The 542320-nt window shown below is 63.1% G+C and overlaps 18 protein-coding genes across 30 annotated transcripts in view; 6 read left to right on the top strand and 12 right to left on the bottom strand.

Annotated features, from left to right (window-relative positions):
• LOC118499397 (lipocalin) overlaps nt 1–1171 on the bottom strand; it is a 3141-nt gene extending 1970 nt beyond the window's left edge. The window contains exons 1-2 of the mRNA XM_036020135.1: nt 946–1171; nt 486–619 (exon numbers count right to left, since the gene is read on the bottom strand). Coding sequence (XP_035876028.1) covers nt 486–619; nt 946–1056 — 245 coding nt within the window. The 5' untranslated portion in view covers nt 1057–1171. The remainder of the gene's footprint in view (nt 1–485; nt 620–945) is intronic.
• A 5998-nt stretch (nt 1172–7169) lies between these two features.
• On the bottom strand, nt 7170–10296 carry LOC118499396 (progestagen associated endometrial protein). Its single transcript, XM_036020134.1, has 5 exons — nt 10113–10296; nt 9186–9325; nt 8622–8695; nt 7996–8223; nt 7170–7354 (listed from the first exon to the last, which is right to left on the bottom strand). Exons 1-5 carry the CDS (start codon nt 10206–10208, stop codon nt 7170–7172), a joined length of 723 nt encoding a protein of 240 aa, XP_035876027.1. The 5' UTR covers nt 10209–10296.
• A 16911-nt stretch (nt 10297–27207) lies between these two features.
• Nucleotides 27208–32737, bottom strand: LOC118499395 (odorant-binding protein 2b-like). Its single transcript, XM_036020133.1, has 9 exons — nt 32591–32737; nt 30296–30487; nt 29688–29818; nt 29349–29419; nt 28694–28804; nt 27966–28067; nt 27668–27694; nt 27584–27603; nt 27208–27290 (listed from the first exon to the last, which is right to left on the bottom strand). Exons 1-7 carry the CDS (start codon nt 32735–32737, stop codon nt 27669–27671), a joined length of 780 nt encoding a protein of 259 aa, XP_035876026.1. The 3' UTR covers nt 27208–27290; nt 27584–27603; nt 27668.
• A 5589-nt stretch (nt 32738–38326) lies between these two features.
• LOC118499835 (odorant-binding protein 2b-like) lies at nt 38327–41667 on the bottom strand. The gene is made up of 7 exons (XM_036022417.1): nt 41467–41667; nt 40858–40988; nt 40519–40589; nt 39864–39974; nt 39137–39238; nt 38829–38866; nt 38327–38465 (listed from the first exon to the last, which is right to left on the bottom strand). Exons 1-6 carry the CDS (start codon nt 41554–41556, stop codon nt 38841–38843), a joined length of 531 nt encoding a protein of 176 aa, XP_035878310.1. The 5' UTR covers nt 41557–41667; the 3' UTR covers nt 38327–38465; nt 38829–38840.
• A 9668-nt stretch (nt 41668–51335) lies between these two features.
• GBGT1 (globoside alpha-1,3-N-acetylgalactosaminyltransferase 1 (FORS blood group)) lies at nt 51336–60402 on the top strand. 2 transcript variants are annotated; one of them, XM_028521419.2, is made up of 8 exons: nt 51336–51562; nt 51743–51982; nt 52527–52693; nt 53207–53272; nt 57193–57243; nt 57323–57358; nt 57981–58115; nt 59043–60402. In XM_028521419.2, the coding sequence occupies exons 3-8, from the start codon at nt 52623–52625 to the stop codon at nt 59725–59727; spliced, it is 1044 nt and encodes a 347-aa protein (XP_028377220.1). In that variant the 5' UTR covers nt 51336–51562; nt 51743–51982; nt 52527–52622; the 3' UTR covers nt 59728–60402. The 2 variants fall into 2 exon arrangements, with proteins under 2 accessions (XP_028377220.1, XP_035878309.1); XM_036022416.1 differs by lacking the exon at nt 51743–51982 and having other exon boundaries at nt 59043–60160.
• An 869-nt stretch (nt 60403–61271) lies between these two features.
• Nucleotides 61272–100180, top strand: RALGDS (ral guanine nucleotide dissociation stimulator). 4 transcript variants are annotated; one of them, XM_036022414.1, is made up of 19 exons: nt 80383–80642; nt 88344–88454; nt 89374–89567; nt 90098–90196; nt 90695–90873; nt 91085–91122; nt 91165–91461; nt 92153–92368; nt 92636–92739; nt 93094–93178; nt 93607–93675; nt 94045–94131; nt 94627–94659; nt 94983–95104; nt 95314–95409; nt 95727–95928; nt 96044–96286; nt 97392–97506; nt 99176–100178. In XM_036022414.1, exons 1-19 carry the CDS (start codon nt 80460–80462, stop codon nt 99349–99351), a joined length of 2649 nt encoding a protein of 882 aa, XP_035878307.1. In that variant the 5' UTR covers nt 80383–80459; the 3' UTR covers nt 99352–100178. The 4 variants fall into 4 exon arrangements, with proteins under 4 accessions (XP_035878308.1, XP_035878307.1, XP_028378355.1 ...); XM_036022415.1 differs by lacking the exon at nt 80383–80642 and adding an exon at nt 61272–61783 and having other exon boundaries at nt 90101–90196; nt 91085–91461; nt 99176–100180; XM_028522554.2 differs by having other exon boundaries at nt 90137–90196; nt 91085–91461.
• Nucleotides 100181–102626: 2446 nt separating this feature from the next.
• LOC114504721 (bile salt-activated lipase-like) lies at nt 102627–108288 on the bottom strand. Its single transcript, XM_028522568.2, has 11 exons — nt 108181–108288; nt 107687–107837; nt 107470–107592; nt 107069–107266; nt 106477–106607; nt 106203–106310; nt 105943–106060; nt 104714–104900; nt 104335–104538; nt 103302–103499; nt 102627–103008 (listed from the first exon to the last, which is right to left on the bottom strand). The coding sequence occupies exons 1-11, from the start codon at nt 108244–108246 to the stop codon at nt 102627–102629; spliced, it is 1866 nt and encodes a 621-aa protein (XP_028378369.1). The 5' UTR covers nt 108247–108288.
• A 10480-nt stretch (nt 108289–118768) lies between these two features.
• Nucleotides 118769–126199, bottom strand: CEL (carboxyl ester lipase). The gene is made up of 11 exons (XM_028525162.2): nt 125961–126199; nt 123773–123923; nt 123546–123668; nt 123145–123342; nt 122553–122683; nt 122319–122426; nt 122059–122176; nt 120895–121081; nt 120516–120719; nt 119485–119682; nt 118769–119183 (listed from the first exon to the last, which is right to left on the bottom strand). Exons 1-11 carry the CDS (start codon nt 126024–126026, stop codon nt 118769–118771), a joined length of 1899 nt encoding a protein of 632 aa, XP_028380963.1. The 5' UTR covers nt 126027–126199.
• A 2860-nt stretch (nt 126200–129059) lies between these two features.
• GTF3C5 (general transcription factor IIIC subunit 5) lies at nt 129060–145305 on the bottom strand. Its single transcript, XM_028515559.2, has 11 exons — nt 144890–145305; nt 142375–142594; nt 140874–141069; nt 135390–135585; nt 134293–134397; nt 133220–133334; nt 132692–132772; nt 132372–132469; nt 132164–132246; nt 131383–131525; nt 129060–130699 (listed from the first exon to the last, which is right to left on the bottom strand). The coding sequence occupies exons 1-11, from the start codon at nt 145040–145042 to the stop codon at nt 130524–130526; spliced, it is 1566 nt and encodes a 521-aa protein (XP_028371360.1). The 5' UTR covers nt 145043–145305; the 3' UTR covers nt 129060–130523.
• Nucleotides 145306–164048: 18743 nt separating this feature from the next.
• Nucleotides 164049–174126, bottom strand: GFI1B (growth factor independent 1B transcriptional repressor). Of its 2 annotated transcripts, none has more exons than XM_036022413.1 (7): nt 173983–174126; nt 168511–168628; nt 167972–168109; nt 167290–167561; nt 166567–166704; nt 165415–165679; nt 164049–164867 (listed from the first exon to the last, which is right to left on the bottom strand). In XM_036022413.1, exons 2-7 carry the CDS (start codon nt 168608–168610, stop codon nt 164689–164691), a joined length of 1092 nt encoding a protein of 363 aa, XP_035878306.1. In that variant the 5' UTR covers nt 168611–168628; nt 173983–174126; the 3' UTR covers nt 164049–164688. The 2 variants fall into 2 exon arrangements, with proteins under 2 accessions (XP_035878306.1, XP_028381026.1); XM_028525225.2 differs by having other exon boundaries at nt 165415–165580; nt 173983–174119.
• Nucleotides 174127–188056: 13930 nt separating this feature from the next.
• Nucleotides 188057–223015, top strand: TSC1 (TSC complex subunit 1). The gene is given in 24 exon segments (XM_036022412.1): nt 188057–188301; nt 197595–197657; nt 202151–202336; nt 204188–204291; nt 205306–205458; nt 206550–206694; nt 207906–208060; nt 208452–208525; nt 209231–209406; nt 209986–210104; nt 210413–210515; nt 211069–211187; nt 212852–212921; nt 213394–213498; nt 213703–214264; nt 215324–215367; nt 215979–216145; nt 216762–216944; nt 217870–217980; nt 218672–218794; nt 220964–221151; nt 221236–221397; nt 221791–221870; nt 221873–223015. Coding segments are annotated over 22 exon segments (3495 nt in total). The 5' UTR covers nt 188057–188301; nt 197595–197657; nt 202151–202230; the 3' UTR covers nt 222319–223015.
• Nucleotides 223016–227583: 4568 nt separating this feature from the next.
• On the bottom strand, nt 227584–234856 carry SPACA9 (sperm acrosome associated 9). Of its 2 annotated transcripts, XM_036022411.1 has the most exons (5): nt 234695–234847; nt 230743–230926; nt 229274–229476; nt 228518–228665; nt 227584–227652 (listed from the first exon to the last, which is right to left on the bottom strand). In XM_036022411.1, the coding sequence occupies exons 2-5, from the start codon at nt 230884–230886 to the stop codon at nt 227641–227643; spliced, it is 507 nt and encodes a 168-aa protein (XP_035878304.1). In that variant the 5' UTR covers nt 230887–230926; nt 234695–234847; the 3' UTR covers nt 227584–227640. The 2 variants fall into 2 exon arrangements, with proteins under 2 accessions (XP_035878304.1, XP_028387573.1); XM_028531772.2 differs by lacking the exon at nt 227584–227652 and having other exon boundaries at nt 227750–228665; nt 234695–234856.
• Nucleotides 234857–235319: 463 nt separating this feature from the next.
• Nucleotides 235320–301836, top strand: AK8 (adenylate kinase 8). 6 transcript variants are annotated; one of them, XM_028527700.2, is made up of 13 exons: nt 235320–235533; nt 238206–238290; nt 243402–243451; nt 246241–246354; nt 248478–248546; nt 256686–256767; nt 257449–257520; nt 257610–257810; nt 259989–260120; nt 261216–261305; nt 275721–275862; nt 300347–300427; nt 301433–301834. In XM_028527700.2, the coding sequence occupies exons 1-13, from the start codon at nt 235450–235452 to the stop codon at nt 301668–301670; spliced, it is 1440 nt and encodes a 479-aa protein (XP_028383501.1). In that variant the 5' UTR covers nt 235320–235449; the 3' UTR covers nt 301671–301834. The 6 variants fall into 6 exon arrangements, with proteins under 6 accessions (XP_028383501.1, XP_035878300.1, XP_035878299.1 ...); XM_036022407.1 differs by lacking the exon at nt 259989–260120 and having other exon boundaries at nt 301433–301836; XM_036022406.1 differs by lacking the exon at nt 261216–261305 and having other exon boundaries at nt 301433–301835.
• Nucleotides 301837–309238: 7402 nt separating this feature from the next.
• GTF3C4 (general transcription factor IIIC subunit 4) lies at nt 309239–326107 on the bottom strand. Its single transcript, XM_028513892.2, has 5 exons — nt 325587–326107; nt 316040–317866; nt 312943–313073; nt 311232–311320; nt 309239–309844 (listed from the first exon to the last, which is right to left on the bottom strand). Exons 1-5 carry the CDS (start codon nt 325929–325931, stop codon nt 309780–309782), a joined length of 2457 nt encoding a protein of 818 aa, XP_028369693.1. The 5' UTR covers nt 325932–326107; the 3' UTR covers nt 309239–309779.
• Nucleotides 326108–326295: 188 nt separating this feature from the next.
• Nucleotides 326296–390958, top strand: DDX31 (DEAD-box helicase 31). The gene is made up of 20 exons (XM_028530608.2): nt 326296–326757; nt 331698–331954; nt 332078–332153; nt 332973–333016; nt 334001–334071; nt 334844–334908; nt 340954–340998; nt 342189–342230; nt 342980–343044; nt 344523–344642; nt 344769–344875; nt 345989–346224; nt 346934–347110; nt 350292–350351; nt 358336–358386; nt 360059–360198; nt 364590–364671; nt 370382–370493; nt 376168–376339; nt 389162–390958. Exons 1-20 carry the CDS (start codon nt 326674–326676, stop codon nt 389334–389336), a joined length of 2181 nt encoding a protein of 726 aa, XP_028386409.1. The 5' UTR covers nt 326296–326673; the 3' UTR covers nt 389337–390958.
• A 3320-nt stretch (nt 390959–394278) lies between these two features.
• BARHL1 (BarH like homeobox 1) lies at nt 394279–401429 on the bottom strand. Its single transcript, XM_028508405.2, has 3 exons — nt 400397–401429; nt 396342–396564; nt 394279–394573 (listed from the first exon to the last, which is right to left on the bottom strand). Exons 1-3 carry the CDS (start codon nt 400860–400862, stop codon nt 394279–394281), a joined length of 984 nt encoding a protein of 327 aa, XP_028364206.1. The 5' UTR covers nt 400863–401429.
• Nucleotides 401430–410447: 9018 nt separating this feature from the next.
• CFAP77 (cilia and flagella associated protein 77) lies at nt 410448–509036 on the bottom strand. Its single transcript, XM_028532005.2, has 6 exons — nt 508646–509036; nt 453563–453662; nt 452784–453015; nt 435322–435427; nt 432801–432902; nt 410448–410746 (listed from the first exon to the last, which is right to left on the bottom strand). The coding sequence occupies exons 1-6, from the start codon at nt 508838–508840 to the stop codon at nt 410624–410626; spliced, it is 858 nt and encodes a 285-aa protein (XP_028387806.1). The 5' UTR covers nt 508841–509036; the 3' UTR covers nt 410448–410623.
• A 3037-nt stretch (nt 509037–512073) lies between these two features.
• Nucleotides 512074–534895, top strand: TTF1 (transcription termination factor 1). Of its 2 annotated transcripts, XM_028529574.2 has the most exons (11): nt 512074–512132; nt 516410–517402; nt 518913–519136; nt 519956–520141; nt 521044–521122; nt 524036–524166; nt 525718–525952; nt 527556–527645; nt 528667–528732; nt 531974–532059; nt 532904–534895. In XM_028529574.2, exons 2-11 carry the CDS (start codon nt 516417–516419, stop codon nt 533083–533085), a joined length of 2265 nt encoding a protein of 754 aa, XP_028385375.1. In that variant the 5' UTR covers nt 512074–512132; nt 516410–516416; the 3' UTR covers nt 533086–534895. The 2 variants fall into 2 exon arrangements, 1 of the variants encoding a protein (XP_028385375.1); XR_004902385.1 differs by lacking the exons at nt 512074–512132; nt 531974–532059; nt 532904–534895 and having other exon boundaries at nt 516267–517402; nt 525718–525945.
• The last annotated feature ends 7425 nt before the right edge of the window (nt 534896–542320 follow it).

Genomic DNA, 542320 nt, shown 5'->3' with positions numbered 1-542320 from the left:
GGGTGGCGCCATCTCCCACTCTGTCCCCCTGAGGTCCCCGGTGCCCCCCGGAGGCTCCAGCTCGCCCGGGCTCCGGACGGTCACCCAGCTGGGACAGGACAGCGGGTCCATGGGGCCGGGAGGGGTGCAGGGCTGCAGTGAGGAGTGGGGTGCCTGTCTGGGGCGGAGCCAGACCTCCTGGGAGGGGTGGGGTCCAGTTTGTCCTCAGACTGAGCTTCAGGTCTCGAGGGAGGGACCCAGGAGTGGTGTCCCCGACCACCTGGGTGCTGTGCACCAAGCACACCTTTGGCCCCCAGCCTCCCGCCCCGCCTGGGGTCTTCCGTGAGGACCGCTGGGTGGCTGGGTGTGCATCTTCCCTCCCACCTTCGTCAGCTTCTCAAGCGCCCAGCTCAGTGACCTGTGTCCTCTATTCTAACCGCTGTCCTGTCCCTCGGGAGGCCCCTGTGCCTGAGCACCCTGCCGGGACCTGCGGGGGCCACGCTTACATCCAGAACAAGACGAACTCCAGGTCCTGGTCCCGGGTCCCAATGGAATGGAGGGCCAGTCTCAAGGGGTCCTCGGGGGACACCAGGCGTGTGTGGCTGGCGGCCAGCCGGGCGGTGAGCCAGCGTCCCTCCACCTGCAGGGGGGCAGGTGCGAGGTGGGTGGGGCTCTCGGAGCCTGCAGTCTTGGCTGTGGGGCCCCTCCCCAGCGCTGAGCGCTGCTGGGGGTCAGGAGCCCCCGCTCCGGGGAGGGAGGTGAAGGCCCGTGGGCCGCAGGCCAGGGAGGCGGGAGTGGGCGGCCTCCTTCCCGTGGACACTCTCCTCTCAGGCCTTACATGCCCGGCGTCCTCGCCCACCCCTGTCCCTTGCGTCCTGCCCACCTGCCCCCCGAGCGAGGTTCCAGGAGACCGGCGCCCACGTCCTTGTCCCAGGGCCAGCCCGGCCCCCGAGCCAGCACGGTTACCTTCCGGGCGTCAAAGTCTGGCTGCACCGGCACCTCCTCCAGAGTCTGCTGGGCGCTGGCCAGGCCCAGGCTCAGGGCGAGCAGCAGGAGGGTCCCCCGCTCTGGGGCCATGGCGGCAGGGGCCTGCAGGGGCAGAGGCCGGGCAGCCGGCGCCCTCTCTTCACACACGTCCTGCAGCGGCCCCTCGTCCCGCCCGGACTCCCCGAAGGTTCCGGAATCACACCCATGGGAGCCACACCACCCGCCTGTGTCTAAAGGTGCACAGGGTGTCACTGCGGTGGGGGGCGGGGGTGAGTGCTGTCAGGGCAGTTGGGCCACATTGCGCGTCTGTCCCGGCAGCGTGGGAGGCGGCGGGAGGACTCAGGTGTGTCTGCCTGTCCCACAGACTCGGCTCCCGCCGCCCAGCCGGCGCGCCTCCTGGTAGCGCCCATCCCCCGCTGCAGTGGGGGAGGGGGCCCTTCCTGTGGCCGCCACCTTCTTGCCCTGGGGGCCCCTGGGACGGTCAGCCACTCTGGTGGGACAGGCTTGCCGGTCATCACTGCAGCCACCTGTGTCCCAGGTCGATGTGCCATCTGGCTCTGCCTTTCTGGGACCCGCCCTCATGCGTTGCTGCCACAGGAGAGCGGTTCCTGGAAATGTCTCCTACTCTCAGGCCTGGACACAGCTCTCCAGGGCCCGTCACCGAGGGGGTGTCCCTGCGGGCGGCCAGGTGGCAGCCCCACCTCTCTCGGGGCCTTCCTCAGCCCTGGAAGGGGTCCAGCATCTGAGGGTCTCAGCGGGGAGGGGGTCCTGGTTGGAGCACAGGCGTGGCAGGCGTGGTGGGGGGGGTCAGCAGGGACCTGGGCCGGGTGACTCGGAGCTTGGCTCCCCCTGCGGGGCTCACACAGGCTGGCCCCTCGGTTGCCCGGCCTCGGGGACCCCGCGCAGGCACTGCGATGTCGGGGGCTGGCTCGGAAGGCTCTCGATGAGTTAAACACACAGCGGGCGTGTCCTCATGGACCAGGGAGCGAGCGCCCCGCCCCCCTGTGGGGGTCACCCAAGGACGCTGATGAGATCCACACGTAGAAGTCCACACGGCCCTTCGGGACGGGGGCTGGGCGGGGCCCACGGCCCCAGGTTCCCGGGATGAGACGCAGACAGGAGACACGGGCTGGCTGAGCCGGTGGGTGCGTTTCCCTTCCGACGTCTCTGTACCGATTGGGCCGTTTATCCCGGTGTGGCCCTGCCCTGGAGGGCTCCCATGCCACCCAGCAGCGGTCCGGGCTGTCAACGCCAGTCACTGCGGGGGCGGCTGGTGCCTTCTCCTCCTGCAGGGACACGTGTTGTGAGTTACAGCCTCCAGGACGCCAAGCAGCACCGCCCACGAGAGCGCTGGTCCACTTAGCTGCCACCTGACGCTTCCCTTTCAGGTTCAAAAGCTTCAACTTGGGCCCTGGCCCGTGTGGCTCTGGTGGTTGGGCGTCAGCTCACTGAGTAAAGCGTCACAGGTTCAATCCTGGTCAGGGCATGTGCCTGGGTTGTGGGTTCGATTCCCAGTAGGGGATCCTCCAACAGGCGACCAGTTGATGTTTCTCTCTCACATCGATGTTTCTCTTCCTCTCTTTTTCCCTCCCTTCCCCTCTCTCTAAAACTAAAAAACTAAAATCTTTTTTACAAAAGTATTGGTTCAGTACTAGCTTCTTTCTCAGCAACCCAGCGTCCTGCGAGTGTCCGGCGCTTCTAATGAGTCGTTGATTCCTCTGGCGCGTGACAGAGAGAGCCAGGGGACCTGTCACTGGGGGACGGGGCGGAGTCCGCCCTGGCGGCCCAGCCATCAGCTGTGGCAGGTCCACAGCCGCTGGGGCCTGGGACCGAGGTGGGCCCCAGCCCAGGCTGAGGAGCTGCAGCATCTAAGGCACAGAATAGGCCTGATTTTTTCCCCAAGACAGTGAAAAACACGGCCACAGGTTCATCTAAAGGTCATGGGCGCGGGTGCCTGGAGCGGGACGTTCCCATCACGGCTCCCCAACCCCCCGGCCGAGACGCTCGCTGCAGGGTTTCTGTGGGCACAGCCTCAGGGATGAGGTGGGACGTGAACAGGACATTCACCACTCGCCTCTGGCTGAGCGGTGCTGGGCTGTGGGGACAGGAGACTCCTTCCGGGGGGCGGGGCCTACGGAGGGAGGGGTCTACGGAGGGAGGGGTCTACGGAGGGAGGGGCCTCGGCGTGCTAGGAGCCTGCCTGGCGGCGGAGGGCCGGGCCCCGGGGGCGCTGAGCTTGGCAGGCGCGCCAGGCTGTGAGGGAGGCAGGCGCGCCCTTGTGCCCAAGTGAGGGACACCCTCTCCGCGCAACGGCGTGACAGTCGGTCCCATCGGTGTGAGTCCGTTTCTGGTTCTTGCCTCGGCAAAGACGGCAGCTTCTTGATGACTGTGCAACAAGGTACAAGATGCATAGCAGGACATGAAATCTGATAGGCTGGTTCCTCTTGTTTGTTGCATTGCTTTCAAAATCATTTTAGCGGCTCTGGGTCTGTTGCCTTCCATGTAAATGTCAGGGGGGTCTCCCCTGGGTCTACGAAACCCTTGCTGAGATTTCGATAGGACTGGCATGGATCGTGGGAGCCGGGCAGAGGAGAATTGGCATTTCAGCGTTGGAGTCTTGCGGGCGGTGGGCGCTGTGACTCTCTCCCCCGGCTTAGGTCTTGGATTTTTTTTTTTTTAAGAGAGGGAAGGGAGGGAGAAAGAGGGAGAGAGAGAAACATCCATGTGCGGTTGCTGAGGGCCGTGGCCTGCAATCCAGGCATGTGCCCTGACTGGGAATCGAACCTGCGACACTTTGGTTCGAAGCCCAAGCTCAATCCACTGAGCTACACCAACCAGGGTGGATTTTTTTTTTTTTTTTTTTTATCATCAGTGTCCAGTCCTCAGCGTGCAGACACTGCCCGGACCTCCTTAGCGTTGAGCCTAAGTCTTCCAGGTTTTGAGTGATTATAAATTGCATTTTTAATTCCAGTGTCCACGCATTTATTACTAGTATGCCAAAATGCAATTGATTTTTGTATATTTGCCCTGGATTCTGCTGCCCTTAGTGAACTCACACATTCGGTCTAGTTTTATTTTTTGTTTTTTGTCTTTTTTTTTTTTTTTGGTAGATTCCTTGGGATTCTCTACACAGACAACCGTGCCATCTGCCAGGAGAGATCCTTTACTCCCGCCTCGCAGATCTGCGTGGCTGTTATTACTCTCCCCGCCTCCTCGCCCGCCCGGGGTGGAACTTCCTGGAGGCGGGCAGGAGAGCGGACGTCCCTGCCACGGCCCTGGTCGCCCGCCGTCGGTCACTCGCAGAGCCTCCCTCGCCCCGCTCAGTACAATGGGAATTCGAAGGGTTTGTAGGTGCTCTTATAGAGTCGAGGAGCCCCCCCCATTCCTGTTTTTCTGAGTTTTTATTCGATCGTGAGTGGGGGTTGAGTTTGATCCAACGCTTTTTCTGTATTGACAAGAGGTTCACCCGGTTTGTCTTTGTGAGTCCGACCCAGCGAGGGGTTCCTGGGGCTGATTTTCCGGGGCTGAGCCAGCCCCGCCTCCCCGGCGCGAGCCCTGCCTGTTCCCGGCGTCCGTTTCTTTTCTTGTGTCACTGAAATCTCTTTGCTGGTATTTTGTTACGGATCGTTGCATCTCTGTTAAGGAGAAACATTAGTCTGTTAACAAAATCTTCGTATGGCTGTGGAATCAGAGTAATATTAGCTTCATAAAATGAGCAGAGAAGCGTCCCCCCACCCCTTCTGTTTCTGTAGCAGGCTGTGTTCACATTTCCTCTTTAAGCATGTGGTGCCATTCTCCTGTAAACCCACCTGGGCCTGGACATGTCTCGTTGTGGCGTTTTAAAATTAGGAGTTTAATTCTTTAAATACTTGCAGGGCTCTTCAAATTACCTAGTTCCTATTGGATGCGTCGTGGTTGTTGGTACTTTTTTAAAGATTTTGTTTGATTCATTTTCAGAAAGGGGGGAAGAGAGGAAGAAAGAGAGGGAGAGAGACATGAACGTGAGAGAGAAACATCGATCGGTTGCCTCTCGCACGGCCCCAGCTGGGGACATGGCCCGCAACCCAGGCACATGCCCTGACTGGGAATCGAACCCGCGACCTTTTGGTTTGCAGGACGACGCCCCACCCACTGAGCCGCACCAGCCAGGGTGGTGGTTTGTATGTTGTGAGGAGTTGGTGCAGTTCATCTACGTTGTCACATTTCTGTGCAGGGTGCTGTCCCCAGCTCCCCCCCACGACTCGTCTGGCGTCTGAGGGGTCTGTAGTCACGGCCCTTTCATTCCGACATCAGAAATTTGCATCTTCTCTCTGGCTTTGTCGGTCCTGCCAGGAGTTCCCTGCCCAGGGCCCGTGTGTGTCCTTTCTTCCCACGGTCTTCCGGCTCTCGGTGAGCTGCTGCATCGGACACCCGCCCCTTGCTCTCTGTCTGAGCGGGAAAGCGTTCAGTCTCCTGCCATTATGAACGGTGCTGGGTGGTTTACAAAAATTAATGTCCGCCCTGGCTGGTGGAGCTCAGTGGATTGAGTGTCAGCCTAAAGACAGGAAGGTCACCGGTTCGATTCCCAGTCAGGGCACGTGCCTGGGTTGTAGGCCAGGTCCCCCGTTGGGGGTGCATGAGAGGCAGCCAATCCATGTATCTCTCGCACATCAAAGTCTCTCCCTCTTTCTCCGTCCCTTCCTCTGTTTCTAAAAATAATTAATTGAAAAAAGCAATGTATTGTATACATTGCTAGATTCAACCTGCTGATCGATTCCCTAGGTATCCGTGTCCTTATTCCACATGGGCCGGTCCTCCCTCAGCCTGGCCCAGCGGAGCTGTGGAGCAGCCTCCTGGGTGTGGGGCGGGTGGCCGGCCCCCGCGGACCGAGAACAGCTGGAAATGCTCTCGATTTCTGCGCTGACGGTTCTGCTAACGGTTCCTTCCTCAGTCCACGCTGGTCACTGATATTTTCCTAGAACTGTATCCATTCCATCCCTATCTTTAAAGCTTTCATACTATACATAAGCTGTTACGTCCATGCACCTTATACAGTTACATGTAATCAGATGTATGTGTTAAAATGTGTGTCTATGATGACTTGCTACATAGAATGTTCTTATTACTTGAGCATCCCTGCTTCTGCTGCCGTGGACCCTTCTTCCACCTGAGATGCTACAAAGTCTCTGAAAAACGGACCAGCTTCCGTTCCGCCTCCCACCTCTCCTGCCCCGCCCTCCACCCGTGGGAAATCTCTTTGTTCCTGTCAGGAAGGCTTCAGGCCTTCTCAGCTCCTGTGCTGACCCTAAATGTCCCAAGGTCTGTGACACAGCAGCCCTGCCCCCTGTCCTGCCCCTCGCCCCCCCTCCCCCGCCCCCACCCCAGCCCCTCACCCCACAGCCGCCGCCGGGAAAGACTGGCACAGACAGCCCTGCTGGTCAGCGTCTTTATTGCTGAATCGGGGAAGGCTCAGAGCCCTAGGCCCAGGCTGGGGCCCCGAGGAGCCTGGTGCCAGGAGGAGTGACCTCCAGCTGCCTCCACGGTCTCAGTCCCCCCCCGAGTCCTCGGACCTGGGAGGACAGGTGACGTCGTCTCTGCAGAGGGGCCACGGCTCCTGAAATGGATCAGTGACTCACCTGGGGCCCTGCGGGATGGACCCTCGCCAGCCCCTCCCCACAGGGGGGAGCAGACGCCCCACCTGGGGGGGATGGAGCCCCGCCTCACCCCCCCCCCCCGGCTGAGTGGCTGTCCAAGCCCACCCCCGCCACCCACCACCTGCCCTTCCTAACCCCACCTGGGCCCACACCAGGGCCCAGAAGGAGCAGGGGACCTCAGCGGGAGTGGGGCCAGGACATAGGAAAGACAGCCCTGCAGTTCAAGGCCGCTCCAGAGAGGGGACATGTGGCCAGCCGCCATTCACAGGCTCTGAGAGAAGCCCCCGGGGGGGGGACCCCACGGTTTCCCAGGATTCAGCACTCCCACAGCGGGGAGGTGGGCGGCAGAGGGGAGTCCGAGCCCCACGGAGACCCCACCCCATGCCCAGGACGAGGGGGCAGGGCAGCTACGTTACCCAGGAGGTAGGTGGGCAGCAGCTCTCCTAGACACGGCACCTGTCTGTGGGAGGAGGGCAGCGTGGGGAGGTCACAGTCTGGCCACAACACCAGAGGGGTCTGCAGGGATCCCATCTCAGGGGCTCTGCACCCCCCACCTCCACCTCAGGGGAATCAGAGGCCCCCATGGGAGACGGACATTCCCAGAGCCACGGCTCTCTGACTGGGGGCCGCGGGCGGGGGCCGGTGCTCACCTTCGGCCTGGGCCGGGGTGAAGGCGATGGAGGTGTGGGTGGAGAGCAGCTTCACGGCTCTGTTGAACTGCTCCTTGGCCGCCTGGTCAGCCTCCGGGGTCCTGGCTGTGGGGACAGGGGTCAGCCCTGGGGCCGTGGGGGCCCTGAGGGGGTCTAGGGAGCCAGGGACCCTTCCCCGGGGGCCCTGCTCTGGAAGGCCACGCCCACATCCCGGGGTTGGCAGGGATTGGCCCCGCCTCCCAGGGGTGGTCTCCAGGGCTCAGTCCACAGTCCTCCGGGGTCCCGGTTCTCCCTGGGCCCAGTCCCCCCCTCCTCCTCCCAGGCGGGTGCTGGAGGTAGAGTCTACACGGTCCCAGGGGGACAAGGGCCCTGGGCTCTTTGGCCACCACCACTCAGCTGGCCCACCAGTGGGCCCCTCGCCCACGGTCGACTGGGGAGCCCTGGGAAGGCCCAGGGGCACGGCTTCTGTGCCAGTGAAGCAGTCCCTCACGTGGTTTTCAGGACACTAGAGTTCAAGGGCGTCTTTGGAGCTGACGTGTTCTTTGGGGACCTCACTGACACTGTCTGTTAGCAGAGGCTGCTGGGCCCATGGTGACCTCGGCTGCTCCAAACCCCGTCCCCAGCCGGCACATCTGTCCCTCGTCACCAGCCAGCCGCAGCCCCAGCCATCCAGGGACCCTGGGGCCGCCCCTCCCTGTCCTCCTGCCCACCCCCCTGCTGGCTCGGGGAGCCGGGGCGGCGCGCACCCAGGTACTGGCAGGCCAGGCTCCGCTGGGCGGGGGCGGGGCTGGGGGTGGCAGCAGCGGCCTCCAGGCACAGGAACAGGTAGTTCTGGTAGTCGGTGTCCAGCACGTGCACCTTGCCCGCCCCCAGGGCCGCCGCAGGGGCCACGCTGTCGTCCTCCTGGACTGGAACGGGGCCCACGTTGTCACCCTCCTGGACTGGAACGGGGGCCATGTTGTCACCCTCCTGGCCTGGAAGAGGGACCAGACAGCTCTGTCCAGGGGTCTCTGCCTGCACCAGCAGAGGGCATGCTGGGCACTCTCCCAGCACGGCCACGGGGCGAGGACCGGGACTGGCTCTGCACCCGACACGCCTCAGCCTCCCCTAGACCTGTCCCCGGGCACAGGGGCCTGGGCGCCGGGCCTGAGTGCCGGCCGCCTGCCGGACTCGCACCGAGTTGTCACTCAGTCCACACCCACCCCTGCGTCCTGGGACCCAGCGGGCCCCCAGGACATGGGGTTCCCCTGTGCACCCCGAGGTGAGACCCCGGGCACCACCGAGGGAGGGAGGGAGGGAGGGAGGAAGTGAGGGAGGGAGGGAGGGAGGACAGGCCGCCTCCCAGACCTGGTCCCCTGGAACCGGCACGTACTGTGGATCTGGAAGGAGGCAGGGGCCTCGGTCTTCTCGGCGAACATCTTCCTCTCCACGCAGCTGCCGTCCTCCCTGGAAGACAGTGTCCCCTGAGCCACAGTGTCCCCTGGCCCGCTGCACAGACTCTGTGGCCCTCAGGCCCAGCTGAGGGGCAAGGAGAGACGCCAGGCTCCAGAAGGGCCCCTGGGGGAGGGGGGTCCTGACCCCGGGGCTGGTCGCCTGTCCAGGCTGCACTCCCTGCCGCCTCCAATAGCCGCAGCTAACCGGGTTCATGAGGGCTCACTGGAGCCAGAGAAAAGGGCCGGCACAGCCCCGGACCATGGTCTGCTTTGTGGGCTGGCAGTAGTGGGCTCTGGGCTCTCTCAGTCCCGCACCCCCACTCCCACCCCCACCCCAGGGGCAGAAGGGGCCGGGGCAGGAGCACCAGGCAGCGGCCCCTCACGGGCCTCTGCCCACACTGACGCTGGTCCCTCTGTGTGGTGAGCCTGTGGGCCCAGAGCCCGGGGCTGGTCCCCTCAGAAGTCCTGCACCACCCCCTCACCCCACAGCCGGGCCCACCCACCATCTGCGCACGGTGATCTCCAGGCCATCCTGGGCGGTGGGCCTCAGCTCCTTGATGTTCAGCCTCATGGGGGCGCTCTCGGCGTTCATCAGGGCGGCATCGCTGGCCACCATGGCCACGGGGTACCAGGGCCCAGCCACCTGGGGAGGGCCGGGCTGCTCTGGGTGCGGGGCGTGGACCCCCGCCCCTGGGCAGGGTGGGGAGGGCACTCCGTCCCTCTGGTGCAAGCCAGGCCCAGTCCTACCCATTTCCAACCCCCTGAAGCCAGCCTATGGAGGAGGGGCTGGGATTTTGGGGCACCTGCTGACCCCCTGCCTGGGCCCGCCATGGGACCCCTTCCCTGCTGAGCTGAGGAATGTTCTACTTGAACTCAGCTGAGCCCAAAGAAGGACCTAGAGAAGCCCGCTCCATGAGCGAGGGTGGAAGGTTGGATCTCGTGGGGACACGTGGTTAGAGATGGGAAACGCGGCGGTGGGCAGAGGGACCTTGTGGGGGCAAACTGTGCCCCCAGATTTCATGTGTTGCGGAAGTCCTGACCCAGCCCCTCAGACCAGGGCTGTTTGGATGAGGGGGGTTTAAAGAGGCGGTGAAGTTCCAGCGAGGTCTCTGGGGGGCCCTGGACCCGCCCCCCCCGTGCTCGTGGCATTGAGGAGCAAGAGACGCTGACACCGATGGTGCAGGGGAAAGGCTGTGGGAGGACTGCACGCCCAGGGGCGAGCCAGGAGGAGCCAGCCTCGCCCACCCCTGGTGGACAGACCTCCGGCGTCCGGGACACGAGACGATGAACCTCTGCGGTTCAGGCCACCGCCCCTGCGCTCCCTCTGTGGCTCCAGCGAAGCCCCACAGACCCCAGATGTCACAGCCTCCTCCGGCTCCAGAGGCCCCGCAGGTCGCCACCCACCCTGCAGGACACCCCCAGCCCCGAACCTTCTGGACGTCCAGGTTCTCCCCGATCTGAGGGACAAAGATGTCCTGGGCGCCACGGGCCAGGGCCACGCACAGGGCAAGCAGGAGACACCTCATGGCTGCAGCTGCTGGGGGTGCGTCTGAGCTCAAGAGTGAGGAGGCCGAGGCAGCGGGCACGGGGCCTTATATAGGAGCACTGTGCGGGCCCCCGGCCATGGGTTCCCCGAATCCCCGAGGCTCCTCCTCTGCCCTGGGGTGGCTTCCCGGACTGGGACAATAGGAGGTCTTCTTCCCCCTGCGTCCAAACAGGAAGGTCCCCTGTGTCCCCGGGCCTGAAATGTTCCTGGCAGAGCCCAGGAGGGAAGGGTCAGGCATGGAGGCCCGGGCTGACCGCCAGTTCCAGGGACACTTCCTGGGTCAGGCTCTGGGCAGTGACAGGTCAGAGCCAGCCCTGAGGACAGCTGTGTCCCGCAGGGCGGGGCCCCTGGCCCTGGATCCCTGGCCATCTGGTCGGCGTGGCAGCCTGCCCGCTGCCTTCGCCCCCAGCCCCGGCTGCAGGTGCCGCCCTGCCCGCCCGGTTCCGGGAAAGGCCTGGGCCCCTTCCCAGTCCCCTCCTGGTTCTGCTTTTCTCTCCTGCACAGCCTGTAGCCGGGGCCCCGGGCGGCACCCCGCCCCCCGTGTGGGTGCATGGTGAAGTGGGGTTCAGGTAGAGCCCCCAGGTGGGCCTGGCCCCGGGGAGCACCCTGAACGCGTCTGCAGCTAAGAGTAGTAATAATGGTGCCAACAGCGACAGTGGGGGTCACAGAATCAATCGCCTGGGTCACCCAGATGCTGGTCGGATGGGAAGTGGCCGGGCCACCGGCAGGCGGGCGGCGGGGCCGGCACAGCAGCGGCCGCTGTGCGTGGAGGAGGGAGAGCCACGGGTCCCGGGTCGCCCGGGCCTCACAGTTTAATCTGAGGAAGCCCTGTCCCGCTCCCACTCCCGGGAGCCGAGAGCCGGGTGAGAGCCCCTCTCACGCTGCTGTGTGCCGGCGCCCAGGGGACCCTGACTGGTGTTCGGGGGACTGAGTGAGTCACAGAGGGACGAGTTTCGCTGATTCCACGGTGGGGCTGCGCGTGCCCCGTGCCCTCTGTGAGGGGGGCACGAAGGCCATCGCCTGGCATCCCGCGTGGCCAACCTGCTCGTCTCAGGGGCAGGTAGGCATTGGGGGGCAGCCAGGCAGCAAGGAGGGGGCGCAGCTGCTCTGAGCTGTCCTACAGAGGAGCACCCCGTCTCTTGGAGGTAGGGGCCCTGGTCAGTTGGACCCTGGGGGGCCCCGGGGCACGCTGGGGCCTTGCCACCCACCTGTCATCGGCATCATCTCCTAGCCTAGCTGTGCTTTGCTACCCAACCCTAGCTTCCTGCCCACAGAGGCCATTTAGCACGGTGCCTGGCAAGGGTCTGCCGCTGGGGAGATGACCCCAGGACGCTGCAATGCCCTTCCATGAGGGGGAGGGGTGGTGGAGGGGGCTCAGATGTCCCCAGTGCGGCCCTTCAGCTGGCTCAGGCATGGTGCCCCCTCCTCACAGTGGCGGGGACCCACAGCCTGAGCTTCTCAGCGGGGCAGGTGCCTGTCCCAGCGTGGGCACCCCTGGCTCAGGCGGGCGGTTCCCGGGTCTGATGAAAGTCTGTGGGAAGTTGAAGCAAAGTGGGGTGAGGGCGGGCAAGGAAACACAGCCGTGACGCTGAGTCAGAGATCAGAGACGGGCCAAAGAGATAAACCTCCCAGCACCCGCCATACGCCGTCCGCAGGCCCTGGACACAGCGGGTCCCCTATCCAAGTTATCTCCCGTGACTCCCTCCAGGAACTGGCCTCTGAGCCTGGCCTCCCCAGTGTGGGCGTCTGAACGAAGAACAGAGCGGGGTGCTGGCGTCACCCGAAAACTCACGACCACCCGGAACCTCAGAGGGTGGCTGTCAGTTCGGATGAAGCCACACTATAGTGGGGTGGCCCTAGTCTAACTCTAGTGTCCGTGTAGTGAAAGCGGGACACAGAGAAAAGACCGTGGGACGATGAAGGTGGATATGCAAGCGATGTGGCCGCCAGCCAGGGAGCGCCCGGAGCCGCCGGGAGCTGGGAGAGGCAGGAGGGACGGTCTCCTAGAGCCGGGGACACCTCGATGGTGGACTTCCAGCCTCAGGACCAGGCGGGAGTGAGTTCATGTTGTTAGACGCCCCTGCCCTGCCCTGCTTCCCATGTGAGGTCCTTTGCTGCGGTGGCCCCAGGACCCCAGCACAGGCCGCCGAACAGGTGTCCACACCAAACAGGTGTCCAGGTGCTGGGGCCTGCCCAGCAGGGTCACGCGGAGCAGCTGCAGGCCCGCCAGGAGGAGCAGGCGTCCTGTCTGCTGGAGAGCTGGGGAGACGCCGGCGGCCCCCACTTCCTGCCGGCGTTCTCGGCTGTCCTGCTGTGCGCCGGCCCACAGTGACCGCAGCCAGCCGCAGAGTGTGCCTCTCGGGCCACACCCGGTGGCCGTTTCCGGGAATGAAGTTCCAGAGAACCCCTTAAGTTCCACAGAGTCCCTTAAGAAACCAGGAAAACCAGGAACCGCTGGCCTTGGGCCACGGCAACCGCGAGGCGTGGGCGGGACGCGGGGCCCTGCTCGAGGCCCAGTGACGGGACCTGGGAGGGGACCTGGGAGGGGACCTGGCCCAACAGTCACTCGGCCCCATCCCTAACCCCAGGCCCCCTTGCACCTGAGAACTGGGTGGGGGTCAGGTTCGCATTAAGTCGCAGAGGCAGGAGGTTACTTTGCCTGGGGCCGGGAAGCCCCCACAGGCTTTGACTCGGCTGGGAACGCCACACCACACAGGCCCACAGCCCGCAGCCGAGAGCCAAGGGCCGGGCAGCAGCGTGGGTTAGGAGCACTGCTGGTCTGTTTTGTGGTCATCACAGGGTGTCCCCGGCGCCAGGGCCCCAAGCTCAGGGACCACTGTGCTTGCTGTCCATCTAGGGGGCACACCTCCCCGCCGTGGGGGCTTGTCCCCACGCCTCAGGAGCGCCCTCGTCACAGCAGACAAGATGCCGTGTAACTCGCCAGCACTCCCGGATGCCCCTGCAAACGGGGTGCCCCTCCCGGCCGCCTTCCCGCCGCCACGGAAGACAGCAGGGCTGTTCCTGCCAAAAGCAACAAGATGGCCCCGTGACCCAGCAATCGCACCCCAGGGCGGGCACCCAAAGGACTGTTCGCGCATCTGGAGGAGACGGTGGCAATCCCGCCTTGGTCACGGCGTTCTTCCCAACGGCCGAGAGCTGGGTGTGGCGAGGCGTCCACTGGCAGCCGGACGGAGAAGCCAACATGGCCCGTCCACACAACGGGGCACCACTCAGCCCTGACTCCCGCTCCAGCGCGGACGGACCTGCAGGACATCGGGCTTCTTGAAAGAAGCCAGCCCAGAGGGACAGACTCTGTGTGCCCCCCGCTCCTGCTGGGTCCCTGGAGGGGACAGCTTCACAGAGACCGTCACGGCAGTTGCTACATCAGAGGTCCGGTGTGGGTCTTCGACACGTTTTTTACGCCCCGCCCCTAGGCGTAGAGCTGTGATAAGGCTTCGGTCCCCGCCTGTGTTCTGAGCTCTGGGTCAGCCGGGCTGGCGGGCCGGGCTGGTCTTCCTCCGCACGCAGGGCCGTGTTTTCTCCATTCCTCCGCGTGGGGGCGTTCCAACGACGCCAGCCGCTGCACGCTCGCCTTCCTGGGTTCTGGGCCCCACTGTATCCCTGTAAATATCTTTGACCGTGTCCCGGGACACTGTTACACCAGCTGGAGACCATTGGTTTTAGTTTTGGGGGCTCGGGGATGCCAGCTGTGTTGGCGGTCGGGATGGCACAGCCCCCATGGGCAGACGCGGAGCCCGGCTGGGGACCGGGGAGCAGCCGGGGGAGGGGCGGGCCCGGGGAGAGGAGGGAGCTGCGGGAGGGAGCGTGACGCTGTGCCTGGCGGTAGGGCATATCCAGAGGCGGGCGAAAGCAGCTTACGGGTGTTCGTATGGAAAATCATACGCTCATTAATCAACAGTAGTGCAGGAGTAAACCGGTTTCACATGCTCACAACTGTGAACCTGCTTTCACCCACTTGTATATGAGCTTCTTCCCGTCCCTAAAACCCTGGGAATCTCCTAAGGGCAAAGAGCGATAAAAGCACCTTAATATTCCCACCACACCCCTCCCCACCACCCTAGGGGTATGTGAGTGAGCCGCCCGGAAGGCTGGCGAGGACAGCGCGGGCCGTTAAGGGACCCGACCCTGTGACTGCCCCACCCCCACCTCTGAGGCTGAGCTCCGGGACCCGCGGCCTGTGATTTATTTAATCAGGGCCGACTGTAAGGAAGCCGCCATCAAACGCAAAAGGGGCAGGCTCAGGGACCTTCTGGTGGTGAACACGTGGAGACTGGGGGACAGTGGGGACCCCGGGAGGGCACGGAGCCTCCCCACATCCCTTGTCCTACACGCCTCCCCCGTCTGGCCGCTCCTCGGGGTCATTGTTTATGCTACACCAGTGACCCAGGTCGGAAAATGCCTCTCGGAGTTCTGCCAGTCTCGCCAGCGACTCGACCCCCAGGGGGCGCTGTCGGCACCTCCAAACTACAGCCCCGTGACAACCTGGCCTCGTGATTGGTGGCCAAGTAGGGGTGGCTGAGCCCCTCTCCTGCGGGACCTGGGACGGGGGCTACCTTGGTGACTGAGAGGAAATGGCTGTTTTGGGACGGGTGGTGAGTCCCGTGTGACCCAGTCAGACCTGCTGGTTACGGCGTGGTCCAGATGGACATTCACATAGGGGTTCTCTCGCACACGTGACTCGCTCGGAGGGGCGGCTGGGGCCCCTCCTCTGACCGTGCACCTGTCCCTCCTCGGAGTCCCCCAGCCTCTGTGTCACCCATGGTGGAGCCCCGGGGTGTGCTGGGCTCAGGGCACCACGGCGGGTCCCTGGGGGCCCGGCCCGTCCGCCGCGTGGGAAGGCCCTCCCAGGGGCAGTTTCCTCTGCTTGGAGGCCGGCTCTCCGGCCTCCTTCTTGGCACCAGCACCGTGGGCCCAGCACGGCTTTCCGTCCTCGGCCTCCAACCCGTCTGGGCGTGAGTTTGCAGTCCGCGCTCCCCGCCCCCGTGAGCCCTGAATTTCTGTCCCCGTATTCGCCGTTCCATCCTCTCCACGCGGCTCTTCCACGTCCCTTTGACTGCTGGGCTGCGCTTCTCCGCGCTGTCGCTGGTTTCCGGCGTGTTTGCTGCCACCTGCTGGAGCGCCGTGGCGGAGGCGGCGTCGGAGGCCGCGTCGGAGGCCTGGACTCACCCTTCCTCGCCCCGCCCTGCGTTCCCGGGTCTGCGCGCGGCGGGCGGCGTTCCGCGGCGCCCCTGACGTTCCGCCAGGAGACTGGGTGCCGCGTGAGCGTTCTGTCGTCACACGCATCTCCCCGTGCGGGTCCCGCACGCGGTCCCGGCTCACTTTCGCGGACTGTGGTTCTGGGAACAGTCCGCTGCCCAGGGCCGGTGTGGCGCCGTTTGGGCGCGGGGTGTGGGGGCTGCCGAGGGGGAGCAGGGGTTCCCCCGCCAGGCCGGGGGGCGGCCTCGATTCCCAGTGCCGAGGGGTGTCTCCGGCTGAGACTCCCAGGGCAGCGTGTCCCCGAGGCTCGCCGTCAGAGGCGCCCGGTGGATGGCCCTGCCTGGGGCCGGGAGTGAGCCACCCTGGGCTGCCTCCTGTTGCCGGGCCGGTGTCAGGGAACACCAGACCCGGGACCTTGTGTGTCCTGAGTGGGGAGCGTGACAGCCTGACGCCCTGCGGGTGTCAGGGTTTGGAACTGCGCTGAGCGGGGGCAGGCGTGTCCGCACCCGCCCACCTGGGTAGGACCTCCGACTGCCCAGTCTCCCTGGAATCAGCCTGAGGCTCAGCGGGAGGTGGTGCCGCTGGCTGGGAGCTGAGGGCGGAGGCGGCAGGGGTGCCCGGAGGACGCCCGTTGTCCTGCACGCCGCCCTGGCTGACCCTGCGTCTGGGACACTGGAGGCCGGGTTAGTCTGTGGACCGCCCAGCGGGTGGTGGGGCACAGCTGGCAGCCACCCCTGCTGTGTGACCCACTGCTCCGGTGCCGGCGGCTCCTCTCCGCCCCTCCCCACACACAACTCCACAACATCGGTGCACTCGGAGAAGAGACAGGCCTGGGGACACCGGCAAGCAGGGGACAGTGGTGCTGACCGTAGCACCCATCCATGGACCACCAGGGAGCCGCCTGGGTGACCAGGGGTCAGCAGGGAACCGGCCCTGCACCCGACACCGCCCTCCACTCCCCCAGAAATGAGCTCGCTGCCTTCCCACCCGCCTGGGGCCGGATCCTGTCCTCCCTCCCGCCCACCACTGTGGTCCCCGCAGTGGGGACCTGGGCCCGTTCCCTTCGGAGGGGTGTCTGTCAGGCCAGAGCCCGGCGCAGCGAGGACGCCGCCTGGGTGCTTGGCCGCCCCGCCTCTGACCCAGTGGGTGCCCTGGGGCTGTGTGACCATGCCCTGAACTCGCTGAGACGGAAGGACAGTGAGTGACCAGCACCCCGAGGGGCAGCTGCTCCTTGTGCCCCTTCCTGTCTGGGGCAGGGGCGGCCCTGCAGCTGCGGGCCTGACCCCCGCCCGTCCTGGCTGACCTCTGCGGGCCCCGCACAGCAGGCTGTGCCCCAACCCGCAGGGAGGGCAGGGAGGGCAGGGAGGGCAGGGGGGCTGACAGTCTCCTAATGGCCCCGTTTTCAGAAATTTAAATGAAAATCTGTGAGTTTCAGGCGTGCTGCCCCTTGAGCAGGGCTCCCACAGCCTGTGTGACAGACCCGGTCACACTGTGACGGGTGATTGTGGCCTGCAACCCCCGACACGGGGGCAGGCTGGGCCGCACCACACCCACCCTGGGCTCAGGGCTGGGTCTGGCCCTCCAACAGCACCGCCCGTGCCAGCCCCCCACCCCCACCCCAGCCCCTCACCCCACACCCGCCGCCGGGAAAGACTGGCACAGACAGCCCGGCTGGTCAGCGTCTTTATTGCTGAATCGGGGAAGGCTCAGAGCCTTAGGCCCAGGCTGGGCCCCGAGGAGCCTGGTGCCAGGAGGAGTGACCTCCAGCTGCCTCCACGGTCTCAGTCCCCCCCCGAGTCCTCGGACCTGGGAGGACAGGTGACGTCGTCTCCGCAGAGGGGCCACGGCTCCTGAAATGGATCAGTGACTCACCTGGGGCCCTGCGGGGTGGACCCTCGCCAGCCCCTCCCCACAGGGGGGAGCAGACGCCCCACCCGGGGGGGATGGAGCCCCGCCTCACCCCCGCCTCGGGCTGAGTGGCTGTCCAAGCCCACCCCCACCACCCACCACCTGCCCTTCCTAACCCCACCTGGGCCCACACCAGGGCCCAGAAGGAGCAGGGGACCTCAGCGGGAGTGGGGCCAGGACACAGGAACGACAGCCCTGCAGTTCAAGGCCACTCCAGAGAGGGGACATGTGGCCAGCCGCCATTCACAGGCTCTGAGAGAAGTTCCCGGGGGGGACCCCACGGGTTCCTGGGTTCCCAGGATCCAGCACTCCCACAGTGGGGAGGCGGGCGGCAGAGGGGAGTCCGAGTCCCACGGAGACCCCACCCCATGCCCAGGGCGAGGGGGCAGGGCAGCTACGTTACCCAGGAGGTAGGTGGGCAGCAGCTCGCCTAGACACGGCACCTGTCTGTGGGAGGAGGGCAGCGTGGGGAGGTCACAGTCTGGCCACAACACCAGAGGGGTCTGCAGGGATCCCATCTCAGGGGCTCTGCACCCCCCACCTCCACCTTCCACAAGCCTCCCGGGAGGCCCGGGAGGAATCGGAGGCCCCCATGGGAGAGGCCCCCAGAGCCACGGCTCTCTGACTGGGGGCCGGGGCGGGGGCCGGTGCTCACCTTCGGCCTGGGCCGGGGTGAAGGCGATGGAGCTACACACAGACAACACCTTCACGGCTCTGCTGAACTGCTCCATGGCCGCCTGGTCAGCCTCCGGGGTCCTGGCTGTGGGGGCAGGGGTCAGCCCTGGGGCCGTGGGGGCCCTGAAGGGGTCTAGGGAGCCAGGGACCCTTCCCCAGGGACCCTGCTCTGGAAGGCCACGCTCACATCCCGGGGTTGGCAGGGCTTGGCCCCGCCTCCCAGGGGTGGTCTCCAGGGCTCAGTCCACAGTCCTCTGGGGTCCCGGTTCCCCCTGGGCCCAGTCCCCCCTCCTCCTCCCAGGTGGGTGCTGGAGGTAGAGTCTACACAGTCCCAGGGGGACAAGGGCCCCGGGCTCTTTGGCCACCACCACTCAGCTGGCCCGCCAGTGGGCCCCTCGCCCACGGTCGACTGGGGAGCCCTGGGAAGGCCCAGGGGCACGGCTTCTGTGCCAGTGAAGCAGTCCCTCATGTGGTTTTCAGGACACTAGAGTTCAAGGGCGTCTTTGGAGCTGACGTGTCCTTTGGGGACCTCACTGACACTGTCTGTTAGCAGAGGCTGCTGGGCCCATAGTGACCTCGGCTGCTCCAAACCCCGTCCCCAGCCGGCACGCCTGCCCTTGTCACCAGCCAGACGCAGCCCCAGCCATCCAGGGACCCTGGGGCCGCCCCTCCCTGCCCTCCTGCCCGCCCCCCTGCTGGCTCGGGGAGCCGGGGCGGCGCGCACCCAGGTACTGGCAGGCCAGGCTCCGCTGGGCGGGGGCGGGGCTGGGGGTGGCAGCAGCGGCCTCCAGGCACAGGAACAGGTAGTTCTGGTAGTCGGTGTCCAGCACGTGCACCTTGCCCGCCCCCAGGGCCGCCGCAGGGGCCACGCTGTCGTCCTCCTGGACTGGAACGGGGCCCACGTTGTCACCCTCCTGGACTGGAACGGGGGCCATGTTGTCACCCTCCTGGCCTGGAAGAGGGACCAGACAGCTCTGTCCAGGGGTCTCTGCCTGCACCAGCAGAGGGCATGCTGGGCACTCTCCCAGCACGGCCACGGGGCGAGGACCGGGACTGGCTCTGCACCCGACACGCCTCAGCCTCCCCTAGACCTGTCCCCGGGCACAGGGGCCTGGGCGCCGGGCCTGAGTGCCGGCCGCCTGCCGGACTCGCACCGAGTTGTCACTCAGTCCACACCCACCCCTGCGTCCTGGGACCCAGCGGGCCCCCAGGACATGGGGTTCCCCTGTGCACCCCGAGGTGAGACCCCGGGCACCACCGAGGGAGGGAGGGAGGGAGGGAGGAAGTGAGGGAGGGAGGGAGGGAGGACAGGCCGCCTCCCAGACCTGGTCCCCTGGAACCGGCACGTACTGTGGATCTGGAAGGAGGCAGGGGCCTCGGTCTTCTCGGCGAACATCTTCCTCTCCACGCAGCTGCCGTCCTCCCTGGAAGACAGTGTCCCCTGAGCCACAGTGTCCCCTGGCCCGCTGCACAGACTCTGTGGCCCTCAGGCCCAGCTGAGGGGCAGGGAGAGAAGCCAGGCTCCAGAAGGGCCCCCCGGGGGATGGGGGTCTGGGCCCCGGGGCCGGTCGCCTGTCCAGGCTGCACTCCCTGCCACCTCCAATAGCCGCAGCTGACCAGGTTCCTGAGGGCTCACTGGAGCCAGAGAAAAGGGCCGGCACAGCCCCGGACCATGGTCTGCTTTGTGGGCTGGCAGTAGTGGGCTCTGGGCTCTCTCAGTCCCGCACCCTCACTCCTACCCCCACCCAGGGGCAGAAGGGGCCGGGGCAGGAACATCAGGCACTGACCCCAGCCCTAGCTAGCCATCGGCCTCCTCACGGGCCTCTGCCCACACTGACGCTGGTCCCTCTGTGTGGTGGGCCTGTGGGCCCAGAGCCCGGGGCTGGTGCCCTCAGAAGTCCTGCACCCCACCCCCCACAGCCGGGCCCACCCACCATCTGCGCACGGTGATTTCCAGGCCATCCTGGGCGGTGGGTCTCAGCTCCTTGATGTTCAGCCTCATGGGGGCGCTCTTGGCATTCATCAGGGCGGCGTCGCTGGCCACCATGGCCACGGGGTACCACGACCCAGCCACCTGGGGAGGGCCGGGTACTCTGGGTGGGGGCCATGGACCCCCGCCCCTGGGCAGGTCAGGGAGGGCACTCCGTCCCTCCCGGTGCAGGCCAGGCTCAGTCTCACTGGCGGATCAGTGAGCGCCGGCGCCCTCCGCTCCGCGCCACACACTGGGCTGCGGTACCCCCCGCATGGAAACAGCACCTCTACGTTAACTTAGGTGGCTCTAAAGTCCAGACCCTGAGTGACCTGGAACCATCTGATCCTTGAGAAACCACGTGAGCCGGCCAAGGGCAGCGAGCCGGCAGAGGGTCCCCACCTCACAGCCTCTCTCTCCCCTGAGGGCCGGCGTCCCTGCCCCCACGCCTCTGCTCGCCACCCACCCCGGCCACCCAGACGGAGTGCCCCCGTCCCCGAACCTTCTGGACGTCCAGGGTCACCCTAGTCTGAGGGACAAAGATGCCCGGGGCGCCACAGGCCAGGGCCACACACAGGGCCAGCAGGAGACACCTCATGGCTGCAGCTGCTGGGGGCGCGTCTGGGCTCAGGAGTGAGGAGGCCAAGGCGGCAGGCGCGGGGCCTTATATAGGAGCGCCGTGTGGCCCCCGGCCACGGGTTCCCCGAATCCCCGCAGCTCCTCCTCTGCCCTGGGGTGGCTTCCCGGGCTGGGACAATAGGAGGCCTTCTTCCCCCTGTGTCCCCAAGAGTTCCTGGTAGGGTCCAGGACACTTCCTGGGTGGGGCTCTGGACAGGGACAACCCGACCTGGTTTCTGTCCCACCAGCCGCCCCTCTCCCGAGCCCCACGGGCTTCACGGACAGGAACGGGGACCGCAGCCCCGTCCGGAGAACCTGGGCACTGCGAGGTGTGCCCTGGGGGTCGTGACAGCCTCACCCAAAACCCTCTCTGAACGTCCCGTCATGTTTCCCTGGTGTAGACATCACAGATATATTTTTAAAAGATTTTATTCATTTTATTTTTAGAGAGGGAAGGGAGGGAGAAAGAGAGAGAGAGAGAAACATCAATGTGCGGTTGCTGGGGGCCGTGGCCTGCAACCCAGGCATGTGCCCTGACTGGGAATGGAACTTGCGAGACTTTGGTTCACAGCCCGCACTCAATCCACTGAGCTATGTCAGCCAGGGCTTAGACCTCGCAGATATTTAACGGGAAAAATCACGGAACCACCCCGTACCTGGTTCCTCCCCCACCCCTCACAGACACAGCTTCCAGAGGGAAGTCCAAGTGCAACTTATTCTCCAAGAAGTGAGTCCGTGTTGGTGTCATCTACGATTAAGGGAGGAGTTTTTCCTGAGGGTCCGTTGAAAGTCCCTGGGGGAGTTTTCAAGGGTGACGCTCAGGCAGCGCACCCCCAGCCACGAGGGAGGGACCCGCCTCCTCACCTGTGTGCAGGACACTCCCCCGCTGCGGACGTGGGCAGAGAGGCCGCCAAAGGAGCAGGTGAGGGTTACCTGGGAAGTGGGGCCGGCCAGGTGGCTGGGTTCACAGTGCCCCCAGGAGAGAAGATGGGGAGGGCTGCAGGCCCCCACTAAACCACTACCAAACCACCACCAGACCGCCACCAGACCACCACCAAACCACCACCAATCCACCACCAGACCACCACCAAACTACCAGACCACCACCAAACTGCCACCAATCCACCACCACACCACCACCAATCTGCCACCAAACCGCCACCACAACACCACCAATCCACCACCAGACCACCACCAAACCACCAGACCACCACCAAACTGCCACCAATCCACCACCAAACCACCAGACCACCACCAAACCGCCACCAATCCACCACCACAACACCACCAATCCACCACCGAACCATCACTGAACCACCACCAATCTACCACCAAACCACCACCAGACCACCACCAAACTACCACCAATCCACCACTAAACCACCACCAAGCCACCAAACGGCTTGTGGGGAGCTGGTACCAGCTGGACCCCAGCACAGGGCCCCCCCTTCTCTCTTCCTGAATATTCAAGATTTCCCATGATTTTTTTTTTTAAATCCTCACTTGAGGGCACTTTTTTTCATTGCTGTTAGAGAGAAAGGGAGGAAGGGAGAGAGAGAAACATCGGTGTGAGAGAGAAACACGATCGGTCGCCTCCCGAATGTCCCTGAACTGGGGACCGTACAGGGCGCGCGCACCCCCGGACTCGGGACAGGGGACTGAGGATCAGTCCCCCGACCCAGGTGTGCGCCCTGACCCGGCATCGAACCCACGACCTTTCGGTTATGGGATGACGCTCCCACCAACTGAGCCACACCAGTCAGGGCAAGAGGTCCCATAATTTTTTTAAATTAAAAGAAAACCCTCAGAGCATTCATACGTGACCCCCTCGGTGAATACGTGAGTGTCCACCGGGAGGAGAAAGAATGTACAAGGTAGGTCTCCACGTACTCGCTCGAAGACCAAGGGGGGAGGAAGTCTCTTCCCTCATTTCCCACGGGGAAATGGAAATTCCTTCTGATTTCCCACGTGCGTTGGTCCTCCCAAGGGGTCTTACCGACCCGGGTCTCAGGGGCTCCTCCACAGGCGCCTTGCGAATCTGTAGACATTTTAGGGAAGTGGCATCTTCCCGGCAGCCAGCTGTGTGGTCTACGAGGCTGGCCTTCCTCTCGCGTTTCTGTCCTGCCCCACAGCGCAGGCCAGGGCCTTGGAGGGGCAGCCAGTCCTGGGCGGGGCGGGGGGGGGGGTGGCGCGGGGGTGGCACCCTGCTCCCCGGATGGCCGCAGCCCTTTCCGCTGCCTGGTCCCCAGGGACACTGTCCCATGACGGCTTTGATACTGACCACGGTCTCTCCTATTTTTATGGCAAAGGACCGTTTTTATGTCATGATTGGTGATTTCTATCAAATGTCTTTGTTTCGTAGCATCAGTTAAGATGGTCCTACGGGCTTTTTTCTCCTCCCAGCTGCTGGGGTGACGCGCTTCCTGGACGGAGTTTGTAATTGCAGGAAACGCACAGAGCTGCCGCTGGGGGGCGCCGCGCTGCCTCTGGGGTCAGGGCGCCGCGCTTGCAGGCACCGCGATCACAGGCAGGAGCAGAGCCTGGGTGCGAGCGGGCGGGGGGCGGGGGACCGTGTGGCTGTGCAGCCCGAGACTCCGAGGCCCCCCTGAAGGCCGCAGGCTGTCAGAGAGCCCAGCGAGCACTCGGGGCACAGGTGGGGCCCGGACACCGGCGGCTCTACGTCCTGTCGGCAGTGGGGACCGGGCACAGGCGGGCGGGCGGCGCGGTGTGGGGCGGAGCCGGGTGCCGGAAAGGAGCGGCAGAGGGCCGGGCGGGGCGGCACAGCGTTCAGGGCGACCGGCTCAGAGGGGGACAGGGGAGAGGGGCAGGAGGAAGCGAGGTGCTTCCAACCTTTGAACTCTGACCTCTGACCTCCGACCTCTGGGCACCGCTTTGCATACTAAGACAGGCTTGCAGATGTGTTAGTTAGTCCTTAGAAGCACTTTATGGCATGACAACGCACAGTTTCTACGTGAATGTATTTAGTTAGAAACCAAGAATAAAACACCTGTCTCTCTCTGTCCCGAAGGACACTCCCACTTGGTGACGGGGCGGGGTGTCCCCGGGGAAGGGGAGAGAGGAGCTGTGTGACCAGCAGGTGCCGCTCGGCCCGACTGGGGGGCTTCCAGTCTTCACAGGAGGAACCAGCGAATTCGCCACGTGACTCAGAGACGGCGGCCTGGGTGGGGCCGCATCCGGAGTTGGGGAGATCTGGCTGCAGGCGGAGGAGGCCTGGGCTGGGCTTCAGGGTCCCGAGGTCACGGGGTCCCGAATCCTGGCTGCTGGCCCCACTAAGAATCCCCATCCCCGGCCAACTTACAGGCGCCTACGGACCCCAAAGGAGACACGGAGGTAGGCACCCCCGCAGGGGTCACAGGGTCGCCTTTCACGGGAGGCCAGAGAGGCCCCGAGGTGGCCCTGGGTGAGTGGGCCCTGAGTGGGTGGGCACCCGGGAGAGTGGACCGGGGGGCAGGGTGCATGGTGACTGAGAGACCTGGAGAGTAAGGGGAATCCGCGCTCATTACCAGCTCCGGGGGGCTGACGGTTTCCGTTCTGCTTGTCCCTCTGTCCTCCTTGAACGGTCTGGGCCTCTGGGTTCTCGTCCGGGGTGTGGCCTGGTCCAGGGTGCCGCCTGCAGGCGAGACAGGCGGTGGGGGCGCTGAGAGGTCAGGGCCGGCACAGGGGTGCAGCTGGGTGGGAGGGCCCCTCCCTCTGGGCACAGGGACGGGGCACCCCACTCAGACACCCTGAGAAGGTGGCTGCACTCGGGGACCCTCCTGAGCCGTCAGACACCAAGGGCACCCAAGCCCCATTTGGGACCCCGCAGCCACCGGAGCCAAGGGGCTGCCCGTGCAGCTGAGCCCCGTGCGGCCCCCTTTCCTGAAAGCTCCCTAGGAAAGGGGCCCATGGGCCCCTCGCCCTGGGGAGCAGAGTCACCTGCTGGTGGGGTGGGGTGGGATGCGCTCCCAGGGGGGTCTCCGAACCCGCCCCCCGGCAGCTGACGACCACACATCACACCCACGTCCCGGCCCACGACGGAGCTTTGCCGGGGTGGGGGTCTGTCGGCCGGGGGAGGCGGGGCTGGGTGGTGGGGAGAGAAGAAGGACGTGGGATCTGCCTGGGGCAGGGGGCCGCGAGGCGCCCCGGGGACACCTGGGAGGGGCCTGGCAGCACGGGGCCCTAGGGGTCTGTGGTTGGTGTGTGAAGGGGGGACCGGCTTGGCTTCTCACTGCTGAGACAGGTGCAGAGAAGGCGGGGAGTCGGGTCCCTGGCAGGTTGCCCCTGGCCAGGACCCCGGAAGGAGTGGGGCGGACTAGCAAGGACAAGAGATGAGGGAGTTGGGCAAGGGGGGCGGCAGAGACCTATGGGGCGGGGCCCGTGGGGGGAGAAGACCCCCGAGAGTGGGCTGGAGAGCCCCCAGGTGGGTGCTGGCTGGGAGGCGCTGTCCCGCCGAGGGGTCCCTCCTGCAGAGTGAGGCCGAGGAGTGGGTGTGGCCGGGGCCAGGCGGAGGGGGAGGAGCACAGGATGTCCATGGGAGCCGGGTGGGTGAGAGAGGTTCTCGGGGGGAGGGGTGGACCGGGGGTGGGGACGTGGGTGCGTGGACACCGTGTGCAAAGGGGAGACGAGTGTCGGGACCAGCCCAGACGTCCGTGTGTAAGCCTGTGTGTCTGTGCGTCCCCAGGCCGGTGTGTCTGTGTGTCCCCAGGCCGGTGTGTCTGTGTGTCCCCAGGCCTGTGTGTCTGTGTGCACGCGTCTCCTGGGGCGGGGGAAACGAATCCCCCCAGGGTGGGGGATGAAATAATGGAAATGCGCTCGCACGCGGTCCCAGGGACCAGCTGTCTGAACAAGGCACTGTCAGGAGGCCGAGGCTGAGCGGGTCCCAGCCAATGAAGCCTGGGGCCATCGCCCGTGTCCCCAGCTCCGGGGCAGCCTTCTGCCATGGCTGCCCCCCCCCACCGCAGCCCCGAGTGGGGCTGGGGGTCCCTGGCTGACTCCTGCGCCCCCTCCTGCACGCTCTCCTGGCTGCCTTCCAGGTTCTTGTGAATCCTGGGAGCTGTAGGACCATCTCATTACATTTTATTTCTGCTTAAATTAGCTGCAGTTTCTCCTGATATTTGTAGTCAATAACCCTGATTGGTCCAGATGCTGGTAAAGAACAAATCAGCCCCTGCGGCTCCTGCACCCAGAAGTCTGTGGTCAAACCTGGTTCCCAGGGTCCTCAGAAGGACAGACAGGTGCAACGCATTTTTTTAAATTTATGCCCTGACTGGTGTGGTTCAGTTGGTCGAGCACTGGCCTGCAAACCAAAGGGTCGCCGGTTTGATTCCCAGTCAGGGCACAGGCCTGGGTGGCGGGCCAGGTCCCCAGTAGAGAGCATATGAGAGGCAACCACACACTGATGTTTCTGTCCCTCTCTTTCTCCCTCCCTTCCCCTCTCTCTAAAAATAAATAAATAAAATCTAAAAAGAGAGAGAGAAAAGATGTGTTTTAATAAATTAAAAACATTTTTATTTAATTTTATTTTAAGAGAGCAGGAGAGAGAGAAACATCTCCGGGTGGGGCGGGTCTCAGGGCGAGGGGCGTTGAGAAGGGACAGGGCTGGGGGGCTGTGGGGGTCAGTCCAGCCCCAGAACCAGCCGTGGCAGGTCGGGGGCTGTGGCCTGACCACCGGCCACCCCTCCTCTGAGTGTCCGCTTGGGACACTCGTCCTGGGACCTGGAGCAGCTGCTCCCGAGGGCGAGCAGAGGCCCACACCTGTGCCCTCGGCAGGACAGGGGTCTGTGGCATCCGCACAGGGAGCCCCTTCCGGAGAGACCCCGGAGCTTTGAGGAGGCCATGCCCCCAGGCAGAATGGCGGTCGCCTTCCACTGGAGACCAGACGCCTGGGATGCAGGAGGTTGTACTGACCCTACGTGGGGGAACCTCCACACCCCATGTCCTCAGGCAGCTTGGCTGGGGACACCGCCCCCGCCACCAAGAGCAAGGAGACGGGCCCCAGGGGGCAGCTGCCAGGCACCTCAGGGCCGGGCTCCGGGGTGACTCGGGGGAGTGCAGTCACCGGAGGGGGGGGCACATCCAGGAGCAGAGCTGCACCCAGGGGCCCCCGTGTCCTGCTGCCCCCGTCTGGGGTCCCGGGCAGCCCGGCCTCCCACCTGCACCCTCGCCTGCGGCCTCCCTGCCCCCACTCCTGCCGCAGCCTCCAGCCAGCGGGGAATGAACAAGACGGCCAGGTGACACACCTGCACAGGTGACACACCTGCACCACGTGGCTGGAGCCGACCCTGTCGTCTCACATCCCCTCTCCCCAGCCACACGACCACCCAGAGCCTGCAGAACCGCGCCCCCCAGACCTCAGGCAGAGCCACAGCCCCCGCCCGCTGCCCTGACCCTCGTGCGGCTCAGACTGTAGCATTCGCCGGAGAACCAGGACTCCCCAGGTCCCCATCCTCCCCACCCTGGCTTCCCCACCCCTCCCATCCCCTGCCACCCGAGGGGCCCCACAGACAGGCAGAGTCGCCAGGGACTGCTGAAGTGCTTTATGTGGCACTGGGGTGGGGGGCTCCAGGGCTGCGGGAGGGGCGCACAGTTTGCGGGGACTGTAGGGTGGGCTGGGGCCACAGAGTCCTTCCTTGTCCTGCAGGAGCGTGGGTCCTGGTGGCAGGGCCCTGGAGAGGAGGGGAGGGTCAGCGAGGCCAGGATGGGAGAGGGCTGGAGGGACCGACGACTGGGGACTCTGGGGGCTCTGGGGGCTGCAGGGTGGGGAGCGGGTTCCAGCTCCCACCAGGTGGGCAGCTGTGGTGGGGACAGCACTGGCCCCGTGTGCCTGACTGGCACACAAAGCAAACCCAGCAGACAGAGCGGAGACAGGAGCCCTCGCGGTCCCAGGGGCGACGTGCGGGACAGACACCCAAGGCGATGGCAGGTGCCCGCGGGGGTCTCAGAGCAGAGGAGGCTCCACCTGGCCCACCCGGAGTCCCTCCTGCCTGCCCTGGAGCGTGGCCCATGACACCCTGTTGAACTCAGGAGTCCCGTTGGCTGCAGGGGTCACTTACCCTAATCACTCTCAGGGACGCACCTCTCTGTGGAAACCAAGAAAAACCCCGGGTGTGAGGCGACCCCCTGGACAAGCGCCCCGACCCCATCCCATCCACAGCTCAGACTCCGAAAACCAAGAGCCAGAGCGGGACCGCCGGGGGGCCCCCGGGACTGGGCACAGGGCTGGCGTGCCCCGCCCCCAGAGGGGATGGAGGGGCCCAGGAGGGCCCTAGGGACACAGAAGGACACAAGGGACACAGTGGAATGGGAGCTGGAGGGGTGGGCCCGGGAAGGTGGGCAGAGCGGCCCTCTCACCCATCTGGGCGGGCAGGAGGATGTCCTCCAGCGGCAACCCCTTGCTCCTCGCGAACTTCCGAAATGCTTCCAGGGCTTCCGGGTTCACATCGGGACTCCTACCTGCGGGACAGGTGGCCAGGTGAGTCCGCCGAGGCCTCGGGGAGCAGACGGACCCCTCTGTCCCCGGGGCCCTGCCCTGGGGAGGCTGGGAGAGGAGGCCTCAGCCCGAAAGTGGGTGCAGAGCAGGGACAGTGCAGACGGGAGTGGGGGTGCCCCTGAGCGTCTGAAGGTCCCTCAGGAACCGGACCCAGGCCCAACCCCAAAGCCCGCCTTAGGGTCACGTCCCTAACCTGGAAGGACCTCACGGCCCAGAGGGACTGCGCTGCCCCCTGGCCAGAGAGCTCTGGGACGTCACCCCCAGCCCGGAGGGCCCTGGCCAGAGAAGTAAGATCCTCCACCAGCAGCACCCCCTGCCCCCACGCTGACTGCCTCCCGCAGCCGGAGACCCCAGGAAAGGGCCCTTTTGCAGCTGTGGTGGCCAGAGGCCCCCCGGTGAGCAGTCAGGTCACCAAAGGGGCAGGGACTGGCGGCCCCAGGCAACCGACTGTGCGGGGCACACAAGGACCGCCGCGGGGGGTCATGTTCCGGAACCGGGGCACGACCCCTCCACCGGCCCCCTTGCCGGCTCCACCGGCTTCTGGAAGCAGAGATTGCGGGGGGCGGGGGCCAGGGAGGGCAGCCCCTACCTATGAGTTTTCCCACGTGGGCACTTCTCCCGAGTCTCGGGCCCTCGCAGTACATGATGTAGTGGTCCTCCACCGGCAGCAGCTCCATGTGCAGGTACCGCTCGCCCTCAGCTGCGGCGCAGGGAGGGGGGGGTGTCAGGGCCTCCGTGCCTAGGCAGCGAGCTCCAGGCCGCACTGAAGGGCACTCGGGGCCGATCCCGCTTCTCGGCCACCCTCAGCTGCGCTGACGGCCCCATTGCTCCGGCGACCCTGCCGGGCCTGTGCCCAGGACCGGCTTCCCCGCACCCTTGGGCCCTGGCGCTGCGGACGGGCGGAGGGCACCTCTCTCTGGGGAAGGTCCCAAACCACCAAATCAAGCTCTAGAATCACCTGGGGCCAGAGGAGCCCTGCCCAGCAGCTGCCCCCCCACCCTGCCGCCCCGGCCCCAACCCTCCATTTCCCTGCAGGGCGACCAGCCAGGGCCCCCCAGGGGCACAGGGGCCCCTCACCCCTGCGGGGGCAAACCTGTTCCGTCTGGAGCTTGACGTCAGGACAAGGAGAGCCCCGGGAAGGGAGAGGAGAGCACCCCGGGAGGGGGACAGGGTGGGGACCCCAGGCGGCAGGGCCCCCAGGTGGGTGCGCTGGGCTCCGGGGGGCTCTGGCCACGGGGACTCACCGAGGCTGAATTTGCCGGGCTCCCCCGTGCTGCGCATCACCGCCCTCACCTCGTGGCACTGGCCCTTCTTCCTGGGGAGAGGGGGGCGCAGGGGCGGCTGTCGGGAAACACACCCGAGCTCCCCCCCCACCCCCGGCACACGGGACCCTGCAGACTCCACTGTCAGCTGCCCCCCGCTCCGCAGTGCCAGGGACTCTTGCCCCCCAAGGTGGGGAGCAGTGCCCTGTACCAGCACCCCAAAGTGGGATGGGCATTGGCCTCGGGGCCGGCAGCTCCTGGGCCGCACTGCAGCCCGGGGAGGGGACGAGGGGCCGCTGGACCGCGCTGGGCGGCACTCACAGGAAGGTGAACGAGGCCTCCAGGTAGCCGCCGTCCAGGACGTCCAGCGTAATGGGGGACACCGCCTTCGGCCTCCTCTTAAGCAGGCTCTTGTCGGCCACCCAGGCCTTCACGTACCAGGTCCCTGTCATCTGAGCAGGCGGTGAGCCCCTCCACAGCACAGCCGCCCTCCCCCCTCGCCCGCCCGCCTTTCCCGGTGCGCTGGCTGCAGCCCCCAAAGGCAGGCCGGGGTCTCACACATCTGTGCCCCCCGCTCCGCTAGCACCAGCCCCACAGTCAGGGAGCTCCCAGCTGCAGCCGGAAGGCTGTCTGAGACTGGCAAATCTGACCTCGGCAGGGGCCGTCCCCCGGCACCCTAGGAGGCCCCCTCGGGAGGCCCTGCCGTGCCTCTGGGTTCCCAGAGCGTCAGTTCAATAGCCCAGGCCGAGCCCACTGCCCGCTCCAGCCCCTGAGCAAGGGGACCACCCTGCCCGTGTCAACAGGACAGAGCCCTCCTGCTCTGCCCCTGAGTGACACCTCCTATGACAGACAGCGCCCCGGCCACCACCGCCTCTAGCACCCCTGGCCTCTCCCCCGACAGCTGCCCTCCCCGCCCGGCCCAGGCTCACATTCAGTCCCTCCAAAGACAAGGACGGAGGGTCCAGGGCCTGCAGCACAGTCATCAGGCCACATGTGATGGTCAGGACCAGGACCTTCATCTCCAGGGCTCTGTGCTCGGTCACCAGCAGGTCACCCAGGTTCTGGACGAGGCTGCGTGGCTCCCCACGGGGCGTCCCTTTAATACCCTCAGCTCCTGGCCCCTGGGGCACTTGGCCCGGGGCGCACCCCTCCCACCCAGCTCCCGGCCAAGTCCACCCCGGTGGGTGGACGTCATCATCGTTGGGGATGTGACGGGTGGTGATTAGGGGCCACCCATGTCTGCACCTCCCGTGGGTGCCCACTGCCAGGTGAGCCATCGGGAGGAGGGCCGTGTCAGGCTGATACCAGGGCCACGGGTGCTCTTGGCGCCACAGAAAGAAAGGCATGGATTCACTCCCCTCCCCCACCCCGCCCTTCCTGGAGCCAGGGCTGCAGAGGAGAAAGGGGCTGAGCTTTAGAACAGCAGAGATGGGGGGGGGTGCCTCCCCCTTTCTGCACGCAGTGGGGCCCTGGGACCATCGCGCCTGTCCCGGCCCACCTGCAACTCCCTTCCCTTTCATTCCTCCAGAACCCTCCCCCCAAGTGCTTCCCCACCCTGTGTTCGGCTTGGACCCCTCATGTGCCCCCAACACAGGCCTCCGACTCTCATTCCCCTCCGGTACATGGCTGGGAGGCCCTGTGGGGGCCTGGGCTCAGAGCTCATGACGCTGCCGACCTCAGCCCTGGCTGCCTCCCCACCAAGAACTTGGCCTTCTCCCTCCCTGACCCTGGAGTTCTTGGGCCGGAATCTTCTTCCCGGAGACCCACAGCAGACCCGAGACCTTTAGGCAGCTGCTGGGGCCACACAAGGGCGGCTTTGTGCCTCTGTGGCTGTAGATGGCACACCCCCGAGCACTCACTAAATGGTAACAATAAGCACCTCTAACCGGCCCTGGGGGGTACCGAGGGCGATAGCAGGACCCAGTAATTAACTCCCGGCTGCGCAGAAAGGCCGCCCTCCTGGGGAAGGGGCGGGGCCTGTGCACTTTGGGCGCCCAGTCGGGCAGCTCTCCCGGAGTCTCCGGGGCTCTCCCGGGGGCCCCGTTCTGCAGACTGCACCGCCGAGACGGGGTAGCTCACTTATCACATGGGAGTGGCTGGGCTAAGCCTCTGCATGACGCTGACAGACGTGATTCAGGCCCTGACAATGATGGGGGACAACACGCAGGGACCCTCAGGATAACAGGCTGCCCCCTAAAACCTGTGACGGGGCTCCAGGGACTCAGTCACCCCCCCCCCCACCTTGCCCTGCGCCCCGAGGACTGAGTTCTACCCAGTTCTCCAACTGTGTTCTCTTTGGATGCTGGGTGTGTTCCAGCCGCGTCAGACGCCGCAGGGAGGCAGTGGGAGGGAGGGGAGCGCTCCCCCCACCCTGGTGCCCCTGGCAGCCACACCTGCTCCAGCAAGGTCTGAACCCAGCCATTGTGGGGTGGGGCGGGGGTGGGGCAGGGGGGCGGCGCGGTCCCTCCCAGATTTGTTTCCTAGCCACCCCCCTGTAGTCCAGGCCTAGGCTCTCCCTTTGTTCGCCGTGGAAACGGTCCCCACTCAGTCTGCCGCTCGGCTCCTGTGTCCTGACGCAATGCTCCCTCACGTAATTATATATTTAAAGGCGATCGGTGCCAAGGGGAAAAGTCGAAGTGGGACACGTTGAGCCGGGGCTGTAGGGACAGGGGCGTGGTCTGTGTTCTCAGTGGCCTGGTCTGACACAGCCTCACCGGGGTGACATGTGAGCCCAGAATTAAGGACAGCGAAGGGAGGGAGGCAGGAGATCGCCCGACGGAAGAGGGCTCCAGGCGGAGGGAACACCGAGCGAGCGAGCGTCTGCAGGACCCCGCCCGGAGCGCGTGCCCGGAGCGGGAGGCGCAGGGGCCAACCCGCTCCACCGGGCTCTGCGGAGCCTCCCTCCCTGCCGCCCCGCCCCCGCCCCCCAGGCCCAGCCGATCGCCGGTCTTGTCGCTGTCCCCACGGTTGTGCCTTTCCCAGAATGCCGCAGCCTCGGAGTCGCACAGCCTGTAGCCTTCTCAGACAAACTTCTTCCGCTTCGTCTCACGCACTTAAGATTCCGCCGAGCCTTTCCGTGGCTTCTCACGGCCGCCCCTTTCCTTGCGGTGCTGAGAAACACCCCACCGTCGGGGGGGAGGGGGGCGCACTTCATCCACCTGCTCGCCCACCCAAGGCGCCGCGGTTGCTTCCACGTGCTTGGCACTTATGAATAAAACGCCTACAAACAGCCACAGGCCGGTTTCGGCGTGCACAAGGGTTTTCAGGTCCTTTGGATAAACGCCCAAGGAGCACAGGTGCTTGCTCGTACGGCACGAGTTTGCTCGGCTTGTAAGGAGCCGCCGCACGGTCCTCTGAAGCGGCTCTGCCATTCCGCCTTCCCACCGGCGGCGGCGGCGGCGGCGGCGGGGGCGGCGGGGGGTCCCCGTCAGCCCACCCCGGGGCCGGCACCGGCGTCGTCCGTGTTCCCGGTTCGTCCGTCCCGCTGGGTGTGTGCCGTCTCTCGGTGGCTGTCATCTGCGTCTCCCTGATGACAAGCGGGGAGCGTCTTCCGTGTTTTTATTTGCCCTCTGCTCACCGTTGGGGAGGTGTCCAGTTGGGTCTGTGGCCCATTTTCCCCCCGCGGGCAGGTGTGGTTTCTTTTATTTAGGTGGTACAATTTTTTCTTTCCTTAATTTTCTTTTTTCTTTTTTTATTTTTAAGACTTTATTTATTTATTTTTAGAGAGGAGAAGGGAGGAAGAAAGAAGGGGAGTGAAACATCAGCGTGTGGTTGCCTCTCACGCGCCCCCTACTGGGGACCTGGTCAGCAACCCAGGCACGTGCCCTGACTGGGAATCGAACCGGTGACCATTTGGTTCTCAGGCCTGCGTTCCATCCACTGAGCTACACCAGCCAGGGCCTCCTTGCCTTCATTTTCATTCTTGTTTGTGGTTTTGTTTTAGTTGTATTTTTAAATTGCGTTGTCTGCTTCCTTACCGTTGAGTTGTAGGAGTTCCTAATATATTGTGGACATCGGTCCTTTATCGGGTGTGTCGTTTGCAAACATTTCCCCCCGGTCTCATGGTTGGCTTCTTACCCTCCTGGCACCGTCTATCCCAGAGAGGAAGTTTCTAATTCTAAAAACTCCAACGTTGCCCCTGCAGGTGTGTCTAAGACGTCACCGCCACACCCGAGGTCGTCTCGGGTTCCTCCCGCGTGGTCTCCCAGGCGTTCGACCGTCTGGGGCTGTTTATCCAGGTCTGCCGCCCAGTGGGAAGTCACTTCGGTGCAGACGGGGAGGGAGGTGCCTCGGTCCGTGCTCTGCGGGGACGTCCATCGCTGCTGCGCGGCTCGCCGAAGACGCCACCGCTGCTCCCTCCTGTCGCCTCGGCTGCTTCGTCAGAGGCCCGGTGGCCATGGCGATGTGGCTCTGTGGCTGGGCCCTCTGGTCCTGCCCATTGGTTTGCTGCGTCCTTTCCGCAATGCCACACCGCCTGGATGGTGTGCCTTCACAGCAGGCCTTGGAGTCCAGTGGGGCTGTCACTCCTCCGACCTCACTCTTCACCGTCAAAGTCGTGTTGCTTATTCAGGGCAGATTGTACACTTTTAAAAAGTCAAACTTAGCCCTTGGCTGGCATAGCTCAGTGGATTGAGCGCGGGCTGCAAACCAAAGTGTCACAGGTTCGATTCCCAGTCAGGGCACATGCCTGGGTTGAAGGCCACGGCTCCCAGCAACCGCACATTGATGTTTCTCTCTCTCTCTCTTTCTCCCTCCCTTCCCTCTCTAAAAATAAATAAATAAAATCTTTTAAAAAGTGAAACTTTATGGTACGTGTTATACCTAAAATTTTAAAAATTTACATCGCCTTTTGAAAGGAACCTTCCCGAACGCACAGAGCTGCCGCTGGGGGGCGCCACCGCTGCCTCTGGGGTCTGGGCGCCGCGCTCGCAGGCACCGGGATCACAGGCACCAGCAGAGCCTGGGTGCGAGCGGGCGGGGGGCGGGGGACCGTGTGGCTGTGCAGCCCGAGACTCCGAGGCCCCCCTGAAGGCCGCAGGCTGTCAGAGAGCCCAGCCAGCACTCGGGGCACAGGTGGGGCCCGGACACCGGCAGCTCTACGTCCTGTCGGCAGTGGGGACCGGGCACAGGCGGGCGGGCGACGTGGTGTGGGGCGGAGCCGGGTGCGAGAAAGGAGCGGCAGAGGGCCGGGCCGGGCGGCACAGCGTTCAGGGCGACCGACTCAGAGGGTGGCAGGGGAGAGGGGCAGGAGGAAGCGAGGTGCTTCCAACCTTTGAACTCTGACCTCTGACATCCGACCTCTGGGCACCGCTTTGCATACTAAGACAGGCTTACAGATGTGTTAGTTAGTCCTTAGAAGCACTTTACGGCATGACAACGCACAGTTTCTACGTGGAATGTATTTAGTTAGGAACCCAGAAGGAAACACCTGTCTCTCTCCGGCCTGCAGGACCCTCCCACCTGGTTAAGGGTCGGGGTGTCCCCGGGGAAGGGGAGAGAGGAGCTGTGTGACCAGCAGGTGCCGCTCGGCCCGACTGGGGGGCTTCCAGTCTTCACAGGAGGAACCAGCGTATTCGCCACGTGACTCAGAGACGGCGGCCTGGGTGGGGCCGCATCCGGAGTTGGGGAGATCTGGCTGCAGGCGGAGGAGGCCTGGGCTGGGCTTCAGGGTCCCGAGGTCACGGGGTCCCGAATCCTGGCTGCTGGCCCCACTAAGAATCCCCGTCCCCGGCCAACTTATAGGTGCCTGCGGACCCCGAAGGAGACACGGAGGTAGGCACCCCCGCAGGGGTCACAGGGTCGCCTTTCACAGGAGGCCAGAGAGGCCTCGAGGCGGCCCTGGGTGAGTGGGCCCTGAGTGGGGTGGGCACCCGGGAGAGTGGACCGGGGGCAGGGTGCATGGTGACTGAGAGACCTGGAGAGTAAGGGGAATCCGCACTCATTACCAGCTCCGGGGGGCTGACGGTTTCCGTTCTGCTTGTCCCTCTGTCCTCCTCGAACGGTCTGGGCCTCTGGGTTCTCGTCCGGGGTGCGGCCTGGTTCAGGGTGCCGCCTGCAGGCGAGACAGGCAGTGGGGGCGCTGGGAGGTCAGGGGCGGCACAGGGGTGCAGCTGGGTGGGAGGGCCCCTCCCTCTGGGCACAGGGACGGGGCACCCCACTCAGACACCCTGAGAAGGTGGCTGCACTCGGGGACCCTCCTGAGCCGTCAGACACCAAGGGCACCCGAGCCCCATTTGGGACCCCGGAGCCACTGGAGCCAAGGGGCTGCCCGGGCAGCTGAGCCCCCGTGCGGCCCCCTTACCTGAAAGCTCCGTAGGAAGGGGGCCCATGGGCCCCTCGCCCTGGGGAGCAGAGTCACCTGCTGGTGGGGTGGGGTGGGGTGCGCTCCCAGGGGGGTCTCCGAAGCCACCCCCCGGCCCCTGCCAGCTGACGACCACACATCACACCCACGTCCCGGCCCACAACGGAGCCTTGCCGGGGTGGGGGTCTGCCGGCCGGGGGAGGCGGGGCTGGGTGGTGAGGAGAGAAGAAGGACGTGGGATCTACCTGGGGCAGGGGGCCGCGAGGCACCCCGGGGACACCTGGGAGGGGTCCCTGGCAGCATGAGGGCCCTTGGGGTCTGTGGTTGGTGTGTGAAGGGGGGACCGGCTTGGCTTCTCTCACTGCTGAGACAGGTGTGGAGAAGGCGGGGAGTCGGGTCCCCGGCAGTTGCGCCCGGCCAGGACCCCAGAAGGAGCAGGGCGGACTGGCAAGGACAGGACATGACGGAGTTGGGCAAGGGAGGCGGTGGAGACCCGGGGGGTGGGGCCCGTGGGAGGAGAGGATCCCCGAGAGTGGGCTGGAGAGCCCCCAGGTAGGAGCTGGCTGGGAGGCGCTATCCCGCTGAGGGGTCCCTCGTGCAGAGTGAGGCCGAGGAGTGGGTGTGGCCGGGGCCAGGCGGAGTGGGAGGAGCACAGGATGTCCATGGGAGCCGGGTGGGTGAGAGAGGTTCTCGGGCGGAGGGGTGGACCGGGGGTGGGGACGTGGGTGCGTGGACACCGTGTGCAAAGGGGAGCCGAGTGTCGGGACCAGCCCGGACGTCCGTGTGTAAGCCTGTGTGTCTGTGCGTCCCCAGGCCTGTGTGTCTGTGCGTCCCCAGGCCGGTGTGTCTGTGTGTCCCCAGGCCTGTGTGTCTGTGTGCACGCGTCTCCTGGGGCGGGGGAAACGAATCACCCCAGGGTGGGGGATGAAATAATGGAAATACGCTCGCTCCCGGTCCCAAGGACCAGCTGTCTGAACAAGGCACTGTCAGGAGGCCGAGGCTGAGCGGGTCCCAGCCAATGAAGCCTGGGGCCATCGCCCGTGTCCCCAGCTCCGGGGCAGCCTGCTGCCATGGCTGCCCCCCACCCCCCTCGGCCCCGAGTGGGGCTGGGGGTCCCTGGCTGACTCCTGCGCCCCCTCCTGCACGCTCTCCTGGCTGCCTTCCGGGTTCCTGTGAATCCTGGGAGCTGTAGGACCATCTCATTACATTTTATTTATGCTTAAATTAGCTGCAGTTTCTCCTGATATTTGTAGTCAATAACCCTGATTGGTCCAGATGCTGGTAAAGAACAAATCAGCCCCTGCGGCTCCTGCACCCAGAAGTCTGTGGTCAAACCTGGTTCCCAGGGTCCTCAGAAGGACAGACAGGTGCAACGCATTTTTTTAAATTTATGCCCTGACTGGTGTGGTTCAGTTGGTCGAGCACTGGCCTGCAAACCAAAGGGTCGCCGGTTTGATTCCCAGTCAGGGCACAGGCCTGGGTGGCGGGCCAGGTCCCCAGTAGGGAGCATATGAGAGGCAATCACACACTGATGTTTCTGTCCCTCTCTTTCTCCCTCCCTTCCCCTCTCTCTAAAAATAAATAAATAAAATCTAAAAAGAGAGAGAGAGAAAAGATGTGTTTTAATAAATTAAAAACATTTTTATTTAATTTTATTTTAGAGAGCAGGAGAGAGAGAAACATCTCCGGGGGGGGGGGGGGTCTCAGGGCGAGGGGCGTTGAGAAGGGACAGGGCTGGGGGGCTGTGGGGGTCAGTCCAGCCCCAGAACCAGCCGTGGCAGGTCGGGGGCTGTGGCCTGACCACCGGCCACCCCTCCTCTGAGTGTCCACTTGGGACACTCGTCCTGGGACCTGGAGCAGCTGCTCCCGAGGCCGAGCAGAGGCCCGCACCTGTGCCCTCGGCAGGACAGGGGTCTGTGGCATCCGCACAGGGAGCCCCTCCCGGAGAGACCCCGGAGCTTTGAGGAGGCCATGCCCCCAGGCAGAATGGCGGTCGCCTTCCACTGGAGACCAGGGGCCTGGGATGCAGGAGGTTGTACTGACCCTACGTGGGGGAACCTCCACACCCCATGTCCTCAGGCAGCTTGGCTGGGGACACCACCCCCGCCACCATGAGCAAGGAGACGGGCCCCAGGGGGCAGCTGCCAGGCACCTCAGGGCCGGGCTCCGGGGTGACTCGGGGGAGTGCAGTCACCGGAGGGGGGGGCACACCCAGGAGCAGAGCTGCACCCAGGGGCCCCCGTGTCCTGCTGCCCCCGGTCTGGGGTCCCGGGCAGCCCGGCCTCCCACCTGCACCCTCGCCTGCGGCCTCCCTGCCCCCACTCCTGCCGCAGCCTCCAGCCAGCGGGGAACGAACAAGACGGCCAGGTGACACACCTGCACCACGTGGCTGGAGCCGACCCTGTCGTCTCACATCCCCTCTCCCCAGCCACACGACCACCCAGAGCCTGCAGAACCGCGCCCCCCAGACCTCAGGCAGAGCCACAGCCCCCGCCCGCTGCCCTGACCCTCGTGCGGGTCAGACTGTAGCATTCGCCGGAGAACTAGGACCCCCCAGGTCCCCATCCTCCCCACCCTGGCTTCCCCACCCCTCCCATCCCCTGCCACCCGAGGGGCCCCACAGACAGGCAGAGTCACCAGGGACTGCTGAAGTGCTTTATGTGGCACTGGGGTGGGGGGCTCCAGGGCTGCGGGAGGGGTGCACAGTTTGGGGGGACTGTAGGGTGGGCTGGGGCCACAGAGTCCTTCCTTGTCCTGCAGGAGCGTGGGTCCTGGCGGCAGGGCCCTGGAGAGGAGGGGAGGGTCAGCGAGGCCAGGATGGGAGAGGTCTGGAGGGACCGACGACTGGGGACTCTGGGGGCTCTGGGGGCTGCAGGGTGGGGAGCGGGTTCCAGCTCCCACCAGGTGGGCAGCTGTGGTGGGGACAGCACTGGCCCCGTGTGCCTGACTGGCACACAAAGCAAACCCAGCAGACAGAGCGGAGACAGGAGCCCTCGCGGTCCCAGGGGCGACGTGCGGGACAGACACCCAAGGCGATGGCAGGTGCCCGCGGGGGTCTCAGAGCAGAGGAGGCTCCACGTGGCCCACCCGGAGTCCCTCCTGCCTGCCCTGGAGCGTGGCCCATGACACCCTGTTGAACTCAGGAGTCCCGTTGGCTGCAGGGGTCACTTACCCTAATCACTCTCAGGGACGCACTTCTCTGTGGAAACCAAGAAAAACCCCGGGTGTGAGGCGACCCCCTGGACCAGCGCCCCGACCCCATCCCGCCCTCAGCTCAGACTCCAAAAACCAAGAGCCAGAGCGGGACCGCCGGGGGCCCCCGGGACTGGGCACAGGGCTGGCGTGCCCCGCCCCCAGAGGGGATGGAGGGGCCCAGGAGGGCCCTAGGGACACAGAAGGACACAAGGGACACAGTGGGACGGGAGCTGGAGGGGTGGGCCCGGGAAGGTGGGCAGAGCGGCCCTCTCACCCATCTGGGCGGGCAGGAGGATGTCCTCCAGCGGCAGCCCCTTGCTCCGCACGAACTTCCGAAATGCTTCCAGGGCTTCCGGGTTCACATCGGGACTCCTACCTGCGGGACAGGTGTCCAGGTGAGTCCGCCGAGGCCTCAGGGAGCAGACGGACCCCTCTGTCCCCGGGGCCCTGCCCTGGGGAGGCTGGGAGAGGAGGCCTCAGCCCGAAAGTGGGTGCAGAGCAGGGACAGTGCAGACGGGAGTGGGGGTGCCCCCAAGCGTCTGAGGGTCCCTCAGGAACCGGACCCAGGCCCAACCCCAAAGCCCGCCTTAGGGTCACGTCCCTAACCTGGAAGGACCTCACGGCCCAGAGGGACTGCGCTGCCCCCTGGCCAGAGAGCTCTGGGACGTCACCCCCAGCCCGGAGGGCCCTGGCCAGAGAAGTGAGATCCTCCACCAGCAGCACCCCCTGCCCCCACGCTGACTGCCTCCCGCAGCCGGAGACCCCAGGAAAGGGCCCTTTTTCAGCTGTGGTGGCCAGAGGCCCCCCGGTGAGCAGTCAGGTCACCAAAGGGGCAGGGACTGGCGGCCCCAGGCAACCGACTGTGCGGGGCACACAAGGACCGCCGCGGGGGGTCATGTTCCGGAACCGGGGCACGACCCCTCCACCGGCCCCCTTGCCGGCTCCACCGGCTCTGGAAGCAGAGATTGCGGGGGGCGGGGGCCAGGGAGGGCAGCCCCTACCTATGAGTTTTCCCACGTGGGCACTTCTCCCGAGTCTCGGGCCCTCGCAGTACATGATGTAGTGGTCCTCCACCGGCAGCGGCTCCATGTGCAGGTACCGCTCGCCCTCAGCTGCGGCGCAGGGAGGGGTGGGGGTCAGGGCCTCCGTGCCTAGGCAGCGAGCTCCAGACCGCACTGAAGGGCACTCGGGGCCGATCCCGCTTCTCGGCCACCCTCAGCTGCGCTGACGGCCCCATCGCTCCGGCGACCCTGCCGGGCCTGTGCCCAGGACCGGCTTCCCCCCACCCTTGGGCCCTGGCACTGCGGGCGGGCGGAGGGCACCTCTCTCTGGGGAAGGTCCCAAACCACCAAACCAAGCTCCAGAATCACCTGGGGCCAGAGGAGCCCTGCCCAGCAGCTGCCCCGCCACCCTGCCGCCCCGGCCCCAACCCTCCATTTCCCTGCAGGGCGACCAGCCAGGGCCCCCCAGGGGCACAGGGGCCCCTCACCCCTGCGGGGGCAAACCTGTTCCGTCTGGAGCTTGACGTCAGGACAAGGAGAGCCCCGGGAAGGGAGAGGAGAGCACCCCCGGAGGGGGACAGGGTGGGGACCCCAGGCGGCAGGGCCCCCAGGTGGGTGCGCTGGGCTCCGGGGGGCTCTGGCCACGGGGACTCACCGAGGCTGAATTTGCCGGGCTCCCCCGTGCTGCGCATCACCGCCCTCACCTCGTGGCACTGGCCCTTCTTCCTGGGGAGAGGGGGGCGCAGGGGCGGCTGTCGGGAAACACACCCGAGCTCCCCCCACACCCCCGGCACACGGGACCCTGCAGACTCCACTGTCAGCTGCCCCCCGCTCCGCAGTGCCAGGGACTCTTGCCCCCCACGGTGGGGAGCAGTGCCCTGTACCAGCACCCCAAAGTGGGATGGGCATTGGCCTCGGGGCCGGCAGCTCCTGGGCCGCACTGCAGCCCGGGGAGGGGACGAGGGGCCGCTGGACCGCGCTGGGCGGCACTCACAGGAAGGTGAACGAGGCCTCCAGGTAGCCACCATCCAGGACGTCCAGCGTAATGGGGGACACCGCCTTCGGCCTCCTCTTAAGCAGGCTCTTGTCGGCCACCCAGGCCTTCACGTACCAGGTCCCTGTCATCTGAGCAGGCCGTGAGCCCCTCCACAGCACAGCCGCCCTCCCCCCTCGCCCGCCCGCCTTTCCCGGTGCGCTGGCTGCAGCCCCCGAAGGCAGGCCGGGGTCTCACACATCTGTGCCCCCCGCTCTGCTAGCACCAGCCCCACAGTCAGGGAGCTCCCAGCTGTAGCCGGAAGGCTGTCTGAGACCCGGCAAATCTGACCTCGGCAGGGGCTGTGCCCGGGCACCCTAGGAGGCCCCCTTGGGAGGCCCTGCCGTGCCTCTGGGTTCCCAGAGCGTCAGTTCAATAGCCCAGGCCGAGCCCACTGCCCGCTCCAGCCCCTGAGCAAGGGGACCACCCTGCCCGTGTCAGCAGGACAGAGCCCTCCTGCTCTGCCCCTGAGTGACACCTCCTATGACAGACAGCGCCCCAGCCACCACCGCCCCTAGCACCCCTGGCCTCTCCCCCGACAGCTGCCCTCCCCGCCCGGCCCAGGCTCACATTCAGTCCCTCCAAAGCCAAGGACGGAGGGTCCAGGGCCTGCAGCACAGTCATCAGGCCACATGTGATGGTCAGGACCAGAACCTTCATCTCCAGGGCTCTGTGCTCGGTCACCAGCAGGTCACCCGGGTTCTGGACGAGGCTGCGTGGCTCCCCACGGGGCGTCCCTTTAATACCCTCAGCTCCTGGCCCCTGGGGCACTTGGCCTGGGGCGCACCCCTCCCACCCAGCTCCCGGCCAAGTCCACCCCGGTGGGTGGACGTCATCATCGTTGGGGATGTGACGGGTGGTGATTAGGGGCCACCCATGTCTGCACCTCCCGTGGGTGCCCACTGCCAGGTGAGCCATCGGGAGGAGGGCCGTGTCAGGCTGATACCAGGGCCACGGGTGCTCTTGGCGCCACAGAAAGAAAGGCATGGATTCACTCCCCTCCCCCCCCCCCGCCCCTCCTGGAGCCAGGGCTGCAGAGGAGAAAGGGGCTGAGCTTTAGAACAGCAGAGATGGGGGGGTGCCTCCCCCTTTCTGCACGCAGTGGGGCCCTGGGACCATCGCGCCTGTCCCGGCCCACCTGCAACTCCCTTCCCTTTCATTCCTCCAGAACCCTCCCCCCAAGTGCTTCCCCACCCTGTGTTCGGCTTGGACCCCTCATGTGCCCCCAACACAGGCCTCCGACTCTCATTCCCCTCCCGTACATGGCTGGGAGGCCCTGTGGGGGCCTGGGCTCAGAGCTCATGACGCTGCCGACCTCAGCCCTGGCTGCCTCCCCACCAAGAACTTGGCCTTCTCCCTCCCTGACCCTGGAGTTCTTGGGCCGGAATCTTCTTCCCGGAGACCCACAGCAGACCCGAGACCTTTAGGCAGCTGCTGGGGCCACACAAGGGCGGCTTTGTGCCTCTGTGGCTGTAGATGGCACACCCCCGAGCACTCACTAAATGGTAACAATAAGCACCTCTAACCGGCCCTGGGGGGTACCGAGGGCGATAGCAGGACCCAGTAATTAACTCCCGGCTGCGCAGAAAGGCCGCCCTCCTGGGGAAGGGGCGGGGCCTGTGCACTTTGGGCGCCCAGTCGGGCAGCTCTCCCGGAGTCTCCGGGCCTCTCCCGGGGCCCCGTTCTGCAGACTGCACCACCGAGACGGGGTAGCTCACTTATCACATGGGAGTCGCTGGGCTAAGCCTCTGCATGACGCTGACAGACGTGATTCAGGCCCTGACAATGATGGGGGACAACACGCAGGGACCCTCAGGATAACACGCTGTCCCCACAAACCTGTGACGGGGCTCCATGGACTCGGTCACCCCCCCCCACCTTGCCCTGCGCCCCGAGGACTGAGTTCTACCCAGTTCTCCAACTGTGTTCTCTTTGGATGCTGGGTGTGTTCCAGCCGCGTCAGACGCCGCAGGGAGGCAGTGGGGAGGGAGGGGAGCCCTCCCCCCACCCTGGTGCCCCTGGCAGCCACACCTGCTCCAGCAAGGTCTGAACCCAGCCATTGTGGGGCGGGGTGGGGGTGGGGTGGGGGGGCGGCGCCGTCCCTCCCAGATTTGTTTCCTAGCCACCCCCCTGTAGTCCAGGCCTAGGCTCTCCCTTTGTTCGCCGTGGAAACGGTCCCCACTCAGTCTGCCGCTCGGCTCCTGTGTCCTGACGCAATGCTCCCTCACGTAATTATATATTTAAAGGCGATCGGTGCCAAGGGGAAAAGTCGAAGTGGGACACGTTGAGCCGGGGCTGTGGGGACAGGGGCGTGGTCTGTGTTCTGAGTGGCCTGGTCTGACACAGCCTCACCGGGGTGACATGTGAGCCCAGAATTAAGGACAGCGAAGGGAGGGAGGCAGGAGATCGCCCGACGGAAGAGGGCTCCAGGCGGAGGGAACACCGAGCGAGCGAGCGTCTGCAGGACCCCGCCCGGAGCGCGTGCCCCGAGCGGGAGGCGCAGGGGCCAACCCGCTCCACCGGGCTCTGCGGAGCCTCCCTCCCTGCCGCCCCGCCCCCGCCCCCCAGGCCCAGCCGATCGCCGGTCTTGTCGCTGTCCCCACGGTTGTGCCTTTCCCAGAATGCCGCAGCCTCGGAGTCGCACAGCCTGTAGCCTTCTCAGACAAACTTCTTCCGCTTCGTCTCACGCACTTAAGATTCCGCCGAGCCTTTCCGTGGCTTCTCACGGCCGCCCCTTTCCTTGCGGTGCTGAGAAACACCCCACCGTCGGGGGGGAGGGGGGCGCACTTCATCCACCTGCTCGCCCACCCAAGGCGCCGCGGTTGCTTCCACGTGCTTGGCACTTATGAATAAAACGCCTACAAACAGCCACAGGCCGGTTTCGGCGTGCACAAGGGTTTTCAGGTCCTTTGGATAAACGCCCAAGGAGCACAGGTGCTTGCTCGTACGGCACGAGTTTGCTCGGCTTGTAAGGAGCCGCCGCACGGTCCTCTGAAGCGGCTCTGCCATTCCGCCTTCCCACCGGCGGCGGCGGCGGCGGCGGCGGGGCGTCCCCGTCAGCCCACCCCGGGGCCGGCACCGGCGTCGTCCGTGTTCCCGGTTCGTCCGTCCCGCTGGGTGTGTGCCGTCTCTCGGTGGCTGTCATCTGCGTCCCCGATGACAAGCGGGAGCGTCTTCCGTGTTTTTATTTGCCCTCTGCTCACCGTTGGGGAGGTGTCCAGTTGGGTCTGTGGCCCATTTTTCCCCCGCGGGCAGGTGTGGTTTCTTTTATTTAGGTGGTACAATTTTTTCTTTCCTTATTTTTCTTTTTTCTTTTTTTATTTTTAAGATTTTATTTATTTATTTTTAGAGAGGAGAAGGGACGGAGAAAGAAGGGGAGTGAAACATCAGCGTGTGGTTGCCTCTCACGCGCCCCCTACTGGGGACCTGGGCTGCAACCCAGACATGTGCTCTGACTGGGAATCGAACCGGTGACGATTTGGTTCTCAGGCCTACGTTCCATCCACTGAGCTGCACCAGCCAGGGCCTCCTTGCCTTCATTTTCATTCTTGTTTGTGGTTTTGTTTTAGTTGTACTTTTAAATTGCGTTGTCTGCTTCCTTACCGTTGAGTTGTAGGAGTTCCTAATATATTGTGGACATCGGTCCTTTATCGGGTGTGTCGTTTGCAAACATTTCCCCCCGGTCTCATGGTTGGCTTCTTACCCTCCTGGCACCGTCTGTCCCAGAGAGGAAGTTTCTAAAAACTCCAACGTTGCCCCTGCAGGTGTGTCTAAAACGTCACCGCCACGCCCGAGGTCGTCCCGGGTTCCTCCCGCGTCGTCTCCCAGGCGTTCGACCGTCTGGGGCTGTGCATCCAGGTCTGCCGCCCGGCGGGAGGTCACTTCGGTGCAGACGGGGAGGGAGGTGCCTCGGTCCGTGCTCTGCGGGGACATCCATCGCTGCTGCGCGGCTCGCCGAAGACGCCACCGCAGCTCCCTCCTGTCGCCTCGGCTGCTTCGTCAGAGGCCCGGTGGCCATGGCAATGTGGCTCTGTGGCTGGGCCCTCTGGTCCTGCCCATTGGTTTGCTGCGTCCTTTCTGCAACGCCACACCGCCTGGATGGCGTCCCTTCACAGCGGGCCTCGGAGCCCAGTGGGGCTGTCACTCCTCCGACATCACTCTTCACCGTCAAAGTCGTGTTGGTTATTCAGGGCAAAATGTACGCTTTTAAAAAGTGAAACTTAGCCCTGGCTGGCATAGCTCAGTGGATTGAGCTCGGGCTGCAAACCAAAGTGTCACAGGTTCGATTCCCAGTCAGGGCACATGCCTGGGTTGCAGGCCACGGCTTCCAGCAACCGCACATTGATGTCTCTCTCTCTCTCTCTCTCTCTCTCTCTTTCTCCCTCCCTTCCCTCTCTAAAAATAAATAAATACAATCTTCAAAAAAGTGAAACTTTATGGTATATGAGTTATACCTAAAATTTTAAAAATTTACATCACCTTTTCAAAGGAACCTCCCCGGACCACAGCAGGGCAAGATGCTGTCCCGTCCCCACACCTGGTTCTTCTCTCTGTCAACTGTCCCGGGTGGCTGGCTAGTCATGGCTGCCCCCAAAGGTGTCTGCACCCTGACCGGCAGAGCGTGTGAATGTGTCATCCGTGTGCTGAGCAGGACTCTGCCAATGCGATTAAGTTCCAGATCTTTTTTTTTATTTAAGATTTTACACATTTATTTTTAGAGAGAGGGGGAGGGAGGGAGAGGAACATTGATGTGTGAGAGCAACATCATTCCGACCTGCATGTCCCCAATTGAAGCACTGGCCTGCAACCCAGACACGTGCCCTGACTGGGAACTGAACCAGCGACCTTTTGGTTCGCAGGCCGGCGCTCAGTCCACTGAGCCACACCAGCCAGGCCTCAGCTCTGGGTCCTCAGACGGGGGAGCACCGACTGACCTCTGAGGGCCTCCGGAGCTCCCACGAGCTCACGCATGCTCCCCAGGGCAGGCAGCCGCTACAGGAGAGAGGCCACCGTGCCCCCATATAAGTTAGGGCGCCTGCAGAGGGTGCCCCAAGGTTCCATACGCTCACGCATTGTCTGTTGGCTTTGGTTTTCCATCAGTGACTCAGGGCTGAGATGCTCTTCTCTCCCTGGAGGTCCGGGAGGTCTGAGCGGGGCTCAGGGCACTGGGGTGCGGGGGGGAGGATGGGGTTGGGAAGGGTGTGCCAGAGCCCTGCACACCGGGTCCAGGGTGCTGGGAAATGCCAGTCCGTGCCCGAGTCCTTATTTGGAATCAGGCGCGGGTCATTGTCTGGGCCGAGGCGAGGATGCTTCCCGGATGAAGACAACACCGATGGGTAGACAGAGGGAGGGGCAAGGAAGGCCTGTGAGGTCCCTTGTGCTGGGTCTGGTGCCTGCAGGTTCCCCTGGGAACCTGGAGAACCGCTCACTACCTTGAGGTCCTTCCTGTTCTGCTTTGTGGTGTCCTTGCCTGGGGATGCAGTTCCAGTTCTGGCCACCAGGGGCAGACTCCCAGGTCAGTGGGAGCAGGGAGCAGGGAGGAGTCCGGAGGTCAGGCCGGCTGTCCCCAGCAACTGGCGCCTCCTGTTCCTAGCACTGGTCTTCACCGTCTGGGCTGCTCGAAAGCGGGAGGGCGGGCTCCAAACACTAAGCGCTCCTGCTTGGCAGGAGCCCTGATGGGTCCAAGGACAGTGCTGAAAACCACCCAGGGCCCCTGCCAGCCACTTGGGGCTCGGTCTGCGGGGGTTGGGGGGGGGGGGGAACAAAAGCACAGACGCAGAGACCAGTGAAAGAGAGTGCTCCGCTAGAGTGAGACGGGGCTGCGGGGAGGCCCGTCTCACTGGGCTAGAGGGCCCGAAAGTCCTCACTGGGTGGCATCTGCTGTGGCCAGAATGCCAGGAGAGCCAGCCCTGAGCAGGCCAGGGAGAAGGCAGCCTGCGCAGAGACAGCAGGCACGCGTGAGTGTGGCCCGAGGCCTCGGTCTGTCCGTCCCTCGGAAGAGAGGGCGGGGCTAGGAGGTCCCAGGTCGGAGTCTCAAGCCCAACTCCCCTGCAGCCCAGAGCCTGGCTTTGGTCCAAGCCCTGCCCTGCCCCCTGGTGGGCTCTAGCGGTAGCGCAGGGTGGGAAGGGCTGAGGGTGGAGGGCCGCAGGGGCTGGGGCTCTCCCTGATGGGCTTTGGCTGCCCAACTTCCAGGGGAATCTGAGGAACGTGCAGAGGAGGAGGGGGGTGAGCAGCCGCGGCATCCCTGCAGGGGAAGGGGGCGTGGAAATAGAGACCCACCTGGGCAGGACACGCCCTGCCCCATCGTCTGGGTCCCAGACTTCCTGGGAGAGTCTGGCACACAGAGAGGGGAGACCTGTCCATCGGTGGGTGGCGGTGTTGTCTTCCATGGGGTCACGAGGAAAGCATTCCAAGGACCCACGCACGGGAGACGGTGGTGTGGCAAGCTTTATTTGGGTGGAGGTAGGAGCTGCCCCCTGGGTGGCCAACGTCCCATCTCTCTCCCCTGCACCATGGAAAAAGTCCAACCGTGTCCTCAGCAAGGCCAAGACAAAAGACAAGGTCCAGAGTTTCTTTTTTTTTAATAAAGATTTTATTTATTTATGTTAGAGAGAGGGGAAGGGAGGGAGAGAAACATCAACGTGTGAGCGATACATCATCAATTGGTCGCCTCTCATGCACCCCCAGTTGGGGACCCAGCCCACAACCCAGGCATGTGGTCTGACTGGGAATCGAACCTCTCAATGCAGCGGATTGAGCGGGCTGGCGCTCAACCCACTGAGCCACACCAGCCAGGGCAAGGTCCAGGGTTTCTGCTTCATGTTAAAGCTTAGTGCTTTGGTGCCCACACCGTCTGCTGCGGGGGCCCGGCAGGCTAGACCCTCGTGGCCGCGTGTCCCCAGGGGAGCGGAGCTAAAGGGTTACTGCCTGGCATCTAAACATCCTTCCCTGGAGGGCGTGGGGGTGGGTGCAGGTGGAAGAGAGCAGAGGGGGAACACACGGTAATGAAAAATACAATAAAAAAGGAATAAATAGATAAAATAAAAAATTGACATCCTCCCCTGGAAACCTGTAAAAGCTTGGCACTTCTGTGTTGTCCCCTCCCTCGAATGGCTGCCCGTGTCACGCAGACAAGCCAGGCCCTCCCCCTGCCAGAGAGGCCTTCCCAGGACAGCCAGGGGCTGGGCAGGGTGCTGGCTCCCCGCACCCCGAACTCCCGACACAGCAGTCCCCCAGGAATGTGCTTTGCCAGGGACATCTGCTGGGAAGAGCTTCCCACTTTGCATCACCAAGAATGACGTGAGCTGTGGGTTTGCCGTCTACGGCCTTTGTGTGGTGAAGCTGGTTCCTTCCGTACCCAATTTGTTGAGTTTTCTATGAGGCACGAAAGTCAAATTTTGTCAAATGCTTTTTTCTGCTTGAGAGGACTGTATGGCTTTTATTTCCCATCCTATTCACGTAACACATCACACGGGCCGGTTTGCACCCTGACCCACCCTTGCATCTCACGGATAAATCCCACTTGGTCATGGTGGGGGTGACCCCGTTAAAATGCTGTTGAATTCGGTTTGCTAGTATTTTGCTGAGAGCTTTTACATCGGCCTGTAGTTTTCCTGTGGTCTCCTCGTTTACATTGTCTTAGTTTCAGGATAACGCTGGCCGCACAAAAATAAGTTTGAGAGGGTTCCATTCACTCTAATTTTTTGGAGGTGTTTGGGGAGGATTGGCGTGTTCCTCCTTGAATGTCTGGTGGAACTCACCAGCGGAAGCGGCCAGCCACAGGGCCGTCCTGCCCGCATCGTGGCTGCGAGGTCAGCAGGCGGATACAGACTGCAGCGAACCCGGCCCCTGGGCGCCTTCCGCTCCAGCCGCCAGCCCAGGCCCCTCCAAGAGGCAGGCTCATCCTGAAAGTCTCTGCTGTCAGTGACTGTGCCCGCAGACAGGCTGATCTGACCTCTCATGGGTCACTCTCGACCTTCGATGCTTCCTGTGCTCTCGGCGGACTTTGCCATAGAGCACTACCCGTGGGCAGGGAGCCCTCCGGCCGCGGGGCACTGCCCGCCCTGCGTTTCCCTCACACCCTCCCAGGTACGATCATCTGTGACCACAGGCTCCCGTGAGCACCCACCGTCCCAGCAGCTCCCACCACGGCAGCCAACAGGCCAGGACCAGGGACAGCTCCTGCTCCCGGTCCTGGGACCTGCTCCATTTTGGCCCCTCCCTCCCCAGAAGAAAGGTCACCGCCTGCTGTGTGAACCCGGTCCGCTCCCAAACTCCGAGCGCCAGGGACACAAACACAGGCTTTGTCCTGGAGAATCCCGAGGCCCAGGAAGAGCAGCTGCGCACCGCCCCCGCACCTGACGGGAGGCTGCAGGCTGCTCTGCCGCGGGCCAGGGGCCTCTAGACCCGCGGGCCTCGCGGGGAGAACCATCACCCACCTGCACCCATGCCGGCCTCTGCCGGGGACCAGGAGCTGGCACCGCACCCACAGGGCCTGGACGGAGAGATGGCTCTGGATCCTTCTCCAGTGCCGGCTAGGAAGCCTCTTCAGGCTGTGCCCCCCACCCCCTATCCCCCACCCCCAGAATGTTCTCTGCCCCAGACACCGTCCCTGCTCTCGGAACTCATACCCTAACGGGCGGAACAGCAGCTCACCCACAGCCAGGAAGCGGGAGGGCCAGCGTCTAGCATCCTGGTTGCCAGGAAACGCCCTTCATCACTCGAGTAGAATGAATAGTAAACCGAGGCAGGGAGGAGGAGGGAGACAAGTCTCACCCACTAACTCAGCAGCCCTGGGCCTGACCCGATAATATTGCCAGGTGTCCCGACATCACGAGAAGCACTGTGTTAACACAGGAGGGGGGAAATCCTTGAAATCCTACATAGCGTTTGCACTGCCTGGGAAAGAAAGCCTTGAAACCGTGCTTTCACCCCAGGGCCTGGCACGCGGGAGAGGGTCCGCGGTGCCCCAGGAAGCAGCCCAGAAAACAGCTTTGGTGACTTGCCTGCCTGTGGCCACGCTCTGTTTTATGAGGGAGTCTCTGATGCTCACAGAAACAGCCCATCAATAACTTCAAGTAACTGCCCCAGCTTTCATTAACTGCCCCCTGGCACGAATCTGTTTTACAGCAAGATAAGTAAACGGGGTCTGGAGCAAGATGAGGACTCGGGCTAACAGACCCCCGTCCATACCGAAGTTTGGGAGGTCACACCCCCCTGGGAGAGCTGGCACCGCCTTTACCCGCCAATCAATACGGAACTTTTTTACTCCCATCCCACCAACTTATGTAAGTCCTCAGAGCAAAGGGCTCACTCTCTTGGCTCTTGGCTCTCTTGCCTCCCCCCACCCCGCCACCCCCCACCTTCAGCCGCTCCCACTTTTGCCGCCCTGCTCTGCCCTCAGCCTTTGCTCCTCCCCACCACTCTCGAGGCCTGCTCCCTTCCAGGGTAGCGGACCACTAATACACCGACTGCAGGCTAACAGAACTGCTGATCCGCAACTCTGTACATGCATCAGCAAGAGGAACCAGGTCTCCATGGTCAACAAGAGGGCGCACCAGGAAACGGCAAACGTACACCGAGCGAGAGAAAAACCAACCAGCTGGTCCCAGACCAGGGCCCAGGGAGCCAGGGGCCCAGTGTGTGCGGCTCATAACAGAAGGTGACTTTTCAGCCGGCACTCGCCAGCTCCTCAGCCCTCCCCTGGGCGCCCACAGACACTGGGGAACAGGGCCCTGCCGTGCGGGGCCCAGAGGTCCCCCAGAGAAAACGCCCTTGAGGGACCCCGGAGGCTGTGGCCTGGTGCCTGGCAGATCTGGGTTTGCAGCTTCAAGCTGCACCACTGTGACCTTGAACCTCAGTGGTGTTGTCTTCTGTGGTTTTCTCTGTATTTGGTTTCTCCCCGCCCCCTTTACTGCTGCTTTTTTGACCATTGGGGCACCTGCCATTGTCCCCTCCCTCACCACACCTAAGCTGTAAGAGGGTCCCCCTGGGGCTCCTGGAGTTTGGGTGTGAGCAACGGTGGTCAAGGTTGCAGACAGACCCTGGAAGGGAAGTGTGGCCCACCTTGTTTACAGGGGCACCAGGAGATTCCGGGAGCGGCTCCTGGTCCCCCCAGCCAGGGGCCAGGCTCCGAGGTCCTGAGCAAAGGCGAAACTATCCTAAACCAAGAGTCAGTGCGATTACCAGTTGGTTTTCCCTCACTGTGATTGCTTCAATGTTTGCTAGAGACATTTAAGTTTTCCCCCAAATTGTTTCTCTGGCCCCGAGTTCCCAGGCCCGTGCTTCTCTCCCCGCGAGGCTGGGTCTGCTTTGTCCCGGGGCACGTAACAGATGGCCAGGGGCGGGCAGAGCCCAGGGCACTCCAGCACCCGCTGGGGACCCGGGGACCCTGTCTGCGGTCGGTGGGCGGGGCAAGTGGGAGGAGCTTTGGTCCGCGGGCGGGGCGCGGGGCTGCGTCCAAGGGAGGGGCGACCTTGCCTACAGCCTACAGGCGGGCGCACCCGGCCCCTCTCCGCGCAGGAGGTCTCGGGGCAGGCTCAATCCGCGCTCTTCTTTGAGCACGGCGCCGCCACGGATCTCGCGGGGACCCTGGCGAGCCGAGCCGCTGGTCACCGGGTCGAAGTGCGTCCTTCCGTCCTTCCTAAAGCGGGTCTGGCCGCGGAAGGTGAGTCTGCACCCTGCAACGTCCTGTTGCGCTCCCTCCGCCCCACGCTGTTCCCGCGTCGCGCCGGGAGCCCCGAGCCCGTACTGAGGGTCGGAGTCGAGGTGCGCGCCTCCTCCGCGGGCTCCTCGCTGCGGACCCAGGGCTGGAGCGGACAGGGTTCAGGCCGGCTCTGTGTCTTAGGCCCCTCGGGAGCTACGACCTAGCGGAGCCCAACTGGAAGACTGCGGCACGTCGGGGCCCGTGTGGGGAAACCGAGCCCGCGGAGGGCGAGAGAGGGAGCGGGCTGGCCAGAGGCCACCGAAACTCCAGCTCCGGGATCTTCCTCTGACCTCGGGAGGAGCCCTGCCCGTCCGGTGCTCGCCGGGACCGGGACGGAGCCTAGTGCTGTACCGCCCTTCCCGAACGTCATCCTTGGGGGCGGTGCGTATTGTCCCTTCTCCCCGCCTCCCCAGCGTCTTTATCTGGGGAGATCCCTGAGGCTGTGGCGGAGGCGAGAAGGGGACCTGTCCTACGTTACCGAGATAGGGAGAGATGGAGCGCTTTCCGAGGTCCCCTGGAAGAGCCGGGCTCACTCTCAGAGCAACGCACTGCCCCCCACGCCCCGCCCTGGGAAGCCCGGCCCCGTCCCCGTCCCGGCTGTGCAGGCTCCAGGCTCGAGTTCCGGTAGTCCTCACGCTGGCTCCCAGGAAGGGTTCCTCAGGTCCCGCCCAAACGCCCCGCCCGGGGCAGCGCCGTGGGACCCCGGGCCCTCCGCTCACTGCGGTGGGAGGAGTTAGGAGGGAGACCCGAGCGCCTAGGCTGGGGGCGGTGTGCTTCTGCCCCGACACCGCTGTGGGCTTCCGCTGAGCGCCGAGCTGCAAGAGCGGGGCCTGGGGGCCACATTCCCCCGCCGGGGCCGCCCAGGGGAGGGCAGGGCAGCGAGGATGGGGCCACTGTCCTCTGGGTAAGGAGCGTTTCTCTGCAGGTGTTCCCCTCGCCGACAGGGGCTCCGGGAGGAGGCTGATTCCCCAAGGCAGGCCGGCCCTCAGCAGGTGCTGGCGCTCAGGAGCTGCACCCAGCCATGCGCTGCCGCACACTGGCCCTGGGCCTGGGGTTCTGCCTGCTGGCGGGCTCGGCCCTCTGCGTTCTGTGGTGAGCATGCGCCCTGGAGCCCTCCAGCCCCGCCTGAAACTTCTCTCTTGGCATCCCAGCCCCCAAACCTGACCCCTCTCCTGGCACACCCGCCACCCCTCCCAGCCTAGCCTTTGCACACGCCCTTCCCTCTGCCCCCACCCCCCTCCTGGCGCATCCACGAGGAGCTCCTGGTTGTGCTCCCCAGTCCACCCCGTGTGTGCCTTCTGCGCAGCTCCCCGGGCTGCCCCCCAGCACACCACCAGCCCCTCTTGTGTGTGGGGCGTGGAGTCCAGAACATTCCCGCCCCAGGAATGAATGACTTGGGGGGGGTGTTAATGACCACATGCTGGAAGACCAGGAGACTTTGTCCTCCGTGCTCAGCCAGACCTCAGGGGTGACTGGGGACCGCAGATGTGCCCCTGGGGCCTTGACCCCCCCCCCCGCTGATGTGTCCCAAGTGGGCAGGGTCCCGCACTGCCCCGAGTGTCAGCCTCTGGGGCCGTCGGACCAGCAGGTGTTTCTCCCTCCCAGGGTGTACGCAGAGCACTGGCTGCCGTTCTACTACGTCCCCTATTACCTCCCCTGCCCAGCGATCTTGTGAGTGTGGGGCCGGGAGAACGGGGGGGGGGGGGGGGGGGGGCTGCGGGCTGCAGGGAGTGGGGCAGATGGGAGAGTTTTTAAGGTCGCCTGTCTGCAGGTTCCTGGGTCCCAAGCTCATGCCCAGTGCGACGGGCGTTGGGTGATTTGGGGCTGCCCTGCTTCAGTCTTTGGGGACCCTGAGCCTTCCCTGCTGCACCTGTGAGGTGGGACGGTGGAGGTGCCCCTCCGGGCTGCAGGGGGTCACCCACGGAGTGCGGTGGTGCCTGAGGAGCCTGCGGGGGGTGGGGGGGCGGGGGGGCAGGCGCTCAGGAAACAGTGCGTGTGGACTTGACTGTTTTGCTCGGTTCCATGTTCCACGTGCATCCAAGGGACCCATGAACTTGTGACCAAGCCTTGCACCTGACTTTGACAGTTGAGAGTGAAGCAAAGGGTTGGGACAGTCAGGTGCAACCATCTTGTGTTTTACGGCGGCCCAAGGAAAGTCCAAAGTTAGGTCATAGACTTCGAATGAACACGGTCTGGTTTGTTATCATAAAAACACAGAATATAGCAAACCAGGAAGCTAGGGAGCGGAAAAGACAAAAAGAAACTGTCCTGGGTCCCCCCGGGTCTGATTGTTACTCCAGTTCCGGAGTTTGCTGTCAGCCTGTTGGCTGCTGTGCTTTCTAAATGACCAAACTCAGCCTCCCCTGCTTCTAAAGCCGGAAAGGCTGCTTGCTGTGGGAAATAGTTGTGATTTTTTAAAGGATTTTATTTATTTATTTTTGGGGGGAGGGAGAAAGAGAGGGAGAGAAGCATTGCCTTCTGCCCACCCCCAACCGAGAACCCAGCCCACAACCCAGGCATGTGCCCTGACTGGGAATCGAACCGCCGAACCCTTGGTTTGCAGGTCGGCAGTCAATCCACTGAGCCACACCAGCCAGGGCAGAAATACTTGTGATCTTAATGTTTCTGTGTTTTTTATCGCGTTGTCCGGAAGTGACTTTATTTTTCGGCCTGCGTTCGCTCTCTTCACCATCACTCTCATCTTATTCCGCCCAGGAGTTGGGTCATAGTTCTTGAATCCCTCCCCCGCCTTTTTTTAAAGATTTATTTATTTATTTTTAGAGAGGGAAGGGAGGGAGAAAGAGAGAGAGAAACATCAACGTGTGGTTGCTGGGGGCCATGGCCTGCAACCCAGGCATGTGCCCTGGCTGGGAATCGAACCTGCGATGCTTTGGTTCGAAGCCCGCGCTCAATCCAGTGAGCTACACCAGCCAGGAAATCCCTCCCCCTTTCCCACAAGAACCTCAGGGATCTCGGGGGTTTCCAGCTCCCCGGTGTCCCACATCAGCTCGCACTGAGCGGCTTGGGGTCTAAAGTTTTCTCTGTCTTAAAGGTCCCTTCGTTTGCTGTGTTCCCTTCCTGGGCTGGAGGACATGGAGAAGTTCTTTCTGTTTTTGTTTTTGTTTTTTAAATCCTCCCCTGGAGACAGGCTCGCTGATTTCAGAGTGAGCGGCAGGGAGACAGAAAGAGGAAGAGAAACGTCGGTGTTACAGAGAAACACCAGTCGGTCACCTCTCTTGGGCACCCCAACCAGGCCCCGAACCCACAGCCCGGGCACTTCCCCCGGCTGGAAATCGAGTCTGCGACCTTTCGGTGTGCAGGGCAGCCCTCCGAGTGGCCGAGCCCCACCTGTCAGGGCCGGAGAGGTTCTCGAACCAGCCGGTCAGGTTGCTTTCCAGGAGGACCAGGACACACCCCACCCCACACACGCTGCTCCCTGGGGCCCTGCTGGAAAGACCCGGTGAAACCAGAAAACAAACTGAACGGGAAGAACGAAGGCCGCCCCACCATCCTGCTGGGAGGGTCGGGGAAACGCTACTTCCTTGGTGGAGATTTCACGTCTTTGCTTCCTCCCCGGCCTCTGTCCCCGCCCCCAGGCCCAACCCCTCTGTCCCCGCCCCCAGGCCCGCCCCCTCTTCCCAGGCCCTGCTCTGTCTGCCCCGGCTGCCTGTGGCCTGTGTGCCGGGGTGCACCATCGCCCTCGGCCGAGCATGTTTGCTACATTCTTTGTACTCTTTGCCGTTTGTCTGTCTTTGGGTTCTACCGAGTTCATTTTTCACAGACTGAAGTGGGTTAGGCTTTTGCCTGCTTTCGACGACCCCCCTGCCTTTTCTCCTTCCTCTGGGTTTCTTCAGGACTCGTAGCTGTCCGACCTTCGGGGGCCAGGAACGGTGAAGTCCCCCCTTTCTGGCGGGGCTTGTCTGGCTCCGTGTGCTACCTCTGACTCTGAGGCTGGCCTCGAGGGGAGCAGCGAGGGGCCGGCGCCCTCCCTTCGGACCCGGGGCAGAGCCCCGTCACTTTCCGAGCGGGGACCTGAGTGTGATCGCCTGTGTGCAGCTGGGCGGAGGGCCAGCGTGACTGACTGGCTTTTTCAAGCTGTCGATTCCAGAGTAGAGACTGGTCCCAGGAGGGCAAATGCTGTGGATTCCTCTTACCGGAGATTCCCAGAGACGAAGGGGAATAGTGACCTGGGGGCTGGGGAGGGAGTGGGCGTGTAACGGGGCGGGTTTCGGTCAGGAAGGCGGGAAAGCTCTGGAGGCGGATGGGGTGGCCGGTGCACGGCCTGTGAACACACTGAGCACCGCGGAGCTGGACAGCCAGGAAGGGTTCCAGCGGTGATCTCGGTTACACACTTCCACCACGCCCGTAAACAGGCCTAAACTACAACAGGCGGGAAGGCGAGGAGGCTAAAGCCGCGTGGTCACAGGCGACATACTGAGAATTCCCGGAGGATCGGCAGGCAGCGCGCCCCCAGGGGATCCCAGCCTCACCGCAGGCCTCTCCCCGGGCTGGCCCGCCCAGGTGGCAGGGGGTGGCCCTGTCCCTTCTCTGGGCCTCGCCTCCACCGCCTGGGGAGCAGCTCTTTGCGGAAGGGTTTATTGTCTCATTTTTTTTAAGGGTGAAGGAGCTAACCCCCCGAGGAGTCAGAAATCTGGCCCAGGTCCCCGGGGAGGCGGTAGCAGAACCGGGGGCTCGGTGCAACCTGCCACCTCCTTCCTTGGGGAACCCCTTCTGACGTGCGGCCCAGGGTGGCCTCCACGCGAGTGTGGGCTGACCACACCGGCCGCTACTGGGTGCGTCCCTCGTCCATGCGTGGCTGAGGACGGGCACCCTTGCTGCAGACCGGCCAGGTTCCCTGAGCAAAATGAATCTGCACCAGCGGCATGGGGGGTGGGGGGAGGGTGGGAAAAGGGAGGTGGGGGTAGGCGCTTAGACAGACAGACAGACAGAGGTTGGCTTACTTGACCGCGGGAGTGGCCAGGCCAGGCTGAACACGGGCCAGGCCGTCAGGACGAGCAGGCTGGACCTCTAGGGCCGGAGCTGACCCTATAGGACTCCTTCCTCCGGGAGGCCTCAGCTCTGTTCTCGGGGCCTTTCAGCTGGCGCTGTCGGGGGGCCCGGCCCTTGTTGGGGTGACCTCTACCCACGGCCAGCTGGCGTGGGCCCTCCCCACGTCTGTAGGAGGCCTCCGTGGCTGCTGGGCCGGTGCTCGTGGAACTGGGTGGGACCACCGGCCATCCCTGCAGGCTGGGGTCAGGCCACTCTCCCACAGCCCCCAGGCCGGAAGCCGGCAGGGCTGCGCATGCGCCGTTCTTCGCAGCTTCTCCCACCTTCCTCCTGGCGCTGGGCTCCTGCGGCCATGCCAGAGCCGACAGGGCACGGGCTCTGGCGACAAGCACCCTGCCACTCGGTCGATGGCCCTGGACGGACGCTCTGGTGGGACCCAGGCCCTGCAGAGCACGCAGAGCTGTGGGGAGGGTCCCTGGGGCCCCGGGTCGCCTGCTCCGGGGTGGGGGGCGGTGCTGAGTGAGTCTCAGCTCCACTCTGCCACCTACTGGCGGTAACGGCATTTTCTCGCCTCTGCCCACCAGCAACATGAAGCTGCAGTACAGGGGCGAGAGGCCCTTCCAGCCCGTGGCCGGGTAAGCACACTGTCCGGTCCCGCTTTGGAGCCCCGGGGTGCCGGCCGCCTCCCTCACCCCCGGCCCCTCTCCGTTGCAGGTCGCAGTACCCGCAGCCCAAGCTGCTGGAGCAGAGGTAGGCGCTGCGCAGGGCCCCGGGGCAGCGCGGAGGGACCTGGGGTGGGTGGCGGAGGTGCCCGGCGGCCTTGGCGTTCCGTTCGGGTGGACTGGGGCCGGGCTGCCCACTCGCGGGAGGCGGGAGGGCCAGGTAGGAGCTGCACAGCAGTGTGCCCGCTGCGTGGCTCGTGCTCGATCGGTCATCAGTGACAGTGCATTTAAAATTGTTTTCCTTTTATGGATTCTAGAGAGAGGGGGAGGGAGGGAGAAAGAGAGTGAGAGACATCAATGCGAGGGATCCGTTGTCTCTTGTCCTGGGACCACACCCACAACCCAGGCCTGGGCCCCGGGCAGCAGTCCAACTGGTGACCTTTCGGTCTAAGGATGATGCCCAGCCGACGGAGCCACACCGGCCAGGGCTTTTAATGACAATATTGATAACCCTGCACCTGATGTGCCTTCACCTCCCGCCTCCCTGGGAAGTAGATCTTCCCATCCCCACTCCCCCCCCCCCCGGCCCCCTTGAGCATGCTGAGGCCCAGGGACAGGGACCGAGCCACCCAGGGTCACACAGCCTGGGAGGCAGGGCTAGGGCGAGCCTGAGGGAGGGTCTCAGCCCCCCCGGCGCCCCCTGCTGCCAGGCCCACAGACCTGCTGACGCTCACGCCCTGGCTGGCACCCATCGTCTCCGAGGGGACCTTCGACCCGGAGCTCCTGCAGGACATCTACCGGCCACTGAACCTGACGGTCGGGCTCACTGTGTTCGCCGTGGGGAAGTGAGTGGTGGGCTGGGCCTGTCGCAGCCGCGGGGGCTCACGGTCTGGGGAGAGGCAGGACCTGGACCCAGGTGGGGAAGGGAAGGAGGGCTTCCTGGAGGAAGGGGCTCGGGTTCTGGCCCCCTCACCTCTCTCTGCTTCTCCGGAACCGCCCACGCAGGCATGGCGGGGTGGAAAGCCCTCGGACCACCTCACGTAAATAGAGGGTCCGTGGTCAGGCCCGGCCGCCCGTGGGTCCCGAGACCGCAGCTGGGCTGGCCCCGCCCTCGGGCGCCCCTCTGCTGCCAGTCATCTGGGTTTCCCCTCTTTCCCCTGTCCTCCCGGCCCCCAGCTGGCCTTTCCTGGGGGCCACCCCCCCCCCGGCAGCTTCCCTGTGTCCCTGTCCAGGACCCCTGACAGAGGGACCGTGACGGGGCCCTCAGGCCTGACGCGCTGGCCGAATGGGGAGGGCCCACCTGGGGCCAGGTGTGGTCCCGCCCGCTGTGGGCCGGAGGGCAGGGCCGAGCAGTTGCCGTCTGCCCTGGGCCCCGCACCGCTCGCCGTCCCTGGATGCAGCCGCTGACCTGCCGACCTGCGTCCTGGTTCCCCTCCGTCCCCGAGCCTCGGCATCTCTCCTGTAAAACGGGGTCACGGTGGGACCCCTAGGCCCTGCCTGGCCCCTAGCTCAGGCAGAGCAAGGTCCGTGGGGGAGTGTGAGGAGCAGCACCCCTCTCAGACTCCCTCCTACGACGTTCGGGAGGCAGGTGCCGTGACTGTGGACGTTTGACGGACGAGGACCCCGAGGGTCACAGCTGCGTGACTCCTCCCAGTGGGAGCCGCGGGGCGGACCCAGCCCGGCTGACGGCAGGCAGCCCCGGGCCCTGTAGGGTGCCGGCCCACGGGGGGACCCTGCTGGGGCCCCCACGGATGATGGATTCTCACCACCAGGTACACCCACTTTGTCCCACGCTTCCTGGAGTCGGCCGAGCGGTTCTTCATGCAGGGCTACCAGGTGCGCTACTACGTCTTCACCGATGACCCCGCGGCCATTCCCAGGGTCCCGCTGGGCCCCGGCCGCACCCTCGGCATCGTCCCCATCCGGAAGTACCCCCGCTGGGAGGAGGTCTCCGTGCCTCGGATGGAGACCATCAGCCAGCACATCGCCCAGAGAGCGTACCGGGAGGTGGACTACCTCTTCTGCGTCGACGTGGACATGGTGTTCCGGAACCACTGGGGCCCCGAGACCTTGGGAGACCTGGTAGCCGCCATTCACCCGAGCTACTACGCCTCGCCCCGCCAGCAGTTCCCCTATGAGCGCAGGCACGTCTCCACCGCCTTTGTGGCAGACGGCGAAGGGGACTTCTATTATGGCGGGGCGGTCTTTGGGGGGCGGGTGGACAGGGTGTACGATTTCACTAGGGGCTGCCACATGGCCATCCTGGCGGACAAGGCCAACGGCATCATGGCGGCCTGGCAGGAGGAGAGCCACCTGAACCGCCGCTTCATCTCGCACAAGCCCTCCAAAGTGCTGTCCCCCGAGTACCTCTGGGACGACACGAAGCCCCGGCCACCCGGCCTGAAGCTGATCCGCTTTTCTAGTCTGGACAAGAACTCCCGCTGGCTGCGGAGCTGACCCCAGAGCCAGGCTGCCACGGACAGGGTCCCAAGCCGTGCAGCCGGCTCGCCCCTCACGGGCACCCAGCGGCCCCGGCGGAGTGCCTCACGGCTCAAGCCTTAGCTGAGACCTGCCTGGTCCTGCCTGGTCCTGCCTGGTCCTGCCTGCCTCTCTCTCAGGAGAATCCCACCGGAAGCAGAAGTGGGAGGGCCTCTGGGAACTGTGGGAGGGCTGTGCCCACAGGAGGAGAGCGCAGAGCTCAAATGTGAACCGAGAGGTGGGACAGGGCGGGTTCACGAGAGGGTGGGGGGCCCAGGCGCCTGATAGACTTGCCTCCACGTCCTCCTTGTGCCTTCGTGTCCTCAGGGCAGCCCTGCACCCTGCCCTCCGCTGTGCCTGCATCGCCACCTCCACCCCCTTTCCCGCCCACTGCCCTTGGGGTTGCACTTGTCACCGCTGGCGAGAGGGGTGTCCAGGGCTCCCAGTACTGTGATGCCCTTCGGCCACATGGAGCCAGTTCCTCACGCAGGAGCCCAAGAACCTGACTGGGTCTGGGCTGTCTGTGGTTTCCAGCGCAGCCCCATCCCATGGCGACCACCCTCCCTGGCACTCGCCCCCTCCTTTGTAAGAAGGTCGGGCTGCTTTAATAAAGGTGGCACCTGCTAGGCCCTAGCCAGGGTATCTCCACCTGTACCCCCGAGTGTCTGTGCCATTGGCCACAGGTGACACCGGCAGCCTGGGTGTTGAATGCATCCACTCATGGAGGGGGGGCAGGGAGGGGAGTTCTCCAGAAAGCCTGGGCACAAACTGATGTCTAAGGGCCGTGCCCCGGGATTGGACCAGGGTCTGCTGCCGCCCCTGTGGGCGTGGGCTGGGGCTGAGAAGGCTCTGGGTCTGGAAGACACTGCTGGGACCAGAGTCAGGCTGGGAGTGAGGCAGGGGCTCTTCGCCCCTGCACAGCTGACGCAGGGCCACTGCCTCCTTCCTGATGCCTGTCTGGGCCAGGGAGCCCCAGCACGGGACTCGGGCGGCCAGCGCAGGGCCCAGGGCTGGCAAAGAGCAAGGATTCTGAGTCCCTGGTTCACAGCTGGATGGGATCACTCAGAGCTGAGTGATCCTGAGCCCTGGGGCTGCTGCTCATTTATAAAGTGGGGTGAGAGCACTGAGTGCCACTGGGGGAGGGGGGCCTATAACAGGAACTACCCCCAACACCAGCCCCTCCAGTGGTGGGGCTCCCTCCTCCATGGACCGAGCGTCCCGGCTCCTCCCTGGAACAACGGGGTGGGGGGAGTACAGAGGAGAGGTGGAAGGGGCGACCTCCCATTCCTCCCTATCAGTGTCTATTACTACTTGCGGGTCCCCGTGACCCCAGCCAGCCACCGAGCTGCCTCTGAAGGGGTCATAGGGGGATGAGGGCGAGAGGGTGGGGGTGGATGTGCGATGGCTCCTGTGTCTCCAGGATTCCCCGCCCACATGGCCCAGCCCCTGGCAGACTCCGCCTGGCTGGGTTTCGGGTGGCCCGAGGTCTTAGCGGGAGTAGGAGGCACGCAGCGGGCGATAAGGGCGGAAGACGCGTGGGACCTGCCGAGCGCCGAGTCCTTGGGGCGCTGCGCGCGAGCGGCAAGGCGGAGCTCCCGTGCACGCGCTGTCCGCGGGCCCGTGCGCGCGCCCGGCGGTGGATTCCAGACCCAGCTGCCCCGGCGGCGTCCGCCCAAAGGAGGGAAACTGGTGCGCGCCCCCGAGCTCGAGCGGTGGGGCCCGCCCCTCACACCTGCGGCGGGCTGGGGCGGGGCCGCGGCTGACCCCGCCCACCCGGCCGCTGCCCGGGAGCCCGGGCGGAACGAACAGCGGGGCCGAGCGGCCGGCGGCGCGGCGCAGACAATGGGAGCGGCGCTGGCGGCGGGGGCCGCGGAGCCCCGGGCCCGGCGGGGACGGGAGGCCGCGCCATGAGCCTCGCAGCCGGGCGCCCCCCTGTGCGGCGCGCAGGCCGAGGCGAGCGGCCTCTGCGAGTCCCGGGCCCCATCCTGGGGCCGGCGATGCGCTGCCGGGGCTGAGGATGATGGTAGATTGCCAGGTAAGTGCCACGCCCGGCCTCGCCGCCCTCCCCCGCGTCACGGGTGGAGGAGGCCAGCATGTCCCCCGCCACACCCCATCCGGCGGGGAGGGAGCGCTGCGCTGCCTTCACGCTCGGCGCGCGCTTACGCAGTTCCGCGTTCAACCCCTTCTGGTACAACTGGGAAACTGAGGCCAGGAGAGAGGCAGGGACCGGCCCGGGGCCCACGAGGTGGGCAGAATCCAGGGAAGCGGGAAGGGTTTCAGCCTTTTAGGCCAGCCTCATGTCTCCCGTGGGGTTTCCTTTGGGAATGAGAGCCCCCTAAAATCCTGGGGAAACCCCGGTCCACCCCTCCCTGGTGGGGCTGTTTCCTCTGGGCATCCCCACACGGGCACGGGCACACGCACACACATTGACTTCAGAGGCGGGGGCCGTGGGGTGGGTTCCGAGGATCCGTGCACACTGCGGAGGTGACAGGGAGAAGCAGAGAGAGGCTGGAGGCAGCCCAGCCACCGGGCAGGAGCATCTAGTCTCCTAGCAACGTGCCAGGGGTCCTTAACGCGGGGAGGGGAGAGATGCCAGCCTGATGGCCAGGGAGTCCCAAGGTGCCCAGGGGTCCGTCTGGGCTGGGGCCATCCCCAGGGTAGCCGAGAGAGGACTCGGAGCCCCGCGTCCTCCACTGTGGGCCCCCGAATTAGGAGACCCCCCCCCCCAGGATGCAGGCGGCTGCAGGAGAGAAAGCTGCAGCCCACTCCTCTGTACATTCGGGCGCATAAAGCATGTGACACCAAGGGTCCCACAGGCTCCTGGAAGAGTCTGGTGTCCCTGGCCCTCCATCCATGACCCCACTGTGCTCTGGGTCCTTGGAAAATGAGGTCCTTCTGAGCGGCCTGGGAGTGGGGGTCCTGGGAGCTGGGTGGTGTGGGACAGGGCAGAGCAATGGACGACTCCTCTGGGGACCAAGGACGAGGCCATCCTTGTTGGACTTGGGGTCCCCGTGTGGAAGTGGGTTCGGAGTTATTGCCCCAGCTGGGGTGAGGAGGCCTCGTGAAGGAACTGGACTCCAGGACAGTGCAGGGAAAGAAGGGATCCTGGGGTCCCAGGTGTCGCGCCGGAGCCTGCAGGTCCTGTTCCTTTGCCCTCCCGCGCCGCGGAGGGCAGCTGCCTTGACTACATTCAAACAAAGGTGTGTGTTTTGTTTTCTGGTTTCCGTGCCTGGACTGCACTGCGGGGACTGACCACCAGGGGGCGGGCTGCGCCCACTGTGCTCACAGGAGCTGCGGGAGCCAGGAAGGGACACCCAGGGGTCATGCGGAGCATCCGGCTGCCTCGGACCGCACGTGCACCTTTTATTATTAGTACCCCCGTCCACAGTGTGAGCTGCTCAGAGGCGGAAGGGGCGCCGAGACCCTGCCATTATTCTTTCTGTTCCTGTGCCCCCACACACATACTCACCCTGAGCAGGAGCTGGGCTGGGCCGGGGGACCGTGCTCCCAGGCCCCACGTGGTCCCTGCCCTAGGGGAGCTCACAGCCCAGGAGAGAGGAGCAGCGTTGTGGGGAAAGGGGGCAGGCGCTTTCCAGACCCTGGGTGGGGCCGAAAGGCCCCCAGGGTGACATTTATGCTGGGACCAGGGGGCCAGAAGAGCCAGCCCTACACAAGTCCGGGGAACAGCTTGTGGGCCGGGGGGAGGGGCTCTGGAAGTGCGGGAGACTTGGAGGTGGGAGCAAGTCCTCCTAGAGGAAGCCAGAGTGGCGGGAGAGAGCGGGGATCCCGGAGGGAGGGAGCTGGGAGGCAGGTCCCTCCGTACCTGGCTCGTCTTGCTGGTTGTCCGTGCCGAGTGAGTGACAGCATTGTCCTAACTTGCACTTACATGACCAAAGGCTGAGCATCTCACAGACTCTGTGACCGGGACTCCTCTCACTCCAGGTCTCCCAGGGGGCTGGAGCCCTGCTCCCACCCGAGGCACTGCAGGGAGGTGGGGGGGGCTTCTCTCTCCAAGACCAGTCCAGGTTACTGGCAGGATTCCTGGGGGCAGGCTCGGCAGAGAGAGAGACTCCAGGAGAAGGTGTCCTGTGGTCAGGGTCGGCTCCGGGAGGTGCCGTGCGGAGGAGGGCAACTGGGGCCGGTGTCTGTGGAGACTCACCTGGAGTGTGCCCTCGCTGCCCCGGGCCTCCACCTGCACCGGCGGCAGGTTCCGGGCGCCGGGCCGGGCCGCACTGGGCCAGGCAGCGGGGCCGGGCCGGGCCGGGCCGGGCAGGGCAGGGCTGATGGGGACTGTGTGGGCTTCCTGGGGCTGCTTCAACGAAGGGCCACAAACTGAGTGGCCCAGAGCAACGGGAGTTTCTCTTCTCTCGGTTCTGGAGGGCAGAGGTCCACAATCGAGGGGTCGGCAGCGCCACGCTCCCTGAAACCTCCGGGAGGGGACCCTTCCTGCCGCCTCCAGCACCTTCCTGGGGGTGGCTGGCTTGTCTCTTGGCTTCATCACTCCGATCTCTGCTCCCGCCCGTCCGTGGCCGCCTCTGTGCTTCTGTGTCCAGTCTCCCCTCCTCGTGTGAGGGCAGCAGTCACTGGTTCTGATTAGGGCCACCCTCATCCCGTGTGGCCACACAGCAGGGCACCTGGAGTGAGTGCTTTTCCCTGAAGGCCAGGTACCCCGCTGCCCGCAGGTGCAGGGGAGCCGCTGGGGTCCGAGGCTGTCCCTGGGACTTGCCTGCAGCTGGGGATTGTGGGTGCAAGTGGCGTCAGTGGAGCCTGGGGTGTGTGTGCTCAGGGACAGCTGGCTCCCCTGGCTGGCAGGCCCTGGCGCAGCGCCAGCAGGTGGCGCTGTGACCTCCGGGCCGCTCAGCGCTGCTTTGAGTGGCAGCTGCCTAGACAAAGGTCTCACCTCCGGTTTCCAAGAGACGACACTCAATTGTAAACAGACCAGCAGCACAGTCATCTCAGAGGTGACATGCTGTGGAGGGAGTCACAGGAGGCGGGGCCCCAGGGTACTGCCTGGGTGGCAACGTGGACGGGGCAGGGACACCGCTGTCGGGCCCTCCCTCACCTGCCAGCCGAGCCGGCCGGTCCCCGAGGTTCCAGGGGCCCTGCAGCTACGGTTTCACCTGCGGTTTCCAGAGGACAGCTCTCCCGTGACCGCAGGGCTGGGCGCAGCCCAGTCTGGGGCACACGGAAGGCAGTGCGGACGCCTCCCCCCGCACAAAGCAGGGAGGGCCGCCGGCTCCCTGCCAGGGCTGTGAGGTGCACCGTCGAGCCAGGCCGACGGCACTGGGCTGGAGGCCTGGGGACCTGGATTTGGGGGCCACTCTGCCGTTAGAGGTGCACCCGCCATGGGGCCTGCCAGGCCCCTCCCAAGCCCCTCTCCTGTGCTGTGGAGGCACCTGGCGGTGACCACCGGCCCTCAGCGCCCTCCCTGCACCTGGCCATGGGCCACCCTGCCTCACTGTGTCCATGAGGCCAGTGCCACAGCCGTCCTCACCGGTGGGGAAGCTGGCACCGGAAGGCAAAGGGACTCCCACCCGCCGCTGGGGGGTGGCGGGGCTGATGGGGGCACGCCCCTGGTGCAGACAAGACTGGGAGGGGCCGGCACGGGTGCTGGGACGGAATCCCTCCGGATTACAGTGCGCGAGCGTCCCGAGGTCGGGGCCGGGCAGGCCCAAGGCGGTGGTTAGCAGCGGGAGTGGAGCGCAGACGGGGCTAATGAGCCCCTTTGGTCGCCCCGCTAATGAAGGCCTTCGGTCAGCTCCCGGCTCTGCGTTTTCTCGGGTTCTGGGCTTTTGAACTTCAGGGAGTCTTCTCTCGGGGTCACAGCCGGGCGGGTCCCCGAGGGGGTCAGGGCACGAGCTTCTGAAGCTCAGAGCCTCCTCCCGGGGCAGCCAAGCCAGGGAGAGGGCGTCCCCCTTAAAAATGACATGCCCCAGAAGAGAGAGTTTCCATGGCAACCCAGAGCCGTTGCTTGGCAACTACAGGACCCCCAAAATATTTGCCTGCAAAAGGGTTGGGGTTGGGGCTTTCCCATGGCCCGTGTGTGGACCTGGGCTACTCCTCATGGCCGATCCCCCGCCTCAGCACCCCCTCTACGCCCCCACCCTTCCTGAGGGGAACCCCAGCCAGCTCCCCACTCCTCATCACCAGTCCCCTAGCAACGGAGGCTATTTCCTGGATACCTGAGTGGCAGGTGGCCGTGCTGGGGCGGAATGTCAGAGAGCACAGTGGGCGGGTGGACGCAAGCATGGGGGTGGGGGGCAGGGCAGGGTGTGGCTTGGTGGGGGGGTGGGCAGAGCCCCCTGAACTGTGGTTCTGGGCCGGGGGGCAGGGGGACAGGCTGTAAGGGTACCACTGGCTTTGGGGATGGACACCCGAGTCTGTGTCCCACCCAGCTCAGCCCTTGTGACGGGCGTCCTGGGGCGTCCTGGGGCAGGCACGGGACCCTCCCAGCCTCGCTCCCCCCACCCCGCTGTGAGGAAAGTGCCCGCCTCTGTCCGGGCTGCTGTGGACATGGAAGGAAATGGGCCCCGGCGGCTCCCTTAGGCGGCTGCTTTAGCCCGTGGGTGCTGACGGCGTGTGCGGCCGTGCAGAGGGCACTGGTGGGGGCTGTGTCCAGCCCGGAGGGAGGAGGTGGCCGAGCCCCTGACCACAGGAATGGAGGGCGGGGATGGACTTTGGAGCTGATAAAGGTGAGGCTCGGAGGCCGGAAGGTGGTTGGGGGGGGGGTTGATGACCCCCCCCCAGGGGTTTCAGGGCACACTCAGGGAGCCAGGACCGTCATCTGACCTTGACCATTCTCTCTCTCTGGTGACCTTGAGCCATAACCTCACCCCGCTGAGCCTCCCTGGCTGCCTCTGTCACATGGGGAAGGGGAATGCCCACCGCCGGGCTGCAGGGAGGCCAGCAAAGCCCCCCCGTCCCTGTGCGGGACTCCTGTTTCGGGTCTGGGGGGGGGGTGTTCCAGCTGATTCAGTGCGGGACTCCATCCCCCCACCCCCAGGACTTTGCCCTGACGACCCCATTCAAACTCTAGGTGGGAGGAGGGGCGGGTGAGGCAGAGCAGACCTCGAGGGAGGGCCGGAGCTGCAGGCAAAGCCCGTGAGCAGGAGTGGGGAGCCCAGGCCACGCCCCTGCCTGCGTTCTTGCTGGTGGTCCTGCCCGGCGTGTGGGCAGAGGGGTGAGTCCAGGGGCTTCGCTCTGGAAGGGAAAGAGGCCACTCCACCCCCCCCACCCCCCGCCCCCGAGGTAGCCCAGGAGGAGGGGCAGGGGCGGAGGTCAGTGGTCGGAGGGAATGAGATGCTAAAAAACCAGGAGTGCTGGCCCGCCCCCTCTGCTCCCGGAGCGGCAGGGGCAGAGTGAGGCTGGGCCCCCGACCCGCCTTTCCCTCCTGAGAGGACGGAACCCGCCCTGGGGCTGGAGGGCCGCCCGGGTGCCCCCTCCTTCTGGGCGGGCGGGGGCCCAGAATCTGTTCTCTCAGGAGAGGCTCAGGCCTCCTCCCGGACCCCATCCGAGACTGCAGGGGGGCCTGCCTGAGTGTGGAGCGAGCTGGTCAGTTGGGAGGAAAGTGGCCTCGGTCAGCAGTGCCCCGGCAGGCTCCAGCCTGGCTGCAGGCCCCCGTCCCGGGCAGCCCTTTCCCTGTGATTGCCCCCTCCAAGGGCACAAGGGCGTAAGAAGTGTGAGGGAGGGGCGGCATGTTTAAGGCCCTGGGCTGTCTCCACCTGAACTTAGTCGGTTCCAGTGGGATTTGTCACTCTCCCTCTGAGGGAGGGGCAGCCGGCCCTTACCGTCTCCACCTGCGGCCTGTGGGTGGCCAAGGTTGTCTGGGGGTCAAAGGGCAGGGGGAAGTCTGGAGAGGGGTGGGCACCCTGGCTTGGCCACGCAGGCCCCCAGACGGGCAGGCTCTGTAAGCTGTCCGTGCCTGGGTCACCCACCCGTGGGCTCCCGGAGGTCAAGGTGTGCGGAGTGTTTCTCAGCGCCTGGCGGTTGCACAAGCAGCCGCTGCAGGTGGCGGGCAGGAAATGTCACTTCCCTTCGGTGGAAGGCAGGTGGCCGGGTGGCCCACCAGCTGTGAACACCAGAAGGCTCGACTGTCCTGGGGTCAGAGGCCCAGAGAAGCCGGGCTGGTTGCTCCGGACAGATGGGGAGCCCCACCGGGACCCCCACCCCCTGAGCCCTGCATGGGGGGAGGGGTGTGTGGACGAGGAGGTCCCGGAGTGCCTTTGATCCTCTTCTTGCTCGGGGTTGAGATTCAAGGGTGAGGCAGTTGGCCTGGCCTGAGGCCCTGGGCCAGAGCCGCGGGCCTCGGGGTGGGGTGAGGTGGGCAGGCAGGGGCCGCGCCCGGCAGGGGGAAGGGCTGAGCGGGCATCACCGCCTGCCTCCCTCTCCTGGCAGGTGATTTCGATTCCTCGGGATTTCAAGGGGCGTTTCCTTCCCGGACTCCCGGGGCTGGAAAACCCCAGCCCAGCTCACACCGCCTGCCCCTGAGTCCGCCGCCGCTGCCGGGGCTCCCGGGGGGTGCGGGCGTCTCAGGAGCATCGCCCTGCCTTTGGCGGCCACGCGCACCTCTGAGCGACTCGTGACCCTGTGCGTCACCGTGTGCCCCCTGGGTGCCTGGCGGAGCCCAGGGTTCGGCAGAAGGACGAGGGGTGGCCGGAAGGCGGGACAGAGGCACTGTCTCTGAGACGGGTCACTGGGCCCTGGGGCCCCAAGGCATTACCCCCCTCGCCTGGGGGACTTCCTTGGTGGAGGGGGCCTGCGGGAAAGAGGGCAGCGGGCACCAGCCCCCCGCCTCCCGGCAGCCAGGGCAGCTCAGGAGCCCCCCCGCTCTGACAGGACGGACAGCCCTGCTTCCCAGCCCTGAGCCCCCACGGCGGGTGGTGGCGCCGGGCACGCGGTGTCCCTGGCACGGCCGGCGGCCTCCTCGCCACAAGGGCCCGTTTGTCTCAGCCTTCCTGGACCTGAAACCCCCAGTGACCAGGCTCCGCGGGACACGGGGCTCCGCGCCCTCGGCCCGGCCTCGGCCGGCTCTGGCCGGGTGTCTCAGAGGGGCTTTGTAGTGCGCTGAAGCCCCTTCTACGTACCCACGCTTCCCTCAGGGGCCCGGAACGTTCAGGAAGGAGGGGAAGACCAGGCGGAACCAGAGCTGCCTGCCTCCCCCCCCCCACGGACACCACCCCCCACCACCGCTCGGCTGCCCCTGCTCCGGCCCCCCGCCTGGGCACACCTCCCCCCCCCCCCCGCCGCCGGCCGCACCACCGGCCTCACGCTCTGGGGGGCACTTTCCCGGCAGGTTGGCAGAGGGCCCCATCTTCCTCCTTGCCATCCCTCAGGCTATCCCCCAGCTTCGTCACCTCCTCCAGGAAGCTTTCCTGGTGATCTTCCTGCTAGGAACCCTTGGGCCCCAAACTCTGAGTATTTTCCACTCCAGGAACTTGGAGGCTGCAGGCACTGCCCCCGCTCACGAGGAGCTCACCCCTTCCCGTTTCAGCGAGAGGGAAGGACTTAAAAAGCGCTGAGCACACCAGTGCCCTTCTTGCTCCCAGGCTGCGTGCGTGTGCGTGCGTGCGAGCAGCTGTCTTCCCGGCAGCAGTGCGAGCGCTCTCTGTAGCCCCCCCGCCCCCCCGCAGGCGGCACACGGGCACCTGGGCGTGAGGGGAGGCGGGACAGGTGTGGCGGCTGTTGCCCTCAGGGAGCTTAGGGCCCATGGGGGTGTGGGGGGGCATGAAACTATCCCACACCCGGGAGCTGTTTTCATTAATGTCTTCGTTGCGAGTTACTTTCTCAGCCCACCCACCCTGCGTAAGGTTGCAGCACCCCCAAGCCCCCTCCGTAGACCCTGCCCACGGCGCTTCCAGCCAAGAGTTTGGCCCGGAGAGGCTTTGGGAGTCAGAGGTCGTCCCGTGCAGGGCCCAGGACGAGGCTCAGCGAGGGAAGCGAGTGGCCCACTTCCCCCCGGCCAGCCAGGGGCAGGCTGGGGGGTGGTTGCACGCACAGCCCCGGCTCGCAGCTGCTGCACCACTAATTCCTAAAGCCAGGCTCCTTGCGAGCTGGGCGTGGGGGCCGGGGGCTGCGGGTGCCCTTGGCGGCGCTGGCTCCTGCCGGGCGCGACGCCAGCAGGAGTGGCTGGGACGGAGCCTGGATTCTCGGATCCTCAGCTTCTTGGCAACCTGCGTGACTCCGTGGGTTGGGGAGAGGCCAGCCAACGCGGGGGAGCCCGGCGGCGGCGGGCGCCCAGCAGCAGAGCGGCCACCCTGGGGACGCTGCTCTGCCTGCAGCAAACCTCCGTTGCCAAAATAAGCACACGGCTTTCTGCCTGCCCCCCAGCAGGTGCTTCCTGTGGCCCTGCTGTTCTGGGGGTTCCCCCGGGCTCCCCAGCCTGGGGCAGGGGGCAGGGTTTCCCCCTGCTGGCGGCTGCCCTTTTACAAGTCACCCAGGCCCAGCCCCCTCCCCAGCCGGCAGCTTTCCTGGCAGGCGGGGCTCCGGCCTGCAGGGGGCGCTGTGAAGATAGGACCTTCTGGACTCGCTGTAAAAAGCTGGGGGGTGCCTGGGAGCGCCGGCCACACGGTCAGGCTGCTGGGTGGCTTGGGGGGGTGAGTTTGGTACCGTGTCCGAGCTTTTGTCCCGGAGCTCACCTGCAAACCTGCCCCAGACGTCGTGACGACGACCAGACGCCCACACTGGCACACGTCAGCGAGCAGTGGAGATACTGAGGGGTCACCGACTCTGGCTTAGGCAGGGTCGGCGGGGAGGGCACATGGGGAGTGGAGGTCAGAACCCCCAGCTGGGCCTCATGCCGGAGACAGAGCACCCGCCCGCTGATGGGGACCCCGCAGTCCCTAGCCTGCCGGTGCAGCCGGGGGCAGACCTGCCTGGGACCGTGCACCCTGTGCGGAGTGGGGGGGAGGCACGCTGCCCCGGGGACCCACAGGCTGGGGCGTGCACCTCGCCATGGCGCCGACTCCGTGCGGCCCTGGGCCACGCATCCGCCCCCTCCCGGCCTCGGTTTTCTCCGCTTCACAGTTGAGGCCGCCGCCAGCTTCACCAGACGCTGCGTGGGGAAGGGCTCTGTGCCCCCGGAGGAGCCCGCAAGGCAGGGCCAAGCTGGATTCTGGGGGTGTGGGGGTGTAGCAGGAGCTGCTCCTGCCTCCCAGGCCTCCAAGTGCGGGCAGGGGTTTGTTTGTCTTCAGGCAGCAAGCAGGCTGGCGGGTTTGCAGGGCCCTGGTGGCTGGGAGCCTCTCAGTCAGAGCGCAGGAGGGAGGAGAGGCCGGGTGGGTGCGTGCGTGCCTGGGCCGCGCCCTCTCCCCGGCTCAGGGGCTGGGGTGCTTTCATGCAGCTGCGGCGGCCCCGCACCGAACAGAGCCGGGCTGCCGGGTCTGTGTGTTCAGCGACTTGATCATGGGCCTCAGGTTCCCAGAAACTCGGGGGGAAGGGAGCCGGGCTGCCCCTGGCCCCCAGCCGGACCCCGAGGCAGGTCAAGAGGCTGCAGGAAAGAGGAGCCAAGGCCAGGCGAGGCCTCTCCTATCTGCTTCCTGGACAGGATGTCGTGCTGGGTAAACAGCTTCGAGAGGAGTCACTGCTCTGGCTCTGAGTCACCGCTCCTAGCGACAGCCACGCAGTGTTTATCAACAGTGCGCTTCCCCCGCCCCCACCCCCGCCAGAGCCTGCCCCCAGGAGCCTGGGAAGGGGGAGGGGCCCGCAGATGGGGGCTGCAGCCGGCCCCCCACGGGGCCCCCCCACAGAGGGCTTGAGTCTGGGCCGCGTCCTGAGCCGGGGGTCGTTGGGGCCGGGCTGGTGTGTGGCCGGCCAGCTGTGGCATCCCGTGGCCACGGGGCACGGTGGGCAGAGGGCTGTGGGACCTTCGGCGGGTACGGGACCGCGGTGTCCCGGGACAAGTGCCGGCTGTGCCGGCGAGAACGGTGCCCGGGTGTTGTTCCGGGGAGCCGGATCGGACCTTGGTGCGGCAGCCTCGGTACTCGAGTTCTGGCTGCGAGGGGACTCGGAGCTGAGCCCGGGACGATACGAGAATGCTGATTTAGAAAAAAGCCGCACAGCCCCCGTGGGGTGGCTCGGAGTATCGTCCCGTAGCCAAAAGGTTGTGGGTTCAATTCCTGGTCCGGGCACGTACGGGAGGCAGCCACCTGATGTTTCTGTCTCCCCTCAAAGTTTTTCTCTCTCTCTCTAACATCAATACACAGCCCTGGCTGGTGTGGCCCGGTGGATTGAGCGTCGGCCTGCGAACCGAAGGGTCGCGGGTTCGATACCCAGTCAAGGCGCACACCTGGGTTTAGGGCCGGGCTCCCTGGAGAGAGGCAGCCGATTGCTGTTTCTCCCCCTCCCTCCCTTCCTCTGTCTCTCAAAATAAATAAATAAACTCTTTTAAAAAAATGAAATCAAACCAATAAACATATCCTCTGGTGAGGATGAGAAAACCGAAAGCAGAAAGTTGCCGAGGTGGAACACACTGGCTCAGGGACCAGCTCTCGGAGGGAGAAGAGGGCCCGGGAGGGCTGAGCGGAGAGACCACCGGGAAAGAGGGTGCCCCTGGGGGAAGGGGAGGCAGGCGGGGAGAGGGACAGAGGGGGGGATTGTAGGGGCAGCCCCGGGGGAGGGGGAGGGGAGCTGCTGACTGGGGGGCGCCAGGGCAGAGGTCATCCGTCAGCAGCTGGTCCGGAGGTCAGCCCCAGGGCCGTCGTGTGGTTCTGCTGCTTTTCTGGGCCTAGAGCTGAGACACAGCTGAGATGTCACCCCCGGGGTCGGTGGGGGGTGGGGGCTTCAGGGACTGGACGCTGGAGGGCCCGCCTGCAGGGAGTCACAAGGCCACTCAGAGGCAGGACTGGCAACGTGCAGGGGGGGGAGGTGGGAAGGTCAGGGGAGGGCCCAAACTGCAGGACAGTGATATGAAAGGTCATGGCGGGGCAGAAGGGGTGGGGAGTTCCTGGTTTTCGTAGCTCTGCCCATTGCTAGGCACCTGAGGCTTTCTGCCCCGGTGACCTTCCGTACCTGGCCCCTCGTCCTTCTACCTGCCGACCGCAGCGGGAGGGCGGCACCGTGGGATGGGACAGCTCTCGGGCTGCAGGAGAGAGTGCTCCTGGGTGCACAGAGCTCTGTCCCTGCCCGCGGCACAGCGGCACAGCGGCACAGCCTCCAGCAGCGGGGGTGCAGGGAGACCGTCCCTGGCTGTGCCCAGCCCCAGAGCCCTGGCTCTCCGTGGCCGCCCTGGTCTTCGTCCCAGGCGGTGACAGTGATGTGGTGCGCCATGTGGTGACACCAGGCCAGCAGGGAACAAAGGAGCCTCTGCCCTCCTCCCGTGAAGGAGGGGTGGGCGGCCCCGCCCCCTGGGGTGGGGGCAGGGGGTGGGTTGTGCCTTAATTGCCTGCAGCTGGTTAACCTGCCGCCAGGCTGTGACTCAGCCCCACTGCCCCAGGGCGGCCGGGGCCGGGGCTGTCTCCGAAAGGAATAGGCGCAGTCTGGGCCCTGCGGCCAGGCAGACCGTGCTGGAGGCTGGGGCGGGGGTCAGAGAGCCCCGGAGCCTTATCTGGGCTCGGGAGCTGTGGAAGGGCATGTGCTGCCTTGCACGGGGCCTGGGGCCTGCTCCGCAAATGCTGGCTGGCTGGTTGGATCGAAGCCATTAACACACACAGATGCCACGAACAGGACAGCATGGTTCCCTCTGGGTCCCCGTGCCCCCCCTCGCCCTCCAAGGGCCCCCTGAAGCTCCCCACCCCTGCAGACCATTCACACAGTGGTACACCTCTTCCATCCCCTTGCCCACTGGCCCCTTCCACGGCACTGGGCCCAGCGAGCCACCTCGAGATGAGGGGGCCACAGCTCAGGGGAGCCCCAGACCCCGTTTTATCTAATGTCCCCAAAGGCTATGGAGAGCTCCCTGGGACAGGGACTGGTGGGACAGACGCCACCGGAGGGGTTTGGGCGCAGGGGTCTGTGTGCTCTGGCTGTGGGCCCTAGGGTGGGCTCAGGCAGGCTGGAGGGCGGCTGCTGCAGGGTCCCCCTGGAATGCCCCCCACTCCCTTTCTCTGATGCCCACCCACCCAGCCTTCCACCTCGGGGTGCCCACCCACATCCCCTAGAGAACCGCACCCCAGGGCCTCCTGACTGGTGTGTGTCAGTAACCCTTCCTCCTGTGAAAGGCATCCTCCTGCAGAGCCTGGTGGTGGGAGTTCAAGGTCGAGAGCTCCGAGCTCCGGGTAGGCTGGGCTGGGGAGGAATTTGAGTTTTAAAAGCCCTGCACCCCCCCCCCACACCTTCCCTCCCTCCACAGTGGGTGAGGGCGCCGAGGCTCAGTGGGAAGAGGAACCTGTAGGTCCCACAGGGAGCCCGGTCTCTGCTCATGAGCTCCGAGCTGCCTGCTCAGCCGTGTCCCCCGCACCCCACAAAGCCACCGGAAGAGGATGTGAGATGGTTCGAGTGCCAGAGCCAGTGCTGGCGGAGCCTGGCGTGGGGGCGGCACTCGGGGCCCCGGCCCCTCCGCCCCCCCCCACCCAGGGGCCCACCCTGTGCCTGCACGCCGGCTCCGGAGCCCCTGCCCGTCCCCCCTCTTCCGGCCTCCGTGGCCCCCTGGAGTCGGCCTGCTGCCCACCAGGGGCCCAGGAGAGTAAGGAGTGGGCCCAGGCTCTGCGGGTTCCGGGGTCCAGACTGTGGCCAACGCTGGTGGCAGGAGCAGCAGCCGCCCGCAGAGCTGCTCACGCAGGCCCCGATTCTCCCCGGGGGGGGGGGGGGGCCCCGGGCTCGTCCCTGCCCCCCATGGGGCCTCAGCGTTTCCACGCGTCAAATGGGCCTTGGGCTTGTTCTGCAACGTCCAGGGTCTGCTTTGCAGCAAAGAGAGACACACAGAGACGAGGTCACGAGTTTTCCTTACGGGTGCTCACGCAGCAGCTGCCCTGGTCCGCGATGGCTTGCCTTCCTCGTCACTCCCGGGGTCTTCTCTGAGGTGGCGGTGATTGTGGCGGCAGCATTGTTTTCTTCAGCTTCACTCCTTGGCGAACCAAACAGCTGGCAGCCCTAGGTGGGTGCTGCAGCTTCAGGTGGAACGCCCTGTCTGGGTGCCAGGGGGAGGGGCTCCGCGTGGCAGAGGAGGCTTCCAGAACGAGGCGTGCCTCTCGGGAAGCGGCATCCCCCGAGATCCCCCCACAGCGCCTGGCTGGGTGCACGCCCACCCGGGGGTCCCCCGGGCGGAGCCCTGTTTGGATCTCAGGGACCTGTGCCTGCTGCCACCTTTCCGACTCGGGGTGTGGTTTCTCCACTGGCAGGGGGGTCAGGGCCCAGGGCCCCGGGTTGCTGGGGTGTTGGAGGGGACAGCTGGGCCCACCCCCGGAGGGCAGGTTCCAGGGCCAAGCCGGGGCCACCGGCCCAGCTCAGGAAGGCCCCATCCACACTTCCTCGGCTGGTGCACGGGCCGGGACGAGCGGGAATTCCTGGCCCTGCCTGTCATGGGAGCAGGTATGACAGCGACGCAGGTGACACCAGGTCTAGGCACTCGGGTGCGAGACTCCCCTGAGGCAGGCAGGCGGGCAGACACGGGCACGCCGGCAGAGGGCTTCCCCGGGAGCCCGGCTCCCACCGGCCATGGCCCGGGCAGGCAGGCCCGCCGGGCCCCGGGGCAGGAAGGGCTGGGTGTTCCTCACCTGCGTCTCGGTGGTGACCGCCAGGAGGTGGACCATCGCCCGCCATCCCAGTCCCACCACCCGGAGCCCCACGCCGTGGCCAACGCCTGTGCTCGCCCCGGCCACCGAGGTGAGTTTCCAGGGCAACCGGCGCCTCTGGGAGAGGCCGGTGGCTCCCCTCCCTTCCCCCCCCTTCCCCTTCCCCCCTCCCCTCCCCTCCCAGGGGAACTGGTTGAAGGAGTCTGGCGGGACGCCGCTATAGGGAGTCTCCTCCCGCTGCCCGAGTGTGAGAGGAGGGCGCCCACCCGTGGGCCTGCCCACCTGCTCCCGGCCGGCGGGTGGCCCCACGCCGTCCTCGTGGCTCCCGTTCAGACTGACAGTGCTTCTCAGATTACCAGGGCCCTTGTGCTGTGCCTCAGCGCCTGCTGTCCTGCCGGCCCTGGCGGCCAGGTGGTGGCCTCACAGTCGTCACCACCTGGAGCGGCTGTCCCGGTGTTGCTGGTGGACAGACCGGGGCTCAGGGAGGTGAAACTGAGGCGAGGAAGGTGCAGAGCGGGGACTTGAGCGTAAGCCTAGGCTCCCGGTGTTACGGGGCCGTGTCCCCCAAACACACAGTGTCCCAGCCACCGGTGCCTCGGGGACAGGGTCACTGCGGGGCCCGCGGTGTGGTGGCTGTTTCCAGCGGCTGCTGGCTGACCACGCCGCACTGCCGTGGGATGCCGCTGCGTCCTGATCGGTGCCCCCGCTTGGGGACAGGTTTGGGGCTGAGACCCGGGCCTGCCTGGCCGTCGGTCCCTTCCCCAGCCACGTGGGCCCAGTGCCCCCCCCCCAGGGCACGGGCCCTGCGAGGGACAGGAACCGGAACCTCCTTCTCCATCTCTGACTCCTGCCTTCCACTTCGGGCTGTCCCCTGTTGGACTGGTGGCCTTCAGAGATGTCCGGTGTCAGTGCCCCGGCCATGTCATCACTTTGGGGGGGGCAGTTGGCAGGGCAGCTCAGGTTCCCACTCCATAGGCAGCCTTTGTCATGGTGGCCCCACCCTGTGGGGGTCTCCTCCAACACCTGAGGGGCTGGGAGGCCCCCAGCAAGCTCCGATCTGCACCCCACTGGTGGGCGGTGCCACGGCCCCAGGCATTGACGTCTTGCGTTCTGATCGTCCCAGGGCCATGACGCCCAGTGAGGTCAAAGATTCAGGGTGACGGTGATGTCACATCCTCCACCCAGGACGGTCCTCTTAGGTTTGGAGGCCGCGTTTCCCACCTCCCAACCACCCCCAGGCTCTGCCTCCTGCCTGTGGGGCTCCCTCCCGTCCTCGGAGGAGGAGCAGGAGGAGGCCCTGGAGGTTCCCAGAAAGCAGCGGAGGAGGCGGGGCAGAGCCAGGCCCGCCCACGGTTCCCGGGCTCCCGCGCCGGGCCCAGGTATGCGGCCTCCCGCCGAGGTGTGTGCTCATCCGCCCACAGGGGGCCTCCCCAGGACCCGGGCAGTCCGGGAATGGTGACGTCTCCGTGGCCAGGCCACACCCTCTGTGTCCTCCCCGAGCCCTAAAGACAGACCACAACAGGCATGCGGACAGGTGACGCCGGCCGCCTACCCGGAGAGCTCCGGGAAAAGCCCTTCCTCCCAGGCCCGACCCGAGCCCCGGCCCGCGGCTCCCTGTCCTCACTGGGCAGCCTGCTTCCTCTGTGGCCTGGGCCGAGCCCAGGCTGGAGGAGGTGACGGCCGAGACCTGAGGTCACCCAGACGTCACCCTGAGCCCCGTTCTTGCTCTGAGCCGCTGTGTGCCTGGCAGACGTCCCCAGAGTCACCCCTGGGGCCCCGTGATTCACCCCGCAGGTGCCCAGTCCAGGGGCGGGAGCGAGGCGGGAAGTAGGGGGCGGGGCGCCGCAGTTGCGTGGTGCTGCGCCAGCCGGGCTGGGCGTGGCCAGAGACCCAGCGGTGCAGCTGGGGCCGCCCCTGGCAGGTGGTTATTTCGCCCGAGGGGCAGGTGGGGGAGCTTGTGAAGGGGCAAGACCTCTCTGGCGGCTGTGGGTCAGGGGGACCGTGGTGGGATGACCGTGGGAAGGAAAAGGGGCCCAGGTTTGGCCTGAGCACACCTCTCCCTTAACCCAGAGGTGGCGCTCAGCCTGGAGGGTGGGAGGCCCAGTGGGGCGGGGGGCGGGGGGCAAACCCAGACGTGCCCCGGCTGGAGGGGACGGCTGCCGGTCAGCTCCCTCCCAGCGTCCCGTTGCTCATGGGAACACGGGCCTCGTGTGGCCGGGTCATCCGAAGTCACGGGAGAAGCCAGAAATGTGGGTTTTTCTGTGAAACCACCTGACCTTCCGCTGTTGGCTCAAACGTCGGAAAACACTTCGCAAGCCAAACAAAACGCAAGTGGGCCCTGACCTGGCTGCGGGTGCGCTGCCTGCCCTTCTAGCGCCCCGTGCGAGGACCATCCCACCCACGGGCCAGTCTGGACAGCATGGCGGTGTGGTGGGGGGCGGGCTGCTGTGACCCCCAAGGAAGGGCAGGTGCACCCCTTCCCACAGGGAAAGGGTGGGGACCTGGGGCCTCGGGGTGGGGAGGGGCACTGTGAGCAGGATCAGGGGAAGGAGTGACCCTGATGTACAATAACCCCACGCGTCCTGCCGTGCGCCGTGCTCTCTTCCTCCCAGCAGACCCTCCAAGGGCACGGGTATCATAGCCTTGAACTTCAGGCTCTCCCCAGGTCCCTGGGTGCCTCCAGCACCATCTGAGCTGTGTGGGCGCCGTCTCCCAGGTGCCCACGGCCTCAGCTCCCAGCCCCTTCTGTTGTAAGGGTGCTGCTGGGGCCCGAGGTCACTGCCACTGCCGGGGTCTAGAGACCGTTGCTTGTCCTCAATGGCTTTTGGGAGCCTATATGGCCTCCAAGGGCAAGTCTCCAACTGTGTGTGTGTGTGTGTGTGTGTGTGAACTTCTATTGTGCAAATAGAAGTAGACACAAAAGTGGGGAAAAGGGCCTAAGGACCCCCCAGCTCGATGATCGCAGTGAGAGCCCCCCTGCGTCCCGTCCCCTCTGACTGCCCGCGTCCTCCCTCTCCCGCCCGGCAGACCATGTGTACGGGGACCTGGCGTGCTCCCCTAATCGCAAGGCTGGTCCCGTGGTCACGCCCAACAATAACGTCAGATGTCATCCCCTGTCCAGTAATGTGCACATAACCCCAGTTGTCCCTGAGGTTCTTTTGTTTTGTTTTTTTAACAGTCGCCTTGTTAAAATGCACGCATTGCGTTTGGTCGCTGCCTCTTACCTTTCTTTCAATCTGTAGTTTCCGCTTTACTTGTTGCCCGGAAAAGGATCTGTGGCAGAAACTGGCTGGTTCGTCCCGTGAAGCCCCACGGGACCTGGGTCGCGCCCCCGTGGGGTGCCGAATGCCTCCCTCTGGTCCTTGTCATTCCCCCGAATGGGCTACATGCAGAGGCCGGGTTGGGTCTGCACCGGGTTGGGGCAAGAACACTTCCTGCGTCTTCCATCAGGCGGCAGGCACAGGGGGTCTGAGTCCCCTCTCTTTTGGGCTGGCCCTGCCCTTGATGTAAGGGGTCTACCCCCCAGGTTTGGGGGGTAGGGAGTATAAGGGGAGGCACCCTGTGAATCGCAGCCCCAGCGAGGACAGCACTGTAACCAAGGTCTCCGTAAACAGGCTCCTATAGAAATGCATGTCCTCACCTCGGACCGCCACCCGAGGGTGAATGCCTAATGGTGGGGTTGCCGAGTCAAGGGGCATAGCGTTTTTTAACGTCTGTCATAGAAACTGCCGAATGGTTTTCTAACACACACACACACACAAACATACACACACACACCCTCCGCCACTGCCGCCTGCCCCCAGGCGCTCAGGCTGCTCAGGTGGGCACACAAATGGGCCGGAGCTCACTGGGGCCCCACTGTCCGAGCACGCCTGAGGCTGGGCGTGTGGAGGGTGCGCAACACCTGCTCGAGGGCTGTGCAGAGTGGTCCTGCCCTCTCACGTTACAGGTGGGACCGGTCTGGGCACCGGTGGGGCTGCCAGTAGTGGTCACGGGCCTTGGCCAGGGTTGAGGCCTGAGGCCCCAGCACTCGGTTTGGTGTGTTGGGGGGCAGGGGGTGTCTGTTTGTTCACTCATCTACCTACAAACTCCCTTGACCCTGCGGTTCCCTTCCAGGATCCTTCTTCCTGCCCCAGTGGTTTCTAGAAAGACGAGAAGGCTCTTTCCTAGCCCTCCTTCCGCCCGAGCCCTCAGCAGCCTCACTTCTACCCTCACCTGCACCTGAGACCTTGAGGACGCAAGCCGCCAGTGGCCCCAGCTGCTCGGGCCAGTGGCAGGTGCTCCCGCACCTGTGCGTTTGTCCTTCCTGGCCTCTCACACTCAAATGCCTCCATCCCTCAGCCCCCGGGGGCCTGCTCTGGTTCTCCCCCTCCCCCTCCCCCTGGCAGCCCTCCCTCAGTGTGGCTGCGGGAGCAAAGGGGATAGTGCTGGCAAAGGCCCCTCTCCCCACCCCAGCCCCTGACACGCAGGCCTCTCGAATGCACTCCCGTGTGCACCAAAGACACGGCCAGGGCTGTGGGATTCGGGAGCCCACAGTGAGACTCAGGCACCCGCTGAGCGCTGTCCATCAGCCACCCAGTGGGATCCTCTCGGGTGAAGAAACTGAGGCTCAGAGAGGTTAAGCAACTTGTCCGAGGCCACAGAGCCAGGGCGGGGCTTAACTGGAATGCGTGGGAGGTGGCTCTGACTTCAGGGCCTCTCGACCGCACATCAGCACGTCCACAAGTCACACGCCGACACAACACACGCGGCGCTAGCGCACGCACCCACGCGAGCTGCCTAACCGCGGTGCCCACGGTCCCACCCCGCGCACGGCGCCCCTTCTCCGAAGGACGCAAACCGCCGACTGGCGGGGCGCCTGCGCGCGCGCGCACTCGGCGCCCTCGGCCTCCCGGGCCCCGCCCCTCCGCGCCGCAGGCCCGGCCCCCGGGGCTGACCTCAGCGGGGCCGCGCGGCGGGCGCAGAGCGCAGGCAGCGCCGAGCCGCGCGGGCCTCCGCCGCCCCGGGTCCCGCGGCTCGGCCGGCCGCCCGCGCCGCTGCGAGCCGCCCATGGTGCAGCGCATGTGGACCGAGGCGGCCGGGCCTGCGGGCGGCGCCGAGACGCTGTTTCCGGGCTCCCGGCGGAGCCGCAGCGTGTGGGACGCCGTGCGCCTGGAGGTGGGCGGCCCGGACAGCTGCCCCGTGGTGCTGCACAGCTTCACGCAGTTGGACCCTGACCTGCCGCGCCTGGAGGTGGGTGAGCCAGGGCGGCCCGCCCCGCGCGGCCCAGCGAAGGGGGGTGGGGGCCCAGCGCCCTGATCGGCCCGGAAGGAGGGTCCTTCTGCAGAGGTTCCCTCCTCGCTCTAACCCCCAGGCCGCAAGGTGGACGGGGTGGGGGGGCGGCCACCAGCGCAGCCGCCTGGCAGTTTAGGAACCAGAGCCGGCAGTCCCGCCCCACTCCCCGCCCCAGTGCCTTCCCTCACCGGGCCCAGGTGCGCCGGCCGCGTGCCCCTGCAGTCCAGGTAGACCTGTTTCCGCGGGCTGTCACTGTCTGCTCACGTCTTCCCCACAGCAAGGGCTGGGCCCCGCTGGGCCTGTGCTGCCAGCCCCGGCTTGCACAGACCTGGCCTCGCAATCTGTGGTGAACTGGTGGGCAGGGGAGCAAACTCCCGGCACCCTCAGGGGTGGCCGGGACCACCGTGGCCTTCCAGACCTTCCACCCTCGGGGTCAGAGGTACATCTGGTGTTCAGGGCTGTTTTCACGGGACGAGGGGGGGGCGGGTCAGGTGGAGAGGAAGCGGGCCTCCGGCCTTCCAGGCTGTGCGTCCAGGCAGGGAGGTCTGGACAAGGCCCTCTCGTGCGCGGAGCAGGGCCTGGCTCCTTTCTGCTTGGTTAGGAGACGCTCCGGCACCATGAACTGGGAGGGTTGGGGGGGATTTGGAAAAGGAGAGATGTGCCCTTCACCGATGGGGGGCAGGGGATCAGGGTGAGGGCCGAGACTCTTGTTTCTGGTGTGCTCAGTGCGGCGTGGGTCAGCGGGTTGTGGGGTCACGCAGGTGGCGGGCCGGCACCTTCCTCCACCTGCCGGACGGTGCACCTGACCGCTGGAGCGGGGAGAGCGGGTCCGGGGGCGAGCCCCTCGCCCTGCTCCTCCTGGGCGTGGGGCCTGGACCGAGGCCAGCGCTGGGCCGAGGGGCTCCACACATCACGGCTGAGCCAGAGCCTTACCGGAGAAGTTCCTGGGCCCCTGTGCTGGGCCCCAGGGCCCCCTTGGGGTCCGGCACCCCTGCTCACTCCAGGCCCCGGTGAGCTGCGAGGTCGGGCCATTCTCGGCCTGGGCCTTGAGCCCCGGCGAGTCTCCAGGACCAAGACGGCCTGGCTGCACTCATGTTTGCGCGAGGATAGAGTGTGTCTCCATGCCCGGGCCGTGGAGTGGGGAGCCCCGGGTGGGGGCACCCCAGGCCTGGGCGGCCTTTCCCTCCCGAGCTCGCTGTTGTTCTGGGACCCTCAGCCACCCCAAGCCCTGGCTTTCATCGGCCACTGGAGCAGGGCCCCGGGAGGCCTGACACAGGCTCAGCGCTGCTCATCCGACTTTCATTAGGCCTGGCAGCCAGGCCGGCTTTGTGTGCCGGGAGGGTCCGCCCTCGCGCGCGCAGGGGACCCGGGGACAGGCAGGTTCCTGGCCAGGGTGGGGCTCAGCGGCTCGGCTCCCTCCCTCCCTGTCCCTGCGCATCCCTGAGGACCCAGGGGAGAGACAGAGCTGGGCCCTACCCTCGCCCAGGGTGGGCCTTCTCTCCGCCTCCCCTCCCCCTCCCTGATCCCTCCGTGTCTCTCCCTCCCACTGCTGCTCTGGTGGGGGGTGGGGGCAGCTCAGCACTCGATCCAGGCCATGGTCACTGTTTAGAATCAAAGGGGAAGCTTCTGGCTGGGGCAGGAAAACCAGGGTCCTGGCAGAAGAGGAGGCCACTGCCGGAAACCAAACACAATGACCATTTACCATAGGCCGGTGGAGGGGGCGGGGAAGTCCCTGTCCCTCCTGCCAACAGCTCCCCCCTCCACCCCCTATCCTGGGGCTGGTTTCCTGGCCGCTGGAGTGTGCCAGGGCCCTGCTCGTGGTCCCTGTCCTCCCTGGAAACCACCAGGCGGTTTCCGCCTTCCCTCCCCCATCCCCCGCTTCCCCACCGAGCCTCCACCCCGTCCTGCCCTCTTGGGGCTGCCAGATGTCCTCACACATCTGGGCGTCCGCTCGCTCGTCATCCTGACTCTACGCCAAGCCACCGCGCACCCGGCGCGGCCCGTGTGTGCTTCTGTGCCCCCTGGGGGTCGCCCGGCCCTTGCGCCCTCCTCTGCGGGTGCAGGTGGGCACCGCCATCCAAGAGCAGGTGCCGGCCCCGCTCCGCACACGGGGGCCCGGGGCCCTGAGGAGTGAAGTCCCTGCTCTGAACGCACGCACGGCCGAGGAGGACACGGCCGCGGCTGGAACCCGGCCGGGTTCCCTGCTGAGCACCTGCGGCGTGTGAGGGGCCGGAGGGACCAGAGAGGGATGGCCGTCGGGGCGGTTTTAGGTTCGCCGGGAGGCAGTTTTAAGCGGGAGCTGTGGGGGCCACGGAACAAGATCCGGGCAGCCCAGAAGCCCCCTTGTCCAGTGAGGGGTAGGGACGCCCATAGGCCAGAGGAGGACCAGGTGCCGTGCGTGGGCCAGAGCTCGCGGGAAGGAGCAGGCCCACAGCCGGACCCGGACGGTGTAGGAGAATGGCTCCCACGGGCCAGACCGTGGTGGGAGGCGCTGCGCTGGGTACCTGTAACCATCCTGTCCTTGTTCATTCAGGACTCAACCGCCCATTTAACGGATGGAACGACTGAGGCGCTGGAGGCTCATTAGGTTGCCCAGCCCCTCTCGGGTGGCAGGGGCAGAGGTGGGGAGGTCAGCCCTGGAGACACCGTGTCACTCATAGGCAGGGCTGGGGTCCCGTCCTCCACCTGGGGCTTGGGTGGACCCAGGCCCTGTCTTCCCCGCCGGCCCTCGGCGGCCTCTGAGCAAGCCGACGGGGGCGGTTTTGGGAGGCTGCACCGGGCTGTTGAGGCCTGGCTCCCAGGGGCTGCTGGCCGCTGGCCCGGATGGCTCCCACGGCGTGGCCCCGTGCTGTGGCCACCCCGTCCCGGGCTCGGGCCTCCAGCTTCGAAAGCCCGGAGACGCCGTGTTCCCGGACACACAGCTGCAGGGAAGCGACTCCCCCGATCCCATCGATCCTGAGGATGTGGGCAGTGAGCAGCGGACGGAGCCAGAAGGGGCCGGGCGAGCAGGGTGGGGGCAGCCCCGGTGCGGGCGGGCTGCGTTTGGGGCCTCTGGGTGCGGGTGTGGCTTTGGCGTTCTCCCCGCTCCTCTCCAGGGAAGCGCGGGCTGCCTGCTGGGCCGGCTCTGCAGTCACGCCCTGATGTTGCTCTTGTGAACCGCGGGGCAGGGGCGAGAGTGCCGGCAGGAGCCAGGGCGCTGGGGCGGGGAGAGTGGCGCGGCTCTGCCGGCCTCGCATCCTCGGCCGTGACGTGGACCATGGGCCAGTTCCTCTGTCTGCTTAGGGCCCTGGGGAGGGCCACGCGAGACCGGCGGCCTGACACACCATCCCCATTGCGCCTGGCACGGCATCAGAGCCCGGGGTCTGGTCCTTGCAGCTGACCTCCGGGCCCGTGGCGGGCCTGGGTGTCCGCTCTCCACAGAGAGGTGCGGGTGTGAGGGAGCGGGGCCAGGCCGCCCACAATGAGCCGTGTGACCCCAGGGAGCCATTCCCGTCACTGGACTCTGTTCTGAGGCTGTGACCATGGTGGCTGCCTGTGGAGTGAGGCTCGGGTGTGGCTCCAGAGGACCTGAGAGTCAGAGGCCAGGGTTCAAGTCCCTGCCCTGAGGGCTACTTCCTGGCGCCCGACCGGGGCCGTGTCCCCGCCTGGCTCCCTCCCTGTCCGTCAGGTGAGGTGTTGGGAGGACCAGACGTGATGAGCGTGCCGAGGGCCTGGCACCCAGGAAGTGCCCACGTGTGCTGGACGCTGGCCCGTGGCATTGCTGTTGGCACCGGACCTCCGGCCAGCCTCACCCTACGCCCCCTAGGGACCAGGCCGGCCTCCTCCTCAGCTGTCCGCCAGCCACGTCCCCTCGCAGGCCCTGCCCCTGGGGGCTGGTCGCCCCTCCCCACCCGAGGCACATTTAAGTAGCTGTACGCGGGTTTCGGGGAGAAGGTTCTGAGGGAGATGGGTCAGCCTCTTGGGGGCCTCGCACAGTCTCCAGACTCCAGTTTCTGGGGTCACTGGGCGCCCTGGCTGTCCCGAAAACCAGACGTCCTGAGTGGCCCCCCTGCCAGGGCTGCCTCTGTGGGGACCAGGAGTGTGACGACCCCCCCCCACCCAGGGCCTGCCTCGAGCCCCCGCCGGGGCCCTGTCTGTGCCCTGGGGCCCGTGCAGGACACCCAGCCGCCACACACCAGCAGGGTGACGGGCGACGCACGTTCGGCATTTTCACTCGCCCTGCCCTGGGCTTGTGGTCTAGGGACGAACCAGGACTTGAACTTGAGAAGTCCTGGTTCTCCCCTCAGGCTGCACACGGTCTGCCTGATCACCCACTGGGCCTCAGCCTGCCGCTCTGTGGAATGGGCGCGTGGCCTTGGGTTCAAGCCGGCCCCGGGCAGCAGGGATGCGGGAGAGCCGAGCAGCCCAACTCGATCCGTCTCACACCTGAGCTCCCGAGTTTTAGCAAAAGGCTAAAAAAAGCCGGAAAGCTTCTTCGGGTCTCCTTAGGGGGAGCCGGTCTGCAGCGGGGGCGTCTGGGGCCCCCCGGTCACTCTCCCAGGAAAGAGGTGTCTGCTTGGGCTCAGAGGGCTGCCCATCCAGCTGTCCTGTACGCGCAGTTGTGAGCTGCCCTCCGGCAACCGTGGCAGGCCTGAGGAAGGACCCGGCACCTTCCTCGGCCCCCCTGGCCAGCCCCTCATTGTACCCTGAGGGCACTGGGGCGTGGCCAGCAGTCAGGGGGGCCCCCCACCCAAAGAAGGCTGACCGGTGACAGGTTAAAATGCCACCCAGGCCACTTCTCCATCTTGTCCCCGGGGCTCCAGCTGTGTGCGGAGGGACAGGAGGGTGCGGGACACCCTGGGGGCCCATTCTGCTGGCTTCTGCTCACCAGGGCCTGGGGGCACCCCACCACCCCCGCTCCACTGGACCCTGGTGCAGGAGTGGCGGACAGTGGTGCGGACTGCTGACTCGGGGACGTCAGAGGGTGTTGGCGACAGGAGGCGCTGTCCCCTGAGGGCAGGTCACCCCTGTGGCGGTCTTTTCCCCCAACAGCTCAGGGCCGCCCTCGGGACATCTGTTTGCGAGGCCAGTCCCCCTCCCCCAGGCCCCCCCCCCAGGGCTGCTGCTCCCGCCCCCGGGCAGCCCACTCTGCAGATGAGGCTGCCCAGGGTCATCTGTGGGTCCCCGGCGCCCCGCGCTGCCTGCCCAGAGGGTCCTGGGGCCAGTGCCCGGGCCGTCAGCTGCCTTCCATCGTCCCTGTCCCTGGCCAGGGGGTGAAGCAGGGAGCAGATGCCCCGCCCCGCCACCCTCTGCCTCAGCGGACCCCTGGGACGTGCTGCAGAGCCCTCCCCTCTGTCCGTGCTCTCTGTAGATAGATGGCTCCGTGGCGCCTGCACTCAGAAATGCTCTGGCGTCCGGGTTCGTCCTGCTGCTGCTGCCGCCGCTGCGGGAGGGGGACGGGCAGGACAGGCTCGGCTCCGCTCCGGCTAGAGCAGCTCCCCCTCAGTGTGACAGGGCAGTGGCTCCCCCAGCCTGGCTCCCGTGGCGCGGCCTCCCGCCCTGCCCCCCAACCGGCTGGCAGAGGGGGCCCCTCCGGGGTGGGGGAAGGGCTCGGGAATCACATGACACCCAGGCAGGGCCGGCCAGCTGCTCGCACGCAGCCAGCGGGGCCCGTGCCTCACGGCAGAGCCTCCCGGTTGGACCCGAGGCCCTGGCCCCACCCGAGGTTCTTCTCCTGGCCAGGAAGCACTCTGTCCAGCGGGCCTGGATGGAGGCCCCTGGGAGCCAGGTGCCGTGTGGGCTCCCCAGGGGTTCAAGTCCAGTTGCCCTCTGGCAGGCATGTCCCGCACTGGACTCCACTCGGCTGCCAAGAACCTGGGCGCTCGGGGCCATGTTTGGCTCCCAGCGGGGCCAGATGTGACTGAAATGCCCCGGGGGGGGGGGGGGGCTGGCTTTGTGGGAGGCAGGCTTCGGGACCTTGGAGGAGAGGTGAGGGTGTGGCCAGGGCCTGGCAGGGGTCGGGGTGGCAGGGCTGGCAGGCCTCTGAAGCCCCTTGTCCGTCACCACCCCCTCCGAGGGGCTGTTCTAAGCAGGGAGGGGTGTGTGAGGTGGGGGCGGGGGGGGGGACGGACAGTGTGCATCTGTTTCTGTTTTCCTGCTTCAGGAGGAGGAGGAATTTCCCCTCCTCGGGGGAAGGGCTGACCCCCCCCCCCCCCCCGTGGGGTGCGTGGGTGTGGGAGGGGCCGCTCCCGTCAGGGGTGGGGGGTGGATCTGCAGTGGGTTCCCTGCTGACTTCCAAGAAGCAACCGGCGCTGTCCCTGGAGGTGGCGGCGGTGCAGGGTCGGGGGGCCCTGTGTGGCCCCCGTGGCTTTCCCACTGTGACGCTGCCCGGGGCGGGAGGGCAGCCTTGGGCCAGAGAAAGTGGACTTCCGGAGGACAGCTCCCGAGCCCCCGGCGGGCAGGAGCACGGAGGCCCAGGCCCTCCGGTCACTGACCCAGGGGTGCTGACAGCTCGGGTTACAGTCCAGGATGCTGCACCTGGCTCTGGCCCAGGGCCCCCACTAAGGCCAGGGTGGGGCTTCAGGGCAGGGCTGTCTGCAGGGCCCAGGCTGAGTCGACGCGTCTCACGGGGGGTGGGGCAGGGGGCCCTCTGAACCCCACGCCCACCCCGCTGGGGCAGTGACCTGTGCGTGGTCCCAGCTGCGGGCTCCCAGACCCTCCCTGAGCTCTCAGAGGTTGGCGCCTTTACTCCCAGGCCCTCCCCACCCCCGCTGCTGCGGGCCCCCCTTCCCTGGACAGGGCCAGCTGGGACAGGGCTGAGAAGCCCAGCTCGGCAGTGACCACCAAGTGGCCTTGTGGGAGCCTGGATGACAGCCCCCAGGCCAGGCTGCCCAGCAGGATGGGGCTGCTGCCTCCTAAAACCAGGGCCTTTCCTCTCTGCTTGGGGTCCAGTGTTCCCGGCCCAGCCGAAGTTCCGTGGCCTTGGGGTGCGATGGAGCCCCAGCCCCCAGCCCGCACGTCCACACTGTCCCCTCTCTCCCGCTGCCCCCACGCACGTGACCGCAGGCAGGGAACTCCGCTCTTGCCCAAGAGGGCACGCGGCTGTGAATGAGCAGAAGGGGAAGGAAGTGGCCTCGGATGTGGCCCGGAGAATCCCCACACCTGCCCCGGAGCCGTGACGCGGACTCCTGGGCTGGGCCAGAAGGGCCGCCACCCCTGCAAGGGGGGGGGGGGGGCGGACAGGCAGGCTGGGCAGAGGAGGGATGGAGGTGGGGCGCCACATCCCAGGTTGCGGTTGGAGGGATGGGGGGTCCCAGGCCTGCCATGGCCCTGCCGAGTCACGTGACTGTGGGTGGTTCCTCACCCGTAGAATGACCAAGTGACTGTACTTGGGTTGGGGGCACCCTGGGCAGGAGCGGGCTGTCGGGGCGTTGGTTGGGAGCCTGGCGGCCTGGCCGTGTCCACACCCGGCTTGCGCCCGGCCTGCCGGGTAGGAGGGGAGGGCCCCGGGCAGCAGCGCCCCCTGCCCTGCTGTGCCCCCGGTCTGCCGGCTGGTGCCTGGTCTCCTTCCGGACGGGGGTCGGGATTGCGCCTGGGGGGTCAGAGGCGGCGCGGGCGTCCCTGGGGCACCGCCCGGCGGGGCCCTGACCTGCCCGCCTGGCACCGCCGCTGTGTTCACAGAGCTCCACGCAGGAGATCGGCGAGGAGCTGGTCAACGGGGTCGTCTACTCCATCTCGCTGCGCAAGGTGCAGGTGCACCACGGCGCCTCCAAGGGCCAGCGCTGGCTCGGGGTGAGTGCGGGGCTGGGGCAGGTGGAGGCGGGGGGCGGGGGTGCCAGCAGCCCTGAGCTTGCTCCCACTGGCTTTCCTGCCCCTGGGTCCCACAGTCCTGCTCCCGGAGGAATCTGGGCTTGCCCCCCCGGTCCCCCACTGTCCAGCCCTGGGCTTGGCCGAATGCAGTCACTGTCCCGGGGGGTGAACATCAGAAAAGGCACTTCTGCACTGTTCTGAGTTCATGTCGGTCTGGGGGTCTTTCTGCATTGGGCCCCAGTTTTTCTTGTTTGACGCCCGCCCCCCCCCGCCCTCCCGCCGTGCCCCGGGGCTGTCGTCAGCCCAAGCCTTCCCCTCCTCGGAGCCCCAGCACCACGGTGCTTGGCAGGCAGGGCTGCTCTCTCCCCAGAAAGGGCGGGGGCTCAGGTTACCGCACACACTTCCCGTAACTCGCTCTCACGGAGCGCGGCCCCGTGGCCCCTCCGGGTCAGAGCTGAGGCCAGCAGCCCAGAAGGGAGCCAGGGACCGTGGCGGCTCCGCCCCCCGGGGCCCTGCGCCTTGCTTTCCCTCTGTGGCATCTCCACAGAGCCGCCCTGAAGGTCCCTGTGTCCTCGGGAGCCGCCCCTGCCACCCCCGAGGAGCTGTTTTCTCGCCCCCGCCCTTGCCCGGGGCCACTCTGCCTGGGCGCCCGGGGAACTCACACTCGAACCCGGGCAGGTGCTGCCGTCCTCAGCTGGAGTTCATATTTTTCGTCACCCCCCACCTCAAATTCTACTTTTTTACATGTGCGTGCTGGGGACACGCCTGTCCCCCCTCTTGCCAGAAGTCACTGAGCACTTGGGAGTTCGTCTGAGCTCCAGCCGCCCCCCGCCCACTGGCCCCGAGCCTTTGGTGGTCCCTGCCGCTGCTGACCACACGTCCCTCCTTCGTCCCACCCCAGTGTGAAAATGAGTCGGCCCTGAACCTGTACGAGACCTGCAAGGTGCGCACGGTGAAGGCGGGCACGCTGGAGAAGCTGGTGGAGCACCTGGTGCCGGCCTTCGAGGGCAGCGACCTCTCCTACGTCACCATCTTCCTGTGCACCTACCGCGCCTTCACCACCACGCAGCAGGTCCTGGACCTGCTCTTCAAAAGGTGAGCGCCCCGCCCACTGCTGCTGTGCATCTCGGGATTATCGCTCCACCTCTCTGAGCCTCCGCTGGCTCAGGTGGAAACTGCATGCTGAGAGGACGGACCCCCCCCCCCCCAACCCCCGGGTGGTCAGGGTGGCGGGCAGAGGGGGCTGACCGGGCTGTGCCAGTCCTTACGTCCGACTTCCCCACCCAAGCAGTTCCGTGTCCAGCCTCGCCGCCCTGTGCCTGTGGGTGCAGCGGTCTTCCTGTCTGAGTGGAGGGCCCGGGTCCTCTCTGGGGGGTCTCCTCCATCATGAGGGGCCAGGGCAGGGGCTGCCTGGGGGGCCCCAAACCCACTCAGATGTCTGTGCGGTGCCGCTTGGGGTTCATCCCTCCCACACACGTATGTGGAGCCCTCCGTGGGCAGGCACTTTTCTGGGCGCGTGACGAAATTCCGTGCGGAAAGCAGACGAGCGTCCCTGCCCTCCGGGGCCTCCGACCCACTGGGGGGCGGCGGGGGAGGGGGTCCGCCAGTAACACCAGACGTCGCAGCAGGTACGGTAGATGTGACGCCCTCACGGCCTCCTCTAGATACGGGTGCATCCTCCCCTACTCCCACGAGGACGGCGGGCCCCAGGACCAGCTGAGAAAGTGAGTGGCCCTCGGGTCTGGCGGGAGGGCCTCCTGTCCCCGCGGGGGGCGTTTGGGGGCCGAGGCTGGGGGGTGCGGGGGGACTGTGACCCCACACAGCTTGTGACTCCCGCCCCGGTTCCCCAGAATAGTGTTGGAGGGAAGACGAGGGCCCGGAAGGCTGAGCGGGACACAGTGCCTGCCCCTCCTCCCTCCCACCCTCCTGCAGCACCTACTGTGTGCTGTGAACAGGACATTCCAGGGGGAGGGGCCGGAGACAGATTGGAGGGTGTCAGGCTTTCCCGGGGCAGGAGAGGGCCACACTGTGGATGGAGGGCTCCTTCCCCCAGAGACGACCGGCTCCTGCCTGCTGACCAGGCCTGCGCCTTGCCTGGACGGCCCAGGGCAGGGGGTACTGGCCTCTGGGTGGGCAGGGACAGGCATGGCCCAGGGAGGGCCACGTGGAGGGAGAGGCCAGGCCCCTGACTCTGCTGCCGCCCCCCGCCCATTCCCCCCCAGTGCCATCTCCTCCATCCTGGGCACCTGGCTGGACCAGTACTCAGAGGACTTCTGCCAGCCCCCCGACTTCCCCTGCCTCAGGCAGCTGGCGGCTTACGTGCAGCTCAACATGCCTGGCTCCGACCTGGAGCGCCGTGCACACCTTCTCCTGGCTCAGCTGGAGCAGGCAGAGCTGGAGGGTGAGGAGCAGGGGGCGGTGGGCGCCTGGGGAAGGGCCGGTGCCGGGCACACAGGGGGCCTCCAGGGGCTCGCACGGGCCAGGAGCAAAGACCGGCCTCAGACCCTCACTGGGTGGCCCGCGGGTGCTGGGCTGAGGCTTCTCTAGAAGGCAGCGGTGTGACTTTTGTCTTGGAGAAGCAGGGGTGTTGCTGAGCTTTTCTCCTCTTGCAGCTCTATCGCCAACTCCAGCTCCGGAGCCAGCGCCAGAGCTGGACCCCGCTCCAGCGCCGGCCGCAACATCCAGTCCGGCACCAGCTCCAGCGCCCAGTCCAGCGCTGGTCTTGGGGCGAGAGCTAGTCTTGGCTCCGGAGCTTGAGCCAGCTCTCGAGCCGGCCCCAGAGCGAGAGCCGGCGCCGGCACTGGCCCCGACGCCCACTCCAGAGCTGGAGGCGGCTCTGTCACGAACTCTAGAGCTGGGGCCGACTCCAGCGCCAGAGCCTTCCTGGCCCTCGCCGGTGGCCGCGGAGAATGGGCTGAGCGAGGGGAAGCCTCACCTCCTGGCGTTCCCGCCGGACCTGGTGGCAGAGCAGTTTACCCTGATGGACGCGGTGAGCGGTGCTGCCCAGCGGGTGGGCGGGGAGGGCACGCCTTCCCCTGGCATCGCTGCCCAGCCCCGCCGTTCTTGGTCCGGAGCCGATGTCCTGGCCCAAATCCCAGCCCTGGCATTACGGACCACAGGACCTGGGCAAGCTTCCTAACCCTGAGGCCTCGGTGTCCCCGTGGACTGTGGAGCTGGGGCCCCACCCCCGCCCCGTCCTCTGCACAGATGAGGTGGACAGATAGACAGCGGGGGGCTCCCTGAGGTGCAGCCGGCTCTGGCAGTCACCCCCATCTGCCCAGGAAGCCTCGCCAGCCCCGGCACTTCCTGGGCACCGGATGAGCACCTGACTATGTGGCAGGCACCAGAGCCAGGCCCCTAGTTGTAGACACACAGCATGGATGGGCATGATGGGGCTCGGGGTGCCCCCTGGTCCGCGCAGGTGGGGGCCACTTCCTGGTGCTCAGAGTTAGTGAGGACGGGCTGGTGAACACGCCGGCCTCTTTCCCGCCGGCCGTCTCTCCCGGCCCCTCGTGTGCTGGGCACCCGCAGGGGGCGGAGACCGAGCCGAGACCCTTCTGAGACCCCCGTCCTCAGTTTCCAGAGCTCCCTCTGACGGTGGCCCCCCGGGACGGTGGGGGGTTGTGGGCGCTGAGCCGGGGTACGGCAGAGCCGGTGGGTGACGCCCGCCTGCCCCCCAGGAGCTGTTCAAGAAGGTGGTGCCCTACCACTGCCTGGGCTCCATCTGGTCCCAGCGCGACAAGAAGGGCAAGGAGCACCTGGCTCCCACCGTCCGCGCCACCGTCACCCAGTTCAACAGCGTGGCCAACTGCGTCATCACCACCTGCCTCGGGGACCGCAGTGCCACGGCCCGGGACAGGGCCCGGGTGGTGGAGCACTGGATCGAGGTGGCCAGGGTACGCCTCAGGGGGCCCCCCGTTGCCGCCCTCACCCACTCTTGGGCCCCTCTGTTTCAGGGGCTCGGTGACCCTGATGTGTACCCCACCTCTCGCCTGGGTGCTCACTCCCTCCTCCCTTCCTCCCTGGGTGGGGCCCAGGTCCCCTCAGGGGGCTCTGCAGGCATCTGTGTGGTCTGCTGAGGGGCTGGCACTGGAGCGGGTGGGAGCGCCGGCCCCCACCTCACGGCTGCCCCCTCCCCCACCCCACCCCCCTGCCCCCGCCAGGAGTGCCGGGCGCGCAAGAACTTCTCGTCGCTCCACGCCATTCTCTCCGCTCTGCAGAGCAACTCCATCCACCGGCTGAAGAAGACGTGGGAGGAGGTCTCCAGGTGGGTGGGCCCCTCTGTAGGAGTTCCAAGGTGCACCGGGTCCCCCACAGGGTGGGACACTGTCCCCTCGGGGGCCGGCGACCTGCCAGGGCCCATGGGGATGTGGGGTGTCTGCAGGACTCAGCTCCCCTACCTGTCAGGTGTTGAGTTGAGCCGCATGAAGTCAAAACTGGCCATGTCAGAGCCACTCAGTAGAAGTGGCAAGGGGACCCAGGTGACCACCACGAGGGACGCCTCCCCAGGCCCACGGAGCCCTCGGGCCCAGTGGGACCACCTGCCCCGGCAGCTCGGGTCTCTGGGGCCCATGGGGATGTGGGTCCGCACTGACGCTCGCCCCCACCACGCCCGCCCCAGGGACAGCCTGCGGGTCTTCCAGAAGCTGTCGGAGATTTTCTCGGATGAGAACAACTACTCCCTGAGCCGAGAGCTGCTCATCAAGGTGAGGGGCGGGGCGGGCTCCTCAGCGGCAGTTCCTTCGGGGGCTCGCGGGCCTGTCTCATCTGGGCTTCGGGGAGCGGGGGCTCTGTCTGCTCCGTGGCCAGGCGGCCCCGGGAACGGGAGGGGCATGCGGGCTGTCCCAGAAGGGGCGGGCGAGCCGGCAGGGTCGGGTCTCCTGCTCCTGTGCCGTCCCCTCCCACTGGCACCCAGCGTCCTCCGGGCTGGTGGGGGAGGGTGCCAGGGGGAGGCATCCCTCCCTCCCTCCCTCCCCAGAGCAGCCCGGGGACGGCACTGCAGGGCGGGCCCGGGAGCCAGGTCCCAGAGGGGCTGCTGTCCAGGGAGGGTGCAAATGACCAGATGGATCTGGGTGCACGTGGGGCAAAGGGCGGCGGGAGAAGTCCTCACTGTCCCCGTCCTCTACCCTGGTAGGAGGGGACCTCCAAGTTCGCCACCCTGGAGATGAACCCCAAGAGGGCCCAGAAGCGGCCGAAGGAGACGGTGAGCGTGCCCGAGGCCCGGGAGGGGCAGGGGCTGGCCTCCTCTGAGCCCTGACCCCTGGGTGTCTCGGGGGGAGACCTAGTCCCCCCAAGTTAGAGCCACTAGGGCAAGGGCCTGGAAGGGGTGGGCTCAGGGACTTAGGGGTCGGGAGAGCCAGAGACCATATAATCTTGGGGACTGACCACATACCAGGCCTGGAAAGTGACCAGGGGGACTTTGGGGCCCAGGGACACTGGGAGGAGGCTGGTGCCCAGAGACCCGCGGGCTGCTCCTGGCAGGAGGCCTGGGGCCTGCCAGGGCGGGGGGGGAGGGGGTTACTGGGGGAGTGGCCATGGACCCCACTCACCCCTTCCCACCCCGACACCACAGGGTGTCATCCAGGGCACCATCCCCTACCTGGGCACGTTCCTCACGGACCTGGTGATGCTGGACACCGCGATGAAGGACTACCTGTATGTGAGTGAGCTGGGGGCTGGGGGATGCTGGGAGGGGGGCCGGGCCAGGGCCCTGAACCCCAAATCCTGGAAGGAGTGCACCCCTCAGCGAGCCCTGAGCCCCCCACATGGCACACCTCGTCTCAGGAGGGCCCCTGGGCACCTGCCCATCTTACCTGTGGGTGACCAGCTCGCCATCTGGCGGGTGGGCTCAGAGCTGCAGGAGAGTTTGGATAGAGCCCCTCCCTGGGGTGGTGCCCGTGGGCAAGGAGCCGGACCCTCCAGGGTCCAGTGTCTGGTGGCCGAGCAGGGCCTTCTTGCCCCAAGGCCTCCGTCTCCCCATCCTTCCTCTCCGAGGGCTGAGCAAAAAGGTCCCCCCAGCACCCACCCACAGTCCAAGCTCGTGGGCTTGGCCTGCCCCCTGGTGTGTGCTGGTGGTAGTGCAGCCTGGAGGGGGTGCCGGGTCCTCACAGGCCAGGGGACACTTTCTGACGGGCGCTGGCTCTCTGCCTTGCAGGGGAGGCTGATCAACTTCGAGAAGAGGAGGAAGGTGAGCGGCCGCAGCCCTCACGGTGGGGGTGGAGATCAGAGGAGCCCCCTGGGTAGAGCATTCTTGGCCCTGGCCCCGTTCCTGATCTGTCGGGGGGCAGAGTCGGGCACAGAATAGGGGGAGCCTCTCCCAGGGCAGGGTGTGGGTGGGCGTGAGGACCGAGGTCGGTTCTCTGGGGAGGGACCGTGTGAACCCAGCTCTGAGAGTCGGGCCAGGCCTGGGTGGGGGCAGAGAAGGGGAGGGGCCCCGGAGCCTGGGCCCTGGCTGAGCTGCTGCCCCACACAGGCCGTCACCATCCCCCCCTTCCTTCCTCCCGGCCCTAGGAGTTTGAAGTCATCGCCCAGATCAAGCTGCTGCAGTCGGCTTGCAACAACTACAGCATCGAGCCCGAAGAGCAGTTCGGGGCCTGGTTCCGCGCCACGCAGCGGCTCAGCGAGGCCGACAGGTGAGGCCGGGGCGGGAGTCGGGCCCCTCTCAGGGGGGCTGGGCTGTCCCGGGAGCCGGCTCCGGGGGCCATGCCGTGGGCACACAGTCAGCACCAGACCCTGCTGGCTGGCAAGATGGCCGGGTGCCCAGACTCCAGCCGCTGGCAGCCACCAGGAGAGAGGCCCCGTGTGGCTCCTGGTGGCTCACAGCCGCCACTCTGTCCCGCAGCTACAACCTGTCGTGTGAGCTGGAGCCCCCCTCCGAGTCAGCCAGCAACACCCTGAAGGCCAAGAAGAACACTGCCATCGTGAAGCGCTGGAGCGAGTAGGTGCTCGTGGGTGGCGGGGGGGGGGGGGGTGGTCCCTCGGGGCTTGGGGGGCCAACAGCTGGCACCAAGGTCTCAGCTCCTTCGCTGACCAGCCCGGTGACCAGGGGAATCACCTCACCTGCCTGGGCCTCAGTGTCCTCCTCTGAAACGGGGTGACGCCGAGTGATGTTCGCTGGCTGGAGCAAAGGGGGTGTGGGGGGGGGCACTGGCTGAGCACTCGGCCCCTGGTGCCCAGAGCAGAGTGTGGGGGCAGGGTGCAGGGAGGAGGCACCCCAGGGGAGGCCTCCCCCAAGTAACCCAGCCCTTCCTGCAGCCGCCAGGCCCCCAGCACGGAGCTGAACACCAGCGGCAGCTCGCATTCCAAGTCCTGCGACCAACTCAGGTGCGGCCCCTACCTCAGCAGCGGCGACATCGCCGATGCGCTCAGCGTCCACTCGGCGGGCTCCTCCAGCTCCGACGTGGAGGAGGCCAACGTGAGCTTCGTCCCGGAGTCCCCCGACGGCCAGGAGAAGAAGGTGACCGCCCCTCCCTCGCAGCCCTTCCCAGTCCCTCCCTCCCGGCCTCCCCATCACACCCACAGACAGGACCCCCGGCCCCAGGCCCTTGCTGACAATGACACCCTCCCCACAGTTCTGGGAGTCGGCCTCCCAGTCGTCGCCGGAGACCTCCGGCATCAGCTCGGCCTCCAGCAGCGCCTCCTCCTCCTCGGCCTCCACCACGCCCGTGGCCGGCACCCGCACGCACAAGCGCTCCGTCTCGGGGGTGAGCAGCCACAGCGCCTCGCTGCCGCTCTACAACCAGCAGGTGGGAGACTGTTGCATCATCCGAGTGAGCCTGGACGTGGACAACGGCAACATGTACAAGAGCATCCTGGTGAGCGGGCGGGCGGGCAGCATCCCCTCGGGGTCCCCGCCACCGGGCAGCAAGCTGGGGTCGGACCCCCTGTGCCGTCCTGCCTTCCCGGGGCGGCCTGCCCATGGGTCCCGTCACGAGGGGCGGGGGAGGGGGGGAGATGCCAGGGCACAATGGCGATCAGATGAGGGCAGTGGGTGTAGGTCCCCTCACAGCCGGGAGGGGCCTCGCTGGTGACATCCCTGGAGGGGGCACCAGGCAGTGTCCGAAGATGGGGGTGCGCTGGGGGTCGGAGGGGCAGCAGGCAGGCCCGGGGTGAAGGAGCAGGGGTCAGGGGTAAGAGTCAGGGTCACAGAAGCGTCAGAAGGAGACAGGCGCCATGGCAGGTTGGGCCAGAGGAGGACAGTGGTGACCTGTGACTTGAGTCTCCTGAGGGGATGGGCTGGTGGTGCTGGGAGAGGCGGGCAGGTGGGGCAGCAGGAGGCCATCTGGGCCGGTGGCCGTGGGGGCGGCCAGCGGTGTCAGATCCTGCGTGTCACTGAAGGTCAAGGCTGAGCCAGCGGGACTGAGCTGTGGGGGTGGGAGGGACTCTCCCCATCCTCTAGAAGCGGGCTTCAGGGCAGCCGCTGGCTGCCGCCATCCCCGCCACACCCCACAGCTGGGCCAGGTACCCAACGACACAGTCACCTGTGTGACCCTGTGTCTGAGGCCCGCCTGCGCTCCGGCCCTTGAGGTGGAGGCAGCCGCAGGGGTTGGCCTGCGCCCCCATGCTGGCAGCCTCCGACCTGGGGTGGGCCTGGCACTTAGGGGACCCCCGGGCACCCTGTGGCCGTCACCTCCGGGCTGTCTGTTCCCCAGACTCCCTGGTACTGATGCTGCAGGGACAGGTCGTCTCCCCATGTGGCACGGGAGGAGGTGGCAGGCTTGTGGGGGAAGGGACAGTAGGAACAATTGGGAAAGACCCCTCATCGTTGCAAGGAGGCCCCCTCGAGGGACAGAAGAGGGTGGCCAGAGGCCGTAACCCTGAGCACAGTGTGGAGGCAGCTCCCCGGGTCCCTGGCCGTCACACTTCCGGGGAGCCCCGCTGGGGTCCTTGCCCTGACGGCCTGTCCCCACCCGGACCCAGGTGACCAGCCAAGACAAGGCCCCGGCCGTCATCCGCAAGGCCATGGACAAGCACCACCTGGATGAGGGCGAGCCAGAGCACTATGAGCTGGTGCAGGTCATCTCGGACGAGCGGAGTAAGCCGGGGCCGGGGGTGGGCTGGGAGGCGGGGGGGCCGCAGCCCCGGATCACAGGCCGAGAGGGGAGGCGCAGGCTCTGCTCACATGGCCCCTCCAGGGCAGCCCCCCGCCCAGGTGGTGACCCCGGGTCAGAGCTGCAGGGAAGAGAAAGAGCCTTTCTCCTGGGGCAGAGCAGCCTGGCAGCCAAGCCCATGGGCCATCGTGGGGGCGCTTTCTGGCTAGGCCAGGAAACGTGTCCCTCCATAGACGTGTGACTGCAGGGATTGAATACCCAGTGGGTTAAAGCCCAGGTGCACAGGCCACCGTCTCAGCCCGTCCTGGCTGCTGTGACAGACACCAGACCCGGGGCTTGTGAGCAACAGAAACGTGTCCCTCACGGTCCCGGGGGGCCGGGGACGGGCTGAGACCATCCTGCTGGGGGGCTGGGGTCCCCCAGGGGCCGGGGGCCGGGCTCAGGGCCCAGCACAGCCGGGTGAGGTCGGGCGAGGGCCGTCTTCGGGGCTGCAGCCTGCTGGCTTCTGGGGTGTCCTCACCTGGGGAGCGGTGGCTCCCTGGGGTCTCTTATAGGACCCCTAATCCCATTCACAGGGGCCCCACCCTCACGGACTCACTGTCCCCCAAAGCCCTAGCTCCTGATCCCTGGAAGTGGGGGTGTCAGCGGGAATCCTGGGGGGACACAGGCATTCCGCCTGTGGACGGAGGACTTGGGGGGAGGGGGCAGCGCAGTGTTCTGAGCCCTGGGGAAGGGGGGGGGCGTTGTGAGCACAGACTCGGAGCTGGGCGGCCGGCCGCCCGTGCCCCACTCCCTCGCCGGAAAGGAAGGGGCGGGTGGGTCTGTGGAAGCAGGCTGGGCGCGAGCACGCGAAACACAGAGCGTGCTCCTGCGCTGCTCATTAATGATGGTCATTAGACAGCTGTGCGCCCACCTGCCCGCCCTGCGTCTACTCGGGGTCGTACGTGCGCCCCAGAGAGGTCAGCCTTGAGCCCCTCCCCTGCCCGCCCCTTTGCCCCAGCTTGTCGCCCACTCCCGCCGTGGCCCCAGACAGTGGGCAATGCCCCCGCCGTCCCTCGAGGTCGGCGCCTAAATCCTCCCCTCCTTGCACCACCTTGGTGAGGGGGCGGGGCAGGTGCGGCCCCCGTGATGGAGAAGGGACACGGGGGGGCCCCCGTGCAGGTTCGGGGCCCAGAGCAGGGGTGTCAGACTCGTTCGTTGTCACCGGGGGCCACGTCAGCCTCAGGCGACCTTCGAAGGTCCGAAGGTCACTTCAGGACCGTGTGGATGTGGCTGCTCCCTAACAGGCGAGCGAGAGCTCGGCTCTGCCCCCCGGGGGAAACAAGGAGCCGGGGCGGACTCGGGCCTCCGGCCTTGTGTTTGCCCCCCGTGGCTTCCAGCAAGAGCCACGCGGCGGAAGGGGCACAGGTTCCAGCCCGGCGGGGGGGCACGGCAGGCTGCGGGATGGGGGGACAGGAGGGGCTCGGGAGCAGAGTGTGAGGCCCTGCAGGGCCCGGCGCCCAGGTGACGTGGAGGGCTGCCTGTCCCCGGGCCCGGAGCCCTTGTCCTGAGAGGGGCAGGACTCGGGGGAGGTGGTGGTCAGGGGCCCTCCCGTGGTGGGGCAGCGTCCGCCGGGGTCTCACGCTGACCGTTCCCCCACCCCGCCCCGCCCAGAGCTGAAGATCCCCGACAACGCCAACGTGTTCTACGCCATGAACTCCGCTGCCAACTACGACTTCGTCTTAAGGAAACGGACCTTCACCAAGGGGGCGAAGGTCAGGCACGGGGCCAGCTCTACCCTCCCCCGCATGAAGCAGAAGGGACTCAAGATCGCCAAGGGCATCTTCTAGCGGGTCCCTTGCGCCGGCCCGGCCCCAGGCCCGCCCTGTCCAGGATCGGGCTGGCCGAGCAGTGAGCCACTCACAGACGGCAGTGGCCCCGGCCCAGGCGGGCGCCTTCCGGAGCCCCGCCTGCCAGCCCAGGCCACCCCCGCCTCCGGTCTCACCCTGGACCTCTCTCGCCGCCGGGATTGACGCCTGCCCGCCGGCAGGCCGACCTGGCCTCCCGTGGACCACTCGCCGCCTTAGGTGCCTTCCGCTCGCCGACGCTGCCAAGGGGCACGGAGCCCGCCCGCCCCCGGGCACGCCCTCACCACACCTCCCCCACACCTGCCCAGGTGTGGGTCACTGCCACTCGTGCCCACGGGCGCCCCGGGGCACCCGCTCTCCCGCCGGGTCCGACCACTGCAGTTCTCTCCTCACAGCCACGGGCACCGGCCGTGCCACTGCCGGGGGCCCGGCCCCCCGCCACCACTCCAGCCTTCCGCAGGCCGCACCAAAGATCCCATCGTCGGGGCCAGCTGAGAGAGGGGGCCCCTGGCCCACCCCCACCCGAGGGGAGGGGAGGAGAGGAGAGGAGAGGAGAGGAGGGGCCCTCCTCCCAGACCCCTCTCCGCCCGGACACTGCGAGCGCCACGGACCACTGCGCCCTGGGCTTCACGAGACGGAGACCGCAGGGGGCGGGGTCCGTGGGAAAGGAGACCTGGGGGGAGGGGAGGGCATTGAATATTTGTATAAAAGGCAAAAACCATGTTTACCGGTTGGGGAGGGGCAATATTTATTTGTTGTAAATAGAAAATGCTAGACTTGAATATTATATTAAAATCCCGTTTCTACTATAGCCCGGGGGTGGCGCTGTCCTTCCACCGCCCGGGCCAATTGACAGGCTGCGCGGACGCTCGCGGTCCGGCGTGCTCTCCGCCAGAGAGGCGGGTGGGGCAGCGCCCCTGGCTCTGGCTCCTGGGGGCAGGCCCAGCCCCACGTCCACAGAGCGTGCATGGACTCCAGTGTTGTTCATGTGGGCCGTGAGCTGAGACAGGGCGCTCCAGACCCCTGGGATCAGAGGTCCAGGTGCCTTCAGGGGGCACAGTGACCACCTCTGAAAGGCGGGCGTCTTTAGAAACAACACTGGAGGCAGGAGCTGAAGGAGTGAGGGGCTCCAAGGGTCAGTGTGTCCATGGGAACAACCACTAAGCTGGGTGGGGGCAGGCATGGGGGGATCTACCAGAATCATCCAACGTGGGGCCCTGAAACCTCATCAGATGCAACAGCCAGGGGTGGCTGCATGATGGGGGGGCCGTGCCGCTGACCTTGAACAGGCAAGGAAGTCTCTGCCAGGTCACACGCTGCCGACAGGGACCTGGCGACGGAGACCAGGGCCACACACAACAAGCGAGGCAGGCTTTGCAAAGATCACTGGGAGATGTTTCCATAGAAACAGAGGGCCGCCTCCCTTGACCAGCCACAGGAAGACACGCGAGGATGGGGAGAACCGGCTGTCCGGATTCCACATTGTAACACCTGAGACCCGCTTCTCAGCCAGTCCCACGGCATGGGAAACGCAGGCCCGGGACACACGACCCCAGACACTGAGATGCCGCACGGTGGTCCAGCCCCCAGGGCCACTGGCGAGGCACTAGGATCGACTTCAGAGAAATAAAAGGGACGCCGAGGGTGCCGGGCACCGGTGTCAATGGCACGTGGGAGTGTGCCGTCCAGCCGCCGGGAGAAGTGGGGTTCCGACCCCCACCGCCGCCACGATGGGCCCCGAACCCGGGATTCCCTTAGAAGAAACATCTAGAGCAGGCAAACGGACTGAGGCAGGAAGCTGACTAGATTAACTCGGGGGCAGGGCTAGGGGGGCGGTACTGCCCAATGGGCACGGAGTTTCTGGTGGGGGCCATGCGAGTTCCGGAACCAGATGACGGTGGCGGTGGCACAATACTGTGGGTGTCGCTAACGCCCCTACAGGGCGCCCTTAAAAACAGTAAAGTCAGTGTCTCGTGTGTGTGTATCTTTTCCCCTGATTTTTAAACAACAACAGTTGCGAGGACCCACTCCTGAGCCAGGACGCGGCTGCCTTTCAGGGGAGGCAGAGGCGAGGGTGCCGGCTCGTCCCGGGTCTCTCTGGACCACCAATGGGGAAAGTAGATTTCAGTCCCGTGGGTTCCCGCCCCCCACCATCCGGTCTGAAAGGGCAGATGGGCTGAGCCCTCGGGGCCCGCAGCACCCTGGGACGGTGGAGTCCTCGGCCCAAGTCTGGGCTTCGGTTGGGCATGGGGAGGTGGGTGGTTCGACCCATTGTCGTGGGGAGGGGCGAAAGGTGGGGCGTGGGAGGGCAGGGGAGGAGGACCACCCAGGCAGCCGGCCCACAGGCGCAGCCTCACCAACGAAACCCTGAATCATCCCAGTCCCCCCGCGGGTCTTCCGCCGAGATCAGGGCTAAGGAGCAGCACCTGGGCCTGCGGGCACCTCCAAGACCCCGGACAGCCTCCGGCCTGCGTCCTGGTGAGTGTCTCAGCTCCGGCCCCTGGAGACGCCTGGGAAGGCGGAGCCGGGGGAGTGTGGGCTGCCCTCTGAGTTAGCCCAGTGGCGGCCCGTGTCGGGGCTCAGAGGGCTCACCTCCGCCTGGCCTGAGCACACACCGGGTCCCGAGAGCCCGAGCCGTGCTGACGTGGCCCAGCCAAGCAGGGACGCAACTTCCTGGGTGACAGGCCTCGGGGCTGTGCTTTCCTCAGCGAGGGGCACAAGTGCCAGGCCACCATGTAGAGGTCTGGCCTCTGCCTCCTGCTCCCCCTCCGGACTGCACCAGGGGGTCGGGCTCCGCCCCAGGCCCCTGACGGAGGGGCAGCCCTCTTGCACCTTCTGCTCCTGACAGTCCAGCGTGATGCTTTACTCTGTCTTTGACTCGGGTCCCGCTGGAGGCGGAAAACATTCCTCCTCCCAGGCCACTTCCCCAGCCCGGAGGGCTGGGCTGAGGCTGGGCCGCATGGGCAGAGCCAGCCCCTCGGAGCCAGCAGCCTGGCATGCGGGGCCCACGCCTGTGTGCAGCCCTGGCTCTGCCCCTTCTCGGACCCCGTTCCCTCCTCCGAAGTGCAGCTGGGACGGCACCGTCCACCCCCTGCACCAGAGACTGACGGAGACCGGGGAGCACCGGGCCCCGCAGCGGCCGCGAGAGCAGAGAGAGACGGCAGCCAGAGAAAGGAGGAGGCTTTAATTCAGGAAGGGCTTGGGGGCGGGGCGGGCTCCCTGGGCTCCCGCCCTGTGGCCTGCTGGGGCCAAGGACACTAGAACCCGATGGCTGCGGGCATCTGAGCTGCCTCGGAGTCTCCCTCGGGGGGTGTGGGGGCTGCCTCGGAGTCTCCCGTGGGGGGTGTGGGGGCTGCCTCAGAGTCTCCTGTGGGGGGCACAGGGGCGGCCTCGGAGTCTCCCGTGGGGGGTGCGGGGGCGGCCTCGGAGTCTCCCTCGGGGGGCTCGGGGGTGGGCTCGTCTTCAGTGACCGTGGGCAGCGCCTGGTAGGTCAGGGTCCAGTACTGCAGGTAGTCGCCCCTCAGGTGCTGTTTCATGGACGAGCTGTCTATCTCCTTGTTGATCTCCAGGTAGTTGCCGTTTTCCAGGGTGTAGGGGTCCCAGTGTGTGGGCACGGCCAAGTTGCCCATGTTGGGGTCCCTGCAGAGTGAGACAGAAGGGAGTGTGGGGGTTGGGGAGCCGCACTCCGCCCCATCTTGGCCCCGGCTTGGCCGGGGCAGCCCTCTGCCCTCCATGCCGACCCAACCACTGGGCGCTTTCGTGTGCCTGGGCACCAGCCTGGTACATGTGCCTCCCAGGGCCCAGGCAGCAGCTCTTACCCTCATGCACACATGGGGCCCAGGGACTGGGTTAAGTGCAAGTGGACAGGGACTGGAACCCGGGCCCAGAGGGCCCCGGTTGGCGGGAGGCCCCGGCCCCTCGCCCCGCCTTACCCAGTCCTGGCGAAGTTGGTCCAGTAGGCGATCATGGCCTTGGAGATAGTTCTGTGCTGGGCCCGGTAGCCCAGGGGGGTGCTGAAGGGCTTCCCGAAGACGTACTGGATGTCATCCGCGTGGTCGGCCCCCACCCAGCTGGGGTAGATGGGCATCCGAGAGGGCTGGGAGAACAGGTAGCTGTAGGTCTTGGCGCTCCTGAGGAGGGACAGGAAAGCGCCCGGGTCGGCACGGGGCTCACCTGGGCCGCCCAGCCCCGAGGTGGGCCCAGAGGGGCGCCACGGGGGCACCGGAGAAGGGCTGGCGGTTCCCCAGACTCATGAGGCGCCTGGGTCCTGGCCCCCGGGGAAGGCAAAGCCGTGGGCCAAGGTCATGGGTTTGTGGGTTCTACGGGTCCCCTTGCTCATCTGTGTGCTTCACCTCCACAAAACGTGGAGGCGCCTTCCTCCTATAATTCAGTGTCAAGGCAGATGATTTTTCTCTGAAAACCAGTGTGTATTTTCCCTTCAGTGGGCCCGGGTTCCTGCTCTCAGGGGTTTCCCGGTCGGCCTTGACCGACAGGAAGCTCAGGGCCGAATTTATCGCCTGCTTGCTGCCAAGTTCTCGTCCTGGACCTCGGGTATAATTTCATCTTCCTACTTTTTAAGCATTCCTCGGTTACTTTCTATTTTCAATAGCTATTACGCTGTAGAGCTATGCCGTGTAGCGGCCGGTCAAAGTTGTTTGGAAAGTGGGCCAGGTCGGAACCCGCGGCAGAGACCGCCACAGAGTAGGGTGGGCGGCAGATCCCAGAGCTTTGCAGGGGGCAAGGCCCGGGGCTGAGGGAGGGTGTTGCCACTCGTCCCCCGAGGCTGGGAGGTGAGGAGGGGCCTTCCCAAATCCCGTCGGGCCTGGGAAGCGCAAAGGGTGCAGGCACTCCTAGCAACCCGGTCACGGCTGCCCCGGGCTTCCCAGACCCCGGGGCCCCCCCGCCAGGGAGGCCTCAGTGGGTGGCCGTGTGCCTCCGAGTGGGGCCCCCTGCCCAGGTTCTCACTTGGCGTTGGCTCTGTGCTGGGCCAGGGTGACCTTGGTGGGAATGAGGAAGAGGATGTCGGTCTCCAAGTCCACTACCGTCTTCTTCTTGGCCTCCTGGGACGCGTCTCGGGCCCAGGGCTCCGTGTAGAAGTCAAAGGTGGAGGAGGCGCCCCTTTGCCCCTTCCTGATGGTGAGCCCGCTGACCAGCTTGAAGAAGTCCTCACTGTGGGGAGACAGCCGGGACTGCACCCTCCGCCCGGGGCCCGCCGGAGGGGAGTCCGCTGCGCACGCCCAGGGGGCCACAGCGGCCCTCTCCCCGCGCGTGCCGACGGCATCCCTCGGCGGATGCCTCCCCTCGCCGCCCCAGAGCCCTGCCCTGGGCCCTGGGTCCTACTCACTCCGTGACGGTCTGCTTGTTCTTGTCGATGGCCGGCATGTCCACAGTGGCAAAGATGTGGCCATCCATGTCGTTGGTGCCAGCGATGTAGTCGATGTCGGCGGCATTGGCGAACAGGTTGACGGGGTGGTCGGGGAGGAAGTCCCCATCGACGACGGGCAGGAAGCCCAGGTAGTACACCATGGGGTCTGCGGGGAGAGTGGCAGGCGCTCGCACCCCCGGACTCCCGGAGCCCTGCTCCGCCCCGGGCCAAGGGGGAGCCTTCCCGTCGCCTCTGATCAAGACCGGGGACCCCAGTCCGTCACTCGGACAAGAGATAGGGTGATTCTAGGTGGCGGGGCCATTCCTCGGGCATCGGGCAGCCTCCCTGGCCCCAGATGCCAGATGCCAGCAGCCCCCTGCCCAGTGTGACAGCCCCAGCTGTCTCCAGACTCTGCCACGTGACCCCGGGGGGCAAAGTCACCCAGACCAAGAAGCACTGGGCTGGCAGCCACGTCTGTCCCCTCACGGCGGGGAAGTCCCTGTCCTCCCTGCAGACCCCCGGACCGACCCCGAAGGGACCCCAGGGCTGAGTCCAGGCGGGTGGGTGCGCTGCCCCTCGGCGGGTCAGGCCCAGGTTTCCTTCCGTTGAGGAAACGGCCGGTGTGCACTTCAGCCCACGGTGTTGGCCTTGGTCCCGCCTGCCTGGCACTTGTGGTTTAGTGAGACCAAGTGAGGGGCCCCTGAACTTGGCCTCAGACGAGCAAGATGGAATCGCAGCCTACGGGGCGGATGAGGCCGACACTCCGAGGCTGTTTCAGACAGGGACCCCCAGCCCCCCCAACCCCCTGGGGGGGACAGAGCGGCAGGGCTGGGCCGGACAGCGCCGCCGCAGGTGTTGGGTGGTGTTTGCCGAGTCAGGGGGCGGAGGGAGGAAGGAACAGTCATCGAGTACGAAGGCTCTGCTCTGGGGTCCCGAAAATTGTGTGTCCGTGACGGTGTGCGTGTGCATTCTTGGGGGGGACGAATGTTCATCGGCTTCTCAAAGGGGTCATGACCCGAGGAGGAAGAGAGGAAGGAATGGCCCCCTGCTGGCAGCCAGCTGGGGCCCTGGGGCTCCGCAGGGCTTTGGGACGCCAGTGAGCTGGTGACTGGTGACGGGCCAGGCCCGAGACCCCGAGACCCCGGGACCCCACACTTCCTGTTCTGTGCAGGAGCAGGGCCCGCCCCCCACGTGGAGACCCCACTCACATTCCATGCCCGCCAGGGGCATCTTATAGGCCATCGTCAGGGCACGGGGATCGGTGACCTTCAGACACTTGGCCATCCTGGCCGTGTCGTCCACGGGGCAGCCCACCTTCTTGGCAATCTGGGGGTCGGGGGTGGGTCGGTGAGGCCAGTGCAGGGGTGATGGGGAGGCGGGACAGAGAGCAGGAAGGAGGAAACCCCTTCCCCTGCTCCCCCGGGTCCTGCACCGGGCCGCTCCCCCACACGCCGAAGTTCCTCTTTACCGTTTGGGCCCAGAAGAGAGGATTCTTCTGGATGGACCAGGGGGCCAGTGCCACGCCGCTCTGGCTGATGGCTCGGCGGATGAGGCCCTTGTTGTAGGGAGAGAGGATCTGCAGCACACAGGGGCCCCGTCACCATGGCCGGCCGCCTGCGCCCACCCCGGACTCCCCCGCCGAGAACAGCCTGCAGGTCAACTCCAGCCCCGCTCCGCCCCGCCCCCACGGGCTCCCTGCAGCCCCGTCGGAGGCCGGCCTGCCCCTCCTGGGGTCTCCAGACCTGCAGAGAGACGCTGGCACCTCCGGCAGATTCCCCAAAGATGGTGATGTTGTTGGGGTCCCCCCCAAAGGCCACGATGTTCCTCTTCACCCACGCGATGGCCATGTGCTGGTCGCGAAGGCCGTAGTTACCTGCATGAGTGTGGTAGGGCCTGCGTCAGGGACTGGGGGGGGGGGGGACTGCAGTGGGAGGAGGGTGGGTCCCAGGAGGCAGGTGGAATGGGGCGCAGGAGAGGGCGTAGGGGTTGGGGCCAGCGACCAGGAGGCCACGGCCCCTCTTGTCTGTGTTTCCTGCGGCTTCTGTGTCCCCGCAAGCCACCACCTCCCTGTCTCATCTGTCTCCCTCGGCTCCCTGTCCCCACCCCTGGGCCTTCTTGGGTCTCTGTCTGTCTGTGTGTCTGGCAGCCTCTCCTCCTTCACTGCAGCTGCCCAGGGGCTCCTGTGCCTCACAGTGCCCCTCCAGCCTCCCGGCCTTGTGAACGGAATTCTGGGCCTGTCCGGGGCCTGGCAGGAGACGGTTGGGATGGAGGGCCGCTGGGGAGTGTGCCCACCGGCCCCCACCCCCATTCCCGTGCCCGAGGCACCCCGCGGACCTGGCAGGTTGGAGTCCCCGGTGCTGAGGAAGCCCAGGGGCCCCACGCGGTAGTTGAAGGTGACCACGATGACGTTGCCCCGGGTGGCGATCTCCTCCCCGTCGTACAGGTAGTTGCTGAGGAAGTTGGCCCCTTGGCCGGACCCCATGAGGAAGGCGCCCCCGTAGATCCAGATCATGACGGGCAGGTCCCGGGACACTGAGGCAGGCAGGAAAGCGGGCCCGGTGACCCCAGATGCCCCCTGGGCACTCTCCCCTCTGGGTGCCCATCTCAGGGAAGGTTGGGGCCAGAGCCCCAGACACAACCGAGGGGCAGGGCTGGGGCCTCTGGCTGCCTGGGCGCTCTCTGTGGGGCTGGGGGAGCTGGGGGAGCTGGAGGGCATGGGACGGGGGCGGGCCCACCTTCCTTCTTGCCCTGGGGGACCCAGATGTTGAGGTACAGGCAGTCCTCGGAGCCGTACGTGTTGTCCTGGGTGATGGTGGCTTGGAGGCATCGCTTCTTGAAGTTCTTGGCCTTCAGGGTGCCTGCGGGCGGCCGGAGGGACTGGCGTGAGGATGGTGGCCCCCCCCCCACGCCCTCCCCTGGGGCCGGGCCTGCCCAGCGTGGACCCACTCGCACCTTGCCAGCCGGGGTGTTGCTGGGGGTTCTCCAGAGGCTTGGGGGTGGCCGCAAAGGGGATGCCCTTGAAGACGTCTACAGAGCTGCCGAAGAGGCCGAGCTTCTTGTTGACGCCCTGCACGAAGCCTCCTTCCGTGTACACGGTGCCCAGCTGGGGGAGAGGCATTTCAGACAAACCATGAGTGTTTTTTAGGGTGCGCGTACCCTGCGTGCCGTGTGGGCACGCCTAGACCCGACGCCGTGCGGGGGGTGAAACCCAGTTTAGCGGGGCGTCCTGCACTTGGTCTGCGCCCCAGCCACAGTGCGAATGGGGGCGCGCCCGGGACGAGCCCCTGGGAGAGCTGTGGGCTCTCTGTCCGGGGGCGGCGGGAGGGGGGGGCCTCTTTCTGCCAGAGACCCATCTGTCAGCCTTCCCTCCGCTCTGCCGTCCCCAGTCCCCAGGTCTGTGCCGCGGAGGACCGGGGCCCCGCCTCCTCTGCCGGGCTCTCGCTTACCTTCGCCGAGCTCACTGCTGCCAGGCAGCAGGTGACGCCCAAGACCAGCAGCTGCAGGTACCCCATGGTGTGCGCCTGCCTCAGGGTGGCCCTGCCTCCAGCCCACGGGTATTTATGGGGCTGGAGCCAGCCGGGAGCCTGCGTTGGCCGCTGCCCCTGGAGGGCCCTTTCCCCCTCCTCCTACCTCTGCCCCTTCGTCCAGGCTGGCCACAGTCCAGGTGGTGTGCCCGGGGCCAGGAGACAGCTGCCGTTTCCACATTGGGCCAAGGTCACGCAGGTGCCTGTGCATACACAGTCACACGCGTGTGCAGGTGCAAGGGTGGATGTTACCGGGGACCTGGGGCCCACAGGGCGCCCGGGCAGTGGCTGGGAACAGAGGCAGGTGGCTGCAGGCGGGGGGGGGCCTGGCTGGGTGCACACCGGCTGTGTTCTGGCTCATCGGCAAGGGCTTGGGGCCGTCCTCAGAGAAGGGGGCGTGCTTTGTCTCCACACCCTGCTTGGCCTCCCACCCCCAAACTCCCAGCTCAGCAAAGGATATTTATAGGGGACTGGGCATGTGACTTCTGGCACAGAGGTGGCTGTGTGCTACTGGGTAGCTGTGGCGGCTACCGTCCTGCAGTATCCATCTCGGCCGCGGATGTTCGTCGAAACATGCTAAAAACATACACAGAGACAACCAGTCCCGTGGGGGAACAGGAAAGGAGGGCCACTCCTTGCGTGGGGAGTGCCACTTGGCCACCCTCTCCCCTGGAGGGCGCCATGGCCACCCCCTCTAGTGGGGAGTGCCCCGTGTCCATCCCCAAGCAGATTTTTATTGAGAACACAGACTCAGTTTGTGGATTCACAGTCTGGCAGAAAAGACCAAAAGAAGTAGGTGACTTACAAAGGTGCAGACAGAACCTTTGCTGTGGTTCTGGGCAGAGCCTGGGGTTTTATCTAACAGGGCTCAAAGGGCAGTTAGGGTTTCCTGTCTGTGCCTTTAAATTCCGAGATAATAACATCCTCCAGCAAACAGATCTCACAGGATCTTGCATATTCTATGTCCCAGGCCTGATTACCCTGGGGGTCCACCGTTTCTGGTCTGGGCTGTTTCGCCCCTGCAGGCCTGAGAAGACAGAGGCACCCAAGATACTTGGATTTCTCACATCTAAGAACAAGGACTCAGGCATTGACAAAGCCCAGGCGGCAGGGGTTGATGTCCATCACCCCTTCATTTCCACAGCCTCCTGAGTTTCTTCCTTAGGGCACTCGCACATGATCGCGTCTGTCTTAAGTTCATTCTCTCTCTTAGAGAATTGTTAGCCGTCATTGACTGCCGATCATGCCAGGGAAATAGGTTTTGTCTCCTTCAGTGGCTCCTGGTCTGGAGGTCTTTCACTCAGCATAAGTCATGGGGGGTTACAGCTTCCTGAGACCAGGCAGAGCGACCTACAACAGGCAGCCCCTGTCGCTGGGCCTGGTTTCCAGGGCCCCCTGGTGTGCGGTCTGGGTCTGAGCTGGGCGTGGGGACCCTGCCCTCAGGCTGTGGGCAGACCTCACATTCAGAGGGCAGGACAAGGGGGTCGGGGGGACACAGGCATCGAGGCAAGGGGGCCGTAGCCCAGCCTGGTGGGCTTCCCCGGGAGAAAGGAAGGGCTTGGGGCACCCCAGAGAGAGAGAGAGAGAGAGAGAGAGAGAGAGAGACTCATGAGAGATGAAGAGGAGCCAGAGAGATGGGAAAAACTGAGCACAGAGGGTGAACCAGCAGCGAGAGAGAGCCCACAGCTGAGCCTCAGGGCGTGCGTCTGACTTTGGTAACCAGAGGAGGTCGTTAAAGAGAGAGAGAGACCCCCACAGACAAAGCCCAAGGCTCTCGCCTTGGAGGGGTTTGGCCTCAGAGTCATCCCCAGTGAAGGGGTGCGTCCAGGAGCGGGGGACAGCCCCTCAGCCTGGGTCCAGACGGCCTCCTCGCTGCCTGGGAGCCCTTAGCGCTACAGCCCCGCTTGGGTCCTGCGCATGGCTGTCCCCAGTACCCACAGTGGTCTACACAAATCGGGCCTGTCTGCCCACCTGACCCAGCGCCAGCCGAAGCAGCAGCCGGGTGGGCGAGGCTGAGGACCAGCCGCGGAGGGTTGCGGGTGCTGCCCTGGGCCAGGACGTGCCTGTGCTAATGGGCTTTTTCCCTGGCCGTTGGGACCCCAAGAACCTGTTCTAAGGGGTTCCGAGTGCGGGGGACGGGCCCCGTGTGCTCAGGGATGGTCAGTGCCGTGGCCTTTGCAGGAGGAAAGGAGGGGGCAGAGCCCTGTGTTTTGATGATTCGAGGTGCTCACTTCTTTAGCACTAAGGAGCCCACAGGGTCCCGCACAGAATAGGTAACAACAAACACGGGTGAGCACTCCCAGAAACTTCCAGAAGAGACCAGCATCGTCCAGCCTGCAGCCTCCGCGAGACGAAACACCGGGGCAAAAAGAAGAAGCCTTAAGAGCCGGCTCCACAAATCCTGGCAGACAGGTAACCTCACCTGGCGTGTGCACGTGTAGGCATGTCTGTGTTACATGCACGTGATACTTGTCCACTGCCAATACTGCCCCCAAGTTCATCTAGAAACCCCCCGAGGACCTGTATTCCAGCTGCCTCGGAGAGAAAGGTGCCCTCACGTGACCTGAGGGATCCTCAAGCTCCTGAAGGACAGGAACTGACCCGGATGTCTTTCAAGGTCACACGGTGATTTCACAGAAACATCTGTGTTCTGGGTTAGCGACAGATAACGTGGAGACATGTTTCTATTTTACTTGCGTTTACTAGTCAATGAGGCCAACAGTGAACAGGAAAACCACGTGAGGTGATGGGGGTTTTGAACCATGTGGCCCACAGACCTGCTAGCAAGTTCAAGGACAGGCTCACGGTGCCTGTGGGACTGCATGCACGGATCTGTTGTGGGTGTGCACATTTTTCTGTGGGGAGACTCCATGGCTAGTATGGGATGCTTGGAGGGTCTAGGGGTTCCCCAAAAGTCTGAGAGAGAACCTGGGTGATTGGGCCAGAAGTATGAAGCTCTGGACGGACGCGATGGACAAAGTAGCGCCCTGGCCCTGTTGGTTTGATGGTGCGCAGAACTCGGGCAGATACTTAACAACCTTCCCCAGCTTGGAGCGCATCCCGTGCGGGCAAACACACCTGTTCGCATCCCACGAGGCAGACACTGGGACCAGACGGACGCAGGCCCCGCCCACGCCGCCAGGAGACAGCGGTGCGGCCGAGACCTGTCCTAGTGGCAGGGCGGGCAGGCGAAAGTAGGCGTGCCGCTGTGAGTTCACGGCACATGGGTTTTCTCTCGAGTCACTGTTTAATTACCATATCTTTTTCCACTCGAACTGCAAACCCGTTTTTTTAACAACAGTTTATTAATTTTTTAAAAGATTTTATTTATTTTTAGAGAGGGAAGAGAGGGAGAAAGAGAGAGCGAGAGAAACCTCCATGTGCGGTTGCTGGGGGCCATGGCCTGCAGCCCAGGCATGTGCCCTGACTGGGAATCGAACCTGTAACACTTTGGTTCGCAGCCTGCGCTCAATCCACTGAGCTATGCCAGCCAGGGCTTACAAACCTATTTTTGCCTCACTCTGTCCACATAAGATCTGAGAAGTAAAACCCTATCATTTTATCTTTTAATTGGGAACTATCTGTATAAACACATGTTTTACTATGTTTGTTGTAAAAAAAAAAATCCCATTTCCCGGCTCTGTGGTTTCAAAAGCACTGAAGTAAAAGGAAAACCCAGGAGCAGCAGGCCCCCCTGGGGCCCAGCCTGGGGTCTCTGCACACCATCTCCACGCCTACAAAGCGGCCGGGCAGCCTGGGCCATGGGCAGGCGGGGGAGACAAGAAGGCGCAAAGAACCAGAGGGTGTGTCAGAGGTCACAGGAGGCAGCCCAGGGCCACCCTCTGGCCAGAGATCAGACAGGCTGAGCATCAAAAAGTGTGGCCACGATCGTCTGAAACAAATTTAAGAGTTCATTACAAACATTAAAAAAACAGGCCCTGGCTGGCATAGCTCAGTGGATTGAGTGTGGGCTGTAAACCGAAGTGTCGCAGGTTTGATTCCCAGCCAGGGCACATGCCTGGGTTGCAGGACATGACCCCCAGCAACCGCACATTGATGTTTCTCTCTCTCTCTCTCTCTCTCTCTCTCTCCCCCTCCCTTCCCTCTCTAAACATAAATAAATAAAATCTTTTAAAAACTTTTTAAAAAATAAAAAAAGTTAAAAAAACAAAGAAGCCTCCCCCCACGTCCGCCGTCACCAGTGGCCATCGGCGGGGCGCCAAGTCCTCCTTCTGAGAGGCGGCCGGGGAGCAGGCATTTTCCCGCCCTGCTGGTCCCAGTGGCTTCAGGGAAGCCCGACACCCGGAGGTGCCGGGGGAAGAGTCCTTCCCAGAAAGGACTCAATGAGGAGTCTGATGAGGAGGTGGTCCAGGCAGACATCAGGGGGGCTGAAGGCCCCACCCGCACCTGTGGGTCAAGGCCACGCCCCTCACGCCCCTGGGAAGGGGCCTTGAACCTGAAGGGTAGCCAGAGGGTCGGGTGCTGTGGCATCGGTCCTGGCACGCTAGATTCCTCCTGTGGGGCGGGGTCTGTCCTTAAGAGAGTTCCTGGAAGACAGGAATAGGAACCCCAACTCTGAGGACAGAGGGAACAAGTCTGGTAAAGCAGCGATGCCACTCGGGCAGCCGTGGGAGGACACGGGCTGCAGCCCCGAGAACACTGGAGCGGTAAGGGATGGACACGAGACCGGGGGACCCTCGGGGACGGGGCTGGGGCCACTGGGGCCACCTCTAGAGGCTCTCATGTCCCCACCCCCTCAGCGAGGGCCATCGGGCCTGTTCCCGACGGTCCCTGAGCCTGTGATGGAGGGGCGGATGGCGCCCAGCAGCAGGAGCCCGGGCCCCCAACACGAGCTCCAACACCCAGTCTCCGGGGAGATGTCTTTAATGAGGGCAGTCCCAGTGGCCCAGTGGTTGCCGGGCCCAAGAGGGTGGACCCAGACCCAAGGAGGCCTCCCGCCACCTGCAGCCGAGGGCCAGGCTCCCCTGCCGTCCCCTGTCGTCCTGTGACCCGGGCCGAGCCCAACCCCCACCCCCACGCCCAGCACATCCCCACCTCCAGCCCATGCGGGTCTCAGCCAGCCCGACCCCAGGCTGGCTCACGGACAGGGGGCTGGGGCACAGCCTTCGGCAATGTCCCCAGCAGCCAGGGCAGGGGGCAGCCCTGGTGGCAGCAAGCGGCCTGGGGGCGCTGGCCAGGGCTGGGTCCTGGCTCACACGGCCTCCCGTCTACAGGCGTCAGGGACCAGAGGGGCCACCTCGGCCTGATCCTCAGGGTCAGGCCCGCCGGGGGCCTGGCTCTGCCCCCTCCCCCACCCCCGAGCACTGTGCCGCTCACCGGGCCTCTGGGCGCGGATGGGCTGCCGGATGAGCAGGGACATGGCGTTGCGCAGGTCGTCGCTGGTCTTGGGGAGGCACCACCCATCCCGCTCCGTGCAGGCCTCCTCGGCCCCGTCGTTGCGGTGGATGATCTTCTGCAACCTGGGGACCAGGCGCCACGTTCCAGGGGCTCCCTGATGGCGGGGCCAGGGAGCGGCTGTAGTTGTAGGGGCTGTGCTTGGCTTTCACGGGCATGTCGTTGTGGGCGTAGCCTGCAGACGGGGGTGGGGGGCGTCAGGCGTGGTGGTGCCGAGGCCCTGCGGCCCACAGCGCTGGCCTCCTGCAACAGGCACAGCAGGACTCCCTGGGGACAGCTCCTAGGACAGGGCCCAGGGCAGCCGGTGCCCCCGAGTTCCAGTGCCCGCCTCGCAGGGCCACGTGCTGGCGCTCTGCGGGCAGGGGCTCGCTGTGGGCCAGGGCACCGACACGCGCCCAATGCCAGGCCAGCAGCACAGCAGCCACAAAGACGGGGTCACCGAGTGGACTTGTGACTGCGGCTCCGAAACAGGCGGGTCAGCCGTGGAGCCGGGACTCGGCGCGGGTCCTCCTGTCCACCTCGCCTCGGCCCTCGCCGCGGGGGAAGGGCCTCACCCTCTCTGCGTGGACGCGAGCTCACGGCTGGGGGAGTCCCCGGACAGGAGGACAGACGGAGAAGGACAGGGGTTGGTGACCCCTACCGTGTTTCACTCCACAGCGGATTCGGAAATCAAGGACTTGGTAGATCTTGTCATCGCCGTCTCGGCCACGTCTCGTGCTGACCCCTGCGATGCTCTGAGTGGCCACCCTGGCAGGCAGGATCCCTTCCCCCCAGCACCCGTGGGAGCCTCAGTAACGACATGCCTGGACCGAGGGCACGGCGGACCTCCCCAGCGAGCCCCGCTCCCCACGGGAAGAAGGAACCAGGGCCGATGCGCCATGGTTAGGGGTCTGCAGGCAGACAGGCCGGGGACGGGCCCCAGGAGGCTCTGCCGTTCGCTGGCTGTGCAGCTGCAGCACTCAGGTCACCTCTGTGCACCCGGGGTCTCTGGAGAGGTCAGATGGAGCCCCGCTGTGCCCCAGGGAGGGCAAAGGGCGGGAGGCGCACACAGCACTCGCCTAGCACCCGGCCCTCAGACAGCCCTCCCACGAGGTCACTGAGAGACTCACGCACCCCTTCACGCGGAAGCTGCGGAGTCACCCCCTCCTCCCCACCTCGCGCCCCTTGGCCAGTCAGGCTTCCCAGGCGCGGTGGCAGCCGTTTCAGGGGGTGCCTGTGTAACAGGGTGCAGCCAAGAGGGGAGCCTCAAATAGGGATCTCTAATAAGATCCAGAAGAGCCTGGAGACAATTGGCTCCACACCACAGGGCCACACCTGCCCAGAATCTGGCAGCTGTGGCCAATTGTGAGAGGAGCCGGGAATGGGGCTGCAGAGGAAGATTGGCGCTGGGATTCAAACTGAGACGCAGCAGCCATTTGAGGGGGGAACCATGTGCAGCCCTGCAAGAGAGAACCACGCAGCTTTAGCAGAGTGAAGCCTCTCGTGGCCCTGAGGGAGAGAACCACGGGGCTCTGGCAGAGTGGGGACTCCCATGGTCCGGGGAGAGAGGACCACGTGCCTTTGCCAGAGTAGGGACCCCCACGGTGTTAGGAGATACGGTACTCTGGACTGGACAAGGGGGGAAGGAAGGAAGGACTGTGTCTGTTTGTGGGTGCTTTAAGGGACTCTAGGATTTTTGGTGAAGACATTAGGTCCCTACTTTAAGTTTGTATAGCATTAAATAAACGTTTCCTTTCCTTTTCACAAATCTCTGGCATTGAGAGACGTCTTTCCTCTGGCGGCGGACATAACGGACCTGGGGGCTTCTTTATATCGTCCCAGCACCCCCTTGTTTCTTCTGTAACACCTGAGCTGGGCCACCCGCTCGTGCCACGGCACTGGGAGGTCACGCTGGGGATCAGCACGACCCTGGTGGGTGCCCCGCCGGGAACCCAGGAGGGCGCAGGGCGGACACTCACCATGTAATAGGCCATGAAGGGCAGCAAGACCTTGAGCTTGTCGGGGTGGACGCTGACTTTGGCCCTGACGGCGTTGCGGGACCAGACGGGACGGACGGCGAACAGCTCGGGGAGGCCCAGCCCCTCGTCCACAGAGCGTGCATGGACTCGAGGGTCGTTCGTGTGGGCAGTGAGCTGAGACAGGGCGCTCCAGACCCCTCGGATCGGAGGTCGAGGTGCCTTCAGGGGGCACAGCGACCACCTCTGAAAGCCGGGAGTGTTTAGAAACAACAGTGGTGGCAGGAACTGGAGGAGTGAGGGGCTCCGAGGGTCCGACCCTCCGTGGGAACAACCATTAAGCTGGGGGAGGGGGTGGGATCTATCAGAATCATCAAACTTGGGGCTCTGGAACCTCATCAGATGCAACAGCCAGGGGTGGCTGCATGATGCGGGGGCCGTGCCGCTGACCTTGAACAGGCAAGGAAGTCTCTGCCAGGTCACACGCTGCTGACGGGGACCTGGGGACAGAGACCAGAGGCCACACACAACCAGCGAGGCAGGCTTTGCAAAGATCACTGGGAGACGTTTCCATAGAAACAGAGGGCCACCTCCTGAGACCAGCCGCAGGAAGACACGCGAGGACGGGGAGAACCGGCTGTCCGGATTCTGCGTGGTAACGCCTGGGACCCGCTTCTCAGCCAGTCCCACGGCACGGGAAACGGGGGCCCGGGACACACGACTCCGGACGCTGAGGTGCCGCATGGTGGTCCGGCCGCCAGGGCCCCCGGCATGGCGCTGGGATCAACTTCAGAGAAATAAAAGGGACGCCGAGGGTGCTGGGCACCGTCGTCAATGGCACGTGGGAGTGTGCCGTCCAGCCGCCGGGAGAAGTGGGGTTCCAACCCACGCCACCGCCACGATGGGACCCGAACCCGGATTCCCTTAGAAGAAACATCTAGAGCAGGCAAACAGACTGAGGCAGGAAGCTGACTAGATTAACTCGGGGGCAGGGCTAGGGGGGCGGTACTGCCCAATGGGCACGGAGTTTCTGGTGGGGGCCATGCGAGTTCCGGAACCAGATGACAGTGGCACAATACTGTGGGTGTCGCTAACGCCCCTACAGGGCGCCCTTAAAAACAGTAAAGTCAGCGTCTCGTGTGTGTGTATCTTTTCCCCTGATTTTTAAACAACAACAGTTGCGAGGACCCACTCCTGAGCCAGGACGCGGCTGCCTTTCAGGGGAGGCAGAGGCGAGGGTGCCGGCTCGTCCCGGGTCTCTCTGGACCACCAATGGGGAACGTAGATTTCAGTCCCGTGGGTTCCCGCCCCCCACCATCCGGTCCGAAAGGGCAGATGGGCTGAGCCCTCGGGGCCCGCAGCACCCTGGGACGGCAGCGTCCTTGGCCCAAGTCTGGGTTTCGGTTGGGCATAGGGAGGTGGGTGGTTCGACCCACTGTCGTGGGGCGGGGCGAAAGGTGGGGCGTGGGAGGGCAGGGGAGGAGGACCACCCAGGCGCCGGCTCATGGGCACAGCCTCGCCGACGAAACCCTGAATCATCCCAGTCCCCCCGCGGGTCTTCCGCCGAGATCAGGGCTAAGGAGCAGCACCTGGGCCTGCGGGCCCCTCCAAGACCCCGGACAGCCTCCGGCCTGCGTCCTGGTGAGTGTCTCAGCTCCGGCCCTGGAGACGCCTGGGAAGGCAGAGCCGGGGGAGTGTGGGCTGCCCCCTGAGTTAGCCCGGTGGCGGCCCGTGTTGGGGCTCAGAGGGCTCGCCTCCGCCTGGCCTGAGCACACGCACACCGGGTCCCGAGAGCCCGAGCCGTGCCGACGTGGCCCAGCCAAGTGGGGACGGGACTTCCTGGGTGACAGGCCTCGGGGCTGTGCTTTCCTCAACGAGGGGGACAAGTGCCAGGCCCCAGGGCTGGGGGGAGGCACTGGGGTTCGAGGGGACCCTCTTGCGGTGCAGCAGGCTCCAGAGAGCAGACTGCATGGGCAGAGACACTCGGAGAAGCCGTGTACATGTTCCCGTGGTGAGGATGGGTGCCCCGGGGCACCCTCGCACCTCATGCGTGTCCCTGAGGGCAGGGACGGGCATGGGTGAGGCCTACATTCCGTGGGGGTCCCTCCCCTCGGCCTTTGACCAGGAATCTCCCCTTCACAACTGAGAGCCCTTGACCCAGCCCAGCAGCCCAGGGCAGCCAGGTGCCCCTGCCCCTCCAGGGGGGGTTGTCCTGGCGCCGCTCTGCTGCTGGGGCCACAGGACGTGGCTGTCCAGGCCTTGGTGTCCCATGGGTGGGTTGGAGAGAAAGAAGAAGTGGCCGGCCGGTCCCCTGGCGCAGCACCCTATCATGTGCACCCATCAGGCTGAGCTGCTCAGGATTCCAGAACCTTCTCTTCTCTGAGCCCTCACCCCTGACCCGACACTGTGAGCTTTGGAGTCTCAGGCCTGGGTCTGGATCCTTGCTGTGGTGCCCGGGGCACGTGGCCCCTCTCGGGCCTCGTTTCTCTCACTATGCCCGTGACGGTCAGAAAGGGGTCCTCAGGGCCCGCCTCACAGGGCTGTGGGGGGAGGTCAGGGGGCTGAGCCCAGGCCACCAGGTGGACGTCTGACCTCTGCCGCCTGCTCCCCCTCCGGACTGCACCGGGGGGTCGGGCCCCGCCCCAGGCCCCTGCCGGGGGTGCAGCCAGTGCCCAGCCCTCTTGCACCTTGTGCTCCTGACAGTCCAGTGTGATGCTTTACTCTGTCTTTGACTCGGGTCCCGCTGGAGGAGGCATCCATTCCTCCTACCTGGGCCGGTTCCCGAGCCCGGAGGGCTGGGCTGGGCTGAGGCTGGGGCCGGGCCACATGGGCCTGCTCACCCTTCGGCAGAGCCAGCCCCTCGGAGCCAGCAGCCTGGCATGCGGGGCCCACGCCTGTGTGCAGCCCTGGCTCTGCCCCTTCTCGGACCCCGTTCCCTCCTCCGAAGTGCAACTGGGACGGCACCGTCCACCCCCTGCACCGGAGACTGACGGAGACCGGGGAGCACCGGGCCCCGCAGCGGCAGCGAGAGCAGAGAGAGACGGCAGCCAGAGAAAGGAGGAGGCTTTAATTCAGGAAGGGCTTGGGGGCGGGGCGGGCTCCCTGGGCTCCCGCCCTGTGGCCTGCTGGGGCCAAGGACACTAGAACCCGATGGCTGCGGGCATCTGAGCTGCCTCGGAGTCTCCCTCGGGGGGTGCGGGGGCTGCCTCAGAGTCTCCTGTGGGGGGCACAGGAGTGGCCTCAGAGTCTCCCTCGGGGGGTGCGGGGGTGGCCTCGGAGTCTCCCTCGGGGGGCACAGGAGTGGCCTCAGAGTCTCCCTCGGGGGGCGCGGGGGTGGCCTCGGAGTCTCCCTCGGGGGGCGCGGGGGTGGGCTCGTCTTCAGTGACCGTGGGCAGCGCCTGGTAGGTCAGGGTCCAGTACTGCAGGTAGTCGCCCCTCAGGTGCTGTTTCATGGACGAGCTGTCTATCTCCTTGTTGATCTCCAGGTAGTTGCCGTTTTCCGGGGTGTAGGGGTCCCAGTGTGTGGGCACGGCCAGGTGGCCTGTGTTGGGGTCCCTGCAGAGTGAGACAGAAGGGGGTGTGGGGGTGTGGGGGAGTGTGGAGCCGCACTCCGCCCCATCTTGGCCCCGGCTTGGCCGGGGCAGCCCTCTGCCCTCCATGCCGACCCAACCACTAGGCGCCTCCATGTGCCTGGGCACCAGCCTGGTACATGTGCGTCCCAGGGCCCAGGCAGCAGCTCTTACCCTCATGCACACATGGGGCCCAGGGACTGGGTTAAGTGTGAGGGGAGAGGGACTGGAACCCGGGCCCAGAGGGCCCCGGTTGGCGGGTGCCCCGGCCCCTCGCCCCGCCTTACCCAGTTCTGGCGAAGTTGGTCCAGTAGGCAATCATGGCCTTGGAGATAGTTCTGTCCTGGGCCCGGTAGCCCAGGGAGGTGCTGAAGGGCTTCCCGAAGACGTACTGGATATCATCCGAGTGCTCGGCCCCCACCCAGCTGGGGTAGGTGGGCATCCGAGAGGGCTGGGAGAACAGGTAGCTGTAGGTCTTGGCGCTCCTGAGGAGGGACAGGAAAGCGCCCGGGTCGGCACGGGGCTCACCTGGGCCGCCCAGCCCCGAGGTGGGCCCAGAGGGGCGCCACGGGGGCACCGGAGAAGGGCTGGCGGTTCCCCAGACTCATGAGGCGCCTGGGTCCTGGCCCCCGGGGAAGGCAAAGCCGTGGGCCAAGGTCATGGGTTTGTGGGTTCTACGGGTCCCCTTGCTCATCTGTGTGCTTCACCTCCACAAAACGTGGAGGCGCCTTCCTCCTACAATTCAGTGTCAAGGCATTTGATTTTTCTCTGAAAACCAGTGTGTATTTTCCCTTCAGTGGGCCCGGGTTCCTGCTCTCAGGGGTTTCCCGGTCGGCCTTGACCGACAGGAAGCTCAGGGCCGAATTTATCGCCTGCTTGCTGCCAAGTTCTCGTCCTGGACCTCGGGTATAATTTCATCTTCCTACTTTTTAAGCATTCCTCGGTTACTTTCTATTTTCATTGGCTATTACGCTGTAGAGCTATGCCGTGTAGGGGCCGGTCAAAGTTGTTTGGAAAGTGGGCCAGGTCAGAACCCGCTGCAGAGACCGCCACAGAGTAGGGTGGGCGGCAGACCCCAGAGCTTTGCGGGGGCAAGGCCTGGGGCTGAGGGAGGGTGTTGCCACTCGTCCCCCGAGGCTGGGAGGTGAGGAGGGGCCTTCCCAAATCCCGTCGGGCCTGGTAAGCTCAAAGGGTGCAGGCACTCCTAGCAACCCGGTCACGGCTGCCCCGGGCTTCCCAGACCCTGGGGCCCCCCCCAAGGGAGGCCTCAGTGGGTGGCCGTGTGCCTCCGAGTGGGGCCCCCTGCCCAGGTTCTCACTTGGCATTGGCTCTGTGCTGGGCCAGGGTGACCTTGGTGGGAATGAGGAAGAGGATGTCGGTCTCCAAGTCCACTACCGTCTTCTTCTTGGCCTCCTGGGACGCGTCTCGGGCCCAGGGCTCCGTGTAGAAGTCAAAGGTGGAAGAGGCGCCCTTTTGCCCCTTCCTGATGGTGAGCCCGCTGACCAGCTTGAAGAAGTCCTCACTGTGGGGAGACAGCCGGCACTGCACCCTCCGCCCGGGGCCCGCCGGAGGGGAGTCCGCTGCGCACGCCCAGGGGGCCACAGCGGCCCTCTCCCCGCCCGTGCCGACGGCCTCCCTCGGCGGATGCCTCCCCTCGCCGCCCCGGGGCCCTGCCCTGGGCCCTGGGTCCTACTCACTCCGTGACGGTCTGCTTGTTCTTGTCGATGGCCGGCATGTCCACGGTGGCAAAGAGGTGGCCATCCATGTCGTTGGTGCCAGCGATGTAGTCGATGTCGGCGGCGTTGGCGAACAGGTTGACGGGGTGGTCGGGGAAGAAATCCCCATCGACGACGGGCAGGAAGCCCATGTAGTACACCATGGGGTCTGCGTGGAGAGCGGCAGGCTCTCGCACCCCCGGACCCCCGTAGCCCTGCCCGTCGCTCGGACAAGGGACAGGGTGATTCTAGGTGGCGGGGCCATTCCGCAGGCATCGGGCAGCCTCCCTGGCCCCAGACGCCAGATGCCAGCAGCCCCCTGCCCAGTGTGACTGCCCCAACTGTTTCCAGATGCTGCCACGTGACCCCAGGGGCAAAGTCGCCCAGACCGAGAAGCACTGGGCTGGCAGCCACGTCTGTCCCCTCACGGCAGGGAAGTCCCTGTCCTCCCTGCAGACCCCCGGACCGACCCCGAAGGGACCCCAGGGCTGAGTCCAGGCGGGTGGGTGCGCTGCCCCTCGGCGGGTCAGGCCCAGGTTTCCTTCCGTTGAGGAAACGGCCGGTGTGCACTTCAGCCCACGGTGTTGGCCTTGGTCCCGCCTGCCTGGCACTTGTGGTTTAGTGAGACCAAGTGAGGGGCCCCTGAACTTGGCCTCAGACGAGCAAGATGGAATCGCAGCCTACGGGGCGGATGAGGCCGACACTCCGAGGCTGTTTCAGACAGGGACCCCCAGCCCCCCCAACCCCCCGGGGGACAGAGCGGCAGGGCTGGGCCGGACAGACGCTGCAGGTGTTGGGCGGTGTTTGCCGAGTCCGGGGGCGGAGGGAGGAAGGAACAGCCATCGAGTACGAAGGCTCTGCTCTGGGGTCCCGAAAATTGTGTGTCGGTGACGGTGTGCGTGTGCATTCTTGGGGGGGATGAATGTTCATCAGCTTCTCAAAGGGGTCATGACCCGAGGAGGAGGAGAGGAAGGAATGGCCCCCTGCTGGCAGCCAGCTGGGGCCCTGAGGCTCCGCAGGGCTTTGGGACGCCAGTGAGCTGGTGACTGGTGACGGGCCAGGCCCGAGACCCCGAGACCCCGGGACCCCGCACTTCCTGTTCTGTGCAGGAGCAGGGCCTGCCCCCCACATGGAGACCCCACTCACATTCCATGCTTCCCAGGGGCATCTTATAGGCCATCGTCAGGGCATGGGGGTCGGTGACCTTCAGACACTTGGCCATCCTGGCCGTGTCGTCCACGGGGCAGCCCACCTTCTTGGCAATCTGGGGGTCGGGGGTGGGTCGGTGAGGCCAGTGCAGGGGTGACTGGGAGGCGGGACAGAGAGCAGGAAGGAGGAAACCCCTTCCCCTGCTCCCTCTGCTCCTGCACCGGGCCCCTCCCCCACACGCCGAAGCTCCTCTTTACCATTTGGGCCCACAAGAGAGGATTCTTCTGGATGGACCAGGGGACCAGTGCCACGCCGCTCTGGCTGATGGCTCGGCGGATGAGGCCCTTGTTGTAGGGAGAGAGGATCTGCAGCACACAGGGGCCCCGTCACCTCGGCCCTCCACCCCTGCCCACCCCGGGCTCCCCCACCGAAAACAGCCAGCATGTCAGCTCCAGCCCCACTCCGGCCTGCCCCTCCTGGGGTCTCCAGACCTGCAGAGAGACGCTGACAGCTCCAGCGGATTGCCCAAAGAGGGTGATGTTGTTGGGGTCCCCCCCAAAGGCCGCGATGTTCCTCTTCACCCACGCGATGGCCATGTGCTGGTCCCGAAGGCCGTAGTTACCTGCACGAGTGGGGCGGGGCCTGCGTCAGGGACCTTGGGCGGGGACTGCAGTGGGAGGAGGGTGGGTCCCAGGAGGCAGATGGAATGGGGCGCAGGAGAGGGCGTAGGGGTTGGGGCCGGCGACCAGGAGGCCACGGCCCCTCTTGTCTGTGTTTCCTGCGGCTTCTGTGTCCCCCAAGCCACCACCTCCCTGTCTCATCTGTCTCTTTCCCTCCTTGGCTCCCTGTCCCCACCCCCGGGCCTTCTCTGGGTCTCTGTCTGTGTGTCTGGCAGCCTCTCCTCCTTCACTGCGGCTGCCCAGGGGCTCCTGTGCCTCACAGTGCCCCTCCAGCCTCCCAGCCTTGCGAACGGAATTCTGGGCCTGTCCGGGGCCTGGCAGGAGACGGTTGGGATGGAGGGGCGCTGGGGAGTGTGCCCACCGGCCCCCACCCCCGTCCCCGTGCCCGAGGCACCCCGAGGACCTGGCAGGTTGGAGTCCCCGGTGCTGAGGAAGCCCAGGGGCCCCACGCGGTAGTTGAAGGTGACCACGATGACGTTGCCCCGGGTGGCGATCTCCTCCCCGTCGTACAGGTAGTTGCTGAGGAGGTTGGCCCCTTGGCCGGACCCCATGAGGAAGGCGCCCCCGTAGATCCAGATCATGACGGGCAGGTCCCGGGACACTGAGGCAGGCAGGAAAGCGGGCCCGGTGACCCCAGATGCCCCCTGGGCACTCTCCCCTCTGGGTGCCCATCTCAGGGAAGGTTGGGGCCAGAGCCCCAGACACAACCGAGGGGCAGGGCTGGGGCCTCTGGCTGCCTGGGCGCTCTCCGTGGGGCTGGGGGAGCTGGGGGAGCTGGAGGGCACGGGACGGGGGCGGGCCCACCTTCCTTCTTGCCCTGGGGGACCCAGATGTTGAGGTACAGGCAGTCCTCGGAGCCCTGGGCGTTGTCCTGGAATAGGGGAGCTTGGAGGCATTGCGTCTTGAAGTCCTTGGCCTTCAGGGTGCCTGGGGGCAGCCAGAGGGGCTGGCGTGAGGGGCTGGCGTGAGGATGGTGGCCCCCCCACGCCCTCCCCTGGGGCCGGGCCTGCCCAGCGTGCACCCACTCGCACCTTGCCAGCCAGGGTGTCGCTGGGGGTTCTCCAGGGGCTTGGGGGCGGCCGCGAAGGGGATGCCCTTGAAGACATCTACAGAGCTGCCAAAGAGGCCGAGCTTCTTGTTGACGCCCTGCACGAAGCCTCCTTCCGTGTACACGACGCCCAGCTGGGGGAGAGGCGGGCAGACGCAGGGCAGCTCAGGCTGGGCAGCCCTGGCGGGGGTGGAGGGCCACCCCAGCAGGGCCCGAGGGGGGCCCAGAGACAGCTGTAGGGAGGGGCTGGTGTGCCCCCGAGGCCGAGACCCCCAGCTGCCCTCCTTCCTAAAGGAGCAGCTTGCTGCCTTCCCCCGGCCCAGGAGGTCCTGCCCTAGGAGGCTGCTTCGACCACTGTGCTCCCACTCGGGGAAGCCTTCGGACAAGGGTGGGAGAGGCAGGGAGAGGTTCGGATTCTGGCCTAGCTGTGATGGTGAGCCTCAGTTTCCCTACCTGTAAGATGGGTGACAGTGGTGTGCCCTAGGAGCCTGTTAGCTGGTGCAGGTGCCGGCAGCAGGAGATGCTCTGTGGCCAGCTGTGCGCTCCCTGAGTGGGGCCCTTCTTCCCCCTGCCCCTCCCCCAGCCGTCGGAACCCCCGCCGTGTGCCCAGTGCTCATACTGAGCTGGCCCCATGTGGGCGGCCTGGGGGCTGGCGCTCCTCCCCACCTCGTCCTGGAGGGGACGAGGCTGGCCTGTTGGTGGTCGCTGATCAGATCCTGCCTCTCATCCCCTCCCAGGGCTGCCTCCTGCCTGTCAGGGCAGCTGTGAACGGTCACAGCTTCCTGGCTGTCACCCGTGCTGGGTCCAGGTGGGCAAGGGCAGGGCAGTCCTGCTCCCCAGGCCCTGCCACGCTGGGCTGGGGGGCGGGGGGGCTGGCACTGGGGAGAGGAAGGGGCCTTAAACGGCACATGCCAGGTGCTCTGGGGCTGGGGCAGGGGCCCCGAGGCAGGTGTGGGCCTGTGCGCTCTCTCTCTCTGTGTCTCTCTCACCTCCTCCCGGGATGCGCCGCCTCATCTTGGACCCCCAGGCTCTTTTCCTGACCAGCCTCCTGGCCGCTGGGATGGGTGGGGGGCTGGGGGCTGTGTACCTGGGGCTGGCCCCAAGGGCCCCAGCGCGGAGAGCCGAGGGCAGGGCGACCCTTTGCTGTGGGGCAGTGTGTATGTGGGGGGCGGGGGGTGCTGGCTGCTGGAGAGACGTGGAGACAACCAGGTCCTTTTAGCACCTGGAAAAAGACTTCCCCAAAGAAAGATAGGGACAACCCCTTGGTAACAGAGGTGGTCCAGGACCCATCTGGGCACCTCCAGGGTGCAGGGGAGGTCCCGGGGACAGCGGGGAGACGGGAGCAGGGATGAGGGTGTGGGACAAGGGAGGGGAGACAGCAGGCTGGGTGGGGGTCAGCCTGGTGGGGCGCCGGGCTGCCCCACCGAAGCCCGCGTGCGTGGAGCTGTGGGGCTTTCTGTCCTAAAAGCGCTCGGCCCGCCCTGGTCCTCACAGCTGCGGAAGGACGGTCAGGAGAGACAGATTCTCTCCTCATGCCCCCGGAGGCCTCCTGGCTCGCCCTGGAGGAGACCCGGCCACTAGCTGGCGGGTGGGTGCGACCCCCGCTCAGGACAAGGGGGTTGTGCTGGCAGCCAGACTCCGGGTTGAACTCGACTGAGTCCCAGACGCCTGTCGGGCAAACTGCGGGCCTGCTCTGTGTCCCCACCTCCCTTCCGAGAGAGGGGACACCGTCGACCTCCCTCCCGGGAGAGAGGAAGCAGCCAGAGGGAGGGGTGTGGGGGTCTGTGGCCAGACTCAGCGACTAAACACTAAGTGGGGGCAGGGCACCCACTCACATTGGCATTTCAGACAAACCATGAGTGTTTTTTAGCGTGCGCGTACCCTGCGTGCCGTGTGGGCACGCCTAGACCCGACGCCGTGCGGGGGGTGAAACCCAGTTTAGCCGGGCGTCCTGCACTTGGTCTGCGCCCCAGCCACAGTGCGAATGGGGGCGCGCCCGGGACGAGCCCTGGGAGAGCTGCGGGCTCTCTGTCCGGGGGCGGCGGGGGCGGGGGGGCCTCTTTCTGCCAGGGACCCATCTGTCAGCCTTCCCTCCGCTCTGCCGTCCCCAGTCCCCAGGTCTGTGCCGCGGAGGACCGGGGCCCTGCCTCCTCTGCCGGGCTCTCGCTTACCTTCGCCGAGCTCACTGCTGCCAGGCAGCAGGTGACGCCCAAGACCAGCAGCTGCAGGTACCCCATGGTGTGCGCCTGCCTCAGGGTGGCCCTGCCTCCAGCCCACGGGTATTTATGGGGCTGGAGCCAGCCGGGAGCCTGCGTTGGCAGCTGCCCCTGGAGGGTCCTTCCCCCTTCCTATGTCTGCCCCTTGGTCCAAGCTGGCCACACTCCAGGTGGTGTGCCCGGGGCCAGGAGACAGCTGCCGTTTCCACATTGGGCCAAGGTCACGCAGGGCCTGTGCATACACAGTCACACGCGTGTGCAGGTGCAAGGGTGGATGTTACCGGGGACCTGGGGCCCACAGGGCGCCCGGGCAGTGGCTGGGAACAGAGGCAGGTGGCTGCAGGGCGGGGGGGACTGGCTGGGTGCACAACGGCTGTGTTCTGGCTCATCCGCAAGGGCTCGGGCCGTCCTCAGAGAAGGGGGCGTGCTTTGTCTCCACGCCCTGCTTGGCCTCCCTTGCCCAAACCCCTGAGCTCAGACAAGGATATCTATAGGGGACTGGGCATGTGACTTCTGGCACAGAGGTGGCTGTGTGCTACTGGGCAACCCGTGTCACTGGACCTTGTTTCCAGGGCCCCCTGGTGTGCGGTCTGGATCTGAGCTGGGCGTGGGGACCCTGCCCTCAGGGTGTGGGCAGACCTCACATTCCGAGGGCAGGACAAGGGGCTCGGGGGGACACAGGCATTGAGGGAAGGGGGCCGTAGCCCAGCCTGGTGGGCTTCCCGGGGAGAAAGGAAGGGCTTGGGGCATCCGAGAGAGAGAGAGAGAGACATGAGAGACGAAGAGGAGCCAGAGAGATGGGAAAAACTGAGCATAGAGGGTGAACCAGCAGCGAGAGAGAGCCCACAGCTGAGCCTCAGGGCGTGCGTCTGACTTTGGTAACCAAAGGAGGTCGTTAAAGAGTGAGAGAGACCCCCACGGACAAAGCCCAAGGCTCTCGCCTTGGAGGGGTTTGGCCTCAGAGCCATCCCCAGTGAGGGGGTGCGTCCAGGAGCGGGCGACAGCCCCTCAGCCTGGGTCCAGATGGCCTCCTCGCTGCCTGGGAGCCCTTAGCGCTACAGCCCCTCTTAGGTCCTGCGCATGGCTGTCCCCAGTACCCACAGTGGTCTACACAAATCGGGCCCGTCTGCCCACCGGACCCAGCGCCAGCCGAAGCAGCAGCCGGGTGGGCGAGGCTGAGGACCAGCCGCGGAGGGTGTGCGGGTGCTGCCCTGGGCCAGGCGTGCCTGTGCTAATGGGCTTTTTCCCTGGCCGCTGGGGTCCCGAGAACCTGTTCTAAGTGGTTCTGAGTGCGGGGGACGGGCCCCGTGTGCTCGGGGACGGTCAGTGCTGTGGCCTTTGCAGGAGGAAAGGAGGGGGCAGAGCCCTGTGTTTTGAGGATTCGAGGTGCTCACTTATTTAGCACTAAGGAGCCCACAGGGTCCCGCACAGAATAGGTAACGACAAACACGGGTGAGCACTCCCAGAAACTTCCAGAAGAGACTAGCATCGTCCAGCCCGCAGCCTCCGCGAGACAAAACACTGGGGCAAAAAGAAGCCTTAAGAGCCGGCTCCACAAATCCTGGCAGACAGGTAACCTCACCTGGCATGTGCACGTGTAGGCGTCTGTGTTACATGCACGTGATACTTGTCCACTGCCAATACTGCCCCCCACAAGTTTATCTAGAAACCCCCCAAGGACCTGCATTCCAGCTGGCTCAGAGAGAAAGGCGCCCTCATGTGACCTGAGGGATCCTCAAGCTCCTGAAGGGCAGGAACTGACCCGGATGTCTTTCAAGGTCACACAGTGATTTCACAGAAACATCTGTGTTCTGGGTTAGCAACAGATAACGTGGGGACATGTTTCTATTTCACTTGCGTTTACTAGTCAATGAGGCCAATAGTGAACAGGAAAACCACGTGAGGTGATGGGGGTTTTGAACCATGTGGCCCTCGGACCTGCTAGCAAGTTCAAGGACAGGCTCACGGTGCCTGTGGGACTGCATGCACGTATCTGTTGTGGGCGTGCACATTTTTCTATGGGAAGACTCCATGGCTAGTATGGGATGCTTGGAGGGTCTAGGGGTTCCCCAAAAGTCTGAGAGAGAACCTGGGTGATTGGGCCAGAAGTATGAAGCTCTGGACGGACGCGATGGACAAAGCAGAGCCCTGGCCCTGTTGGTTTAATGGTGCGCAGAACTCGGGCAAATACTTAAAACCACCTTCCCCAGCTTGGAGCGCATCCCGCGCGGGCAAACACACCTGTTCGCATCCCACGAGGCAGACACTGGGACCAGACGGACACAGGCCCCGCCCACGCCGCCAGGAGACAGCGGTGCGGCCGAGACCTGTCGTAGGAGCAGGGCTGGCGGCGAAAGTAGGCGTGCGTCATGAATGCACGGCACACGGGTTTCCTCTCGCGTCACTGTTTAATTACCGTATCTTTTTCCACGCGAACTGCAAACCTGTTTTTTTAACAATAGTTTATTTATTTTTTAAAAGATTTTATTTTTAGAGAGGGAAGGGAGGGAGAGAGAGAGAGAGAAACCTCCATGTGCGGTTGCTGGGGGCCGTGGCCTGCAGCCAGCCATGTGCCCTGACTGGGAATCGAACCTGTAACACTTTGGTTCGCAGCCCGCACTCAATCCACTGAGCTATGCCAGCCAGGGCTTGCAAACCTATTTTTGCCCCACTCTGTCCACATAAGATCTGAGAAGTAAAACCCTATCATTTTATCTTTTAATTGGGAACTATCTGTATAAACTCATATTTTACTATGTTTGTTGAAAAAAAAAAAAGGCCCATTTCCTAGCTCTGTGATTTCAAAAGCACTGAAGTAAAAGGAAAACCCAGGAGCAGCAGGCCCCCCTGGGGCCCAGCCTGGGGTCTCTGCACACCATCTCCACGCCTACAAAGCGGCCGGGCAGCCTGGGCTATGGGCAGGCGGGGGAGACAAGAAGGCGCAAAGAACCAGAGGGTGTGTCAAAGGTCACAGGAGGCAGCCCGGGGCCACCCTCTGGCCAGAGATGAGACAGGCTGGGCATCAAAAGGTGTGGCCACAGTCGTTTGAAACAAATTTAAGAGTTTATTAGAAACGTTAACAAAGAACAAAACCAAAAAAGCCTCCCCCCACGTCCACCATCACCAGTGGCCATTGGCGGGGCACCAAGTCCTCCTTCCGAGAGGCGGCCGGGGAGCAGGCGTTTTCCCGCTCTGCTGGTCCCAGTGGCTTCGGGGAAGCCTGACACCCGGAGGTGCTGGGGGAAGAGTCCTTCCCAGAAAGGACTCAATGAGGAGTCCGATGAGGAGGTGGTCCAGGCAGACATCAGGGCGTCTGAAGGCCCCACCCGCACCTGTGGGTCAAGGCCACGCCCCTCACGCCCCTGGGAACCTGAAGGGCAGCCAGAGCGTCAGGTGCGGCCGCAGCGGTCCTGACACGCTAGGTTCCTCCTGTGGGGCGGGGTCTGTCCTTAAGGGAGTTCCAGGAAGACAGGAATAGGAACCCCAACTCTGAGGACAGAGGCGACAAGGCTGATAAAACAGTGATGCTGGGGCCTCGCACTGGGAAGTCCCATGACACTCAGGATTTCTGCGGCCGTTCGGCGTTCTCCACAACAAGCTTTTTACAAAACGGGGGTGTAAGTACAAACCCCAGTCTCTGACCGAGACTCACCACATACTGTGCACAAGGTGGCAGAGGGGGTGCTGGGAGGCCCCGGCCCTGCCCTCCTCAGGCTTGCACAGGGACCCCGGCGGCTCCTGGGAGGTGGGGACGAGAGCCCACATCCTCTGCCTCTGAGGTTCGGGGCACAGCTCAGAAGTGGGGAGCCCCCGCAGAGATGTGCAGTGAAGAGGGAGGCCTTGGACAGGAGCGCTGGGCCTGGGGCCGCTGGCCTTTGGGAAGGGCCGCCGGCCGACCTCTCCGCAAGGCCGGTGCCCAGCGCTGCGGGCCCCGGGGCTGCTGCTCTCCGGCGAGGGTCATCGGGCCTGTTCCCGACGGTCCCAGCACTGCCCCGTGGGGTCACTGAGGCTGTGTTGGGAGGGCAGATGGTGCCCAGCAGCAGGAGCCCGGGCCCCCAACACGAGCTCCAACACCCAGTCTCCGGGGAGATGTCTTTAATGAGGGCAGTCCCAGTGTCCCAGTCGTTGCCGGGCCCCTGAGGAGGGTGGACCCAGACTCAAGGAGGCCTCCCACCACCTGCAGCCGTGGGCCAGGCTCCCCTGCTGTCCCCCATCGTCCTGAGACCGGGCTGAGCCCAACCCCCAACCCCACCCCTAGCGCATCCCCACCCCCAGCCCTTGTGGGTCTCAGCCAGCCGGACCTGGACTGGCTCACGGACAGGGGGCTGGGCACAGCCTTCAGGAATGTCCCCAGCAGCCAGGGCGGGGGGCAGCCCGGAGCAGCAGGTCACAGGCAGGACCGGGGTCAGCTGCGGCCAGTGCTGGGATCCCAGCTCTCCTCAGAGAGGGCTCATGGGCCGCCCTAGACCCGTGGGCCTGAGGGGGGGCTGCCGCCGGGTCGGGGGGCCCACGGCCACGTCACACGTAGTCCAGCATCTCCGTCTCCATCTCATTCTCGCTCCCGTCCGACGGCTTGAAGTCCTCCTCTTCCTCCTCCTCATCCTCCTCATCATCGTCCTCCTCCTCCCCGGACTCGCCGGTTGCCGGCTCTTTCCCCCCGTCGCCGTCCGCCTTGGCTGGGCTGGAGAAGAGAGCTGGGGCCGGGGGACGGGCCCTGAGTCCCAGCGCAGGCTCCCGGGGGAGGCCATGGGGGACAGGGCTGGGGGCCTGGGGCCCAGGCACTTCGGGGACCTTGGGGGCAAAAAGCTTCGCAAACCACTTCCCCTTGGGCTGCCTCGGGCGGCTTCCTGGGCCCACTGACTCCCCAGGAGTGCCCATGACATTCCGTGGGTAGGACAAGGGTCCACAGCCTCGTGTGATGGCCAAGGGGCCCAGTCCCAAATGAGACTGGCCGCCCCTGCTCTCGCCAGCACCACGGGGCCCCTGGGAGGAGCCCCCCCGGAGAGGCCCTCTCGCCTGCCCACCCCCACTCCAGCCTCACAGCCCCCCAGCCCAGCTAGTGCTCATACTCCTTCTCTCCCCAGCCCCCCACGCCCGGGCAGGCTGTGCCGGCAGCAGGACCCTGCTCCCTCAGGGAGGCAGGCCGCACACACATGCAGCCGGGAGAGGCGGGAAGGAGCCCGGGTAGGAGGTGGCAGCCCTGGTGGCAGCGAGCGGCCCGGGGGCGCTGGCCCGGGGCTGGGTCCTGGCTCACATGGCCTCCCGTCTACAGGCGTCAGGACCAGAGGGGCCACCTTGGCCTGATCCTCAGGGTCAGGGTCGCTGGGGGCCTGGCTCTGCCCCCCACCCCCCGCCCCCCACCCTGCGTGCTGCTCACCGGGCCTCTGGGCGCGGATGGTCTGCCGGATGAGCAGGGACATGGCGTTGCGCAGGTCGTCGCTGGTCTTGGGGAGGCACCACCCGTCCCGCTCCGTGCAGGTCTCCTCGGCGCCGTCATTGCGGTGGATGATCTTCTGCAACCTGGGGACCCGGCGCCACGTTCCAGGGGCTCCCTGGCGGCGGGGCCAGGGAGCGGCGGGGCGGAGGGGCTGTGCTTACCCAACCAGCACCGAGGGTGGCGCTGGAGGGACGCGTGTGGCACTGGAGGACACCCAGGGATGCTGGGGTCCCTCACTGTGGGCTCCCCACCCTGCCCACCGCCCACAGAGCGGGGGCACACCCACCCCATTTTCCTGGTGAGTCCCCACTTTCACCAGACTCCAAGCTGTGTTTGCACGTCCCTAGGCACGGCCAGGTTAAAGGTTTCTGGGGCTCCGGTCGGTGCCGAAGGGCGGGGGGTGGGGGGTACTGTGTCGTGCCCCTCACGTGGGCAATGCAGGAGAGGCAACAATGCTGCAGCAGACAGCTCTGTGCCGGGGACCCCACCGCCGCTGCTCCGAGGGGCGGCCCACGGTGCACCCCGGAAGCCGCTCCCGAGGGCCGCTGGAACCCAGACAGACAGGACCCTCCCTGGGCAGCACCGAAGGCCCAGGCCGGGGAGCCCGCAGGCTGGGACCGCAGCTGAGAGGACCGGGCGCCTGGCAGGGAGCTCGGGGGCCCAGGGCAGTCTGCTGGCCCCGCCCCCACACGCGCCCCCCTCCACCCCCCCAGGTACGCACTCGCCCACGTCCAGGTCGCACAGCTGGTAGAACATCTGTCGGTAGGGCGGCAGGGCGTTCTCCCGGAAGATGTAGACCGAGTCCTGAGGAGAGGGGGGCCCGGGGCACGTCAGGGGGAGCTCTCCCCCTGGGGGCCACGGGGTTTCTCTGCCCTCCACCCCACTCTCCGCCGGAGGGCAGCTGGGCTCGCGGGCTCCGGGGCCCCCACCTTGAGCTTGTACTTGTTGGAGTTCGACTTCCGCAGGCCGGCCGTCCCCGCTGGGCCCAGGCCCTGCTTCAGGTCCTGCATGGTGGCGACCTGGCTGGCTGCCGGCAACGACAACGGTGCTTCGGAATACAGATGGGGCTCCCCTGCCCCGCCCCTGCCCCGTTCACCGCATCCCTCCCGGGGAGCATAGCCGGCGGGGCCCTGCCTGTCCCCCCGGGGAAGCTCCTGCCCCCCAGCCCCAGAAGCCAGACGCCGTCACCCTCAGGGCCGGCGTGGGCGGGGCCGGCCGGCCGAGTCGCAGAGCGGCCCCAGGCACTCACGCGTCTTCTTGACGGTGATCGGGAGGCTGTAGTTGTAGGTGCTGCGCTTGGCCTTCACGGGCATGTCGTTGTGGGCGTAGCCTGCAGACGGGGGTGGGGGGCGTCAGGCGCGGTGGTGCCGAGGCCCTGCGGCCCACAGCGCTGGCCTCTGCGACAAGCACAGCGGGACTCCCTGGGGACAGCTCCTAGGACAGGGCCCGGGGCAGCCGGTGCCGCCGCGTTCCAGCGCCGGCCTCGCAGGGCCACGTGCTGGCGCTCTGCGGGCAGGGGCTCGCTACCCGCCTGATGCTGGGCCAGTGCCACAGCAGCCACAAAGACGGGGTCACCGAGTGGACTTGTGAGTGTGGCTCCGAAACAGGCGGGTCAGCCGTGGAGCCGGGACTTGGCACAGGTCCTCCTGTCCACCTCGCCTCGGCCCTCGCCGCGGGGGAAGGGCCCTCACCCTCTCTGCGTGGACGCGAGCTCACGGCCGGGGGAGTCCCCGGACAGGAGGACAGACGGAGAAGGACAGGGGTTGGTGACCCCTACCGTGTTTCACTCCACAGCGGATTCGGAAATCAAGGACTTGGTAGATCTTGGCCTCCGGGTGTTTTCGCGGGTCGTACCCAAACCGAATCCACAGGCTTCTCCAGGGGCCCGTGATCTGGAGACAGGAAAGGCGGGCGGGGCTGTGGGCGCGGCCCGAGCGGGGGACACGGCTCTGGAGCCCCACCCCAGCTCTCCACCGGGCTGCCCCCTCGGGCAGATTGCTCAGTCTCCTGTGGGAGGGAGGCGACAGGAGCCCCCCCGCCAGTTTCCGAGCGGACTGGATGGCATGGGCCCCCAGAGCCCGTGCCACTGCCGGGTACACGGCGAGCGCCCAGTGAGTGTCATCACTGTCCCCAGCAGCACGCCTGAGGCCCTCACGTCTCTAAAGCCCGCGCTGCCGACAGACGGCGACTCTCCGAGGACCCCCCCCACTCGTGCCCCCCCCACCTGTCATCGCCGCCTCGGCCACGTCTCATGCTGGCCTCTGTGAAGCTCTGCGTGGCCACCCTGGCAGGTAGTATCCTTTCCCCCCAGCACCCGAGGGAACCTCCAGTAACGACACCCCTGGACCAAGGGCACGGCGGACCTCCCCAGTGAGCCCTGTCCCACACAGGAAGAAGGAACCGGGGCTGACGCGCCGTGGTTATGGGTCTGCAGGCAGACAGGCTGGGGACGGGCCCCAGGCGGCTCTGCCGCTCGCTGGCTGTGCAGCTGAGGCACACGGGCCACCTCTGTGCGCCCCGGCTCTCTGGAGAGGTCAGATGGAGCCCCGCTGCACCCCAGGGAGGGCAGAGGGCGAGAGGCGCACACAGCACTCGCCCAGCACCCGGCCCTCAGAGCTCTTGCACAAGGTTGCTGAGAGACTTTCACACGGAAGCTGCGGAGTCACCCCCTCCTCCCCAACTCGCGCCCCCTGGCCGGTCAGGCTCCCCAGGAGCGGTGGCGGCCGTTTCGGGGCTGCCTGGGCCGGGCCACCCACTAGTGCCGCAGCCCTGGGAGGTCACCCTGGGGATCAGCACGGCCCTGGTGGGCGCCCTGCCGGGCACCCAGGAGGACGCGGGGCGGACACTCACCATGTAATAGGCCATGAAGGGCAGCAAGACCTTGAGCTTGTCGGGGTGGACGCTGATTTTGGCCCTGACGGCGTTGCGGGACCAGACGGGACGGATGGCGAACAGCTGGGGGAGGCGTCCGACAGAGGCTGAGGGGAGCACCGGCAGCACCCCAGCCCTGGGGCCCAGCGCGGTCCGGCCCCCAGAGGGCCCTCCTGGAGAGGGGCCGGAGGGGTGTGGCGGCTGCACGGGCACAGGCGGCACCCGGGCCCGCACTCGGCAGTGGGGCTGTGCGCCCGGCACCCATCCAGTGTGGCTGCAGGCCCAGGAGTCCTGGCTGACCACGAGGGACACAGTCCCCGCCCAGTGCAGCTCACAGGCCGGCAGGGGAGGCAAGTGACCAAAGGGTCAGAGCAGGGCCAGGAGGGGGCCGAGCCAGAGCTCTGGCCAGCCCCACGCTAGAGGGCAGCTCCTGACAGGGGGCACCGGGAAGGCTGAAGGGATGGCCTGGCCCCGAGCCAGGTCAGCTGTGGGCCGTGTCCAGAGAACAAGAAGCCTCAGACAGCTGTGCCCCATGTCCCTCCCCAGTGACTGCTGCAAGCACGAGGCGTCCGTTCACACAGTCCCTTTAAGAGTACCCCCCACAAGGGACAGTCACTTCGACAAGAGGAGTGCCTCAGCGAGCAGAGATGTGGTCCCGGCCTGCGCCTGCCCAGAGCCCACAGGCTGGAGGCCCAGGTGGAAGGCCACTCCCGCCCCAGGGCAGGCCGGTGCTTGGATGCCAATGGGGGACTGCACGCGCAGGCGGTGCAGCGGGCACGGAGCGAAGCACTGAGGGAGAAAGGCCAGCCCCCGGGACCCTGGGGCCCCACTCCGACAGCGTCCGCCTCCCAAAGGGCCCCAGGGAGTCCCGAGCCGTGTCTGCGCTGCGGACTCGGGCCTGCACCGGCACGCTCAGACACGGCGTCGGGGGCGAGAGAGAACTCTGTGTGGGCTGAGAGCCAGGTTAGGACGAGCCAGCACAGCCCACCGCACGGACCAAGAGGAGGACGAGCCCCACTGGGTCTCCGGGAGGTGGGCGGGGCAGGTGGGCCCATGGAGGGGGGTGTGGCGCTCACCTCCCTCAGCTCCTCCTCCACCTTCTGGTCCACGGGGTTGGTGCAGAGCCGCCGCCACGTCTGCACGGCGGGCTCCAGCGGCTGCACGGGCACCTCGTCGTCCTCGAAGTTGACGAAGACGGCGTTGTGCAGGCGCCGGGCCCTGCTCAGGCCGATGAGGTTCTCTCCTGTGACCGGGGGGTTGTTGTAGCCTTCCCTGGGGGCAGAGAGGGCCGGTGAGGGCCGCAGCACTGAGGAGGACCCCTGGCCCAGGCGCCCGGCCCGTGGCTCCGGCAGCCCGTGGCTCCGGCAGCCCGTGGTTTTGTGCTTTTCCCTGGAGCCTGGGTGAGGGAGAAGGTCTCAGAGCCGGCTGCTGGAGAGGGGGTCTGTTCTCAGGCTGACCGCCAGGGGGCCGGGGCTCCGGCCTGCAGCTCTGAAGCTTGGCAAGGCCCAGAGGTCCAGAGGCCGAGGTGCCGGGGAGGGCCCCTGTCACGGGGCTGGCGGCCTCCTGACCGCACTGACTCACGCACGTGCCCACCAGCCAGAGGCACGCACATGCCCACCAGCCAGAGGAAGACTGGGAACCACCTCCATGCCCGTGGGCGGGACCTGTGCGACCATCAGCACCCGCCACACGGGGCGTGTGGGCCTGCTGGCAGACAGCGGCTCTGCCCACCAACCACCCCCCCAGCAGCTCATCATTCACCCCGAAACCACCGACAAGGAGGGAACCCCTTTCCTGCGAGGTGACCGAGGCCGAGGCTCGGGGCTGGGATGCCCACCGGGGAGCCCGGCCACCCTGTGACGGTGTGAGTCTCTCCCGGAAACACCCGGACGACACCGAGGAGCAGGAAGGACGGCGAGGACCGAGTGGCCTCATCCCGGAGCAGAGGTGAAAGGCCAGGTCCCTGCACCGGGTACACGGGTCTGTGTGTGTCGGACAGAGCGCGCCCAGGCAGGCGCGTCCCAGGGTGTCACCTCTGTAAGGCGGGGCGTCAGGAGCACCCACGTGAAGGCAGGGAGGACGGTACGCAGCACCCCCGCGCAAGCCCACCATCAGCGTCATCGACTGCAGCCACGGCTAACGAAGGCCGCCTCGCCCGCCCCTCGCCCCGACTCACTGACGCGTTCCGGAGTGCATTTCAAAGCAGTGCGTCCTGGACGTCACAACTGCCCTGGGTGACTGCTACTTCCTAAATGTTTCCGTTTTACATCAATTTTTCTACATGAGTGCCTGCCACCTGCATGTTCATGCAGAACAATGGAGTGATTCCGACACTCAGAACAGAACTACGGACACAGGAACAAGTCCGGCCCTTTTTTAAAAACCGTGACCCCGGCACAAGCCCTCCGGAGCAGCCGAGCCAGTGTCCTGGCTCCAGGGCCACCTCCCGAAACCCCGGGTGACACCCCCGTGACGGAACGCAGCTCTCGGCAGGGCCAGAGCCGCCCCCCCCCCCCCGCCCCGCCACTCCAGCTTCCTCAAGGGGGGCCCCGTCTGGCCGCCGGCCTCCCCATCCCGTGCTCCCGGGAAGGCCGGCCGAGCCGATAAGCGGCAGCGGCCTGGGAGAAAAGGCAGGTTCTTTCCGTCACTGGAAAGTCCGGGCAGCACATGGCTCCAAGGGCAGCTGCCCCTCCCTCACCCCCTCCCAAGGGCTTGGGAACCGCCGCCCGCTGGACCCGAAGGGCAGACAAGTGACCAAGTGCAGTCACCAGAGCCTGGGCCAGTGTTGCCCTGGGGGCCCGTTCTCTTCCCCTGTCCATTTTGGTCTCTGACTATGAGGGCAAAACACATGTGAGGGAAAAATAACCAGGAGATCTCAGACACATGTAAGTTTTAAAATGGACCGACACCCTCTGCTCCACACCCAGCCGCACTAACCCTGACCCCCACACAGGAACACCCCTCCCGCGCGCGAGGGTTTCAGCGGGAGCGGCCGGGCCTGAATCTGGTCACACGTCCCCGTGATGTCCTGTTCTCTGAACCCGCAGGACGCCCTCCTGCAGCCGGAGGGGGGCTGGGATGGCACTGTGTGATCGGCGGCCTGAGATGTCTGTCACGGCAAGGCCACGTGGCCTGTCGGGCTCTGGAGTCGCCTCTGGGACAACCGGGGAACCGGAACAAGGACCGGGTGAGGGAGAACGTCGGGTTTGCCCGCTAGGACGACGGGATTGCAGTCACGTTTTTAAAACCGAGTCCTTCCTTGTCAGAGACAGGCCCCGACGCGCTCCGTGCCCTGGTGCCCTGGGGTAGGTGGCGGGGGGAGGGGGGTGCTGGAGCGAGCCTCGGAGGGCGGCCGGCGGCTGCAGCTGCTGCTGCTGCAGGGGCTCAGGCAGACGCTTCTCTCCAGTTCAGGTACGCCTGGGCTCCCCACTACACACCTTTTTTTGAGACGGAGAACGAGGCACCTTCCCTTCGGGACAAACCCAGGCCCTTCCCCCCGACCGGTGAAGCCCCGGCCCCTCCCTCCCTCTGCCCTGCTCTGGGGTTGCCGGCCGCCACCCTCCATTCTCTGCCAAGTCAGTCCCCTGGTCTGGCACGTTCTCCTGGGTCCTCACCTGCCCGCGCGCCGGTCAGTTTCAAACACCAGCCCCTCCCAGAGCCCCCTCAGACACCCTCAGCCCCCGCCCCCGTCCATCCAGACCCATCCCCTTTCCTCTCCCGTCTCGCCTGCATCTGGACACTCATCAGTCACCCGCGTCCCCAGCGCCCCGGCCCAGCCCGGAGGGTCCCCGGTCCTGTTCTCCCCGCCGCCAGGCTCCGGGCCGCACGGGGCTGCACCGGGTGGTCCCGCTTGTGCGAGGCCCTGTTTAATGAGGCGAGAGGAAGTTCCCACCCAGAGATAACTGTCAGGGCCCGACCTTCCAGGTTTCTCCAGGCTCCTGGTATCACACCCGCTTATTCTGTACCACAGAATCCTCTCTGCACCCCGCCTTCTTCAGAGCCAGGTGCCCTGGATGGGCCCCACGTCGGTCCGCCAGCCCGCTCCCTTAGAGGCTGCACGGTGTCCCCCGGCATGGACAGGCTGTAATCTAACTGCTCACGTCCCTCCTAAGGGGCCGGTCGCCGACTCGGTCGTTTTAGCAAACTCTGCCCGGCACGCACTGCTGTGAGTGTTTCGACAATCCAGTCACCGATCCCCCACGAGGCAGGGCGGCACCTATTGTCGCCCTTGCAGACGGAGCTGCTGGGAGACGCCAGGCCCCCCCCGGGCCCCCCACCCATGCTCCATGGGCTCCCCAATCTTGCCCGGGCCCCCCACCCCTGCCCCATGGGTTCCCCGATCTTGCTGTCCCAACAGTCAGTCAGCAAACACCCTGGGGGCCGCACCCTCCAGCTCTCGGGTGAGAGTCGCTGGGGGGCCCACTGCTGCAGGTGGGGCTGCTGGGCAAGCAGGAAAAGGACATCTGAAATCGTAGCGGATTCTGCCAGACTGCTGGCCACAGAAGTCGGCCTCATGCTTGGTGGCCCTTCAGTGTGTGGGGTGGGGGGTGCAGGGGGGGGGTCTGTTTCTCTGCGCTTCGAGGGGCACACTTTTGGGGACGGGTCTTCAAGTCCAAAGGCGGCAGCCTGATTCGCCCTCCGCAGTACGGGGCCAGCAAGGCCTCTGGGGGTGTGGGGACTGGGGCTGGGTCCGCAGGGCCCCTTATCACCAGTGTAGCTGCCTCTGGAGGCGCGGGGGCTGTGGCCTAGGGCACAGCTGGCAGTCCCCAGCCGGCCAGAGGGGCGGTGACCTTCAGCTACCAAGTCAGCAGGTGCTGAAACCCTCCGCGTTTCTGGAGGCTTACAACATGCTACAGATGACCCTTTAACAAACATCGCCCCCTATGGGCCGCCGCGCAAACTGCCTTTCCCCCTGCACATCTGGTTTTCCTGGTCTCGCTGCCCCACCGCTCCCTGCACAGGCTCACACACATCTGCAGAGGGCCTGACCCAGGCCTGGCTGCGCTAGACACCAGGGTTACGAATGACAGGGGACACAAACCAAACCAAATCGCTCCCTTCAGGGAGCTTACACTAAAATTGAGACATTTAAAAAATTCTGCCCTGGCTGGTGTGGCTCAGTGGATTGAGTGTCAGCCTGAGAACCAAAGAGTCACAGGTTCGATTCCCAGCCAGGGCACGTGCCTAGGCTGTGGGCCAGGTCCCCCAGTAGGGGGCGCGTGAGAGGCAACCACACATTGATGTTTCTCTCCCTCTCTCCCTTCCCCTCCGTCTAAAAATAAATAAATAAGACCTTTAAAAAATAAAAAATATTAAAAGCTGAAGCATGCAAAAATACGGACACCGAGGCCTGGGGGTCAGAATGTCGGGGGTCCCGGGCCGGCTGTGTGCCCCAGGGCAGTCACAGGCCCCGCACCCCCGCTGCCCCGCTGGCCAACACGCACAGGGCCTCTCGCGGAGACGCCGAGGCGCTGCCCGAGGAGCGAGCGGTCGTGTTGTTGCCCCCGATCCGGCATTTCGGACTCGGGCTGTCCTTTTTTCCACACTGTGCCCCCGTGGCTTTCATACAGAGGAAACCCCCTCCTTACTGTCACAGGGTGGGGGGGGGGGTTAGAAGGCACCTCAAAGCCCCCTCCGACTGGCCCAGGCCTGCGGTGCCCGTGACCCCGGGGCTCCCCTCACTGACTGTCAGGACGGCCCCCAACGAAAGAACTCGTCCAACGGACGCACACCCGGCGCCCCCACACGGTCTTGCCGGCGCGTGTGGAGGCGGGGCTGGGGCACAGGCTGAGACCCGGACCGTGACACGCGTCTGCCTGGCTCCTCCGCCTCTCAGCTCCGGAGCCCCCCGAGTGAAGACACGCAGCCCTGCGCTCAGGAGCTTGTCCTCGCGAGCAGACGGGCCAGGCCAAGGGCACGGTACGCAAGGTCACGGCCACGACGGGAGTGATGGCACCGGGCGGTGGCACACAGCTGGGCGAGCTGCGGGCAGTGTGGCAGAGGGAGACGGGCCAGGAAGTCACCCGCAGGAGGGGTGGGGACAGGGCGGCCTGGAGGGACGGCAGTGGCGGACAGGGGCTGGGCTCACAGGGGAACACTCATGGGTGGGACCTCTCAGGAAGCCTCAGGAGCACATAGGCCACCGCTCAGCAAGGGCCTTCTCCGCACTTGGCCGCGTGCGGAAACTGCCCGAGCTTTTATCCTTTCCCTGGTCCTCGCCCGAGGACGTGCTCATCGATTTCAGACCGAGGGCAAGGGAGGGAGAGAGAGGAACAGACACATCGATGTGGGAGAGAAACATTTTTGCACACACCGGGCGGGGACCGAACCCATGCCAGGAAAGCACCGGCAACCGCCCCGGCAACCTTTCGGTTGTGCGCAGACGCCGAGCCGCACCGGCCAGGGCTTCCCCAGCACTTTAAGTGCAACCCTCACGCCCCTGGTGGGTGGGCACTCAGTTCCCCGTTTGGAGGGGAGCGGCTGAGGTCCCACAGGCCGCCGGCCAGCCTCCGACCACAGGGCCCCTGCCGTGCCCCTGCCGCTGCGGGGGCGGGGCTCACCGGTGGTGCGTCTCCGGCCGGTAGAAGTAGTCCGCCGGGGTGTCCAGCCGCGAGAAGATGGGCGGGGGGATGTACAGCGGCAGCTCCTGATGGAAGAAGGCCTCCTTCTCCGGACGGAGCATGAGCACCCGGTCGTACATCGACATGTGCCTGCCGCCCTCCGTGTGCACAGCCAGGTACTGGAAGTCCGACATTCCTGCGGAGAGGCAAACGGATGGCCGCCGCCGCCACCAGGGACGGCCCCCCGCACTACCCCTGCGGAGGACCGGGCCGCTGCCACATTGCCACGCCCCCATGCCCCTGTCTTCTTGGGAAGGTGCTGCTCAAGCCTAGCGGGGGCGGCTGCCGGGCCCTGTTGGCCGGAGCAGAAACTGCACCCTTCGAAATGCTTCTGAGAGCTCAGCTCCGTGCCCTGCGGGTCACTTGGATAAGGAATATTTGGGGCTCAGGGAGGGTCACGTCACACGTGACAGTGGAGTCCGGGTCAGCGCTCCTGAAAACGTAAGGTGAGCGCGACTCGCCCAGGATCTTGTCAGAGGCAGACTCTGAGAGGCTGCGCTCCGACGGCCCCCAGGCGAGGCAGGGGCCGCCGGCCTGGGACCCGCGCGGACAGCGAGGAGCTGGCTCCGAGAGAGACGGGGACGAACCCCCAGAAGCCAGGCCCGGCAAGGACAGAGAGCTCGGTGAACGCCACACCCACCAGGATGACTGACAGTTCAATGCCCAACCCCCGGCCCGGGTCCTGTTTTGTCTCTTGTCTCCTTCCACCCCCTCCGACTTCCTCACTCTCAGTCTGTTCGGATTCTGAGAACCGCAGCTGCAACAGGCGTTTCTGAGCGCCCCCCACGTGGTGGGCCGCCCCATAGTGGGCATCATCTCCCCGAATCTTCACCAGGGCCTAACGACCTCAGGGCCCCGCCGTCCAGACTCGGAGACGGAGGTGGGGGAGGCCCAGCGACCTGCCCAGAGAAATTCAGGGAGCCCGTGTCCTTTCTCGCTGCCCCCCGACCCCACTCTGCCGCAACCCACCTCACAGCCTGCTCGCAGGGCTCCCTGTGAGAAGCGAACTTGACTGAGGACCCTCCCGCCACCCGGAGACATCCAGTTGGCTAAGAACTCAAGAAACAGAGGGTCCCGGGGAAGAGGTGATCTGGGAAGGCTTCCGAGGGGAGGCAAGCTAGCAGCAGGGAAGACGGAGAAGAGGCTCCCCAGCGCCGGGGGCTGAGCACCAGAGGCTGCTGCCCGGTTCTTCTCGGCCCCATGAAAGAACTTGAAACGTGAGGACACCTCTCACGGAACCCTAGCTTCTCCGAAGGGTGCAAAGTTGTGGGTGGTCTGCAGGGAGCTGTCGGCTGGAGGAAGTGGCTCCCTCACCTCTAGCCCCCCACGCCTGTGCCCCCCTGGCGCACTTCACCGTGTGGCTGACCCACAGGTTCCTGGAGGGAGTGGGGACACAGGCCCCAAAGAACCCAGAGGGGGGAAGAATGCATGTTGTGGGTACCTTGGAATTTGTAAACGGTGGAGACGATGCCAACAGTCTCCACGTTGAACGTGACCTCGGGGTGGGCCTCAGGCCCCGGCACCCCCTCCTGCCGCCTGGCCTTCCTTCTGACCCGGAGCAGCAGGCTGCTGGTACCGAAGCGGTTGGCACACACGGGGTGGCAGTAGGGGTCCTTGGGCCGGAAGTACAGCTCCAGCCGCTTGGTGGGGTCTGCGTAGATCTGTGGCGAGGCCAAGGGGACCAAGAGCAGCCAGCTCAGCAGCCGCAGGGACGGCGCCGCCCTGGACAGAAGCCTGCTGCTGACCCCGGAAGCCCGTCTCCTGCTGAGCTCTCAGCCCCCTGAAGACTCGCTGCTCCCACCCCGGCGTGTCAGGTTTTATGTGGCAGAGAAAATGGGGATCGTCCCCTCCTCCTCAGCGGCTGTGGGGCCGGAGGCAGAAGCTGCCCGTTAAGCAAAACCGGCATGGGCAAGGGCCCTGGTCAGTGCCGGGAATCACGAGGCTCTTCTGGCGGTGCTTCGAGGAGGAGTTGTCGCCAGAGTCTACGGGGGACGTGACTGAGGCGACTTGCCCCCCTCTGGGAACTGATTGCCCACGCCGGGGTCTCGGTATCACGTGCAAATGTTCTGGGTCCAAAAGGGACTGAGCCCATCGCTGGACTGAGCCCATCGCTGGACTAAGCATGCTGGCTCTGTCTGCCTGGCTGCTTGTCCTGTGCAAGCCTGGGTTCCCTCTCCTTAAAAGGAGCACCATAAGGGCACCCACTGACAGGAGCGGTACGATGATTAAATGAACATACACGTGCTGCACTTAGCCCAGTACCTGGCTCACAGCAGACACTCAGCACGTGCCACCTGCACACGCGTGCTCGCTTGCCCAAGGGGGTGCCGGCCATGTGCACATGGAAGCACCAGCAACGCTCAGTGGGCCCCGACCGTCTCCCTTCCGGAGCGCTGGCTCCCCAGGACCCGGGGCAGGGCGTGGCCCTTAGGAGGTGCCCAGGAAGCACCCAGGGAAAGAAGAAGGGTAAAAGGAGCCCTGCCCCTCGGGAATCTCTTCTCTAAGATGCAGGTGTCTGAGGCTGCTGGGCTAGGACCGGCCCGGCCCCAGTCGGGGGCCTAGAACAGGGGAGGTCCTCATGAAACACAAAAGAATGAATGAATAAGCAGCCTCTTCCCCAAAGGCTCACACTGGCTGACAGTTTAGTACAGAAAGTTGGGGTCGGTGGGAGTAGCGGCCCTGTCAGTGCTGGAGTGCAGGATAGAAGAAAAAAAGGCGACCGGCGGGCCTCTGCTAGCATCCTGTGCTCAGGGACAGGCTGGAGGTTTCTCAGTATTCACACAGGACGAGGAAGCAGCCGTTAAGAGGTCAGACTTCAGAGAGGAGGCATGCGTGAGTTCAAATCCCCACTGTACCATGTAGGAGCTTGCCTGACCCAACCTTTACCCGAGGAGTGGGGGTGACAGCTGTACCTAGCTCCCGGGCTCGCTGCGAAGCCTCAGTCACGCATCTGACAAGTATTTTGGGAGCAGGCACCCTTACGGACATTAGGGCTACAGTGGTGAGCCAGAGAGGCAAGGGGCCACGAGGGACCATAAGCCCCCTAAAATATAATTTCCTGTTGGAATCAAGAGTTTGCCAAGGCAGAGATTCGCTGCTAGAGGCCAGCGTTGGGGCTGTCGGTGAAGGCCTCTCTACAGAAGAGACATTTCAAGCTCTGGAGCACGGGAAGCACTTATGCAGAGCCTGGCACAAGGTAAGAATAGGTCATCCCAGCTGCCCTATTTCCGGGGTGACCTGGAACAAGTTGCCTCAGTTGCCTTGTAAAATGCGGACAGCCCCGGCTGGTGTGTCTCAGTGGAATGAGCATCAGTCTAGGAGCTGCAAGGTCGAGGGTTAGATTCCCGGTCAGGACACGTGTGTGGGTTGCAGGGCAGGTCCTCAGTTGGGAGCCAGCAAGGGGCAACCAGTCCAGAGGGATGTTTCTCTCCCTCTCTTCCTCCCTCCCTCCCTCCCCTCTAAAAATAAATAAAATCTTTTAAAAAGAGTTAACAAAAATGAGGACAATGACAGTTCCCGCCTGGCAGGGTTCTAATGAGAGCCCTAATGCCTGCTGCAGAAAAGTCGTTACTAAAAGTCATTACTACCTTTAACCCTAACAACAAAGCACTCCGTTCCCTCCTACGTCGGTCCATGGTTCTTAATCTCGGCGTGCCTCTGCTTCCTACTGCTTCCTACTGTGAAAAGAGGACGTGGCAGCCTAGCACACTCTGCAGGAGTGAGGGTGAGCTGCGCTCACGCGTCCGCCCGAGGACGGGATGGAAAGGACACCCCCTTCCCCTCTCTCCGTCTAGCGGAAAAAGGGCCCATTCCCGGCGCTCTCCCAAGGAAAGCCCCGCCCCCTAACCGCACCAGAACCCGCCTAAAGCTTCGTCGTCAAGGAAACCACACTTGCCCCGCCCCCCCCGGCCTGGGTACCACAGTGCGGTCGCTCCCCGATGGTTCCAGAGACTTACCCGAGAGACGCCTTCCTCGCCGCCCAGGGTCTGCAGCATCTTGGACACGTCGCGCACCAGGCCCGGGTACTCCACACACACCATGCGCCGCTCGCGCTGCAGATCCACGGGGATGGCCGCCCCCGGCCCCGCGTTGGCCGCCTCCGCCGCCATTCCCGAGAGTCTGGCCTGACCCGCCGCGGTCCGTTCCTCCACGTGCTCCCAGAGGCCTCGCTTCGATGGTTCCGCGGAGGATTCGTTCCAGCCTCCCTCACCGCTCTAGTCTCTCTCTCTATTCCTGTGCTCAGCGAGTCCCCGAGGACTCAAGGAGCGAATGGCCGAGCGAAGGCCCCACTGCTTCGGGGTAAACTACCCCTCTGTTCTCAACATTGTGTTTTTAAAATGGAGGGGCTTGCCGGAGGGGCGGGGCAAGGGCCTGTCTCTTCCACTTACCAGCGGGGGACCCGTGAGATAGTAGGACACCGCCCAGCTCTCGACTTAGGCCAATGAGGACCTGAAGGCCGAGCCGAGATTTTAGCCAATGAACAGTCAGGAGGGGGCCAGGTTCCACCCCTTCCTCCAGCTCCATAGTTTTAGCCAATAGAAAAACAGAACTAGGCTGAGTCTCCGCCCCTCTCTTGGTTCCACCCAATGACGACTTGGGACAAGTCGAAACAGACTTCCGGCTCACCTTCTTAGGGAAGGTCGCTACAACCATTTGATTTCCGGGACGCGGAGTCTGCTGAGAGGTTTCCTGGAGGCTGGGGTCGTCACGACCCTTGCAGCCTGCGCTGCCCCAGGACGGGTTTCTAGCAGCGCCTGGAGCCACGTGGGGAGGTCTATCTGCAAATAGCGAGCTCGAGGGAGTTGCACTTTGAATGCTCGCTAGTGCCCGCGTCAGTCCTTCATCTCTTAGGCAGTTTTTAAGCGCCGATAGTGCGCTCGGTATACTCAGAATCCATCCGAGAGAAGCGTTACATAAGCGTCTGTGTGGGGAACCGTAAAGCTGGGACAGGGGCCATTCAGGAAGGCATGGGTGAGAAAGGGTTCTAGGGAAAGTAACCGCGTGGGGTGATCTGGTCATAAATTCCTAAATGGGCAGGTCCTGGTGGAAATCACGCCCCAAGCTCATAAATGTAATAAAAGGTTTACCTTTGCCTTAAGCAAGTCCTTTGCGTTGTTTTTGCCCATCTAGTTATCAATCCTTTGAAAAATAAGCGTAACCACCCTGAGGGAACGCATCATCTTGTTAATTATCCTGTACCAGTCCCCACCTTGCTTTCGCACACCCTCATGTAATTTTCCTTAAATTCCCTCCTTAATTCCAAATGCATAAAAGAAACGGCGTATCTGTCACTCTCTGGAACATCTGAGATCTTGCTCCCTGCTAATTGTCAGTTTGGCTCAAATTTTATAAAAATTCTCTCCCGGCTTGGACATTTCTTCCTTGAAAAGTTGTAGAAGACGAGACTGCAGGGAACGAAGCCCTGACTGGTGTGGCCCAGTGGGTTGGGCGTCATCCCACACAGGGAAAGGTCACTGGTTCACTTCCTCCTGGTCAGGGCACATGCCTGGGTTGTGGGTTCGGTCCCTGGGCGGGCTGTGTGCTCGAGGCAATCAATGGGTATTTTCTCTCTTACATCTGTGTTTCTTTCTTCCTCTTTCTCTCTCCCTTCCCCTCTTTAAAAAACAAAAACAAAACATAGGGAGTGAAGCCGGGGTACATGAAGGGGATCAGAAGTCAGCAAAGGCCAGACAGACCCTAAAAAGATGGCTTTTTCTGAGTGCAATGGAGAACCCTTGTAGGGAGTGCCACTGTCTAGACTATGCGTTTAAAAGACTCTGGCTGGGCCCTGGCTGGTGTGGCTCAGTGGGCTGAGCGCGGACCTGTGAACCAAAAGGTTGCTGGTTCGATTCCAGTTGGGGCACATGCTGGGGTTGCCGTCCAGATCCCCAGTTGGTTTCGTGAAAGAGGCAACCAAATGATGTTTCTCTCCCTCCCTCCCTTCCTCCTGCTCCCCAATGGGGTTTGGGGGCGGGGAGCAGGGGAAAGATGGGCATGTAGAGAATGGACCTCGGAGAGGGCAAGAGGGCAAAAGTAGGTTCTGATAAACCAGCTGAGAGGAAAGAGTAGTTTCCTGGGGCTAGGGAAGTGCCAATTAGAATGGGAAGAAGGGACTAGCTGTGAGGCTAGGGAAAAATTAAAGTCAGTACGAGAGAGAGAGACTTCTGGGTATAATGACCTTCTGAATCAAAAGATTACTTTGTTGTTCTAGATGGGTTGAAGGAAAGTGTGTAACCTGAGTGTGAAGTGTGTCATGCTGTAACGGGAGGACTCTCTGGGCACCCAGTACTGGGTGCTGTGAGAGAGAGGCCCCTCTGAGCACAGCTCGGACTCAGCCGGCAGACCTGCCTTCCCCGGTGGGAGCTGGCGTGCGTGTTCTGTGCGGCGTGGCCAGGATAAGTCTCCACAAGCTCCATGCCTGGACATGAAATTTCCTTTTAAACTTCTCACTTGCCCTCATTCTGTGCTCGCCAAACGATCTCTTGGTGGTTGGTTTAATGTTCCTGAAAGGAAAGTCTGAGTAGTAACAGACGTATATTAGTACATATACTGATGGTAAATTAGTACATAATAGTAAATTACACCCTGCCTGTAACAGTAAATTAATGAATCGGTGTGTTTTCATCAGACCCCCGTGAGTCTGGCACACAGGAATCAGTCCTGAAAATTCTGTCGTGGTGGAACTGACTGATGAGAGATTCGATGCAAGGTTACATTTGGATTTTATGTAACAGGGAGTCACACTGACGCCAAACATCTATTCATTGTTTATCTGGAATTGAGGCTTAGCTAGTGTATTTCTGTTTGCTAAATAGGGCACCGCTCCCTTTAGCTGCTGAAGAAGTCGAGTTTCTGATCCCGCAAAGCTGGTTCCAGACCACCTAGAACCTTAGCGAGCCCACTGCGGTCCTGAGCACCCCCGCCCCACAAACCAACGACTCTGGTTTCGTCGCCTCCCATCTGCTCTCCCTATGGATCAGGAGTGATCTCTCTACAATGAAATCTCACTCTGGCCCCGCCCCTTGCTCCGCACCCCACCACCTGGCCGACAGAGCTTGGTCCTGCTGCGTGTTCACGTTGCCCCAACCACAGCCCCCTGCTGCAAAAGGGAGACAGGATGGGTAGGTGCCAAACCCTCGCGCCCCGCGTGCTGTGGGTTAGAGACGTGTCCACGTCCCAACCCCGGCAGCCTGTGCCCGCGGCCTCGCCTGGGGAGAGGGTCTCTGTGGACGAGATTCAGCGAAGGCAGCGGAGAAGGGGGATCTTCCTGGATTGTCCAGCCGGGCCCTAGATCCCATGACAGAGGCGGAGGGGCCTGGACACGGTGAAGAGGAGGCATGTGACTGCAGAGGTGGCGTTGGGAGTAACCGGGGAACTGAAGATAGGGGGTTACTGATCCTTCACTGCGGGCAAGAACGGCTCTGGAAAAATGCTTTCTTTGGGCCCCGGAATCTGAATATTCCTTCCCGGGCCGCTGGTCAGGCTAGGAAGCACGCAGTGCGGGTTCAACATTCCCTAGTCAGGACTGGATTCTCGCTGCATCCTAAGGACGGTAGAGAAGGCGTAGTGTTCAATTTTGGCCACCAGGTGGCGACGGAGCGTCCTCGCGGGCAACACCGCCACCTGGCGCTCACCCGTGCCCATGACACCTGCGGGAAAACGCGAAGGGACCGCTGAAGGAGAGACACGGGCTGGGGCGCGGGGAGCGGGCCTCCCAAGAGGCCTGTGCTGGGGCGGGGCGGGGTCGGCAGCCTGCTCCCTCTCAGGTCTGCCCGTAGGGAGGCCGGATAAACAAAAAGTGATCTACCCACACCGTGGAATATTATTCAGCCTTAAGAAGAAGGAAATCCTGACACATGCTACAACATGGATGGACACGGGGTCGGGGGGGCCTTCTGCTAAGGAGCTAAGCCAGCCACGGAGGGACACAGTATGGCTGCCTTTATGGGGCATCCCTTAGGGACAGCAAGTAGGACTGTGGTTGCCGGGGCCTGGGGTGAGAGGGCAACAATGTTTTGGGGACAGAGTTTCAGTTTGCACCCATCCCCGGCACCTCCTCCCGGCTTCCTGCGGGGGAGGGGGTGGGGGCAGCCTCTCTCTGACTCCTCTGCCCCAGGTCGCTCTTGCTCCCCCGCCTCGGCCCGTGGCTGCTGGGGACACCGCTCTCTTTGACGAAAACAAGCTCTTTAGTGGAAGGATGACGTCCAGATCGGAAAGCGCATGTGCGTGTGCATCCGGGTGAATCGTGCCCGGGTGAACCCCCAACTCCCCCCCCCCCCCGCACCTCTGCCCAGATCGAGCAGCAGAACACCCCATTGCCTGCGCCTCGGAAGCCCCCGTTCCCTTTATGATTATGGCTCCTTGTACAGTGCCCTAAGAAACCCTCTCGTATCTCAAGGTCATGAAAGTATGTTCTCCTAGAAGCTTCGCAGCTTTTCAGTGCACCCCGTGTCTTCATTGCTGTGGAGAGATCAGTGGCTTCACGACTTCCTACGGAAAGTGAGCCTTCTCCCAGGTCTCCGCCCTCTGTGCGGGCGGAGGTGGGCCCCTCCCCCCACCCACCCCTGCTCCCTCCGTCTCCCCTCAGGTGAGATGCTTCCGACAGCCACAGTCGTTCTTTTCGGGGGTTTTGGCAGGTGGGTTATTTAGCGGTCTAGCGGCTACTACCCAGGCCCGGGGGAACTGTGAAACGGTCTTTCAGTTGTTGACGGCTGGCTTGGTTCCGCCGTAGTCGGGTGTCAGGGTCCGTATGGTTGCCACCTCCCTTTAACACTCTTGAGGACCTGCTCTGTGGCCCGACACGCTGTCGGTCCTGTCACACGTGTGGCAGGCACATCAGAAAACGTTCCGGGCACCGGGGTTCTGCGGGCGTCGGGTGCAGAGTTCTAGATCCTTCCGGGTACGTGTGCACGTGTGTGGGAGCCTGCTCGTTCCACGAGAAATGGGCCAAGATTTCCCTTTGGCCCATTTCTCCTCTCACTTTCGTCCACGTTGCCGCGTTTGCAATTGGGGTCCCTGGTACACCCCCACAAATTCAGAGAGGCCGTGTGTCCCTGGCCGGTGGCCCTTTAACATCGAGAAAGGCCCCCTTTTACGCGGGGAAGGCTGCCCAGTGTGACCTCAGCGTCGCTGCAGGAGATTTGCTCTGGTTCATGTTTGCATGATGTGAGTCTTTCCGTCTCTCACTTCGGTCTTCCCGTCTCCTCGCACGTCGCGTCTGTGCTGTGAGCAGGATGCAGGTGTGCGTCCCCTTTTAACCCTCTGACACGCTCTGTCTTTGATGTGCTGTGTGCACTTGCCTTGTAGTGATGCGGTGCCCACGCGCAGGTGCGGAGGTTGACAGTTGTCTGCACGGAGAACAGCGCGTTAATAAATGAGAACGCGAGGGCACACTGTTCCTCGCACTCACAACTGTGAGCCTGCTTTCGCCCGCCCTGTGCTTAAGTGTCTATGTTGCTGTTTATTTTCCACTCGTCCCATCGGTTCTGTGTCCTTTCCTTCCCTTTCTCTCTCCCCGTTACATTAGTTATATTTTATTTAATTTTTAAAAACATTTTAAATGTCTTATGAATTTTTTAAGATTTTATTTATTTATTTTTAGAGAGGGAAGGGAGGGAGAAAGACAGAGAGAGAGAGAGAGAAACATCCATGTGTCGTTGCTGGGGGCCGTGGCCTGCAACCCAGGCATGTGCCCTGACTGGGAATCGAACCTGCGATGCTTTGGTTCGCAGCCCGCACTCAATCCACTGAGCTACGCCAGCCAGGGCTTAGTTATATTTTATTTTTAATTCGCCTTTTACTGGTTACCCTGGGAATTATAATATGAATCCTTGATTTATTAAAGTCAATTATAAAAAATGCTAGTTATAAATTAGTATTTTTACCACGTCCGTGAGAATGTGAAGACACGTTTAGACCCCTCTTGCACTGTTGTTAGCATGGCACATGTGTGTATACATGTGTATAGTGTGTATGTATGTACTTTAAATCAACTTTACTGAGGTGCAATGTGCGTGCAACAAAACACACCCGGTGTGAGTGCACAGTTCAGTGAGATGACAGACACACAGACGCGGTCGCCCCTCAGCGACGACACAGAACATTTCCGTCACACGAAGAACTCCTCGATTCTCTCAGCAGCCAGCAAGCTCACCCATGGGGGGGGGCACGTGGGGGCCAAGGCTCTGGGGGGTGATGGGCAGGCATCTGAGCCCAGGGCTCCCCCGGACAGGCAAGGGCGGTGCTGCGACATGCCCTCCCCCTGAGACCCCCACAAGGCAAAGTTTCTCCAACAGGGGGGTAGGGAGGGTCCTGGACAGTCCTCCCTCCCGGTCCCCAGGATTCACGCCGGCTCTCCTGTGAGGTCCCCCCTCTCGGAATGGCAGCACCGGGAATGGGGGACCACCCCGGAGTCCCACCCTCCCTGGCACCCCGTCCCCATCCGCGGGGGCACGGTCGTCTCCACCTTCTAGATCCGGGGTCCCATCTGTCTCCCCACCCTTCCGTCACCCCGTTCCGCTCGCATCCCCCTCCTGGCGTGGCCACATGCACACGTGTCTGTCTCCCACGCCTGTCCCCCGCCCGAGGACTGCCTTTGCTCTGGAGGTGACTGAGGCCCCCAGCTTCTCGCTTCTCCCTCCGGAGACCCTCTGCCTGGCTGGGAACAAGTTGGGTCCGTGTGCTCCATCCTCTTGAAAAGCCAACGGCCAGCCCACCAGTGGGCTTGTCCTGCGCTCTCCCCTCTAGCGGATGGGTCCCCGTGGGCTTCCCTGGAGGCGACAACGTGACCCTGGTCCGTGAAAGTGGCCTTGGTGCCTTTCGTCTCCCCCCCTCCCCCTCCCCCTCCCCCTCCGCCCTCACCGGCCCCTGGCCGTCATGGAAATTACTCCGCAGCAGCAGCGCGCACGCGCTTCCCCATTTCTCCAGACAGACGCCCAGTGTTCCGCCGCGGGGCTGGGCCGCGATCCCTTTATCAGCCCGGCGCGGGACGCCTAGGTTGTTTCCAGCCTTCTGCAAACACAGCGCAGCCGGGAATCACTGCGGTGGGTGTGTCCGTTCCCACCTGGGCCACTACCTGCCGGGGAGGGGCCGCAGGTTGATTCTGTCACGAATGTCCTTCCCCTGGGGCTGCAACCGTGGATCCCCCGTCCTGGGCGCGGCCAGACTGCGGGAGCTGTTCCGCCCCGGCCCCCACCCCCCGGCAGCCCCACCACCTACCCGCCTGCTCTGGGCTGCCTCATGGCCGTGCCCCCCATCCCTGCTCCAGAAAGGGGGTGCGCTTTTCCCCCCGGAAAGTACAGAGCAGCCCCTCTCCGCGCTGCCTCTGACATACATGGCTCCCCGCTGCTGGGGCTACCCAAACCCTTTAACAGGTTCTGGGGGCCCTGCCCCCCTGCCCCCAAGTTCCTAACCTTATGGTTCCCACCCGCCGCACCTTGATGCCTTTCCCCCCTCCTCCCCTCGCAGTAACCTCTGAGAGGGGGCTCACCCCCCACTTTGAAGAAGCCCCTCTCCGGGACCCCCCTCCTGACTGTTGATGGCAGGATCTCTCTGGCCCATTTCTGGCACCTTTCACAGACCGACAGACACCTCGTCGGTGTTGGCTAAGGAATGAGTGCCTTAGTGACCCGTTAGCACAAGAACCACATCCCTAGCCACGTGGCCCCAGTGGCCATGCCCCCACCTCAGGGGGGGCGCTGTCCCCTCCCTGCTGCTGCCAGAACCGGGACCCGGGGGTCACGGGCCCGGCTGCCTGGACAGACCAGTTGGGCCGTCGGCTGCAGAGGGGCGCCCGGAACCCCAGGCACAGGATGAATGGCTAGGAGGAAGGGAGGACAGCTGGGGAGGAGGAGGAGAGGGGGAGGAGAAGGAGGGGGTCTGTGTTCCTGGACCCCCGGGGCCGGCGCCCTTGCAGCCCCCTCAGCACGGCCCATGTCCCTGGGCAGGCAGGCAGGCGGGCGCGCCTCCAGACTGAGAGGCGTCGGGAAGAGGGACCTTCAGGGTCAGCCCAGCTGCGGCCCGGCAGGTGCCTGCGCGCCACGTTCCACACTGTGACTCTCTGGGAAGCTCCGGGCTGAGGCTGGTGCCCGTCCAAGGGTGGCCACCATGCTGCTCCTTCTAGAGGGGGGATCTTCCTCCCCTGGGGCGTGGGGGCTGCCCCAGCTGCAGCTCGGAGCTGGAGAGCCGGGGGAAGCAGTTCTCGCACAGGTGCACAGTCCACACCGGCGGGTTCTGAACTGCGTTCCGCAGCCCCGGGCAGATGACTGGGAAGCCCCCGGCACCGGCCCCTGGGGGTGGGAAGTGCCAGGTCCCTGAGTTTGTTTGCTGTCCATCTGTCTGTCTGTCCATCGGAAAGTGCTTGTCTGCTGGGTGCTGCAGGGAACCTGTCCCGAGAGCACACACAGCTCTTTGGTGAGCGCTGTGTTCAGCGTCTGGGGGAAGCGCAGGGGCTGGGGTGCCTGTGCCCGACAAGGCCGACCTCCTCACAGGTCACCTGGTGGGGGACCATAAAGGAGGAGCCACCTGGTGCAGAAATGGGGGAATGCCTGCCTTCGGGCAGAGGGCACAGCACTGTGGGGGACCCGGAGGCAGGCAAAGCCGGCCTGGAAGAACGGGGAAGGGTGGGGATGCTGGTGCGGCAGCCTGGTGGGTGCGCAGCGCCCAGTCCCGGGGGCCCTCCTGGACGGGCCATTTCCTGCCGTCTCTCCTGCCGGACCAGGAGCTGTTTGCCCCCGGGATCCAGGTTGTTGTTTTTTTTCATGCTGCTAACATATACATACAGTAAAATGGCTACTTTAAACATTTTTTAAAAGATTTTCTTTATTTATTTTTAGAGAGGGAAGGGAGGGAGAAAGAGAGAGAGAGAGAAACGTCAATGTGTGGTTGCTGGGGGTCATAGCCTGCAACCCAGGCATGTGCCCTGGCTGGGAATCGAACCTGCGACACTTACTTTAAACATTTTAAGTGCACGATTCAGTGGCATTGAAAGTACATTCCCAGCCTTGTGCAGCCGCCACCGCCTCACTCTGCAGAGCCCTCTGCAGCTCGCAGAACCGAAACTCTGCCTGTTAAACAATAACTTTCCAGCCCCCCACCTGCAGCAGCCCCGGGCAACCACCCTGCTACGCTGTTTCTCTAAACTTGCCTGTTCCAGGGACCTCCAGTGGGCGGAGTCGCTCAGCACCAGTCCCTCTGTGACTGGCTCATCCCACTGGGCGCCGGGGGGCAGCAGGGGTCGGAAGTTCCTTCCTTCTTCAGGCCGAGGCGTGCTCCACCGGTGCACGGACCGCTGCTACTTATCTGCTGTCCATCAGTGATGGACGCTCGGGTCGCTTCCTCTTTCGGCTGCTGTGGATGCTGCAGCCAGGAAGCTCGCTGGCTCCCCTCGCCTCTCCCTCCAGCTCGGCACCCGGGGCCAGGCACACCCAGCGAGCAGTCCGAGTTTTGCAGCGTGCCAGAGTCCAGGGGCCGTAGGCCTTGTCGGGACGAGCCACCCTCCTCTGCACCTCGAGGCCCCCGGGGTGGAAAGGGACACCCCCCGTGTCACGAGGGTGCACTGTCTCTCTCCCTACTCCGCTCTGGTCACCCTCACGGTGTCCTGAGAAGTGGCCTGAGAGGTCTTGCCCAGACAAAAGGGGAGAAGGTGGCCGACACTTCGTGCCACTTGGGAAGCACTGCGTGAACACTTGTCCCCAGGCCGCTTCCCCACCCACTTCCAACGGGACTCAGACCCCCAGGTCCTGGAGGCGGAGACCTCAGACCACCGGGGGTCGGCAGCAGCCTGTCCAGGGAACCTTGACCCTCGGGGCAGCCCAGCGGGGGGCGGGGGGTGGGCTAGCCCTCTCACTTTGCAGACGAGCAAGGGGTCGGGGCAGGGAAACCACTTGTCGAGGACAGCGCTCCGTACGAGGCCTAGCTTTGGACCCGTCCTTCTGCCCCTGTGTCTGCACCCCGTCCTTCTGCCCGTGTGTCTGCACCGGTCAAGGCAGCCCAGCGGCCTCAGTGCCGAGCCCCCGCCCAAGTCCAGAGCCGGCCGGACCTGGACGCCAGGACTAACCCGGAGACCAACCAGGCCGAGGCGGCTGAGCGGGCTCAGGAGGCCCCTCCCTCCTCGAGGACCGGCCCCTCCGGGTGGCGGGCCTGAGTGGCCTGCAGGCCCGGTGTGCAGGGGCCTGGGGAGAGGGCGCTCGTGGGCGCCCTCCCGGTGAACTTTCTGAGAAGGCCCTCACCCTTCTCCTTCTCCTTCTCCCCTACGGGGGTGGGATGACCACACCAGTGCCCGCCGAGGGTGCTTCCTCTTTGCCTGGCGTGCCTCGAGGTGGCCCGGCCTCAGGGCCACCCAACGGCCTGGAGGCACACCCACACCTGTGGCGCCCCCGCCCCCCCTGCTGCAGGAGGGTTATCTGCCGGAGGGGCTTTGAGGGGAGCGCCCCTTATCTCCCTGCCAGGGGCCCGCCCTGCAGCCCTACGGTTGGGGCTCTGTAATCTGACATTGTGATTTTTTTCACCCTTGTTTTTCCCCCCAGGGAGGGAAGATTTGCTGAATCACCCAGGGGAGGTGGTTGGAGGGCCGGGGGGCGAGGCAGCTGGGGCGCCGCGATAAGTGTGTGGCCGCAGAGGGGCGCCGGGAGGAAGCCCCAGGCCGTGACGGTTTCCAGCTAAGATTGTTGTTCTGCCCAACTGCCCTGCGGACACGCAGCTCAGGGACCTGCCCCTGGGGGCTGGCCGTAGGGGGCATCTTGTCAGCCGGCAGGGACCCCGAGAGGCAGCAGTGAGCTAGGGCGAACATGGACCCCACTGGGTCACCCGGTTCTGCCCATCGGTCCCCCCGGCAGGCAGACCTGAGGACGGTGCCGGCTGCCCCCCGCCCCCAGCCCCTGGCTCTCCCGGCAGCACGGAGCGGAGCTGGGGCCGACCCTGGGCCTCGCACCCTCTGTTTCCTTGGTGTGGGGTCGCCTCTCCACGTCCGACAGATCACACTATTCTCATCCCTCAGATGTCTGCTTCCTCCAGGAAAACTTCCCTGACCCCGGGTTGGCTTGGTGACCCCCCCCAGCACCCCCTAGGTGTCCCTCTCCTGGGTCTCGACCCCCTCCCCGCCAGGGCTCAGCCCAGGGCGGGCACCCAGCAAATGCTCGACCACCCCGAGAGGAGTTGCCCTGCATGGGACCCAGCGTCTGAGGCCCGTAAGGCGGGAAGAAATCCCCAAGGGGCTGGCCGAGCCGGCTGCCCACGGCCCCCCTCTGCGGCACAGGGGACCCTGGCGGGGAGAGGTGGCCGCAGCAGCCTGGGCCATCACACTTCACTCCCTCTGCAGAGCAGCCTGACCTTCAGGTGCCCTGCCCCCCCCCCCCGCCCCTGCAGGGGCTGCAGTGGGGACGGGGGTCCCAGCAGCCCTGGTGGGCCGCATCCAGAGATAGGGCCGAGCTGGGCACGGCGGGGAGGGCTGGGCGCGGAGGCTGGCGGAAGCTTCCCCAGAACGCCGTCTGCCCCCTGAGTTCTGATTCCCCTCAGAGTCCGATGGGCAACCACAGCCCGGGGCCCCGGGGTGATTGACACCCCTGAGTCAGTGGCCACATCCCCTGCTGCTCCCAAAAGGGGCTTCTGGGGCAGGAAGAGCCACCCGCGGCGGTCGCCGTGCCGCCTTCCTGCCAGCCCGCTGAGCCGGGAGATAAGTCCTCGCCGGGCCCGGAGAGGCCCGGGGGCTCCGGCCTTCCCCCAGAAATCATGCCAGGGTTCCTCGTGCGGAGGAAGGAGCCCGAGCCACGATAACCCCTTTATTTTTAAGAGATCCGGGAGGAAGTCCCAAGTCACCCCGTACAGAAATAGCTCTGAGCCTCAGCCTGGCGTCTGAGTTCTCAGCTGTCAGCGGGGCCAGCCCGTGAGTGCGGCTCAGTTCAGTTCATCACGCTGCAGCAGCGGCGAGGGCACCAGCCCAGGACCCCGGCCCCGGGGCCTGTGGTCCAAGGTCACGGCCTTGGGCCATGGAAGTAACTCCATTTATTCGTGTGTGCTGTGGGGAAACAGCCGAGGGTCAGAGCCAAGAGGTGTGGGCAGGTGCAGGCAACAGGAGCCACCTGTGGACCCCCCCAAGTTATTTTGCTTCTCTGGCCTCGGTTTTCTCATCAAGAAAATGGGGACAATCATAATGCCCCCTCCAAAGAGGTCATGTCTATAAAGTGCTCGCAGCCTTGTCTGCTGCTTCCTTAGATGTTAGTTCTCCACCAGCAATGCGGGCAGAGGGCTAAATTGCAACAATGTGCCGAGCACCGCTTCCCTACCGTCCTCAGTTGCACCCTCCATGCTCTACTGGTGGTCTCTCCTGGAGGCTGCAGCCCCCCCCCCCCCACCCCCGTGTGGGAGGCCCCCTCTCTTCCCCTGTTGCCACCCCACCCTCCATTCCCTTGACGCAAGGGCACCTTGGGCCCCCGGAGTGTGCAGTCTAATCCAGAGGTTCCTAAAACGCACAGGTGTTATCTTACAGACAGAGAAACTGAGGCCCAGAGGGAGGTGCTGAAAGTCACCAGCGCCTGCCAAGGGGGGCCCCAGCCAGGGCTCGCTCCTTCCCCGTCTCTGTCTCTCTCTCTCTCTCTCCTCCGTGAGGCCTGCCCTGGCCACCTGTGAGTGACGACCCCCATGTGGACACCCCACTCCCGCCTCAGCCCATGTCTCCAGCTCTGTTTGTCCTCCGCGTCCCCACGGGGCTCCAACAAGGACGGCTTTTCATCTGCTTCCCCAGCGCCCTGTCTGCTCACCGCCCAGAGTGGCGCCCGGCCTGAGGCGCGCACTCGACCAATGAGAGTCGATGGACAAATGCCTCCTGGCCCGGGAGGGTGGTCTTCATGCCTCTGGTAGGGTCCCCAGCCCGGCCTGCCACAGGGCCCCTGGGGGACACGCTGTCCACTCTGCACAGGCCGGCAGGCCCGGCCTCGGCTTGCACCCAGCGCTGGGCAGCTGGAGGTGGTGTCTGCAGACGGCCCCCGGGCTGGAGGGCCCAGCTGAGCACTCCCCGCCCTCTGGGGACCCTCGCTCCTTCTCTCCACCTCGAAACAAACAAATCTGCCTTCTCTGCCCCCACCCCACCCAATGCCAATCTCCACGCGGCTATTGTAAAAGTCATAGAAACCCCAGGAAAAGTCTAGAAAAAAGGAAAATTTTAAATCCACCACGGTGCCTCCTGCCCCCAAGATAACCCTCCAGAAGTTGGGGTTCTCCCCGCCAGGTGGTCTCCACCTGGAGGTCAGGCTGCCTGTGGCTGTACTTTGAGCCCCACTTGCGGACGACAGGCGGGGGGCAGCTGCCCCACCCAGCTCCCTCCGTGGGTCCACTCCTGGCCTCCTGCGCCTTCTCCGTCCGCCCCTCGTCTGTGCTCGCTCTGAGATTCAGTTTCCTCACTCCAAAGGCAGGGGAGGTCCCGTCCCTGACCCCCCGGGTGGTGATCCCCTGGGACGGCGACAAGTGCCGGGCTGGGCATCCAGGGGGCCCCCCAAGCAAGAACCAAGTCCTCCCGCCAAGACCACAGGGTCAGGGAGAGAAAGGGCTGGCGTAGGACGAATAGTGGGGAAGGGTCCTCTTGCTCGATCCCGCACGCTTTCCCTCATGTGTTGTGGGGGTGGAAGCTTCCAGAAAAGGGGACTTTTTCCCGTGGCCTCGCAGAGGAGCTGGGATGCGTGAGCCCCGTTCTACAGTCCGGAAGGCCAGGGCCAGGAGAAGCGGGGTCTCCAGCCTGCGTCCACAGGGGGCTCGCTCTCAGCTGCATGTGCTGGTACGCTGGGAAGTGGGGGGGCCCCCCACCCTTAAGGAACCTCAGGAGGCCTCTTCCTCCCTGGCTCGCTCGCTGGGGTGAAGTGGCCGGAAGGGTCTCTCTCTCTCTCTCCTGCTCCCCTTCTCCCACTCGCTGGGCACCAGGCCCCTGATAACACTTGGAAGGCGCTATCGGCTGGGAGCCTCCCGCCGCCGGGGCCCCGGGGCCTGCTCCACACCGACAGTTGGCGGCCGGCACGGCGTGATAAACTTATCAGACCAGACCTGAGCCCCGCTGCTCAGCACAGCCCCTGCCCCAGATTTCCCTCCTCCTGCCTTCCTGCACCCCCTCCCCCCGGCCATGGAGCCCCGGGCTCCGCCTGGCTCCTAGTGGGCACCCAATCGCAGCAGGACCCACCAAGGCCAGGGGGAGCACGGGGTGTCTGGGTGTCCAGTGTCCACCCCACTGCTCACGAGCCAGGGACTCCATCTTTGGGGTCCCACCCCACCTGCCAAGGAGGTGCCAGGGGTAGGACATTCCTCTTAGACTTTTGGGGAACCTTCTAGGTGCTGCGCCCTAGCTAAGCGTCAGATTACAAAGGCTTGAACCCTGTGCTTTCCGAGAGGTGCCTCAGGGGTCGCGGGAGGAGGACAAGCCAGCCCGCACTTGCGGAGGAGGAAGGCACCTGCCGACGGAGCTCCCCGAGCCTCGTCACCTGCGGAAACCTGGAGCGCCAGCGGGGAGGGGCGGAGAGGCCGACGCCGAGGCAGGGAAAAGTATTTGTGCGAGGAGGGAGTCTTTTTGTAATGCCACTGATAATGTTATCACGCTCGCCCACTGCACAAAACTGCAGCAGCCACCCTGAAAAATGAGGAGAAGCAAGTGCGCAGAGGCCCGTCTTCAGCCCCTTCCCTACGCCGCCCTTCGCCCTGGGAACCGCCCCCCGCCACCCCACGTGCGGGCTGATGGAAACGGGATCGCTTGGCGCGCACTGATTTCCAAACCACTCCTCCGCGCGCAGGGCGTCGCGAACAGCTTCCGGTGTCGACGCATTTGCCTTGCGAAATCTGTTCTCGCCAACTTTTTTAGTAAAAATATAGACAGACACGCACACAAATTCAAGTCTCCTTCGAGATAGCAGAAAGCATGAAGCCCAGCCCTCCTCCCCGCGGCCCCCATGCGTGCGGCGGGCTTGCTTCCCCAGGCACCCGCAGGCTCATGCTGTGCTTCTTCCAGGACCGCACGCTGTCGGGGAGCAGCGCCAGGCCCCCGCCACATCAGCCCTTAGGACCCACACGGTGCCCTTCCCACAGCGGCACGGCCTCTGTCCTGCCCCCGCCGCCGCCGCATCGCCTGTCCCGCAGCCAGTCTCCTTGCACCGGTTTCCAGTGGTTCCAGTCCCCCCCCAGGGCCCGTGGGCTTCAGGAGACAGCCCTGTAGTGGTTGATCTGGGTGCTCGCCCAGGACTATTTCTTTGCCTCGCATTCCTAGGAACCGGAGTGGAGGGTGTGGGGTGAGCACGTGGGGACGATTTCCGTACTTGGGCTGGGCTTCGAGGGTCCAGGGGAGGGGAGAGGGCGTTTTAGGGGGAGGGAGCGCCATGGGCAAAGGTGCAGGGCTGAGAAATGGCATCGAGAATTCCCTAAAGGCCTTTCCGGGGAAAGACGTTGCTGCTGGCCCAGAGTCTCAGGGAGGTGGGGCGTTTGGCCATGATGTTCTTCTGCGTCCTCCCTTCCACAGGGGCAGTGGGGGGCTCCCCCCCGGTCCCCCGCCCCCAGCCTCAGCAGGGAGCTGGGAGCAGCTGGCTGACATCAGGTGCTGCGGCCACCCCTGATGGGGACTCTGAGCTAGCCTCCAATGCCTGGTGCCCGCTGGGTTCCCCAGGCCACACGGGGCCTCCGCTGGGGTCTCCTGGGCTCTGTCCCTGGTCTGGCAAGGAGCCAGTGGCTCCGGTGACTTTCGGAGACTCCACTGGGTGCTGAGTGTCTTCTGCCGCCCCAGCCCGTGCCCCGCTGTGCCCCGCTGCATGCGGTCACCGCAGCCTCGTACACTTCTGGCCAGTCTAGATTCTTCGTCGTCCTGTGGGCGTGTCCCTTGTACCCCCTGCCACCGCCGCCACCCCTTATTTGTCCTGCCCCTTCTCTCTGGAGCAGCCTGCTCCCACACCGGCTGGGGGTCCGTGTAGGGCAGTGCAGGGTGAGCCAAGGCCAGGGGCTGGGACTTGAGTCCATAGTTGGTGGTGGGGCAGAGCCGTGTTTGGCCTCTAGGGAACTTTCAGGATGGAACCTAACCTTCTAGATAGTCCAGAACCCTGGCCCTCCCACCCTGCCCACTGTCCCAGCATCCGGGCCCCGCCTCCGCCCCTCGCCCAGTCCAGGGCTCCTTCTAGACCAGCGCTCTGCACTCTGGGTGGACAGGGACGGGCTGTGGCCACACACTGATGCCTGGGCTGGCCCTCGGAGACGCATTTCCACCCTCACCCAGAGACTTCCTCTGGGCGCCTCCCAGTCTGTGTCTTGGGGCCCCCAGTCCTGGGGCTGGTGGGACCTGGAGTGTGCCCTGCTCTGGGGGGGGGTTGTCATGTGCCCCCCTCCCCCATGCAGGAGAGCTCAAAGCACAGGGCCTGGGGGTGTAGCCTGGAGCTCCCACCGTGGACAGGACGTTTGACCCGACAATTCATTCAGATGCATTCAGCTCCTGAATGTGGCTGGTTTGTTTTAACGGTGGAGTGTTGATGTTACTATTTGCTGCTGGGTGAGCTGATGCTCCAGCTCGGTCGCCAGCACCACCCTGAGGTCTCATGGCCCCGTGCGACAGTCTGAGGGGAGGAGACAGTCCCCCCCCCCGCCTCACTGTGCAACTTCAGTGTCCAGTCACACCCTATTCGATGCAAACAGAGTCCCCTGCGTTGTGCCATCCATTTGCACCCTGGTGGAAAGGCCACCAGACAGGGGTCAGCAAACCTGGGATAGGAGGTCCTACTTGGGCCGCTGCTTCCCCGTGCCGGGCCTCGGCGCCCTGGTGCGGCAAAGGGAAGCCTCATCCCCTCTCGGGGCTGGACGCTGTCCCCCGGTTCACACACGGTGATGCCGATGGCGCGGACTCAGACAGGAAGGAGGTGGGGGCGTGTCATGAGAAGCAGGGAATAGGGCGAGTGGACCCCCTCCATCCCCAGCTGTGAAGGGCACCCCACGGCACCCCCTGGGCGCGGCCCCCCATCCCAGTGTGACGAGCAGGCCCCTGACCCTGAAGGAGGGGCAGGCCCTGCCCAGGGAGCCCCGTTCCCGCTGCCCGAGCCCATCTGGGCCCTTCCTCCAGGGACCACAGCTGTGCAGGTGAGGCCCTCCTTCCCGGGGGTGGGGACGGGGCCAGGGCAGCGGGGCAGAGGGCACTCCGAGCAGTTCCCCGCCCCAGCCCCAGCGACCGCCTGAGGTGCGAGGGGCACAGGAGAGGAGAGGGAGAGGCAGATGTCACGGAGCCCCCGTGCCTGTCCCCACACGGGCCCCTTTCTCTGCCGAGTGCAAGTGGGGGTCCAGCCCGCAGCACGCCGAGGCTGTAGTGTGCCGCCTCCCCCGCCCCCACCCATCCCTGCACCCTTGGGGGCCCTCGGTGGAGGGGCCCGCAAGCTGAACCCTGCTCTCCCTGAACCTCAGCAGGCGAAGAAAGGCGCATTGTGTGGCCCGCGCCCCGCCCTGCCGCAGAAGTGGCTGAAATCCTGGTGTTGGTGTGGTTTTGTTTAGCAAACAAGGAACATGCAAAGCAGCTTCCCTGTGTGTGTGTGTGTGTGTGTGTGTGTGTGTCCGGCACCCCCCTCACACTTCCCCAGGCCTAGAAGGTGCAGGGCGAGGCCCCTCACCCCGGGCCAGGAGCCATTCCAGGCCGGCCCATTGTGTGGCTTTAGGCAGGTCCTTTCCCGGCCTGGGCTTCCTGGTCCCCATGGACGGAGGAGGTGGGAGCGGCTGGTCTCCAGGGCAGCATCGGCTCTGGGGTGCTGGCTGTTGGGGACCCTCTTCCTCCGACTTCAAGGGCCAGGCCTGCGGTGTGTGAACTGGTGGGAGCCCACTGAGGGGGCCAGACCGCCTTCCCCGGCAAATCCTGAGCCCCGCCCCCACCCGCCCTCCACACCCTGGACAGGTTTGCGCAGGGGAGCCCTGGCTCAGGTAGACAGGGAGAGCCTCGGGAATGCAATAGGCCAGGGGGCCTGCCCAGCCCACCCCAGGGCCAGGGACCCCCTTCCCCATGAGGCCTTGGAGCCCCAGCAGAGGCGAGGACCAGAGGAAACCCATGCAGGTGTCCTTGGGGGGACAGACGAATGGGGACCTGGAGTCCTGGACCTGGAACCAGGTATCCTGGTCCCAGCGCCACACTCGCCGGCTGTGTGACCTTGAGCACGCTGGCCGACCTCTCTGAGCCTCAGGTGCCCCCTCTGTAAAATCGGAGAGGGACGCCCCTCTGCACAGGTTGGAGGCAGTGTGTGGAACCCTGCACCCAGCTAGCACAGGGGAGCCGCCCAGGAGACGGCCAGCCCAGGCTCAGGGCTCCGGGGCGGGAGCAGGCCCTGTACTCGCTGTGGGCGGGTCCCTGCTCACTGCTGCACACACCCCGGAGCCGTCCCAGAGACCTGCGGGGCGGGTGGTCACGCCCACCGTTTTACGGAGGAGGAGCTCAACCCCCAGTCTCACGGTCAGCGAGGGGGCACCAGGCCTCCCTCAGTCACACCTGCTGAGTCCCTTGTGCCATAGGGGCTGACACTGCCAGGTCCCAGGGCCAGGACGCAGGGCGCAGGGGCTGTCTCGGGGTCTGTCCGTCGCTTGGCTGACTACAGCGACGGGTGTGAGGGCCCCAGTGCGGGAAGCTGACCCTGGATCAGCCAGGCGGGCCCCATGCAATCACAGGGTCCTCCCAAGAGGGCGGCAGGGAGGTGAAGGCAGATCAGAGGGGACGCAGGGACAGCTCGGAGGGTGGAGGGAGCGGCCACAAGCCGAGGAACTTGGCAGCCCCCGAGGTCAGAGGAGGAACCAGTGTTCCCGGGGCCGCCAGGGGCAACGCGCCCCCTGACACCTTGAGCTCGGCCCCGTGGGACTCCTGGTGGGTTTTCGGACCTCCGGGACTGTGAGAGGAGGAATTCGTGTGTGCGAAGCCCCGAGCACAGCCCCCGCCGCCCCGACCGGGCCCTGCCTGGTGGGTGGGCCTGCCACGCTGCGGCCGGTGCTTCTGGTCCAGTCCCTCTCTGTTCGGGCTGGGCGCCCCTCTCCCAGCTGGTCCCAGGAGACCCTGTGGCTGTCTATGCTCTTCAAAGCCCCCCACCGCTCCTCCCCGAAGCCTTGTATGCTGACTTGCACCCAGTAGGCGCTTAATAAACACTGGTCCAATGTAAATAAATCTGTGTCTTTATTTCCATCTATAGCAGTTGAGGGGAACAGACATTTGATAACAGTAACTGCTGGCTTCTGCAGCCCCGGGGTCTGATGGCGGAACTGGACCCCCTGTCCCGGAGCCAGCCGAGTGCCGGTCGGAAGTGGGGGGCAGCCTGCAGGTTTGGCTGAAGCACAGGGGTGCTCAGCACCCACCCTGGGGCAGGAGGCGGCTCTGATCTGACGATCCAGCAGCCCGAGATAGGCCCCCTAAAACCAGGGGGCCAGATGCCAGCGTGGTGGGCAGAAGACACGGGGGGGGGTTCCGGCTTCTCTGTGGGTTCCCGCTCTGGTCTGTTCAGGGCATCCCTGCCCACGTCTGGCCTCCCTGGCTTTGCCCTGTGGAGGGTACCCAAGTTTTTCCACCTTCAGCTCAGCTCCCACACTGCACGGCAGGAGCACTGTTGTTCCAGAGAGGGAAAGCAATTTGTCCAACGTCACACAGCAGTTTGGTGAGTCTGAAAACAAGCTGGAAGGTCCCCATCAAGTGCTGCCTCCAGGAGACTGGGATCTGGGTGCGTGAGGCCGGCGTCCCTCCCGGCGACAGGACCTCGGGCTGGGCGGGCCAGGGCTGGGTGCGGGTGCCGCCGCCGCCGCCTCACTTGAGGTTGTGCTGGCTCTCGCGGTGCCGCCGCAGGTCCACCTTGCGCTGGAAGCCCTTGGTGCACAGCTCGCAGCTGAAGGGCTTGAAGCCTGTGTGCTTGCGGCTGTGGGTGATGAGGTTGGAGCTCTGGCTGAAGGCCTTCCCGCACACCTGGCACTTGTGCGGCTTCTCGCCTGCGGGGCAGCAGAGACTGGGTCAAGGCCACGCACCCTGCGGAGGTTCTCCAGAACGTTCTTGCTTTATCTCACTATCAATCCACACGGACTCCGACACCCACGCCCCCCACTGGACTGGACCCGGGGCAGGGCAGGGCAGGGCAGGGACCGGGTCCATCCGGGTTGTCAACCTAGCACGGCTCCGGGCTCAAAACAGGCTCGCAGGTAGCAGCCAGGAATGAATGAGTGAATGAGTGAGTGAATGGAGAAATGAATGAGTGAATGAGTGAATGAATGGAGGGAGGAATGAGTGAAAAATCCCCCTGCTAGCCTCACTGCTACCCAGAGACCTGCACTGCCGACTTTGGCTGTTTCCTGCCGGTGTTTCCTCTAGGTATCAGGTGAGCTTAAGTAATACACCGCATCCAGCCCTCCCGGTGGGGGGGACCCCTGCCCCCCGCACATAACTTGACCCCACTGTCCTAAAGCCCCAGGACCTGCTGACAGTGAGAGGTGGGGGCGCTTGGGGGCTCTGCCGGGCTGGCACTCGGGCCGGCGGCCTCACCGGTGTGAATGTAGGTGTGCTTCTTCATGTCCGACTTCTGGTGGAAGCGCTTGCCGCAGAACTGGCAGGGGTAGGGCCGCGTGTCTGAGTGGATGAGCAGGTGGGTGGACAGGGTGGACGAGCGCTTGAAGGCTTTGCCGCACATCCGGCACTCGAAGCTGCGCTCCTGCCGGAGGAAACGAGGCCCCGGGGGGTCAGGCGCAGGCGGGGCCTCGCGACCCAGGACGGCCAGGCTGGGTGCAGGACTGGACCTGGCCGGAATCCCCTGAGGAACAGGACACTCCGTTGGGGTGGCCTCGAGGACAGGACCCAGGGTCCCCCAATCCTTTCCCCCCCAAGGAGGGGCTGGGACTTGGGGCCTGAGTAGCCTCCTGTGGGATTTTTCCTGACAACTTCCACAGCATCCCCAACAAAATACATGTTTGTTGACTGACTGGTGGACCGACCGATCTGGGCGTTTTTTTCGGGGATTCACATTTCATATCCCTGACCCCAGGGGGAGTTCCCCGGGGCGGGGACAGCCATGAGCTGCTGGGTGGTTTGGGTAAGGGCCTGAATACTCGAGGCCTGAGTCTGGCTTCTGCTTCTTCCTAGGCACCTGCCCGTAGCACGTTGTTCAGCCTCCCTGAGACTCAGTTTCCTCATCTGCCCACTGGAAGAGTCACGGCCATGACCTCACAGGGTCCTTGGGAGGACTGGGGCGCTCATGAACGCGAGCTCTCGCGAGCCTTTCCTGCTTCTCCCGCCTGAGACTTCCCTACCGACTCAGGTGTCCGCGCTCGGGGCAGCGGCGGGCGCTTTTCCAGGACGGGGTGCTAAAGAAGGGGTTCCTGCCTCCGGTGGGGCTGCGTGCGGCGAAGGCACGGTCAAGCCCGACTCCAGGACGCCAAGGTGAGGACACTGGCCCTGACCCCCCTGACCTCAGGGCCATTCCGGAGCCTCACAGACATCGGGCTGCTCCGGGGACCCGCCCGGGGCCAAGAGGCTCCTCCGGCTTGGCCCATCAGGCGGTGAGGGGTGTTCACAGTGGGTACTGGAGACTCGGAGCGGGGCAGGCAGTGAGGGGCCCCCAGCCTGTGGCCCCCTGGGCTTCCCGGGAGCAGCGCGGCGTGGGAGGGGAAGCGGGGGTGCTGGGCTCGGCCGGTGGCCCACCTGGGAGTGGACGTGCGTGTGCTGCTCCAGGCTCACCGCGTGGCCGAAGGTCTTGCCGCAGACCTCGCAGGCGAAGGGCCGGGTCCCGCTGTGGGAGCGCCGGACGTGCACCTCCAGCCCGTGTGGGGTGGAGAAGACCTGGGGGCGGGGCAGCAATGAGGCCAGGGGGCTGTGTGGGGGGAGGGGCCGGGGGGCCCGGGTCCCAGGGCCGTGCCCCGCCCCCCGGCACCCCACTCCAGCCGTGGGGGGCGGCCTGCAGAAGGAGCCCTGGACCCCCAATTCTGCTGGCCGGTGCTGCGTGTCCTGGGAAGGTCCCCTTCCCCGTGTGGCTGGGTTTCCTCTGGGTAGAACGGGGGCTGAGGGACTCTGGAAGCCCCCTGGCCCTGCCTGGAGGCCTGGTGGCTAAGAACCAAAGTCGGCTGGAGCCGGCTTTGAACCCGGTTCTGAGGTCTGCTTGCCACGTGCTCTTGGGCAAGAGGCTCAGCCCTGTGTCCCAGTCCACCTCCAGGGGCCTGTGCGTGTCAGGAGCTCAGCCCCAGGCCGGACACCCGGCCAGGGCTCCAGGACCGGTGACGGGGGCGGTGTTGTGGATCCCTGACCCCGCCCCCCCGGGGGGCCCAAGCTGCCCTGGAGGGCCCCACCCTGAAGCCCCACCGTGTGCCGGCCGGCGTGTGCCGCGGGCAGAGGCAGAACAGGCCTGACAACCCCCCCACTGCCGCTCACCTTGCTGCACTTGATGCAGTGGTACGTGTCCAGGCCCGGGGAGTAGCGGAGGCTGAAGTCCAAGGGCGGCTCGGCGCTGGGCACCAGGGGGCTGCCGTACAGGCTGACGGAGCGCTCCAGGAAGGCGGACTGCATGGTGGAGGGGGCCTGCCGGTAGCTGTGGCTGTAGGATGAGGCCAGGGCGTCCCAGGAGAAACTGGGTTTGTAGAACGGGGGTGAGTCGGAGTGGGGCGAGTCCCCGTCCTGGGGCTGGGGCGTCACAGCAGGACCTTCTGTGGGGGGGGGACAGGTGCGTGGTGGTGACTCACTTAAACACGGAGCACCGACTCCCCGCCGTGAGCTGGGGCTGGTTCGGCCTGTGAGTCCCAGGCACTCACTGTGGGGGCGCCGGGCTCTCCCTGTGCCTCCTCAGCGACGACCCCCCACCCCGGACTGCCCCCCACCACATGCCACTTCATCAGCCCGCCCAGCTGCTCCCTCTGACCCCCACGCTGGGCTCCTCCCCCCCCCGGACAAGCTCCTGCCCAGGAGGGGTCCAAGCAGAAGCCCGGGAGCCCAGCGTCCAGGCGACCTTGTCTGTCCTTCCTGACCCCGAGACTCCAAGGGGCCCTGCTCCCAGGATCCCCTCCCCTCCCCGGCCCTCCCTGGAATGGCGGGGGTGGGGGGTGCTCGGGCCTGGTACCTGGTGCTGAGACCATCCTGGCCAAGCTCTGGTCCATCCCCAGCTCTGGCTCCCGTTTGAGGTTGGTCCAGTCCAGGCACTGGTTCGGTGACAGGGCGCTGAGGACGGGGTAGTTGCTCGGGGCCTGGTCCCTGATCCCTGTGGGGAGACGAGACCATCAGCGCCCCCGGCTGCAGCCCCCGGAGGGAGCCAGGGGCAGGACCCTCCCCAGGAGGAGGGGGAGGCAGGTGCCTCTGGCTGCTCACACTCAGGGGCTCCGCCCAGGCAGGGGAGCCCTAGACCGGACCCCGTTTGGGACCCACATGTCCTTGTCCGAAGCCACAGAGGGCCAGCCGCGCCCTGAGCTCTCCTTGCCGCCAGGGCTCAGAGGGATCGGGACATTCATTCATCCGTGCATTCATTCAGCCGATGCGACGTGGACTGAGTTCCTCCTGCCCCCAGACCCAGAAGGGGGGGCAGAGAGCCGCTGCAGCCCTATCACAAGGGTCAGGGAGCCGGGGGTGGGGTGCAGCGGGGGCCGGCCTGCGCCCCCCACTTACCCAGGCTCGGGTCAGGGGGCCAGACTGGCTCATCGTCCTGGACTCGGGGCTGGTGGTACGTGTGCGCCTTCTTGCTCTTCACCAGGAAGGAGCGTGGCATCGTCCACGTGCGCCCCCCCTGCACCTGCACGGGGAGAGGGGAGGACGCTGAGGCGGGGGTGGCACCCCGCCGTGTGGTAGAGCCGCCTCCTGAAGTCAGAACGCACTGTCCTGGGCGGAACAGCGTCCACCCGAGACCTGTGAGTGCGACCTCATGTAGAAGCAGGGTCTCTGCAGGTGCGGCCGAGTTCAGGTGAGGTCACGCTGGACTTGGGGGGGGGCCCGAGGTCCCATACTCATGTAAGAAGTGGGGGACTCGGGCACGCAGACAGACACACACAGGAGAATGCCCCCGGAGGGAGGGGGCAGAGGTTGGGGCGCAGCGGCTACAAGCCCACGGACACCCAGGATTGCCGGGGGCCGCCAGGGAAGGAGAGAGGCGTGCAGCATGCTCCCTGAGCACCGGCTGAGGCCCGGCCTTGCCGCCACCTTGACTTTGGTTTCGCAGACTTCGGACCCTGAGAGAATACCGTCCTGTCGTCTTAAGCCGCCTGGTCTGTGGCACCTGCCGTACGGCAACTGCAAACCCCAACCTCCTCCCTGCTTCTGGGTAGGAAACGAACGTGCCGACCTCCAGAAAGCCCCAGGACCAGCAGCCGCTGCCTGCGTGCCCGAGCTGCCCCAGGAGCAGCGGAGGAAGGGGGGGGGGGGCTGCACAGGTGACACCCTGTGGGCTCACATCCAGGGAGATCATTGCATCCTGGTCGGCCCGGCCTCCAGGGGTCTCGGAGAGGGGCGGTCTCCACTCAGGGTGTGGAGTCAGAGGCTCCTGGGTTAGCATCCCAGCTCACCTGCTGTGCAGCGTGGGGCAGATACTTAACCTCTCTGGGCCTGTTCCCTTTTCTGTGAGACAGGCACCCAGGTCTCGAGGAGGAGCCCCCCCCCCCCGCCCCCGCCCTCGCCCTGGGGCTGCAGGGCAGATAGGGCCAAGCGCGGGAAGGGGGTGACGCGGCTCTGAGTGTCTGATAAGGCCCCGGGTGGCGGGCCGCCCTCTGGGGGAGGAAGATTAGACAGGGCAGCCCGGAGTCCTGCCTGCAGAACAGACCTGAAGAGTCAGTCACCCCGGGGATGGCCCTGGCCAGGCAGAAGAGGGCCCCCAGCTGTGCCCAGAGATCCCGGTGGCCTCAGGAGTGTGGGCTGCAGCCCCCCTGCCCTACCTGGGGCCAGCCCAGGCTGGGCCCTCCTTGCTGTGTGCCTCAGTGGGCAGATCTGCTAAATGGGACCACAGCCAGGCTTCCCGGGATCGCCGGGGCAGGAAAGGACCCTTGTTTATCGCGGACAAGCGTGCGACGTGCCAGGCGTGGTGCCCGGGCTGCATGGCTGTGTGCTGTCCGGCCTCACCGCATCCCGTGCCCAGGGCTGGCCCTCACGGGCACCCTCGGAGGGTGGCGGCCAGCCCAAGGGAGCAGGGCCCCACCCCAGGCCCCTCCGCCGCGGGCTCTGAAATGAACGGGTTGGGACTTGAAGGCCGCTGTCAGATTTTGACCTCATGGGGCTGCCCAGGCTGGCCGGGCAGCCCGCGGCGGCCTTATCTCCTGGGGACAGTCTCTTCCTGCCTCCTCCCTTCCACCCAGGGGGAAGGGCTCCCCACAGCCCCCTTCCTTCCCCCTTCTGGCCCTGGGCTGCGGGGAGGAACGCACTGAAGCAGACCCTGAGCAGTCTGAGAGGAGACCCCTGCGCCCTGTGGGAGCCTCCCAAGGCCACGGTCAATCTCCCTTTCAAACGATTTTGTCTTTCACGTGGTGTTTCATAGTTACCCACCGGAGCTGAAGGCAGGCATTAAAGCCTATGAACCCCTAAAGCACTTGAACCCCGGAGTTCCTCACAGCCTCGACCTGCTGCGTCTCAGCTCTGCTGACCCTGACCCGTGAGCCGAGTCGCTATCACCCCATTTCGCAGAGGGAAACCAAGGCCGAGAGCCGATCCCAGGGCCGAGCGAGGGGGAGCAGGCGGGACATGGTCACCCAGCCCCAGGCACCCAGGGAGGCAGGACTGCGTTTAAAGCTCCCTGGGTGCGTTATGTCACCCAATCCAACATGCACGGGGCAAGGGGAACCGTGACTGTCTTCCTGGGTCCCAGGGGTAAACTGAGGCTGGGAGAGACCAGGTCGGGCCTGTGCCGCCATGCTGCCGGCACTGCCGGCGGAGGCTGGTGGCTGGAATGACCCAACTGCCCTGATCTTTGCGTCTTTGCCGGGGCCCAGAGGCCCCATGTCAGGCCCGGAAGGGTTCTGGTGAGAGGCAGGTAAGAGGCAGGTGAGAGAACAGATTTGCCGTGGGAAGCTCTGGTCTCCCCTTGGGCCTGGGGCCCGGGGAGGCGCCGGACAGACGAACAATGACGCTCTCAGATTCAGGAGCTCACCCTGCGGCCCGCTGCACCCAGAGAACTTCCCTTTGACCCCTGTTACCTGAGTTTAAAAAAAAAAAAAAACAGGAACCAGTCACCTATAGGGTAGTTAATTAACAACGACAACTACGCCGTTTTGATTCACAGGAACCCGTCGGGAGACAGAGGTGCACGCAGAGATTGTGAAAGACGGCTAAGATTTCTTCATAAAACAGAGACCTCGATGGTATCGGACTCCGGAAAGAGACTCACTGTTAACATCTCTCAGAAAAACCCCAACCCTGATAGAGGGTCCCGACCCTGAGTCAGAATCTCAGCCGAAACGTCGGAAGCTGGCCTGGTTGTGGGGTGGGGGTGCCCGGCACCCCGACTCCCAGGGGGAGCTGGAGCCACAGGCCCGGGATCCCGGGTCTGATTCTGTGACCTCGTGCGGGACCGCACCTCTCGTGCGGGGCTTGGTTTTCCTGTCTCTCGTGGGGACGGTTGGACTAAGATTTCTCCACTTCCCTCTCGCTCTCGCATCCCACGCGCCGGCCGGCCGTTGCTGCCGGGCAGCGCGGCGCGGACCCACCTCGTCTGAGAAGCGCATCCCTGGGGTTCCCCTTTTGGGAGGGTTGGGCAAGACGGCTGTTTCTCAGCGGCGGCGGCGGCGGCCGGAGCGGACCCTTTGGACTTCCTGGTGCGTGGAGGCGTGACTTGGGGGAAACACAAACAAACAGAAGCCCTTTCCAGGTAGGAGGAGGGGAAGTGGGCCCAGCCGCGGTAGGGGAGGAGGCACTGCTTCCATCAGAAACTTGGAAGGCGTTCTCAGGCGTTTCTCCCTACGTTCGGAGAAGGCAACGCCAAAAGCAAGTGAAGCAGCCCCCAGCTGGTGTAGCTCCGTGGCTCCGTGGACGGAGCACCGGCCTGTGAACTGAAAGGTCGCTGGTTCGATTCCCGGTCAGGGCGCATGCCTGGGTTACACACCAGGTCCCCAGTGAGGGGCGTGAGAGGCAACGGATCCATGCATCTCTTACGCACTGATACTTCTCTCCTTCTCTTTCTCCCTCCCTTCACCGCTGTCTAAAAGCAAGTAAATACAATCTCTCTTTAAACAAGTGAGTGAATCGATTTCTGGGTGCCCCCCCAAAGGAACTGAGAGCAGGGGCGCGAGCAGATACCGGCACACCCCAGTTCACAGCGGCACACGCAGGACAACCGGAGGGTGGAAGCGACCCCAGTGTCCGCCAGCGGATGGCAAATGAACGCCACACCTCCATCTGGGCAAATACTGCTCAGCCTTAGGAAGGAAGGGACCCCTGACACCTGCTACGGTGTGGGCGAAAGGGGAGGACAGTCTGCCGAGTGGAACAAGCATGATGACAGGGAATGTCGCAGGGGGACAGAACCTTGGGTCTACTCATACGCGGCGTCTCCAGTAGGCGAACCCACTGAGACCGAGAGGAGAACGGTGGTCTCCAGGGGCCGGGGGCGGGGCGCGGCGGGTTACTGTTTAATGCACAAAAGTTTCAGTCTCACCAGGTGGAGGCAGCTCTGTGCCCGGGCGGTGGGGGGGTGGGGGCGGCGGTGGCTGTGCGACCGTGTGGGTAGGCTTCGTGCCGCGGAGCCGCCCGCGTAAAACGGCCGGTTTCATGTCAGCTCTGTTTTGTCTCAGTGAAAACAAAAGTGAGCGAATGAAGCACGTCCCGAGCATTTCTGAACGGGAGGCCGGGACGGCTCCCACTGCTCTGAGCCCCTGGAGGACACACGGGCCGGGCCGAGAGCCGGCCTCTGGACTGAGGGAGAGAGTGGGGCGAGGCTTCCCGCTGTTTCTGGAGAGGGGAGAGAGGCTGGGTCCCAGGGACATGATCGGGCTATCGTCCCGGCCGTCTGGCCCCAGAGCTGTAGGGAGGAGTCCTCGTGTTCTCCACTGAGCAGCCCCCCACGACCCCCCATCCTCCTAAAAGCCCCCAGAAACAGGTCTGCCCCAGTTTTGAGCGACCCCATCCGTCACACCAAACCCCAGGAGCTTTCTGACGCTCTCCAAGAACTTTCCGTGGGGAAGGCAGCATGAATCGGAGCTGGAAGGGACCTCCCTCACCCCCTCCTCTCATCCGCAGAGCCCCTGGGCGCCGGCTCTGAGGACCAGGGACCCGCCACTTCCCCGAGACGGAAGACCTCTTCTCACAGCCCGCTGGGCAGCGCGCCAGGAGCCCAGGAGCGCGGGTGAGCTCAGCCGGCTTCTGCCCGCTCCGTGTCCCGGGACTGGCAATGAACCCTGTGCCCCCAGGTCTCACAGAAGCCCTGGGCTGTTCCCCAGAGAAAAGCACAGAGGCACCTGCCCACGGCAACCTCGTGGAATGCCCACTCCCCCCCTGCAAGCCCATGTCGTCAGAGCGCGCACCTCACCCCAGCCGCCCAGACTCCAACCTGGTTTGTTTTTTTCCCCCCAAAAAGGTAGAAGAGGCTGTGACCCCAGTTCCCCATCTACGGTCCGACTGCTCCTGGAGGCTGGGGGGAGGTGGAGAGGGCAGCCGCCCCTGTCCCCTCAGCAGGCTGGGTGGGAGGGCGCCCCACGCAGCGTGGGGGAACTCGGGGGGCCGTGGGACTCCCTCCAGCGGTCTCTCCATCCCAGGCTGGCTTATACATGGAGAAGGGCTCCCAGTACCCAGGGGACCGGTCAGTTTGTGCCTGACAGGGGGGACCCCCAACTCAGGCCCTCAGCCTGTGTCACGCCACGCCACAGGGTGCCCTGCCCGGGTCCTTGGGGCCACTGGGGTGTGGGTGTGACACTGTGCGGGCAGGCGATCCCTGCCAGCCAAGACTGAGTTTTGGGAAGGGTGGTTGCGTTCCCGCGCCGGCTCCCAGCCGCCGCTCACCGCCGCTTCTCCCCCGGGGCTCGAGGGGCGGAAGGCCAGGTCCCCCTGGGGAGATTGGGAGCCCACCTCACTCTGTCTGGAACGGCCTCGGGGACCAGGGCACCCGCCTGGACGCCAGACCGGCAAACGGAGGCGCGGAGGCGGGGGCGCAAGGCCCTCCCTCCGCACTCACCTGTCCCGTCCGGTCCGGTCCGGGCGCCGCGGCGGGAAGCTCGCTGCTCCACCCCGTCCACTCGGTGACTCTCTGCACAAACAGATACTTCTCCTTTTTTTTCTTCTCTCGCTCTCACTGGTTTTTTTTTTTCCCTCCCCCTCCCGTTCCCCTCCCTGATTTTCAATCTGATTATTTGTCAAAATCTGGCGGCGAGGGGACAGCCAATAGCGAGCGAGCGGGGCTGTATTTGCTTATCAAAGCCTCCCAGGACCGGGCTCCCCACGCGCTGCTGCGAACCCCGGCTCCCTCCGGCCGGCCCCCGGGGCGGCATTCGCTCTCCGGAAAAGTCTGGGTGGCATCGGAGGCAAAGACAGTGACGGCTCACGTACTACATTTTAGAGATTAGAGTTGAATCGAAACATTTACTGATTTTGTATCGAGAACTTCTTTCAAGGTTTTCTTTTTTCCTTCTTTCTTTTTCCTTCTTTCCTTCCCTCCTTCCCTCCTCCCCTCCTCCCCTCCTGCGCCTTTTCTTCTCCCGCCAGTTCAACAGCCCCCGGCAGGGAGGCACTCGGCTACAAAGCACTTGGCTACGAGCAGTGGCAGACCCTCTTAGAGACACACCCTTCTGTCCTCGCAGAGGTCGCAGAGGTCGCCCTTGAGAACAAAAGTCAAATTCACGCCTCCCTAGACGTGGCCCTGGACGGCGGCGTGAAGGAACAGAGTCAGGTGCGGCAGGGAAGTCAGCGGGGCCACGCTCGGGCGCCAGGGCCTGCGTGTGCCGCCACCTGGTGGCCACGGAGGAGACTGGGGAGGTCCGAGGGGGCCTCCAGGGCGTCCCCGCTCACCCGGCGGAAAGCGTGGATGGGACATTTTATCCCTTTTGGGCACCGAGCCCCATTCCCTGATCGTTCCCCCCACCTTCGCCCCCTCGGCCCCCCAGCGGCGGACGGGATGAGTAATTTATTTCAGGAGGAAGTTTTGCGTAAGACAGGGGCTCACAAAACGGGCACTGTTAGGGTGATTTGCATGCCCTTCCAGCCCTGTGCCGGGAGGGAGATCGGGTTTCCCTCCCAAAGAAAACAAGTTTGGGGACGGGAAGCCCCGGCTGGAGGTGAGAGTCCAAGGTCCAGCTGGGGGAGAGGGGGTTTGGGGTGAGGTCCATGCCGGCCTGGACGTGGTCACCCAGCCCACGTGAGGTTGTGGAGGTCGGGGAGTGGCGGGGGTTGGGGGCCGACCGCAGGCCACTCACGGGGACCATTGCCCCAGCCCTGGGTCTCTTCTCTTGCTGGAGAGATGCTTCCAGTGCAAACATCCGGAATATTCTTTGGATTTTGCACATTGCCAACAGTCAACTAAAACCAGTTGAAATTATGCAGAAAACTTGAAAAAATAATTCAAGGACACTGGGGGGAAAATTGTCCCATCACTCGACGAGTCCGTTTCCTCACGTTCTCGCCGAGTCGTTACCCACACTCGTCCACCTCTCGCTGCTGTGAACCGCTTTCTCCCGGGTGTTGTTTCATTCAAGGGCATCCCACACTCCCCCGGGGCTTCTGTGAGCAGCGTGAATGGGATGGGTCCACGGTTCACCTCACCCGTCGCTTTCTCCAGGTGGGCGTTCGGTTTCATCTAGTCGGGACATTGAGTTTTGGGGTACTTTCTAGCGTGAAGCTATGACCTGGGGCATGTACAGTTCAGCGGTTCTTCCCCCTTGAGACACCAACTCAGGGATCCCCTTCCCGGACCAGGACCCCAGCCTGGAGGCAGAGACAGGCTGTCGCTGGAGAAGCGTCCAGGCCTCCAGCCCCAGCCCTCCGGGCCCCTCCAGGGCTGCCTGCTGGGTCCGAGCACACAGCCCTCCGAGTGAGGTGCAGTGATTGCGTCTGCCCCGAGGGCTCATTCGTTCAGCACCCCTGTGCCTGTTCGTTAATTCATTACTTCATTACTTCATTACTTCATTCAGTTACTGCTGGCCCCTTGCCTACACCAGGTTCCTCCTTCCCCTCCCCACCCCCGCCTCCCTGTCTTAGCTCTGGCAGCCACAACAAAATCCCATAGTCTGGGCAATGCAAACAACACTTGTTCTCCCAGAGCCTGGGAAGTCCAAGGTCAAGGTGCCAGCAGGCTCAGTTTCTCATGAGGACAAGCCTCCTGGCTCCCAGCCAGCCACCTTCTTGCTAGTCCTCACTCCTGCGGCAGAGGGAGCGAGCGGCTGCCTCCCTCTCTCCTGCCATAAGGGCGCTAATCCCACTGTGGGGGCCCCACCCTCGTGAGCTCAACCAAACCTAGTCACCCCAAGGCCCAGCTTCCGAATGCCATCAAACTGGAGTCGGCTTCAGTGTGTGAATGGCGGGGAGGCACAGACACTCAGTCCACAAGGCTCCCCCAGCTAATACCTGTTTATTGGGGTGCCGGACGCCGGGCCCTGAAACAGCAGCCAGAGGAGCTGCTTCCTGGTCTGTAGGTGGGACAGAGTGCCCCCGAGGCACAAAAGGTACAATTTGGGGTGAAACCGCTGCGGTGTAAACACAGCATGCAAAGGAGGGGAGGGGGGTTGGGCAGCGCCCACGAAGGAAGCGGCATCTGCGTCCACGTCAGGCCGAGGACACCGGGACAAGGACAGCAGGGGAGGAAGCCTAAAAGGATGGGCACCAGGTGCAGAGAGCTGGAGGCGGCTGAGTGCAGTCTGGGTGGCCGGGGGAGACCCAGGAAGGAGAGGGGAGGAGGGGACGCCGGAGAGAGGAGCCCAGAAAAGAATGAGAAGTGGGCTGGAAGGGATCGTGTCCCCGTTCAAACAGCCTCAGTGACCTCCCTACGCCTAACAGGGCCGACATCTCCGCGTCAGAGCCTCGCACTCGGTGGTCTGCAGAGCCGGAGCTCTTCCAGGGTCCTCCCACGGAGGTCGGCCGGTTGCAGAAACCCGACTGAACCAGCCTGATAACCACAGCACAGTTGGTTCCCATGCCCTGTAGGTTTCTGCGTTGTCAGGCGCGGCTGGATCCAGACGCTCAAAGGATAGTGTCTGCGCCGCATTCACTTCTGCCTGGGGACATTGGCACGTGCTGTCCCCTCCACCTGCACGGCGGCCTAGCTCCTGGGTCTTCCCACAGGGTTCGGGTCTCTCACTGGCCAGGGCTGGCTGACCCTCCTGCCAAAACTACACTCAGGGATGTGGAGAGGGGAGAAAGGGATGAGCTCCGGAGGAAAGAGCAGTTTTTACCCCAGAGAATAAGGCTGGAAAGGTGCTTGGGGCCCTAGCTCCCGCCTCCTACCTTCTAACTGTCTTCTCATTGTCCCCTGAAGATGCTGGGTTCTGCCTTGGGGCCAAATCCCAGCTCCTGCCTTTTGTGGGTTTTTTTTGTTTGTTTGTTTCCCTGTCCAGGATGTTCTCTCTCTTCAGTCTCCTCCTTCACAGCCCAATGCAGCTCTCAGGAAGCTGCCCCAGGGAGATTTTTCCCAGACTCCCTGCATCCCTGGGGGTCACCTGTGGTCTAAAGGACCCACCTCCCCCGAGACAACCCTTGGATTCCAGCCTTGCCGTGCCCGTCTCGGACACTCAGCTGCTTCTCAGCGAGACCAGCAGCTCCCCCAGGGCGGGCACGTTCTCTCTCAGCGGGGCACTGGCACCGACTGACCCGTACCAGGCTGGCCTGCAGGAACCTTGGTCAGGCTGAATAAATGGGACCCACTGCCAGCAAGGGCCAGTGGCGGGCAGGGTGTGGAGCCCTGCCCTCTGAGGACACGTCTCAGGCACCTACAGGAGTGTTTCAACAGCTCCAAGGGCGATGAGGGGGTGCCTGTGCTGGGCTGGGGGAGCAGCAGGGTCCAGGAGCAGCCGGCATTAGCTGTGTGACCTTGGGCGTCTCTGTGGCCTTGGCCGGGAATGGCCACAGAGTGAGGAAAGCAGCAAACACGAGCTGAGCCCACCTGCCCGGGGAACACAAGGATGGACCGGGTGGGTCGTGCATTGGGGGTGAGCATGGGGGTGCACCCTGGGGCCAGCCTCCTCTACCTGCCTCTTGGTGCCAGAAAAGCCCCCATACTCTGTCCTGCTGTGACTCAGTTCCTTAGGGAGATTGCAGAGCTCTTTCCAAACCCAGCCTCCTTGCCAGGAGTTGCAGGCAGAGGTGGAGGGGACCCTGCTTGCAAATGCTGCCTGGTGCTGAGGGATGGGACCGTCCTGCGCACTCCCTCCTCTCCCGATCCAGGTGCTCGCGCTCCGCCGGAGGACGCAATTCACTACGCCACCACGAGGTGGCGCTCCTGCCACCTTTTCCTCCGGCAAAGAGCTGAAAACACAAAATTGTGTGTGTATGTATCTGTCATCTATCCCGTGTATCTAATTGCTGCTTAAATTACAAAAGTCATACACGATTGGAGGAGGAAGAAAATAGAATATACACCCTGTCCTGCGTGTATTTCGTTTTCCCCTCCCATGCCTCCCACCCTCCTTTCTCTCCCTCTTCCCCTGCCCCCTCCCTCCTCCTGCCTTTCCAGGTCTCCCTCTCATAATGCATATAATGTTTCTGAATTCAAACAAATATTTTTTAAAAGACTTTATTTATTTATTCTTAGAGGGGAAGGGAGGGAGAAAGAGAGGGAGAGAAATAATGTGTAGTTGCCTCTTGAGCGCCCCCTACTGGGGACCTGGCCTACAGCCCAGGCATGTGCAATGCACGACTGGGAATCGAACTGGCGACCCTTTGCGTGGCAGGCCAGCACTCAAGCCACTGAGCCACACCAGCCAGGGCTGAATTCAAACAAATCTTTATTACTAAAAATAATCTTTATTGCCCCTCTGCTGCGGCATCCCACACAGTTGGACAAAATCTCCCTCGGCCTGTGAACTCAACCTTCTGTCCTCCGGCCCCCATGAGTTCCCTGAGGGGCACAGGCCACATCCTGGAGGAAGACTGTGGGGTGCGTTCACCTCACAAGGTGGTTGGTTGGCCTCAGAGGAGCGTGAAAGGAAAGAGGGAACTGGAGACGGCAGGTGGGGGGCAGGGGCACGTCTGGTCCTGCGTCCCAGTCCCTCACCCCTGCCTGATGCCTCCTGGCAACCCGGCAGGGTCGGCGAACAGGCGCCTGTGACCCCTGTCCAGGTCTAGGAGATTACAGGACAACCAGGAGGCCCGTCTGCCCCTCCTACCCTCAGCCAGATCCTCTGCAGGGGTCTCTGTCCATTTCCCTCCAGCAAAGCTCTGGCCAGAGGCCTGTGGGGACGGGAGAGGCAGGGTAACGGCAGGGGCCCAAAACATCCATCAGAGATTTCAGAAGGGGGAACTGAGGCCTAGAGAGCACTGTGCCAAGGGGGCATGGCTCAAGGGGGCAGAGAGGGGCCTCCTCGCTCTCCCTGAAAGCCCTTCATCACGGTGACCATCCTTCTGTGGCCTCCGGCGTGGCCATCTCATCTCCTTCATGAAACATAAGTGCCCGGCGGCAGTTAACAGAGCAGCGGTGCCTAATCCTCCACGGTCACCGGGTGGAGTGGCAGCACCACCCAGCGGCATGACCTGGGGCCTCCCAAGACCCCCACTTCACACCTGTAAAGTGGGGCTAAGGATGCACCCCCCTTGGGGCTGTCGCAGAGAGCCAATGAGGGAATACGGTGCAAAAACGTTTTGTAAATGTGAAAGTACTTGAAACATGCGAGTTGCTACTTCTCAGCAGCAATATCCACCAGCGGACCACAGCTCTCTTCTCTTCGTCTCTTTAATCAGAAAGAAGGTCCAGAGCAGCCTTGGCTGCTGGGGAGAAAAGAAGACACCTGGGCCGTGCCAGCCCGGCCCCTCCAGGTGGGCTGCGCCCTTCCCGAGGCGGGTGGATGATGAACGAGACGAGACACCTGACCGTCGGTGCCTGCTGCGAGAATTCCCACCGACTTCCGCGTGCGCCATCTCTCTGGGCATGCGCAGGGAGCCCCTTCGCAGGCTGCAGAGATGGGGGGACGGAACCAAAGTTCCGGAACAGCTGCCCTGGGCCAGCTGGGGTCGGAGGTTCACAAGCCTTGTCTCTTTCGGTCCCGGGGAGTGTTTTGCCACTTGGAGAAACTGAGGACCAACTGCCAGGTGCGGCTGCGCCAGGAGCAAGTCCACAGTGGGTGGGGGGTGGCAATCTGCCCGACCCACTCCCCCCTTCTATTCCGCAGTCTTTCCCCAGAACCACGCCTGGCACCTCCCAGGGTCAGTGAGCGTGTGATGCATGAGTGCAAGCCCGCGCTCTCCCCAACAAGCTGTGTGTGCATGAGTGCACATGTGTGTGCCGTGCGCATGCGTGTGTGTGTTCAATAGCCAGCCTGAATATAGTGAAAATCTCCCAGAGGTCCTCACGCATCCCGTCGAGCTGCACCAGACAGCGCCCCCCAGTGGGTGGCAGCCGCGCCGCGCCGCCTGGATAGTTTCTGCAAACGGGGCTTTGCCGTGGCTGCTGAGCTGGGCGAGGCCGTCTCGTCCCACAGCCTACTGGGCCACAGGGCTTGGGGGCTCGGGGCCTCGGGCAGGGCTTCAGTCTCCAGGCCCGGGAAGCAAAGCCTGAAACGAACGCACGAAGCAGCGAGGAACCCGAGGACGGACGTTCGGGGGGAGGCACCCACCTCCACAGAGGGCCAGACACACAACGGCATCTGGGAATGACCCCCCTCTACTCACACCGGGGGCTCTGTCCCGATGCCGGCCAGCACTACGCCTGTTCTGGGGGACTCCGTGGGGAGGGAGCCTTCCACCCACCAGGCCTTGCACCTAATTTACATCTGTTTTGCATGTGCCTGCTGCCGCCAGAGATTTTCCAGTGGCCATTTCACCCGAGTCCCCTGAAGTACGAGCCTTTTCCTCCTCTGTTGCTCCTTATGAACCTGTGAGCCCGCGGGCAGGTCCCCGCTGCCAAATAACATGAGAGCACAGCGTGGAGGCCGGGGAGAGAGGGACGCGAGGCGAGCGGCTGCAGTTTAGAAAGGCGCGTGCAGCGAGCCGCCGGAAACCGTTTGGGACCCTTGACGAGCCGTCCCGTGCGATCCAGCCGCCCACGGCTGGCGGGGCTCCGAGAGCACCCGGAGGAGCGGCTCAGAGAGAGACCTGCCCCCACCTTCACGGCGGCCGCGTTCAAAGCAGCCGCCCGCCTGTCTGTGCACAGGTGAAGGGCAAACAAAACGTGGCCGATCTTCGCCGTGGAGTATTACTCAGCCTTGAAAAGGAAGGAAATCCTGCCGCCGGCCCTTGCCACCACCTGGACGCACCTTGATGACAGTACACATTACAGCGAACTAAGCCAGTCCCAGAAGGACGAATACTGTAGGTCCTGCCCACATGGGGTCCCTGGAGGAGTCGAATTTGCTGCGGCAGAAAGGAGGACGGGGGTTGCCCGGGGCTGGGCGGGGGAGGGGCGAGGTGCTATTCAGCGGGGACAGAGTCCCTCCGGCTCTGCCGGATGAGACTGTTCCGGGAGCGGATGGGGGTGGGGCTCACGCAGCCGCGAGAACGCACTTCCTGCGGTTGGACTTCGTGCATGAAAAGGGTCACGAGGTCCCCTCGTGCGGTCTGTGCGCTCCACCGCGTCCGCCGCCTCCCCAGGGCTGCGGTTCCCAGGTCGGGGTGCGGGGGTGCAGGGAGGGGAAGGCAGGCGGGGACCTGGAGCCTGACGCTCTCCCTACCTCGTGACCCGCATCTCAGAATGTCCACCAGGGAGGATTCCAACTGTTTTTCCGTCTTCAAACATTCCCTCACGTTTTTATCAGGAAAACCTTTTAAAAAGAGACACACTCGGAAGGGCTACGGAGCACCCATCTGGCCCCGCCCCCAGCGGACAACAGCCTGTGTTTGCCAAAGGCACTTGCTCTCTCTGCATGCACACGCCTGCACGTGTGAGCTCGCTCGGTCCTGGCGCGACGTGTGAAAGCGTGTGGCAGAGGCGTGATGCTTTACCCCCAGACACTTGGGCCTGCAGCTCTGAAAAGTGAGGCTGTTCCTCACGTAGCCAATCACCCAACTACAATGTCGATGCCCCAGCTAAGAAAGTTGCCAGTAGTTCCCTAATATCGTTGAATGTCCCGTCTGTATCCCCAGGTCTGCAGCGTCCCCCCTTTTCTTCCAGAGTTGCTCTTTAGACTCAGGACGCTGCCAAGGTCGCACGTGCCTGTTTCTCTAGTGTCCTACGTGGTGGAGCAGCGTTCTCCGCCCTTTCCTTTGACACTGACCCCCGTCCCCCCACCCCCCTTGCTGGGGGTCCAGACCAGTCTGGAAGGCCCCACAGGGTGGGTTTGTCTGACTGTTTTCCCGTGGTGCTGTTTAACCCGATCCTCCATCCCACACACAGGGGCAGGTAGGGCCAAGGCTGGATCAGATTCAGGTGCGCAGTCTCAGGTATGGAGTCCCTGCAGGTGAGGCTGTGGGCTCCGCGGCACTGGGAGGGCCGGATGTCACGGCGTCCTTTCGCAGCGAGGCAGAGTTCGGTCGCTTGGTGGAGTGGTGTCGGCCAGGTTTCTCCGTCATAAAGGTGGGTTAAGCAGCAACTGTGGGGTAGGACTTCGTCCCCTGTTCCCCACAGCTTCCTCGAGTGCTCTGGGGGCAGACAATGGCGGGGCACAGCCACAAGACCAGGGGCCTCGAAGATGGCCGGCAACTACCAGGCGGCTGGCCGGAAAAGGCATTCTTAGACAAAATTTAAAAAACTCTAAGTTGGGGTTAAAAGAGAGATAAAAGTGTGATAGCATCAAAATTAATGCCTCTTTCCGATGAAGTGCAGTATAATCGACAGGAAGGTATGAGATTGCGGGGGGGGGGGGGGGGGACTTGAAAGATCCGTAGCCAACGGGGGACATGTTTCTAGAACGTGTAAGGCGCTCCTGCAAACCAACAAGGAGAGGACAGTGGCTCTCCAGGGAGAAGATGGGCGAAGGATGAAAATCAGCAGTCTAGAGAGGAAGAAACCCAGAAGACTAACGAGACCAGGAAGAAGTATGTCATCTCATTCGTAGTCAGACAGAAGTAGATTAAAACATGTCACTGTAGCCCTGTTATACTGGGGGGAAAAAAGTTTAAGAGCCAGTGGAAGCCGGGTGTTGGACCAGACGCAGGCGTCGTGCGGACTTGCAGGGGCAGAGTGGCCCAGGCCAGTTGTCCTGGAGAGCGGTTTGGTGCTGCTTCTTAAAAGTCAATCTGTGCATCCCGACCAGTGTGGCTCTGTTGGCTGGGCATCGTCCCACAGACCCAAAGGTCGCCGGTTCAATTCCCGGGCAGGGCACATGCCCGTGTTGCAGGTTTGGGCCCTTGGTTGGGATGCGTACCGGAAGCAACTGATCGATGTTTCTCTCTCTTTTTCCCTCCCTTCCCCTCTCTCTAGAAATAAGTAAGTAAAATCTTTAAAAATAAAAGTAAGTTCTGTGCAAAATTTCAGAGGTGATGAGAGATACATGTAGTACGGTGGTCATGGTGTACAAATGCGTGCGTGTGTCCAAAGCCATTAGGATGCATGCATGAAGCCCTGGCTGGTGTGGCTCAGTGGACTGAGTGCTGACCTGAGAACCAAAGGGTTGCGGGTTCAATCCCTAGTCAGGGCACAGGCCCAGGTTGCAGTCCAGGTCCCCAGTGGAGGGTGCATGAGAGGCAACCACACACTGATGTTTCTTTCCGTCTCTTTCTCCCTCCCTTCCCCTCTCTCTAAAAATAAATAATAAATTAAAAAGATGCATGCAACCCTAGCTGGCGTAGCTTAGTGGATTGAGCACGGGCTGTGAACCAAAGCATTCGATTCCCAGTGAGGGCACATTCCTGGGTTGCAGGCCATGACCCCCAGCAACTGCATATTGATGTTTCTCTCTCTCTCTCTTTCTCCCTCCCTTCCCTCTCTAAACATAAATAAATAAAATGTTAAAAAAAGATGCATACGTTAAGTGCGTGCAATTTTTTGTCTATCAGTCAAACCCCAATAGAGCTAAAAAAAAAGAAGAAACCTCCCCAAAAACAACCAAACGAGTGAGAACTCGTGCACCCTCTGACCCACCACTGCTGCCCCTCGGCGTGCGTCCCGAGGAGTTCTCAGCCAGGTTCAGAGGAGAACCAGTACGGTGGCGTCAGTCACGGCGCAGTGTCCGTCCAGTGGCACCGTGGGCAACCTTCCCTGGGACAGCGGTGAGCACACCGGGGCAGGGGGCTGCTTGAATGACGTCAGCAGTTGGAAGCTCCCGGCTGGGAGTCTGCAGAGCCCTGTGCACAGAGCTTCAAAACACAGTGCGGACTGGAGAAAGTGAGAAGCCAGCCACTGGCCACCGGTGACACGGTCTGTCTCTATGAGTTCAAAGTACGTGCATGTGTACGTGTGCATACGTGACCATGCATGTAATTTTTAAAAAAGATTTTATTTAGTTTTTAGAGAGGGAAGGGAGGGAGATAGAGAGAGAGAGAGAGAAACATGAATGTGCGGTTGCTGGGGGTCATGGCCTGCAACCCAGGCGTGTACCCTGACTGGGAATCGAACCTGCGACACTTTGGTTCGCAGTCCGCGCTCAATCCACTGAGCTATGCCAGCCAGGGCCATGTGTGACCGTGTGTGTAATTTTAATCCATTTGGACACAGTGCTGAACAGCGAGGGGAAGACGAGGAGATTGGAGGGCCTTAGGGACCACTCTCAGGAGTGTGTGTGTGGCCGCCGAAGGCAGGGCGACTGGCGGGGGCTGCCGCACGGAAGCCGAGAGGCCCTTGTGATGGGCGGGTCCCGTGCGTGGGCCTTCACATGTCCTGGCCCCTGCCAGGCCGTTTGTTCGCTGGGGACAGAAACCCAAGGGACACCGGTGTCGGCAAACAGAGTCACTGACTCTGGGACTGGAAGACCAGCATGACGCTGGTCCCGGGGACTCTGGGGGACGGCAGCTACGTTCCTCTTTCCATCTCTGTCTCTCTCGGCCTCCGTGTTTCTGTGTCTCTTCCACCTCTGGGCTGGACTCCTCTCGAAGTGTGGTGTCGAAGAGGGGAGGCCGAGGGTCACAGCTTCTCACCCCAGTTCAGTGGCCCCCGGAAGGGAAGACAAAATCTCTTTCAGCATCCGGAGATCGAGACCCAGGGAAGGACCCTAGCTGGAACAGCTTGAGTCACACGTGCAACTGTGGGCCAATCACCTTGGCTGGACGGTGGGTCTCAGGTCTCAGATCACCGAGGCCTTGTCCAAGGGCCTGTGGCCTGAGGGTGGCGCTACAGGTGTCCACAGGATGGAGAAGGGGAGACGCTGCAGAGGTGGGGCAGCCCCTGCTATAGGGGAGGCTCCAGGGCGGTGCTTGTAAGGCGGTGGTCTAACATCTGTTTGGCAAGGGGCGGAAATCAACCCCAGAAAAACGGCAAACGTCTGGGCAGCCAGTCTGGGCAGTGGCCGGAGATGGCGGCAGGGCTGTCCTTTCCAGCCTCTTCTCACGGGCCCGCTGGTGGCCCATGGCGAGAGAACAATGACCGTGTTCTTCTAGGCGCTGTGTAAACAGTCGTGGTGTGGCATGGCCGCTTGAAGGCCAGGAGCTGATGCGCTCTCTCTTCCACGAGAAGAACATTCCAGCAGGATGAGGTCACCAGGCCAAGGAAAGCTGGCAGTGGGGAGGGGGTTCCTGGGTCAGGGCTCTGGTGCCTGTCCCCTGCTTCCTGCCCTTAACCTGAACTGTCCCCATCACAGGCGGCTTCAGAAGTCTCTGAGTGTGCCTGAGGCCCTGCCCGGCTGTGAATGCAGAGGTTGGTGGATGAGAGGAAGTGGGATGCCCCAGACCCTCCTGCTGCTCCCCCTGACCTTTCCTTCTCTGGCCTGCAGGCGGACTTGACTTTGGTGGCCACACGGAAGTTAGCCTTTGACGAACTGACGCCAGGTGTGACGAGGGCTGGCCGTGAGCACAGGTGACACAGTAGACACAATGACATTGATTGGACTGGGCTCTACACCAGTGTTGTATTTAGCCGAGTATAATGCGCACTGTTCAGCCCAAACTTTTGAGGGGAAAAATAAGGATGGGCATCATACCTGGGTATAATGATTACACACCACAATGGGTGCAGTAATGGGCATACTCTGTGTATGATGTGCACGAAACCGTGGGTGCGCACTGAACACTGCAAAATACGGGGTAGCTTCGTACCTCATTGAATCCAACCCGAATCTCCACTGGGTTGGCATTGTTATCACGCCCCCCCCCCCGCTGTGGGTGAGGAGTGAAGCCTCCCCCAGTTAGTAGGATGATAAAAACCTGCATCCGAACTCGGGTCTGTTTGGATCAAGAGCCCTTGATCTCCCCCAACTGTCTCCATAACCGCGTGTGCCTAGGGATGTGTGCCCAGCTCCGTGCTCGTCTGCCCCAGGAGGCAGCATGGTCGTGCACTGCCCAAGGGCCCCGGGAGGGCTGGGGCTCTGCTCATGGGGCCTCTGGGCCTGGAGGGGCTGCCTTTTTCTAATTCTCACCAAGGCAGCACACAGACCAGCAGCAGCCCTCTGCTGGCCCAGGCCGGCCCCCGGGCCCTCTGACACAGCCCCCCATGTGGCTGGCCCCTTCCATCAGGCTCGTCTGGTGCGCTGCGACGTGACTGGTTCCCACGACAAAACTTGTTTTTCCTGTAACTCACCCAGCATTTTTCTGCCCCGAGCTCTTGCTTCCTTGGTTCTCCTGGCCTGGAATGCCAGTTTCTTCCCAACCACCTCCCTCATTTCATTTTAATAAAACCTACCTCTCCTGCCTTTAATCTGGCCAGTTGGGATGGTGGACACAAGGTACCGATGATGTGTTACAGAACTGTACGCCGAAACCTGTGTCATTTTATTGACCAATGTCACCCCAATTTTAAAAAAGGATGGCTCAGCCCTGGCTGGCGTAGCTCAGTGGATTGAGCGCGGGCTGAGGCTGAACCAAAGCATAGCAGGTTTGATTCCCAGTCAGGGCACATGCCTGGGTTGCAGGCCATGGCCCCCAGCAACTGCACATTGATGATCCTGTCTCTTTCTCTTTCTCCCTCCCTTCCCTCTCTAGAAATAAATAAATAAAATCTTTTAAAAAAAGGATGGCTCACCCATTGTGGCGTACGCACTCCATAAAGTACTGTAGTGCAGTGAGAATAAACTACAGCCATAGTAAACAACACAGATGAATCTAATAAGTATTAAAAAAAAGACCCAGCAGGATGCCCACTCTTTCAGAAAGCCTTTCGGGCACCACAGTGAGACTTCTTGCGGTCTGCCTCCGCTCACACTGCTTTGTATCTGTGCATTTATTTATTTGTAGAGAGAGGAGAAGGGAGGGGGAAATAGAAGGAGGGAAACATTCTGTGGGAGAGAAACAGCGCTCAGTTGCCTCTTGTAGGCACCCCAACCAGAGACCAAACACAAAACCCTGGCCTGTGCTCCAGATGGGAATCGAATCTGTGACCTTTCACTTTACAGGATGAGGCCCAATCAACTGACCCACAGCAGCCAGGGCAAGGGGTTCTGATTTTAAAGCCACCCATTCTAGGGAGGATTGTTAAAAAAAAATCGGTTGATATTTTGCTTCCCAGCATTTGTCAATTTGGCTCGAATACACTCATAGAAATTTTCTAAAATAAATAGCTAAATAAATAAAGCCGCCTGCTGTGATTAGGATGGCTTCCAGAAATGTGGCGACCAGGTCTGCAGTCAGTAGCCCGAGGGCAGCACCCAGCGGTTCTTCGCGGCCCACAGGTGGGCTTTCGCAAACGCGGTGCAAAGGCCAGGGTGCCCTGGTGCAGCGCCTCCCTGCTGCCCTGCGGAGCTGCCACTCCTGCAAGGCTGCACCGCGAACCCTGCACCCACGTGGGCCCTAGTAGCTCTGCGGGATACAGGACCGCAGATCTACAGCCGGTCACCGGGTCTGTCAGGGACAGAAGCCCAGGAAAGGCTGCAGGCACCCCAACCACACCCTGCCCCGCGAACTTGTTTACGCCTCTCGCACAGCCCCTCCCGCCTGGCCAGCCGGACCACGTGACTGCCCCGCCCCTCGCCCTCTCGCGTAGCTCCTCCCACCGCACCGGCCCTTCTTTTTGCCTCCTTCAGAGTCACAAGATCTCTCACTGGCCTTATTTCGGGATCCTTCCGCTCGTCCCCGCCCCCCCCCCCGCCCCGCTACGTTATAAACTCTCCTCGTTTTTTCTCGACTGGTCTTTATTATCATTAATGAGAAGCACGGCCTCTTCGGTCCAACGGGGCTGCGGACGGTAGTCACCTGTCATTGGGCTCGAGGGAGAGGCGAGACCCCGCTGGGGACTCTTTTTCGTGGCGGAGGCCGCTTTGGGCCTGGACATTTCACGACGGGGGAGGTGCTGTACGTCCAAGATGGCGGCGCCCTGTAGGCTGGAGGAACTGTGAGGTAAACAGCTGAGGGGGAGGAGACGGTGGGTGAGTATGGGGGTGTCGCCCCCTCCTTTTCATGGGGGCTTCTCGGGGCTGCCCTGGCACCTTGACCCCAGGCGGGGAGGCCCTGGGGGGCGGGGGCAAGGGGCTCCCTCGCAGAGGACGGGACCCCGGGAAGGGGGATTCGCAGAGCTTTCCCCTCCCTCTCATTACGCGCTGGCTCCGGGGGGCCCGGCTGGGTTGGCGGGTCCCTGGGATGCAGCGGCGGACCTGGCCGGCACTTGGCCCTCCTCGGCGCTCGCGGGGGCGGACGGATGCACGTCCGGGCCGCAGCGCCCGGGGCAGGGGGCAGGTGAGCCCCCTCGCCAGCCCTTCCCTTGGGGTGGCGGTGACAGATTCCCGCGGGGTGCGGAGGGCGGCGGAGAGGCCGGGGGCGGCGGGGCAGGCCCGGGCGGCCGGGCTGGCCCCAGGGCTGGTCGCGAGGGGCCGGGGGTGGGGGAGATGAATGGAGGCTGCCTGTGGACGTCGGGGGCCGCCGGGGGCCGCCGGGCCTGGACGCCGCCGCCGCCGGAACGTGCGGGGCTGCGGTGCCTCGCTGCGGGGGCGCTTGTGGGTGTTTAATTGACGGTGAGAGACAGTTACCTCGAGGCAGCCGCGGTGGTTCTTCGGCGACAGCTATTCGCAGAGCCACTCCTCGACGCTCATTCATTCATTTGAGGAACTGCGGGGTGGAGGGCTTGCGGTCGGAGTGAGCTTTTCGAGTTAAAGCTCCTTCTTTGTGTTTCCCGGTCAAGAGTTTTGCTGGGTGTGTTTTGCATGGGGGGGGGTGTCGTGGGAGGGGGTGCGGTTCCCCTAAGAACAACCACTCCCCGTTATGGGGTGCTCCCTGAGCCAGCGGTCTGCAGCCATCGCCTCCTTAGTCCTGGTGACCCAGCGGGGGAGGCGGCCACTGTTATCTCCGCCATTCCGCAGAAGGGGAAACTGAGGCCCAGAGAGATTCCCAGCAGGCACCGAGGGTCACCTCTAGCGGCGTCCCAGCGCGGCCTGGGGCCAGGGTCTCAGTGACACCACGACTGTGGACCTGCTCCTTGTTGGTCCCCACGTGACTCTCTCCTGTGTCTGTTCCTTGATCAAAGCTGGCGTGTCCTTCTCCTTAAGTGATTAGAATGAACCAGGGTGCACAAGTGCCCACGTGTGTGTTTTGTTTGGAAGAGGGCACGACTGCTTCCTTGCCTCCCTTGACTTTTGTTTGGGTCGGTCGGCCGCCCTGTGCGCGGAGATGCGCTGGTCTGGCCTGGAAAGTAGCGGGTGTTTTTCTGAAAGGGTGAGTTGGCTGCAGAGACAGGTTTGGCTAAAAAGCCCTTGCTGGATTTTTTTTTTTTTATAGAAAGCATAGAAATAGCACTTCACTTGACACAGAGTGTGCTGTAAAAGCACTGAAATAGAGTAATACTCCTCTGAGATACTTGGGTTTGTAATTTCGGGATCAGCCCGGAGTCGTCTGAACTCAAACGCGCTGGCAAAATGGGGCTGCAAATGTTGAGGAGCATTAGGGAGCCAGGCCTTCTGGGGGCCCTCGCCTTACTGAGCAGCCGAGCGCCTGTGGTGCTCAAGCTGAGCATTCCGGAGTGAGCCTGGAGTATGCAGACGTGGAAGCGGACTTCGGGTGGCGCGGGGAGTGGGTCTTTAGCAGTCGTGCAAGCAGCAGTGAGGCAGCCTTCGCGGCGGCCCAGGGGAGCGCAGACTCTTCCTCCCAGCCACCCGGTGTCAGCTTAGGGGGTGTTTGTAGAAGTCGCAGAAGGAAAATACCCTCTCGCTGAGGTTAACGTCTCATCCCAGACGCTCTGAGGTCCCGTGCCGGGGAGGCCGGAGATGTGAGCTCTCTTCGCCTCACGCGATTCCTGGCATGGTAAAGACTGGGCGCGCTCCCGAGTGCCCGGTGAGAGCGCTGGGCTAGGAGCGAAGACCTCCCACACTGCTCGCTGGTGTGGCCACGGTCCCTTGTGTGCGTGCCCGGCTAGTCTCACTGGGACACATCAAATCTGTGCCTGCCCGTGTGATGTTTACCAAATAACGGGATTGCCAGGAGCCCGAGGCCTCCAACGGTGCTGGCGTGGCCCTCCGCCGCAGGTGGCCGGCCCCGCGGTGGGTGGATCTGCAGATGCCGCCTGGGGGATGCCCTGAACGTGCACCTGTATTTTGGGAGGAGTCAAAGGTGACGCTGATGTGCGCCAGAGGTTGAGGACCAGTGCCTTCAAGCTTCAGTGTGGATGTTTTTCTTTGAATTTGTAACTTTACTGCAGGGCATTTTTTAAAACAGCTCCTAACCCCTGGTGTGTGTGGAGTGGGGTGAATTCTGGGCTCTGAATCACCACTGGGTTGATGTCACGGCTCTGTCTCCTTTTAGAGTTTGTCGGGGTGCAGGCGTGCTTTCTTCCGGGCCCCAGGGCCACGGTGGGCTAAAATCCGCTTCTCCTGGAGTTCATGGGGTATTTTGGGGTGCAGATGAGCGGCACACAGCCACGGACCAGCCATTTCAAGCTCTCTGAAGCCAGATAGCTTTCCACTTGGAGCAAGTCACTTAAGTTCTGTGGGCCTCAGGTTCCTCCTCCTTTGTGAAATGAGTCGGACGGTGAATGAGAGCACCCCTAAGTCTGAGGCTCGGCGGCTTGAGCCCCTCCTGCCGCTTCGGCTAAATGTTCTGAGTAAATGGTTGAACCAAAGTGTTAATGGCTTTACAATATCTAAGCAAATCGGTGACTCTTAGCTTGACCTGACTCCGACCTGTTTATCTTTTCCTTTATATCACATTATTTAAAAAAAATTTTTTTAAATTTATTTTTAGAGGGGGGCAGGGGAGGCAGAAAGAGAAGGAGAGAAACAATGTGCAAGAAATATGCAAGGGATACCTCCATCTGTTGCCACTTGCACCCTCTCAACTGGGGGCCTGGCCCGCACCCCAGGAATGTGTCCTGACTGGGAATTGAACTAACTGGTAACCTTTCAGTTTGCAGGCCAGCACTCATTCTACTGAGCCACACCAGCCAGGGCTGTATTCCATTGTCTTTATTTTATATATATTTTTAAAAATGTTTTAATTATTTATTTTAGAGAGACAGGAAGGGAGGGAGAAGGAGAGGGAGAGAGACATTGATGCGTGAAAGGTGCATCCACTGGTTGCCTGTCACACGCCCCCACAGGGACCTGGCCTGCAGCTCAGGCGTGTGCCCTGACTGGGGACCAAACTGGTGACCTTTCGGTCTGCAGGCGGGTGCTTAATCCACTGAGCCACACCAGCCAGGGCTATGTTACATTATTTTTAAAAGGTGATTTCCTTTAAGTTTCTCATATTATAAATCTCTCTTGGAGAGGTTAGTTTTATTTGTATTAGTTTTGTTTGTCATTTAAGTAGCTGATCTCATAAAGGAAAAGAACACTCAGCATTGTAGTCTGTAGTCTAAATATGTAGTATATGCTCAAACACTGAGTTTTTTCCATAGTTGTTTAATATAATCTAGTTTTCATGAAATACTCATTTTTCCTCTTTTAAGTTGGTCCGAAAGAGGTCTGCCATCAGCAATTTTCTGATTTACTTCTTGTGCCTGTAGTTACTAGAAATTAATGTCTCCTTTTTGGAGAAGAATAAAAAAATCATTACCTATTCATTCATTCCCAGGACTGCTGTTTTTTTTTTCTTGTCCCTTCTCTCATGCAGTACTACCTTTTGCCCTATACAGCGAAGTAGTAAAAGGCACCAAACATTTTTAAAGGTTGAATGAATTCACATTGGCATCTGATGAGTCAAGTGCCTTGAACAGCAAGGTTGGAGCCGAAGAAGGCTCGGTAGTTCCTGGCCTGGACCTCCCAGGGCACTGTGTACGGATAGTGGCAGGCGTGACCACGGAGTGTTTGAGTGATGAGGGCCAGCGTGCCCTTCTGCTGGTGAGGGCAGACGACACGGCGGCGAGTGATAAGGGAGAACAACTGTGCTGACCTTCGCGTCTCCAGTCGGGGAGCCGCGCTGCCTGAGGGGTTCTCCGACACAGTAACCGATGCGAAACGTGTACATTTTCAGCTGCAGAAGGGTTTTATCAATGTTTCAAATGCAAGTTGTTAAACTGATAGACTGCTGACACTTACGCACCCAGCAGTACATCTTGTAGTAGTATTTCTCTAATCAAGTTTGTGTTTGTTGAGCACTTCTGAGCCAAACACTGCTCTCATATTCTGCACACACGATCCAATGAATTCTCCCCACAGCCTGGAGAGACAGGGTGGGGGGATGCGGAAACCGAGCCCTGGAGGCCCTTGCCGAGGGGCTGAGCTGGGGTCTGGACCTTGCTGGCTGACCCCAGAGCCCCCACATTCAGATTGAACGTTTCGCTGTGTTCAACTGCCTGACCTGCAGTCTCATGAACTAACTCCTAGGTCAGTGGTTCTTAACCTTGTTTTTTTTTTTGTTTTTTTTTTGAGGTGGGGAGCTCAGTTCCCCTCTGAAAATCCAGGGACACTGTGCACCGGATACCCCTTCCCGTCCCATCACCAACAAGAACACTCCCAGAGTGTGAGATACGGGGTGCGGCTTCGGGAGCCTCACAGACCCCGCCTGGGGCTCGGCCTGCCAGCCTGGGGCCCGGGCTCAGCCTCTGTCATCGCACACAGACTCATTACTGACATTCTGCAGCTCGCCAAAAACCCCACGTTTTTTGCTGACCTGACAAAAAATAGGTGTAATTTTGATTCAGTCACACTAGGTGACTGTTGTGTTGGCTGTTGTCATTTTTTTTTATTTGACCATCTAAGGGAAAAGAGGTCAGTGCCCCTGACCAAATGGTCAGGTGCTGCATGTCTTAACAACTCTCGTGGCACACTGGTTGAAAAACTGCTGTTCTAGATAAATTATTGCTCTTAAAAATGGACTCGGGCTTTATTAAAAGTGGTCTCTCTCTCTCTCTCTCTCTCTCTGTGTCTCTCTCTCTCACTCTGACCGGTAGGTAGGAAAGACCCGAGTCTCTTAAAGATGAGCCCGTGCACTGTTTGTACTGTAAATTATGTTTTCAAACTCTTACATTGGAAGATTTGTTACACTTCACTGGAAATCAGCCTTAGGTGCCACATTAAAAAACCCAGCAGCCGAGAGCTCAGGCTCGTAACTTGCGAGGTGCTCATCGGGGTTGGCGTTCAGTCCGTGCTGCTGCCTTTAGCACCTGGCAGCGTTCCACTGGGTTTTTTCCCAAGGGTTATTGTACTGCTTTTTCCCCTTTGAACCTCAAAGTACATATAAAAATACATATTTAATGTTTCTTGCCTTCACCCTTTTCTCTTCTCCCTGAGCCGGCAGCTCTCAACCTGTACTGGGCATCAGGGTCACCTGGGAGATCCGCTCCCAGAGTTTCTGATTCCGGGGCCCGTGGAGGGCCCGGGAGTTCGCCTTCGGGACAGATTCCGGGCCGTGCCGGTGTTGCCAGAGCAAGGCCCGCGTTGCAGGACCCCCGTCCAAGCGGCCGCACAGGGCGCCTCGCCCCGTGGGCGTCTCTGTTCTGGTCCTGGAGGGCTCTTAGTTTGCTCAGGCTCTCCTGGGGGGGCTCCGGAGGGCGCCTCTCACACGTACGTGGTGTCTGTCTGGGCTGTGTTTTCTTGGTGAAGGATTTCATTCCCGTTCATAGAAAGTCAAAACGCGAGAGGCATTTATGTGTAGAAGAAACACACCTTTCTAAAACCAAGCTCTGCGCCCGCAGGCAACCTTTGCAGTAGGACAGGAGCTTCAGCAATTTGCCCCCCAGGCTCCCTGACAGCAGAGCTCTGAGTGGAGCCGGGAGCTGTCCCGCCCAGCCCAGGTGACCTTGAGGAGGACCGCCACGGCCGTGGCCGTCAGGCCACACACGGCTGCCTGCTTTGGCAGGTCTTGCCGTCAGCGGCTTCGCTCACACACTAAGCAGTGCTTCTACCCTCCCTTCCCTTCTCTGCGGCGGGGGTGGGGGCCGCGGCCAGTGTCTTACCCTGCGTGGAGGCGCGTGTGCCGAAGGCAGCCTCGCTCACCTGGTGGAGCGTCACTCCGAGAAGCCCCTGAGAGCTGAGCGTGCTGGCACCAGTGCACTGGAGGCGTACCCACTGTGTCATTGCCATGGTGGCACGTGTTTCGGCTTTGCATGCGCCGTGCTCGGTAATGAACTAGTCCGTTCGTGCCTGCACCCGCACCCGAGGGGCTTTGAGTTACTGTAGATGGAGACCTGCGCGCAGAAAACGTGCGTAGGGAAGAGATAGTGGCCTCTGTGTCCACCCGCGGTTGCGGTGTCCGTCACAGACAGGTGTGTGCGGAGTCACTGGGCCACATGCTGGCAGTGTCCTCTTTGTGTGGCTCACAGTTCTGGACTCTCAGGGTAGGAGGCCGGTGCACACAGCACCGGCTCTCCCCAAGTCTGAAGGCCTGCAGGTGTCTGCCGCTGGCGTTGGTGCGGGTGTGTGTGGCTCAGCCCTGTCACGGCCCGTCGTGCGACCTGCCGGGGGCAGACCCGTGGCAGCTGGGTGCGGGTCCCGCTACGGCAGCCGCACACGGCAGGGATGCTGCGGTTCACTTGGCGTCTGGGTGCGTGGCCATCGGTCTGGGAGCACCTGGGGTGTGGGAGTCAGGTGACCACGGTGATGGGTTGGCCTGCGTTCCTCCTATTTGGTCTGAGAGTGCTGGAGCGCAGGGCCCTCCTCTTCCTCACACCCGCCGTTGGCTGTTGTCCGAAAGACTGCCTGTAGGAGTGCGGCCACAGGGTTCACTGGGGCGAGAGCAGCTCTCCCACTGTCAGAAGGGGAAATGTAGATCCGGGGCCGTGTTTCGTTTTCCTTTTGGCTTTTGAAGCTAAGAACGTGGGCCGACCCCCGATGCTCGGACAGGTGCTTCCGTCCATCCCCCTTGGGGTGCACGCACCTCCGACGGGGGTCTGCTCCGTTCCTCACTTCTGGCCGGGAAGCTGGGGCTCACACGTCACTTCGCTGACCAGAGCGGCTCCACCTCTCTGGGCAGGACTGAGTAGGAACCAGCAAGTGCACAGACAGGTGAAGCATCGGTCACGGCAGGCCGCTCTGACCTACACGCCAGCGTCACGGGGATGCTGGCCCGCTGCCCTTGCAGGGGTTTGGTGGCGCGGTGACACAGGCGTCGAGGAGACTTCATGTTGTGTGTGGGACTGAGACGCTCTGACTTCCTGGGCCAGCACCTTTATTTAGGACGGAGGTGCTGGCCAGGCAGGCCTTGAGAGCTTGCCCGTGGGTGTGCCCCGATTTCACCCTCGCCTTGGGTGCCGCTTGCAGGTCAGGGGCCCAGCTGGGGTTCCCCGGAGGAGAGGCCTGTGCAGCCCACTGCCTCCAGCTGACGGAGGGTCCTGGAGGCCAGAGGCCCCGTGTTCCCTTCCGGCTCGTTCCCGTGGCGTGGCAGTGGCCGGGCCAGCACGCCCTGTCTGAAAGGCCAGCTGCCCCAGCGCCGCACACAGAGCACATGTGCCCCCGGGGCCTGAGGTGCTGGGGCCCGAGGTCTGAGTTGTTAAGAGAGTCGCTCGGTGCCCTGGTTGGACTTGGACCGGGATGGTCCGTGGGGCAGGGGCTCGTTGCAGGCGTCCCTGCGCTTGGGAGTCAGGTGTACGTGGTGTACAGGCTCAGTCCTCGTGCCCCACCGTCGGCCCCGGGGACGGCCACCGAAGGAGCTGCTGGGGTCGTCACCCATGGAACAGGGTCACTTGCCCCTCGTGTGGCAGATGCCGGAGTAGGCCGTGGGTGTCATTGGTGGACTGGTCAGTCTCTGTCCTCACGGAGCTTCCAGCCCATGGTCAGCCCGTGCCTGGGTCCACTCTGAAGGGCCCAGGCGGTGAAAGCACACTGGAACGGATGTGTGTACGGGTCCGGTGGAGGAACGCCCCCGAGTGCGGTTGCTGGGGCGGATGACTGTCTCGCACAGGAGGGCCGGCAACTTGAACCTTGCCTCTAACGCATCCCATGGTGTGCTTGAGTGTGCCTGCTATGGTACAGAATTACTCGCGTGTGATTTCATACTACAAGATTTGGTATAGATTCCCAGCACATAGAGAAGGGGCGTTACTCATGCCAGACCCTGTGTGTGCGCACTTGGGACGTAGATATTTAATGCGAGGTCGTGTGGACAGAAAGTGGGGTGCGGGCGGGGGGAGAGTACAGAAATGGCAGGTCTTCACAAGTACTTGGTGCTTCTCGTGGAAAAGGGTTGGATTGGGGTTGTGCGGTTCTGAAGGCAGAATTCTGCTTTGCACATTTAAGACCGTTTCAACTCCGAGTCACTCGGTCCACAAGTGCAGCGGGTCCTTATTTAACATCGTCGTCAGTGCTGCAGCTTTAAGCAGTGCAATATAGAATGAGACCATTTTTACCGTCGGCTGAGGGACGTGAAGGGGCTGAGGTCCCGTGGCGTCTCGTCAGCGGTGCCAGGGCGTGACGTTGCAGGGAGTGAGGGGCTGCTGGAGCGCCCGCCGTGCTGGCCGCAGCCCCGATGGGCCACGCGATCTTGCTGGGCGGATCTCGTGGTCTGGGGGGAGACGTGGTCAGCAGCCGGTCACCCCGGGGTAGTGGGGCTGTGGCGAGGGACACAACGAAACTGAGGCTGCCAAGAGCATGGCACCGGGCCCTGCCCCGCCTGGGACTCGGGAGTGGAGGGGGTTTGTGCGCTGGTTTGGAGGTAAAGAAGCAGCTTGGGGGGCAGCAGGTCCTGAAATGGGGGTGGGAGTGGCTCGGCTGAGAGACTGAGGGGCCAGTGGGGCCTGGTGGGGCAGGCGGCGGGTGACGGCCCCGCATCGCTCCGCTCCTGGGGCTCCACTCCTGGGGCTGTCCCCCGGGCCCCTGGAGCCTGCACTCCGGGCCGCGGCGTCTCCTCCGGTCCCCACTCAGCCTGTGAGGAAGAGGTACCGTGGACACCAGAGACAGGATGGAGAGCCACCAGCTGCACAGCCGGTCGGTGGCAGAGCGTGGGCTCGCACTCGGGGCCCTCGGGGCCCGGAGCCCCTCCTGACCATCCCCTTCCCCCCGTCTGTTTGTAGCTCTGATGCAGACAGTTAACGAAAGGCAGAGGTTACCAGTTCCGCACAGCACAAAGAACTGCCAGCACCGGCTGTCCAGCAGTGTAGACAGGGAGAGGCAAGCGTGCCCAGCGAGGGTGTGTGTGCCCGTGGCCAGCAGCCTATCAGAGCCGGAGCGGGAGGCGGTGGGGGCCGGTGGACACCGGACTTCTCCGATTGCGCCTGGGTTCCCTCCCCTGGAAGACGGCTACTTACGTACCTGTGTTTTTTTCCCCTCCAGTGACCATGAAGGACACCAGGTGGACAGCACTGGAAACGGAAGTGCTGACTGTCCCCAGAATAGGTAAGGGGTCAGCTCAGTCCCCTGGTTCAGGAAGGCAGAGGGGACCGGTCGTCTCGTCCACGGCTGTCCTGGTGCACACGTGTTTCTTTGCACGCAGGGTTTAACGCGTGTGGTTCCAGCTGCTTGCCAGGAACTGGGCCGTCTGTGGCACAGGTGGCGCACACAAGGCCTGCGGGCCGAACCCGGCCCTCCACCTGGTTTTATCCGGCCGGCACCGTGTTTCTACCTGGCAGCAGCACTGAGCTCTCGCTTACCTGTTAAGGAGGAGTCACATTCACACAGCCCTAACATTACCTTCGGCCCTTTGAAGGCAACCACGAGGCTGATGTGGCCCCGGTGAGAATGAGTTTGACGCCCCTGGTCTATGGCATAAAGTAGTTGGTCAAATTACTGATGATTATTAATTACTTATTTGGTGCCGACACTGTTAAGTGCATTGCTTTTCTTCACAGCCACACTTTTGGTGCACCCGCTTTTTAGAGGTGCAGAAGCGGACTCTGGGACGCTCGCTGCGTTCTCTGAGGTCATGTGGCCCGCACCTAGTGGGCCGTGGCCCCCGTCAGCCCTGACAGCCGAGTTGGGCTCTGCTTGCCGTGCTCAGTGGGGGCCTGTGTGCAGGAGCGAGCCGGTCAGCTAGGGCAGAGGCGCTCAGCCCAGGCCGGCCTTCCCAGCGCGCTTGGGTCTGCGCGCGTGAATTCGGTGTAAACCCCACGTGCAGCCTGGACCCTGCCCCGTGACCTGCTCTGCAGCGCGGCCCGGGCCCCAGGCTGCTTCTGTAACGGGCAACCCGCAATGGGGGGGATGGGACGTTGATTCTGGGTTCTGTGCTCCAGAGTTTCCTGTTTGCTGGCAGGTGAGCCGTAGAGGAGCGGGGTGCAGGCAGGAAGGGGGTGAGAGGCCGCTGCTGCCTTGTCTCCAGGGGCGATGAGGGGCTGGGGCCGGGGGACCGCAGAAGGCTGGTGACATCAGTGGTTTGCTCATGGGTTAGATGTGAGGGCAAGAGCGGTGAAGTGACAGAGATGTCACCTAGATGTTTGCCGTAGACTGGCGGTCATGCCTTTTACTGAGACCCAGAAGACTGGGGACAGGCTTGGCGTGGTAGTGGGTGCCGAAAGCCACGGCCCCTGCGTATAAATAGCATCGTCGGCAGCCCTGTGCTGTGGCATGCGGCCGCCAAAGATAATCCCCGAGTGGATGGAATGTGGCCTTGGCACGCAGCTGCGGAGCTGGATTAACCCAGATACTCACTTCTGGCCTGTCCTGGCTCCTCTCTTCCCTGTACTTGGTTCTTCCACTCTCCCGAGTGGAAGAGAGACTCCCACGCCATTCTCAGACTTCCACGGCCGGCAGCGGGCGTCTCAGGTGCCCGTGGCACTCACCACTGAGTGTCTGTTTCCAGCCCCTCGTCCGTTGGCTGTGGAGTGTGTTTGGGGCGCGTGCCCCTCCCCACCCCCAGGTCCGGCCGAGCCGGTCCCCTCCTCCCCTGTGCGCCCTCTGAGCCCCGGCCCTTGCTGAGTCCGTCGCCTGCGTGGCGCCCTGCACTCAGGCCCTCGGGAAGCGTTTGTGCGAGTTCAAAGAGGAGAGGTGCTCCCGCCGCGGGACTCGGTCCGAAGGCTCGTGATCTGATGCCTCGGGGACTTGAGGAGGTCAGATACCCCCGAGCTTGGGTCGCTTCAAGAAGAGTCGCACTCGAAGCCCAATCTTGATTATTCTATTCTGGGGGTTAGGAAATAGGGTTAAAAGGTAGAATTTTAGACCCAAAGAGAAAAAAGCTTGTTGCCAAAAATATTCTAATGTGTTTTAGGTAAAACCTCATTTTTTGCCTTCTGTGAAGCATTGGAAAGAGTAGGCTTCAGAAACCGGACCTTTATGCCTGGTTTACTCACATTATATTTGCAAACTGAAAAACGAGCTGAACGGTCTGAGCTGGTCAGCCCTGACCACTGCCAGGGGGCCTGGATGGTCGCCACCTTTGTTTAGGGTTGAGCTCGTGTCCCTGTGCCTGTGCCCGGGGGACCGACCCCGACGGGACTGCCCTCGGAGCACACAAACGACAGCAGTGCCTCTGAGACTGAGGCCCGGCGAGGAGCAGTTCTGCTGGAACAAAACCGAACTCAGGGACAAAACGCTTTTAAACCTGAGGGTCGTCTCCGATTTCCCAGAAGCAGAGACGAGCACGGGCTAGAGGGGGAGTGTGGTGTTAGAGAGCTGCCTGGACAGGGGCCCTGGGGGTGCCCACTGGTGTCCGAGTGACGGCCCCACAGCGCTGCTCAGCGAGTGCTCAGCGAGTGCCCCGCGGTGCGGACGCTGCGCTGCTCTGGAGCGAGCCGCACGCCGAGTCCCGGGGAGCCTCCCCGGGAGCCCGCCGGCTGCTGCGGTCCTCACGTAGAGCGGCAGTGTCCTGCGGCGACAGGAAGGCGGAATTTGTCTCTCCTCTCGGTTTCGACCTCTTCTTACCAGTTGTAAGATTTCTGAGCCCTTTCAGATTGTCCTGGTGATTGCCCTGGCTGGGTGGCCCAGTTGGTGGGAGCGCCGTCCCCGGCACCGAGAGGTTGCCGGTTCGATTCCCGGTCAGGACACACACCTGAGTTGCGGATTCCGTCCCTGGTCGGTGTGCGTACGGGAGGTAACTGATCGACGTTTCTCTCGAGAATCAGTGACGTGCGTGCATATATACCCTTGGGCGAGGATGAACAAAAACAAAACCAAAACCAAATGGACTTCGTGATTTACCTGTAAGGTTTCTATTTAAGTGTGACCCCAGCAACTTCCTACTTCAGGATTTGTTATCAAAAATGCATTTAGACACCTTAATTGGTTTTTTTGGCTGATGAACTTCTGGTCCACCAAGGGCCAAATCTGTGGGTATTATACCAGGTTGTAATTAAACAAGAGCATAGGCCATAGTTGATACTGGGCAGTGCCTGTGGTCACTGCTGCTTGGCATTTGGTGTCCTTACGGGAGGAGCTTAACTCTTGAGCCTAGTGTCTCTCCAACAGGGCTTATGTGTCACCCAGTAAGAACTGCCTGGGGTGCTTATTAAAGCGTGGATCCCTGAGCCTCGGCTGTTGTGGCTTGCTTGGTCGGAGCGTTGTGCCATAGCCAAAAAGTTGCTGGTTTGATTCCCGCTCAGGGCATGTACCTGGTCGTGGGTTCGATCCCTGGTCCTGGCACATATGGTCCCCTGGCCGGGAGGAAATCCACTGATGCTTCTGTCTTGCATTTATTTTTTATTGTTCTCTGTCTCTCTCTTCCTTCCTCTCTAGAAGCAGTGGGGGGAAATGTCCTCAGGTGAGGGCAAAAAAGAAAAAAGCAGATTCCTCAGCCCCAAATTCAGTTCTGGAATGGGTCCAGGAAACTGCATTTCTAACAAGCATTCCAAGTGATTTTGACGGACTCTTAAAGCCCACTAACTTCCGGTTCAGCTTATCCAAAGAAAAACAAGTAGAAATGAAGAGTATATTTTAATATGGCCGCAGGCGACATGTATTTATTGGCCTTTTGAACTTGGCCACCTGTTTCCTGCTTTACCATGTGACCATGGCAAGGTTATTATTATTATTTTTTGAGTATCCGTATTTTCATTTGTAAAAGGAAGATAATATTGTTTGTCTCGCAGAGTTGCTGTGAGGGTCAAAACCACAAGCTAGTCTAAGGTCATGTTTTGGGGAGGGGTTTTGGGTCCAGGCAGATCTGGGCTCACATTTCGGTTCTTCCCTGGTTTTGCCTCTTGCAAGCTGTGTGAGCCTGAGCCAATGGCCCGGCCTCTGCTTCTGTCCCTGAGAAATGAGGACCAGGGAAGGAGCGTGTCTGACAGCGTGTGCAAAGGCGCGCGGCTCTGTCTGGTGGACGGCCGCGGCGATGGCCCGTGTCCGAGTGCAGCCCTGGAGGTGGAAGCGGGGAGACGCAGGCAGCGGGTGTAGCCACGCTCGGGGAGCGAGCTGCCTTTTCGCACCTCCGGACGCTGCAGCTGCTCCATGCCGTAGAGATCTGCATCGTGGAGCTTAAAGGTCAAGTTTGCCCCGACGGCCCTTTCCTGTAGCCAGTGACGTGAGCACCCGCCCTCCAGATAGAGAGGTGGCCCGTGGTGCAAACTAGGTGTGGACCTTAGGGGCTGTGACCTCACCAGCTGTACCAGCCTTTAGGCACTGAGAGGACAGTTGAGAAGAAAACACTGTGCCTTCAGTTCTTTTTCTGAAAATAGTTTGTCCGATTTTTGGATGGGTGACTTGAAAAATGAACGTAATCCTAGCCAAAACCCAGGCAAGAATCAGAAGTAGGGTAGCTTAGGCTTGGCCCCTTCGTCCAGGTGCTGTGATGCTGTGACACCGGTGTGGGGGGGGGTTGTCCACACACCCTGGCTGCGGTCGTCAGCAGAGCTCCGGACTCACCGTTCTCGGTGCCGAACACGCGGGCTGCTTCGCCTTGCGGGTGGTTTCCTGTGGGGAGGAACGAGCCCACTTCGTCACGCTGTCGTCTTCCCTTTCCTCAGCCTGGCTGTGGCACCGATGAGGAGCCCTCGGAGCCTGTGACGCGCGTCCTGGACCCCGCGCAGCGCGTCCCCGGGAGGAGATGGCCCAGCAGGCGAACGTCGGGGAGCTCCTCTCCATGCTGGACTCCCCCGTGCTGAGTGTGCGCGACGACGTCACCGCCGTCTTCAAAGAGAACCTCAGTTCTGGTGAGCAGGTTCCGCTCCCCTGGGGGGGCTCCGAGTCCCGCTGGGAAGTGGGGGTTTTCACCCCCCCCCACACACACACACAGTGTCTCCACAGCCACCAGTGAGGAGCACATGCTCACCTGTGGGGCCGCTCTGGGGCCCTGTGTTGGCGGCTTTTAGGCGCAGGGTGCTGGGACGTGCGCATGGGAAGTGCCGTCCCGTGGGGAGCTGCGCGGGCCGAGCCCCGAGGCTCTGCCCTTCTTTCCACCCTGACCTCCCTGACTCTGCCCCGGCCCAAGGGTTTCAGAGCAAACCCCAGATACACAGTTTATCTGTAAGTCATATGTGATTTTCAATGCGAGAAACGCTTAACCTTTCTTTAATCCGAGGAGAACAATTTAAACAGTACCAGTTTTGTTTACCAGGTCGGCAAACATCAAATACTGATCACAGAAATGGACACTGTGCCCTGGCTGGTGTGGCTCAGTGGACTGAATACCGGCCTGCAAACCAAAAGTTTGCCGGTTCGATTCCCAGTCAGGGCACAGGCCTGGGTTGCTGGCCAGGTCCCCAGTCGGGGGCGTGTGAGGTGCAGCTGATCGACGTATCTCTCACACATTTATATTTTTCTGTCTTTCTCTCTCCCTTCCTCTCTCTCTGTAAATAAATAAAATCTTTAAAAATTTTTGTAATTAAAAAAAAAAAGAAATAGCCCTGGCTGGCATAGCTCAGTGGATTCAGCGCGGGCTGGGAACCAAAGTGTCCCAGGTTCGATTCCCAGCCAGGGTACATTCCTGGGTTGCAGGCCAGAACCCCCAGCAACTGCACATTGATGTTTCTCTCTCTATCTCCCTCCCCTCCCTAAAAATAAATAAATAAAATCTTAAAAAAAAAAGAAATAGACCTTATTTGCAGGAGAATAAATTGGAGTTCAGCCTTTTTTGCAGGATCTGTCATCAGTGTACAAACATGTACCATTTTCCCTGGCCGATGTGTCCCGGTGGGAGAGTTGGCTGTGACTTAAAGGTTGTGGGTTTGATCCCTGGCCTGGGTGCATAGGGGAGGCAGCCGGTCGATGCTCCTGTCTTGCATCGACTTGTCTGTCTCTGGAAAGCAATGAAAAAGAAATGTTCTCAGGTGAGGATAAAACAGAAAAACAAAACAAAAAAATACCTCAAAACATACCCCATTTGCCTGCTGACAAGAATCAGCAGGTAAATGTTTCATTATAGCCTGAAATGAACTATAGTAAGAAATTTGGAAAAGCCAGGTAGCCTCCAGGGGGTGAGTGGTTACCATAGTTACATGGAGCCACGCGGTGGAGAACAGGGGTCAGCGGAGAGGAGAGGGGAGTGGGCCGTAGGTGCCGCTGCGGGAAGGCGTCCGCGCCGCCTCGTTGGAATGGTTAGAACACTCGCATGGGCTGGGGGCACAGGGACGGGGGGGGGGGGGCTGTGCGTGCGTGAGAGAGACTGAGATTCCACAGCGGGAAAACCTTTGCAAGGACATGGACCGGGGTCAAGGGTGTTTCTCTGAGAAGTGGGTCGGGAGGTAGGAGTGAGGAGACTCTTTCAATTGTGTGTACTTTCCTACAGTCTGAATGCTTAATAGTAGACGTGGTTATTCTAATTAAGGAAGTAATAGGAAAGAAGGTAGAATCCTATGTGCTTTTATGGATGCTTAGGCAAATAAACTTGGTATTATCTTACTGTGAGATCCAAATTAACATAAGGAGGAGAATCGCAGGCCTCACACAGCTTCGGGTGGCATGCAGAGGAACGTTGTTCTGGATTCTGTGACAGGCAGCTGTTTGAGGTCCATTTAGGGCGTTAAAGGAAATGGCTACGAGAAGCTGCCCTTTTCTTTGTTTAGACCGCGGTCCGATGCTCGTGAACACCTTGGTGGACTACTACCTGGAGACCAGTTCTCAGCAAGTCCTGCACATCCTGACGACCCTGCAGGAGCCACACGATAAGGTACCTGCCGCAGGGGGAGCGTCCCCGCAAGGGGCACCCACAGCTCCTCACGCGCGTCGTGCCGGCCGGGCGCCCGCTCCTCCGGCGCTGCCCGCCACAGAGGGCCTCAGGCGCAGGTGACCAGCACACGTGCAGAGCCCCGGCAGGACCTCCCTTTCCAGGATGGCTTGCAAAACGAAATGAATTTCAGAGGCTTGCTAAGATCCCGCTGTTTAAAGAAACAGTGCCAAATTGATCCGTGAAGGGCCCCTTGTCGAAACCACGCTGCAAACGGGATTTTCGGCTTCTCATCGGTCTGGGAAAACCTTGCGTGCAGTGACCGAGGGGAGCGCTGTGGAGGGGGCCTGCGTGCCAGCACTCAGGGGTCCTCGTGTTTTTTGCTTTTCGTTTTGCTGGCGGGAGGTAGCCAGCGGCACTGTAGTGGCAGGCATTGCGATGTCATGAGTTCCTGTGCTGGTGACTTCACCAGAACTCGAAGGCCTTGCCGTTGTCTGCCTTTCACGGTGTGTCTTGTTGTTTCACCCGGGGCCGAATGTGAACTTCTGCCACTCCCTGACTGATATGTGGGGCCCGGCCTTGGTGCTGGGCCACCGTGGCAGGAAGTGGCTGTCTCCAGCAGGGTCCCCTCCCAGCCCCAGCCACGGCCGTGGGCTGGGGACCTGTGGTTGTGGCAACTGGTGGCCAGCTTGTGCTTCAGAAAGGGGGTCCGGGAAGGAGCGTCCCCTGGGCCTGCCGGCGGAGGCGGATCCTTTTCCGGGGAGGGCAGGCCGGCTGCCTGCTCTCGGGCCAGATGCAGCAGTGAGCAGTGTTTGGTCCGCCGACACGGGGCACAAATTCTCGAGTGGGATCCGGTGCCTGCACGACCCTCGTTCCGCACCAGGGGAGCCGGGGGGCGGGCCCATGGCTGTCGCCTGTGCTCGTGTGAGCCTCCTGCGTTCGTCGAGGGTTTGCCGTGGCTCCCTCGGCCCGCCCCCCAGCTTTCCTGAGACGCCTTTCTGTTCTTCACATTCTTAGCACCTCTTGGACAAGATGAACGAGTATGTGGGCAAAGCCACCTCTCGGCTGCCCACCCTCTCGCTGCTGGGGCACGTCATCCGGCTGCAGCCGTCCTGGAAGCATAAGCTCTCTCAGGCTCCGCTCCTGCCTTCTCTGCTGAGATGCCTCAAGGTACGGTGGCGGCAAGGGCTCGCGAGAAGTGACTTCGTGTGCGTGCTCCCTGAAGTGTGGAGTCGCTTCCAGCAAGCGAGCAGCTAGATCTTAACTTGGAGAGCTTGAGAACTTCCAGGCATCTGGTGCTTGTGCCTGAACACCAGAGGCGGGACTGAGCACCTTCTCGGGGCGCCACTGTTGAGTGGCTTTTGTCCGAGCGCGGCTGGCGGTGCTTCACCCAGCTGGTTCAGCACTGCTCACTCCAGCCCTCCTCGGTTCCATCCTCGCTGACCTTCCCTCGCTGAACGCCCGCTGGCTTGCCTTTGGGAACCCTCACCCCCACATTCCTCTCAGCTCCAGGGACGGGGCTCAGAGGCCCTCCGGCATTTAGGGGCGCGCCTGCCCACAGCTGCAGTGGGGGTGCCTGCTGAACTGCACTCTGCCTTCTCGCCCTGCCCTCAGGTTTCCTACGTAGTCCAAGCGTAGAACTACATAGAACCTTCTGGCCTGAGTGCTGGTAGCGGCTTGCAGAACTACTCAGGGCTCTTCGCTTAATCTGTTTCAGTTCCTGGAATTATTTCCTATCTGTAAAGTAACAGAACGTGGCTGATGGGAAGCGCCTGCCCCTCACAGAGCCCTGGAGAAACCCAGTGGCGCTCACTGCGCACGGGCGGACCCGTCCGAGAGGGCGCCCTGCGGAGGGTGTTCGTCTCTGCCAGCAAGGGAACTGGGTGCTTCGTGACCCCTACAGGGGGTCCCACGGTGTCACGTTGATAGGGTATCATAAAACCGTGTGTGGAGAACTGGGGGGGAAACAGGAACATTTTAATGACTTGATTTTTTTAATTTTTTATTTCATTTTTTTAAAGGTTCTTATTTATTTTTAGAAGGGAAGGGAAGGAGAAAGAGGGAAACATCAGTGGGTGATTGCCTCTCACGTGGCCCCCAGTGGGGACCTGGCCCTCAGGCACTGGGGCCGCGGGGACAGGGAGAGGAGCCCAAGTGAACCTCTCGCCCGAGAGCCCTGGGCACCGGCACCTGGTCGTGCGTGGGCTGCTGGGCCTAGTGCCACCCCCGACAGGTGACCTGGCCCGCCCCTCCCCGTGCAGGTGGACACTGACGTCATCGTCCTCACGACCGGGGTCCTGGTGCTGATAACCATGCTGCCGATGATCCCGCAGGCAGGGAAGCAGCACCTGCACGACTTCTTCGACATCTTCGGCCGCCTCTCGTCGTGGTGCCTGAAGAAACCAGGTACGGGTGTCCTCCTGCGCCTGCCGTGCCCTGCCTCGCGGTGCGCTCGTTACCGACGAGCGGGGTGCGCGCTGCACGGGAGGGACCTGCGAAGGGGGTGTTGTCCGGAGCCGGTGAGGAAGCAGCCTGGTGCGTCCGTCCGCCGTGGGCAGGAGGGGAGGCATGGCCGTGGAGGGGCCTTTGTCCTCCTGTTGGCTCCGAGGGCTGGTGGGAGGTGAGGCCTGACCTTCGGGGAGCTGAAGGCGGCGTCGGCCTGTGCGGTGGCAGGCCCGGGGTGAGCAGCTCTGGGCTCTGAGCGCCCGCTCGGGGGTGGGCTGGAGCGGCGCGGAGCGTGCAGGATGTCCCGTGTGTCCTCCCACTGCACGTGCAGAGGGTGTTCCCCGTCTCGGCAGGTGGCGCGGCTCTGCCAGAAGGACGCGGAAGCTGTTAGCTCGTGAAATTCAGGCTCTCGGTCATCCCACGCGCGATGCTCACGCCGACAGGGAGGGCGGGTGTGTGAGCCTGTGAGACAGGCCCACGTGGGCCGGTCACGTCGGCAGCGCCACCTGGGGGCGGGCGGCCTGCCGGACAGGGAGGGGTGGTGTGTGCGTGGGGGACGCGGGGCTCTCCCCCGGGCCCGGCCGGATGGAGCGAGCTCTTTCCCCTGCGCTCACAGCTTGCTTCAGAGCTGGCTTCGGGGCAGCGGCCCCCTCACTCTGCAGTTCCAGGCGTGCACAGCTGGGAGACTCCGTGCTGACTTCGCAGGGCTCTCACACGCTGGCTCGCAGGTGTCTGAACCCGGCCGGGCACCCGCACCGTGCGAGGCACCGAGAGTGCAGACGTGCGGGAGGCAGCGCCCTCCTCGGGGAGCGTGTGCTGAGCAGGGCGAGGGGCGGGGGACCAGCGATGTCAGGGACAGCGGCCGTCGTTACAGAGGCAGCTCGCGTGGTGGGAACGCCTGGGGTCCTCTGGGGGGCATGGCCGGGGAGGAGGGCGGAGGCGGTCGGTGAGAGCCTCCGGGCCCCTCAGAGTGGGCCGGAGTGCATCCCGAGGCCATGGGGAGCCCCCGTGGATCTGTACCCGGGGGTGTGCTGAGCTCGCATCCGCGTCGCAGGCCGCCTCCCTCTCCGGGGCCAGGTGGGGCGGCCGTGCCAGCCTCGGGGCCACATCTGTTCGGCGCCCACCGGTCTCGTGTCCGGCTCCGAGTCCCCCCTCGATGGCTTCCCCTCCAGGGCACGTGGCGGAGATCTCCCTCGTCCACCTCTACACCAGTGTTTACGCTCTCTTTCACCGCCTCTACGGCATGTACCCCTGCAACTTCGTCTCCTTTCTGCGCTCGCACTACAGCATGAAGGAGAACTTGGCGACCTTTGAGGAAGTGGTCAAGGTACGTGAGACGTGCCTGGGCAGACAGGCTGCGTTTGCAGCTTCTCTGTTCAATGGTAGACGGGGAATTCTGAAAAGAAATTCTGCCTTCCCCCCAGACTAAGCCCCCCAGACCAAGGCCCCCAGACCAAGGCCCCCTCCCCAGCCCTAGGCCACTGCCGGTCTACCTCCTGCCTTCAGAGAGGCCTGCCTGTCCTGGACGGTTCTCGCAGACGGGGCCGTGCCCCGGGGGGTCTCCTGCGCCCGGCCCCCTTCCCTCGACGCAGCGTCAGAGGCCCGTCCGCGCCGCGGCCCGCAGCAGCACTCATGCTCGGGTGTTGTCCGGGGTGTTCTGTTGTGTGCAGACAGCACAGGCGCTAAGCCTTCTACCTGTCAACTCTGACCCCTTCCAGCCGATGATGGCGCACGTGCGGATTCACCCGGACCTGGTGACCGGATCCAAGGACCATGAACTGGACCCTCGGAGGTATGGGCACCCGCCAGCGACGTACTCTCAGGACCTCTCGGGAGGCTGAGCGCGGGGCCCTTGCGTGGTTTCCCCTCTGCAGGGGCATCTTTCGGGCCGGACTCTGGGCTCCTCCTCTCTCCTCTTCCATTTCAAGCCGCGCTGGGCTGAGTGTGGCGCGCGTCCTGGGGGGTGTCTGTGTCCAGAAGCCGGGCGCGTGGGAGTGGAACGGCGGCCCCCGTCGCAGGAGCCCTTACACAGCTCTCTAAATGTCCTCGCGGGCTTCCTCTGGGGCTTTGGCTGTCTGGGCCGCGCGGTGGTCTGGCAGCGGCTGGGAGTCCGAGGCGTGGCGGGGGACCCTGGGTCAGGCCCGCTGCTCGGCGGCCTCCAGGGCTCCCTGTTCCTCGGTCCCCTCGGGCGTCAGGTCTCCCCCGGCGGCCGTTGTGCACGGTTCGTGTTCTCTGATGCGGCTGTGCCCAGTCTCTTGTGAGTGGCATTCTTCTCTCAGATTAGCTTCTGGTGACTTGGTGTAGCCATTGTTTCTAGGAAGGACCCAGGTGTGTGGAACTAAGGGCCAGTTTCTGACGGGTGGTCCTTGCGCTGGGGTGGTCCTGCCTTGTTCTCGGCGGCTCGTGGGTCCGTGGCTGGCTGGAGTGGGCACTCCTGCCCGTGTCACTCGTGAACGGGCCACAGCCTGCACTTCTGGGCGCTCTTTGCCTTTGACAGGTGGAAGAAGTTAGAAACCCACGATGTCGTAATCGAGTGTGCCAAAATCTCTCTGGACCCTACGGAAGCCTCGTACGAGGATGGCTGCTCCGTGTCTCACCGCCATGCAGCCCGCTGCTCCCACCACCCCGCCGAGGCCCCCGCCAGCCCTTACGCCGACACGCCGAACAGCTACGGTACAGTGGAGGGTGCTGCTCCTCACTGCCCCTTGGCCCCTGGAGAGCAGCGTGGATGTTCGCCGACTTGACTTTCCTCCGCCTAGAATGAGACTCAGCTCAGCTCCTAGGAGCTGTTTCCCAAACATTGAAAGTTTGAATTTGCCTCCATTTTGCCCTGACCAGTTCCTCTTTCCAGTGTAACGTAGTCCCAGGCCCGTGATCCCCTCCCTAGTGGCAGAAGCGTGCCGTGCCTTCAGTGCTGAGAACAGAGGGTGGGCGTGAGGCCCCACTCCCCGGGGGCCTTGCTGCTTCCCGGCGCCGCCCCGAGAAGGTCGAGGCGGTGGACAGCCGAGAACCCGGCCGGTGAGGGGGCCGGGCTGTCTGCGGGCGCTGTCCCTGACGCTGCCGTCGGCGTGTCCTCTCGGCTCTCCGGAAGCACAGCCGGCAGCGAGCCCCACCGCGCTGCGTTTCCACAGAGCACCCCCAAGTGTCCCTTGTCCCCACGGGCGGACGTCCTGAACACAGAGCGCTGCACTTCTTCCCAGAGCAGCCAGGGGGCGCTCACCGACGCCGCACACTCTCCCCCTCTCCTTGCAGGGAGTGTGACTTCCACCCCTCGCTCCGAGGCCCGGCCCACGGCGTCCAGCACGCCGGGGCAGCTACCTCCGCCCCTGAGCCTCCCTGCGCCGCCGCGGCTGTCCACGGAGCCGCCGCAGGTACGGTGTCCAGTGGTGTGCCCGCTTTCCCCCCGCGCTCGCCATTGAAGCTGACCGATCGAGTCAGGGTTTGGCATGTGGTCTGGGAAGGTCTCACGCTGCTCGTTTCAGGAGGAGTTATTTTGAAAAGTGTATGGACAGAACCCACTTGGGTCTCTCTCAGGGTCTAGACTGAGAAAACGCAGCTTGTCTGTCGGTGGAGCTTTGGCGAGACGCGCTCTCCAGCGCGGGGGGCCGCCAGCGGTGCGTGTGACCCTCAGGTGCCGCGGCGCTCGCCCCGCACCGCTCACGCCTCGCTGCCTCCCCAGGCCGCGCTCTGGAGCCCGTCCGTGGTGTGTGGCATGACCACTCCTCCGACCTCCCCTGGAACCGTCCCTCCCGACGCGTCACACCCTTACAGCAAGGTCTTCGGTATGTGTGTCCCAGGCGGGGTTTGGGGGGGGTCGGGCCCGCCTCCGATGACCAGGAGTGGTCTCTCGGATCTGACCGTGACTTTGGGGGCCACTTGCAGTGGTGACCCTGATGTTGACACTTAACGCAAACCTCTGGGCTTCCAGAACATGTAACGTGAACCCAAAAAAATAAATAAATGACAAAGACTGACCCAGCGCCGGCTGGTGTGGCTCACTGGACTGAGCCCCAGCTTTTGAACCAGAGGGTCAGCTCTTCGATTCCTGGTGAGGGCACACACCTGGGTTTCGGGCCAGGTCCCCAGTTGGGGGTGTGTGAGAGGCAACTGAGCTGTTTTTCTCGCCCATCAGTGTTTCTCTCCCTCTTCTTCTTGCTCCTTCCCCTCTCTCTCGAAAGAAATACATAAAGTTAAAAAAAAAAGAGACCGGCCTAGATCCCCAGAAAGTTAACTCGTGCTTCTTTCCCCGCAGTAACCGGCGGGCTGAGAATAATGTGGCCGCTCGCCTAACGATGGGGCTCGGTGACCGTGTGTTCTGTCCTTGTCTCTGAGCAGGAGGAAAAGGGACGCCCCTGGGCACCCCCGCCACCTCTCCTCCTCCGGCCCTGCCCTGCCACGCGGACGACTTCGCGCTCGCGCCCCTCCCCCAGCCCGCAGCGGCGCCCCCCCGCAAGGTACGCCCGGCCGCCTGCGGCCCACGCTCGGGGCTGCTCGCAGACCCGCCTGGCGGGGCCCGTCGTGCGAGACAGGACTTGGGCCTGAAAGGGGCGGGCTGGAACCAGGACGGCTGAAAACAGACTCACCAGCAGGTCTTCACGTGAGGTCAGCTGGCTCGGGGCTCCCGGCACCCTTCTGGGAGCCCCCTAGGTCAGAAGTCCTTCCACTGCAGTCCCGAGCTGTCCCTAAGCTGTCGTCCGTCCCCCGACTGCCCTGGGCTCGAGGTGGAGAGACAGTGGCAGGGAGACAGCTGGCCCCTGAGCACAAATCCCGGCAGGCGCCCACCTGCCTCCTTGACGTGCTTCAGGGTAAAGGAGGACGACAGACCGAAAGAGCTAACTTGGACGTGTGTGCTGTAGGAGGCAGTGAAAGGTACTGGTTTGGTTACGTCTCGGCCCCGGGACCGTGTGGGAGATCTTCTTTCCGGTACGGAGGAGCACACGGCCAGCGCGTCACTGCTCAGCGGCGTGGCGGAGATGCGGGCCCGCGAGGCCATCTCACCCCCCCCCCCCTTCCCCGCAGCGCAGTCTGCTGTGGAGGACAGCCGGGGGACAGACTGTGGTCATGCAGACCCGAGTATGTGTCTAGCAGCTACACTCTTAAACGAGGGACTAAGCCTGTCCCTTCAAGACAAGCGATGGACAGTGGTGGCTGCAATGACGACATTAGCTTCCCGATGAGATTGGGGCATTGAAACACTGGCGGCCGCCCCCCCAAGCTTGGTAGCGCCCCCCAGACTTGCAGGATGGGACTAAAGTGTCTTGAGTAGCTTGGCTGGGAACCTGAGTTTTCAGTGCTGGACAGTGAAACCCTTCAACCCGTCCGTACAACCTGGCGAACCTAAATGACACATTAGTGCTTTCTAGATGCCCCGAGCGTGGCGCTGCAGCGCCCCGTGCAGGTGACAGGCGAGTTCAGGGCACGAGGCAGGCCAGCGGGCGGTACGCAGTGTGAGAAGTGAACTGCTGTGGTCTCAGATCTCACTTCGTAATCACCGTTTAATAAATAATCCAGGGTCAAGTTCAGGTGTGATGTCAAAGGTGGTTGTCCACAGTCATCTGAAAAATCTGCTGACACACCTTTACCACCGCTCACCTGTGGGGCCCAGGGTGCTCTCGATGCGCGTGAGCCAGAATGTGCCGCGCTGCCGCAGACTGAGGGAGGGGCGGGTGCGGAGGCCCCGCCGCCTTCCGCCACCGCCGGGCCGTGTGGGGACGCTGGAGGTGCGGAACAGCTCCACGCTCCTGGCTCCTTTGCTCTTGGTCAGGGAAGTAAGGGTGGGGTTTTTTTTGGCTTTTGTTTTAAATAAAAATATGTGTTGTTTATGTTTACATGTAAGGGGGGTTGTTATTTTTAAGTGAATTAATGATCTCTAAAGTTTCAACTTCAATTTTAATACAGTAACTATCATTAGATAAAACCACATAAACAAAAGCTCTTGGGATTCTCATTAATTTTTAAGACTATGAAGGCATCCTGAGACCAAACAGTTTGCAAACCCTTGGGCTAACCGTTCAGCTCCTCTCTAATCTAACAATGTGGACAGGTGGGCTGTTCCTCTTACGTCTGAGGCCACGCACCCAGCCCTGCCGTGGGACATGAGCGGTGCCTGTCTTTGCAGGAGGAGAGACCGGACCCGGCCCGGCCCAGCCTGCACAGACAGCCGCACGTCCCGAGCGACCGAGGGCCAGGTACAGTCCCCGGGGACAGGGGCGACAGGCCTCGCCTGCCACCCCCGGGCGGGCCGTGTGTGGACACGGGGGTGGTCTGGGAAACCGCAGGGCCCGGGGGCCCGGAGATAAGTCACCACACCGGTGCTTCGTCCCGAGAGCCAGCCTAACAGCGACTGCAAAAACCGCTTCCAACCTCCTGCGGTGCCGTGCCCTTGTGTTGATCTGGCCGGACTGGCATTACCTGTTCTCTGAGCGTTGAGAACGGAGAATTTTGCGTTCTGTGGGGGTAGTTTTCTGGCACCTTTACTCAGGTCACCAGTGGAGTGTTAGCTTTATCCCGTAACCCTGGGGGAATGGCCCAGCCTCCCGCACTGCCCTGCAGGGGGAGCCGAGCGGCCCCTCTGGTGCGGCAGGCGCCGTGCCGCTGGGGTGGTGGCGGCGTGGCCTCTGGTGCGCTGCGTCGACTTGCGTTGTCTCGGTTTCTCTGTAGAAGAGCTCTCCGGCAGCAAAGGCTCCGTCGCCCTGAGTGACCTCTCGGAGTTCCTGGGCGACCTGGCCTCTGAAGAAGACAGCATCGAGAAGGACAAAGAGGAAGGTGCGGGGTGTGGGGTCCGGGCTCACCATCAGCACTGCCGGGCTCCCCTGGCTTTTCTTCCCATGGGGGAGGAGGGCGGGGGTTCGGTCTGGGTCGGCTGCCAGGGGGAGGGGTGCTGCTGTGGCTCCGCCCTTCCGGCCCCGCCCGGCCTGCCCCAGGTGGCCTGTTTACCGTAGCGTCTCTCGCCTCCCTCCCCCCTCTCAGCGGCGATATCGAAAGAGCTTTCTGAGATCACCCTGGCCGACGCCGAGCCCCTGGTCCCTCGAGGCGGCTTTGACTCTCCCTTCTACCAGGACAGCCTCCCGGGCTGTCCGAGGAAGACCACCCCTTCCACCGCCTGCAGCGTCCAGGGCGCCTTTGTGCACCCCGAGCCCTTCAACTCCTCCCTGGACAAGCTGGGGCCCGACGCCCCGAAGCAAGCCTTCACTCCCATAGAGCTGCCCGGCGCGGGCGCCGACGAAGGCCCTGCCGGGCCCGGGGGACGCCGGATCCCCCTGGAGACCAGCATCGTCACTCCCAGCCCTTGCAAAACCCCGCCTCAGCGGGGCCCGCGCTCTGGAAGTGGGCAGCCTCCCCTCTACGACCACCTCTTCGAGGTGGCGTTGCCAGAGACCGCCCATCGCTTCATCGGCAGGAAGAGCGCGGAGCTGCTGGAGAGAGTGAGGGGGGGCGCCCAGGAGGACTGTGCCCCCTCTGCCTCCCCGCTGGAGGTGCTGGACAGGCTCATCCAGCAGGGGGCCGACGCACACAGCAAGGAGCTGAGCAAGTAAGGCGCTGGCGGGGCCCCGCCCCCTGCGGGTCCAGCTGTGGTGGGAAACCGGGGGGGGGGGGGGGGGGGGGGGGCGTGCGGGCGGGTCAGGCCCTCACCTAGAGGCCAGGCCGCTGCTCCTCCTGTTCGGTCACCTACTGCCCCAGCCTGTCGCCGTCTCTCATTCGTAACTGGGTCACACACGTTGAACCAGACCCCCCCTTATACAGTGTTTCATTTTCACGTGAGTCTGTACGTTTAGGCTGTTGGGGCCACCACGCCGTGGGGGTGTTCAGAGGTTTCACACTCGCTCTCAGAGTTTGAGGGTGAGGTGGTGGTATTGCAGATGTAGGGACATCGGTCGCAGTGCCCTTCTTTGTCCAGCTGCGGGTGGTCGGTGACAGGTACGCAGGCGCAAGAGAAAACCAGCCACCTTTCAGTGCAAGTTCAGGGCGGTCCCCTGCCCTGCGGGCGGCACGCGTGGCGTCTTAGAAACCTGTCAGGTGCACGTCTTTTGTTGGTGATGCTCACCTAAGGACGTGCTCATTGACTTCAGAGAGAGAGGAGGGGGCGGGGGGGGGAATACTGATGCGCGAGAGAAGCATCCGTTGGTTGCCCCCTGTACACACCCTGACCAGGGATCGAACCCGCCACCTGTTGGTGGATGGGGGCGGTGCTCCAACCAGCTGAGACGCCCGGCCAGGGCCCAGCCTTTCTTTTATTACCCTTTTCAAAGGGGAAGGGGAAGTTTGAAACCATTCCTCAACACGTTCTTGGGGAACGGTAGCTTTTGGTTTTCTTCTCTAAGTTAATCTAAGGTAGGATTTGGCAGAGGTTGTGAGAGTTAAGATGCCTTTCCACGTGACATTTGGTGTGATGGGCCCAGGTACAGCACCTTTTTCTGTATGTGCTGGCCCCGCGCATGGCCCTGAGGCTCCTCCACTGACTCCAGGTGCACTTGGCATTGGAGACTTCCTTATGCCCTGAGGAAGCGATCTGACCCCGCTGCCATGAAAAGTCCATGTGCTTTGTGCTAGGTGAGGTCAGTAACTGTGTTCTTGAACGACTTTTTCCTAGGTTGTCTTTACCCAGCAAGTCCGTCGACTGGACCCACTTTGGAGGTAAAGTTGTTACTTGAGCTCCACATGCGGCCCACGTGGGTCCTGCTTGCTCGCTGCCTTTTCTGCCCGTGAGGGAAGGGGCCCTGCAGGAAGCAGCTCTCCCCTGCGCTCCCGTTCCCCTGCGTGTCCGGCCGAGGCCCTCTCAGGGGTCTCGCGCAGTCAGCATTTGCTGTTTTTGAAAAGTGGCGAAGAGCATGCGCTCCGTGCCCCTCGCAGGCCTCCCGCCAGGCTTCCCCGGGCCAGCCCCAGGCGCGGTGAACAGATGAGCAGAACTGGGGGAGTCCCTGGGGGAGAGCACACGGGGAGGGGAGAAGAGGGTCACCGGGAGTGTGTGCCTGTGGTCCCGGCGTGTGGTGTGGACAAACAAACAGCGCTCTCAGAGAGTCACCCCGCACGGGGCCCGTTGCGACCCTTTAAAGGGAGGTAGGTGGTGAGTGTCGCCCCATCTCCCTAATGTGTGCCAGGTGCTGGGGACCAAGTGGTCATTTGCTAGGTAAATGGCAGGGTGCCCCTCAAAGAGCTGGCTTCTCGAGCTAACGGACCGGGGTGGGTGCCCGAGTGAACGGCGTGTAAACAGCGTCTCTGCCGCCCTCCCTCTGCTTTACAACCAGGCTCTCCCCCCGCAGATGAGGTCCGCACCCTCCGCAACCAGCTGCTTTTACTGCACAACCAGCTGCTCTATGAGCGCTTCAAGAGGCAGCAGCACGCCGTGCGGAACAGGCGGCTCCTCCGCAAGGTGATCAGGGCGGCGGCTCTGGAGGAGCACAACGCGGCCATGGTGAGCGCCGGGGGGCACCCGTGGTCTGTGAGGAGCAGCCCCTGAGCTGGGTCAGACTTCCTCGTCCTTGCGCGGCTCCCCGGTGGCTCCACAGGCCGCCGGGTCTCTGAGGGAGACACAGGAGCGGCCGCGTCTCTGGGCTCCCTTGCCCATCTTAGAGTCCGTGGGGACGGTGGGTTTTTTTGTGCTCGTGATTGGCTGTGATGACAGCAGGGTCAAAACATGATTTCGTTTCTCCAAATGTGCAGCCAGCTCTCCTGAAGCCACTCGATGGCCCAAACGCTGGGGTGCAGTTGTGAAGCCACAGGCTGGTTGGGAGGCTGGGCCTTGGCCCTGCGACTGAGGGAAGTAGCCCCCCGGAGCCCGTCACCGGTCTCTAAGACAGCGGGACAACGGCACTTGCCGAGTGCCCAGTGCAGGGTGGGCGTTCCGTGGCAGTGGGCCTCTGGGGTATCGGGAGCAACTCGGTCCCTGAGAAAAGTCCTTTAGGCAACTTAACGTCCGTTTGCTAGTGTGACACTTGGCAACCCTGGAGCTAAAGCCAGGTTGCATAGGAGGGGCCGTCAGGCCCGCGCTGGAAGGCAGCTGACACGACGACATCTTCCGTCTCTGCCAGAAAGACCAGCTGAAGCTACAGGAGAAAGACATCCAGATATGGAAGGTCAGCCTGCAGAACGAGCAAGCCCGGTACAGCCAGCTGCAGGAGCAGCGGGACACGGTGGTCAGCCAGCTGCACAGCCAGATCAGGCAGCTGCAGCACGACCGGGAGGAGTTCTACAACCAGAGCCAGGAGCTGCAGGTACGCGCTGCCGCACCTGCAGCCCCTTGCCCGTGTGGCCACCACGAGCTGCTCTTGTCTCGGACGCCGCGCCTGCCAGGTCTCTGGGCAGGTCCGTTCGTGTGGGGCAGAGGCTCCCGGTGCCCTCGGCGTGCCAGTGACAGTACCCCGGCTCCCCGAAGTCAGACAGGCAGCTGGCAGTTCTGCCGGCCAGGTAGACCCGGACAGCGCAGCGCCCGTCTGAGACACCGTGCGTCAGTTCAGACGTTTGGAAGGACACGGCCGCTCACCAGTGCTGTTGTGTGCGCGCCTCTCGGGCACTGCGCAGCCTCGGACCCAGAGCCGCCCGCACGTCCGGTCTCGTGGCGGTGGTGGTCCCCGGTGTTTTTATCCCATTGACCACAGAAGCTCAGCTTCGCAAGGGGGTGACGTCACCCATGGGCAGGGATGTGTCACACTGGACCTGAACGACCTCCACCCAGTAGTGCACGTGACGACCAACAGATGGCGCTGTGTTTCCCTCAAAAATAAAACATCCTGCAGCAGCGTCCTGGGGTTTGCTGTGCAGCCCCAGGGCTCTGGGTGCAGTTTGGGAAGCAGGGGTCCGAGGCCTCTTTTTCCCTTTGTTAGACACTCAGAAACCCACCGTAACTTACTTAAAACAAAACAAAACAGTTTCTATTTATTTTTAGAGAGGGGGTGGGGAGGAGAAAGAAAGGGAGAGAAACATCGGCCCACCACCCAGGCATGTGCCCTGCCTGGGAATTGAACCACCAGACTTTCAGTTCGCAGGATGACACCCAATCCTCCGAGCTGCACCAGTCGGGACCGTGGCTGACTTTTAAAAACTAAGAATGAGTTTGCGGCGGCCCACTGGGCAACGAGGCCCCGGGGGCCCCGGTGGCCAGCCCGCCAGCGCTCTGACCTGAGGTGTCTCTCCGGGCAGACAAAGCTGGAGGACTGCAGGAACATGGTGGCGGAGCTGCGGCTGGAACTCAAGAAGGCCAACAGCAAGGTGTGCCACACCGAGCTGCTGCTCAGTCAGGTGTCTCAGAAGGTAGGAAGCGGGGGTCGGGGCTGCGCTCCGGCTGGCGGTCTTCCTTCAGACGGGGCTGGCGCGTCCCTGGGTGTCTGTCAGGGGTCCCAACAGGGAGTGAGGAGTGAGTCCGCTCCTGCTCTCCGGGGGCAGTTGGCCGGGTTTAGACGTGTTTCTGGTGCTGTTAACACGGAGTGGGCAGGTGCCAGGGACTCTGGTCAGCACCTGCGTGCACAGGGTGGCCTGCTGGCAGGGAAGGCCCACCTGAGCCCTCGTCCCGCGTGTCCTGGGAGCTCTTGCCCACACCTTCGGCGTGCGGAGGGGCCGAGTCTGTTCATGTTTGCGAGCTGCGGTCCCTCTCTGTGTGGGACTCACTGTGCAGCTGGCAGTCACATGGTCAGGAACACGTGAGCCTCCCCTGGGGCTCGGTCCCGTGGACTGAAGGTCCCTGCTGGGTCCTGCACGTGGCCTCCTTCCAGGCGTCCTGGCACAGCCCTGTGGTGTGGTGCGCTGGTGCCTCTCCCCTGCGCCAGCACAGCTCCGAAGTGCCGCTCTGTCCGTGTTCTTGTTGCCCCCGAGGCCCCCCTCCACGCCGGCCAGGTGGGGGAGCTTGAAACCATGGGCGCTGTCGGTTGTGCCTCTCGCCGACGCTGTGCCCTGGCTGGGTCCCGGTCTGAGGCTCCTTTGGCACTTGTCCCCGTGTCTCGGTCAGCTCTCGAACAGCGAGTCGGTGCAGCAGCAGATGGAGTTCCTGAACAGGCAGCTGCTGGTTCTCGGGGAGGTCAACGAGCTGTATCTGGAGCAGCTGCAGAACAAGCACTCGGACACCACGAAGGTAGGCCGGCGCGGGTGCCAGGCCCTGGGCTGTGGGGCCGAGGTGGCGTGCCTGCTGCGTGTCATGTCCCGGAGTGGCTCCGCGAGTCGTCTGCTGGCGGCGGCGCCGCGGTCCCCCGTCCCTCCCCGCCTCTCCCCGGCCCAGCGAGCCGAGCGCTGCCCCGAGCTGCTGCGCGCTCGTTTCCCGGGTTGGGTGGCGTCGAAATTCAGTCAGGTGTCCTTGAAAGCACCTGAGGGGGGCTGGTGCAGAGGAGGCGACGAGAGGGTCGCCCTTCTCCTGCCCCGGCCCCTTTTCTGGGGGAGGGTGGGGGGAGGAAGGGGGGGGGAGCTGCCTCGGTGTCACGTGACTCTCAGGACTGTGGGTGCACACTGGTGAGCACGCGCCCCTTCCTTCTAATGCGGAACTGAGTTCCGGCGGACGGTGGTTCAGCTTGCCACAAGGCCGGCGTGGGACGGTCTCACGTTAATTAGTGCTTCCCGGTGGCGCTGAGACAGGAGTTTCGTGTCACTTTAGAAATAGCCTCGGGTGACGTGAGTGATGAGTTGGGAATGGCACTTCAATAGCAGGAGCTCAGATGTGCCCTGTCACCGACTTCCCTGTCACACCCGGGCTTCTTTGTGGGGCTGCTGGTGCCTGGGCCATGTAAGGCATCCTTCCCGGGCGAATGCACAGCGCCGTCTTAGAGCCAGAGGAGCAGCTTTATAATGGGGCTCCTCCTCGTGTCTCAGCCCCTCGGCTCTGAGGTTCTTACTTCTCAGTTCTGACTCCCTTTGGAAGGAAGGTAAACGTGGGACTCTCTCTGGAATCCATCTTTCGCTTAATCTGGAAGCACAGTGCGTGGCTTGGGAGACAGAGGCAGGAAACAGACCAGCGGGAGAAGAGCGCCTCCGACAGGCTACTCAGGCATCGGCAGGTCCCTGGCGTCCCCTGAGAGCGGCGTGGCCGGGCCGCCTCTGTGCCGCCCGTGGTTCGAGCACCTGCACACTCGGGGCCTCGCGCAAGCCCCTGGGCTCTCGGGCCGCTGCACGGTTCACACGCTGGAGCAGGTGCCCTCGGCTTCGGGCGGCCACGAAGAGCACTCAGGGGCTTGTCACTAAGGACTTCCATCACCTCTCTGGGGGGGGTCCTGAGGCAGGGGCGCAGTGTAGGGACGGTGCAGGGAGGCTGGGTCTTTCCACCGTCACCGCTGACCTGTCCCTTCAACCTGGCCCTCGGGCTAGCAGTGCTCATGGCCGCAGGTGGATGCCACGGTGTCCTGGGGAAGGGGGAGTGTCGCTTCCCACAGGGCTGTTTGCAAGGACGCCTTTCCCAGGACCCATCCGCTGGCCTCCCACCCTTGCTACCGGCCCGGATCGTGCCACGTGCTGTCGGTAGCCAGCCCTTGCCTGGTGCCGCCCGGGTTCGCCCCCAGGACCCAGAGCTGAGCTTCCTCCTGCTCGGGCAGGTGGGGGGTGGCTGGTGGGTGTGAGGGCCAGCAAGAGCACGTGTCCTCCCTAGTTCAGTGGTTTGTCTGCGTCTCCATCGCTCTGCCGTTGCTCAGGACACAGATCTGTTGGCTCCCTGACCCGGGGTGATGGGCTGACGTCTGGGGCTGGGAGGGACAGCTGGAATGGTCACGTGGTCTGGCCCCCCGTTCAGAGCTTCAGGTGGTCGCATCCCCCTGGTTCTTCTGGGTCGGCCAAAAAGTTTGTTGTTTCTTTTCTGTGTGATCGCTCTGGCAGTGCTTAGTTGTCTTTAACTTCACGACCCCCGCCGGCGGGCTTCTCATCCTTCCGCGCGCTGTGAGTGGGCGTTCCGGCCGGCCGTGCCGTCTGCGGGGCTGCAGGGGGCCGCTCCGCCTCCTCACCAGTGCGCGTGACGGAACTCACGAGTGCGGGGGCGCTGAAATTCACCCACCTCCGTGTCTCCCCGGCGCCAGGCCGGGCAGCGTTTCTAGGCTTCTGCTCTTCCGAGTGGGCGGCGGCGATTCTCCCGGGCCGGAGTGCTGTCTGTCCGTGTGTGAGACGGCCGCTTTCAGGGCAGCGTTCGAGGAAGGGTCCCGGGTCGGCGCCCCCGCGAGCCCCCTCCCGCGCCGCTGTGCTGACGCACTGTCCGGTGCCCGTCACCTGGTTTCCCCGACGGCCGCGGCGTGCTCACGTCTGCAGCCCCCGACGCCACTCGCTCTTTCAGGAAGTGGAAACAATGAAAGCCGCGTGTCGGAAAGAGCTAGAGAAGCACAGGAGCCACATGCTGCAGCAGAGCCAGAGGCTGGACACCTCCCAGAAGCGGGTGCTGGAGCTGGAGTCTCAGCTGGCCAGGAAGGACCACCTCCTCCTGGAGCAGAAGAAGTACTTGGAGGACGTCAAGCTGCAGGCCAGGTAACGGCCGCCGCCGGGAGGGGCTGCGCAGCACCGGGCGGGGCGCGCGGCGGCCTTCCCACCCCAATGGTCTGTGTCTTTCAGAGGGCAGCTGCAGGCCGCGGAGAGCAGGTACGAGGCTCAGAGGAGGATCACCCAGGTGTTCGAACGGGAGGTCTTAGCCTTGTACGGCAGGCTGGAGAAGGACGGCCTCCTGAAAAAGCTTGAAGACGAGAAAACGGAAGCAGCGGAAGCAGCGGAAGAAAGGTAGGAACAGCGTTGGTGTCGTAGGGCCTTGTCCCTGATGCCACGGGCAGGGCGAGGGCTGCGTGACGAGGGTCAGAGCTGTCACGGCCTGGTGGGGCAGCCACGGCCCATGGCTCCAGCCCTCCCACAGCCCCGCGTGGTGTCCCCTCATCTCACCGCTCCCTTCTGTGGCCCTGAGCCCCTCCGCAGGGCCCCGGGCAGCGTCCGTGTGCAGGATGGCCATCTGTCGGCCCTGGTTGTGGCTCAGAAGTCTTCTGACAAGGCCTCGCGCCTGAGTCCTCTGCCGTCCGTTGTGGGGCAGCCGGCAGAGGTCCGTGCCGGCGTGAGGGGCCCTGCACCTCCCCGGCGGTGCCACCGTCACCAGCGCCTTTCTCCTTCCTGGGTTCCTTACAGGCTCGACTGTTGTAACGACAGCTGCTCGGACTCTGTGGCAGCGCATAGTGAAGAGGCATGTGGCCGCAACGGTGAGACCAAGCCCCCAGGCCCGGCGGCGCCCGGGGCGCTGGGGGCGGCAGAGGCGCTGGGGGCAGCAGCAGCAGCAGCAGCAGCAGCCAGCTCTCCACCCCGGAGAAACCGCCGAACCCGCGGGCCGGCCCGTTCAGCGGTCGGTGGGAGAGCACCCTGGGCGAGCCCTCCGCCAGCCTCCCCACGACTGTCGGCTCACTTCCTAGCTCCAAAAGCTTCCTGGGCATGAAGGCTCGCGAGTTGTTCCGTAACAAGAGCGAGAGCCAGTGCGATGAGGACGGCGTGGCCGCTGGCAGCCTCCCTGAGACCCTAAAGACAGAGCCGGGCAAAGACCTGGGTGTGGAGGCCAAGACTCCCCCACAGCCTGATGGCCCGCCCCCGTGTCCCCCGAACCCCGACAGTGTGGGACAGCTCCGCATCATGGACTACAACGAAACTCACCCTGAGCACAGCTAAGGCAGGGCGGTCAGTGTTAGCCTGCGTGCGGCCGGGCACGGCCCGGGGGTGGGGCCTTCTCAGCGCTCCTGCTCCCGGGGTTTGTGCGGTGGAAGAGGGACGCAGGGCCTTTTGACAGCCCACGGATGCAGAACGGTTTCTGGGTCTGGCATCGAAACGCCCCATAACCCCGCCCCCCGCCCCCCGCCCCATGGTTTTCCTAGCAGTGCGCACCAGTCCCGGGCCAGTTCGCCTTCCTCAGCAGCTTCGCCCTCTCCCCTCCCCAGCGGCTGGGCCCTTGAGCCAGTGCAATATGAGGCCAGGTTTCGAGTCTGACGCACCACTCTGCCCCCCGGAGCCCGGGCGGCTGGGCTGTCCACCAGCGGGGAGTTAGCCAGGTGACAGGTGGCATCGCAGGACACTGCTGTCTGCCCTTCCTGGAGGAGGTGGCGCGCGAAGCCGGCATCCTCCCGTGAAGGACACTTTCACAGGAGACTCCCGCTGCTCCCGGCCCTGAAGGCCGGCGGCTGAAGCAGCAGTGAGAAGAACGGTGGCGCGGTCCGCTCACATCCCTCGGCGGTCCCGGTGAGCCTCCCGGAAGGTCTTTGTGAGCAGAGGTCTGTTGCTGGGAAACCTGGAGCCGGCGCCTGGGAGACCGCCGTCCCCTTCGGGGGCCCTGTCCGCTCCCCCACTACCTCTTATTTATTCGGCGTGTGCTGGAGAACTGGCGCCATTCTGACTGCAGGCCGGCGTGTGGGGCGGACCTGCCGTGTGCAGGATGGGGGTGGGGTGGGGATGGGAGCGGTCTCCCGAGAAACATGCGAGGACGAGGAGCCGCCTCGGGCTGGCCCCCCGTGGGTCCCAGCGCCGCCCTGGGGGCCGCTCCTCCACGGCCCTGCTGCAGAGAGGCTCCAAGGGCTGAAGGCTTCCTGGGCGCTCCCGTGGCCGGTGCTGCTCGGGCGGTCAGAGCCGCCTCGCTTCCGCAGCGTCTCGGACACCGGAAAGGTGACAGCTTTTTACCCCAGTTCTGACTCGAGGGCCGACTCCCCAGGCAGCGCGAGGCTGCTGCCCCCGACACGTCGGTGCTGGCGGGGCGGGTCCCAGCAGAGCCCTGCCTCGCAGACGCAGGCTGGTGGGCCGCATACATTCGGGAGAGGGGATGCCAGGCGGGACACGGTGACAGCAGAGAATCCGACCTCGGCAGACGCTGCTGGAATCAACGCCAGGAGCCTGCGGGCTCCTTCCTGGCGCGCCAGTGGCAGCAAGGAGAGACCGGTGGGGGAGCGCTGGTGAGCCGGTGTTCCTCTCCGTCCTCGGCGCTCACGCCTGGCAGGTTCAGCCCGGAGGAGGGGGGAGAAGACACATGTGACGGTGAGGATTCTTTCTGCCTGTGGGAGCTCCGGCTTGGGAGGCCGGAGCCTCTTCGTTCCAAGCGTGGCGGCAAGGACCCGGTCTCCCTTGCCAGGCAGGGCCCGAGGAGGAGGCTCCACGCCACCGAGGCCGTGCGAGCAGGACACCGCCCTGCCCGGGGCGTGGCTGCATGCACAGCCTGCACGAGGCTGTCCCCGGGGGTGGCGGTGCCCTGCCGTGTGTTCCCCGGGGGGCGTCACGCCGCCTGCTCGGTCCCGTGGGTCCTGAGGAGAGGGAAAGCCGAGGACGCTCCGGCCGCCTCGTTGAGATCCCTGGAGGAGAAGTGGAGCCGACTTAGGAAGCCGGTGTCACAGAGGAGCTGCCGCAACCCTGCTAATGTGGACCCTCCCCAGGCCCGGGAGGTCAGGGCCCCAGCGCTTAATCCAGGCCTTGTCCTGAGCTGGCGGGCAGAGGCGAGGCGGCCGTGGAAAGAAAGGACCGTTCCGACACGTGCAGGTTGTGAAAATGCAGAGAAGGCGGCCGCGAGGGAAACTGGGCTGGGGCCCCGGCACGTGCCTCTGGCCAGGGTGTCCGTCTCCTCGGCTTTCCACCCTGGACGGGGCGGAGGAGCTGCTGGGCTCTGGCCAGCCACGGCTGCAACCCCGGCCTGGGGTCACGTGGGAGTCAACCAGCCCAGAACTGGAGGCTTTCGTGTTGCAGAGGGCTCGGTGGTCAGGTTTTGCTTGGCTTTAGAATTGATGAGCCTGCTAAGAGTCAGAAGGCATTTTCCGGGATGGAAAGGTGACTGCGGAGGATGTCCCAGGAACCGGCCTGGGAACGGGCCAGGCAGGGGCGCGCGGGCAGCACCGGGCTGGCGGGGCTCTGGCACTTGCACACGCTGCGCCGGGCGGCCTCTGTCTGGAGCTGAGCGCGCTGCCCGGCCAGCGCCGTCTGCCCGAGTCCCGGTCCCGCCTGACACTAACCGGGGTCGGCCCAGACCCTGAGAGGCCGAGAGACCGCCTCCTGGGCGGCGTGAGGTTTATGGGAGGATCACTACAATCTCATCCGGGTGGGGGTGGGGCGGGGGGGAGCGGCGCGGGCTGCACGGGGAGGACGCCCTCCCCCACCTGCTGCGGGCCGGCGTGGGTCTGCGCAGACGTGACCACGGTCAGAGAGAGCGTTGAGCAGGCCCTGCCGTGGCGCGCAGACCGCGCTGTGGGCGGAAGAGTGTGCTGGCGCCCGCGAGCAAACTGCCCGGAGCCCGCAGGCCGGAGGGGAAGGCCGCTGCCCGGTGGCCAGGGCTGCAGAGCTCTCCTTGCAGAGGAGGCGGCCAGGCCAGCCTGCCCGGGAGGGCGGGTGGACGTGACCGCCCTGGGCTTGTCTCAGTTCCTCGGGAGAGAACACCGCGGAGACCTGGGAGTGGGCGGCGGAGGAGAGGTCGGACGCGCCGCTCTGGGGCGGGCAGGTCACGAGTGCTGTCCACGGCGGGGTCCCAGAAGCCACTGACCACAGAATAGTCAGCCCACGCGCCACCTCGGTCGCCGTGGCCACGCACTCCCGGGCAGCGAGGACAGCGAGAACCGGAGCTCCAGACTGGCTGTCAGGCAGCAGCGCTCGGAGTCCCGGCGTTCTCGTCGAGAGGGATGGGGCCGCAGCCCTGTGGGAGGTGGCGGTGGACGTGCCCACGGCCACGCGGGGGCCTGGCAGCTGGACCGTGGCCGGCGGGGTTTCCGAGAGGCGAGTCTAACGACCGTGCTCGCACCAGCCCACGGAAGGCCCCGGGCCCTGGGGCAGACCACGGGACGCGGAGGGAGTGGGGAGCGGGTGCGAGACCCGGCGCTGCACGCGCACCAGCGGGCGGTGGGAGGGTGGACGGGCTGCAGCGGGGTTCGGGCCCGGCGGCCTCGGCCCAGAGCTGCAGTGGAGGCGGTGTGCCGGCCCGTGCACACAGACGGAGGCCGGCCCTCGCCTCAGCGTGGCCCCAGAGCGGCCTGGGCCTGCCCAGGAGCGGGGGGAGGGCTGCTCGTCGGGCGGCCTGCATCGGCGCCGCGTGCCCGGCTGCGTTTCACTCTCTGAGGTACAGGCTTTAAGACGAACCGGCAGCGATGCTGGGAAGCGCACCTGGTCTGAGGACGTTCGTGTACCTGTTTACACCCGGAGTTCTGTGACCCCCACCCCCCCACGAGCTGCTGCGGAGGGACTGACTGATTGCACGCAAGGGCGCTTTTCCCTGGCAGCGAAGGAACCGGTTGAGGTCGCGGCCTGGCCCCTGGGCTGCTGCTGTGACCCTTGCCCCAGGTGGCTCTGTCCCCAGCCACGACCCGGGCGTGCCCAGAGCGAGCGGCGTTTCCCACACCATCCCACTGGCCATCGGTGCGCGCTCCCCAGAGAGGGCGGCTGCACTGCTCGGGCGCCCGCCCTGGACGGCGAGCCCGGCCCCCAGGCCCACCGCCGGCCCTAGCCCTGACGGGAGTGGAGGGGGCAGCGGAGGCGGCAGTGGGGTTTTCCTCCCCGTCCCCCTCCCGCCCCCTCCCCGGTGCCACAGACTCGCCTGTGCCCCCCGCCCGTTGGGGTAGCTTAGAGGAGACCCCTGAGAGTTTGAGACGCCCCGGGCCACCCCCGCCTCCACACAGCGCTTGGACGGGAGGGTGCGTGCTGCTCTGCGCGGCCGGCGCGCTGGCCTGTCCGCGGGGCAGCCGGGCATTTGCACTAGGAAGGATCATGGGTCACTTTCCGGGAGCCCTCCGCGGACCGGACACGCGTCCCGGAGGGGCCGGTTCCGCTGCCGTAATCTAGTTTTCTAACCCAATCATGGAGCCCGTGTGTGCGGCTGGCGTGCAGTGACGAGGTCCCATCACTGAAAACCAGATTTTTTTTAACTGACTTTTAGTTCAATTTTGAAAAGTCATCTCTCGTCAAAAGGTTTAAACCTTCCCGTCTCGATCGTGAAAGCATGTCAAGCAATCCACACCCAACGCCATAAACGTGAACTGCAAGAGAACATGGTACAATCCTAGCGAGTGGGGACTGGAATCGAAAGGGTTTGCTGTCCTTAGAATGTTCTAAAATGTCGAGGCAGTTGCTTGTGTTTAACTGTGAACAAATAAAAATTTATCGTTTTGCACTACTCGGCCGCGCTGCCGCGAAGTGGCTCGTGTGGCCCCGGAGGGAGGCGTCCAGGGACGAGGCCACGTCAGGGCGAGGGTGAGGGTGAGTTGGTTGCTGCTGGTGCGGGGCGGGGCTGCCGGCGAGTTTCAGAATCTGGTTTTCGTCCCTCTGACATCCTCTTCGTTCTGGCAAAACATCGGCAGACGGCCACGGGTCCCCGAAATGATCCGCCTGCAGTCCCCGCCCTTTTCCCAGAGTGGCCAGCGGGGTGTGTGCTGTGTGGCCCGAGTCGGCGCCCCCAGAAGCCCCGAAGGCGGGCGGCCCCGTGGGCGGAGCCCCGCGGCACTGAACCTGTGGAGAGCCGACTGACCCTGAGCCGTGCCTGCCGGGTTTGCGTGCGAGGGGAAGGCACAGCTGGCACCCAGCACCTTCCCCGCACCCTGGGCGCCCGGAAGGCGGTGGTGAGCTGCCTTTAGGTGGCGGGCCCACCCTGGCCTGGCCCTCTCCTGCTTGGGACGCACTGGGACAAAGAGCTCCGTTTGCACCGTGCCTCCGCCCACTCCCCCCCCCCCCCCCCCCGGAGAGGGGCGTGCTCTGCCCGTTCCAAGGGTGAAAGCAGCTGCTTTGAGACAAGGACTCAGAGGTGGCAGCTGTGGATTCTGTCTGGAACATTCAGGGGGTCGTGTCTGGGCAGGTCTCCGACCCGGGAGAGGCAGCCACCGGTGGCTGTGCGTCTGGCAGAGCCGCTCGGAAGCACCTTTCCTCTGAGCTCAGGGTCAGCACGGTTCTCTTTAAGGGGGAATCCCAGGAAACCAGGCCAGGCAGACAGGCGGTAGGACACTTTTATTCTTGACGGCAGCCCCCGAGGAAGCAAGAGTACAGAAGCTAAGTCGCCCCCTGTGGAGGGAAAAGCCGATAGTCAGAGGGCACTCGAGGCAAACCCAGAAGCCAGCGACGCACTGCAGTGCCCGGGCCTCCCTTGTGTGGCGGAGACCAGTAACGGTCCCGCCGGGAGCCGCGAGATGGGAGTTCTTCCCGCCACCGTCTCCCAGGTGGAAGGGAGGAAAGGCGGGCTCGTCCCCTTAGGGCCTTGGTCCCAAGACAAGGCCACACTGGGCACGCTCCACGTGCCAGCCCACAGCAGCCCCGGGAGCGGGGAGCCACCCTGTCCCGCCAGAGCTGCACAGCCTCCTGGCACCACGGCTCAGCCTGCAAAGCCAGACCTGCAGCCGGGCTGGAGGCTCGACGAGGCCCCAGGCTGGGCAGGCACAGCCCTGGCTCTGCCCCAGCCTCCCCGGGAAGCCCTCGCTAGTCACTCTGGGACGGGGGCTGCTCTTCCTGGGCACAGAGCCTGGGCGCCAGGGCGGGGGAAAGTTAGAAGTTACAGCAAGCGCGGAAGGCGAGGTTCTCAGCGGTATATTGGGGGTCCCTCCTGGGGTTCCCGAGTGGCCGGGACTGTGGAGGCTAGTGAAATTGGGCCGGCCGGGGGAGGGGGACCAAGTGTGGTGACGGCACCCTGTGGGATGGGCCGGGGACAGGTGCCAGGTCGCTGGAGGTCGCCGGCTCAGAGTCACAGTTTCCCGCCAGGCGGTCTCCAGGGAGGTTTGAACCCTTTGTCTTTCCCCCGGGGTCTGAGGCTGTCTTTGGGGAGCGGCCTGCACTGGCGTTTTCCTGGCCAGGGCTGGGCGCCTGCGGTCTGGGCAGGCTGGGCAGGCTGGGCGGCGGCGGCGGCGGCCTCCTGGTGCGTCCCGGGCTCACTCACGTGCTGCTGCACTTTGCGGGGCAGCTTCTCCGAGTGCGCGATCCACTCCTTCATGAGGTCCAGCACGAGGGGGATGAGGCTGACCACGCCCCCGTAGTGGTTCCGGGCCTCGTCGCAGCTCAGGTGGTTCACCACGTCGTGAGGGTACCTGTGGGGCGGCCGGGGCCGGGGGTGAGCGTCAGCCCAGGGGGACCCTCCTCCCTCATCCCCGGGGCGAGCAGCCGCCAGGGCTCGGGCGGGGCGTTTTCATGCGGGGCTCCCACCGGAATACCCTGGGCAGGGGTGGGCACCGTGCACGTGCCAGGCTGGGCGCCCTGTGGGTCAGCGGGTTTGGGGCCAGGAGCCCCGGGCTGCTCTGATGGCTCCAGAGCACGCTGTTGGTCCCCGCGACTCTTGCCGCCCTGCCTCGGCAGCTTCCTTGAGGATCGGGGGCTTGGTGCGGTGGAGCCCCGGGGGTCAGAATTAAGGAGCCCCATGCCCGACGCTCCGCAGGCTTCTGGGAACAGCACTCCGGGGGCCCCTCCCTGCGCCCCGGGCTAGCTCCCGTGAGAGGCTCCGTGTCCTGCTGTCTGGGTGTTGTGGGTCCGAGTTGTTCTGCAACGTCAGGGGGCCTAGGATTTCCCACCAGCCTCGTCAGTCCAGACTCCCCTGCCCTCAGCGGCAGCCCCCACTCTCCCCTCCTCGTCCATCCCTGTCCCTTCCCCGCCCCACATGCGCAGATGGGGGCCTCGTGGATGGGGGGGGCGAGGGGCCGACCTTGCTCTCAGGCTGCTCAGGTCGTTGCTCTGGCTCACGAGGGTCTTGCACTTGTCCAGGAGGCTGTTGGTGACCGGGGTGCCCGCATGCAGGGCCTCGAAGCGCTGGCAGAGCTTGCTCAGCTCCGCACAGAGGTCCAGGAACATGTTCAGGATGCGGCGGTCCGTGGCGTTGCTGCAGTGGTGCTCCGTGTAGCTCTGCACCTGCGGGCCGGGCGGCGCCGTGAGCGAGCGGCCCCGCTGCAGGGCAGACACCCCGGTGCACCCCTCCGCCCCCGGAGCCCCGGGCGAGAGGCCAGCCCCACGGGAATGGGAGAACCCACAGGCCCCCCAGGCACCGGAGAGCGTCTGCAGGCCCGGCGTCCCCGCGTCCTGCCCTAACCCTGCTGCACCTGAGCTGCCTTAAACCCCCGTTTCACAGGTGAGCAGCAGCGGCTGAGAGTGGGGGCTGACCTGCCCCGGCACCGAGGCTCCGGGCCCGGCCCTCGCCAGTCCCCGGGGGCCGAAGCCAAGGCTGCAGCAGAGGGCCGGCTGTCCCCCCGGTTCACGCCACAGGCCCACTGCAAGGACTGCTGGGCGGGGCCCCCAGACTGAACCCCTTCAGAGGTCCCATGGGTCCAGGACGGAGAAAGGTGGGGGGACAGCTAGGCCGTGGGACTGGGGAATGACTCTGTGGGAGGACACCAGTGTCCCTCACACCCACAGACGGGTTGACTCCAGCTGGCGAGACCCTGGCGCCAAAACCGCACCGACCTCCGGGGGGCGGGCTGCACAGCAGGCGCAGGGACGCTCCCTGAAGATGTCGGGCGGGCGCCGGGAGGAGGGGCACAGCCAGCCTCCTCGCAGCTCCCTTCCAGGGAGGTGCAAGCCCCCCTGGGTCGGGGGGTGTGTGTGTCAGAGTGACCCGGCTGACCCCATGACTCTGGATCAGAGGTCAGGCAAGGGCGGGAGGCCCGGCCTCGATCAAGGAACTGCCGCCGTCTGGGCGGGACACCTCCACTCTGCACAGCTGGTGGGAGGGGCCCCCCACCGCCTGCAGCCCCCGTGAAGCTCCGAGTCGGAGGCCGGGGTTTCTGCTGGCGCCTGTGTTCCCATGCCACCTGACGTGCTCCTTCCCAAGTGCAGTAGCTCTGCAGGGGGCAGAGGCTCTGACCCCCCACCCCACCCCCCGGCCGCGTGCGTGTCCGTACGCCTGCCTGGAGAGCCTGGGGGTGTGGGGGAGGCTGAGCCGCAACCACAGCAGGGCACCGTCACCGGGCCACCTGCTGTGTGGGTGACCTTTGGGTGGGGCCGGCCATCTGCCGTGGAGGGCGGGCTGAGGGTGGGGAGTCGGCACTTGGGACGGAGAGTCCGACTGGGGTGCCGGCGGGCCCTGAGCCGAGGTGGCGGGTCCCAGCGCCCCCTCCCGGTGCTGAAAGCCCGTCCAGGCGAGGGCCCCGGCCCGACCCACCTGCCCGCCCGGGACGGCACCTGCTCGATGCTGGCGATGGGCCGGATCTTGTCGTGCGCGTTCTCGCGGCAGTGCTCCAGCGCCGCCACGAAGGTGAACTGCTGCTGCTGGAACAGCTTGTACTTCTGCTCGATGGCCCGGAGGGACCCCTTCGCCTCGTTCATGGTCCCCGCGGCGCTCGCTCCCCAGAGACCGGGCAGGCGTCTGCGGGGCGGGGCGGAAGGTGGGGCGCTGAGGTGCCGGCAGCCCCGGGGGCAGGGACTGCGGCCACCCCCAGCCGGCGGAGAAGGAAACGAGCCCGTCCCCTGCAGGACGCTTGCTCAGGACCCCCAGGCGGCCCGTGAGCGCGCGGAGCCTGGCCCGAGGCCGCTCTCCCTCCAAGGATGCATTCTTCGCCACAAAACACGACTCCCTCCTCCCCTCCGCTGTGGGCCGGCGGTCCTCGGTCCCCCAGACAAGGCTCACACGCGCACCCACACGCACAGCCTCCAGTGCCTCCTGTGGTGCCAGCGAGAGCCGGGTTCCGGGAACATGCCACGGTGAGAACGATCGGTTCTGTCCGCTCGGGCCACATGGTTTGGGAACCCTGCTGCCGCAGCTCGTGGGGCGCCCTCTGGTGGGCCCTGCAGGCGAGGGGCAGCCCTGGCCTGTGGTTCCCCGGCTCCGAGCCTGGGGCAGGGCCCTGCTCCGTCTCCCGAGTTAATTGCAGGATGACCGTGACTGGGAACACGCGTGCTTCACTGTCCCTGGCGCCGTCCAGGCGTCCACGGCTCCCTTCTGGGCTCTTCCCTCCAGGACACCTTGAGTTTGCTGAGCACATGCAACATGCTCCAGGTCCCAGACTCGGGGCACGTGAGGGTCGGAATCCCAGGAGATCCGCTTCCCTTTACTTCCGGGGGGAACTGGCACCCAGGGTGTCTCAGCAAGCTGGTGCCACAGACCGCCCCTCCCTGCCCAAGCCCCAGGCTTCCGGCCGGTTAACTGGCACCCTCGAGGCTGCCGCAGCCGGCTGTCCCTGCACCTCCAGGCACCGGCACGCCTGGAGCCCGGACTTCAACACGCCCCCTGCCTGTGAGCAGGGCTCCGGGGAGGCTGTGCGGAGGGAGGGAGGCCAGACGGGGACGGTCTGGGGGTGGGGGCACGTGCCAGGCTTCCCGGTGGGTCCCAGAGGGACAGGAGCCTGAGCAGGATGGAGCAGGATGGAGCCAGGAGGAGGCGTTTGCTTTGGTCCCGTCCCTCAGCACCCGGAGCCCAGAGCAGGGCAGGGGCCGGGGAGGGCATCTCTGTGGCGAGAGGAGGTGACATTGGGGACGAAAGGAAACGCATGGACAGAAGAGGGTCAGCCTCTGGGACTCCATGGGGGCAGCCAGTCAGAGAACTTGGCGGGGTCGGGGTGGGGGTGGGGGGCTGCAGAGATGCAGCCCGCGTCCTGGACGAAGAGCTGACAGGCAGCCCACAACGGAGCCAGGCCAGGAAGGGCCCCGACAATCGCCCCCCACAACCGTGGGTGGGCCCACTGTGAATATAATGGAGCACACTTCCACAGCAGTGTCCCGAGGCCGCCCCGGGGTGCCACAGCACCGGGGTTCACCAACAGGGCACCTCCCCCATCCGGAGTGGGCGGCAGGAGGGGGTAGGGCAGTGGGGCCGCAGTGGGGCCACTGCTTGGTAAACACTGCTGTGTCCAGGGCCCAGCCGAGGCGCCTCCCCCACCCCCTCCCACCTGGAGGTGGGTGCTGCTTTTTGTTGTGTCTCCCCTGGCACCGGCCCCTCCCCTGGCACCGGCCCCTCCCCTGGCATTCCGTCCTTGGAGCCTGGACTAGGGTGTGGCGAGTGAGGCACTCAGCTTGGGGCAAAATTCAAGGGGGCGCCTGACAACTAACTAGGCGATCAAGATGGGTGAAAATACTTACTGCACTACTGTAACAAATAAAAGTTAACGCCGGAAGTGCCACCGAGAGCCAAGCAGGGAATTTCCAGTACACACGGTCGGGGCACAGTGCCACACCTCGCCGTTGTGGAGCCGGAGGCCGACGGGCAGCTCGGCCTCACTGATCCTTTCGAAAACTTGATTTAAAAAAATTTTTAAAAAAATTTTAGTTTTAGACAGAGGGGGTGGGAGAAAGAGAGGGAGGGAAACATCAATGGGTGGTTGCCTCTCATGCGCCCCCTACTGGGGACCTGGCCCGCAACCCAGGCATGTGCCCTGACTGGGAATCAAACCTGCGATGCTTTGGTTCGCAGCTCACACTCAATCCACTGAGCTACGCTAGCCAGGGCTGGGCTCTTTTTACTTGCCTCCTTCCCTTGGCGATGATCCATCTGCCCTAGACACAGACATGCCAGACGTCAGACTGACTGTGGTCGGGCGTCTGGGGGGCCGGAGGTGCCGCGGAGCCCTCCTCGGGACCATGCACGCACCAGCTGGACTCCTGGGCCTTGCTTCCAGCCTCACGAGATTGTTCTGTTCCCTATCCCAGAACGACGAGGGCCAGCCTTCGGGGGCTGCCCTGGGCACCTGGCCCCCCGCCCTCCTCCCGGGGGCTGCCAAGTCCTGCAGGAACACGGCACTGCCTCGCCTGGTGGCCCCAAGGGCCCCTGAGAGAAAAACCGACTCGGCCCTTGATCCCCGTGACTTGTGACATGCACGCAGGGAATGTCGGGAGAGCAGCTGTAACAATCTATCCAAAGTGATCGCCCTTGAACGGGACGCACTGCAGCCAAATGAGCCGGGATGAAAGGCGCAGGGTGCAGGCGCTTCTCCGTCTGGGGGAGGAGGAAGGAAGAAATGATTACCCAACAGGTTTTCGCTTTAATTGATTTGTATTTTTCCAGGCTGCTAAAGATGATTAAATCTTGGTATGAAAAGTGCCTAGGGCTGGAAATAAATGAGGAGAAAGGCAAGTCGTTTCAGAAATGTCCAGGAAGCGAACCGAACGTCTCCAGTGCAAATTGCAGGCTTGGTTGTCGTGTTCTTTGTTCCGGGGGAGGCAGCCTCCTTTCTTCCCCGGCTGCCTGCGCAGTCGGGTCTGACGGGCCTACCAGGGCCTGGGGGCTCTGAGCGCGGTTCTGAGCGGGAAGCGGAACTCAGCTGTTCCCCCCACCCGCCGCTGGGGGGCGTGTCTCCGGGCTGCTGACTGGTGGAACAGGCTTTGGCGAAGAGTCCAGACCCCTGGTTCCAGCCCTGGCTCTGCCGTTAACAAGTGGCCTTGGCCAACGATTTCCCCCTTTCTGGGCTTCAGTTTACCCGTCCCCCCCGCCCCCATAAAATGAGTTTGGACGAGTGGCTTTTCAAGGGGCTTTTGGATTCTGACGCTCTGTGATCAACAGCAAACGAGGAGAGAGGCCCGGAGAGGGGAAACGACGTGCCCACGTCACTTGGCCAAGTGTTTTTCACCACGCTGTTCCTCCAGATCCTCACGTGCAGTGTGGGAAGGAAGGTACCCACTTCTCAGGGCTGGTGCGAAGACGAAATGCGATAATGCTAACAGTAGCGCCTATGCAGCTCTCCTGACCAGACGCCAGTTTCTGTCCCGTACTTCAGATACCATGGGATCCTCCCATAACCCCACTTCATGGGGGAGGAAAGCGAGGCGCGGGGCAGGCTCACACAGCTAGTGGGAGGGCAGCCACGATTTGAACTCTGGGCAATGTGTAATGACCAGGCCCTACGCACACCCTCTCCAAAAATGTGCACAAGACTCCACGGATGAACCCACAGAGAGCTCCGGAACGGTGCCTCCCACTAAGGATGGCAATGAGAGTTACAGCTCGCAATTCAGTGCTGCGGCGGATACCTGCACGGCCCTGTCCCGCTTAACGCTACCCCCACCGCGTCCCACCCCCAACCCCTCCGGGGCAGCAGCAGAGGCGGCCCAATGCACTCTCCGCTCCCCCCACCCCCCGCTGCCCCAAGTTTCCAAGCCCGGGGCTTTCACCTCGCTCGCTCGTCTCACAGCAGCCTTCACTCCCAGAGCGCCCCGAAGCTGGAGTGCCTCCTTTGATGTCTAGGGCCGGAGGAGCGGGACGCCCTTCCCAGGGTTTGGGAGCCGCAGCAGGGTGTAGGGTGTGGAGGTCTCGCTGAGAAGGGGCGGGGCCACAGGCCCAATTGTTACCGCGGGAGCCATAGCAATTGGGTCACGTGGCGGCCCCGCCCTGCTCCTGAAGGGGCCCTCCGAAGCTGTGAGTTGGTCGGAGGGTTTCCAGCGGGACCCTCGGCCCTCAGGCCGGTCCTTTGGACTCCCTTCCTTCCTCAAATATCCTCCTCGACCTCTAGTCTTCGTTTTAAAGATGGGGACACTGAGGCCACCGAGCTTAACGCCCCAGTCAGGGCGCACAGGCAGAACCCCCCCCCCCCCCCGCAGCAGATCCTGCCTCCCGCCCCCTCGGGGGGCCGAGGTGCCCTCGAGGTGTTGGCAGGTGTCTCAACACTGGACGCCCCGCCCGGCGCATCTCTCCTTCTCGAAGGCCACAGCTGGAAGCCGCCTGAGGTGCCCCGCGGAGACGCGCCAAGAGGACAGCGCAGGCGAGCGGGAGAGCCCTTGCCCGGGGCCGCTGAGAACCCCGGCCCGGGAGCACGAGTTCAGCCCCGCGGCGCACACTATTGGCGTCAGGGAGCGGCGCCCCTAGCGACGGCCGTCACTAGGGAGCGGCGCATGCTGATGACGTCAGGGAGCGGCGCCCCTAGCGACGGCGGTCACTAGGAAGCGGCCGCGCTGCCTGGCAGCATGGACGCGACCACTGCTCCGCACCGCATTCCCCCGCAAATGCCCCTCTACGGGGAGACGAACCACATCTTCGAGTTGATGCAGGTGACCTGGACAGCCCCACCCTGTGGCGGCAGTGGGCGGAGGCCGTGGAACCCCTGTCGCGGTACCAGGGGGCGCGCCCGCGAGCCGGCAACAGGGGGGTCCACGTTTGTTGGCCACGAGGTTGCCTAACTTGGGGTGTCTGCCTCTTGTACCGCCGTGACCCGAGGGTCCCTCGATCTGAAGACGCCCCCGCCCCTGTCCCCCGGGCCTAGGGAAAAGAAGAGGGGCAAGCCGTCCGGGCCAGAATGGGGTCCCGGCTCTGCGCCGGCCGGCTGGAGGACTGGGGACGAGGCCGTCCCTTCCTCGGTTCCTCCAAGTGTGCAGTGCCGGGCTGCAGGAGGTGGTCTCCAGAGGGCGCTCGCGGCTCCGGCAGTCCCGTCCGTCTGCAGCGCTGGCTTCCGGGCTGGCCAGTGCCCGAGGTCAAGGTGGCAGGCCCATCCTCTGAGAGACCCGCCTCCCGGGCCAGCATCCCTGCGGTTTGGCCAGCAGCGTTTCCCATCGGGCCCTTCCTTCTCGGGGTCGGGAGTTCCTGGCCACTCCCAAGCTCTCCTCCTGGTGCCTGACCTCGCTGGCCCCCCTCCCTGTGTGACCTCAGGCAGCGCGGTGCCCAGCGTGCGTGTAGGTGTCCTTTCTGCCCCTCCCAGAAAGGCTTTCAGGAACTGTCCAGCACTCAGGATCTGAGGGCCAAGGGGAGGCCCCGGGCCCTGCTTCCAGAGCATCTGTCTGCTGCTCCGGTCTGCCCCACCCCCAGAGGCGTCACCCTGACACCTGCCGTTGTTTGAACCGGACCCGCACGCAGGACAGCAGAGCTCAGCGTTAAAAACCCCAGGGTCCGTCTCCCCAGCAGACATACGCTTCCTTTGGAGAGTGACAGAGGAGAGAGAGAGGGAGATCTAAACTTGAGTGACCGGCTAAGGACAGAAAACGGCAAGCTGAGTTGCAAGGCGTCAGGTGCGGGGGTGGAGGGCGAGGGAGCGCAGGGAGCACCGAGGTCCCCTGAGAGCTCGGCACGACCCCACCATGACTTTTGGAAGATACGGCCCCAGAAAGCTCAGTCCAGCAGTTCCCACCCTCAGTCATTTGTGGGCTCCTTCCATGGTTCTTACCGCTTCCACTTTTTTTTTTAAGATTTTATTTTTTAGAGAGGGAAGGGGGCAGGAGAGAGAGAGAGAGAAATATCAATGTGTGGTTGCTGGGGGTCATGGCCTGCAACCCAGGCATGTGCCCTGACTGGGAATCGAACCTGTGATGCTTTGGTTCGCAGCCTGGGCTCAATCCACTGAGCTACGCCAGCCAGGGCTCCGCTTCCACTTTTAAAGTAATTTTAGACCCACAGGAAGCTACAAACTGTGAGGTTCTGCTGTGCCCTTTCCCTCGCCCCCCGGTAATAGCGTCTGAGTTAACGACAGCACGTTGTCAAAACCAGGACAGCGAGGGCGGCACGAGGCTGTGTGCGAGCTGGACCAGGGCCTGAGCGGGACTCCGCCCGTGTCTGTCCGTGCCCGTTCCTCCGCGCCACTGTCCGCAGCTGGGTCGCCTGTGTGGGTTCACGTACCTGCTGGCACGCTTCCGTTTAACGTCACCATTTCTTTAAGTCAACCCCCCTTCACAAACCGAAGCGATGTAGTCTTTCTCATCCCGAGCACTGTCCTTGCAATCAGGTCTGATGTGTGTCTCCAATACACATTAGATGTGCAGCTATGTAAAAGGGACATTGAGCCTGTTCGCCCGTGAACTGTCGAATGTTGACTCACGCCACCTTGCCAGTGACCTATGACCAGGGAGGCCATTCAGCCGAGCGGTTCGCCGGCAGGGCTGGGGGGGAGGGGGTGGGAAGCTGAGGCCCAGGGAAGGACTTGCCGGTGAGTTTGGGAGTAGGCCTAGGACCTCTCCCAGCTCAGTGCCTTTTACCGACCCACACCCCTCTGCCCCAAAGGGCGGAAGCCCTCTGCCTGTCCCTGGGGCAGAAGGGGGCTCCTAGTTCGCCTGCCCAGCTCCCCTCGGCGGGCAGGCTCACCTCTGTGCCGTTTGTCCTGGAACCGTGGAAGCTCTGCCCCGTGGAGTTCAAGGGCCAGGCCATCCCAGGACTGCCCCGGTATCCGGCTGGTCAATATTCTGCCCCGCTGCAGAGGGACTTGGGTAGCAATGACCGTGTCTCCGGCAGACATCTGCAATGGCACTTACTGTGACTGTCCCTGGCACAGGGACAGGGCGAGGCAATGGCGGGACACTCGGGGGGCTACAGGAGGGTGCGGCAGGATTTACCCAGTGACTGGTCAGGAAGGTATGCTGGCACCGAGCCCTGGGGACGAGGGTTGCCCCCTTTGCTCAGGGTCAGAGGTGCACGGGGAGGACAGAGAGGGCTGGTCTGCGAAGCACAGAGGGAGCCAGGGGAGAGGCCCCAGGACTGACTGGGTCCGGGGCACAGTCCCTCCGGGCCTCCCCAGCCATCCCCGCAGCCTCTGCATCCACGCCTCTGCTCACGCGGCCCCCAGCAGCTGCCGTCCGGGGCAGGGGCTGGGTCCCAAGGGGAAGGCGTGTTGGTGGGGTACAGCGGGGAGATCAGGCCTCCTAGCCGTTGTCCGTGGCGACAGGTTGCTGGGCCACCTGATCCGGGGGGCCTGGGTGCCCTGCAGATGTTAACCACCTGGGTGTCTGCCCTGCGCCCACAGAACATGCTGGAGCAACTCCTGATCCACCAGCCCCGAGACCCCATCACGTTCATGATTGATCACCTGCAGCGAAACAACGACGACGGTGAGAGCTCTCGCCCCTCCCCCTCCCCCGGGGGGGGGGCAGGAACGGGGCGGGGGGACGGGAAGGCTGTGAACAGCTCTGTGCTGCTGTGTCTGGAGGGCGGTCAGAACGGGGTGGGAAGAAGAGGTTTCGACAATTTGGGCTGGTGGTTAATTGAAAAATGCCTTAATCTGAGGGGAAGCACAGCTAAAAAATTCTCCCGCGGAGTTATGGGGAGGAAAACCTTGGAGTGGCCCACAGAATCAATTATTAATGCCTGCGCACGCCCCGGCTGAGGGCGCCTGTTGGGTTTAAGCTCTGTGATCGCCTGGCAGGTGGAAATGTGGTTTCCGGTCCACCTGCACGGCAGCGCTCGGGCTTTGCTGCCGGCCGCGTTCCCGGCACCCGCTAACGAGCTCCGGCGCTCCCCACGCCTTAGCCTGAGTGCAGGTGGGCCGGACCCAGGCCGGCCAGTGCTCAGCACGGGGAGTGGGGCAGTGGGGCGGGCAGGTCCTCAGTCCGTGTGCCGGGGGAGGAGGGGCGTCTGCCCCGGCCCCGTGTGAGCTGCCGGCAGGACCGGGCTCCTGGGGCTTTGATGTTTCTTTCATGGAGCGGCACCGCTTTGAAGGGGCCCTGGAGCCCCCGTGAGACTCGCCCTCGGCCTTGCCTGTGGGCCGGAGGCCTGAGGTGCCCGGGGGTGGGGTCGGAGGCCTCAGATGAGACAGGATGCTGAGCAGCTTAAAAAAGAGAGGGGTGGGGGAACCTCAGGCCTGCAGGTGGGTGGGTGCACCCGGCCTCGCCCTCGAGCTCTGCCCGCAGGTCTCCCGGTGGTGTCCGTGTTGGCCTTGCCCCCGGAGCACCGGCGGGCGGGGACGGGGGGCTGGGGTTGGGGGTGGTTTGCAGAGCTCAGCCGAAGAGCCCAACGGTGCCCTTTCCCGGGCCTCCAGCTGGGCAGAGTGGAGAAGCAGCGTTGACTGTGAGCTGCCCCAGGTGCACGCGCAGCCATGACCTCGTGGGGCCGGGGGGACCGCCTTGTCCAGCTGTCCTCCTCGAGGTCCCGGTGGGACTCGCTGTGCCCTTCGGAGACTGCTCTGAAAGGCCTCCGGTCTCCGGTCCGCACAGGTGGGCACTTGCTTACCTGCTCTGTGGGTGGGCGTCAGACCCCCTTCCTCCCTGGGGGGCCCGGAGCACGGCTGCCGGGCCCAGTGCGGGGGCTGCCCCACTGTCGCCACCAGTGAGGCCGAGGGACCGGGAAGGAGAGGCAGAAGGGCGAAGCAAAGGGACAGCCCGGCTCAGAGAGCTCGGTGACGCCCTCTGCTGCTGGGACGGGGTCCTGTGTGCCGCCCCCGGGAGCCGTGGGACAGCATCGCCCCCTCCGTCCTGCCCCGCTGCCCTCAGGTGGGCCGCGGCGTCCAGACCCGCACGGCGCAGCTGGAGAGGGGGCGGCCCCCTGCCTGTCCCGAGGGGCGTCGGCCAGGTTTCTGCCCAGGTGCCGTCAGAGTCACTGGCCCCCACACCTCGGGTGGCAGCTCAGCTGCTTGTGTGTGAAGAGGAGGAGAGGGACATTTGTGGGCTTCCCTGCCAGGCCCCAGCCTCCGCCCACGGGTGACGCAGGAATGTGGGAGGCAGAGGGGAGGCGGGGAGAGCACCCTGCATCTGCGGTTTTCTGGAAGTGCGGGGGGGGGGCTGTTTTAGAAGAGGACAGGGGGGTGGGGGGGGCCCCCTGACATCCAGCGAGCTTTTCCACACCCTGGGCCGGCAGCTCGGGTCCTCCTGCCTCCCCCTCGCCGCGTGGCAGCTGGACGCCGGGCTCTCAACTCCCTTCTCCCCGGGCCTGGCGGTGGGGGGTGGGGGGTGGGGTGGCCTGTGGCTGGTGGGGGGTGGTGGGTGGGCTCCGGACTCATCCCGTGGGGGAGCACCCGGGGCCCGGGGCGGGGAGCCGCCCGCACGCGGCGGGCAGCCCCTGCCCCGCGAGGAGAGCGGACTCGGTACAAAGCGAGCGTTTAGAGTAGCCCAGGGCAGTATTAGCGCGGGCGACGGCGCGTTCCGTTTCTCATCAAACGTTTGTCCGGGAAAGCTGTGCATTAGGGCCCCGGTAGCCGAGGGTTTTCTTGTGAATTTTAAATCATGCTCCTAGTTAAACCTCAGAAGCATCTGTGGATGGAGAGGGTTTTGATTTCCTTTGAAGTGGTTTGAAGAAGTTGATTACGCTTGGCAGTCGAGCCGCCTTTATGACACTGTTTATAAATAATTACTCGCGAGCAGGGCTGCCGTTTGGCGGAGTTAGATTTCAGGGAACTGAAATTAATCAGATAAACGTGCGGGAGCAGCCGCGGGGCCGCGGACGCCGCCCGGCAGCGCGGGTGTCGCGGGAGCCTGGGCGGGCTCCCTGCGGCCTTTGAACCCTGTCGCTCTGCAAGAGGGACGTGCCACTCGGGGGGCAGCCTGCTCCCACTCGCTCTCGTCCCCCAGGTGCCTGTTCCTTCTCCCCGGTTCCGCAGTCCCGAGCCCCGCCGGGCGGGGCCCTGCGGTTAAGGTCTGGCTGGAGGGGCAGTGGCAGCCGGTGCAGGAGCCGGACCGAGTGCCCGAGCCCCGCCCTCCCTCTGGCTTTGCCAGGCGCCCTCCTCCCCAGGGCCTGCGTGCTCTCTGCTTCATGCAGGAGGCCCTTCCACCCGCTGCTGCGCTCCTCGCTGCTCGGACACCGCCCCCCAACCTCCCCGGACACCCCAACCCCGGTCTCCCCTCATCCTCTCACCCGACCACGGTCCCCAAAGCCACCTCACTCCCAGACTCTGTCTGCCGGCAGTGTCTCTGCCTGCTGGGGCAGCGCTCATCCAGGGGGAGGGCCCAGGGCTCTGCAGGGAGCGGGTGGTGCTCTGAGGTCGCTGGTCAGGGCAGGCAGGTGCTCTCGGTGGTGGCCCCGCCGGGCCTGGATCCCGGGGGCCGGGTGGCATGTGTGGCGGCAGCCCCATGGCCCGAGTCAGTGAGTGGCATTCTGGGCATGGCTGCGGTGTCTGGGGCCCAGCGCATCGCTGCTGTGTCCCCCGCACGGTGTGGGGCTCTCACTGCTCCCGGCCGCTGGCCCCGGGCCTGGTCCTGCCTGTGTAGGTCCTGTGAGCCTCGCTGGCCCTGCATTCCACCGCTCCCTGTGGCTCGCCCCCGAGAATGCCAAGTGGCAGAGGGCGTCTCTGTCGGGAGGCAGCCCTGGCAACGACAGAGGTGACGCCACTGGGTGACCACAGACAGAGAGGACAGCTGAGAAGGAGGCGCTGCAGGTCCCGGTGTGTGTGGCTCCTCCCAGTCCGGCCCTGCCGTCGAGGAGCCTGCCACTTGGTGGGGGACAGCGATGCCCCCCAAGAGTCAGGGGGGCAAGAGTCAGGGCGGGGTGAGGAGGGCAGTCCTGAGGGCGGAGCTGACCGCTGCGAAGGTAGGGACGTGGGAAACACCTTCTGGAGGAAGCAGGCGGCTCCAGATCAAGGGAGAGGGGATTGTTCGGGGCTGCCGGGCGACCTGGGTCCCCAGCGAGCGCCCTCTTTGGGGGTCATGGCCCTTCAGGTCCTTCCTAGAGGACTTGAGGGACCCAGAGCCCTGTGGCCTCAGCAAGCGTGGACACGCCGGCCAAGCCTGCCTTGGAGAGGAGCGTCGCAGGGTGTCGCGGCAGGCGGCCAGGCAGCGCCGGGCACTCTGGGCTCCCCATGTCCCTGCCTCCCTGTCCCCACACCCTCGACCCACATCACCGCCCCCAGGGGCACGTTACCTGCCTCTCACCCACGGCTGGGGCTGAGGACCCACGGTGTTCTGGGGCGGTGAGTTGGCGACCCACGGGAACCACGTGGCGGCGGGAGGCTGGGGAGTGCTGGACGTCGGCCGTGTTCTTGGGGCGCGAGCAGCTCCGTGGTGGGATGCAGGCAGAGGGGCCGTCCCTGTCAGGCTCAGGCTCGTCCGCTGGTGTTAGCCTGGGACTGTCCCCGGGGGCCTGGCCCACCGGGCTTTTCTCGGCAGCATGTGGCCCGGAGCGGAGCAGGGCAGAGGGGCCCAGGGAGTGTTTGTGGAGTGAATCTCAGTGATCTTGAACTCCGCCTCCACAGTTTCCCTGGAGAAGAGACGGCGTGGTGCCTTTGGGCAAAGGCCACGAACCCGGCAGCCCGGCTGGGTGTGGTGCCGACCCTCCCGCTGCAGCCCAGACGGTCCCTGGTGCCCCTTCTCGGTGTCCCTCCCAGACCTGGGGTCGTGCAGGGCCGCCCTCTGCCTGGACTAGACCCCTCCCGGAGGCCCGGCAGGGACGAGCTCTGCATGTGACGGCAGAGGCTCAGGGGAGCTGGAGGGCATGCGTGTGCAACGTCCCCAACCCCGGCCCCGGCCCCTCGATCCCCACCGTGTGGAGGCGGGGCCCCGATCAAGGCGGTGGTCAGTGAGCCCTCTGTCCAGGCGCCACGGCCTTGTCCTGCGTCCTAACCCAAGCACACACCACCCACGCCCTTTCTAGGATGCTGGCCTTTCCCAGCGGCCAGTGTGACCCCCCCACCCGGCAGTGAGGCAGCCCAGCAGGCACCCGCTGGGCCAGGCCCCCCGCAGGGGAGCGGGCAGCCAGGGTCTCTCCCAGCACAGGGACGCCTGTGCCAGGGACAGAGACTCCCCCGTCCGGGGTCTTACAGACCCGGCCCACGCCGTGCAGGCCCTGCCCCATAGTTTCCCCCTGCAAAGGGACGGGAGTGCAGTTTGCTAAATAAGAGGGCGTAAATATTAAACAAAGAAGCTCTGAAGGTCGATTTACATAAAATACGGCTTTATTTGGGAGCCTGTCCCCGAGACAGAGTCCCTGTTTAAAATGCTTTACGGTGTTCGAAACCTCGGTTGTCCCCGGTATTTATTGGTTCGGCAAACGAGGTGCCGTGTCCGTGTCCCCTCGGAGACAGGGACATAAACCGTCTCAGGGAGCGCTCACCTCTCCCAATGCCGCGAGGGCGCCCCGCGAGCCGCGGGTGACGGACGGCCCTGTCACGGCCCTGTCTTATGCAGAAAATGAGATCTGGGGAGGGAGGGAGTAAATCCTCCCGGAGCGCGAGGGCGGCGGGCGGGGCAGGCTGCTGTGTCGTGCTGAGCCGTGACTTTGGAATCTTTCCCTCCCGCAGTGCCCAGGATTATAATACTCGGCCCGCCCGCCTCCGGGAAAACCACCATCGTAAGTGCGTCTCGCCCTGCTCCGGGTTGTGACCCTGTGGCGCGCCACCCCGCACCGCTGGGGCGGGGCCGCCCTCCTGGAACGGCCATCATAGCCGGCCTTTCCCTCTGTCCCTTGGCCTGCTGCTGAGCTTCTTTCTTCTTCTTTCTAAAGATTTTACTTTTATTTATTTAGAGAGAGGGGAAGGGAGGGAGAAAGAGAGGGAGAGAAACATCAGTGTGTGGTGTGTGGTTGCCTTTCATGTGTCCCCCTGCTGGGGACCTGGCCTGCAACCCAGGCACGTGCCCCGCCTGGGAATCTGTCCGATGACCCTTCGGTTCTCAGGCCGGCGAGAAATCGACTGAGCTGCACCAGCGGGGCTCGAGCTCATTTCTTATTGAAGGAGGCTGTGCGTGTTCATAGTGGGAAACCTAGAAAATACAACAAGAAAAAGAAAAAAACCCCAAACAAAAAACCAACCCAGAAATGTAACCCCCGCCCCCCCCAGAGAGGAGCACTGCCCGCCCGAGCCAGGGCGGAGCTGCCAGGGTGCCCCCGCGGCCACGGGACTCTGTCCCTGCCCCTTGTGCGGTCCTTGGGGCGGCCTTGAGTGCCGACCAAACAGCGCCCCCGTTTCCAGGAAGTGGGTGTGGAGCCTTCAGACGTGCTCCTAAAACTTGAACTATGAACCAGCCCAACCAATCAGAAAAGCGTACTGGCTACTCAGCCCCCTTCATTTCTTCTGGAATCTGTCGCTTTGCCACCTCTGCCTCCTTTCCACTTCAAAGACACGCAGTCTGGAAGACACAGGGAGCGCCGCGCCCCTCTGTCCTGAGGCTGCTGTGCTCTGTCCTGCCTGCGGTTTCGATGTTTAAGCTCCTTTTTCTTTTTTTAAGGGCCGGAAACCTTGTTCAAGTTCTCACCATCTGAGATGGCACTTTTTCTGGCTTTGAAAAGCTTGTTTGCCTTGGCTGGTGTGGCTCAGTGGACTGAGTGCCGGCTTGGGAACCGGAAGGTTGCCGGTTTGATTCCCAGTCAGGGCACATGCCTGGGCTGTGGGCCAGGTCCCCAGTAGGGGGCGCACGAGAGGCAGCTGATCAATGTTTCTCTCACACATTGATGTTTCTTCCCTCTTTCTCCCTTCCTTCCCCCTCTCTCTAAAAAATAAACAAGTAAATCTTAAAAAAAAAAAGCCTGCTTAGCCTCAGTGCACTGTCCCTTAATGACTGTGTCGGCCCTGTGTCATCCCCGAGCCCCCCTCCCGGGCCTGGAGGGTGCGCCAGGCAGTTTCCCTGCCCGACTGGCTCTCAGGATGGCCAGTCTGTGCCCAAAATAACGCACACCTCCTCCTCTTCCGAGCAGGCACGGCTATTCTGTGCCTCTACCTGTTTGTCCGTCCGCCGGCCTATCCATCCACCCGCCTGTCCATCCACCTACCCACCTGTCAGCCTCCCTCTCGTTTTCCACTTTGTCCCGTGGGCTCTGGCTGTCACCTTCCGGTCCCTCCCGCACACCCCCCCGACCCTTACAAGCGCAGGGGCTCCCTGCCCTGATCGTCGCGGACAGCATTCCCAGGGTGCACAGGAAAGGCAGGCCCCCGGACTCCCCTCCGGATGCGCCCCGTCAGCATCTCCTGGGGAGGCCCCGGAGCCCCCGGGAAGCACCCCTGAGATGGCGCTGAGCCTGGGACCCGGGGCGGTGGTCTCTGCACAACCAGGCCCCCTGGGGCCATGCTGAAGCGGAGTCCGAGGCCCAGGGGCCCGGGGTGAGGACACGCCTCTGGCCAGTGGCCTCGGCCATGGAGACAGCCCGCAGGCTGGGCCCGCTCGCTCCCTGCCCCGCTCTGGCTCTTCTCGGACCACAGCGCGGGATTTAGGGAGCCTGGGCCACTCGGGAGCGGAGACCTCCTCTGGTCTCCCCCAATCCCGACCCTCCTGCGGGGTCAGGGCCCGGCCGCGCTCAGCTGGTTTGCGAGTCCGCTACCGCCCCTGGTCTGGGACACGCAGCATCTAACTTCACACTAAGACGATACACGGTCACGTGCAAACAGAGGGCCCCACAGGGCTGTTGGCGGATAGCGCGCCGCCCACTCGTCCCAGTGAGGGACAGAGGGAGTGGGGGCTCCTACCTGCCCAGAGGCCCTCAGGGCTGCGGCCGGAACGGTCAGCAGGGTCCGCTGGGCACAGAGACCATCCCGCTGTGACGCAGACACTGTTATTCCTGAAATGTACTCTTCCCGTGTGTGTGTGGTGGCCGTGAGGGAGCCTGATAGTTCATCTCCCTCCTTTAAGAAAACGTCAAAGCCCTGGCTGGCGTAGCTCAGTGGATTGAGCGCGGGCTGCGAACCAAAGTGTCGCAGGTTCGATTCCCATTCAGGGTACATGCCTGGGTTGCAGGCCATGACCCCCAGCAACCGCACATTGATGTTTCTCTCTCTCTCTCTCTTTCTCCCTCCCTTCCCTCTCTAAAAAATAAAAAAGTAAATTACGTCCAGATCGACTGTGGCCGTGACCGGCATTTAGGTCCTTTCCCTGCATTTCCTGGTACAGCTTCCCCGAGTTCACAGCTCGTGGGCCGCAGGCCGAGAGGGCCGTGCCCCGGGTAGCCGGCTGCAGGGCCGCTGGGTGGGGGTCCCCGTGGGTCTCGGGCGGAGGAGGGAGGGCCCCAGCTGTGAGGCCTTGTGCGCCTGCCTCCTTCCGGCAGGAGCCGTCCCGCTCCCCTGCGGCCCGGCTGCTCTCGCCCAGGCACGCTGGCCAGTGCCCTGCGTCGCAGCCCGTACTCCAGTGTCCCGTCCTCTGTCCCTCCCGCAGGCGATGTGGCTCCGCAAACACCTGAACAGCAGTCACCTCACCATGGAGAACTTGATGGCAAAAGAGCACTCCCCTCTGGCGGCCGCTGCCCGGAAGCATTACCAGGCGACGAAGGTAGGCCTGGCCCGAGGGCGGGAAGGGGGCAGGCAGCGCTCCCAGGGCCCACCCCCACGGTGCCGTGGGCTTCCCCGTGCTAGCTGGGTGCAGTGAGGGTGTTGAGGGGGTTGCTGGGGAAAAGGAGGTCCAGGCGGGTGTGACCGGAGGAAGGGGCGAACTCTCCGACCCCCGGGCGCCCGGGTGCTGGGCCTGGTGGGCGTGGCCATCTCCTCCTCTGCAGAAGACAGACTAACTCTCCGGGGTGGTGGGGGCAGGCGTATTTCCAGGATAAAGATGCTTCTGTCGGGTTTATGGAGTTCTGTGGAGCCGAGGGAGTGGGAGGAGGTCCCTCCTGGGTGTCATCAGGCTAATCACCAGCACATTTCAGACCACACCAAGCGCTCTCACGGGTGTCCTGTGTATGTGTGTGGGGGGGGGGCGCTCTGTGCCGGCAGCCGAGGTGGGGGACGAGAGGCCAGGGCGCGGGGCTGAGCAGGCAATGGTGGGTTTGGAGCCGCGGGGCGGAGGGAGGGGGCGAGCGGCCTTGGGGAAGGTGGCGCCCGCCAGGCCGGCGGGGCCAGGCGCTCACTGGGCGGCGTCTCCAAATCGCCTGCGAGTGTGGAGTCCTTTCTGCGAGTAGCAGCCCCGCGGTCCCCCACGTCCCCTGTCCGTCCGGCTCCGCGCTCGCTCGGACAGAGCCCCCTTCGCCCGCTGCCGTGGGCCCAGACTTCTCCGGGGAGGCGTTTCCCGGTGGCTTGTGAAGCGCTCCCTAGGCACCCAGGGCGCGCCCCGGAAACAGCCAGGTGCTCCGCTCGGAAGTGAACTCCAGTCCGGTGCTGCCCCAGGAGAGCCGTCGGGGGGCGGGGGGGGGGGAGTCAGACGGACGGACCGGCCTCTGCTCTCCCAGCCCCGGCTCTGCTCCGACAGGTGTTCGCGCTGTAGATGAAAGTGCCTGTGACGCCCCAGCCGGCATCGCCCAGAGGGGACACAGGGACGCCGGGGTCTGAGACCGGGGCCTGGTGGTGCAACTGCTCTGGCCCGAGTCTCTCCCCACCCCCCCGTGAGGAGGCCCCGGCTGGGAGGAGGCCTGGGAGGTGCCCTGGGCACAGAGCGGCCAGGGCCTGACCCTCGGCCCCCCTGCCTCTGACCAGCAGTGTGCTGCTCGGGCTGTGGGGCTGGCCGCCTCCAGGGCTGCCCCTGGGGTTCTGCACAGCTGGCGCTGGGCGGGCCGGGCAGGAGAGGCCCACGCTGGAGCCCACGCGGCCAGTGCCGCCCTGACGGCACGGAAGCAGGCTGGGTGTCCCTTTGTCACCAGTCGGCAGGGTGAGGGGCTCCGCTGGGCTCTGTCCGTTTGTCTCTGGTCCTCCCCGAAAGCCAGGCCTTGGGACTGGGGCGGGAGAGCGTGGCAGGGCCCCGGGAGGAGGCCCCATTCCCGCGGAGGCAGTTTGGCAGGGCTCCGCAGCCTTGTGACCTGTTGAAGCTGGCGTGGCATCAGGGCGGCCTGGGGGGCAGGGGCAGTGCGGGGGGGCACCCCAGAAGGGTCCACTCAGAGTCGCCAGCGTGCCTTGCTGTGCAGACTGCTGCCCCTCTCCCCCGCACCCCTGCACCCCCTGTGTCCCCACGCCCCGCGGCCTGTGTGAATGCTGCCTCCCGAAGGGGTGCTGTCAGGGGAGGGAGAAGGGTCTTGGCAGACTGGCGTGGGGGGGGGGCGGGGACAGGCTCTGGGACCCTGGGTGCCAGGTGCAGGAGTGAGCGCCGGTTTCTGTCTGCGTCCAGGTGCGGTCCCCGGTGGGTCAGGAGGGCTGCCCGCAGGTGGCAGGGCTTGGAGCGGGGTCCCAGAGGGAACTGGGAGGTGCACCTGGGTGGGCCTGGGGAGATGCACCTGGGTGGTGGGAGCACAGGTGAGCGGGAGCACGGAGGCTGGTGTGGACACAGGGGGCCGTTAAGAGGTAGCCTGAGGGGAGGGAGCTCAGGGAAGGAGCTCGGGGAGGGGGAGGGGCGTTGGGGTCAGGGACCCCGGGGAAACGGCGTCGTCGGGGCTGGGCCCTCGGCTCTCACTGAGCCCACCGGCCCGCCAGCGCTGCGCCCTTGGGGCCTGGCGCCCAGGCTCGGGCCTCACCCTGCTCATCTCTGTCCCGCAGTCCGTGCCCAGCACGCTGTTCATCCGGCTGATGGAGGAGCGCCTGAGCGAAGAGGACTGCGTGCAGCGGGTGAGCGGCCCCGCAGGGAGGCGGCCCTGCGTCGTGTCAGCCGGGGCTCCCGGGCGGCGGGGTGCTGTCGCTGGAGGTGGGGGGAGGGGGGAGGCTGAGCGGCGTGTGTCCCTGTCCCGGAGGGAAGGTGACCGGAGGCCTGCAGAGGAGGGTGTGACGGACAAGCCCTGGAGGGAGGGAGGGGACACGAGAGGATGGAACCTGGGGTGTCCGCCGGGGCGTTTGTGGGACAGAGCTGGCTCGTCCCGGGGGCCCCGGGGGGGGGGCTGTCAGTGCGAGGACAGCGGCAGGGGCGGGGGCGGCGTGGGGGGCTACGGCAACCGACAGTTCGGGGAGCTGGACGCCCTGGACCTGGAGGAGCAGGGGGTACCCCAGACCCCCCCTCCATCTGCTGGTCCCCTCCAGTGCCCTCTTGGAGGTCGGGCCTGTGGCCGCCGGCCGAGGACGTGCTCCGGCGTGGTCTGCAGCGGGGCCTCCGTGGGGCGCGGCGGGCCGGGGCTGGGAGCACCTCCGGGCCGGTCGGCTGTGGAGCGGCCGGGAGAGCGGCCCTCGGCAGGCACAGGGGCTCCACGCCCTCCCCAGGCGCCCCTCCCCTCGCGCCGCTGCCCTGGCTGTTTCCTCAGTGATGCCACTTCACACACTTCACAGCGAACCTGGGGCCTAGTAAGCGGAGCGTTTCTCTGAGTCCGGAGCCGCTCTAGCAAACTAACCGAACCCCGGGGGGAGGGAGGAGGGCAGGGGGGCGGGGTCCTGGGCACCGCTGGTGCCCAGGCCGCGGGTTTCCAGAAGCACAGGTGGCCGTCATCACTGTAGTGCCCTCTGCAGCCGTATCGGGCAGCGTAACCCACCCTTGGCCGACTCTGTGCCACTTACGTCGATGTCCAGAATGACGGGAATTGTCCTTCTCGTTACTGTTTTGGCGACGGGGCCACCGGCCTGACAAGGGAAGCCTGGGGCCCCGGCCTGGCATGTGGCCCACGGGCGGGCGTCCCCTGTGGGGAGGCAGTGATGGCCACCGGACGGACAGCGACAGGGGCCTGAGGGCCTTTGCCATGTAACCCCCACGCCGGCACTGTGCGGTGGGACCGTGGTCGCCCCTGGTTTGGGGCGCAGCGTCCTGGTCTTGCCCACGCTCGCCTGTCCCTCTGGGCAGGGGTCCCCCTTCCCGCGGCCTCACAGCTCTGGTTCTGGTCCAGCCCGCACCGTCGCCGCCTGCGGAGCGAGGAAACCGCCCCTCCCTCTGTTGCGGGTTTCTGGGGAGCTGCGGGGGGCGTGGGAGCCCGCTCCTCCCCTCGCCCCCTCGCCGCAGCGGCTCACGCGCGAGACAAAGCCTCATCCGGAGTAAACAGGCCTTCTTGCTTTTAGGGGGGAAGGTGACACATATGCATATTCATTTATATGGTAATTATTGTTATTCAGCGGCGCGGGGACCAGGGTGGGTAATTTAGAGCACAGCAGAGATGCAGGGGATGGTGCTCAGGGAACAGTCGTGCATTCATAACCCGTCAGGGCTCTCTGGTTAATGCTGATTTCCCCCTTCTCGGTGTAACGCAATCTCTTTGAAGAACTTCTTTGAAGTGACCGTCAAACGCATCAGAGAACCGGAGACCGGCACTTGGCATGGGCCTGTCGGAGGGAGGAGGGGGGCTCTGCCTGGCGGGGACCCGGTGGCCTTTCTCGGGGACAGGACAGCCGCGCTCTTGGAGTCTGAGAGTGCAAGTCCTTCAGCGCGGCCCACGAGGGCAAAGGGGGGCTAAGACTCGGGGCAGGAAGTACGGGGGGGGGGGGGGGAGGCTCTGTACCCCAGGGGTTCTGAGTCTTTGTGTTTGCGTGCTGCTCGTCTGACTTACTAAGCACTCCCTCCTTTCCTGGGTGCCCAGCCCGGCGCCCTGCCCCGCCCCGCCCCGGTCCTGTGTCCCGTGGCCGCCGGAGGGCCCCCCTCAGAGTGGAGGGGGTCTAGTTCCTGCCTGCAGCACGTTCCCACGGCTCAAAAGTCAGAGGGTCCCCCAGTCCCCCTGGACTCCTGTCCCCAGCTGTCCCTGTCCCTTCCCTGAGGGTGGCTGGTGTTGCACTCCCTTGTAAAAAGAGTGTTTGATACACAGAGAAGCGTTTTTCTTTTTATTTATTTAAGAGTGGTGTATTGTTAGGGGTGGGGAGGGACTGTGCCCCAGCAGACCAGAGAGAGAGCTCCCCCCTCCCAGCCTGAGGGTATCAGCCGCCGAGGTGGAGAAGCCGGTGGTGGGGGTGGGCCGCCGGGGGACGGGGGTGGACCGGGGGCAGCCCCCAGCCCGTGAGCAGCCAGAGCCTTTCCCACGCACCTGCGTGGGCTGACGCAGCTCTCCTCAGTGCGGCCTCAGGTGAGGGCGCAGCCCGCCGACCGCAGCGGCCGCCCCGCGAGGCCGGAGCAGAGCGGAGCGAGCAGCCGTCTGACCTCGGCCGTGGACGTGGTGTGTCCTGCCCCCGAGGGTGGGATGACTGTCACCCAGCAGTGGAGGACATGTGTGCACGCTGCTTTCACGGCCCGAGGAAAGCACGGCCCCTCTTGCAGAGGCCGCAGCAGAGGCCGCTCCCGGGAGCCGGATGCCCTGCGGGGGCGCCCAGCAGAGGGCAGCGGCCCCTCGTCTGCGTCCGGAGCTCCGTGGTGGCGCTCAGGTAGCCGCGGGAGCGTGGGGCGGTCACCGGGCCAGGGAGACACGGGGCCTCGACCGCCCCGAGGCGCCGGGCTCCCCCAGACAGGGTGCCCGCCCTCCCTGGGTGTCGGCCCGTCCAGCCCGAGCACGTCCCGGGTGGGCGGCGTCAGCGCGGCTCCCGCTTCGCCGGTGAGGGAACGGCCACCCAGCTGGTGAGTGGGGCACCGGGGCCTCCCATCTGGCTCAGTGTGTCAGCCCGTAGGACTTGGAAGAGTTGTGGAGATGAGAGTGGGCGAGTTTTGTCGCAGTCCGTGGCACATTAACTCCCCCAGTTTTAAACACGGACACCCGGCGACCTGCCGTGCTCACCGTAGATGGGAGCACTGGTCAGCATGCGAGAGCAAACGTGCACTGGGCATGTCTTTTACACGTGGGCTTCGCCGGCGTCTGCCCCGAGGAATTCTCCTTCTGCACCGACAGCCAGCCCTCCGCACGTCCCCCCTCCAACAGCTGGCGAGGTTGGGTTTTCCTGGGCAACCTCATGGGGCCCGCCCTCCGGAAGTGGGGTTAAGAGCGAGTGTAGGAAGACGTGGATTGGGGTCCCAGCTCCCCCCAGGACCCGAGCCGGAGGGAAGAGGCCGTTGGGTGGGGAGAGAAGGGACACAGGTGGCGGGCATGTGCTTTCTGGTGGCCGGGACCCAGACACCCTGAGGCGGCGCCAGAGGGACAGTGACCAGGTGAGGCAGCCTCCGGGGGCGGGGGGAAGACAGAGGGACAGCTGTGCCTCGGGGGCTGGCCCAGAGTGTCCCCCGAGTATCGCCCACGTCTCAGGGGTGCAGAGCCACTCCCTGGGGATTCAGCCTCCTGCCTCTGGCGGAAGGGGAACGCCTCCCGCTTCCCGCCGCTCTCAGGAGAGAGAAGGGCCCCCAGGTCCCCCAGCAGGACATCGCGGCGTCCGCTGCCCGCGAGCTCGCTCCTGCGCCGTCTTCCGTCAGGGGCTTGAGCGCCTGTGTGGTCGGGTCCGAGCGGTGCTGCGGCCGGTGCCCGCAGACCCGAGGGACGGCGGCAGGCGCCTGGCCGCCCTCGAGGACCCGTCAGCGTCGTGTGCTGCCCTTGGTGTCTTCACGTGCGTTCTTCTCCGGGCGGCAACCTGCCTTCCTTTTCTCTCGTCGGCTGGGAGCCGCCTCCGGTTTTACCAGGAAAAAGTCTCCCGGGCGTCTGGGAGCTGAAGCTGGGAGCTGGGCGGGGCGTCCTGCAGGAAGACCCAGGGGAGCGCCCCCCCCCCCCCCCCCCGCCCCTGCTCTGCGGGGGAGAGGGGAAGAGCCGAGGGGCTGGGCGTCAAAGAGGCAGAGGACCCAGAGAGCAAGCGGCCGTCCCTGTGAAACTAGGCCTGAATCCGGGCGTGAATCCCGGCCGAGAAGCCGGGAAGACCGGGGTCCCCAGGGAGCTGGGTGCCCGCGTCTGTCCGGCAGGCTGCGCTCGGCTGCGCCTCGCCACGTCCCCCGGGCCGGCCGGCCGCCCTGCTTTCCTTTCTTCTCACCCGCGACATCTGCTCGTGCTTGTCCCTCCTGTGATACCGCCCCCCCCTCGCAGCTGTGCAGACCCCCGCGCGGGCGTGCGGGGCGCCCTGAGCAGACGGCCCCTTTGATGTGTGATGAAACAGGACCGAGCCGCGGGGGCAGGCGGGCGCCGGCGCCGGAATATCAATTAACCTGCTCGGAGCAGAGCTGCGGCTCCGGAGCGGGGCGGGCCCCTCGCGGAAGTGCCAGCAAGACGGGCGATGTGTTCCAATTAGGGGTTGGCCGATGCCTCCGCGCCCAGTCGCTCCTGGAAGGCAGACCCACGGACCTCGCTGCGGACCGACCTGGGGCCCGTCCTGGCAGCAGTCAGCGGCTGCTTGCTCATTCATGGCTTCTCGCCCTGCCAGACTTTGCAGGCATGAGCTTGCTCTCGGCCCACATGGGTTTCCCCTTGCGAAGTAGTGTCCATCTTGCAGCTGGGCAGCTGCAGGGACCGTCTGCAAAGGCAGGAGCTCTGGGGAAGACCTCCGAGCGCCAGGCCTGGGCCCTCATCCTGAGAATGCCCCAGGACCAACACCCCCCCACCGGCGCCCCTGCTTTCCAGGGGGACCCCCTTGGGCTGGTTCAGCGCTGCTCTCGGGGCCCCTCAGGGACGTGGGGGTGGTGCCATCCCTCTGGGTCTGTAAGAGCAGCCTGGAGAGTTGGGGGGGGGTGGAGCCTGCGAGTCCCTCCAGAGCCCCCTCCGACTCGGGCCTTGCGTCTGAGATCCGCCAGGCGCTGTGCGCCGGCGAGGCCCGGCTAATTAGGGAGCTGCTCCTCATTTTGCTGCACTTTTCCTGGGTAATTGGAAGCCTGCGTTCTCCAGCGAGTCTTCGTCGGTGAGGGCTGTTCCCCTGAACAGCCCTAAAAGCTTCGGACCACGTGCTGGAATCGGCTGCACATGTATGGGCGAGATGCTAATGAGGCTCCGCGGAGGAGGCCCGTCTCCGCCTGCTTTCAGCTTCAAACAGGGGCCGGAGACGCGGGGGCCAGCCCTTGTTTTGGGGGAAGCGGTCGGTGGGCTGCCGAGCCCTCCCCGACAAATCAAGGAAAACTCAGGGGCTGCGTGCGGTGAAGTGCAGGAGCCGGGGCGTGGCGTCCGGAGGGCGTGGGGCCCCCGATGCCGGCCGCCTCGGCCCCTGCGGCTGCGCCCGCATCTGTGGACGCGGTCTTCTCCGGGCCGCGGCCCAGCGCCGGCCGCCGGTAACAAGGACTTGAGGGAGCAAACGGCTGTTCACGGGCTTCCTCTCGCACGTTTGCTTCGTTAGCTCGGAAACCCGGGGCTCCGGGACGGCATGTTTCCCTGCATAATTTAAGAAATTAATGAGAGCATGCCTGCTTTTCCCAACACGCCTGGCTCTGTAAATTTGTTTAGCTTAAAAAAAAAAAAACCCTGTCACTTGAGGCTGTCGGAACCTAAATAGTTTCCTGTTGAAGGAATGCAGGCTCCTTTTTTTTTTTTTTCAGGGGAGACGGGGCTCGCCCTGTGCGCACGGTGTTCTGCGGGGCAGGCGGCCTTGCGTCTGAGCTCCCCCGTCCGTCCACCCTCTGACCTCAGCAGCCGCGTTCCCCTCAGGACCGGCGGCGGGGAGGGGTCTCCGACAGGCGGGGGTCCCCTTCCGAGCGGCAGGGTCGGAGCCCCCGCCCGACCCCGAACCCCACTGTGGAGCGGAGGCCCGAAGCTGTGGGTGGTTTTTGAGTCGCTCTTCGCAGCGCAGCTCGCCTGACGTGGCGGGGCGTCGGGCTGAGCGCCTGCCGCTGCAGGTGTGTGGGGGACGCGGCGCGTGGGACCCGGAGAGGCTTGGGGGCTGTTTGGCGTGCGCGCCGCCGAGGGACATGGAACACGGCTTCAGCACGTGGGAAGCCGGCGTGGCGGCTAGACGCTGCAGAGGCGTCGGTTCTTGTTGAGTTAATCTGCACCCTGAATGTCAGTACAGAATCCAGGGGCCGTTTCTGTTTTGGAACTTGGCAGAGTGTTTTTGCTCTGTACCCGGAAGAATAGGGCTTTTTTTCTTTTTCTTTTTCTTTTTTTGAAAAAAAGACAAAGGAGGAGGAGCAGAGTCTGCTAGATACAACAAAAAATTATAAAACAGCAACGAAGAAATTATAAAATTTCTCAGGGGTGAGGACCATGCCGGTGACCAGGGGCACCGAGAGGCCCGAGCCAGCCTGGCGCCAGCGCCCAGGCCGGGACACGGGTGACGCCGTGGGTGGACGGGCTGTTGCATAGACCGGGTCCGGACAGTCGGTGAGACCGGAGGAGACCCGTCAGATCTCAGCCACACGTCATTGTCACACGAAAACGCGGCCCCGTCAAATATTTACACATAGAGACGGAACCCGCAAGAGAACGCAACTTAAACACAAGTATTTATCAGCGTTCGCGGTGCCAAGCGCTTCCCTCCCGCGGCCGCGCGGCCCGAGAATGTGACACGGAGGAGGCCGATCGGTTTGGCCGAAGACGCAGGAGTTCAAACAGCCACCCACCCCCACCCCACCCCCGCCACGACGAACGGCCCCAGACAAACAGCGGAGGACATGAGCGTCGTGGTTTGCCTCCAAGGGCCTGTGGTCGTGTTTGCCAGAGTGGGCTACTGTTTTTAATGTGTGAAGAGCCCTTGTCAGTAAATAAAAGGATACCCACCCCCTCCCCAGGGGAAAGTGCGGAGAGAGCACGATGAGCATGTTGGGAAAAGGAAAAACTCAAACAGCCAGTAAACGTGTGGAAACATGGCCGAGCCTCGCGGGTGATCGGAGACGTGTGCATGGAGACAGCGGAGCCGGGTTCCAGCTGGCCAGACACGCGTCCCCTCCGGCGCTGCCGGCCGCGGACACCGGGGCAGGGAGCTGGGCCGTGGGGTCCACCAACCGCCCGGAGGTTCGGCCGTGCCCTGGGGGCGCTTCTGCGGGCGCCCGGACGTCTGTCCAGCATGTTTTACGTGGGACAGTGAAAAGCCCGACCAACACTAACTGCGCGACCGAGCGGCTTTGCTCTGGTTGGCAGCGCGAGCCGCACAGGGCCAGGTGGCCGTGGGGACCCCAGGGAGGAGCATTCGTGACAGGGGCACGTTCCCGGAAGGTTTTTGCTTTGCCCGAGAAAACAAAGCCCAGACCACAGACAGCATGTTTGGTGTGAAGCCGGGGGCGGGGCAGACGTGCCGGGGGCGGGGCAGACGTGTGGGGGCCAGCAGCGGCTCGTTGGGCTCCACTGTGTGACCAGCGACTTGGGTCCTCATCGCGGCTTTTCCGTGTTTTCCGAGGGGCGCACAGTGGCCGGGCCTGACTTTCACAGTCGCATGTGGAGTTGATAAAAAGGAACCTTCTAAATCAAACCCCGAGCTCTCCCCAGAGGGGCCCGAGGCCCGAGGCATCTCCGCTCTGCTCCGAGTTCCCTGCAGAACGGGAGCTCGAACGCGGGTCTCTGCGCACTGCGTCTGGGGCTTGTTCCGAGGCTGGGCGGGGTGTGGCTTTGACCTCGGGGGCTCCTGGTCCGGGTCCCCGTATCCGGGGAACAACTTCTCCTTTAGGAAATAAGCCGGGACGTGGACAAGCTGTCTGCACGGAGGTGCTGTCCCGGCATGAGGTTGTTAGTGGCTGCACTGTCACCCGCGGGGTGTGGTTGCGTGACCGTGGCAGCTCGCTTGGCGGAATGCCATGCACCCGTTCGAACGGTGACTGTGAAGAGGCGTGCCGCCGCGGGCACATGCCGGGGGAGCTCTGGCGCGCGATGGGGAAGCAGGGAGCACACAGCACGGTGTGCGAGCCGACCCCACCCGTGACGGAGTCCAGAAGGGAGCAGAGGGCAGGGCAGAGGTGCACCCTCCAGGAACCTTTATTTTTTTCTGTCTTCAAAGTTCCGGTCTTTCTGTGAATCTATCCTATTCCTTTATTAATTCCCAAAAACCTGCAAACCGGAAACAGACACCCCCCCCACCCCTCCCTCTGCCCAGGGCTGGATCCTGGACGGCATCCCCGAGACCCGGGAGCAGGTGCTGGCCATCCAGACCCGCGGGATCGTCCCCAGACACGTCAGTAAGTGGCCCTGGCCCCCACCCGCGCCGCCGCCCAGGCACTGCCCACGGGGGCGGGGGGAGGGGCAGCACGGTCGGGCTTTTTAGGCGCCTGAGTGCGCTGGGGGCTCCTCCCTAACAGGGTGGGCTCCGGGTTTGGGCCGGTGGCCCCTTCGTCCCAGGAGCCCCACCTCTGAGAAACTCTCTCTAGGGAATCACCTAAAACGTGGCAAAGGCGTGCACACAGAGATGTTCCTCGTGGGGTTATTCTAAAAAGTCGCTTACTGATTGGTTGGGGGGGGAGAGGGAGAGAGCGTGGGGAGTGTTGGTTTATCTGCTGCCCCACTTGCTGACACGTTCTCGGGTCGGCTCCGGTGTGCGCCCTGGCTGGGCGTGGAACCCTGGACCGTGGCGCGTGGGGACGGCACTCTGACCAACCAGGCTGCTGGGCCAGGGCCTGAGTGTCATCTGTGACGGTGAGGCCGTCAGCGGTCAGATGGGCGGGGTGTGCACAGTCCTCAGCCCTGAGGTCACGCCCGCTGTGTCTGGGGCTGAGAAGGCCTCTGGGGAGGGTGGTGGGGGGGGGAGGTCAATGTCAATACACGGTGTCAGGCCCCCCAGGCTAGTTGCTGGTCCCTGCGATTCGGGTGTCTGGGACCCGCTGCCCAGCACGCCCGGTCTCCTCCTCTGCTTCCCCACCCAGTCGTGCTGAGCGCTCCAGACACGGTCCTGATCGAGAGAAACTTGGGGAAGAGAGTCGACCCTCAAACTGGAGGTACACACCCCCGTCCCCACCCCACCGCACTGCACCCCCACCCCGCCCGCAGCGGCGTCCTCAGCGGCCGTGGCCTCCTGTCCTGGCAGAGATTTATCACACCACCTTCGACTGGCCCCCTGTGACCGAGGTCCAGAACCGCCTGGTGGTGCCCGCGGGCATCTCGGAGCCGGAGACGGCGCGGAACCTGCTGGAGTATCACAGGAACATCATCAGGATCCTGCCCTCGTACCCCAAAATCCTGAAGGTCATCAGTGCTGACCAGCCGTGTGTGGACGTCTTCTACCAGGGTGAGCTGGGGGGGTGGGGAGCGGGCTCACCTGCACCCCAGCCTTCCTTGTCCCATGGTCACTGAACCTGGCGGCACCCAGTGTCCCCGAGGGTGAGGTCCCCAGGAGCACCCCACTCACAGCCCCTGGGCTGACCTTGTACACCCTACGTGGTCGGCAGATCTGACCGTGAGGTGCGGGGCGAGGAGGGGCGGGGCCTCGGTGGGAGATGTCATTACACGGTGGCAGCACTGTTGGCGTCTGCGTGAGGGAGACGGGAGGAACGTTCTATAAAAACTGGAAACACGGCAACAGAGTCCCACCGCAGCCACGAAGACCAAAAAGCTGCAGCGTAGCTGGGGCGTCCTGAGCCACTCCAAGGCCGCCGGCCGGGGCGGGTGTGTGTGGGGCGGGGACTGTGGGCTCGACTGCCCCCCCTCCTCGCCTCCCCCCTCCCCCCCGCCATCGTGGGCAATTCCCCTCCCCCCGCAGAGCCTCGGTGTTGCCAGCCCCCCAGTGTTGGCTCAGTGCACATTGGCCGTTCTTGCTCTCGTGGTGACCCGGCTCTGTCTGCAGGCCGGTAGGGGAAGAGGGAGGCCTAGGCCCCGGCTGCCGAGGGGGGGGGGCTTTTTAAAGTCGTGCCTCAGTTGTCTGCAAGGCCAGGCATCCCTTCTGTGCCGGGACAGACCAGTGACACCGTAACAGTGCCACCAGGTGAAACGCTTGCACGGCCGTTTCACCTGCTCTCTCAATTCCCTCCTGCCAGGGGACGTTGCTTGAAGGGGAGGTGGTTCTGAGCCCCCCTGCCCGCGGGGCTCTCCACGGGCCAGCCACCCGCCTGCCGTGGGCGTTCAGAAGATGCCGGGCACACGGGCGGCTTGTGCCGTTCCCGAGGTTCTGCCTCTCGGAAGGGCCTGCCGCAGCGGACGCCGCTCTCCGGAGACAAACCGCGTTCAGAAACGGCGTTTATCTTGTGCCGCGGTTCCGGGCGCACACAGTAATTGCTTCCCAATTATCCAATTAAATTCAGACGTTCATGGGGTCGTCCGTCAAGAGCTCGTGCCTGGAGCTGTAAATAAAAATGCGGGTGTCTGAGTATATTAATTACTATTAATTAATAATGCAGAGAGAGAAATGGAACATTGGAATGCAAAATCCTCTCTGTTGCTCTTCCACTCTCTCTGCAGTGCATCCAGCCACCACATGTTTTTGGAAGAGTAATTGGGGTCGGGCCTGTCTGGGGGGCCGTTACCTCTAACGGACTTGCTCACCGGCTGTGAACTGAGCGTGGGGGGCCAGCAGGCCGCTCCGCCTGTGGAGCAGCGTTCGCTCTTCTCGGGGGAGCCCGCCCTGGCGGGTCTGAGGACACGGAGGCCCGGGCTTTACCGTCCCTAAGGCGGTGCCCACTGACGGAGGTCACCCGGCAGCCCCGTTGGCCTCAGCCGGGAGGTGGCGCCTGAGAGGAGAGCACCCCGGCGCGGCCCCCCCCCCCCCCGCCCCCACCTGCTCTCTCATCTCCCGTGTGCTCCAGTGCTCAAGTGGCAGGGGGCCTGGTCTGATGTGCAGCGGCTGTCGGCGTCCAGGGTCCTGCTCTGTGCGGTGGCCCCGGAGATGGAGATGCGCCCCACTGTCCCCACTTCTTTGTTCACCACAGGCCAGGGCCCCGAGCCGCCTGGGCCTCTCGGCTGCCCCGCCCTCCCCCGGGGCCCGGCTGATGGCCGCCTCCTTGGGGGCTCACAACAAAGTTGGTGCCACCGGAACGTGGCTGCACATCATTCCCCACCAGTCCCCGAGTTCTTCAGAAGTCCGCCTGTGCTGGGCCCCCCCGCGGCCTGATGCGGTCATCAAAGGCCGTCTCTGCCACCAGGAGACCGGCCTGGTCCTGGCTCAGGCTAGCGGCTCGGCTGAGACTCGACCGGGAAGCATCCCGACCCGATCGATGGTGCACATCTCGTGTCCTGGGACCAGCCCCGACACAGCCAGCCCCGTTTCAGCCAGGAGGGAAGCCCCTCCCCCATCGGTGCCAGGCCCAGAGCCTGGCCCTTCCCTGGCTTCGCCCACTCGGCAGACGGGGAGGGCGTCGGTGGAGCCGTGGTGGAGGGGAGTCGTTCTGCCGAGGGAGGAGCCCACGCACAGAGCCCACGGTTCCTTCCCTCTCTCTGGCGCCCGCGCTCACCGCCCTCCCACCCTCTCTCCCAGCCCTGACCTACGTCCAGACCAACCACCGCTCCAACGCGCCCTTCACCCCGCGGGTGCTGCTCTGCGGGCCTGTGGGCAGCGGGAAGAGCCTGCAGGCTGCGCTCCTGGCCCAGAAGTACAGCCTGGTTAACGGTGAGTGCTGCTCCGCCCTGCCCTCTCGGGGGCAGCCCCCCTGGTGACGGGAGGCCAGGAGGGGACCGGGGACGGGCGTCGCTGCTCTTTCCTGACCTCCGCTCTGAACACTCTTCAGTGGGTCCGTCCTTGCAGGGATGATGTTTTTTCTTGCCCAAGAGTAACGCCATCAGAACATGAACCAACAAAACCGTGTGCGCAGCCCAGGGAGACGGGGCTGTGTCTGGCCACCCGCCCTGGGGTCCCCTGCAGCGCGGCTCTCCGAGCCCTGCCCCAGTGGTGCGGCCGGCCGCCCGCAGCCTCCCGCAGCCGCAGCTCCTGTGTAGTGCGGGCTGCTGTTCATTCCTTTCCCCGTCTCGGGCGGCTCCCCAGCCCGGAGCAGCGTGTTCACAGGCAGGCCGTTTCTGAAACAGCAAAGTGTGGTTGCCTCTCACTCGCCCCCTACTGGGGACCTGGCTCACAACCCAGGCCTGTGCCCTGACTGGGAATCGAACACGAGACCTTTTGGTTTAGGGGATGACATTCTTCCCAGCCGAGTCACACTGGCCAGGACCGTGTCTGATACTGTAAATACGCCGGGTAGACAATACAGAGTTGGTCGTGCTTTTTTAAAAAATCCAGTCTGGCCCTGGCCGGGTAGCTCCGTTGTCTAGAGCATTGTCCCAACACTCCAAGGTTGAGGGTTCGATCCCCAGTCAGAGCACCCAGCTTCCCGCTGTCCCCTCACACGCAGTGTGAGCAGGAGTGCCCGTGAGGCGGAGCTCGGGGCCCAGCTCGTCTCGCGTCTCCCGCTGGAGCGGGCGCCAGCGCACCCAGGCCCCGGTCTGTCCTCCCCGGTCCGCTCACTTGTAATCCGTCCTTGCTGGGTGCGTTCTTTCTCACGCCGTGTCTTCCTCCTCGGCCCGTTCTCCGTTGTTCCCTGACTCCTGCCAGCAGACTTCGCTCCGACGGACACCCCCCCACGCTCCGGGAGCCTTTCACATTTCTCTCAGGGATCTCTCCTTCCTGCCCAGCAGGCAGCGCTGGGGTTTCTCCTCTTCTCGTTCTCCTGCCTGTTGAAAGTTGAACGGCGTCTTCCCGCCTTCTCCCCCCCAGTCTGCTGCGGGCAGCTGCTGAAAGAGGCCGTGGCGGAAAAATCCCGATTTGGCCAGGAAATCCAGCCGTTTTTCGAGAAGGAGATAGCAGGTAGGCCATGCTTTCCACAGCTGCCACCGCCTCACACCCGCCGTGAGGTGCACCAGCGCGCCCCACCCCCCCGCCGCCAGAGCGCACCCCGGGGAGGGCAGCTGGGTACTGGGAGCTGGGCTCTCTGGGGGCAGAGGCTCCGTGCCTGCCCCAGGTGAGGCCTCCGGGCTGCCCAGCCTGTCCCGGGGACCCGGGGCTTGGTGGGCCCGCATGGTATCCACCTCGGGCAGTCTGGAAGGTTTCCGTTTGTCGGGAACCTTTGCTTACACAGGGCAAACCTAAAACAGAGACCCAGGGGAGGAGGCCACGGGGGGGGGGGGTGTTCCGATTTCACCCACAGCCAGAGCCGGAAGGGTCGGACCGCTTTGCAGGTGCTCGGACTGACCGGCCGCTGGTCCTCTGTGGGCCTGACGTGACCTGTCTGACAGGGACCGCTGGGCCAGGTCATCTCTCCAGGACTACCCCCCCCCAACATGATCCACAATCTGAAGACGTTCCTAAGATCCGACCCTGAGGAGGGACCTTTGAGATCATTCTAGTCCAGTTCCCTGTGTCCATGAGTGATCCGAGGGGGGGCCAAGCCTCTGCGGCCACCCAGCCGGCTCGTGGCCCCTCTGGGACCCCAACTGCCCCTCGGGCAGAGCGGTTTTCAGGCCCCTGCGTCCTCTTGTGCGTAAAGCGCCGTAGCCCCACTGTGCGGCCAGCACGGCTGTCAGGTCTGACACGAGCGTGGACTTGGGAGTCATGCTGACCCTCAGAGGAGCTGTGGTCACGACGGGCGATGGGCGTGCTGGCCAGGACACCTTCCGGCAGCGTGCGCAGGGCCTCCTCCCCATCCTCCGGACACGGGGAGTGGACGGGGGAGCCGTCAGCTCGGACAGCCCCGGGCAACGTCCTGGCCTGGCCCTCCCAAGTCCCCAGGGCGAAGCTCGGTGTGCGGAGGCCAGGCGTGCGCAGGGCAGGTCGCAGAGAGGGTCTGTTTCCTCCTCAGCCAGCGGCCGTGGGAGCCAGAGGCACCGGGCGAGGGTGAGGTTGACGGCGGGCTTTGGAACTTCCCTGCCCGTTCAGACCCTGGGGTGCCCCCAGCCCTGTGCGTCTCTCAGAACCCGGCCCTCTCAGGGGCAAGGGGGACAGGGAAGTCCCCGGCTGCGGGGATGGGTGAGGACCGATGGGAGGTGTGTGTGCGGTGCTGGTAGGGAAGTGTCATCGTGGCGGCCGCGGGGACAGGGGCCCGAGCCGCAGTTTCCTCCTGCAGCGGCAGCCTCGAGTCACGCAGGGCGCTGGGCTGCGGGGCCCCCTGGAGGTCGCGTGATGGCTGAGTGGGCGGCTGCCTGACCGGGTGACGGACGGCGGCGTTTTACAAGAGGCGTGGCTGCTGGGGGCTGTCTAGGGCGCGAGGGGGTGTGACTGAGTTCTGGGCCAAGGGGCCCGCAGCGGTCCGGGAGGAGAGGCGAGGCCCACGCAGCTGGCGGTTGACGACTGTCCCGCGGGGTCCGCAGGGGTTCTTAGACTCGCTTGCAACTTCTCTGTACTTGTGAAGCTTTTTTTTTTTTGGATGGAGTTACACAAAGTAAGTATTTGGGTGGTTCCCGAAGGCGCACCCCTCCTCCGATCCTATAACATACGCTGTGTGCCCACAGGGGCTCGCAGAGCCCCTGATGACCTCAGGGTAACTGGAGGTGCCAGGCCCAGGTGGCGCCCTCCACAGTCGGGACCTTTCGCGTGTCCCCCTGGGAGGGCCAGGTGTTCACCTGTTGCTGGGGACACGGACTGGGGCTGCGCGTCGGCGCGGACATGCCCCGCCCAGCGCCGTGGGCGGGGCCGGATCCATCCGCAGGCTCGGGGAGAGCGCGCCCGCCCTCGCTGGCATCCAGCACGTAGCGTCCTCCGCCTTCCCTTCCTCTCGGGCCACGGAAACTGCACCCAGCGAGTCTCTTCGGTGGCGGCCGAGCGGCGGCCGAGCGGCGGCGTTGCTTCCTGTTCTTTCCAGTGACTGAAAGGAGACCAGACGCACGGAAGCAAGTGACACCGGGTCACTGGTTAGCTTCCACCTTCCGTGCTTCGTGCTAAAGTCCGCACGCTGCCCCCCAACCCCCACAGCCTTTTGTTCGGGAGCCTGTGTCGCTCCGGACTTCCCATTCCCACAACCTTAGAGACACAAGGGCAGCCGGCACGGCACCTTCCTAACGAGCAGTGAGTCCCGCCGCCTCACCGACCGCGGTGCGGCAGGCTGCGGGGCGCAGTTACCTTCCTGGCCCCTCGGCGGTGGGCTGCTCACGTGTGGCCGGGAACCAGCGCGCTCGCTCCGCAGATCCTGGGGGGGGCGGGCCCGGCTGGCAGGGTCCGCTGCTCCCCAGCTGGAAAGCCTCTTGCCGCCGCCGGGAAGGAAGAAGGTGTGCGTGATTCTGCTGACCCCACCGGAAGGGGGGAGGCCGGGCTGGACGCAGACACCCTGCCGCCACCTGCTGCCCTGCCTGTCAGCTCTCAGAGGCCCTGCTCCCGGAACCCAGTGCTGCGGGATCCGGGACCCGGTGGAGGGGTGCCATATTTCGGGATGGGGGCCGTCTTCAGCCATGTCACCTCCCCGCGTCTGAGCTCTGCGGCCGTTTGGGGGCAGGCCTCGAGTTTGCCAGGGTGTCGGAGGGAGGCCGTGGGCATCCGCGGGCTCTGCTGGACTCCCGACACAGCCTCCCAGGCCAGGCCTGGGGACAAGCCCGCCGAGGTGGGGAGGTGCCCCTTTCCCATGTCCCTGTGCTGGGGCCGAGAGGCTGACCCCAGGCCTTCCCCGAGAAGAGCCCTTACTGGGTGGAGGCAGCAGGGGTCCCGCCGCCCCGCGCCTGTTCTCGTGTGTGCCGCCCGGAAGCCTGCGAGGTTCAGGAGCTCGGGGGAGGGGCAGAGGTGCTTGGTACAGACACAGAGGCCTCGTCACCCTGGGGCACGGCCCTGGCCCCTCAGGACGGGCAGCTGTCTCCGCTGGTGCACCTGGCGTGCAGCCACCCCGGTGCAGAACCGCAGCCTCACCACCGTGTCCTCTGGCCAGCGTCCTCCCGCCTGTGGGCCTCCCCGCCGGGGACACTCCGTCCCGGCTCCTGGCTGCCAGCTGACTCGGCAGGCTCTCGCCCCCTCCTCTCACCTTGGAGCCGCAAGCCCGGAGCTGGCAGCCCCGTCGCCAGGGCCACCCTGGAGGTCATCGTCACCACCATCAGCAGCTCAGCGGGGCAGATCCAGTCGTCGTCCTTTGTCCCTTTGTCCTTTCCCCGTGGAGCCACTCCCCCCACCCGCCTCGGGGCCTCCGGGGGAGATGTTCCCAGGCACGACCTCTGCAGACCCCGTTATGTTCGCCGGCGTCCCCGCAGGGGCTGCCAACACCTCCTCCTCGCGGCTCAGCGGCAGAACTAATAACGGCGTTGTTTTCCCGTCCTTCACGTTCACTGGGCGGCGGGCCCCAGGGCCCCATCCTAGCGCTGGATCCCGGGCTCCTGGCGACAGGCCGGGACCGAGGCCCGGGGGGACGGTTCTTCCGTGGCCGGGACTTGGAAATGTGTGGGTGTGGCCTCCTAAACGCATCCCGATCCGGGTGCTGCTAACAGAACACAGTTATTCCCAGGGGCTCCGCCCACGCCTGCTCTGTCCGCCGCAGCTTCTGCAGGCCCCGGAGCCGGGGTCAGGGCTGCGCGTGACCCCGGGGTCGGCTCTGAGTCGCTTCTCCATGGGTGCGAAGCAGGAAGCCACCGGCCTGCTCCGGGCTTTTGGGGGCGTGTCTGCTCTGCCGCTGCCCGCCCTCAGAGTGGGGTGGCCCCGCCCCCGCCCCATGGCAGGGGGCGTGGACCTGCTGCTCTGCCCCCCAGTCAGGATCTCCTCCTCTGCCCACACGGCAGGAGGCTCAGCGCCACCACCTCCAGGGACGGACAGACGGACACGGGGTCTGGGCGGAGCTAAGGCTTCTTCCCTCCAGGGACTTGGAGCCCCCCGAGGAAGGCAGCCACCTGTCCACGTCCTCGGGCTGTCCGGGTCCCCAGTTGTCACCGAATGCAGCAGCCAGCCCTCCTTGTTGGCCGCAGCAGACCTTGGGGAAGTCTGCACCCCTGTACTGTTCGCCCTTTCCGAGGACCCCGTGCGTGTGGCTGTGTGGGGGGGGGGGGGGGGGGCAGCTGGCAGCAGGTGCGCCCCGACCCCAGATCGCTGGCTCTGATCTGGGGCCCGGAGGGCGGCCTCCCTCCTGGCTGTGCCGACCGTGTTCGTTCCCGAGCGTGGCCTGGGCTGTCTCTGATCGGCCGCCCGGGCAGTCAGGCAGCCAGGGGCGAGCCTTGCCCCCTGGCTGTGTGGGTCTGCGCCCCGAGCGTGAGACGTCTGTCTCCCTCCGGCCGCTCCACTCCCTTGGGTGGGGGGTCGGTCCGGGGCTGCCAGCCAGGGTGTCTCCAGCCTCCGGGGTTTGCCTCGGACTCGAGCCTTTTTTGAGTCTCTGGTCTCTCTGGGAGCAGAGCGTGTTCTGACACATGCCCACGTGGCTCTTCGGCCACAGTACCAGGAGCTGCCACCTCCCTTCAGCCCTGTCGGTGTCCCCACCGGTGCGCTTGCTCCCCACCGTTCAAAAACTGGGGGCCAAAGTCCCCGGGCGCACGTGCCAGACCGGAGGCCCTTCCGGCGAAGAAGCCGGTGCTTAATCGGCGTAATAACTTCGCCCTAAAAGCCGAGTCCTGATGTGCGGGAAAGAACGTGGAAAACAGATCATTACTGAGCGTTCCCGGTGCCGCCTCCCTAAACATTCCTCTCTGGAGAAGGTCCCTCGGGGCCCAGCCGCGTGGGGGGGGAGGCGGGAGATTTGAGGGAGATTCGACTGTCATTCACACCTTTGCTGGTAATGAGACCCCGCTGTCGCCGAGCAAACAAGCCACGCCGGCCCCAAACCGGCGTGATTACGAGCGTTTCCGCGCAGCCACCTCCCAGGAGGCCCCAGGCACGGCGCAGCCGGCATGCCTCCTTTTTTGGGGGGGGGGGGGCGGATTAATATTCTCATCACTAAACGCACACTAAAGACCCGACAATGGACCCGCTTTTCGCTCTTGTTGGAAACTCGCGGAGAGTTGCCGGGTTGAAAGACAAAGTGAGCCTTCCCCTCGGAGCCGGGGAGCGGGCGCGGCCTCGGTGAGGGCGGCCGCCCACCCTCTCCTCCGCGGAGGCGCGCGCTGAGGGACCCCGGCCGGCTCCGGCAAGGCTCTGCCTGCGGTGTGTTTGCGGCGGCGGAAAGCGGCGCCCGGCCGCCTAAATTATTCACCGGTTGATTAATGGACCCACAGGGGTATAATTAGGAGAGGGAGAGACGGTGGGCGCCGACCGGCGCGGCGCTTGGGGGAACGGGAGCCTTCATTTCTTCCCCGGGAACTTTCTCGGGTGCCGGGCGTTTGAAGATAAGTTGGGAAGAGCTCAGCGCGCTTCCCTTTTGAAGTGGAAATAGGACAGTTTGAATCCGTCGAGTTTAATTTTTCACAAGCTTTCGGGGCCCCGCGGTGCAACTCCCTCTTTATTATTGAGAAAACTCCGCGTTCTCCTTTCATTGCGCGCGCGCAGGCGCGCCCGCGGTCCGGGCAGCAAGGAGCAAACACGCTCATTTGCCCCTGCGTCCGGCTGTCTTTGGGCGGGCGGCCCTCCCCGGGGCGGCCCCGCCCCCGCCCGCGCCCCCCGCCGCAGGGCTGCCAGGGGTGGGCTAGCGGCCGCCCTGTAATTTATGCATTTCCGAGGAGCCGCACCTCGGTTTGACAATGCTTTTGAAGTAGCTCCTTTTTTCAAGTCAAACTCTGGCTTTTCCGCGGGGACTGCTACAAAGATTTCCTCGTGGAAAGTAGGTGAGCGTCTTCTCCGGGCAGAGGGGCTGTGGCCCGGGGTGCCCGGCCGGGGCGGCAGCTCCCTGTGGCGGCCAGTCCACTCACGGGAGTGGGAGGCAGGGTCAGAGCCCCACTTGGCAATGGGCTCCTGCCCCAGAGGCCCTGCTCCTTGTTTTAAAATAAAAAAACGAACCAGACTTTGGCCCTGGCTGGTGCAGCTCAGTGGGCTGAGCGCTGACCTGTGAACCCAGGGGTCACCGCTTCAATTCCCGGTCAGGGCGCACGACTGGGTTGTGTGGGCCAGGTCCCCTGTAGTCAGGGTGAGGTGAGAGGCAACCACACACTGATGTTTCCCTCCCTCTCTTTCTCCTTCCCTTCCCCTCTCTCTAAAAATAAGTAAATAGAATCTTAATAAAATAAACTAAAAAACCAGGCTTTGATTGCAAAGTGCGTGCTGTCTCTCTGCCATCAGAAGGCCTGTCGCCGTGAAGGTTGCAAAGCTCTCTTGTTCGGTGGCCAAACCCTCGGGGAAACTGAGGCAGCGAGGGGCTCTCGGTTCACTCATGCTTCCGTTCAGCGGAGCTGCCTCCCCAGCCACGGCTGCCCGGGGTCCCCCGCCCGGCCGTGGGACCGACTGCGGGGGGCTTGGCTGGCCGGGGTGTCCCCACCGGGTCCACTCCGGGCTGGGCGTCCGGGTCACGTGTTTCTGGTGAGTCTGAGGGGAGCCCCGAAGTGCACGGTGTCCTTCTCGCTCTGACCAGGGCTTCTGGACGCATCTCGCCCTCCACGGGCAGCCCCGGCGGCTTCCAGCCCACTCAGCTGTGAAATCGTCTGTGACAGGCTGGACCCCGCGGCCCCAGCCGCCGCCTCCAGCCGGGAGGTCTCCCGTGCAGCCGCCTGGGGGGTCCCCTCACACCCCCAAGGCAGGTGCGGCGTGAAGCCGCCACACGCCGGGAGCATCCCTGACACCAGCTCTCTCCCTGGGAGTGGGAGTGGGGACTGTGGAGGGGGCACCGCCCGAGGCGCCCCTCGGCCGGTGGCTGTGTCCCTGGAAGGTCAGGGACGGGGGACTGGCTGGGGTCTGTCGGCGAGAAGGCGGCTCGGAGGCTTCCCCGCGGGGCCCGAGGCACAGCTGTGATGGAGGAGGGGGGCCCGCGGGGCCCACGCCCGTCACTCCGCACCTGTCCACGCTGCTCTGAGTTAGGGGCAGGGGTGGGGGGCCGTGAGGGTGGGAATGCGGGGGGAGGGGTTGGCAGGCAGGGTGGAGGGATCCAGGAGGAGGGGAGGCGGGGGCCAGCACAGCGCAGTGTAAGTACACTGTGCTTCGTGCATGCATGGTGTAGCGTAGCCAGCATGAGGGGAGCACCCATCTCACTGGTCCCCGTGCACCCCCTGAGGCCCCCCTGCGGGGTCCAGGGGAGGCCGAGGGGGAGGGGGAGACATACGGCCCCTCCCGCCTCTCACCTGGATGCGTGCAGCTGACCCTCTGGAACTGGGGTCTCACCACCCCCACTTCTGGTCACGGGTGGGTCCTGGGACGTGAGGTGGGCCTTGCCCTGTGTATCTGCTCGTCACTGCCCGCCCCCAGTGCCCAGGGCCAGCGGAGGGGCCCAGCCAGTGCCCGAGGGTGAGGGGTACGCGCCCGGCCTGGCCCCGGTAGCACGGCATGGCCGTCCTGGGTGGTCCTGCACCTGCATTCTGGGTAGGACAGCCCCCGCCATCCCGGGGCGGGGGAGGGCAGTGGGGACAGCAGCGACAGAAGGCAGCCAGGGCCTGGCGGGTTCCGGAGGTGGCCGGCCTCCGTCCCTCCTCCACAGTCCAGGGAGCAGCCGCTCCCTGCGCCGCGGTTCCGACTCTGCCACCTGACCAGGGCCGGGGTGGGGGGGGGGAACCCAGGTTTCTCACCTGTGAGGTGAGCGCTTCAGAGCCCCGCCGCCTCGGTTCGTCCTGTGTGAGGTGAGACCGTGCCCGAGAGACAGGCAGCGCCATGGGCGGCCCGTCGCCGGCAGGGACTGGGCACCGGCTGTCCCAGGACAGTGATGGGACACGTGACGGTGGCGGCAGCGAGGCTGTTGGGCCCACGCCCCGGTTTCCACGTGGGTGTGTTTTTGATAGTTTATTCTCTCCCTGTGACCGCCCCGCGGTGCCTGGGAATGGGCGGAGGCCCGGCTGGCCACACCTCCGGTGGCGTGTCCCTGGTGGCGCATAGCAGTGGGTGTTCTGTAGTGTTCCTGGCCGCACTGCCGGGATTTCGGGCAGGGCGGGTGGCAAGGGCTCGAGCTCGTGCTGCTCTGACTTGGTTTCGGTCCGGCAGCCCGACGCTGGGTGGAACCGGGCCGCTCGCCGGTGTCCTGTCTGGCCCTCAGTTCCCGTGTTGGCCGGTTCCGTGGGTCCTCTCCCTGTGGCGTCTGCTGGGGCTGCCTGTCCAGGATGGAGTCCCCATGTTCGTGCCGGGCGCCTTCAGGGAGATGCTGGGGACCGAGGGGGCTGGCCGGGCAGCTCTGTCCTGACGGCCTCTTCACGTGGCTGTCTTCGGCTTCCCCACGGCCCAGCGGTCTCGGGTCCGCCAGCCCTCTGCCTGGTTCTGGGGAGACCGGCACCCCAAGGTGTCCAGGGCGGCTGCTGTGGTTGGGTGGAGGGTGGGGTGAGCTGCAAGGCTTCCATCAGACGGGTCAGTACAACCAGCCCACACCCGAGGGGAGGAGTCGGCGCCCAGAGGTTGGGGGTTGCGCAGGGCTGGTGGTACACCTGTGACTGGGGCCTCGGACACCAAGGAGCTGGGTGACAGCATGACTTCCCGCCTGCCACAAAGGGGTTTGCCCTCAGCTCAGGGGCCTGAGCGGCCAATTCCCTTTTAAAGAGGCAGGAACCCCTGGGGGGCGGTAAAGTGGCTCACCCGAGGGCGCGCTGTGAGTGGGCCACAGAGCAGAGGGCAGAGTTCTTGCTGCCCCCTCCCCGGAGGGCAGGGACAGAGCACAGACTGGGCAGGTCGCCCCAGAGCCAGGTCACCTGCCTTCAAATCTGGGCCCTGCGCCTACTGGCTGCGTGGCTTTGGACAAGTCACTCCCTCTCTCTGCCTCGGTTTCCTGATCTGTCAAATGGGCTTGTTGGGAAGCTCGCGGGAATTCATACCCGGATTAGGACAGATAAGATCCACACCCGGAGCCTCGCGAGCTCCTGGCGGGCACGGCAGCGCGAGCGCGCTGAAGGACACGCCAGACGTCTCTTCCGCCCCAGGAAACGGGCGCACGAGTGCTCCCCGGGTCCCGTCGCCGCTGGTTTTCTTCTCCCAGGTGGCGCGGGCAGCGGCGCTCTTGCTGCCCGTCAGGTGCGGGGGAGACGACGCCTCCTGGGCCCGGACCCGTAACCATGGAGGACACACGTGTCCCTAGACTCCCGGGCCCGCCCCGGGCAGCTGCCGCGGCTGCGCTGCGCTGGGAAACCGGCCGGCCTCCTCCTCACGTCCCCATTCTCACCTTCGTGTTCCCCCGAAAGACGTGAGGACGTATTTTAAGATGGGAATGACCGTCAGATCTTTACACACCGTGTGGGTGAGCGCGCACCTTCTTTAAAAGCCTTATGACCTTGCTAAGCGAAGTACCGTTTGTTTTTAGAAGAATGTCTGTATTTAAATCATCTCTTTCTACCTGAAACTCCTCTGGAGAGATGGAAGGAGGCGTCTGTGGCTGGGGGTCCCTGCCCGGCAGCGGCGACACGAGAGGGTGCGTGGGCACCTCGCTCTGGCTCGGTCCTCCCTCTGCCTGGGCGGGGAGGGGTGGGTGGGTGGACGGGGGAGCCGCTCTGGAGGGGCGAGCCCGAGAATCCGCTCCTCATTGGGAAGAGCCCCAGGGCTCATGTACTTTCCTAGACTTTAAAAAAAATCCAGCTTCCCAAAAGTTGCGTCCTGGCTCCATTGCCTGCCGAGCAATTTTCAGCGTTACTGTGAAGCCATGGAGAGGTTAGAAGACAGACTTTTGGAAGCTGCAGAAGTCTTGGAAGACATGTCGGTGCCATCTTGTGCCTGGCAGCCCTGGAAACCGGGCTTGTCTGGCGCAAGCGGCCGGAGTTCACCAAGGAGGCCAGCCAGGGCCGGCGGCTTACCCCCCTCCCCCAAGAATCGCAGGGTGCGGCCAATTGGAACAATCCGGAGTCCCCTCATCATCTCCCCTGGAGCCTTTAGAAACGTTGACCATTTTGTGCTCCTATGGGGCGCAGTAGCCAAGGTCGACCAGCAGGTGGCAGTAAATAATAAACAAACAGCCTGTCTAAGGCAAGGCTGCCCAGTCTCCCCCACCCCAGCTGTGGGCCCTGCCCCTCCTTCTGAGACCCTGGCGATTTCCGGTTGTGGGGGCCAGCAGGGGGCTAGGGGGCCTCAGCTGCCTGGAATCAGTACCCTGGAGTGGGGGAGGGGAACAGTCTCCCAGAAATAGCTTTCATGGAACTGTGGTTATACCGACCATGTCCTGGGCTGAGCCCCCACCACTCTGGGGAAGAGACGTGGCAGGGGGGTGGGGTGGGGGGTGGGCCTGTGCAGGAGACGGAAATACTGCAGGAGCAGCCTCTTCCTCCTCCACGGTCGGGTCCTTTCCGCAGGGCTCTGCAGGGGACCCCGCCCCGTGGTGGGTGCTGGGAGGGGGAGGGCGTGCAGGCCCTGGGTCTCCCACCTGGCACGTCACCTGCACCCTGGCGGCAAGGGGGCTCGAGGGAGGGAGGAAGGACGTTGCAGGGACAGTCTCAGGGTGCGTGTGCGATGTGTGGGTGGGTGTGGGCCATGGAGCCTGTGGGTCGTGTGTGCCCGGGAAAGCGTGGGTGTGGAGTGTGGCTGGAGAGTGTGTCGTGGGTGTGTCGTGGGGGTATCGTGGGGGTGTTGGCAGGGGAGTGCGGGGCCGTGAGTGTGTGTATAAGGTGTGCAGTGTGCAGGGGGGTTGCTGAGGGTGTGCAGGGGTGTGCTGGTGTAGGGAGCGTGCAGGGGTGTGTGGAGAAGCTCCGCCCTATTCTGACCTGTCCTGGGGTGCAGGGGGTGAACCACTTACCCTGCACCTGTGCGTCAACCCCGGGTCCTTTTTTGTCTTCAAGCACAGCTGGGGGTGCCATTTCCTTCCCTCCACTTACGTCCTAGCCTTTCGGGACCCACTTGGGCAGCCTCCTGCCCCACCTGCCCCTCCTGCCCCTCCTGCCCCACCTGCCCCACCTGCCCCTCCCTCCCCAGCCGAGCCCCCGGGCCCTGTCTGGCAGGTGGGAGCAGGAGTGTGGGTGTGGGCACCAGGGGGCAGCAGGGAGCAAGGCCTGGAGGAGCTCCACCTCCTGGGCTCCCTTCCATAGGGCGTGGGGCGCTGGGCCCTCCTAACTCCCAGGCCAGCTCTCTGTGGGGGGCCAGACGGAGGAGGAAGAGGAGAGTCCCTTCCGGTGGTCTGGGCCTTGGAGGGGGGCGGGGAGGGGCTTGTGCAGGAGCTTGGACGGAGTTGTGCCGGAGGGAGCTGGGCGGGGCGCCTGGGCCTTCAAACCGAAATCCTCAGGTTCGAGTCGAGTCAAGTGTTTCCAGGTGTGTGGGGGACTTGGCAGGGCCCTGCAAGGCCTGGGTGCCTGTCCCCTGGGACCACAGTTCCCATCCACCCCCTTGCCAAGCGCACCCAGGTGCCAAACACACCCCACTGGCAGAAAATAAAGGGAGTGAGATTTCTAGACCTCAAGGCCCGAGCGAGCACTGAGCATTGCCGTCTTTTATGGAAGATCTTAAGCGGGGGAAAGCCCTGCAACACGCAGAGTGGCCTCGTGAGATCGTGGGATGTCTGAGTCTTGGCTAAACTCGCACTTGGCTGAACTCGGGCGCATGGGACGTTCTGGGGCGGTGCCGCCACAGTGGCGCGAAGGCGTGAGCTGTGAGGCCCACGTCTGACCGATCCGGGGACAGAGGGCCCCGCTGAGGCCCCTCTCCACGCCCCGCGGAGCACGGCCGGCCAGACCTGCTCGGGACGGCCACGTGGGGCCCAGACAGGGAGTCCACAGCCTGTGGGGCGGATGAAAGGGGCGGGGAGCGGCAAACGCACTGCAGGAGGTCTGGGGGCGCCTGGGGCGGCTCCTCCAGGGGTTCACATCTCCTTCCTGGGGCCCTGAGCCCCTGGGGGAGTGCGGAGGAGACCCCGCGCTCCACGGAGCCTTCTGTGTCGGGGAGGACCCAGCCCCTGCAGCCTCGCGGGCCCCTGGGAGGCCCCGCCACGGCCCCGCCCCCAAAGCAGGGCCTTCTGAGATGCATTCTTTGTCCTCGGGGTGGTCTCTCACAGCGGCTGGCTCAGCCTCCTTTAGGCACTTAAGTAGTGAGTTTCCTTAAAAAAAAAAAACAAACCCACATTTCAAACGGCAGGCTCTGACCATGGGTGAAAAAGAGGGAGAAACTGCGGGGATCCCCCCCGCCCCGCGCACACCCCGTCCCAGCTGAGCCCCCACCTCTCCCAGGTGCGCCTTCTCAGGCACGGGGTGGCTGGCGCAAAAGGCGTGTCCACCTGGATCCTGGAGGCAAATGGGGAAATTCCTCCTAGAAGTCCTCACTCACCTAACAGGCAACCCCTCCCCCTATATCCTCCCCCCAACAACCTCCTTGCGTTCCTGTGGGTACCCCCTCTCCTGCCTGGGTCAGTTCTTCCTCGCCAAGAAACGGGCTCGGACTGGCCACCTCAGCTGCAAGCTCTCGGGGCCTCAGTTTCTCTGCTTCGACGTGAGGGAGGCCAGTTGTGGGGGGGACCCCGCAGACCCTTTGCTCCCAGCTGCCCGCGCCCTCCTGCTGCCCTGAGGAGGCGCTGGGATGCAACCTGGTTCCCCCGCAGGCCCGGACGGTGGGAGAGGCCGTCGGAAATGACTGCTCCCCAACAGTGGAGGCCCTCGGGCCCAGGGGTCACGGGTGGCAGGCTCCTCTCCCCACTTCCCAGCACACACCTCCCACATTGGAAAGTTCCGGCACCGTCTTCAGGTTTCTCCGCGGGCCTGGAACTCTGTTGTGTCAACTCTGTGCGGATAGGTGCGGCACCCTCCTCGGAGGGGGCCAGGAGGCTGAGCGGCCCACTGTCGGTCAGCCAGCACAGAGGGCGGGGCTGGGACGCCCCCGAGCTGTGCCCCCCACCCCGCACCTGAGCTCCCCAGGGGCAGGCCGAGCCTGTTGGAACACGCTTCCCTGGTTGTGGCAGAGCCTCTGAGGCAGCCTGTCCGTCTGTCCCATGCCCGCTGCGTGCCGGCGCTGGGTCCCTCGTGCGGAAACGAGGGAGGCCTGGTCCTTTGTCCTCAGGGACCCGCCACGCCCCCGTCCTTCGGGAGAGGCGGCGGGGCAGAGGAAGTGAGGGGTGACGGAGGGAGGGGCCAGGGCTGACCCGAGGGGGCACTGGGGGTGGCCCTGGAGGAGGCTGCGTTATGGCTGCAGGGACTGGACATCCAAGGTCTGGGGGACAGTCCCCTGGGGGGGGGGACGCAGGAATGGGGCCTTGTGGGCCCGGGCGGCCGTGGGGGAGAGGACAGAGCACTGGGGAGCCACAGCAGGTCCAAGCAGGGGAAGAGATGGGACAGCCGTGTGGCTGCCCATCCCTGCTGCGCGGCCCGATGCTCCCATTAGGATGGGAGCCCTTTGCTGCCCCTTCCTGGGGCTGGGGGGAGAGGCTTGGAAGAGCTCAGAGGGTCTGAGTAGGGACACGCAGGTGACCTAGACTGAGGCTGCGGTTGGTTCTTCGGTGACAGGGGAGTGGCCGGCGGGTCGTGGCCGTGGAGCAAGGCAGACGCTGGTGGTTTCCCACGTCTCTCGCCCGTGGTCACTGCGCCGTCGGCCTGGGGGCCTCTGGGGCGGTCTCGGGCGGGTGCGCCAGGGCCGGGCCCGACCCGCGGGTGCTGGCGGAGGGCCGGCACCTCCCGAGAAGCCGCCACGCCTCCGGCACCGCCAGTCTGGAAACCGGCTCTCGCGGGGCCCCGGGCACGGCAGACGTGGTGATATTTACCGAGTGTTTCTGGAAAAACGAGTGTAAAGTGCAGGAGACGCAGAGCAAATTGCCGGAACATTAGCAACATAGGACATTTAGTGGATCTGGGAACAGGTTCGGGAAAATGTCAGGCGCGGAATGTAAACAGGAGACGGTGCACCGCGCCTGCTCCCCGAGTCCTCGCTCCAGGCCCCGGTTACAGCCGGAGCGGATCCTCCCGGACTGGATTCCTGCCGCGGGGGGGGGGGGGGGGGCCTTCGGCTGGCGGGGCCGGGTGCACATTGGCTGCAAATCTGGATCCTTGGGGGCAAAGCGGCCCATGTGTTACTGGGGGGCTGGGGACCACCCCGGCTGCCGATGGGCATGGTTGTCTTGTCTAGGTCAGGACAAGGTCAAGGTCAGGGTTGCCCTTGACCCATCTCAGGCAGTCACGTTCTTCCCGTCACTGAGACCATGGCTGGAGGGGCCGGGGAACGGGGACCCAGGGCTCGTCCGCCCACACCCGACTCCTCACTGCTGTAGGTCGTGGTCAGGGGCAGTGAGGACGCCCACGAGCCCTGGACTGTCCCCCGTTCCCCCGTCCTTGTCGGGCCGGCGGGCGGCCGGGGAGGCGGAGTGACCGAGTCCTCTCTCCGCAGTCCCCGACAGCATCGTGGCGAAGGTGCTGGGCCAGCGCCTGGACGAACACGACTGTGTCCAGCAGGGGTGGGTGCTGCACGGCTTCCCGCGAGACCTGGACCAGGCGCACCTGCTGGACCACCTGGGCCAGAAGCCCAACAGGTGAGCCGCCCCCGTCCGCCCCGTGAGCGTCTGAGGTGGAGGGCGTGTCACCCGTGCGTCTGCCGGAAAACTGGGAGTGGAGCGGAGGCCCCGGTCCTGGCCTCGTGGCCTGGCCGGGCGGAGCTCCCTTTCCCCGGACACCGACAGCACACACCCACGAGTCCGTCCTTCCTCGCGGGGTCGTCGTGGGGCAAACGGGGTTTTCTTTCGCTGCTCTGACCACGTCGCCTCCTCCCCGGAGGTCCGGGCGCGCCCGGACTGGACTTGGGTGTGGGTCCGCGGCCTGAGTCTCGCTTTTCCTCCCCTAAGGGGTCGGCCGTCTGTCCCGACACGGGGCTGCCCGCTGTGGGGTATGCTGCTCGCCCTTCACTGACGTGGCCCGGGGGGCGCGGCGCCCCTGGGGATTCTGGGAGACGAACGGAGGCCGCCCCCCACCCCCCCACGAGAGCCGCAGAGGCCCTTTCCTCGGCGCTGGCTCTGGCCAGGGGCCGGGCCGGCCCGTCCCGGGGTCTGGCGGAGGGAGACGCAGAGGCAGGCCGGAACCCAGAGCGCTCAGGGGGCGGGGGGAGGGGAAAGGGGGTCTCGGGGTGTCCTGGGTGAGGCGGTGGCCCGGGAAGCTGAGGCGGCCACCGAGGAGCAGGCATCTCATGTGCGCAGTTCGGGGAACTGCAAGGGCACGCACAGGCCGACCTTCCCGAACCCTCACACGGCGGAGGGCGCCCTTCCCTTCCCTTTCCCGCGTGTGTGGACGCCCAGCCCCGTGAGGACACCCCTGGGCCCTTCGCTCCCGCGCGGCGTCCTACACCGCCCCGGGCGGCCCTCCTCTGACCCTCGTCCCTCCCTCCCTCCCTCCCGGCTCTGGGTTCTCCTCTCGCTTTTCCCTGGAACGTTGGAATCCTTTGTGTTTCCCTTACTCCGGGAGGATTTTCTTCTAGTGCATCGTTAACATTGTCTCCGGTTCACCAGCCAGCCGGGCGTCCTTGTTCAGGGAAGATGGATCTCGTGTGTGTGTCGGGTTCTCACCGTCCGCGCCGACCACGACGAACCCTCCTGCCGCTCCCGCTGTTCCCTCCTCGGCGCCGGCTCCATCCACCTGCCCTTCATGACAACTCCATTTGCCGCCACGTCCCTTTCTTGTTGCTTCCAGTTCGTGTTTCATTTTTACAGTGCTTCCGTGTTTGCCTTAGTTTCTTTCCCTTAACTTTGTCGGCTTTCTTTCCTCTGCTTTTATCTTACTATTTTTTTCTTTGATTTTCTCACGTCATGCAGCCTGCTCTGTCGACATTATTTTGAGCACATCGATAAGCCTCTATCTCAAACGTTCTTTGGTTTCCTGGAGTAATTCTTCTTCCAGAGGGTGTCCGTTGTCTGTCTGCGTGTCTCTCTCTCTCTTACTTCAGGACGCTCCCTGGTGACGTCCCTATCTGAGTCCCGAGACCGGTAAGGCGACATTTTGCCCTCGTGTGTCTCTTGGAACAGGCCTGCTGCTGGTCTCCGAGTAGCGCGGGCTGGGACGTCGGCGTCCTGTGGCCGCTGTGGTGACCGCAGAAGGTCCAGGATGCAGCACTGCCGCTGGGGCCCGGGTGGCGCCCCTCTGCCCGAGCCCCGGGGAGAAGCCGCCTGCTTCCTTCACCGCCCTCTGCAGGGCGCCGGGGCTGCCAGGCCGACGGTGTTTGGGCCGCAGCGCACCGGGAGGAAGGGCCCAGGACGCTTCGATTTAGGGCAGGCCTGCCAGCGAACACTGCCCTGCTCGCCACGGAGTAAAGACCAGTCTCTAAACACTCAGCAAATAACGCCAGTTCAATTCATTCGACCCTCGGGCAGAGGACATGCGGGAGAAAGAGATGCCTGTTCCCAGCGCAGACCCCTCGTCTCGCGCCGGCCCCCCTGCCCGCCCGCTGGCCTCCCCCCGTCCCCGTCCCCGTCCCCGAGCGGGCGCGCACTCGCCCTCCTCCTTCCCCGCCTCGGCTGGTTTTGTTTTCCCAGCTCGGCTCATGGTTAAACATTTGTGTGATTAATGTGGAAAGTAATTTTGGTCATGAACCTGCAAGTCCAGATACAGGCTGAGGAAGAGGGAACTACTCAAACTCGGGCCCACACCGAGCCGGGGCGGTGGTCCGGTGTGGTCAAGGCCCCGGCTGCCGAGCAGGGCAGCTGGGGGCCCCCCACCCCCCCACTTCGTCCCTCAGGGGGGCCGCCAGACAGCATTCCCGCCCGGAAGTCAGTCCAGGACGACGATGCCAGGATCTGCAACTCAGATGCAAAAACCGCTGGAAAGGCTCTTTTTTCCAGGAGGGTTCGGTGACATGAGATTAAAATAAATTTACATATATATCAATTTTATTATGAAAATATATTCACACTGGTAAATAGAATTATTGGGAAGGGTAAGCCGCTCGGCGTATTGGACACCGAAATAGACCTCTTTGGCGTATCAGAAAGCAAAGTTATTGTCTCCTTGTCAGGTGTAAATCTCCCCTCGGCGCTCACGAATGGACGGCGCTCAGACGCGGTGCTTTGCTGGGCTCCCGCCGCAGAAACCCACGCGCGTAACACTAAATCACGTCCCGCGGAGCCGAATCGATCTCCCGATTCCGGCATCACACAGAGAGGGAAACAGGCCGAGTAATTGATGTGTCAAGAAGAAGGAGAAGAACTTATTTGAGAACAAATAAAATGGGCTATAAAGTTTGTTAAAACATAATAATAGCAAAAAAAAAAAAAAAAAGGAAGAAGAGTAGAAGAACAAAGACCCGTCGGCGGCCACATCCAGAGCCCTGCCCTCCCGCCCGGCTGCCGGGCGGTTTGTCTCGGGCTGCCAGCGTGGAGCTCGGCCGTTGCTTTTCAAATCAGCGTTCTCGCTGGAGAGCGGGAGTTCGGGGTTCTGACTGATGTTGGGGAGCTGGCAGTGGATCAGACGGACGAGCTTCCCCTCTACGCTGCAGGGAGGGAGGGGCGGGGTGAGCCCAGGCCTCGATCCCCCTCCCCCGCTGCTGCTCCGGCAGGGCCTGCTGGGCAAGGCCTGGGCCACGTTCCCCTGCACGGGTCCAAGGTCAGAGCTGCTGCCTGCCGGGCCTCTCAGAAGTCCCTGGCAGGAGGGCGCGGGGACCCCCGCTGAGCCAGCGGCAGGGGCACTTGGCAGAGCCAGAGCGGTGGTGGGAGTGTCTCAGCGCTGCTCCCCCTCTCTGCGCCTGCGCCTGGGGGGGCCCCCCGAACATGGGGCCGGGAAGAAACCACCGAGGACGGCAGCCAGAGGCCTGTGTCCCCCTGGTCTTGCTGTGCGAGCTGGAAGCCGCTCGGGGGCGGCTTTTGAGTTTTTACGGGTCATCGTTGTTTCTCAACCCGGATGGTGTGTGCCCCACACCCCGAGGAGCCCCGGGGGCCTTTGGCTGTCCCTGGGCACGCAGTGACAGGCCCCCGCCCGCACTGCACCCGGCTCCCCTCCCCGTGGCCGAGGGGTGTGGTGTTGGCTTTTGCTGAACACACAGCCCCTCCTCCAGGGAGCGGGGAGCAGGGCCCCACGGGGGCCCCGGGCTGGCCGGATCCAGGCCGGGAGGCCCCTCCGCCAGCGGGCCTGGCAGCCGGTCAGGTTTCCTTCACACACAAACCGCCCAGGCTGCGTCTGAGGCCTCTCAGCGTCCCGCCTGGCTCCCAGGCGCCTCTGGGGCGCTCCTTCCTTCCTGCCCTGCGGACCCCGGGCCCTCATCTTCACCCTCATCCTCATCCTCATCCGCACAGCAGGCGTCGTGCTGCTGCTGCGGGGCCTCTGCCAGTCCCACACCCGCAGAACAAACGAGAAGTTCATTCCACTCAGCGGCCCCGTGGAGTGGGGTGGGGGGCTCCCAGGATGCCACGGGCCCGGCCTGGGCCCGAGGAGGAGCCCGGCCCCGAGCCCAGCCCTCTGCCCCCTGACCCTGTGTCCCGTCCACAATGCCAGCAAGGGGCCTTCGTCCCAGCTCAACACCTTTTCTCTCGGTGTTCCTAGCCTGTCAACTGGGCCAGAGACCTCTGCCCTTCGCCGGGACAGCCCCTCGGGGTGCAGGCCTGTGTGCCACCCAGTGCATGATGGGAAGCGCCACCCAGACCGGGTGCTGGGGGTTGGCCACCCCAGGCAGGCCACAGGCCTTGGCCCCGGGGGCATGGCTGTCCTCTCTCCTGCTCCCACACTGAGTCACACACAGCCCCCTCCAAGCCCGGGAGCCCCCCGTCTGTCTGTCTGTCTGTCCTGGACGGGTCTGTCCACCCCGTCGGGTGGCACGAGGCGCTGAGGCAGATGCGGTCGCTGGGGAGGGACGACCGTCAGCCGGAGGCTCACCACGTCGACCCCTCAGGGGTGGGTGCAGGGGACTCACTGCCACTCAGAAGCGCGTCCCTCCGGTTGCAGTCCGTCCACTCTCCTGGCCGTCGGGAGACACTCCAAGTCCCCGGAGGCCGGAACTGGGGAGGGAGCTTCCCTGTTCACCCGCCGGCACGTGGCTTCAGAGGGTGACCCTGAATCAGATGAAGACGAAACCGTTGGTCTGTCCAGAAGGCCCTGTGGAGTCAGGCAGGCGGGAGAACGGGACGCGGGGCCCGGGACGCAGTGGGGTGGGCACCCTGCCGGACGGGACGCTGGCTGCCCTCGCCGGCCGCCGGCCACCCTTAGTCCGTGGGGGGGGGGGGGGGGGTGCAAGTGAAGGGGCGGGCCGGGCTGGCCCGGTTTGCGGTTCACACGCCCGCTGCCTTTCCCTCCCACGCGGCACCGTGTTTCCGGGGACATGCGGTGAAACCCGAGGAGAACAAGAACGGCTTTGCCGTCCCTCACGTGTCCCAGAGTGAGGAGGACGCTGTCACATCCTCGGAGGACAGCGGGAAGACCCGAGAGAAATGGAAATGCAAATGAGAGAGGGTGATTTCCTGCCCCTCCCCCCTCCCTCCGTCTCTCTCCGTCCCTCGTCCCCCCAGGAAGCGCTCCCATCTCCGCCGCTGATCCTTGCGTGGATTAGGGATGATAAACAGCCATTAATGGAGGCCTGAACCGGGGAATGGAGTTGGAGGCGGCAGCCGCACTCCGCGGCCGACGGGGGTTAATAACTCCATTACTCCGGCTCCGCGCCCAGCCGCCTGGCGAGCGCCGTGTCGGCCTCATCTGCTCCTCATTAATTGAGCTAATAGAACCCGGCCGACCCCGCCGCGCGGCCGCCGGCGGGGAGTTTGCCGGACGTGGGCCGGAATACATATCACCGACCGGGAGTTCCGCGGAGCCTTTTGTTCGGGGAGGAAGCTCCTCCGTGCAGGCGGGCGGGCCGCGGGGCCTTGCCGACGGGGTGGACGGTGGACGGCGGAGGCGCCCGCCGCTGCCTGCCCGGGGCCCGGCGGCTCTGCCTGCTGCAGCAGGACCGCGCAGCGAGGCTTCCAGACGGGCGTCCGCGGGGCAAGGGCTTCCAGCCCCAAGGCTCCGACCAAGGGTGCGGCCGGAGCCTCAGCGAAGCGTCGGGGGGTCCGGGGTGGAAACACGAATGTTGACGTGTCGGGGGCGAGACCGAGCGGCCCAGCCTGGTCCCTGGTCCCTCAGCACGTGGCCGCTCCCCCTTCCTGAGCCTCAGTTTCCTTAACCTCCAGGTGGGGTCATGCCCTCTGCCGGACCCCGTGCTGTTTGCAGGGGAAACGTGCCGGGCGGCGGCGCTGACGGCGGCGCTGACGGAGGGGGCGGTGCTCTGTGCGGCCCGGGCGATGACGTCAGCAGACGCGACGTCCAGACCTGGGCCCCCAGGGGCAGGTTCTCCCTGCGCCTCAGTTTCCGCAGCCGAGAACCAGGGCAGTGACACGTGCAGGACATCAGCTGCGGCCACGAGATGACACGACGCGGGGAAGCCCTCCGTGCGGAGCCTGGCGTCCCCCCGGGCCGCACGTGTGGGGACCGCGTTTATTCCCAGAGAACGGGAACCCCGTGCCTGCCCACGGGCCGAGCTGCTGAGAGCAAGGCCAGGCCAGCGTCTCACCAACACCTCCTCTGCACGGCCGCGCAGCCCAGTCCGGGCCCTCGGCCGCCCCGCGCGGGCTGCGTCCCTCTGGTCGGGGGTCGGGGGAGGGAGGTCCTGCCCGCCTGGTGACTGGGGTCAGGAGAGCGGCTCGGCACAGAGAGGAGGAGGAACCGCACTGCGGTGGGAGGAGGGCGCCAGCCCCGCCGGCCCAGGCTTAGCTCTGCTGGCCCGGGCGTGCGGCCGGGACTGCGGACTCGCCCTGCGCGGGTCTGCCCTGCAGAAACCTCCAGGGAGCAGGAGAGGAGTCTGTGCAGGGTGGGGGGGAGCTGGGAGTCGAGTCTCTGGCAAGAGAGGGGCACACGTGCGTGCAGCCTGGGATCTGCACGGGGTTTTCCCGGCGGACGGTTTGTGAGTGACAGGCCCACATCGACGGCCTCACTGTCACAGACCGGAAGTCAGTTCCCTTATTAGACATTGAAAACCCTCCCTCCCAGGAGGTTTCTGAGAGCGCCCGCTCCCGCCCGCTCCCACCTGCTCCCACCTGCGGGGCCGGCCCGACATCCCTGCCCTCTGCACAGGGTCATGGGGGGTTTCTGGGTCATGGGGGGTTCTGGGTCTGTTTCTCACCCCCCCACTCTCAGCACACGGTTCAGGTAGACATGTTGCTGGGGGGGAAGTGACGCCTCCTCTCTACGTCCTCTGGTGCCTGACACCTGGCACAGTCAGTCCCACACTCTCCCCATTCGGGGCTCACTTGCCTTCACCGGCCCCTTCTCCCTGAGGACGGTAAGCTCCCCGTAGGTGTCCAGTGCGTCCCGGCCAGCCGGTGGGGGAGACCTCGGCCGAGGCAAACCCCCCTTCCCGCCGCGGCGGCCAGGCGCCCAAAGCAGTCTCCCTCCCTCCGGCGGAGACTGACAGGTGGCCTTTCGCAGCGCGGCGCCCAGGGCGGCTGGCATTTGAGTCCGGCTCTGATGGAGACGCCCTCATCTCTGGCAGGCGCCGCGCTCGGCCGGCAACGCAAACTCATTTCCCCGAGAAGGGCGAGAGGGCGGAGATGCCGCGCTGACCGGGAGGAGTCCTGTTTGTTCTCCGCTGCCCGGCGGGGACGCCGGGGCACATCAGCGCGCCCTTCAGTCTCCCGCTGTCCGCGGAGGCATCAATCAAGCGCTGACCCGCCGGACCCGGCGCTGCGCGTGCGAAGCTCGGCGGGCCCCTGCCGGGCGGGCGGCGGGAGTCTGAGAGCTGGAAGCTGTCCCCCCTTAAATATCACAGGAAGTTCTTACTGAGAGAAAACTTCCAGAAAAAGTCTTCCACAAGGAGAAGTTCAGCGTCACTTTCTCTGAGGTGGTCAAGCCCCAGGCCGTGCCGCCTTGCTGGCTTTGAGGTTTCTGCAGAGTCCAGACACCCCCACCCCAGAAGTGGGTGCACTGATACCACCACCCCCCCCCCGCCCCTGAGCAGCAGCCAGGCAGAGCCTCCCCCCGAGGCTCCCACGTGGCCCCTGCTTTACCTTCTGGACCCGGGCCTCGAGACAGGGAGCACCTGGGTCCCAGATCCCAGGGAAGGGCTGCGTGTGTCTGCAGAAGACCGGCCAGGCCCGGAACTCCCCCTCCTCCAGGAAGCCTTCCCTGATGCTTCTCCTCACTCGGCACCTTCACGGGGCCTTATGCATTGCTCCTGTGACAGGCAGCGGCCTGACGGGCCAGTAGTGGAGCACAGAGGCTGCGGCCCCCGGGCTTTGCCCCTATAGCGCCGTGGGGTGGGGCAGGCATTACTGTCGTGGGGCCCTGGGGTCCCCCTGTGCACCACTGCTTGAGTTCTGGAGACAGGCTGTAGCACATGCCGTCGAGTGGCTGACGCTGGCGCTGTGGTGGGGGTGCTCTCTGGGGATCGGGACACGGGGCGACGGAGCAGGACCGACGGGCAGCGGGAAGGGAGTGTCGCCGAGGTGCGTGTGCAGGCGGTCAGGGAAGGCCGTGCTGATGCGGGGACACGTGTGTGGAGGGGGGCATTGATTGTGGGAAGACCTGGGCACGGGCGGGCAGGACTGGGGCAGCACGTGCCGAGGCCCTGAGGTGGGACGGGCTTGGCCAGTTTTCGGGGCGCGTGGCGGCTGTCAACAGTGAGCAGGGACAGCCTGGGAGGTGACACCCGAGGCCGAGGGGCTTTGCTCTGAGTCAGGTGGGAGCCGTGGGGGGCATCGGAGCAGGTGCGTGATGGATCTGACTCATGATGCGAACGGATGGCGCGGGTTACAGGGTGGGGAATGGGCCACAGGCAGGAGGACAAGGGCGGGCGCAGGGAAGCCGGGCAGGGGGCCGTTGGCAATAACCCAGGTGAGGCACGCCGGTGCCCCGGCCCATGGTAACAGCGTGCAGGCGGTGGGGAGTCTGCATTTCGTAGGCAGGACAGGCAGGGCGGGTGGGAAGGGTCAGCGCGGAGGAGAGATCCCACCTTTGCTGGAGCTCGGGAGGAGAGGACGGGCCACCTGCCTGTGGGGGGGGGCGGGGCAGAAGGAGCCGGGATGGGGGGGAGGGACCACCAGCTCCGTGTGGGACAGAGGCTGAGATGCCTGTGAGCAATCTGCCATCGTCGGCTGCGCGGCTCCGACGAGAGAAACTTGTGCCTCTCACCTCTGGAGGCCGGAGGGGCAGAGGAGGGTGTGGGCAGGGCTGGCTTCTCCCAAGGGCTCTGCTCTGCTCCCTGCCTGGCTCCCGCGTGGCCGCCCTCTGGCTGCCTCTCGCCTGGCCTCTCCCCTGCGCCCACGCACCCTGGGTCCCTCTGAGCCCAGATTCTCTCCTCTTGTAACACACCCACCAGATCGGCTCAGGGCCCACCCAAAGGCCCCGTCTCCACACACCGAGAGCCTGCGCTGGGAGGTGCTGCGGTCAGGGCTTCACCGCATGGGTTTTGGGGGACACACGCGGCTCAGCCGCCGGTGTGGCACTCGCTGCGGCAGCCCGAGCAAACCCGTACAGCGTCCTCAGGGCCGTGTCACCTGCCCTCGGGGCTGCCCTCGTCACAGCTGCTCCTGGGCCCGGGGGCCCAGGCCTCTGTCGGCACCCCTCCCAGCCCCCGCGGGGCGTCCATTGCCCTCCCTGCCCCCAGCCCTGGCCAGGCCTTTCTGCTTTCTTTCTGAGGTTCAAGCCCGGAAGGCAGGCCCGGAAGGCTCCCGCGGCCACCCCGTGCAGCCTCCAGAGTGCGCAGGGAGAAACGGAGGCCCCGAGACCGACGTGTCCTGTTGGTGGGCGGGGCCAGAGCCGGGTGCGGCCGCTGCCTCGCTCGCTCTGCTCGTCTCCAGTCCAGCACACGGGCCGGCGAGCAGCCGCCCAACCCGCAGCCGTGCCCCACGCCTGAGGCCTCCCCGTGTCCCCTTTCCCTGCTCGGCTGCCCCCGAGACGCGCGGGGACGGTGGACCGTGACCACCCTCGTCCCTGGCCCGGGTTCCGCTCTGCGCGGCAAGCAGCTGCCCCCGATCCCAGGAGCTCGGGGCGCGGCTCCCTCTCTGCTCTCAACCATAATTAGCCTTGTAAGGCTAATGGGCGGAATCGTGTCTAATTACCCCGGTGAAGGCCCAATTATGCGATTAACACTCGTGGACTCTAACCTAATGATGAGAAGAGGAGCCTCTCATTTGCATGGCATTAAGGAAATTGAGCCGCGGGCCGGGGCGGATGGGGTGGCGATGGCCGGATCCTCTTTCTGAGGGGATACTAATGACCGGGGAGGACAGCGCACCTGACGGCCGTATTAATCAGCCGCGATCCGGTTACCTGGCAGGGCCGGCAGGTGGCGGCGGGCCGGGAGGCCGGGCTCCGTGAGCAGGAGAGAGGGCGCCCTGCGCTGCCGGCTCGGCTTCCCCGCACTGGGCTGTGTGCCGGGCGGGCCTGCGGCCTCCTTAAAGAACCAGGGTCAAAGGACGTCTGTGAAACCTCGCTCTGGCCTTTCCATCCGGCCCTCCTCGCACACTGACTTCACTCACTCAGCCGCTCATCCACACTCCCATCCCTCCGTTCCACCCCCACGGCGGAGCCTGCCGGGCTGGGGCCCCTGCCCGCTGGAGTCTGGGGAGACGGCTCCGCTGGGCCCCCGGGCCCCCAGTATCTCCCCGAGGTTTCAGATGCAGCACCAGTCCGCCGTGGGGCTGGAGAAGGTCGGCAGGGCGTCTCAGACTTTGAAGAATGCTTTGAGGTCCTCATTTCAAGGCTCTTATTTTACCTGCTCCCCAAAGACTGGAGCTCAGAAAGGCTGAGAGCCCGGGGGTCAAGGCCATCTAGCCTTAGAGTGACGGGCTGGGTGGGGCAGGGGTCCGTCCTGGCCCTGCCCTACACCCCTTGCCCCCACACGGTACCTTCGTTAACCCCACGCACCACATTTTGAGGATTCTGACACCGACCATCTCGGGGGGAACTTGCCCACAGCCCCTCCCACGTGTTCCCGTGGCCCCCACCGTCTCCCTGCCCAGCACTGTCCGCCGGCCCTTCTCCTGCTCTGCCCCCGCTCCCGGAGGGCAGGGACAGCCCGTGCTCACCGTCTGCTGCGGGCGACTGAACCAGCCAGGGACCGTTGCGGGGTGTGGCTGGGCTGAACCCCGATTGCTTTCTGATGGATTTTTTTTTTAAACAACAAAAAATAAATAGACTGTGTAGGTCCTTATGTGACTTACTTTTTCACTCAATAAAATATAATGGACTTATCGTTATATAGAGCTAGACCTCGTGAAATGCCCGTGCGGTGCGTCACTGCCCGATGGCACAGCCCGGGTGTGCGGCGGTGTGCCCGTGTGCCCGTCAGACAGTGCTCCAGCCCTCCTCCGTCACGGATGACACGGCCCAAGCGTGCACACGAACACGCACGTCTTCACACATCGTGTTGGTCGTCATCTCGGGGAAAATCTGTAGGCACGGAGCTGCTGAGCCGAAGGGCACGCCCAGTGAACAAGTTACTTTTCTTTTCAGCTGGAAGGAGTCGGGGCTGAAGGAGCACAAGTAAATATTCAGTGGAAAGTAAGTCCCAAAGAAGAACAACCACCAGAAACTACGGACCTGAGCCCCTGACTTGGGTGAGGGAAACGGTAAACCAGGGGCAGCAGCAAAGGGGCGCCCGGGACAGAAATCGGGGACGGAAAGCAGAGCAACACGGCAGCCAGAGCCGGCTCCTGGATGAAGTTACCAAAATGGACATGTGTCTGGGATATAAACGTGCATATCTCCATGGACAGGGTTTAAAAGGGTCGGAAGCATGCTGTGAACCGCTTCCCGACACCAACTCTGGGAGCAGAGCGAAGGCGGAAAATCGGAGAAACAGCCTCCCCCAGCACTGAGGTCGGCGAGGGGGAAAAGGCAAGCAGCCCCACAGTGAGCCAGTGAGCTCCCCGCCCCCGCACTCCTGCCCGGACCGCCCTGCAGCCCTGTGCTTTATCGCAGGCAGGGGACCGGCCGGAGACCACGGAGCAGAGCCCACTCCCAGCACCAGGCCGCCCCACGATGGCAGGGAGCAAGCTGCAGCCATGTACGCCGGTGGCGTGCAGCCGTCTTAGGAAAATAATGTGAAATGGCAAAGCGAGTTGTGGGAGGGCAGACCCAGCAAAGCTGAGCGACGTGTGGGCGCTGGTTCGCATTAAAAAGTTCTCCCTAGCCGACGTCTCTTCCGACCTGAGTACAGGCAGAGGGCAGGCTTGGGTAGGGCCACCCAGAGCGTTTCAGTATCGGGGTGATGCCCTGCTTCCATGGGGGTTCGCAGGGTTCGTTTTATATTCTATGTAACATTCTTGTAGGGAAAAAAATCTTCTTTACCAATGTATCTCGAACTCCCAAAAGAATGCCTGGCACATAGTAAGTTCTCAATAAATAGTTGTGGCCGGAATGATTACGTCGCTTGCTTCCATATATCAAAATACATCATAGTAACAAAACGGTGAAAACATGAAGTTCTCTTCTTCCCCCAGAGCTTTACTCCCTCCCCCAGAAGCAGCCACGGGTCCTAATTTACAGGGTGTTTGTGCGTCTAGGAAACTTCTGCGCGTCGATACGGAGGCCGACTTACACGCCTCTGTTCTCTGTTTTCTTGCGGGGGCGGGTGCTCTGTTCCGTGGTGAGCAGGTCCCGCACCGTTTCCCTATAGCGCACCGCCCGCTCTCACCCCTCTCCCGGCCCCACGGCGCCCCAGCGTGCGGCCCCGCGGTCGGGTTCACCCGGCTGCCTGCCGGCGGAAGGGCGTCCCGGCGGTTTTCTCCCCTTCACCTGGCAACCGGCGCTGCGGCATGCGCCCGGGACGCTCGGCCCCCGCGTGCGCTGGGCCGTCTCTGCAGATTAAATCCCGGATGTGGGGGCCGCGGAGTCGCAGCTGCCTTTTTTTTTTTTCAGTGGGTGCTGGCCCTGCAGGCTGGAGGTGGGTGTCCTTTGGGAACAGCTGGGACATCCAAGGAATGAAGGCTTCGTTGGGGTCAGGGACCCTGGACCGCAGGGCGGCAGGGGCGCCGGGCTGGCTCCGAGCGGGAGGGCCCTGCGGCCGCCGGGGCGGGGAGCACAGTGCCGGGGGACTGCAGGCACACGCCCGGGCCGTGGAAAGGTTTGACGCGTGGAACTCAACTTTTAGGGAGCATATTTTTTTTTCCTTAGGATCAAGGATGGATTTAAAATACACTTAAATGTTTTCTTTCAAGAACGGTTTTACCGCCCACAGCGGTTACTTTGTGATTTACATGTTGGGTATTTTAAGTAATGACAATTATTTCCATTTTTACTGCTTTGAGCCTCTAGCCACAGCTAAAACCTGACAAGCCTGCGAACATAAAGGCCCATCATAAAAGGCAGTCGTCCTCAGGAGACCCGGCTGCCTTCTCGGGAAGCTGGAATCCAGCTCGCGCCGTCCTCCACGGAGAGCGGGCGAAGGAGCCGGCCTGTGGTCGGCCGGCCGGGTGTGTGGGCCCCCGGCAGGTGGCCTGTGGGGAGGGCGGGCCTTGGAAGCTCTGGGCTGAGACCCCGCTGGGGCCACTGGCCCTGGCGCCGGGGGGTAGAAGCACACCAGGACCCCCCGTCCTTTGTGAGAGCGGAGATGCAGCCAGGTCGGTATGGACCAGACTGCCCTCTGGAAGCAGGCCGCTCAGCTCCGCTGGGCACCGACCGCTGGCTGGCATGGCCGTGACATTTCCCGGGAGCGGCAGGGGCTGTGTAAACGTGCACTTTGGGGTCGGAGACACTCGAGGGTGACTCAGTGTGAGCATGTGCTGCGTGCGGGGCCAGTGAGCAGGACGGGCAGACCGCCCACCCTCTGGTGGGAGCCCCACTCTGGGGTAGACAGTCACGCACGAGCTCCGCTCAGCCCTGAGGCCCGTGGACGCGAGGGGCCCGACGAGACGTTGGGAGGAGCGGCTGCCGAGCAGAGGGAATGGCCGCCCGCCCCGCTGTTACAGAGCAAACAAGGGGGGCCTGGGACGATATACTATTACCGAAAGAAGCCCCCAGGTCCGTTATGTCCGCCGCCAGAGGAAAGACGTCTCTCAATGCCAGAGATTTGTGAAAAGGAAAGGAAACGTTTATTCAATGCCGTACAGACATAAAGTAGGGACCTATTGTCTTCACCAAAAATCCTAAAGTCCCTTAAAGCACCCACAAACAGACACAGTCCTTCCTTCCTTCCTTCCCCCTTTGCCCAGTTCAGAGTACCGTATCTCCTAACGCTGCGGGGTCCCTACTCTGGCAAAGGCACGTGGTCCTCTCTCCCCGGACCACGTGAGTCTCCACTCCGTCAAGGCCGCGTGGTTCTCCCCCTCAGGGCCGCGAGAGGCTTCACTCTGCTAAAGCTGTGTGGGTCTCTCTTGCAGGGCTGCACATGGCTTTCCCCCTCAAATGGCTGCCGCGTCTCGGTTTGAATCCCAGCGCCAATCTTCGTCTGCAGCCCCATTGCCGGCTCCTCTCACAATTGGCCACAGCTGCCAGATTCTGGGCAGTGCGGCCCTGTGGTGTGGGGCCAATTATCTCCAGGCTCTTCTGGATCTTATTACAGATCCCCATTTGAGGCTCCCCTCTTGGCTGCACCCTGTTACACCGCTTCAGAGCGGACTGGATGACCCCCGGGCCCCAGGCACGGCCTCCCAGCTCTGTGATGCTGCTTCCGCTCACCAGAGGGAAGGACGGTCTCTGGCTCGTCCGGCTTTGCCGCGGCGTGGCGGCACCCCTTTCCCGGAGCTGGGGGGGGGGAGGGGCCTCGTCTGGGCAGGGAGCCCCCTTCCGCTGGGCCCTGGGCTCCCGCCCTGCCAACCGTGCCAGTGAGCAGTGGGAACAGGCCTCCCACCTCCCCCCCGCCCCCACCCCAGCCCCGGCTGCTCCCGGACCAAAATGTCCCTCACTGTGGCCGCCCTTGGACAGGCGCGTACCCTCGCCATCTGCCCGGCACTCGGGCTAGTGCCACGGCGTCATGGAGACGGACGCAGCGCCAAACTGGGATTGGACGGGCCCGAAATTGTGCACTTAATTCACAGCCGGTACAGGGCGCTCATAAAGCCTCCATCGGGACGGAGGGGCCAGTACGCGTTTGAGAACAAAAGTATGGGGAGGGGCAAAAGTAGGTTTACAGTTGCCAGTATGAGAAACAGTGTATTCTCTTTTTTAAAGATTTTATTTATTTATTTATTTTTAGAGAGAGGGGAAGGGAGGGAGAAAGAGAGAGAGAGAAACATCCGTGTGCGGTTGCTTCTCGCACACCCCCCACTGGGGACCTGGCCCCTGCAACCCAGGCATGTGCCTTTACTGGGAATCGAACTGGTGACCCTTTGGTTCGCAGGCCAGCACTCAGTCCACTGAGCCACACCAGCTAGCACCACAGTTCACTCTTACATTGTTGTTTGTTAATTACTGTGCTGTTTTTCACACGAAAACAACCACACACCTACTGTTGCCCCACCCTGTGTCTGGGGAGGAAGCGGCTCCGTGAGACATTTGGCTGTGGAGCGGAGAAACCAGCCAGGCACAAGCCTCTGGGTACCGATCCAGTGAGTACGTCTGTCGGGCCGGCGGTGACCTTGAGTGAGCCGGTCTGTGGACATGCGGACGGTCCCTTGGCGAGTGCACGCATGGAGGGCGGCGTGGCCCCGGCAGCCGCGTCACTCCGGCCCCCAGCTGTGGGCCTGTCGGGTGTCTGACCTGAGGGGCAGAGGCGCAGCGGCCAGGGAAGGGACTGCCCGGACACCAGCGAGGCGTGCAATGGTCGTGCAGGGGACATGCAGGGGGCGGTGGCCAGCCTTGTGCAGACCAAGGCTTGAGGGCCCGACCTGCAGAGGCCCTGACACTGGGTGGAGCAGCTGTGTGGGTGGGCGGGAGCCCCCGCCCCACATGCCAGGTGTGGCAGCTGTGAGGGGCCAGGGTGCACAGGTTCGAGTCCTGCTCTGCCATCCACTGGCCCCGGGACCTTGAGCAGGCCCCTTACCTACTTGCCAGAGTGGGCGTGAGGATGGGACCTGCCCCGGGGGTGGCGGGACGTAAGTCTGGCTGTGTGTTCCAGCACCTAGAAAAGCACACACCGAGCTCCACACGGTGGGATGGCCCAGCCCCGCGGGCTTGGCCTGGAAAAAGTCGGGAGTCACGTCAGCAGGGTGCGGCTGTTCTTGGGGGGAGGGGATTGGTTCAGGTTCAATTTGCATTTTGGAGCACGGCCCCTGGCGGGTGACCCCCGCCCCCCTCCCCGCCCGTCCTCGGTCTGTGGCCAGACCCGGACTTGTAGTTGGCGGGGAGGCGGGCAAAGGGCTTTATACCCGGAACGGTTCCCCTCTGCCCAGAGTGAGCTGCCGCTCTGGCCCTTCCTCTGAGAGGGGGACAGACGTCTGAAATGAACCCGTAAAAGCCTGCATCGAAAGGGCTTTTGTGGCGTCTGCAAAGGCGGTCACAAGAGGGGAAAAAAAAACAAAAACCGACAAAGACTGGTGAATAACCAACCCTCTTTTCCTGGACATCTTTGAGAACTGGAGCCCATCATGGGTCTGAGGCAACCCGCCTGCAGAATCAGAGGGCTGCTGGGGGCCTCTGGGCCCCGGGGCGGGTGCTGCTGCTTGCAGGGTGGGGGGCCACAGCTGTGGGCTCGGACCTCCGCCACCAGGAGGGTCGCCGTGCTTCCAGCAGCTCTGTGGTGCCCGTGGTGGTGTCGTGTGCATGCAGTGCAGGCTTGGGAGAGACCAGGGTGGGTGGTGACAGGGCCACGGTGCTGCCCTCCAGGGTCCCCTCGCCCCAGAGCTCAGCCTCCCAGGAGGGGGCCGAGGGTGCTGGACCCACAGACAGTCCCCCGGGGAGGTCTGGGTGCAGGGCAGGGCGCTCGGGCAGGGCGGGCACCCGTGACGGCGTTCCAGCTCCCTGACACATGGAAAATCGCGAGGCCTGTTAAATATTTCAGACAGCCAGGCTGTAGCCCAGACCTCCGCGGCAGTGCGGGCCGGCTCCTGTCAGCGGGAAGAAGGGAGATGCTGATAAAAATATCAGCAAAGCCGGGCTAATCAGGTCGGCGGTAATGTTTTGGCCGCGAGGCCTTTTTCTGTAAGTGGCTGGAGAAGGATCGAATCAGACTGGGAGATGTCGGACCATTAGGTGAGACCCGCGTGGCTGGGGGGAGAGCGGGAGGAGGAGACGCTGCGTTGGGCTCCATCCAGGGTCGCTCCTGGAACAGCTGCGGGAAGGAGCCGGCAGGCCGGCTCACCCGGGAAGCCTGACCTTCGGGGATGCGCAGGGGGCGGGGCTCCGGTCACTCCCGTCCAATCAGGCGGGCCCGGGGGCTCGCCCGGCTCCCTCATTTGCATGTTCCCGGGTGTTCCAGGAAAACCTCGCTGTTCAGAGTTCAGAGTCGGTGCTGAGTCAGGAGAAGGTGCCCCGCGGGGCGCCCTCTCGTCTCAGAGCACCCCGCGCCCCCGGGGAACACACTGCCGCGAGCGGACTCCTCCCCGCCCCCACCCCCGCCCGTCCCCGCGTGTGCCTGCAGTCCCGCCGAAAGGCAGCGCCATGCCGCCAGCCCTGTCTGTCCTGGGCCCACACGCAGCGCGTGCCTGTTGCAGACCGAGCTTTGGGCCCGGGCGCCTCCCGTTTCCTGCCTCGCGCCCCCTCTGCCCCGTTTGTCCCGTTCGCGGCAGGGGCTCTGGCGTCCCTGTCCTTGCTGCTTCCTTCCCTGGGGTCTGTGCTCAGCCGAGTGGACTACTGGGGAGCCGGGAACGGAGCGGGTCCTGGGACTCCCTCGTGGGCACCGTCTGAGCTGCCTGGGCTGCGGCCGGTGGTTTCACCCCAGGGGAGCCCTGTGATCCCCGCCGTCACCCTGCACCACTCTGGGGGGCCCAGGAACGAGCATTAGAGAGGGGTCCTGCCACAGCGACGGTGCCCTTTGCACCCCAGTAGGGCAGGGGGCATGCCACTCAGGGCCACCTGGGGGAGGGGACCACCAGGCCTCCAGCAAGGGCACCCAAGTGTCTGGAGCCACCAGCGGGAGCCCACACTCGGGGTGTGGCCCAACTGAGGACGAGCAGGCCTGCGGCAGGGCCCAGGGTGGCTTTGGCCCCTCCACGAACTCCGTCCACCAGCTGGGCCGACTGTGCAACTCCGAGACACGTTCCGTGGGCGCGTGTCAGCGGGCCACTGCCCCAAGCCCTCCCTGGGGGACATTCTGGGCCACGCCATGGGGCCAGACAGAGGGGTCAGTGCCGCTGCCCACCAAGCCCCAGTCCTGCGAGGCCAGGGCACCCACCGCTGGGCATCTTGGCGGCGGAGGCGGGACAAAGGCCCAGGACCAGCCGGGTGAATGCTTGGGGTGGGGGGACTTTGTTGGGTGGCTTCGCCTCTCTGGACTTCAGCCTCCGCACGGGCCGGAGGGGCAAGGAAGGGCACCGGCTCCTGCCTCGAGGGAGCGCTGCGCGGCTCCCGAGGACAGGGCTCAGCCGGGAGCCCAGTTGGGCTCCTGCCGCCCCAGGCGCCGTCCGTTCCAGACCCTGGGTGCCTGGGGGAGGGGCGGCCAGCGACCCACCACGAGGGAGACGTGTCCACGAAGGCCAGGTGCCCCGTGGCGCGGAGGGGGGTGAGTGGCAGGTTCGGTGACACGGGAGGGCATCTCTGGGGGAGGGGTGGTTAAGCTGAGGCTCGAGTGAAGACAAGGAGCCCGCCATGGGGTGACGGGGGGAGGCCAGGCGCGTCCCGGGGCGGCGGGTCTGCAGGGCAGGGCAGGGCTGGTTGGGGGGTCGGGGAGGTTACTGTCCACGTGTGCGTCCAGCAGTTGGCCGCACTGGGAATCCACTTACTGCAGAAGAGGGAGAAAGTGCCGCCGAGTAAATATTTGGGATGTCCAGAGAAAACCAACCTCCGTGACATTTTTGGAGATACTGTGTACACCCCCTTCTCCCGAGTAATGTGTTCGCTGTGCTCCGTGTTTGCACGGCGGGGGGGTGGCTCGCGCCTCCCTTTCCAACGCCCCGCAGGCTCCGGGCCACTGCAGGGCGAGGCCTCGGGCGGCTCCCAGCAGGCTGGCAGGTGGCGGGCAGTCTCACGTCGCAGCCCTGGGTCCCCGCCAAGGACAGAAAGGCTTTATCTGGAAGCTCCGGTGTCACCTCCGAGGTGGGTTCACCGAAGGAGTTTGACCCGGGGGCACAGCTGGATGAACAGGTGACCCCCGGGTTCCTCTGCAGCAGGCAGTCGGGGGGTGTTCTCTCCGCGCCCACACGCCACCGGGCTGGCCCCGGTGAGGCCCCGGGGCCCCTACACCCTTCACCCCTCCACACGAAGCACCTCCAGCTGCAGTCAGCCAGGTCCTTCCGAGCCTCCCCACCCTCCCCGGGCCGGTGTCTGTCCCGCCAGGCCCTCTTCTCCGGTCTCACACAGGCGGGCTGGCGTGACACGTGCTGTGGTGTCAGCCACGTCCTGGCCCGCAGCCTCCGCCTGCTCCTCTGTCCGCAGAGCACAGGGTGCAGCGCGCCACCGCTGGCGCCCTCCTCCGCCCAGGCCCCTGCGCCGCGTCTGGGGGTGCACACCCCGTGCCGGGAGCTCGCCCATGTGCTCCTGCACTTGCACAAGTGCTTGCTGACGAGGGACCCCTGAGCCAAGACACCCAGCCTCCGGTTCCCCACGTTCGCACTGAGGGTGCTGGTGTGAGCCTCATGGCACGGCACGGCACGGGGCCGTGTTGACGAGACGTTTAGGACGGTCGGTCGCGCACAGTGAGCCCCTGGGAAACGGTGCGTCGGCGTTGCCCGAACCCAGAGCGCACTGAACGCACCGGGCGACACCTCAGTCTCGGGCAGTCGGGGGCAGGCCCTTCCGCTCACCTCGTCGGCCCTCCCCCATCCTTGGGGGATGCCACCGGGTGCCCTTCTCACCCGAGGGCCCTGCACTCGGGCCGCCGCCGCCTCCGGGGTCCAGTCAGAGCGCCCTGCTCTGGCCCCAAGGGCCTGCCCCCGCTGAGCCCCCGAGGGGATGTCCTGGCTGCGTCACCTGCCAGCCCGGCACCCGGGTGTGGGTGGGGGTGGGCGGGCTGGGGCACCCGGGCGTCTCTGGAGGGGAGAGTGGTGGGCTCAGCCCCCTCGGTGGTACTCCTGGAAGCCTCTAACATCCCGTGACAGCAGCGTTGCCTCCAATGACTTGGGGAATCGTGACACGCCAGACCAAATACGAAGCACGTGGGTTGGTTCTGCCAATCCTCACCACCTGTGGCCCCCCACCCCCACCCCCACCTCAGAGGCAGAGAACCTGTGAGCCCTGGCCCGGGACTGTGGCCTCTGGCCACGGCCCGGCCCCCTGCACAGCTCTGGTGCCAGAGGGGAGCCAAGGACATTCTGTCTTGGGCACCCCCAGGGTTTGTCACTTGCTGCTGTGTCCGTGTGCTTAGCTCGTGTGAGACCCGGGCTTGGGAGCCGGAGGGGAGAGGCCCCGCCAGCGGGCTGGGCGGTAGAGGCCGCACGCAGGGCTCTGACCACCCGCGGTGCGTGGGGAGGCTCTCCCCCGGCCCTGCAGAGCACACTGTGGGGGGCGGGGGTGCTGCCACGACGGCGGCATCTCTCTGGACCAGACGCCTCATGGCCCCCGCTGGGAAGGTGGCCACGTCCCCACCCCCAGCGCCGGGGAAGCACGCCGGTTCTGAGCACCGGGGTGTCTGCCGTTCTTCTCGGGCAGGTTCATTTGCCTTTCCCTGTGGTTTCCTCCCCGGCACACCGGCGTGCTGGGGCCGGAGCTCCGAGTTGAAGCCTAAGTTTGCCGCCGACTGTGTTTAATGAGGCCCCGAGTGGCCACCTTGTGCGGAGGGACAAAGTCAGACCTGGAGGAGAACCTCAGCGCACAGAGCATCCCAGGTGAAGCGCCCCAAGGGGGCCCGGGCCTCGGGGCGACGGGAGGACCGGGCGTGGTGGGGGCCGCACTGGGGGAGGGGCTCCAAAGCCCCCCCCACCCCCGAGTCGCCACTGCTGTGCAGCCGGCATCCGGAACCGTTGGTAAAACAAAAACCAGTCGCACGCCGAACCCTTCTAATCCCCTGATGGCGGGGGACACCCGACGCCCCAGCTCTGGTTTCCGAGCCTCGGCCGAGGCCGCGGCCGCCCGGCTTGGCCCGGCTCCCCCGAGTGGCAGCCCGACACGGCCGGCACAACCGTGGTATTTGAGGACAATGAAATATGCATGGCCGTCGGTGACAGCCCCATAAAGCGCAGCAATTAGCCGAGTAATCCGAGAGAGAGAGAGGGAGCCGGCCGCGCAGCCCGCGGCTCCCCATTAGTTAAATGCATTTTGTACGCCCTCGTCCCATCAAACCAACTAACACTTCCTTTAATTGGCTCATGAATTATACAGCCGCCCCGCATTATAATTTAATCGCCTGTAAACAGTCACAGGCCCCGCCGCCCCGCCGTAAAGCGCGCCCGCTCATTAATTCGCTAATTCCAGCAGATGGAAGGGGCGATCGGATGAACGGTGGCAGAACAGAGCGCCTCGGGCAACGGAAGAAGGGAAAAAAGGTGGGGGGCCGTTTAGGTTTTTAAGGGCTGTCAGAAACTCAATCTGCGGGCTGTCAGGGGCCCCGGCCGCCCCGCCCCCGCCCTCCGCCGGTGCGGCGAGTGACTGGCGGATGCACACGGAGGCTTGTCAACCGTCTTTAAACATCAAGCCAGCGGGTAAACCGAGCCCGGTGTAAATTAATTCTTGTCTTGCGGCCCCCCCCTCTCTGTTCCATGCATATTTCATGGCGGGCAGCATAAATATTAATTCTAATAGCTCTGCACACTGGTTATTATTTCTGTTTTATGACAAATATTCATAAAATATTCAGGACCCTTTTTTAGAATATTTACGCACTTGATTGTGAATTTTCCCAGATTCCCGGGGACGCTGGAACCATATTGGGGTTCTCCTGATGGACTTTTTCCCCCTTAATTAATACCGCTGGCTATCAATATTTAATCAGAGTTACGTTTTTTGAGAAGCGGGCCCTTTCAGAGTGCAGGGCCGGAGGATGTGACTCCCCCCACCCCCAAGTCTGCGAAAGGGAGAGAGCGCTTCTCTTCGACGCCTGGGCGACGGCAGAGGGTGGCCTGGCCGCTTTATTGGGAACACGGAGCCCGACCCTTCTGCCGGCGTGTGCTCTCTCGGCTGAGAGCGCTGGCCGCGGCCCAGCTCGCCGTAATGAGACTCTGCGGCGGCAGGTGCCGCGGCAGTGTTTATGCAAGGATTCACGTGCTCCCGGAGTGATTGAAGCCCGGGTTTAGCCAGCACGGGGGTGGGTTCCTGAGGCCGCCGGGCCGCGGCGGGTGGGAGGAGGGGTCTTCTGGAATCCCGGTTATTCACCTTTGACCCCGAGAGGCGGCGGTGTGCGGCGAACTCGGGGGGCGAACGGGGGGAGAAGGGGTCCCTTAGGTGCAGGAGGGCGGGCATGAGTGAGGTGGCAGCTCCGGTCTGAGGTGGGGGTGCCGGTGGGGTGTCAGCCGCACCCCCACCCCGCTGGGCCTCCTTCCCCCTCCGACCGCAGCAGGGAACCCAGCAGAATCCGTTTCCCCTCGGGAAGGTAGTGGGCCGCCAGGGGGCGCCCTCGAGTCCGCCGGACGGGGCGCCCAGCCAGAGGCGCCACCTTACCTCTCGGGTGAGTTTTTCCGTCCTTGAGTCGGGCGCGATCGCAGGCCCCGGGCCACGCGCTTGTGGTGAGATCGAGTGTCACGACACGCGTGTGTACCGCGTCGGAACAGTGCCCGGCCCGCAGCAAGCACAGGCCGGCTGGAGGAGACGGTGATGATGGGTGTTGAGGGCAAGGGGTCAGGGCGGAGGCCAGGGGGCCCGTGGAGGAGGCCCGGCTGTGGGGAAGGTCGGGCAGAAGCTTCTCTGCGCCCCGTGCAGGAGCAGAGTGGGGGGTTCGAGGGAGACCCCGAAGGGGGTGGTGCCTCGGTGACCGCCCCCCGGGCGGGTGTGCGCTGGGCGCCCGACCTGGGTGGGGACTGGCGCCGCGGAAGGAGGCCTCACAGTGGAGTCCGCCGCCTCTCCCTCCGCCGCCTCTCCCTCCGCCGCCTCGCCCTCCGCTGCTCGTGTCCAGGCCGGCGACGAGGAGACGCACTTGTCCCCCAGGCAGCCAAGGGCCCAGGTCTCGCGCACCCTGCAGCCCCGGTCCCTGAAGGGGGCTCCTGGTCCCCAGCGGCAGGCCGGGGGGCCGCCCCGGGGCAGGCCGGGCCACCAGCGCAGGCACCGTTTCCCGCCTTGACCCCCGTTCGGCGGGTCTTCGTGGAGCGAGGAAGGCGGCATTGACGCCCTCGGGCCTGACTCTGGGACTCCAGCCGGCACTGCCCCCCACACCCTGGGTTTCTGGCTTGTGCAGCGCAGGGACACCCCTTCCTTCCTCCTGGCTGATCCGCAGAGGAGCGCGGGGTGAACTGCGCTGACCAGGAGCCGCCACCTGCGTCCGAACCCCGTCTCGGCCACGGTCGGCCACGGCTCTCTGCGGGCGCCCGACCGAGAGGGTGCGCGCTGGGCCTGTCCGGCGAGGCCTGTCCCTGTGATGCGTTCCAGGACCAGTTTGGTGTCCTTGTGCTCCTGACCTTGCCCGCCGGTCAGGAGCCTTCCCTTGAGTACGACACGTGGTCTCGGTGGGCTGGGTAGACGTCTCACCAGGCTTCTCGCCTGGTTGACCTGCTTGAAGGGAAAGGAACAAGGGTGCGGGGGTGGGGGGGGGGGTTGTTGTTGCTGACGCCGCTGTCCCCCGTGTGCCCCCGGGGAAGCTGCACACGTCATCCTCCCGCCTGACGTCGACAGTGACAGCTCCACTAAAAGTCGTGTCTGGGTCCCACGCGAGGGGCTTGCCGCGGTGCCTGGCTCACAATTCGGGAGTTAACTAGTAAGCGAGTCACGGAACCTTCCTGAAGTCACTGCTGTGAACACACCCCAATGCTTTAACACGGGAAGGCACGGCCGGGGCCCGGTGCGTGGGCCGCAGCCTCGCACACCCAGGCCCCTGCCCGGCCCCCGCCCGGGGCACGCTCGCACCCGCCCGGGGTCTCGGCCGGCACTGGAGACGCCCACCGCACCTGCGGGGACCGGGGACCAGGTAGGGGGCGGGTGCACGGGGCCGTCCTGTGTACTGCAGGACGTGTAGCAGCGTCTGGGCCTTGCCCCACGAGGTGCCAGCGCCACCCCTTCCCGGCTGTGACAACCAACCAAAGGTGTCCCCAGGTACGGACTGCCACTCGTCTTCTCGGGGCAAAGCCACCACACCCAGCTGGGAGCCCCCCTCCTCTGGGTTATGTGCGGAAAGGGGTCCGTGGCCGGGGTCGGGGGGGAGGTGAAGCCCTTAGGACCAGGGGTTAGCAGACGGAGGACCCCCGAGCACTGCCAGTCCGGGAGCCCGGGGTCAGGGGTCGGGGCCGGTGCTGCGACTTTCCCACGGGGCCCCTGACCGCTGAGAACCCCGCCCCTCGGGCCGGGGCCCCTTCGAGGAAGAGGACGCTTGCCGCCCCCCCGAACTCTGGGAGGGGCCATCCCCGTCGGGGAGCCGGGCTCCAGAGGGGGAGGGCGCAGGGATTGGGGGGCACAGCCCACACCAGCAGCGTGTCTGGACCCTGGGAGGCACCCCTCAGCCCCCACGCAGGTCGTCTCCTCAGACCCTCGGCACCGGTCAGCTGCCGTCGCCCGCCCCACCTCACAACGGGGGGAGGGGGGTGAGGGGGGGACCGGGTCTCAGGGAGGTCATGTGAGTGGCCCGGCTCACACGGCAGGTCCACGAGGAGGGGAGGTTCCGCCCACCCGTGCGGCTCCAGAGGCCACGCTGACTCCCGAAAGGACAGGTCATCTGCTCGCCCGCAGCCCACCTGCACGGCGGCCCCCACAGGAGGGTTGGGGGCTTCCCCGAATCAGGGGTGCAGGCGGCTCCCACGGCAGGGAGGCCTCACCTGTGTCCCTCCCAGGCGGCCTGCGAGAGCTGCACACCTGCAGCCCGGACGGGCGGCTCCCAGAGCCCCGCCTGCCCGCGGGGGCTGGTGCCCACCCTGGACTCGGCGGGCGGGGGCCTCCCGGCTGACCGTGCGCTTGCTCTGCCCCCGACAGGGTGTTCTTCCTGAACGTGCCGCTGGACTCCGTCATCGAGCGGCTGACCCTGCGGAGAACCGACCCCGTCACCGGGGAAAGGTCAGTGCCCCCCGAGGACCCCCTCTCTCCAGGTGGCTGACCAGTGCCTAGGCCGGGCTGCTCCAGGGATAGCCTGGTGACCGCTCACGGAAGCCTCTAGGAAGGGGGCCCCTCCCACTAGCTCCCCTGGACAGCGTCTGTCAACGCTCTCCGCCTGGATGAGGAACCAGGAGACAAGTGTCCGCCCACGCCTCCCCAGCGGAGGTCAAGAGGTCCCCCTGCACTGTCCTGGCGGCAGGCAGCTCCGGCTCCAGCCTGTGCAGGGGCCGCCCGTGCGTGTCCCTGGGCCTGTGCTGTCCCAGCCGCGCTGTGCGCACCCCGTGGGAGCCCCTGACCTTCCCGTGGGTGCAGAGGGTCAATTCTGAGTTTCTTTGCAGCCTGACCATGTCTGGTCGCTGTGTGCGTGTTGAACATGGGTTAGAGTCCCTGCAACCACACAGGGGTACAAGCCTCTGTGCCCGGGGCAGCCGGGGCCTCCGCAGCAGCGAGGGAGGGGGGCGGGAGGGGAATGGCGGGCTCCCTCTGAGCCACGGGCCTCACCTCCTTCCTCGCCCTGGCTGCCGGCCGCCGTCTCCTCCCGTGAAGGTCCACGGCCTCCGGGGGGGGGGGGCCTCTCCCAACAGGGACCGTCTGTGGCACTTCCTGGGTGGCACTTCCTGTCCCCTCTGCTCCCTAGTGGTGGTGTGATGTCCCCACCCCCATCTCGCTGCAGGCTCCGTGGGCATCGGCGTCTGTCTTGCGTGTCCCTGTGCCGTCCACAGCAGACAGAACGCCAGACAGAGCAGATGCCTAACGCGCGGTCTTTGGAAGGAAGGAGAGAGGGAGGCGTGGGGGGAAGGGAGGAATGGGGGCGTCGCCCGCTGTTCCACGCTGTTGGCCCCTGCGCACGGCCCGTGTACGGTGCTGGTGGCGGCCGACCCCCGGCCACAGCAGGACAGAGGGCCCCCCTCTGCCCCGCCGTCTGGGCCGGGCCGTGCGTCACCGGCCTCCCCGGCTCTCTCGCAGGTACCACCTCATGTACAAGCCGCCTCCCACCATGGAAATCCAGGCCCGTCTGCTGCAGCACCCCAAGGATGCCGAAGAGCGGGTCAAGTTCAAAGTGGACCTGTTCTACAGGAATTCCCCCGAGCTGGAGAAGTTCTACAAGCAGGCCATCGCTGTCAACGGCGACCAGGACCCGTACACGGTCTTCGAGCACCTAGAGAGCGGGATCATCCACCCCCTGCCCAGTAAAGCCCTCTGACGTGGGCAGGGCGAGCAGCATCCGGAGAAACAGAGTTAACACTGCCCCCCCCGCCCCGCCCCCCATCCTCTGGAACCTCAGCCGAGCCAATAAAGAGTGCAGGGCGCAGTCTCACGTGTCCTGAGGGGAGGTGGCCTTGTGGGGGGGGGGGTCTGGGAGCGCAGGTGCGGTGAGGCCCAGGGCGACTGTGCGGCAGCGTGGCGAGTGGGTGGGAGCCGGGACGCGCCAGGCCCCACCTCCTGGGACGCCGAGGCAGCCGACATGCAGGTGCAGGGGAGGCTCTGGACACGGAGCCTGGTGCCCAGTGACCTCTCACACGTGGCTTTGAAGGCCCGGCGTCCCCAGGACACCGTGGTCTGGGAGAACTCCCTGGAGTGAGCCAGGGCCTGTGCCCTCTGCCCCGTCCGGGACGGCCACCGGCAGCCGCGGGTGCGACGGAGGGGTGGTCTTGGTTCTCAGTAATTCCAGTGTCGACGGCCGCAGGTGGCGGTGGCTGCCCTGGCGGGCGGGCAGCTCTGGACACAGCTGTTTCCCAGCGTGCTGGAGCCCTGGAGAGGGCGGGGCGTCGGGCCCCCCGACACGCTCCTCTGGGGCCCGCAGTGCCTGGGAGGCGGCGTGAAGGGACAGGGGCACCTCAGGCCAACAGAGCTTCTGATCCCCTTTCATGAGCCCCTCCCCACGCCAGCCCCTTAGGAAGATGGTTGGGGGTCCCCCCGCTGACGGACGAGGACACCAGCTGCAGAGGGTCCTTCCTCACGGGGAGAGGCCGGCTACCCTGAGGGCCCCCTGAGAGCGGGCCCTGCCCGGTCAGCGTCCCCAGACCCCGGGAGGCCCCGGAGGGGTCCTGGCTGCAGGCCGGGTTGCAGACGCCGCCTGCTCTGCACCCAGCACCCGAGACTGCAGGAGACTGAGCCCGAAAGGTAGCCGGCCCGGCCTGGTCAGGGGTCACCGGCCGTGCCACCCGCCCTCGTCACTTGGGATACGGGAGGACAGATCTCACTTTGCTGGATGTCAGTGAAACTCCATCTGGATATAAGTCCTTAGCCAAAGCCAAGACATCACAAAGTGGCCCTTTCCCTAGTCAACACACACTTGCTTTGTGGACGACCTCCTCTCTGGGGGGGCCTGCACCATCAGCTCCCCACCCACCCCAAGAGCAGGGCGCCCGAGCCCACCCGCTCGGGGCAGCAGCCGTGTGTGAGGCGGGGCGGGGCGTGCCCTGCCCAGAGCAAGGGCTGAGGGAGGCAGTGGCCTGGGGCCCCCACCGCTGTGTGACCTCGGGCAAGGGACAGCCTCTCGGGGTCCTGGTCACGAGAGAGCACAGCGGCCCTCGCCGGCAGGAGCGAGGACAGGGCCCCGCTCTCAGACGACGCCACGTGACGACAGTAGGGCGCCTGCCCTCCCGCACGCAGTCCGCAGTCCGGGTCGGGGTGGGCCCTGGCGTCCGGGCCCCTCAGGCCAGCTGTCGGCTGGGCCCCGGCAGCTGCGGCGCTGGGACGGCGTGAGCCTCGTTGGGACGGGCCTGACAGGCTCCAGCTCACCTGGGTCCCGGCCCGGACACACAGACGTGTCACGAGCCAATGGCACCTGCCCCTCGGCGGCTTTGCGCACACAGGTGGGCGCCAGGCTCTTCTCATGGGCGCCCTGGCGGTTCTCGGCGTAATTGGGCGGCGGGTGGCATCATCACCCTCCAGTTCCGGGCATGCGCCTGCGGCCTGGGGCTTGCGGCCCTCACAGCCCAGTCCGGTGGCCGGTTGGGGGTCAAGGTCTTGTTCGCGTCCAGGTCGGCGGCCGAGCTTGAAGTTCACCGAGGTCGGACTCACTTGCAGGAGGACAACGCGTTCCGTGTGGTCATGCAGGTAAGTCCCCGGTTCCTCTCAACCCCCTCGGTCACGCGTGGTCCGCTCCGCGCCATGGTCCGCTCCACGCCGTGGTCTGTTCCGTGCAAACTCCCCTCGCTCAGGGGTGCAGTGCACCGCCCAGGCCCCCGTCTGCCTTAGTGGGTCCCTCCCCACCTCCTCCCCTGGCGGCGGGAAGCCCGGGCAGCAGAGCAGGGACCCCTTTGGGGGCCCCCCCCGCACCGCAGCCTCCGCAGGTGTTTCTCCTGGGGGACTCTGCCCGCCATGGAGGGGAGCGGGTTGCACCTGCTGAGGACGCCAGCTGCCCAATCGGCGCTCCCAGCCAGGGATCTGGGAAGAGAACTGGGGGCAGCTGGCCGCTCGCTGCTGGCCGCCTGCAGGAAGGGGCGGGCCTGGGGCAGCGACGCCCACCTCCTCCGTTCAAGTCCTTCTGGAGCGCCCGCTCTGGGCCGGGCGCCGAGACGCCACGGGGGGAAACGGGACAGAGCCGCTGTCCCCGAGGCTGGCTGGCACGTACACAGTGGCAGAAATGGGAGGCTAGGAGAGGCCGTCTGGTTTCTGACCTTCCCTGAAGGTCAGGGCCTTGGGTCTCCGGGAACAGCCCTCCCAGCATGCACCTCTTCCCCCAGGGCAGCGGCTGGGCCTGGGGCTGCCTCTGCCAGTTCCCTGTTGCTCTGAAGGTCCTGCCGGCCATGGCCGGCACTGTCCACACAGCCCCCCCGGAAGGGGCGGGTGGGCGGGCACTTCAATGAGGCGGGGACTCAGGGGGGAGCCCCCCCACCTGTGCATGCCCCGGAGGTGAGGGCGGCCAGGGAGCTGCGTTTCGAGGCACACAGTGGAGTTCGGAGGTGAGGGACGTGCTTCCATTTAAAACACAGAAATGTTGCAGTAGAAATACTTTGTTAAAATGTGACTTATTTAAAAACCCAAACAGTACAACAAACCGTTCTCATAGAAACGACACTCTCACCCCGGCCCCAGTGGAACCCACCGCAGTCCTTTACTGGGAACACCCAGAGTTAAACATGTGGGGTGGTGGGCGGGCTGGTGGCCGGGAGCGACCATGTGGCGGCTGCCCTGTGACCCCCGAGTTTTGCTGTGGTGAGAACACTGCACAGTGTACAGTGCGGGGCTGTTCACTACAGGCTTGCTCCTGATCGGTCACTCGGGTCGTGGTGTGTCGTGGGCTCTGTGACACGGGGTCCGCAGAGGCGGGGCCCACTTGCGTGCGGTTGGCGGGGCGGGTGGCTGTCACGCACGAGGTGGGCCGCAATGTGAACATTTCACCTGAACTGTCGTTTGGTGTGCTTGAGTGTGACGATGTTGTTACGGAATTACGTGCACACATGACTTTGTAATAACGTGGGGGTGTTGCTGGTGCCGGACCCCATGTGTTAAATGTACCTGCTCAGATATACAATGAGTTCAGTTTGACAATACTTTGCATCTGCGTTTGTTGGTAAAATGGGCTTTGTCTTATGTGGGTTCCCATCAAAGCAGATCTGAGACAGGATGCGGCTTCCGGTAGCTGACTGGGGAGGAGGCCCCGGGAGGCCCCCGTGTGGGTGTGGGGACAGTGGGACACGGGAGGGGGGCAGGAAGCCACTAAAATCTAGATGATGGGCAGTCCCACTCCTTGGAGCCCCCTCACTGTCACCCCTAGCCCGGGGACAGCCGCCATGGAGTTCTCCCGGACTCGGCACCCACCCCTTGGCTTTAGCCACAGGGGCGTCCTTGTCGTAGGGTTAGCGCCCTAGTGAGGGGAGACACCAGGACCTGGTTCTCTCCCCTCCCACGCCTGGAGAAGAGGCCCCATGAGCACCCAGAGGTGGTGGCCACCCAGCCACAAGCCAGGAGCAGAGGCCTCCAAATGAGGAGGGCTCTCTTGCTGGCATCTTGACCTTGGACTTTCAGCCTCCAGGACAGCGGGAGGTAAGCCCTCGTGTGACCTGTGTGTAGCCACCCGCCGGCGGTACCTTGTTACGGCAGCCTGCGCTGAGACCAGCGCCTGTTTAAACCACGGCCACTCCATCTGTTGGGTGTCTGCTGCACACGAAACACACACGGCAAGGACGGCGTGAGGCTGGCGACGGCAGGGGGACGCCGAGTCCCTTCCGTCGGCGTCCGCAGCACCTTTAACTCTCCCGGACCCCGCGTCTCCTGTGCCCACTGGGCGCACGCGGGCAGTCTCCGGACCGGCCCGACGGTCTCTGCTCCGGCTGGACCCGTTCGCCCGCGCTCTGTGTAGTGACTTTTCCACTTGGGTGTGAAGCCGCGATCTTCCTGCGTTCCGTCTTCCCATCCTCCTCCATGTTCACCTTCCTCCTTTCTTCCCTCTGGGGTTGTGTTTCACGTGTTCCAGGCCCCCCGCCGCCCCCTCAGCGTGCAGACTCCCGCTGTGCCGTGCGTGCTCGTTCCGGAGGACAACACCCTGCCTGTCCCGGTTAGCCGGGCTGGCCGTGTCCCTGCTGCAGACGACAGGGGGAGAAGGCGCCCCTGCCGAGGGCCGAGTGCGCCTGAGCACCCCGTCTGCTCTGGGTGGGCCTTTCCCACGGCCCCACCTTTTTAGCGCCAGTCCCTGCGGCTCCTGTGAACCGCCCCCCACCCAGCAGCGCCCGCCCTTCACCACCACGCCCTGGGTGCCGGTCCGCTGGGGAGGCCTCGGTCTGTTTCCACCGCCTGAAAGTGTCTCTCACAGGGCGCCCCCCACCCCCGGCTCGCCCTCCCCGCCCCCCTCGAGAGTCAGCGCGAGCCTCACAGACGCTGCTTTTAAGGGAACTCAACATTTCCCTCGGCTCTCGGTTTTCTGGCCCGGATTTCGGCAGTCTGACCAGGACAAGTTTGGGTGCGTTTTCCGCCCCGTGTGGGTTTTCTGGCTGTTCCCAGCGGGGGTGCCGGCCTGAGGCCAGAGCTTGGCCTCGCTGCTCACCAGGCGCCACTGAGCTGACGTGGGCAACGCAGGGCCTCACACCCCACGGGGGCTCTGCCACCGGGCTCCCGGCGCCTTCCTCACACGCTTTCTGGAACGCACCGGACACTGAATGACCCCAAGCAGCTGCTGGCGCCCCCCCCCCCAGCAGGCACACAGCCCCTCCTCCCCCCACACTGGGCAGGACTCACCCCTGCTGCTTCGCCACCACCCATGTGAACCGGTAAGAGACGCACACGACACGCAAGCGAGGCTGTTATTTATATTTATTTTGGATAAAAAACTGGCCAGGATAACACCACCAGTGGCTCTGCCCACACAACGCAGCCTGTCCGAGGTCGCCGCATCCACAAAACTGCGGGATGCGCAGCACCGGGCAGGGCCCAGCAGCTTCCTTAGACTCCAGGGACCGGGGTCAGACGAGCGGCCTTGGGGAACCCAGAGTGGGAGCAGCCCAAGCCGACGGTCTCTCATTCACGGGGGAGCGGCCTCCGCTAACTGGTGAGGAAGCTGGTGAGGAAGCAGAGGGCTGTGACCCCTTCCTTAGCCGTAACTACAGCGAGGCTGCCGCACAGGCTGGCCACGCCCTGACGAACACCCTCCAGGGTGGGCATTTCCTTTCCTCTGCCCTGTCCCCACTTCGGACATTCCCAGAAGCCTCTGCCCTGATGTGAGCCACAAGCTCAGGACCCCGGTGTCTTGTCTGCGGGGGGAGGAGGGCCAACAGCGCTGAGGATACGGCATGGCCTGGTTCGACCCCAGCAGCTCGGTTCACCCCCAGACGACCCTCCCCTGGTCATGGGGTCCTCGCCCTTTGAATGCACTGGACACCAAGCGGGGCGTCGTCCGGAGGCGGCGGAAGTTGCTGGTTCCGCACACCGCGAGCACCTGCTCCATGCCCGGCGCCTGGTGCCAGGCGCCGTGGGCTGCACCGAGCGGGACAGACGGCCCCGCCCTCGGGGAGCTTACAGTCCAGCAGTCAGCACCGAGTGCGCCTGCGCGAGCAGGGAGCAGCCGGCTTCTCGGGGCGCGGCTTCTAAGAGAAATGTGTTGTTATTCTTAAATGTATCATTGAAACACAAAAACTTAACACACCACCACGTCAGGGGGCAAACATTTAACCACCATCTCACTCTTGTAACCTTAAGTTTCTAGATGCCTGTTCCTTTTATTTCCAAAAATGTCATCTGTAAACGTACAAAAACTCGAAGCCGAGCACGGAGTTGGCACAGGCACTGGGAAACACGAGTGCACATCGGCGCACACAACAGGCGTGTTTTCTGCACAGACTTGCTTTTGCACAAACAGCCTGGATCCCCGCTGTCCTTCCACACGCTGGAGTACGAGTCTGACTCCAGGTCCTGACCCAGACGGAACGGGGTCTGCGTCCACTTCCGCGCTCCCTCCAAACCCAAACACAGCCCCCGCTCGGCGCTGAAGGGAGCTGCAAGTCCAGCGCCCCCTTCTAGCCCAGTGGTCTCCAACCGGCGCGCTGCAAAAAAAAAAACCTTTAAAACACGCAGAACCTGGCTGTTTCGTCAGGGGCACTGACCTCTTTCCCCTTAGATCGTCCCACCAGGGAAATGCAATGCAACCGTAAATGTGACACGAGCCTTCGGTTGTGACCGAGTCAAAGTCATACCTACTTCTTTCTGTCTCATCAACAAAAAACGTTTTTGGCGCGCTGCACAGCTCTGTAAGGAGTTCGTGTGCCACGAGACACGGAAGGCCGGAAACGGCTGCTCAGGCCCAGAGTCTCCGTGAAGACCCGACGTGGTCCAGCCGGTCCTGGCCCGTGGGTGGGGGCGAGTGACGCAGCCGCAGGCGGAAACACAACCGCAACCGCGCGGCGTCTGACCGGCGCCGCCAACGCTCCAGGGCTGCCAGGCGCTGCTTCTCAGAGCCCACCCAACACGCCCGGCCCTGCGTCCGGACGGACGCTGTCCCGAAACCACCACCCACGTGAGGGAGACGCAGACTCCAGCGCACACGCACTTAGGGGTGAGAGACAAAGCAAGGCTCTGGACACAAGACATTTCAGAGCAGAGCGTCTGGAAGGGCCTCCCGGGGCCGTGGTCTCTGCCGCACCCACGGGAGGAGCAGCAGGCGGGTGGCGGTTCATCACCCTCACCCGGGATGCGCCCGTCACAAGGGCAGGAACTCGAGTCCCAGTCCGGGCACAACGGACGGCGTGGTGGGCGAGCCAGTCTCACCGCGTGCACGCCCCGCCCCCTTTCCCAGCCGTGGGCGAGTCGGTCCTGACGAGCGCCGGGCCCTGGCTGCTGCCCTCGAAGACCCAAGAACACCATAATCCAGAATGGCTATGTTTTATTTTAAGCTTTAAGACCGATTAACACTGAATGTCTCGGAACAGCCCGCAGGCGGACAGAGCCTGCGCTGTAGCCGTCGAGGGCCCCAGGGGGAGACGAGGCCCCCGGCTCTGCCGGCCGGGCTGCGCACGCGTGTAGCACCAGAGCACAGGCGCCGCGCGTCCGAGCGTCCGTCCGCCTGGACGCCTCTAGGTGGACTCCCCGCACTCCTGGACTGGACGTGAGCGGAAGGCCTGCAAAGTCAACACGAAAACCCCTCCCAGTTGTAACACTGACAGGAGAAAACACTCTTCCACGTCGGTGTACAAGTGCCCCCCGCGGGTCCTCCTGTCCAGCCTGAAGCAGGGCCGGGGCCCGGGGCACGGACACTGGCCGCCCGCCCCACGCGCACCGAGGAGCTGAGGCGGGCAGTCGGACGACACGGGAGACCATGGAAAGTCAGTCACGAGATCAACGTACAGGAGTCACCGGGCCTTTTGACACATGAAACCCAGTTTTAGTCTTGGCTCCAACCCCTAAAAATACAAAGTTTCAGGAAAACACTTCCGAACGAGAGCCGGCAGGGTGAGCTCCGCAGCCGCTCACGGAAGACAGAGGGGCGGGCCCGCAGGCTCGGACACTGAACATCTGCTGGCGCGCAGCCCCTCGTGCCGGGCGGCGCGAGCTCCCGGAGCCCCGGGGCAGCCCCAGACTGCGGCGGGGCTCACCCCTAACTCAGCCCCCGGGGCCCGTGCCCCAGATCTCTCGAGGCCATTCTGTGCCTGGGAACGAGGGGGCCTTTGTCAGACGGGTTCAGTCAAGACACTTGAAGAGCGAGTGTCCTCGCCGGGTAGGGTGGGGGGGGCTGGCGTCCATCTGGGAACGGCGCAGTGCTCGGCACCCAGGCACACGCAGACGGCCGCCAGTCCTGGGGCCGGGGGGTGCGCTGTGGACGGGCCCGGGGGTGCTGTCCAGCGGGGCACATGCTCTGTCCGCTCCTCACCACCGACACTCAGAAGACAGGCGAGTCGCAGAAAGGGCAGGGGCTTTGCAGCAGCCTCTTAATCCAGTCGGGGTCTGCGGAAGGAAGAGGAGGGGCTGAGTGCGGGCTCGGAACAGGCGGGCGGGCGGAGAGTGGGCCGCAGCGCCGGGAGACGGGCCTTTGGCCCCACTCTGCGTCTGCGAACAAAGCGCCCCGCTGGACACACTAAGCGAGGCCAAGCTAGCCCTGCGGTCTCCAGAGCTGTGTGTGGCGACACGTCCATCCCTCTGTCACGAGACAGGGACACAGGGCGGTGAGGGAGTGTTTCACAGAGCGGAACTTACTCAAGTGGAAGGGCTACCTTTCTTCCGAGAACGTCTCACTCACACGTTGTCAGTGTTGACACACTGGGAACATCACAGTAAGGGTGATTTAAAAATGCGTCCCGTGCAGAGGGAAGAGCGCGGCAGCACGGGGCTGTGAACCGCTCCCCCCACCCCCGCACCCGAGCCGAGGCTCCCCCCTCCCCCGAAGCCGTGTGGGCTCAGCTCAAAGTCAGCTGGCAGGGCGCTTGTTCTTTAACTTGTTTCAGCCCTTTCCTGATTTTCTGACTGAACAGTATACTAATTTTCAGTGAGTGTTTACGGATCCCCCAAATCTGTTCCAAAACAGCCCAGCAGGAGGGGAGGACGGGGCCGCAGCCGAAACCTGCAAGGCCTCGAGCCGCACTCTCCGCAGCCGAGTGACGGGCGCGAGAGGTCACGGCGTGCTCCTCCACTGCGGCACGTGCCGGCATCTGGCCCGGCACCGAGGCGGAACAGAACCCAGCTGCCCACACGCCGACCTCTCGCAGGCAGAGAGCTCCAGCCGGCTCAGAGAGAGGCCAGCCCAAGGGTGCCGTTTTCCGTGTTGCTCCAGGACCACAGACTGCCCGCCCCCAGAAGGTGTGTGTGATTGTGCCTGGTGAGCTCATCCGGTCAGAGTGTGATGTCAGTGAGCCTCGGGTCCCGGACCTGGCACTCGCGCGGCTATTTACACCACCGAGTCCTGCCCACACCTACAGTCTCACTCCCAAGCAGTTATCTCGGGAGGCCAGCGTCGTCACCGGGGCCACGAGGAAGGAACACAGACCGCCCCGAATGAAGTCCAGCACGGCTGCTACACGGACCCGCCGCACACGTCCCGTGGCCGTTTGGCAGCGCCGTCTTTGTGCACGTGACCCCTGGTGGGTTTCCACCCAAAGGTAATCTGGGCGTGTCAGGTGGAAGCACCCAGGGCGTTTCAGAATGAACTGCAGTGACAGAACAACAACGGACACACGGAAGTGCCATGCAGACTTGACCGTGACACAGTCCAATCACCCTTTTAATCGGCTGTGTCTTCCCGATGCCGCTGTGCAGAGCAGCTCGAGCTGAGTGCGGCCACCGGGGGCCTGTGGCGCCGGCGTCTGCCAGCAGGCTCGGGCTGGGGAGCCCCACTCACCTTCAGGAGCCGGGTGGCGGGCGATGCTGTCGTGGAGCAAACACCTTCTGTAGATCAAACTCTGGCAGGACTGGTAGGTTAAAAAGCACCTGCAAGAGAGAGGACAGATGGCCCCGCCGGTCCCACCAGCACCCGGAGAGCGCACCGTGCTGAAGGTAACGCCCCACCGTCACCCTGACAGCAGATGCTAACCGAGTGAAGGGTGGAAACTACCCGCACACTCGTGACAGCACTGCCTCCCTGGAGCCGCTGCACCGCACCGGGTGAGCTGAGTAAAGGGGAGGGGCCTGTGAGCCTGTGACAGTCCCGGGAGGGAGAGAACAAGTCTCCAGTGCCGACGGCGAGTGACGTGCGGTCTCTCGGCCTCTGTTTTGCCTGTTGCAGAACAGAGAGTTCAGTCTGTTCCTCCCTTACTGCATTTGAGATGTTCAGTGTGTTTAAAAAACCGACCCCGTGCTACATTGAAAACTATTCTTGTTAGTGATTTTTAAGATTAGGTCCCCGCACTGCACTCACGAATCTGCCAGCGCAGTGGGGGAAGCCCAGGGGTATAGGAGACAGAACTGACGGTGCAAACAGAGAAGGGACAGGACCGAGTGTCCACACGGAGACAGGACGTGGAGGTGCGCCGGCACTCGCCCCCGTCAGCAACAGGGAGAGACCACAATGTGTGGTGGTCACACCTGTGGACTCTGGAGGGATCCGGAGCACCGGGCTCTACCTGCCACCCAGCACCTGGGCAACCCCGAGCGCGCTGCTGAACATCCCCAGGTGCCAGTCTCTTCATGTCAACCGTGGGGCTAACCGCGGGGTCCCCGGGCAGGGTCGTGGTGAGGACCAGTGTGTTGCCGTGAGGAGTGCCCGCCACCGGGACGGCACTCGAGAGGTGTCGGCGGGGGGTGACGCTACAAGCCAAGTGCTGCTCCGGCTCGCATGGAAAACCAGGCCCGGAGTCGGCCGTCAAGGAGATGACGCGGACGACTGAGGACGCAGGTCAGGGGAGGGCAGGGGGGGGAACGACACACCAGGGAGCGCCGTGTGCAGGGTGCTGGGTGCGGGGAGCGCAAGGAAGAGGAGGAGGCAGTGACTGGCTGTGCCCCAGAAATGAGGACACACGAAGGCCCCCCCCTTGGAGTGAGACTGAGGGCAGCGAGGGAGGAGAGCGTCCCCCCTTCACTGGAAGGTTCACAGGAAGCACAGAAGCCCTCCTATATTCCACCAAGTTCAGGAGGTGTTAACTACTTTTGTAGTAACTTCATTTTTAAAGACATTTTAAAATTTTTTTTCTAGAGAGGGGAAGGGAGGGAAAAAAGAGCGGGAGAGAAACAAAAATGTGTGGTGGCCTCTTGCGCACCCCCAACTGGGGACCTGACCCGCAGCCCAGGCATGTGCCCTGACTGGGAATCGAACCTGTGATCCATTGGCGCTCAATCCACTGAGCCACACCAGCCAAGGCTGTAATAGTACTTAAAAAGAAAATGTAATGCTACTTCAAAAGAACACAGTATTCCCCAAATAAAGCAATTCCTCTCTCCGTCAAGCAGTAAAAAACTCTTGTTCAAGGGTCCTGTTGCTTTAGCCAGCTCTGGTGACAGCAGCTTCCCCCAGCCTCACGCCCGGGCGCACCCGTCTGGGAAGAACACTTTTGTGCTCTGAGCTGCACGGGACGGGAACATCGTCATGAGCGCAGGACTGGACTGCAAACGCTTACCGGAGCCAAATGTGGCCGTTGGAGCAGACCGCCTGCTTGCGGTCCGTGAAGGGCAGGATCTCTTTGCACAGACTGCAGTGCTCGGGGAAGGTCTGCTTGTTCATCTTCTTTGAGATGTGGCCGATCAGCACCTGGCGAGACAGAGCAGTCGGCGGTGTTTAGAGCACAGGGCTCGCGTGCGGACACGGGTGAGTGAGAACTCCGCGGCTCCATGCACGAGACCGGGGTCTGCACGCCCGTCACACTGTCCGGGCGGCGGGAAGACCAGGCTCTCGGCCCCGTCAGCGGCTGCGTGAGACCGACTCGCTCCGCAGCCTGGGGCCGCAGGGCGAGCCACAGCCACTGTGACAGTTGTTCTCGAACCCGCAGTCTGGTTCCTCGCCCCGTTCTCACTGCTTCTGAAACAGGGACCTCAGAGTTCTGTTAGCAGACAAAGCATTCAGCCATTACTTACAATGTTCTAATTCCAGGAAGGAAAAGAATAATCTCCAAGGGCCAAAAACTGTATTATACGAAACACTAACTTGGCAGAATTATATGCATGTCTATTCTTCAAGAAAGGCTTACAAAGCGAAAAACATAACCAGTATTAAAAACCAGTAATGTCCCCCTCTGACAGCCCCAAGCCCCCCAGGCAGTCCAGCCGAGCGGAGGCGGGGCAGGCGGGACCCACTGTGGGAGTGGGAGCAGGAGCGGGGAGAAGTCCGAGGGCCAGCCCAGGGCTGTGTCCCAGGTTCAGCCTCCCCTTCCCCTGCTCTGGCCTCCGGGTTACGCTACTTGAACAGCCTGCTCTGTGGAAAAGCCTCCAGGGGCTCTCATCACCGGTGCGGGACGAACCCGCCCCCAGAACCGCCTTGGCTGGCTCACTAGCAGACACGTCCTGAGGACTGTCTAATCCACTCACACCAGAGCTCTGGGGGGAGGGAGGGCCCTCTGAACCTGCCACTCACTAGCACCAGCTCACCGAAGGGCTGAAGAGGGTCCTCACAGCTCAGGAGGTGTCTCACCTACTTGCCCTGTGTATGAGCTACAGATTGAAAGCCCGTTAACTTCAGGCCTTTTTTGACCGTCAGAGTTCTCATCACGGTCCCTTGCAGCAAGGACAACCCCCTCCCGGCCCCCACTTCTGGACAGGCCAGACACCCGGCAGTGATGAAACCGGCTCGGCACCCCTCCGGTGGTGGTGCGGTGCGCGCTCTGAGTTCACACCAGGGGCACCGCTCCTGCTTGCTCTCGAGAGCCTCGAGCACGCCCCACCGTCCGCTAGTTTAACGCCCGCCTGCCCAACAGGGTGACTGGGCAGAGAGAGGTTCCCGCCCTTCTCCTGTGTGAGCTACAGGCACCCACGCAGCACGCGAACGGACACACAGTGTGTCTAAGGCACGGCGTTCCATGGGCAACAACCGCCAGCAAACGCGTCTGAAAATGCTGGGGGTGGCGCCGACGCAGAAACCAGGCCGAGAAGCACGGGTCCCACTGTGCCAGCGCACCGGGCCGGACTCTCAGGACCCCTACCTGCTGCTGCGTCAACACGTGAGGTCTGGGAAGGTTCACGTGTGCACAGAGTGGGGTTTCTAAGACGTGAAACACACGTGTACAGTCAAAACTCAGTTGCTGTCGCTGGCAGAGACAACCGCCTCTCCTTTCAGCCGGCCACTAGAGCCACGTCTGCAGGCTGAGAGTGGCCGCCGTGCTCACGTGGCAGCTGGGCAACTGCCCTGGGCCAGCAGGTTCCGCCTTGTCACCTCACAGCACACCTGCACCGATCACCAGAGGTCGGTGGCACATCACAAAGTGTGTTTTTTGCTGATGTGACGAAAAGGTGTAACTGTGATTCACTCCCACTGAGCAGCTACTGTCGTGTTGGCCACCGCCATTTCTTATTTGACAGTCTCGGGGAAAAGAGGCCAGCGCCCCGGTGAACGGGCGGGTAGTGCGAGTTGCAAAGACCCCCGAGGCGCCCCAGGGCACCAGCTGCCCCACAACGGCTGAAACCACCGCTCTAAACTGGCACCGACCCACTGCCATTGCGCAGTTTCTAAAATGGGTTTGTTAACATTTCACCGATTGTAGGATTCCTGCTAGGTCCTCCCGAAACAGTGCCAACCAGAGTGCTCCTCCACACTCTCAGACCCCGACGAAACGATGCTTAAAAGCCGACTTTCAAAGATAAGAAGTCAGTTTCGTGAACAGTGCATCCTAACTGCCCCCGAGGCGGCTGCACACACCCTACGAGGAGTAACCCCGGGGCACACGCAGCGCAGGTGGCTGTGCGCGGCTCCACACCAGGGGCGAGGGTACCTGCACTGGTCGCCTCGGGGAGTGTGCCCAGCGAGGCTTCCGGCCGAGGGAGTGGGCGGCGACCGTGAGCGCGAGCAGCAGCAGCGCTGCGGCGGCTCCCACCGTCTCAGCAGACGGGCATGTTCCTGGTGCCACGAGCCCTCCGGCCTGGACTGCATGGAGCTGCGCTGCGGCAGGGACGGGAGGGGCGGGCGCTCTGCCCTCAGACCCGCTGGCGGACACGCGCCAGAACCTTGGAGAGGAGCATGGAGCACCCAGTGCTGCCCCGTGCCGGGAGCCCTGGCGTTGCCAGGGAACTTGAGTTCTGTGGGATGCGCTTTGCATAGCACCGTACGATGGTCACAACACCAAAATAAAGACGATGCCCAGCTTCTGTAAAAACAACACGAGTGACCTGTTTGTTTACACGCCCTCCTTAACTCAACCAGGACATCCTCAAGTTCTTTCAAATGGAAACACCCCCTCCAAAAAAACCCCCAAACTAAAACCTTCTGCCAACAGCAAGGGACAGGCACACAGGTGCCACACTCCTGTGCCTGTGACTGCCCAGTCACCTACGACTTCCCCAGGGACAGCCGAAAACCTCACCTGCACACTGCGAGTATCACACACCGCCACGGAGGGGAGGGACCGACTAGCATTCTGTGTGACACGGACCCGTGCCTATCTATCCCCCAGCACCGTGTGCCAATCACCACCCAAAGTACTCCGAAGCAAAAACCGAGCCTCAGAAATCCAATGCGGGTGGCGGGGACGGCGGACTGCTTGGCCTCAGCGTCCGGCCGTGAGCACCTACCCGTGCGGTCCGGTCGTCATACTCCCCGTCGGACATCAGGAAGTTGCAGAGGCCCCGGGTGGGGATGCTGGTGTTCTCCGTGATCCAGGTGTGCAGGTACACCTCCCCCAGCACCCGCTTCATGTGCTCCCTGGTCAGGTGCATCTCCACAGCCTCGATCTTCCCTTGGATCTCAAGGAGCTTCTCCTCCATGGGCTCACGGCCTCCGCCCTCCCCCGACTGGGTGAGGGGGTCATCCGCGGCATCCTCCGGGTCCCCCTCCTTGCTCCTCTCCTGAAGGCCTTGCTTCGCCACCTGTTTGGAGGACGTGCCTTCTTCCTGCTGTTCGTCCTCGGCGTTGCCCGTCGCGGGGGAGTCGCCCAGTAACATCTTGGAGTCCTCGTGGCTGGGCTTCCACAGGGCCTCCGAAGGGGTTTTCTGCATCGACTGGTACAAAATCCTCAGGAGGAAAAGTTTGAAGCGCCAAAAGTAGGTGGCCCCGCTGCTCTCGATCTTCTTCTCCAGAGCTTCTTGTAGAAACTGCGGGATGTGCTTATCCTTCAGGATCTTCCAGCGCACTATGTCTATCAAGTCGACCTGCTTGAAGAGGTTCTGAACTGAGGACTCCAGGAGCTGGGCGGCCGCCTCCTCGAAGGTTTTGAGGGTGGCGAACTGGACCTGGTAGTTTTTGGTCACGGGGTGGAGGCCGTTGACCATGCCCTCGGTGGTAATGATGGCCAGATAGGCGCCGCAGGGGCTCACGGCGATCCCGTGCGTCCTCACCGAGCCGAACACGTCGGAGAGCCGGATCAGCTGGTGCTCAAACTTGAGGGCGACGTCTGTGAAGATGGGAATGAGCTGCCGCACCTTGCCGTCGCTGGAGCAGGTGTACACTGTGCCGTTCTGCTTGTCCGCGGTCATGGAGACGATGGGCAGTGAGTGCAGGCCTGTGACGTGGGAGTTGTGAACGTTGAGGCCCGCTTTGGAGATCAGCAGGAGGCACCAGAAGACGTAGGGCCCCCGGGCAGCCACCACCAGGCTGCAGCTGCACTTCTGGTACGGGTGGTAGAGCGGCACGCACTTGATGCTGTGCACCGGCAGCTGGTCCATCTCCTTCCACAAGACGACCGGCTGCCGCAGCGTGAAGTAGCCTTTCACGGCTTTCAGGTTGACGGGGAGGATCTTCACGGGCCCGAAGGCGCTCCCCACAATAAGGCCGCTCATCTTCCGATTGCTGTGCTCGTACTCCCACCAGAACAGGACGCTGGGCGAGCTGATGCCGGACTCGATCGTGCTGCAGGAGGAGATGGACTCCTTCCCCGAGAACGGGAGCTGGAACTGCCACACGGCGATGTTGCCGTTCTCGAAGAGGACTGCCAGCAGCACGCTGCCCACGTCCCGGCACTCGTTGTTGTGCCTGACCTGCTGGGTGGTGCAGATGCCCGACCACTCCATCCTGACCGGCGTCTGCATGCTGTGCCTCCGCTGGAACTCCGCAAAGTCCGCCAGGCTCCCCGCCGGGGCCTCGCTCTTCGAGAGCCTGTAACCGGCCTCACAGAGGCGCTCCCCGTAGAGCTCGGTCAGGTCCACCAGCTGCACCCACTGCAGTCTGTTGAGGTTCGCCTGGATGGTCAGGCGGTTGTCCATGGTCAGCGCTGCCAAAAGGCACCTGCCGTTAGCATCGCAGCCCACGGGGGACCAGCTGGTGTACTTGAACCCTCTCAGTGGTGGCAAGGCCTTCGCCTCGGGGTTGAACACCCGGTCCAACATGAAAGTCTGGCTGATGGTGGGGTCCGTGGAGGTGGCGAACCTCTGCTTGCACTCAGCAACTTCTGCTTTTGAGCCGACCTGAAATAAGAGAGAGAAAAACGATCAGGTAAGCATCTCACTCTAAAACTACATTACTCGGGATGTACTACCTGAGTCACATGAACATATACAGTAATTCTGTATCTATTCTGTTAACTTGGGTATGACATGCATTTAAAAGATCAAGTACATGTATAAAACTAAATAAGCATGTATTCAGAAAATGGCGATTTTTAAAAAGGATCAAAATAAACGTCACTGTTAGTTAAAGCCCAGTTCCCACCTTCTTCTTAGAATTGATATAAGCAATAAGGATGAGAAATGTACTTCTTTTTTTAAAACATATATTTGATTATGTTATTACAGTTGCCCCATTTTTTCCTCTCCATTATTCCCCTCCATGCTGCACCCCCCCCACCAACACTGCCCCCCTTTTTAGTTCATGTCCATGGATTGTACATGTAAGTTCTTTGGCTTCTACATTTCCTAAATACTGTTCGTAGTCTGCCCCTCTATTTTCTACCTAACATTTATGCTTCTTATTCCCTGTACCTTTTCCCCCATTTTCCCCCTCCCCGCTGACAACCCTCCATGTGATCTCTATTTCTGTAACTCTGTTCCTGTTCTGGTTGTTTGCTTAGTTCTTTTCTTCTTCTTTTTTTAGGTTTGGTTGTTGATAGTTGTGAGTTTGTTGTCATTTTACTGTTCTTATTTTTTATCTTCTTTTTCTTAGATAAGTCCCTTTAACATTTCATACGAGGCCTTGGTGATGATGAACTCCTTTAACTTGACCTTATCTGGGAAGCACTTTATCTGACCTTCCATTCTAAATGAAACTTTGCTGGATAGAGCAATATTGGATGTAGGTCCTCACCTTTCATGACTTGGAATACTTTCTTCCAGCCCCTTCTTGCCTGCAAGGTCTCTTTTGAGAAATCAGCTGACAGTCTCATGGGAACTCCTTTACAGGCAACTGTCTCCTTTTCTCTGCTGCTTTTAAGGTTCTCTCCATATCTTTAATCTTGGATAATGTGATTATGATGTGCCTTGGTGTGTTCCTCCTTGGGTCCAACTTCTTTGGGACTCTCTGAGCTTCCTGGAAGTCTGTTTCTTTTGCCAGATTGGAGAAGTTCTCCTTTGTTATGTTTTCAAATAACTTTTCCACTTGTTGCTCTTCTTCTTCCCCTTCTGGCACCCCTATGATTTGGATGTTGGAAAGTTTCAAATTGCCCTGGAGGTTCCTAAGCCTCTCCTCATTGTTTTGGATTCTTGTTTCTGCATTCTGTTCTGCTCAAATATTTATTTCTTCCTTCTGGTCCACACCGTTGATTTGAGCCCTGGTTTCCTTCCCATCACGTTGGTTCCCTGTACATTTTCCTTTACTTCACTTTTCATAGCCTTCATTTTTTCTTCTATTTTGTGACCATACTCAACCATTTCTGTGAGCATCCCGATTACCAGTGTTTGGAACTCTGCATCTGATAGGCTAGCTCTCTCTTCATCACTTAGTTGTATTTTTTCTGGAGCTTTGATCTGTTTTTCTCATTTGGGCCATATTTTTTGGTCACAGTGCACCTCTTATGCAGTGCGGAGCAGAGCCTTAGGTACTCACCAGGGCGGGACAACCCACCTCACTGCACTGTGGCGCTGTGTGTGGTCAACAGAGCACTTAGCTGAACTACTCCCAAAGCAATAAAGATGTTAAAGTTCATGAAAATACTCATATATATCTTTGATACAATTAGATATTTGGAGTTTTACCATATCTTTGCAATACAAATGGAAACTTCAAATTTTCTTGCTGAAATTTCATTTATAAATGATGCTGAAAGCCAACTCCCACGGCTTTCCACCATTTATACAGAATAACGTCCCCTCCAATCACTGGCTGTTCCCTGAATGCTCCCACGCCGGCCTTCCCTGGCTCCCGTGCCTAGAATGCTCTTTCCTCCTCGTGAAGCCCCATGTGTCCTACCAGGCCTTCCCAGGCCGTTCTGGCTCGCCCTCACTGCTCCCTCCTCCGAGTCAGTGCGTTAGCAGCACCTAGGTGTATGATGGCATCTCTTTAAAAAGACTTTAAAGGGTGGAGATGGAGGAAGAGCCAAATGTGCAAAAGGAAGTGGCCCACAGTTGCCAGAAACAGCCAGGAAGACTAAAGCAGGGGGGGGGGGGGGGGGGGCGGAGGGTCAATAAAATACGGTTTCTGTCATGCCAGAAGCATGAAGAAAGGACTTGACTCACTGTGTTAGAGAAATGGTTAAGAGAGAAAGTGGAATATTTCCATTCTGTTAGTGCCAATTTTCTTTTACACAGAGGCTGATTTTCAAATTGGAAAGGGTAGAAAGACGTGATTAAAAAGAAATTCAAACCTGAGACATATATAGATATGATAAAAGTCACTTCAAATGAGTTTAAGGCCCTAAGCTGAGGGGAATTACACTCCAAGGCACAGAAAGGACTTGGAAGATGATGTTGAACTCAGAACTGCTAACTGCATTCCTTGATAAAGCTTAGACAACTGGGAATGTGTTCAAACCAGAGTGTGGAAGGTAGAGAGGAAACAAAAAACTTCAGACCATTAAGCCTAATAGGAAGCAAAATTCCTCAACATATTACGAAATGAATGGTGTGTGCAGTCAGCAGTGACCATTAGGAACCAGCACAGGATAACGGGAAAAGTGTAATCTTTTTTCTGCTGAAACTGCTCGATGACCTAATAAATAATCATGTAAAGTGAAAGGTAGATACAAAGTTGTCCAAGAAATGAGTCAGCTAACTAACTTCCCCTCAAGCGTGTCACGCAAGACACCACTCCCTCCGCTGCCCTCTGAGAGGGAGGCCTGCGGCCCGGCACTGCGCCCCCTTGAAGAGTTCGGGGCGCATCACAGGTCTCGGCCGGGGAGCCACGGCAGAGGCTTAACAGTCACCAGTTTTCCAAACTGAAAAAAGAAAAATGAAGAACCTTTATGGGGGAGGGGCGTGGTCTGGAAATGGTGTCTTAATGCATCCTGATTTCAAAAATTAAATCTTTTGTGGCACTTAATCTTTTGGATACACTTATGGTCGTGCTGGAGGAATAGTATAAACTGGAAATTTCCATTACAGGTGTACATCTTTCTAGCCTGTTAATAGAACAACGCCAGCAAAAGCCCAGAGCTTTGCATGGGTAGGTAACATTAAAAGGACACAACGAAGCCCAGCATCATCGAAAGTCTGGCGTCTGACTCTCTAGGTTCTAATCCCGGCTCTCTCTCGTAACAGCCCTGCGCTCCTGCGCGAACTGTCGAACCTCCGGCCGTAGTCTCCTGGTTCACAGAGAAAGCCCAGCACCGCACACCGCACACCGCACAGTGCTGGGAGAGGGAACGAGTCAGGACATGCAGAGCATCCGTGAACACGTGCTCGGTGGGTGCCGGCCACCACGACGACAATGACGATGATGCCGATGACGCCTCTCGGAGGAGTGAGTGAACGTTAGGGAGACCTCGGCAAGCGAGCACAAGGGAGGGCAGACACGAACTGCTCACCAGCCCCTGTAACATTGTGAACCCGCACAGGGAGAGCTGACGTCAGTGAAAGCCCCCACAGAGCTAAGAGTGAACTCTCAGGGCCCGCAACCCACAGCGGCTGCACAGGGTGGAACGGAGGAAGCTCACGCAGCCTTGGTCCCTCTCACGGTAGAAAGAAGTTTTCTTCCCCCTTTTTAAACTTAATCTTTTAAAAAGCTCACTTATTTATTTACTTTGAGAGAAGGGGAAGGGAGGGGGGAAGAGAGGGAGAGAAACACAACGTGTGGTTGCCTCTTGTGCACCTGCCACCAGGGACCAGGCCGCAGCCCAGGCCTGCGCCCTGACTGGGACTCGAACAGGCGACCCTTTGGTTCGCAGGCCGGTGCTCAACCCACTGAGCCACACCAGCCAGGGCTGTTTAATCTTTATTATATTTTCCCCACTAACATTTAGTCCCCTTTCACCCCCCACCCCCAGCAATCACCAGGTAGGAAGAACTCTCGACAGGGGGAGAGCAGCGTGAATCCAGACCAGCAGGGGAATCCCTCAGTTTTGTGCAGTAATTTCCCGCACATTAGCTTGAACGACCCTAGTACACCTCTCCCAACTCTCCCCATCACAAAGCTGGTCACAAAAATTAAAACAAGTTTTCAGATGTCCAAGGAACATGCCATTTAAGAGTCCAGCTCCCAAAGGCCTGCCCCCAGGCAACCATTTAATTATATAACTTATATCCCTTTCCCAGTTGGCCACTATCACTACTAATCCCTACACACTTTGTAAGCACCTAACAAATAAAAACTTGCACGAAGCTACTCGACAGTAAGCTTTTTGAGGGCAGGAACATGATTCCAAAGGCAGGCACCAGCTACGAACTTAACGTAGCAGACGGAGTTAACACTCTCAAACACTCCTCCAATGGATGCCCAGTGAAAGTAGCCATATGTACACGGTATTAGAGTCTTTTTTTAAAAAAAGATTTTATTTATAAGCCCTGGCTGGCGTAGCTCAGTGGATTGAGCTCGGGCTGGGAACCAAAGTGTCCCAGGTTCGATTCCCAGCCAGGGTACATTCCTGGGTTGCAGGTCATAACCCCCAGCAACCACACATTGATGTTTCTCTCTCTCTCTCTCTCTCTCTCTCTCTCTCTATCTCCCTCCCTTCTCTCTCTAAAAATAAATAAAATCTTAAAAAAAAAAGATTGTATTTATTTTTAGAGAAGGGAGGGAGGGAGAAAGAGAGAGAGAGAGAAACATCAATGTGCGGTTGCTGGGGGCCAGGGCCTGCAACCCAGGCACGTGCCCTGACTGGGAATTGAACCTGCGACTCTTTGGTTCGCAGCCCGAGCTCAATCCACTGAGTTACATCAGCCAGGGGGTTCTAGAGTCTTATACTGTGTACGACTCCAGGGTTCTCTAACCAGCAGTCCAATGGGAAACACTGCAATGCTCTTAAACCACTATTTTATTGTTTTTCAGATTTATATCACATCCTACTGCCGAGGGTAGCTAACTTAGAAATGGTGGATAATGTGAGCCATCATATAACCGCGTATTTTTCTGAAAGAAACTCACAGTCTAAATAACAAGGTCACGGCAATAGCTTCAGGGACACTGCAGCTGGCCTCCTAGCCATGTCACACACACACGAACACCGCGACCCAGGGGGCAGGGCACCCACCTTTGTGTTTGGACCGAGGCAAGCCGGACAGCGCCGAGCAGGTTTAAAGCCCGGGGGAGTCGCACGGGCGAGGCCATCAGACCACCGGCCCGGGCTTTCTCACAGTGCCCCCTTTCGCTGTGCTCCGGGGGTCGCTCTTAGAGCTGCAGGGCGGATCCAGCTGCACGCAGCAGGCGGTCCCTGGCTGCCCAGACTGCTTACTGAATCCCAAGGACGAGTGCAGAAGGGGAAAAGGACCCGACGCCAGGCGAGCCACCTGCCGACTACCAGCGGGATATAAAGGTCTCCTGACACGGGTTACGGCGCTGGGATCGACGATGAAGCCAAACGCCCACAACCACACCTCCGATCCAAACTCTCACCCCTTCATACCTGCACGGCCGCGCTTTTCACCTTCGAGTTTAGAGTGCGCCAGGGGTGGTGCTGATCCGTGCGTGCTTACGCAGGCACATACACAGACATCCACCCACCCGTGCGTTTGGTTTAACCTCCCAGAACGTCTAAGGAGGCAGGCTTCGTCACCCCCGCTTGCAGACAGGCCCACCTTGCCCCAGAGCCCCACCTCTCAACCTCTGGTTCACACAGATCCCAACACCCACCTCCCCGCCTGTGGCCCAGCCAGGTGCACTTTTCTGGGCCGAGGCGGGCCGAGCCGGGCCGGGCCGAGCTTGTGAAAGCGGAACAGCAGCACCTCAGGGCTTTCCCAGATGGGAACCAGCCTCCTCAGACTGACCTTCAGGGTGACCGAGTTGCCCTCACCCCTTTCTCTGAGTCCCCAGAAGGGCTCGTGCACGACGTACACTGTGTCTTCCATACGCGCGCGCCTGAGACGGGCACCTCACTCCCGCCACCCGCCCCTTCCTCCAGGACCGCTGTAAGTTCTGCAGCCCCTGATCTGGTCCCGCCCCTCCCCCCACTATTGCTTCTTCAGTCTCTCTGCCGAGGTGTAAAATCTCTACTGCACTCACACACACACACACACACACACACTCTTAAATGCTTCTCTAGCTGATGTGCGCGTACACACCCTTAGAAACAGTGAGTCCCTCCTCAGCAGAGGACACACTTTTTAAAGCCCGGCTCTGCCTCCCCCGTCAGTGCCTCTCCATTCCTGAGCATCCGCGACACCTGTCCACCTGCTTTGTTTCATCTGGACCAATCCGTTCACACGTTCCCCAAGGAAGCCGCAGAGGGCTCCGTCGTGCAAGCTCCCCGGCGATCCACTCCAACGCCAAGCTGTCCCTTTAACACTCGCATCACGTGTGCTGAAGGGTGGTGTGGGCTTCCCACACTTAACACGGCCGTGCAGAGCAAGGGGCTTTTTCCAAGTTCACGTCCAAGAAACACGTCCTCTGTGCACAGACACGTAAGTTCACGGCGCTCGTCACTACCTGGTAAGACATCTGTCCGTGCTCACGACTTGCTACAGACCGTGAGCTCCATGAGGGCAGGGACTCGTTCCTTACACTGCCTTGTCTCCGGGACCCAAACCGACGCCTGGCTGAGACACAGTGCTCAACTCTGCTGAATGGGTGAGCAGACACTGTGGCAGGTTACACAGGTACATGGGCCCCTAGAGGAACAGCAAAAGCCCTTTTCATACCGCACTTCTAAACCACGAAAATGAATGATATGACTTACTGTTTCAAAGAAATGAATTCGGCCCTGACTGATGTGGCTCAGTGGACTGACCACAGGCCTGACTGCGAGCCCAAGGGTGGCTGGTTCGATTCCCAGTCAGGGCACATGCCTGGGTTGCGGGCCACGTCCCCAGTAGGGGGTGTCTGAAAGGCAATCACACATCGATGTTTCTTTCTCCTTCCCATCCCTCTAAAAATAAATATATAAAATCTTTTTAAAAAGTCAATTTTAAAGTATTAAAATAAAACATAAAAACCCTAGAGCTCTGAAGGCAAACTTAGTTTATAGGAAGCTTAAAACACTAAATCTAAAGAACTCTAGACTGGAAGTTTAAGAATCTCATTTACTGCCAGTGGCTTTATTTTTGTTCATTCCAAAGCCCGAAGGTTTTTAGTTGTTAAAGAAAAACTGGAGTACAAACTCCAAGAGCCAGTATGTGTGCCCAGGGTGAGAGCCACGCATAATCAAGTCGCTGGCACATTCACGACGGCGGAAAGGACCCACTTCTCCTCTCCAAAGCAAAAGAGGAGCAAGAGGAAGGCACCTCACCGCGAACAAAGCCGGCCGGGGCCCCGGGGAGCCGGCCCAGACAATGGGAACCGCGGCGGAGGCGAGTCGGGGGCTGGGTCACAGGGGGTGGAGTCTCGGGAAAAACACCCGCGGAGAGTAAATCTGCGCCAGACGCATTCGAGAGGGAGCCGTGGCTCCGAGGGGACCTCCCGGGACGCGTGCGTGCCGGGAGGGGGGTGCGCGACCCGGAGCGCCGGGTACAAGCGGCCGCAAGGTTCTGTGCTCATTTTGTCAGCTACGGCGACCCCAGCCGCCTCGCTCTAGGCGCTGGGTGCGAGGGGGAACTCCCCGGGCTAGGCGCGGGCCGGGACTCCCCGGGGACCCGCGCCGCCGCCGAGGGAGGACCCGGGATGGCTTACTTTGAGGAGGCAGCTGTTGAGAGGGGCGGGCACTGAGGTGCGGTGGATAACCAGGTCCTGGCCCGGGTTGTGCACGTCGCAGATGAGCTCCAGGACAGCGATGCTGCGGGCCGTGGACACCGATACGCGGTGGTCTTCCGACCAGGTCAGCGGCTCCAGGCCGCTCACCGCGTACTGCAGCCTCACGGCCGGCTCCCGCCGAGTCACCAGGAGGCGGAACGCGTCGCTGGGCCCGGGGGTCGCGTCCGACGCCTGCTCCTTCCTGCCCGCCTCGCCTCCCTGCCCCTCGGGCGGCGCCGGCCCGTCGGCCGCGGGCCCCAGCCGGGCCTTGTCGGCCGCGTTCATCTCCCGTTAGGTGCTGCGGCCGGACCCCCGGGCGCGCCAATACCGCGTCGCCGTCCGGTTGCCGCCTCCCGCGCCGCCGCCGCCACCGGCCCCCAGCGCTCTCCGCGGCAGTTTTCACCCCTCAGGCCCAAAGCGCCGCGGAGCCAGGAAGGACCCCGCCGTTGCTAGGCGACCCAGACCTGCCAGGTGGCCAAGGCACTGCCTGACTAAAAAAACGCGCCACCTCGGCGGGCGGGGTTGAAACGCCGGGGTTCGGTCGCGGGGGAGGGGCAGGGAGCCTCGAGGACCCCTTCTCGGGGTGACCGAGCCCCAGGTCCTTTTAGTGACTTCTCGGCGCTGGGGCGGGGGGGGATAAACTGCTGAGAAAATGGTATCCCGCGGACAAACGACGGTCATGTCGGTTAGCTGGCGCATGGCCTGTTGTTGCTCAGAGAAATCCAAAGAACTTCACAAGCATGAACTCTATAGTGTTGCGTGTCACTTGGCCTCCGCTGCCACAGGCCACGCCACGAGGGATGCCAAACGGGACAGTCACCCCGCCCCGTGGCTCCAATCAACCGTGGGGTAGGCGGTGCTCACGCGTCCTGCAAGACGCGGAAGGGGCGAGGCGGCAGGACCCGGCGGGGCAGCTACGCGGGGTCCTCGCGCGCGTCCCACGTGGCCCGAGCGGAGCTTTGGTCGAGGTTCGCGAGCTGCAGACGCGCCTCGCTTGCCAGCGTGTGGCCGCGCCTCCTCGCCGGCCATGGCAGCCACCGACGGAGTGCTCCTGCAGCTTTCCGCCGCCCCCGGGACGTCCTCCAGAACCCGCACGGCCCAGGCCAGGCGGGTGAGTTCTGGGCGCCTGCAGGTCCATCGGCACCGGGCGGGGCTCGGCCCGCGCGCGCTGCAAGCCGATCGCTGCCGCTTCGTCTCAGGGGTTTGGAATTATCTACCGAGTTTGGGGGGTGGGGGTGGGGTCAGACTTCCCGCTGCTTGTGGAGGTGTCGCTGAGCAACATGTGTCGAAGACCAGAATCCCACTCCGCGGGGATTATCTTGGAGGGGCGAGAGTTAGCTGGGGCTGCTAGTTGGAGGACTTGGAAGGAAGGGATTGGGGGCTGGCGCCCATAGAAGTTGGAAGTGACACGCAGGCCTGAGTCTTAGCGCTGTCACCACCCACATCTCAGTCTCCGTTTTCTCGACTTCGAGGGTCGATTGTTTGAGGAACGAGGACTAGACTATAGAAGTTAATTCTGAGTGCTTTAAACAATGCACAGATTTCATCCACGCGCGATGGAGGAGCAAAACAAAGTAAGACTCAACAATGCAATTCTCTTACAAGGGAGGGGGAAGAAGCCTTAAACTTGGCACAAGCCGGAGCTGAAAACTGGTTTCCGGGATGATAGACTTATCTCCTGGAAAAGGGGAGGGCTATAGAGCAGAAAATCTGTTGTAAAATCACTGTTACTTCAGACACCAGAAAGGGTGCAATCTCTTGCCGAGGAAGTGTGTGTGTGTTTTCTTGAAAAAGCAACGGATAATTCCATTGGAAAGTTAATTGCCAAAGCTCATGCAGCCAGTTTGTTAAAGCTGAAATTCCCTTGAGTCCTTACAAACTATCACCCAGTGTCTGGAACCTTTTTGGTGATTCGTATTTGTATTTGTATTTTGTTTGCTTATTTAGCTATGTACCTTGACAAGCTTTAGGATTTAGAGGCTTGGGCGGAAGCTTTGAGCCAGCCAGCCGCGGGGCCCCATCCCTGTGGGAGGAGGGGGAGGGAAAGTGCGGAAGAGCGGCTGCGTGCCTGGGGTTTGCACAGGACGGGCCTGGGGCTGGACGCGGGCCTGGCGCCAGGCTAGCTCTGCGACCTGGAGGAGGTTGCCTCACTTCTGACCCTTACGGGGGCCCTAACGTGAGAACGGTTCTTTCTACTTCGCATGCGTTTATTATGACGATTAAAAGAGCTGATGGACATAAAGACTATGTATTTTCTGACTTACAGAGGCACTCACTAAATGCTAATAAAAAAAATAAGTACCGTATTTTGTCGTGTGTAATGCGCTCTAATGTAGAATGTGCACCCACGGTTTTGGCCCAAACTTTCAGGAAAAAAAAAATCTTTTGTTTTAATTTTTTAATTCAATTTTTATTTATATTTAGATATTTGGCTTTTGTATTATAAAGGAATCTTAGCATTTACTTTTGAAAATATTATGAACATATCAGCATTTATTTTTTAACATAATTTAAAACACTTATCAGAATATACAGAATTAGCACGACACATGTATAGCGCACACCCTTATTTTTCTCTCAAAATTTTGGGCAAAAAAAGTGTGCGTTATCCATGGTAAAATATGGTGCGTTCCTCTTGGCTGCATTTTGTGGAACAGAATCTTCGCTGCATCGGGAGTTCGGTGGGCTGCCTGGGCTGTTGCATTACCTGGTGGCCGACACAGAGGGAGGGAGAGTCTCCACTGGACCTTTGAGTGAGCTGGGTGTAAACACAGGGTGTCTGGTTTGTTTGAACTGCCCGTGTGGAAGGGTGTTAATTAACGAGGTGAGGACGAGTGTCTGCAGTGGCCTCGTCTGCATCCGCATTTCTGTTTGGGTCACGAATGAGGGTTGTGGCTGTGCTGAACTTGGGTGGGTAGCCAGTGTACTGGATGTCGAAAGACTTCGATGGCCAACAGTTATGCTGACACTGTGCAGAGTATGTTCTTATTATTAAGTTAATAACAAAGTGTAGAAAATTTGGGAAGTAGATTTAAAAAAATACTCTCTTAACTCTGGTTAACATTTTGGTGCATGTCCTTTTAGAAAACAACTCAAGACCAAATAGGGACCCGACTAGTCATGCTGTTTTTTAACCAAACGGGATGCAGTTAATAAAAGGTATTACAGCATTGTTGTTGGGGCTGTGGCATCGATGGCTGGGCAGAGCCCAGGCCCTGTGGCGACCTGGGGGTGGCGCGCCCTCGTCCCACCAGGGGCGTCCTCTGAAAGTGAGGTGACACCGGTCCCTGTATTGATAACTGAGACCTTTCACGCAAGCACGTAGCATGCCACTTACGCGTACTGAGCCTAAGAACTACTCAGTGTGTTTACTGACATCAAAGACTCAGCATCTGGACTTCTGGGGCTAGCTGGGTCCCAGAGGTCACTGCCGTGACCCCTCATTTTACAAGGCGGACGTGGACACTCAGAAGTGACTTGCCTGATGTGCAGCCATTTGTCAGGAGATCTACACCTATCCTTGCTCCTCTCTGCCCCGATGCCACCTCCTGAAGCCTTCCTGTCCCCTTGCCGTCGGCCATGACGGTCTTTGTTGTTGTGTGCTCCGTGGCCCCTTGCGCGCACCTCTTCTGCAGGCTGCAGGGTAGGCGTCGGCTTGGGCCTCTGGTTTTACCCTTTCCCTCTGCCGCGAGCCCGTGGCTCCCCCAAGGGCTCGGCTGACCTTCCAGCTTGTACCTTCAGGACCCGGCCACCGGGCAGCTGCTGAGTGGCCAGTGTTTTAAATCACTGCACAGTGGAACCTCGGTTCTCCATCTTAATTTGTTCGGGAAGGCTGTTCACGCAGCGATTTGTTTGAAAACCCAATCTCCTTTGTTTGTTGCTTAAGAGACACGTGACTGATCTCGCAGGTATCGGCACGAACGGGTTGGTGGGTCGAGATCCGAAGTGTGTTCACAGCGGGACGTTTGTACTGTGAGCCGCGTGGTGGAGAACCGAGTTGTTGGAGTCGGGAGACACTGAGAGCCGAGGGTGGGCTGTATGGGGGGGTGGGAAAGCTGATGAGCAGGAGGAAAGTGTCCAGGCCGTGGAAGGGATAGCCCCGTTGTGTGTGATAGTTCGCCCGACAAGTACTTACTGAGTGCTGGCTTTGTGCCAGATGTGGGCCAATGCGGGGATGGCCGGCGGAGAGAGGGGGTCAGGGCAGGCTGTCCCGAGGGCCCAGGCAGCCTGGATCTGGAGGACCAGGGCGAGGCAGCCAGCCGGAGGGGGGGTAGGAGACGCGGTGTGGGAGTGGCGTGTGCGGTGGGGGGGGCCCTGAGTAAGGAGGGGGTGTGTGCAGGCTAGGGATTAAGGACGACTAGGAGAGTGGAGGGTCCGATGGCTGAGACCGGTGAGGTGGGAAGAGCCAGATTCTAGGGGGCTTCGTAGGCCAGATTTCAGGTTTTCGAGTTTAGTCTGGTGGCCACACGAAGCCTATTTCATACTGTGCTCAGCCCGGAACAGCCGCTTCTAGAGAGACCTTGGCACAGAGTGAAGGGTGGGCCGGGCGGTAAGAGGTCTGCGGTCTGTGTCGCGGGTGGAGGGTTGGGCCCGCAGAGGGAGGAGGAGAGGGGTCGTGAATGAAGTGCGAGGGAAAGTTATGCCTGGAGGAGGGAGGCTGGTTCTGCGGGGCTGCAGAAAGCAAACCTGGGGCTCGCAGGTGGGTGTTCGAGGTGGCAGATCCTGCCTGAGCGTCTGAAACGGTTTCTGCACCTCTAGAGTCTGGTCAGCCTTGGGGGACAGAGCTGGAGGAGGAGGAGCGGGGGCGGGAAGCCTGTGCGGGGTGGGCGGGGCCTCCCGTGCAGTCTGCTGGGGCCTCCCTGGCTCCGTGGGCGAAATCTGCACCGTTCCCTCCGCCTGCAGATGAGGCCACAGACTTGAAATTTGACCTCGTCTCTTGCTCTAATCTGAAAATTCATGAACGTGGAACTTGGCAGAAATATACTGGTAAAAAGAAGTAGGTCAGCACTTACGATTCATGTTAAATCTCAGAGGCTGTGCTTATTGGGTTCCTCAGACACGGAAGACCTGTGGCTGCCGGGGACCCGCAACGGCTGTTCCCGGTGGGGCAGTCCGAGGCGGGCCGTCGGGGCTGGAGCAGAGCAGGCCGGGCGGGAGGGAGAGTCACCGTTCCGGGCTAAGAGGGAAAGAACACATCCCCAGAGAAACCCAGACTCCGGAAGAACAGGCACTGGCTGCTCGCAGGATGTTTCTATTTCCCGTGTAAACTGGGAGCGAAGGCCCAAGAAAACAGGAATCAGGTGTTTCTTCTCCTGGGGGCAGCTCCGCCGGCGTGGGCTCCGCCACGGCCACGGTCACGCTGTGGAGATAGAAACAGCGGGCAGGAGGGCCCCCGGCGGCGCAGCCCGCGGGCAGCTCTCAGGTGGGATGGGAAGGCCAGCCGGGTTAGAGATGTCGGTGGTGGGAGGGAGGGGGGGAGCAGGGTTGTCATTTGGAGTGGAACCAGCGAGCAGGGATTGTCTCCTCGCCGGGTGAACCTGGGGATCCGGGGGAGCTGCTTGAGGGGCGGGTGACAGATCCCCGCGCTCTGGGGCGGCGCAGTGCGGAAGGCCTCTGCTTCCTGGCGTGGGCGGGGACTGGGCGTCCCTCGTCCTGTCCCACTCGCGGTCACCCACTGGCTTTGTTAAGGGGGAGGGCAGGTTCTTTGCCCCGCCCCCATTCTCACGTAAACGTCCCTGGCTGTGCACACGGACTTCGCACACGCACGGCACAGGTTGGCCTCTCTGCTGCTGTTAAAGGAGACTCGTTTGTCAATACTCAGCCCCGGAGGGTTTCTCCTTCTTTGGCTGTCGGCGGGAGAAAGGCTGAGCCAAAGAGTCTGCTTGCAGACCGACCGTAGACTGTTGCGTGACCTGTGGGGTGTGACCTGTGGGGCGTGCCGGTCTCGGGGGGGGGGGGGGGGCGGTTCTCGGGCAGCTGGGCTTCCCTCCGGGGTCTGTCTTCACTGACTGACATGTCTCTCGCCGCTCTTTCCTCTGGGGACCGACGCAGCAAGCACAGGCCGCCAAGAGAAAACGCCCGGCATCCAGGCAGGCTCCGCCGGCGAAACGGAGGAATGAGACGGCCTCTCTCCCAGCCAAGAAGACGGCTGCTAAAGAAACGCCAAGGGCTTTGAAGGGGAAGGCGAAGAAGGTGTTTCCTCCAAAGAAGTCTCCAGCCAGCGCGAGCGGCAGGAACCAAGAGCAGAAGCCGGGCGTTAAGACTTCGTCGCTGTTTAGGAACAACCCGGAGATTCCCCAGCTCCGCAGGTAGGCCCAGGTGCAGGTAGGCCCAGGTGCGGCGCGCTCCGGGGGCGAGAGGAGCAGCGGAGTGCGCTCCGCCTTCCTCTCGGTGCGTTGGACCTGATGCCAGGCTTTGTTCGTCGCTTGCAGACCCCTGGTCAAGCAGGTGCAAGAAAGCGTGTTTTCCTCAGAGGCTTTTCACGAGCTGGACCTCCACCCGCATTTAGTGAGTAGACCTGCCTGCAGTTCCCGCTGTCGGGGGCCGCGTGCGCTCGCCTGTGCGGGCAGTTCTAGGGGGAGAAACCCCAGTGTGGTTGGGGGTTTCTGCCCCGAGTGCCCGCCCGAGCTCGGGTCCGTGAGACACTCCCCTGGGACAAGTCCACTGAGCTCACAGAGCTGTTCACTGTGTCCCCGCCCCGCCCCCTTAGCGGCTGTCAGTCAGCTGTGTCCTTGCCTGCAGGCATGACGGGGAGGCCCTTCTGGGGGCAAGTGTCGTAGTGACCGCAGGAGGGGACTGAGCTGCTTCTTGCTGCACAGGGATGTCTGTAGTGACAAAGAATTGAAGGGAAAAGACTGTTTTAGTGTCTGTTTTCTGCAAACAGATGAACGCTTCTCTTTGATCACGAGTGCGGTTCTGGGCCTGTTCACGAGTGGGCAGAGGAAAGTGTGTGCTCCCTGAGGGGTTTCCTTTGCCCGAGTGGTCGCAGCTGTCCCCGCCCCCCCCCTCCCCCCCAGGAGGGCTGCACCAGCCTCGCGCTGGGCAGGGCTTCTCAGCCTCGGGGCTGAGGGCATTTTGGGACGGTCCCTCGGTGTGGGGTGGCGAGCAGCGTCCCAAGCCCTGATGCTCCTGGTGCCAGAAGCTTGCCCTCCCGCACCGTGATGGCCGGACTTGCCCCCGGGCTGCTGCGCTGGGGCAAAGCCGCCCCAGCGGAGAGCTGTCGGGTCCGGGCGGTCGGCTCTCTGCCGTGGGGGTTGTGGGCGCCAAATACATTTATTCCAGAAAAGGATGCAGAACAGCGTTTACGCTCCTCGTCTTCTCTTTCAGATCTCCACGATCCATGCGGTCTTGAACATGTCCCAGATGACCAGGTAAGAGGTGCAGGCCCGTCCCAGTTCTTTCTGGGACAGAAGTGGGTAAAGGCGTGGGGGATCTGAATGGCCTGTGGCGGACTGAGCCCAGCTGTGTCAGTGGCAGAGAGCAGTGCCAGACGCCCGCCCGCCGAGGGCTTCACCGCCCTCAGCTGCCCACTGCCCCGCCGCCCGTGGGGAGACTGGTCCCGTGCAGCTCTGCCCTCGCGGCCGACCGTGCGGGGGCTCTGTGTGGGGGCCGGTCCTCCTGGGATCTCTCTGCCGTGCTTCCTGGGGAGGCTCCGTCACGGACACGGGGCTTCCCGTGCCGCGTCTCAGCGGTGAGGACCAGCGGTAGGACAGTGAATACTGGGAAGTAAAAATAAGAATGTCGAAGAACAGAGTAAGCCCCCCACTGTGTTTTTTGTTCAGTTTAGTTGCCCAAACCTCAGTGATTCCTGTTCCTCCTTTGTTGCTAGTTTTCGCACACACAGGTAGGCGCACGCCTGAGCGTGACCCTGCAGTGACCTCTTGGTCCTCTGAGAGGGGGCATCAGTTCCTGGCTGTCCCGGGGGCTCCCGGCTTCCTCTTGCTCTTCTGCTCGGAAACACCAACCCCAACCCCCGGACCGTTTCCGCAGCGTTTCCCGTCCCCTCCTACAGGAGGCGAGAGAGAGTGACACATGCTCTCCCTGTAGTTCCATGTCGTTGCCATGCCCGTCCCAAGTCTGTTTATAGTCAGCACAGTGGAGTGGAGTGGCCAGTCTCGGGGGTGCCTCGACATTGTCAGCCGAGTGCCCGGGCTTTAACCGAGGCTTTATCCTTCTGGTCATCAGAGGTTTCCCAGCATCTTCGCTTGCGTGCTTAGGCAACTTCTAAGGGGCAGTTGGTAGACCAAAGCATGGGGCCACTGCCCTCCGTGTGCCGCGTGCCTGCCCGCACACGCGAGTGCGGGCCGTGTCACAGATAACCGTGTGTGTGTGTTCTCTCTCGTGCGTGGCCCCAGCGTGCAGAAGCAGAGCATCCCGGTGCTGCTGGAAGGCAGAGATGCCCTCGTGAGGTCCCAGACGGGCTCAGGTCAGTCGTCACCGAGCTTCCGCGTCCCCTCGCGCGGGGCCCGGGCCACGGCCGTGCAGCAGGCCGTGTGGTCAGGTGGCTCTGCGGGGGAGGAGAGGCCACGCTTGCTCTTGCTGCGAGCCCTGACCTAGTTCACACGGGGACAGTGAGGGGCCCGTGGGGGGAGCCACGGCAGGAGCCATCTGAAGAGGTCAGGTTCCGTTCTGCTCCCCGGAACCCGTCCCTGGCCTTTGCCGAGTCCCGTCAGCCACGGCGATGAGTGTTTTCCGGGCGCTGACCCCAGCTCTGACATGAGCACACACCACTCGGACGCCCGTCCCTTGCTCCAGCACGGGACCCTGAACAGCCTGCTGTGCTCTTCTGGACCTTGTGCACATACCCCTCTGCCCCCCCAGCCTCCACTCGGGTGGGCGGGGCTGGGGTTCAGACAGCTCCTCCTGCAGCAGCTCCGCTCCGTCATCATCTTGACCCCCCGAGCTCCTCTGAGAGGTCAGGGCCCTACAGAGGAGGACTTGTTGCTCTGGAGACAGCCCCCCGGTGGCCCTGTGGTGCAGCGCAGGGGCTGTGTGCCCGTTGGAGGGAGGAGGGGCCGAGGCTGCTGGGCTTGTGGGTGGAGGGGGCTGGGTGACGAGGAACGCGGCAGACGGTGAGCTCCGTTTCCGCCCGTCTGCCCGTCCCCAGACCGAGTGCCACCTGCAGGGGGCGGGGCCGCTGTCCCTCACGGTCACCCTCAGGGGCCCTGCTCTTACTTACTCTCGTCCTTTTTTAAAAGGTAAAACTCTCGCCTATTGCATCCCGGTGGTCCAGTCCCTTCAGGCGATGCAGACAAAAATACAGGTGAGTGTCAGGTGTGTGTTTCTGCTGCTGTTCCTGGCGCGTGTGAGCCCGTCCACCTGGAGCCCTGCGGTGACCCTGGGCCTGAAGGAGGCCGTTGCCCCGGAGCGGTTCCCGCTCCTCTTTTTAACTCATTGGTCCCACGGGTGTGCTGCCTCTGCAGCGGGCCTGGAGCGCATTTCTCCACCGTCACGGCGGGTCTATCGGGGGCATCTGCTGGGTGCGCCCCGGGTGTCCACCTTGGTGCCGGATGCTTCACCTGTGCGCTCCGCTTGACTCTGCAACCACCTCGGTGCCTCCCAGTTGGCGGCGCCACTCTTACCCCGAGCTTTCCCGAAAAGTGGGGGTTGGGGAAGCGCAGTAGCCTGGCCAGACCCAGTGGCGAGCACGGGGCAGCTGCGTCCCCGCTCCGCCCTCTGGGGACGGTGGCCACTCGTGAAGCGCAGGCGTGGGACTAAGCCGGCCAGGTAGCGAGTTTGACAGCGGGGCCACCCGGTGTGAGCGTTTCCAGAACTTCCTTCAGGTGTGGAACGAGCAGTTGGCCCCTGGGCTCTTTGTGTCCGGGGGGCCAGTTGCCCGCCACGCTCCACAGCATAGGTGTCATCTCTGAGCCCGGCCCAGAGCCCCCAGGTACGTCCTGGTCGGTCCCGGGAGGCAACGGCGAGGTCAGAACAGGGGGGTGAGGCGGGCCCCTGAACAGGCGAGAAGAGCTGGTTGGCTCCCTTTGTCTCGGCCTGGACAGACACAGACATGTACCGAGCCCGCCTGATATGTGAGTGCCAAAATAAATAACGGGAGTGTTGGATTACAGCCCATAAACTAAAGCAAATATCCGCGAGTCCAGGCTGATAAGTGGAAATGACTGAGTAAGTGCCGGGGGAAGGGAGAGCCCTTTCTCGCGGCAGAATTCCCAAGGACGGACGTGGCGCGCGTGATGGAAGGAGAACGGCGGCGCTGGACCAACGCGAACACGCGGCGGGGGGCGGGTGCCGCAGACACGGCCGTCACGGGCCGGGCCGAGGGTGCGACTGTGCGGAGGCGTGGGGTGTCGGCGTGGCTCCAGAGCGTCTCCCCACGAGGCGCTTCCTCGTCACTCGGGGAAGCGGCGGGAAGCCGGGCCGTCCCGTCCTGCCTGGGCGGTCAGGGCCAGCGCCCGCGGAGCGGGCGTCCTCCTGTGCCCCCGCGAGTCTCACCGGGACGCAGCTCCGCCTGGGCGGTTTCCTGCCCGAGGCTGACCCCAGCAGACAGCGGACACACCAGACCAAGGGACACTCTACGGGGCCACTGGCCAGTGCTCTTCAAAGCTGTCAAGGTCGCAAAGGCACGGAGGTGCCGAGCGCCCTCCCAGGTGAAGAGACAGCGGAGACGCAGCCACAGTGCAGCGCGCGGTCCTGCGCTGGGGCCTGGGCCGGCGGGGGCTGTGCCTGAGGCTCGTGGGCTGGTGGCCAGTGTCCGGGCGGGGCCGGCGTCCCTGTCCTTGTCCCTGTCCTGTGGTCCCGAGAGTCAGTGCCGTATAAGGAAGCTGGGGGAGCACTGAAGGCGGCTCTTTGTACTGTTTGTGAAGTTCTGTTTGTGAGTCTGAATTATTTCAGAGTAAGTTCACATTTTACTTAAACTTCATATAAGTAGTTTTAATTCAATAAAACAGAAATCCTACACAACGATGCAAACGGTAGAACCTTTGAGAGCCATACTAAAGAGGTCTCCTTCTCAGGCATTTGTGGCCCCGTGTTCTCGCCCTGTCCACCGAGAGAGGCAGGTGAGGAACCAGCACGTGCAGTGGGGCGCCAGCTCCGTTAGTGGTGGTCAGTGGTGTGCGTACCTGTACGTGAAAAGGTGAGAAAGACTCGTGTCAAACCACTGATGCTGGGTTCTCTGAAGTGGACCTGTGGGGATTTTATTTCCTGCGGGGACCGACTTTCCCTCCCCACAGGGCCCTCACGGGGCTTCCTCAGCCACGTACTAGGAACGGGGAGGAACAGAGTATCCCAACAGTGCGGGGCGTGGGGGGGCCTCACCCACTGAGAGACTGCAGGAGAAGTTGCTGGTAGGTTCCAGTTGGTTCCAGGGCGGGGCTGGCCGCCTGAGGGCGGGAGGGATGCGGTCACACTCCGCAGGGAGCCGGGTGTGATGAGGGCAAACCCTCTCAGCCCTCTGCACCTTTCTCCCGCGGGGGAGGAGGGAGCCAGCCGGCCCTGAGTAGGGTCTCGAAGGTCGCCTAGCGACTGACCGGCCGGCTCGGTGCCAGCTGTCACCGCCCGCGACACGCTCTTGTGGCCGGGGTGAAGGACAGTGATTTGATGCACTGATAGAGCCATTAGCGAGCCAGGTTGTCGTTTCCATGGGCTCAAGTGCCTTTTACCATCTGTATGGAACAGCTCGTTCCATTCGAGAGTGAAATTCTCTGTAGAAGGACTTTTAACTCTTCAGCCTAATTAACTCCCTTGTTCAAGCAGTCATCAGCAGAGGCCCGTGGAGTGCTCCGTGAGGTGGTTTGGCCTGTAAGGGCCACGCGTGTGGGCGGCGGCAGACTCACGGCACCCAGCGGCGTCTGCGGTCCCCGTGGGGGGGGGCGGCCCGCTGCGGTGTTTCCGCCCTGCCGGTGACTTGGGCTCTGATTTTTTAACCTCACGCCCGTCCCCTCCACTCACTGCTGCCCTGCGAGGAACTGGGTTTTTTTCTTCCCGTCTGGGCGGCAGCGCTGTTTCAGAGACCCTGAAGTGCCAGGGTCTCCTGACGCCGCCCTGCGGCACACCGGCGTGCGGACCTGTGTGCCGCTCCTCGCCGGGGCCTCAGCGCGGCCTCGCCACACTGGTGCTGCGCGCGGGTGGCTCTGGTTGGAATCCCAGGTCCCTTTCTCCTTGTGGGCAGATGTCTCTGATGCAGGACGTGAGAGCCCTGCTTGCGATGGAGTCTGCTGCTGGGTCCGCCCCTCGCCTCCCCGCCCACGGGGCTGTGATCCGCCCCCTGTCTGCGAGCACTTGTGTGTGTGTGTGGGGGGCACCTATGATTTCAGGGCCCTTACCAGGTACTTCCGTCCTGTACTGTCACTGCTGTCCCACTGCGCTTACTTTCAGATGCAGTGCACGGGGCAAAAATTTAAACAGCACCAAAAACCCATCGTGAAGAGCACGTCCTCCTCCCCCCGCCTGCCCCTAGTGCGACATTTCTGTCGAGATGCGGTGGTCCTTGTCACCGGTCTCTCGTCTGTCCCCCCAGGGGTATTCTGTTCCCAGGAAGCAAGTGTGAACATGTGTAGGTCCTCTTGCCCCTTCGATGGGAGTTTTTATTTCTCTGATACACAAATGACCCCTGCTACGCACGATGCCCTGGGCCCTGCTTTGTCCACCTGACGTGTTTCGAGGCCAGTTGCCCGTCGTCAGTGCCGCGTTGTGCTCCCCTGTGTTCCAGGGCTGCCTGGCCCCGACGGCGGTGGCCCAGCGGGTTGGGCGTCATCCCTGGTCAGGCGCACGTCAGGGTTCTGGGTTCGGTCTCGGTCAGGCAGCAACCCACTGATGTTTTCCCCTCACGTCAGTGTTTCCTTCTCTCTCCTCCCTCCCTTCTCTCTCTCAGAGTAAATAAGCCACATCTTTTTAAAGAGTGAGCAGAGGGCTGCCCGGTATCCCACCGTGTGCAGGTGCAGGAAGTACTGAGCCTCCCCCACGTGGGTGGGGTTCACAGTTTGTCTGGTGTTTTGCTGCAAACCAGGGCTGTTCTGAACATTCTACATCCTGGAAAATACAACTTGATGCACACACACGAGTGCCTCTTTTAGAGAAAGTCCTATAAGTGGAATTTGCATCTTTATTTGATAGATAATGGCCACGTTGGCCTTTTGAGGAGTTTGGGTGGGTTGCGCCCCCCCAGCTGTGCACAGGAGTTCCCGCTCGCTCCTGCCGCTGTCGGCACTCAGCTGTCGGGTCCTGCTCGTCATCCGACAGGGACACGCTGAACCGCAGTGCCAGCGTGACCCTCTCTCGGTGGGGAGGGGGGACATCCTTCCCGAGTGCAGAAGCCGCAGTTTGAGCTCGTTCTTCCGTAGACTGGCTGCTCCTGTCCTCCCCCCTGTCTGGGCTGTCGGCGGTCCCACTCCCCATTTGCAGTGGAACGCGGGCGCTCCGCCCAAGGCAGGGACGCCGGCCCTCTCCTCTGAGTGTGGCACAGTTTTCCCCGTTGTCATCCAACTCTTGGTTTTGTTTCATTCTGCAGTCTAAAACTTTTTTTAAAAGATTTTACTTATTTATTTTTAGAGAGGGAAGGGAGGGAGAAAGAGAGAGAAACATCAGTGTGTAGTTGCTGGGGGCCGTGGTCTGCAACCCAGGCATGTGCCCTGACTGGGAATCGAACCTGCGACACTTGGGTTCGCAGCCCGAGCTCAATCCACTGAGCTACACCAGCTAGGGCTCTAGTCTAAAATTTTTATGTAGTACAATGTATTGGTGCTTCATTGTTTCTGAGTTTTACGTCATCTATATATAAAAAGGCCAACCTAATTCCAACTTAATTTTTTTCTAAAACGACCTTTGAATAAACCATTATTCCCTGATATAAAATGCTCCTTATCTCATTTCCTAAACTTTTCTCTGAATTTGATCCTGTTCTAGACTGTATTTGCTATTGCCATCTCCGCGTGCCAGTATCAGTTTTTAAAAATTACCGCCACCTTAAATTGTTTTAGCATCTGATGTTTTTCAGGAATATCTTATTTCAGCACATTTATTTTTCCACATTAACTCTGAAGTCATCTTGTGTAACTACACGTTATTTTACATGCACGTGTACACACATACTGCGTGAAAGTTGCATTGTAGGAAAGTTGCGTCGCATTTGGATCGGTTAGGGAGGATTAGCTTGTGTGTAGTACTACCCAAGAACGGGAAACATCTGTCCACTTACTCAAGTTTTATTGTATGCTGCTCAGAGTTACTTTAAAATTCTCATTATGTGGATTGTGCACATTTGGTGTTTTAGGTTTTATACATTTTTCAAGTTTATTCTTACCTATTTTTTTAAAGATTTTTATTTATTTATTTTTAGAGAGGGAAGGGAGGGAGAAAGAGAGAGAGAGAGAGAGAAACATCAATGTGCGGTTACTGGGGGCTGTGGCCTGCAACCCAGGCATGTGCCCTGGCTGGGAATCGGACCTGCGACACTTTGGTTCGCAGCCCGTGCTGCATCCGCTGAGCTATGCTGGCCAGGTGTTTTTTTTTTTTTTTTTTTTAATATATATTTTTAAAGACTTTATTTATTAATTTTTTTTTTTAGAGAGAGAGGGAAGGGAGGGAGAAAGAGAGAGAGAGAGAGAAACATCAGTGTGGGGTTGCTGGGGGTTATGGCCTGCAACCCAGGCATGTGCCCTGACTGGGGATCGAACCTGCGACACTTTGGTTCGCAGCCCACACTCAATCCACTGAGCTACGCCAGCTGGAGAATTCTTCTTACCTATTTTTTTAAAAAAGACATATTTATTTATCTTTAGAGAGAAAGTAAGAAAGGGAAAGAAACATCAATTGGTTACCTTTTGCAAACCCCCTTCCGGACACCTGGCCCATAACCCAGGCATGTGCCGTGGTCGGGAATCAAACCAGCGACCCTTGGGTTCACAGGCCGGTGGTCCACTGAGCCACCACACCAGCCAGCGCTGTTCTTACCCTTTTTGTTACTGTTATGAGTGTGATTTTTTCCTTTGTATTTTCTCACTTTCTGTGTTACAGAAAGCAGTTGAGTTTTATAGATTAATTTTGCATTCGATTAGTTGGTTGTCTTTTTTGTCATAGACCTTCAAGTGATGCTTTAAAGAATTTTTTTTTTAGGATAAAATATCTGCTAACGATGCCAGTTTGACCTCCTGTTTTTCAGACATTTTACACACATTCCTTTCTCTTGTCCCATTGCGTGGGCCCGAACCTCTGAACGGTGTTCTTGCCTCTTTCCTTCAATGACACTGCACGCGACCCACCGGGTCCCACCCCGCCCCCCCCCCCGGGCCCGCCCGCCGGGACTCTCGGGGCCTTCACTCACGGTGCCGCTTCCCTTCTCTGCCCGCAGCGCAGCGACGGCCCCTACGCGCTGGTGCTCGTGCCGACGAGAGAGGTAAGTGGCCGTGCCCGGGGAGGGCCTAGGGGCATGGGGGGTTCTCAGGGACATCCTGGGGGTCTCCTGAGGGGCGTCACCGGTTTCCTCTGCACGGCACCCACCACGGTGCCTTTGCCTTTGCCCGGGAACCGCCTGTCCGGGTCCCGACGAGAAGACGGCCGGCGCTCGTCCAGAGGCATGGGGCAGGCTCCCTGTCACCCAAAAACGAGCCACACTGCAGGTGTCTGTCCTCTTAGGGAAAATTTAAATAACCACATTTTTGTGCTTTCTCCCCCAACTTAATTCAAAAATAAAGGCAGTTGACTCTGAAAACGAACTTATTTTTTTTAAAGAAGCTACTGTATCAAAAAGTGTTCCTGAAAGTTAAGCTTTTTGGTATTTTTCTCCTTTCTTGGTAGGAACCTTTTATCGGGTGTATTTTATCTGCCCGCAGAGGCAGTTTCAGGCCCGAGTCTCTGTTTTCCTCCCTCAGACGCTCACCGCTTCCCTGCAGCCCCCCCCCCCCCAGTCCAGTGCAGGGGCCGGCAAAGCTGTCCAGACTTGCACAGCGGGCGCTTCCTCGGGCGCTTCGTGTGTGCTGAGCACGCGGGGGCTGTGTGCGCGGGTCCGTGGGTGAAGGCGTCGTGGAGAGGGTGTTTGATGGTGGTTAACGGTGGAACCCACATTCCTCTCGTCTCCTCTGGGCTTGCTGGCTTCCTCCCTTCTGTGAGTGGAGGGACGGCCGCCTCTCGGCCAGCAGCTGCTGCTCCCCGCACGCCCCTGTGTGTCGTCATGGTGCCGCCATTCTCATTTCTGAGGGCGGACCCGGCCCGCCGCCGTCCTGGGGTGTCCGGTTTGCCTGCAGCTCGTACCCTTCTCCTGCCGCTGGGCGCCGGGTTCAGGTCCACGCTCCTGCTCTCTCCGTCTCGGTGCTGCTTGCTGGCGCTCGTGGGAGTCTGGGCCAGCAGGGGGAGCACCGCGCTCGAATTTGGGGTCCGTCCGAGAGATGGATGCGGCTCGTCCGCCCACATTCCGCACTCGCTGACAGGCCTCGCGCCGGGGCGTGTGTCACGTTGGTTCCGTGACGCGTTTTTTTCCTCGAGTCTTAACCCGAGGTCCGAGTTTGGGTCCTGATCGCTTCATTGGGTCGAAATGGAACAAAACAGGAAGACGAGATCCTGCTCATTCTGACTTTCCTATGTTTGCAGCTGGCTCTGCAAAGCTTCGACACGTTCCAGAAACTGCTCAAGGTAAGGCCTGCCCGGAGTTGAGCTTCTCCTTTCTTCCCTGGCTCTTTGAGGAAAGAGAAAGACACTATAGCTTTTCCTCTGTTTTCAAGGAGCTAGGAGTTACTCTCATTTCCCTTTTCTCCTTGGATGCTCTTCCCAAGGATAGCGTGTGGGCTTTGACGGATGCAGACCTTAGTGACTGCCTGTTTGTGGCTCACCAAGGTTGCTGGTACTTTCTGGTGCTTAACGTTTTATCGACGCATCACGGGCACTAGCGAGCCACACACAGGTGTGCACCGCGGGGGGGGGGGGGGGGTGGAGGGTACAGCCGCCGACACGCTGCAGGCAGCGGCGTCGGAGGAAGGGGAGAGGCTGCGGGGCGGAGCTGGAGCCGGCCGGCCACCAAGTGGCTCGAGACGCGGTGTCTCCCTTCCGTCGTCGGGTGGGGAGTGGGGAGGGTGGTGCTCCCGTGGTCTGACCGAGAGCAGAAAAAGAAGGGCAGCGACTTACTGGAATGTGTGTTTGACTCGGGCTCCCCGGGCAAGGGCGGGCGGAGAAGCCGCCTGAACAGTTCCAAAAGCTTTCACGTCTGCCTCCGTGGCGGGAGGTGGTCCCACGGCCCCACTGCAGGTTCTTGCTGCCAGTGGCCTGGGGGCGGCCGTGCCCAGGAGTCCCACCTGCACAGAGACCCTGGTGCAGCGGAGGCCAGGGCGCGGGGCAGTCTGCGCGCGGCATGGGCTCACGCTGACGCTCGTCTCGTGTCTCTCTAGCCGTTTACCTGGATCGTGCCTGGCGTGCTCATGGGCGGAGAGAAGAGGAAGTCTGAAAAGGCCAGGTACGGGGCGGTCTGTCCGTCCACCCCCGCTGAAGCTGTCTGTCCTGCCTTCCCATGCGATACGACCCGGTCCCGCTAGACCCGGAGACAGCCCTGCCTCAGCCTGGGCGTCCCGGCCCCGTGGGCAGGGCGGAGCTCCGGGCAGCGGGGAGCGGACCCGCTGGCCAGAGCTGCTTTTAAAATACGGGGGAGCCTTCCGGGGGGGCTCCCTTCTGATGTGCCCATGACCTGCTTCACTCCATCCCCGCCCCCGCAGCCCCCCTTGTGTGGTGAGTGTCCCCCTTGACGGCTCCCTGCTGGGAACGTTTACAGTCTGGGGGTTGGTTGGTTTTCCGTAGAAACAAGGGCGTGAGCTTATGTGATGCCTCGCCCCTTGCTCCTTGGACCGCAGGACGAGGCCCCCCGTGTCTGTGACGCAGTTGGCGAGGGGTGTCGGGAGGCCATGCTGGCGACGAGTCAGTTCCCGGTCGCCTGCATTCTCTTTGAAAGCGTTGTGTGTCGCACCGTAGAGCAGTGCCTGGGAGGGACCGGCAGCCGTGTGCGCGGTTCCTTAATACAAGGAGTAAACCCTAAAGCTGGAAGCCAGATCCAGCCGTGAGTAGCAAGGGCCGCGAACAGCGGTTCCCCCGACGACGGGGGAGTTTTCTTTTCCTTCTGATTTACGAAGCCTGGCGGCAGCCCACCCAAGGCCAGCATGCGTCTCTTTGTGCTGCTCAGCGAGGCTTCCGTTGTCAAGGTCACTGCGTCCTGCAGGTCCCGCGGAGACATCCAGTCTCCCGCTATCGGAGCAAAGACAGTCGTTTGCCCTCCCCCCAGAGGGGTTGCGGGGTTCCCGAGTCCCTCTGCCCTTCTCTAGGACGCAGGCTTGTGATCACACCAAACTGCAAGGGCAGCTAGAAAATTCGCTCAGCTAAAATCGGGAGGCTTTTATTACCCTGGAATGATGGGACAAAGGGTCCTGGGGGTCATAAATTAGACTTAGTTCCGCCAGCCCGCGGGGCAGAACCAGGCCCACGCGTGGAAGTTACAGCAAGGATCTGGCGTGAGGGGAAACGCCCCGGGGCAGCCGGTGCAGGCGAGAGGTGCCCTGCCCTGGGAGCCCCCAGAACCGGGCGGGGCGGCCATGGAGCTGGAGACGCCGGGGAGGGTCTGTGGGCCCAGTATGGGCATTGGCTGCACGGTAGAGGAGCTTTTCAGAGCGGCCTCACGGTTTTAGCGCCATCGCAGGTCTCAGCAGGTCTGTTGGTAGAAGAGGGGAACTCCAGGGAAACATGAAAACTTGGTGCTTTGTATCCACTTGTCGTTGCGTCTGTCCTGCTTTCCAGCCGTGGCGTGTGGGTGCTGAACAAGATCAGCCCCTTGGCCCTCTCCCGGGTCCCCCGGGCCCTCTCCTGGGTTTCCCGGGCCCTCTCCCGGGTTTCCCGTCGCCGCCGCCCAGTTCGATCTGCTTCCCTTCACAGTGTGTCATTTTCAAACAGACTCCGCAAGGGGATCAACATCCTCATCTCCACTCCTGGCCGCCTGGTGGACCACATAAAGTCCACGAAGAACATCCACTTCAGTCGGGTCCAGTGGCTGGTCCTGGACGAGGCCGACAGGTGAGGCGGGTCTGGGGCCGCGAGGGTCCGGAGGAGATGGCCGCTGTGTCCCCCCTGACGCCTGCAGCCCCCGAGAGCCGCCTTCAGTCTTCGCGGGGACTGACACTCCTTCTCTGGGAACCGCAGGATCCTGGACCTGGGCTTTGAGAAGGACGTCGCCCTGATACTCAACGCCGTTAACGCCGAGAGCCAGAAGCGGCAGAACGTCCTGCTGTCGGCGACGCTCACCGACGGTGGGTGAGCGGGAAAGTCCTCTCGGCTCCGAGAGAGGAGGGTGGTGGGCACGGCTGCGGGGGGCTGCGTCCCCACCTGGGCGAGGGGAGGTGTCTCGGGGGCTGGCCTCCCGTCCTGCAGCGCCCCCCCCCGCCCCCCTTGGCATCTTAGACTCTGCTGCAGCCCGGGGTGAGGGTGAGGGCAGGGGCCAGGGTGGGCCCCAGATCCAGAGCCACCAGTCGGACGGTGCTGCTGGCGCTCGTGCCGGGGCGGGAGGAGGAGAGAGGCTGCCTGCCGCTCACCGGTGCTTTGGTGGGGTTCTTGCTGCCGGTGTGACCCGAGCAGGGCAGGGCCTGCGTCCTTACGACGATGACATCTCACCCAAGTGCCGGGTTTAGTGTGGTCGATCGCCCTTTCCTCCCCCGGCGGTGTCGGACCTCAACATGCGGTGTCCTTTAAGCTCCTTGCTGCTGTGTTTCCTCCTCCAGAGACGGGACGCAGGCGGGAACGCCAGGGCTCGGGGAAGTGGCGGCACCGCCCGCCCCCGTCGCCCGAGTGGCAGGGCCTGTCTGAGCGATGGCATGGCTTCCGTGCCCGAGTCTGGTTCACAATGCCGTCTCTGTCCTCCCTCGCAGGGGCCGGGTGCCGTGCGTGCAGTGGATGGGCAGTTTCGAGTGTCCCCAGAGAGCGTTAATTTTAAGACATAATCCATGTTATTAAAGGGGTTCTGTGCTCCCAAAGTTTGGGACACGCCACGCTTTCACACTTTGCCTCCCCCTGGAGGTCCGCAGTGCCCCCACACAAGCAGGAGTCCTGGGCGGGCCCGGCCAGCCCTGTGAGAGGCTCGTGAAGCCTCTTTACCAGGGTCTTCTGGACCCCAGGACCCTTCCTGGGGGTGACGGGCACATGTCTGTTGGTGTCCCTTCTGAGGGTCTCCCACGGGTGCCAGCGGGTTGTCGGGCTGTCAGGCGAGACCAGCAGGGCTGCCCCACCAGGCTGCCGGGCAGGTCCTGGCTCTCAGAGATCCCTGGGGGGGGGGGCTCTCCCAGGGTGCCGGGGCGTGGGGTGTGTCCGGTGGAACCCGTGCCACAGCGTGTGCCTGTCACCCATTTGCTTCCCTCACTGTTTCCAAGGCGTGACACGGCTCGCCGACATCAGTTTGCACAACCCTGTCAGTATTTCCGTCCTGGATGAGAGCCACCGTCCGTCCAGCCCAGAGGACCACGCAGTCCTGGGGATGTGTGCCCCAGAGTCCAGTGACGAGCTGGACGGCTTTGCCATCCCGGAGGGTCTGGACCAGTACGTGACGTTGGTCCCCAGCAAACTGAGGCTGGTCTGCCTGGCGGCCTTTCTGCTGCAGAAGTGCAAGGTAGGCCGGGGGCTCGCGCCGGCCCCTCGCGGGGAGAGAGACCCGCATTGAGTGGAGAAGCACGTGCACACGGTCTTCCAACCACTCGTGAGCTCGGGCGGTGGTCCCTGCGCGCCAGCGGTCCTGGGGTCTCGGGGGAGATCGGGGTCGCCAGCAGCCCCTGTGTTCGCCTCGGAGTCGGCCCCAAGTGCCTCTCCCGGGGCCAGCGTCGGGCGGGTGGCGGGTGGCGGGAATGCGCCGGGAGTGAGATGGGGCTGGAGGCCTGCGTTCACGGCTCTGAGAGGGGCTGGTGCTTGTGCACCCGATTGCCAGTTCCATGGTACTGTCTCTGGTACCTGGGCGGGGGCGGGGGGGGCGGGAGGGCCGGAGAGCGGGGCTTCCACAGGCGCCGGCCTGGGCCCGAGCCGGGCCGGGCCGTGTGTGTGCGAGGCCGCAGCAGGCGAGGAGCAGCGTCGGCGGACAGCCTCTCGGGAAGCTGAAGCCCGCCCTCCGCGCTCACTGCGGGCCCCGGTCAAGGCCACAGCTGTCGCTGCCCTCGCCTGCAGCCTTCGTGGCGTGGGGCGTCGGTGTTGCTTCTGCAGATGATTCCCAGCTGCCTGTCACCTGCTTCCGAGCCGGGGCCAGCGTGGCTGGGCGTTTCAGAGGAGGACTCACCGTGGCGTCGCCTAACGAAAACGTGCGGCGGTTTCTCCCCCTCGTGTCGATGCAGTTCGAAACGGACCAGAAGGTGATCGTGTTCTTCTCGAGCTGCGAGCTGGTGGAGTTCCACTACCACCTCTTCCTGCAGACCCTGCTGAGCGGCGTCGGGGCCCCCGTCCCGGGGCAGGTGCCGCCTGCCTGCACGCGGTTCAGGTTCCTGCGTCTCCACGGCAGCATGGACCAGGAGGTGAGCGCCCTCGGGGCCGGCCCGGCCTCACCGGGGTGGGCGGCCCCCCAGGAGCCTGCCGCGCCGTGCGGGGGCCAGGCCCGCTGGCCCGCCCCTGGAACCGGCCGGGCTGGTCCGCCCGCGGCTCCCGGGCCCGCTCGGCCGCCTCTGCCCCAGCCAGCTGTTGAGGCAGCAGAGCGCCGCTAAGTAGCTGGCACCGGGGAGGGGTTCTGCCTTTTTAGTGCCCAGTGTGTAATTAGGGCTTGATGTCTTCAAATTAAGAGCATTAATGGAGCTGAACTGTGGCTCCCATATGGCGCTGCTGTGCCGACTGCTGTCGCTGCCAGCAAGACGCAGCGCCCGCTCCGCGCTCGGCCGCGAGGGCCGCGGGCCCGCTCCCCGCTCCGCCCCCCTCCGTGTGCGTGTCCGTCCAGGGGGACGGAGCGTGCTCCTTGTTGTAGGTTCTCAGCCGCCTGGAGACCACCGCCGAGGGGGGCGGGCGGCGGGAGGCTCCGACTGCGCAGGCAGTGCAGGAGGGCGGGCCGAGGGCGGCCGGCGCGTCCTGGAGGCCGGGGGGAGCGAGGAAGAGGAGGCAGCCGTGGGGACGGGAGCGGACGGGAGCCCGCTCAGAGGAGACGGCAGAGGTCGTCCTCGCTGGGGCCCCTGTTGGTTTTGCACTTTTGTTTTAGTCCTTCAGGAGATGGAGACTCGGGATTTGCTCAAGGTCGTTCAAGGACACAGCTGCTTGTTTGCCACAAGAATATGCAGAATTTCCCGAACATTCCTGCCTTTGATTTTTACGAGCTCTTGGTTTTTACCCTCTGTGTCCCTGATTCGGCTGACTTGTTCGTTTCACACAAGGCAGTGCCATTTACGGTGTTTCTTCTTCTCTTTTTTAAAATCAGTTCCCTGGTCCTCTGGGTCTGTCCTCACCAGAGGCGTTCTGCAGGGTCGTCTGGGGGCACGGAGGAGCTGGGCGTGCACTCCGCAGGGTCTGGGGGTTCGAGCCGAGCGTGGAGAAGAGCCCGTAGTGACTTAGTTCAGCTCTCGTCACCGTGGGACCCTCCTCTAGGGGGTTCACGGCTGTGCGCCTCAGGGCAGGGGGTGGGGGCGGGCTGCCGTGGTCTGGGCCTGGCCGTGTGGCCACCGGAGAGCGTGTGACCTCTCTGTGCCTCGGTGTCTGGGTCCCTCACATGGAGCCGGCAGTCGGGCTCCGTGTCCTGGCTGTGACGGCTCCCCGAGCTGACGCAGACCAAGTGCTGCGAGCGGCCGGCCCACGTACGTACGTCCTCAGGGAGCCTGTTAGGGCCGTCGTCATTGTCGGGAGTTCTCCCTCAGGGCAGCTCAGGCTGTTCAGTCTAGTCCTTGTCACCTCGTGCTCACACTGTGGTTTCATTTTCTAAGCAGCCTTCACGGGCCCCCCCTGAGCTGAGGAGAAGGCAGGAGGGCGTGTCTGCGTTCCGTCTGGCGAACGCCGAGGTGGTGTCATGTCCCAGAGCGAGCCGGGGCAGTCCCATGCTCTGTTCCTGGCCTCTCACCCCAGCCACCGACCCGGGGGACCTGTGGTCTGCCTGCGTGCTCGCTGGGGCGGGACCTGTGGTCTACCTGCGTGCTCGCTGGGGCGGGACCTGTGGTCTACCTGCGAGCACGCTGGGGCCCCGGGCACGTGATCAGAGAGCAGCTCCGGTTGCTGCACAGCAGTCTCGGGGCGGTCGTGGTGAAAGACTTGGGTTTTGTCCTCACCCTGGACCCGGAGACGTCACAGACAGGCTGTAAGGTGTGTCCCTGGCTTTCCGGAACTTTTCTGACATTATGATGCAGCCATTAAAGATGGCTCTTATGAAGCCATCGTGCAGCAGACGGGACGAGGGCAGGGCCCTTGTGCGGGCCAGAGCCCCGACTCTGGGACACAGCCCCCAGGCTCAGACGTCGGGTCCGGCCCTTTGCTGGGCGCGCCCCTCCCTCGGCCGGTTGCTCGGCCTCGTCAGCAGCTCGCAGGGTGGCTGTAGGCGGTAAGTGGGCGCAGCGTGTGAAGTGGAGGCCAGTGTCTGGTGGGCATGTGGCAGTGCTCGGTGCTCGTTGGCTGTCATTATCCACTGTCCTCGGGTGTCCCTGGAGCCCCAGGTGTGTATGAAAGCACATGCGTGTGGAGAACCGAGGTGAGGTTCACTGCAGTGACCTGCTGGCTGTGCCAGAACGGAGGGGGAGAGACTGCCTTGTTTTTTCCTCCAAATTCGTGATAATTTGGTTATCTGTCGCTGCTGGCAGGTGGACGTGGCCGAGCCTGAGCTGCTCGCAACACTGTGATGCAAACACACTCGTGGGTGCACTCTGTACGTTTACACAGAAAGGCGTTGAGCGTGCACACCTTGCAGTCCAGCGAGGCTGCCCTTAGGGATTTTCCCAAAGGGAACCATTCCGCCCACGTGAGTCCCCTGCAGTGGGGTCCGTCGCAGCACTGCTGGTGGCAGTTAACCCCGGGCGGCGGCTGCGGCCGGCAGCGGTGGGGCACCAGCTGCGGAGACGGCAGCGCACCGTCCAGCGGGACACTGACGTCACGAGAGGGACGTGGTCTGGAGGTTTCATGTTGTGTCCTGGAGGACATGGAGAGGTGTCCGCGTTCTGCTGAGACACTTACATACGTGTGTGCGTGTGTGCACGCACACACAAAGTGACAAGAGTGTGTTGGTGGCGTAAGCAGAGGGGGCCAGTTTTCAAGCGCCCCTGCTGGTGATTTGGCGCAGGAGGGGCCCGGAGACCAGGGGCTCCCGGTGGTGGTGGTGCGCTTTGGGCCATGGGATGTTGCATTTCCTTCCTTCAACTTAAGTGCAGTTTTTCTGCAGTTAAAATATACGTGGTTCATAACTTTTAGATCTTTTTACAAAACTGGTCTTGAACAAGACTGCCCCGCAGGAAAGGCGGTTCTTCCGTCGGCCCCCGTGGGTCCCCCTGCTCCCGGGTGGCCGAGTCTGAAGGGCGCCCCCAGCCCGGCGCTCTGCCGCCGCCTCGCCGCCGTCCGGAAGCCCAGTCCTGGACGCACACTAGACGTGCGTGCTCACGTCTCCTCTCTCTCGGCAAAGCTGCTCCGCTCTGCGCCCTAACGTACAGACTCAGCCGGAGGAAGGGGGCGGTCGGTTACGGGACTCGGCGCCCGCCCCGCTGCCGCCGACCGCAGGTTGTAAGGTGTCTCCTTGTTTTCCAGGAGAGAACGGAGGTGTTTCAGGAATTCGCACATTCCGGCACGGGCGTCCTCTTCTGCACGGTACGTAGCATGCCGACCCCCAGGGACGCGTAAGCATTGCTGTCACTGGTGGCTGCGGTGTTGCCCCTGACAGTTTGCCTCGGGGCCAGCCCCACGGAGAGCGGGGTCACCTCTCGGCGTGGCTGGCCCCTCTGCATGTCCGCTCCATCACCCGACTTGGTCCCAGGCGGCCGGCTGCCACCCTGTAGAAGGCTCAGCGACTCGGCGATTTGCTCACTAATAGTGGCAGCTGTTGGCCTGAGAACGTGTGAATCTCGGTGATTTCCAGCCGCCCCAAACCTGTAAATTACAGCTATCGGGAGTGATTAGAGCTGAGAAAGCCCTTCCGCGGTGAAGCCGCTCTCCTCCCTCCGCCCCCCGTCCGTGAGGGGGGCAGGCGCGCTTGGCCGGTGTGTCCGCTGGCGTCTGACGCTGTCACGTGCCCTCCAGTACCCCGGCCGTCTGGGGGGCTGCCTCCCCTGGCGCGTGTCTCGTGTGCTCTGTCCAGACGCCAGCACCGGCCTTCGGTGGCCCCTTCTCTGGGGGCTCCCTTTGCTGCCACTGCTGCTGCCGCTCGCCCCCCAGATGAAATGCCTTCTGGGTCTGTGCAGCTTCGTCCCGACTGGGGGCTGGAGGAACCCCTGTCGTCGGTGCAGTGACGCGGTGACGTGGTGGCGCTGTGCACGGGGCGGCCGGCGGCCCGGTGCTGGGTGGAGACGGAGGGCCAGCCCCTAGAACCCCCTGGCGCGGCCTCTTCGGTGCAGCCGCTGCCCCGGGAGCGCCGGCTCTGTGTCCAGGGTTAAAGGCCGTCCAGGGCGTTTTCTCCCTCCAGTTAGAGTGCGTGGGGGCGAGTGCTGCTGCTTCCTGTGTACGGTCGCGCGTGAGGCGGCCTGCCGGCCCCCGTTTGTCGCCGGGTGCTGGTGCTCCCGTGCGCGCGTGGTGACGGGCCGTGCTGGCCTCGCGTGCTCGGAGCGGAGACCGGGCGCCACTGGGACACTGGCCGTCTGCGGGCCCCGCGTCCACCCAGGGCCCTTCCCCCCGTGAAGCCTGCCCCGAGGCAGGGGCTGGTGTCTGCTCTAGAACCGTCTCGTGAGGGTGAGCCCACGGGGTCTGTTCCACAGAGAAGTTTGTCAAACTCCTCGTCGCGGAACCAGACCCCTTCCTGCCTCCGCTGTCCCTGATTCCCCATCTTCCTGCCCCTGCAGCCAGGCAGCGCCTCTTAGCTCCTTGATTGTGTCCGTCGTCCTTCCTTTCTCTGGGCCCGGGGCCTCGGTGCGTGGAGTTCCTCCGCGTGGGGCACTGCACCCTGACTCTGACACACCCCTGTGTAGGTCTCAGCTGGAAGCTCGTTTGTTTGGGAGATGGCGCCTTGGAGCCCCAGCCACCCCCACCCTCGCCCCTCCCCACCCCCCACCCCCGTCGGGTGCCCCCAGGGTCCCTGCAGTTCCCACCACGCCCGTCACACCTGGGCTCAGTGTCTGCCCCCAGGCCCTGAGCTCGTGAATGCAGGGACTGCGTCTCGTTGGCTGCTCTGTCCTGTGTCTGGCGCAGAGCAGGCGTGCAGCAGGCACTCCGTGTCGTGGATGGCACGCGTGGGCAGGCAGGGCCTCAGTGTGGAGGCCGACCCGTGCACACCCGTTCCTAGAAAGAGAGGGAGCCGAGGGCCACCTTCTTGTGCGTGTGGGGGGGTGTCTGGGGAGTGAGTGTTCTGGGGAGCGTGTGGTCTCTGCGGAGACGGGAGGCAGCGGGAACCTCGGCGCTGGGGTTTGGGGTGGGGTCGGGGCAGAGCGTCCCGTCTTTGACTCTCAGGTGCTGGACTCGTGCCTGGTGAGACGTCGTCACGCTTCCTGGTGTGCAGGCGCCGCCCCGCGTTCCAGACACGGTGCGCTCCAGGTCCCCAGGAAGGCGCCAGGCCTTTGAGGTCCCGTGGTTTGGGTTTGCTTTGGGGGTTTTTTGTAGTTTTTCAAGGACCAAAAGACCCTACTTTCTGAAGTGTGATTCTCGGTGGAGACAGAACACAGCACGACTTTCCTGATTCTGTCTGGCTGCAGGCAAGCGGCTCCCGCCGGGTGAAGCGCCCGGGCAAAGCACGGCCGTGCTGCCCTCCGGCCCGCGGTCCCGGGCGCCCTGTGGAACGCAGACCCTCACTCCCCAGCAGGCTGGTTTCTGCGAAACCCCTGGGTGCCTGAGCGTTTGCCAAGGCCACGCCCATGGGACAGTCCTCTCCGGTGCCTTCTTGTCCCTCCTCCGCAGTGCTGGCTGCTGGACGGGTGCCTGGTGGGGCTCGCTCCTCTCATTTCCCAGGCCCGACACCAGCACAGGCTCCCGGCGTGGGAGAGGCTGCTTACCCCCCGCCCTGCCCCGTCCCTTCAGCTGCAGCCACGTCGGTCTGCTTGAGCCGGGAGTCCCGGGGTCTGAGATGGCCGGAGGCCCGAGCCACGCTGTGCTGGGCCGGGCCTGGGTGGGGGGTTGTCGCCAGGCTGTGTCCTTCTGAGCAGCCTGTTGCTTGCCAGCTCCTCTGAGCGTGCTCCAGGAGCCTCCTTGGTGTTAATGAGGAACGCGGGCCACGTCGGGACACGGCAGATGGGGAACTGGCGTCTTCGGGGAGAGGGGGTCACGCTGTCAGTCGTCGCCCGGCGATCTCTCCTTCCTGCTCCCACCCTTTGCCGTTGTGACTCACCGTCCCCCGGCCCTTGAACGAGGCCAGGAGGTGGGACCTGGGACATGCTGAGCATTACCGTGTCACCACACACGAGCCCACAGCTATGCCGGTCGCTCTGCTGCTAGAAAAATCCCTCTCTGCCCCCTGCCTTCCTCTCTGCACCCCAGCCTCCTCCTGCTCCCTTGTTACTAGGAACAGGGAAGGGGGCGTGTGTGTGTTCGTTTTGACTAGAAGCGTGAGAACAAGGACCCTTTAATTGTGTTGAAATCGTTCGGGGTCTGGTCCCTGGCTGTGTGGCTGTGGGTTCTCAGCAAACACGTGACCGCGGTCACTCAGGAGTCTCACCACAAGTGGGAGGGGGACAGGAGGGACCCCCTTGTCTAAAACGTAGTTGGTGTCCTCTAGAAAACAGACCTAGGACGCAGCCGCGCAGAGGAGGGAGCGGCGATGAGCAGGAAGGAGTCGCTGGGAAGCCGCACGTCCACTGCCCAGTGGACCTGAGGAGTCAGAGAGCAGACGCCGAGTTGCCGGCGTTGCTCCCTCCCATCGCTGGCGAAGGGCTCGCCCCGCGCCAGAGGGAGGGGACGTGGTGGTCGGCACTGTGGTCCCGTCGCGGAGCTGACACGGAGGGCGGCCGGGGCAGCCGGGAGAGGGGCGTTGCCAAGCTGCCTCTGGTCGGGCGTTCTGGTGTGCGTGCCTCTCCCTGATGCCCCTGGGTGCCCGGAGCAGGGGACCTCCCCCACACCCCACCCGCCCCCGGGCTGGCTGTCCTGGAATAGCGCGCCCGTCCAGCACCCGCACTCTCTTTCAGAAGCCACCTGGGTCACGTGTGCTGTCACGAGGGCGTCCGTTCACCCCCAGAGCAGGCAGAGGCTCTCTTGGTTCCCCCCTCGGCCTGTTGTTTCGGTAAAGTTTCCCTCTTCCACTTTAGTTCGTCGTGTTAATGGCAAGATCACTGGGAGGCTGTTGGCTGTTTACTCCGTTACGCTAACTCATGTTGCCAGCTTTTTGGCGGCTCCAGCCAAGAGCTCTCGCCGCTGACAGCTCCTGCACTCGCTCCTTCCTCCTCCGCGTGCGCGGCCCAATCTGTCACCCGGACGACAGGGGCCCGCACCCCGCTGACGGCTCTCCACGCACGGCGGTAATGACTTCTGGCAGGCGGGGACGGCGGTGGCGGTGGCGAGTGCACTGCGGCCCTTCCTCGGGGCGCCGGCAGGGCCCCTCTCCCCGTTCGCGAAAGCACTTTGTGAGGTTCTCGGGTAAATAAATGAGTCATTTTAATCCAACTGACAGGCTGGCACCTGAGCAGGCTGCCTTCCATCTGCACGCCTCGGGCTGGTGCGGCGGCCCGTCGCCAGGCCGGGCCTCGCCGCCTTGCGTCTCTCAGAGCCGACTCCAGCGGCTCTTCTGCCCTGACTACCAGGTTCAAGGGCCGGAGTGCAGCCGGGCCTGGGTTCTGGGAGCGGGCGGGACCGAGGTCTGTGCGGACTGTTGGGCAGGTTATGCCTGGCGCTCTGCCCACGGCTTCTGGGGTGGCGGCTTCTGTCCCTGGGAGCCCGCGGTGAGTGGGGGAGCGGGGAGGAGAGCGAGGGGGCCTCCGCAGCACTGCCCGGTCTCCGCCGTCGGGAAACGGAGGGTCCGGCTTTACAATTCTCAGTGTCCCTGTGTGCTGTCTCCCCTGGTCTTCATGGTGACCTCGGGAGGTCGACCGGCGGGTTTCAGAGCCAGTGTTGGGGGTAAACTGAGGCTCAGAGCGCCGAGCTGGCGTGCCCGGATCCCGTGGCTGTGAAGTGACACTGGAGTCCCGCGCTCTCTGCTCCTAGACCCGGAAGGTTGTTTCTCTCCCGCTCTCTGCGGCGGCCTGGGCTCAGAATGGAAAGACGCGCTTAAAGAGATAGCTGCATCGAGTCTGAGCGCTGGCTGGCTGGCCGTGAGGTCCCCCCACCCCACCAACACGAGAAGCGGGAGACAGGGAGGCCCGTGAGGGAGGGAGAACCTTGGCGGGCCCCCGGGAGAGGCGGTGGGTGTCGCCCCCGACTCCCCCTCGCAGCGCCTTCGTGCTGGGTGAGCCTCACGAGCGCCACCCTTGGTTCCAGACCCGTGGTTGAGCTCACCGAGCCGGCGAGCGCTCTGTTTCCCGCAGAGCCTGCTTGTCTGGGGAGCTCAGGCAGCCCGCCCAGGCCCAGGGCCTGCGCCTCCCGCTGCAGAGCACGCCTGCGAAGCAGATCATCTCCTGACGGGAACGCAGCAGCTCGGAGAGCCGCTCGGGCCTCTGACGCCGGCTGTGGTCAGTGTGGAAAGCGGTTCCCGTGCCCCCTCCGGTAGAAAACCCCAGGAGTGTCCTCAGAGGCACAGCGTGGGGCGGCAGCCTCACCCGAAAACACCTCGTGGGTGCCGGCACCGCAGGGCGTGAACCTTGTGCCTCACACTCCATGGCAGCAGCCCGGGCACCGGGGGACGGCGAGCAGGCCGTTCGGCGTGGCCAGTGACGGCCGGCAAAGCCTGCCCTGCCACAGCGGCCCTGGGCAGCTCGGTGCTGGTGGCACGAACCCTCCTCGGTCCTGCCCCGGAGCCCGGGGCCTTCGGGAGCGACCGTTTCCATGTGCTTCTTGCAGAAGCTGCATAGGGGTATTGGTTTTAAAAACACTGGTGACCCTTAGGACTCCCCCGTGGTACTCCAGAGTGGGGGAGGGGGGCCGTTCTGACAGAGGACTGCCTACCCGCTCTCCAGTGGAGGGAAACCATGCCGGGTGGGAGCCCTGCTCTGCGGGCACCCAGGGGAAGCGGAGGCAGGGAGGCCGTGCCCGCAAACGCCGGAGCCGTGAGGCAGACGGTTTCGGGAGCAGTCTCCAAGTCTCCCGCCCCCGGGACAAGAGGCGAGAGGCGCCCGCAGGTGGGGAGAGCGGGTGGGCGGGCTCTCGCAGGCGACCACCGCACACAGCGTCCCCAGCGGGGCACAGACCGCTCTGGCGTGTCTCCCCGAGTCACTCGATGGAAGCACACGCTGCCGTGTCTGCCGCCGGAACGCTTCCCGCAGAACTTCCCGGGAGGAAGCAGAGAAGTCCAGGTTCTGGATGTTCAGGACATCTGGAGTCTCCAAAGTGGGTCGTTACCGAGAAAGAGTACGTGAAGGGCAGGGGCGTGGTCGCAGACGGAGGGAGTCTGAGCGCTGCCGTGAACACGGCGCGGCCTGCGGTTCGGCCCTGGGTGGGGGGGACAGCGGGGTCCCGGGAGGGGCCGGGGTGCGACCGGCGGCCAGGAAGCGGTGCTCCCCCACGCCGGCTGTCTCAGGGGTGGCAGTGGTGCTGGGGCCTCGTGGAGGGTGCTCTCCGACTGAGGGGCGCCTGCCACAGCGTTCAGGGACAAGCGTCACGGTGCTTCCGGGGTCTGGCAGGACGAGTGCGTGGAGGAAAGGGGGAGTGGGTGACCCCTCCCCCCCCCCCCCCCCCCCGCAGCTGTTGACGAGTCCAGGTGAAGGCGGACAGGTGCTCCTGCGACTCCCCCAGCTCTTCTGTGGGTTTAGGTTTTCCTGAGGGGAACTGGAGGGGAAACGTGGACCCGTTGTTAAAGGGAAACAAACGAAACAGCGGGAGAAGGGAAACAAGCAGTGAGGCCCGCCCGGGCCTGGAGAGCACGTGGAGTCCTGGGGCCCCGCCCCCAGGCGGTGGCGCCCCTCTCCCGAGTTGTCTGCGCCCCCCTCCGGCTGGGTCGTTCCCTTGGGCTTGCTCTCTGGGTCTCCTCTTTCCCCCTTGGCTGTTTTGGTGGAAGAAACCGGACCTTTTGTCCACTTTCTGCAGTTGCCTAGTTGGGTCCTCCAGGGGGTGTGTAACCGGGCCCTCTCCCCCGCCCCCCATTTCCTGTGCTCCGGTCGATGGGCGGAGACCCCCGGCGAGCCCAGGCTCCGGGGTTGTGCGGGCCAGAACGGGCCCTGCGCCCCCTGCTGCCCGCCATCGGCAGGCGTCTGCCTGCAGCCCCTCGAGGTCACGCGCGCCCACAGCAGGAAGTCTGGCTTCCGTCCTCCTCCCCCTTCTCTCCCTTCCCCCCCAGGGAAACCGTTTTTAAAAACTTCTGGGTTTTCCTTGTATTATTTCTCTAAGAAGCACGGGCAAGCGTGCCTTATTTCCCTCACTCGTTACACCGAAATGCCCTGCACACGCCCAGGAGGTGTGCTGGGGAGCCTGCACGCCGTGCCGTCCCGGCCACGCGGCGCCCTGGGGCGTGGGGAGGGCGCCCCCGCCGTCGCCCGCGCCGTGTCCTGCCAGTCGCTGGGGATTGCACCAGACCGCCGACGTGAACAGCCTTGCACGAGTGTCACTCTGTGTTTTTGCCCGTGCGTCCTCGGGGTGCTCTGGGTCAGAGGGCAGGCACATGCACAGTCTCGCCGGGTGCCCCCGGCCCCCAGACGGGGGCTGGGCTGTGTCACACCCCCAGCGCAGCGCGTGAGGGCACGGCGTCTCTCTGCCATCAGGACGGCGCGCTGGCGCCCGGTCGTCGCTCCGAAGGCCGTCGGGGCAGTGCAGGCGGGGCGCCCCACTGGTGTCTGGGGTGCAGGAGTGCCCAGCACCTGCCGGCCGGGGGCGTTCGTGTTGTGGCTGTGTGTGTGACGATGAGTGGTGTGTGTGCGCTTGCCGCCCGAGACCAGGAGACGCCCGCTCTCTGCTCTCCGCCGGGGTGACCAGACAGCAGGAGGGCTCGGCCCCACAGGTGGCGGCCGACCCTGAGAAGGGAAACTGAGTCTCCGCTGCCTTTGCAGTCTCTCCTGCCCGAGTTAGCCGTCGGAGGGGCGGGGCGTTGCCTGACCCCTGCTCCTCTCCGAGGCTGGTCAGCAAGGGCCCCGGGAAACAGCCTGCAGCTCACCTCCACGAGGGGGTGCCTGGGGGCGGTCTTGCAGAAGCCCCCCCCAAAGCCCTGTCTTTGTCAGTTTGCGCATAGGTGCGGGATGGGGGTGGTGACCCACAGGCGCACGCACCATCAGGGGGTTTTTCAAGTGAAACGTAAAAGTAGTAAGACTCGCTGAAGTTCTGGGAATCCTTCCCAGGCACGACGGAGAATGAGCGTGCGAGTTCCTGGGCTCCCCTGCAGGTGGCGCTCTCCTGGGGAAGTGGTGGTGCCTGGCCAGCGGGTTCCTGGCACTTAGCCCCCGAGGCAGGAGGCAGGACTTCAAACTGCAAACCCTGGGGCGGCTTCCTGGGGTCGCGTGCAGACGTGTGCAGACATGTGCGTGCGAGAGCGTGCACATGGGTGTGGGCGAGCCCTCGGTGTTTGCCTCAGGTTATCAGTGGGTCCGTGGCCCCCAGACGGTCCAGAGACGCGGTCCTAAGCCATGTTTCTTATGTTTTGAAGGATGTTGCGGCGCGGGGCCTGGATCTCCCTCAAGTCACGTGGATCGTGCAGGTAACTTTTTGGTTGTTACGGTGGGAGCTCGAGACAGGAGTACGTGATCGCGAGTGGGTGTGTTGGCTTTAAGTGGAATAATTATTATTACTCTCTTGGGTGTTGCCCTGGTAACCAGGCAGCAACCACCTTATCTGCACAGTTCTCCCGACATCTTTCCTTAACCCAGCCCCCCAACTGCTGAGCCCCCGCAACTGCTGCAGCCAAGCAACCAGGCTGCAGCCGGGGCGGGGCAGGGTGGTGGGTGGGGGGCAGGGAGGGCGCCGCAGAGGGCGGGGGCGGGCCCCAGGCTCCCGGACCGGGGCCTGTCACACACGAAGTTTCAGCAATCTGAAAATAACAGGAGGTGCCCGGGGCCCCCGGGGGGCCTCGTTGTGTCCGGGAGGCGGCAGCCCAGCTGCCCTGAGAGCCGGGTCCTGCCCGTGGACCTGCGGGGGGCGGTTCAGTCCCTGGCAGCGTCTTACGCTCCCCTCCAGCCTCGGACGCTTTGCCAGAGGGCACAGGTGTCGGCGCTCGAGCCGAGTGCTTTCCGTCCCGCTGTCCCTCCTGGGTAGCCTGCGGAAGGGTGTTTCTGAGGCCTTGTGGGGCGGGGGGGGCGGGGGGGGGGGGCAGGGAACACGTGCCCTTTTTACGTGAGTCACGGTTTATTCACATCTTAGCGCGACCGCGTGCCTGCCGGTGGCTGGGGGCGCCGGCCTGCTCCCGCAGATGGACGCTTGCAGCCGGAGGTGTCGGGTCCTCTTTCCTGCCGGCCACAGAGCCAGCGAGAGACGAGCAGGCGGGGTGGTTCCATGTGCGGGAGGCTGGACACACGGACTCGATCCCCCAGCCTTCTTGCAGTGTGACTACTGATGGGTCACTTGCATGTGCCCAGCCCCCTGCACACTGTGTTCTTGGTGGCCCCCTGGGTGCTGGTTCGGGTAGCAGCAGAGGGGGGAACAAAGGAGGGAGAACCACGTGGTCAGTCGGTTTCCACAATGACAGAGTCGTCACCACAGCCATGCTCTAGTTCTGTGTGGGACGCATCCTGCGGAGTCGAGTCGCCCTCTGCCCTGCGTCACCCTGAGTCGGGGCGCCCGTGGGGGCAGGGGCACGTCCCTGTGTGAGCGCAGCCCCGCTCCCCAGGGGCTGACAGAGCTGCAGCCGGGCGGCGGGCGCCAGCTCCTGGGGGCCCAGCCGAGGAGCCGGCCTCTGGTCACACACGAAGCTTTCGGACCCTCGCTCCGGACCCCGTCCAGCACCCTCAGCCTCGTCCTCACTGCTTGCCTGCCAGGGAGGTGGGCCCAAGGGCATGTGGTCATCTGCAGAGGCTCACCCCCGCCCGCCGGCGTTCCCACCCTGCGCAGTCACCGCGGTGAGAAGCTGCCAGCTGATAGGAAGAGGAAGAGACCTGTGGAGAAATAAAATTAAAAGGGAGGCATCGGGCCGGGCAGGCGCCTCGTCTGTCTGAAACCTGGCCGCCGCCCCCACCGGCGCACCGGGGCCCTGCTGTCTCCCTCCAGTGCCGCCGCCGGAGCTTAGGGCTGAGTGCCTTCCCCTTGCGACTGCGCCGGGGTAACCATGGCACCAGGATCTCGTGCCGGGATACCTGGAGGCAGGTGAGGGGATCGCACTTCCAATTAACGGCGGCCCCTTGATCAGTGAATGCCTTCATTTCTGCTACCCTTTCTAGTACAACGCCCCGTCTTCGCCGGCGGAGTACATCCACCGCGTCGGGAGGACCGCCCGCATCGGCTGCCGCGGGAGCAGCCTGCTCGTCCTGGCGCCTTCGGAGGCGGAATATGTCAGCTCGCTGGCTTCTCACAAAATCAAGTGAGTCAGAAACCCGAGCGGGGCTGCGGCTGATCTCGCCTAATTAACTTTCTGTCGCTTCTTATGCTGGCTGGGCCTTGTAAGCTGACGGAGAGCCATTAACCCTTGTGATCCCCAAATGAGTCCCAGAATAGCCGGTGGCAAAAACGCAAGCCCTCGGTGCCGTCAGCGCTGACAGGCCTCGTCGCGGGCGAGACCGAGGCGCAGGACGGCCTGTCGCCGCGCCCGCTCCTCGCAGGCGGGCCCGCGTTGCCTCGCGAGCACAGCCAGCTGCTTGAAGGGCTCTTCTGTTCGCGGTTGCTCTTTCTTGCCATTGATGCTTCGTACCTTGGGAGTTGTTTTGCCTTTGAAAAAATAATGCTTCCTTACTCCTCACGCAGCCCCCTTCCCTCAGAGCACCCCCGGGGAAGCCGTGGGGACCTGCCGGAGTGCGCCCACACACCCAGGTGGCAGCGCCTCCTGGCCCCCCGCGCAGAGCCCCAGGCCCAGCCCGGGCCTCACTCGGGAAGGACAGAGAAAGCAGACAGGGCAGCGCCTCGGATTACAGTGCAGCAGAGAGGAGCCACGGGGCCCCGGAAACGAACGTGTTGTGTCGTGTTCTCCACAAACGCTCTGGCGCCTGGTGTGACAAGTTCTAGCGCTGGGCTTGTGAGGGCGGCGGTGGTTCTCACCGGTGCGGGCTCGAGAACTTGTGCTCAGACGCAGCACAGTGGTGCGTCAGGTTCTGGGAGGCACTGGGAGGCCACGTCTGCCCCGAGGGCCGCTCAGGTGCCCCTAGGACCTGTGCCGCGACACCAGCACGGGACCCTGCTGTGTGGCTGGACTCCCCTCACCCGGGCCAGGCCTTACGTAAAGCACCGGGTGGCGTCCCCAGGCTCACCTGGAAACTGTTGCATTCTACCCCTGAGCCTGCTCGGGGGCCCCAGGACCCAGGGCAGGCCGCCCGCTGGCGGGGTGGGCGCACGCGGCCGCCCCACCGGCACCTGCAGGGCCCTCTCTCACCCCGCCCGACCCTCCCGGGGCTGCTGGCGGGAACTTCCAGGGACCGCGGCTTACTCAGGAAATGGGCCTGACCTCCCCATGTGGCGGGGAGGGGTGGCAGGGACCGGCTCCTGAGTCTGGTCAGTTTCAAGCGCGCTAAATTCAGGGTGCTCTGCAGCTTCCTGTTGTTTAACGTGCCTCCGCTTAACACAGCTTTTCCGTGGAAGGGTGCTTCTGCTTGGTTCAGGAAGGCGTGCGTATTTCATCTTAGTTCCGAGAGCAATCGCATGTCACCCAGTCACTTGTCAGGAGAGCTGCTCCTCTGGCTGGCCTCGCTGCAGCCCTGTGTGTGTCCACACCAGCACCCTGCCAGGTCTGGTCCCCGGAAGTCCGGGGGGTTGGCGTGGAAACCCAGGGACAGAGCCCGTTCCCCACGCTCACGCAGGCGGGGAGCGGTCTGTCCGGGAGCCGCGTGCCTGCGGAGGGCGTCCTCAGCGGTGCGCGTTGCTGCCTCCCGGCAGGAAACACGGCCGCTGCACTGAGCAGCCTGGCGCTCCCCCCGTGCCCTTCCCTGCCGGCGTCCTAGACCCGCAAGTTCAGGTTCTCCCTCCGTCCCGTCCCAGCGCTCGGGGCGTTCTCCCGTGCTCCCTGGCTTCCCGCGCGCCCAGCTCGGCGCGTGGCAGCAGGGGACGGAGGGCGATGACCACCCAGCGCCGTCAGCAGCGTTGCTCCCTGCCTCTCTCTGCTCTTGCAGATGCTCCGAGGCAGGCTCGGGCCGATGGCTCCGACAGGTCACCTGCGGCCCCAGACCTGACGAGGGAAAATAACGCTTAGCACCAGCGTGACTCGTTAGTGAGCCGAGCGCATTTTAAAGACACGGGAGTATGGTCACCCCGTGCGACGGTCTCACCTGCAAACAGCAGGCCGGCAGTATTCACGGGTGCGGCTCCGTGTTCGCGTTCCGAGGACCACTCGGTGACGCCAGGGACTCGGGCTCGGAGGGGGCGCACGCCCAGGAGGGGGGAGGTGGAGCGCCGAGGGGGCGAGTGTGTTCTGTGGAGAGAAGGCGACGGGGGGCCTGAGAGAATTTACTGGGGGGCGGGGCGTCCTGTGGGAGTCCGGCCTCGCTGCCTTCTGCCCCCAGGGTCTGTCCCCAGGGTCCGCCCTGGGCTGCCGCCCGCTGCCCGGCTCGGGTGCCCGACCCCAGCAGGCGTCGGGGCGAGTCCGCCCGAGATGCAGGTGTGGGCTGCCGGTGTCCCTTGGAGGACGTGACAGCACAGACTGTTCGTTTTGACTTAGCGCCCAGAAAGTGCGTCTCACAAGAACTAACGGCAGAGCAAGACGTGAAGGTCTGGAGTCTAGGAGGCACCCCTAAACGTTTGGGGAAAAAAGGCAGAGCGTGTGTGTGCGGTGCCCGAGCGCACCCCGGGGAGCGGGCGGCAGGGTGCCGGGGCGGCTGACGAGTCGCAGGGAAGGTCCGGGCGGCAGCCGGGGCCCTGGGCAGCGCAGCACCGCCCGCCTCGCACCCGCCGTGCGCCTCGCCCCGCGGGCTCCGCCCCGCGGCCAGGGCAGGAGACGGGGAGTCGGGCTGCCGCCGCCTCCACGTGAGGACTCAGAACTTCGCTTCCGCGTCCCTCTGACTTCTGGGTGCTCGCCACCCCCCACCCTCCCCGCACTTGAGTGCCTTCCTGATGAAAGCCATCACCGGGTTATTAAAATGTAAATGCTGCATCAGAGCGTGTTTCTTAGATCCGGCACGAGACAGCGCCCCGTGCCCGCCCGTCTCTCCTTCATCTCTCTCGGCGAGCCGGGCGGTTCCTGTCTGGATGGGGCCGCGGCCGGGCGGAGGGGGCTCGCTTTGTTCCCCCCCCCCCCCCCAAGCCAGGCTTGGTCGGGGCGGGGGCGGGCCCTGTGCCGCCCTGAGTGGTGGGAGCCCCCGCTCGGCCCGTCCGTGCAGGGTGGGTGGTCCCGGCCTCCCTGGCGCGGATGGTCCTCCGAGCCCCCAACTGCGAGTGGCCTCGTTCCCTTCCCTCCTCCCTGCCCCAGATCCGACCCGAGTTCTGGTTCCTTGTACTTTCATGTTTCTCCTTTGTTTTTCCTCGAGAGAAAGGGGGGTGGATGGAGGCAAGTCGGGGGAGAAGGGGAGGATGGGGCTGGGCTGTGTGTTCTCCTCGCTCGGGCACGCAGGCGTCAGGAAGGCCAGACGGGGTTCAGTGCCATCACCCTCCTCTCTCGGAGGGAAAACATTCCCCCGGAACCCTGAGCGTGCCCCCAGCGCCTGCCCCCAGCACGAACTCCGCCTTCCCCACGGCTCTCGCCGCTGCACAAAGGTTTCCCGTCCCTGCGGGGCCTCGCTGCAGGGAGAGGCGCTGGGGGCCTGCAGGGCCTGGTGACACATCTCGGTGAATGAGTGGCTGTCACAGACGTGACGTGCTCATTCAGGGCTGCAGCACGGTGACCTTCCGGGGGAGGGGGGTTACTGCCTCGTCCCACATGAGAGGCGGCCGCTCCTGCCTCGACCTGCCATCGCGCTTTAGCAGACAGCACAGGAGAAGACCATTTATCTGTCTCCCTACCGTCTGCCGTTGTCCCCCCGCACCCCCCCATCTCACCCTTGCTCCTCCCCCCAGGGAAGTGTTTCCCGCCACTCCCGTCCCTGTGGTCTCGGACACACGACCGCGTGCACCCCGGCCGTCGCAGGCTGTGGCCGCTGAAGGGCCAAAGGGCAGGCTCCCCGGCTCCCTGGGTGCCGCCGCCGTAGGCCGGGCAGCGGCTCTCCTGGCCCCTGCTGCCTCCGGTCACGCCCGGCCCGGACTCTGCTCTCGGCTGCTGGCGTGCGGCTCTGGCTTCGGCAGAGAGTGCCGTCCCCTGGCTTTAGGAGCGAAGAGACGGGTCGAGGACAGCCCTCGGGGGTCGCTGGGAGAGGGTTCTGGCCCGTGGCCCCGGGGGGGCCTTCGCTGTCCATGCATCCCTGCAGTTCGGGGTCTTGAGTGCCGCGCCGCCCCCAGCCTGTTCGAGTCAAAAGCAAAAGGGACTACTGAAACGTGTTCAGTGACAGTTCACCATCTCCTGCTCAAGTCAGTGTAACAGATCCATAGCCGGGCCCACTTACTCAGATTGAAGGTTTACTGAGAAACAACGACACGGTCCCCGTGAAGGAAGTGATGAAGGCAACACAGGGGGCACTCACCCAGGGGCAGGCACTCGTCGGGAGTGTTGCCCCCCGGTCCCCGGAGGACCACGGAGGTCCTCTTCCTCCCACGCCCCAGCGGGCCGGGCGAGCAGCCCCCTTCCATGACGCGGGGCTTCTGCTTCGCGTCTGCGTGAGGGTCAGCTGGCTCTGTGCATGGGGAGCCCGGACGTTCTGGGGGGAAGGGGAAGTCCATTTTGCTCTGCCCTTCCTTCTGCAGCGTCTCCGAGATGAAGATGGAAGCCATCCTGTCTGTGCTGACGAGCCACGACTGCCTGAAAGGGAGACGCCGGGGAAGCCAGGTGAGCGTGTTGTTTGTGGCGTCGGCTGCCGCGCGCAGCGGTGGCACACTCCTTGATTTGTGGTCTCGGAGATCGTGTGATAGGGCCGTTGTCTCCTCTGTCACACCAAGCGCGCGTTTGAGGATCGGGGACATCAAACGAGGCCAGATCTGACGGTTTTTTCTCCTCCACTCCCGGGTGTGTTTCCTGATCTCACCCCGTGCGCGGGCCGCGGCCCGATTCCAGGACCAGGCCGCTCTGGCCTGCCGGCCCCTCTCCAGGACTGTCCGCTCGGGACAGCGTCTCTCCCCAGACCCGCTGCGTTCGCCCCTTTTCTCGGCGCGTGCTGTGCGTGCAGGAGGGCGCCGGCGAGGGTGTGCGAGAGAACGGGTCTGCCGTCCGTACCGGCCCCCGGGCACCCTTCCTGCGCGGCGGTCATCCCCCACCCCCGCCCCAGCTCTGCCCTCAGCACACCGCACGTGCTGTGCACACGTCGGGTGGGGATGTCGTCTGTGAAGTGCTCGTTATGTGGACACTTTGCGTTCCTTGTTTAACGCCTGAGGACGGACTGCAGAGTCGGAGCCCAGCAGATGGAGCTTCAGAGTCTCTTCTCCCCGCCGGCGTGTGTCTCTGTTCGGACTGACGCTCTCCCCCAGGCAGGAGCCCGCTCGCACTGCCCTGACTCGTCGGGCACTCTCAGCGCAGAGAAGAGAGTCTGGGAGGAAGCTGACCTCTGGGCGGGGCGGGGCAGGACCCCAGGGTCGGCTGGCTCGGGCGCGCTGCACTCGGGGCCATGCCGGGCTCTCCTCGGGCTCAGTGCCATGTGCCCCCTCCCCCCCAGCGGCCCTCGGAGGCTGTCGTCCCACCTCACAGAGGGGCACACCGAGGCTGCAGGGTGAAGGAGCGGGGACAGGACACACTGGCCATCGTCCATCCTGCCGGGACGGAGAGCACGCCGTCGAGCCTCGGGACGCGTGCTGTCACACACCAGCGTGCCTCCCGTGCGGTGTGACGGGTCTGGGACGCGGGAGCTCGGTCCCCTTTAGCGTTGGCTGCTGCTGCGGAGTGAGGTTCAGCCAGGGAGTGGGTGGGTCACAGCGAGGGTCCCCAGGAGTGACACACGCGACCAAAACCTCCACTGACTGGCAGCCACTGCACGGCTGTCTCCTCTTCTCCGACGGCCGGTGCCGGTCGGGGTTTCCCGTCCCGCAGGTCCTCCCCGGAGCCCCAGGGCGGCTCCCGTGCCTCGTCAGCCGGCGTGCAGAGCGGCGAAGCGCGTGGCCTCGGGGCACCCCTGACCCCGCTTCCCGGCGAGGTGCCTGGGCACTCGGGGCCCCCTGGGCCTCAGCGTCTCCGTGTGGGAGGCTGTGACGACCGCAGCGCTCTCTTCACACGGCACGGGAGGGTCGGGTGAGAAAGGACCCGGACACCGAGCACAGGCACCCAAGGGCGTGTGTTTGCCTGTTGTTGCTGCTGGTCGTTAGCATCACTGTCACCTCGGTCGGTGGCAGGTGTGGAGTTGGAGACCACTCAGGGGCACGGAGCCTCTCACTGTGGCGCCGAGAGTGAGCGTTAGCACCTGCCCGCTCCCCGGAGGTGGGGCCAAGCGGTGCACTGCGGCCGGGACGGGGAAGCCGGCTGCGTCCGGTCTGCACTCAGACCGCGGGCCTGGCCTTGGGGCGGGTGTTCACCCCGGAGCACAGTGTGCATCGCGAGTCTGGGGGCGGGCAGGGCACGGAGCCCCTCCCGGAGGACAGTCCCTGGAGGAGCAGTGGAGCAGCTGTGGCCGGGCAGGCTTGCGTTCCTCTCGGAGCCTTGGCCTTGGCAGGGCCTGCGGCCTTGCCGGGCCTGGAGGGTAGGCCCAGGGTCACACACACACACACACACACACACACACACTTGGGTTTGAGTCCTTGCTTCACAGCTGGTAGTGCTGCCCCATGGGCCGGCTCGCCTCTCCCGGCCTCAGTTTCCCCATCTGTAAAGTGGGGAGAACCAGCGTTCCCCTCTCATAGGGTGGTGGGCGGGCTTACGTGGGATGAGGCCTGACGTGCTCTGCACACCGGGCCGTGGGAGTCCATCCGGGCCCCGGGCTCCTGCCTCGGCGGATTGTAGTAAGTAGGGTGTTCGTGGGGGTTTTAAGGTTTTATTTGTTTAATTTTAGAGGAGAAGGGAAACATCAGTGTGTGGTTGCCTCTTACGTGGCCCCCACTGGGAACCTGGCCTGCAACCCAGGCGTGTGCCCTGACTGGGTATCGAACCCATGACCCTTTGGTTCACAGCCCGAGCTCAGTCCACTGAGCCACACCAGCCAGGGCCGTAAGTAGAGTGTTGTGATGTTCTTAAAGTTCGGTGACCTTTGTCTGTAGAAAGAAAAGGGCTGAGCAAGGGCGGGCTCTCACCGACACCGAAACGCCCGGCTCCCTCAGAGACCGCACTGGGTTTTAGAGGCCGTGCGGGGGGAGCTGACATGTTCGGCCCGGTGCAGCTTGAACGCAGAGGACAAAGAATGGCTAAACCGCACGGACCGTGCTGCCAGTCATCCCGTGGGCTCACAGCCTGGTGGTCAGCACCCTTGTGCGTGACCCGCGTGCAGGGCGGAAGGGCTCAGTCGGTGCAGGGTCTGCCCTTCGGTGTGGTCCCTGTACGAGTGCAGCGCGTCCGTGGGCAGCTCTCCAGCGCCCGAGCGGGGCAGGCAGGTGGGGGTGGTCCCGGCGGCTCGTTGCCTGCACTGCCGCCTCCCCCGGCCACTCGGCCGGAGCCCGCTGCGAGGTCCCTTCGGCGTGGACGTGTCTGGGCGCCTGCGGAGAGGAGGCGAGCGCGGGAAGGGAAGCGCCTGTAACATGCATATTTCATACTTAGGCGTGTGAGATACACACGGCCGTGCCCGGGCGTGTGCGCTCGCCGCTACAAAGAGAATGCATCTGATCCTCCAGCCTGACTGCGAGGCACTCGGGGGTTTCTGGGACTTCGGGTGTAAGCTCAGCTTGGCAAGAAGCTGATTAAAACAGAATCCTTCCGTTCAGTTTTGGGATACTTGGGAAGTTGATGACAAGGAGACAGGCGCTTCCTGCAGGAGAGCCCCTCCCCCACGCCACCCCCGCCCGCAGGTGTGCACAGCAGAGGTGCCTGGGCAGCGTGGTCTGGGCCTCCTCCGCTGCTTCTCGGCAGGTGCGGGGTGGCCGTCCTCCAGGTGCACACGCACGTTTCTCCTGCACCTTCTTCTGTCCCGTGAGACCTGTCTGCACGTTTATCCTGACAAGAACCGTCCCCGGCTTTGGGAGACGCTGGAATTGAAATGAAAAGGAGGTCACCAGCCTTTGCCCAGCTCTTCCTGAGCGTCTGTTCCCCCCGGGTCTGCGGGTCTTCCGGAGAAAGGGGGCGGAGCGCAGACGGACGGGGGGGTGGGGGGGCGCTCCCCCAGACCGCCCATGGGCTGCTCATCCCCAGTGGGCTTCGTTAGCCGGCACCCGCCCGCATCTCTCTGAGGGTGTGCACCCGGGCCCGCGGGGGCTCCGTGCCCTGGGGGGCCCGACCCCCTCTCATTACGGGAGCGCGCGCCCGTCTGGGGCTGAGCTGGTGCGGCGCGGCACGGCCCCTCTGACTTCCATGTAAATTTAGACCGTCCTCCCCAGAAGACAGCTGGAGAGCGCCTCCTTCGCTCTCAAGGGGGGCAAGTTCGAAATAAAGTATTTCTGGAAGCGGGCGTTGGGGGGGGGGGGGTAAGAAAGACACGCTCTTTCAGAAGTATATTGTGTTTTCTGCCATTAACTTTTCCTCATATTTACTAAAACTGACCTCATCGTTTCAGACGTGTGAACCTCGTTTTAACGCCTTCTCCTCATTTTCCACTCGCACACACACTCCCATTTTTTATGTGTGTGTGTATGTAATTTTTGGGGGGTTGGAAAAGAAAAGATGCCTCATTTTGAAACCTAAAGGGGGGAATAAGAAAAGCCCTTTGTAATATATTGCCACATTATCACTAAATCCCCTGACAGTCGTGTCACAGAAGCAAGTCACCTGTCACTTAAGCTTGAGGTCTCTTTAATTTTCTCCAGGAATTCGCACCAGGCTGTCTTTAATTTGAGGCCTTTATTGGAATTCTGAAACCCCTCTGCCTCCCCGGCTCTCAGATCTATTCTGAGAGCTGTTACAGAGTGTATACAATAACCAACAGAGGGATTCGAGAGGGCTGGAGCTCTGTTTATTTAACACTCCAGAGGGATTTTTGTGCTCGTTCGGTCCTGGCCGCCCGGCTTTCAATATCGCTTTGACAGCCGTGCTGCCCTTCTCATTAATTTTAAACAGTTAAAACACAGGAAAAAGAGGCAAAAGTTTTCATTATTAAAGTGCTTTACTTTTTAATAACAGAGGATTCTGTCCGCCGGGGGAAAGGGCATCCTCGCTAATTTCACATTCATTTAAAAAAAAAAAAAACCCAAACGCGAGGAGGTGACAGTTGCGCCTCGGAGGTGGCTTAACGAGAGGAGGGTGGCCCGGGAAAGTTTGCGTTTCCCGCCCGTTGAAAGGGCGACAGAGCCCTCGTTAATGACAGCGGCACATGTCCACTTCCGTAACACGCCCCGGAGTGGCTTTCCTCCCGACGCTCGCGCAGGGAAGACCCTCGAGGGGACCGTGTGTGGGAGCAGCCAGACAGCCGTCGGCAAACAGGGAGCAGGCGCGGTTTGGCAGAAACCAAAAACACCTCCGGGTGGTTCAGAGTCTCTCTCAGCCCAGAGACGAGTGTCGGCTCCTAAGAAGGAGGCCTTTCCTTCCCTCCCTTTGTTCCCCTCCGGCAGCCCTCAGAGCGAAGGGGGGGACTCAGGGTCTAGGTCAGGCGCGGCAGCCAGGTGTGTGAGCTGGTCCTGGGCAGGGGTGAGGGCGAGGGCGGCCCACCCTGCTGCTGACCCCCGTGGCGGGGGGGGGGGGCGGGGGACAGGGAGGGGGCCGGCAGCGTTCAGAGAGTCAGCCCGTGGGCCACACGGGGTTGAGGACGTGTTCCTTCACCTCTTAGTTTCCCTCCCAACGTCCACGTTTAGGAGAGAAACAAAGACCACTCATTTTTCGGGGGCCTACAAAGGAAATCTTTTCTGTGAGGTTGTTCAAGGGTGAAAAGAAGAGGTTTTATTTACATCCAGCCGCACCCAGATGTGACTTCCTACAGACAGACGGTTGGCTGGGACAGCCCGCACCTCCCTAGGTCCCCGGGGATGAGTCTGGAACGCTGAAGGCCGAGCAGGCCCTGGAAGGAGGACGCGTGGGCCGAACTAAGGGGAACCTGGGTCCTAGGCTCCGTGGCCGGCCTGAGGGAGGGGAGGGGAGGGGAGGGGAGGGGGCTGAGGCCCGAGGAGGAGGTGCCAGGGTTCTCTGAAAGCGACTTGGGCTCGGGGAGGTCTCAGATGGCTGCATCAGACCTGGGGGGTTCCCGGTGCCTCCAGTGGACTGTCGCTGCACGTGGGGGCGACGGGAGGCCGGGGAGGAGCGAGCAAACAAGCAAACACGCAGGCAGGCCCGGCTGCTGCTGCGTCACGCGGCCGCCCCGTCCGCGCCGGCCGGCACGTCTGCGTTGCTGCCTTTTTTCCTCGCGCAATATTGAAGGGATTACCCTCGCTGGCCCCCGGGTGGTTACTGTGTGATTTTACTGTTATTAAATCTGTCGTAAACTGCTTCATTATTCCCGACTCTGATCTGCCTCTCCTTTAATCCTTCCGCGCCCCCCCCCCCCCAGAAGCCCCAGGCTGCTGGCCCCCAGGAGATCCAGGAGCGCGCCACGGCCCTACAGGCGGTGTTTGAGGACTACGTGCACTCCAGCGAGAAGACGGTCTCCTGGGCGAAGAGAGGTGGGTCGTGTCGTGGGCGGCGGGCGGCGGCTGGCCCGGCAGAGCCGTGCCCACCTGGGCCTCCACCCATACCCCCCCAGCCGGTCCCGGCTTCCCAGCAGACAGAGCCTCCCCTCCCCGAGGCTGCAGGGTCGGAGATAGGCGGGGGCGGGTCTGAAGGGATCCTCGGTGCCGATTCCATCCTTCCCCACGGTCGGCACACACGCCCCGGCCGCGTGGGCCCCAGGGGTCCACTTTTCCTCTCCTTTGAGAACTCCTGGAAGAGAGGTGACGTGTCGGCAGCGGTGGTTGTCAGGCGGAAACCGGAGACGTGGGCGGGGTGGGGGCGGCTGGGTCGCACCCGAGCAGCTCCTGCAGGAGAGAACAAAGGAAACGGGAAAGGGCGGTGCCAAGGAGGGGCCGCAGCCGGGGACCGGCCCCCAGGGCATGGCGGGAGAGCGGGGCATCGCTTCCCTGCTCAGGCCCGGCAGGGGGCACTCTGTCTCCCGGGGTCAGCAGGCCTCAGGCGTGGATGCAGCGTCCAGTCGTCGCACGGGGCAGCGTGTGCAGGGCCGACCGTCTGGCAGCGGAGCCTCGTGAGCCTTGGCTGGCGACGCATGCACGCGTGAGACCCCTCTATGCTGGGGGGCTGCCATCCTTCCGGCAGGTGCCTGCGGTGTCGGGGCAGGTGCCCGGCTGGCTCTCCGGCGCAGCAGTCCTCAGATGTCGGCGAGGTGCCGCGGGGGCGGGACTTGTTTGTGTTGGTGAGGCTGTGGCAGGGCCAGGAAGGGAGGACTTCTGTGGGTGAACACCCTGGCGTCCTTTTCTTCCTTCAGAGTCAGTTTTTTAAAAGCGCGTTTAACAAGTGTGTGTTGAGTTGGGCACTGTTCGAGGTGCTTGGGCTATGTCAGGGATCAAAGCAGGCAAAAATCCTGGTCTTTGTAATGTTCCACTGGTGGGTGGACAGTGAGCATAGTAAATATAACAAGTTATACATAAATTACTCTATCAAAAGATCAGAACTATGGCCCTGACTGATGTGGCTCAGTGGATTGAGTGCCAGCCTGTGAACCAAGGAGTCGCCGGTTCGATTCCCAGTCAGGGCACATGCCTGGGTGGCAGGCCAGGTCCCTAGTTAGGGACGCATGAGAGGCAACCACACACCGATGTTTCTTTCCCTCTCTCTCTCTCTCATTTCCTCTCTCTAAAAATAAATAATTTTTTTTAAATTTAAAAATCTAAAAAGCTTAAAGGATCAGAACTATGGAAAAATGGGGCCATGAAGAGGGTGACGGGGCAGAGAGCACTTGTTAAAAATATTTTACTTATATATTTTATTAGAGAGGGGAAGGGAGGGAGAAAAAGGAGGAGAGAAACATTGATCGGTGGCCTCATACACACCCCAACCAGGGACAGGACCGGGAATTGAACCAGTGATCTTTCGATTTGTGGGACTCTGCTCAACCAGCCAAGCCACACTGGTCAGGGCGACAGTGCATTTTAGAGATCTTATTTATTTATTTTTAGAGAAAGAGAAGGAGGGAAACATCCATGTGTAGCTGCCTCTCACAGGCCCCAAACTGGGGACCTGGCCTGCAACCCAGGCCTGTGCCCTGACTAGGACTCAAACGGGCGACACTTTGGTTCACAGGCCGGCACTTAATCCACTGAGCTACGCCAGCCCGGGCTCGACAGTGCATTTTAACACATTGTTTGCGGGTAGTTTTTATCACGAGCTCTACTACCAGTCAACGTAAAACGTATAATTACGTTTCCCGCATACAGTGTGTTAAGTACAGGGTCAGAGTGAGCAAGGGGCCAGGGCCATGGCTTGGACGGCGGGCGTTCGGGGCGGTGGGAACAGAGGTGCCAGGCACCCAGGAGGGAGGGCAGAGTGGGCACAGGCGCGTCACCCGGGTCACCTCTGGCTTGGAGGCTGTCTGAGGGCCTGAGGTCGCCCTGAGTGAGATGGAAGCTGTCGGGGGGCCGGAGCTGGGGCGACCGTGACCTTCAGGAAGTAGACGGTGAACGTGGGTTAGCGAGCTAATGTTGCCTCTTGCCTACCTCGGCACTCGGTGGCGGCAGGCCTCGGGTGGGCCTGCCCCCTGGACCTGTCGGGGCTGCACTGGGTGGAGGGCGGAGGCCCTGGGCTGGCCCGGGACCGCGGATCCGTGTGTGACCGGTGCCTCCTTCCCACCCGGGGTCTGACCACAGTCTCGATGCCACGGAGCCTGTTTTCCTGAGAGCCTACCCTTGTTGAGACGGGCTGGGGCGTGTCCCGAGGGGAATGCGTGTTTGTCACGGTGCCACTTTGCAGAGTGGGGTCATTTGCAGAAAGTAATGGCAACTCAGCTTGCTCTGCAGAAGTTCAGGCTTAATAACGAAGCTGCAACGGAAAGAAGTCAAACCCACACCAGCACCTTCGACGTGGGTGCCAGCCGTGCTTCCGATACTCTGGGGAGACGGCGGCTGTGGCAGGCGTCTGGGTCACCAGAGGAAAAGCCACGGTGATGACCCTGAGAGACAGGTCTTGTGGTTTCTCTTCGTTACCGTGGGGTTTTTTACCCCCACGACCAGACAGAGGTGCTCGTCTGCCTCTGGGGGGCTGTTGCAGTGGGGCCACCCCTCGGCTTCCTACCAGGAGGGAGCGAAGGTGTCCTTGCTCTCATCTGCGGGTTCCTGGGGCGCACTGTCTCGGTGCCCCCCTCAGACCGGGAGCTCTTTGCTCTTCTCTCCGTGACTTCGGACTCAGTTCTGGCGGGGGGTGGGGGGGTGCTCGTGACCGCGCCGTAACAGCCCGGACAGCCCCACACCCCGTAAGTGGTGCCGGCTCTCGCACCGCAGGCTTCTGCATATGCAAATTCTGCCCCCCCGCCCCGCCTCCCGGCTGTGCCGTCCCAGAGCCGCCTCGGGAATCACCCACAAGGCAAGGCGGCAGCCGGCGGTGCCTTCTTGGCAGAGAACTGGCTGGAAGTGGGGTCGCGTGCACATGCGGCGTCCGCCCGCGTTTCTGACCCTGCCCTTGTCCACGACCGGCATGCACTGTTGTCAGTCGCCGCCGCCACCCCACCCCCCCAGCTTTCCTGCGTCTCTTTAGCTAGAGATTCAAGTGATGAAACTTGTGGTGATGAAGCCCGGTCTTCGGGCTCCTGGGGGGAGAGCCTTTTCCTGCAGGTCACCCCCAGGACAAGTCAGAGACAAGCCAGGCCCCCAGGACCGGTCAGCCAGCTCCCCTCCGTGTGTCAGGCGGGCTGGGTCCCGGGCCTGAGTCCTTGCCTCTCACGGAATGGCACCTGTCCCCCTTCCTGTGGGTTCCAGTCGAAGATGCGCGTGCCCCAGCCCAGGGCGGGGAGGGTGTGCACCCCTCAGGCCGGGTGGGGCCGAGAGGGGCAGGTCCTCCACACTCGCAGGCACGTCCAGGCTGCCGGAGGCTCTGCCCGCCCTCCTTGACCCTGCGCGTCTTCCGTGGGGCCCCACCGCCCCTGACCAGTGCCCAGGAGCAAACTCAGCTCCGTGAGAACGTCTGTGGAGGGGATTTTGAAGTAGACCTCCCTTAACTCGTCAGCCGCCTGGCTCTGAACTAGGAGTCTGTGACCTCGAGTGCTCATGCTGCGGTGGCAGCTCTGGCCCTCGTCCCAGAGACGTGCCTGCCGCTTCCCACCAGCCTGGGCCCCGCGGCCTGGGCCCCACAGCCCGCTCCGTGTGTGTGCACGGCCAACCAGCCGGCATGAGCCACTTCCCGCCCCTTGGAAGGCCCTGCGTGCGGCTGCTGCCTTGTCCCGAACCCCCGCCTCTCTGGACTTGCCACGCGTGGGGGTCTGCGCGAGGGTGTGAGGCTGGCCGGCTGTCGCTGTGCCCAGCGAGGCATGAGTCTGCGGGGCGGGGAGGCTCCGTGAGAGCGGGCGGTGGTCCGGGGAGAGAGCACGCCCCGCCTCACTGTGGGAGAGCTGTCGTCGTCTCAGTGCAGCTGTGGACTGGGCCCTCCTCCCCCGCCTCATGGGACAGGTTGTCCAGACTCCGCTCTCGGGGCTGGTGTGGAGGAGACCAGGAGGACGGGGCAGCAGGGGGCAGGGGACAAGGAGAGGACGGGTGGACAGAGAGGCGGGCGGCGGCCAGCGTTTGGGCAGCAGACCTGGAAAGCACCAAGTCTTGGGTGGGTTGGCCTGGTTTGGACGGTTTCGGTCTGCTTGTGCAGAGGAGGAAGGGTCCGAGCTGGAGAAAGCTGGGGGCGGAGGAGAGGCCCAGGCCCCGTGCCCTGGCCGTTGGGCGGCCCCGCCCCCCGAGGGCTGGCACGCGGAGCAAGCAGCACGGGCCGTCCACAGCGTTCAGGATTTCCTTGGAAGGAAGTGGCTGGCTGGTCCCCAGTTATTAAAGAGGGGAGGATGCCCAGGTTTCAGAGAGGGGTGCAGAGGGGTTGCCGGGGTTATTATTTCTCATCGATTGGGAAAAGGAGTTCACTTTGCTCAGTAAACAGAGCTTTGGCGGGTTCCCAGGATCCTTCCCGGGGCTGATCTGCTAAAATGACACTTTTTATTACTGTTCATAAACGCCAATCTCCAGGTGCTGCCGGGATATTACATCTAAGCTGTGGGCAAACTTGCCGGTCCAGTGGCTCAACAACGCGAGGGCGAGAGAGGCTGGTGTTTAGTGCCCGCCCGCCTCCGTCGGACGCGGCCGCGCTGGGCTCTGCTGGGCGGGCCACGGGCGGGGCTGGGGGGCAGCGCCCGGTGATGGGGTGGGGGCGCTGTTCAGAGCAAACCCTCCTGCCCTGCCGCTGGGCGAGGAGGCGCAGGCACTTGGCTTTCATGGGTGCGGCTGCAAGACGGGGAACCGGCTGCAGGAGACCTGTCCTCGGAGGGACACGAGTGGGTGTGGCCAGGGCTCCACCCTCCGGGGACCGAGTCTGGCTTCTCTCTGGCCGTCACCCAGTGCCTGGAACGGGGCCGTTTTCCTCAACCTGAGCACAGGCCCGCAGCTCTCAGCGTCCGGCGCCCCGCGGACCGCGCTCAACTGTCAGCGGCCCTCCAGGGGCGTTCTGTTTTGTGAACGGTTCTGGAAACCGGATCGTTTTCTTTCTCGTTTAAAAACCCTGTTTTGTTTCCGTTTTCACGTTCTTTGACTGGTAAGAGCCTGTGCCAGTCGGTCCTGGACACTTGAGCGTGAGCTGGGTCTGAGAACCCGGTGAGCGCTCAGTGAAGGGGCCCAGGACTCCTCTGCATGGGGGGGGGGGGCTGTGGGCGGGGCTGGCGGCAGGCCACCGTTTGCAGCCACGACGTCACTCGTTCTTGGTAAACACGGGCGCAGTCCCTGAGCCCCTGAACCTCGTGAACCCCGTAGCACGTGCCCCCACCGGCTGCTGGAGAGGAAACAAAACCCGCTGAGGAGGTTTTTCCCTGACACGGGTCTCCCGGTCCCACCGTCTGTGGGAAGGAGATGGCCTGCGTCGGTCACCCCTGCTTCCCTCACCGCCCCGCTCCCTCCCTCCCTTCCCTCTGCGTGGGGCGGGCCTGCCCCGGGTCACTAGAAGCCGCGCACGGTCCAGTCCGAGTGATGCTGGGCTCAGGGACCGCTAACTGGGGCCGGCAGGGCTCGGGGCTGGTTGTCTCCTCTTGAGGAGCTGGAGACACCCAGCGCAGCCATCGGTCGCGGCGGCGCGGGCTGTGCGCTGTGCTGACGGCCGCCCATCTCCCCGCAGCCCTGCAGTCCTTCGTCCGCGCCTACACCACCTACCCGCGGGAGCTGAAGCACATCTTCCACGTGCGGGCGCTGCACCTCGGCCACGTGGCCAAGAGCTTCGGGCTGAGAGACGCCCCCGGGAAGCTGGGCGGCCCGCCGGCGGCCAAGAAGAGGAAAGCGGCCGTGAGGAGGTGAGCCGGGCCTGTCCCGAGACGGGCGGCCGAGTCCGGTGGGTGTGGGGGGCTCGGTCCGGCTGCGGCTGCCCCGCGTCAGCCGTCCTCCCCCAGGTTCTGCCGTCGTGGTCTCCGGGACCCGCCCTTCTCCCTGCACGGTGAGTGCCCGGGGCGGGGGGAGGGGGTGGCCTGGTCGGCAGGTGTCTGGGCCGCCAGCACAGGCGCTGGTGGTGCCCTGTTGGGCTGGATGTGGCGGGCTGTCTCCACCGCCACCGCCCGCCCTCCTGCCCGAGAGCCACTGGGACCTGCGGGAAGACTGCTCGTGGGCTCCCTGGAGCCGGCCGGCGGCGCGCCCTGTTGGACTCGCACCCGGGGCGCATCTGGGGCGCTGGCACTGGCCGCAGTGCTGTGGATGCTCGGGCGGGCCCAGAGAGCACGGTCAGAGGGACGGCCTCAGGCTCTGAGACTGTCCTCAGACCCCAGGAGGCCGTGAGAGTCCCTCCTCTCCCAGAGACAGCGTCCCATCGGGCGAGAGCCGCGGGGCAGGAAGCGGGGCTGGTCAGCGTCGAGGCCTGCACGCACGCACACACGCGGCGGAGAGGACACGTGGGGCGGACAGGTGGGGCCCTCGGGTCCGGCAGCACCGGGCGGCCTGCCCTCCTCGTGCACCTCCGTGTCGAGCACCCGAGCGCGCGCCCTTCGCGTCTGAGGACGGCCCGAGGAAGCACCCCGCCCGCGGGCTCCCGCGCCGGGTCTGTCCTGCGAGGCCCCGAGGAGGGCGGGGCACGTCCTCAGCCTGGCCAGGGCCCGTGTCCCTGCTGTGGGAGGACTGCCGGCGTGGGGCGAGACCGCTGGTCGGGGGGGCGCGGCTGTGGCCTTAGCTTCCCGCCCCGTCTGCTGTAGCCCGCGTGTCTGCCCAGCCTCCCGGAGCCCCCACCTCCTTGGCGACAGAGCGGGGCGTCCAGGAGCGGCGGCGGCTCCCCAAGGCTTCTCTGCCTGCCAGCGTGGGCTGTCCATGATGCCCTGCTGTGGGCCGGGGTGGGCCGCCTTGGCTCTGCGCCCAGGCGTTTGCTCTGCGGCACTCGGGTGCCGTGCGCCAGAGGCCGCCCCCACCCCTGGGTCCCGGCCGGCTGACACCTGCACCTGCGAACTTGGGCTTTGAGTACGTGACGGACCACGAGGCCAGCCATCGGGTCCCAGGTGACGGTCCTGCCGCCATCCCTCACGTGCCGACACTCGGAGAAGGTGGGCAGGGACCCACCCGGTGAATGCCGGTCAGGAGCCTGGTTTGTGGGTTGCTCTCCCCGTACATCCAAGCATCCGGTCCTTGTCGCGGGTGACCTGCCTCTCCGGCTGGGGTCTCATTAGCGAGCGTTAATCCGGACAGCAGCCCCCCCAGATCTGAGAGTGGAGCCCAGGCAGGGAGGCAGCCGGGGGGGGGGGGGGGGGGGCTCGAGCCAGCATTGTCCTCACCGCGAGAGGCCACCAGGGAGGGAGCGAGCGCCGCCTGCCTCTGCGGCCCGCGCCGGCAGATGGGCACCGGGACGGTGGTGCCCCTGCGAGCGGGGGCTGAGCGGGGCTTTCTTCGGGGGAGAATGGGCTGATCCGCCGGGAAAGGGCGTGCGAGATGGCCTGGCGGGGCCTTTGATGTCTGGCTGGCGCGGCAGGGAGCCGGCAGTGACTGACGGCAGCGTGTCACAGGATTACTCCGCCCGCGACAATGCCGCGCTCTGTTCCTGCCGTGTCACCACTGCTCCTGCCACCTTCGCCGTCCTCACGCCCTCCTTTTGAAGGCATCCCCCTCCCTCCGCCGGCCCTCCCGCCCCGGCCCTGCCCTGCCAGCGCAGACGGCCTCTCGGGTACAGTAGGCACCGCCGTGCGTTTGAGAAAACCTCAGCACTCCCGGTGGGAGGAGGACTCGTGGCTGATCCGCACGAGGACCGTGTAATTGTGGTCAGGGGCGCGACGGAGGACCTGGCAGGTTCCCCACGCCTCGGCGGAGCGCCGGCAAGTGGCACTTGCTGCTCTCCGAGGGCCGGCAAGACCGGTCCGTTCGACCCCGAAGTGCGGCGTCTGGTGCTGGGGCCACACTGCCTGTTCTGAGCCGGGGCGTCCGTCCCCTCCGAGCTCCGTCCGTCCGGGAGGAGGACGGGTTCCCTCTGTGTGCTCTGGGGGTACAATAACGGGGCTCCATGCTCTCAGCTGCTGCGTGGTCTATGTTACGGTGTGCACGGCCTAGAATGACACGTGTTCTTTGCGGACCTCTGGAACCCGCCAGCCCAACCCACCACACACAGCAAACTCGGGGTCCGGCCGGGGCCTCTGTGGGCCGGGCCGGCGGGTGAGGTGGGGCCATCCAGCGTCTGCGTGCACTGACGGCGGGGGTTTATCCCGCTCCGTACCTTCACACCTTCACGGACCAGTTTCCAGGAAAAGACATTCCGTCGTTAACGTCCCCGAGTTAGACCTGAAGGACCAGGTCTCTGACTGCTTCGCTGGGCCCCGGGTCTGCAAGGGGACACCGAGTCTTTCCCTGCACACGGACATGAGTCATCCCAGAATCTCTTCCGACCCCGACGTGCACACCTGTCAGAACCGCCGGACCCCCGTGCACTAGTGGGAGGCCCTCGGCACCGCCGTCCGGGACACGGCACTGCCCTCCTGTGGGAGGGGGTTCTGACTGGAGCCTGTGTGGGCCCGGCAGGTCCTGAGAAGAAGAAGCACAGCTCACGCACCTTCTGGAACCCCTGGCTGCCCGGAGACGCTGAGCACCGTCTGCCATGCGCGGCAGAGCGGGTGGTTTGCCAGGAGTCCGTCCGTCTGTCTGTCCCGCCAGCGCACTCGGGAGCAGAACCTGTTCAGGACCAGCGAGCAGTCTCGGCCCCTCGGCTGTCCGACACCCTGGAGGGCGGTTCGGGGACACGGGGAGGAACTGGCGGGCCTGGGGGGGTCTCCGTGTTACCGTGACAACATGGGAGAGCATGTCTCCTGTTTGCTGCCCTGTGGCAAGTGAGTTACCTGTGACAGCCACGAAAAGCACCTTTTCCCCCAGGCGACTCGGCCCCATAGCCACCTGGACTTGCCCGTGTCCTTGGGGTGACCTTGGTGCCTGGAAACACCGGGCGTCCTCCTTCCCCGACACTCGCTCATTCTGCTCCCGTCCTCAGCCCCTCCTTTCAACACTAGCAGAAAGAAGGTCTGAATTGTCGACTGTTCTTAAAAGAAATGGTTTTATTTTTATGGGTTTCAAGCTAGCGAAGCTAACGTGTTACCTGGTGGTCCCTGATTTCGTCGGACAGGCAAACAGCCTGAAATCAGGGCTCTCCTCTGTCCCCTAGTCCCCCCTGATGCAGGAGTGGCGGGCCGTGGTAGGGGCAGAGCCCCACCCCCGAGCCCACGCCCTGGGCCCACTCCTTCCAGAGTTGTTCTGGGTGGAGCGCGGCCTCCGGAGGAAGTGGCGTCCTCGTGGGGCCTCCCTCACCTGACTCTGCCGGTCTGAGTGACGGCAGCTGCTTGTCACTGCCGCAGGGCGCCGGCTTTCAGGGTTTCTGTGATCCCCAGAGCTGTCCCTTGTGGGATGGGTGTGAAGGAACGAACTAGTGAGAGTTAGTGTGTTGCACGCTCCAGTCTGAGGAGTCGGTGCCTCAGACGAGGCGCTGGGGCTCGGGGCCGAGGCCGAGGAGTGGGCTGCGCGGGGCGTCGGGGGCACGTGTCGGCGGTGGCGGCGGCGGTGACGACTGCGTCGTTTGGTCCCCGGGCCCCCACCGCCCCGGTGTGCGCGGCACAGAGGCGTGCATTTGGCGGCGGACCTGTCTCGTCGTGCACCCCGGAGCAGCCTTGGAAACGCCGGCCGGCGCTCGCTCGGAGGCCCCCCACTGCAGAGCTGCAGCTGCCACACCTCCCCGTGACTGAGTCTCGCCACTGGGGGCGGCTGCTGGCCCGTTCCCTCGTGGCCTTGACCACCTCCCTGTGGCCACTCACTCAGCTGAAGGCCCGCGGGGCTGGAGTCCGGCCCACAGAGAAAGTTCCCTCAGTTTCGTTGGACCAGTTACTCTGTGAGCGTGGGGTCAGGGGCCGGAAGGGGCCCTGCCGGGGGACCCATGAGGAGACCGCCGGCACGGACCCGCCACTCGGGAGGCGGGCCCCTGCCTGCTGGTCCCAGGGCGCGGTCACCGCTGTCACACGTCCTGGCCTGGTGACTGGCAGCGCTCCGCCCGCAGCGGCACCTGGACTTGAGCGTGGCCTGCTGCTGGGCCTCCACCCCGCCCCCTCGACAACTCTGGGACCGAGACACACAGCGACGGCCCCTGTCCATGCCCTGTGCGGCCTGGCCCTGCTGCCCTTGAGGCCGTCGTCCGGGTGAGCCACGGGCCGAGGTCACTGCTGCAGGGACGTCAGCTCCTGGCATCCAAGCTGAGTCCCCAGGAGGGAGCAGCCCACAGAACGAGGAGGCGAGCAGGGTGGGGGCCGCTCGGCCGTCTCCGGAAGAGCAGAGCAGAGAGCCAGGGCCTCCGCCGGGCGGCGGCCGTGAGCAGGGCAGGCTCTGCTCACAGAGTCTCGGCCCAGGAGGCCTTGCTCCATCTGCTCTGAAGTCACCGAGTGCACGGCGGACGGGATCCTGAACTCGACTGCCAGATCTCAAAAGTCCAGACCCGGGCTCCACCCCCGGGAGCCGCGGCAGCGTGGTCCTCGGAGCAGCCAGCAACAGGGCGCCTTCCTCAGCCCCGGGGGCTGGTGGGCACTGGCCGCGTGCGCCTCATTGCGGTGGGTCAGGGTCGGTGAGTCGGGGGGGGGGAGGGGGCCTGGGGGAGCCGCGCGGGCTGTGAGAAGAGCGTGTTCTGCTGGGCTTTCGGTCCAGGGGACACACTGGGGTGATCTCTTTGGGGCATTTGGCCTTTGGAGTGTCGGGGCAAGACGAGGGACGGGTGGAGTGCCCCGGGAGGCGTCTGGGTCTTTCTGGCGTGAACCCCTGGCGCGGAGCAGCCACTCCGGGCTTTTCGTCAGGGAGTCCCTCCAACTGCGTGTTCCCGCAGCACACGGGTGCCGGCCAGTCCCGGTTCCCTGGTCCCCCTGCTCCGGGGTCAGGACTGTGGGCCCCGCCCTGCGGGGCGCTGGTTCCGGCACAGCTGTGAGACACCAGCTCTCCACCCCCTCCAGCAGACACCCTCGGCCCTCCCCCGCTAACGAGGCAGTCGGAGGGCCTCAGGGGACCCCGAGCTTCCTGTGCACCTGGGTCACCTGCAGACAGCGGGAGCCCAGGGCGCGCTTTCTGTGTGGCAGTCAGCCGACAACAAAGACCAGGACCCAGCCGGCTCCCGGGGTGGGGGACAGCGCTGGAGACGGCACATTGGCCGCCGGCGCCTCAGGGGCTCGGGGACTGGAAGGCAGGCCAGCCGGACGCACCGCGGGCTCCAGGGCCACGTGCACTGGGCGGCTGCGTGCACTGGGCGGCCGCGTGCACCGGCAGGTGTGCCGCCTTCTGCAGCGGGTCCTGCGTGCGCCCGCAGTTGGTGCCGTTCCAGAAACCGGCGACCGTGACGGCCCCCCAGCTGTGCCCTCGCTGCTCGGTTTCATTCTGTCCCACGCCCCCACCCCAGGGCAGGCTGCCCCTCCCCCCGCCCTCTGCCCCCATGTTCCTCGGGCTCCTCCCTGAGGACGGTGCCCCCAGCCCCTCTGCACCCTGCTTTGGCGATGCCGCAGCCTGTCCAGCTGGTTGGGGCCTGTGCAAAGTGACTCCAGGCCTTCCCGCGCCGCCTCCCCCCCATGGTGCAGGTGTCCGAGACGCAGAGGAACGTCACAACTACTTGGTAGTCAGGACGAGGGGTGCTGTTGGAGACCCCGTGTCCCGAGTGGCAGTGGTGGCAGCAGCGGCGTCCCCTGGGGGCTGGTGTGTGCCCAAAGCTGTGCTGAGTTCACGTGGGTTATCTCGCTGAGACCTCGCGAGGTCCCTGTGACCGGGGAGGGTCCCCCGTAACCACCGACGAGACAGCCTCAGAGACCCGGGCCACTCCCCTCGCACTCGCCTGCTTCTTTCCGGGCCCCGGGCGGGGAGGGGGCACCGTGGTGGGTCAGTGGGTGCTGCTGCCTCTGCCCGGCCCCACTCCCCCCTTCGGGGGCTGTAGATAAGGGGAAGCTTCGTGGGGTCCCCCGAACGCTCCCCTGCCTGACCCTCGTCCCACTGGCCGCACTGCCCCCTGCTGGGTCCTCGGTCGTCCTCTGCCTCAGACCTCCCAGCAGCAGCACGGGGCGGGGGCGGGGCCACTGCGCCCTAGACGGACCCTCTCTGTCGGCCGAACACGAGCCCCGGGTGACCGGCCACTTGCACGCTCCGCGCTCGGTCTCCGTGCTGGTGTCTGTGAGACTCGCGGGATGGGGTGTGCAGGCAGCAGGACAAGGTGACGCTGCCGCTGGCGAAAGCGGTCCCGGTCCACGTGACAGCGTGTCAGCTCTGCGACGACCGCCTGTCCCGCCCCACGCTGTTGAGGGTGGCCGGCACCGTGGCGAGTGCTCTGCTTCGTGAGCTCACTCAGTCCTCGTGTGAGAGTCGGCCGGACCGGGAAGCAGGCCTCGGCCACGCCAGGGGATGACACGGGAGGGACAGCACCGGGGCCCTCACCCGGCTGTGCGTCCCCCGCTGCTCCTGGCTCCCCGTCCACCGCGGGGTGCTTGTCTCTCAGACCAGGCTTTTTTCATGATCCGGCTCATAGAACTACCCACGCTGGGGCGGGGGCAGGGGCAGGGACCGCCCAGCAGAGAGTCTCGCAGCTGATGGTGACGGCGGGGCTCAGGGCCCCCACCGAGGTGTGCTCCACGCTGGCCCCCTTGAGCCCTCCGCCGTCATCGCCACACCCCCAGAGGCAGGCGGGGCCCGGGCCCAGCCTCCTGGGTCCAGCTCCACGGTCTCAAGGTGCAGCTGCTCGCCTCGTTGCACCAGGGTCGCCCCAAGGCTCAGGGTGACACTCGACCGTCCGTGTCCCCGTTGGCACACCTGGTGATTCGGACCACCCACCTGCTGGGACCCGGGGGCAAGACCTGTGTGCGCCCCAGGTCAGCTCCACTGTTAAAGAACAAACAAGGGGGGGCCTGAGATGATATAAAGAAGCCCCCAGGTCTGTTATGTCCACCGCCAGAGGAAAGACATCTCTCAATGCCAGAGATTTGTGAAAAGGAAAGGAAACGTTTATTCAATGCCGTACAGACTTAAAGTAGGGACCTAATGTCTTCACCAAAAATCCTAAAGTCCCTTAAAGCACCCACAAACAGACACAGTCCTTCCTTCCTTCCCCCTTTGCCCAGTCCAGAGTACCGTATCTCCTAAAGCTGCGGGGGTCCCTCCTCTGGCAAAGGCACGTGGTCCCCTCTCCCCGGACCACGGGGGTCCCCACTCTGCCAGAGCCGCGTGGTTCTCTCCCTCAGGGCCGCGAGAGTCTCCACTCTGCTAAAGCTGTGTGGGTCTCTCTTGCAGGGCTGCGCATGGTCCTTCCCCTCCCATGGCTGCCGCGTCTCGGTTTAAATCCCAGCGCCCATCTCCCTCTGCAGCCCCATTCCCGGCTCCTCTCACAATTGGCCACAGCTGCCAGATTCTGGGCAGGTGTGGCCCTGTGGTGTGGAGCCAATTGTCTCCAGGCTCTTCTGGATCTTATTACAGATCCCCATTTGAGGCTCCCCTCTCGGCTGCACCCTGTTACGCCACCCCGTGGCCAGGGCCCACCCTTGCGGCCTGCCAGGGAGTCGTGGGCGGGGGTCGCCCAGCAGGTCCGCTGTCCCGGCGGGCTTCCTGTCTGCAGACGCGGTGACGCGCCCCGTGCTGCCGCTGCAGCGGCTGGTGGTCACCGCGGGCAGGGCCGGCCGGGGCCTGGTGCTGGCGTTCTGTCCCCGGTGCTCCGGTCTCCTTCGCCGGCCCAGGGCGCAGTCGGACCAGTGCAGACACACCGAGATGTTTCCAGGGCCCGGGGCTCCTCCGGCCTAACGGCCTTGCACGTGGCATGCTCGCGCTGCAAACGCATGTTCAGGTTGGTTTCCCTTCACAGGAGCCTGCACTTGCGAGGGGGCCCTCTGACGTGTGAGGGGACCGGGCCGCCAGCGGGGTGGGGTGGGGCAGGCCTGGGATTCAGCCAGGCACTTCCAGGTTCATTCTCTGCCCTTCCCAGCGCGGCCAGCTGCTGCCGGTGTCCATGCCTGAGTCCCCACAGAACTTCCGGGAGGTTTCAGCACGTGGGCCGCGTGGTCCCCACGTCCCTGCCGTGTTTGGAGTTCTGCCTCGGCCGTCACCCATCTCTGAGGGCGCCCCGCCCCGCCCCCCGGTGCATGCCCTGCAGGCGGCAGACCCACCCGGGGCCGGGCGTGCTGTGGCCGTCACAGGCCCGTTCCTGGGCACAAGGCGGACCCTGCTCACTGCCGGTCTCCGTCCACCGGCCTCTCCCGGGCGTTGTGCTGTGACTCCCTCGCCGGGGTGGGATGCGTCCTGGGGCCCTGGAGGCTTTTCAGAAGCTGGGCTTGGTTGGATCCTCAGAAGTCACCAGAAGGTGTCCCTAGAGCAGCTGGCCCGCCTGCCGCATCTCTGCCAAAGCCGAGTCCGGAGGCTGTGACTCGGTCTCCATCCATTCACTTCCCTTCGGTGACTGGGGAAGGCGCCGCAGCCATTGCCTTTGGTGGCTGAGGTGCCGCCCGCACGGGTTGGTTCCGGACCTCAGCCGCGTGGTTGCAGTTGCACCAGAGGGCCTGCTCGTCGGTTCCTCCCCGGGTCGTCTGCTGCTCGGAGGGGCACCAGAGCCCCGCACGGACCTCGCTGCCTGCTCTTCACCTGCAGGAGCGAGCGGGAGCGCCGGGCTGGGGGTCCGCCCCGAGCCGTCCAAGGTCCTCCAGCCTGCTCGGCCGCCCGGCTGTCCCCCCGTCCGGGCGGCTCCCCTGCGGGGGCTCGGGGCCTCCCCAGGGCAGAGTGTCCCCAGCTGCAGAGGCGAGTGCCTTCCCCCAGCCCTCCCCGTCTGTTCGTCTGCCGTCCGCACACCCCACGGAAGAGAACCCCTCACCAGATCAGATAAACCAGAAGGCAAAGGCGAGGAGGCTTTGATAAGTAAATACTAAAATGCTTGATTACTTCAGCATAAGGCAAAATTGTACCATTTAGTTTTATTTCCCTAAATGAATATGCTGTTTTTTCTGATTATGAAAGTAACACTTTCATAGCAAAACTCAGGAACTAGAGAAAAAGCTTAAAGACCACCCATAAGCCAACAGTCGGAGCTGACCCTGGTGCACACTCCCCGCGCCCTCGGACACTGCGCGTGTGCGCACACAGGTCTTCATGTGTGTGTGCGTGTGTGTGTGTGTGTGGAGAGCGGACAGGTTGTGGTCTTCTAAGCTGCTTTTTTCCCCACGTGGGTTATACAACTATTACAGTGAGGACGCACTTTCTCGGGAGCTCCAGAAGTCTGAGGTTTAAGGTAACGTGGACATTGTTTTTGTGCTAAAAATACTTCGTGCACGGAGCGCGCTCCTCGCTGTGGTGAAAACTTGCGGCGCGTCGGCGAAGTGGCTGGACAGGCACAGGGAGCAAGGGGCTCCCTGTGCCTGGATCCGCAGAGCCGGTGCCTGGTGACCCCGGGTGGGGGTGCGCACTCGGGGAGCCCGTCGGAGAGGATCCGGGTGTCTGGAGAGCGAGGAGGGCAGGGAGGCTGGCAAGTCCCCGGGAGACAGACCACAGCCTGGCAGAGGCGCAGAGCCCACACACGCCCGCCCTGTGCTTGGGTTGAGAGCGTTTCATCTTCCGTCTGCACTCGGCCTCCTCGGCACTGGGCCTGAGAACAAAGGAGAAGAGGGGACGGTGCGCCGGCCAAGGGAGGTGGGTCCCGTTGGTGTGGCTGCCGTGCCAGCAGGGCTGACCCCGAGGCCTGCCCCCCGCAGGGCCTGGGTCTGGGCCCCACACTGAAAGCACTGCTGACCTCGAACACCTCGGGCTGGGGCGGGGGCCCACTCGGACATGACCCCTTGGGTGAGGTCAGACCCCTGGTGTTCCCGGTGGGGCTGTGCTTCCCGTCCACGGCTGGGAACCGGCGAACTCCGGGGCCAGCTGCAGTCCCACAGGTTTTTGCCTGCACGGGCGGCCGGCAGCCCGAGCCCCCCGCTCCTGAAGGGTCAGCCGCACGTTGACGAGAGGAAACTGATGAACTGCCGGGGACTTGGAGATCGCAACCCCAAGGCAAGCAGGGCCGTCTCCAGGACCTGCGGTCCAACGCATTTGCTGCCAGTGTGGCCCGGGAGGTCCTCACCGGCCACCCCTGTGCGCTGGCCGGTCCACCTCCACCACCGTCCCACCCCTCGGAAGTGGGTGCGTGAGGGTGAGGGGGTGGCGATCTGTCTGTCTGCTGGAGCCCGGGCTGAGCCGGCCTCTGCCTGCTGTGCGTCGTCTGTTTCATTCCCCCCCTCACCCCCGTGAGACTCCGGGTGCCGGTTCAGTCCCGTCCCCCCCAAGGCTCTGGGTGCTGGTTCAGTCCCGTCCCCCCCCCCCATAAGACTCCGGGTGCCGACTCCGGTTTAGCTGTGACAGGAGCAGTCGCTGACATGAGTGGGGGAGCTCGTGCCGGGGAGGCTATTTTGACTGAGATTTTGCATATTTTGAAGCTGGTGGTTCCATGTAAAATTATATGCATTGTGAGTAGCGGGTTCAGATGAGGGGAGAAGAGTGTTCCTTCCTGTCACAACCCCTCCACTCCGTCTGTCATGCAGCCCGGCTAAAAATAAACCGCCAGGCAGCGCCGGCAGCCTGCAGTGCGGGGCGGGTTCAGCCGTCTCCGCGGGCGGCCCGTCTCCTGCTGCCGCTGCTGCCGCCACTGAGCCACCCGGCCACCCCTGGAGGCCAGGCCTCCGCCAGGGACCCAGGCACAGCCCTGAGGGGCAGGGGCAGGTCCTGGGGCCCTGTGGGAACAGGTGGTGGGTCAGCACAGGCCTCTGAGCCAGTCCTGGTCCCTGTGTGGCCTCGGGAGAGTTGCTCGGCGTCTCTGAACCTCCGTTCCCTTGTTTCTAACCGAGATGGACCGCCGCCCACAAGCCAGCCGCCGGCCCGCCCCTCTGTGTCTTCCTCAGTCCTCCTGAGGCCCCGAGAGCTGCGTTGGGTGCACCGCCCCGTTCCCCCGCGGGCCCGCTGGGAAGGCTGGGGCGCGTGTTTGGTGTCCCTGAGCTCGTGAGCAACAGAGCCGGTTCCGATCCCTGCACCCGCGTCACCTCCTTCCCAGTCGCCCGTCCCCCCGTCGTCCTGCTGGAGCAGTCCCGTGTGACCACGGACGCCCCTCCGTGTCGGGGCAGTGGTGCTGGGCCTGGCCGTTCGAGCTGCCCTGGCATGGCCGCCGGCAGGACCGTGGTCCTGGAGCCCCTCCGGCCTGTTTGCATCGCGGTCCTCACACTCGCCGCACCCTGCTCAAGCCCCAGCTTGTCCGCACAGTGCGGGTGGTCCTCCCGCCTGCCTCGGGGGCACTGCTGGCCTCGCCGAGCCGCACCCCGCCCCACGTGCACACCCGTGTCCCAGGCTCCTGGACCTTCCGCGTCGGGTCCTCATCGTCCCGCTGCGTCCGGCCGCCTCTTCCCGGCGCAGGCTGACTGCGCGGGCCTCCCCACGGGCGGCAGTGGGAGCCGTTGTCCGACTGTCGCAGGTCTCCTGTGCAGTGTGGCTGTGACCGGGGTGGGGGGCTGTCCAGCCCGGCGTCAGCACCGTCACGGCGTGGTGCAGCCTCCGTGGAGTCCCAGCGGTCGGTCGACCTGCTCGTAATCAGGGAGGTTTTAAGGGAGCTCTGTTACGTTTGTGTTGACCACAGTGTAGTCTGGCTTGTCTTCCAATGACTACGGCGAAGAAAACGGTGCAGGTGTAGCTGGGCAGAGGCAAACATCTGCCTCTTGCAAGAACCCCGAGAACCTGTCCCCCGAAGACCCTGCCGCCTGTTGCTGAGGAATCGCCAGCGTCGCAGTGTGGGTTCAGCGGTCTCGGCGCTGCGGCCGCTGTGGTTAAACCCTGTCTCTGAAACACGGCTCTTTGGTTTGCGTGACAATGCTTCCTGAGCCCGCTGAACCAGAAGTGTGCCCTCGGACCTTCCGATCAAGTGGCGAGGTCTTTAGAGGACGGCTGCAGGCACACCTGGTGTGACTGGGCCAGGCCGGGCCGTAGGGGGCTTCCCAGACGTGCGTGTCTCCACGTTGAAGGCGAGACCCTCCGCCAGCAGCCGACTGCAATGCGCTTCCTCACGGTGACCTGGAGCTGCACCCGGACACCCCGGCCCGCGGGCCCTGGCACTGCGGCCTGGCCTGGGCGCACACCCTGGTCCGGGTGTTCCGGGTGCGGGTGTTCCCAGTTGGAGTTGTTTCCGAGAGTCCTCAGTGGGTCAGAGGTGTCGGGGCCGGGGGTGGTCCCCCAGCCGGTGCTCCGTGGCCCCTGTTGGGCAGGCCCGGCTCCGTCCCTGGGCGGCGGCCGCCCGGTGCATTGAACTGCGGGAGGCGGGAGAGCCGCCGGCCCGCTTCCCCGCGGGCGGGACGCGCCGGGGCTCCCAGGTGGGCCCCGTCCCTGGCGCACGGCTGCCTCGCGCCTCGCCTGCCGTCAGCAGCGTGCGAGTCGCTCCTCTTCCGGGGAACACAACACAGAACAAAGCCTCCCTTTTAAAAACGCCACGGTGCTTTGCCACCATTATGAAAATCTGTCACTGCCGCGTCTAATCTTCGGGCGCACGGAATATCAAAACGAGCACCGTTCGTTGAAGGGATCGCGCTTCTGCTCGCACAGAAATGTCAGCGCCGCCGGCTCGGCGCCAGCGCGCAAGAGCACTAACCGCGTCTCTCCCTCTGCTGTTCCCCCCGCAGGCCCGACCTCCGCGGGAGGACCCAGAGGAAACGCTGCCTCGCCGAAATGCTGCGCTCGGAGTACTCCAGCGGGGCGGAGGCCGACGTGGCCCTGGGCGGAGCGCGGAGCAAGCGCGCCGGGCCGGCCGCCAGCCCGGGCCCCGAGGGAGAGGGAGAGGGAGAAGGCTCCCCGTGAAGCGGAGACAAGCCCGGGAAGGCGCGCCGAGGACTCCCCACGCAGCTTTTCCAGACTCGGCCTTTCCGACTCTGCCCCCGCCTGGGGGCACCGGGTGGCCGTCCTGTGTTTGTGTTTGTCAGTCCCCGGGGCTGAGGAGCACAGCCCCTCCCTCCGGGGCGCGGAGTCCGAGGGGCAGGGAGCATAGATTATTATTATTAGCCAGTTAACCTGTATCTCATATACCGCGCCTGACCCTTTGTATCCACCCCACCGCTGCCCGCACGTAGCCTCACCGGTCGTAGTGGTGCCCGTAGTAGCCGCCGGGCCCGCGCTCACCCCCGGGGTGCCCGCCCTCGGCCCCAGCCAGGGGCCTGGCCTGAGGGAGTTGCAGTTTCGTGTCTACGCTGGCATGGGTTTTTGCCAAACAAGGAGTTGAAATCTAGATTTAAATTTGTAAGGGAACAGAAAGAACATCAGACCACTTTGTTGATGTCCAGATGCCTCACGAGCGAGACCGGAGGGGGCCTGGCGTGGGCCATAGCGACTCTGTCCCCGGCCCCAGGCTGCCCCTGCCCCATGTCACGTTCTCTCTGCCCCTCCCTGCCCGCGGGAAACTGACTCTCTCAGGCTCATTGATTTACTGGTGCCTTTCTGCTATTTGCCTTTGAATTCACCAGGCACCAGGGCCCTGAGTGCTCTCTCCAGTGGGGTTCCAGCTCGTCTCCAGGCGCCTGGGGTCTTTGTGTCTCGGCCCAGGCCACAGCCGCCCCTCCCCCAGCGTGTTTCCTGGGAGGCTTGAAAGGACCCCCAGGGCATATTGATTTCTCAATAAACGTAAGATTTGGACACGGCAGCTCAGGAGGGGCCCGAGGAGGGGCCAGGCCGCAGTGCCCACGCTGTCCCTCCCTGCTCCGTCCCTTCTCTCCCGCTCTCCCCTCCCGCCTCTCTCCCCAAGTTCCCCGTGGGGGGACAGCCGCCCCCTCCAGGGGGCCCCCCCGGACAGAACAGCTTGGTCGGGGGTCGGGTGGTGCGGCAGGGGGTTCGTGGGCCACGGGAGGGGTAGTGTCCTCACCTCTGCCCGTCTGGTCACGCTGGGCCACGTAGGCACTGAGCCCGTTCCGGAGGAGAAACAGGAATTTTGCAGAGTGGCTGTCGCAAGTTAATAGGGCCAGTTGGTGAGTTTGTAACAATAATAATAAAACCTGTAGCACACGCCACGCTGACTCCGGGCAGACCTGCCCATTCTTTCATTCTGACGTCCGGTGTGTACGGTGGTTCACACGGTCTGGACGAGACCAGGAGGGTCAGGCTGCGGACAGGACCCAGCTGTGTGAGGGACAGGATAGGTGCCCGTGGTCGGGGGGGTGGGGGGGGGTTGCTAGAGAGGGGCCTGCTCCACCCCCCACCTCAGGGTGAGCGGGGAGAGCCGGGCACGCCTGGGGAGGGCTGGCGCCGTGCCGAGTGTGCGGCTGTAACTCGGGGATCGACACGTCCACTGCTTTTGCTGACACGGAGTGAGGGTTTCTCGTCGTGGTAGAACCAGCCTGTTACCCCCAGTTAATAAAGAAACACGGATTTAGCAGATTTAGGGTTCATATTATCGAAGTTTAAATAACCTTAAAATAAATCTCTTTCTCTCTCATTATGGCTCTCGGCAGATTATCTGTTTCAGGCACCAGTTAGGCGAAGCTTCCGCCTAATCCCACGGCACACGTCCTGATTTCGTGTGTGTTCTGTCGTGCTTCCCCCCCCCCCCCCCCGTTCCCCCAAACTTACCCGACCCTCGTATTTCAAGTCCCAGAGAGTTTGGACATCCCACGGTGGTGCAGGCCCAAACCTTCCCCTCGTGGGCCCGTGGGAGAAGGGTGGGGTGCCTCCTGGAGTGCCCTTCACGGGTTCCCATGGGGCGGGGGGGGGGGGGGCCTGGGGGCCTGGTCCTCCAGCGCTGAAGGGCAAAGAGGGAGGCGGTCAGCCCTGAAGCAGGTGGACCGGCCACTTCCCCTCCGGAAGAAAAGACCCAAGCGGCTCTCGGCAGGGGAGAGGGGAAGGGCGTGTTGATGCAGTCCACTGGGCTCCTTTGGGTTTCTTTCTTGCCCTAGTGGGGGGGGGGTGAGTCAATGGGAAGGTGCACACCGTCCCCACCGCACAGACCACCCAGCGGCCCTCAGCCGGAAGTCAGCAGAGCCGGCCGTCGGAACCCAGCCGTGGCTTCCAGGAGAAAGACGCATAGTAAGGCTTTTCCCGCTGAGGCCGCCCCATGCGAAAAGAGCCCTTATGTGATCTCGTTAAATGGTCCGCTGGGCCGTCACCCCTCCTCCCAATCCACCCCACCCTAGGGCACTCAGAGAGGGGGCACCGGGGCCCCCTTAAAATCAGCCCACTTCCCAGAAAGCGCCCCCAGCCTTGCTTCCAGGCTCGAAGGGGAATCTAAACTTTTGAACTCTGTTGCGCTCCCCTGTGGAGTCGAGAGTCGGGGAGTGGGGGGGGGGGGGAGGCAGGGGCCAGGGAGCAAAGCGGGAACCGGAGAAAGCCGGCTCTGTGCCTCTCCTATTGTTCTCGCTGGGGGGTCTGACTTTGGTGGGGGTGGGGGATCTTCTCTATTTTAAAGAAGGGTCCACCCCGCGCCAGGGGCGGGAACTGAAACTAATTTCACCTGCTGCTGCGGGGAAGCAGAACCCACCTCCCCGTAACGGTTGCCAGGTTATTATTACTGACGGGGAGTGCGGGGCAGTTGGAAATATCGTAATTAGAGGCTTGTCGGGAAGCCTTGTTCTTCATTAGTGTACGAGACGGAGCCGCCGCCGCGGTACAAGGACGGCGACATCGTCGGGGAGGTGTCTGCGGTTTGCGCTGTGCTGTGTAAACGCGGGAGCCGCGCCGCGGCCCGCCTCCTGCACCCGCACAGAATGAGAACCACACCGGTGCAAGTTGTCCTTTGATAGGTTTTTAATATGATTTTAAAGAGTTTTGTTTGGTCTCATTCTTATTCAATGAGATTAATTTAAAGCACTTATCCCCTGGGTTTAAGTCAATCCGTGTAGGATTGGGGCAGGGTTTGTTGTGCGGGGGGTTTTGTTTGCAGGAGGCTCTGCGAGACTCCGTTCCCACTTCATTAACCCTGAGTTGGGGACAGTCCCTCCCGGCCCCCACCACAGCCAGAGCCGGGGATTTACCAGCCCCCATTCACATGCAAAAGACCCCGAAAGCCGAAGGGCTCCTTGACTTAATTAGCTGCTGTGCACTTTGCAAAATCAGGATAATGCCCTCGCCGTCCCAGAAAGAAAAGTCCGGGGTGGGTGGAGGGGTGGGGTGGGGTGGGGGTGGGGAGGAGACGGAGCGGGCCGGTGCGGGGTGCAGGTCAAACGGACCACCACCTCTTGCTCTCCCAGAGCCATCCTGCCACCAAGGGTGGGGGGACTGGCCTGTTGAGCCCCCAGACTTGCCCTGGGCGTGTCTTCAGTCCGAGGCCCTTGAGCTGCAGGTGGTGCGGCCAGGGAGCCGGGGCACCTGCACCACACCCCCACAGAGGGAGTGCCCTCGGGGGCCACCTCGGCCAGGACGGTGAACGGGAAGCCTGGAGTCTGCCTCCGGAGTTCAGCCCCTGGGATCCTGGAGCCCCGGGCTGGGCCCGGGGCCCGGGGCCTGGGGCCGACGACGGAGTTCAGCCTCCTCTGCGTCTGGTCTCCTACATACTCCAGGGGAACGGGCTCCGAGGCTGGAGACACGGGAGTGGGGGGACCCAGTGCGGCATCCGGTTCCCAGAGAAGTCTCCTCGGGTCCGCAGAGCGCGGGCCCGGAGCCACGCCGGCGCCGGCGAGCGGCCGGGGCGCGGGCGGAGGGGCCGGCGGGGGAGTAGCCTCGGAGCCCATCTGTCGGCCCCGCGCGTGGCCGGCCGGTCACCAGCTGCCGGCGCCCTTGTCGCGGCCAGATGAGCCGGCTCAGCGAGGGCATCGCAGCCCGGCCCGCAGCCGAGCGGGCCCGGCCGCTGACCCCCACCCCGGCCCCCGGGACCGGCTGCGAGCGGCAGGGGCCCAGCTGGAGAGGACGGGGGCGGGGGTGGGGGCAGGCGGGGAGCGGCGGGCTGGCCTCATTGTGGAGAGGGGAAGGCGGCGGCCAGCCGCCCGGTGGGGGCCCCTGCGCACGGCCGCAGCGCCCAAGGGGAGAGGGGCGCACAAAGTGTCCTCGCTGCGGCGGAAGGAGACTGAGTCCCCCACCGCGGCGGAAGGACACTGAGTCCCCGGAGGGAAAGTGGGGCTCACAGAGATGGCAAACAAGGGCGGAGCGCGGACAGGCGCCTGGTCATTTGTAAGAAGTTTATTTCGACATTTAAAAAAGAGAGAGAGAGAACCCGAGGGGCCTGGCTGCCTCCCTCCAGAGGCCTGGGGTCGGGGTGGGGGTCAGGCCCCCTGGGCCCCTTCCTGCCCTGCCTGGGAGGGGGGCGGGCACAGGCCACAGACTCACTGATTCACGGACACAGTCACGGGCTCATGGGTCACGAATAAATAACTTCATGTACACTTTGCACACCGTATGTACAGCTCCGCGCCGGCCGGGGCGCCGGGACTGGGGCGCCACGCTCCCCGCCCCCCCGGCCAGGGGTTCGGGGAGGGGTTCGGTGCACAGCTAGGGCGTGGAGGGGGAGGGAGCGAGTGCAGCCTGGGGTCGCCCCCGCCTGCTTCCGGGAGGGGCGAGGGGGTGCCTTGGGAGCCGGCAGTGGGGTGTCCCGTATGTACATCCGCGGTTGGAAGTGGCTCCGGGTGGACTGGCCGGGAGGGAGGACGCGGAGGGCCGTTAGGGAGACTCGGTCCGGGGGCGGGGTCTCAGTAGACTGGGCATCTGGCCCTTGTGCGGACACCGGCTGCAGAGCCGGACAGAGGCCCCGGGGATGGGCGTTCACCCCGTGCCCTCCGGGAAGCAGGCGGCCGGGGCGGGCGCGCAGCCCCGCGGGGCGGCGGGCGCTTCACCGGGGCTGCGCGGCGCGCGGCAGGACGCCGGCCAGCGGGGGCAGCGGCGGGGGCGGCTCGCTGGCGCCCTGGAGTCCGTGGATGAGGATGCGGGGCACCAGGGGTCTCTGCAGGGCGGGCGGCGGCGCGCTGGGCCCGCGGTACAGATACAGCGCGGCGCCGGGATCCAGGTTGGAAACAAGACTCTGCGGGTAGAAATAAGGCGACGGGAACATCCGCTGGAGCGCCGAGTAATTGCCTGCCTCCGCCAGCAGCTCCAGCCCGACGGCCGTCTGTCGCTTCCATTTGGTCCTGCGGAACCGAAATAAATGCGCGCGCCGGGGTCAGGGCTGCAGTGCCCAGGGACCCCGGCCCCTCAGAGTGCTAGGCCCGGGGCACCTGCGGGAGGCCCAGCCGACCGCGCCAGTGCGTTGATAACAGGGCGCAGTCATTGCCTCGTTCAAACTTCCCCCGGCCTTCCACAGCCTTTCATCCCCATTTGACAGATAAGGAAACTGAGGCGTGGGCCATTTTTCCAGGTGGTCTCTCCATAGTGGTAGAGCCGGGGTTCTAAGCCAGGCTTCCTGACCCCGATACCCTGACCCTAACCGGGAACACTCTGCTGGGGGGGTGGGCCGCAGGCGGGGACCTTGGAGCTGCTGTTGGAGCTCCGCCCACCTGTCTGTCCGGGGGGAGGGGGGCGAGATCGCCCTGGAGAGGACAGTGGCGGGGGGGAGGGGAGTCAGTGAGGTGGTCCCAGAAAGGGACGCTGTTGCTTCTCCCAGAGGCACCCTGCGAGCGGTGCCGCAGCACCGTCCAGGTTCCCAGTCAGTGGCCCTTGGGCGGAGGCGCTCCGGGGAGATGGCAGATAGAGAAGGCACACGCGAGCAAACCCGCTCCGCAGGCACCCAGGCCCGAGGCCGGGGGCGAGCCCTGCAGCCCGCCGGCACGGAGGCCCGGAGGCTCAGGCAGGGTGCCCGCGGGAGTTGGAGAGGGCAAGGAAGTCGAGGCCCGCTCCTTGTCAGAGCTGCGGCCTGGACCCCTCGGTGTAACTGGCCGGGGCGCTGGGCCGGTCCCACCGAGCTGGGCTCAGCCACACCAACCCCGTTTCCCTGTCTGAATTATTCATCGTCATCATAATTGTGTAATTACTGTAACGGGCCTTAATTATTGATGCCCGGAGCAGTAATCGATATTTATTATTAATGGGCCGCCGTGTTGTGAGGCTTGTTTATGGGAGGCACCAGTCCGGCCTCCACGAAGAACATGGGAGAGACCGTGGGCGCAAGTGTGTCTGAGGGTGCGAGTTGTGTCGGTGTGAGTGCATGTGTGTGTGTGTGGCTGCGGGTGGAGTGTGTGGGTGTGTTTGTGTCTGTGTGTTTGCATGCGCATCTTCGTCCCGTGAGTGTGTCGGGGAGGGAGATGGGAAAACAGCGGGTTCCAGACCAGCGCTCAGCACCCACTTCCCGGGTCTCTGGTCCCGCGGTCCCCAGAGCGCCGGGGCGGGCCCCTGCCCTCCTCCGTCTCGGCGCTAGAAAGGCCGAGGGGGCCAGGAAGGAGCAGGTAGCGCACAGAGCCTCCCCCGCCCCCAGCAGCTGCGCGGGCTGGCCTACTACTGCTACACTCCCCCTCACAGCCCTGCCGCCCTCCCCCAAAGACACAGGCCCCACCCCTCCCCTGGCCTGGGGCTTCCACTGGGAGAACTGGGCGGCCCCGGACTGGAGCTAGGGCTGGTCCAGCTCAGGGTGGGGGGTGGGGGAGGGAGGACCTGGCTGGGATAGGGCAGGCCTGGGGCGGACCGCCCATGGCCCCCGCGTCCGTCTGTCCACCAGTCCGGGAGCGGGAACAACTGGGTTACTAGAGACAGAGTCCAGGGCTGTCTTTCTCCCTCATCGTGATCGTGGGGCAAAGCCTCCTCTCCTGGGGCCTCAGTTTCCCCACTTTTACAGGATGGAGAAAGCGCAGGGGCCCTCCCTGAGCGCCAGGCCGTAGACGGGTTTCCACCCAGAGCGGATGGGACAGGAGAGGCGGCCCTTTCCTTCCGCCCTCCCCCCACCGCCCCGCCACAGCGGGGCCTCACCTGCGGTTCTGGTACCAGGTCTTGACCTGCGTGTCGGTGAGGTTGAGCGAGGCGGCAAGCTCCATCCGGTCCTGCACGCTCAGGTACTTCTGCCGCTCGAAGCTGCGCTCCAGCTGCGCCAGCTGATGGTCGGTGAAGGCGGTGCGCGCCTTGCGGGGCTTCTTCAGGCGCACCGGGGGGCTGTCCCGCGAGCTGGAGATCTCGCGGTCACCCTCCTCCTTCACTGCGGAGACACAGCGGCCCGTCAGCTCCGGGCCTCGCCACCCGCCCGCCCGTCCGTCCCAAGCCTGCCCGTCTTGGCGGGCAGCTGCTAGCCCGCCAAGGCCGGGTAAACTCGGCTCCGGACAAGCACGGCTCCGGCGGCGGCGGTGGCCCCACCACACTCAGGGGCTGCAGGAAAGCCGCCAGGAGCACGGACCACAGGGGCCCCGGGCCGAGAAGGACCGACACCACCTCCGGGAGAAATAACCCGACGCCGAGAGCTCTCAGCCCACCTTCCCTACGCCGCGCTCCCCGGAGGAATACACCGAGCAACCGGCTGAACTCGAGGCAGGAGGGGACCCAGGGGTGCCAGCCGGGTGGGCTGCGCCGGTGCGTGCTCAGGGGTGTGGACCTGTGCTCTGCATCTGCGCCCGGCTCCTCCGGCCGAGCGTGGGCCGGGAAAGGGGGCAGCCGAGCGCCGGAGTCCAGGGAGAAAAACCCGCGTGGAGGGACGAAAAGCTGGGCACCCCAGGGCGAGCCGTTGTCCGGAAGAATAACGTGCCCACACCTCTCCTGGCCCCTCTGTGGACGCAGCTCTGGAAGGACGCTTGGCCCCAGTTCCGAAACCGCCACAGAGCCCGGCACCCGGAGGCCGGCGCGAGGGTGCGGCGGACCTGGGAACGGCGCTCAGCGCTCGGAGAAAGGAGCAACGCCTTTGCCCCTCGCCGGGGTCTGCTTCCTTGTCGCCACGACGCCCACGGTGGCTCCCGCTAACGCCGCGCTGCGGCCCTGAGGTCCCCCTGGGTCCCCACTCCTCAGGCCCAGGGGTCGGACCCCACAGGGCGGTTGCTTCTTACCGAACACTTTGGATTGTGGTTGACGGCCCGGGAGCCCAGACATGATCAAACGCGCTCGGTGTTCTCCCCTCTCTCTCCCTCCCCCCGAAAGCGGTGACAGAACCAGAGAGACCCCTTCCCCCAAATTGGCGCCTGGCTGGGGCCTCCCCCACTCCTATTCTCTGGGTGTTTCCCTTTCTGGTGAGTGTCATTGTCCGTGGCGTTTGCAGCTGACAGGGTTCAGCTGAACGTGAGTTGATTTCTCTCTGTAGGAAACAATAATCCGGTTAATTGAGCCACTAGGGAGTGAGACTTTTCAACCGGAAAGGCAGCGGTTTGCAGCCGGGAGGGCGTGGGCTCCGTGTGCACCGAGGCAGGCTAGCCGGCAGGGCACCTCTGGGGAGAGGCCGCCTCCTCCACACCGGCGCCCGGCAGGCGCCCTGCCTGCCCGGCTCGGGCCACCTCGGCAGGTGTGCTGGGGTGGAGAGGACCGGTCCTGCCTGTGCCGGCAGGGAAAGTTTAATCGAGTGCAAGGAAATGAGGAGCCGAACCCCAGCCTTGATGTCATGGAGACCTCACACTGTGACCTACCGGTTCCGCGGGCTGTGAAAATCCCCGCTTCTCGGGGCTGAGGCCAGAGGTGGGGGTGGAGGAGTGGAGTGGGGGTGTCCGAAAGACAGGGGACTTTTCTCTAATCCCTCTCTGGCGCCGGCTGGAGCCTCCCAGGCGCCCTCAGGGCCACTGCCCCTGGTCCAGAGCAAGGCCCCACGGGCAGAGATGCCCTGACCCGCCTGCTTGGAGCAAAGGGCCGGTTCGGCTTCTCAGCAGACCGGCGTCGGCTGGAGCCTCTCCGGAGCCAGGGCGGCCAGGGCAGACACCATACTGCTGCTCTGGCTCTAGCGTCTCCAAACGTCCTCTGCGGGGGCCTCTGACACCAGGGGCTCGGGGCCGACTGACCGTCCCTCCCGGCCTTCCTCGGAGGAAATGACTCAGCACGGGCGGTGGATGGGGAGATGCCTGCCCCCCGGCCGGCTTGGTGTGTCTGTCTCCCCGCCGGCCCTCCTAACTCGGCCCTGAGCCGGTCGCCTCCACGTTTGAGGACTCGGGGGCGGATGTCCCCACTCCCCTTTCGCCCGCCGCTCTGAGAGCAGAGTCGGCACCGCCTGCGGGTGGGTGTGGGGGAGACCTTCCACCCTCCACCACTCCAAACCTATTTAAGTGAGATGTGGACCGCCAGCCCTCCTTACATCCCCGACCGGATATCATCGGGGACGGCAGAGGGAAATGGATATTCCGATGATCTTAAACGAAACCTCTCCTCAGGACCCCAGCTAAAAGGAGATGAGGGCCAGCTTCTCTCACCGCCAGCGGCACCACCACCAGCGTGCGACGCGGGGACTCTTGCCCCCCGCTGGAGCCACAAAGCTGGGGTGTGTGGAGAGTTACGCGCAATAGAGCAGTGCTACACACACACACACACACACACACAGGCCAGTGCCGCTTCCCCGCGCCCTTCCCCTGCACCTAGCTTCCTCCGGGGCGGGCTTCCCCTGCCTCTGTAAACGGCCCCCAGAGAGAAGCGGGCGTTTCCGGGCCGAGTGCCGCCGGCCCTCCTTCCTGGGCACTTCCCGAGCCCGACCTGCCCGCGTTCTAGGTGCTGCCGGCCCGGCGAGGCCGGGGCGGCTGGGGGCGCGCGGGCAGCCAGGTGCGCAGAGGAGCCCCAGAAGGATTTCAGTGTGAGGTCAGGGCGTGCCCGCACGTGCACTCGTGGCTGGAAGGAGAGGGTTGAACGCCGCGCCTCCCTGCTTTTTCAGGAAGACTGAGTGCAGACAGGGGCCCGGAGGTGAGGGGCTCCGCCGAGACGGGAAAGCCGGAGCCATACAGGGGAGTTCTGTCTGATGCACGGGGCTCGGGGATGAGTTACGCGAGACGGGAAGAGCTCCGAAGAGCCTCTGGCGGCCCTGTTTTCGCCTGGATGGGGACGCCGGCTCCCTCCATCGGAGCCCTGACACGGCCCCGACTCTGGCCTCCCGGCTTCTTCCCAGAAAGAGCTCAGCCCCTGCGGCCTCACCAGTGAGCTCAAGTCCAGGCGGTTCCCGGGGACCAGAAATAACATTGGGGCGCTCCTTCCTTTCCCCCCTGCCTTCTTCGTTTTCCTCCTCCTCTCTCTCCTCCACCCCACGCCGTCCCCTCAGTCTCGCCCTCGGCTCCCTGGTTAACACGGATGAAAAGGGGAGCAACAAGGAGATGGCTCACGGAGGTGGCAGGCAGGCGAAGGGCCAATGACCCCCACGTAGGGGAGTGGGGCTGCCCCCTGGGGTCCCACAATACCGGAAATCGATTGCTCAATTCTCTTAAAAACCAAATTCAGTGAGAGCTCCTGGGCGGGTGCAGGGTCCCCTCCCGACCCGACGGCCACCTGCCTGCGGTTTCTGCTTCGAAGCGAGAGCTCCTTCTGCGGGACTCCTGGGCCCGGGGCGCCCCGGGCCCAACAGGGTGCGAAGCCCAGGCCCTCGTCCCCTCTGGGTATTCAGGTTAAAGGCTGGAACATTCTGACTGTTCTCAGCGCTCCTGCTGAAATTTTCTGCTAGGTTTTCACTCTTATAAAAAAAAAAAACAGGGTGGGGGGAGCCTCCCAGCAGAGCCCTTTGGGTCCTCCGTTGCTTCCTGGAGGTCTTTGCTCAGTCACAGGCTCAGCCAGACAGGAGCCTGCTCCTGCCCACCGCTACCCCTGGAAGGGGAGACCCAGCGGAAGTTTGGAAAGTTTGCTTTGTGCATTCTGGGGACCCTCTCCGGGGGCACAGAGCCACCCTCTCCCCACTCTCTCCGCCGGACTCTTTGTTGCTCCGAGGCATCGCCACGGGCGGTCGGGAGGCTCAGACCAGACCGGCGGCTCAGCGGGGCCCGGGGGGAGCTCCGAGCCCGCTGTGTGCATGTCCCCGAGCGCGTGCCCTTGAGTGTCACTGCCAGTTTGTGGAAATGCAGTGTCCCCCAAGTTTCCATCTCCCCTTTCCTTACCTTTATACTCGGAGTCTGACGAGGCGTTGCTGCCACTTTTGTCCAGCTTGTCTCTAAAGTCCTCCCCGGCCTTGGCCGCCAGACGGCCCCCCGGCTCAGGGGCTGCCGGCTGCCCGCTGCTGGAATAGGGCGCACAGGCTGCCAGGGGCTTGCAGTCGGCCAGGATGTCCCTGATCAGAAAGGAGGAGGTCACTGTGCGCGACTGGGCCGGGGCCGAGAGCTGCCCGGGCTGCAGGTGGGAGTCCAAAGCGGGGCCCGGCGCCCCGCCAGGCCGCGGGGCGCCCGTCTCCAGACAGTCCCTGCCCGGGGAGGCCGGCGAAGAGCAGTCGCTGCTGCTTTCGGAGCGCGGACTCAGCTCCAGGGGCGATCGGCAGTCCCCAAGCAAGGGGTCCCCCTTGGGAAGGGCGGGGCTGCCCGCTCGGTGGGAGAGGATGGAGTCGATCCCAAAGCCATTGGAGCCTTCCATAGCCAAGCTGCGACCTGTCCTCTCCAACAGCTCCCCACCCACCCCCAGCCCCAGCCGCCGCTGCCCCTGCCCCTAGCTGCGGGCTGGCATGGGGAAGGCGGGCAGGGAGCCTGCGGGCACCTTGGATAGAGTTCAGCCTTGGGGGAGCCCAGCAGCTCTGGGCCAACCTCCTCTGCGCATTAGATCCAAAAGGGCTCAGCGCGTCTTCTGCAGCACCGCGCCGAGCCGCCGAGCCGAGGGGGGGTGGTGGGAGTGTCAGGGAGGGATGGGAGGGAGGGTGCGCCAAGTTGGGGAGAGCAAAGGGGGAGACGGACGGCCTGAGCGCTCCTTTGGCACCGAAGAGACGCGAGGATGTTGGAATCTAAATGCAGAACGGCTTCTAAAAATCCAAACCGCACGCTTCCTCCAGGCAAGCGGTGGCCGAAGGCGGAGGGGTCGGCCCCGCGGATGGCAGCGGGCTACCCGCGGACGGAACGAAGCGCACCTGGTGGCGTCAGCACCGCGGATAGCGGCGGCGGCGGCGGCGGCGGCCCGCGGCGCATGACGCCTCACCTGGCCGGGGAGGCCCTCTCTCCGCGCTCCCTGCGCTCCGGGGGCCGGTCAGCACCGCGGACAGCGCCTCCCGGCTCGGCGGCTGCAGCCGGTGCTCCGCGCGCGCCTTCGCCTCCCCCCCTTCCTTTAAAAAATGAACTTGTGTCACTTTTACTTCGGGGCTGGGGTTTTTTTTTTGTTTGTTTCTTTTTTTTTCGTTATGTTGTGTGTGTGTGTGCGTTTTTTTTTTTAAAGGGGACTCGCCCACGTGTCCCCGGAGTGATGGCGCTGATTGGCTCTGGACGATTTTGGGGGTGATGTCACAGCTCCGCAAGCCGCTGCCCGATTCCCTTTCAGTTTGATTAAAAGAGACACTGAATTAATTACAGCACAGACCCAACTGTTTACCGGCGATTTCCACACGGTTTGCTTTCATTAGGCCGGTGATGAGGCTCCTAATGAGGGTGATTAGCCGAGGGGGGGTGGGGGGGACGGGCTGGCAGGGAGGGGTCCGGCGCCGGCTGCCGCTGCCGGCGGCTCGGCATGCGAGGTTTTTAAAGTTTCCCCGACCCTCTCCCACAATTATTCGGGTTATTCGTCCGCGGGGCCGTCACAGATCCGTTTTCTCGCCACCGCCCTCCCGGTTTTTCCTCCTCCAGCAACAAGAAAGGGGCTCAGCTCCGCGCAGAAAGAAGTGTGTGTGTGTGTGGGGGGGTGAGGCCCTGTCCTGCGTGGGGAAGAGATTTTAATTTAAGTCGCACTGTTTTCCGGCCTTTCCCCTGGGTTCTAGATGTTTCCCGTGCAGGGCGAGCCGCAGCCCTCTCCGCGGTCTTAGGGCCCGCGGCCTGGGCAGCGAGCAGGTGGGGAGGCCTGGCGTCCGCCCCGAGAAGGGACCGGGCGGCGGCTTCCCTGAGGGGCGAGGGTGCAGAAATTGGGCGGGTCGTGTCTGGGACATTGGGGGGACCCTGGGACGTCCGTGCGGCCCGAGGGAAGGCGGCAGGGACCCCCGCCCAGTCGACGGCGCCCCGGTGGCTCGCTCTTGGCGGCGGCGTTTCTGTGCCTCTGAGCGGGCGCGCCCCGGCTTCCGAGGGCGGGCGGAGGAGACGTGTGCGAACCGCCTCGGCTTCCGCGCGGAGCCGCAGCTCGCCGGCCCGGGGTGTATGGTCAAGGCAGCGCTGGAAATACATGCTTTTCCTGGCGAGTAACCCGCCCCCGTGCCCGCCCGACCCCTCCGCGGTCCGGCTCTCCGGTTCGCGGCCCCGGCGCGGCGGGCCGATCTGACGCGCGCCTCGGACCCTGGGGTGCAGATCGGGTCTGAGGTTCAAGGACCGAACGTGAGGACCCCGCGGGCCGGCAGTGCGGCCCGTGCGCCCGAGGCGTCCTCCGCCGCCCCAGGCCCGGAGCCCAGGCCTTCCAAAGCGGGCCAGAGCGCTGTCCCCTCCCCACCGGCCCTCGGAAACCACCCCGGCCCGAGTCGGGCTCAGCGTGCGAGGCCGCCGCGGAAGAGTGAGGCGCCCACATCCCCCCAAGCCCGAGACCTCGCCCGGGGAAGCCCGGCGCAACCGGCTGAGCAGAAACTTTCTTCCCCCTCGGGCGAGGGCGGCGGTGGCCTCCCGCCGCTCCCCGCGTTCTCCCCCTGCGCCCGCCGGCAGATTGGAAGCGGCCTGCCGCCGGCCGAGCTGGGGGAGAGGCCGAGTGAGTCCCCGGGGACGGCGGTCCCGGCTCGGCTGCAAGCTGTCGAGGAGGCGGGAGGGCGGGCGCGGAGGGGCCATGAGCGGACAGACCCCCGCCCTGACTCGGTGGCCGCCTCCCGAGGTGGGGCTGAGCCCCGCGGTCATGCTTTCTTGTGCGGTGGGAAGGGAGGGGTCATCAGTCATGGGGCCCTTCCCGGCCAGACTGCAGCTTGGGTCGAGTTCCCAGGTCTGGGCGCCCCCCTCCACTCTCTCACCCCACCCCTGCTTCTCGGGCCTGCACCCGCATCTCCAGAGGAACCCCATCTCCGCCGGAGCACCCGAGGTCCCGACTCGGGTCAACAGGACTCCCCTCCTGGTCCTGTTCCGGCCCCTGCGGCTCCCAGGCCAGGATCCGCGGGGCCCTCGGCGCCCTGCGGCCCGCGGGCTGACAGACACCAGACAGCGCAGGGTGTAGGGCGTGGGTGTGGGTCCCGGACCCAGCGAAGGCGAGGCCTCGGGCGCTGCGGGGCGCTGCGGGGACCCGAGCGCGGCTGGCGAGTGCGCTCCGCCGGCGAGGAGCGGCGGGAGGAAGCGAACCTCTCGCGGTTGAAAAGCACAGCCCGGCCCGCAGCCCCGGCCGCCCTCGCCGGCTCATCCGAGCGTCTTCTTCGGGCCCCGAGTATTCAGCAGGTTGCTGGCGCGCCATCCTTAGTCCTGAATGATCGCCTCTATTAGAATATAAAACATTCTAGGAGAGTTGTTCCTCTCGGAATTTACTGGCGGATTCCGCCCTGTCTCACATTTTATTCCAGTTTGGGGATTTCCAGCCCCACCACCCGCCTCCTCTTTCCTCTTCCCTTCACCACCTGGCTGGTTCTTGCCTCTTGGCTGGTCCACAGCCTGAGGGGTTTGTGTGGGCTCACCTGGGCTCCGGTGTGGCTGAGAGCAGCCCAGGAATCGGCATTTTACTAGGCACCCAGGGGATGGGGTGGGGGTCCGTCCCTCCCTTTGGGAGAGGAGGCCGGCGGGTCCTGGAGGGGCAGAAGGGCCGTGAGGCCCTCACAGCGGGCCCCGAAGGCTGGTAGGTTGGTCACCCAGCCTCTCAGGGCTCCGTATAGGCAGCAGGAGGGGGACCTCTCTCCTCCTCCCCAGCCTCGGGCCCCTGCCCTTGGCCTTCTTGGCCCCTCCCTGGGGAGGACGCCGGGCCTGGTGGGGTCCTCAGGGGAAGGAAGGGGAATCAGTGTGACTCGGGCGTTTCCGGGAACAACCAGGCCGCCAGGACCAGCGCCCAGGCCCTTTCCAGGACGCTCACCCCTTTTCCCCAGCCTCTGACTTCCTCTCTGCACACTAGCCCGCGGCCCAGCCCCTGCCCATCATCCTTTGCAATTGCTCTTTTCAACCTTCAGCTTCTCGGGGACTGAAGGCCCCCGAAGGCCCCACCCCCAGACATACCCTCAGGGTGGATGCACAGCAGGGGCCCTTCCCCGGGGGAAGGGGGAGGCTGCACTGAGGGTCCCTAGGGAGGCCCGGCCCTGCCCCACCCTCCACAGCCTGCGTCTCTCGCCGAGACCTCAGCTTTCCCTTTAGGCCCAAGATGTTCACGTCCGAGGTTGGTGGCCGGGGGCCAGGGCGGGAGCGGCCCCTGGACTGGGAGGAAGCGGCCCAGCTGTGGAGTCACACCCTCCGCACCCGCACCCGGGGCTCTTTCCTGGCTGGGGCCTGGCTCCAGGTCCTGAGTGGGCCTGTGCCTGCACCTTCGGCCGGGCCCTGCTTCCTTCCAGCCCCGCCTCCCTCCCACAGGGGTTGTGGGGGGGGTTCCCTCGATGAGGCTGCTTTGGGCCGGTTTGCTCGCCCACACGGCTCAGCAGGCAGAGCCAGTGGGAAGATGTGCTCCCAGGTTTCCGAGAATGACCCCGAGGTCCCCTCTGCTCACAGGTGACTCGTGACTTGTGTGCCCCCCTTCCCAGTTCCGAGCAGCTGCATGTGGGGAGGCGGCCGCCCAGGGTGGCAGGGCGGGGCTGCTGAGGTGCAGGCTCCGGCATGGGAGGCTGGCGGTGGCATCCAGGGCCCAGATGCAGGTGAGGCGAGTGAGGCGAGCCCCCCAGGTCTTTATGGAAGCTGTGAGTTGCTGTGTTGTCCCTCAGGGCTTCTAAAATTTTGATTTGCGGAATACACTGTTCGTCTCGGTTACTGAGCTGGGGGCAGCCCCGTAAACAGCGCCTTAGGCCTGGGCCTTTGCGTCTCCGCCGCCAGCCCGGCCCTGCTCTGTGACCTCGAGCAAACCTTTCTCAGCCGTCCACGTGGTAGCGCTGCCCACTGCACACGGCCACCGCGAGGACCCCGCACTTGGCCGGGGCCCTGGGTGGCAGGCAGTGGTGGTGCGTGTCACGTGGACAACGGGCAATGACGCCAGACAGTCACGGCCAGAGCGGCTTCCCTGGCAGGTGAGAGTGCCCCTGCTAGTCTCCCTGGCTGTCCCCCCGGGGAGGGGTCGGCTCCCCCCTTTGCCCACGGCCTTCCAACCAAAACCGGCTGTTCATGCGGAGAGGGAAGGGGCTGTGGCTGATCCCGGCCAGGCCCGGGTGCTCACTCCCCGGCTCTGCGAGCAGATGGGCTGGAGCGAGGATCTGGATGGTCTTTGAGCTTCAAGGTCACGCTGTTCTCAGCCGCTTTGGTTGGTTTGGCCCCAAGCCCCGTGGAGCTCCTGCAGCCGGAGAGAGAGCGTGCGCGATCCTTCCCTCCCACCTCCCGCTCTCGCCCACCCACCCACCCGCCCGCTGCTCCCGGGCAGGCCGCCGGTCCCACGCACGCTGCGAGCCGCCCAGGCGCTGGCGACAGGGAGGCGGAGGCAAGGAGGACAGAGCAGCGCTCACAGAGGGCCCGGGTGCCCGTCGGCATAAATCCCCTTCGTAAATCATCCCCATCTGTGGGTTCGAGTTTATAATTTACCTGCATTCAGTTCTCAGAACCTGGAGAAAAAGCCAATGTAGGTTTTTTTTTTTTTAATTCTTTTAATGATTTCAAGCATCAAAGATTTCCCGAGTGAAAAGAAACGAAGCACGAAGGTGGGTGGGGTCTGCAAGGACCACTGCGTGAGAAGGAGGCGGCGGCGTGTGATCGGAGGCACAGGCCTCTCGGGCTGCTGGGCGGGCCCGCGCGGCACCTGAGCAGCGAGTCTGCGGGCTGCCCTGGGGTGTGCTCTCCCTGAACCCCGACACCCGTGCTTGCTCCTACGCCAGCACTGGCTGAGGAGCTGCGATGGGCGGACCGACAAGCCAAACCACCTCCATCTGGACCCAGGGACCGCCTGCAGGGGCTGGACGGCGGCCTGTGCGTGGGGCTCTCTCCGCCGGCTTCCCGGAGCCCTGGCCTGGCGGGCAGCCCGAGTCTGGTGCGTGGCAACCACGGCTGCTGCCGAAAACCCTGGACAGCAGCTGGACTCCAGACTTGCCCCCCTTTTCTTCTTAGCAGAAAATTACTAAGTATGTGGTTCTGTGAGAGAGACGCAGAGAGAGAAAGGGAGGGAGAAAGAGAGAGAGAAAGAAAGAGAGAGAGAGCCATTGGGGGAGAGAGAGTAAAAGAATGAATGAGGCTTGGGGTTTTGGTCGGAAGATCTGGAAACAGGCAGACTTCAGCTGGGGCGCAGCCTGACGGGAAGCCCACCCTGCCAGCCGGAGGCGGCGGCCCGCTGCAGCCCCCGTGGGCCACTGAGTGACACCACGGCCTCCGCCGTCTCCTCTGGCAGGGCTGCCTGCCCCTCACGCCCCCCACCTGGCTTCCAGAGCACTGTCTCCAGAGGTTCCTGCCACGCTCCTGCCCCCAGGCCGGCGCTCGCTCCCCCCACTCCCCCCACCATCCGCCCTGCCCTCCAGTGCACACAGCAGGGGTGCCACCTCCCTCCTGCCTCGGAGGGGACTTCCGAGAATTTCAAGCCGACCAGGTGGAGGTGCAGACCCGCTGCCCCTGCCCCCAGCTCACGAGGACAGCACACCTGGTCCCCTTTGTTCAGTGAAATCTCTGGGGGGGGGGGTGGTTTCCAGGACGCCCACCCAGGGGTGGGGTGTGGGGGAATGCCCAGCAGCAGGGAGACCAGCAGGCCGGGCGCACGCCCCACCTCTGGGGTGTGGTCAGGGCGCTGGGGCTGGAGGGCTCGGCTCTCCCCGGCCGCCCACCTGCCGACACACGGTGCCCCCGTCCGTCTCTGGCCTGGGGCGGCTCCGTGGCCTGACGCGCTGGCTGGGCTCCGGCCTCCCTGGGCAGCTCTCCTCCGTCTGTGAAGGGGACGGCGGCGCAGGGAGGCTAGCAGAGGGTCCCCAAGGCCCCTCCAGGCTGGCACCTTGGGGGGCACTACCCTGGGTCACGAGGGACACCCGAGGGGCCCCAGTGGTGCGGGGGGACCTCTCCCCCAGGGTCAGCACGAATGAGGACAGGCATTCGCATTTGGCCGACGAGACAGGACACCTAAGAAGGTGGACTGAGACTGGAACCCGACCCGGGACTGTGTGCAGGGCACAAATAATTAACGAGGAGGGGCGGGCCAGGCTGGGGGAGGGAAAGGCCGGGAGCCTCCTCAGCCTTGGACTCGGACTTGCCAGCGGGTGGCGCTGTAGGACAAGGAGCTGAGGGACCCTGGGTGGCCAGTGGCTGCTCGGGGAGCACCCAGAGGCCTGGATCTCCAGGAGAGGAAGGGGGTGCAGCCCCAGGGCACCCGTCACAGGCCCAGCAGGCCCCACAGCCTGCGGTCTGCCGGCAGGAAGGGCCAGTTGGGTGTACTCGGACATGAGAGGTCTCCCCTGGCTTTTTCCGGTCAAGTCCACCCACCCCGTCTCTCGGGCCCAGGGCCTTGGAAAAGCAAGCCTGCAGGGGCATCTCTCTGGTCGTCCTAACGCCAGGTGCTCCAGGAAATCCTGTGTCCTAAAGCTCCCCCGCCCCCTCCCACGTGGGAGTTCAGAGCCAAAAAGTGTGTTGAGTTAAACATATCTTTACCTTCTTTTTTTAAAAAATAAAGCCTTTATTTATTTCTTTGTAGAGAGAGGGGAAGGGAGGGAGAAAGAGATGGTGAGAAATGCCTTGTCCAGGGACCTGGCCCGCACCCCAGGCACGTGCCCTGACTGGGAATTGAACCGGCGACCTTTGCTCTGTGGGATGAGACCCAACCCACGGAACCACGTCGGTCAGAGCAAAATACCTTGACCTCCGTGACGCGCCCGGACACAGAGGCCTTCATTCCTTGGGACATCCTTCCCTCGCCCTCGATCACCCGTGGGGTCTGGTCGCCCTTTTGGCGAGATTTACTGACAGAAAATGGTCATTCTCACGCATCTGCCGCTCCAAAGCGCCAGGCCTGCGCTCGTCACAATGTGTGCACTCATTCTCGGCTGCGGCCACCACCTCCTTTCGCTGCCGCAGCGCCCTGGGCTGTGCCCCATCCCTCAGATGAGGCTCAGAGAGGTTAGGACACTTGCTGGAGGCCACACGGAAATTACAAGGTGGAGCCGGGCTTCACACTCTTGACCCGTGGAGCGGCTGCTGGGCTGGCTCAGGGGCCAGGTCCCTGCGGCGCTGCGCTCCCTGCTGTCACGTGAGGCCCCCTGCCCGCTGCGGGTCAGGTGGCTTCAGCAGACGTGAGTGGGGGGGGCTTGTCTCCTGGGCTGGAAGGAAGGGTGGGTTGGGGTCTGAGAGGGCCCTGGCTGAGCCAGGTCCCTGAGGGGGTTACTGTGCGTGCCATTTCCAAAGAGGGCCTCTGAGGCAGCGGGCGGGCGTGTGTAAGGGCTGGGGCTTCTGGGGGAACTCAGGTCTCTGATTGCCAGACTCTGGGTCTGTAGGGGGCGTGACCCATAGCCAACATGCATGAGGGGTTGGCGGGGGGCGTGCCCCCACAGGGGTCACTGGGCACTTCCGGCAGGCCAGGCCCTTAGAGCTGAGACTCCTGATCCCATGCACTTCCCTTCTGGAGAAGGTGGGCAGGGTGGGGGGCGGGGAACAGGAGATCGTTGCAGAGACCAAAACGGGTCGGTATGAATTTAAGAGGAGGCTGGTTCAGGGACGGCCTTTTGAGTCGGGGACTTGACTTTTAAGCTAAGATTTGAAGCGAAGGCACGAAGGGGCAGGCAGGGGACAGTCTGGGGCCCAGGTGTCCCAGGCAGAGGGAAAAGCTGGCAGAAAACCCAGGGCAGGAGTGAGGGGCCGCGGGCAGTGGGGGCAGGCAGCAGAGGCGGGGCATGAAGCCAGACGGATGGCCCCGGGGGTCCCACCTGGGGTCCCAGCCCGGCCAGGAGTGCGGGCCTCCCTTCAGGACGAGGGTGGCCACTGGAGCGCGGGGAGGGGCTGCTCCGTGGAGATGGGCGTGAGGGTGAGGCTGGGAGCTGGTCAAGGGACCAACTGCAGTTCCCCAGAGACAAGACAGGGACCCCCAGAGAAGGGGCGGGGCCGTCAGCTGGCTCGTGGGTCAGAGGTCAAAGGCGAGGGACAGGGAGGAGTGAGTGGAGGTGTCTGGCTTCAGCAGCCGGGTCCACGGTGGCCTCATTTATGAGGCGGGGACACAGAGGGAGAAGCGGGTTTGGAGGGGAAAGTCGGGCGTCTGTCCCGGGCGGGTGTGAGGCAGGTGCTGGCGCGGCAGGGCCCAACGGGCAGCGGGCCGGCGCGTCTGGCTGGGGCCTGGGGAGGGATCCTCGGACCAGAAGTGGGCTTGGAGACGCCGCAGTGTGTGGGGCTCTGGGCGGCACCCTCAGGCGCCCGGGAGGAGACCACGCACCTCGGAGCCTCTGGGTGGCCGCGGCGTCCTCCTCACAGCGGTCGTGACTCTGCCGGCTCTCAGATAAAGACACAAGAGGAGGGTGACAAACCGCATTTTAATCTAAAGTAGGTCGGTAGGTGATCTGTGGGAGGAAGCCAAAGAACACGCAGGGAGGTTGAGGTGAGAACCCCACCCCTACCCGGGGGGAATCTGGCGGGCGCGCTCCCCGGCCAGGGGTGGGGTGGGGGGCCCTCCAGCCCGCAGCTCGCCCGGAAGGCTCTCTCGCTAAGGGTTGGCCTGCACGGTCAGCGCTGGTGGCGAAGCCCTCGCTGGCCTGCCGGACCAGTGGGGCGGCCCTCGGGGCGGGGTCCCGGGGAGGTGACACTGCCCCGGGAGACGCCAGGGGTCCCCAGGACAGCGACTGAGGCTGACGTTTGCAGTGCGAACGGAGGGCTTTCGGAGCACGCCCTCGTCGCGTGCCGGCAGCTCACACGGGCATTCTGGATGCTTCATGGGCGGGGCCTGGGGGACAGCCCTCAGCGGGAGTCTAAATCCCGCCTTGTACCTTGGTGGCGTCCTACCGGGTGGGGGCTGGAGAGGAGGGGGTGGGTGGCCCGGGCAGAGGGGCGCCGGGCATCGCTAAACTAGTGCCGGAGGCTATCCTAACGGGGGCGCTCTTAGCGAGAGTGGTTAACCTGAGACGGGGATCTGAGGTCCTGGTGGGAGCAGAACCCACGTGAAGGTAGGAGGGCGTCTTGTGTGAGTCGGGGCGAGGAAGCGGAGCCCTTCTGGAATTTTCTACGGCAGCCCGGACGGGGACTTCAGGGGTGGGTGTAGTTGCCCATCCGCAGGGTGCCCTGGCGCACGGCCCGCTCCTGCCGGTGGGCTTTCATAGCGTTCTGGCGATCGGCCTCGGTGGGGAAGGTGTCCAGGTGGGGGCCCACCTGTGGGTGGGGGGAACAGCGAGTCAGTGGGTGCGGGTGCTCCGGGGCCCTGCACCCTGGGGTCCCCTCCCCCTGTCTTGCCTGCCTGCCCGCCCAGCCTGCCCCTTGCAGCCGTGGTGAGAGAGCTGGAAGAGGGAGAGGAGCGAGGAGAGGGGGCTGGCAGGGTGTGGTCCCCTGTCCAGCTCCCTGCAGGGGACCGTGTGTGTGTCGGGGCCTCACTCAGCGGTGACAGGAGTCACCCTGACAGCCAGCGTCACCTGCATGTGCTGACATCCTGCCATTAAAACTCCCAACGAGCCGCCCCCACCCAGGGCCTGTCCCTAGAGGTGCTGTCCCTCACTCTGCTTCAGGGAGGGTGACCCTGCTGCCCTCCTCCTGGGGGGCAGCTGCCCCCAGGGAGCCCCCCAGGAGTCACAGGCTGGTGAGGGAGCAGACCCGGGCAACGACAGACAGTTTGTGGAGTCGCTGTTTCATCTGAGCCTCCTTCCGGGGAAGCCCCCCCTCCCGGATTTTTCCCATCACCTCCGGGGGTGAGAGCATCCCCCTGACAGGCTGACTCCTTTAGGGTGACCTGCAGGAGGGGGGCAGGGGCAGGGGGGCACTTGGGCCCCTTGTTTACGTACCCCGTCCTCCACCCTGCCCCCTTCCCTCTCCCCTCCGGCACTGGGGACACCGCAGCGCATGGGAGCCCCTCCCCCGACAGAGCCACGCTGACTGGTTCCGCAGCAGCTGGGTCACCTTTGTCAGAGTGGCCGGGGTGGCGGTGCAGTGAGAACCGGTGGCATCAGCCCCGGCCTCACCTCCCGGAGCGGGGGTCCATTCTGGGGCAGACCCTTCGGGGGGCACTCCTGGCTGGAGGGACGAGCAGGGCCAAAGGGGGCAGCGGGTATTGGCTGGGGGCAGTCAGAGCCGTTGGCCAGGGGGCCCGGGGGAGGGCTGGCGGGAGGGTTCCTTTTGGGTTTGCCCTGCTGTGTCTTCGGGATAAAGCGGGACCCGTGTTCCTGGACGGCCGCAGCCTCTTGTCAAGAACCCAGGGGGGTCAGCCCCCGGGGGGCGGGGCTAGCAAGGCCCAGGGGGCTACAGACAGCTTCGGGCGAGGGCCGGTGAGGGAAGGGCGGGTGGAGGAGGGGAAATACGGAGCGGGAGTGGAGGAAAGGCATGGGGCAGCTTGCAAGTGGCAGGCAACGTCTGGGCTCAGTGGCCGAAACCGGGCCCAGCACGGAGCACGGAGACCTGGGCGCCTCCCCCTAGGGGAGGCCAGTGGTGGCTTCCTAAAGGCGGAGGCCTGGTCACTTGCCGCCTGGTTCCTCGAGGCCTGCCTCCGCTGCCCTGCTCTGGGACTCTGCCCCCCACCCCCACTCCCATGTCCGGGCCGCTGCTGAGGGTCAAGGAGACCCATGCCTCAGGTCCTGACCCCGGGTCCCGGGAGCTGGGCTCAGCGCAGGTGGGGGGGGAAGGGCAGCAGCAGGAACACCGGGGGCAGGAGAGCCCGGTGGAGTCCGGCTTGACCGTTCGCCACGTGGCCGATGAGAAGCCAAGGCCCCGGGAGGCCTCGGTCCGGGGACGGCCCCACGGGGTAGGGGGGTCTGCGGCAGACAGACTCTGTTTGAGTTCTGCCCCCCAGCCTCTAAGCATGAAGTTCTGGCTTCTTTCTAGAATATTCTCCTGCAGCGGCTGCCCCTGCCGAGGCTTGGTAGTTACTCCGGGACGTGAACGTGGGTCTTCACCTCCGTGGGATGCGGACACTCTCGAGACTCTGGGGGAAGCCCCGGACCACCTCCTCTGGGAAGAGTCGCACTCAGCAAGCGCTAATGCGGAGAGCAGTGCGGGCCAGCTCCGCGGGCCCCGGGACCCTCGTTCCGGGAGCCCTCGGAGCCCCACCGCCGCGGGTCCCAGGTTTCCTGGGCAGGCTTGCGTCGGGGTCTCCCCTGGCTCTGGTGGCGGGGGGCTCATCCTCAGCTTCAGGAAAGTGCCCAGCGGCCTCATGGATGTTGTGGGGAAGACAGGAAAAGAACCGGAAAACAAAAAAACACTCCCAGGGTGTCCTTCCAGGGCAAGGATGGCTTGATTTCTGCACCCGGGGCACGATGTCCCTGACACCCGTGGTTCCCAGAAGGCAGCTGCGTTCTCGGTGAGGCTGGCGTGCCAGTCCCTGGGGGCCTCGTGGGCGCCCCGCCGGCCTCGAACGCCCAGCCGGCTGGGACTCCCTGGCTGCCACGGTGTTCTGTAGCATTTGCAGCGGCAGTGGTTCCGTCCCTGGGGGGGCCGGTCATTAGTGGCCCCCAGCGGGGGGAGTGTAGCCGTGCGGTCCACATGTCTGCCACCCTCACACGTGTCGGCCCTTGTAGACCTGGCGTCTGAGCCCCCAGGACCTGTGGCTGTGACCTTCTTTGGAAAAGGGTCTTCGAAGAGGTATTTAAGGATGTAGAGATGAGAACATTGTGCATTATTCAGAAGGACACCCTGATGAGCTTCCCCATAAGAGACGGAGGATCCGGGGACAGAGGGGCGGTTGCGTGAGGACGGAGGCAGAGCCTGGAGCCGTGTGCCGCGTGGCCACAGCCCGGGAGCCGCCGGCAGCCACCAGGAGCCGCAAGATGTGGGGGGATGATGGGTGCTGCTGAAGCTGAGTGGTGCTGGCTTGGTGCAGACTCAAGCACCAGCTCACCCCCATGTGGGAGGGGTCTGCTCTGGACCCACGACACCCCCAATGCCCCAACAGGACACGGGAGCCCACGGAGAGTGGGCTCAGAGCGTGCCCCGGGTGGGCCCGTCCTGCCACCGTGGCTGGGGTCCCCCTGGCAGCTCCCACCGATGGCTGTGTCGTCACAGCGGGCTCGGGATTTGCTGGGTGCATTTCACACAAGCCTCAGAGCGCCCGGTTTTGTCCCTGTTTTACAGATGGGGGGACAGGGGCCCCACGCAGGCGGAGCTGCTCGCCCCAGGTCTCCCACGGTGAACCCGGAGCGGCGGGGCCCCACCGCCGCCGTCTCGTAACACACGCTTAGGAGACGAGGCCAGTGAGAGCCGTGGCCAGGGAACGTGTGCGGCTCCGGGATCCCACGCGCCAGCTCTGTCCTCCGAAAATAGCAGCGCAGCCGGAGAGGAGGATCCTAATTACAAGTCAGGCCTCAAGCTGTGCGTGGTCACGACCCTGTGGACCCCCGGAGCCAAAGGATGAGGGCTGCGGAGCAAGGAATTCCTTCGGAGACGCTTCTAAATTAAGCCGTCTGCAGTCTGTCTCCGCCTGGAGCTAAGAAATTGTCACGGCTCTGGCAGGAGACAGCTTTGCTGAATGGAGCCGAGTCGCTCGGAGGTCAATGCAGGTAAATAAGAGGCGAACGCCGGGGCTGCCGGCAGCCCTGGGAGCCGGCGTGGGGGGCGTGAGGAGCGGGGGGGCTACCCAGGTCGGCCACGGTGCCAGGCCCATTCCGATGGGCCCCTGAGATGAGGACAGGGTGCGTCCACCCCCAGGGTGAGTGAGACAGGCCGGGGCTCTCGCCCACGTAGACGGCGCACGGGGCCGTGGGAGGCTGCCACTGAACGTGCTCCAGGTGCGATGAATTGTTTCGTGACAATGCAGTAGGACCGTGGGAGCTGAACCTCCACCTGGGGGCGGGGAGGTCTCTCTAGGGGCGATGAGCTTCCCGGCCAAGGGGAGAGGACGGGCAGAGTGCCCTAGGCGGCGGGGGCGAGCTGAAGGCCGGCCTCCAGGCCGTGGGGAGAGGGAGAAGACATGCCAGCACGGAGATGGGGGGGTGGGGGTCGGGGGGGGGGGTGGGACATGGAGAGGAGGCAGGCAAGGTGAGCCGCGTCAGCTCCTATGAGAGGTCTGTGGTCAGCGCTGCCCGCAGGAACCGCAACCCCCTCCCAGGTACCCGGCTGCAATGCAAGACTCTCAGACGGCCAGGGTCGGGAAGGACCCCGCAGAGCATGGAGCCCTGCGCCCCCATTCTACAGATGGGAAGTCCAAGGCCCTGAGGTGGGAATCGGCCTCCCAGGGTCCCCGGGGGCCTGAGGCACAGCCGGGTCCCACAGCCGGCTCGCCGCCGGCCCTCTGGTCCACTCCCTGCCCACCGTGGCCCCCACTTTACCCCGGGCCTAGATTCTTGGGTTCCTCTTCCCAGTTCATTCGAAAGCACCCACACCTTTCTGATCCACTTTCAATGAGCCAGCTTTTCGTCTGATCGACACCCCCTAGGTGTCCAGTTTTGCTGTGCCCGCCATCCTTTCCTTCTTCGAGTTCACTCTGTCCTTTCTTTTCTAGCGTTGAGGGTTGTTCGCTCAGCTAACTGCCTTTTCGTCTTTCTTTTTTCTGACCCTAACGTTTCCAGAACCAGAACATGGCGTTAGCAACCGTGTGCCTTCTAAACGTTCTTTTATCTCACCCCACACGGCTTGAGTATATTTATTTCTTCGGTTCTCGTTTCATCTGATTCCTCTCGAATTTTGTTTGGACTTCATCTTTGGTCCTGAAGGTGCTTATAAATATGCTTCTACATTTCCAGGCACTTTTGTTAGTTACGTCCTATGACTGAGGTCTAATGCGATTTCTCTGGCGCCCAAGTCATCTGTGGGGATCAGATGTTTTTGTCAGTACTGGCTGAGGTTTCGCTTTTGACGCTTGTGGGGGAGTTCTGATCCACTTTCCACGGGGAACGCGAGTGTGGAGTGGACCGGCAATGGGCGAGAGAAGGCGCCCGTGGTCTGGGCCGGGGATAAGGGGTGGCCGGGGCCCTTTCCCGTATGCGTGAATGACTTCACTCCACTCGCGGCGTTCCCTGAGTGTCCGCCCGGGCCGGGTTCTGGGCCAGGCGCTGGGACACAGGGAGAACTCAGGAAGTCCCCACTCCGCCGGAGCCAAGAAACCAGTAATAAAACACACAATTCCACAACCAACCATTCAAGTCCACTGGCGCCCAGTATTGAAAGAAGGAGCAGATTCGGTGGGACCTTATCGTACGCAGGCGTCACACTCACCCTCTGGGGCCAGAGCAGGCTCCCTGGGGGAAGTGATGTACAAACAGAGGCTGGAGGGACAGGGCAGAGACAGGGAGGTGGAGGTGGCCTTGGGTCCCACGGCCACCGAAAAACAGGCAGAGGAAACGGCCGAGACGTTGGTGGGGAGGAATCGCAGGCACCCCGCGCCGGAGAAGAGGCTCCGCCCGGCGTGCCATCCGCGGGCAGCGCCCGGGAGCAGGGAAGTGCCACATCACGCCCGTCCGGCTGGTGCGTGGGAACGTCGGACTCAGCAGTGGGAGCCTCACCCTCTGCTGGTTCCCAGGGACAGCCCCTCACAGCAGGCTTTGACTTCCATGACTTCCACGCCCTGTGAACCAGCCAGCCAGCACTTAGACAGATGTGGACCCTGGGGACGCTTTCAGAGAACTCTATGGAGGGGCGTGCACGGGGTCCTCGCCGTGACACGGTGGTCCGGCTGCACGTCCGTAGGTGGCCGGGTAAACCGCAGGCGGCCGGTTCGTGCAGGGGAATACTCGGGGGGCCGCAGAAATGAGCACCCCACAGAGGCACCGCCCCGAGGGGCAGCCACCAGCCACGTGTGGCCATTTAAACGTCGAGTGACTAAAATGAAAGGTGGGTCGCCCTAACTGCATTCCAAGTGCCCAGTGCCCAGTGGTATTGGGTGGGGTGGACGGGGACAGTGCCCCCCCCCCCCCCAGGACGGGCCGGCGCTGCTGCAGGGCTCCGTGAGTCAGCGCGGACATGTCTCCGAAACGGGCGCGTGAAGCCAGTTTGCTGTGCAGAGGGCCCCGAGCGCGGCGCCCTTTCCCCGAAGAGCATGAGACACACGCGGCAATCAATCCCCTGCTCTGCTCGAGCACCAGCCTCCCTCCAGCGAAGACGGGCCTGGGGGAGAGAAAGCCCTGGAAGGCCATGCCTGGCCTCGCCTGGGGCGGGCGCGGGGTCGGAGACAGCTGGGTTTCCCCTCCATTCGGGGGCGGGAGGGGGTGCAGGGCCCCTCCTCCACGCACACAGTTCGGGGAGAGTCACTGTTGTCGGTGCTGAGTTGTGGGCAGCTCCATCCTGAGCAGAGCTGCGCCCTCGAAGGAAGCCTCACGCCCGGTGCTCGGTGGCTCTGCTGCTGCCGACGTCCCCACGGCCTCGCCCTGTCGGCTCCTCCTGCCTCCCGGGGACTGAGTTCCCCTGCCTGGCGGCCGTGGCCTTGGGCTCGTGGAACTGCTTGGTCCACGCGCTAAATGACGAGTGGCATCCTGCCTTCTCTCTCCTCTGTCCTTGCTGCCTCCTTCCCTCGGCGGGAGGCCTCGGCTGGGTGGGGACATGAGGCAGCCGTGACACCGGGCTCCGTACGGCAGGAGGGCGCTGGGTTTCCTTGGCGCCTTCTCCCCACGCGCGGTGGCAGGCTGTGTGTGTGCACTGGCCACGGAGGGCCGACCCTCCGCCGGGCAAGCAGCTTCCCGTGTGCCCGATGCGTCCTACTAAAAGGGCCAGTGGGGCCAGCTGGCTGCCCGGTCCCCTGTCATGAGCCACAGGATGGTCCCCCAAAAGGACACCAAGTCTCGGCCATATCTGGGGGCCAAGAAAGCAATAGGCAGGATTCGGGGAAAAAAATAGCCAGATTAAAAAAAATAACCTGCCAAACAGCTGGGGGAAAAAATGACAGCTATAGAGATTTTAGTTTAGGTTTTTTTCCCTAAGTGACAAGCGCTCAGGTGACTGGGAGAGATTTTGCTTTAAAAGATTGAGGGGCTGTCTCCTCTAATGAGGGTGCCTGGCGATTATGGATCAGCCCCAGGTCAGCGGTTCCTGTCAAGCCGGGAGCAGCTGGGGGTCAGAGGCGCCGGCACAACACGGACCCGCGCGGGGCGCCGCTGGCCGGCGGGCCGGCCCCTGAGCTCTGATGTTGCGGGCTCAGGACTTGAACTAATTAACGAGGGCGACAGGCTCCCCCGGGACAGCTGGTCCCCTAAATTGTTATTCTGCTCTACCGGCTCTCATTTCTCTGTGGTCCAAAAATAGACAGAGCAAGGACACGGGCCCGGGCCCTCCCTGCTGACACACGCTGGGTCGCCAGGCGCACCTGAACTTGGCTGGGAAAGCAAACTTCCCGCCTGCCTCCGGGCTGGTCTGCCGTGAGAGCTGGGGGACCGTCCGGGGGAGGGGGTGCAGACCCATGAGCCCCCCAAGGGCGAGGGGGGCCGTCCTTGCCTTCCGAGAAGGGGGGCTGACGCTCAGGACGGTTCAGACGCTGGCCCGAGGATGCCCAGCTCTAGGCAGGAAGCCCGCCCTGGGGTCCAGGCCTGAGCCCTGCTGACTCCAGGGCGGAGACAAAGGCGGTTCTCCCCCCCGCCGCCCCCCCAGGCCGGTCTCTGGAAATGAGAGTCCAGCTGCTGTTTCCAGTAGCTGCACACGTGTCCCCTGGTCACGTCCACGGATGAATGAGCGAGGGCTGGCCGGCAGCGGCTGGGGGGGTGGCGGGTCTGTGCTCCAGACACTGGCGGGTGAACTGCAGGGCCACACCCAGGTGGGGGGCTTTCCCAAGCGTCCTGAGAACTGGCCCCTTCTTCTCCAGCGTCCAGGTGTCACGGGCTTCAGGTGAGTGAGAGTCACGGTGGACAATGAGGGGAGACTGAGGACACACCAGACCCTCCCTCATCACGTGAGGCCGTTTCCCGGTGGCCAGCAACCACCCTCCGCCGGCCCCAAAGACGGAATCGGGCACCGAGCGCTGATCTGATTCCGGTGGGCTGCTTTTATTCAAGTGGCCTGGACCTTTTTTTTTCTTTTGACAGCTTTTTGGAGCTATAATTCATAAAATCTACCCATTGGAAGATGGACATTTGGGCCCTGGCTGGTGTGGCTCAGTGGATTGAGTGCCGGCCTCCGAATCACAGGGTCACTGGTTTGATTCCCAGTCAGGGCACATGCCTGGGTTGCGGGCCATGTCCCCAGCAGGGGGCGCTCGAGAGGCAGCCACACATTGATGTTTCTCTCCCTGTCTTTCTCCCTCCCTTCCCCCTCTCTCTAAAAATACATACATAAATAAATAAGATCTTTTAAAAAGACGGACATTTGGGTTGGTGCCACTTCTTGGCTGTGGTGAGCGATGCTGCGAGGCACCCTCCTGGGCACGGTTTTGCGTGGACGTGTGCGGCCATTTCTCTGGGGAGCGGAGCTGCTGGGTCCGACTGGAGCCCTGTGGGAGCCTTTCCGGAACCTGCTACAGCGCCCTCACCAGCTACTGATGAGGCCTCGGGTCTTGCCCCATCCTGGCCAGCAGGGCCTGCCGCCTGTCTTCTCAGAGTCACCATCACAGCCGCCCTCGTGGGCAGGAAGAGGGTCACCGGCTCTGACTCACACGCGCCCGAGGGCTAACGATGCCGCGCACCGCAGCGGAGGCCTGGGTGCCTTCTCGGGAGGGTGTCTACGCGGGCCTGCGGCCCACTTTGAAGCTGGGTTATTGCCATTTCATTCCTGAGCCGCGAGAGCAGGCTTTGCATCCGCGGACACAGCCCCCTGCCAGCTTCCTGATTTACAAACATGTTCTCCTCTTCCGCGGCTGCCCCGATGTTACCACTTGGAGCACCCACGTTTTTAATTCTGATGACGTTCGATCGCTCTGTTCCCCCTGAGTGGGTTGTATTGTATTTCCTTTTACATAAAAGTCATCTTAAGGCGGCACAGAGAGACGAGGGACTTCTGGATACCTGGTGGTACCTCCAAGGCGGGGCGGCGGCTTGGTCTCCCCGTCAGCAGTGACGGATGGCCGACGGGACGCCGTGGCTGCTCCAAAAGCGCTCAGGCTGGACGGAGGCTCGTGAGGAAGCGTGCAGAGGTTGATTAGCAAGGTCTGCCCTGGGCACAGGTGGGGACAGGTGCCATGTGTGCGCTCTAAGAGATCAAAATAGAGTCTCCCCAGCAACAAGGATGGAGGAGGACAGAGCCCCCAGGAGAAGACATCCCCCCATTTATCTGCCCTTGGCTCTCCCTCCCACTCAGGCCACCGTGGCTGGAATGGCCTGGGAGGTGGGGGCGGGGGTGAGCAGGAGGCGAGGACATGGGGACCAAAGCCCGTGAGCCCAGAGGCGCTCTGGAGGTGGGTCCGGGAGCCCTTGCGGACTCCCTGGAGTCTTGCTCCTCAGAGAGTGGCCCGGTTTCGCATGGGTATGGGGACCAAGTCGTCTCGGGGGCCAGCAACACGGGCTACACTGGTGTTGCTAAGCGGCTCTGCTTTGGAAAACCATTGGATCCCCGTGCAGGAGGCTGAGCAGCGGGAGGAGGCTGGCCGGCGAGGGCTCGCCGTGGGGCCCGATGACGGGGGTGTGGCACCAGCACTGCAGGGCGCCGGGCCCGGCTCGGCTGGGCCTCTGCCACCGAGACACCCCCCGGGGGTGCCTGCAAGCCATCCCTCCCTCTGATCCCTTGATCACCTGGGCTTTGCCTCTCGGCTGGCTTCCCTTTGAAACCCCTCAGCCCAAGGTGCAGGTCGCACGGGAGGCCGTCGGGCAGGAGCCAAATGGCGAGAGGGGCGAGAAAGACCCCTTGCCGTTTGCCCCGCTTCCCCCTCTCCACCTCGGCGCCCCGGCCGAGGCACGCACTCACACACACGCCCGCACACTCACACGCGCCCGCACACTCACACGCGCCCGCACCCCGGGATGCAAATGATAACCGCGGAGCCATCACTTGTGAAGCTTGACAGAAAATAATGAGAAACACTAAATCTTTTATAAGGTCAACACTCGCCTTAGCAGAGCAGCTGTCAAACAAGAAAAGAATTTAGCGCCGGGGCCGCGAAACTTCCATCGGCTCATTAAGCCCAACAGGGCCCGGGCCTGGCGTGGCGAGGAGACGGGCCCTTCCGTTTGGTGTCAGTGATTTGCGGCGCGGGCGAGCGGCAGCAGCCAGCGCCGAAGGGGCCTGGGGGGCGGCTGGGGAATCGTTAGCGCGCCAGGAGCGGCCTCGGCTCCTAATTGGAAGCATTGGGCATTATCAACGGAGGATTTGCCTCGGCTCCCTGACAGCTCGTGGGCCCAAAATGATCGCCCACTTGTCAGTGTAAAAGACCATTAAAAACAAACCGTTTTGATTTAACTGGAGGCGGTGCACCGCAGGGCCAGGTGAGCAGACCCGTCAGCCCCGCGCCCGCGCCCCGGCGGCGGGAGGGTGGCCGCCGCTCTCCCTCTGTGGCGGGGCCCGGGGTGGGCGCGCGCCTGTGTTCTCCCAGACTCTTCGCCTTTCAAAACCTGTCTCAGCCAGGACTGAGGGGGAGCGGGGACGGGACTTCACAGTGGCAGCCAGGGCTGTTTTCGAGGGGGCTGTCAACAAACGCCGTGACAAGCCGAGCTGCCGGGAGCGGGCCCCGTTGCTTGTCACGGCCCAGATGAGGGCGCTGTGCTCGGTGCTGTTCTTGGGGGGGTGCGGGGGGACCGGGGAGGGTCCGGCCGGGTGCTTCCCCCGCCCACCCCACTTAGAAATAGCAGGATTCGCAGGGTCATGGTGGACTCGTCCCCAAGAGTGGGAGAGGGGGGTTTATTTTATTTTCGGCACAGCTGAGAGCTGAGGAGGGGGTTTCTGAAGGACGTGTGTTGATGAGACCCTCGGAGGAGGCTCTGTGGACGGGACAGCCCCCCGGAGACTTGGGCAGGAGGCTCAGCCCTTCTCCCTGGTACAGGCCGCGGGCCGACGCCGCCACCTGGCTGCGTCTTCTCAGCGAGCGGAGGCCACTTGCCCCGACGTGAACCTGAGCCCCACTGGGCTCTGCCTCCAGGGCGGGGCCTCCGAGCCCACGGCGCTCGGTCTGCGTGCGGCTCTTCAGTCCGACGCGGGCTCCCCGACGCAGGGCCGTGTGTGTGTGTGTGTGTGTGTGTGCGCGTGTGTGTGTGTGTTGCATGTGGCTCCTCGGTATCAGGAACACCGTGGGCACCTGATACATATTAATCGGCGCTTGCCAGCTCTCAGAGAGGTCTATGCATCTGTCTATTAATCTCACCCCTGTCCCACAAGCGGCGATCTCATTTGCTGCCTGCCGCTTCGGCGACAAGACGACACCTGCAGGAGCACCCGGGGCCCGAGGGGCGTTGTCGGAGACCAAGGGGGAGGGGCACGCGGCGGCCGGTCCCCTGAAAACCTCCGCTGCTCAGCCTGACGAAGGGCCAGGACGGGGGGAGGCCCCAGACCCCTAGTGAGCCGCCAATCCCAGCGCTCCAAATTTGGCTGCTGAGTTTAGACAATGGGGACTCCTTAATTACCTTCTCTGGAAATTTACCTGACAGTGCTTTCTCAGGTAGCGCTAGGTCCCGCGGTGGGCCCGCGGTCCCTCGGTTGACAGAGTCTTTGATTTTGTGCTCGGCTGCAAATTAAGTCCTTTGCCGAGTCGACCGCGCGGCGCCCGCCAGTGCCTTATCGCTTATTCACCCGGGCTTTGAACGGCCCGGGCTCACTGCCGGGAGGCGGGGGACACACGCAGATGTCGGGTGTCCGTGGCCCAGTGGGGCGGCACGCACCCGGTGGGGTTCGGTGTTGTCTTTCCCCCGTTCTCTGGTCGGAATGATGAGCAGGAAGAATTTTCTCGGGTGTGTTTTACGAAGAAACAGAACCTGTCTGTAACTGACGGGGCTGACGCTGTCGAGTCACAGATTAGAGTGTTGGAGTGAACGGTCCTCAGGTAGTCGGTGAGCCTGTTCGGGTCGTGTTCTGGACGGGAAACATCGACGGGAGACAGGGCCTTCAAAGGTCTGGGGGTGACTCTACTGTTAGGGACGCTCTGTAGACACTCAACAAATCTTGGCTGGATGGACGAGCAGACGGATGGATGGATGGATGGATGGTGGATGGGCTGATGGCTGGATGGGTGGATGAACAGGTGGATGGATGCATGGACTGATGGATGGATGGATGGATGGATGGATGGGTGGATGAACAGGTGGATGGATGGATGGATGGATGGGTGGGTGGATGAACAGGTGGATGGATGGATGGATGGGTGGATGGGTGGGTGGATGGATGAACAGGTGGATGGATGGATGGTGGATGGATGGATGGGTGGATGAACAGGTAGATGGAAGGATGGATGGGTGGATGAACAGGTGGATGGATGCATGGACTGATGGATGGATGGATGGATGGATGGATGGGTGGATGAACAGGTGGATGGATGGATGGATGGATGGGTGGGTGGATGAACAGGTGGATGGATGGATGGATGGGTGGATGGGTGGGTGGATGGATGAACAGGTGGATGGATGGATGGTGGATGGATGGATGGGTGGATGAACAGGTAGATGGAAGGATGGATGGGTGGATGAACAGGTGGATGGACTGTTGGATGGATGGATGGATAAACAGGTAGATGGATGGACTGATGGGTGGGTGGGTGGGTGCGTTAGGAGCCTGGGATAAGGCAGCAGAGCCCTTAGAAACGCACCCGAGACTCATGCATCTTAAAGCTCCTCTCCGTCTGATTGGTTCCGTTCGACTTCTAGGCAGAGGAGGTGTTTTCAATGTCTGTGCCTTATCTCTTCACAAGCGACTGGGAGGGGCCTGGGGGATTTTACGTGACGTGAAATAAGATATCCGAGGTTGCATAAGCAGAGACTTTCTGCCGACCACGTGGAGTTGCACCGCCCACCCATGGGGTCGAGGCCCGACCCCTGGCCCCGCGGCAGGCGCCCGGGGTGTGGAGGACCTGACGGCTGCTGCCGTCTCTGTCAGGAGCAGCCTGTGCGTCCGCCTGCGAGGTTTTCCTGCAGCTGCCCCCAGGAAGGGAACGCTCACACAGACGCTTGTGTTAAATGACGCAAGCGACACTGGGGGGCGTCTTCAACCACAGTGTCTTCAAACGTGTGTAGAAAGGCAGAGGAAGGGGACAGCTTTCTGTGGCTGTGGGCACAGGCAGAGGATGCAGCACTGAGGGGCAGAGGTCCCGGCCTCCGGGTGGCCTGCGGTCACTGCGACACTCAGAACTCTGCGCCCCAAGGAATAAGCGAGCGTCTGGACACCGGTGAGGACTCAGTGCCGGCCTCCGGGTGCCTCGGGCTCTCACGTCGAAGGCGGAGCAGAGGCCGTGCGGCTCTCCACGCGGCTCCAGAGGAGAAACACAACCAGGAGGAGGAGGAGGAGAGGGGGCAGATTTGGACTGAACTTCGGAAGCGGCTGCCATGGACCGAGCTGTGTTCTCCTGAAAGTCACACGGCCAATGGGATGGTATGTGGAGGCGGGGCCTTGGGAGGTGATTAGGGTTAGAGGAGCCTGTGAGGGTGGGGCCCGTGATGGGATTCGTGCCCTGATCAGAAGAGACCCTGAGATCCCCCCTCTCCCCCTCCCCCCGCCCCACGATAAGATGGCCATCTGAATTGAAAGCCAGGAGCAATGCCATACCCACTCACCAGCACCCACCCCGGCCAGCACCCTGGTCTTGGACCCCCAGTCTCGGGAACCGGGAGAAGGAAAGGCCTGTGGTTGAGGCCCCGCGTGGAGTTGTGCTAAGGCAGCCGGAGCAGATTAAGACGGAAGAGCACAGTTCTCGCTGCCTTCGAAGCCCCAGCGAGCTTCCTAGCAAACGTGAAATCGCACTCCCCTGCTCCGGAAAATCGGTGCTTTCACTGTGACTGTGTGAGGGGGGCTGAGGGGAGCTGCTCGCCGAGAATACGGGCCTGGCGGCCACCCAGACCCCCCTGGATCGGGGTTCCGGGTGGGGCCCCTGAATCTGCTGCTCAAACCTCTGCCCAGAGGACCCCCATGCACAGCCGAGTTTGAGAACCAACGGCAGGAGCCGAGAGCCAAAGCTCGTCCAGCCCGGAAGCAGCGATCGCTCCTTGACCTTCCCCACGCCCCCACTTTTCCACTTCGGTGCTGGGAGGCCGTCCGGGGCCGAGCCTGCGGCTGTGAGGCTTCCGAGCCCACAGGTGGCGCCCTCCCGCCCGGCCGCCTCTGCCGGACGCCTTTGGACTCAGCGAGCCTGGACCCGGATCAATGCGTTCTTTCCTCTTTAGCCTTCGGGCCAAACTACACTCTGGAAGATGCTCCTGGGTTTCCGCCAGGTCTGAAGGTTTCCAGGGCAGGGGAAAGGTGAGTTTATTGCCAGGGCTTAAATCAGCCGGAGCAGGGCTGGCCACGACCCTCTGGACACCTATAAAAGCCCGAGGTCCTGACCGCCGTCCACTTTCCCTCTCAGGCCCTGCATTTAGCTCCCCGACCCCTCCGCCAACGGCCCCTGACCTCAGGTCCTTGGTATTTATCGGCCCTTCCAGGGCCTGAGGCTTGGAGGCGGCCCCCAGAGGGCGCAGGCCTCCGCCCGCTCTGGGAGGCTGGTTAACTGTGAGGCTGGGGCACGCTTCCTCCTCTCCGAACCGAGTGCCTTGCCTCTGCTGCATCGGGTTGCACGAGTGTAGACACGGAGGGGGTCGGCCGTCACAGCGCCCAGCCTGGCACGGAGGAGACACTCAGCCCTGAGCCGTCGTCGGCGCTGTGACCATGGCTGCCATAGGCTGGGAGCGCCGGCTCAGAGCAGCTTCTTGGAGGCTCCTCCCTCGACACCTCCGGCCAGGCCTCCTGGGGCAAACTCCCTGCTTCTGTTTTTTCTCGCACCCCTCCAAGGCAGCAGGTCCCAAGACCTCTCTGAGGAAAGGAGGAGGCCTCTCGGTTCGTCCCACCCACACGCGGGACAGATCTCAGCGCGAACGAACCTGGAGTCAATCCGAGCGAAGCGCTGAAGGCTGTGTATCTGCTGGACCCAGCAGCCAGCCGCGTGCTCGGCCGCTCGGGCCCTGCCAGCAGCGGCGGCAGCAGCAGCAGCGCCTGGGGATGGAGGCTCCCACGCCAGGACCCATGGGAGTGAGGGATGCGTGGGTGACATGGCACAGCTCACCCGGAGGGGGCAGAGAGAACCCGAACCCCTCTGCAAGGCCAGGAGATTCGGGTTAGATCGCCGGGGGGTTACTCTCTTGGGGAGCAGCTGGAGGAAGGGCCTGAGACCCACAGTCCCGCTGGCTCCCAGAATTCCGCATGAGATTCTCGCTCTCTCTGGGGATTCGCTCTCTTTGGAGACTAAAAGATATAGAGCGGATGCCAAAACAAGAGGCCTCTCTCTATTTTCTGGCTGCTGTTCACAACAGAACGTGAAACATTCTCGTGCCCGGTGGGGGAGAAGAGCTTTCTGGATTAAACGGAAAGTCCCCAGGCGCTGGAAGGATTCGGGGGACCCGTCCTGTCAGAAGCGCCAGCTCCCACATCTGCTGGGACGCCGGCCTCTCCCGGCCCCGGCGCAGACGCCTGACCTATCGCTGCACGGCCCGGTTCCCCGGATTTCTCCGGAACACTTCTCTAGCTGCCCCAGGAACTTTGCGGCGTTGTCCCTGTCCCCAGGGCCTCGGTGCTGGTGATCTGTGACTTGCCAGAGTGTGAGCAGTAATGCCCGCCCGTGAGCAGGTGCCTGAAAACCCAGTACGTCCAGGGGGCCGGACGACGTGAAGCCGACAAAGCCCCTGCCTTCGCCCCCTCTGCGTGCCCGTCTGAAAGATAACCAGGGACCTGCCCTCGGGGAAGGAGCGTCAACTGCGTGGCGACCTCCGAGTCCTTCTTCCCGTCGCCCCGTGTCCGTGTGTGACACGCTGCCCACCTGCCCTCCGCACCCCACACGGCAACACGGAGCCCTCATTCCGACGCACGGAGAGACGGAGCTTTTGAAACGCATCGGCGGGGAGGGGGCTCAGGGAGAGGCAGCAGGCCTGGAAGCTGCCCTTCCTGCCGCCGAACGCAGGTCCGGCTGCCTGCTGCCGCGGGGGCCAGCGCTTGAGGGGCAGGTGCTGGGGAAAGGGACGTGGTTTGTTTGCAGATGCTGGCCACCTGGAAGACGGGGGGGGACTCACGTCTCAAAGCCTGTCTCCCGGAAGATGGGGGAGCCACGTCTCAGGGCCGGCAGAGGTTTGCATGAGGAGGGAGAGGGGTGGAACAGAACAAAGAGGTCAAGGGAGGGGGTGGAACAGTTCTCCACGTGCCAACGAGCACAGTTTATCCCCACAGGGCAAGTGACGGTCCGGCCTGTGTCATCCTGGTGTGTGTCATCCTGGTCCGCGTCATCCTGGTTCACGTCACCCTGACTTCATGTCATTCTGGCTGCATGGTCGAAGGCCAGCCAGTCCCTGGAGCTGGGACGCCGGAAGGTCGGAGCCGGCACCTTTTGAAGCTCAGGTTCTCGTGTGAACGTGCTGTTGGTCTGGAAGCTGCACGTGAGTCCGAGTCAGCACTTACAGAAACAGCGTGAAAAGGACGGTGGGGCGGGTGACAGTTTCCCGCCGTTCCAACTTTCCACTGTCACGTTCCCGGGTCTGCCGGGAGTGACCTGGGGGCAGGACACACCTGGGCCAGAAGGGCCCCTCTTTACCGGAACAGAGGGAGTCCTTTGGCGAGGTGATTGCCCCAGGGTGGGCGGACGGGCCCTGAGCCCACCCTGGGGTTTGGCTGAGCTAACGCTGCAGCCAGCTATGATTTGCAAGAGAGCTTCAAGCCGGGGAAGAAAATCCTTTTCTGAGATTCAGCGGCTTTGGCTAATCAGCTGCGGCCCGGGCGGCCGCTTGGCTGGCTGCTGATTTCCCTGCTGTCTGAACCCTGAGCAGTCAGGGGGCCGGGGGCCCGGGAGAGCGAGGCAGGGTTAGTGGTCCACGAAGACGGGTGTTAGAGCCTGGGCGTGAGGGCTTGTAAATCAGACCGTTAGCCTAATGGCTCGGGCCATTATTCTAAAGCAGTGGGGCTGAAACAGAGAGCCGAGCGAAAGGAGTCGATTTGCTCATACTTTGGTGGCTGAATGACTATGTAATGTCGGGGTAGCGGCCCGTGGGGGGCAGGCAGAGTGGTCGGGTGGGAGGGGAGACCTCGGGATGCTTGGGCAGCACCCCCTGGCCATGGATTTGGGGTGTCCAGTTATAAGGGGTGCTTGGGCCATAGAGGTCGGGACTGGGCAAGTCAGCTGCCGTCACTGCCGTGGCAGGGCACCGGCAACCGGCCGTCACACCTGCTGGACCCCGAACAGGGGCGTAACCAGGGGCGGCCGGCAGCCTGGCAGCGCCGGGCAGCCGTCAGGGGAACTGGGCTGGACGGGCTCGAGCGCTGGACAAGCCCCTGGGAGGGATGCAGCGTCCCCATCCTTTAAAAACATGTAAAAGGCCCTGGCTGGCGTAGCTCAGTGGATTGAGCTCGGGCTGTGAACCAAAGGGTCGCCGGTTCGATTCCCAGTCAGGGCACACACCTGGGTTGCAGGCCAGGTCCCAGTGGGGGCCACCCGAGAGGCAACCACACACGGATGTTTCTCCCCCTCTCTTTCTCCCTCCCTTCCCCTCTCTCTAAAAATAGATAAATTTTAAAAAACCATGTAAAAGAACAGCCTTCCTTATCTTGCAGAAGCTACACGAACTCCCTGTGAAAACTCAGTGCAGAAAAGAGCACCAGAGGAGGGGAGACTCGGGCCCCACCTCACCCCGAGTCCCCAGCTGCTGCTGCTGCCGCTCGGGCCCCTTCTCCCAACACCCCCCGGGAGCCTGCACACCTGCGACCACAGGCGGCCGCCTCTCTCCCAACGGCGCCGGCTCTTTCCGTCCACGCTACGCTAGTGGCGCGTCGGTAAGCGCGGTCCCCGTTTCCCGTGGCTGCGCAACGTGTCACGACACTGGGGACCCTCTCTCCGTGTGATGTCATGTGTGTAAGCCTCACGGGCGGCACCCTGCTTTCCGCCGCACTCGTTGGCAGGGCCCGAGTGTGGGGAGCGCCCGCCCCTTTGTCTGGGCCGGCAGCGCCGGCGGCCTTCTGTGAGCGAGGATGAAACGTCTCTCCTTCTTGGCTTACGGTCAGGGGCCGCAGGGTGTGTGCTCCGACTGGGTAGCTTTCCAGAACAGAAGGCGGAGCCGGCGGTAATTCTGCCGCCCAACAGGCCGAAGGGAGGGGCGGCCCGGGCCGGCGCACCAGGGGTCTGGCCCGCCTGGGGGGAGCGTGAGGGGGCTTCTGTGAAAGGCCCGTGAGCAGGTGGGCTGGCCCGAGCCAGGGTCGTGGGGGTGGGGTGACGGTTACGGCCGTCCGTGGTCCCCACCCCCAAGCCTGAGTCGCCAGCCATGCTGGCGTTTCTCCACCGTTGGAGGCCGTGAATACCGGGCTTCTCCGAACTTCCCCATCCAGCCGCGTTCCTGTGCGGCGACCCGTCCGTCCCTCCGTCTGTCCGACCGTGCACTGTGCTCCCCGCCCGTCACGGGTGGCCCCAGAGCAGAAGCACGTGTTGGCGCCGAGAACGGGGCCTGGTGCGAAGGTGTCCGCCCAGATTTGGGAGCGAGTGAGGGAGTCAGCCAGCGAGTGGATGAGGGAGGGAGGGGTCGCCAGGACCGCCCTCGCGGAGGCTGGACTTCCTGGGCCAGGCACCCGCTGGCCCTGGTGCACAGGTGTTCCCATCGACCCTCCCCGCAGTCCCATCCCACCGCACGGAAGAGGAAACGGGGTCTGGGACAGGTAAAGCCCCCTGACAGGTGTGGAGTGGCGGGGTTGCCCCGTGACCCAGGTCCGGCCGACCTTCGAGTCACGAGTGCACACGGACAGGGCACACCCTTCCCTCCCCGCCGGCCGCTCACTCCCCCGGAAGACCCCAGCACCCCTGGGGGGGTGAGCAAGCCCTACACCGCCGGGCACAGAAGGCGCTACCCCCTACCCCCAGCCCAGAGATCCGTCCTCCCAGGGCCGGGAAGCCAGGAGTCCACGTCTCGTCCCCCAGCGGGAATCGGAGCCGTTCCCCGACAGTTCTCTCTGGCTTTGGGGTCTGCCTCCTCCGTGAGCCCCCTGGCCCCCTCCCCCATGGCTCCTGGACCGGTGAACTTGGGGCCATGGAACCTGATGTTAGGCCGAGACCCTCAAGACCTCCATCTTCAGGTGGGAAACTGAGGCCCAGGGAGGTCCAGAAGCCGGCCCGGCCCTCCGAGCTGGCTGGTGGCCCAGCATAAACGTCCTGGCAGAAAGGCCACTCGCCAGCTGTCTGCTGGCCCTCGCCTCTGGGCACCGGCCACCTGTGGCAACTGCTGGTCACAGAGACCCGGAGTGGGGCGCTGGGGGAGGTGGCAGCCTGGGTCTCCGGGGATCAGGGCGCACTGCCCTGAGGGAGGGGCCGTTTCTGGGTCCCTCTGGGGCTCACGACCCCATGAGGGCCCAGCGGTTGGCCGGGCTGCCCCGGGGGGCTGGGGCGGCGCTCTGGGGGGGCTGGCTGAGCCGCGTGGAAGCCAGCTTGCTCTGTGGCGATGACCCAGCCCGAGGAGCGCCCGCGCCTGCCCGCGGCTTTTCCGTGTGAAAGGTGTTTAATTATTTCTGACAGAGTTCAGCCTCGACATCTGTTCGCGAGCGGGGAGAGTTCATTTAGGTTATCCATCACTGTGACAGGTTCCACTTTTTTGGAAGTGCTTTTTCCTTTCATAATGGGGCCGGGGCGGGGAGGGGTGGGCGGGGGATCTGCGGCGGCAGGACCCGAGTGGAGGCAGACAAAGGCCCTCCAGGGGCGGGGCGGGGGGGGCCGAGGCCTCTGTGGACGGAGGCCGCCAACCCCCGCCGGCCTCTGGGTGCAGACCCGGGCAGCGGTCCCCCTGGGGGCGCCAGGCACTGGCGCGCTCGGTGTGGAGGCTGTGAAATGTTCCTGTCACTCATTCATTCACCCGCCTCTTCATTCATCCCACAGGCACCTGCTGACTGCCCGCCCGGTGCCCGCTCAGTGCCCGAATCTGTGCTGGGCTCTGGGGACGTGGCAGGGGATGTGGCGGGGGACGTGGCGGGGGGATGTGGCCGGCATGGTTCTAACGGGGGTCACATTTTACTGGGAAAGAGGGACATGGAATGACCAATGGCTCAATCGGGTGCTTAGTTAAAGCGTGGACGGTGCTGTGCAGGGGGAGAAAGGAGCCCGTCAGGGGGAAGAAGGGGTGCCCTGGGGAAGGGGTCCCAGGAGGCCTCCCCCCGCAGCCAGGAGGAGAAGAGGCTTAGGCAGCCCTGGGCGGAACCCGGGTCCCCTCCCCCCAGGGCCAGGCCCTCCCCTCGCGGAGCCTCCCTCTCCACGTCGGTAGGACGGGGACACCGTGTCTCTGAGATCCTGCCCGCCAGCACGTGGCACTCGGTAACTTTCCGTCAGTGGGGGGACTGAGCGTCGTGAGGGTCGAGGCCGCAGCGCTCTGTGGGTCTCCGGTCCGCGCTGGGCTGTAGCCGGCGGCGCCCAGGCACGGGGTCTTCTCGGAGGGTCCTGTGTGGAGCTCCCCGAGTCCCATGAGCATCCAGGAAACGATGAAGAACACCCTCTGAACCCCGTGTTGGCGTTCCTAATCTCTTTCTTGGGGTTTCCGCAGCAGGATGGGTGGCGTGTCCGGCCTGGGCCCTGCCGCCACGGGGACTCGGGCTCTGGGCCCAGCCCCTGGCGGGGCAGGGACGGGCGAAATGTCCGGTGCAGCATTAGGGGCTGGCGCTCCGGGTGCTGCCGTGGCTCGTGGCGGGATTTTGTGACAGCAGGACAAGGACTGGGAGAGGCCAGGCACGGCTCCGTCACGGCTCCTCTTCGGAAGATAGAAGCTCATCGGTTTCTTTCTGCATTGGCGTCCCTCCGGGGGGCCGGGCCGTGGGGGTGAGGCGGGAGAGACAGGTGCTCCCACCACCAGGGAGGCACCATGACCTGGGGTGGGGGCCTTGTCCCGGTGCCGCTGCGGGAGCCCCCCGCCCACGCGCTCCTCTGTCCATCGCCCTGGAGACACCAGGCAGGTCCTGAGTCAGAGACGCAGCTGAGAGGCTGGGGGCCGATGCCCTGCAGCAGGGAGCTGAGCGGGCGTCCCTTGTCCGAGGAGCTGGGAGCCCTGTCCTCAGGCAGCACCCGCCCTCTGATGTCAGGACCCCCACCCACAGGTGTTCGGGGAATCGGAGCACCAAGAGCCAGGAGGAGAGGCCGCAGGAGGGGAGGCCGGGAAGGAGAAGGTGAACGGGAACCGCGGAGACGGAGGGAAGGGGGCGGAGGGCCGTGGCTACGCCGACAGGAAACTGGAGAGACGAGGAACTGGAGCCGAGTGCGGCGAGGGTCAGGGCGAGCAGGCGGCACAGCGGTGCCCCCCTGGCTCCCGGTGTCCCCCCGTCCCCCACGATCAGCCAGTCATGCTCCTGAGCGCGGGGGCGGCGTGGCTGACGGGCACGGGCAAATGGTCACTGACGTGCGCTGACAGGGGCCACTGGGCAGGACGCGAGAGGCCGCGTGGAGGGGGCGCGCGGGCGTCTGCGGCGAGGTTCGGCGGCCTGTTCGGTCGCATTAGGCTCAGGAAGCCACCGGCCCTTCATCGTCTAAATTGCAGTTTAACTCCAAGCCTGGCCGGCCAGGAGGGCTGCTTCGTGCGGCCGTCCTCCCGGGACTGCGAGTGCCCGCCGTGGCACCTAGAGAGGCTCCGTGGCCAGAGCTGGGCGCACACAGCCCGAGCCCCATCCTGAAGCCGCTGTTCCAGACCCCCCGGGTTCCCTCCTCTGCACAGCGCCCCGGCTCTCACGGGGGCCCCGGCTGGGGCCCACTACAGGGCTAACAGCTGAGCGAACCCCACTCAGTTCCTGAGCATCATGGCTGCTGGGCCCCTTGGGTGCCTGTTGCGCCCACACGGCCGCCCCAGGAGACATTTGCTCCTGTCTCCCAGGGGTACCACCCTGTGGGCGGTTAACATGGAGCCGCCTTGCGTCCCCAAGGCCCCAGGGTGGCGGGAGGTGGTGCTTCCAAAGCAGCCCCGTCCGAGGAGGGGCTCGGCCCAGACGCTGTCCCCCGGTGGAGGGGCGCCCGGGCCTCGGCCCAAAGCTGCCCCTCTGCAGCCTTTGCTGTTCCCTGTCCGTGACCAGGGGACGGTGAGTGTGGAGGGTCAGTGGCCTGGAGCTGGGCGCCAGGCACTCAGGGAGTGCAGGACGAAGGAGAGCTGCCTGGGCGGGAGCTGTCGCTGTGGCTGTCAGGCCACTGCGGGGCCATAGCCCCCAGAGCCCCCCTGCTCAGAGGGCAGGCAGACAGCAGGCCAGCGGAGTGCCAGCTGCTGGGGGCTGGGGGCGTGGGACTGACCTTCTGGAAGTGGGGCATGTGCCAGAGGGCGTCCAGCTTCACGGGCGGCATGTACTTCCTCAGCTGGCTGCTCCGGGTCTCGTAGAGCTTCCCCAGGATCACCTGCGGGCGGGGAGGTGCGGGGGCCAGGTGGCCGCCTGGCTGCCGGACGAGCCCGCGCTGCGGCCCGGGCCTCAAGGGCAGAGGGCTGGGGCTCCTGGGGCGGCAGCCCCGGGGCTGGCTCTTGTTCCCCACCCAACCCTCCCACGGGCCCGATTCCGAGGCGCCTGCACCCTTGCCGTGCCGCGGCCGTGACCCAGTGGACTCGGGAGGGCGGGGGACACAGGGTGGGTGTCTGGTGCGTGGTCCCTGGAGCGTGCGTGCAGCCACCTCCAGGGCAGGGACGTGTCCCGGCACACGGGTCACTTTCCCCAGCGGCGCGCACAGCCCTGGCAGTTAGCAGGGGGCTCCACGGAGCTCGGACAGAGGGGCAAGGCCCGAGGGACTGTGGGCAACTCCTGGGAGCAGGTGCCACCAGGGCCTGCCCTCGGACAAGGGAGGGGGACTCCTTTAGGGAGTGGCTGAGGGGCTCAGTTCAGAGCCAGCAACGTCTCTGAGCGGGGGGTGTCCTCCCGAGCTGCAGGCCCCTCGCCGATAGCAGGTGCCGGCCAGCCCAAGACAGGGTCCTGGAGCTCACGGGGGTGCTGTGGCCGGAACGGCACCCCTTCCAAAGTCCCACGGAGGAGCCCTGGCCCCCAGGTGGCTGTGTTTGCAGGCAGAGCGTTCACGCAGGCGGGTTACTCGGGGTGAATGGGGCCGCGGGGGTGGGGCCCTAACGGGACAGGACTGGTGTGTTTGTGACAGGGAGACACACCGGTTGTGTCACACAGAGGAAGGGCCAGGCCGGGGCACGCCGGCAAGCCCACTGTCCACAGGCCAAGGAGGGAGCGCTCGGGAGAAGCCAGCCCTGCCCCCACCTCGACCTTGGACTTCCAGCCTCTGGAACTGCAAGACGAGGGAGTTCTGTCACGGGAGCTGCCCGCCCACTGATGCCGGGGCCCAGGCCTCCGACCACCGAATCGGCAGGAGCCGGGCCCCACACTCTGCATTTGTGGTGTGCCCGGGGGAGCGGCAGCCATGTGGGCAAACCTCGGCCCATGGCTGCGATCCTTGCCAAGTTCAAGATTCCTCGGGGGAGGTAGCGGGCAAACAGGGACTCTACCTAGAGTCTTAAACAGACGGGGCCTCCATCCGAAGCGTAGAAGTTCCTGGCCCCCGAAACCTGGGTCTGCCCCGGCTTCCACCGGGGCTTCGTCCGCCCGCCAAGGCGGCTTCCTCTGCGGGCAAAGCCCGAACTTCTGGCTCCTCCCACAGCAGCTCCTCCTGAGCCCCGGCACGCGGGCAGCGCCGTCGGCAGGGGAGAGCTGGACTGAGTTTCACCGGGGATACCGCCACCCCATCAAACGCCTTTTGATTTGTTTCATTAATCAGTTGTGCCGCCTGGCCTCGGGGCCTCTCCTGGCCCGGCCCGGGGGCACCAGGGTCCCGGGTCAGACTCCCCCAGGGCACTGTCTCTGGACCCCGAGCTCCCCTGTGATCAGCAGGAGTGGGGCCTTGCCATCGGGGAAAAGGCCAGGCTCTGGGGGCGGGGGGGAGCCACCCGGGCCCAGGCCTGCTCTGACGCTTTGGCCGTGAGCTCACTCTCCTGGAGCCTCGGTTTCCCCGAGACAAGCCGATGAGGCGCCACCTCGTGGGGCGCTCGGGGTGGGGGTGGGGGGATGGTGGGCGGGACGATGGTGCATGTGCAGCCCCGTTCCCAGCAGGGCGCAGGGCGGAGGGACGGTGGTCGGGATGGTCATGACAACCAGAGACACCGGGGCCGAGCTTCCTCCGAGAGAAGCTCTCGGGCTCACAGGGCCTCGCTGGTCTCAGGGCGACGGGCTCTCGCTCTGGCCTCCAGTGCCACTGAGACGGGCAGTGCCCGGGCGTGGTCGGTCCCCAGCCCCACGTCCCCTGCATGGGCACCGCCTGCCTCTCTGAGCTCGACTTCTGTGACAGGGGAGCAGGGGTCCCTCCCATCCGCCTCCAGGGCTTTCACGAGGCGAGGAGGAGCTGGTGCCGGTGATGCACCCCCCCTAGTGTGCTGGCCTGGGGCCGAGCCGTTCCCTCGAGACGAAGGGCGCCCCTGGGGTGCAGCCCCCGTGTGCTGGTCCAGCGCGCCTCCCCGGAGGGCCGTTTTCTCCGCGCCCTCTGCCTTCTCAGCCTTTCCTTCCCAGGCCGGTGCCCCGGGGACCCTGGCCGGAATCGCCCCCTCCTGGGGCTTAGGCAGGGGTTGTTGGATCTGACCCCCACCAAGGCTCTCTCCGGCTCCAGCCGCCTGCGATGCCCGGTCGGCCCAGCCGCGGGCAGCCCGGTTCCCGGCCACCCCCGGGGGCAAACGTGCGCGCAGCTGGGTCCCCAAGCACGGCCTGCGCCGGCCCTTCCCGCCTGTGCCGCCCTGGTGGTCGGCCGCTCGCCGCTCGGGGAGGGAGGCCGCCTTTACCTTGTGCTTCTTCTCCAGCTTGATGGCTTTCTGGGCGGCCTTCTGCTCCTGCACCCACAGCTGCTGGTAGCGGTGCTGCAGCAGGTCGAAGAGGGGCGTGGAAGGCCTGTGGGGAGGGAGTCCAGACGGCCCGGAGGTCTTGGAGGGGCCCCGGCGCCTCCCCAGGCTGCCCCCCAGCTAACCACCCCCCACACAGGGCTGCAGGCGCACCCCGTCTCCCAGGGCCACGAGAGGCGCCCCCAGGCTCAAAAGCGGGGGAAGCAGCGGGTGCCTCTCGGGAGTCGCCCACAAACGCTGACGGCAGCCAGCCGAGGGCTGGGCCCGACAAGGTGGCAAAGACGGTCCCCTTGACCAGATTCGAGGTGGGCTCCTCGGAACCTCTTTTTGACTAGACTCATCCTTGGGCCCCCGAAGCCAGTCTTAGCGAAGAACCCATGACGTCTGCCCCCCATCCCTGCAGGCGGGCGGAGCAGGCCCGCTTCTACCAAGAGCCCCGCAAGGCAGGTTAGCAGGTGCCCCCTCCACCCTCGGTGTCCCCTCGTAGTCACTGTCCGCCCCCTGACCCTGCGCTCTGCCCCTGGGCTACACGCCCCCCCACCGAGTGCTGCAATGGGACTGAGCTGACTTCTGTCCTAGGGTCGTCCTCTCCGGCCACAAAGGCTCAGAGCAAAATCTGTCTGCACCGCCTCCCGTGTCCGCTCCGGGTCTCTCCGACCGGAGGCTCCAGCCGAGGAGCACTGGCCCTGCTCAGAGCTCTGTGGACCACCCCCCCCTCCCCACCAACACTGCACAGCAGGCACTGCCACCGCCCCTCCCGGGGACCAAGGGTAAGACCCCAGAGCAGTGGGGACGGCGCTGTGACTGAGACCTGCTTGGGGCGGGTGACCAGGGCGAGTTCTCATGGAAGAACCGGAGCTCATACGTGCAGGCAGAGGGACAGGAGTGGGGGAGGGACCCACGCTCTCACAGCCCCGCACGGAACCGTGGGCGTGGGTAATCACCGTGCACGGCAGCTAGGGTGGTCACGCGGGGCGGGAGGTGGATGCGGAGCTGCACGGGGGGTGGGCCAGGCTGCCGCAGCTGAGCCAGGTCATCAGTGTTCCTTACTGTGGTAAAATATACGTAACGTAAGATTTACTCATGATCAGCGTCACTGAGGGCGACAAACGGACCGCAGAAGTGACACGGTGGGAGGCACGCAGCGCTGCCCACCAGATAAATACCTGGAGGGGGGGGAAGTACCCCGAGTGGTACTCGTTGGCCCCCCCTTGGGCCAACGCGCAGCCCAAGCGTCTCAGGGGCCGGGTTCAGAAGAGCCAAAGAAACAAGCGAAATTAACTTCACTGATGTGCCTCCCGGATTGTCACGTCAACACGGAGTCCCTTTAAAATGTTGACGACATTCAAGCGATCCAGCTTTTACATCGGAGTTTACATTAGTTCAAAGTAAATGCATGAGATGGAGATGCCGGCTCCTCGGCGGCACAAGCCCCATTCCTGATGCGTGGGGGAGCCGCCGGTGGCCAGCGCTGCCGCAGGGGACCCTGGGGAAAGGAGGTGGGCAGGGTGGCGGGGGGCCACCCAAGGACGCTGCCGGCCAAGTCCGGAGTGTGGGGCATTCCAGTAAAGGATCCACGTAAAGGACCTGGGGATGGGGTAGATAACTGTGTAAACGCCCTTAGGGTAGGCCCTAAGTCCGCCGGCAGGTGTCCTGGTAAGGGACACCGCGGGAAGAGGGTGCGGGGAAGTCAGGGCAGAGGTCGGAGTGGGGCTGTCACGGGGCGGGGCGCCTGGGCCCCAGGTGCCGGAAGGGAAGGGTCAGGAAGAGTCTCCCCTCGAGAGCTCCTCCGGCAGGAGCGTGGCCCTGCCAACACCTGGATTTTGAACTCCCAGCCTCCAGAACTGGGAGAGAATGCCCTTCCTACTGTTTCCAGCCGCCCAGTTGTGGCGGTTTGTTAGGGCAGACCCAGGAAGTGAACACACAGGGGTTCCTCGGCCCACACTTTGGGAAACACCGGGAGACACTGCTGTGCAGATGGGTGCCGCTCAGAGAGGGTCCGGGCCTGGCGATCACAGGGCCCTTTGCAACTGCCAGTGCCACAGGGCCATGATTTGCAAGCTCTCCTGTGTGCCCGGGCCTGGGGCGGGGGGGGCGGGGCGGTGGGAGGGGGGACCTTGCTAGAGTCACGTTCTGCGTCCCCGGGTCCAGGGGCGCCGGGTCCAGGACCCACCCTCCAGGCCTCAGAGATCGCCCGCCCTGACGCCCTTAGGCACCCGCCCCCCGCAGGTAACAGGAAGGTGCAGACAGCATATCTCAGCAGGTGGGCACAGGCATTTTGTCTAGGGGGAGGGTCCACCCTTTCAGGGGTGCGTGGGCCCCAGGAGAAGTTGGGAGCCTCTGACCGTCCCCCGTGACCTTATTTCACAGACAGGGGACGAGGAGATAGGGTGCTGAGAAGAGATGTGACCCCAAGGCCGTGCCGTTGGGACCCGAGATCAAGACCTGGGCCTCGCACACGGTGGCCTTCAGAGTCTGCATGGCGTGGATCCTCGTGGGGACCGGGGGACCCGGGCCTCTGTCTGGGGGGAGGTTCAGCGGCTCCGACTCACCCCTGTGCTCAGAGGTCTCCCCATCGAGCAGCCTGCGGCCGGTCACAACGGGGCTCCCTGCTCGCCCGCCCCTCCACCCCCGTGGTGACTTTTATTACTGAATTATTGCGCACCCCATGCCTCTGAGCAGCCTGATTCACAGCCACGGTTCCCAATGACGCCGGATGCGTCACCTGGCCACGTTCACCCCCAGAGGCCGTGGCGACAGAGGAGCTGTCCTCCCGGCAGCCCCCACGGCTCGCGTCAGGGCCCACCCCCCCCCCGCTGCCCCCCGCCAGCAGCCCTGCCGGGGGTGGGGAGAGGCCGCGCATCCTGCTCTGACCAATGCTGCTGCTCGCCTGGGAAGAAGCCGGGCGGCACTCCGAGCCGGCGGGTAGCTGACCAGCCAGATGTGGGTTCTAATGAGTTAGAGGACGTGAACAGACAAACGGACGGACAGACGGCATCTCAGCGGAGGAAGGACGGTCATCCAGGAGGTGGTGCCGGAACGGGCCAGCCAACTCGCGGCCCCGGTCCCACCCGTCATACAAGGAGGAGCTCACAACGGACCATGGGTTCCAGTGTGACACGTGAAACTGAGAAACCTTAGACCAAACGCAGGAGAAAGTCCTTGGGACCCGGGCGTGAGCCAGGGGACAAGTGCTTGCTGGACCTTGACACCAAAAACGCGAGATCCACAAGAGAAAAAAAAAATAAATTGGGCTTCCTCAAAACTTTCACGGGCTTCCGCTCCGTGGAAGAGGCTCTTGGGGTGAACTTGCGGACCACGGCCCGGGAGAGAACGTTTGCCGGCCCGCACCTGGCAAGGACGCCATCGAGAAGGCGTGAAGGCCTCTCACGTCTCAGCAGAGACGGACGCGGTTCGGCTAGGGAGTGAGCGACAGACAGGCAGAGACACCGGGTCGGAGGGGACGCGCGGGCGGCAGGTGCGCCCGGGAGGGGCCGTCAGCATCCCTGGCCAGGAGGGAAGTGCGGGCTGGGACCCTGATGACGCGTCCCGACGTGCCTCCCGGTCCAGCTGAGACGGGGGACGGCGACAGTGCCGAACGCCGGCGAGGGCGCCGGGGACCGAGTCTCCTGGGCGCTGCCGGTGGGAAGGGGCGATGGGAGAGCCGCTCCTCACGGACGTGAGACGCACACTCAGGGCTCACGGGCCGGTACATGCAGCGGTCCCGAACTGGGAACAACCACAGTGTCCTTCAATGGGCGAGTGTTCGGACAGACACTGTCCCCAGCTCTACTGCCCACAGTGGGAGTCCGGCACCTTCCCGGGCACTTGGCTCTCCTGGACGCATCTTTGGGAACCGCTGTTTGGGGTTTTCTCCTACGACCGTTTTTTGCTGCTACTTTGAACCAGGTTCGATTTTTTTAAATGGTAAATGTCGTTATTTATAATTTTTTAAAAGGCACTTTCCCACCCCCAAAATGAATGATTTTTGCCACGGGTCGAAGGCCCCTGCGGTCATGGTAACGGGCGTTCTCTGCCGTTGGGTTTGGAGGAGCCGGAGGGGGTTCACAGGGAGCGTCTTAATTATTTATCTTCACTAAACGAGCTGGGGAAGGTGGGGCGGGGAGGCTGAAGCCCAGAGAGGTCAGGGGGCTGGCCCAGGGTCACACAGCACGCTCCGGCAGCAAAGCCTGGACTCCGAGCTCCCACCGCTCCGGCTGCGGCGTCTGCAGCCAAGAGGACGAGCCGTTGATTTGCGCCAGGACTGCAGGGAACCTCTGTCCAGCCGGCTGCAGCCAGAGGCCACGCCCAGGGGGCCTGGCCACTCTCAGGTGGGACCCCGGGCCTGCCCAGACGCCTGCCCTCTGCACGGTGGGGTCACGGGGCGAGCTGCAGCGATGACGGGGAAGGTCAAGGCTCACCGCTCCTGCTTGCCTCCTCTGTCCTTGGGACAAGATGTCTAGAGACAGAATCTACATCCTTGTTTCACGGATGAGAAGTCAGAGGCCCAGAGAAGTGCGGTGTCTTGCCCAAGACCACACAGCCGGCGAGGGACAGGTTGCGTTTTCACGGGGAGCCTGTGGGCTGGCTGTCCACCCTGCAGCCTGTCTCCCCACCCCACCCGGCAGTTCTGAGGGCTGGGTGCCGCTGCAGGGGTGGCCGCTGGGGTCCAGAGGGGGCTCGGGTCCTGAGCACAGGTGTGGGGCAAGCAGAGTCCTCTCTCAGCTTTTTGTTTCTTTATTTTTATTGTTGGCGCTATAACAGAGGCCCTCGTTCCCCGCCCCCCGATCTGCCCACCTCCACACAGCCCCCCTTCCCTCAGGCTGTCACCACACTGCTGTCTGTGTCCGGGGTGATGCATGCACACTCTTTGGCTGAGCCCTTCCCCTTCTCTCATCCAGGCCCCGCCCCTCCCCTCTGACCGCTGCCAGTCTCTTCCCTGTGTCCACGCCTGTGTCTGTCTGTTCTGTCGGGCTTTCTTGTTCATTAGATGCCACATAGAAGTGAGATCACGTGGCATTCGTCTTCCTCCAACTGGCTCCTTTCTCTTAGCCTGATAATCCCCGGGTCCTTTTTCACAGCTGTGTAGTATTCCATTGTGTAAATGTACCACAGCGCTTTTTATCCGCGTGCCCAGCGATCCCACTGCTGGGAATATATCCTAAGAATCCTGAGACATGAATCAAAAGAATCCACGCACCCCTGTGCTCACAGCAGTGTTAGCCACAATGGCCGAGGTCTGGAGCCACCCAAGTGCCCGCTCCAGAGCAGGTCGCTGGGGATGAGCAGGAGGTGGTCAGGAGGGGAAGGAAGCCGGGGCTCGCAGGACGGGCATCAGCATGAACAGAGGAGGGGACCAGGCCGGGCGAGCACCGCCCCTCCCGGCCCCAGGCCGGCTGCTGGGTGCTGGGGAGTGGCGGCGAGTCAAACAGGCGCCCTGTTTTAATGAGCACTTACTACGCCGAGCCCCAGGCTGAGCTTCAGCGACCGTCCCGGCGACTCCTCGTGACTCTGGAGGTGAGGATGGACACCCCCGCTTTCAGACGGGGACACTGGGGCTCAGAGACACTCAGCCACTGTCCGGAGGTGTGCTCAAGGGCTGTGAGCGGCCCGGGGCAGAGCCAGGCTGCAAACCCAGGGTCCCCTGCTCCCTGACCCTGTTGGCTGTGGGTCAGGACCCCAAAGTGGGTCTGCACAGTCCTGTCACCCCTGGTCCAGGTGGCCTGTCCAGGTGGCCTGGCTGCTCGCTGGTCCTGCTCTCTGCCTGGCAGGTGGGGTGAAACTGCACCTTTCCACAACGTGCTTCTCCGGACCGCTCCGATGGTGCTCCCTCCACACAGGACGCCGGTTCGCCCTGGGCCCCCCATCCCATCCCATCCCGTCCCGGGGGGCTCAGGCTCCCACGCTAGGGTTTCCTCCGTCTCTGAGCAGCCCCCCTCGGGGATGGCAGGGCTGCCGCCGAGGGCTTCCATGAGGTATTTGCCGATAACCGGGCAGGACCTGCCGGAGAAAGCCATCCGCCGGCCGGACACCCCTGCCGACAACAGAACCGTGTTAAAACTCGGTCTGGCAAAGCGGGAAGAAGCAGGGACGACGCCACAGAGAAGTCGGCTCGGGCTCGGCCCAGGCCTGCGAGAAACTCCAAATGAGTTCGGTCAGACCCAGCCCTGCTGCTGCCCGGCGATTGATCCCCGGGACCCGGGGTTGATCTCCGACAAAGGCTCACAGCTGGCCGGGCGAGGGGACCGGAGAGGATCATTTGCAAACGTTAGGCTGACACCGGGCGCTCGGCGGGGTAGGGAGGGCTGACAGCTCTGATTTGCCCAGGCGGCCCCTGGCTGCCTCCGCCCGACGAGCGCCCTGCGGATTACAGGGGCCCGTCCGTGGCAGCCCCTCTTCATCTCGGCTGCTCATTAAAACCCGGCGGAGCCTGAGAGCTGGGCGGAGCGGCGGCGGCGGCGGCGGGGACCTTCTGAGCGACGCAGGTACACAGCCGTGGAAAGGTGCCCGAGCGCGCGGCCTTGGGTCTGACAAACCGCGTTTCAGTGCCGCGGCCCGTTCACAGCGGCTGAAATAATTGGTCATCAGTGACTACTAATTCGGCTGCATAGCCGGAGGCGATTTTTTTCTTCCCGGAAAATCAATGACAGCCGCGGAGGCTTGGGCCCCGCGATTCCGCTCCAGACGGGTCCTCGTTTGACGCTTGCTTCTTCCACTGGAGACAGCTATTTTGTTAAAATAAAATTAAAATCCATCTCTAATATGTCAGCGGTCCCCGGGGGGACGGGAGAGGCTCGGGCACCCACGCAGCCTCCGGGCTGACGGGCGGAGTGGACAGTGGCCTCCGGGTTGGGCCACGCCTCGGTGGCTGGCGTGACATTCAGAGCCCACCGTGGGCCATGGGCCGAGGGCTGAGGGCCACAGACGGTCTGGTTTTGGAGGCGGCTGGAGGGCTGGCCTTCTCTCCGTGGTTCTACATCAAAGCTGAACCCACGACGGACACCCCACGGTGGCACGATCTAGGGAGACCCAACCTCTCCTCCGTCCTTCTCCGGGGCGGGGGCTGCAGGAGGGTGCCCCTGTGTTCTTGGACAGCACCCTGAGGTGTCCTTCAGGGCCGGGCTGCCTCCCTGGGCTCATGACCCGAGGCTTCCCAAAGAGGCTCGTCTGTCGCAAAGCCAAGTGACTCCAGTGGCCGTGGACTGAGCACGTCACTTGCGCCTACCGTCACACGGCTGTTCTCTCTAACGAGTGATTCCGACCGACGCTGCCCACGTGGTGCCAGAGCCACTGTCAAATCGTTTTTTTGTTTTTTTTTTCACATTGAAGTTTTCATTGAGATCATTGCAGATGCCACTCGCAGTTGTAAGAAATGTGACCGAGGCCCCATGACTCCCTACCCACAGCCACGCTCAGTGTCCGCCCCATGGTGACGTCTTGTGAAAGGAAAGGACAAGATGGTACCCAGGACACCGGCACTGAGACCACACAGCCCCTGTAAGCGGGTGTCCCCAGACGTGCGGGTGCTCATTTGTGCTGCATGGACTCCTGTGCAGTCTCATCCCGGTGCAGTGGTGCGCCCACAGCCGCTGACAGGATACGCAATAGCCCATCGTCACAGCACCCCCCCGCCTACCCCCCACCGCTGCTGCCCCGGGCCTGTCCTAACCATGCCCACTGCCCTCCCTCGCTGTACACACAGGCCAGGGACCCCTCCAGTCACCCTTACGGGAGCCCTGCTGGATGGGAACCACTACGATGACGCCCCCCCATTTCACGGACAAAGAAGCTGGCTGATCGAGAACCACTGAGCCATCAAACGTGCACCACGGAGAGACAGTCAACCAGACGGAGTGGCATGCTCGGGGTCCGTGTGTGGCCGTACAGAGGCTCTGGGACCTAGCTGGCCTGCTGATAGGTGTAGTTGGGTCAGCAGCATTTTAAAAGCTTGTGTTACCTTTTTTTTTTAACGGGAATGCACATGAAAGTCCAAATACCTGGCTTCGCTGCATGAGGTGTTACGTGATCTGGTGACACTGGGCCCACACGCTCGCATGTCAATAGCGGGCTGGTGCTGCCCCTTAGCCCAGGCAGGTGCTCGAGTCCGACGCAGTCCCCACCACCCCCTATTGCCTCGCCCAGGGCGGGCTTTGCCCTGTAACCTGCCAGGCCTCGCAGGTGTGCGAGATTGTAGCCCCGGCTTCATGCCTCTTAAAGCACAGAAATACTTGGTTCTCTCCTTCTTCCCAAGAGCTCAAAGGACTCTTTGCTGATGAGCTCACGCCATTTATTCTGACACGGGAGGTGACAGTGACCCCACTCACAGGCGGAGGAAAGGGGCCATAGAGACGGAAGTGGCGTGTGTGTGTGCGGCCCCTCAAGGTGGGAGTGCGAGAGCGTTTTGCTGAGTCTGGGTCTTCGGGCTTCATCTGTGCCCCTCCGGAAAGGGGGGCTGGAGGGGTGGAGGCACGGGGCAGGGCAGGGGGAGAGAGAAACCCCCCTAAAGGGAGGGCAAAGGGTGGTGAGGCCTGAGGCCAGGAGACACCGTTAGGGACCCATGGAAATGTTTTCATCTTTTTTAAATCAGAAGAAAAGGTAACAGTCCAGCCTGGATTAGAGTCATCTTTATATCAGTGCCCCATTACATAATTTTAATTTTTAATATATATATATTTTTATAGTGCAAGGGCTGATGGAAGCCGGAGTGCCCAGGGCTCCCAGGAGTCCGGTGGCAGCCAGTTGCCCGGCAGCCGAAAGACTCGGGGGCCCGCCTGGACCGGGAGGGCCCTTAGTCACTCTCCCCTCCTCCTCCTCCTCCTCAGGCCGAGGCCGGAGACGCTCAGTCTTCAGTGGGTGGAGGAGAATCGCCCCCCTGGGCCAGGGCCAGGGCCGCTGCATTTTACCAAGGGTGCACACCCCCACCCACGAGGCGAGTCTGGCCCACGGGGTCCTGACACCCCCCCGGCAGTGACAGCCCTGAGCCTTTCCCGTGGAGGACCCTCCAACCTGGCCACCACCGTCACCTCCGTCAGGGGTGGGCCGGCCGGCCACCTCCGGCCCCAAGGGAGGCTGCAGCTCCTCCGTCACCCTCCTGCCCTGCCACCTTCCTCTTAATTGTCCCTCCTCGGCCCCAGGGCCTGTCTCGCCTAACTAGCCTGCAGGAAGGGGTGGTAATTGAGGCTCTCTCCCTGGCAGGACTCTTAGAGCTAATTAGAGAGGAGGACCTCTGGGCTGTGGTGAGTTTTTAATTGTTTGCGGATCCAACATAAAAGCTAATGACAGAGGAGGGAGGCTTGGTGAGCCGCACTCTCCTGACTTCTAAATTTGTCTAAGAGGTCACTGGCAATTTGTTAACATTTTTCACAAGGGTGAATTCAATTAGCAGCTCCCCCGCACTGGCGCCCAGCGGTGGGCGAAGGACGGGCGGCGGAGCTGGAGGGCTTTCCGGAAGCTTCTCCCAAACTGAACTCCCGTGCCCAAACCTTGGGGGCTCTCCCCGCGCACCCCCCACCTTCTCCTGGGGCAGCTGGCTCTGAGAGAGCCGGGGAGGCCCCAGCCCCTCTGGGGAGGGGAGGCTTGACCGAGCCGAGTGGACAAGTGGACACGGCTGGGAACTGAGTGACCTCCAGGCCGCCCGGGAATCCCCTGGGCTGGGGGATGCCGGCACCTGGGGAGGAGGTGAGCAGTAGCAGCAGACCCGGCATCCCTGCTGGGAGGTGCTGAGCGCAGGCAGGAGAATGGCAGCGCCCAGCGTAAGCCAAGGATGTCGGCTTCAGCCCAGCAGCCCCACTGTGTCTGCCGGGGGTGGGTCCCTAGGGACCCCGCACCCCATCGGAAGGTCATGTGGCAAACAGGAAGCACCCAGGGACGGGAGACGCGGACACCCACAGTGGGAGACATAATGCTGACCAGGGCGACATCTGCCAGCGAGCGTGGGGAGTAAAAAAAGCAAGTCCCCGTGCAAACTGGCTGATAGTATGAAATCACACTGACTCGTACACATTACTTAAGGACCTCTAACGGGACGGCAGAAACGAGAGACCCTGGAGGATGGGCATGCGTGCTCCGACCTCAGGATGATGTCCCCCGGGATGGGGTGGGACGGGGCGGGGTGGGGCGGCGTGGGGCTAGCAAAGGGTGAGGAGGGGCTTCAAGCTGTATTTGTTATCTTTTATTTCTTTAATAACTAAAAAGGGTCGGAAGCAAATGCGGCCGGAGGGTAGCTTGTGGAGTCCATGTGGTGGGTTCACGGAGCTTCGAACTTCTCTTTGTTCAGGGAGTTTTCTCACAAACACGGAAGGAAGGCCCCGCACCCCTGTTTGCGCCCCAGGAAAGCATTCGGACTATAACGGGCAACATGTAACAAGACCCCGGGGTTGGCTGCTGCAAAATGATCATTCTAAAGACAGGTGTAAACGGAACGGTTTCTAAAACTCGGGGCTTTTTGACTTCGTGTTAGGATGCTTTGACGACTGTGGCAGGATGCATGGTGGGTGGCCCCCACAGCATAGGTCCTCTTTCTGACCCCCCCAAACCTGTGAATGGGACCTTATTCAGCAAAGGGGTCATTTCTGATGTGACTGACTTAGGAACCCTGGGACCAGACCCCCCTCCATTATCCGGGTGAGCCCTAAATCCAGTAAGAGGTGTCCCGGTGAGAGAAAGGAGCGAGGACACTGTCGCACAGAGGAGAGGCCACCTGACCGCGGGACAGAGACCAGAGTGGTGTGGCCGAGAGCCCAGGGGTGCCAGGAGCTGCCAAAAATTGGGACGGACGGGAAGGAGGGGTGCCCCCCCGGAGAGCCTTCGGGTGGGGTGCGGCCTGTGACACCTTGAATCTGGACGTCTGGGGCCCCCATAACTAGAGCTTGACTTTCTGGCGTTTTAAACCTGCCACGTTGGCGCCGGCTCGTTCCGGAGACCCCAGCAAACGAGCCGCTGAGGCTCAGCGCCCCGAGAGAGAGGGGAGAGGGGCTGTCTCTCGAGTCCGGCTGCAGACTGTTGGCCGTTTCCAGCACCAGGGGTGGGTGGCAGCCACGCTGTTGACTCTTGCTCCTGCAGTCGGGCGACAAGCATTTATTGAGCACCTGCTGTGTTCCAGACCCTGGGACGCGGCAGGGAGCACAGTCAGACGCGACCCCAAGTCCCTCCGCGCCTGCTCTCCTGCCCGCGCCCCGCCCACCCGGAAGCCGCACGGTCCGCGCGCGGTCTGCCCCTCCGCGGCCGCCGCGTTTCTCCCGTCTGGCTCTCTCTCTGGGTCCCGAACCCCCGGCGCGACGCCCAGCACAGGAGGCGGGCATTCAGGGAGCACGCAGCATAGATGGAGGTAAGAAATGTGGCCGCGCGATCGCGGACGATGTCTCTGGCCTCAGTTTCCCCGTGTGTAAAATGGGGACGAGAGGGTTGCTGCCAAAATGTGGTTCCGAGGATCCGGCGAGAAGCTGAGAGTGGAGAACCGTGCCGGGCCGTGCAGGAGCTGAGCGAACAGGAGCCGGTGTTGTTTTTCCTCGAAACCAGCGCGGGCCCGGGGCTCCAGGCTGGATGGACACACGGCCGGTCGGCGCCGGTTCTTGCAGGACGCGCTCACTCCGCCGAGTCTTTGGCTCTCTGGGCAGTGGGTGTGGCGGTGGGGCCAGGGCCGCGTGTCGGCTGGAGGCCTGGGCCTCCTTGTGGTGCCGAGGGGTCCGGCAGGCTCCCAGCAGGCTCAGTGCCTCCGTGTCCGGTGTCGGGGGGCGGGGGGCACCGTGTCCCTGGAGGGGCAGGGCCGTCCGCACTCCAGCAACCCCTCGACTGTCAAGGGCGAAGGCCGTGGAGGCGAGGAGAGGGTGGCCGGGCCAGGCACGGAGTCCACTGCTGGGCCGGCGAGGCCCAGCTCTGGAAGATTCAGACGCGGGAGTGGAGCCGTGAGAAGTGGCTGGGGAGGCCCCGAGGGGGAGCGGCGGGGCCTCGTTAGCGCTGACCCCAGCACCTGCAGCTCCTGATGGATGACGGGGTTCCGGCGGGACAGGCCCCGCGGGAGCCGCGGCCCATCCATTACGGGCCCTGCCTGCTCCCCGTGCCACGAGCCCTGGGCCGGGAATAAATCTCTGCCCGGGCCGCAGGAGAGCCGAGAGGGAGGAAAGGCAAAGCGTGAAAAATGTCTGCTTCCTGGCCCTGGCAACAAAGCTGCAGCAGCCGAGGACGGAGCAAGCAGGAGCCTGGGGAGATGGGAGGGGTCCGCGGGAGGCTGGGCTGCCAGGCAGGGAAGGGGGACAGGGTGGGGCCCTCAGAGCACACCTCCCCCCAGCCCCGTGTCCCTGCCTGGGCTTCTTTTAACAGCCCCCCACCCCCTGGATCTGGCCCACGGAGGCAGCTGGCTGTGAGGAGGATGGATGCCCTGGTGGACCCAGTGTGGGGTGTCCCAGGCCCCGGCTGGGCAGTGATGGGTGGGTCTGAGGTGCCAGCCAACACCTCCACCTCCTGTAAGAATCTGTTCCAGCCACTGAGTGCGAAGGTCCTGGTGCGAACCGCCTGGACCTGAGTCCCCCACGCTTCCACATGTCACCTGTGACCCCTTGCTAAGGGAATAGGAGCCGGTCCGTGCCTTGGTTTCCCCGTGGGTAAACGGAGGTGCTGGGTTGCAGCGAGGCTTACGCCAGGCTCCCTCCCGTGCTCGTCCACACCGGCCGGCCGTCACCGGGACTCCCTACAGATGCCCCTCAATGTAGGCTGGAGCCCTCGACGGTGGAAAATATCTTAAGTGGGAAAAGGGTGTAACGTTGCCCTGCGGAGTACCGCTTGTTTGCCCTCGTGGTCCCCGCCCTGCTCGGTGTTGCGAGGAAAGAAGAAAATTCGAAAGTCAAAGCTCGGTTTATACTGAACGCGTATCGCTTTTGCATCATTGTAACGTCAAACCACAGCAACAGCAACAAATCAAGTCCAGCCGGCGGTCTTATTGAACCGCAGTTGCTGTCGGAGCTGCGGCGCAGGCTGGGGGGCAGGGCCTTCTCTGCGGGGCGGGCGGGGCCTTTCAGGGCGTCTTTGCGAGGCCCGCCTGCTCCCCCTTGTGGCCAGCCCCGTGTCACTCAGCCGGGCTTCGGGCTGCCAGTCAACTAACTGCCAGTCCGCCCGCCCGGTCAGAAACGGCCGCGGATCCCGGGGACAGTTGCCTGGGAAGAGGCTCGTTATTCCTATTTCAGAGGCGCTGGGGTGCCTGTTTCAGAGGTGGCTGGGATTTTGGCCGTCGGCTGCGGGAGAAACAAAATAACCCAGAGTGATGGATGGGCCCATTGTAAATTTGTACAATAAATCAGCTTGGCAGGGAGATTCAAAAAACCTGTCAGGCAGCAAACATTTTTTAACAGCCTGTAGCATTTCCTCCATCCTTCACATTTGTCAGTGTCAGGCTGCAGGACGCATCTGACGGCTGGGCGGGCGGCGTCTCCTGCCTTCCTCCTGCGTGTCCTTCTCCTGTGGTCTGGGCGCTTTCAGCCCGGGATTGGAGGGGCCTGGACCGGACGAATTGGTGGCTGAACCGAGTGTTCTGCCCAGGTCACACGTTCCTACTGACTTCGTACTCGGATTGCAATGCGGTCATTGTCCATTTGGCAAATATTCACTGAGGCCTCCTCCGCAAGGGCACCGTGGCCAGAGCCGGGACGCTGGGGTGAGCGCCCAGTGCAGGGAAGGGGCTGGGCGCCTTATCAAGGAGTTTATTTGGGACGTGGAAGCCACTGAAGGTGAAGGTGACGGGAAGCACATTCCGAAGGAGAATCGCATGGGGCTCGTTTGACGTGTTCAGGTTAAGCTGGAAGCTTTCAGAAAAACCCACGAGGAGCGGCCTTACACAGTGCCGAGGCAGCCCATCTCAGCCCCCCTCTGGAGCGGGGAAAACGAAGGGGAAAGCGACTCTACCCGTGTCACCTCCTTCCTTGTGCGTGTTGGGCAGGCAGATCAGCACCACTGTCATGGCCACAGGTGTTTAGGCCAGGCCAGTCCCCATCCTGATGCAGAGCGGCCAGGGGCAAACGACTTCCCCTGTCTGACCCTCTGCCTCTTCTTCTGTCGGGGGGAGGGGGTGACCGGTCCCCAGCTCACTGTCGCCGACAGGGTTCAGAGTTAGTTAAGGAGAGGAGGCACCCGAGGTGCTCAGCCCAACGTCTGACATGTACGAGGAGCAATAATACATATTTGCCATTATTAGTTCAAAGCAGGGTCTACCACCTTCCATCCAGCTCATGTCAGGCCCTGACATGCAGGGGGCTGTTTGTTCATGGACAGAGTGATGGGTCCTCCTGGTAGCATGCTTGCCTTGTGTGTGGCATGAGGCTCCGGGGCAGGGTGGTGGCCGAGCCCTGGGTGGCCAGAATCTGCTAGAAGCCCCAGCTGCTGCCCAGATCCTGCTGCTCCTCCCCCGCCCCCCATCCTCCCTGACGCGTCCTAATGGACACGGCTGGACCAATTAGGAGCAGCAACAATTAAGATGTACTGAGGGAATGTGCACATTTGCAAACGCTTATTAAAATGCATCAATAATTAAGTGCCTCCCTAATAGCGACACTTCTGACCTCTGGACACGTCTGCTGATGAACCTTGGGGGGCGGCGTGCTTTGAGATCCGCGTTGCACCCCTCCCCTCCAGCAGCGGACATTTAAAACTCTCCCCTGACTTGAATTCTGAGATTGGAGAGTGCAGGGGCTGGCCCCGCCTCCTGACCCTGGGGGTGTGGTTCTCAAAGCAGCCGGGCAGGCAGGGTGCAGACCCAGGCTCTGCCATGTGCTGCACCCTCCCTGTCCTGCCCTGTGACTTGCTCAGAAAGCTACCTGCCCAAGAGGACGATGTTAGGGCCGGCGATTATGTGTCAAAGTGCCTGTAGCACCTGAGCTCACATCGCGGCAGCTTCTGGTCGGGCAGCCCCTACCTCGATCAGAGGACAGAAAGGCGGCAGTTAGCTGAGGGATCCCTGCGATCAGTGGTTACCGGTGGCTGCAAACTCGGAGCCAGGCTGCACCAGGCAGATGGTGGACATGAGAGTCAGGCTGGGGGCGGGTGGCTAGGAGAGACGGAAAAGCGTGTGTGGATTCTGTCCAAAGGGGGTACCAGGTGGGAGCACCCACGCAGGCTGGCCGGGCTCAGACCTCTTAAGAGAACAGGGAAATCTGAGTGTTTATGTGAAATCTCCCAACTTTTAAAATGTGGTAACTCGTTAAAACATTTTTTTTTAAATCACTGCCTGTGCCAAACAAACACATCTGTGCACACGGGACCCCTTTCTCAGACGAGAGCCTCGTCTCCACCTCCTCTCGCCCGCAGAGCTGGGTGGGCCGCGGTGTGCCTTGCCGATGGGGTGACGATCTGTAAGCCGTGGTGTGGATGGGGGGGCCGGGCGGGCTAACTGGGAAGGAGGTGACTGATCATCCATCGTCGGTACAGGCTTGCATCCCATCTGGCACTGAGGGTGGGGGGAGGGCGGGCTGAGGTGTGCGGTGCCCACGCCATCTGTCTGCTCCGTCCGTTGTAAAACATACAGGGGGCGAGAGGGCGTGGCGCTGGGGGCAGGGGGCGGGGCCGCGGTCAGAATTGATCCCGCGCGGCGGCTCGGACCACCTCGGAGCCCCTCGGCTCCCCCAGCTTCCGGGGAGTTTTCCCTGCACGTGGTCTAGGGCGGGGCTTCGTTTTCATTTGTTGACACCTGTGGGTGGGGTTGCGAGTAGGCGGGGCTCTTTGGTCTCTCTCTTTATTCATGGGACCAGGGCACCCCAACAGCCCCTGGGGTCGCCGGGCAGGATCGGACTTGGTTTTAAACATGCTTTTAAAGCAGAGAAATAAATACGCCCGCGGCCTTGTAAAAGGTGATCGCGGCGGAATGGGGCTCGGCCCATAACCGGAAAGTAATAGCCCCATTACGGAGGGGCGATGGTTTTTTAACTGCTCCTCGCGTGCGTGTCGGGAGGTGGAGGGGCTGTGCGGGCGGGGTGGGCCCCTCAGTAAAAGCTTCTGCGGCGGCCATTTAACCTCCATTTACGGAGAAATAAAGCGAAATTGATGCTGATTGGGGCCCGCTTTGGGGGATAGTTCCGTTCCATAAAAGCCCTTCGGCTTGCCATTTGCTGAGCTGCCCTGTCACACCAGCAACCGCCGCTGTTGATAAAGATAAAGCTTTATGGCCGCGATATTTGCGGCTAACAGCAACCTAATGCAGCATTTTCATTTCCGTGCAATTAATGTTAACGTCTGCTACGAAAATTGTCATTAAAGACCATTTTAAAATCCATTCAATTTGCATATGCAAAGCCCATTTACCATCACGGAAGATACAGCCGGCACTTCATCACGTGCTTTCCCCGGAATGGTAGCCGCTCGGGTTTATGGCAATTTAAGACTTTTATATTGAAAGCTCGATGGTAATGGATAGCCCTTCTGAACCCAGCTGACTGAAGCTTTTCCATTGTGTGTGGAAGAACGGAGGCCCAGCGCCGGACACGGCGGGCGTTCGGGCTGCACCACCGTCCCAAGGAGGCGGGCCGTGGAGGCAAGGGCAGAGAGCACTGGACGGGGAGCCCGCCAGCCTGACTGCAGGTCTGGCTCCTGTCTGGCCACAGCTCGCTCTGTGGCCTCGGGACAGTCTCCCCACCTCTCTGAGCTTCTGTTTTCCTGTTTTATAGAGGTGACTGCGAATGTCTGTACACTTTAATATTTTATACTTTAAAGGATAAACATTCTAGGTCAAGGAGGGGCAAGGGAGCAGGCCTGGCTGATCAGGGCACCAGAATCCGCTGGCCTCAACGATTGGCTCAGAGGCAGACATGGGACCCTGGGCTGACCAATCCGTGTATTCTGCAAGGTCTACTCGCAGTGGTTGGTTGAGGGACAGGCATGGCAGGAAGCTGGCCTGAAGCATCTCAATCTCCAGGCTTTTGTGCTCCCCACACCCTTCCCTTGGGGGTCCCGAAGAGAACGGGACGGAACTGACCCTGCCTCTTTTGTCACCGGGGGGAAGAAGCCTGTCAGAGAATGGAGCCAAAACTTTGAAGCATGGCCAAGACCTGGGAGACACCCACATGCTGACGACACTGCCCGATCGCCTGGATCCAGCTGTGCCTGAAGCTCTACCCTGGGCTTTTCAAGCATGTGAGCCACCAAACTGCCCTTAAAAAAAAATAAGCCAAGGCTGTTTGAGTTGAGACTGATGGTGTGCAGCCACACTCTACTTTTATAGGACGCCGTGCATACCAGGCTTGGGACCTGGGCCACATGACGGCCTCTGGACCAATCACTGTGGCCAAGGTTTGTGAAGGACACTGATTGGCCAGGCCCCATCACTTGCCCCTCCCTGATCCCATGTCAGTCACTAATTCAGTTCCCGCTGGGCGCCCCTCCCCAGCCTACCAGGGGGAGAGATGGACCTGCAGTGTCAGCCACCTTACCGTGCCCGGATCCCGAACGTCATATTCGGAGGAGGGATGAAGGGCGGCTCCTTCTTGACACGCCGCTCGTCCTTGTCGCTGACGCGGACGTAGTTGAGCTGACGGTAGAGGAAGTTCTCCCGGGCAGTTACCAGGCCGGCTTTCACCGCCCCGCGATTCATGGCGATGTAATTCGGAGCCAGCTCTTGGGAGCGGATGGGCTGCGGCTTGAACGTGTTCCAGTGTCCGATGGCTGAGGACAGGGGGACAGGGAGAGACGGGTCACGGCGTGGGGTCGGTCTGGGAAGCAAAGCCGCCCCCACTGTCTGACCAGGAAGACGGTGGGTGGGGGGACCAAGGGGCCTGTGCCTTCCCAGCAACCTGGAGCCCGCCGTGGGGCAGCCCTGCCCGGTTCCCCGGACAGGGAGGGGTCAGGGCTCCAGAGGTTCCAGAGGGCAGCTGCTTGGAGCTGGGCACGCCTGGCCTTGGGCGCGCCTGGCCTTGGCCTCCTGTGGGCGACCAGAGGGCTGGTCCTGAGCCCTCTCTGGGCTCACAGCTGAAACGGCGAGGAGCTCAGACTCTCTCTGGCTTGGGGACAGGGTTCCACACGGGCCGAGTTCCCTCCCATTCCCCCGACACGTTCGACCAGAGCCCTGCTTGGCCCTCCCCGTCTCAGCCCAGGCCAGGCCGTGGTCTCCTCCCTGTGCTGCAGGACAGGCCCCTGGGCTCTTTCCCGGGGCGGGGCCAGCTGCCTCCTGGCCAGCCTAGGTCAAGAGCTCAAGCCCCACCCACATGCTCACCTTCGGGGACCCCTCCGTCCAGCCCGCGGGTGTAGAGTCCGTAATTAAAGTCGATGCCAGGAAGGCTGCAGCTTCTCTCCCGGGTCTTCCCGAGCTCAGCCTGTCGGGGGAAGCACAGGGAGCAAGGCGAGGGGTGGAACCTCTGGCCGGCTGTTGCTCGGCAGATTCAGCCACGGGGAGGCCCCCGATGCCCGCCCTGCCCAGGCCCCAAGGGCGACCTTTGGGGCCACTGGGGTGTGGAAGGACATCGCTCTGTGGATTCTCAATCACGTCAAATCCCCCGTTTTGTAAACAGGGAAACTGAGACCTAGAGCGGCGGAGCCATTGTCCAGGGCTCTGAGGCGATGGGGCAGGATTTGGGGGGCAGGAGAGCTCACACGGCACCCCGGCTGCTCTGGGAGGCCCCCGGGCTCAGGGCCCTCTCCCGCACGCACAGGGCTGGGTGGCCATCACCCTCTTCACCATCGATGAGCATGGGCTGGGTTCCACATTCCAGGCACGATATTCGCCTTTTCACACTCTCCTCTTACTTACTCTTCCCCTTCCTCTTTCTCCTATCTCTCGACATCCCATCCCCCAGCTCCCAGGGACCCCAGCGCACAACGGAAAGGGATCAGGGACCCTCTGCAAACCCCTCCCCGGGGCTGGCCGTCTGGGCCTGTGCCCTCCAGCCCCGCCCCTCCTGGCAGCTCCACCTCCCAGACTCCCCCGCGCGGCCCCCGCGGTGTAGGTGGACCAGCCCAGCCCACTCCCTGAAGGGTCCGCAGGCAGCCCGGCCTCCTGGAGGGCCCTTAGCCCCTGGCCCTCCCTCCCTACTGGTCCTCATTCTTCAAGCTCTCTGACCCCTCGAGTTCATAGCAGCTGCTCCCTCACCTGGGTCTGGTGATGTTTACCGTCTGGTGACGCTCACTTGGGACCTAGAACTGGAGTGAGCTGGGTGTCCGTGAATGCACAGGCCAGCCTGCCTGGAGAGTGCATCCTACATAGCCTGGCCCACGACTTCTACTGCCTTCCTTTTGCTGATGGTACACAGCAGGTGCTCCATAAACTCCTGGGGTGGAAACCTCTTCCTCTGGGAAGCCCTCTCAGGTTGCCCCCAGTCCAAGCAAGCTTCCTTGCATGTGACACAATAGGGCCCTAACCGCCCCCTCGGGGCACTTTCAAAATGACACAGTAGTACCTGCTACAGCCTGGATGGGCCTTGACTCCCTGGGACTCATGGAAGAAGCCGGTCACAAAGGACCACAGGTGGTCTCAGGCAGGCAAGTCCGTAGGGGCAGAGAGTGGATTAGTGGTTGCCTGTGGCTGGGAGGGGCGGGGAATGGGGCGACTGGGACGGGGTGGCTAGGGGGAGCGGGGCTCCTCTCGGGGGTGATGGAAATGTCCTAGAATCGCTTGTGGTGCCGGTGGCACAGGTGTGTGACCACACCCAAGTCCACTGGGCTGTGCACTTCACGTGGGCGCCTGGGCTGGCATCAGAATCACGTCACGGCGGAGCCACTGAAATCACAGAGCAGCGCAGTCCAGCCAGTGACCGTGTGACGACCCGCTGGAGGCCTGTCTGCCCCGGACACTGGGCTCAGTCTCAACTCACTTATTTTAAGGTTCATTTAAAATGTTGTTCTTAAGAACAGAGTGTCTCTTTCCGAGCAGTTTTAGGCTCACAGCAGAACGGAGCAGAAGGGATGGAGAGTCCCCCCGCCCCCGGCCTGCTGTGGGTCCTTATCTTCACCCTCCTCGCCCAGGGCCCCGTGGAGAACAGACGCTGGGCAACGGTGGGGGCGGGCGTGAACGGATGAGCGCAATGCCCGCTCGGAGACTCCGTCCATTCCTTCCTCCACAGAGCCCGGTCAGTCTTCTCCCGCCTCCTTCCCTGCTCGGACCCCAGGCCCGACCTCCCTTGGGAGCCCCGGAGTCCCGTGTTCCAGGCGGGCGCCCGCAGCCTCGCCAGGCGCTCTGTTCCGCCGCCTTCCTTCGGCGCGCTCGGAGCCGCAGACAAAGCTCTGGCTTCTCATCTGCTTATGAAAATGATCTGGCCTCTCGGATGACTGCTGGGGAAGTTAATTAAAATGTGACTTCTCTGGGAGAGCCCCCCCAGGGCAGGTGCAGGTGGGCACACTTCCAGCTGGCAGAGGCATGACAGGCAGACTGAGGAGCTGGCTGCCTCTCTGGGCGGGCGGAGGGGAGGGGCCGGGGCGGGCGCCTCGCTCTCGGCGCGCCTGGGAACCGACAGCCGCCGATGCACACGGAGCCTTAGGCTGCAAAGATCATCCCGGGGGGGGGGGGGGGGGGGCGTTCACTCCTTTGTCCACTCCTCTCATCTTCATTTTCTACTTATTCTGCGCACCACGCCCTGTCCCTGGGGTTCGAAGCTGGTCGGAGACGACGCAGAGCCCCTGCCCTTGTGAGTTCGTCTTCCAGCAAGGAGGACCTCTGAACAGGACGCCGCCAGCTCTAAAAACCTGTGCGTCCACAGAGTGAGGCGAGATTTTTGCAATACATGCACCGGACAGGAGGCTCTTACCCATCATACAGAAAGAGCTGCTATACATCAACAAGAAAAGGGCGGATTATCCTATAGAAAAATGAGCAAAAGACTTGAATGGGCACATCATTAGAAGGATGTCCCAGTAGCCAAGACCTGTGCATTAAAGCGTGCAGCCTCCAGGAAACACGAAGGAAGAACTCAGCGTTCCTCATGCAGGCGTGGAGCCACGGGAAGACTCATGCACTAGGGTGGGGGCGGGGGGTGTATGGCCTGTCTGAGCCGGTGTGGCCACTCTGGGAAATGGTCAAGCAGCATCGACTAAAGCTGGACGCAGGCCATCCTGATGGCACCTCCCTTGGACTGCCCCTGAAACGAGAGCCGTATCCTCCCAAAGGCATGCCTGAGAACGCTCGTAGCACCCCAGGGTGGGACAGCCATGTGCTGGAAACAGCCCGAAAGGTCTTCCAGAAGCCCTCGGAGAAAACCCGGCCGACAGAGGGTCTGCAGTCGTCTGGGCACCTTGGGGAGCTGCCGGCCCTGAACTAGATAGAGGCAAGCTGGTTGTGGCAGGCGTCTGAGATCGGTGGCCACTAAAACGCCAGGGACTCGAGGCCTGGTGGTGCGGGTCGCCTGCCTCTCCGTGGCAGCCCCACCCTGGTCTCCACGAAACTGACCAGATGTGGTCACAAGGCCCAGCTTTGATCGGCCGCCCACGTTCCCAAGCAGCCTGCCCACCCGCCCAGAGCAGGATGGGGGGCAGCCCTGCTGAGGCAGAAGGGGCCTCAGCTCTCAGGCTGGGACACGCAGAGGTCCTGGGGCAGATGGCACGGGTGGGCTGTTGGGTCACACGAGGCCTAGGAGACTCCTTCCTGCAAGAGACCCCCCAGGACCCCCCCCACTCTCTTTACTGCAGAAGTAAGGAAACGAGGAGCAGTGTCACGTCTACTGAGCATCTCTTCCTGGGACTTCGGCTAGCAAGTCCCCTAACTGAGCACTCACTAGGCCCTGAGAGCTCTCTGTGCTTCTCCTTGAACTCTGCCAACCCCTGTGGGAGGCAGGCCTCCCGTTTTCCAGCTGGGACATCTGAACCTTGAAGAGGTTCACACTGCCCCCGTGCCGCCCAGGTAGTTGGGGGAAGAGCTGGGGTTCAGGGCAGCTCTCAGACATCGCCGCTCTGTGCTGACCCCGCAGCACCCCTCAACAGCTCTCCAGGAGGGGTCACGTTGTTGCCACTGTACAGAGGGGGAATCGAGGCTCAGAAACAGAACAGACGGGTGAACCCCTTTGAGCCCTCGAATACAAGCCCTCCTTGCGTGCCTCGTATTTATGTCTGGATTCTAAGACACTGGATGCAAAATCCTCAAGGTCTTTTGAGAGGCACACACCTTAGCACGGTGGGGATGGTGAAATATTGAAGCTACTCAGAGGGGACCCACTGGCCGAGCCCCTGGTCACGGAGGTGTTAGAAGCAGGAGGTGGATGTGGAGGGAAGCCCCAGCATCGGGTCCGACCTGCCTGCCCGCCTCTGCAGCCTTCCAACTGTGCTTTTTTTCTGAGCCTGCCTGTCACACAGGGCTTGGCGGGAACACAGCTCTGGGTGGCAGCTGTCCTCATCGGCAGACAGCTTCATTAAACCTCATTAAGACGTCATCCCTCTCTGCCTTATTTCCCATCTCTCAGCTCTAATTAAAACCATCTCCATCCCCGGTCCCAGAGGTCCTGGGATTCTCCGGGCTCCTTCTGCACGGAGCTCCCTCCGCGCCGGGATGCGAAGGACCAGGCCCCGGAAACCCGCGCTGAGAACCCTCGGAGCAGCCGGTCGCCAGCCCAGGGACCGCCGGCGCTTTCCAGAGGCAAGCACAGGTGGTGCTTCTGCGGGCGGCGCTGAGGTCACCGGAGGCCCAGGAAGGAAGGCCCCTGGCCCTGGAACCCCGCCAAGGCCCATTGTCCTGAGACAGCTTCAAAGCAAGTGACCCGGCCTGGCAACGCAAAGTCACTTTCTGGAGTCACTTTCTACTCCACAGAGTGTAAAAAGTTGGAACCAGACCCCGCTTGCCACCGCAGGGGCGGGCCTGGGTGAAACCCATGGGAGGCCTGAACAGGATCTCCCGCTGGACAAGCAGGCCGCTGGGCGTCTCCACGTGGTGGGCTTTCAGTCCAGGGGACTCAGCGCTTGCGCTGTAGGCCCGCCTTCCAGGCCGGGCCACTCCCACCACCCCGCGGCCACAGCCACTGTTCGCAGCGCACGGATCCCCGCCCCCAGCCCAGCATCTCCAGCAAATGAACGTTTTGTTCCGCAGTTGAAAAGCCTCCGCTCACTTTCCTGCATCCCGTTAAAGCGCAGTTACGTGAAACCCCACAGTTTCGGCCTGGTAGTTATTAAATAAATATCTGGACGTGGCGACACGGCGCGTGCGTCGGCGCGCACACACCGCCGCGCTCACGCAGGGGCAGTTCATTACTGGGAAGCGACTTCAGATCCTCCAACGAGGAGCGCAATATAAATGCAAATTGTGATGATCATGATTAGCATGCAGCGCATTTATTTATTTCCGCGATGAGAGCCTCAGATAAACAACCACGTGAGATGAGGCGGGGGAGGCATCAAAGGGCTCGGGGCCGCGTCCCGGAAGCCGGGTTCGGCGAACCGCGGGGCTGGTGCGAGCGGCAGCTGAGCGCCCGTGGTGATGCCCGTGCCGCATGCGAGAAGACCACCTACACCCACCTGTGATCAAAGGCATCTAAAATAATGTCAAGTGAAAAAAAAAAGCACAGCAGGATTTAAATTTTACGTAGACTATTGTTACGACCACGTAAAAAAATTCATCGAAAAAATCCTGGGAGGAGACGCGAGAGCTCGCCAAGTGTGGGGGCCTGTAGTTAGAGGTGGGGGCCTGGCGCGGGCGGGGGTAGGATTTTAATCTTATAATTAAAACAGTCCACAGGCAGACTCCCAGCGTAAGCTTCTGTGGTGTATCTACATACCCGCCAGGGGTCAGAGCTCAAGTTCTTCCTCGACGGCCTTGTAACCGCGCTGCGCATTTACCGTGGGGGCGGAGGCTGCTGCCGCCGGGTGCCCTGGGTGCTGAGAGGTGGGGAGCGGGAGGCCCCAGCATGTGAGTGTCCCATGGGACTGAGTCCCAGCTCTGCCCCTCGCCCCTCAGCCTTGGGGAAGTCACTCAGTTTGTCCCTGTTTCTGGCCCTGTGAGACGCCCGCAGGCCAGAGAGAGCCCTGGGCGGCGTCCGGCTGGGCGCTGCTGCTCGGTGAACAGGGGTCTTCTTGCTCCCGCTGTTGTCACAGTCGGCGCGACTAGAGCCTCCGGGCCGTGGGGACGGCCCGCTCCGTGCCCCTCTGCGCCCGCCCAGCCGCTGCCCTCGGCCCCCGCCCGTCCTCCTGAGCAGCCCTGGCGTCCTGGGTGCCGCCTGGCCCGTGGTCGTCGCTGATGTATGGCCTCTGCCGTGGGAGGCGGTCATGGTGACAGAGCCCCGGCGCTCCCTCCCCTCCCCCTCGACAGCTTGAAGCCAGGTCCTTCATTTGCATTTACATGATCTCGCTGTGCAGCTTATGAGATCGAGAGATTTATTTGCTACTTAGCTTGATGTTTGATTACACTCCGAGAAGGCGGCGAGCAGCGGCAGAGCGTGCGGATGCGTCGCCGGGAGCCCGCGGCCTCTGGGGGCCGGTAACTCAACAGCAGGTTTAGGTGGATGTGGGGGGGGGGGGGACGCGCAGTGTTTGCAAAAAGGCAAGCGTGAGGGGTTGGCAGGAATGATCACCGTGGTTTGGATTTAAAAACAAAAATAAAAATGAAAGCACTGAAGACCAGCTAGGTGCCATCTGCTGCTGTAAACTGACCTGTCCATCACTCTTAGGAGGAAGCGCATTGTCCAGGGGGACGACCTCCCAGAAACCTCTAGGCAAAATCGGAAGCCCCTGAAAGAGGTGGCACCTCGGATGCAGGGAGGCAATGAGGGTCGACTCCCGATTTCCCCTGTGGCTCTTGAATCTGAACATCTGGGTGGACCCCGGCTCTCCAGTTCCACCTGCGTGGCCTTGACCTACTTACTCGACCTGTGTGCGCCCCCAGGGCCTCACTGATAAAATGCGGACAACCCCCATCCCTTCGGTTCAAGGCCGAGACGAGTGAAGGAGGCGGTCTCAGCTCCACGCGGGACACGGGCAGGCGGGTGGGTGCGCAGGAAGTAAACGAGTGACTCTTTCCTGATGTGGGGGCGGTAACGCAAACCCCCTGATAGACAGAAACCACTGGGTATAGGACTGTGCAGCCCAGGTCCCCTCTGCCTGGCCGGTCAGCCCCTGTGCTGGTCAGCCCCAGCCCCGGCGGCCGGGGGCTCGCCCACAGCTGGGCATGCTCGGCAGGCATGCGCCTTCTCCTAGTCGTGTCTGCGTGTAGTAGGGGCTGAGCCCACACCCTGTCACATCCAGGAGCCAAACAGAAATCACCGGACGAGGCTTGAACGTTTAGGGCTTAACAACACGGGCTTGGGGCCAAGCGTCGGACCTACGGCTCCCCAGCTGTGTGTGACCTTGAGCAGGTTGCCTAACCCCTGAGCCTCAGCTCCCTTTCCTCTAAAACAGGCACCGCGAGAGGGCCCAGCTCACAGGGCTGGTGGGGCATCTCATGATGCAGAGGGGGTGCTGAGCAGCGGGCCCAGAAGGTTCTGGATAAAAAGTAGTCCTACGAACTGGTGGTCCTCGTGAGCCTCCTGCTGGTTTGAATTGTCAGCCACGTTGTCTCCAGTGGCATGAACAGAAAACTGGCTACAAAATTAATATATCCACCTGACGGTTCTTCATAAAGTTAAACCTAGGATCCCCGGGAGACCCAGCAAGCCCACTCCTAAGTGTAGACCTGAAGGAACCGAGAACAGGCATCTGAACGTGTGTGTGTGTGTGTGTTCTCAGTGTGAATCACGAGACCCGAAAGATGGAGGCCACCCGAATGCCCATAAGCTGACGAGCGGAGAAAAACGTGGTCCACCTGTGCCCGGGGAATATTACTCAGCCATGAAAAGGAACACAGTACTGACGCCGGCTGCCGATTGCACGAACCCGGGAAACACATGCCAAGGGGAAGGAGCCAGACACAGAGGACCCTGTATGGTGGGGTCCCGGGGGCAGGAGATGCCCAGAGTGGGCAAATCCGTAGAAACGGTGGATAGGTGACCGCCCAGGAATGGGGGAGGGGGTGGAGTGACTGCTTAATCGCGTGGGGCTTCCTTTTGGGGGTGACGAGCTGTCTTGGAACTAGTCGGAGATGGCGATGGCACCACATTGTGAAGGCGCTCAATGCCACTGAACGTCACGCTTAAAACGGCTGACGGGTAACTTCACAGGAATTTCGCCTCAGTAAAAAGAAAAATCCACATGTCCTTAGAAGAATGTGCCATCCCTCCCATCAGAGCAACTTAGGAACCTCTCCTCTCTCTCTCTCTCTCTCTCTCTCTCTCTCTCTGGTGTGGGAAAGGGAAAAAGTGTGAGCGAAGTTACCCCGGGGGACCGCGTGGTGGGACGACATCGCTCCGCTTGAAGGAAGGGAGACGGTGCGGTGGGGGGTGGGGGCTCCACGCTGGGACTGGAGTAGCGGAGGTCCTGTCCCCACCGAACCTCGCTGATGTAACGGTCCGGATGGAGGCAGCCGGTGCAGGCGTGCTTGCCAGAGGCCTCTGAGGTCTTCCTGAGACATTTGTTTCCAGGGAGGCCCGAGGCCCAGCGAGACCTGGCAGGTCCTGCTCCATGTCATGTCCCCTTTGGCTTCTGGGGCCCTACTTTCAGAAGGCTGCTGTGGGGAGGGCAGAGGAGGGGGGACCAGGAGCCCTGAGACCCGGGTAGGGTGTCCACCCGCCTGCCTGTGCTGGGGACACTGGAGATCCAGTGGCCTTCCCTCTGAGCTCAGGGCAGTTCGGGGGGTGACGAGGAGAGGCTCCGGGAGTGGGGGGTCCCCTCTTGACCCAGCCCAGAGAGTTTACGGTACTTGGGGGTTTCCAGGGCAGGTTTCATTTGAGGAGCAGGTTCTATGACTTTAAGAAAAAAAGAGAATCACTCAACTACGTCACCTCAGGGGTCCTTCCCAGCATCGCCCCCCCACCCCCCATCACCATGTAGACAGATGGGTTTGAATCCAGACTCTGACCCTCCTGCACTGCGTGGCCTCTTTGAGTCTCCGCTGCTCCCTGTTGGTGAAGCAGGGCTACCTGCCCCCATGCCCCCACCTCAGGGTGCAAAGGCAGGTTCAGACGAGACTGAGGTATGGCGCCCCGGGGTGGCCGTCGTGCTGTGCACCAGAGGGGACGGGCTCTTCCTCCCTCCTTCCTCTCCTGGGGGCCACTCGCTTCAGAAAAGGAAGGAACACCTTGGAGCCCACTTTGATGTGGCGTCCAGCAGGAAAGGAGGACGTTTCTGGACCGCCGGGAAGTAGCGAGCAGAGGAGGAGGTCCCCTGAGCCCCAAGGTGGGGCTGGCCAGACCAGACGTAACCGGCACAGTCCTTCGGTCAGTCCGCCTGCCAGGGTGCCAAAGCCAGTGGACCACCGAGAGAGCAGATGGAAGAAAGGGGCTCTCTCCCAAAAAAGAGAAATGAAAACGGAGAGAAAGAAAAGGAGGAAAAGAAAAAAAAAAAGAACGCAAAAGCAAAAGCACAGAATGATCTGTGTACTTTTCAAAACTTAAAGCAGAAATCAAAGGCAAACTGAACTGTTTTAAGTTCTGACAGCTGCAGGGATCACTCTGTTTGGTTACTCTGTTTGTGTTCCCGTCGTCTTTATAGAGTCATTGAAAACCGGATCATGTCAGAGGGAAGGAAAACGCTCGGTGTTCTCCCCCCACCCCCGGTAAACCCTTGTTCCTTCCCCGCAACAGATGAAAACGCCAGCTGCAGCGACTCCTGTTTTGATGTATATTTCATAGCGTCTCATTGATTGTAAGTTTTATTTCCATGTCAATAAAAAAAACTGGTATTGTAATAAATGAGAAGGAGTTTAACACAAAATGGCAGCTGACCCGTCGGCGCGGCGGCAGCGAGAGCCGGGAAGGGGCTGTGCGGTGGAGCCTGTTAATAAGGACGCGTATTGATTCCGGCGCGGAGCCGCCGGCGGCGCGGGGGCGGGCGGGCGGCCCCCTCGGCCGCCTGTGGGGCCGTTTTCCGATTGGTTCTGTGCTGCCGCTTCGTGGGGAAGGTGACGCGAGGACCTAAGAAAGGTACTCTCTCTCTTTTTTTTTTTTTTTGGCAGAGTCGCAGCTGCTTTCGGCGCGCAGGGCCCTGCGTTTGGTGCCTGGGAGCCGAAGGGACAGATAATAGTCTAGCTGCAGAGGCAGCAGTGCGGGGCGTGAGTTCGAGGATCGGGACCGATGGAGGAAACACGTGACCTCGAGAGGCATTCCCACGCAAGCTTTCCTGGTGGCGCTTGGACAGGGGGCACGAGAGGGAAGGCCCTCCCAGCATGAGAGTGTCCTGGGGGCTAATGGGCGAGGGGCCAGGGTCCAGAAGGGAGGCGGGCAGGGAGCTGCGACCGGGAGGGGGATGGGAGAGGGCTTAGGTGTCCGGATGGTGTTGCTCTGCACCGGGCACGGAGCGCGTGGCTCTGAGGGTCTGTGGCTTGGGGTCTCAGGACCCCGAGACTCTGCGTAGCAACGCCAGCAGACACTGGGGTGGCTTTGGGCGGTGTGCAAAGCAGGCAGGCCCTACGTGGTGGAGAACCTGCTTCCATGGGCCATTTCTGAAGCAACTGGACGTGTAAAGATCTGAGTGTGGTCTGGTGGGCTTTTGAGCTGGCAGGGCTCCGCCCGCTGTGGGGAAAGGAAGGAGCCAGGAGCGCGGAGCCAAGCGTCCGTCTTCTTCCGCGCGGTTATGGAGGGAGGGGCCCTGGCAGTGCAGGCTCCGGCCTCATCTCCACCCTCTCTTCCCACTTCTAACCATTGGCTTCTTCCAGCTCAGCTTCTTGCACGGCCCACGGAAGGTCTGCCCCTCCCCCACCTGCTCCTGGGCTCCCCCCCAAACCCAACTCCTCGAGGAGTGTCACCTCCTTGGGACGGCCCCTGAGTCTGCAGCCCCGGTTAGAAACCCCCGCAACCTGGTCTCCCACGTTTCCCTCCCTGGACCCATCTCACCGCAGCTGGTGGGCCACTGGGGGGTGCTTTTGGCCACGCCCCGTCAGCTGCCTGTCAGTTGCATGGGCGCGGGGGCAGGTCTGTCCCATTCACCACGGCGTCCCAGTGCCTGGCACACAGTAGGTCTTCAGCGCACGTTTCTGGAATGCCGCGTGACCGAGCGCCAGTGAGAGGGGCTGGCGCCTGGTGCTCTGAGAGCTCACGGAAGCAGCGCCTCCCAGGCCGGGGCCGCCCGGCAGGTCTTCTAGAACAGGGTGTGGGGTCTACCCCCCAGGGTCTCCAGGGAGTTGAGCTGGGAGGCACCAAGTGGAAAAGCCTTGCCCTGCCCCGCTGTGGGCCTCGGGCGGGCAGGAACCAGGAAGGACAGAGACCGGCTTGAGGGGAGGGTCGGTCCATGAGGGCCCCCTGGAGGGCGCTCCCTCCCCTGCTCTGGCCTCCGAGCTGCATCCCTAGAAGGAGGGAGCAGAGCTGGCTGGTCCCGAGTGCCCGCTGACCCTGCCTCTCTTTTTCTGGAGCATGCCCAGGCCCCCAGATCTACGCCACCCGGCTCTCCTGCTGTGCAGGAGGGCCGTGTGCGGGGCGGGGAAGCAGGAGGGCCGCCAGCCCCGGGCTCCACCGCCAGCTCTCCCACGTGTTAGCGCGCCTCTCAGCACCGCCCAGGCCACAGGTCTGGTGCGAGGAGAGGCCTTTAGCGCCCCCCCATAGCAGGCCACCCTACGTAGGGTGGGAGGCAATCATTATTAGAGTTGGTGCTACCTGTCCTGCCTCCGTCAGCAGCATCTGGGCCCGGTGACCAGCCTGTGCCCACCTGCCCACACGCACCCCACCAGAAGCGCCAGCAAACAGCCGCCGGGCCAGGCTGTCACGGAACCCCAGCCCTGGCCTCTCAGCACAACCTGCCGGCCCCTCGGCAGACCGCCCTGGGCGCGTGGGAAGTCCTCTAGGGGCGGAGCGACGCCGGGCATGATGAACAGGCAACATGTGAGGATTGGGATGACGATGGATGGCCGTGGGATGGTCGTTCCAATCCCGTCCTCCATGCCCTCCCCAGGGACCCGCCCGCCTGCCTGCCCTGGACCTAGGCCTGAGCCCTGGACACGCCCAGACCCCACGCACGGCCTGGCGGAGGGAAGGAACCAGGAAAGAGGAGGCCGTGTGTCCCCAAAGACGTTTGGTGCCCGAGCAACAGTAAGCGAGGATGCGGCTGCGCTATTAATGACTTAATGGGTGGCTTCTCCGGCGGAACAGGGCCGCGTGGCTCAGGCAAAGATTTCAAACACATAATGTAATTGCTACATGTGAAATCTGTTTGTACTTAGCTTTTAGCCTCGGAAATTACCAACCTCTGTGCTCTCCTACAATTAATCATTACAGACTTAAGAGTGAGAATACTCATTACTGTAAAAGACTCCGGTGACGGTCTTGATCCAACTTATAAAACAGACAGATTGGGTGCAACGGAATAATTCTCCTCGTCCCTGCACAAAATCAGGAATGCCAGTCATACTCCGGGGCCGGGGCGGCGCGCGCGCTTACAAACTGGTATAGACCGGCCTGTAATTACCAAAATAGAAAAAGAACAGCATTTTGTAATGAGTGACAAGCTACTGAGCGGAAATCTAATTTGGTCTAATTAAGCAGCCTTTTGTGAGGATTTGTCTTCAGATGAAAAGAGGGAGCCGAGGAGATCTAAATGCAAATGAACCCCGTCAGGCGGTTCTAAAGGGCCGGGCGGAGACGGGTGTCCTCGAGCGCGGGCCTCCCTTCTTCATTAGAGCGCGAGTGCTCTCCTTGTCACCTCGCCGGGGCCCAGCTGCCTTGGAGGAGCCTCGCGCTTCTGTCCCTCGCCTCTCATATCTTTTCCGACAGGACACCTCGTGTCGACAGGGCTGTCAGGAGGCTTTTGCTTATGCAGGAGCAAATTTTACTTCGCCCAAAGTAATAAAAGCCAGTGGGGTTTTTGCTTATTAAAGGAATCAGCTCCAGTGCTCTGAGGGGGCGCCTTCTGAAGTCGGAGGGCTGCGCGCAGGCCCGACGCCACCGGCGCTGACGGAGCTGCTGGGGGAGAGCCTCCCCCCCCCCCCGAGGGCCCCCCCCACACCGTGGGGTAGACCAGGAGCCGGCCTGAGCTCCTCTGGGGGCGGTCCATCGGGGAAGGCCTGGGGCCGGAATGCCCACCTCTCCGGCCAGGTCACTGGCTGAATCGTCTGACCGGTGCATTCTCTGTGGGTGCTCTCCAGCCCACGGGGGATAACGACACCCACACACCTGGCCCCGGACCGAATTGCCTCCCCGTGGCTGCTTCAGGGGCAGCAGAGGGCAAACGATTGGCTGCCATTCAGGGGCTCCCAAGACCACCTTCCACTCCAGTCACCCCCTAGGACCCCAGCACTCAGACGAGCCACCGCACTCACGGGTATGCTGCATCGCAGCGGAAGGAGCCCGGCACGACTCGGCCAAGGGAAGGGGTGCGTGGGGCAGCGTCCAGGCGCTGCCCCCTCCCGGTGGACGGTGTTCCCCTCCCCCCAGACAACCACGCGGCGTGAGACGCACAAAATACTGGCAACCAGGGAAGCTCCCCGAGGCGCGGTGTCCAGGGTTTTCTCGGGACTGGCTCCCATGGACACGGCTGACCACTCGTGGGCTTGACCTTCGCCTCCAGCCCCTCCAGAGGCTGGGCCGATGCCGTGCTGGGTGCGGGCCGCCCCCAGATCACATTGTTGGCAGGGACCAGCTGGTGTGGCCCAAGGTCCCCAGGTAGACTAGTCAGGCAGGGCACTCCAAGGGCTTCGACCTTGGAGGTCTGCCCCCCGGGAGCTGGGCCGGGGGTCATCCGTCCTTCGGCGTGTGCAGAGTGGGCGTGGTGTGGACAGCCCAGACCTGCCTAGGCAGCCTTTTGCTGCGAACCAGCGAGGGGGCCGGCAGCTGGGTGGGTTCTCTCAGCTCAGCCATCACGAGGCGCCCCTGTGACCCCTGGGTCAGACTGAGAGTGCCCGCCCCCCAGCCACCCACTGAAGCCGGCAGCCCCCTCACTCTTCCGTGGGAGTTCTGCTGTTTTCTCCTCGCCCTGACTTGGCAATTCAGGAGGCCCAGGAGACAGAGCCGTGCGGAGGCACCTAAACGGAGCACAGGACCACGGAGACACAGAGCATCCGGCCGAGGGACACGGAGAAGGGGGAGCAGGGCCTCCTGCTGCCTGTGAGGGCTGTTAGGGGCTGGATGTCCGTGTTCCCCCCAAACTCACAGGCCTCCCTGTGGCGGTGTTAGGGGGCGGGGCCTCGGACAGGTGCTCAGGCTGTGAGGGTGGGGCCTCCTGAATGGGGTTAGCGCCCTGAGAAGGAGTAGCCCCGGAGAGCTGGCTCCTTCTTTCCTGCCGTGTGAGAACGCGGGAGAAGCCGGCGGTGGGTAAGGCATGAAGAGGGCACGCACCGAGGACCCTCCTGGCTCAGCGTCGGCACCCGGCATTTGAGCTGTTCAGCTCAAAGGCGATGATGCAATGTCGGGAAAGCCGCCAGCCCCATTTCATGCGGCTCCTGTGTTCTTCCTGCTGCTGAGCCGTCTCTCTCCTTCTCCCCGCTGACCCCCATGGGTCCTCCCCTGGCCAGGCCATGGAAGACCACCCAGGGCTGAGGCAGCTCAGCCCCAAAGTGGGCCTCCTCCCTGCCCCAGGGTCCCCTGGGCGGGTTCGCAGGAACCAGCCTGGGGTCCCTGTGAGATGCCCCACTGAAGACCAGCCTTCGAACGGGGGCCCAGTGGGGGGGGGGGCATAAACGCAAAATCTACACGTGCGCCCTGACCCAGGTTTGCCTGCTCCCCTCGGGCACCGCCTCCGGTGGTGGGCCCTCCCCGGTGCCAGGGGGAGGCTGACTGCCCTTTTCAGACTCTCAGAAAAGCCGGATTCTAAAGGGCAAGGAACAACCTGCAAGGGAGGGTCTGAGCATTCGCTGGAAAGGTTAAGATGCAATCCCTTCCCCCTCCAAGCCCCCAGGCTCCCTTAACGCCAACGGAGGGGCGGGACCACAAAGCCTTCGAGCTCCCAGTCGTCCCCGCCCCATCGATGAACTAGCTCAGGCTCTTTGTCCGAGAGGATGCACTTCCCTAACACGGAGCCATCCCAGAAGGACGGAGCGTCTTTATATCCGACACCCCAGAATTCCCCGAAGAAATCAAATATAATCCTCTCTAAGAAGCTTTAAATAATTTTCGGCTTTCTTATTGACTTATTAAAATGCAGCTTAAAATACGCCTTCAATGCAATCCTTTTACAAGGGTCAGGGATATAAAGTTTGAAGAAACCTGATTAGCAGATCGGTGGGAGGGACGTACGTCAGTCAGATCCAATTTTGACGCTGGTGGAGAAGACTCCCCGTGGCGTTTCCGACGCCCCCGACACACCTGCCCGGGGACAGCGTGCCATTTTCCCGCCTCCGTCGGTTCGCCCCTCGTCCCTGCGTGCCCACTCGCCACTCAGCGGTGACCCCTGCTGCTGCTTGGTGCAGAAGAATTGGCTGCCACAGCCCTCCCCGTGCTCCAACCCAACCCAGCCAGCGCCATCTGCGAGCCGCCCTCTGGTCTTAATGACCAGCGGGACCCTCTCAGAAAGCCCTTTGTTGGGAACTTCAAAGGGCTCATTGCATTCCGAGGGTGGCCTCTGACCCCCGGCCTCCTCCCGCTGGCCTCCTCCCGCCCACCCGTGTGAACCCGCCCGTGCGAGCCAGCAGTGCCGACGTGAGCATTTATCCCGAGGCCCGGCGGTCACGCTCCTCCTGGGCGGGTGGGGCCGGAGACACAGCCTGCTCGCTGCTGTGTTGGAGCACACGGGGGCTGGGCCGCGTGAGGGAGCGGGTGCACGGGGGCCCGTCCCACAGAGGGCCACGCAGAGCAGGGGCCGGGGACTCTGGGAAGGGGCTTGGCAGGCTCAGGGCACCCAGCTGTGGCTCCAGAGCTGGCGGCGGACAGACTTTGGGTTTGCCAGGCGAGGCGCGCCAAGGGTCAGCGCCAGACCTTCTCAGGACGGGAGCCACGCATGGGCACTGGGGAAGGCTCCCAGCCCACGTCCACACGTCGTCCTCTGTGTGCACGTCTGGTTCGGCCTGGCCCGGCCTGGCCTGGCTCTCCCCGACACAGGGAGGCCCCCAGGTGGCACTCTGTGCTGGGGCGGGGAGAGTGTGACCACCCTCCTGGCTGAAAGCCAAGCGGTCACTTACCAGCTGAACAACCTTGGGCGAGTGCCCTCACCGGCCTTTGCCTCAGTCTCCCCAGGTGTAAGTGGGGAAGCCGACCAGGGGCTGCCTCCGCGGGGCGCCCTGAGAGTCAGAGGAGAGAATGCCGGTCGAGCACTGGACTGAACCACACGGAAATGGGGTGTCACGAGTCCCATGGGGACCACGCTGGCACCTTCAGATGGCTCGGCTCCGCCGGTTGCCCAGTGCCCGCGTGCACCAAACACACGGTGACAGGGAGCCACCGTGACGGCCACGTTCACGTCCGCCAGCGCCACGTGCCGCGTCTCAGTGAGCCGCACAGCTGGCCACAGCCCTTGCGCGTGGCTGTGGGGTGTGCTCACTCCACAGTGAGGGGCCTTGGCAATAACTCCCCGAGGACCCGGCCCTCTGGCCACAGAAGACCCTCCTGGGCCGCCGCTCAGCAGACAGCGCACCTGATAGACCTCGCCAGGTGTGTGCCAGGCCCGGGGCTCGCACGGGGGATGCTGAGGTGAAGGACGCAGGGCCTGGTCTCCTGACCCTAGTCATTTCCCAGGGTTGTAGGCACCTCTCTGCACTATTTTTGCCACTTTTGTGAGTCTATGAGCATTTCAAAATAAAAAACTAAAAAAAAAAATGGAGCCAACGCGATACACCTCCTAAAAGAGGATGCCGATGCCAATAAAGGGGAGAGGGGACTTCGCCAATAACCCTCCTTTTCTGGGAGACGCCGAGGGGCCCCCGTGTCCCCCTCACGCCCCGCGCCCCCGCCCCCGACCAGCCGCCGTGGTATTTTCCTTCATTACGCCGGTGCCTCAGAAGTAAACCTCTCTAATTTTCTACACCACAGCTATTTATTTAAATGCTAACTCGCATTATGAAGTGATAATCCACACGCGCAGGAGATAATTTATGAAGCATTTAAATTAAGAGGGGCAGCTAATTGGGAGCATGTGTCTTATAAAGCCTTGCTAACACCAGAAAACTACAGATCGGGGAGGGAAAGGGAAGGTGTTTTTTATCTTGCCTTTACCTTCTTCGGGGAGGCGCTTGGGAGGACGGTGTCTGTGGTCCCCACACTGGGCCCCCCAACCCCTTGAGCCTCTCGTGGCTGGCGTCTCTGGCCTCTCACGGAGAGCCCCTGTCTGGGCAAGCTGTCCATTTCCCCCCGCCTCCCCGCCCCCGTTTGATAACGGAGCATCTTTTTTTTTTTTTTGAAAGCTTCTTAGCTCGATTACAAAGCTGCTAGTGGCAAAGACGGTTACTATTCAGATATTTACGCGTGATTGGAGAAAGAGGGGAAATCTGGGCCTCTCCCAGGCCCTCCTCCTGGGCAAGGCCTTGGGGTGTGGCCAGGAGGGACCAGACAGGCTTCTGGAAGAGGTCCCAGGGGCTGCAGGGGCTAATGCTTCTCTTAAAGGGGCCTCTCTCGGCCGGGCGTCTCCCAGCCAATCCAAAGAGCCTTTCTTTCCGGGGAACCTGACGTGCAGAGCTGTGTCCGTACAGCCAGAGGGGCGATTTCGCACGTGTTACCAGGCCTCGGGCTCTGCGCCGTGGTCCTGGCGCCTGCCCACGAGTCCCAGGACCTGCCTTCTCCCAGGACAGGGGGTACGGGTGTGCCGGGCCCCGCACAGCAGAGACGTGACCTGCAGGCCCCTTGAACTTGTGTAAATCGAGTGGTTATCTGAAGGGGGTCTGGGGTGGATCAAGCCTCCCTTTAGAATCACTGGGGAGCTGTTAATGAGTGCTCCCACCAGTGGTCCCACCGGGGACACGCTGCGGGCACTGTCCTCCACGCCCCAAGTCAGAACCCCTCACTGCGGCTTCTGCAAGTTCGGCTGGGAGCAGTCAGAGCCACAGCCCCAGGCGGACAGCAGTGTTCGGGGGTCCGGGGAGGGCCTGCCCTCCTGGCCGGTTCACGAGACGCCTCACGTCAAACTGCCCTTCGCTCGTCCCGCCACTGTCCAGTGCCGACGTCTCCTCGGGCCCGAGGCCTCGCTCTCCGAGGCCTGACGGCTCCCGGGAAGGGCTGGGCGCCGGGGGCGGGGAAGCTGCCTGTTCTGCTCTGGGGTCCAGGGGGAGAGTCTGACAGAGCCGGGGGGCTTTCTAGAAAAGTTCAGAGTTACTCCCTTTTAAGTGATTCTTGCTTGTGGTGTAAGTCAGACAATCAGAAAGTGTGAAGACAGAGGAGACCATCCCCTTTTCTCCGGCGTCGGCACCTGGGCGTGCCCCTCTGTGCCTTCTCCCCGACACATGCACACCCGCACCGACGGCCGTACGGGTACCAGGGTTTGTCCCTGTGCAAGCGGGGGCTGAGGCTCTCCGCAGACCAAGGCCCTGTGGCTAGGCCTAACCTCTGCCTTTTCCTGCCTGTGTAGTATTCCACCACGTACACCTGCTGTTCCCCTCGTGATTGATCACCCATGACTGGTCAGAATGTTTCCGTTTTTTAGTTTTGTTTTTTTTTTTTCTACAGCATATAAAGCTGCAGCCAACATCCCTGAATGTATATCTATGCCTAATGGATCTCTGTCGACAAGATTCCCCAAAATATGACAGTTGGGCAAAAGCATATGTGAATTTGATTTTTTTAAAAAAGTGGAGACAACTGTCCTGGCTGGTGTGGCTCAGTGGATTGAGCACCGGCCTGTAAACTGAAGGGTCGCTGGTTCAATTCCCAGTCAGGGCACATGCCTCGGTTGTGGGCCGGGTCCCCAGTAGGGGGCGCACCAGAGGCAACCACACATTGATGCTTCTCTCTCTTTCTCCCTCCCTTCCCTTCTCTCTGAAAATAAATAAATAAAATCCTTTAAATAAAGAAATAAAATAAAAATGGAGACCACTCCCCACAGTAGGTCAGCTCCCTCCCTAAGCCCAGGGACGGCACTTTCAAGTCAGCTCAGCAGCCGCCGCTGCTGCTCCTCCTGAGCTGGCTGCTCAGCGCCACAGCCGCCAGCCCACGCGTGGCCTCTGGAACCAAGATGTGTGGTGAGCGCAAAGTACACCCCGGACGTCAAAGCCCTAGTGCAGCAAAGGGAGGTAAAATAGCTCCCATCAGTGACTTTTACATCAATTACGTGTTGAGTTGTGTAGCGCTGAGCACGCTGGGCTCAATGATATATTATTAAAGTTAACTCCACCTGTCTTTTTAACCGACCCAATGCAGGCCCTAGAGTGCGTGAAACCGCATGTGCGGTCTGTGCGGCTTCTTGATGGGCCGGTGCCGCTGCAGAGCCTCTGGCTCCTCGGCCCCGCGGTGCCCAGAAGGCGGCTTCACGGCCAGGGGCACCCGAGCCGGAGCGCCAGCTCTGCCGCCCGCACCTTTAACCTGTTCGTGTCATATGACCTTGCCAAGCCTCAGCCTCCCCATCTGTAAAGTGGGGACATGGCGAGGGCTCGTGGGAACGTGTCTGTGGACCCCATCCAGCAATCAACCCCTTTCCTGTCCCGCCGGGGACTGGGCCCCATGCAGACAGGCCTGGTCTTTTCCCAGCACCTGGCCTGGCACCCAAGGGGGCTCGGGAGTTCCTATGCGCTTCTTATTGCTGAGCACTATTCTGTGTGCGGCGCTGCAGCGGAGGCTGCAGAGCAGGTGTGGGGAGCGGGCAGAAGACAAGGGAGTGTGTAAGCCGCGTGTGCACAGAGAAGGTGGCCGACCTCGGGGGGCAGGGCCGGTCTCTCGGGCTGTGTGTGCATGACCCTTTTGGGGGGTAGTTCTCAGGACCTTTGACATTAGTAAATGGGCATAGCCTTAGGCCGGACAACACCCCAACTGAGGTTTCACCCCAGAAGCACTGGCCCATTGATACAGACATGCCCCTGCAGTGTAGCGTTACCGTGTTGGAAACCAGGGGGTGGGGGCATGGGCCGGGGGTCTACGTGTCTTAGGGCCCGGCCGCGAGTGCTCTCACACCTGCTGCTTCGAGACCTGTTCCCGTCCAGGCGCAGATGAGGTTACGGGAGCAGAGAAAGGAACCATCGGCGGCGGCACAGCACAGAAAGGACGGGAACACCCGCATTTACAGGTTTTCTGGAGCAACTCACGAGAAACGCCCCCCGCAGAGCCCTCCCGCCCGCCCGGCACCCGCCCGGGCCTCCTCCCTCGCCCCGGGGGAGCCCACTCCTTTTCTGCCGCTCTGAGCGGAGCTTCGTGAACAAGCGGCGCCCCGCAGCCGGCAGCTCGCGCTGGGAATTGGGGGGCAGCTGTGCGGCAGACACTAACTGCTCCCTCTCTGGGCCGCTTTCTTCTTGCCCACGGAACCAACGGGGGGAGATGTTGGGTGAATGGATGCGAGGGGCCCACCGTGTGCCAGGGACCCCAGAGTCCTCTCCGGGCTTCCCTGATTTTTCCTCCGGAACATTTGTGCAGAGAACTGGGAAGGACCCTGGGGGCTTTTAAAAAATGCTTACTGTTGTCTCAAGGACGCGGGCCCCGGAGCAGAGATGGGGAGAAATCTCGGGCGCCTCACGGCCCCGCACGGGCCCGTGCCGGCCCCCACGCAGGACGCCTGCCTCTTTAACGAAGCGTCGCCTGCACACACCGGTAATTGCCTTGTTATGGCCATCGGGTCATCGTTCATCGCTGGTCCCGGGGAGAGCCCCGGGGAGCCGTCCACCTTTGCTAAACCAATACCCACCCAGTGACAGCCCCCCGCGGTCTCCCCATTGTGGTCCCGGCAGAATAAATCCTCCGCTGCTCTTTGCTGAATGATCATGAAGACATGATTAAAGCTCTAGATTTATGGCTTCTCCGGGCTCCAGAAATCAAGCTGCTCCCGCTGCTGCTGCTGCCGCCCCCAGGCAGCTGGGGACAAGGGGGCGGGGAAAGGGGGATGGTCCCTGAGCCCCAGGGAAGGCTCCTGACCCAAAGGCACTGAACGTGTTAGCAGGTGCCACTGGGAAGGACCTCGGGGTCCCTTCCTCCTCCTGCTGCAGGGGAGAGAGACCAGCAGAAGTGCCCTCCGGGACCGGGGCAGGGCCTTGGCCACACACCTTGCCCAGGCGCGGGGCCCGGGTCCCCGGGATCTGCCGGCCCCTGCCGGTGTCCTTGCTCACGTGCGCTCTCTGTAGGCAGCCCCCTTGCACACGGTCTCTCTTTTTTAAGTGTATGTGGCCGGTGCATCTCGAGAGGACCCGACGGTCACAAGGGAAGACTTCTACGGGCAGGAGAGGACGTGTGTGGGGCTGTCCATGCTGTTGGTCTTGCGGCCTGGCTGCATGCCAGGCACTGTGCTGAGAAATCCCTTTTGCAAGATTACATTTGTGGCCCCGACTGGTGCGGCTCAGTGGGTCGGGCACCCTCCCGCCAGGCGAAAGGTCGCCGGTTCGATTCCCAGTCAGGGCGCATGCATGCCTGGTTGTGAGCTAAGTCCCCGATTGGGGGCGCAAGAGAGGCAGCCAATCAATGTTTCTCTCCCTCTCTTTCTCCCTCCCTCCCCTTCTCTCTAAAAACAAAAGATCTTTTTTTTTAAAGTTTAACATTAAATGTTTTGTTGTTGAGGTAAAAACCACACAAAACGGACAGCTCTCGAGCGTGAGGCTCAGCGGCACTAAGGGCAGTCACGACGGTGCAGGCCACCACTGCCCCAGTCTCCTGCCGGAGGGTCTGATCAGCCCCGCCCCCAGGACAGCCCCACCGTGTGGCAGTCAGGCCCCATCCCCCATCACTGCCGCCCCTCCCCCCGCCCTCGGGGCAACCACTCATCTACTTTCGGTTCCCTGGATGTGCCTGCTCTGGATGTTACATGAGCGGAACCGCCCAGTGCGTGACCTTCAGTGTCTGGCTTCTTCCACTCAGCGTGTGTTTCCAGGCCCACCCACAGTGCAGCAGGTGTCTCGGCCTCGCCGTCTTTACGTCTGTGTCACATTCCGCCGCCTGGACAGACCCCATTCTGTGTCTCCGTCATCTGCTGGTGGACGCACATGCCTTTTCGAGGCTGGTGCTGCTGTCATTTCTGTTCCGCAGAGGAGACGACAGGGCTTTGGGAGATGGAGTCGCTTACACAAAGCCCTGGGACCCCTAGTGTGGGGGCGCGGCCAGGGAACAAGGGCGGGGTCTGGGGCAGGGGTGACCGCAGGGGCGGCGCGGCAGGAAGCGGCTTGCGGTGGGTGGGTGGCTGCTCTGCGGCCTCCCACCGGTGGCGTCTGGAATCCCTTCAATGAGCTCGGAAGAGGCCGGTCTCGAACCCACCGCTGACAAGGCTGCACAGCGCACTGCGGCCGCGCCGACCCACATTTCCACAGCAGGACAATCAGGAGCCGCTTCTCCATGGCCTTCAATGAGCGCGCACACACCGTCCTTCCATCCCTCCATCTGTCCGTCTGTCCATTCCTCCAATCACCTCGGATGGACGAGATGCACGGGGAGAAATGAGGCAATGCCAGCTTCACACACCGAGCGGCTACTGGGAAAGCAAGTCACACTTTGCACAGATTATCTTTTCGTTCTCACCCCAAGGGAAGTAAAAATTCGGTAACCCACGGCCCAGAGTGGGTTTTGAACCTGTGACTGCCCTCAGCCCTGGCTGTACTCCCGGGGAAGAGCACAGCTTCAGAAGCGTCCGATCATCTCATGATGCCCCCCCCCCCCCCACACACACTTTCATCTGCGGGTGCGAACCTCCCTCTTCTTCGTGCCAGCCAGTCTGCTTCAGACAGTGGCTGCCAGGGGTAACGCGGGACGTGGCTGAGAGCTTCTCCTCTCTGAATTTTCCAGAGAGTCTGTCTTCATCGGTGCTGCCTATGACGAGAGCCGCCAGCCACCTCTGCTCTCTAGGTCTCCATGAATTAGGAAATAATTTAACACTTAGTCTGCATTCCCACCAGCCAGACTCCAGGTGCTGCTCAGCACCCTCACGTGGGTGGTGACCTCGCTCCACGTGGGACAGAGCACGGTCGGAACACCTCCGCCACCCACCATGCTCTCCCACCACGCTCTCCGGGTCCCCGCAACGCCACCTCCCCAGGCAGCTGTCTGCACTTTGCTCTGGCCTGGGTAGGCCTGGCCTACAGACAGAAATAAGCATTTTCTTCTGCTGAGTCAAGGTCGCCGTTGGAATTAATCCTTTGCCTTCCCAGGCAAGGCGCGGTCGACAGATGGACAGATAACACAGGGGCGGGAAGATCCAGCGGAGATGCCCCAGGCGGAGGAAGGGACGCAGGTGAGGGGGGATCCGCTGAGCCTTACGCGCCCCCCGCCAGGTGGGCCCAGGCCGAAAAGCCGGTTGTTAAGAAAGAAATCGAAGTCCCCAGAAACGTCGCTGCTGCAGCTGGAAACGGCGCTTCTGCGTGACGCAGGCCCGCAGAGGGGCCGGGGTCGGCGCGCACACACCTCGCTCTGGGGCAACGGGCCCGTCTTTACGGTCTGATTTAAGGCCTGGCAGGGCTTTCATTGCTTCAGCCTGGCTCTCACACGCACAGCGAGGCCGCTGTGAGGCGGCAGGAGACCCTGCCTCTAGCCCAGTGCTTCTGATGCTGTGCGCTACCCAGGACAGGAGACCATAAAAGGTGACGAGGGAGGCCCCGGCCGTGGAACTGGAGGGATCGGGCTGGCAGACTCCTAACCGCGTGAGCCGGGGAGAGCCCGGCCGACGACCCCGGGAGGGCTGGAGTCATTGCGAGGGGCGTGCAGCCGGGTTGGAGGAAGGAAAAAAAAAGAGGTTTTAGGAGCCAGTTTCATCCGAGGTGGAATCCTGGGGAACCAGGCACAGTGCCTGCTGCTCCGCCCTGCCTGTGCGTGCCGCTTCCCCGCTTCCCCGCGAGCGAGCAGGAGCAGTTTGTTTTCGGCTGCCGGAGGAGGCTTGAAATACGACACAGGCGGCGTGCGGAATGCTCCCCGCGGCCCTGCCCCGGTGGCGCGCGCGCAGACATAAAAAGCAAACACCATCAGTAACCCGTCGCCGGAAGCCGGCGACGAGCCGAGAGTTTTTCTCCCTGCCGGGGCTGTTAGCGGCGATGTATCTCTCCCTGCTCTAAGCACCGTCGTTCCCAAGGCCGCATTACAGTGATTTATAAACCCCGTTTCTGGGGAGAACGAATAGATCAAAGCGCGGAGGAAGAAAAGGAGACGCCAGCAGCTGGAGGAAGATATTGAAGCATGAAACAAAAAACGCCAGTGAGGAACTAGGCGGTGACACCGTTGAGCTATTCCTCGCTGCACGAGTATCAGAGAAAAATAATAGTGAAATCTCGATTTTAATCCTTTTCCTCCTTCATGAGAGGCGGCCTCCTGCCGGATACCGGGGCTCTGGGCGGGCTCGCGGAAGTGCGCGGGGGCGGGGTTACCCAGCCTGGCGCAGGGCTCTGCGGAGGGGAAGCGCCACCCTCAGCCGCGTCCTCACCATCCCGGTCTCCAGGGGGTGACTGTTCTGGGGGCTCCGGGGGCTCACAAGTGAATAGCAGGGACTGCCCTGAGTCACCTTGACAATGGGAGCCACCTGGGGTGCAACGGGGTCCAGCTGTGCGTGACCTTTTGAAACCTCCAGCTGGGTCAGAACCCTCTCCCGACGTCCCCCGTGGGTCGGTTGTTGCCCCACAGCGCCTCTTTGAGCTGCTGTTCTCCGAGAAGGCCGGGGGAAGGAGAAGCAGACTTGCCACTGCAAAGGACCCTCTCCCCCGGAAATCCTAACTGGACTTCGTCCCTGAGATCAATCAGCCCATCATTGCAAAGGTAGAGGCCTCTAAGAGCCAGTGCCCTGTGCGCCCAGAGGGTAAAAGCCACGCCCCTAATTTTGGGGGGAAGTTTGGTTGAACCCGTCTCTGCAGCCTGACTGGGTGCTCAGGAGCGGCACCCGGGGGTGCCCAGGGACATCGGATGAGGGAGCCCAGGACGGGGCCTGGAAGGAGGCGTCAGGGTGGGGGCAGGCAGGGCTGTCTGCGTTTCGAAGGAACTGCTGAGGATGGGGTCCCTCCAGTCACCCGCTGTCCGTCACACACAGAAGCGCCTGTTCTCAGGTGCTCGTCTGTTCTCTCTCTTTCCCCCTGAGAATGTAAGCTCGGGGGAGGCGCTCTGCCTCACCCGCGCTGTTTCCCCAGAGCCTAGGGCAGTGCCTGGCACCTAGTAGGTGCTTCATAAGACAAGCGGGGTGAATGACTGAATAAGTGAATGAATGAATGAACAGATGAAGAATGAATGAATGCCAGGCGCGGCCCTCACATCTCCTCATTCAAACCCCACAGCAGTGTTCCCGGTATGTGCGGTTCTCCCCATTGTACAGGCGGGAAAGCCCAGAGCGGTGGGGTCACTTGCTCCAGGTCACATAGCGAGTAGGTGGCCACCACATTCCCTGACCTCCCCAAACCCTGGAGGTAGGAGTTCCCGCTTCTCACCGACAGCTGGGTGCTGTTGGGGCCGAGTGGAGGGAGACGGGGAGGGTGTTCATTTCTGAAGGCGAGAACCCCGTGCGTAGCAAAGCTGCAGTGCCAGGTGGCATTGCCAGCAGCTCAGGCCTGCCCATCCCTAGCACGGCCCAAGGAAGTCCCCACACCATCCGTACCAGCAAGGAGAGGCCGCCTGCCCCCGCCCACGACGTCACCACGCCGGGCCTCCGATGGGGGTTCTCGCCGCTGGCTTCTCTGGTGAGGGCCAACCCCATGAAACCCCATGTCTGTAGGGGCTATGGTGACCAGGGGACAACTTGGGTGGAGTGTCATGACATTTTGTGTCCTTGCTCCAGGTGGCCTGGGCTGCTCTAGGTGATGCACTAGGGGATGAACTACGACATTAGGGGGTTTCAAAATGGGGCTTTGGCGTGCGCCGTGGCTGGGAGAGTGGGCTCAAGTCCTGGGTGGCTGAGGTCAGCAGGCTGCCCTCGGCGCCTGGAGCACTGGGTGCATCTGCCCTGCAGGCTGGACCACTGGCCGGGCCACTAGCCAGCTCCCAGCCTCATCCTCTTGGTGGCACAGGCAGCGCCGGCCCTGGCCACACTTACGGGAATGTCCACTGTTGGGAAAGCCAGCAGGCTGGTCATACAGTCAAGAGCACCAGTTGCTTTCCGGAAGGAGTCTTTACTGCCGGAAAGGACACGCCACGGGGTTCTGGTCGCTGGGGTGCGGCGCCAAACCATCGCCCCACTGGTGAAAGGGGGTGTGCGGGCGCCTGTCCATAACATCCCTCCACCGAGCACAGGTGGCGAGGTCGACGGGTTCCAGAATCTCTCCCCTCCCGCGGCAGGTGGAAAACCTGGGCACACCTGAACACCTCCAAAGGAAAAAGAAGCTTCATCCCATTGATTCGTGGGGGGGAGTGAAACCAAAGTTTTGCCCCCAAAGTTGCAAGAAGCCGAATGGACTCACATCGGTTGTTTAATGTTTTAGAGGGCGAGCTGGTTCCTGGGACGACAGGCCACTCATGGTGTTTTCCGCCTGATCTGATTTTTAAATAGACGAGTTACAAACCTCCTGGACACCGGAGTTTGTAATTGAAATATTGATAAACTCTTCCCCATAAAGAAGCCACTGGGTACCGCAGCCATCACGAGGAGATAGGCGGAAAATAATAAGAATGCTTTTCTCTGCTTAGCCAAGAAATACAATGGTAGGGTTTATTGCTTACAAAACACCGCTGCCTCTCCTCAAATTGGAGAGGAAAAAAATGAATCCCGATAAATTATGATGCCCCTAAATTCCAAAGAATGTGCATCAATTATTGGGGCGCTGCCGTCCCCCTTCTGGGCAGCCTACTTATTAGGACCGTAATTTATTATTATTACGCTTCGGTTGCAAATACGCAGGCTGATAAAATTCAAATCTATTAAAGCGAATGCCCCCCTTTCTCTGAATCGGGCAGGGACGGTGTCCCAACAGGCGGTCCTGTGAATTAGAAAAGCAGCTCATTCTCACAGCCCAGAAGGACGAGACCAGGAGGTAAGGGCAGGGCGGACACCCTGTGACCCAGGCTCCCTGACCCCCACCCCGCGTCCAGGAGCCGCTGCAGGTTGGGCAGCGAGGCACGGGGCTGGGCCACCCCCCGACGCTCCGGCTGCAACCTGTAGACCGAAGCCCTCTTTACGAGGATGTTTCTGTTGTTTCTAAACACACGGATCTTTCAGCTTCGGTTTTTAACCCACGTTGAGATGCAGTTCCTCCTTCAACAGATGGGAAGGACACTGGCCTTTTGGAACAGCTCGAAGGTTCAATTTGGAAGGATTTTAGGAGGCGCCAGAGTGCTCCCTTCCTCTCACAGATGGGGGCACTGAGGGTCCCCCGGGGTACACAGGAGAGACTCTGGGCGGAGGGCCTCGCCAGCGGCCCGGGTGTACCCAGCCTCGCCGCCGGCAGACTTGGCAAAAAAAAAAAAAACCCCGGAAGCAGACATGGCGCCCGTGAGTGCTTGCAGACGTTTTCTTATCAGGAACGGAACCGCCTCTAAGAGTAAAAGAATCCGAGAGAGCCAGCAAGGGCCGCAAGGGCGTCTGGCCTGCCTGCCGCTCGGGCTCAGTGGGTGTTCCCTGGGAAGGTGCGGGTCCTCCAGGCTGCCGTGTGCCTCCTGCAGGGGGCGCCCCTGCGGCCGGGGGGCAGCCCGCCCACCACGTTTGACAGTCGCCAGCTTGGGTGGCTCTTCTTTACAGCCAGCGGAGTGCCCCTTGCAGCTCCCACCAGGGCCAGGGTCCCGAGGCGTAGAGGGGTCTCCTCGTTATGGCTGCGGTACCCAGTGGTCTGCCACACCGTGGAGAACAACTGGGCAAAAAGGAGCTTGAAGAGCTGGTGCATCGACCCCGCGGGCGACTCTCATACGTGCATGTCGAGGACAGAGGTCAAACATGGAAGACTGTGAGCCGTATGATTTCATTTCTACGAAATTCCAGGAAACGCCAAACCGTGGGGACGGGAAGCAACCAGGGCGGCCTGGGGCAGGAGGAGGGAGGCAGGTCACGTCCAAGGGGCACAGGAGCGTTCCAGCGGAAGGGGCCGCTGAGCCTCACGGCCGTGGAGGTCACATGACTGAACACCATTACCAGGGCTCAGCGAACCGTGTGCGGAAACCGTGGGCGGGTCTCACTGCATGGAAATACCACCTTCACGACCAACGGGGAGGAAAGCCGTGGACTGGCCCGCATGCCGGCCCCTCTGTGAGGCCTTCTCTCACGTCCCCCCGGCTGCCCGCCCTGTCCTCGTCCCGGCCCAGTGAGTGGACTTTCCCCACGACTTTGGAAGGAGGATGTATGGGTCCACCTCGGGGAGCCACGGGCCAGGGCCCGGCTCCTCCACTCACCTCTGCCCCCTGCACCTGGTGAGCAGGAGGCATCGCGCCTGGGACACTGTCCCAAGAGCTGGGCCAGGTGCTTACTTGCAGGCCCTCGTCTGAGCCTCTCCGTGACCCCTGCCGTGACCCCGGAGGTGGGTGTGCCACCTGCTCTTACGACAAGTGGAGGCTCCAAGAGGCTGGAGGGGTGCCTGCCAGCATCGGACAGCTTGAAGCGCAGGGGCTGGGCTGCACAGCTGGGTCTGCCTGCCTGGCGTCTGTCTGTCTGTCTGTCTGTCCGAGTCAAGGTCAGGCCTTACACACAGAGCCCCACGCGGCATGTGAGAGAGAGAGAGCCACAAGGAATGATGTTGTATCAAATTGGTCGGAATGAGGAGCCATTCCGTGCCACCTCTGCTCCTCCTCCCCGGGGCCCTGCACCCAAATTTTGTGATGTCTGTGTAACACCTACATGTGCATGCGTGCGTGCGTGTGAGTTCTCGATCCACCGAAATCCAGGCTGTTCCCCTCTTCTCGTGTCTGAATTACACCAAAAAGCTAAATGAGCCCTCCGCCCAGGAGACCGGTATCACCTTGCAAACAGCTAGCACCTCCAGGTTGTCATCTAATTAAGCCACACTCCCCAGCAAAGCACATAACAGTGTCACCGCTTCGGGGATGGCTGCCGCCCCACGGCCCCTCGCTGCCGCGCGGGAGGCCTCAAGGCTGTAAAACGGAGAACCCTCAGCCGGCTGAGGGGACTGCGCCCCGACGCGGGTCTCTTCCCCCCGCAGCTGGCCCTGGGACGTGGAGCCGTCTTAGTGAGAAGTGCGTGAGGGCTGGGGACAGAAGGGAAGTGGCAGGCGGATCCTCTGATCAGCCCGATTTTCTGGCGTATTCTAGCTTTCAGCGTTCTGGGCATCCACCCTCTCAAAGCATAGGCTGTGCTGGGTGGCCGAGGCCCCTGTGCTCCCCATAGTCGGTGGCTCGGTGCATCGCGGGGGCAGTGGGGTCAGAGCCACGGAGGGAGGGCGCTCTGATCCACATGGGCCAGAGCCACACCGGCACCTTCGGGGGCCTGCGCTTCCCATTATTCGCTAATCTCGAAGTGGAGTAGGAATTAGAATGATGCTGGTTTTTTTTTTTTCCTTGGGAGAGGTCCCCTGAACTAGAAAATGATCGATTAACTTGACCCAGCTCACTCTCTGCACCCCCCCCCCCAAAGAGGCAGGTGCCGACTGGCGGGTGGATGCATGCCGCCTCCATGGCACCCTGCACCAGGTTTCATTCATCAGCGGATTTTAAGGGGGAAACCGGGAAGTGCGGAAGCAGGGGCAGAGCGTGGGTTCCGGAGAGCCGGGCTCTGGCTCGAACCCTGGCTGCCCGCTGCACTGGCTGCGACCCTGGGGCAGGTCGTCTCACCTCCCCGGGCCTCCACGCTCTCCTCTGTAAAATGGGAGAACTCGTTCCGCGCACAGAGGGCTGCTGGGAGGGTGAACTCGAATGAGGCGTGTGGGTCCATTGCTTAGCACGCTGTCTGACCCAGAGCAGAGCCCTCGGTAAAACTTGGCGCAACCTTTGTTTATTGCGATCCCGCCTCTGATTGCGAGAGAGGAGAACACAGAACACAGCAGCCATGCTCACGTGGCCACCCACCGCCGCGCGTGGAGAGTGTCCGACACGAGCTTACGAGGCTGAGCCGACGGGGCGGATGTGTGTAGTGGGGGGCCCGGCTCCTACAGGCGTTTCTGACCACGTCTCCTGCTTGGAATTCAACCCTTGGGCGCAAACGGCCCCGAAGAAAGGAATGAATCGGGGAATGCACCGCCGGGTGGGGGCTGTGTCTACTGGTTCCGATACCAAGGTAAGCACCCCCAGTCCCACCCACCCCTGCTCCTCCCAAACTTCCTGGTAAGGAATTGACCACTTAGGATGTATCTTTTCTGTCCTCACGCTCTCTCTGGCCCGTGACCCCACAGTAGCCAGGACACTGGGAGGAGAGCCGGCATCATCAGCATGACTGTACCACATGGTGCCTGTTGGGGTGGCCCCGGGACAGCCTGCGTGAGAATCACCAAAATGCAGATTCCCGGGCCCCTTCTGAGCCACACTCTCCGGGGGTATGGGGCCGGGGGAGCCATCCTTGCAGCAGGCTGCCCGGTGGTCAGGTGACGTGTGAGACACGCTGTCAGATGTCTGTCCCAGCGTCCTTGGAGCTGGCGGTTCTGTGGCAAAGTCGGAAAGTAGGACCGCCCGTGCCCGGCAGACTCGGGGACCCGAGGCAGAGGGCAGGACCTCGGGCTGGAGGTCAGAGTCCGGTCCTCTCGGGGCCTGCTCAAGCCGGCTCTCTGACGTCCTGGGTTGCAAGGAAGCTCTTCCCTGCCTGTTTCCCACGGTGCGTATCCGGCCAGTCAAGTTCACACATGCTTCCGGTGCCTGGGAGCAGACCTAGACCCGGAGGGAGGGCCCCACCAGGGTCATTTATAGGACCCTTAAATCAGAACGGTCCTTCCTACTCAGCACGACGGTGCCTGCCTCTCCCCGCAGGCTGTGACCCCCGCAGTGGAGTGTGCCCCAGACCCCCCGCCCCCCAGCCCAACCAAAAGACCCCTCCCCCAGGAGAACCCGGGGGTGAGGGGAGCAAGACTACACAGCCACTCTTGTTGGTGTTGCTGTCTGAAAGTCAGTAACCTGCACATTCACGCTCACACGGCCAAGCGTCCGTCCATCCCTCGATGGACCGCCCGCACGACGGGATGCGGTTCGGCCCTAAAGAGGAGTGAGGGTCCGACACTTGTTACGACTTCGAGGACACCGCGCTGAGTGAAGTAAGGCAGCCGTAGGCACACAGACCCTGTGGGCTCCCGCTTACATGAGGCATCGACGCCGAGAACAGTCAGATCCGCAGAAACGGGAAGTGGGATGGGGGCACCAGGGGGAGGGGACAGAGTTTCGATTTGGGAAGATGAAAAAGAGCTGGACGTGGACAGGGGTGATGGTGGCCCAGCAGTGTGACTGTCCTTAGTGGCACTGAACCGTACACTCAAAACTGGTGAAGAGGGCAAATTTCATAGGTACTTCAGCACGATTTTTTTTTTTTTTTTAATTTAAAAGAAGGACAAGAAGACAATGATCTGAGAAAGTCTGAATTCCGGGAGGAGCAGTGCCTGGTCTGCGTCACCCTTCACGGTGACCCCAGCCCCGCAGCGTGCTGTCAGGAGGTCGCCTCCTGGTGGCTCCCGAGTGGGACCACAGCCCCTCCCTCCATGCGGAAGATGACTGGGGGGGGCGGTGTGCTGTGCTCCGGTGCCGCCTCTTCATTTCTCTCTCGTCCCTCGTCCCTGGCGCACTGCCAGCCCATAATTAGGCGGATTCTCCAAGGAGAGGGAGTACTTCCTGCCCAAATGACAAGCTGTGGATTAGGCAGCTCTCTTCCCAGATGTGGCATTTGTCTCCCTGGCAATGCTGCTGCAGGTGGCTCGGGGTTCGCCCTGCCGGAAAGCCCCGTCTGAGCGCCTCCTCCCCACAAACGCTGCCTTCTGCCGCGGCTGCTGCGGCCCGGGGCTCCTGGTTCCAGGTAGGAGGGGCGGGGGCGCCTTCAGAACCCAGGGACCCCGGTGGCAGACCAGTGGCCACCATCGTCTCTGTGGAGCCCAGCGCAGAGCTCGTGGTAATTGGTGGTTGTGTGAACTCAGTGGCTGATTGAGTGCAATGGGAAAATGTGCCAGGACTGCCACTGATTCCACAGTGTTGCAGGAGCAAAACTCATGGTTTGCGGACCCCAAAATTCATGCTTTGCAGACCCCCAAATTCATGCTTTGCGGACCCCAAAATGCATGCTTTGAGTGACTTTCCGGTGCCTGTGTCTACCATTCAAGTGTGTCCGGGAGCTCCTTGCACACAACCTGGAGTCCTCTTTTCAAGGTTGCCCCCGAGTCGGAGCTCGTGGACCAATGTAAGTGACAACACTGACCCTTTGATACTGTAATAATCCAAAAGGAGCATCGTTGCTGCCTCTCGGAGCTCCCCACGATGGTCTGGTTCCCCTGAGACAAATGCAGACCAACGTTAAGTGGCGGGATCTCTTTAAACGAGCATGAACGCCCATCGGTGAGGAAAACATGACCCAGAGCTGGAGAGGCTGGACACAGCCAAGCATGTGTTCTGTCACTCCTCTTCCAGAGTGGTCAGACCCATGGGGACAGAAGGCAGAGCAGGGGACAGGGAGAGGGGGGTGGAGAGGAGTCCTTCGGCGGGTGCAAGGTGTTCTCCTGGGCCGGGGGGTGTCTCAGAGCCGGAGAGGGGGCGGCACGGCGCTGGGGGGGTACTGAATGCCTCTGAACTGCGCACTTGACACGGTCAGTGGCGAGTTGCGTGGATTTTGCGCATCAGTTTGCGAGATCGGGCAAAACGATGCCGCACTGGTGATGACGGGGTGTGCGTTTTCCCGTGTGGGTGAGTTTTGCCGGTCACGGTCCCACTGAGATGCAGGAACCGCTCTGTCCAGGGGAGGTGAGGCGGCTTCCGGAGAGCCCTCCCCTCTGGCTCATTGTCCCACTGCGGCTCCCCTGCCGGCCCACGAGCTCCCCTGGGGGCGGCGGGAGCTCTTCCCGTCTTATTCCCTGTGCGCCTGGTCCCTTCGTCGGCTCCTGGCACACAGCAAATGCCAGACACATGTGAGCTGAATAAATGAATGACAGCCGCTGCTACGTGTCACCTCGCCTGGGTGCAGCATCGGGGGGACTCCGGGCTGTCCCTCCTCAACTGGGAGTGAGCACACAGGTACCCGGGACCTCCTTAGAGGTTCCGAGGTGGGAGGTCTGGGATGGGTGCTGTGGTTCTGCGTTTCTAACAGACGCCTGGGATTACAGGTGCTGCGGTCCATCCCCTCCCGCTGCTGCACTCGGAGAAGCAGGAGTCCAGGTGCGCCAGACCCATGCCATGCCACTTCAGCGGGCCTGGGGGTCTGATGCCTGGTGGTCTGTCCTGCCGATCCCACTGCTCACTCGGCATCCCTGCGCCCAGGAGGCTGAGCACTGGCTGGCTCCCCTGGGGAGGATGATGAAGGCCACCAGCCCCCCTTTCCCATGATTCCCAGGGAGGCTGTCATTTCAAGAAAAACACGTCCACTCCAATTCAGAACACTCGGTGTTCAATGTTTTCTTGTGTGTGGCAGAGCGTGGGGTGGGGGGAGCGGGAGCCAGAGCCCCCCCCCCCCCACAAAAGAAACATGCCGTTCCTTCTATCTTTGTGTTTCCGAGCATGTAAACTCAGTTTGAATCACAGCTAATGAACAGGCCGTCTTGTACTTCCAAAATAACAACACGCCGTGCTTCAGTGGAATCGCAACCGTACGTTAAAAAGCTGTCAACTCCCCTACAATCTCCCTGAACCTTGCACCGCAGAAAGGTACCTTGTCACTCAGAGTCGAGTGCAGTTTTACTGAAATATCTCCGTGTCTGTGTAAATAATGAGTAGCATCGCCTGAGAACGCCTGGCCCGTCCTTCCCCCCACTCCCAAAGACTCGTATGCAAATGACAGGGGTATGGGGCGAGAGCCTCAGCACTCCCCCTTGAAACCAAAGGCGGGGGGGGGGGGGCCTGTCAGCCCTGCTGTTGGGTGTTTGGGAGGCAGAGGGGGCGTGGGGGCGGTAAGGGAAAGGAGAGAAGGGCGGCAGTCACGAACACGGTGACCTCTGCAAGCTGCCGGTCGAGGAGGCGGGGCTGCCGCTCACCAGCTATTCTGGGAGCGCACACAGGTGGGGCGGAAAGTGCTGGAGAGGGAGCTGCGTGCGGGGGGAGCGCGGCCCCGACCCCGGAAGCTGTTTGTGTGAAGTGGGGAAGCCCGTGCAGCCTGCAGGGTTCAAGGCCGAGGTCCGGGAGCCACTCCAGCACGTAGCCTCCGTGGGATGTTGTTGGTCCCTTCCCCTCGCTGAGCCGCAAGCTCCTTGACTCCCAAGTGACAGTAGTGATGACAGCCTCACGGGGGGGCAGCAAATGAGATGCTAAGTGCTAAGGCACACTGTCAACCCTCAGGTACAATGTAGACGCCAGTGCTCACTGCCAGGCGCTGGTCTGCAAGGCTAGGCATGGGCTCCGGCACCAGCCCCACTGAGGTTGGGTCTCGGTTCCACCCCTGTTAGCAGGGTGACTTCTGGTGAGTGTCTGCACCTTGTGAGCCTCGGTGTCCTCATCTGTAAAGTGGGGGTAACAATAGTGCCCATGCTGTGGCGGTGGTGCGGTGAACACTCGACTTGAGAACGCCTGTTCACAGCAGCGCCTCACCATGAAGCTCTCAGAGGCTGTGAGCTGTCGTTATTGTGACTGCTGCTGCCGCTGGTAGTGACACTCTGCAGGGAAAGTGGACAGTGATGGCACTGTCAATGGTGGTGATGGTGGTGGTGATGGTGGTGGTGGTGGTGATGGTGATGATGATGGTAATGATGATGGTGGTGGTGATGGTGGTGATGATGGTGATGATGATGGTGGTGGTGATGGTGATGATGATGGTGATGGTGGTGGTAATGATATGATCACGATGGCAATATTGATTATCCTCATAATAGGAATTTTAAAATAGGGGTGAGGGAAATCACCTAGAATATCCACCCCCCTATGTATAACTGTCACCAGTTTTCATTTTTCAGAGTTCCCCCCCAGGCTCCGTTCATGGACACACATAATTTTTGCAAAACTGTAACCAAACCAGAGGCAGAGTCCATGTCCCGCTCCAGCCTTCAACCGCTGGTGGCCGTCACCCACGCGCGTGTCCCCATTGCCAGGGGGGGGGGGGTCCTCGCATTCACCGCTTTCAGCTGCTGTGGCGTTCAACCTCCCACTGCAAACGCAGAGCGGTGAAGTGGCCACGGCCAAGGTCTTTGAAGAGCTGTACCCTCTCTATAAAAGCCCTTCGGTGCCTATCTTCACGCCGTGGAAAAGGGGTGGGCAGGAACCCCTTCTAGAAGCAAGAGCAGGAAACGCTCGACCAGTCGGCTGGGGCCAAGTGACCAATGCGACTTCATTTGACCCAGCTTTTTGGTAGGATGGATGGGGATCCCCTCAAAAATATATGTCCCCAACCTATGGATGCGATCTCGTTTGGAAAATGGCCTTTGCAGTTGTTGTTACGTGAGAGGGTCTTGAGATGGAGTTACCCTAGATTACCTGCCCAGACCCTAAGCCCCAAGATAAGTGTGTCCCTGTAAGGAGGAAGGGATTGCAGACACAGAGCAGGAGCGGGAGACCCCGTGACCACAGGAGCAGGGACAGCAGCGATCATGTCACAAGCCGAGGGACGCCCGGAGGCACCACATGCGGGAAGGTGCGAGGAGGGGTTCTCAGGTGTTCCCAGGGCAGCGTCTGGGCTTCCGTCTCCGGCCTCCGGAGCTCACACGGGTCTGTTGTTTCAGGCCCTGTGCCTGAGGCCGTCTGTCCTGGCAGCCCCAGGCCGTCTGTCCTGGCAGCCCCAGGGGACGCACGCACCTGCCCACCAGCTCCTCAGCCAGACTCCCCTTGCTGCTCGGGGGCCCGCCCCCCGGGAATGAGCACCCGCTGCTGATGGGCGGGAGCCTCGCCTCGCAGCCTGCCTGCTGAAGGCAGGCTCGCCAGCAGGAAGAAGCCCTCTCGGCCAGACCTACACCAGGCTGAGCCCCGTCTTTCTTCCTTCCCCTAGCCTAGTGGACAGTGGTACCGAGGAAGCCATTAGCCGAAGTCACCAAGCATTGAAGGGGTTGAAATGAAGACGGGGTTCCCTGGGGCACCCACCCGATACTGAAGGGTCAGGTCATGGCTGGGCTCCATTAAACATCACATTGACTGAATTCTTGGCGCCTTGGCAGAACCGACTGCTGATAGGATCAACGCGAGGGCTGTGTGAGCACAGCGACCTCGTCTCACCAAACACCCCTCGGTGACGGCCGCCCACCCCCGGGGGTGGGGCTGAGGCTTTCATCAGCGAGCTGGGCCCTCGGATTTGGGGGGAAACACTCTGGAGGGTGTGTTCAGATTCCTTCCATTTTTATGTGGTTCCAAGGGGCCACCAGCCGGCCCCTCTCCCTAGAACACTGTCATTATTGACAAGTGGAGACAGGATTTCAGACAACCGAAGACGTGCCCCAGCCTCGCGGTGGTGATGAATGAAGAAAAGGTCTTCTAAGCCCTGGCTGGCATAGCTCAGTGGATTGAGCTCGGGCTGTGAACCAAAGTGTCGCAGGTTCGATTCCCGGTCAGGGCACATGCCTGGGTTGCAGGCCACGGCCCCCAGCAACCACACATTGATGTCTCTCTCTCTCTCTCTCCCTCCCTCCCTCCCTTCCCTCTCTAAAAATAATAAATAAAACCTTAAAAAAAAAGAAAAGGTCTTCTAGAAATTTTTTTGAAAAATCTCTCTCTCCCTCAGAACCCCAAAATGGAAGTTGCAGCATTAAGTAAATAAATAAAATAAGCAGGCAGCGTTGCGGTGACATTTTCATTAGCCCGCTCCCTCTCTGTCTCGTTAGCCTTCGCGGGCAGAGGAAGGATGGTTTTAATTAGCAGGGCGGAAGCCTGCTCCGGTGGCCGCCCCTCCTGCTGTTGCCGGGATTATCCCGCCGGCTTGCACACACAGCACAGATCACCACGGCCCCCAGCACCCCCTCCGGAGGCGGCAGAAGAGAGGAGACCCACCCCCAGTCCCTGTTAAGTGTCTTTGGACAGTGTTGTTTCTCCAGACATTCAAGTGCGATTCAGGCGCTTTATCGGCCTCGATCAAACGGTTCAATATCCTCTCGCAGAAAAGCTCTTTCTCCTTGGGGACCGGCTGTGGGGCCCCCTCCTCCTGCAGGCTCGCCGGGATCGCCCCACCCATGTCCCCGCTAGGATTTACTTGTCGAAGGCTCCAACCGGAAGGCCCACCAGAGTGCTGCCCCGGCCCCCCGCAGTGTCCTGTGGGATGCTCTCAGGCACGTTTTTTGGGTGACATGGGTTCTCCATGCGGCCAGACGGCGGGTCCGAGAGTTCCACCCACCTGAGCACACGGCCCCGCCGTCCTTCCTGGAGAACGCCCCGTCTTTAAGCCTCGGAATGAAAGCGTCTTCAGTTTGAACTGGAAAATAAATCTGGACATTCCTAGAAATGCCAGGGTGACTACCTGCTAGGAAACTGTCCCCTGGGAGCTCATTAGACCGACCGCTCACTTCCTCGCCGGTTCGGTAAACACTTACTGAGCACCTACTTCGTGCCCAGCACTGTGGGCACTGGGGACAAAGGGGGCACGAGGCTGGGTTCCTTGGCCACGTGCCAGCAGCGGTGACGGGAACACACACGGGACAGTGTGGAGGCAGAGGGGGCACGGAAACCCTCTCCGAGGGCATCAGGGACAGCGGCCGAGGGCGTCAGGGACAGCGGCCGAGGGCGGGCGCTCGGCTGAGATGGGAACAGAGGGGGAGGAGTGGCCCCGTGCGACCAGGAGGGGCAGAGCAGCCGCATCTCGGGCCGGGGAGCCGTCTGCCCACAGGCAGGTGACAGTCACACTGTGCGGTGTGAGAGGATACGGTGCAGGTGGGAAGAGACACGTGGTTAAGTATGATCGGAGCAGAAAGGTGGAGCGTAACCGATGCGTTAGGCAAGGAGATCACGAACATTTTGATAAACCAGAGAATCTAGATTCTGTCCTGTCAGTGGTGGGGGATCGTTACAGATGCCAGGCCCTGGCCGGGTGGCTCAGCTGGGCCCTGGCCGGGTGGCTCAGCTGGTTAGGGTGTTGTCCCAGTACATTAAGGTCATGTGTTCCATCCTTGGTCAGGGAGCAGAGAAGATCAATAGTGAGTGCATAAATAAGTGGACGACAGACCGATGTTTCTCTCTTCCTCTCTCAAAAAGTTAATTAAAAAAAAACCCGCTGGGCTCCTGCTGTGGCACCTGAGGGTAAAATGGGGCCCACGTGCCTGTAGGTCTCGTTCGAAGTGCCCCCGCAGCCGGTCACTGGAGGAGCCTCAAACCACCCACGCACGCATTATTTGTTTGAGAGGCACCCCGGAGTGCCGGCCCACCCATGCCGGGCGCTGGCTGGGACCTGGACTGGAGAAGCGAAGAGACGTGGCCCACGCCCTGGAGACTCTGGCGGCTCGCTGCGGGTTGGGACCGGGGAGGGACAGTTCCGATGCGGTGGGGCGTGGCGGAGGCCCACCCAGAGCCCCAGGAGGTGAAGGGGCCCTTCTGAGGGGAGAAGCTCCTCGGCGTCAGCCTTAAAGGACACCCAGGGGCCGTCAGATGTGCTGCGAGCAGGTGCAAGGAGATGGAGGGCGGAGCGCCTGCTGGCAGGGACAGGCGGGGAGCTGCAGGCAGGGGCGCGGGTGATCACCGACCTCCGGACACGTACCGAAAGCCACACGAACTATCCAAAAGCGAACCCAGGACCCTCACCCAGACCCTTCCCACCTCCTTCTCCCGCACCCCCATATGCACATGCACCCCCATGCTGCCCGGTCCCGATGGGTCTGCCCTCTACATGGCCCTACAGTTCTCGTCCCCTCCACCCCACGTAGGCTCGTCTCTTTCTCGCCCCTCAACGACTGATGCTGCCCCAAGACCCTCCATCCACACTCCACGCTGGGCGTTTGTAACACCAATATGACCATGTCCCTCGGCCTCCAGTCCCAGCCTCTGCTCAAACACCCTTGCTGGCTCCCACGACTCTTGGGCTGGAGGTCTGTCTCCTTAACTGGCCCCCCACGAGGCCCAGCATGGCCCTGCCCCAGCAGCCCCGGCCCTCGCCCCCTACCATTCTTTCCCGCACCACAGCCAGCCCCTCAAGGCCCCCTCAGTGCCTCGGGTCACCACGTTCTCTCCCTTCCCGGGCTCTCTGCACAGGCTCTCCTAGGTGCCGGCAATGCCCTTGAACTTCTCCTTCACAAGCCTCACCCGCTTCCTTTCCTCGTGGATTCCATTCTCAGCTCGGTTTTCACTTTCTCCAAGAAGTCATCCCTGTCTCCCCCAGTCACATGAAATCTCCCAGTTAGATGCACCCTGAACTTCCCCTTCACTCTCATTACACTGGCACTCTTCCACTTACGTGTGACTCTTTGATTAATGCTTATCTGCCCAGGTAGACAAGAATAGAGATCATGTGGAATTTTGCTCACCAGCGTCTCTCCAATGCCTGCCTAGTCAGTGCCTGGCACAAATGATGGAGATTTGGTCACTGCTGAAGTATTTGTTCGCTAAAACAATGGATGGGTGGATGGATAGGTGGAGGGATGGAAGGAAGGATGGGTAGATGGGTGGGTGGATGGAAGGATGGTTGGAGGGATGGATGGAAGGAAGGATGGGTGGATGGATGGATGGGTGGATGGATGGATGGATGGTTGGATGGAAGGATGGATGGATGGGTGGACGGTGGACGGAAGGAAGGATGGATGGATTAAAGGGTGGATGGATGAGAGGAGGGATGGGAGGGTGGGGTGATGGAAGGATGGATGGAAGGAAGGAGGGAAGGGAGGAGGGATAAATAACTCCGTAGGACAGAAAGAGAAGTATGGCGTAAGGTCTGCCCTCAGAAGCACCTTATGACGGCTAGTGAAGCTGCTCAGTTAAGGGTTAGGGTTCAATACCAATGACAAGAGTCCCATAGAGAACACAGGGCTGTGCGTGACTGCTGACCCGTGGGTGGGCCACACCACGCTGGAGAGGACACCACAGAGCTCTAAGTGCTTGCCATACCCACAGTCCCCATCAAGACGGCGGCCTCAAGGTCAACGGGCTGGATGCCACTCCAGTGACTGCCTGTCATGCTCACCTCACCTCATGGACCACAGACCATGACCCACGCCCCGAGCAGTCACACGTTGAAGTCTAACCCCAAGGACCTGAGTGTGAGCTGGTTTGGCCATAAGGCAATGGTGATTTGTTAGGATGAGGTCATCATAGAGTGGGCCCCTCATCCCGTATGACAGATGTCCTCACAAAAAGGGGACATTTGGACACAGACCCATACGTAGGAAGAGGGCCATGTGAATACAGAGGCAACTGCCTTGAAGCCGAAGAGGCAGGCCTGTAATAGACCTGTAACAGGGTGCAGCCGAGAGGGGAGCCCCAAATAGGGATCTGTAATAAGATCCAGAAGAGCCTGGAGACAATTGGCTCCACACCACAGGGCCACACCTGCCCAGAATCTGGCAGCTGTAGCCAATTGTGAGAGGAGCCGGGAATGGGGCTGCAGAGGAAGATTGGCGCCGGGATTTAAACCGAGATGCGGCAGCCATTGGAGGGGGAGAGCCATGCGCAGCCCTGCAAGAGAGACCCACACAGCTTTAGCAGAGTGAAGACTCCCGCAGCCCTGAGAGGGAGAACCACGCGGCTCTGGCAGAGTGGGGACCCCCGTGGTCCGGGGAGAGAGGACCACATGCCTTTGCCAGAGTAGGGACCCCCGCAGCGTTAGGAGATACGGTACTCTGGACTGGACAAAGGGGGAAGGAAGGAAGGACTGTGTCTGTTTGTGGGTGCTTTAAGGGACTTTAGGATTTTTGGTGAAGACATTAGGTCCCTACTTTACGTCTATACGGCATTAAATAAACGTTTCCTTTCCTTTTCACAAATCTCTGGCATTGAGAGACGTCTTTCCTCTGGCGGCGGACATAACAGACCTAGGGGCTTCTTTCGGTAATAGTATATCGTCCCAGGCCCCCCTTGTTTGTTCTGTAACAGACCCGCCCTCGCAGCCTTGGAAGAAGCCAGCCCCGCCGACACCTCCATCTCCGGCCACCCAGGCCACGGCCACCCAGGCCACAGCCACGCGTTTCCGCAGTCCTCGCCGAGGAAGCAGAGGGCAAAGTCGCTAGGCTTGGGAATGACCAGAGCGGCCCCAGGGCAGCGGGTGGGGCTCAGGCGGCACCAGGGGCAGAGCTGGGGACAGAGGCGACGGTGGGCGGTAAGGCAGAGCGTGCGAGGTGGGCAGGGCGCAGTGAGCAGGCGGAAGGGGCGCCTCCTCTCCTCTCCTCTCGGGGGAGAAAGCGCCTTGCCCCCAGGGGGGAGCCTGCCCTGAGATGCTGTGGCTCTCGGGGCGAGGCTGACCGGCGTGTCTCCGGATGCAGGGACGCACGGTCCCCAGCCTGGAAGTGACGCACCAAGGGCTTCGTGTAACTGATAAGTCCCTTCCGTGGTTAGGCAGCCTCCTCTTTATGTTCCGCTGACTCACCCTGTAACGATCACCTTGGCTGGGGTCGCCGGTGTCGTCTGAAGAAATCAGAGTTTAAATCCGTCTTCTCCTTCCCCTTCCCCTCTGCCCTCCCCGCATTATTCCCGAGGAAGAAGCCAATTAATAGCAGCTTGACGGTTTGTACTGCGGCCTGCTGTACAATGTAGCGATGCCTAATGGAGTTTTAATTTCCCCACGGTGAGTCAATATTTGCTTTAAGAAAGAAAAATGTCACCATAGACCAACGCCCCCAGTGAATTTTGGGGGCACAGAGGGCGACGGAGTCTTCTTTTCCCGGAGAACAGTGACAGGAAGTGGATGTGGGGCGTGGGGGGCGTCGGGGGGGGGGGGGCTTCACGCTTCACAAATAAGGTTGCTCGTGGGTGTTGCTGCTCCTTCAGACGCCGGTTATTAAATATTTTGCGTTGCAAATGCAGATAACTGTCAGAGACTCTCCCACAGTTTAAAGCGGGTCGGAAACAGAGTCATTATAATATAGCAGAGGAACAATTTATTCCAGCCTATTAATAACTGGGGGCGGGCGGGCGGTGCGGGCAGGGCGGGGAGCGGGATAGGAGGCATCCCCGCCGGAAGGCCTTGGGGTGTCTCTCACTCCCCGCCACCGAGGCTGGCTGCGGCTGGAAACCCAATCCTACTTTTTTTTAAATTAAAAAAAAAAAGCGTTACCCTTTGCAGGCTCGAGGGAGGAAGCAGAGTCCTGCGACCCCCCTCTCTCGTAACGAGCCTGCCCAAAAACGAGGAGGCTCGCTCTGCCGAAGGGTGGTTTCGCTCCCTGCTCAAAACCGGGAGGAGAAATGCGCCTTGCCAAATGAACGCCGCGCGCTGAACTTGTCAAATCCTCTCTCCCGACACAAATAAAAGACGACCTTGGGTGGCGGCGTGTAAAACAGGCCTGACAAGATAGCGAGGGGAGACAAAGAAACGGACGTATTTTGATTTTCCCTCGGTTCTCCAGGCGGGGCTGGCGTGGGGTGGGGGGGCCGGCGGGGACGGGCGCCGGCGCGGGCTACAGGTACCAGTCGAACAAGTCGCTTTCATGTCGGTGTTCACTGGTATAATGACCCTGTTTCCAATTAGCCGGAACATGACAAAATCTCGGCTGTTATGGCGGCAGAGCTGCCAGGGAGGAGGCCGGCTCCGTGACGAGGCCCCTTCCTTGGGAAGCGCGCGGGCCGACCGAGTGGCTGTAATTACTCGTTCGCGCGCAGTGGGACATGACTCCCGGCGTGTTTAAAAATAAATAAGGTAAATGATCGCCCTTTCATTAGATCTGTACTCCTATCATATACGCGGCTTTTATTTTTTCCCATTAAAATTGTTGATTGAAGGCCGTTGGCTGATTCGGGGCAAAATTACATTTCTGCCCTCTCAGGGGCCGCCGCCGTTAAGAATCACACACCCGGCGCCTAGTGAGTAACAAGAAAAGACTCCTAAAACTGCAGTTTCAGGGGAGGAAAACACAAGCCAGGAACCCAGACTGCACCTTCCTGTCCCCAAGGGCATCCCGCTCCTTTGTTCTGCTAAGAAAAATTAACCTCAATCCCAGCTCCCGGTCCCCAGGTTGATTATCATAGTCATTTAAATACTGTAATCTCATTTTCGGCACTGGGATGCGGAGGGGGCGGAGGGGGGCTCCGGAGCGAGGCTGCAGAGAGAAAGCAGGACGGGGTGGGTTGGGGGGGGGGGGAAGAAAACAGAATAAATTATCTGACAAAGGGAAGCGGGCCTTTCGGCTCACAGAGCCTATTTCGAATCCTTCCACTTGATTGGAAAAGTTGATGAAGTTTAAATGAAGCAGAATTAGAACCTCAGGCCACAGAGTATTGACGGGTCTCCGAGCGACTCCACAGCCCTGCCTCCGGCGGAAAACAGGGCAAGGCCTAAATGGCGTAATCTTCAATCGCCTCCCACACCCACGCCGACGAGGCCGGGTAAGGAGCGAGGCCAGATCGGGCCTGTTGGTTAAAGGAATTAATCCCCGCGGCTGCCGGAGCCCCGCTTTGATGCCTGTTGTGTGGGCCCCGGCCCAGGCTATCTAAATGCTAACTAACTGCGAGGGTGCGGGCTGTGCTTTTCTTTGCTGCCGCTAATCTGATAACAATTTGCTCTCGCTGATTAGGGGGGTGGGGAGGAGAGGAGGGGGACCCCTTCCCTTTGAAGGGGCGAGGCCATTCTGGACAGCCCCCCCACCCCATGGCATTCGCCCCCAGCCACCCTGGCTGCCAGGATGCAGACACGCACGTCTCTAACCTCAGCGCCGGGCGGCCGTGGGAAAGCAAGCATCCGTGCTCCCTCGCTCTTTGGGTCTTGTCTCTTCTTGAAACTGAAGTGCAGGCTCCGTAAGCTGCCCCACGTGATGCCTTCTTCCCGCCAGGCTCCCTCCAGACCCGTCCTCCCAACACACCCAAGCTCACGGCGCCTGGTGTCTCGCCTCGTCTGGACGGTTCTATGTCTAAAGTGACCTTCCCTCTCCTCTCCACGTAGCTGAGTCCCGCTGGGCCTCCCAGCAACCCCACTGGGGCTTTTCCTGACCCCCCCAGACCACAGGCCATCCTCTACGCCTGCAGCGCTCCGGGAGGCCTGGCCCACAGCCCCGGCCCTGTCATCTCAGCCTTGTATGGCCGACGTCCAGATGCGCGTGCGTGCTGCTGCCCATGCGCTGGGCTGGACTGCGGGCTCTGTGGGAGCAGAGGGCGCACCTCTGTTGCAGTGGGGCCTTTAGAGGGATGGAGCTGCCCTGGATCCCTCTCTCCCATCAGGACCAAGCAGTCTCCGGGGTGACGGACAGTGTGGCACAAATGTTAGGACCACAGCAACCTGTGGGTGCGCACAGGCCCCGCACTCTGCATCCAACCCCTGTGTGACTTTTTGAGCATGTGACTGGGTCTTTCTGAGCTCAGATCTTTGGACATGTGTAGTGGTGGTGACCTCGGGCTCTGGAGAACTGGCTGGAAGCCTGGCTCCTCGCACATTAGCCAGCTGACTCTGGACCACTTGGGTAACTTTTAATAAGCCTCAGCTTCCCCATCTGTGAAATGGGAATGGCAGTCTCCTAGGCCTGTTGCAAAGACTTAAGGGGCCTGGTGACGAAGGAGGGCCAGCACAGTGCCTGGTACACAGGCTGTCCTTGGAAGGCTGCGGCTGTCCGCTGGCACAGGGACGGGGGTGCTCAGCCAGGAGCTCCCTGAAAGCCCAGAGTCCAGCCCCAGCCTCCTCCTCCCACTCCGGGAAGTCAGGCCAGGGAGCACCATGCAGGTGGTCCTGGGAGGGTCCACCTCCAGAGAGCAAGCCGCTGCCTGAGAAAAGACGGAGCCTCCCAAAATGCCAGGCACATGCTTTGCTTTTGGAAGGGGAATTTTTGAAAGACTGGCTTAACCCTCCGAGTGTGTGCCCACTGGGTGCCTGCAGAGCAACCAGTCTTCGGTGCCAGCTCACAGAGCTCGGGAGGCCGAGGGACCCCCGGAAGCATGCCAGCGGGTTCCCACACGAAGGACTTGGTGAAAATTCGGAGTGTGACAGATCGGGGGCTCGTTTTGCTTGCAAAGAGCAAAGAAATCACAGCCACTAATCCTAAACTGTCACACGTGTCCCACCAATTGGCACTCGAACTTGCTGCCCGGTAGGAAACCGGGATGCGTCTGATGCAGCCCATCCAGCAGAGGCGGCCACCACGCTGCCGCGTCCTGCCATCAGGCACGTGTCCCCATGGACGCGCTGTCCCCATCCATGCAGGGAGGGAGGTGCTGGCCCTGTGCGCCTGCTCTTGATGTCGGGGGTCACTCAGCCCTTTGTTCTCGGCCTTGTGTAGTCCCCTTGCCCCAGGCCCTGCAGGTCTCTCTCTGGGGGACCGGGCACCCCACCAGGGGCGGCCTCACTCCCTGACCAGCCTCTTCTCCGCACTTGCCTTCCCTGAAGCGTCCCTGCAACCCCCAAAGTCCCAGGTCCCTCCTTGCCTTGGAGGCCTACATGCATGTTGATCCCCCGTATTCTTGGTGCCTGGTACACAGCAGGCACTCAAAGGTGCCTGTGAATTCCAGCGGGGAGAACACGAATGCACGCCCTGCTCCCTCCTTCGTGGTGCTCACAGGAATCCTAGCGCTGTCCGTTCCCACTGGAAACCTCTCACCCACGTGGGCAGCTGCGCCTTTGCCCGGGCCAGCCCCTCTCCGGGCGTCCCTCCCTCCCCTGTCCACCCTCTGGGGTCAGCCCGCCCCGCAGCCCAGCCCAGCTGCCCCAGCCTGGCTCTCACCTTCGCTCCTAAACATGGCATTTGCCTCTCATCCCCTCTCCTTCCACCTGCAGTCGCTTTTACTATTGGGTTTCATGTGCACAGCCTGGTTCTCCCTGGACCGGCCCACAGACTCCTCAGAAACCAAGTCCGAAACCTCTCGTGTCCCCACCAGTGCCTTGCACATGGTAAGTATCCGGTTAATCCGTGTTCACGGGCTGACGGGCTCACCAACCGTCCACAAAGCATGCCGAAATACATACACAAATAGCCAGCTTCTCTGTTCTTAACAGTGTCTCGGGAGACAGAGCGAAGAGTGGATGCAATTCTATGTAATGGGATCATTAATACGGCATTCTAACGTGGCCTTGTGGCCAAAAACACTCTGGTTCGGTACAACTGACCAACGGAGCTGCCAGGAAACTTTCTAGGTCTCTCCGGTGCAATGTCTCGGCCACGAGCCCTCCTCTCTCCGTGGGGCCGGGCGCCCCGTCTTCGAGGGAGGCTGCCGCGCCTGGGGCTCTTCCTCTGGTGCCTCGGCGACACTTGGACACTATGCTACTGGCTACAAATGGCAGCGAGCAGCGAGCGGGCAGCCTTCCATGACGCCTGACCTTGGAATCAAAGCGCTTCTGAGTCTCCACTTTCACCGTCCGGGACAAACACAAAAGATTTCGAGCGACACGGACAAGTTTGTCTCGTTGGCTTCTGGGTTCATCCGTCTCCCAAATGTGTGTTGTTTGGTCTCTACAAAAGGTCAGAAACGCCTCTTTGGGGCTCCTCCTGGGTTTCCTGCAACGCCTTTGGGGGGCCCTGCTCCCCGCTGCGGGCGGCCGTGTCGCCCTTTCTGCTCGCTGACCCACGGCGGTCAGCTTCTTGGCCCAAGTGCCTCGACATTGTTGCGCCTTGACATTACTGGGTGGAAAGACATGGCTGTTTTCTTTAGGAAGGGCGCTCGCTCGCTTCCCTGACGCGCTGTGGTCAGTGCCCCGGGGTCAGGGCTGCGGTGGGGCACTGGTCCCCCCGTGAGTTTAACTCCTCCTGCACCAAACCCTTTCCCTTTCCGGCGCCGATGGAGTCATGCTGAGGAAAAGAAAACAAAACCAAACTCAGCCCTTGGAAGGTGGTGGACCGGGGAGACCCAGCTTGCATGGCGGTCAGGTTACTCAACATCCCAGCCCTGTGCTAACTGGTTTACCTGGTGAATTACTGAGCCACTCTACGGATTGCTGGAGGTGCTTTCTGTCTTTTTAAACTATGAGGTGGGTGAGGCTGGAGACAGACAAGCCCCAGACCAAAGCCAGAAGTCTTATGGAAGCCACAACTGAGGGGAAGGAAATGGATTCAGAAAGCGGAGTCGGCAGGGTAGGTTCAAAATAGCAGCACAATGTATGGGGGAGGGAGATACAGAAGCATTAAAACAGAACCAGCCCATCTCTACAATCCTTGTATGAGGTTTTCAGCGCCCCTGGAGCAGGGTGAACTAAGTGAATTCTCCTCGTGTTTGTGTTTTCTGGGTCCGGGTTTCTCCACTCAGCACTACGGACACTCGGGGTCAGATGATTCCCTGGTTGGGGGGGCACCCTGGGCGCTGTACGACACTGACCGGAGCATCCCCGGCTTCTACCCACTGGATGCCAGGGGCACCCCATCCTGAGCTGTGATAAATATCTCCTGACATGGCCAGATGCCCCCTGGGGAGCAAAATTACCCCCTCAACTAAAAACCACCGGTCTAATTCTAGCATAATGTACCCTACTTTTATCTGTGATGATGTTCTGTCGTAATCTCCTCCAAGCATTAGTGCCTCGTTTAAGTCAGCCGCTGTCACACCCTTCAGAGGGAGGCAAGAACCCCCAGGAGAGCCAGGGAGCGGGCCATTCCCCCCAGGGCCAGGGTGCACCCCTCTGCTCCGGTCCACGCGGTCGAGGGAAACGTGAGCTGGGTGGGTGATGGCGTTCTTCAATGGGAACACAAAGGGGAGAAAAGTGAGCACCGGGTGGGTGTGTCTCACTAGGAACCTATGTTACAAGTTCGGACTGATAACATGTACTCAGTCAGTAGTGAGAAAGGAACAGCGGGGTCCTGGCTATGGAAAATGACAACCCCGCCCACTGCGAAGGGCCCTCCCGGCCCTGCCGTCTCATTGGCTCTCCACGGCTAGGAGCCAGCTGCTATTGGCCCATTTTACAGAGCAGGGACGGAGGCTCCGAAGGAAGCAGCCTCACAGGCGGCCCAACGAGGCCAAGACCCGGCAGCTCCAAGGCCTGCCAGCTGCGCTGCTGTGCCGGCCTCTCTCTCGGGCAGTGGCTGCAGTTTTGAATGTGCCTGGGCAAGCAACTCATTGCTATGTATTATTTTTTAAAGAATTTATTTATTTCTTAGAGAGAGGAGAGGGGAGAGACAAAGAGAGGGAGAAAAAGATCGACATGCAAGAGAAACATTAGCTGGTTGCCTCTTGTGCCTCCCGCACCGGGGACCTGGCCCGCAACCCAGGCATGTGCCCTGACTGGGAATTGAACCAGCGACCTTTCAGTTCACAGGCCGGCACTCAGTCCACTGAGCCATACCAGCCAGGGCTCATTGCTGTATTTTTTGTGGCTGTATGGAATCAACAGCTCCGGCCTGCACACGTTCAAACGGTCCTCATTTACGTGATTCAGGAGCTAGAGAGGAGAGTCTGGGAGGGTTTTCACTGAAAGTCGAATTGTTACCAAGGGTCATCAAAAGCTCGCTTTCCCCCTACAATACAGAGGTCTGGCAAGAAGCACCCACATTTTCAATAGACATTAAAACCAACCAGATCGTGCCACAGTTGTGACCTTCTGTGCCTTTGCTCATTTTTGCCCAATCAGCCGGAGGGTCCGGGAACAGGAACCCCGGGCCTGCAGTTGGGGCTGAGGATTCACGGAGCCGGTGGCCAGGGCTGCAGGCAGTGGGGCGCCCGCCCACACACTGTCCTGCATGAAGGTCCAGAGAGACCCGCACTTGGTCACAGTCCTCCCTGCTGATGACACGTTCACCGTGGTTTTTGTGCAAAAACAGAACAAACACCCCAAAACGAGTCAACCCAAATAACAGACAACGACTCGGGGTCCCCCGTGCTACCGTTTTCTCTAGGACATGAGTTGAGTTCCCTTTTTGCTGCACTTTTAAAGCAGGTAGAGATGCATATTCTTAAAGAGCAACGCGCAGCAGACACCACGGGAGAACACGGCGCTTCTGGGGGCCGAGGGGCAGCTGAGAACCACTGCGAGAGAAAGCGGGCGGCGGGTTTCGTCCCCGGGGCCAGGTGCGAATCCAGGAAAGGCTGTCGTTCACGGAAAGGAAAAGCAGCCGGATGTGAACAATAATTGAGCCTGGAAGATTCTGGAAAGTGCTGGGAGCGACTGCTGACTTGTTCACCCCAGACTCAGAATTCTTTCCGGGGGAACGGCCTCCGCAGCCCCCGCTATGGTCTGAGAGCCCCCGATTCAGAGGGGGCTGAGCTCGAGGGGAGGAAGCCCGACCCCCAGGCCTCATCATCACTAGCAGAGCCCCCCTTAACAGAGAGACGCAGAGGAAGGCAGTGAAAGGCCAGGGAGGGCGCAGGCCGGCCTTCGGAACCGGCCTGTGTGGACGAATGGGCGCTGGAAAGGGGGGGCTTTGACTGGAAAAGAAAACGAGGGCCGAGAGAGAAGGTTGCGAGGATAGACGAACCCACGGCGCCCTCTGAAAACACGAAGCCGACCCACTGGCCGGCCGCCAGGGCGGGGCCCGACTTGAGGTTACGCCCCCTCCCTAAGGTTCCCGCCCTCCTGTGACGTCACCACTCAGTGTGGCCGGAGGTGCGCGGTCAGCCATGTCTGCTCTTCCATGGAGAAAGCTGAATGCAACATTTTCACGGTTCACTCGAATGTAATAAAAACCCTGACCTATGCTAGGCTCCTTGCACAACTGCGTGTTCGTCTGCCCGCCGTCGTTGCGCGTGTCTCGGCGTCAATGCCGCGCGGCATCGGTGTCCACAAGACACGCCCAGCTGCTAGCCGGCGTGGTGCGGTTCCTAATTTGGCAGCGCACGCAGGTGGAGCCCACTGGCTGTAAGTACGTGCTCCCCGGCGTGGGCGACGATAACCACCCCAGGAGCGGCGCCGCGTCTCACGAACCGAACGGGCGTGGGTGGACGCCTGTGAGCACCCGGGATCTAGAAATGGGCACCCACGTGGCCCAGAGGGCTGAGGTTCCTTCAGTCCCCTGCTCATCTGCTTCTCCTGCTTCGCTCCTCAAGGTCCAGCCCCAGGCCTGTGTCCTCGCGGAGCCTCCACGTCCTGCGCGGGGCACCCTCCCCAAGATCTCAGCCCTTCTGGGTCGTGCGGCTCGTCTGAAATGTGCAGGGGTGCCGCATGTGTGCGCACAAAAATCAGACAACCTGCCCTGGCTGGCATAGCTCAATGGATTGAGTGTGGGCCGAGAACCAAAGCATCGCAGATTCGATTCCCAGTCAGGGTACATGCCTGGGTTGCAGGCCACGGCCCCCAGCAACTGCACATTGATGTTTCTCTCTCTCTCTCTTTCTCCCTCCCTTCCCTCTCTAGAAGTAAATAAATAAAATCTTTTTTAAAAAGTTCACATTTCCACTTGAATGTCTAAAAGGCATTTCTAGCCTTTCTAAAAAAATTCAGACAAAAAAACTCAGACAACCTTTCTGAGAGCTCGCTTTAGGGTAGTGCTGTGTTAAGCGACATATATGTGCAATATACATGTGCACACAGTATGACATATAAATACTCCGCCCCCCCCCCAGCTAAATAGTTAACCCCTGTGGGGAAAGGCTGAGTTCTTGACGTGTTTCTGTGCCCCCAAGGAAGCTTAGGATGGTGCGGGGCGCTTAGTAAACACTCGATAAATATTTCTTAGCAGCCAACAAGTCCCGAGAAATTAGGAGAACGCGCTCAGGGAGGAATGCTGAGAGAGGGAACCCGGGAGTCAGACGCTGCGGTAGGCACGTCCGCCAGCTGGCTGTGTGCACGTGCCCCCTCTGGGCTGCGGTGAGTTCACCGTGGCCGAAAGCACGGGGCCGGAGGTCGGGGGACGCGAGTCTCATCCCACTTCTTCAACCCGTTCCCAGCGGCTCCTTGGATGAGTCTGCCCCTCGGGGCCTCACTCTCCTCAGGAAGGACTTGGACTAGGCGTCTGCAGCCCTCCCTCCGTGACGTGATACTATGACCCTGTTTTCCAAATGCACACACCTCTTCTTCCTCGAGACACAAGCACCACGTTAAAACAAAATCATTAATAAATTATAAAAAAAGTCGGGTGCCATGGTCGTTTGTGCTTTCTCAGGGCGCTGGATTCCATAAATTCCACCCCGGTACACGCCTGCCTGCCTGCCTCTCGGGCGACGGCGGATCCGAGGCTGTCAGTGCAGCAAACCCAGCAGCCTCTCCCTGTAACTGCGCTGGCAGCAGGGCGCACCCTGACAGGCTGCGTGGGGGGCCCTCGTGGCGGGGTCCTGTGTCGAGTCACAGCATTCCGGGAACTGAGCATCCGGCGGGGGAGGCTTGGTTCTTTTTCTGCCTAATTTCATTCTTCCCAGAGAGTCACATTTGAAGGAATACGGGCTAACAGCCCATCGCTTTATATAATCGGGTAGAAGCTCTTTCTAACGGAACGCATTTCCATCTCTTTGTGACCGCATAAACACCCACTGACTCGATGAGTCTCGCTGATAACCGGCTGGCTTGGGTTTAAACGAGGCGGATGTTTGTGGAGCATCTGCTGATGAAACACCCACTTGCATGTCTGAGTTTTCCACTTTTCGCCTGGTTACTGTAGCATCTTGCAGACCTGTGCCTGAGTAACTGGCGTGTGTTTGTCCGGGTAAACCCCGCGGCTGTGAAATAGCGGTGCTGGGTTTGTTCAGGCAGCTTGCCTGCATTGCAGATGGGAAAAAAATCCCTGATCCTGCTCGCCGGAGGGAACAGCCCAAGCAGCAGCCCCCGGCATGGTGGAACGAAGGACCACTTTCTAAGGGGTTTTATTCTTCCAACAGAAATGCGACCTTCAAGTTCAGACTTAGCCCAAACCAAAACTGATGTGGCACAATGAAGAAACCCACAGGCCAGGTCACAAAAACAATTTAAGAAACCTATTATTTTTTAAAAGATGTTTTAGCCCTGGCCAGGTAGCTAAGTTGGTTAGAGCATTGTCCAGATACCCCAGGGTTGCGGGCCCGATCCCCGGTCAGGGCACACATAAGAATCAACCAATGAGTGCGCAAATAAGTGGAAGAACAAATGTATGTCTCTCTCTCACTCTCTGAAATTAATTTTTTAAAAAGATTTCATTTATTTTTAGAGAGGGGAGAGAGAGAGAGAGAGAGACATCAATGTGCGGTTGCTGGGGGCCATGGCCTGCAACCTAGGCATGTGCCTTGGCTGGGAATCGAACCTGCGATGCCTGGTTCGCAGCCCACACTCAATCCACTCAGCTATGCCAGCCAGGGCTGAAATTAATTTTTTAAAGGTTATTTTTAAAAAGCTTCCACAATCTTGAATATTTTCGATCTTCTCCTTTTAAAAAAATTTTACTTAGCGATTTGAGAGAGAGAGAGAGAGAGAGAAATTGATTTGTTGTTCCATTTATGTGTGCATTCATTGGTCGATTCTGGTATGAGCCCTGACTGGGGATCAAACCCTCAACCTTGGCGTATCTGGATGACACTCTAACCCACTGAGCTAACTGCCAGGGTTCTTCTCCTTTTCTTGAAAACTGAAAAGCCTAAAGTTTCTTTACAATTAAAAAATATTTTTTTAATATAGGAAGCTGTCCGAAATGGTAAAAATCATGCTGAGCGGGGGCAGGGAATATCACTTCTAGCCAGGGTTTGTTATGCCAGGACCCTGAGCAAAGAGCCCGCTGCAGGTAGCCTCAGGGAGCCCGTTAGGAAACGGGGGTCTGGGAGGTGTGACGGTCGAGGGTCCTCCTCCCTGTCAGTGTCCCTGCAGCGTTCACTTAGGTCAGGTTCTGGTAGGAAGTCCCGTGGCTGCAGTGACTGTGGAAATGTGGGCACAATTGTAGCTGCTACGGGAAGTGCGTATGGCCCATAAGAACTGGGGAGAGGGAGGGAGAAGGAAAGGCCCCCTGGCCCCTGGGTGCCCCAATGGGGACGAGCTGGGGGCCGCTGCAGCGAGCGCCTGGACACAGCCCCTGCCATGCAGACGTCCACACCAGGGCTGGTGTCCCACCCTGAGGACAAACCCCTCATCATCAGTCGGACAGCGGCACCTTTTCCGAACCTCAATTCAGGCCCACACACCGGGGACTGAATTTGTCCTGGAAGCTGTTCAGCTAGTGCCATCCAGAGGCCAAATGTTGTCCTTGAAACGGAGCCGGGAAGCAAGAGGAGAAAATGGCAATTCTACTTACATATTTTACTTTACTTAAAACCCAGAAACTGTGTCTGTGTACAGTACAGATGTACACGCGTACACATGCATGAGGCCTGTCCAGATGGCATGCAGCCATGGACTGTGAGAAACAGGGACACTTGCTGAAGAGGATACAAGAAACGTTGTACACGGGACAGCACTGCCTCCGTCCATGTCAGTTACGGGCTTCTCGGGGAGCTCTGGTTCACTGGTAGGAACCAGACTCACTGGTAGCGGTTTGAACCAGGCCACTAGCAACTGCAGTGCGATGTTCCTTCGGCTCTGGTAGCAGGAGCCGTGGAAGTAATTTTGCCACAACAGGTTTCACGCCAAGATCCCGCGTTAAAATCTCGGATGCCGTAGTTTTTGGAATCCCTGGATCAGCTTCCAGTTCTCGCCTGTCAGTCGCCGATCTCTGTCGACTGCAGCCCACACACGTTCACCATCCTCGGGTGTCCCCTTGTCCCAGGCCTTCCAGAACGTGGCTCACTCCCCGCAGATTCTCCACCACCTTTGAAGGGTTTGGGCTGCACTTTCATTTGCGCTGCACTCACTGCGCTGTCCCTGAAACCCCCTGAGTCACCTGAGTCGTTTCCATGGAGGAATGTTCAAGCTCAACACGGAATTTGATGCAGATGTGAAGCTCCACTGGCTCAGTCACTTGGAATGGGACAGCCACACAGCACACACGTTCATGCAACGGCGTCTACCGCCCCCACTGGCCAGTACAGTGAGGTTGTCATTGTTCACGCATGCGCATTCCAGCCCACGCGCCTCGGCTCCAGGTTACATCGATGTCATGCCAACCGTTCTCATGACATTAACAATGGCTGGACTTATGGGGGACAGGCCTTGCATGTATATATATATATGTACCCATATATGTAAATGTATATGTCTAACATTCGTGCATATGCACATACTTAACGTGTTGCATGAGAGCACATGACAGAGCCTGAGGTGGGCGTTGCGCACCGTTAATTGGCCCTGGCAAACAGGGACTCCGGAATGGCCTCGTTTCCGTTTGGGAAAGAAGGGGCCCGCGGTGACTGACTGCCTTGGTGAAAGCAGCAGCCTGACGCTAGCTGATCAGAGAGGGGGCTCGGTTCTCCCCTGGACCCCAGAGCGGTGAACCCCATCTGTCTGTCCCATCTGTCCGAGGGGAGTGGCTCTTCTCACCCGGAAGTAAGAGCAGGACCTTGTTCCCTGGGGGAGAAGGACGCTTCCCCAGACGCAGGCCCCGGGGCGTGGTTTGGGGAAGGCAAGAGGGGAGAGTCCATGTTTTCACAGGACTCTCAGTAACTCAGCTAATTCTAGCACGATGTTAAGAAAACCCAGGTTCCCTGTGTCCCCCCAAACCAAACCACGGACAAAAACCTGTAGGCTCCAACCCCCGCCACTTGGCGTACTGAGTCCAAGTGGCCGCCTGCGTCATGCACCGCAGACAGCTGGGGACTGCGCGCATTTCTAGCAGCACGCTGCCCTCCAGTGGCGCGAGACAAAATTGCGGCGTGACACGCTCCCCAGCAGCCAAGTCTCAGTTTGACTTTTGACTTTTCCCGGGGCCTGGGAAAGGGTTGGGTGCTGGGTGACCACCGCTCCGGAAACGAGATTAAACGAGGGAACGTGCAGTAAACAGAGACGCGATCTGGCTGGAAACCTCGGTTCCCTCAGTCGCGCCTGCCGGACCTCCCAGGGCCCAGATTCACCCTTGTGCCTTCGTGTGGCACCTCTGGGTGAGGTTTGATCGAACGGAAAAGTGGTACTTCCAGGAGAGAGCGCGCTCACTGCGTGGTAGCAGCCCAGCATGCAGGGGGAAGGGGGGAGGGGGCCTGCGCCTTGGGAGGGCCGGCAGGGGGTGGGTGAGGATATAGTCGGGTGTGTGTGACCTGTCACCCTGTGGGCGCACAGTCAGGCTCCCGGAAACCGCGGCAGCCAACACTGCGGGCTCACTGGGTGTCAGGTGCCGTCCCAGGGGTCCCGCAGGGACCACCCCAACCAATCTTCCCAATCACTCCCTCTAATGAGTGTTGTTATCATCCCACTCCGCGGATGAGAAAGCTGAGGTTCAGAGAGGATGCCACCTGCCGGTGGCCGCATGGGGGTGCAGGTCTCTCTGGACCAGAGCTGGAGCTGCCAGCGCGGCGCTGGGACCCAGACGTGGTGCCAGGGCTGGATGCGTGGACACCCCGGGCCGCGTGGGTGCTCAGTGAGGGGGCGAGCGCGAAAGGGTGGCGGCGTGCGGGCAGCTCACCTTGAGGATGAGCGGGTTCTGAAACATGGAATCGCGCACGACCCCCAGCCTCTCGTTCTCCATGCCCGGCCGGATGTCTGCCACGGTCAGCGGCCGTCGTGGGGGCGGGCAGATCTGACTGACTGTACGGTGCACCGGCTGCTTCTTCTTCTTCCATGACGTGAGGTCCTGGCGGGAGCCCTTAGCTTCTGGCATCTTGGAGGTCGCAGAGAGTCGACCTGGGGTCTGGATGCGGCGCGCTTCCCGGCTGCGGGGCTCAAGTCGAGCTCTGAGCCGACTATTTGGACCCCACTACTTGGACCCCGGGGTGGGCACAAGACACCGGTCTCCCTCGGGAACGGGGTGCGCCGGCCTCTGGCGCGCCCTTGTTTCAGGAAACGTTATCGGTCCATATAAGTGCCTCCGTTCGCTCCGAGCATCTTCTGGGCACCATGATGCGGATGGGGAAAGGAGAGAAAACCAAGAACACCCCTTGAGGAAAAATGGAACGGTCTGTCTCCATGGCGACGGGACGCCAACGGTGCTAGGTGGACCTTGTTTGTTTGAGGAAACTATTGGCGGCCACTAAAGTGGAGGAGTTCAGAGTTTTCTTAAATAGATGTGAGAAAACCTGAGGATCATCATTTGTGTTAAAAAGTTACGGGGCCCTAGAGGGCTGTTTAGACTTCCAAGTCAAAAGTACCGTCCCAGCAGCCACCCCCCCCACGCCCCGCCCCTACCCATTTATCCTCGTGGAATTCACACGGCACAGAGCACTAAATGTTTCACAATGAACCAGGACTCCTCTATTGTGTTTTTATTTATTTATTTTTTAAAAGATTTTTAGACAGGGGAAGGGACAGAGAAAGAGGGAGAGTGAAACATCAGTTGGTTGCCTCTCGTACTCCCCGCTACTGGGGGACCTGGCCTGCAGCCCAGGCATGTGCCCTGGCTGAGGATCGAACCGGCAACCTTTTGGTACGCAGGCCGGCACTCAATCCACTGAGCCACACCAGCCTAGGCAGAATCCCCCCTTTAGACCTGATGTTCCTTGCAATCCACTGGTTGCTCTCAAATTACTCCCCCTCTTGGGTCCTCAGTTTTTTTCCTCTATGAAACAGGCAGGGAGGAGAGTCTAGAGCTAAATGAGATCAATGGCGCCCAGCTTCGCGCAGCAGGATGAAGGGAAGCACAAAAGCACAGATTCACTGCGTCAGAATATCTGGAAACGGGGTCTGGGGATCTGCATTTTAAAATATCTCCTCCCTCCCTGCGGAGTTTATTTGAAAAACGTTCAAAGCTTCAGAAAAGCTGAAAGAAGTGCGGTGAAAACCCGTGTAGGTTTTACCCGGCGTCGCTAGTCCTCCGTATTCGCCACACGAGTTTCTGTGCGTCAGAGAATCACTTTGAAAATACCTGCAGACAGTGTCGTATTTGACCCAAAACGCTTCAGTAGGTATCTGCCGAGAGCAAGGAGTCTCATACACAGCTACAGTGCCATCGTCACGCCCGTGGGTTTTTAACGTGGCACTGTAACTGTACCTGATACGCAGTCCACATGCAAACTTGGGGATCCGCACTTTGTCACTCGTCCCAGGTGAGTGGTGCAGTGTTTCTGGAGCCCCGGGCCTCAGGGGTCTCCAGTGTGCCTTCTGGTTCTAACCTCCCATGGGCTTATTTATCCACCATTGTCATCACTCAGTGCTGAGGTATCCATCCCCAAGGCTCAGGCTAAGGAGTTCACCACGGAGCAAGCCGCACCGGAGGCAAACCTGCACTTCACAGCCTTACCTACCGACGACAGACAGCACCAGCAGCACCAGCTCCAGAGTGGGCCAGGCAGACTTCCGCCTGCCCCTCCAAGGCCTGAGGCATATGGGTGTGTATAGTGTGTGCTTATGGTTTCTCCAGCCTGCTTTCAAACTTCCACAGAAATGCAGGTTGTGCACTTTTCTTTTTATTTATGTATGTATTTATTTATTTAGACAGAGGGGAAGGGGGGAGAAAGAGAGGGAGAGAAATATCAATATGTGGTTGCCTCTTGCACGCCCCCTACTGAGGACCTGACCTGCAACCCAGGAATGTGCTCTGACTGGGAATCGAACCTGAGACCCATGGGTTCTCAGGCCGGTGCTCAATCCCCAGAGCCACACCAGCCAGGAAAGTTGTGCACTTTTCAATCAAAGCTGTGTGGCAGCTCCCATGGGAAGTCAGGTGGTGCAGTGAGAGGCAGGCGAGTGGAATCGTGGAGCACAGGTGTGACCCCTGGCTGGGCCACGTAATTCCCTCGGACAAGTCACATTAAGCCCCTTGTGGTACAAGCTTCCCCCGCTAGGTGAGTGTTCTAGGAACCCAAACTGTATCAGCATATTACCAGCTGGCGTTGTTGTGAGAGGCTGCCTTTGGCTTAAGTGAATTTTTTTGAAGACTCAATGTGTTTGCCCATTCCATGAGTGATTTATCAGCGCACCTGCCCACACCTCTACACTGAGTGTTCAGCAGTTTTTGACCAAAAACGGCATGACCCCCGTGCCCCACCCTCCTGGATGAGTCTTTTTGTTTCCCCAGATGAAAAAGGTTCTCAAAGGGAAACATTTTGCTGATGTGAAAGAGGTGAAACAAAAAACGGCAGAAGCACTAAAAGGCTGTTTTGAGCAGTGGGGAAAACATCAATAGCTGTAGCGTGTCAGATGGAGAGTACTTTGAAGGTGACTGAAGTTTAAACATGCAAGAATATGCAATTTTTTATAAATAAAATTCCAGGGCTTTGGTCCCCCCCAACAGGAAGGCCTGGTTAAAGTTTTACTTTTAATCGCAGCTAAGTTTCTTCAGGACTAGGTCGAAATGGGAGGACTGGAGAGATCTCAGAGGCTCTTTCCGCCTCATCTCGGCTGCACCGGCTATTCCCCGCCTGCCGCTGACGTCATCGCCTGCCACGCTGCCCTCCATTCACTGTGTCCCAGCTGCCCTGGCCTTCTCGCAGCTCCTGCAGCAGCCGAGGGCGGGGCCCTTGTCTTTGCTTCCAGCCTGGAACACTCTTCCGTCCAGATGTGGGCGCACTCTTTCCGTTTAGAACCCAGCCTTCGCTTGCGTCTCAAGTAGCGCTCACTGTCCGCCACGTCACTCTGTTTCATTTTCCTTACAGCGTAATCCGACGAGGTCTTGGTGGATTTGTTTGTGGTCTTCCTCAGGTTAGGGCCCTTACTCCTGGACGAGGAATGGAGCTCAGCAAAAGTTGTTGAAGAAATGGGGTGCATGCACGAATGAGCAAGTCTGTGGAATTCGGTCCCACTTTCTTAGTATTAGGATTCCGCTCTAACTCCCTCCACCCCCAGCCACCCCAGGAACAAAACGGGCGGAATTCACGCAGCTGTCCCAGTCCCAGCTGCAGCCAGGTTACCATGGCAGCGGAATGCCGAGGGTGGGCCGGAAGTGACGCATGGCTACTTCCGCTTTCCGCAGCGGCAGGACTTCCGAAGTGTAGGAAAGGTAGTGACTCCTTCGGACGGTAGGTCGAAAGCGCCGTTTTGTTGTTCCGGGTGTTTTTTAGATGCGCTTATATAAATGGAGCGGTGGTAATTGTGGTCTTCTTTCCCCGGAAGACGCGCCTCCGGCCTGAGGTCTCCAGGGATGGGGGTGGCGCCGTTGGCTCGGCCGCTGCTCCAGTCCCCTCCGCACCGGGACCGAGGTCGGGTTTACGGGCGGAAGGGGACGGAGAGGCGGCCCTCGGGGTAGTTCCTCCCCTCCCGGCCCCGGAACGCCCGCCCCGGAGCGCAGCAGGGCCTCTTTGGCGCCCCGCAAGTGGTGCAGAGTCCGGGGCCAGGCTTGGCACGGTCGTGGCGGGCGGGAAGCGGCGTGTTCCTCAGAAGTGGAGATAAATGCATATTCATTCATTCCAGAGGCATCGAGCTATCTGGGAGCCAGACAAAATCTCAGCCCTCAGGGGACCGATCGTGGCACAGCTGAGCCACGTGCAATAGGGAAGCAGCTGGATTGTTGGGGAAACGCTGCAGGAACCCAGGGAGGCGATCAAAGAGGCTTTCTTGACTTGACTTTAAAACTTAGACCAGTCTCAGCTCAGAAAGGTAGCACGGAGGAAACGCATTGCTGCGAGAGTGAGCTGCTCTTTCAAAGCCCCTGAGGGTGAAAAGGATCATGGTGTGTTCTAGGGCCTGAAGGCAGGGTGTCTGGAACCCGGAAGGAAAGGAGACCTGCAGAGGCAGGGGTGGACCAGACGGGTCGGGAAGGGCATGGTAATTCTGCACAGTTTTGGGGACACGTTATCTTAAGAGTAACGGAGAAACCATAAAATGTTTATAGTAGGAAGTGACCACGTATTTAAAAGTTTGTGTCGAACTCAAGAAACCGGGAGGAGAAGCTTAGGTATTTTAAAAAAGAAAGAAACGGATGGAAAGTAGGATGTTGGATGGAATCTTCTGTTAATTGTTACAAAGAGGTCCTGAAAAGTAGGCGGGGAAAGGGAATGAAGTGCTGATGGTCGCAGGCACCACACCTGGAGCAGAGCACCTGGAGCAGAGCACCTGGAGCAGACTCAGGGGCAGTAATGAGGGCGGAAGCTACCTGGGGGCTGAGAAGTGGATGGACTGGAGAGGGCGGTTTCTCAAGGAAGTTTGCTGTGTCGGGGAGGAAAGAAAAGCTGGATGGGACTTTAGAGTTCGAGGATGGCTGCATCCTTGTTACTTGTTTTGTTTTGTTTCATTCAGAGGAGTCTAGAGGTCGAGGGGGTGCTGCTAGCAGGGAGCCTGTGCAGAGGAAGAGGCTAGAGACCCAAAAGAGAGGTGGGTCACCTGATGGGTCGGGGTCTCCGAGAGGCAGGAGGAAGCTGGTCTCCAGCACGCATGGGCAGGAGTGGCCTTTGGCAGAAGAGTCCCCTCCTTTGTTGCAGCAAGAGGGAAAGAAAGGAGGGGATGGGTGCACGCAGGCATGTTGCACTTGGAGGGAAATTCCCTGCCTAGTGTGTGTGCATGTGAAGGAGGTCATGAGCAAGTCAGTTGGCTGCAAGTGGGAGGGAAGACTGGAATTTAGAAGCCTGTTGAGAATCAAGGAGATTTGAAATAATTATTTCAAAAAGAGTGGGCAAGTGAGCTGTCTCGAGCAGGGCTGCCCCCAAAATAGCATGCAAGCTATGTACATAATTTAATATTGTGACTAGTAGCAATAATAAAAAAACCATGAAAAGGTGGAATTAGGAATGTATTTTACCAAACAATATTCAAATTGCCATTTCAACAGGAAATTAACATGCAAGAATTATGACTGAGACATTTTAGTGTCTTCGTTCTAAGTCTTTGGAGTCTGACGTGTGTGTGACACTTTGAGCGCAGTGTGGCCCAGCCACACTTCCGGTGCTCGGCAGCCTCTTGGGGCCAGTGGCGCCCGCCGTGCAGCACAGATCCAGACGGACACAGTTGGACAGCTGGGCAGTGTGCAGGTCCCAGATAGGTGGTGCCCATCTGCCCAGTTGTGAGTTTTCTCCAGGGCACCCAAACGAGAAGCATTCATTCACTCCAAAATAGGTATTTTTTGAGCTCCTCCTACGAGCCAGGCACTCTGCTAGGTGCTGGGCTACAGTAGCTTAGAAGGGCGGGCCAAAGCAGGGTTACAGTTGTTCATACAGAGAATAATGCTACAGGAGTAATAAAGTGTCTCGCAGACTCACAGCTGTAAGCTCCCTTTGCCCGTCCCTGGGTGAGGCAGATAAACCCTCTCTCCGAACAGGGAGTCAGCCTGCGACACTCACCCTGCCGGGAGCTGAGACCTCAGAGAGGCCGTAGGCGGGTTTCCATCGTCTCTCTGTGGCAGCAGGGAGGAAGGCCTCATCCAGCGCTCTGGGTGCCTCCATGAGGGGGAGACCCTGAGGCTGGGGGTCTGGGCTGGCGGAGCAAGTCCACACGTTTGTGCACGGTCCCCCTCCCTCCGCCACATGGCGTCTTCGCTACCCGGGAGAAGTTAGGTGCCTCTGTGGAGAATGGGCTGGCCATTCGGACTTGAAGGGGTGGGAGTGCATCTCTAGGACACACAGTTACATGAAAAATAGTCGGATGCAGACCAGAATGTGTTGGTGCTGCCTTCTGTGTAAGCAAGGGGGGTGGGGATAGGGCCAGGTGATGGTGTTTGAGCCACATAAATGCATGAACTAGTCGAAAGAGACACAGAATCCTAAAAGCTGAAACACAGAAGGAACGCAGAGAAAGGAGAGTTACAAGACGTGTTTGTAAAAGCATACCGTTAACCATCTCTTTTGTCAAGTTCGTTTCTGTTAGTGTACTTCGACTCCAAAATGCACATGCTCTCCATGAGTGTTGACATTGGTGCCTTGTTAAGTTTCATCCCAACTCACTGCAGAGCTTTGACTCTCTGTTGGACATGAACAAGGCCCACCCAGTCCCTGTCTCACAGAGGTGACCTTCAGACTGAGGTCAGCGAGTCCCTGACGTCCCTGCTGTGAAGGCACTGGCAGGTCCTTGCACTCCCACGTGAGACAGAGTTCTGGGGCTCGGCTTCTCCATGGAGACACGGGCAAACCACCCTCCTCCTTGGAATTTTCTTTTCTTTTCTTTTCTTTTTTTTTTTTAGCAGAGGAGCATTAAATAGCTAATGAAATAACTATGTTTTTTTTTTAAGATTTTGTTTATTTTTAGAGAGGGAAGGGAGGGAGAGAGAGAGAGAGAGAGAAACATCAATGTGCGGTTGCTGGGGGTTATGGCCTGCAACCCAGGAATGTACCCTTGCTGGGAATCGAACCTGGGACACTTTGGTTCCCAGCCCGCGCCCAATCCACTGAGCTACGCCAGCCAGGGCTAAATAACTATGTTTTAAGCTGCAGTTGGACTAAGTGCTACAAAAGTAAAGTACAGTTTGCTATGAAATCAGCAAAGTGTTTAGGGAATGGGCCAAGCCCAAGGGATCAGGGGAGTTTTTCTTTCCTTTGCTTTTTTTTTTTTTTGGTAAATACTTAGATAGTTAGAGCCTTGAATTGCTGGTTTTTAAACATAAATGAAAGCAATCTATACCCTTGTTCTGCCCCTCGCTTTTTATTTGGGGTATTCAGATGAGTGTAGATAAAAACAGACCGCCCCTGTCCTTGTTGTCCCAGTTAAGAAATAAGAGATTACAGATATGAACGAAACGGGCTCCAGACGCGTCCCTAATCCCCGAGTTTGTCAGTTATAATCCCCATGTTCATAGTTTTCCTGGTATGTATCCACTGAGAAAAGACCCATAAAAATGTTTGCGAACTTTACACTTAATATATATACACAGTGTCATAATGGATACATTCTTTTAACCAGGGGAAGCTTTCTCGAGGCAGTGACATTCCAGCCACACTCTGAAGGATGGACGGAGGCAGGGAGGCGGGAGGCGGCTGGGAGTGTCCTGGGCGCAGGGAGTCGGATGCTGTCAGACCCTGAGCCAAGGAAGGGGTTGTGGCACGTCTGGGGGAGCAGAAAAGGGGACGTGTGGCTGGAGCCCCGAGTTGGGAGGAGAGGTGAAGGAGAGGCTGCGGGGGTGGGGGCTGGCCGAGCAGGCCCTGGGGTTCCCTGTGTCCTGGACGTTTCTCCATCGGTCAGGCAGTGGGAGCAGGCAGAGTGGTTACCGGGAGCCCCCCACCCCCGCACACTTAGAATAGTGTGAGATGTATACTCGTGACTCCCGCTGGCTGTTTGTCGTACAGTTTCGTTTTCCCATGATTTTTTTTTCCTCCGGAGGCTGATGTTTAAAATGCTTTGCAAAATAAACCACTGTTGTCGGGTTTCCCTCCAGGAATAAAATGGAAGGCACATTGAGCCGACTGGAAGTCCGCACTCCAGTTTTTGACAAGAAAACGGAAAAGTATTCTGTGGAGAAGGAGAGACGTCGGATGCGTGTCCATGAGAACCTCAGAGACCCCGCCTTGCAGAGTGAACATTCTCACAAAAGGAAGAGGAAGCACAAGAGAAAAGATCGCCAGTTTCCCGCTTCTCCTCTAGAACAATCCGAACCCGGTGAAGAGACCGAAAAGGCCTCTCCTGCAGCCAAAAAGAGGAAAAAGGGGAGGGCGTCGGGGGCGCAGGGCGACGCGGGCATCGTGTACGTCATGGTGGATAAAGAAAACATCGAAGACACCCCGAAGGATGTTAGGAAGGACGTCGACATCGTCTACATTGACGTGAGCAAGGGGCGGGCATCGGCCAAGGAGCCCGGAGCCCGGCAACGGCACGCAGTTGCCAAGCGACGTGAAAACGAGCCGGAGGAAGCACATCACGAGGTCAGGAAGGAAAAGAAGCGCCAGAAGGAGGCTGCATCCTGTGACGATGATGCTGGGCAAGGGGGCCGTGATGCCAGCGCCGGCCTGCCCCAGCCGCAGCCACAGCCGCAGCCCCTGCCTCCGGTGCCCAGCGAAGGCCCGGGCGCGCCACCGCTGGGGGCCGCCCGCGAAAGGAAGTCCAAGAAAAGAAAGAGGGAGACTTCCCACAACCGGGAGTCCGAGCGTCCTGAGACCGGGAGCTCCGAGGGCCGGCAAGCGGCCCACGACGCAGGCGCTCCGGAAGGCAGGGAGGAACCCCGCAAGTTAAAGAAAAGGGCCAAGAAAAGGAGGCGAAGGTCTGCTGGCGACAGTGCCCTTGCGCCTGGCGGTGGTTCAGGCCACCCCGTGAGCTGTGAGCGCCCGGACGTGCCCCCCGATTCACCGGAAGGTCGCGGCTCCGTGGCTGAGGACGGTGCAGCACCCCAGCAGCCGGAGGAGCAGACGCAGGCGTGCTCGGAAGAGGCGCAGAGGTAACGCGGGACCGCCTGCCCTCTGAGGGTGTCCGTCCTCTGTGGGAGTTGTGCCCCGGGCCTCTGCTCGGCGCGTTTGCAGCAGATGGCAGAGGCCCTAGAGGTAGACCAGGGCGGTGTGCACGTTTAAGCCGGCCCTCCGCAGGCAGCGCCCTTCCCCGTGCACACGTGGGCAGCCACACGTAGGTAGCCCCTCAGGTGTGCAGGGAGCGCTCTCCCAGCCCTGGGGCTCTGTGGCGAAGTCCAGTGGGCTTTTTGAGACCCCCCCCAGTGTTACCCTGTCTGTCTGTGTGCGTCTGGATGGAAGAAGGAGTGGGTACCTGAGAATGCTACCCACCAGGGCAAAGTTCAAATTGGGGTTCTCACTAAGGAAAGAAATTTTAACATTTTATATGTAATTATCATGTAAGTGTAGCATCTGCTGCATAAATGCAGGGAGGTAGGGTTTTTTATTTGTTTGTTTGTTTGTTTTTTCTTAGTTCCTGGGACTTGAGACAGATTTTCGCCCCCATTTTTACTCAGTGGCTTTCTCGCCTGTGTTAGATTGTGCTGGCTTAACACAGCTCCGTCTAGCAGTTGAATGAGAGAGGGCCCGCCCGCCCCGCCTGCGCGGTAACGGTGGCCCTGCCCACGGCGTCCTCCCTGCAGTCCCGCCTGGGGCGGCCCCAGAACCCGGACAGTGAGGCAGGAATGCCCTAGGCCTGGGGCGCTTGACTCACACTGCCCTGCGGGCACTCTGAAAACCACGGGCCCTTTTCTTGGGCAGGTGCACACAGTTCTTTTTTTTTTTTTCCAGTGTCCTGTCTGAGCAGTTAGTTGATACAGGTGAACATATGAAGAGATGTGAACATCTGGCAGAGAGTTGGGGGTGTGTTGGCGATAGATACACAGACGACCACGCAAAGGGGAAATGTGGCCGCTACTGACCGCAGCAAAAAATAACCGTAACCATCCGTGACTGATGTGGCTCAGTGGGATGGGCGTCGTACCACAGACCAACCCAGGGGTCGCTGGTTCAGTTCCCAGTCAGGGCACGTGCCCGGGTGACAGGCCAGGTCCCCGGTTGGGGGCGTGCAAGAGGCCACCGACATCAATGTTTGTCTCCCCTTTTTCTCCCTCCTGTCCCCTCTCTCTAAAAATAAGTGAACTCTTTTTTTTTTTTAAAGTAACAGTAACCACGGAAGCCCTGGATACTGATTGAACTGATTAACAAATCGTCATATTATAAAGCCTGCCTCACTGGCAGGGTCAGGCGAGGTGTCTCAGGTGCCGTGCAGGCAGAAGAGGGCGTGGCCGACCAGGAAGTCCGCATCCGAAACTGGGACAGCTGAGAAACGGTCAAATGAGAGACAGGGCCGGGGCTGCCAGTCTCCCTGCGGGTGGCCCCGGGGGGTGCCCAGGGCAGCAGTTCCTGTGCGAGCCCGGACCCCCCGCTCGGGTCTCCCCCGGTTCACAGCTGTCAGGGCCGTGTTCCCTCGGGGCTGATCAGTCCATCCCCACCCACCCCCAGGTCAGGGCCTGCCGATAAAGACAGCGGCTTGGAATCGGCGAAAGACTCCGAGACACCGTGTTTGTCTGAAGACTCGAGAGACTCGGACGAGGCCGACGTGGACCTGGACGCCGCCGTGCAGCAGCTCCGCGAGTTCATCCCCCGCATCGGGGACAGGGCCGCCACCACGATCAAGCGCATGTACCGCGACGACCTAGGGCGGTTTAAGGAGTTCAAGGCGCAGGGTGAGCCTGCGGGACCGCGGGGTCTGCCGGGCGTTGCCGGAGGCCCGACGTTCTTTTGTGAACGGCTCGGATTTACAGTGCAGAGGCGGGCAGCCCGGGCCGCAGGGGCCAGGCGGGCCTCGTGGGGGAGGGGGAGGTTAGTGGGCTGCGGCCTGGGAAGGATACGCACAACTGAAATAAAATTAAAGACATTAACTCATCAACCTCCATGAGGTGCAGCTTCTTTCCCTGAGTCATTACTCTGAGGGTGAGCTGGTGGAGTGGACACGTTTCAGGCAGGACCCAACTCAGCGCCCCCACCCCGCCCCCTGATCTCACTGTGTTACAAGACCCTCCCAGGAAGCCTGTCGGACTCGGCCACAAACTGCACGCACACGCCTGTGTACCGACAGGTGCCAAGGTCACCCAGGGCCGGCCCGGTGGGCCTGCACCACCATCACCGGGAGGGAAAAGGGGGCTTTTGCCTTAGGGACTTCATCATGTCGAGGAGATTTCCTTTGAAAAACAGACAGATGAGCCCTGGCCGGTGTGCCTCAAGACTGTTTCAAAGGGAGGTTAGTGAGCCAGGAAAGGTCACTTGGTGGAACGGGGTGAGCAGGGAAGAGCTGGGGAGAGGAGTGAGGCTCGAACTCGGAGGAGAAGCGGAGCCTCCCCGTGGGACGGGGGCGGGGCGCTGAGCGGCCAGCGCATGCGCGGGTGGACGGCTCCCGGGCGGACGCACGCTGGGCCCTGCGCTGCCTGCCGCTGCTGGCGCGCACCAGCCAGGCTGGCTCTTACTCGTTCCTGACGACACCCCCTTCCTCCCGCCCCAACTCCTAGGTGTCGCCATTAGGTTCGGCAAGTTTTCTGTGAAGGAAAACAAGCAGTTGGAGAAAAACGTGCAAGAGTTCCTGGCCCTGTCGGGAATCGAGAGCGCGGACAAGCTGCTGTACACGGACCGGTACCCGGAGGAGAAAGCCGTGATCACCGACTTGAAGAGAAAACACGCCTTCCGCCTGCACATCGGTGAGTGCACGGCCGCCCCTCCTCGACCCACCACGACTGTCCTCCCCCGCGGACGGCAGCCCGTGGTGCCTGTGTGGCGCGGCGCCTGGCCCGGGCGGCGCGCGTTAATGACACCGTGGGAACAGGGTTCTCGGCGGCAGCCTGTGTTGGGGGTTAGGCGTGTGTTCGTGCCTCCCAGCTGTGGTGCTTGACCGACTTCAGGAAGAACGAGGCCCCAGCTCCCAGCTCTCCTCCTCGGCAGTAACTGAGGTTTAGGTCGCTCTTCCTGCTCCCCGGGGCGGGTGTCTCCCCTTCGCTGCCCGAAGCACGCCCCCCCCCCAGTGCAGCAGGGGCTCCTGGGAGTTTCCGGCGCGGCCCAGTACCTGCCCGGCCGCTGGGGCCCCTCCTAGAGGTGACGCTCGGAAAGTCAGGGGTGCTAAGCAACCCAGGACTGGACCAGGAAAAGCGTTCTTGAATGAACAGCAGTTCGTCCGCAAGGCTTTCCCGGGGACGCACCCAGGAAAGGCAGTGCCAGCCCTGCGGAGGGCGTGTGTCGCCTGCGGGGTGGGTGGGGGTTGCGAGGCCAGCCTGTCCGCTTGGAAAGGGGGTTTCCCTCACGGCGGGCTGTTGGTGCGGTCCCCCACTTCAGCCGTCCCTCCTCTGCACGCGCTGCCTTTGGGAGGGTCTTCTCCGTGAACTGAGGGGACCGGAAGCTGGGGCCTCTGCGTGCAAAGCGCCCAGTTTTCCCAGGCCTCCGAGGAGCCTGGGGGTGTCACACGCCCGCATCCCCGGACAGCGTCTGCAGGCCCTGCCCGGGGCCGGGGTGGGTGGCGTCTCGGAAAGGGCCCTGCTGGGCTCCTTCGCGGCGGCGGCCGCTCCCTGCCACACTGCGCGCCCTGCTGACCGCCCCCTTCCTCCGGCAGGTAAGGGCATCGCGCGGCCCTGGAAACTCGTGTACTACCGGGCGAAGAAGATGTTCGACGTCAACAACTACAAGGGCAGGTGAGAACTCCGTCCCGCAGCTCGGCACGCGTTGCGTGGGGCCCCGCGGACCCCGTGAACCAGAGTGTCGCCCGCACGGATGGGGAGTGAAAGGGCCATGCTGGTGGCGTGTGTGTGTGGGGCCGGGGGCGCGCCTGTCACCAGGCGCTGTCTTCCAGGCCCCTTCCGGGGCCCCCGCTCCGACCTTTGTGCCCTGCCCCCTCCCGTCCTCAGCTGTTTCCTTGCACTGTCGTTTCCTTAGAGCACTCAGCTCGCTCTGCCCTGTCACTGCTGCTCGGCCAGTGTTCTCGCTGAGCCTGTGCGCTCCCTGTGAGCCCGGACGTCCCCGCCCGGTGACGCGGCCTGCGGCCGGCTCCCTGGCTCTCCGTGACCGCGCAGGCAGAGGCCTGGGGCAGCAGGTGCTCCTTCTATGGGAGTCAGCGGTCGGTTCAGCACCCCCCGAGCGCTTAGGTGCTGACGGCCATTGTCTCCGCCGCTTTTTGCCCAAATCAAATACCCAGCTGGAGTTTGCTTCCAACGTTCCGAATAGAACGGGCGCAGGTGCGGAGTGGGCTGTGGGCGCCCCCTCTGCTCGGGGGTGAAGGGACGAGCGGGAGAGCAGCGGCCAGCACGCAGCGACGGGACTGTCTCTGGGCAGCCGAGGGACCCGTCCCCGCAGGACCGCGGAGTTCCGCCAGCCCCGTGACTCTGCACCGGGACACGCGCAGCCGCTGATCTTGCAACGTGGGCATGACGTTGGTTTCTTTTATTAAGCTTTTACCAAAATAAGTAAATCTCCAGGAGAGGAAAGGCTGCGACACCTGCCCGACCCGCCCTCCCAAGCCCCGTCGGAGGCGGGTGAGGACGGACTTGTGGGAAGCCACACCGTGAGGACACAGCGGGAACGCGACTCAGACGCACGCTTTTGGGACGGGAGCGGTGGCAGCTGAGGGGACGTCTCTCCGCCTGTGGCGGCGGCAGCGTGGGAGTGAGGTTTTTGGGGGAGTGAAAGGCCGTCGTTCTGATAACGAAGTTCATTCGCTTGTTTGTGCCGTAGTACGTGTGTTGCGTTCACCATTCATTCTTAGAATACTTTTCCAGCTTCAGGAATTCTTAATGGAAAAAAGGCAGGAAGTCCGGAATCTGAGGATTATTTGAAGGCTCTGTGGGGCCTCGGGAGGCAGCACCCCGTTCCCTCGTTTCTGCCCCTCGTGTCTCTCTGCCATCCTTTCCTGCTGCTGCCAGGGTGCCTCTGTTGGCCTCAGGGACGCCCTGCTGGCCCCGAGAAGGAAACTGCTGGAAAGCACAGCTCTTAAAGGCACGGGGTCGCAGGCCTCCACTCCCTGCCCTCTGCAAGGGGAGGGGGTTTCTGAGCGTGCTGAGCCGCCTGGCCTGAAGGCTGGCTGCACCCCATCACCGGAGGTGGTGAGGGTTTTCCTGGGGCCTCTTCTGAACGGCCATAGTGACAACACAGACCCCACCCCCACCTCGGGGCAGGGGCCACTGCAGTCAGAACGGGGCTTCTCCTTCACTTCTTCCACGGGGAGTGGTTTTGTCCCTTCCTTTAGTAGCGTGTTTGCGGGTGGAACTGGCGCAGGGCTCCTGCCCCTGTGGGCCTTGCCCTCCAGAGTGAGCAGAGCGTCCCGGGGACCACCAGCCTCACGTGGCCTCGGAGCACAGGGGTGTCCTTGCTCCGGACGGGGATGTGCTGGGAGAGCAGGAGCACCCGGGGGTGGGAGGCTCAGGATGAGGAAGAGCGTGTGTGAACCAGCTCAGTCGTCGTGGGTGCTGATGGCATGTTGGAAAGACGGCAGTTTTAACATGTTGGGTTGAGTAAAAAAGTTAATTCATTAAGACGAGATACAATTAATTTCTGTATGACCGTTAGGAAGTTTTAAACGTACATGGCTCACAGCAGGTCTCTGTCAGCCAGCAGAGGCCTGGAGAAGAGGCGGGTGAGCAGGGAGCCCCTCAGTGTGGAGCCGCCGGTCATGGCCGGTGCAGGGAGAGGCCGGGCTCTCCGAGGAGGATGCCGGGGCCTCGGGCTCAGGGGGTCAGGAGGTCAGGGAGTTTCTGTATCAGACTGCGTGGGAGCCACCCTGGCAGATGAGGGGCCCAGGGCTGAGCAGCAGGGAGCAGCGGGCTTTGGGGGCATGTCGAGAAGTTTGTGTTGTGTGGTGCGTGAAATGGGGGGCCTATAGGGTGTGGATGGGGAATACCCTGATCCCAGTGTTTGGGCGCTGTGCACCAGCCGGGCCTCTGGCCTGGTACAGCGGGGCCTGGTTTCCGGACTGACCACAGTCAAGATGCCGGGACAGGAAGTGACCCGAGCTCTGGCGGTTGGTCGCCCGCCCCACCCAGCTTTCCCAGGACCGCAGCGGACCCCTTGGGGACAGCGGTGTTTGGTCTCGTAGTCCGGTCCGTGTTGTGGCAGGCCGTGGGTGTCTTTGCAGGCCACGGTCAGGGTATTTTTTCTCCTTTAACGACTGATCATTAATTGGGAAGGATTGCTTAATGAGAACAAGATGTCCCTTTGGTGATTGGGGGGCAGTGATTAAGAAGCTTAAGAACTTGCCCTGGCTGGTGTGGCTCAGTGGGCTGAGCACCGGCCTGCAAACCAAATGGTTGCCGGTTCAATTCCCAGTCGGGGCACATGCCTGGGTTGTGGGCCAGGTCCCCGGTTGGAGGGGTGCGAGAGGCAGCCAGCTGATGTTTCCCTCCTTTTCCCTTCCCCTCTCTCTGCAAATAGTAAAATCTTTAAAAGAAACAAAGCTGAAAAACCGGGTGGAGGTGACTGTCGCCCAATGTTGTAAGCGCGCTAAACGTCGCCGAGTCGCGAGCTTTAAAACCGGCTGCCTGTGTTCTGTGAATTTCCCCTACCTGCCAGAGAAATTAAAACCGAGAACAAACTGTCTCGGGTTCCCTTCCTCGCAGGTACAGCAAAGAGGACACCAAGAAGCTGAAGATATACCACTCGCTGCACGGCAACGACTGGAAGAAGATCGGGGACCTGGTGGCCCGAAGCAGCCTCTCTGTGGCCCTGAAGTACTCCCAGATCAGCAGCGGTGAGCGGTGGTCTCCAGCGTCCGCCCTGGGGAGCCCGCCTGGGAGAGCCCGCCCGGGGGAGCCCAGCTGGGCGAAGGGGCGAGCCCGGCAGGCCGTCGGCCGCCGCGACCCAGTGCACGGACTCGGTGCGGCCGTTGCCTGTGAGCCGGTCTCCAGTGCCGCTGCGTTCCCCTTCCTCCTGTGCGTTCGCGGAGCCACGCCCCTTCCTCGTGGGCCGATGGCTCCCGCTGCTCCCCTCGGCAGCTTTCAGTGCGGCTGCGCCCGCCACGTGGGCCGGTTCCGAGGAAGCTGGTGGGGAGAGGTCCTGTCCTGAGGGGGCAAGGAGGCTTGAAGGGGTGCGGGGGGGGGGGGGGGGGGGCTGTTCGGGCCTGCCGGGCAGGGGCTGTCCTCAGGACCGGTGGTGGTCGCTTCCTGTCTCTTCCCCCGCCTTCGGCAAAAGCGTCCTTGGTCATATTCTGCTCATGAAAAACCCCCAGCTGCTTTAAGAAAACTTCAGTCAGGGTCACTGGCAGCGGGGGCTGCCATGCGCCCCCCACATGGGCAGGTGGAGCCCCGGGCGTGCGTGCGTGTGGCCAGTGTGTGGTCAGCCCTGGCCTGAGTTGGGGACCAGGCCTTTTGTGCCACTGAATGCAGCCACAGATGCCACTCGGACACTCTGTGTGGCCTGTTCTCGTTTCCAAGAAGTAAAACAAAAGTCTGGGTGTTTTATATTGTGTGAAACCTAGGCGTCTTTTTTCTCCTTGGAACTCTCTGGACTTTTAAATATTCATCCAGATTATCACCGGGGAGAAGTGACAACAGCACTGGTGGGCCGAACCAAAGGCGTCTGCGGGCTGCGGGTCTCGGCCTCCTCCCCAGCGAGACCGATGTCTGGCATGGTGGCAAGCAGGGCCGCTGGCCTCCCCGCCCGGGCGACGGGCCCCGGAGGCTCTCGGGGGCCTCTGTGCTGCTGCCGCCCCAGCTGTCCGTCTGGCCCGGGGGCTCCTGGGGAGAGGTCGGCACGTGACGGACACTCGTCTGGTTACTGTTGTCCCGTTAAACGTGGGGAGCCTCAGAGCCCGTGCAAGAGACGTTACTCGCAGACACGGGAAGACCCTCCCTGTGCTAAGAAGGCTCTCCTGGCGCTGGCTCTCAAGGGAACCTGCAGCCCCAAGTGCTTTCGCGGTCTGTGTGTCAGGCGGCTGCCGCTGTCTCTGAAAAGGGTCAGATTTTCTTTCTTCTTCAGACTTCTTGTTTTCAGAGCCGTTGTGGGTTCGCTGTGTACTTGAGAGGAAGGTACCAAGATTTCCCATGTGCCTTGCACAGCTGCCCACCCCCGCTGTGGGCCCCCCCCAGGGGGCATGTCTGTTACAGTCCGTGAGCCTTCACAGACACGTGCCCATCCCCCCCCCCACCCCCCCAGCGGCCACCGGGGTCACCTTGGTGGCGTGCACGCTGTGGGTTTGGGCAGATGTGTGATGACGTGTACCTGTCATCATCACTTCCTTTCCAGCATTGTGTTTGAAAGAAAACAGACTAGCAACCCTGAGACTGCCCTTTCACACCCACAGAAAGGAACCACGGCGCCTGGAGTAAGACGGAAACCCAGAAGCTAATCAAGGCTGTGGAGGAGGTGATTCTGAAGAAAATGTCTCCCCAGGATCTAAAAGAGGTAGATTCTAAGCTGCAGGAAAACCCCGAAGGCTGCCTGTCCATTGTCCGGGAGAAACTCTACAAGGGCATATCTTGGGTGGAAGTCGAGGCGAAAGTAGAGACCAGGAATTGGATGCAGTGTAAAAGTAAGTGGTAAGTTTTAAGGCTTCTTATGCAAATTTTTGACGGGTTGCCTCCCTCTGCACAGTTTCCACAGAGGGCGGGCGGCGGGTGAGGTTGCTGGTGACATCCGGGGGCTGTGGCATGGGAAGCCGGCCACGTCTGGGGCGACGGCTGCCATTTCCTGCGTGCCGCCTCGGCCCCCTCGGTGTCGGTGCCTGATCGGAGTCAGCCCCTGACCGCGCCGACGCCTGCAGGGCTCCCCACAGGCCCGGGTGCGGGAGAGGGAAGTCACTGACGCAGGGTCAGTGCCGGCCCACCTCCCCGACCCCACCCCCGGGGCCTTCCCAGTGAGGGTCCCTCGCGTCGTCCCTGACCCTCTGCAGGTGCGCCCGGCACCCGGCAGTATTGTCTGCCGGCCTCGCTGCATGTCCTGTGCCTCGCGCGGCCTTGCCCGGCCCGGGGGTCTCCGAGCTGGTCCTGGACGCAGGGGCCCTGCAGCTCGGGGCCGCCTCACGCACAGGAAGCCCGGCCCCTTGACCATCGCTGTGAACAATGTCCCGGGTTGGCGTGTTTCACGCAGAGGGCAAACCCCCAGATGACACTGTTTGTTGTTTGTGACCCGTCCGTCATGTCGCGGCAGGCTTTGCTGTGAAGACAAAGACTTTTCTTTAAAGGATTGTATTTATTTTCAGAGAGGGGAAGGGAGGGAGAGAAACATGAGTGTGTGGTTGCCTCTCAGTGCCCCCTACTGGGCACCTGGCCTGCAACCCAGGCGTCTGCCCTGACTGGTAATGGAATTGAACCTACGACCTTTCAGTTCACAGACCGGCACTCAGTCCACGGAGCCTGGCCAGCCAGGGCCAGACAGGGACTTGTGGACTATTTTACATTGGGCTGCTGCTCTCATCAGGAGACTCAGTCACCCCCCTTCCTCCAGCCCATAGCAGTGGGCGGTGGAGGACCCAGCAAGCCGCTTAGAGGTCGCTTCGCTAAATTTGTCGTGCTCAGTGTTGCGGCATCTGGTCGCCGCAGTGAGAGCAACGTCCGTCTGTTTCGTTTGTTTCAGGGTTTTTGGGTTTTTTTTTTTTAGAGGAGAAGGAAGGAAGACAGGGAAACACATCGATGTGAGAGAGAAACATCGATCAGTAGCCCCAAGTACACCCGCAACTGGGGGCTGAGCCCACAACCCAGGCATGTGCCCTGTCTGGGAATCGAACCCTCGACCCTTTGGTTCGCAGGATGATGCTCCAACCGAGGGAGCCGCCCCAGCCAGGGCCCTCTGTCTTATAAACAGGGAGAACTAAACGGAGCTTACAGCTCCTTCAGCACCTGCTCACGGACTGCTGCGGCTGCTTCCCCCTTTTTAAAACGGCTCGTTGCAGAGATTCTGTGACACACACATGTGAGGGTCCTCACATGCATCACCCGGTTTTGGCAACACCCTCTCTGTCGTTTCACGTGTCCGTCGTCCCCACTGGATTTGGGAAGAGGGGCGTGGTGGGCGGTGGCGAACACCAGCGGTGCTGAGTCCCAGGCATTAGAGGGTGGTTCCAAGAGAGGGCAGTGCAGACGGGGAAGGCACCGGACACTTGGGCCCTGAACACGAGCTGTGCTTCTCCTCGTCCCCACGCAGGACGGAGATCCTGACCAAGAGGATGACCAACGGTCGGGACGTCTACCGGGGAGTCAACGCACTGCAGGCCAAGGTCAACCTGATCGAGAGGTGCGGACGCGCCGCACGGCGCCGCTGCCCTGGGTCTCCCTCGGGCTACACGGTGGCTCGCACAGCAGAGCGTGCGGCGGGGTGGCCCCGGTTCGGACCCCTGTTCCAGCACCTTCTCCACGTGTGACCCTGGACGTGTCGCTGCCTCTCTGGGTCTTGGTTTGTCCATCTTGGACGAGCGTGATGGTGACAGCAGCCGCCTCGTGGTGTTTGGGGGAGGGCATGCAGTGATGTGTGCTCAGTGCACTGCGCTGCGACGGTCCCGGCGAGCCCGCTGCTCCCCGGCTCCGGCTCCTCGGTGCTGCTGGGGCGTGGCCTCTGGGTCCGCCCGGGGTCCCTGTCCTGAAGGAAGGGGCAGCGTGGGTCTAGTTCAGGAAGCCCATGGGTCCAGGGGGCCCGGGCTCACGGCAAAGGGGAGACAGCAAAGAGCGGGGGGTGCTCTGGGCCTGGCCGCCCCGCCTTCTCCCTGCTCTGTCCTGAACTCGGCCCTGATGGTGTCGGGGCGCCTCCCGTTGCCCCTCTCCCCGCAGAGAGGCGGCAGGGACAAGTGGGACTGCGCAGGGCCTCTTCAGTCCAGGGTCGTCACCGCCTGCTGGTCACGAAATCTTCCCCAAGTGACTCGGGGGGGCCCCCAGCCCTGCTGCCTCGTCTGTGGAGTGGGGACAGTCCCCGACCTCCTCAGGGCGGGGCCAGTGAGTGAGTGAACGTCAGGCATAAAGGCCACAACACTCGTCTCTGACGTGGTGCTGAGCACACACACTGTTCCCGCGTGTCTGCACTGAGTGGTGAAGTCGTGTTTTTACCGCGAGACAGTGTGGTTTGGCGGGGGTGCAGAGGGCTCGGGGCGGGGGCCTTTTGGCTTGTAGCCCGCTGACTCAGTGACCTTGGCCACTGGGCCCGTGGAACGGGGGGCTGGCACCAGGGACCCAGTGGTGCCTTTGGCTCTGAATTGTCTAAGTCCCTGAAGGTGTCCATCGTGCTGACTTTTGCTGGAAAACGTAATTTTTATGTTTTCTCACAGACTGTATGAAATAAACGTGGAAGACGCTAATGAAATAGACTGGGAAGATCTTGCCAGCGCCATCGGGTAAGACCATTTGTTTGTGGTGAAGCTGCTGGAAAAGTAACAGGGACTGTTAGAAACGACTGCCTCTCGGGTTTTGAGGTCCCGTGCTGCCCACGGACCTTGTCTGGAAATCGCGATCGTGTTTGTGCGTGTACGGGACCCCCACCTGGACGCCAGCAGGAGGGAATGTCTGTGTGTGTGTACGGGACCCCCACCTGGACGCCAGCAGGAGGGAATGTCTGTGTGTGTGTGCGGGACCCCACCCCAGACACCAGCAGGAGGGAATGTCTGTGTGTGTGTACGGGACCCCCACCCAGACACCAGCAGGAGAGAGTGTCTGTGTGTGTGTGCGGGACCCCCACCCGGACGCCAGCAGGAGGGAGTGGGATGTGCACAAAGTCCCGTGGGAGCCTCAGAGAGCTACCAGGTTATGAGACTCGCACGGAGAAGCCCATGCCGCCACGTTCCTGCCCCGCCCCTCTCCCGCCCCCCGGAGGGAAGCATCCCCTTCAGTATCTGACAGCTGGCGGTGCACGGTGGCCCTGAATGAGGGTGTCACTCCCCGGTTGCCGTCCTGAGGAAGTTTGACGGTTTTGACACAATTCAGCCCACTCTGGGATGTCGCCAAGTGTCCCCAGGATGCCCTTTACAGCACTTCCCCTGACCTGAAGTGCAGTCCAGGGTCACGCGTGGCGTGCTGCCCTTTCCTCGTGCCCTGCAGTCTGCGGAGTGCGCCGTGGTGTCTGATGGCACGGGGGCGCTGGAGGAGCACAGGCGGCCTGTGCCGTGGCACAGCCCCCTCAGGCGGCCCACCCCCTCAGGCGGAGTGTCCCAGGGCTGCTCCCGACTGGAGCGGGGCTTTGCGCTTCCAGCAGGGACATGGCGGGTGCGGCTGTGTCCCTGCCGCTCATCCCGTCCCCGCCGGGAGGCGCTGATTCTGGCCCGGGCTCTGCTGGCACCTGTGTTCTCTGCGCAGCTGCTCTCAGTGAGTTCCCTCCGGGTGGCGAGAGGGCCGAGGGGGCTATTTTGAGAGCACAGGCGGGCCCTGTGGCGCTGCGCGGCCCGCTCCCCTCGGCAGGTAGTCATTGCATCGCGTCCGAGGCGTCTCGGGTGTGAGGGGCCTCCCTGTGCTTGGGAGCCGCTCCGTTTGCCTCCTCGGGGCGCCTTCTCGGCTGCAGCCCCCGAGTTTCCAGCCAGTCCTGCGACCAGGGCAGCGGCCGCCCCTCTCCCCGTCGGGCTGGCTGGCTGGGCGCTCGAAGGACGGCTGGCCTGCAGGGCACAGTCCCCCTGAGCAGGGCAGACTGTTGAGAATTGCGGGGTGCAGGTGCAGCTGGGTTTGGGAGGTGGGGGAGTGGGGGGGTGTTTGGCCTTGGGTTTGGGAGGTGGGCAGGAGCCGCCTGGCTGACCTGCAGGGGCGTGGCCTCAGGGTGAACTTGTCACTGATCCAGCAGGAAGGGAGTAACCAGTTCGGGGGGCAGCGGCTTAACCTTGGGGTGTGGTCAGGAGAGAGCCCTTTTTTTTTTTTTTTTTTTTTTAATTTAACTGGGAGAACTGGAATCTGTCCGGGGCAGGCCCTGCAGGGAGTCACAGACACCCGCCTGCCGTTCCAGGCCCTGCCCTGTGCTCGTTCCCCGCGGGTGGGTCCCTGAGAGGTGCTGGCGTCGGGTGCACAGAAGGAAGGGGAGCCTGCTCCGCACCCCACCAGCTCCCGACTGAGGGCTGTGTCCCCAGAGCCCGCCCTCTGTCTTAACAAACCACTTTGTAAACTCTGATTTCTCCAGTGAGTTTTTGTATGTTTTGTCACACTGCTTCTGATCGTGTGGTTCCTTAAATTGCATTCATGATTTTAAGGAAGAGGTGTACATATATTTTAAAAATGGATTGGTTTACTTGAGACTTATAAATCTCGAAGCTGTAAAATGGAGATTGTGGCATCTAGTCAAATACTGTTTGAAACAGCACATTCTCAAAGCTTTAATAATGAGTCAAAACGGTGAGAAGTAACTAAACTAAAAGTCCCATCTCTTCAGCTGCTTCATGCCTCCCTTGTGACTTAGTTAGGTGGGATTTAAATGTAGCATTTTAGCCTAATGAGAGGTGACAGCTACTCGGTTTAACAATGTGCAGACCAGTTATTGTCACTTCTCAAAGCTGACCTGGGTCTGTCTGCAGAGCATCACGCCCGGCGGGCGGGGCGGCGCGGTGCCCTGGAGCTTGGGCTGCGGCAGTCAGCCGACCGGGTGCCGGGTCCCGGCCCTCGGTGTGTAGCCGCCCTCGGCCAGGCTGCCCCCCAGCTTGTCTCGGTTTCCTCACCCATGCGACGGCTCACTAGGACCGAGGGCGGACCTGGGGAGGGGACGCAGGCCGGCAGGGACGCAGGGGCGGAGGGCCCCAGCCCCCGTTCGCCTCTGCGTACGTCACAGACAGAATGGTCTGCACTGGTCCCTCCGGCTGCCGGTTAACCGCCGAGACAAACAGTCACTGGGACCGTTTGAGAAGTGTCCGGGAAGTGGAGTTAGGGATTTTCACTTTAAAAAAAAGGTAAGAATTGGTTGTTTCAGTCTTAGTTACTGTGAAGTGGAAATGTGTTTGAGTCACCAAAACATCATCAGTGTCTGGTTTTTTTTTTGGTTTTTTTTTTTTTTTTGACTTTGCAAAATAAAACGTCAGGGGACGCCTGCCTTTGAATGGTGACAAGGACGTACGTGTCCTGGGTGTGATGGGGACGAGGGTGGAATTTGGAGCCGAATCACCCTGTTGTCCCAGCTGTGCCCCTCGTTAGCTGTGAGGTCTGGGGCGACCTCTCTCTGCCTCAGTGTCCCCATCTCTATAGTGGGGGCGACGAACAGTGAGTCCCTGGTGGAGTGCTCCTGCGGCTCCTTTGCTGCCGCCCGGGAGGGAGGGGCTTCGGGCAGGGCCACGCCCTGGGCGAGCGTGGGAGCGCGCACGGGCTGTGTGGGCCGTGTTGGGCACCCTCTTCCCCGCCTCTGGTTGGGCCCCTCCCGTGGGAAGGGAGCCCACCCGCCTCGTTGTGCTGCCTTCCCCCTCCTCGTGTGTGTGTTGTAGCTGCGTGGCCAACAGCTGCCACGCGTGCCTTATTTCTTTGCACTTGTGGCTGTGGCGATGTCGGGGTCAGGGTGCAGAAAGCTACTTGGGTCCGCAGACCTCACTCAGTCATCAGTGCCCCTGTCAGTGCCGGACTGTCAGTGCCGGACTGATCGGGCGTGGAGCTGACACCGTTTCCACCTTTTCCTTCCTGAAGGGACGTTCCTCCGTCTTACGTGCAAAGTAAGTTTTACAAGCTGAAGGCCACCTGCGTCCCCTTCTGGCAGAAGAAGACCTTCCCAGGTCAGTACCCTCAGCGTCTGAGATGTTTGGAGCACAGTGCGCGGTGCCCCGAGCTGGCGGTGGCCTTGGGCGAGTGACCTTCCTCCTGAGCGCCTCCCTTCCCCTGTTGTAGAACTGTGACAGCTGGCACATGGTCGTCCCTGCCCGACGGGATGTCCCGAGGCAGCACACCAGGTCACGCACATGTGAAAGGGGGTCTCCAGATGCTTGGGCACGGCAGGCACTCGTGTCTGACGGCAAGTGCTTCTCGGTTGCTGTCCTGTGTGCATGTGCACACACGCTTCCAGGGAAAACAGGTGCCCGGTTCCTTCTCTGTGGCCACGTGTGGTGGTTTAGATAAGTGACTCCCAAGCTCGGGTCACCCAAGTCACGTGGGGAAGTTGCTAAAAATATACATAGCGGGCCTCCTGCCCGACGCTCAGTGCTCGTCTGCAGGCCAGCTGCAGGGGCTCGGCTCCCTCTCATGGGCTCGCGGGAGCGTCTCTGGTGTCTGCCCAGCACCAGTGTGCGGGCCCCCGGCCCCACGGTGCGTGATCAAGCACCATTGGCGTGCCGCAGACACCCCTGCCCGGCTGTGAATCCCGGCCTCGCCCCACCAGTCTGTAACTTGGGCACGTGTCATAGTGTGTTGGGGGGCCTCGGGTTCCCCATCTGGAAAGTGGGTGAGCTGCAGTGCCTGCCTCAGAGGACCCCGGAGCGGACACAGTGAGCGGCTGTAAGCCGGCCGGTGAAAACAAGGGCCTGCATATGAATCCCGGGGCAGGGACTTCCGTCCTGCCTGCTGCCCCTTGACCTTGGGGTGAGGCTTTGTGCAAATTGCTTCAAAGTTAACCCTTTCCTTCAGAGATCATAGACTACCTGTACGAGACGAGCCTGCCTCTGCTCAAGGAGAAGCTGGAGAAGAAGATGGAGGAGAGAGGCCGGGAGCTGCAGACCCCCGCGGCGCCGAAGCGGGTCTTCCTGTTCCAAGACATCTTCCGCTGTGACGAGGACAGTGAGGGGGAGGACGGAGCTGGGGGGAGCTAAGGGGGTGCCGGCGCCTCTCGCCCTCTCTCTGCACTTGGTCGTGTTTGCATACGTGTGCCAGCGAAGCCGTTCCCGGTGTGGACGGTTAGGAAAGACACGGGTGCAGACGTGACGGCGGGTGTTGTGGAGCTTTGGGAACTGACGTCACCAGGTTCAAGTCTGTCTGGGAAGGAAGAGGAGCACAGGCGTTGATTTCACACTTCGGTCATGTTGAAAACAACGGCAGCTGACGCTTCTTCTGGAACCACAGAACCCCAAGTCCCCAAGCAGCGGAGGGTGGCCGCGTCCTGTAAACACTTGGTTGCCAGGGGGCCGCTGTGCGCGCCCCAGCACGGTGAGAGCGCCCGCAGCTCCCGGAGCACGCCCGTTGTGCTTCCGGCCCCGCCCCGCTGCTGAGGCCGAGCTCTGGCTCTGGGCGACGGAGTGTAGGTGAGCGTCAGCGGGAAGTGGTGGGCGCGGCGTTTCCTCGGCTGCTTTCAGTTCCTGCCCGTGTGGCGCCGGTGCAGCTCGTCTGCCCGGGCGGCCTCCCGGTGGGTAAGTGGGTGAGCTTTTCTCACATGACGCCCTCTCCAAGCCAGTCTAGGAACCCGCCTGGAAGCCACCCGCGGGGGAGAAACCCGCACCGTCTTCCATTCTTCCAGAGAAACTGGCTCTTAGACGGGGAAGCTGCGGTGCGGGTCTCGTGCACCCTCGGGCCTCCAGGAGTCACAAGGGCTCCCATCGGTCAGGAAAGCAACACACTGCAGGTGCTGCAGACCGGGAGGGACTCCTGTGGGGTCCAGGCGCCGGCAGGGCGGTCGGATTAGCCAGCAGGGGGGACCTGTGGGGCGGCCACTGCAGCCCCTCTGCCTAGGTGCCCTGGTGCTCCCCCTCCAACTCTGGGCTGCCTGGAGCCCGTGCCGCTCTGTCCCTTCTCGGTCCCTTCTCGGTCCCTTCTCCGCCACGCCGCCTCAGCCAGAACATGAGTCTCCCATGGGCAGCCCCTGAGCAGGACCCAGCTGGGCAGGGAAGCTGAGTTCCGGGCTCCTCGCCGCAGCGGTACGAGGCAGCGAGTGCACGGGAGGGACAGTGGGGGTGAGCCGAGTCCCGTGCACAGTGACGCCCCCGTCTGCGCCAGGGTGCAGCCCCAGTGTCCCCCAAGTGTTCTCCCCAGCGTCACTTGAGTTACATCACGCTGTGACGTTGGTTAACTCTCTACAAAGCTAGACATTTTCCCAAACCGGCCGTGGCTGGGGAAGGGAGAACACAGACAAACCAGCGTCGGGGTCCCGGGTCCCCACACTCTCCCCAGAACCCCAAACAGCACTGTGCAAATGCAGGCACTCGATAAATACTCAGTGAGCAAAAGAGTGTTTTCTTTTTAGAAAGCATTTTGCCTTCCGTCACTCCTTGTCTCTCAAACACGTCAGCCTCCGTGCCGATGGGGATGTGAATTGTGTGTTCCTTTGGCAGACAATCTGGTGGGATGCCGCGAACCCTTAAGAATGTACGTATTCTGTGATCCAGGAGTTTCACCTCCAGAACCTAATGAAGTACTAGAACCAGCATATGAGAATGGCACCTTTACCATGTGAAAAACAAAAAAAAAAAAGTCAATGTTTCTTAATAGGAAACTTGTTAAGTAACAGTATATTCCTAGAATGGAATTGTATGCAATAATGTTAAATGCTGACAGATTTGGTTAACACAAAAAGAGGTGAACAGTATTGTCAACTGAGATATTTCAGAAGAGTTTATATATTTTCTCAATTTTGTAAAATAAGAAAATAGAATGTGTGTATATCGGTATATTAAAATATGTGGGAAGCATCGCACCCAAGATGTCGGTGGTGTTTTATTTCTCTGGGCGGTGGGCTTGTGCGTTTACAGGTTAGAGCACGGCGTGCGTTGTGTTGCAAAGGCCAAAAACTCCAACTGAGACGTGAGGGGCCCCCGAGCTCACGACTGAACGTCCGGGGGGGAGGGCCCGCCCCCGCCCCGCCCCCGTCCCGCCCCCAGTCCCGTCCCCACCCCACCCCCAGTCCCCAGGACGTTCCTTCTCCGGACCCCACCTCCTCTCCGGGCCACACAGGGCCCCCTTCACACAACCCCCGTCTCTGCAGCCCCGATACCCACCCAGAGGAAGGAAAGGGTCTCTTCCTGTTATTCTGATTTAAGCTCCGTGTTTCGCTCCTCCTGCCCAGATCGAAGCTTGTGCCCAACTCTGACCTCTCACGGTAGCCAGGAAGACAGGGCTGGCTGCAGCCACACTGGGCGTGCGTCTGGAGCTGGGGTGTAGCCTGGCATCCCTCGAATGGCTGAGACGGTCCGTTCCCCGGGAGGAAATCGGGGTCCCGTGCAAACCGCAAATGTAGAGGACGACAGTGAGTCATCTGCATGTACCCATGCTGTGAACTTCACCCAGTAAACGTGTGCGCTTTGTAGAAGTTGGATTTGTGTCACGTTCTCCTCTGTCTCCCGTGTGCCCCCCCCCCCCGGGGGTGGGAAGGTGTCCAGCACACAAATGCAGGAACTCGGAAGGGAGGGCGGGAAGGGAACTGTGGGTGGGGGTTGGGACGGGCGTACCGCGAGGTGCATCCCCAGTCTGTGCTTCGAAGAGGACCGACAGGAGAGACGAGAAGCCGCGCTGGAGAGACCGATTGGTTCGCTCCGTGGGGAGGGGCATGGCACCATGGTGGGACGGACAGCCCCGGTCCCAGCCGGAGCAGGAAGGGCAGAGGGGGCACTGGGAGGAGGAGGAGGAGGAGGAAGCGGAGGCTCAGGAAGTGAACGAGGACAGAGAGAGAGAACGCCTGCCTCTCGAGAAACAAGACCAAGGACGAGCCCAAGTGTGTGCCAGCAGACTTGACGGTGCGCTGCTGGAGTTCCTGGCCCAGTTCTCGGTCGTTTTACACTGTTCTTTCCCATTGTGTTTTTTTAATTACCATCCACCCCTCCTCCCCATACCCTCTAACACATTCCACTCCCCTCCCCCTACTTTACACTTTTCAATAAGCATGTTTTTAGCTGTTTATTTTCACTTACGGACTTAATTACGCAACAAAGAGGCCCAGGACACTGTGGCAGAGCGGAGGTCTTCAAGTGTGCCGTCGCTCCCAGGGACCTGACCGCGCCTTCCCCCCTCCTTCCCCCTTCCCTCCCCCCCAGTCATGAGTCTCCTATAAAGGTCACCACGAGACATGCACCAGGGGAGCAGTGGGCAGTGGCAGCTCGTCCCGGGCCAACCCCTGAGCCAGTCTCCAGGGCCCCCTTCTCTCTGACCTCCAGGGAGCTCACAGAAGCCCTGTCTCGGCTCTTTCCTTTCCTGTAACAACGTTTCCAGAGAGCCCCAGCAGCCCCGCCTGGGCTCTCTCCTGTGGCTTCTTCCATCCTAAGCCCTTTCTTGTTCACTGTCCCTGACTTTGATAAACGTACTCTCCCCTGGCTGGCGTAGCTCAGTGGACTGAGCGCGGGCTGCGAACCAAAGCGTCGCAGGTTCGATTCCCAGTCAGGGCACATGCCTGGGTTGCAGGCCACGGCCCCCAGCAACCGCATGTTGATGTTTCTCTCTTTCTCCCTCCCTTCCCTCTCTACAAATAAATAAATAAAAATCTTTAAAGAAAAATAAATAAATGCACTCTCAAAGTAAAAATAAAAAGAAGAAGGAAGAGTCTCATCATCAGACCAGGGCCTGGATTCTGACCACAATGCTTTCAGTTCCGCAAGCGTCGACCGCACCGGATCAGCCACGTGTGGTCTGAGCTGAGGACGCAGCAGCGGACAGCGCGGGTTTGGCCGCAGACAGCCTGACACTTTCTGGACGCCGTTTCCAGCTCGTTTCCTGAAATCCACAGCACCGCCCCGGTCCCTCGAGCGCATCCGACAGCCATCGGCCCACTCCTGGCCTGCCCGAGTTGCCGGAGTCCATTGTTAACGACCCCTGTCTTCGGACACCCGCAGCAATGCACTCTCTCCCTTTGTGGTACTTCTCTGTTTGAGGCCCCGAATCTGCGGGAGCCCTCCCGTCACCTCCTCCCCGCACCCGGAGAGCTGAATGTTCCGCGACCCGCGTCTCCCTGCTCAGCTGGCTGGTTTCACTTCCCTGACTGTAACCCTCAAGTGGACACACCGCATCTCCGAAGACGCCGGCTTTGATCTCTCCTCCAGGCTTGCTGTTCTGTTTCCCACACCGGCTGCTTGGAACACCCAACCTCTCCACGCCCTTCTTCTGCCCTTTGCACGGGTCACCGAGAGAGTCGAAGCCAGTGGACACCGATACCCTGCTTCCTCCCCCAGCCAGACAAACCGGCCTCCGGGGATGCTCGCTCCGCCCGCTACACGCCAACCCCCTGCCCCTGAGCCCTGTGCCTGTCCCCCGAGGTCTTGGCGGAGACTTTGATCCCCTGGATTGACCGTCTCTCCTGTTCTAGCCCGTCCCCATCATGTAAACAAACTCTAGTGCTGACCACCCTTCAGTATGTCTAGTCATGCAGAATTAGCACTTTCTGCCCCACTCCTCCCAACTTCTAAACGTCCTTGTTCCTCGGGGCTGTTGGGGGCTCTTCACGCGCTCCCAGTGTTTGGAAATAACCGTGTCTGCCAATGGCTCCCTGACGTGTGGTTATTATGGGTCAGATTCTCCCCCGAACTCCAGGCTAAAAGCTCCACCTGCTACTTGCCGTCTCCACTGAGGGGTCCTACGTGTCAAGTTTAACATGTTACAGACAACATTTTAGTCGCCCACACAACTGAAAACCTGTCACCTGCCCCCAGGCTCTCTCTCGCCTCTGCCAGCGGTGGCACTTTCACTTTGCTGAGTCGGAAACCCCTAGGGTCACCCAGCTTTGCTGCTGTCCTCTCCCCTGGTCCTGCCACGTCCAGTCCGTTAGCAGCCCCCACCCATTCTGCCCCCACGCACCCGCCTGGACTCCCCTATCCCCTTCCAGGACCTCAGACGCCGGCCTCTCCGGACGCCACTGGTCTGGCTGCCGCCGTCCGCACCGGCCCTTCTCCAACCTGCACTCCCCGCAGCTGCGGAACCGCTCACGTTCCCAACCTGTTGAGACCCCCTGAAATGGTTTCCCGGTGCATCGTGGGGTGGCACTCACTCTGTGTCATAGTGTCCCCAAAGATTACAACCTTCCATCGCTCATCTTTCCAACCCTATCGGAGGCCCTTATTTCCCTCACACTACACAAAAATTTTCTTTCAGTCTATTTTGCATTGGTTTCGAGTGGACAGCATGGCGATCAGACCGTCATACACTTCACACCGTGCTCCCTGATGTCCCTGTGCCCACCTGGCCCCGTACGTAGTCATCAAATGTCACCAACTGTGCTTCCTATTCTTTTCTTACTTCCCTGGGTCTGTTCTGTAACTGCCGAGCTGTGCTTCTCAGTCCCTTCACCCTTTTCGCCCAGTCCCGCCAACCCCCACCCCCAGCAACCACCAGCTCCCACTCTGTGTCTGTGTCTGTTTCAGTACCTCCCTCCCAAAATGGGGAAAAAACCCATCAGTACAGTCCACCATGGTAATGAAGAATAAAAATGATTTGCATTTGATGAATTTCAAATCCATCCAATCAAAATAGAGGGCAGCTTTCTCCACCTCAAAGGGATCTACAACAACCTCAGCAAACGTTATTTCAAAAAGTGAAACGTTGAAATTGTTCCCTTTGAGACCAGAGAAAGCATGCCTGCTCTGAACACTTCCGCCGCGAACCAGCCAGCCCAGTCGAGCAAGAGAAGGAAGTGAAACCCACGTGGACTAAAATGAAGCTCTAAAACTGCCCTTTCCCCTCAGATGATTTGATTGTGAATGTAGGAAATTTAAAAAAAAAAACTTACAGAGAAGGTGTTAAATATGTCCGTTGAGTTGCTAGAGGCAAGATCAATATATAAAAATCAATTCCATGTCTATCTCGGTGGCAAACAGGAAATTTGAAATTTTAACTAAATCTTTATTCAATTTCTATGCCAATATAATGAATTGCCACTAATTTAGTGGCCTACAAACCACACAAAATTATTATCTGGCAGTCCTGTAGGTCGGGAGTCCTGTCAAGTCCTTTTTTAAAAACAATGGCCAAAGGACTCGTGCAGACAATTCCTAAAGAAGACATACCAATTCCCAATAGGCACGCGACCGGATGTTCTACAGCGTTAGCTATCAAGGACAACAGAGAGCTCCAATTTAACCCACTGGGATGACCGAAATTTAAAAGATTCTCAATGGGAATGGTTGACAAGGTAGTGCAGCAAACACAAGTCTTGTATGTTGCTTATAGAAATATAAGATGGCAAAAATCCCCCTTGGAAAATGGATCATAAATCCTCTTAATTGATTGTTAAATCCACCCCTACTGGAATCCAGAAATTCCACCCCTGGACTTCTACCCAAGTTCAATGAAAACATACATCCATTAAAAGACTTGTACAGTCATGTTCAGAACAGCTTTCTTCATGATGGCAGAAAACCTGAAACCACCCAAAATCTACCCGATGAGTGAGAAACACAAACTGCAGTATGCCGATTGTAGTGACCTCTTCCTCTGCGATAAAAATGCGTTGCTGCCCTGGCTGGCGTAGCTCAGTGGATTGAGCTCAGGCTGCAAACCAAAGCATCGCAGGTTCGATTCCCGGTCAGGGCACATGCCTGGGTTGCAGGCCATGACCCCTAGCAACCGCACATTGATGTCTCTCTCTCTCTCTCTCTTTCTCCCTCCCTTCCCTCTCTAAAAAAATAAATAAATAAAATCTTTAAAAAAATGCGTTGCTGACACAGGCAACATCTGTGAACCTCATGCATTTCACACTGAACAAAAGAAGACAGAGTACACGGTGTATAATTCCGTTGATCGAAAGTTCTGTACCAGTTCCATGAACCTGTGGTGACAAGTCAGACCAGCAGTCCTGTCAGGCGAGTGTGGAGAAGATGGTTTACTGCAAGGTGGCCTCAGGGCGCGTTCTGGGGTGAAGAAAAGGTTTCATCATCTCGACTGAAGATGATTGCACAACATTATGAAGTTGTTAAAACCCCTCAAAGTATACACTTAAAATCTGGATATTTTATGGTATGTACTTGAGATAAATATATAATGTTGACAAAAATCAATGGAATACGAAGCGAAAGTGAGGGTGAATGATGATGTCATCAAGAGGAAGCACAACAAAAAATTCAATAATTCATTAGAAGAGATCCGTTTCAAAGAGAGATAATGAGTAATAGGCTTTTGGATTGTCAATAATCCAAATCATGATGAGGAGGGATAGAGCTGGAAAAAGTACTAACATTTCAACATAAAATACCAGTGTATAAAACTCACAACATGGGTCTGCAAAGGGCAACATCAGCTAATAAGGTGTCATCAGTTCTGACTGTTTGGGCTCAGTGACAACACCAGAAGTGTCATGTGCTCTAAAATGTTACAGCTCGTATGTAAAAATGTACATGACATGAGCAAACCAAATCATCAATTTGAAAGAAACATTTATAAATCCTTAATAAAATGTCATCAACCTTGCTGGAGAAAAGCCTGCATTATCTTTGTGTGGAAAGCGATCTTCAACCTTATTGTCGAGGTAAAGTTTATGAAGCCAAAATATGTAACTTTTCTAGAATTGTGTTTGTAATTTATATTTTTTCTAGATTATTTTATATTTGCAGATTTTTTCCCTTTAAAATTGTAATTCGTGCCATTCATCCCAAAGGAATATTAACTTCATTCCCAACACGACAGTCGTAACTCTTACTGCAGTGTTTTAAAGAACACCCTCACGCTGTTGAAGCTTTGGGCTCTACAGCTCCCGGCTGTACCTCGGAGCAACCTTAGGACATACTGTTCAGAATAAAAAGCAATTTGCACAAAAATGCATTTGGTATAATTTGATAAGGTTAAAGAGCATGCAAAACTTAATATATTGCTTACGGGTTAAAAATAAATAACGGTAAAAGTATAAGGACCACGGAGGGCTCAGAGGCAAGATCCAATGACGACTTCAGAGGGACCTCAGCGCTTTTCAGCCTTCATGGGCACGCTCCTCCTTAAACATATCGCGAAACGTCGTTTATGACCATGTTGCTATAAACACAAATATGTGGTCGACTATTAAAACATTTCCAAACTAAAATTTTGCTTTTTTCTGATGTTTGTGTCCCCAGCCCCAGCTACAGTGTCTGGCGGAGCTCTTCCACGCGCATGGTGTCCGGGATGAGATTGTCTCCCACCCCGTGGCGAGGGGCGTGGTATTTTAGAATGTTCTTCCCCATCTAGTGTACACATTTTAAAATGTATCCTTATTGTCTTTATGCATTACCATCTGTCCCCCTTGCACCCCTCCTCCCCCCCATGCCCACTTTAATAGCGTATGTAGTGAATTCTGCCAAGATGGACACATTGAAACAGTTATCTCGGAGACATAGGCGTCCGGGCGACCTTGGCCACCTTCTCTCTTTCTTGCAAAGTGTATTTCCGACGGGCATCCAGGTCTGCACGTTCCAAAGCATCACCTAGAAATGTTACTTAAAAAAGAATGCATGTGCGACCGACAGTGCGGCACGGTCCGGGGCGGTTCCGTAGCGTCCTCGCTTGCACGCGTCAACTGAAGGCGGCCACGCTGTGTCACGGCAGAAAACCCGAGAAGCCGGGAGAAGAGCCGGCTCCGGTCACGCGCTCCAGCTTCCACGGCCACGTGGGCGGCTCATTTCCATAACGGCCACATCCGGGGTCTCGGGGGCCACGCCCCCTCGCTGGAACCTTCGGTCCCCGGCGCCCTCGGCGTTCTGCGCTCGCCGCCCCTTCATTCTCCCGCGAAGGCTGTGCGCGGCGGGACCCTCGCAGACCGGCCGGCTCGCGGGGTCGGGCCTCGCTCGGCCTCCTGCTCCTCCTCCCTGGACGGCGGTGGTCGGCGTTGGCAGCCGCTTGGTTTTTCCGCCTTTTCTGTCCGTTGGAGTAAAAGCTGGTGGTGGCGGCGCATCCTCCAAGTACGTGTTGCAAGAGGGGGGTCGGCTCCCCGGCGGTGGTCTCCCCGGGACGGTCTGTATGGTCCCTCTCTATGGGACTGGGTGCCCCCGTCGTCTTCCCGGCTTGCAGAGTGCGTGCGTGTGTGTGTGCGTGTGCGTGCGTGCGTGCGTGTGCTCCCGAGCGTCAGTACTTCACGTGTCCCTTCTCTGGAGTGCGAGTCTGTCTGTCCCTCCATCCCATGTTCGTTACATCGTTACATGTGTGGGGGGTCTTTAAAGGGAAAGCTAAAAAGGA

This window comes from Phyllostomus discolor, chromosome 3 (genome assembly GCF_004126475.2).
Source record: "Phyllostomus discolor isolate MPI-MPIP mPhyDis1 chromosome 3, mPhyDis1.pri.v3, whole genome shotgun sequence".
NCBI classification, from domain to species: Eukaryota; Metazoa; Chordata; class Mammalia; order Chiroptera; family Phyllostomidae; genus Phyllostomus; species Phyllostomus discolor.
The sequence above is the reverse complement of the archived record's forward strand: the minus strand, read 5'-3'. Positions and strand labels throughout refer to the sequence as shown.

Coding starts and splice junctions, on each gene's coding strand:
- GTF3C5 (XM_028515559.2), bottom strand. CDS start 145,042: ATGGCGGCGGAGGCGGCCAACGCGGGGCCGGGGGCGGCCATCCCCGTG. Junction 132,470..132,691: donor GATCACCGTCAAGAAGACGC/GTGAGTGCCTGG, acceptor CGTTGCCGGCAG/CCAGCCAGGTCGCCACCATG. Junction 130,700..131,382: donor CATCCGCGCCCAGAGGCCCG/GTGAGCAGCACG, acceptor CCCCGGCCCCAG/CTCTCTTCTCCAGCCCAGCC.
- SPACA9 (XM_028531772.2), bottom strand. CDS start 230,886: ATGAACGAGGCGAAGGGGTCCCTCCGGGCCATCGAGCAGAAGTACAAG. Junction 229,477..230,742: donor CCATCGCCAGCATCGAGCAG/GTGCCGTCCCGG, acceptor CCCGGCCCGCAG/GTGCAGAGCTACACGGAGCA. Junction 228,666..229,273: donor CTGAGCAGCCTGAGAGCAAG/GTCGGCCCCTCG, acceptor GCCGCCCCACAG/GTACCCTCACGACGTGGTGA.
- LOC118499835 (XM_036022417.1), bottom strand. CDS start 41,556: ATGAAGGTTCTGGTCCTGACCATCACATGTGGCCTGATGACTGTGCTG. Junction 39,975..40,518: donor GCCCGGCAAATTCAGCCTCG/GTGAGTCCCCGT, acceptor CCTGCGCCGCAG/CTGAGGGCGAGCGGTACCTG. Junction 38,867..39,136: donor CCTCCTGCCCGCCCAGATGG/GTGAGAGGGCCG, acceptor TGGTTTCCACAG/AGAAGTGCGTCCCTGAGAGT.
- RALGDS (XM_028522545.2), top strand. CDS start 80,460: ATGGTGCAGCGCATGTGGACCGAGGCGGCCGGGCCTGCGGGCGGCGCC. Junction 89,568..90,100: donor CTGGACCTGCTCTTCAAAAG/GTGAGCGCCCCG, acceptor ACGTCGCAGCAG/GTACGGTAGATGTGACGCCC. Junction 92,369..92,635: donor ACTGGATCGAGGTGGCCAGG/GTACGCCTCAGG, acceptor TGCCCCCGCCAG/GAGTGCCGGGCGCGCAAGAA.
- DDX31 (XM_028530608.2), top strand. CDS start 326,674: ATGGCAGCCACCGACGGAGTGCTCCTGCAGCTTTCCGCCGCCCCCGGG. Junction 334,072..334,843: donor GAGGTCCCAGACGGGCTCAG/GTCAGTCGTCAC, acceptor CTTTTTTAAAAG/GTAAAACTCTCGCCTATTGC. Junction 376,340..389,161: donor AGGAAAGCGGCCGTGAGGAG/GTGAGCCGGGCC, acceptor TTCCCCCCGCAG/GCCCGACCTCCGCGGGAGGA.
- AK8 (XM_028527700.2), top strand. CDS start 235,450: ATGGACGCGACCACTGCTCCGCACCGCATTCCCCCGCAAATGCCCCTC. Junction 275,863..300,346: donor CTGGGCCAGAAGCCCAACAG/GTGAGCCGCCCC, acceptor TGCCCCCGACAG/GGTGTTCTTCCTGAACGTGC. Junction 300,428..301,432: donor GACCCCGTCACCGGGGAAAG/GTCAGTGCCCCC, acceptor GCTCTCTCGCAG/GTACCACCTCATGTACAAGC.
- GTF3C4 (XM_028513892.2), bottom strand. CDS start 325,931: ATGAACGCGGCCGACAAGGCCCGGCTGGGGCCCGCGGCCGACGGGCCG. Junction 317,867..325,586: donor TCAACAGCTGCCTCCTCAAA/GTAAGCCATCCC, acceptor CTCTTATTTCAG/GTCGGCTCAAAAGCAGAAGT. Junction 309,845..311,231: donor CCGCCACCCGGCTCCTGAAG/GTGAGTGGGGCT, acceptor TTCCTTCCGCAG/ACCCCGACTGGATTAAGAGG.
- BARHL1 (XM_028508405.2), bottom strand. CDS start 400,862: ATGGAAGGCTCCAATGGCTTTGGGATCGACTCCATCCTCTCCCACCGA. Junction 396,565..400,396: donor GTCAGACTCCGAGTATAAAG/GTAAGGAAAGGG, acceptor GTGTCTCCGCAG/TGAAGGAGGAGGGTGACCGC. Junction 394,574..396,341: donor ACCTGGTACCAGAACCGCAG/GTGAGGCCCCGC, acceptor TCGGTTCCGCAG/GACCAAATGGAAGCGACAGA.
- CEL (XM_028525162.2), bottom strand. CDS start 126,026: ATGGGGTACCTGCAGCTGCTGGTCTTGGGCGTCACCTGCTGCCTGGCA. Junction 122,177..122,318: donor CTCTCTTGTGGGCCCAAATG/GTAAAGAGGAGC, acceptor CCCGACCCCCAG/ATTGCCAAGAAGGTGGGCTG. Junction 119,683..120,515: donor CAGCACAGAGCCAATGCCAA/GTGAGAACCTGG, acceptor GTCCCTCCTCAG/GAGCGCCAAGACCTACAGCT.
- LOC118499396 (XM_036020134.1), bottom strand. CDS start 10,208: ATGAGGTGTCTCCTGCTTGCCCTGTGCGTGGCCCTGGCCCGTGGCGCC. Junction 9,326..10,112: donor AGAACCTGGACGTCCAGAAG/GTTCGGGGCTGG, acceptor GGCCCTCCCCAG/GTGGCTGGGCCCTGGTACCC. Junction 8,224..8,621: donor TGCCTCCTTCCAGATCCACA/GTACGTGCCGGT, acceptor TCCCTCTTCCAG/GCCAGGAGGGTGACAACATG.
- TTF1 (XM_028529574.2), top strand. CDS start 516,417: ATGGAAGGCACATTGAGCCGACTGGAAGTCCGCACTCCAGTTTTTGAC. Junction 521,123..524,035: donor GTCAACAACTACAAGGGCAG/GTGAGAACTCCG, acceptor CCTTCCTCGCAG/GTACAGCAAAGAGGACACCA. Junction 528,733..531,973: donor GATCTTGCCAGCGCCATCGG/GTAAGACCATTT, acceptor TCCTTCCTGAAG/GGACGTTCCTCCGTCTTACG.
- GBGT1 (XM_028521419.2), top strand. CDS start 52,623: ATGCGCTGCCGCACACTGGCCCTGGGCCTGGGGTTCTGCCTGCTGGCG. Junction 52,694..53,206: donor TCGGCCCTCTGCGTTCTGTG/GTGAGCATGCGC, acceptor TCTCCCTCCCAG/GGTGTACGCAGAGCACTGGC. Junction 57,244..57,322: donor CCCTTCCAGCCCGTGGCCGG/GTAAGCACACTG, acceptor TCTCCGTTGCAG/GTCGCAGTACCCGCAGCCCA.
- LOC114504721 (XM_028522568.2), bottom strand. CDS start 108,246: ATGGGGTACCTGCAGCTGCTGGTCTTGGGCGTCACCTGCTGCCTGGCA. Junction 107,267..107,469: donor CCCCCAGGGCAAGAAGGAAG/GTGGGCCCGCCC, acceptor TGCCTGCCTCAG/TGTCCCGGGACCTGCCCGTC. Junction 106,311..106,476: donor GTGCCAGCGTCTCTCTGCAG/GTCTGGAGACCC, acceptor TGTGTGCTGCAG/ATCCTCTCTCCCTACAACAA.
- CFAP77 (XM_028532005.2), bottom strand. CDS start 508,840: ATGCCAGAAGCTAAGGGCTCCCGCCAGGACCTCACGTCATGGAAGAAG. Junction 432,903..435,321: donor AGCTGGAGAAGAAGCACAAG/GTAAAGGCGGCC, acceptor CCCCGCCCGCAG/GTGATCCTGGGGAAGCTCTA. Junction 410,747..432,800: donor ACATGCCCCACTTCCAGAAG/GTCAGTCCCACG, acceptor CCCCACCCACAG/GTGGGCCCCCACCTGGACAC.
- LOC118499395 (XM_036020133.1), bottom strand. CDS start 32,737: ATGGCAGAGCCGCTTCAGAGGACCGTGCGGCGGCTCCTTACAAGCCGA. Junction 28,805..29,348: donor GCCCGGCAAATTCAGCCTCG/GTGAGTCCCCGT, acceptor CCTGCGCCGCAG/CTGAGGGCGAGCGGTACCTG. Junction 28,068..28,693: donor CCACGTGGGAAAACTCATAG/GTAGGGGCTGCC, acceptor CCTGTCCCGCAG/GTAGGAGTCCCGATGTGAAC.
- GFI1B (XM_036022413.1), bottom strand. CDS start 168,610: ATGCCACGCTCCTTCCTGGTGAAGAGCAAGAAGGCGCACACGTACCAC. Junction 168,110..168,510: donor GCCCCCTGACCCGAGCCTGG/GTAAGTGGGGGG, acceptor GTCTCCCCACAG/GGATCAGGGACCAGGCCCCG. Junction 164,868..165,414: donor GCACACCTACATTCACACCG/GTGAGGCCGCCG, acceptor GCTGCCCCGCAG/GCGAGAAGCCGCACAAGTGC.